Consider the following 576,716-nt stretch of genomic DNA (forward strand, 5'->3'; position numbering starts at 1 on the left):
AGCTAGCCTATAGTTTATAATAGTACCCAAATAAATAAATAAATAAATATGGGATATTCTACAGGCATTTTCCTTCCCTTTATTTTATTTTGAATTAAAAGAGAAAAAGGAAAGGGAAGGTGATACAGGTTATATAATCACTGTAAAAGCAAAGATCACAATAGAAGCATCAGCTACAAATAACTGACAGTCAGATTACTACAAACAGAATGTGTAAGTGCAATAAATAGGACTTAAAAAATAAATGATCTGCAGGCACTTATCTGGTTCAAAAGAGGGCAAATGATGATATAACTATATGTAAATTATAACTAGACTATTTAATAAAAGGAAAACAAATAGTGAAAATATGGCTTATTTATTCCTTGTCACATATTAGGAAATTCTTCAGAACAAGAATATTTCTCACTTTACTGAACAAATGGCCCAATGGAGAGATAGCTGAGTTCTGCCACTGAGCTCTGATACTGAGTTTAACAGTACAAAAGAAGGACATCTTTCATTGTCCTCTATTCCTTACCTATCTCATGCAAAACAGCAGACCCATTGTAGAAGAAATTATACTGCTTCATCTCTTTAGTTGCTCCCCCTAAATAAACCAAAATCCTGCTATGTGCAAACATGCTTCAGTGTTTTCTTTCAGATATATCAAAATGCCAGATGCACCTGTCCCATGATGTTACCCACCACAAATACAGAATATAATATTTTTCACTTCTATAGCATCTTTCACCCAAGGGCTGCTAAGCATGCTACAAATAATCTAGTTTCACGACTCCCCTTCTGTTCATCTCACTGAGGCACCGAGAGGTTAAGGATGTGAAGGTGCAGCAGGGGAATGCACAGACTCTTTTCCATCAAGACTCGAGCAGAGACACAGATCAAGACTGATTCTAGAGGACTGTCACTTAGGAGGAAACAACATACTTTTAACTTGTAAACACATCAAATTCAGTATGGAAATCAATGAGATGGAATAAACGTGGAATCCAACAATGTCGTGTCAACAGTTACTTTTGAGGACAGAGATGCCCTTTCATAGCACAGTTGATCCCTAAGTGACCAGTTCAAAGTCACAAAAAGAGACAGCTGCAGGGCAAAGAATAATACCCAGAAGTTCTGACTCCCAGTGAGGTGCACAAACCGATAGACTAGATTTCTTTCCAGTAAAAATTGCACGGGTATATGGTAAAATGTGCATGTTATATTATGTTTTATAATAGTATATGTATATATTTTATATACTAACTTATTTAATACCTTTGTAAAATGTTAATGCTGATTTTTTAGCCTTGGCTTCATCAACTCTGTTTCTTCAAGATATTTTTTTCTCTGAATGTGTGGGTTTTTTCCCTTCAGCTTGTTTCAACCTATTTTTCTGATCCAGAAAGGGGTGTCATTTTGGATGACACCCCAAAGTTTAGGAATTGTCCAGCTCTGTGGTATTTGTTCAGGTCCATAATATTTCTCATGCCTACCAGTGATGAAGGAACAGAAAGATGAGCTCTAGTACAGGTTTTTATTAGGAGCCCCTCTCCCACAGAAGTAACACATGCAGCAGCACCCTTCCCCGCCCTAGGTATTGCAACCCTAATCCCAGCCCAGAGTGGAGGGGAAAGGAAGGGACCCTGGAGAGCAAGCCTGCTCCACCACTGACCTTGCAGTGACAGTTCCAGCAGTTCCTGTCTTGCATGGGGTTGGGCCTGGCACCCTGCTCCGGCATTGCAACTTGGCAGCGTGCAGGATCACAGCAGTGCTGAGGTTTGGTATGCAATGCCACTTAGTCAAGATTGGCCTGCCTGCCCCAGCATCATGACAGAAGATTGGGTAGGCCAAACCTGAGTGGTTCAGTAACACCACATGCCAGATTGCAATACCCAGAACAGGGTGCTGGGTCCAGCCCTGAAGGACACAGAAACCACCAGAGCCACAGCTGCGAGGTGAGTCCAGACAGAAAAAAGTCAGGGACAAATGTAACTTTTTTTCACACAGTGACAAATCTTAATAATTATACGCATTTTTAAGCCTCCCAGAACCCTCTAAATGGTCCCACTGATTTCACTGGAGCTACACACATGCTTAAAGTTATATATATGTTATATTATGTTTTATAATAGTATATGTATATATTTTATATACTAACTTATTTAATACCTTTGTAAAATGTTAATGCTGATTTTAAATATGTGCTTAGGTGTTTGCAGGATTGAGGCCTTTATCACCATCCTTTGTGTAACCAAAAACTTAGGCCCTGCTTCTGAATGCTCTGGTTTCCCATTGGGGTTACTCCACTGATTTATGTGGAATTTTGTCTGATTTATTATAGTGTTAGTGGCCTGTGGGTCAAGCTCCAGAATCCCCTGAAGAGGGGATAAGAAGAGAAAAAGCCTCAAACCAAGGAACTAGTTTTAATTGGGTAGGGTTTATTTGATAATTCCAGAAATCTCATAGATTATTTGATATGATTAACAAATTGAAAATGCCATTTCACTTAGACTTCTAAACAGGTTGTCTTGTTACTCCTCCTTTTGTTGCAATCTGTTTCAGTGAAATGCATGAAAAGGTAAAATTAAGTAAATCTGTTCATTACAGCAACAGCAGGCTAGCTACTGTATGGCAAAATATACAGAGAGGAGCTACTTTATGTTCTGATAGAAGCTGAGAGATAGTGACCCACTGTGCTTAACTGACCTGGAAAGAGCTTATGCATTTCCTTTTAATTTGATATGGATGGCTAAATTATCCCTCCCCCCCCCTTTTTTTTTCAGAAAAACTTCCTCACTGTCAAGAGGGCAGTGAATTCCTATTGATTACAGGGTTATCTAATGGTCAGGCGGGAGTCTGGCTCCCTGCTGCTGACATCAGCTGAGAAGTCAATCATGACTGTTACTGCTTTTGCTCAAGGAAAAAAACTATAAAACATGTTACTTTAAGCCAAAGCAGGCTGTATATACAGGCTGGGTGAGAAGCAGGCATTGATGGGAAGAAAGTATATCTTGCCCAGGACCAGAATGAAAATTATACTGGAGCACTATTCGGGAAAGATAGTAATCTCTCGAACGTAAATTTTATAACCAGGCCCCTATTCTAAGGTCGGTTTTCAACCCCACTATACCTACATGCTATTATTGTTTATATATCTGTATTATGGTAACACCTACATGCCCCAGTCATATTCAGGACCTCTCTGTGCTATGTTCTATACAAACACAGAATAAACACGTGTCCTGAAGAGTTAACAATCTAAGGCCCCAATCCTGCAAAGACTTGCCATACTTAGTTTAAGCATATGAGTTATTCCATCAGAATTAAGACAAGACCTAACAAACAATTGGTGTAAGAGGAGGAAGTAAACAGAAAAAGAATGTGTGTTAACAGAGGCCAGAAATGTGTATAGCTAAATGGGTTTGATTCGTTGTTGATTATAAGATATGAATAACACATAACCGAAAGAAGTCCCCACCAGCCATCCACTTACGCACTCTCAGGTGGCAATTTACCATAGGTAGTATGGTGGCAATGGGTCTAGAGGAGGGATCTGAAGGTCAAGGAATTGGCTTTAGAGGCTAGATTAAGGAGGGCATTCTGCACATTATGGGGGGGAAATCACATCTCTGAAGGATAAATGGAACGTTTCATGAAAATGTGAAGACAATTGAGCAAATACATTTACATTTCAAATTTTGTAAATTATTCCCTTTTAAATTGTTTGTGACTTGTCTCATATCTCTGTGGCTTTATATATTGTGATAAGAGTCAGATGATACCTCAGGAATCCCTTAATAAAGTGTTTTCATCATAACATTATGCAAAGTTTAATTTTCAAAGAGCCCCTCCCAAATATATATCATAATTAGCATTTCTCAAAAATTAAGTATGAATCTCCTTTGAATCTGACAGAGAAGAATAATCCCGCAAGGATGCTATTTTCATTGTTAGAGCTGACATATAACGTTTCATGGGTGCAGCATTTTGACTTAGAAAACTTTGTGTGAACCTTGTTTATGGGAAAACTATGAGTATATGCACCCTTTGGATAAGGAATACTTTGGCAGTAAACACTTCTCACTGTGAATACTTTGGACACTAGCCTGTTTGAAAAGGACGTCACAGCATGCGAGCAGGTCTGAGCAGACAAGTCTTACTAGGTGAACTGACTTCTAGAAAACTTGGATGTCAGCACAAAAAAATGTGCCAAGCCCCCATTCATCCCTTGCTCCACTTTGACACTCAAACAAAACCAAAACTATGATCTTATGCTGCTATTAGGGATGGTCGAAAAAGCATCTTCCTGCCCCTCCCAAAAAAGATTCCCTGCTGCTACTTTGGCTGAAACTAACTAGATGGGATTTCTTCACAACCTGACTATATGTGGACAGTAGACATGCAAGACCAAGTAATGAGAAATTCATCATCTTCCTTGTTGACCAGGTGCGGGCAGAATTAGAAATAATGGGATGAAATTAAGAAAAGGAAATTTAAGATTGGAAAACTGGAAACCTTCCAAATGGGGAATCTATCTGAATGGGGAATAGTCTCCCAGGGGAAGTGATGGAACATACAGAACCAAAATGGCCAAAGTATTGGAGATTATACAATAAGGAACAGTCCTTCAGTGATAGCGGGATAGAATAGATTCTCTAGTTTAACAGAACTTTACTAGATTTTCTGAGGGCCATCCACACTAAATAAGCAAATTAGCTAAGTGATCAGCATTGAAATAGTTAATTCTGATGCTTAACTTGTGAGACAATGTGATCTAGTGGATAAGCTTGCTGTACTGGGCATCAGGATACCTGGGTCTGTTTCCAGCTCTGCTGTTGTGTGACCTTGGTCAAGTCTCTTCACCTCTGATTCCCCTCCCACATTTTACCTCTCTTGTCTATGTAGATTGTATGTTCTCCAAGGCAGAAACTGTCTCTTTACTGAGTGTTAGTATAGTGTCTAACACAAAGGGACCTTGGTCTTGGCTGAGATCTCTAGGAATTTCTGTAATTCAAATAAAAATAAGAAGAAAAGGAAGCAGAGGCCAGAGTGCATATGTATGTGAGAAAGAAAAACTGGGAGAGACAAGTGTATGAATGGCAGGAATTTTAAATGTGTAGGTGGCAGAAAGTACATGCTGGTGGGGAAGTAGCATGGGGGAGCTGAAGGCAAAGGGAGGAAGAAATATACCAGCAGTGGATGAGGAGGGAAAACATCAAGGAGGAAGCAGAGCCCAGATGAGAAGGTGAGTCCTCTGGAAAAAGTGTCATAGCCACAGGCGATGATGATGATGTGGAGTCTTGTTATTTTCATTCCAGGCACTATAAATCCTAGATTTGGCCCTGAACCTATCACATCTCCTCCCCCTTGGCCTCATTGTGAAATATTGAAAAAAAATCAGACTTTTTCCCCATTAACCTTCAATTTCATGGACCTTGCACTTCTTGGGGATGGGAAGGAGACGTGTCTATATGCCAAAAGAAAGCATACTGTAACTTTGACTTCCTGACATCAAGTGGTGCCAGAAATATCCCAAGGAAGTCTAGTCTCTTTAGATTTCCATCCTGCTTTGGCAGAGATTTGAAATAAGGCTCAGGTAAGTTTCCAAGCTTTGGGGCACTAATGTGAACAGAACCTCCAAGTCTTTGAAGGTCACCCATCACTAATCATAACACGTCACTTGTCAAGGAGGAAAGGAACAGGTGATCGAGAGTCTAAAACAAAAGGAAACTGCACAGTTAAGCCCACTATTCCCCCTCCGTGATTTCTTCTTTGATTTCATTTAATCTCATGAGTCTGCCAAGCTGCTGCCAGGTGGGTCTCCTATACTAGCCTGCCTCTAGATTTCATTCTCCTTTTTTATTTCCTAGCTTCATCATTCAGTCATCTCGGTTTTCTCAAGCTAATTAGCCCTCTGTTTCTGAGATGTGCATTTCTTAACATATGGCACAGTTGCATTGTGTTTGTGCTATGTTTTGTTTTCCATATGAGTACTGTGTCTGCATTTTACATTTTTGATACAGTATGTCAGAAATATCAGATGTCTTCCACTCCACCTACAGAACAACACTCACAGCTTCCTCCTGAAGTGTGCTCTAATTATACTTTAAAATTCCTTACCTCCCATGTTTTCAATTAAGACATCACAGCCATTACGCTACTGTGACAACAGACTGTGATTTTACAGATGTTGGCATTCAGAGGTCAGTATCTACCAGGAGATAAAAGTAGCAGGAATTAAGTATTTAAAATAATTAAGAATAATAAAGAAGTACCTTTCCAAACCAGTGAAGCGATGACAAAAACCAGTATAAAGATCCTACACATGGTGTGATACTGTCTCTTTGAAGCAGTGGCATTGGATGCAGCTATTATAAATCTTCTTCCTATGTAAGACTGCAGAGGGAGGACCTGACTGGCAACACAAAGGAAGAAGCTAGAGAAAATCATGGAGTGTATGCATGTCTGTGAGAGAGACAGAGGAAGAGTGAGAGATACACATATAAGGTTGGATACAGAAGGATTCATACTTTTGTTTGTATAGCCCACAGACAGCTTGTGTCTGGGTGGTTTTAGTCCACCATTTAAATGATACTAGTCTTTCATTCTCTTTTGTTATAAACTGAGTAACTGGAGCACTTGCTTTTAGCTGAGCTCATCTGCCTGTTGTTTAACTCCTGCAGGTCTTCATTTCTAGCTGATATTAGCCTTCGGAGCAGTGAGCTGAGTATGTTCAGCTTGTCTGCATAAGGAAACTATACCAATATAAGGCAGGGTGTGAATTTAAACCACCACAATTATATTAAAACAACAAGGAGTCCGGTGGCTCCTTAAAGACTAACAGATTTATTTGGGCATAAGCTTTTGTGGGTAAAAAACCACTTCTTCAGATGCAACTGGCTAATACTGGCTAACTGCTCAAGCTGAAGAGGCAACAGCAGCAAAAAGGTACTCCCACGGTCTTCTAGAACTCTGAAACTGCCTTCTGTGCACCATGTTTTCCACTTAGTTTGGCTTAGAGATTTCCATGTAAATGGAACCTATTATTAACAGATTTATTTGGGCATAAGCTTTCATGGGTAAAAAACCACTTCTTCAGATGCAACTGAAGAAGTGGTTTTTTACCCACGAAAGCTTATGCCTAAATAAATCTGTTAGTCTTTAAGGTGCAACCGGGCTCCTTGTTGTTTTTGTGGATACAGACTAACATGGCTACCCCCTGATACTTGATACAATTATATTGGTATAACTCGCTGTGTGGATACTTATTTTGGCATCAGTGCCTTTTTTGGTTTAGCTTATTTTTGTTTGGAAGTAGTTTAAACTAAGCTGAAAAAGAGCCATTCTTATTTCAGAATAAGAGGGTCTACATGGGGAGTTATACTGCTGTAACTATACTGGTATAATTATACTGGTATAACTGGAAAAGTCTCTTGTGTACACGTCTACACTACGAAATTAGATCGATTTTATAGAAGTCGATTTTTAGAAATAAATTTTATGTCGTCGATTGTGTATGTCCACACTAAGCGCATTAAGTCAGCAGAGTGCATCCTCACTACCAGGACTAGCATCAACTTATGGAGCGGTGCACTGTGGGTAGCTATCCCACAGTTCCCGCTGTCTCTGCCGCCCATTGGAATTCTGGGTTAAGCTCCCAATGCCTGATGGGGCAAAAACATTGTCATGGGTGGTTTTGGGTACATGTCGTCAGTCGCCCTTCCCATGAAAGCAATGGCAGACAATTGTTTCGTGCCTTTTTTTCCATGCAGACGCCATACCATGGCAAGCATTGTGCCTGCTCAGCTCAGCTCACCATCACCGTGGCTGTTGTGTCCTGGGTGCTGCTGTCAGCAGACGGTGCAGTAGGACTGCTAACTGTCATCATCCACCGCTTCCGCTGCAACTCTGCTCTCCTGTAGACACTATACCATGGCAAGCATGGAGCCCACTCAGCTCACCATCACCGCTGCTGTTTTACGCATTGTAAACACTTCGCACATTATCCTGGAGTATATGCAGAACCGGGCTCAGAGATGCCAGCACGAGGAGGATTTTGATGAGGACATGGACACAGACATTCCTGAAAGCACGGGCTGTGGCAATTGGCACATCATGGTGGCAGTGGGGCTGGTTGATACAGTGGAACGCCAATTCTGGGCCAGGCAAACAAGCACAGACTGGTGGGACCACATAGTGTTGCAAATATGGGATGATTCACAGTGGATGTGAAACTTTTGCATGTGTAAGGCCACTTTCCTGGAACAATGTGAGTTGCTTTCCCGCACCCTGAAGCACAGAGATACCAAGATGAAAGCTACCCTTACAGTTGAGACGCGAGTGGCGATAGCCCTGTGGAAGCTTGCAACTCCTGACTGCTACTGGTCAGTCGGGAATCAATTTGGAATGGGCAAGTCTATTGTGGGGGCTGCTGTGATCCAAGTAGCCAATGCAATCATTGACATTCTGTTACTCTGGGAAATGTGCAGGTCATAGTGGATGGCTTTGCTGCAATGGGGTTACCTAACTGTGGTGGGGTGATAGACGGAACACATATCCCCATCTTGGCACTGGACCACCTAGCCAACCAGTACATAAACTGCAAGGGGTACTTCTCAATGGTGCTGCAAGCACTGGTGGATCAAAGGGATGTTTCACCGACATCAGCGTGGTATGGACGGGAAAGGTGCATGACATTCTCATATTTAGGAACTCTGAGCTGTTTGAGCAGCTGCAAGAAGGGACTTACTTCCCAGACCACAAAATTACCATTGGGGATGTTGAAATGCCAATAGTTATTCTTGGGGACCCACCTACCTCTTGCTCCCATGGCTCATGCAGCCTTACACAGAAAGCCTGGACAGTCATAAGGAGCAGTTCAACTATAGGCTGAGCAAGTGCAGAATGGTGGTAGAATGTGCCTTTGGACGGTAAAAAGCTCGCTGGCACTGTTTGCTGACTAGGTTAGACCTCAGCGCAACCAACATTCCCATTGTTATTGCTTCTTGCTGTGTACTCCATAATATCTGTGAGAGTAAGGGGGGGACATTTATGGTGGGGTGGGAGGTTGAGGCAAATCGCCTGGCATCCAATTTTGAGCAGCCAGACACCAGGGCGATTAGAAGAGCACAGCTAGGTGAGCTGCGCATCAGAGAGGCTTTGAAAACCAGTTACATAACTGGCTAGGCTACGGTGTGACTGTTGTGTGTGTTTCTCCTTGATGCAAACCAACCCCCTTGGTTGATTTTAATTCCCTGTAACCAAACCACCCTCCCTTCCCCCTTCGAAATAAAGTAAGTATTGTTTTGAAACCATGCATTCTTTCTTTATTAATTAAAAAAAAAGTGAGATAACTGACAAGGTAGCTTGGGACGGGTGGGGTGGGATGGAGGAGGAGGGAAGGCCAAGACCAAGGCAACATTGCTTTTCGTAGCCACACTACAAATCAAACTGTTTGAATGACAGCTTTCTGTTGCTTGGGCCATCCTCTGGAGTGCAGTGGCTGGGTCCCTGGAGCCTCCCCCCACACGTTCTTGCGTCTGGGTGAAGAGGATATGGAACCTGGGGAGGAGGTCAGGTGGTTACACAATGGATGCAGCAGGGGGCTGTGCTCCTGTTGGCTTTCCTGCAGCTCCACTAGATGCTTCATCATGTCTGTTTGCTCCCCCATTAGCCTCAGCATCGCCTCCTGCCTCTGCTCTTCATGCTCCTGCCTCCACGCTTCATGCTCCTGCCTCTGCTTTTCTCACTCACTTAATGCTTTCCTGGCCTCTAACACTGAATGCCTCCATGCATGAAGCTGTGCCCTATCAGTGCAGGAGGACTGCATGAGCTCGGAAAACATGTCATTGCGAGTGCATTTTTTTCGCCTTCTAATCTGCGATAACCTCAGGAATGGAGATGATAGGGGGAGCGTAGAAACATGGTGGGGAGATAAAAAGGGAGAGTAAAATTTAAGATGATACATTTCTGAGAACAAAAGGGAGACTCTTTCACAGTGAATCAAGCAATTCACAGCAGACAGCACATGTGCTTTAGGTACAAGGTCGCATTTTGCCTTTTATATTGAGCGCCTGCCGGTATGGTGACACATCACACAGGCTGGGCAACAGAATTCGGTTTCCAGGCAGCCATGGTAAGGCACAGGGTACGCAGGGTTGGCTTCTTACGCATAACATGTGGGAATGGTTTCAAACTGCAGTGCCATCCTTTCCCAGAGCAAGCAATGGGTTGGGGTTCACATTTAAAAGGAGGGGCTGTGGTTTTCGGGTGGATGTGCAGCACACACCTACCCCCACCCCACTGCGTGGCTATCCTCTGGGATGATCCCTTTTAGCCAAGCGCAAACAGCCCAGCTTGAACAGGGTTCTTTTCCTGTTCCCTTACAAAAATTCCCCTATTTCAACCAGGTGACCCTGAATGATATCACTCTCCTGAGGCTAACACAGAAAGATATAGACCGAATGTTGCTTGAATGCAACCAAAACCCAGGACCATTTGCTGCCATGCTTTGTGCTGCAATGATTCTAGAATACTTGCTACAGGCTTTCTGTGGTAAAGTGTCCTACCATGGAAATAAGGGAAATAAGGCATCCCTCCCCAGAAACCTTCTGCAAAGGCTTTCAGAGTATGTCCAGGAGAGCTTCATGGAGATGTCCCTGGAGGATTCCTGCTCCATCCCCAGACATGTGAACAGACATTTCCAGTAGCTGTACTGGCCGCGAATGCATTCCAATTCTTCAGGGCAAATCAAGCATTAAACACTATTGCCTTTAAACCCTGTACTGTAGTTACAAATGTGCACTCACCAGAGCTGACTTCTCTGGCTTTAGGGTCGGGGATCCCACCTTTGGAGGGTAGTGGGTCCAGGGTGATGAAAAGGTCCTGGCTGCCAGAGAGAATGGATTCACAGCTTGCCTGCTGCACATTCTCCTCCTCCTCCACAAAATCCTCCTCCCTGTTGCGTGAGACTCCCCCTTGCAGGTATCCACGGAGACTGGTGCGGTAGTGGTAGGGTCCCCTCCTAGAATGCCATGCAGCTGATCATGCGGCATCTGACCCGGAGCACTCATTTGCCTCCTTTGTCTTTTGGTAGGCTTGCCTGAGCTCCTTAACTTTCACGCGGCACTGCTGTGTGTCCCTATTGTAGCCTCTCTCCATCATGCCGTGTGAGATTTTGGCAAATATATTGGCGTTTCTTCTTTTTGCTCGCAGTTCTGCCTGCACAGATGCTTCTCCCCATCCAGCAATCAGATCCAGTGTCTCCATTTCGGTCCATGCTGGAGCTTGTTTGCGATTCTGGGGGGACTGCATGGTCACCTGTGCTGCTGAGCTCGCCCCGCTGACCAAACAGGAAATGAAATTCAAAAGTTCCCGGGCTTTTCCTGTGTACCTGGCTAGTGCATCAGAGTTCAAAGTGCTATCCAGAGCGGTCATATTGGAGCACTCTGGGATAGCTCCCGGAGGCCAATACCGTCGATTTGCATCTGCACTACCCCAAATTCAACCCAGCAAGGTCGATTTTAGCGCTACTCCCTTGCCGGGGAGGGGTACAGAAATTGATTTTAAGAGCCCTTTAAGTCAACGGAATGGGGTTGGTTGTGTGGATGCATCCATTTTAAAATCGACCTAACATGGCTAAATTCGACCTAACCCCATAGTATAGACCAGGACTCAGTGAATTACAGAGAGGAAATGAACAGACACATTATTGTTCTCAGGAACTCAGCCTTCCCTCTTTCCTAAAGCAACATCCAGGTACTCTTGCTACCTCCTAAGCCCACTTCTGTGGGGTCAACTGTCCTCAGTTTACCACCTCCTTACATACAGTACTGCCACTAGTCTTCATCTTACTCTGGCTGTTACCTAGTTCCCTCCTCAGCCTCTCTAGACATATATTCTCACCAACTCACAAAGAAACGATTATCCCGGGAAATACCTCGCCCCACTGTGATGAGACTGAGGTGCAGTAACGCAACCCTTTTCCTGGTCTACCAGTACTGTGCTTCACGCTGTGCAACCCGAGCCATTGAATCTTTCTCAGCAACTTCTTTTGCCTTGGGTAGCAGGGTGCAGCTGCTGCCTGCATCTTCATCGCCTGTGTTAGCCATCATTTTCAGGGTTCACGATGGATCTGTCCACCTCACATAATGCCCAAGGCTATATATCGGATAAGCCTTCATTGTTGATGGCATAGCTCCAATGAGCAATCCCCTACTTCAGATGTTACACCCCCTCCACCACAATGAGGTACAGGTCAGACTTGGGGGTGGCACCTTATGCTTTTCGGACATGTTGCAAGGATGCCACAAGATGTTCCAGCGAATGCCATTCTCCAGGTAGCTTGTAACATCCAGGATAAAATTCCACCAACCAAGGGGTGAGGGCGGCCCAGAGGCAGACCCCTATTACATGTGTTCATCAAGTCATGTTCGACTCTCAGGCCATCAAGCCTTTGCGGTTGTGCAGGAACAGACTAAATGGTGAACGATCGCTATGGCTGACTGTCTGTCTAAGCATTTGAGGCCTCGTCTACACTGGGTGAGCTCATATAAAATATTGAGGGGATTGGGGTGGGTTAGGCGGACAGCAACCTCCCTCCTAACTTTTAGTCCAGTGCATCGGGTACTCACCTGGGATGTGGGAGACCCCCCAGTTCAGGTTTCCCCTGCGCTTGAGGAGCAGAAGGGATTTGAAATGAGATCTACTACCTCGCAGGGGCATGCTCTAGCCAAGGGTTATAGCATATTATCATTTGGGGTGTTTTCAGTCTCTCCTGTTGAAGCTGTTCCATGGGGAACAAATAATTAAAATGGTCAATGGTCAAAATGGAGTAGGGGGACTGGACCCTGGATCTCCACTAGGCTACAGAGTCATTCACATGCTTGCTCTTGCTCTCAATTTCTGGTCCAGTGATTCTTTCATTATTGAAGTCAGAGTGAAACAGCTTCAGCAAAAGAGATTGAGAGAGCCCCATGACAGAATATCCCAGTCACTAGGGTGAACACTTGAAAAGTAGCAGATCCCTCTTCAAATCCCTTCTCCCCTGCAAGTGGAGGAGGGGACCTGACCGGGGGGTCTTCCACATCCCAAATGAGTGCCCTATCTACTGGGTTAAAAGTGATGAGTGAGGTCATGCCCTACCTCAGTTTCTTTGTGAATCTAGTATTTATTGATTTTTTGCAAATTTTCACAGCAAACAGTGAACATATGAGATCACGACAAAATTCCAAGGAGTTTTGTAGCAGAGATTAGTCAGAAACCAAGAGAATATCTGTGAAATGTATTATATTCTTACTGTGCCATTAGAAACCCCTGTATTCACACGCTATGCACTACTGCAAAGATATTGGTAGAAAATATGCCTCGTGAGGTGCCATATGAAACTTGGTTATTAATATAATTGTAAAATTCACATGTTAATGTTATAAGTGAATTCTTGAATTACCTCTGTATGATGTTACTAGAATATGTTTAAAATAAACCAGCCTAGCCTAGGTAAAGTTGGTAAACAGCTCTGTCCTAGACAAAGGAATGTGGATTTATCTCAAATTGCATAGTAGCAGCAAACAAAGCCATCAAGCTAAACCAGCTGGGAATATCCTGTTCCTGAACTTAAGAGACAGAGAATTAACATGGCTCCTGCACCCCAGAGAGACTGAGTCCCCAGGAGGCCTGCCTCACTTGTAAGGGAAAGCCATCCCTTTGGGGATATAAGGATCAGAGAGAGACTCCATCTTGATCCTTCACCCAGAAGACAAAGAAAGCAAACATTTTTATTTTTATGATGGGTTCTGGGCAGGCAGTCTAGTAAAAAGCTGGAAAGGAGACTGGGCATGGGAGAAGCCATCTTGAACATAAGACTATATCATGATAAATTAAGTGGTAGACTTAAATGTGTGCTTTCACTTTTATTTACTTGTAGTCATCTCTACTTTTTTCTCTTTTACTTGGTATCACTTAATCCATGCTCTTTGTTAATAAACTTGTTTTACTTTTACTATAAATCAGTTCATTGCTGTGTTTCAAGGGAAGGGTGTATTTACCCCACTGACATTAATATACTGTGATGCTTCTGACTCTTTAACAGAACAGCAAACTTAATATCTTCTGTGAATGTACAGTGGTTGGGGCTGGGCATTGCAGAGACACATCTCTGACAAGCTCAGAGGCTACAGTTCACTGATTGTTACCTGCTAGGGGAGGTCTGGGCCAGGAGAGCCTTGAGGAGGTTGCTGGCGAAGGAGACAGATTGATGTGACAGGGAGCTGACACACAATCAAATCGCCAGCAAACTCTGTCTTGCTGAGGCAAAGGAGTAACCCACTAGCCCACAGCTATCCCCAGCTGCATGTTCTGCTGACCTCTGGCTCAAACTGTGTCATATCATGAAAGCTCCAACTACTGAATGTGGAAGCTCCAGTGCATCAGCAGATCAGTTTCAGTTCTTCAGAAATTGCACTGTATAATGAAGGTTAGACTCAGGCCCCGTTGCCACAATTTTCAAATATAGAAGCCTAATATTAGGCACCTAAATAAGTGGCCTGATTTTCAGAGGGGCTGATCACCCACAACTGCTGTTGACTTCAGTGCTTGGCTCATTTAAAATGCAGGCCTTTTTAGATACCTAATATAAGTGCCTGGCTGTAGGCATCTGAATGAAAATATAGGCCTTTATTTACAAATAAAGTTCAGATAAAACATGCATTACTGTTTGCTTGGAGGGCAAAGGAAAAGAGACAATAAGAAAGAAAGTAAAGTGCAGCAGCAACACCTAAAGCCAGAGGAGAGACTAGAATTTCAGAAATGACTGTATTCTGGGGGCCTTTGGAACTGGTTAGTTTCTTTCAGTTCCCTCCTATTTTAACAAACTGATTTATTCATTTTTCCTCCATTCCCCCTCTTTCCCTTGTTTTTGCAATCCTCTCCTCTATACATTTCCAGACTGACTGGAAACAGGAAATACTATACAGAAATCTTGAGAGACAGCCTAGTCTCATTAAATTTTCAGCCAAATTTAGTAGACACCAGAGGTTGAGATTTTAATTGGGAGAGGATACAAACTAATTGATGCTTACCCAAAGCTGTGAACCTTTAGAGATTTACCCATCATAGTGATGTCCTCCTGTCCCACTCTCATTTTTTAGCCACCCACCATAAAAATAATAAAATAAGGCTACCAGCAACTAACAAAAGAACAAATGCTTTTATTTATTATTCACTCATCTGCAGGGTTTCAGTGCCACCAAGCATTAGGGATCTTTCCATATAAATTATTTAATGAAAACAGTCCATCCCAGATACAGCTAGATATCTTTAGGGGGAACTTTGTATCTCTGTTCTATAGCTCCTTACTCGAAATGGGCAAATAAATAGAATAGAAATCACTGAATAATTAATTTATAAATATTGTGCATTTGGTTGAATAAATTGTTTGATGGGTATTATTCAATGAGTGGTACTCTCTTTCTGGTTATGTTCTTTTTGAACTTTCTCCTTTCATTTGTTTCTCTTTGCTTCTGTATCACTTTTTAATCCAAGAATACAGGCAGTTTACAAGCAATAATTAAGTTGTAGGACTTAATAGTTGTAAAGTACTTAGAGCTCTTTGAATGCAAGATGTTACTGTCAAACTCTCTTTGAAGGATCTCTGATTATAATGAGGTATTACAAAAAACAAAATCCTGATTTTGTTCAATGCCCTGTTATAAAGTCCAGCTCAGTGGCTCTCAAACTTTTTTACTGGTGACCCCTTTCACATAGCAAGTCTCTGAGTGCAACACCCCCTCCTTATAAATTAAAAACACTTTTTTATATATTTAACACCAATATAAATGCTGGAAGCAAAGTGGGCTTGGGGTGGAGGTTGACAGCTTGTGACCCCCCCATGTAATAACCTCGTGACCCCCTGAGGGGTCCTGAACCCCAGTTTGAGAATCCCTGGTCTAGCTCCTATTTCTTGTGATGCTCAATACCAGACATACGGGTATTTTTTAGAGCAGTTGTTGATCAATCCAAGTACTTTATCATACAATGATAACTTTGCCTACCTAGGCCTTTGACTCAAGCCAGTGGTCCATCCAGTCCAGTATTCTATTTACTGAAAGTCCAGGATCAGCTGTTTCAGAGACAGGTGGTAATAGGCAATAAGCAGTTATGAGAAGACCAAGCTCCAGGGAAAGTTTCTTGTTAGCACCTAATAGTTTGAGGTTGGCTAGGTTATATTTTAAGTATGCTGGTGTAACTCTGGATAATTTTATTATCTATACAAATATCCAATCATTTCTGAATCAGCTAAGCTTTTAGCATCAGTGATTTCTTTATCTGTGTCAATGGCACTCTTTGAAAGCAAATATCAGACTATAAACTGTATCATGGAGTGATGAGAAAATGCACTAGTTTCTGCTGCCCAGAGTTGCCATAGAGTGAAAGAAGCATTGTATTCTGCTGGTTTGTGCCCTGAACTCACAGTTGGCTGAAGATGGAATATTGTTCCTGTAGGCTGGGATCCAACAGAGAGTGAAGAAAATTCTTGGCCAGCAGAAATGGTTGAAACTCAGGATTTCCATTCCTCAGGTAAAACTGACATTTCAACATTTGTTTCTGTTCTCAATCAGAATGAAAAGGAAGTTATTTATCTTCTGAGACATCCTATAGGTTTACTGAACCATCCTATTAAATTCAATAGAGAATTGTATTCTGAATTACAGAATTCTGTAGGATGGTTACAAAGAAATTATATTATTCTTTAATAAATACTATAAGATTTTAGATTTTTATAGACTCCTATTGGTTTTATCCTGGTTAATTTCTCTAGAACTTTCCTTAATGGTAAATCCTATCATTCTTGGTGAACTTAATGTTTACAAATGTAGTTCACAAGCTCAGCCATTTAAAAATCAGCATTGATTAAAAACCTCCACACATATTAAGAGATCTTCTTCTCTTCCTGTTCATAAGACTCAGATGGAAAAGACATAAGAACATAAGAATGGCCATACTGGGTCAGACCAAAGGTCCATCTAGCCCAGTATCCTGTCTTCCAACAGTGGCCAATGCCAGGTGCCTCAGAGGGAATAAACAGAACAGGTAATCATCAAGTGATCCATCCCCTGTTGCCTATTCCCAGCTTCTTGGAAACAGAGGCTAGGGACACCATCCTGGCTATAGCAATGGATGGACCTATTCTCCATAAACTTTTCTAGTTCCTTTTAGAACCCTGTTATAGTCTTGATCTTTACAACATCCTCTGGCAAGGAGTTTCACAGGTTGACTGTGTGTTGTATGAAAAAATACTTCATTTTCGTTTATTTTAAACCTGCTGCCTATTAATTTCATTTGGTGACCCCTAGTTCTTGTGTTATGAGAAGGAATAAATAACACTTCCTTATTTACTTTCTCCATACTAGTCATGATTTTATAGGCCTCTATCATATCCCCTCTTAATCATCTCTTTTCTAAGGTGAAAAGTACCAGTCTAATTAATCTCTCATCATATGGAAGCTGTTCCATGCCCCTAATCATTTTTGTTGCCCTTTTCTGAACCTTTTCCAATTCCAATATATCTTTTTTGAGATGGGGTGACCACATTATTCCACAGTATTCCAGATGTGGGTGTACCATGGATTTATATAGAGACAATATGATATTTGATGTCTTATTATCTATCCCTTTCTTAATGATTCCCAACATTCTGTTCGCTTTTTTGACTGCCATTGCATATTGAGTGGATGTTTTCAGAGAACTATCCACAATGACTCCAAGAACTCTTTCTTGAGTAGTGACAGCTAATTTAGATCCCGTCATTTTATATGTATAGTTGGGATTATGGTTTCCAAAGTGCATTACTTTGCATTTATCAACATTGAATTTCATCGCCATTTTGTTGCCCAGTCACCCAGTTTTGTGAGAGCCTTTTGTAGCTCCTCTGAGATGGCTTGGGACTTAACTAGCTTGAGTAGTTTTGTATCATCTGGAAAAAGGGGTAAGAATTGAAGTGGCAAAATTTGCAGATCATTTATGAATATGGTGAATATGAATATGAATATGACTGGTCCCGGTACACACTCCTGGGGGACACCACTATTTATCTCTCTCCGTTCTGAAAATTGACCATTTGTTTCTACCCTTTATTTCCTATCGTTTAACCAGTTACCAATCCAGAAGGGGACCTTTCCTCTTATCCCATGACAACTTACTTTGCTTATGAGGCTTTGGTGAGGGACCTTGTCAAAGGCTTTCTGAAAATCTAAGAACACTATATCCACTGGATCCCCATGGTCCACATGCTTGTTGACACCCTCAAAGAGTTCTAGTAGATTGGTGAGGCATGATTTCCTTTTACAAAAACTATGTTGACTCTTCCCCAACAAACTATGTTAATCTAAGTGTCTGACAATTTTGTTCTTTACTATAGTTTCAATTTTATTCTTTATTATAGTTTGGGGGGGAGGGATAGCTCAGTGGTTTGAGCATTGGCCTGCTAAACCCAGGGTTGTGAGTTCAAGCCTTGAGGGGGCCATTTAGGGATCTGGGGCAAAAAATGGGGATTAGTCCTGCTTTGAGCAGGGGGTTGGACTAGATGACCTCCTGAGATCCCTTCCAACGCTGATATTCTATGATTCAACCAGTTTGCCTGGTACTGAAGACAGGCTTACTGACCTGTAATTGCCAGGGTCACCTCTGGAGGCCTTTTTAAAAATTGGCATCACATTAGCTATCTTCCAGTCATTTGGTACAGTTGGTAGTTCTGCAATTTCACATATGAGTTCTTTCAGGACTCTTGGGTGAATACCATCTGGTCCTGGTGACTTATTATATTTTATTTTATCAATTTGTTCCAAAACCTCCTCTAATGACACCTCAATCTGGGACTGTTCCTCAGATTTGTCACCTAAAAAGAATGGCTCAGGTTTGGGAATTTTCCTCACATCCTCAGCCATGAAGATCAATGCAAAGAATTCATTTAGTTTCTCCACAATGTTTTTTTTCATCTTTGAGTGCTCCTTTAGCATCTTGATCGTCCAGTGGCACCACTGGTTGTTTAGTGGGCTTCCTTCTTCTTATGTACTTAACATTTTTTTGCTATTAATTTTTGAGTCTTTGGCTAGCTGTTCTTCAAATTCTTCTTTTGGCCTTCCTAATTATATTTTTGCACTTCATTTGCCAGAGTTTATGCTCCTTTCCATTTTCCTCAACAGGATTTAACTTCCACTTTTAAAGGATGCCTTTTTGTCTCTCACTGCTTCTTTTACTTTGTTGTTTAGCCATGGTGGCACTCTTTTAGTTTTCTTACTATGTTTTTTAATTCGGCGTATACATTTAAGTTGAGCCTCTATTATGGTGTCTTTAAAAAGTTTCCACGCAACTTGCAGGGATTTCACTTTTGGCACTATCTATACCTTTTAATTTCTCTTTAATTAACTTCCTCATGTTTGTGTAGTCCCCCTTTCTGAAATTAAATGCTACTGTGTTGGGCTGTTGTGGTGTTTTCCATGCCACAAGGATCTTAAATTTAATTATATTATGGTCACTATTACCAAGGAGTCCAGCTATATTCACCTCTTTGACCAGATCCTGTGCTCTACTTAGGACTAAATCAAGAATTGCCTCTCCTCTTGTGAGTTCCAGGACTAGCTGCTCCAAGAAGCAGTCATTTAAGGTGTCAAGAAACTTTATCTCTGCATCCCGTCCTGAGGTGACATGTACCCAGTCAATATGGGGATAGTTGTAATCCTCCATTATTATTGAGTTTTTTATTTTTATAGCCTCTCTAATCTCCCTGAGCATTTTACAGTCACTGACACCATCCTGGTTAGGTGGTCAGTTGTATATCCCTACTAAACTGTGGAACTTATTGCCACTTTATATCACTGAGCCCAAGAGCTTAGTAGGATTCAAAAAGGGTAGAGACATTTGTATGGCTAAAGGGAAAATTCAGTTACATTACATGACATTAAAAAAAAACAAATTTCTATTAGAAGGGCTATAAACCCTCATTCTTCCAGACATAACTCATAACTCAACCACTGACAGATAGGGATTAAGAAAAATCTTCCCACAGGAGAAAGTTATTAGATAATTGTGCATGATGTCTCTTTTTAAAAATTGTTCTGAAGCATCGGGAACTGTCTACGGTCAAAGACTGTGCTAGCTTGTGAGGCAGATAGAGCTCTGTACCTAAAAATTGAACCCAAAACTATAGTTTTCAAGAGTAAAAGACATTTTACTTTTGAAAGTGCTTAAATGTAACCCCTCACCCAGATTTTGTGTCAAGAGTGGCATTTAAAATTGAACTACCAATAGCTACTGAGTACCAGAAGAAAAGTTGAACATATGAATGGTCTGACCCAGTAAGGCAAACAGTCCATCTAGCTCTGTGTCCTGTCTTATAACTGTGGCCAGTGCCGGATGCTTCAGAGGGAATGAACAGAACAGGGCAATTATTGAGAGATCCATCCCCTGTTGTCCAGTCCCAGCTTCTGGCAATAGGAGGTTTAGGGACTCTGAGCTCATGGGGTTGCATCCATGACCATCCTGGTTAATAGCCGTTGATGGATATATCCTCTATGAATTTATCTGATTCTTTTTTTTACTCCAGTGATAGTTTTGTCCTTCATGACTTCCCCTCACAATTAGTTTCACAGGTTGACTGTATGTTGTATGAAGAAGTAGTTCCTTTTGTTTGTTTTAAACCTGCTGCCTATTAATTTCATTGAGTGACCCCTGGTTCTTGTGTTATGTGAAGAGGTAAATAATACTTCGCTATTCACTCTCTCCACACCAGTCATGATTTTATAGACCACTAGCATATCTCCCCTTAGTCTCCTCTTTTCTAAGATGAACAGTTACAGTCTTTTTAAGCTCTCCTCATATAGAAGCTGTTCCATACCCCCAGTATATCTTTTTTGAGATGGGGCAACCAGAACTGCACACAGTATTTAAGCTGCAAGTGTACCATGGATTTATATAGGGGCACTATGATATTTTATTTCATTATTTATCCATTTTCTAATGGTTCCTAGCATTCTGTTAACTTTTTTGACTGCTGCTGCACATTGAGCATCTGTTTGCAGAGAACTACCCACATTGACTCCAAACAGGGCTGGCCCACAACATTTTGGTACCTGAGGCGGGGAGCTCATATGACGCCCCCCATACCCCCTCGCTTGGGCCAAATCTTTGAAAGATCTCAATTCTGCCTTCTTCCTGTTCTACTCCTCTCATGGTACTGCTCTGCTACCTACCCCAGTAAAGGGGAACTAACAACTTAAAATGCCTTGTTCAAAATTTTTAACACTTAACTTTCAAATGCCTGAACAGCAAATGTAACTTTTCTTGTCTGCATAGTAAACACTGGCATTTTTATCTGTTTGAATAATCAAAGTGGTGCTTTCCGTGCCTTCTTGGTTCAAAGATTTGAACTGCTTCCTGAAGGTCCACAGTCTGGGTCAGCTCATGTTCTATTGAGATGGTTGCAAGGCCGACCAGCGTCTCTTGTGTCATTGTGGAGCGTAGATGTGTTTTTATTAACTTCAGCTTGGAGATACTGTGCTTTTTCACTTTTAAGTTACTAGATCTGGAGTAAGAGTCACCAGGCTGAAGCAGCCAGCTCTGGGAGCCTGCAAGAAGGGTCAGAACAGGCATAGGAAGAGCTGGAAGGGTGGACACTAAGACCCAGTGGTGTCCCAAATTTTCAGGTGCCCTTTGCAGCCACTGGCAACTGTTACAGGAAGTGTTAGAAGTATGCACAGAGCAACAAAAGCATTTGGAAAGAGGGGGGTCATCTTACTTGTGTACATATATTCCAGAACAGCCTTTGGAGTCGATCCTGCTGAAATGTATCTTAAAAGGGCTTTCAGTTCATCACCTAAATCACTCACATCAATATTGCGCATGTCATCATGTGTCAACACTGTCTCTAGTGCCCTGCATTGCTGGTATAGGTTTTCTTCAGGTATAGTAAGGAGTTTTGGAATATCTTACAATATACCAAATATACTGCTGTGTTCCTTGAGCTGTATGAAATGTTCTTCAACTGACTGTATTGCACAATCTAGCACCTGGTTAAAGAACTCAACTTTGAATTGTTGTTTGGGGTCTCTTATGGGATTATCCCATGCCTCATAATCAAAATGTCTTTTTCTTCTTCAGTGACTTGTATTCTTGAATGTGTGGGAAAATAGCTTCAGTGTGAAGTTCCTCTGCCAACTTCTGTGCACTCTTCAGAACGTGTTGAAATCCCTCATCTGACCAGTAAGACTGTAGGTATGACTTTGCTTTGTCCAGTTGTTCCATTGCTCCAGATTTATCAAGGTCAACACGTTGGAGTCTCTTGCTTACAGCATTTATTTCAAACAGTATGTCATGCCACAACACTAAGCCACGCAGAAATTTGAAGTTATGTATGATTCTGGTGATTCCATTTCCCTCTGCCACTGTTCTCCCACGAACAGTTCCTGTCATAGCATTATCCTCCATAGTGGCAACTATGGCATCATCTCTCTTCCCAATATGGTGTTTGATAGGCTTTATCACCTCCACTCAACTTTCCCATCGTGTGGCACTCAGTGGTTTCAGTGTCAGAGAGGATGTTCCCAGATGTTGCTTCAAAATTTGCCATCGATGAGTTGATGCAGAGAAAAATACATAGATGCTTTGAATTACATTAAAAAATTCAGCAGCCTCACTAGAAGCTGATGCTGCATCACTGACCACCAAGTTCAATGAATGAGAACTGCATGGCACAAAAAAATCTCAAGGGTTTAACTCTCAAGGGTTTAACTCTCGGATCCGTGTCTGCACTCCTCTGTTCTTTCCTCTCATGTTGGCGCCATTATCGTAGCCCTGACCTCTCATGTCAGCTGTTGCACATTTGTCATACCAGCTCCTGTAGTATCACCAATGTCAATAAATTCTACAAATTGCGTTCTGACAGTCACCATTGCAGGGACATTTTCACTAGGTTCTGTTGTTGTTACAAAACGCATCATTAAAGTCATTTCTTCCGTATGCTGATGTCAGGTGTGCAGTCCAGAATAACAGAGTAATATCTTGCTGACTTCAGATCTGCCACAATCTTCTGTTTAACTTTTGTTGCCAGTAACTATATGATCTCATTTTGAATTGTTTTTCCATGGTAGTAGTGTGTGTACATTTCTTGGGCGGTGATTCTTCTTCGATGCTCCTGGAGTACAGCATCAAACTCAGCCATCAGCTTCACAATTTTAAGGAAGTTTCCATAGTTTGGCATTTACAGCTGATCTGAAGTGCCATGGAGTGCTAGGTTTTGGGTAGCAAGCATTCTCACAATGGCAATGAGCCTTTTCAGAATATTTTGCAAGTAAAGAGACTCTGATACAATCTTCTCTTGATGCTGATCATCTATGGTGGCCTTTAACCTTAGTCTCATCTCAAGCTCTTTCCACCTATGGAATGCTCTCTGGTGATTTGCTGCCTTTTCATGGCATGTGTCATAAATATAAAGGGAAGGGTAAACCCCTTTGAAATCCCTCCTGGCCAGGGGAAAGCTCCTCTCACCTGTAAAGGGTTAAGAAGCTAAAGGTAACCTCGCTGGCACCTGACCAAAATGACCAATGAGGAGACAAGATACTTTCAAAAGCTGGGAGGAGGGAGAGAAACAAAGGGTCTGTGTCTATCTGTAGGCTGCTCTTGCCAGGGACAGAACAGGAATGGAGTCTTAGAACTTTTAGTAAGTAATCTAGCTAGGTATGTGTTAGATTATGATTTCTTTAAATGGCTGAGAAAAGAATTGTGCTGAATAGAATAACTATTTCTGTCTGTGTATCTTTTTTGTAACTTAAGGTTTTGCCTAGAGGGGTTCTCTATGTTTTTGAATCTAATTACCCTGTAAAATATCTACCATCCTGATTTTACAGGGGGGATTTCTTTATTTCGATTTACTTCTATTTTTTATTAAAAGTCTTCTTGTAAAAAACTGAATGCTTTTTCATTGTTCTCAGATCCAAGGGTTTGGGTCTGTGGTCACCTATGCAAATTGGTGAGGCTTTTTATCCAACATTTCCCAGGAAAGGGGGGGTGCAAGTGTTGGGAGGATTGTTCATTGTTCTTAAGATCCAAGGGTCTGGGTCTGTAGTCACCTAGGCAAATTGGTGAGGCTTTTTACCAAACCTTGTCCAGGAAGTGGGGTGCAAGGTTTTGGGAAGTATTTTGGGGGGAAGGACGCGTCCAAACAGCTCTTCCCCAGTAACCAGTATTAGTTTGGTGGTGGTAGCGGCCAGTCCAAGGACAACGGGTGTAATATTTTGTACCTTGGGGAAGTTTTGACCTAAGCTGGTAAAGATAAGCTTAGGAGGTTTTTCATGCAGGTCCCCACATCTGTACCCTAGAGTTCAGAGTGGGGGAGCAACCTTGACAGCATGCCAGATTCTTCCAGTCCTTTGTTCCTGTAGAACCCAATATGGCTGGAACATTAGACTGGAAGAGTTTGCAACAAAAACAGTATGCAGCATTCTGGGTTTTTGAGTACATAAGCCATGGCCTCTCCGCTTTGTCACCATTGGGGATTTCACGCCAGTAATGTGTTGGATGGACACTTCTATTTTCATTGTCTTTGGGGAACATGAAGTTTTCCACTTGCTGTGGCCCATGCAGTACAGGGAAGTCCCACAGGCTACTGTTCAAGTGGGTCCACATCCTGGATCATCTAGACTTAAGGAACTAAACTCAGCAGCAGCTATTTCTTGCGCCTCCACCACACTCTTCTCTCATCTACACTTTTCTTAGGAATGTGCATGGTTACATCCATTTGAGATGGAGATATGGATGCTGCAGTAGATGAGAGGTCACCTCCACTCTGACTAACTGGAAGATCAGGCATCTCCTCACCACTCATATCCTCACTGGGGCCGGAAGGCTCACCGTGAACATTTTTGTCTATGTATCTCAGGAGAGCTCCTTCCTGCTTAGATAGAAAAGCTTCCTTTGCTTTCTTTTTCTGAATGCTGCCCCAGAGGGGGGTTTTCTTCTTTCACTCATGACTGCTGTTCTGTGCCAGCTATAGTGGCTCTCAACACTCAATTGAAGGGGACAAATAAGGAAGCTGGTAGCAGGGCCTGAGTGAGGGGAGATATCAGCATCTTAAGGGCCTAACTGGCTCCTAATACTACAGTTGACTGCCTTTTCTCCTCAAGTGGGATCAGGGAAGCAGCAGGAAACAGGAAGCTCCCTGAGAAGCTGGTTTTAATCAATCCAGGCTCCTGGGGGTGCTAGAGAGGTATATAAGAGGCTCCTCCTCCTCTCTCTCCCTGCAGCTCCTGCTGCTTTCTGTTATTCCCTCTCACCTTTTCTCCTCCCTGCCTGTTATGCCTCTTGTGCCCTCCTTCCTCCAGCACAGCACTCCACCATCTCTGTGCATCTAGAGCAGAGAGAATACATATGCACCAGCAGCAGATACAATTTTCTACACTCTGGGTCCTAGTGGCGGCCCCCCACAGTCTGGCACCTGAGGCAGCCGCCTCAGTTCGCCTCATGGTAAGGCCAGCCCTGACTCCAAGATCTCTTTTTTGAGTTGTAACAGTTAATTTAGACCCACCATTTTGTATGTGTAGTTGGGATTATGTTTTCTAATGACAATGCAGGATTAACAACTACAATGTTCTGTCCATCCCAAATGTTGGGACTTCCATTGACTATGTCCCTTGAAAGACTAATAAAGAGGTAAAAACAATCAGAAGACAAGGAAGGCTTTTACAAGTATAACTGGATAAAAAAGTAAAATAAACTATTTGGATTAATTCAAAATAAAAATCAGGAGTCTGAGTGATTTGCGTCTCCAAGTGCAAAGGAAATTGGCTGATGAATTCACTCCAACAATGACAATTATTTTTTTAAAAGGCACAGAGAAAAGTGCAATGCCAAAGGAATTGAAAAAGTAAATTTGGTATCAGTCTTTAAAAAAGAGAAAGATTGACCCTTGCAACTGTCAGGTAAATCTAATTTCCAGTAAAATAGAAGATATAGAAAATAGAAATATAAACATCTGGAGGATAATGGAACCAGGAAATGTTTTTAAAGAACAAATCATTCCAGAAAAACTCTATATTTGTGCCTATCCAGCTCTGAACAAAGACGACATCTTATAGTAAGTCCAAATTTGGCCCCTTTGGGTACGTCTACACAGCAGAGAAAAACCTGTGGCTGACCCGTGCCAGCCAATTTAGTCCCACAGCCTAAGCCCTGTGAGCCTGTTTCATTGCTGTGTAGACTGCTGGGCTCAGGCTGGAGATCAGGCTCTAGGACACTGCAGTGTTGCCAAATCAGTGGATGAAGGAACATGGTAGATGGAACACATAAGTATTTTAGTAAGAGATTTGATAGTGTCTTATGAATTCTTGAAAAATGAATTCATATCTTCTTAGATAGGAACACTCATATCCAGGGGGGAAAGTACCTGAAAGAACTATCCTAAATGATAAATGGGAATGTGTGAAGTTGCAGGGGTGGGTCCAGTACAAAGCCACACTGATTTGTGTGAAGTGCAGTTGTATTCAGCATTGTCAGTGATTGGAAGGTGAATGCATGTTTATTAAGGGCCCGAATCTGCAAACTTAGCTCATTCTGAGTAGCAGTAATGGCCCTGCAAACTTGCATCAACACAATTCCAACAGTTGACTTTCCCGCTCCAAACTGGTTAGCGACCGATTGGTAGCTGTCTGGAGTTGCCAGCTTCCATATTGCTATAGCCACCTGCTTCTCCACCAGCAGGGCAGCTCTCAATCTCGTGTCCTTGCGCCGCAGGGTGGGGGTGAGTTCAGCACACAATCCCATGAAAGTGGCTTTTCTCATCCGAAAGTTCTGCAGCCACTGCTTGTCATCCCAGACTTGCAGAATGATGTGATCCCACCACTCAGTGCTTGTTTCCTGAGCCCAAAAGCTGTGTTCCACGGTGGAGAGCATGTCCGTGAATGAGACAAGCAGTTTCGTGCTGTATGCGTTACACAACTCAATATCCTCGTTGGACTCCTCACTGTCACTTTGGATCTCAAGGAGTAGCTCGAATGCTAAACGTGACGTGCTGGCGAGACTCATCAGCATCCTCCTCAGCAGTTTGGGCTCCATTCCTGCAGACCGAAAGGGAAGACAGAGTGCGCCACAAAGAAACGGTTGAAAGATGGCACCATATGTAGATGGAAACACAGGGATTGCTGGGATGTGAAGCGATGCATCACGGGACGTTGGGACAGGATCCAGAATGCCCTGCACCCCACTCTCCCTTCCCACAAGCCACAGCGCCAGAATGGGAAGAGGTGCTCTGTGGGATGGCTGCCCATAAATCGCTCCCAATGCCGCTGCAAGTGCCGCAAATGTGGCCACGGCAGTGCTCTTGCAGCTGCCAATGTGGACAGACTGGAACGCTTTCCCTGGTGTGCTCTCCGAAGGCTGATTTAACCCAAAGCACTCTACAGCTGCAAGTGTAGCCAAGCCCTAATACAGTTCTATCCAGAAGAAATGTCTGTGTAAATAGTACTCAGGATGAGTAAGATGTGTAGTATCTGGACCTAAAATTGAAGATGTTACTTGGAGAGGTGTTTCAATCATGAGTGAGATCCGAGAAATTATCCAAAGGAAGCAACCAAAAGGAAAAAAGGTAAGATAGGAAATAAAAGAAATAATAAAGGGCCTGATCCACGGAAGGACTCCCCACTGAACTTCGAAAAACATTTACAGGGAAGGAGATGTTTGCTGCACTTATGTTTAAAAAGTCAATATTCTTCCTTGTGATTTATCGTTGTAAGGTGTGATACTCCATCTCAATACAGTAAATTTTTTAATAGGAAATTGTGGTAAAGTGCAAATACTGCATCACAGTAAGTGTATTTTTATGTGCATCAACTGTAGCTAGAAAGAAATGCTGAATAAAATGTAAGGCTGATTGTGCAAAGCAAATCTAATGAGTTCATTAGTGCCATGTTGTGGTGAGAAAGGCCAAGGTGATTTTGTATTGCGTATGCAGAGTCACTATATCACAGACCAGGGAGCTGATAGTCCCTCTGTGCACAGCATTGGTATGGTAGCATCCTGCATAGAATTTGGAGGGAGGAGGACACATTTCAGGAAGGCAGTTGGAGGGGGCACCAGGAAGCCAGTCTGAGTGCGCTTGGCTAGAATGCTAGCTGCATTTCTAGCATCTCTGCAAATAGCTCTTACTGAACAGCCAGTTTAGTTGTGCAAGCCTGGAATGCTCTTATGTTATTACATGCATGCACTACATGAAGTGTGACCACAGATAGAATACTGTCTTAACCTCTAGGCACATCTGCACCAAATACTAAATTGGACAGAATTAGACAATAATGATGATTAAGAGGCTGGAGAGATTAAATTATGCGACAATACTGAAAGAACTATATCTGTATAACTTGGCTAAGTGATGACTAAGGGCTTGTCTAAACTTACCGGAGGATTGACATTGTGGTGATGGATGCATCAGCACTTGATTTAGCGAGTCTAGTGAAGACCCACTAAATTGACCACCAATTGTTCTCCCATTGACTACTGTATGCCACATGATGGAGAAGAGTAAGGAAAGTCGATGGGAGAGCCTCCCATCGACGTCGCATAGCATGGACCCCGTGGTAAGTAGATCTAAGCTACGTCAATTTGAATTCCGCTATTCATATAACTCAAATTGCGTAGCTTATATCGACTTTTCCCTTCAGTGTAGACAAAGCCTCAGTGATATTTGTCCCTTTGGACCTGAGTAGTAAGCCAGTATCCAGGAACTTGTGGGTTGTTTGTTAGGAAGAGAAATTGCGGATGGAGTCCAGTATTTATTTAATGCAATCCTGTTTATTTACAAAGAACATCCTGAACACAGAAGGAATTAAACAAGAGAGTTTCTTTGCTCACAGTTCCAAACCTCTTTCCAGACAGCACTCTATGCAAGGCTCTCTCTGGTCACCCTCCAGGTGCTTCTCTTGCTGTCTTTGTGGCTTTCTTTATGATTCTGTCTGCCTGTTCTCTGAGTACTTCGGTTTACAGACACACACACCCCTCCACCAAACAATACCCAGCCCTCTGCATTTGCATTCTGCCCTCCACCAACATAGGTCCACTTGTGCGTGGCCTTGCATGTGGCCTGTGTTTGGGCAGTGGCTCCTATGGTTTTAGAGATCTTATAGCAAAAAAGTTGCTTAACTGCTTCTTATATTTATCTTGAATGCAGGGCAGCTATTACATCCATCAGCTTCAGTGAAGTTTTCCCATGCTCCAGTATAACATTATAACTACTTACAAATATTTGAAGAGTATAAGCAGTGAAGAGGGAGACAGTGTTTAGTATTGTCCATAAAGGTACAACTAAGAGTAATGAAATGAAATTCAGAGTTGAAAAACTTAGGCTGAAGATCAGACAAAAAGTATTCCTCTTTTAAACTGTAGAACAGTCTGCCAAAGGAAACGAGTTGAAAGACACTCTACAAAAGTTGGTCAAAAATGGACATGATCTGGCATGGAACACAACTTTATTAGCAGAGGGATTCAATTATAGCCATAGACACCCGGGTTATTGCCAATAACAATTTCTTTGTTTCTTATCCTTTTTATTTTATCCATGTTTTAACAAATATTCCAGTAATCTAAATTACAGTACCAAATTCAGTAGTCACTAAGTAGTGGTTTTGTGGGTATCTGGATAGGGATACAAATCTAATTTCTCCTTCCTCTTAAATGAGATACAATTTCCTATACATCTATTTGTGCATATCTATATTTTCCAGGTGATCCTGAGTGTCTTGAACCTATTTTGATATGTTTATAATTCTATCTTTTCCTAGACATGTATCATGATACTGCAGGGCTTCACTCCTATATTTAATTTTTGACTGTTCTTAATTCTTCAGCTCTTTTCTTTCATACTGTCTTTTCCCTATATATTTTAACTATCCTTCAGAAAAGTGGCTTTCCTACAGCTTCTCTGTCTTGTCTTCTTGGGGGATGCCTTTGCATTAATTTACTTTCATTTTTTGTCAAATTTCTAATAATCACTAGGTGTCTGAAAATGTGGAAAGGTTGTTGCCTTCACCTGTATTTATCACATTATCACAGAAGTGACTAATGTTACTTGTTAGCAACATTCATAACACAGACCATATCCTACGTTTGTGCTAACAGTCACTGTTGTAGCCTCCTGGTCATCTCAGGGTTAGAAGTGACCATCTACTCATCTATAAATCTATTTTAATTCTCTAATCTCTCTCTAGATATTTATATTTCACTCATTATTGTAATGTTTCAGTGTCCTTTTAAAGATTCTACTTAAATAGGTAGCACTTCTGCCTTGCTGTAGGCAACAGGAAACTACAGTCGATGTCATTCTACAAATTTTTCTGCAGTGCATTTCAGCTACAACATTTCTGATCCAAGATCCCTGCAAGCTATATTGTGAATTTTCAGACTTTCCATATAGGTACAGGACAAGGATCAAAGGGATACAAGACTAAACTTTGTGCCTAGTGAACCAATGCTTCAGAAAGTATCTTTTTAACCCTCAGCATACCTCCTGAGGAGATGCTATTAGCAATTAATGTGGCACTGAGATTTTCTTGATTGTCATAATGGCTATTGAGTTGAGCTGACTAGAAAATAAGGGTTATATTTTGGAGGAAACTTTTGATTAAAATAAGTCATTTTTGTCAAAAGTTTTCCACAGAAATTTCTAACTTTTGGTGAAACATTGAAAACTGAAAAGATATAGCCAAAATCTGTCATGGACATTCCTGGTGCATCATAGAAGATGTAGTATGTCTAGAGAACCTAGCCTGTAGAGCAGAATGAGGGCATAACCAAAACCACAATTCCCATGAGGCACCACAGTGGCATTTCCAAATTGATATTTTATGGATTTTGGCCAAAATTTCAGTTTGATTTTCAGGTGTTCAATCTTTGACTTCCAGTTTTCCATAGAATTCAGAATAAATATCAAAAAACATTTTCAACAGAAAGTTTTGAAACAGCCCTACAAATGAGTGCAAAACTGTTTCAGGACTGGAACCAAAGCCCATCAAGTCAATGGTGAACTTTCCATTGAATTCAGTGGGCTTCAGATCAGATCCTTTAAGGAGTAGCAAAGGTATCCAGAGACTGTATATTGAAAACAAAAAGTCTGTACACATTGTAAAGGGAATTATCCCATGTCACCATTTTTTGTTCAGTTTACCAGCTTCATTCTGATAGCTAAATAATTCTTGGTAACCTTATTGGAAGAGGTGCATCTTACAGCAGATAAAAGGGAAGTAACATGTTTAACCACCCAGCAAGGTTCAGTAAGCAAAGACAAAAGTTACTGACAAAAGTTACAATGACAAAGAAGGTGAATATGGAAGAGACTTATTTCACTCTTCTAGTTCCCCTTGTCAACAAAGATGATTTTTATTGATGAACTAGAATTCTGTTATCTTAGAAGGATAAACATTTAAAAAAAAGTTATTTCTAAAATGTAACATTTACACTAAAGATAGCCGCACTTTGGATGGCTAGTTCTGCTACTGTGGTAGCCCTCAAAATCATGTATATATTATATATTATAATAAATTCTGTGTGGTAATATAGTAATAATTAATAGTATTTTAGTAGATCTTTGTGTCTTCAAACTATTGTACAAACTTAATTAATTCTCTGGTGAAGTAGGTAAATAATTAATATCCCCACATTAAAAGTGGAACATATGAGATATAGGGTGACATCCTGACTCTGTTGAAGTCAATGGAAAAAACTCTCCTTGACTTCAGTTGGACCAGGATTTCATTCACACAGAATGGGATTTGTCCTAAGTGGTGGAGATGAGATTAGGACCCAGGTATCTGACTGTTTATCTCCTATTCTGACTGATAAACCTTTCCACTTTCCATTTCATTTTTAATATAGAAAGTATACTTACTATACTTGATTTCAGCATTTTCCCCAGAACACAGGATGTCACCTCAAACATATCCAGGGATGTAGGCCTGATATCCATCTCTCCCAAAAGATCTGGATCCTACTGCTTGAGCAAAACGAATAACACTATTTCGTGATAACATTATAGATCTTACAACAGTCAAGCAATTCTGATTATATCCAGTAGAAGGCCATGGTACACATTAAAACAAGACAATACATTACAATATGCAGTGGAGTGCCCTTCTCAATATCACATCTAAAACGCATCAGAGAAAGAGATTACTTTTAATTGTAATTGGTTTTACTATATTCTATGCTGGTAACAAATGACAGTTTTCTTTTGTCCATGTCATTTACTGATTCTGCTTCTAAGGCTACTTAGTTTTACAAATATTTGCAATTTTAAAAGTAAGAGTCACGCTCATTCCCATTGGAGCTCTCTTTACAGACATCTGGAGGTCTGTTTGCCGTATTGCAGTAAACTGATAAAAACTGCTTTTGTCTGCTCTCACTGGGTAGTGGAAAGCTGCAAAACAGCAAACTTCTTCTTGCAAGATGCAAAGATTCACAGTTGCTCCATATTTTGGCTCTAGTATTTCTTATTTTATCCTGGGGGTTCCCTTAACGATCACTGGGTTCCAAAAAAATTTCTGCAGAGTGTGGTTTTTGGATAATTTGCTAGAGTCTCAACAGCATTATCTCAGTTTTTCACCTCTGCATTGGTTATTCATTAAACTCTGTAGAAAATGTGATATTGTGCCTCTACCTGAGAAGTCCTATTCAGTGGTTGATTAATGCATGAACAAGCTGGTTAACAGATAGGGACAGTCCTGAGAATGCAGGCCCTCTTTTTTTTAAATTTAGCAATGGCCCACATATACATTTCCTGCTCTCAGAGCAGGTCTGAGTCTCTGTAGCAGGGAACACTCTTAATGGATGCTTACAGGGCCAGCATTGCCGGTTTCTGATTTCAACTCAAAATACAGGCTGGCAGTAAGGGATGGTGGGAAGTCAGGACTTCATAAATCAAGTTTTTTTGCTTACTCTGGCAAGATTAAGGCAAGATATGATCTGAGTGGAGGCTTTTTATTAAGAGAGTTGAGGAAGAAGGAGGAACCACAAGAAGCAGCAAATTGTTTGAGATCTGAAGAGGAAGGAGATGAAGGTATTGTTAGCCTTTTTTGACTCAAGCAGCTAGTTAAAGTTTGGGGTCTAGGGGATGTTGATGGAGTCTCTTTTTTTAATGCAATCTTGTTTATTTACAAAAGGAACCAAATATGGGATAGTGTCTTGGCTTACACTTACCAAGCCTCTTTAGCCAGCACCAGACACAAAAGCCATGGAGTAGCCCTGGAAGAAGTTAGAAACATTTACAGGTTTCCACTTGGATTTCTTCCAAGCCTGTTTCTGTCCCTCTCTGGTTCTGTTTTGCACTTTCTCTCTCCTTCACAGACACACCCGTTCCTAAATCAATCACTACTCAGTCAAAAGCCCTTCTGCCCAAACACAACCCTTTTGTCTTAGGTGGGGACCTAGGATTAATATATTTTACAGTTATATTAACTGACAGATGTATTCACACCCATCAGCCTCAATGAGGTTTTCACTCAACCCATAACAAGGTTTCACCAAGCTCATAAATTACTTGTTAGTGCAGGAAAGCTATTGATTTCGATCTTGCATCAACAAGGTCACAAACCTAGGTATGAAGGGTAAGGTTTAGAGCTATGGAAAAAGTGTATTTGGTGTGAGAGAAGAGAAATGGAGTAGGCTTAAAGTCTGTTGAGTGCAGGGTTGGGTTGTAAAGTGGGAAGCTGAGTCGCACATCCACCCAATGCAGGCTTAAACAATTTTTGCCATTATTTATACAATTTCAGACAATATTGTCACTCACAGTATTTGACCATATTTATGTCGGACATCTAACCAAACTTGTATTTTGCAACTGCAGCTGTTTTTAGTACCAGGAACACAGAGGCATCTTGGGATGGAGCAGGAGGATCCTGATTCTCAGGTTTTGATAGGAGAGCTGGCACAGTTTCCTCTTTCTTTTGTGCAGTCAGGAACTCATGAATTGCTTTTTCTATCTGCGGCCTGAAGATGTGGTTTAGTTTTGGATCCACCACCTGAGAAATAATTCTGTCCACTCCAGCTTCCAACATCCAGACACAAGATGGAATAGGTAGAGGGCCCAAGTTACCACATGCTTGGGCACTGGGAAGTTCTGTACTTCATGATGGTTGTCACTTCTTCTGGTTGGTCCTTCAGTCCCATTCCTTCCATTTCTGGTCCAGTTTTTGCCTATTTAGATCTTGTGCACTTGGATTTTTATACATTGCCACATTCTGTTACTTAACTTTTCTCCAATAAGCTTTTAGCACATCAAGCATAGGAAACCTATACATTATGCATATGTAAGCTTCAGTTTACACAATTTTTGTTGCTCTTTAGACAATTTGTGTGTCATTTTGTTTCATGTCATCCTGTCCCTGAGTTTTCCCAGTAAAAAAGGCTTCTAGTCATTACAGGCTTCTGTGTTACCACCTCAGAACTTCAAGCACAACATGTTACCCCTTTGTTCTGTCAGCAATAACATCATTTTAAGTATCTCAGTGATTCTATGTAAAAAAGAAGAATTGGAAAACCACATTAATGCCAGCAAAGTTTTGGCAAAGTGTTACTTCATCATAGACAGAAAACTCCCTTCCCTCACTGTAGGCTATCACTACAGTAAAAGGATCTCCCTGAGAGAGACAGTAGCTATGCTGATGGAAGCATTCTTCCATTGACCTAGCTGTGTCTACATTGGGGGTTAGGTTGGCCTAGCTATAGCACTCAGGGTTGTGGAATTTTCAGAGCTCTGAGCACCATAGCTATGTTGACCTAAGTTTTAAAGGTAGACCAGGCCTTGGAGTGGAGGATTCCTGGTTTGGAAAGAGTACTGTGTTATCCAGACAAATACATCCAGAAGGAAACTGATGCACTGTGGGGAAACTGAGGCATGACCAGATTACCTGATGCTGGGAAAGCATACAGCTCTTATAGTTTCCATGCTGTCCCAGCCAGTCAGTCCAGACAATCACATTTTTCCTCTGTTTATTTAGGATTTCATACTGTGCCCATCACCTTATTTGTTTCCATTCTGATCAATGTTTACATGTCTGATATTTTTTCCCCTATTGAAGTATTGCAATACAAAATAGACCTAGGAAATCAGACTGAGCTGTAAAAATATGACAGAGAAAGATGAAATGTAGGCACTTCAAAAAATCCTGCTTTTCTAATTGAACAAAGTTTCTAGTCTCTTTTAGTTCTCCAGCTGTTGAACATTAAGAATATCAGCCTCCCCTTTTGTCTGAATATAATTAAATTTTGAATGAAGTAAAAGGTTTAAGAATTACAGAACTACAGGCCAGTCAGCCTCACCTCAGTCCCTGGAAAAATCATGGAGCAGGTCCTCAAAGAATCAATCCTGAAGCACTTGCATGAGAGGAAAGTGATCAGGAACAGCCAGCATGGATTCACCAAGGGAAGGTCATGCCTGACTAATCTAATCGCCTTTTATGATGAGATTACTGGTTCTGTGGATGAAGGGAAAGCAGTGGATGTATTGTTTCTTGACTTTAGCAAAGCTTTTGACACGGTCTCCCATAGTATTCTTGTCACCAAGTTAAGGAAGTATGGGCTGGATGAATGCACTATAAGGTGGGTAGAAAGCTGGCTAGATTGTCGGGCTCAACGGGTAGTGATCAATGGCTCCATGTCTAGTTGGCAGCCGGTATCAAGTGGAGTGCCCCAAGGGTCGGTCCTGGGGCCGGTTTTATTCAATATCTTCATAAATGATCTGGAGGATGGTGTGGATTGCACTCTCAGCAAATTTGCGGATGATACTAAACTGGGAGGAGTGGTAGATACGCTGGAGGGGAGGGATAGGATACAGAAGGACCTAGACCAATTGGAAGATTGGGCCAAAAGGAATCTGATGAGGTTCAATAAGGATAAGTGCAGGGTCCTGCACTTAGGACGGAAGAACCCAATGCACAGCTACAGACTAGGGACCGAATGGCTAGGCAGCAGTTCTGCGGAAAAGGACCTAGGGGTGACAGTGGACGAGAAGCTGGATATGAGTCAGCAGTGTGCCCTTGTTGCCAAGAAGGCCAATGGCATTTTGGGATGTATAAGTAGGGGCATAGCGAGCAGATCGAGGGACGTGATCGTTCCCCTCTATTCAACATTGGTGAGGCCTCATCTGGAATACTGTGTCCAGTTTTGGGCCCCACACTTCAAGAAGGATGTGGATAAATTGGAGAGAGTCCAGCGAAGGGCAACGAAAATGATTAGGGGACTGGAACACATGACTTATGAGGAGAGGCTGAGGGAGCTGGGATTGTTTAGCCTGCAGAAGAGAAGAATGAGGGGGGATTTGATAGCTGCTTTCAACTACCTGAAAGGGGGTTCCAAAGAGGATGGCTCTAGACTGTTCTCAATGGTAGCAGATGACAGAACGAGGAGTAATGGTCTCAAGTTGCAGTGGGGGAGGTTTAGATTGGATATTAGGAAAAACTTTTTCACTAAGAGGGTGGTGAAACACTGGAATGAGTTACCTAGGGAGGTGGTAGAATCTCCTTCCTTAGAGGTTTTTAAGGTCAGGCTTGACAAAGCCCTGGCTGGGATGATTTAACTGGGAATTGGTCCTGCTTTGAGCAGGGGGTTGGACTAGATGACCTTCTGGGGTCCCTTCCAACCCTGATATTCTATGATTCTATGATTCTATGAATTCTTTGTATAATTGGTGCAGGTCTGGTGAGGGGCTTATAGATCATTGTCTTTTGAGTTACCTATCCTCTTTTTGTGGCAAGATTGGACCTATCATGTGACTGAATTTTTGTTCTTGAATTTATGATTTTCAATTGATTAAGGAACAAAACTGGAGGGTATTCTTTGTTTATGAGATAATCCTTTTCTGGGCACAAAACCCCAAGACTGAAAGTTAAGTTGTCTGCCAGCCCAGGATATGGCCAACCGCCAAGGGCTAGCTTTTCAGTAGCATTAATGTGTCTGCACAGAGAAGTTAGTGGTGTTAAGCCCCTGCAATGTGGCTGTTTTAGGGGCTGCTCACATTGCGGTTCTGTTTCAGTTGTGGCTTTTTTAAACTCATACCTTTTAAATGAAATTTTCCACAGTTGGTCTCAGCTGACATGTGCCAAAGGGACCCAAACAGAATCTTACAATGAGCAGAGCATGAAGTGTGTGGGTATGTTTCATTGAGATCTAAGCAGCCAGCCAAATAAGGAGAAAACGGACCTGGTAGTTTTAAAGTCATGAATGCCTTGTTGTTTCTAACTATCAACTTACGTAAAGTTAGACTGGTTGAAAGTGTTATGAAGCAACTTCAGCTTTTGATAAATATATAACCTCTGAGGCTGAAGTGATTTCAGCTTTGACTGGGCAGTTGGATTTGGGAGGCCTTAGTCAAGGCCTGAGCCAAATATTCAAAAAACCCTCAAAGGTGGCTGGGTTATGGAGGCAATGAGCAAAAGTTCATGTGCTTCACCGACAATTTTTGTTCTCTGTTTTTTTAAACTTTCTTTCCTGTGACCAAGGGACCCTTAGTGCCAACAGGCAGAGGGCTCAGTGGGTTCACAGGGGTTTGCAGGGATCACCTGAGTCAGACATATGTATCAATAGTACACTGAAGAGTGGCATGTAAGGTCTCTACTGAAAGCCAGCAGCCCTCTCTGGTTGACACTCATTGTGAAATGTGTGTGTGTAGATAATATTTAAGGAGTGTTATAGCTATACAGAAAAAAAATATGTTCCTAAGGTCTTGGACTTCAGGCAGATCACCAGAAAGTAACTGACACCTATTTCCCTGTCTGGCCATTTGTGTATTGTGTGCCTCACAATGGATGGACATTTGCATGCTGAATCACAAGCTGAATAGGAGATTGTGAAATAAGGATTGCTACAGGAGAGAAAAATCTACCAGATGTAACTAATAGGAGGGAGTGTCCCATTATTGAATAAAGACAAAAGATGGGACTGGTATATCTTGGAGTGTAAGGAAATACTGAATCCTTCACCTAGGAAGCAAGTCTGTCATAAAAGGAGGGTCACAGCCAAAGGTGGCTATAAAGCACTGCAAGGCTTTGAGGTGGGATGGTGGGGAGGGGGAAAAGAAGAAGGAGGAGAGAGTTACTCTACAAGACATGATACAGTCAGTTAATTAAATCAAGCCTCTAGAATGTGTAACCATTTGTTTCCAATAATTCTACTTACTATCACTTGAATCTGTTTTGTTAAATAAACAGATACCTGATTTCACTATAAACACTTCTAAGAGTGATGAAGTGAAGTGGAACTGGTAAGCTGGGGTGTACGGTTTCTTTGAAAGCAGTGGATGTATGAACACTGAGTGTCCTGTGGATTGTCACTGGACGCTCCAGGGAGACACTTTGAAAGCTTGAGAGTTGGAGTTTTCCCATCACAAACCTGTAGAAAGACATCGGGGCCTGTGAGGCTGAGAGAGGAGTGCTTATGTTGCTTGTGGCAGATGGAAATGGGGAGTTGACCCCCTGGCAGGCACAAACCAGGCTTTCTCACACAAAGGGCAGGTGGTAGTGAGAGGCCTGATAGCCCTGGGTACCTTCAGGAAGCTTCACACTCCCCCACAAGGACAATCCAGACAAACAAGACCAACACCTAACATTAAAGCAACATTAAGGTTGCAAAACCAAGCCTTCAAAAAGTCAGGTAATGTTTACTTAAGGACGACAGTTCTACATTCGTCTACTCCCCCTTGTGTTCATAATTGAAAATATGGCTTTTCTTTTTGTCACTATAAGATTGTCAAATACCACAAACAGGGTTTTCTTATTGAATTTTACATAGGCTAAGTTATAGTATCGTTCATATCAAATTTGAATTGATTTTTAAATCTCAGTGAAGTCTACAGAACAAACCAGGTTTGAAGAAAACTCCAGTTTGCATTGTATTTGACAAACAACTTAAATTCATATAAAGATGCAACCATATTTTAATAAAAAGCACAATGAAAAGAAATAACCTTATGCTTAACTCCACACTTCCCCTAGGCCATGGGATTTAATTAACTTTAACACTGCATCAGGTTGAGTTTTTTGTGTGGATTATATTTATTTTACAATATTCCCTTTTTACAAATAAAAGTTGGGTAGGCTTTTCCTCCCTTTCCACTGAATGTTATTTAAAAGCTAACTTGGCAGAAATGGCTCTGCTTCCCGATCAGCACTACTGTTTCTGAAGGGGGAGGAGGAAGAAAAGGAAGAGGAGCTTTTAAAGTAAAAAAATACAACTTAATGCAAATGAAATTACTCTGTGTGTGGTGGCGAGACTTCCTCAGGGGTAAGAATATGCCAGGTGGGGTAGGCTGAGAGGAGTGTATGGATGCATGCGGTAGCAGAGGGATAAGGAAATAAAGCAGCCATATTTTGTTAGGTCATACAGATCTGAGAATAATTGCTAATAAGAGCTGGGGAGCAAAACCCGGAGACAGTTACTATTATATTTGAATAGCACCAGCTTGCAGGCACTTCACTGATCACAAGCATAAAGATAAGGTCCTTCCCCTGAAGTATCTGCAATCTTAATGCAATTATTGACAAATGACTGGAAAGGTGTTTGTCATGCTGTCTGGAGTGGCTCACAACCATTAGTGTACCTCAAGGCAGACTGCCAAAAATAGGGCAGACACCCCAAACTGGTGGTATGTTCTACAATTTCATTTCACCAACCCAATAACAAATGTGAACTCTGGGATCACTATAACAGTCTTACCATGGAGACAGACAATAGCCTTAGGCTCTCCAGTCTATCTTGCTACCCTGGCAAACTGGACTTAGTGATACATGGTCACTTACACCAGAAATCATAAAATGTTCCAGTTGTTCCCAGTTCCAAGAGACCAGTCACTTACCCCAGATCAATTTATATCTCAGATCTCACACCAAAGACAATGCTTATAGCCAATCCTGTAATAAACTAAAGGTTTATTAATTAGGAAAGAGCCAAGAGAGTTATTTACAGGTTAAAGCAAGCAAATACATATACACGAGTTGCCATCTGTGGTTCCTAAAGATGACAGATGTAGTAATCTGTCAATTCAAAATGTCTTTCAGGGCAAGGGGTAACCCTGGGATCTCTGCCTTAGTTTAATGTCTCTGGCCCTGTGAGAGTTCAAATACCAAAGAGATTAAAAAATTTCTTGTTATGCTGTTTTATCTTTTACCATTAGCTTCCCAGTCCCTGAGACGAACTCCCTTGCATGTAGCCATTCCAAGGTGTGATAGGAATGTCATAGTACAAAGTGAATGGCCCTTAGTGGCCCATTTAATCTTCACAGGCTTCCTGGTTGGGTATCGGAGGATGATCCCCTTGCCTGCATTCACAAGTTCAAAGCAAACATTTTCAAAGTTATAAAACAAAACTTACATATTTCCTTACAGCATGGAATACAGACATTACAAGTGAGATTAATGAATGCAACAACTTACAAGCATTTCATAGAGTCTAAACCAGGGATCAGCAACCTTTGGCATGTGGCTTGTCAGGGAAATCTGCTGAAGGGCCAGGATGGTTTGTTAACCTGCAGCGTCTGCAGGTTTGGCCAATTGCAGCTCCCACTGGCAGCGGTTCCCCTGTTCCAGGCCAATGGAGGCTGCGGGAAGCGGCGCAGGCCAAGGGATGTGCTGGCTGCCGCTTCCCTCAGCAACTGTGGGAGTGGAAGCTGCAATCGGCCAAACCTGCAGATGCTGCAGGTAAACAAACCATCCCAGCCCGTCAGGATTTACCTGATGGGCCGTGTGCAAAAGGTTGCTGATCCCTGGTCTAAACACTAAGTACGTTCTTTTAAGACTAAGAAGAATTTTGAAAAAAAATGCACAGGTGAGCTGGTTTGGTTTCCAGCTATGAGTTTGTCAATGTTTAGCTAATCCCTAGAGCTTTGACAAGAGCTGGCTCTTGGTTTACCAGCATCACAGTGTTAGGCAAATCAGGTTCCCATATCAAGCACAGTGGAGGGACTTCCCTATCTGAGAAACATCTGTATAGTTGTGGGCCTATAGCTGTGTGGCATCCATGTACTCAAATGATCAGACTGCAGTGCCACTTCAGTCTATTTACTGAATCTGATTTTTTCGTTGATTATTAATATTTCTTAAAGATGGGTCTGAACTGAAAGCAGGAACTGAATTTAGTTGGTGAGAATGAGACCAAATCAAATCCAGATATTATCTGAATGTTGACATTATCCCTTACCATATACACCCTCTTGACACACACTTTTGGATCGGCTACTCTTACTGTGTATTTCCATTTGATTAGAGGTGGATTAAATTACAAAGTTTACATTATTTTAGAGTTGGGGGAACCAGCAGAAACAGTGCTTTTTTGCTGTCCTACTAATGTTCTATTAATAGGCTTTGTTCTCTCTTTCTTGGGATGGAGAGCTGAGTCACTGACCTCCTACCACTGATCTCCAATCCCTCAGTTCCTGAAAGCAGAAGGGGGTAAACTGCCCGTGGCAAGCTATTGATTTGCACTAGTTTTCTGTATCATTATACCAGGGGAAATACCATTTTACCTGTTGATTTGCTACAAAATTAGTTAGCTACATTGTATGAAATTATGAGAGTCGATGGTTTGCATAAGCAGCACTTAGTCTGAAAACTAGGCATGTTGCCATAAAATGTTTAACCAAGAGTAATTATATTAGTTCATGTCACAGTTAGAGCTGAGCAAAGCAATTTCCTAAACATCCCTCCAAAAACTGGAGGCTCTTATTAAACAATAAATGTAAAACAGCTGCTGTTCATCCATAGATAGAGCTGGGCAAAATATTTTCCCCAAATTTGTAAAATTATCTGCAGAATATTTTTCATTATTTTCTAAATTCTGTCCATCTGTTTTTAATATTATTCTGTCCTGCAAGTATAGCCTCTTGATCTTGCCATTTTTATAATGTGTATTGTGGCAGAGCCCCTGTCATGGACCAGAACCCTGTTGTGCTAGGTACCATACATTTTCAAAGGGCTAATTCACAACCCCTCACTGGGGAGAAGGCAGTGGTGGTGCTCCAGTACCCTTGGCCTGTCTGACATTTGATTCAGGGTTAGGGCACTCAACTGGGATCTAGGAGACGTACGTTTGGTTCCCTGCTCTGAATCAGCAACTGGAACCTAGGTCTGCCCTGGGCCAGGCTGTGAAGTCATTTTCACTTTGGCCCAAGAACTATTCAAATATTTTATACAAAGTGGCACAGAGAGATTGAAAGAACTCTACCCCAGAATATTTTACAGGCTGGTAGTTAGGGCACTCAGTTGGGAGGAGGGAGCTAGCTGGGTTTAACTCCTTTTGCCAGAGCATGGATTCAAATCTGGATCTCTCACATTCCTGCTGAATGCCTTGGGCCACTTGGGGGCGGGGAGGGCACTACCATCTCCCCCATGTGAATGGCACCTAAATTCCTTTGTGAATCTACCATCCCACCCCCTCATTTATTTTTTGGCCGCAAATATTCAGTGCGTTTATGTCAAATTCCTGAATAGTTTAAGGTCAAACATAAATACATGTTTCAGCAAATAAACTATTCATCAAAAAAATGTTGACCAGCTCTATGTATAACAAGCGGACAATGAAGGCTGGTATCACTGGCTGACTGGAGGTGGGAGTAAATATTTTAATAGTATACACAGTTCAGCATGTACCAAGTTGTATGTCCTAAAAGTTACATGGGGAATTAAAATATACCTTGTACTCTCTGTTTGTTTTATCAACATCCAATAAGTGAATGGGCTAAGGACAAAGTTCATGCAAATGAATGAAAAATAAAATCTCAATTGACCATGAAATCACTTTTGCCCATGTCAGAAGAGGATCAGGATTGATATGCCCCTCACCTTCTCTCCTGCCAACAAAAGAGAATTTTCAGAACATGCCCCCGTCCCACTTCTGAATTTCACAAGGAAGAAATTTCACATCAAAGCTGCTTCTTGTTCTTTCACATGAGGTGATGCAAAGCAATGTTCCTTGAGAAAGGAAATTGCCTGAAATGGAATGAAAACATTTCTCCTCTATAGGAGGGATGAGCAGGAAAGAGTTCTCTAACGAGGAATAGTCTAACTTTTATAATTATTTTAGTGGATAGAGAAACTGAGCACATGGAGGTGAAGTGAGTTGCCCAAGGTTAGTCAAAGACCAGTGGCAGAACCAAGGCTGGAATTTAGGCCTCCTAATAATAAATTACTGCTTTCCATCTAGAAATGTAAAAAAATATGTCTGTCTTTAGCTGGCATGGCCACTATTAATTCCTGGAGAGGTTTCCCCCTGCAAAAATGATACCACTGAGGGGCAGAACAGCTACAGTAATAAGTCAAATGTCAGTGAGTTAGCAGACTGAAGAAAATGCTGATCCAGTTTTATGTAAAAATTATGAGCACACCAACAATGGCCTGTCTCTTGTCTAGAAGATTATACCACTAAAAATGTTTCCTTACAATCCTTTGAGGACTTTGGCCTTTTACATTCTACCAAGGTACAAAAATCCTAGCTTTTAAACATTAAGTTTCTCCTATCTGCTTTGTTTTTTCCTATATATAATACTGGATAATTCTGCTCCATCTTACAATAGCTAACAAAGATTTACTGGATTTAAAAGTCTAGACAAAATGGCAAAGTTTTCTTTATTTAATACCCGTTAATCTCAGCTGTTGGAAACTAAAGGAAATGCAGAATAAAACAATAAAATCCAACTATTAGAGCCAAACCCAGATGTTAAGGTATGAAAGTATTTTATTAATTTTCAAGCAACCAAAGATTTCAAAATTGAAGGACTGTTTCTTTCACCACCCACCCTCCCCTTTGTAATTGCTAATATATATGATAATAGCTTATTGTGAAAAGCTCTAATTTGTCTCTCCCTTTTGTAATGAAGATTTTGGAGTGTTTTTTCCTAAGTACTGAAAAACATAGCCTGAGCTAACGACATGTTAAATATTTAAGCCAAAGAGTTATATGTGAGTGGAGCTGCATACTTAACTAATTTAGGCTATATGTTATCTGAACCTGGTACCTGATTTGCATTCTGAGTAGGTAAGCCCTGATAAACTTCCAACACTACAAATACTCAAAGAAAACACAGAGGAGTCATGGCTAGCTGCAGTTGGTTTATATTTTTTATTTAGTCATCTTGCAGGCATGGGAGGTTCATCATGTCAGGAATAAACATACTGATCATCAGAATAACCATTAGCCTAATATAGCAAAATTAACAAAACTGCAACTTGTATAAAATTTTACCATTGTTATCTATGTAGCATCATAGGTGTATGTGGTTCTTAATGAGCTAATAATGTGAACAGATTATAACCTATATGTCTTCATGTTCTGAGGGTCAGGTTGTAGCTGGCCTTAGTGCATGGGCAATGGGGATGGGGGGAAGAATGAAAAGAACTCTCTCCACCTCCTGAACAAAGGTCAGGCTGCAATCAGAGTGAGGAGTTCAGATAACATACTAATTTAGCATTGCCCAAGGCTCCACCCACCCCCAGAAATGGAGGAGGTCTGAGCTGAGTTTCTTCTCCTCACTCCCCTTTCCTAGCATGTTGTAAAGTGATACAGGAGTTTCTACTCTTGCATGCAGTCCCTCAGAGCTTTCAGCTGAATTGCACACACTGTTTCTGGGGGATTCCTGCCATAGATATGGGTTGTCCAAAACATTTATCGAATGTGTGTCGATATTGGTGAATTGTTTCATTAAAAAAATCTTCAGAAATATAGAAACAATTCATTTCAACATTTTCCAGACAATAGCTCAGTTTTTCAGGCTAGACTCACCAGGGGACTTAGGAAAGTAACTCCAACATTTAGGTAGTCATCAGGTGGTGGTGCCCCCCCATACTTAATAGCCAAGCTCAGGAACAGGGACTTGACTACAGCTTTTTCCCCTCTCCAGTAAGTGACCTAACCACCTGACTATTAAATATTCTGGGGTAGCTTTCTGTTAGCCTCTCCTATTGCAGTTATTCATTGTTGTATAAATAGTCACTGGAGCAGTAATTAGAACCCAAGTACTCCCCAAGGTGAGTGCCCTAACCTCCAAGCTGTAAAGTTATTGTCACTATCTGTCTGGCACAATGAATATTTACATCAAGATGGAAGGTATCCTAAATCAGAGCCTAATCCAATGCTCATTGGAGGAAGGAGTCTCATGGACTTCACTGTGTTTTGGATCAGGCCTTTACACTGAAAACTGAAATTCAAACTACTGTCTATAGGAACAAAAATTATTTCCTAAGCTGCTCATGGATCTGTCGGATGATTCTGTGACCTATAGGGAATTAAGAAGGATTTTTTTCCCAGAATGCAAAAACAACATAAAATTACTTCTTATTTATACCCAGACTGGTGGCTTAGCAGAGGGTGCCATAGTTAACACAGGTTTCAGAGTAGCAGCCGTGTTAGTCTGTATCCGCAAAAAGAACAGGACTATTTGTGGCACCTTAGAGACTAACAAATTTATTTGGCATAAGCTTTTGTGGGCTACAGCTCACTTCATCGGATGCATAGAATGGAACATATAGTAAGAAGATTATATATATATACATACAGAGAACATGAAAAAGTGGAGTAAGAAGCTAATTAATTAAGATGAGCTATTATCAGCAGAAGAAAAAAACTTTTGTAGTGATAATCAAGATGGCCCATTTAGGCAGTTGACAAGAAGGTGTGAGGATACTTAACTTAAGGAAATAGATTCAATATGTGTAATGACCCAGCCACTCCCAGTCTCTATTCAAACCCAAGTTAATGGTATCTAGTTTCAAGCTCAGCAGTTTCTCCTTGGAGTCTGTTTTTGAAGCTTTTCTCTTACAAAATTGCCACCTTTAAATCTGTTACAGAGTGACCAGAGAGGTTGAAGTGTTCTTCTACCATGAAAAGGAACCCTTGAGGAATTCCTCCATGATTTCAACAATTTCCATCCCACCATCAACCTCAGCCTAGACCAATCCACACAAGCGGTCCATTTCCTGGACACTAATGTGCTAATAAGCGATGGTCACATAAACACCACCCTATACCAGAAACCTATTGACCACTATACTTACCTACATACCTCCAGCTTCCATCCAGGACACACCACATGATCCATTATCTCCTGCTGATAATAGCTCATCTTAATTAATTAGCCTCTTACTCCACTTTTTCATGTTCTCTGTATGTATATAAGATATATATATCTTCTTATTATATGTTCCATTCTATGCATCCAATGAAGTGGGCTGTAGCCCATAAAAGCTTATGCTCAAATAAATTTGTTAGTCTCTAAGGTGCGACAAATACCCCTGTTCTTTTTATAGTTAACACATTTACCCCACTTATGTCAGGTAGTTCTCTAAAGCTCATGTTATAACTTCAATTTTTTCTGAAATAGTGATGGCCTGGTGATTGTTGCTCAACACTGGGAACTCTTGAGTTACAACCGAGGCTCTAACACAAACACAGTCAGTGGCCTTGGGCAAGTTACTTAAAAGTTTTGCCATTTGTTGAATGGAAATTGGAATACTTATGTACTTCACACAGTGTTATGGGGGTTGACTGATGTCTATAAAGTGTTTTTTTAGATTAAAAAAATACATATGGATATTTGAAGTTATTATGATGGGAAATCCCATTGAAAAGATAGTGTTCCGGTGTGTAACAGAGTAGCCTAGCCCCTTTAAGGGATGCTACAGGCTACACAAACTGTCTTGTCTTAGTCCAGAATCAAGAGAATTCTGGGAATTGTTCCTGGAAGGGAGCATGTGATTGCAGGCAACAGCAAGACCTGGTGAGAAAGGAGACAGGACTATAAAAGAACTCCCTTCAGCTTAGTCAGGGAGATAACTAAGTAGTAGCTGTTGGCTGAGAGACTCATTGTGGGGAAGGTACCAAAGGGAAATGGCAGCAGCTGTTGGAACTCTCCCAGTAAAAGGAAGACTTGTAGGGTGCTCCTGGCTGAAAAAGGTTAGAAGAAGGAGGTGGCCTATGAAAGGCTGTGGATGAGTCCTGCAGAGGAAAGAACCTTAGGGTAAGTTGTTCAGAGGAATGAAAGACTATTTGTGAGCCCTGCACTGAGGGCTGAAGACTTAGTTCTGTAGAAAATGGCCGGGGATGGGAAGTGGTGTGGGCCTGAAGGCTAGCATGTACACCTGCTCTTATTTTGGGGGCTCAAGCAGGGCTGCTGGAGAGGGTTAGGAAGCCTTATTCATTCCCTTGCACCAAATCGCCTTCTATGATGAGATTACTGGTTCTGTGGATGAAGGGAAAGCAGTGGATGTATTGTATCTTGACTTTAGCAAAGCTTTTGACACGGTCTCCCACAGTATTCTTGTCAGCAAGTTAAAGAAGTATGGGCTGGATGAATGCACTATAAGGTGGGTAGAAAGTTGGCTAGATTGTCAGGCTCAACGGGTAGTGATCAATGGCTCCATGTCTAATTGGCAGCCGGTGTCAAGTGGAGTGCCCCAGGGGTCAGTCCTGGGGCCGGTTTTGTTCAATATCTTCATAAATGATCTGGAGGATGGTGTGGACTGCACTCTCAGTGGTAGATACGCTGGAGGGCAGGGATAGGATACAGAGGGACCTAGACAAATTGGACAATTGGGCCAAAAGAAATCTGATGAGGTTCAATAAGGATAAGTGCAGGGTCTCAGTGGTGGAAGAGGACAGGACAAGGAGTAATGGTCTCAAATTGCAGTGGGGGAGATTTAGGTTGGATATTAGGAAAAACTTTTTCACTAGGAGGGTGGAGAAACACTGGAATGCGTTGCCTAGGGAGGTGGTGGAATCTCCTTCCTTAGAAGTTTTTAAGGTCAGGCTTGACAAAGCCTTGGCTGGGATGATTTAATTGGGGATGGGTCCTGCTTTTGAGCAGGGGGTTGGACTAGATGACCTCCTGAGGTCCCTTCCAACCCTGATATTCTATGATTCTATGATTCTAACGTGTGCCCTTGGTAAAGACTGCTTAGCCCAGGGAAGTGGAAGGACTTCTTCTTCTTCTTTTTTTTTTAAACTGTCTGGATATCATTACTCCAGAGGGGAGGACTCTATGGTTTGTCTGCATGGCTAAACCACATCAAAATAACAGATGGGAAACTGAGTACCCTACCATCAGGAATCTGCAGCCTAGAGGGCAAACTGAGGCATTCTGAATCCTAATGCTGGAAAGGTAAGCCTTCTGTGAAACAATGCTCACCAACCCTCAATTTTCCCACCATTATGATTATTCTTTGTGTAATCCTGCTGCTAGAAAGTAACTTATCTCAATGAGTTATTTTGTATGATTTTTGAAGGCCAGCGATGTAAAGACCGATGTAGCTTTCCAGGGGTGTTGTGGTTCAGGCTGAAGAGTTAATCAGGTTAATCAGATCACTAGGTCTGAATACAGCATGGAAACTTTCAATTCTCTTCACTGTGTGGGAAAATGGATCTTATTAAGAAGTTGAAGGGTGTTTCACTCCCTCCTAAAGCACTGCTGGTCCTTGAATGATAGAATCTACTTATTCCTCTCATCTAATTCCCCTAGGGCCCATTCTAGTATCAATGAGCCCAGGGTTCTTTGTGCTCCTTATTTACTTCCCTCAGAGAGCAACTGGAAAGGCTGTATCTCCTGCTGCTGGAAGCTAACTTTTCCACTGAATTGTGTGTCTCTAAACTCAGTATATGTGTCTGAACAATTTCAGTCATGTACCAGCTATTCTAGATCTGCACTTGGCTGCCCTGATATATGAGATGAGTATCTGGCCTGGTAATTCCCTAGCCTGGCTCCTTGCCCCCAGGCTGTCTGTGTATCAGACACCCAGGTTAGTTAGACCTTTTGAAGTTCTGGAGAGTCTTTGGCCTCGCTGCAGCATCCTGAATAGGATTCCTATTCAGTACTACTAAGCAAACACTTCATCACATTATTCTTCCTGGCAGGTGTGTCTGGTCTGTGGGAGCTGCTTCTTTTAAGCTTCCAAAATGGCAACAAGGGCACACTGTCGACTCATATCCAGCTTCTCGTCCACTGTCACCCCTAGGTCCTTTTCTGCAAAACTGCTGCCTAGCCATTGGTTCCCTAGTCTGTAGCGGTGCATTGGATTCTTCCATCCTAAGTGAAGGATTCTGCACTTGTCCTTGTTGAACCTCATCAGATTTCTTTTGGCCCAATCCTCCAATTTTAGTGTCATCCGCAAACTTGCTGAGGGTGCAATCCACACCATCCTCCAGATCATTAATGAAGATATTGAACAAAACTGGCCCCAGGACCGACCCTTAGGGCACTCCCCTAGATACCAGCTGCCAACTAGACATGGAGCCATTGATCACTACCTGTTGAGCCCGACAATCTAGCCAACTTTCTACCCACCTTGTAGTGCATCCATCCAGCCCATACTTCTTTAACTTGCTGACAAGAATACTGTGGGAGACCGTGTCAAAAGCTTTGCTAAAGTTGAGGAATAACACGTCCACTGCTTTCCCTTCATCCACAGAACCAGTTATCTCATCATAGAAGGCAATTAGATTAGTCAGGCATGACTTTCCCTTGGTGAATCCATGCTGACTGCTCCTGATCACTTTCCTCTCCTCTAAGTGCTTCAGAATTGATTCCTTGAGGACATGCTCCATGATTTTTCTGGGGACTGAGGTGAGGCTGACCGGCCTGTAGTTCCCAGGATCCTCCTTCTTCCCTTTTTTAAAGATGGGTACTACGTTAGCCTTTTTCCAATCTTCTGGGACTTGCCCCGATCGCCATGAGTTTTCAAAGATAATGGCCAATGGCTCTGCAATCACATCCGCCAATTCCTTTAGCACTCTCGGATGCAACGCATCTGACCCCATGGACTTGTGTACGTCCAGTTTTTCTAAATAGTCCCGAACCACTTCTTCCTTCACAGAGGGCTGGCCACTTCCTCCCCACGCTGTGCTGCTCAGTGCAGTATTCTGGGAGCTGACCTTGTTTGTGAAGACAGAGGCAAAGAAAGCATTGAGTACATTAGCTTTTTCCACATTCTCTGTCACTAGGTTGCCTCCCTCATTTAGTAAGGGGCACACACTTTCCTTGGCTTTCTTCTTATTGCCAACATACCTGAAGAAACCCTTCTTGTTACTCTTAACATCCCTCGCTAGCTGCAACTCCAGGTGTGATTTAGCCTTCCTGATTCCATTCCTACATGCCTGAGCAATATTTATATACTTATCCCTGGTCATTTGTCCAATCTTCCACTTCTTGTAAGCCTCTTTTTTGTATTTAAGGTCAGCAAGGATTTCACTGTTAAGCCAAGCTGGTCGCCTGCCATATTTACTATTCTTTCTACACATCGGGATGGTGTGTCCCTGTAACCTCGTGTTCCCTATCACATGCATTGAAAAATTATAAGCCAGACCACCAAAAATCATGAGACTTAAAAAATAATAAATAACGTTGGTGTTCTTTTTATTTGTCTTCTGGATTTTTTTGTTTTGTTTTTCAGTCTTCTGGGTGCATTCAGTTTTATTTCAAGCTCTCCCCACACAACCATAAGGACTAGAAAGTACAACTGGTCAGAAAAAGGGAAGAGGGATTGTCAAGGTTCCTTCCCCACTCTGAACCCTAGGGTACAGATGTGGGGACCTGCATGAAAACCCCCCTAAGCTTATTTTTACCAGCTTAGGTTAAAACTTCCCCAAGGTACAAACTATTTTTCCTTTTGTCCCTGGACTTTATTGCTGCCACCACCAAGCGTCTAACAAATATAACAGAAAAAGAGCCCCCTTGGAAACTTCTTTCCCAAAAAAATTCCCCCAAGCCCTACACCCCCTTTCCTGGGGAAGGCTTGATAAAAATCCTCACCAATTTGCATTGGTGAACACAGACCCAAACCCTTGGATCTTAAGAACAATGAAAAAGCAATCAGGATCTTAAGAAGAATTTTAATTGACCTCTGTAAAATCAGGATGGTAAATAACTTACAGGGTAATCAGATTCAAAACATAGAGAATCCCTCTAGGCAAAACATTAAGTTACAAAAAGACACAAAAACAGGAATATACAGTCCATTCAGCACAACTTATTTTATCATCCATTTAAACAAAACAGAATCTAATGCATATCTAACCAGATTGCTTACTGACTTTTTACAGGAGTTCTGACCTGCATTCCTGCTCTGGTCCCGGCAAAAGCAACACACAGACCAACAGAGAGAACCCTTTCTTCCCCCTCCAGCTTTGAAAGTATCTTGTCTCCTCATTGGTCATTTTGGTCAGGTGCCAGCGAGGTTGTCTTAGCTTCTTAACCCTTTACAGGTGAAAGGGTTTTTCCTCTGGCCAGGAGGGATTTAAAGGTGGTTAGCCTTCCCTTTATATTTGACAGGGATGTTGCATGGAAAACATTGGTCTCAAACTGAAATATTTCAATTTGGATATGCCACTGCGGTACCTCACAAGAAGAGTAGTTCAGATGCCTCATGCTCCCACTTTCTACAGGCCAAGCTCCCAGGTCAGACTACATCACCCAAAATATTTGATTTTGTTGAAAGCCCACGTTTCCATCCAGAAAGAGTTTTGATGAGACATTTCCATCCAGTTGTACTAGAAAACTCTTTTTAAAAAGCTGAGATTCTGTCCTTCACTTGTCTCCTGGACCTAAGGCTTAAAGTACACAACAAATATTTGCAAGACTCATAAAAGTTGGCAGCACTGCATCCTCTTTGTGTAAATTACATCCACTCAGGGCTTGTATATGTGTGGAAGTTATACAGGTATAAGGTTGGACATGAATTTAAAATGCTAGAGTTATACCAGTAATATAGCCATGTGAACACTCTTGTTCTGGTGACAGAGTAATCTTTTTTTCCAGTTTAGTTTATGAAACTCTGGAATCCTGAAAAAAGCCACTTTTATTCTAGAACAAGGGAAAGATATACCAGTATAACTCTAGAGTTTTAAATTCACTATACTATACACAGTAACTATAATGATGTAATTACATCTGTATCTGCTAGGGCAGACATGCCTCATGCTGACAAGGAGGGGGTTAATGAGAGCGTGGGGGTCAGCACTCAAGTCATGCCAGAGTGCTCTGGAATATGGTTCCAGTGCTCTTCTTGAGAGATGGAATAGTATTCTGATGCTTCTGCTAACTCTAGCCACGTCCAAGACTCTGAGTGTGGGACAAGTGGGGCCCCAGTGCCTGGTGAGGGGAGCTCGTCCTGGACCAGGCATCCCCTTTCAGTCTATGGCTGCAGAGTGCCTTCCAAGCTGGTAGGCGCTGGGCCCAGGCAGGGAGCACTTGGCAGTGGGTCAGCTGGAGGGAGCTGGGGATGCTGCAGCTGGCATTGTGCCGGGGAGCATAGGGCCAGACCACTGAGAGCCTTGGCTGGAGCCAAAGCTGGGCAATGTTGGGGGCTGGATACTAAGGCTACTGGGACTGCAGAGTGCCCTTGCTGAGCACAAGTAAAGAGGCGGGGCAGGATAGGCTCCATTCTGAGTCCCCTCCTGGGCCTCATCTAGATCCTCCACTGCCACTATCTTCCCTCTGCTCACCTTTGTTCTCCCCCAGGGACTCCTGCTGCCCCACTATGCAACTCAGCCCCACATTCCAAGAAAGCTTCTGCTGCCTCTGGGGATGGTCCAATACCTTTTTTTTTTTTTTTTTTTGACTGGGGCACTGCTGTGGATCCAAGTGGCCATACCACAGCTGCAGCAGATGTCAGGCATGGCGACAGGACTTAAAAAGAGCAGGCCCAGCCCACTCTAGGGTTGACTAGGAAGGAGAGCAGAGCTTGGCTTCTCCAGATGTGAGAGAAACCTGATTGTAGCCCAGAGACTGAGGTGGCTTGCTTGGTGGACAAACCTCCTGGTGGAAGGGATGACCAGACCCGGGGAAACTTCTTTTTACCCCTCAGAATTATATTCCTTGTAGGCCCAGGACTGACAGTATTCAGTCCTGGACTTGTAACAATTTTATGGTGTGATGTGCAGTCTATAATAACTGAAACCCATTTTACCTTTGGCCCTGACCCTGGCAACCACTTGAGTATGTACTTAAAGTTAAGCATGTGAGTAGTCCCTTTTGAAGGTGGTGAATGCTTAAATGCTCCACTGGATGAGGGCCCACATAAAAGCCGGAAATCCAGATGTTCTAATTACATAGCCATAGTGGTTCAGAAAGTGTCAGATCTTAATATTACCACAACCTGATATACAGAAAAACTATTTTAGAGTAGGATTCATATTGCTGATTTTTCTATCACTTGAAGACCCATATATGGTGAATCAGGCAACTTTGCTTTAAAGGCAGAGGGATACAAAAATAGTACCAGTCAAAAAGCTTAAAAAAAAAATTGCAAAACAATGTTGTGTTAAAATGTAGCACAATGGGGTGGTATGATATGATGACTGTATTGGCTCTGGAAATAACTAGATGTCTCCATTCCATTTCACACACACAGCAGGGCAAAATTTATTGCACACAACGTTTTCTGGCAAAAAATGCAGGTTTGGTGACACTGAAATGTTTTGCGCATTCATGTCGATTTTTTTGCCGAACTGTTTCAGTCAAAAAAAAAAAGTCAAAAATTGAAACATTTTGTTTCAATATTTTTTAAACAAATGTTTTGATGTTGGTTCACAATGACTCTTTGTTTCACAATTTCCTTTAATTTATTAAAAAACAAAGTTTTAAAATCGGCCAGTTGAAACATTTACATTTTGTCAAAATGGACAGCTGCTCAGTCAGAGTTTCCTCAACAACAACAGTTCAAATTCTGTTAACTTTTACAATTCAGCAGAAGAAGCAGGCAGTGACAGATGCTGGGGGAAGGAGCTTGAAGGGATGGGCAGCTGGTGCATAAGGGAGCCGGAGTGGAAGTGTATGCGAGGCAGGCAGTTGATGTGGCAGTGGAAGGAGACATGGATGGGCTGGAAGTTTTTGTGTGGGAGTGAAGCTAGGAGTGGGAGGACAGACAGGTGAGGTGTGAGGGGCTGGCAGTGGGTAGGTGTGGTGGGGGGGAGAAGTATGAGAAGCCAGCGTATAGTGTGTGTCTATAAGGGACCATCAGTCTGGAAAGAGGGCTAAACAGGGAAATCATGGTTGTTCTGAAAGGAGGCATGACAGCTACATACCACTTATATCAAACAAGCCAAAAGGATAGAAGTGGGCAAACCTTCTCTTGCCAGAATGGTTTTGCTGATGTTGTAAAGATGATATGCTAACATCCAAACAACTGTAAAACTGTCTCCATTTGGCCATGAACAATACTTGCTTTGGGACAGTGAAATGAGAAATCAGGTGCTGTACTTAATGATTTGTAAATTACATGTTTTGGGTCATATGCTGTAGAACATGAATTTGAGGCAAGAACTTCAGTTGCTTTCTCTGTGCTTTGCCCCTGAAATCATCTTTCTTTCTAGGCTGGCCCTTCCTCTTCTCTGCATCTACAGTACAGGAGACTTCAGTGAAGTCCTAGAGGTCTGCAAGCGTGTTTCCTTTATAGGGAAAGGCAGAAGAGAAATGTTAAAGAAAATGTAGAGACCTGTGGATGCAGATTGACCTGCCTTTGGGGGTAGAAATTGAACAGCGGACAATGTGTGTCTTCCCCTCCACCCCCCAGGAAGGCTTTAACGATTTTTGTTTATTTTCAATAAGTACATAGTATTCTTTCTGAAGAAAGAAGGAAGAGCTACCTGGTATTTACAGGTTGGCAGATATCTCTAAGAACTGCTGACTTGAAGAATGCCCAAACAGATGAAGAAGGGGATGGAGGAAAAGGTTTAGAGATCTATTGAGGAAACAGAGTTCATATAACATTTCTCTTGGCTTTGTGTGTGTGTGTGGGTGGGAGATATTTTCTATTTGGTGGTTTTGTCTTTGTCCTTGTAAGTAATTGTTTTATAACTTCAGTAAATTCTTTGAATGAAAGAATGTAAAAAGATTACACCTTTATTTCCAGTTTATTTCCCTAGCAAAGGAAATGAAGACTTAAATAACAATCATAAAAGCTTTATTCAGATTAAACTGAGAGTTGTCATAGGATCCAAAGGGATTAGCTAACAAAAATTTGACCTTGTCTCAAAGCAGGAGAGAAGCAAGATCCTGGCACTTGGGGTATTTGTGTGTTGGGGATGGGGATTATTTTGGATTGAGGCGATCTGGCACTTGAAGTGTAAGGGAAGGGAGAAAGTACTATTGTCCATCAGCTGGGAGGCAAGGGAGGGAATACCGCAAGGGAGGGAATGTGAGGTGCTGCCAGTTTGGGGGTAGAGTTTGGTTGCTGTTGTGAGGAGGGGAAGAGTTAATCATTGGGGAGGGAGAAAAGGAAGGAGTATAAGGAGCCAGCAGTTTATTTGGGGCATTGGGATGAGGGAGGGCTGATTGGTAATGTGGGAAAGAGGAAACTAAGGAGAAACATACAGCTCTAGTTGCCTATGGGTTTTGGGTGTTTTTTTTGCCTATAGGTCTGAGCCAGCATAAAATTGACGGGATTCAGAACTGAATGAAAATAAATAACTTGCATGGCAGAGTACACCAAACAAGGAGATGTGACTCTATTCCTGAATAAATGACTAGCAGTACCCATGGAAAATATAACTTTCACATCAGTGTGGCACTTCCATGACAACATCTCCTCAGATATGGTAATGCCCAGAAACATAGTTGCAATTTGGATCTAGCTATGTATTGTCCCTCTGCTCCTGCCCTTTTAAATCTCTGATTGCTCAATTGGCTGAATGGTCTAATGCACAGCTTTGAACAGAGCTGTTGTATCCACTCCCTGCTTCCTAGACTCCTTGCCTCTTCCTATGCCCACCAGTGACTATTCTCCCAGTAAATTCTCCATTCTATATGCATATAGGGATTAACTTCTCATTTGGAACAGCAGGATAATCGTCTTACTTCATTGTATGAGCTCATAGTTCAGCTACATGGAGTTGAAATTTAGTTCTCCAAATGTCTGGTATGTGTCAAACAATATAAAATTCTGTTATATGGCTGTAGATTCTTGTTGTGCAGTTGAATGGGTATTCTTCCACTCTTCCAGATTATCCTACATCCTAATCTGTCATCAGTAGTATGGTAAAAAATTCTGGGCAGCTCTTTCCAAGTAGATAGACCCCAAGATTGAAGCTCTCACAGTTGCTGACCCCTTTCTTCCTAGTGGATGTAAAATTGAATTCCTCCTTTACCTAATCCAATTTACATAGTCCTTTGTACTCTGCTCCCAAGAGAAGCCAGGGAGAAGAGGTAAAATGAATTGAAGATCAGCAAATACAGGCTCTGTTGGACTTAGAATTAGAGCTAATCAAAATTTTTCACACCCAGCTTTTGTCAAAACAAAACAAAAAAGAACACAACCTGCCCTTTGTTCAAACAAAAGTTTTCACTAAAAATTATCATCAGGATCAAAACATTTTAATTTATTACAACGTTTTTGAACTTTTTTTTTATTTAAAAATTTACTGAAAATTGCATTTTCTTACTGAAAACTCACTTTCAGAAAGCAAAAGTTAAGAAATGACTTTGGGGTAAAAATGTAGTGGAAACAACTTCAAAACATGTCAGTTCCAACAGTGAACACATTCGAGAAAAATATTACTTTTAAAGCAAATAATTTCAGAACTTCTGCTGATCTCTACTTCCATGATATTTCACAAGATGGTCACTGAGGTACCCAGGACCTAAACAGTTTAGATCATTATGGATTAAAATAAACATTAAATTGCACATGGAAAACAGCTAGAAGCCAGTGCAGACTCTGGAGCTCAGATGTAATGTACTCCCTGCCAGAAATATAGCTTAACAAGTGGGCTGCTACATTCTGCACTAGGGGCTTGCTCCCAAGTCCATTGTAGTTAATGGAAAGATTCCCACTGGTTTAAATATGCCTTGGATCAAGGTCTAGCTGAGCTTGTCAAGCAGTATTTGTTGCATGTTTTCCACCTAATGTATTTAATACTCCCCTCCACACCCCCGCCAATAACATAAGAATGTCTGATCTTTCTCTTCAGAAGCTGTACCCAGCTCTGATAAGGAGGAGAGATGAGATCTTTACTTTGAAAGTCCACTAGCAGTTTTGCTAATTATGTTTGCATTGGTTGCTCACACATATATTCAATTTGGTGTCAAAGATGATGATGGGCAGAGCAATCAAGTGACTAGAATCTATGGAGAAATGGGGATGGATTTTCAAGTTCTGCAGTGATGGGGTACAGACAGGGACTTCTGACTCAGTATCAAGTCAAAAACAACATTCTTTAGCTTTCCTTGAAATTGCTCTCAGTGCCATAATAGAGGATGCTGTCTATTTACAAATGTGAATAAGGACATATGTTCTTACCAAAGGTGGATAACCATGTGTAATATTTTTGAAAAGGATAAACAGGTTCATCCAAATAGACTTATTCTCTACTTCTCCTATTCCGCTGGAAGTCTAACCCCACTCCTTCAAGCAAACTGAGAAATGCTGAATGATCACTGTTGGATATTTCTTTGTCCATTTCCAATTACTGTGTACCGATATTTATTTAACTTTGTTGAAATGAGACACACTGTATACAGTGACCTTGCTAAAGATGAGGGATAACCTGGTAGTGATGAGTAACATCAGAAGCATTTTGATTCATATTCTGACTTGTTAGTATATCTTCTGCTTGGACTTTTTCCAAAGTCAGCTTTCAGCTAGTCTAAATTTCATCCACAAACCAAAGAGAAAAAGATATACTAAAAGAGAACTCTTTTAAGAGAGCAACCTTATGCAAAATATTTACAATTTTCCTTCCTGTCCTAAGAAAGGACCTTTCTAGTCTTCCCCCCTACCACCTTGTTTTGTTCTGTTGTTTTGTTTTTGAATCATTCCTCTCTCTCACACACTCTAAAACAGGCAGTTTTTTCCTATTTAGTGTACTCTTGCATCTGTCCCTTTTCTCTTATATCATCTGTCTCTTCATTTCGTGCTTCTCCTTTGTGTCAGCCCAACTTTCATCCATTCTCCTTTTCCCCTATACCCACCAACATACATATGCATGCTTTTTGCTTTACCCAGCTGACAGCCACATGCTGTGCACCTGGCTCATGAAGGGAATTTGCCTCCTAGGTTTGTCATGTACAGAGACAAGTGCATTTAATAGCAGCCCATACATTTATGTGATAAAGAAAATTCCCATTTTTAACCACAATAGATCAGTGTATAGCATATTCATGGATAGCAAGTTGATTTGACCTCCATTCACCATTGTAAAGGCAGATGCCATTTTCTTGTACTTTCACAGGGAAAAACAAAATGGAACTCGTGATGTTATGCTGATTCTTCAACTACCCATATGATATCTGTGGTTTAATGCAGACCATGACCGGAAGCAGTCTGGGTTTTAACCCACAAAACAGGAAGCCTTTGCTACTGTACAGGATGAGAGGGACAAGTGTTGAGTAAAGTTGGGCATAACTTGTGAAATATTTCTCTTGTGAGAATTCAAATACATGACACAATCCAGTTCATGTAACAACTCACTCTTGTAGCTTCTGAAACACCAGAGTGGAGAAAGGGTTGTCCCTTACTTAACATCCCCCGCCCCCCTTCCACACACACACACTGCTCATACCATAAAAGCAGGTGGGCTGGTTACAGCAGTAGGAGTCAAAGGGCTGGAAATTCTAGTCTTGACTCTGCTACTGATATTAACGCTTTGCACACTTCATTATAGAAATTCTACTTAGTAGAGAGTATATTTACACACTACTTTACAGGTGGTGAAACAAAGTTCACATAGAAAGTCAGTGTCATAACCTGGGTTACAACTCCATTTTGTTGATTTCTAGTTAGAACTGGTCAAAAAAATGGAAAACCTTTTCATGAAAAATGTCTCTCTTTTTCACTGAAAAATTTCAAATTTTGGAAATATTCAATCTTCTATTTCTAGTCCTATGTCTAATTACTGAATCTAGACAATAGTGTCTCCTTTGAAAGCCACTTAATTGTTCTGTGCTTCCATTTTCCTTTCTGAAAAATGTGGTCAGAGATTCTATTTTTTTATTTTACCACAAGCAACATCCAAAACCATACATGGTTTAAGATGTCCCTAGTCACGTACGTGTGTGTGAAGTATTATTAGTCTCATTTTACAAATGGAACAACTTTGCAAGATTTATTAGCAAAAATTTCCCAATTTTGAAGAATAAGATAGCTCAATAAAATCCGATCTCAGTGCTTGTGATCTTCAAATGTATTGTCTGTTCTGTGAAGGCAGCTCCTTAAATGATTTGGTCAGAGATGGTATTCGTGAACTACTTATATAAGATAAAATACCAAAAGGAAACTGACAAACAACTGCAACTAATGGAAAAAATTGAGAATTTCACAAGCGGCATAAATAAAATTTGACAATTACTTGTTCAAATTATTTACGCATCTGTAGGGTTCAAGTTAAATAGCAAATTTTCTACCCAGAGCTGTTGACAAATTCAGAGCTAATTCTGACAACAAAAGAAATAAATAACTCGGAACTAAGTTGACTTTTTCTCCAGGGTAGCAAAATTGAGATTTCCAAAAGATAAAACCTGTTTTGTGGGCGGAGGGGATGGTGAAGGAACTCGGGTGGTGGAGGAATGTGGTTTTCAGACTTCTCAAAGGGTATTAAACTAATAGAAAACAAACCCCTAAATTAAAAAGCTGTAAACAAAGGTCAGATTCTGTGCTGGTGTAAATTGGCATAGCTCTATTGAATTTGGCACTGCTCTGCTCATAAACACACGCTGAGGATTTAGCCCATTTTTGACAGTCTCAGTGACAAAACATATTATAGATATTTGCTTGACAGGACTTGTAGAATTTAGAGCTGCTTTGCTTGATTGAGTCTTTGTGCATGTGCCTCCCCCCTCCACCTACCATGCTGAGGGCTGTGCCATTTAGCGTGACTCCATTATATTCAATTGAGCAGTGGCTGCGGGAGGCCAGACAGCATATGTCCTTGGGCCATACAAGTGCTATTTAGCTACATGTACCCTGCAAAGCCAGAGGCACTCAAGGGACTACAAAAAGAGTCACATTAGTGACAATAGTACTAAATGCCTATGCAGTGTTATGTAAATGCTCATGGCGATGAAGTGTGTGGTATATCTTCTCAGCTGGTTACAATGTTGTGCTGTGTATAGTAGGTTGTTGCTGCTTGCAGTGAATAATTTATAACTAATATTGTTGGCTGCCTGTCCTGATGAAGTGAGTTAAAAATATATAGTCCCAGACGGGCTAATACCATTGTTTTCTCTTACAGATCACTTTACTGACTATTTTCTTCCTCCTAACACCTTTTCATGGTGTGAAGAATAGAAGTGGTTGCTTGAGGTACCTTGAACTAGTCTACCAGTTCCTTAATCTCAGGCCTTGTCTAAACACAAATTGTACAGATTTAATTAAATCCCTGTGGAAACTGGTATGTATGTGAATGCTCTCCTAAACTAATTTGAGTGTTATATAGTGCTGCTTTTGTTAAATCAGTTTCTAAAACTGATTTAACTAAATTAGCGCATCTTTTTGTTTGTTCACAAGGCCTTGAAGGTGTTTTTCCTAACTAAAAATATAGATACAGAAAAATGATTTCACAAAAGTCTTTACTTGCCACTATTCACTATAGCACCATAACAATAAATGGTCTGAACAGTCTCTGTTTGGAAGCAGAAAGTTTACTGATACTTCCATAAGAATCTCTGGACTGATGATCCAGAGTAGGATTGAGAGAGTGCAGAAACTATTTAAATGTGTGTGTGGGGGGAAACAGGGACTCTTTAAATGTGTTATAAAATTGATTCTGTTTATCTGTTAATATACTTTAACTAGGAGTCCGGTGGCACATTAAAGACTAACAAATTTATTTGAGCATAAGCTTTCATGGGTGAAAACCTCACTTCTTCAGCTGCATGGAGTGAAAGTTACAGATGCAGACATAAATATACTGACACATGAAGAGAAGGGAGTTACCTCACAAGTGGAGAACCAGTGTTGACAGGGCCAATTGGATCAGGGTGGATGTAGTCCACTCCCAACAATAGATGGGAAGGTGTCAATTCCAGGAGAGTCAAAGCTGCTTCTGAGTAGCAGCCATGTTAGTCTGTATCCGCAAAAAGAAAAGGAGTACTTGTGGCACCTTAGAGACTAACCAATTTATTTAAGCATAAGCTGCTTCTGTAATGAGCCAGCCACTCAAGTCCCTATTCAAGCCCAAATTAATGGTGTTAAATTTACAAATGAATTTTAGTTCTGCTGTTTCTCTTTGAAGTCTGTTTCTGAAGTCTTTTTGTTCAAATATAGCTACTTTTACATCTGTTATAGAATGTCCAGGAAGACTGAAGTGTTCTCCTACTGGCTTTTGTATGTTACCGTTCCTAATGTCCGATTTGTGTGCATTTATTCTTTTACGTAGGGGCTGTCCGGTTTGGCCAATGTACATGGCAAAAGGACATTGCTGGCACATGATGGCATATATAACATAGTAGACGTGCAGGTGAATGAGCCTCTGATGGTGTGGCTGATGTGGTTGGGTCCTCTGATGGTGTCGCTAGAGTAGATATGGGGACAGAGTAGGCAATGAGGTTTGCTACAGGAATTGGTTCCTGGGTTAGTGGTTCTGTGGTGTGGTGTGTGGTTGCTGGTGAGTATTTGCTTCAGGTTGGGGGGCTGTCTGTAAGCGAGGACTGGCCTCCCTCCCCTGTGAGAGAGAGGGATCGTTTTCCAGGATCCTTAAGATGTCACCAGACTCCTCTGTTTCTGTGGATACAGACTAACACGGTTACCCCCGATACTATACTTTAACTAACACTCATATAAAAAAAAAATATCCCCAGACTTAACTAGCAACAAATGGAAAAGCCAGGCTTTTCCATCCATTCACAGTGTCTCTGTTCTTGAAACACTCTGGTCCTGATCCAACTCCCCTTGAAGTTAATTAAAAGATTATTATTAGTTTATTTTAACAGGCATTGGATTGGGCCATCCGTCACTAGACTGCAAAGGTGGCTGCTTCCTGTTTTATTGGTAATACTGTGTTGTTTTATTCAAGTTACGTAAAATGAACTAATTGTAACAGCGTAGCCTGCCCTTTTAAAGGCCAGGAGACTTGGGGCTAGCCCAGCCCTGTTCAGTCAGTCCTACCTGTGCTACAACTGCATCCCAACCTGAGGGGCAGGAGTGAGGGAATCAGGTGTTAGAATGGCAAACACTTGGGCCTCCTAATCAAAAGGGCTTAAGAGAATGCAGTCAGGAGGCAGCTGGGCTAAGAACTGCATAGAGCATTTTAGGTTCCTATGGAAAGCCCTGATATAGGTCTATAAGAAAGAGGGAGTCCCTGGGAGAAACTGCCAGAGTCCCTAGGGAGGGGAGGCAGGGGAACACCTGTCGGGCCTAAGAAGGGCAGAAGCAAGTTGATTGAATGTCTTGTTTGGCTGTCTAAATTGGACTTCTGTTACCCAGAAGGAGAATGAACTAAGCTGGGGGCTGAGTCACCCAGAAGAATACCTCTGAAACAGCAGATTGGCCAACAAAAGGGGGTGGTATGGATGAAGTGCCTGCAATACCTCATCATGGCATGATGGGGGGGGGGGATTCTGGTGGTGAATGCGGCTCATCTTTGCAATGATTTAGGGAAAGATTTTTCAAACATGCAAAGGGCAATTAGGTGCCCAACTCCCCCTACCTTTCCAACTTCTTCCAGCAAACAGTTACATATATGCATTCTTTTACTCTATACATAACTTCATGAAGTGGAATTACTCATGTGCTAAAAGTTAAGCACATCAGATTCACTCTTCCAGGTAAAAAGGTAGAATGATCAGAGTACACTTCATATTGTACTGTCACTTTCATTTTAATTTTCACTTAACAAAAATGTTTTGTGTTAAACTTAAATATTTTAATAAACATCCTTATAGAAAAACTATCCCATAAAGCTAGGTGATTTTTTAAAAAATAAATAAAGCAGATAAACATATTTTAAGTATGTCTTTTGTTTAGACACAATAGTAAAAAAAAACAGAAACAAACTACAGGCCAGATCCTCAGCTAGCATAAATTGGTGCAATTCCACTGACTTCATTGGAACTTACGCTGATTTAAATCAGCTGGGGTTCTGGCCCTTTATCTGGACTTTCAATTAGATCACACTGAAAACACTATCCTCGCAGCCTGGATTTCATGTTGCATTTTTTTTTAAGCCCTGTACTTTGCCAGTGTTTGAAACAGAGTAAAGGTTAAAGTGGGATTTAGATGAGGAAAAGGAGCTTTATTCCTCTAGGCACTGAGTTTTCTCTGTTTGAAGAGTCAGGACTGATTTGGTGGTGCTTCTCCCAAAGCACTGTACCGCCAATAGGATGAATCAGAGAAGCTGGAGAGCTAGTGGATAGTTGTCTGGGCAGTCAGAGTTGTACCTCAGTGCACTCCGGTTCTGTCTAATCCTAGAGGTAAACTGTGAACACTGCAGACACTATTGCAGCCTGTGTCTGGCTTTAAATTACATCCCTAGACATACACAATTTTACCACTTTTTTGCATGATTTTTTTTTAAGAGAGGTGTTCATTTCTTCCTAGTATTAGGAGGAAGAACAGCTTTTCCCCCCTTTCTGATCCTTATTTTGCCCTGTTCACTTCTAAAAGATTCGGCAGAGAATAAACAGCTCTGTCATGGAGAGGGGAAGTTAAATAAGTAACAAAACCAATGACTTTATAGAGATGTCATCTTCTCTAGGCTTTCTTATGTCTGTTAAATGCTGCAATGTCTCCCACAGAAATAGTTTCAATTCAAATTTCACTCATGTGCATAAAACTTCTTGTGTCTTGAGTGCACATGTCAGAGGTTTATTTCCCTGCCTTAAATCTTGTATTATGTTTCTCTCATGCAGAGCCAGGACTACCTCTTTACTGAACACCTGTCCTTTATTCTCTTGGCCTTTTCCTTCTGCATCCTAAAGATCTCCTTTTTCTTTTAAATTCTCAGTTTGTTGGTGTTCCCTCTGTTCCAGACAGTATGTCTTGCCTCGCACAGTGGTTTTCAACCAGGGGGACACGTACCCCTGGGGGTACTCAGAAGTCTTTCAGGGGGGACATCAACTCATATTTGCCTAGCTTTGCAACAGGCTACATAAAATCACTAGCAAAGTCAGAACAAACTAAAATTTCATACAGACAATGACTTGTTTATGCTGCTCTATATACTCTACACTGAATATTAATATTCCAGTTGATCTATTTTATAATATTGTAAAAATGAGAAAGTAAGCAATTTTTCAGTAATAGTGGGCTGTGATGCTTTTGTATTTTTATGTCTGATTTTATAAACAAGTTGTTTTTAAATGAGGTGAAACTTGAGAGTTTCAATACAAGACAAATCAGACTCCTGAAAGAAGTACAGTAGTCTGGAAAGTTTGAGAGCCACTGGCCAAACAGATACTTTTGTTTTTATGAATCTTGACTAAGAAAATTGCTTCTCATTTCACAGTATTTCATAAGAGAACTACAAATACAATAGTTTAAAAGGTGGAGCTGAGGATCTCTTCCTGTGTGAATTATTTTCTGATAACTAAGTAACATTATAGTTTGCCTTTAGAATGTACAAGTCTAACTCTACAGGAACAGGTCTTGACTTCCAAGGATTTCCATAATATTTGCTTTGTCTCCCCCAGCTACTAGCCCTGCAAACTCCATCTGGGCCCTGGAAGTCAAGCAGCATTTGATCTGACTCATGCATTATAATCCTTGATCAAATAAAGTATGTTATAGGTTGTCATAAATATAAAGGGAAGGGAAAACACCTTTAAAATTCCTCCTGGCCAGAGGAAAAACCCTTTCACCTGTAAAGGGTTAAGAAGCTAGGATAACCTCGCTGGCACCTGACCAAAATGACCAATGAGGAGACAAGATACTTTCAAAAGCTGGGGGGAGGGAGAAACAAAGCCTCTCTCTCTCTGTCTGTGTGATGCTTTTGCCGGGGACAGAACAGGAATGGAGTCTTAAAACTTAGTAAGTAATCTAGCTAGATATGCATTAGATTCTGATTTCTTTAAATGGCTGAGAAAATTAGCTGTGCTGAATGGAATGGATATTCCTGTTTTTCTGTCTATTTGCCTGGAGACAAAGGTGTTAGGGTTTTTTTTGGGGGGGGGGGGTGTTGGATTTTGATTTTTTGAACAAGAAGCACAGATCTTCAAAAAGGAATTTTTTTTTCCCTTTGGGCTGCTGAAAAGCAGGTTTTTGGCTGAAAGCAGTTAGAGGGTTTTTTTTGTTTGTTTTTTTCCTCTGCTTTGGGGCCAAAGCAGAGACAAAAGGGAATTGTCTTTTGTGAGCTGGAGTTTTCTCTATCTAAAGGCAGGGTAGTTAACCTCCTACAGGGAAATTCACCTGTCTTCACAGACCTGAAGAAGTGTTTTTGTTTTGTTTTTTAACCTAAGAGGAACTAGAGGGGTTTTCTGCCTATTTGCCTGGAGACAAAGGTGTTAGGTTTTTTTTTTTTTAAGGATTTCTCTGTAGGCTGACAATCACTATCAGAGAACATAGGTATCCGAACAGCACAGCAAAATTTTACAAGCCAAGTTTTTTTGTTTTGTTTTGTTTTCTTTCTAACTCTCAGGTGTAAAGTTAGTTAAAAACAGAGAGTTTAGGATGACAGACTCCACGGTTCAACAAAAGCTGGAATTAGCCAGATTTGAGGCTAAGGAAAAACAAAAGGAACAGATAGACAGATAGAACTGCAGATGGGAATGGAGGCAAGGGCCAAAGAAATGGAGGAGAAGGAAAAAGAATGGAAGCGTCGTGGGAAGGGCCATTCACGGTCCGGGAGTGCCTGGGAGCTGTTAATTATCTCATAGCATTCCCCATCTCCACCCGAAAGCCTAAGGTATACCATATTAATTCTCTAAAGCCCTTTTATTCCAAAGAATTAAAGGTTTGTCAGTTTACAGCCCATGGAGGAAATGACGCTGAGTGGCCTGAAGGTGTCTACTACGAAGGGAAAAGTGCTGGTGGCGTGGAAGAGGTGAACCTCTCCATGACCCTTGGGCGTATGCAGTGACAGCAGATCCAGGAGCTGTGCACTAGCTACGCGCCAACATTCTCAGCCACCCCAGGACTGACTGAACGGGCATACCACTCCATTGACACAGGTAATGCTCACCCAATTAAAGTTCAACCTTACTGGGTGTCTCCTCAAGCTAAAACTGCTATAGAATGGGAGATCCAGGATATGCTACAGATGGGGGTAATCCGCCCCTCTGGCAGTGCATGGGCATCTCCAGTGGTTCTAGTTCCCAAACCAGATAGGAAGATATGTTTTTGCGTGGACTACCGTAAGCTAAATGCTGTAACTCGCCCAGACAACTATCCAATGCCATGCACAGATGAACTATTAGAGAAACTGGGACGGGCCCACTTCATTTCTACCTTGGACTTAACCAAGTGATACTGGCAGGTACCGCTAGATGAATCCACCAAGGAAAGGTCAGCCTTCACCACCCATGTCAGGCTGTATGAATTTAATGTACTCCCTTTCGGGCTGCGGAATGCACCCGCCACCTTCCAAAGACTTGTAGATGGTCTCCTAGCAGGACTAGGAGAATATGAAGTCGCCTAACTTGACAATGTGGCCATATTTTCAGATTCCTGGGCAGAACACCTGGAACATCTACAAAAAGTCTTTGAGCGCATAAGGGAGACAGGACTAACTGTTAAGGCTAAGAAGTGGCCTAAACAGAGTGACTTACCTTGGACACCAGGTGCGTCAAGGAACTATCAACCCCTGACAGGCCAAAGTGGATGCTGTCCAAAAGTGGTCTGTCCCAAAGTCAAAGAAACAGGTTCAATCCTTCTTAGGCTTGGCTGGTTATTACAGATGATTTGTACTGCAATACAGCCAAATCGCTGCCCCACTGACAGACCTAACCAAAAAGAAACAGCCAAATGCCGTTCAGTGGACCAAAGAGTGTCAGAAGGCCTTTAACAAGCTTAAAGTGACACTCATGTCTGACGCTGTACTAAGGGCCCCAGACTTTGACAAACCAGTCCTAGTAACCACAGATGCGTCCGAGCGTGGTGTGGGAGCAGTTTTAATGCAGGAAGGACCGGAACAAGAATTCCACCCTATAGTGTTTCTCAGCAAGAAGCTGTCTGAGAGGGAAAGCAATGGTCAGTCAGTGAAAAAGAATGTTATGCCATTGTCTACGCTCTGGAAAAGCTATGTCTATATGTTTGGGGATGGCGTTTCCACCTGCAAACCGACCATGCTGTGCTACAGTGGCTTCATACCGCCACAGGAAATAACAAAAAACTTCTTTGGAGGAGTTTAGCTCTCCAAGATTTTGATTTTGACATCCAACACATCTCAGGAGCTTCTAACGAAGTGGCTGATGCATTCTCCTGTGAAAGTTTCCCAGAATCAACTGGTTAAAATCATCCTTGAGATGTGGAAAATATTGTTAGTCTTTATATACTTGGTAGTATATTTAGAGGTGCATGTGTCTTATTAACTCTGTTTTTTCCTAGAGCTCCAGGAAGAAATCCCAGCCAGCGTTTCACCCTATTTGTGATTTGGGGTGTGTGTCATAAATATAAAGGGAAGGGTAAACACCTTTAAAATCCCTCCTGGCCAGAGGAAAAACCCTTTCACCTGTAAAGGGTTAAGAAGCTAGGATAACCTCGCTGGCACCTGACCAAAATGACCAATGAGGAGATGTCATAAATATAAAGGGAAGGGTAAACCCCTTTGAAATCCCTCCTGGCCAGGGGAAAGCTCCTCTCACCTGTAAAGGGTTAAGAAGCTAAAGGTAACCTCGCTGGCACCTGACCAAAATGACCAATGAGGAGACAAGATACTTTCAAAAGCTGGGAGGAGGGAGAGAAACAAAGGGTCTGTGTGTCTGTCTATATGCTGGTCTTTACCGGGGATAGACCAGGAATGGAGTCTTAGAACTTTTAGTAAGTAATCTAGCTAGGTATGTGTTAGATTATGATTTCTTTAAATGGCTGAGAAAAGAATTGTGCTGAATAGAATAACTATTTCTGTCTGTGTATCTTTTTTGTAACTTAAGGTTTTGCCTAGAGGGGTTCTCTATGTTTTTGAATCTAATTACCCTGTAAGATATCTACCATCCTGATTTTACAGGGGGGATTTCTTTATTTTGATTTACTTCTATTTTTATTAAAAGTCTTCTTGTAAAAAACTGAATGCTTTTTCATTGTTCTCAGATCCAAGGGTTTGGGTCTGTGGTCACCTATGCAAATTGGTGAGGCTTTTTATCCAACATTTCCCAGGAAAGGGGGGGTGCAAGTGTTGGGAGGATTGTTCATTGTTCTTAAGATCCAAGGGTCTGGGTCTGTAGTCACCTAGCCAAATTGGTGAGGCTTTTTACCAAACCTTGTCCAGGAAGTGGGGTGCAAGGTTTTGGGAAGTATTTTGGGGGGAAGGACGCGTCCAAACAGCTCTTCCCCAGTAACCAGTATTAGTTTGGTGGTGGTAGCGGCCAGTCCAAGGACAACGGGTGTAATATATTGTACCTTGGGGAAGTTTTGACCTAAGCTGGTAAAGATAAGCTTAGGAGGTTTTTCGTGCAGGTCCCCACATCTGTACCCTAGAGTTCAGAGTGGGGGAGGAACCGTGACAGGAGACAAGATACTTTCAAAAGCTGGGGGGAGGGAGAAACAAAGTCTCTCTCTTGGTCTGTGTGATGCTTTTGCCAGGGACAGAACAGGAATGGAGTCTGAGAACTTAGTAAGTAATCTAGCTAGATATAAAGAAAACAAGTACTTGTGGCACCTTAGAGACTAACCAATTTATTTGAGCATAAGCTTTCATGAGCTACAGCTCACTTCATCCGATGAAGTGAGCTGTAGCTCACGAAAGCTTATGCTCAAATAAATTGGTTAGTCTCTAAGGTGCCACAAGTACTTGTTTTCTTTTTGCGAATACAGACTAACATGGCTGTTACTCTGAAACCTAGCTAGATATGCGTTAGATTCTGATTTCTTTAAATGGCTGAGAAAATAAGCTGTGCTGAATGGAATGGATATTCCTGTTTTTCTGTCTTTTTGTAACTTAAAGTTTTGCCTAGAGGGATTCTCTATGTTTTGAATATAATTACCCTGTGAGGTATTTACCATCCTGATTTTACAGAAGTGATTCTTTTTACTTCTATTAACATTCTTTTAAGAAACTGAATGCTTTTTCATTATTCTTAAGATCCAAGGGTTTGGGTCTGTGTTCACCTATGCAAATTGGTGAGGATTTTTATCAAACCTTCCCCAGGGAAGGGAGTGTGACGTTTGAGAGGATTCTGGGGGGAAAGACGTTTCCAAATGGACTCTTTCTCAGTAACCAGTGTTAGATGTTTGGTGGTGGCAGTGATAAAGTACAAGGGCAAAAGGTAAAATAGGTTGTACCTTGGGGAAGTTTTAACCTAAACTGGTAGAAGTAAGCTTAGGAGGTTTTCATGCAGGTCCCCACATCTGTACCCTAGCGTTCAGAGTGAGGAAGGAACCTTGACATAGGTGCAATTCGGTATACAGCTCTTTAAAGCTTAACATAGAGATTCTGGAATTTGAACTTGGGCTCTTCATCATCCAGCTTGTTGCTCCCAAAGCAGCAGCCAAGACCTGGTGTTGTCACTTATCTCAAACAGCTCCTTGGGAGTACAGCATGTTGTTGGCAGCATTGCATCAAGCAGTGTTCAAGTGTTTGCCTTGGCTCTCCACAGTAACATTTGGGGTTGTTCCTCAGCTTCCATTATGTCATTTTGTCACCAGTCTTTGCCATCCCAGATCTCATTCAATTTAGAGTACACCAATGTTTTTGTTCAGTCAGTGTCTGGGGGCAGTGTCTGAAGGAACTGGTTTCTCCAAGATCATTGGCATTTCCTGCTATTTTGTTACTTTGTAGTTTTCTACAGCAGTATTTTAGGGAAAGTGATTTTCAGAGGCAAAGCTCTTTCTGGACTTCCATCTCTTGGGTGGTGGAATGTGTACATACAGTAGCTCATGCACCTGTTTCTGTCTCTTTTTGCTGAAAGCATCCCCCCTCACTGATGATGGTGCAATCCCCGCAAGGCAGTATAGCAACTGTGGGTCTTGGTTTCAAAATCCCTGCAATAATCCTACAGGATTGATTGATTGAGTTCAGTATCTGTTTGTGTGCAGGACTCGTGGGTGACCAGACTGAGGCACAATACATCACCACTGAGCAGCACAGGGTAAGACTGGTTGAATTTGGGCCCTGATCCTGCAACCACTTAGGTACTCTGTTAACGCTGAGCATGTGCGTAGTTCCATTCACGTTAATGGCAAAGGGGAGTCAGTGGAACTAATCAAATGCTTAAAATGATGTATGTGTTTGCAGGACTGAAGCCTAAATTAATAATTCTATTAATGCTATATGAGACAGAAAGAATATACTTCACTCTTCTACAGCTTTATTGGCTCTATACTGCTAAGACGAGGTTGTCATTAAAGTGTGCAGATAGTACTCTGAATACACCAAACTAGAAAGGAACTGCAGCCAGGTAGTGTGAGTAAGCCAGTTCTGTTTTCACTTGGTAACATTTCTGATCATCACTGTACTTTAGCAATGTAAAACATAATACAGAACCCAGGGTCAGCAATAAGATTCTGTCAAACATGCAGGGTATTGGTAGCTCTAACTTCCAAATTTGTAAATGGCTGTAGCTGCTCTCAGAGGAGCTTCCTGTTTTATGTTGTGAAAATCCCCAATGTCAGTGATGACAGGTAATCTTAGTTCTTTAACTCTCCAAGTTTGAGAATTATACCAGAACATATCTGTGAAAATTTCATTGTGAATGTTTCCCTTCCAGGTTACTTTATTACCTCTTAAAGAATGCTATTTGCAGGACTGACAGCAAGCAGACTGGAAAGTGGTATTAAAACAAGTCCAGGACATGAAAGCTTAAGTAATGGCTTTTGATGGGGGTGTTTTATTACTTAATACACTTGCACAAACAAGTGCTGCAGAAAGAAAAATAAGGAAAGGAAGGGATAAGGGCTGAAAGTGTCTTCTGTACAGGGACATGGATTGGTTGAGTAGGACTCAGAATGTAATAGTGTTGTCAATACCTTTTTTAGCAAGACAGAATAAATAAATTTATTTTTGGTCCATCTTATTGTTAGTGGCTGCATGCATGTAGTACCAAGAGAGTGTTCGACGTGGTGGGATATATCTTGCTACCAGGAGACAGTGAGAACTGTGACAGCTGAGTTTTAATCTCTCAATAATGTGGATTAATAAAAGGAAAAATAGATATCTCTACTAGGCAGATGGTGAGTTTGTTTCATAGTTAACATCTGGGTTGGGAGGGGAGAGCACAAACATTCCAAAAAACATTAACATCCCAAACTGGCTTCTTCCAGCATCCCCTGTAAAGAGGGGAGATGCAAATGTGAGCTCAAATACCTACTATGATGGGGGGAGAAGGAAACAGGGACTCCAGACTGGTTTATAGGACAGTGTGTATAATGCTGCATGATTCAAATTAAAAATGGACATTGCAGAGGTAATGGGGATAACCTGCTCAGGGAGGACATTTGTGTAAATGCATTTTGAGATGGTTGTCTGATATTCTAATGGCCAGGATAATAGTCCAAAGATCAAAATGTACCTGAGCTATGATGATTCCTAACAGGGACCAGCAAGGTGTGATTGTCCCAATCTGGCTGATCAGGGGTCAAAAGAAAGGGAAGGTTTAGATAAAATTATAAATAACTTCTGTAGAGTAGAAGATTAGTTATGTTATGCATACCTCCCTTAAGTTTTAACCTGATCTCTCACCTTAATAAATTTTGTTTTTAATTAGACCATTTGAATCCTAGACTGCTTGGGAATTTAACTTGGATCATCCATGAGAGAGAGAACCCTTCACCCTCTGAGGAAAAGTAGTGAGGGGGTAGCATCTGCAGCTGAACTCTCAAGGGTTCTTCCTCAGAAAGGAATGGTCTAAGGAGTCCTCCTATGTAAAGGGTGTCACTTGCAGGGCTTAGATCTGATGGGCACATGGGGAAACCCCTAACATTAAAACTAAGTTTGTTCAATATTCAGAACTTAGTTTGTCTGAGCTTAAAAGAATAAGATTCATCCTCCCCACATAGCAGCTTAGTCGTTCGGATGCTGGTGTTGTACATAGGTTTGCAGATAGAATCATAGGACTGGAAGGGACCTCAAGAGGTCTAGTCCAGTCCCCTGCATTCAAGGCAGGACAAAGTAGTTATCCCTGACAGGAATTTGTCTAATCTGCTCTTTAAAATTTTCGATGATGGAGATTCCACAACCTCCCTAGCCAGCTTATTCCACTGCTTAACTATGCTGACAATTAGGAAGTTTTTTCCTAATGTCCATTGCTGCAATTTAAGCCCCTTGTTGCTGCTTCCATCCTCAAAGGTTAAAGAGAACAATTTTTCTCCCTCCTCCTTGTAAAAACCTTTTATGTACTTGAAAACTCTTATTTTATCCCCCCTCAGCCTTCTCTTCTACAGACTAAACAAACCCAGTTTTTTCAGTCTTCCCCCAGAGGTCATGTTTTCTAGACCTTTAATCATTTTTATTGCTCTTCTCTGAACTTTCTCCAATTTGTCCACATCTTTCCTGAAACGTGATGCCCAGAACTGGACACAATACTCCAGTTGAATCCTATTCAGCATGGAGTATAGCAGAAGAATGACTTCTAGCTTGCTTACAACACTGTTGCTAATACATCCCAGAATGATGTAAAAAGGAGTCCCGGAAGAGGATGGTGTTTTTCACCTGGTGTCCTTTCAGAAGAGGTTCTCCAGTTTCTTTTGGTATGCCACAAGGGATGGCAGATGAGGACAATTGCTATCTTCTACAACTCTGGGTCAGACAACATTGGAAATGTTTAGGAAAAAACATAAAAATTAAGCATGTTCCTTAATTCTGAAAAACTGATTATAAATTACAGTTTGACATCAAAATCCAATTACTTTGGATTACAAATGGCAGAGGGGCAACTCTAATAGATGATGGACTAGTAGCCATTTTTCAGCACTTTATATAAAAAGTGGCGCCAACTGTCTGAAATGTCTAACTGAAGAAATAAGGCAAAAGACCCAACAAGTGATGGAAGAAAATTAGAGGTCAGATGAGACTGGAAACGCTTGGGGGAAAAAAATCAGAACTAAGTAATGTGCTTAATTTTGGAAAAATGCAATTAAGTATGGTTTGACATCAAAATCTAGTTATATTGGACTGCAAATGATTGTATCTGTCATCACCCATTGTGCTCCAATATATAATCCAACCAACACAAGTTCAGAAGAAACTTGCCCAGAGATATGGTAGCGTATTATCATTTGCTATGGCTGTTGTACACCTTCCTTTGAAGCATCTTGTAGTTGGACCACAGGTCTGATCTGATATGGCTATTCCAATGTTGTACATGTGCTAGGCTTTGTGCAGAGGAAAATGACCCTCATGGCCATTGATAAGCAGAAGCTTCACAGGCCTCCTGAACTACATAGCTAGGGCCTGCTTCTTGTTTTGAAGAAAGTACTTTCTCCCTAGTTGAAACTACAAAATCTGGTTAGGCATTGTTGGCTTAACGGTGAGTGCTTTGGTGAATCCTGCCCTATCTGGTAACGTAATGCAGCCTACTTCCCTATGGTAGAGTCTCTCATAGAGTAACTATTCTAGTGAGAATTACATGGTGGGGGGGGACACAGAACATGCTTTGTGCAGTGCTAATGCAGTTCAAACTTCCATAGATAGCTTTTGTTGGATAAAGATGGAATTGTAGGCATCACTTTCAAGCAGAAGCTCCTTAACAGAACATTCAAATCTTGGGTTTGGATGCTTCAGGTGGCATGTAAGTGTGTGAATCTAAGGGTCTGTATAAGCATCCAAATGTCCTATTTGGATGTCCTGTTAAGGAACCCATGGTGAAAAATGTTGTTCCCTATTATATGTAAAAGAGATGACATAAGTCTAATGTGACAATGTGGGTCCACTCTTGCAGACTCCAATCCTGAATAAGGCTTCTGGGTGCTACCACATTCTGAATTTTTATAGCACAGATTTGAAAATTTAAATGGAGTTTAATATTTTAATGGTAAAACAGAGGCATTACAAGAACAAACTAGGCTGCATTTCTAGCAAGAAAGTATCACTTTTCTTTTGAAAAAGGGTAAAACTTTTTGGTCCTCACACCTTTCAGTCTGTGTTCCACCCAACCCCCCCCCCCCCCCAGTCATTGCCCACTTCTTCCCATTCACATCATCACATGTTCTTCCATGATGCCCCTTACGCATGACACACCCTGCCTCAATCTGTCATTTCCCCATCCTCTTCTCCTAAGGCCCTTTTGAAAGCACACTGCTTCAAGGATATCAAAGTATTTACTATATAATAAATATGAAAAATAAAGTAGAAGTAACAAGAACCACTGGTCACCGCTGTTCAGTCTCCAACTTCTGTTGCATGCCTTTCCTTAGCCTTAGTTTACGTAGGACCTTATCCTGCAAAGACTTAAGCATATGCATAACTCTATGGCATGTACTGAACTTAAAGAACATGAGTAGTCCTATTCACATCGATGTGGCTTGGGGGTAACAAAGGGTGCAAGGTACAAGGAGCAAAAAGTTGTTGCATTATACATTGTTCCAATTAAAAGTTCACGTGTATGTGTTTGCTTTGATGCTGTTTAAACTACTCACTTGATAGAAGTTAGATACTTATTTAAGCATCTTACTGAATTGGGACCTTAGATTGTAAATCTTTCATGATCTTAGATTAACACTTTACCCTGTTGCTAAAGTGCCTAGCACATTGCTGGCATTACATTTGGTCATAATGATATAAAAATACTAAAAAAAATGAATCTGTTTCTACTAACTTTTTTTTTAAATTAAGTACTGTATAAACCTATTTTAAACTGGAAAAACTCCATTCACCTTCTAGTAGTGAAAGTTTCCTTTTGTTCCATTATGAGATTCAGAATTCCCATGATGCTTTCTGATTTAGCCAAGAGATCTTACAATGGGGACTATTGCTTAACCAGAGATGTAAACTAATAAGAATTGAGAAGCATTGAATTTAGAGAGAGAGAAAAGACCTATTAGGCTATGTAGACTATTCCCCTGCCATTGTAGGAGTGTTCCCTACAGTATAACCTGCAGTGCTTTGTTTGGTCCAGTTATAAATGACTTGAGTAATGTGGCTTTGCTAATCTCATAAGAAATTATATCACAGTCTAATAGATCACACCATTAGGAATCGTTTCCTGATATTGAACCTTAATATTCCTTTGCTTAATTTATTCTCATTACTCCTAGCAACATCCTTTAGGACACCCTAAACAATTGGTCTCCCTCCTTGGTGTTTTGAACCATCAAGTACATGAAGAAGGTTATCATATCCGCCTTTAGTTATTTACTCAAGCTCTGTGTATTTAGCCCTTTTAATCTTTTCCTATAAACTATTCCCTCCAGTCCCTTAATTGTTTTTATTGCTTTTTCACTGAATTGTCTCCAATTTCTTGACACTACTGTGGGGCAGCTCCTTCTTCTCATGGACGTCAATAGCGAAACTGAAAGCACACATCCCTCAGTAAATAACAAGCAATAATCGTTCTAGTTTTGGATACAGATTGGTGAACCAGTTCAGATAAATACAAACCTTTCCTATACATTTTCTCATTGTTATAAGCAAAATCGTTCATTGAGATGCTGAAATATGTTTTCACATCAAGCTTCTGTCTGAATCTCGAATTCAGAGTGCCAGATGAGTGGAGAAGAGGTTATTATCATGGTATTTCTGGCCAGGAGCAGTAGTTCTGGAAATCTCATGACAGTCTTTCCTTGTGAAAGTCCCAGAGCAATAATGCATTCTGAAGAAGTTTGTGTAGTCAGATAGACCTTTACTGAACCTCTGAAGTATAACATGCTTATCCAAAATGAAGTTGCAATATGAAACTTTTGGGGATCTTTCATCCTTAATACATGCACTATTCTAGCCATGGTCTCACCAAAATACATGTGAGTGGCTATCACCAAGCTCGTCTGTGATATGTCTTGTGCGTCTCTCATTTTCAGAAGACTGGTTTTAGAAACTGACTGTAGGATCAGAGCAGTAGCTATGTGTGAAGCCAAAACTCCTTGGTGGCATGATAGATTTGGGGCTTCTGAAGTAATCTGTTGCCCTGAGCACAAGAAGGGCATGTAAGACTGGCTTTCACAGATTCTTGTTTTAAGGCACTTTTGGGGCTTCTCAATGAATGTCCCACCCTTTAGATTCATTTGTAACAATTTACAGTTAATCTGAGCTGACACAGGTTGGTGCATTCTATCTTTGCCTACTAGCTGGAAGGTTGTTGGGTTGCCCCCCCACCCCACCCCAGATGGTCCAGTACCCTGACCACATCATGTTTCACCAGGAAAATGATGGAGGTCTGACTAGGACCAGTGCCTACCGGGAAGAAGTAATGCCCCACCACTCTACAGATATTGCTGAACCTTTGTCCCAAGCTTAGTTAATTGCCAACTCAGTTGTGGAGTAACAGGTCTAACAGGCCACCTGCATGTTTGCCTTGTTTGGGACTTTCCAAAAGAGCAAGCTTGTCATGGGAGCTGGAGAGTGAGGACGGTGCCCTGTGCTTGGGGAATTTATGCTGACATCAGACCGTCTGGACTATAACCTTCATTTTTTTCCAAACCTGATTTGTAGTGTATGAGCTCAGCTGTTACCTTATGATGGTATCTAAGTGTACTTTCCACTGTGTTGAGGGTGTACCATTTCTCCACATGGATAGGGCTCCCCAACCCAGTTCCTACTCTTAGCAGTCCTTCACAGGTTGCTGGCACATAGGGGGGTTCCCCCATGGCAAGTATGGTCCTTACTTTTTCTGCATTGGAGCTGCCATTATGGGGTTCCCAGACCATGAGTTATGATCAATGTGCAGATTGCACTCAGAATGTCTCTGGGGGTACATTTATCTCCATGAGGTGCCAGATTCTCAAATACCTGTTCACTCACCTGTCTGACTGCCATCTGTAGTTTCATTTCAAATGATTGCTCCATTAAATAGGTGGAACATTGGGCATGATATCATGTTCCGGGCATGGAAAAACATGTCCAAGAAAAAACTTAGGTTCACAACTAGGATACAACCATGATGCAGACCACATCCACTGGGAAGGATTCAGGTGTATGTGTGGTACCAGCTCATGCCTCTCATCCATTACTTACACTGTGAGCACTGGGCTTTATTGGTCTGATCTGAACTCCTTTCTCAATGGCCATGGCATAGCACACTGACGCTGCAACTACTGATTGCGTCAGGAGGTGTAGCAACAGAGTTAAATTAAGGATTACTAGGAATTTGGTGGCACCATTGTCCAGAACTCTTTGAACTGGCGAGGGTTCATCTTTGAGATGTTGCCATAGACATGCAAAAAGGGTCCTAGCAATATGAGGTGATGGTGCCAGTTCATTTGCTAGTGGCATCTTGCGGCAGCTAAGGCTCACAAAAGCGTCAAAGGGCTAAATACCACAGGAGGCTGAGGGCACAGCTTCCCCCTTTTCCTGAAGATTTCACTAGAGCCAACCGTGAAGGATAGATGAATGCTTGACTGGATCCAAAGATCTAGAACTCTTAGCATGAGACAGGAGAGGCAGCATGAGAGACAACCTATACTTTGATATCCATACATGGTAGGACCTAGGGGATGTCAAGATTTATGGACCAGCAGAAAGGACTAGGGCAAACTCCTCCTCAAGCAGGAAGTATATTGCAAGTGCTCCCTCTCCTTGGGCAGCTGCTGCTTTTCTTTTCATTTGGTATTGATACATATAGCATCAGCTAAACTAGGGAAATTCATGAAAAATGTTCCTTCCAATGGGTCAGTGGTAACAATATTTACTTTCATAAGTATCAGTCATCTTAAGTTTTGTTGGGGTTTTTAAAGAGAAAAGACAACTATTCCTTTTTAAATGCAAAGGAAATATACTTTGCCATGTAGGTTAAGCTTTGGGGGATTAATTTCAGACACAAGGGAAGGTACCACAAACTGTTTAATGTTTGCCTAACACACCACCTACTATGTCTAGCAAACACTCAGTTTCTGGGCTGCTGAATGTACCTTCTACATCCTGAAATCTGTGTACAAGTGAGCAGACATTGGAAATGTGCAATGCTTTCTGTCCAGTACAAAAGGAGTTAAGGCAAAGTAAGGGCTGGGCAGGAAAGGAATCTAGACAGAACAGCTTTACACAGAGAGCAGTTAATATGTGCAACAAACTGCCAAGGACAGCAGAAAGAGCAACTAGTATAAATAATTTAAACCCAGACTAGGCAAATATTTGGAGGGGGGGTATATTGTGGAAGTATAGTTGCTAACTGGGAAGAGAAGGTGGACTCCTGAGCTTACTGGCCCCTTTTTGTTCTAAAATGTCCTACAGTCCATTACTTTGCAGTCTGCCACATCCCATAATTTTTAGTTTTGATCTGGAGTTTTTAAAGCTTGCATAAGAATTAACTGTACAACACTGTCTGGAATGTGGCTCTGTCGTGCAATTTGGCTTTACGATTCATTCATTTTCCCAGACTTTATTTCTCCAGAGTTGGTCTTGGGTTGGCGTTCTCAGCCCTGCAAAAAAAACCCACACAGGGCTGAGTGGAAGGAATATAAATGCTCCGCTGGAGCCAGACTCGAGCTGGGGCAGTTGCTGTCAATATCCTGAAGCTCAGACACATTGACAGGACGATGGGGGAGGTGTTCTGCCGTGCCGTAGGTCCCAGGAATACCTTATTTTGGGAGTAAATTTATATATAAAATGCACAGAGAGAGAGAAAGAGAGAGATTCAGCAGCACGGTAGCTTCTTGGTTCAATGAGATACAGCTTCAGGTAACGATGATCAGCAGCTTTGCAGCATGGATATGGAAAAATGTACTTTAAAAACACGGGAAGGAATAACTTAGCAAATGTAGTATTGTGCTGTTGTAGGTAAGGGAAGCAGAAGGACAATTGCAGTTGACGTGATTCATTTTTTTCCCAGTCCGTAATTTACGACCATGAATTTAAAATACAGCTCTTGTTAAAACACTCCTGCGATGGATGGGGGAGGCAGAAATCCTTGCAAACGCGCCAAGGGGCGCGAATTATCCTGTTCATCTAGCTATGAAACAACTCTGATTTTCATGTCTAGCTCCCGTGCCTTATTCTTCTCTCTCTCGTGATATGAACGTGTAGCCCTGTGAAACTAACAATCCCGTGTGCTTTGCAGAGGTCTGTGTCACAGCAGGGTCTATGATCATCTTAGGGTGTTATCTTTTGTTCCGGGGTGACCACCCCACCCCTCGAGAGCTGTTCTCGCTCACACACGCTGTCGCCAGGCTCAGCCTTGCTCCCGTGGAGCCAGGAAAATACAAGCTACCTTCTTCTTCTTCTTTTTTTTTAGCAGACTGTAATAGCAGATTCCGCCTATTCTTTGCTCCACAGAACATCCGATGCGGTGTCCAATCGGCTGAAAAAGTTGCCCAGACGTCATTGTGTGGGGGCGCGCGGGCGCGCGCGCGCAGCCGGCTGCAGCTGCTTGGCTGCGTGGAACCTCCATTAGAGCAGCTCTATTGATTTCTGGTTCACGCTGCAGCATCGGGGGTAGAGCGCAGGAAAGAGCGCGTCTCAGAAACAGGAATTAACTGAAGGCATTTCTGTCTTGTGTGTGTGTGTGTGTGTGTAAATATAATATGCACAGAGCTGAAGCTATAGCTTTGCCACCGCAGCGTTTGCCTAGGAGGAGTCTCACCCACACAATAGAGAAGGAACATGAAGAGCAAACTGAAGCCCTCACTTGCCTCATAAAACAGCTAAAGCTGGCCAACTTTAAAATATGAGGCGTGTATTCATATTCTTAAGGCTGGAAAAAATCTGATTGCCCCACAACAGTGTTTTTACACTCAGCTGAACGGGGACTTTTCAAATCTGCAGTTCAATTGTTCTTTTTCTCAGTACGTCCAATTCGCTGCATTGGGGAGTTTTCCTAGAATTGTTGCCCAGGCGGGATTTTTTCCTAAATACATTCATACAGGGTTGCAGACCGATGCTTTTTCATGTGCTGGTAGACATGCGTTGTGATGTAGGTACTATTGCAAGGGAAGGGATACAGAAATGATTTTTTTCTCCTAAAAGCTCCCTCTCAGGATATTAGGCTGTGCCTAGATGAGGCAGGGCTCCCCCTCCCCGAGATCTGTTTTCTAGCTAATAGCTGGAAATAATTTATAGCTGCATGTTAATAGGTTGTCTTGGGGTTTTCAGCATATTTGAGGAGAAATTCCCTGCGAAGACAGTGTGTCTTTTCACAATAACTGCATGTCAGTCTGGCAGACTATAACTGTGAGCAATATACAATTAAGGGGGGGGAGGGGAAAGCCAGCACCATTATATGCTTGGAGGAGGGCGTTGGGAGAAGGGGGAAATGGTAATACCTTTAAAAATGAAAGGCAGTAAGCCATTATTAGCAAAAGCTATATTGAGCATGCTTGCCAGACAAGGCAGCTCAGCTCAGCTCTAGTTCCGCCCAGACATGTGCCTTGCCATTTTCATTTTAATCAGGCTGCTCAGGATGGCTGCTGATTCATTTTGCGGGGTGGCCCCCTGGGAGCCAAGGTGGAAGCCTGAGGCGAACTGCTAGAGTGCATCAATGCAGCACTCCACATCAGAGACAGGGTGGGGAGAAAGACTCCAGCAGCAGCTCGAGTTCGAAATACCAGCCTCGCTGTTCAAATATACACATCCCCTGCAAAACCCCATCAACCCCCTCCCCCCAATCATCCAATAAAACACAATTAACACAGGGGGGAAAAACTCTCTCCTGATTATTCCTTTCAATTGTGTCTCAGAATTTGCTCGAGCTGCCATTTCTTTTCACAATCCCTTATTTTGTTTTGTTTTTGTTTTAAATCAGCCACCAACGCGCTCCGTTTCTCTATTTACCTGGTAACGACTTGGGGGTGGGCTACCTGATTTAGCTGGAGACTTTGATTTGTGGGATTGACAACCTTATTATGCAGTGAGCTTATTATTGATATGATTCTGCTCTCGGTTGCCATGACCACCTTGTGAGAGACATTCAATTTTCTCTCTTCCATCATCATTATCTATGAGGCCATCTGTTGTGGAAAATGAATTCAGCCTCATTTGCATGACTGATAAGCAAATTTTTTTTATCTATTTAACAGAAGGTCATATGCCGGGGATTTGGAGCTGGTGGAAAAAAAGAAAGTGGGGGGGGGGAGCATATCGAGAGGATGAGTGGGAGTGCGTGCATTAGAGGATGTATGTGGAAGTAAAACAGATCCCTCAGGCCTGCTAGCCTATCGTGCTGCATTTGTCATTCCTGCCAGGGCGACATTTTCCCCCCTAAGCTTCTGCACACTAAGGAGAGTGAGAGAGCTTTTCCCCTGCAGTCTTCTTGAAGCCCCCCTGATTTTTACTCAGTGTTGGTGGGTGTATTTAATTTTTTTTTTTTTTAATCCCTGGAACGTGGGGTATCTTTTCAGTGTTCAGTGAAGAAAAAAAGCAGCCTTTTCTGGGTCTCTGTGGTATGCTTCTTACTCCTCATCCTTTCAAAGTTGTCGTGAGCCAGGGCTGTTTCTGAACCATGCTGAAATGTCGTTATTGTGGTTAGTTTGTAATACTTAATGGTGTTAGGTGAGGGCTGTGTTTTATTCAGAGAGCTGATTCTAGGAGGGTGGGTATTGGCTTTTGCAGTTGTTCGATAGTTTGTACTGTCCATTGTTTGTTCTTTTCAAGTTCTTGCGGTGTTGCTGTGCAGATGAGATTGTACTGAACTGTAGCTTAGTTAGTAAGATGCGGAAGTCTGATTTCAGTGCACGAAAGTGTGTGGCTGCATTAAGCATGTTGTTTGTATAAACTTGATGCATGTGGTACAGTACTTTTGATACGAAGGTCCTGAGACGACAACTTCTGATACCCATAAAATACTTGAGCATTACAGATATTCAAACACATTTAAATAAAAGATGCTAAACCTCTATGCTTTTTTACACAAAATATGACTTGAAGGCACGGTGACAGGAAAATAATGGATTTATACTTGTTAAGGTAATATTCACAGAAAAGTTGCATTTTAAAGATAACTTTCTTAAATATTTCAAATTACAATAGTTTGACATGATATATTATTCCTAACATAAAACTAGCTTTGCAGATAATGTTGATTTGTTTAATATTCCGTGCTGAAATCTTCATCCTCCCATACTTCAGTTTAAAGATAGTTCTGATAAGTACAGCTTGAAGAAAATACTGTGTAATGTAGAGTTACAGTCTATGTAAACTTGGTGAAAAGGATAAATATAACAAACACTGAAAAGTAGCTGAAGATTGTAGAAAGGAATCAGAAGTAATTAAAACTTACCCGTTAAGCAGATTCTCCTCCTGTACTTGTATTGGTGACTGGATAAGATTAAACTCAGAGAACAAAAGCAAGTCATTTTTTCCTCTATGATGAGCACTGTACACAACCTCAGGTAGACAAACTACAAACCAAAGTTTTCTTGTTTTTGTTTTGAACGTTCATTTCCACAGAAGTAATATAAGTGTTTGTAAGCTTAGGTTTTGGAGGGGGTGGTGGGATTATTACAAATGCTTCACACGGCTGACAATACTGTTGCTTTAAAAGGCAGAAAGTGAATTATGCAGCATCCCCTTTTTTGCTAATAAACATAATTGCGTTTCAGTTATTTGCCATTTGCAAAGAAGCTTATTTCTAAATTTAATACTGCATAGTAACTCCCTGTAACACTGGGTGCTGAATTTCAGATTAAAAGAAGTTTCACTCGTATTCAGGTCAGTTACAATATGGCAGGTCTCTGACTTGGCCACAGAAAGGAAGTTCCACTAAATTACTTAATTAAAATTATTCTTATTTTTGGTTATAAGAACCAGTTTCCAATAGACCCAGTAGTAGATTATCATCCTGATAACATGTGACTGCTAATATTTTAAAAGGTGCTGTTCACCTCCCCAAAAATGTATTCTTGTACCATAGACTCTTAAAGGGAATGACATTTATTTTTTATCTGCCTTATTTATCATGCGTATTCTATTTGGTGGCGGACGTTGGATTACAAAACTAATTTCACACTCATGAAGTTGAACACAATGTAGCTCTGACAGTTTGGGTGGATTGTTTGAAATGATACTAATTCCCTCAGTGGACTTCCACTGAAAGTAACAGAAAAGTAGCCCGATACTGTGTATTAGCAGGCTGTCTTGTAGCATGAACAGGTTGAGGTCTTTTTATTTATTTTTTCCTCTTGAATCGTTAGGATCTTCCAAAGAGAAATGGGTAAACTGCTGAAAAAGCCTAAGAGACAGCACAGTTGGTTCTCTCTCCCTGACCCCCAAAAGTTAATTATGAAGCTTGGTTGGATTCCTTCTTGCCACCCTGACATTTGACTACTGCTAATTCACTGATTAATCTCATTAATGTGATTATAGTAGGATTTGGAGTTGGCTGCTATTGTTCTGCAGAAAGAGCTATTCAGCCCGAGCACTTGCCACCTCATTCAGTTTTGCTGGGATTTTTCAAAGGCTGGTTGAGTGAGCTATTGTGAAAGAGGTTTCTCTGCCTTTCCCTTTCAGCACCAGGAGCTGTCCGCTGCTGATAGCAATTACATTCAGCACTGACTGATTTCGTACTAGTTTACTGGCAATGTGAAAATGACTTACTTTCATCACCTTAATGATTCTGCTCATTGAGATAAAAGCAAGAGACGCCTTTATGCTTTATAATTAGACAATATGAAGATGGCTGGGGTAAAAATATAAAATCTGTGCTCTTTAATGCTTCTTTCTTTAATTTTAAAAAGCTGTCCTTGTATACATTTTGTTTAGTCTGTGAAATCAACCTAATACTGTAGTTTAAATAGTACTTCCTTGCATCCATGCAATTTTACTATCAAGATATAACGGCATTACAGGTGTTATTATATTCAATGATGCCTCTTCAAAGTATTCCACAATGAGTTAATATCACTAGTTTTCCTCCTTTTTACACGAATAAACATATATAGTATCAAGGTTAATTCTTCAACATTATGACTGCCCTCACTGGCACCAGCATAGATGGAAGGTTCCCTGCATTGCAACCCCAGTTTTCAGGAGTTTGACATTGCTAAGCGTTGTTTGACTGAAACTTGGTTTAAAAGTCTCCCGTTGGTGAATACATAATATAAACGATTTAGCCTGTTTTCGGTTGCAATAAAAATTATAGAATAGTTTTCTGGTTTGAGATTTCTAAATCAGACTAGGCATGATTTAAAAAAAAAACCAAGACATTTTGCACAGTATTAGTGCAGGATCTGCTGCTATGCTGTTTGGTATGTGATTTTTATTATGTAAAAGTTATATTGCTATCATTTAATAACTGGCTACTGCGCATGTGCAGTAACTTCTTTTGTCACATTTTTCTTTCTTTCCTATTCTTTATGAACAAGGCCCTATATTCAAAATTGAAGCCATCCATTAAACTATGTTGTGGCAAGGATTGGTCATGACTTCAAAGGAACTATTGCAAACCATTAAAATAAAAATTCTTTCACGTTAAAAGTGCCTGGCTGAAGAGCAATCTACTAAATAATGCACGTAAAGATATTCAAGTACCTAGTGAGACAATAGATCCCAACGATTCCGCTGCAACCACTAGAGTCCATTGGATGACTAATGCCTCTTTTCAAAATTCTCCAAGTACGTCGTCACAGAACCTACTGTAACCTTTTGTGGGGTTACTGAAAATCCGACAGTTGTTAACAGTGTACGTCAATGAAAACCCCTTCTGAAGAAATAATAAATCTTTTCCTGTCACCTGCCTCCTCTCCTGCCCCCCCTCCAGAAGTACTTTTACCCGCAATTGTTTTAGAAGGCTACACCTTTAATAAAGGACATAGGCAGGGTTGTATAGGAACAGGTTCTTACGGTGACAGTCTAATAAAGGCTGCTGGTATTTTTTCCCCCTAATAAAGACAGGACTCTAATTCCAGCCTGACAGTAGTAAGTTTGTCTCGTGCATGAGTTATGCTTCCGGTAGTTTGCAAGAAACTACCACCGGTGAGAAAGTAAATGACATGGTAGGTTTTCCAGTAAAGGTCAGCTGAAATTAGTTCACTTCAGGTAGTCTTCAGAAAGAACAGAGCGCTCTTTCATTAACGCTGCTTAAGCATCCTTCCCTCCCCCCGCCACTGAAGAGGCACGGGCTGTGGGGGGGGGGAGGGGAGAAGGGGAGGCACCCCAGACCATTAACACCATACCCTCACGTTTTAAGGAGGATAATTAGCCCAATGAATCACCAGTCTCCCAGGTTATCGTCCACACTAGTCTTTATATATGTGTGGGTGGGTGTGCAAATGCTTCTAATTTATACAGCTAACTCTGGGCTCCATCCTGCTCCAGTGGGGTGGTTTTGATACTGGCGCCCACGGCAGCAGGACTGGGCCCTTTCTTTGCGCCAGCTCTAAATCTGAACAAGAATGTGAGATTTTTGCCAGGTGCAAACGGTTTTCCAGCCATTGCAAAGTTTGTAAACACCTGTCAGGAGGTATGTACCTCAGCCTTATGTTAATACCATGCCTCCGGACAGGTGGGCAAGGTAAGGTGGCATGTCAACTTGTGGCATATGAAAGAGGACAGGGGTTTGTTTGTTTTTTTTTGTTTGGTTGGGTTTGTTGTCGTCGTCCCCCGCCAGGAAGAGGAAGTTACTGTAAAATGCTGAACCCCCAAAGTGACCTCAAACAATAGAAGCACATACAGGCTGTTTTTGGCGACTCCCCTTTGGCAGCTGGTTTTACATGGTGATTGTTCTGTTTAAGAGGGGCTTAGTTCGGTTAAAAAAAAACAACCCAACCCAAACCACCCTCCTGCTGCATAAGGCGGCAGACCTGGGAGCTAGGCACTCGCTTTCCGCCATAGAGGTCAGGAGAGGCGTTTCTCCTTGAGACGCTGCCTCTGCTGTCTCCTTACTTCGTGGAACCGCTTCCACCGTCTCGGCGTCTGCCCCGGCGTGTCGCGTCTGCCTTGCTCGAGCTTTCCGAATGTTTTCCCGATGGGGGCTCCCGGAGTGTTCCCCGTCCTAGACGCCGGCGTCACGAGGAGTCCTGGGAGCGTAGGTAGATGTAATCAGAGATGACAGAGAAGAATTACAGAAAGTACAGGTGTGTGTGTGTGTGTTGGGGAGAGGAGACACACGCAAATCCTTTCTGCTTCATGGGGAAACACTCCATTTCCCACCCTCCCAATTAATGCAACCGAGGATGTTGCTTTTGCGAGCACGTTGCTTGCGGTGTGCTTTTCACCCCTTTTGACAAGGGAGAGGGGTTTTTAGAAAAGTTTGTCATCGCTGTGGCTGCGATGGCTCAAGACGCTAAGGGCTACTACACACAGAGAGGCTTCCCGACACCCCCGCTCAGACTGCAGCGTGATTTCTGGCAATGCTAGATGGGAAGGGAATTGTAACCTCTGTAGCAACCAACATGTCTGGTCTCAACACGTCAGCCAACAGATTCAGGCTTTAGAGGGATTACCTCCGGGGAGGGGGGAGGAAATGGTGTTTCTTGCCATTTACCCCTTTGGTGTTCAGTCTCTACTGCTGAAACAGTGGGCAGCATGGTCCCCCTCTGCAAGCCTGCAGTGGTTTATCAGCGGGGTGCTGCTTGCAGAGGAGAGAGCATCACTGAAGGCGGCAAACTAACAGGGTGGGGGAATCAGGGGGATGGCAATGAGTGCCATGGCAATAAAGAGGGCAACCAAATCAACCCGCGTCCGTGTGCGCCTGTTCATACGAAAAATAGCTGCTTGGCAGAAATTGATTTTGAAGGAGGGCTTTTGCCTGGTAGCTGCTGACAATTTTACTGAGAGGTGCTCTACTTCTCTCTCTATTGTATGGAGGGCAGGGTGCAGCAGGGAAGCCTAGGCTCCCAGCTGCTAGACTTGCCTCCAAGCCCCTTCGAGTGGGTTCCAGCTTCCTTACCGTCGTTTTGTTAATAAATACATTCGGCTTGAATTTGTGTAAAGAGCGCTGCAGTTCTAGCTAGGTCACGAATTTTCAGCCTGGTACGAAAATGGCATGTTTAGGGGACAGATTTAAAGCGAGCCTTTACCCTCCCGATAACCTCATTCAGGAGCCCTGCCCCATATTTCGAGCGTTGGACAGAAAGAAGTATTATTAAATCAGATTCTCTGTAGTGAAGCTTATTACGGTGTTTGGGGAGGGGAAGATGGTTGAAAAAGGCTTTGTCAGGACAGTGAGTGTTATAAAGGGGGTGGGGGAGTGTACTAATTTGAGTGTCCCTTTGAGTGAAAAAGACCCTCTCCTTGATCATACAGCTCGTTTACTAGTCTGAGGCAGCCAGAGCTACAACGTCAACCTGATTTTGCTAACAACATTTTTTGTGAAAGCCACATGCAAATTTAGTCTTTTGTATATGAGATCTTGTTTACATTTGGTCTGTTTGTCCAATGAAAGTTTCCTTGCCCAAATTTACATCAGTGGTAGAAGCTTGGTAATCTTTCCAGCTGGAAATAGTTTATTTCCTTTGTTTTAAAAGAGAGAATATGGTGCTAGCTGGTAAAATAAATGAGGCTACAGAAATTTGAGTTAACTCTATACACACTGGAAGGTGGTTTTAGTGGCAAGCAGATAACTTAAATTTATTTTTAATCATTTTAAAAACAATAAACATTTAAAAGTGTACAGGTTTGCTGAATTTTCGAAGATTTCTTTTACCCAAGCTTCATTTTACCATAGGAGCTAGAGGAGGTATTTTTAGATGTATCACCTACTCCGTATCTGTTAACAGTCTGACTGGTATTTATGGTTCCCATCTATTACATTAAATACAGCACTGCACATGATACACACTCTGTTCCAGAGATTTAGGGGCCTGTGGGTACGATGCAGGAAGCATTCTAGTAGACAGCCCCAATCTTGTCTGACTATTGCAAGCCTAATAAAGAGGAGAATTAAAAAAATATTGATTTTTTTTTAAGCCAAAACTATAGCTGAAAAAATATCTTGCTTAGCGGTGCAGTCCTCCTCCCCCACCCGCCAACGTTAGGATTTGGGGAAATGGATATGTTTTGTATTGCTTAAAGGATGCAGACTGAGAGAGGGTAAGTCAGCAATATGCCACTGATGTTCTGCTGCAGTAATATGGTCTCTAAGGGAACTGGTGCTTGATGCATACTACACAGCCTAGGCTTGCTGTAGCCCATCGCCTGTCTGTCTGCTGCTTTTAAATGGAGGTTACAGCTGATCCATCAGCCACAGTGCTGCACGCATGCCCATCTTTTTTGCATCGTTTAGTGGTGTCAATTTATTAATTTCTGTCTTCTACTTCAGGCCCGTTGGTTTCCTGTCTAAAAGCATTATTACTTTTGTCCATGTGGCAAAATAATTAGCATACAGATGAGAAGTGATCCCCTCTCTGAGCCTCGGTAGCAAGAGAAGATGTGCAGTGAAAAGTTGATTGGATGAATGGAGAACAAATGGTGGGCGTTCAAAAGCATTAGAAGAGTTTTGTTGTCGTGGAGCAGGTTTGTCAATTTTCTGGGTGAATCTCTTAAGATGGAAGGCAGGGTGGCTGGTGCTGAAATGATTGCCTGACAGACTCTGGCCTAGTTTAAGGTGCAGAATTGGACTGCAATGCACAGATAATTCATTTGGACTACTTTGTTTTGCAATTCTTCAGCTTTCCCTTTGATATTCCCTCAAGGTAAATATGCCCTTTTCTCACTGTTATTGTTCTCAGATCACTTTGCTCTTGTTCAGAAAGTGAAGGAAAGTTCAACTCTCTGGACAGTAACAATAGAATAGCCAGTTTGCTGTACCTTTTTGCTAAACTGCTGAACATATTTTCATACTCAGAGATCTGGAGATTATCTCAACTGTTCAGGGCAAGAACATGCTCTCTCTGAAGTCAGTGGGGAGTTTTGCCATTCATTTCAATGGGAGCAGGATCTAGCCCTTTGTAATTGTTTTCTGAAATTTGCATTTGCAAATTTCCATTATTAAATATATTTAATATTTGCTAGAACAATGTCCATTCATTCATTAACATTAGTAAATGCTATTTCAATTAAAGCCTAGAAGTAATTAATTTTAACTGGTATGTATTTTCCTGTTTGGAATAAGATTGTAGTTTATTTACCAGCCAACTCACTAATTATTCTAAAAACCCAAACTTAAGTTATAGATCTGCATATTGTTAGTGGGAGGGAAAAATCGTGATTTCTGTGTTGCTGAGAGAGGCTCTTTATTGAAGAGCAGGCTGAAAAAACCAAGAAAATAAATAAAAACAGGCTTTTAATTACTCAAAATTCTGCCAGAAAATACTGAACATGAATAAAATCCTAGTTTTCTAATAGATCATCCATTGATATATATTTCTTACATAATTATAATGTATATACTACAACATGGAATATTTTAATATTTGGCTGAATTTGCTTCCCTCTCTGTATAGTCATTTAGGAATAGTTTTATCCTGATTTAATGGTTCTTAATCTCCTTAAAAATGGAGATTTTCATTTTAACTGACCTAGTTTTTTAACTGCTGTTAATGTTAGATAGAAATTACTATCCTTGAATTGTCTTTACATAGCTTTCTGACTATTGCAGATAAGTTAAAGAATGATTGGCTTTCATTTTAGAGGCTTGTATTTTTAGGAGTCATCTTTAACTATTTTGCTTTGGAGAACAACAGTGAATATTTTCAAAGGGAATATAGCTTTTTATCTTTTTGGCATTTCATACTTGTGTAGTAGTTATTTTCATAAAATACCAAACAAGCAGAAGAAGTCTTCACCATGCCAAAAGCTCCAAACAAAAAATGTTGGAATAAACTATTCTCTCTTAACAAGCAGTTTTTAGTTGCTTTTGATCATTTCATAGTGTTTGTTCAAGTTTTGAATGTTTAGCTTAAACTTGGTTGTTAGGGTGAAGACATGTAGTCTGATTATATAAGAGTGCATATATAGTTGTATGCATTTTAAACAAATAAGCTTACATTGAATTGCAGAATAGAATTCTAAACATTAGGAAAACAAAGTAAGGTAAAACTACATACAATGAAATGGAATCTAACTGGAAAAAAGTCATTTGTCTCTATTGCTGTTTTTTTTTCATTATATTCATTTATCGACTGAAACAAAGAAAAGAAATAACAGTTATAACTGGCAGATTCAAAATTCAATACATTTTAAGCTAATATAAAAGTGTGAATTCATGTTATGTTTAATTTACACCTTAAACTTTCTGGAGGATGAAATATTAAATTATTTGCATTTCAATCTAGCAGCATGAACTGGCAACACAAGGAGAATAGTTTGGTTTAGTGTTTTCATCTGCAGTGGTTTCTTTGTCTTAGACTGTACTACTCAGGTATGTTTCTGCATTTTTAAAGGGGACCAAATTGTATCACAATAGTTTTCAGTCATAGGAGGACTTCTTCTACTCTACATTACTGCATCTTTTATGAATTGTAGAATCAAGCTACTGTATGGATACAAAGACAAATAAGAAGGAGAGAGACTTAAAATATATTTATTAGTTTATTATTTCTCTGGATTTATAGGCAACTAGTTTTGGGTTTTTTTCCCCCCCTTTACTTTTGGTTTCATTTCATTTTAATGGTGAAGAGCTAAGTATATAAAAAGGAATTGTTTTAATCAAATGCAAATATTATGAGCAAAAATATCTAAAATATTGATTCAGGTGTTGAAACTTTGCTACATGAATGGTGGAAAAGTATTCTTCTGAATACCAATCTTGCTATACACTAAGGCAGTGAAAATACAGAATTGTTATAGTTCCATCAGCATTTCCATGAGTAATCTGCATGTACGTTATTTTTTAAAATACATAATATAAGTACACTTTAAAAATGAAAGGTTCTGACATAGGAAACCATTTCCTGATGAACTCTGAGTACTGTAGTTGTCTCACTGGTGTCAGAATAGCTTTTCAAAAATTTTGTACCACTGAACATTATTGTGGAAATGTTGCATGTAATTTAAATTGATCTGAACTAGGTTAATGTTTGCATCACATAGGTCAACTCTGAATGCAATTGTGAAGTTCTTGATAGTATAATGCAAGAAAACTTCATGGCTATAAATTACTTGCTGACTCCTCCGCCTCTTCCTCGCCCCCTCTTTCTCCCCCCCCCCCATGTGATGAGAAGGCCTAATGATACCTAATAAAGATGGTTTAAACACCATAGAAGTGCACCCAGATTTTCATGCAGTGAATCAGCATTCAGCCCATGTGTTGCACTATTCTCTAAATAAAGCATGCCTTAGATCAATAAGTCATGAGAAAAGCAAATATATTTAGTATGCTGAGAGATTTTTCCCTATAGAATTTCTACAATATCTTGCTTTGATGAGAACCATCATGACCATCTCACTCGGAGTGAGAGCAGCAAATTTTAATGATAAAGAACTTAAGGGGGGGGGGCCTTAAATGGGCTCAAACAGTGGGGCATGAGAGCAGTAAGCATAGTTATAAGTTTGGGTTTTAAGTCTGATCAGATCTCAGATCCAATTTGTTGTAGAGATACGTTTACACTGAAGCTGAAAACACAGAGCACAGTCATCATGTAACACTCCTAGCCAACCTGGTTGTGGAAGTAATCAAGGCTGCAGGGCACCCCATAGAGAACCATCAAATCAAGTCTGCTATGGAGCTGTCTGGTAGACTGAATATTCAGAAATCAATGTTGCATCTGCCAGTAGACCCTTTGGTTCACTGAAACTCCCACCTGCCTAATGCATCTGGGCAATTGGTTTCTGAAACCAGTTTCCTTCAGGATAAATTTAATACATCTTGAGGGTGAGGCATAAGGAAATTGATTATGAGTTTGCCTGGTGCAGAGATATAAACATCTGTAAGATCATAGATTTTCAACCAACCTTGTGTTGGGGGGCTATTATTTTGTGAATAATTTGAAGCCTACGTTTCTCATACTTCATGCCAGCATGGCATTTTTTAATTAGGAAGTTGATTAAAAAGGGCATGGTATACTATGGATGAATGTCCATCTGGCAACACTCCAGCTGTTTTTGGAGTCTGTGTCTGTGGAACGTGTTGCTCATCACCAGTTGCAGCGGTGGGGAGAATCAGGGTAAGGCTGTGGATTTTTAAAAAATTACTTGCTTGGTAGGGTCTGAGAAGGCTGTTCTTTTGTTCTCACTCAAATTAAATCAAAAGACACACACTGACTTCATTGGTTTCAGAGGAACAGCCGTGTTAGTCTGTATTCGCAAAAAGAAAAGGAGGACTTGTGGCACCTTAGAGACTAACCAATTTATTTGAGCATGAGCTTTCGTGAGCTACAGCTCACTTCATCAGATGTGATTTTGGATCCGGCCCTGATATATACAATAAGAGTTTGAGCCAAATACATCTATGTTGTATTACACCAGTGATTAATTTAGCCCTTTACATTTAAGACCTGACAATGTAATATAGCCTCCTGTGTGTTGTGGCTAATTAGGTTTTTTAAGGGAAGAATGTAGGGGCAAATACTATAGATTCAGTAATGCAGATGATCCTTCAGACTGAGCAATGAAAGGCCTATGTTTTCACTGGTCTCTGCTACAGGAATAGTTATACAAATCATCACACATTTCACAAAGACTGGGAGAATGGGGATATTTACTTGAAAGAGGGCCAGTTTTTATATAATCTGTGAATGGCTTGCTTTATTTTTCCAAGGGAAATTCCCTCTTCTCCCATTCTCTCTCATCTGGACAGAAGTATATTACCAAGGGAATAAAATTTTATGCCTAATGTTAGTGTTCCTCTGCCTAATGTGGCATGAATAAGTGCTATGTTACAGCATTTAACCCTGTCCATCTTTGTCACTTCATGAACATTTGCTCAGTCCAAAAACAAACCCCCCACAATGAAATAAGAAAAGACATCTCTGATTTGTTGTTTGGATAAACTATGGAGAGTGATCTCTCTTTCACTTACAGCAAATGCTCTGGGATTCCTTTGTGCTGCAGCAGAGACTCACGCTTCAGGATCAGGGAATACCTTTTAAAGGGTTTCCCCTGCCCTCTTGTGCTGCTGACTGCCATTGGCTCATCCCTTTAATTCTTATCTCCTTCCCCAGAATGATTAGCTAAATCAAATGTCTTAATTTTCTAAATTTAAGAGTAGCTTATGCCAGTCCAGCTGCTAAATAAGGAGTCTCAGAAGATAGTTTCAGGGATGCTGAATTATTCCTCCATTGTCTCAAGGAGTAAGAGGCCCAAGTTTGGATGTGAAGCTGTACGTGCTGCAAGGCTGTGCACAACACTGATACCAGGGAATAAGTACAGCTATAGAGAGCCATCATGATATGAAACTTCTTTGGGGAGAACGTGTGTAGATTTCACAAGGAATGTAATTAAGTAAAATACCTTAAAATATTTTAGAAACCATATTGATGAGCACAGGCAAGGTATGTTGTATGAGTATTTTTAGAACTTTTGACATGTTTGTGGAAGGTATTAGATATTATGATATCCAGTGTAATATTTTTGGTGTGCCTTGGTTATACAGCATATACTGATCTCTTGGCTGTGTGTGCAGACAGAAAGGCCTGGCTCACTGCTACTCATCTATGACCTCTGTGTGTGACATCTGAAGCATTGGCACCATGTAGTCTAGTAGGCCAGTAGAGTCTGTTTGGGCTGTCCATTTGAAAGTAAAAAAAATATAAAAAAGACAAATGCAGAAGCTTCCATGTATATCAGAGCATTTAGATTATTATATTACCATAGAGCCAAATCCAACCCAATTTACTTTGAAATCTGGAATTATCAAATCTAAAGATTAAAACCCATGAGAAAGGAACTTTGATGCAATTGTAGCTCTATATTCTGTCTAACCCTGCCAGTGACTAAAACTGACCTAGTGTTTCAATTAGTACTTAAACATACATTTAATGGTTACTTGCCTTTTTGAATATCAAAAAGATCAGTAGTAACTGATCCAAGAGGAGTTTGCCAGACATGAACCTTAGAATAAGGAGACATTTCGATATACATAGCCATATTAACAGAATTAAGGTCCCAATCCAGCTCCCATCAAAATCAATACGAGTTTTGTCATTGACCTTATTGGAAGCAAAAGCACAATCCTCCACTGTTTAAACATATTACATTAAAAATGTGTTCAATAGAATTCAGTTTCTGAAACATGATTACTTTACCTGTGGTTTATCAATTGCGTTGTTAAGAATCAGGTGCCTTCGCTGGTTTTTGACAAAAATCAGTTTGTCCAAAAATATGACTACTCACATTGAATTTGAAGTTTCATTACTGAATACAGTTTTTCTGATAAATCATTATAATGGTTTTAGTAAGTTAAAAAACAATCTGTCCCCATGAGATCTCAACACCCATAATGCTAGCCAAGAATTGTTCTCCTGTCCTCTCCAGAGGCATGGTATCGCACCTGTTTACAAATAGACTGAACCACTAATGATCAAAACAGTGGTCTATTGAAAGGGTTAGTGAACTTGTATCAATAAATCAGCTTTTAATATCAGCAAGTAACTTTTTGTCCTTATTAAACATTTAATAAGTGATAGCTGTTGAAGGCTTCATGATAATTTCCTGATCATGGTTAGGACCTTATCTTGCTAGCTAATTAATCAGTACTACCAATTTCTCTCTCCCAGGGCTTCATAGTGCTCTTAAACTGTGTACAGACACTCCATTGACATAATTAGAGCTTCAGTATGCAAATCAAGAGTGTTGGACTGCTCTAAGTAAATAAACAGTCATATGGTATATTCTGCATGTGCATCATCAGACATATGTATGTAGCAATGCATACCTCATGGCAGATTTGAGAGGTGATCCCACAGTTATGTCACAGAATGCATATATGACATAATATTAATAACCACAGATACCTGCTGGATCTGTGGAGAGAATTCTTACTGTTTCAGAGAATTAGATGGCCGTTTATAGATGGTAAAAAAGACTATCTTTATAACAAACTAAGGCCCTGATTCTGAAAACATTTATGCATGTGAGTAGACACATTGAATTTAATAGGACTATTGACTTATAGTTAAGCATGTCTGTAAGTGTTTGCAGGATTGGAGCGTAAGTGCTTAAGCCAGAGACATTGCTACACCTCCTACCACCTCCAAGTCACTCGTGGGTTCCACAAAAATGAATTTCAGGAATTTCAGAGTCTGGTTTTGAAGTTTTTCTGTTGTAATATTGCAACTTTCGTGTCTGTAATCGCGTGACCAGAGAGATGGAAGTGTTCTCCGACTGGTTTATGAATGTTATAATTCTTGACATCTGATTTGTGTCCATTTATTCTTTTACGTAGAGACTGTCCAGTTTGACCAATGTACATGGCAGAGGGGCATTGCTGGTACATAATGGCATATATCACCCTCCTTCCCCCCCCCCCCCATTCTTGTTTAAACCCTGGATTTGTGCTGGAAATGGCCAACCTTGATTATCATACACATTGTAAGGAGAGTGATCACTTTAGATAAGCTATTACCAGCAGGAGAGTGGGGTGGGAGGAGAGAAAACCTTTTGTAGTGGTAAACACCCATTTTTTCATGGTTTGTATGTATAAAGGCATCTTCTGTATTTTCCACAGTATGTATCCGATGAAGTGAGCTGTAGCTCACGAAAGCTCATGCTCAAATAAATTGGTTAGTCTCTAAGGTGCCACGAGTACTCCTTTTCTTTTTAGTTTTCTTTGAATCTGAAGTCCTGAGTCTCCCTTACAAGGTACATTGTGTAGGCATCTGCATAGTGGAAAGTGGGTGTGGAATTATACTAAACCAGAAGTGCAGCACTTTACACCCACTTTGCCCTCCGTGTAACTGGACTAGGTGGAGGGCAGCTGAATATCTGCTTCTTAGTGCCTCTTTTTCTTTTCGTTACAGACTAGTAGCTGTCTGGGGCATACACTTTTGCTGAAGTCTAGATCACAAGCACTAGATAAAAACATAAGTAATATGCTTTGTACTTCTTTTTTATCTGAAGATTTCAAAGTGCTGCATGAATATGTATTCATTAACTAAGACTCACCGTATACCTTTGGGGTAGTTTATATCGTTTTCACCCTTTTCCACGTGGGTGAACTACGGCACAGCAAGGTTAAGGGACTTGCTCGAGATAAGTAAGCCAATCGCAGCTGACATAGAACCTAACTCACCTTTCCCTATGCTCAGATAAATTGGTTAGTCTCTAAGGTGCCACTAGTACTCCTTTTCTTTTTCCCTATTCTGTTTTCTTGGTAGCTTTTTTACTTTGAGGTAATTTGATTATTGAAGCGCATTCTGATAGAAGGAAGTGGAACATTCCTACCTAATATGCCTTAATAACATGACAACCAAACATTTACTCTGGTGTAAGGATTTGAGACAATTACAAATGCTGATGGAATCAATAGTATAGTTGCCTAGACAACACACGTAATGCAATATTTTGGGTAGGGTAGTTCATTCAGCTAATTCGTCAATCAATGATGCATGCTTTGGGGCAGAAACTGTTTTTTTATGTGTTTATACAGTACCTAGAATTAGGTACTGGTTAGGGTGTTATTCCAATGAAACCAACACAAAGACCTAAGCCTACAACCCCACATTTATTTATTTATTTATTTATTTTGGATGATCAGCTACCAAAGATCAATTTCAGAAAAAGAGAATAAACAGGAAAATGCATATTTCTTATTTACCATGTGATAGCAGTATAGTACTTTGGCATTGATATGAGAGTAGCTTTGGAGATTGCCGTGAAATGAAATCAATGCCCAATGACCACAGAGATTCACTAGGGCTTTCTAGTACAGAGGCAGTATCACTTTTTCATTAAACTCACCTAATGGACACAGACTCAAAATCCCACGCATCTACTCTGTTGTTAAGCTTCCTCAAAACAGTCCTGCACCCCAAACAAACACATCTATATTTTTGTGGCAAAATACATTCAAGAAACCATTATCAGAAGATACTAGTCCATTATCGTGTCACTGATGCCTGGTCTACACCTAAAGCTTAGGTTGATCTAACTATGGTGCTCAGGATGTGAAAAACTCACACCGCAGAGACATAGTTAATCCCATTTAAGACTTCTTCCATTGACCTAGCTACCCCCTCTTGAGGGGGTGGATTTATTACAAGGATGGAAAACCCCTTCTGTCACTGTAGTAAGTGTGTTCACTACAGCGGTGTAACTGCAGTGCTGCCGCTGTTGTAGTGTAGACATAACCTGAGAGTTCTCATGGCCAGCCGTATAATTGTAGGGGAATTAAGAGAAACGAATTAGTCACTATTTCTTCTTTTGTTTTTGTGCAGCAATGAGGAGTTTGCAGTCAGTGCATCTTGTGACATTGCATTGAAATTATATTTGCAATGTTACTATTATCAATTTGAGCATCTTCATGTGCTCAGCTCTGCACAAACAGAAGGATCCTGCAAAGGGACTCACCCATATTGACACTGATACCCACACATAGTCCCACTGTAATGATGGAAGCTCTGTGCAGGCGTAAAGTCAGCATGGGCAGATTACTTTGTGGGATCTGACCTATATTAGATAGACAACGCAGTGCAGACACATCAGCCACTGGAATGCCAGGTGATATTCAAAACTCATAGTGGTGCAGATATCGCCTTTTTAAAAGTGTAACACACTTGTGGTTGCAGAACTCCAGGGAATAAAATAATTCAAAGAGGAATTAATTGACAAGAAGGTGGTATTTTGTTCCACAAAGAGTGAGAAGGGAAATATAGAAAGATAAAAATTGTGATCAGAAGGATTATGACACTTCACACAACCAGCACAAATGTTTCAGTAGACCTTTACTGTACCAGGGTCTAGAATTAAAAAGTCAGAATTCCTGCACTTTCCCCATAAAGTGTCAAGCACCGCCTACAGTGACTCTTTAACAAAGTTAGGGAACCATGTTTAAATATGAATGATCCAACTGGACTGGTTTCCAACATGGGTTGGCTCACCTTTGGCAATGGGGCCAAACTGTGTTAGAGCTGAGTTAAAACCTGACTTGAGTCTACTGATGGGCATGTTGGACTTGTATAAGATGGTTGGACAAAATGTCAAAACCAAAACTGATTTTAAAGCAGGTTCCTTACCTCTATATAAGGCCTAGGACCAGATCTTCAGCTAGAATAAACAGACCTAGTTCCACTGACTTCAATTTGTCCTACTATGGGTAGTTTTCTACTAAGTCTTCAAAATACCCCTAAAGGAGCAAAAAATTCTTAGGTAAACACAGCTCAGGTCCCTCTAAATGAAGTGTTCTGTTTTTTACCATGTCCGCTTTCCCTTTTTCCTAAAAATCAGCTGGGGAGGAAAGACTAATCTTTTCTTTGGTATCTCACGTCTATGGCACTGAAAATAATATTGTAGGAACCAATCCTGCACTGGCAGGGAGATATTCTGGTTGGCTTCATTTGTCTCTTCCATCTTAAACTCCTTTCATGGAATCACAGAAGTTAAAATATAATGAGGCAGTATGAAAAACAGTGTGAATTGAAGAGAGGGATGGGACAAAATGAGCAAAAAACCCCAAACAACCCCCCCTCCCTCACTGCCAGTTCTATCTTGTTTGTTTGTATTAAGGGGAATGCAAGTTCGTTATAAGTCAACCTTGTTGTAGAGCAGGGGCAGCAGGTTAATTCCAGTGCCTCACTATCAAAACACCATGCCATACTTCTTACCACTTTCCCTTGTATTGTTATTGGTTGATGCTGAGAATTCACAGAATCAAGTTGTAGGGACTATACAAAGCTGCCTAATACAAAAAGAAAATGTAAACAATATGGTGCTGCTTGATTTGCTGTGTGATGTGCACAGGTAGGTTCATTGCACTGTAGAGAGACACAATACTTGACTTAGTCACAGCTAGAGAAGATTAAGGGCCAAATTCGTCTCCCTGTAACACCAGTGTAAACCTAGAGTGTCCCCACTGATACCGGTGGGGTTTCTCTGGATGTACACTGGTGTTACTGAGAGAAAAATTTCATTCTAAGTGTGGCTTATCAACTCTTGAGGAATAATATTGTACTCTGGCAGAAGGCTGGGCATTAAAGTAAAATAGAGAGAGATGATATATCTCAAGACCAAATAAAAGGGGGGAAAAACTGGTTTGGGGTTTTATTTAAGAGATTTTATGTTTTGAAAACTAGAAACTCAGAACCTCCTTAAAAAGACAAAGCCTCCTTCACACAATCCCAAAAGCAGCCCTTCAAACAACTTTCCAATTTTAAAATACTCTTGCATTAAACTTGATTTAGCAGTTTATCAACTTTTTTTGCACACCTAAAGTTTTTAAAATTATTTTTCACCTAACACCCCATGGCATTGGTCTTGCATTTTGAGTCGAAATGAAATTGTTCTTGGCAATGTTGGGAAGAAATAAGATCACATGCGGGGGAGAGAGAGGTTGGCTCCATGGAAAAAATCCACTCCCCGCTACTAGTATTCTAAGGCTACATCTTCACGGACAAAAAAGGGTGTGGTGTTAGCTATCTTACTGTAAAAACAGAGTGGAAACAAGGCACTTCAGGATAAATTAAAAACCTGCGGCACCAGGTCTCTGAGCCCAGGTCAATTGATTTGGGGTGATGTGGCTCGAGCAGTGGGGCTAAACGTTGGAGTGTAGACGTTAGGGCTTGGGTTGGAGTCTGGGCTCTGAGATCCTTCCCACATAATCGGGTTTCTGAGCCAGGGCTCCAGCTGGAGCCCGAACATCTGCACTACAGTTTTTTGCCCTGCAATCCAAGCCAGCTGACCTGAGCAAGTCATGGCCAGGCCACGTGTCTTTTATTGCAATGTAGTCAGAACCTTAGTTTTACCACAAGGTCAACCACAAGAAGTGTTGAGCTTGCCTAGTTACCTCATGGTAAACGCTACACATGCCTTGTCTTCACGTAGGTAGATAACTGTCATGCATTAGTTGTCTTGCTGTTTTGAAAATAATATGAAAAAAAAACCCCAACTCCCCCACCTTTGTGTCAGTGAAGACAAAGCTTGAGCTGGTTTAGACTAGCTGGGTCCAATCACCTCTTTTTTACACCCTGGTGTAACTCTGCTGAAATCAATGGCATTAATCATGATTCGTACTGAAGCCGGTGAGAGGAGAAGCAGGCCCATTGTCCATAATGTCAATTACAGCAGCTTTAAGTGCTTGGAGGTGAGGGAAGCACTTGTCATGTGCTTTGTACACAAGTGGGCAGGTTTATCTGTGGTTGGAATTACTGAATATGAGCTCTTCCAAAACCAGTTCAGCATGTTTTATATTCTGGGCCTTGTGTACTCTGAAGCACATTGGACCTGGTTTCTGTGGTAATACTCCTTTTTTGATTTCTGCTGTACGTGAGCGCTATATTCTGTGGCAAACTGAGAATTCTACAGCAGCATTGGAATTATTTTATAATCAGCCAGAGTATATGTTTACAAAAATAAATTCATTGAAATAAAAGTGTAGGAATATGCCACTGGACCTTTACAGAGTGCAAAAAACTACTTTTGTGTGATCATTCTTGGGATATGAAGTGCAAATGTTGGCTTTTTGCATCCCATACATCAGATTTGAGCACAGGCAGGAGAAAACACCACTGGGAGGAATATGTGGTTATTTGGTTATCCATATGGACAAGTAAAAAATAATTTGAAATAAAAAAAATCTTAATAATCAGGAAAATTTCTGGAGGGGATGGGATGATTTTTAAAAGGAAAATGGGGACACACATGCAGGAAAAGAAAAATCTAAGCCATGGTAGGGGACAACCTTCTAGAAATGTGAACATTCTTAAAAACCAAGGAAAGTTTGGAGAAATAAAATATTGTTACACGGCTACAAACCAAATTCCAGCCAAACTAAATACAAAATGTATACAATAGAGATACCTTCACTCAAACGTTAAAGACAAGCTTGGCAAAATTTGATTTTTATTGGTTTATAATTTGGACAGATAATAACATGACTTATTTTTAAGCTTTTTTATCTTTATTGATTTCAAATTTTCATAATTTTGTGGGAAATTGAGAGGGGTAAGGCAATAACTATTTAATGACAGTAGTTGAGATTCAAAAAGTTAAAGCTTTATAACTGTTAAAAACACAAATTATCAACTTTACATGTCAAAATATACAAAGTAAATATCCTTAAATCAATACATTCTCAAGCAGAATTTTTCTTTGCCTATCTGTACATTTTATTATTGATGGAAATATTTTTTTGGGCAGTTTGTGTGTTCGGTGAATTGCTGTTTATCAACATTTACCAATAAAAATTGAAACCTTCCAAGTCTACTTAAAGGTAATAGCTAAGGTCCGAACCAGCAAAACTTAAAGCACGTGCATAGCCCTTTTACCCCGTTAGTGGTCCCATTGAAGTCAACTTTCAAATAAATTCCTTCCTCAAAGCTCATTTGAAGTCATTGGGACTTATTTATTATTTAAGATTTATATTGTGGTAGAGCTTAGAGACATCAGTCAAGTCAGAGTCCCATTGAGCTTGGCCTTGTGCAAATAAATAGAGCAAATGACAGTCTGTGTCCCAAGGAGCTTACAGTATAAAAGACAAGATATGATCAGATAAACAAGTGGATGGAGGTGTGTGGGGGATGGAAGGAGGACAGGGTAACAAAAATAATAGGACATTTTAACACATGCCCAGTTCTTAGCCAATCCATAGCAGTAATCACCAATTACATTGGTGCTCTAGCAGTATACTAGAGACAAAGACTTCCTTGGAGGAGCTTGTTGTGATCACACTACAGAATCTTGTATAAAAATTGTGCTGAAATCGAACTGTCTGAGGCAGTCAGAGTGCAATAATGCTGTATGTGTTAACAGTGCATAACTGTAGTGTTTTTTCCGGTTATGCAATTCTCTGCATATTGATTGGTTCTGAGAGTCTGATTTGAATGATCAGAGTACAGCTATTGCTCAATAAGTGTGCTGTAGATAGGAATATGTACTCTGATAGTGCAGGCAGCCCAGAGTACAGGAACCTGCATTTACATTACAAATACTTCAAAATTACTGTACCATGAATCAGCAAATCTCTGTATTTTATTGGCTACTATACATCCTCTGTTGTGATTGGCTCCTTTAATCAGAATTCTTAACCAGTGTGCCAGCCAGAAAACCCCACCTCTGCATCTCATTCCCTCCAACTGAAGCTGAAAAACACAAAATGCATGTGTCGCAGAAGGAAAAATAAACCCAAAGAAAATGTCTGTCAAACCATTGAAAAGGTGGAAAATTAACCCTTCAAACCCCCCCCCCCCCCGAATCAATGTCACTCCTTACCAACCAGGAGGGCTATTGCTGCCACAATAATGGTTATATAACTTCACTTCTATTTGTTTACACTGGGAAGGTCCCAAACGCTCTCTCCCAATTCACTTTTAGAATATTTCTTTCTTTCTTTTCTTTCACTTATCAAAATGTACACGTGCTGTAGTGTTCATCTGAGAGAAGAGCCATGCTGATATCTGGTGAGGGAAGGGGGTAGACTGCAGGAAGATGAGGCAGAGTTTATATAGGCTGAAGAGGAAGAGCTGAAAGCTTTTCAAATGTTTTAAAATCACCTTTCTGTGGTTTTGCAGGCCACATCATTGGGTTTTTTCTTCCCTTTCCTTTTATTATTTGAATATTTAATAAAAATCCATATCACAACAATAGCATTAGTGTTGCTTCCTGTGTAAGTATGTAGTAACCATGACCAGGACAAGTAAGCTCTGGAAGAAATTCTGGTCCCAGGGGAATTTTGTCCTTGATTCCAATAGGGCCAGCATTTCACCTTCTGAGTCTATAGTTCTCAGAGTTTTTCAGACCACTTTAGTTATTACATTCTGAAAAGGAAACACTCTTATGTGCTTGTTATGTTATAAATACTTTTGTGAATGTTCATGTTCAGGTGGGGATGTGGTTTTGGGGTGAAAATAAAGAAATACGGGGTCAAGACCACTGGGCTGTATTTCTAGATCTGCCACTGTCCCACTCAGGGTCTCTGGACAGGTTGCTTCATCTATCTTTTGGCCTAATTCAAAAGTCCATTAAAGTCAATGGATGGACTCCTGTTGACTTCAGTGACTTTGAACCAGATGCTCTACACCTCAGTTTCCTAATTTATAAAAGTTATAAAGATAATGCTTAGCACAGAGAGTGCTGTCTGGCTTAATTAAGATTTTTCTAAGTTCTTTGAGATCTTTGATAGACAAGAGTCACAGCTATTAATAGTAATAAATAAGATAATTTATAAAATACCTTGAGTGTAAGCTCCTGTGTTCTGATATAACAAAAATAGTGGATTCTCCTCCCTTGTTTTCCTCTCTCTCCTCCCCTCTATCTCTCTTTGACTGTATACCCTTCTCCCTGATGGGGTGGCTAAGAGAGGCAGTCATTTGCCAAATGAATTCCCTCCTCTATGCTTCTTGGAAAAACATTTTGGGACTGACCTAAAGCCCACTGAAGTCCTTGGAGAGACTCCCACTGACTTCAAAGAATTTCAGCTCTGACCCTCTGTTTAGCTATCCTGGGGAAGTGTTCGCCATTATCAATTATCCACATATTTTATTTAAGCTGTTTTCGCTTTTTCAGTAACTTTTTACCCATGTGTGATGGTGTTTCTTTTATACAGCAGTGACATTTAACATCCCCCCACCCCCTGTAAGTTATTTAATACAAGCAAAAGGAATACTGTAAGTTAAATCTATTCTGTCCTGTTTCTGCCCTGCAGAAAGTCATAGGGTTTATTGAGATGGCATGGGTGTAACTAAGGGCAGAATTCAGTCCTTAGTGCTTATATGATTGCTACCATATCAGCACTTTCTGTGGAGTGGGAGCCAGACTGATCAGTAGAATAAGGTGTTTACTCTCTGAATAGTGTGTTATGCTTAAACCTCCTGGGGTTGGGGGGATTTCAGGACAGCGGTCAGGTCACACTACAGTGGGGGAAGGATGATCACTTCACTCCAGCCCACACAAGGAGAGTTTAGGCTTCTGCTTCAGACAAAGCTCTTCAACATTTCCCCTGTCAGGAGCATAGGTATTGCAGTGACCTGTGCATGAGGACAAGGGGCACTGGAATTGTAAGAGAAAGGGCTGCAAAAGAGAAACCATGTTCTTAACATAAGCTTTAAACAGGCAGCGTTTTGTAAGGGCCCCTTTTAAAAGGAACTACCCTTGCCTTGCTCTTGCACAACACAGGGGTTAACAGTTGTAGAAGGAACAAATGCTTGTCTCCTTTTTTTTTTAAATAAATTCATCTTTCATTTACCAATGGACATTTTAGAAGTCAGAATTTCTTTAGAGATTAAAAATCAAATCCTTCCACTGTGTGAAATGTATGTATAAATCATAATGGCTTGCTGTACTCAGATATTCACTGCTTCTCAGTTTTATTTTGAAGGCAGGTACATTTTAGTGGTCATAATTTTGGGAATGATTAGTAGTGGCTAGACCCAGGCATGTTACAGGTGGAAGTTGTGCGAACTTCCTCACAAACACCTCTAGTACACCTCCCTGCTGCCATGCCAGACTCCTGCTCTGCTACTTATAGGCCACCCCTGACAGTGACTGTGATGTAGATAAAGTCAAGGATTTAGAGCAAGGTCTCCACACTCATTGACACTTTTCTGCTAAACTGGATCTGGCCCAAGTCTCCAGAGATGAAACACTAATGTATTAAATCACCTAGACTCTGAGCAAGACTGCGGTGCATGCCATCATGCCTGAACAGAGCTTTGAGGAAATAACCTGCTCATACAGGGTTTTCTGCACACACATGCTCTCTACTAAAATTTGATAAAGAAAGGGGCAGTTTCAGTAGAAAACAAAGGGCCTGACTCTGCAAAGTGAATCACTTTATACAGAAGAATAATCCCACAAGAACCACTTGTGTGTAAAGTTTCAATTGAAAGGGCTACATTTTGTTCAGACCCTACTCCCAATGAGGGGAGCTTTCCTCAGGTTTGTCAGGCTGGTGTGGTAGGGTATGCAGTCCTGACTTCTGGAGCCTCAGAATGTAGTTGCTCATCTTTCTATCCTGGTTCCTGTGTATGTCCCACACAAGCACAGCAAATGCTGTCATCGCCCTGGCAACAGGCCACAGAGTAACCCGCTGGGAGAGATGGTAAATTAATTCAGAGTAATCCCTGTATTACAGGTGCAGGTGAGTGGGGGATGGAAGATTAACATAAGGGCTAGCACTAGCTCCAGTTGCTCTTTGAGGGTCTTTCAGCTCATTGGACTCCCATCCTTATTGACTGAGAGAAATCTCTAGTTCTGAGCTGTGCTGGCATCGATCATTGAAGGTATGAAATCAGACTCCACCAGTGTAAGGAACGGGTACTGTGGTTGCTGTCCACGGAGACAACTTTCCTCTTCAGAATTTTATTTCCACGAGCACAGAGCTGAGTCAGGTGGAGAGCTCCAGCCAGGAGCTGATCTGGCATGGTGTACTTTTCTTAAAGACCACTCATTTGAGTCCATGGAGCTGTCTGCCTCCCTAGAGATGAGTAAAAGATGTGTTTAGTCAATATAAGCAGACACTAACTACTAGAATGTTCAAATATCAACATTCAGTGAGAAATATGATTATTTAACATCCCACACAAGTCTGCTTCAAAAGTAGAAGTTCCCTCTTCTCCCCACTTTCCAATGTTTTGAATGAAAAATGGTCATTTGATGAAGTTGTGAACTCAAACACAGGGTTACAAGGAACACTCTTTTGTCTCTTTCTACTCAACATTGTTTATGTTAGGTTTGAAAGGATTAGATTTTTATTAGTAAATGTCAGTAAATATTGATTTCGCCACGCATACACACACATTGATGAAAAAATAGTTCTATCAATGATAATACAAATTTACTGATAGGCAAAGTATGAAAAATGCTGCTTGAGAACTTATTCGAGTTTGATTTGAGGAAATTTACTTTGTATATTACGATGTGGTGATGACAGTTTGTGTTTTAATGGTTATAAAGCTTAAACTTCTTGAATCTCAACATTGAATCTTGAATCTCCACTGTCGTCATGTAATATGATCTCCCCCTATAATAATCTGTAACTGTGAAAATTTAAATTGATAAAAATAACAGTAGTTTAAAATCCATAATTTTGTGCAATTGTGAAAGTGTAAATCAATAAATATCTAAAAATGCTTAAAAATGCACTGATATTTTCTGTCAAAATTATAACAAAAAATAAATTGAGTTCTGCCAAACCTAGTTAATGTCAACACAATACTATCAGGTTGGTTGAAAGTACATTACTTAGTTCATTTAAAATCTTGTCTTTAATGTGCAAGGCTCTTGCTAATGGAGTTATGTTTTCAGTTTGAAATAGCACATTGTTTCATAAACATTTTACCTCCATTCTACATACACAAAAATGTCTGGCTTATAGACTGTACGTACAAAATTGGGAAATTAATCAGTTAATATTTTTCATAGCTGCAGAACAAACAGTATTACAAAGATTATTGTTTAGTTCATTAATCTTGATAATAAAATAATTATTTATAATGAAGAAATAATTGTCATTCGAGCCGGTTGGGAAATGGATATTTTTTCCACAAACAATTTAGATTTTTCAGCAAAAAATCAACACCCTCAAATTTTTTGGCTGGAAACTTAAAATTTTCATTTGTAAATGCCACCATGGTGCCTCATGGGAGTTGTAGTTCGGGTACCTCATGCTCCTGTTCTCCTGGGCTACCAGGTCAGACTACCTCTCCAATGAGATCACCAGTATAAATATGAATTTTTTCTTTCTGAATACCTATGAATAAAATGAGTTTTCTGTCTGAAAGTATGGCTTTCCCTTTTTTCCCCAAAAAGTTCAAAGCAAAGCCAATGTTCTTAGCTGTTTTATGAATCCCACAAAATGGGATTCCATCTGACAGGATGATTTTGCTGTTAATTAGAATATTCTCTCAGTTCAGAGATTCCTGCCACCCCAGCTCCCCCCATCTCACCCCCCCTCCCAAAAAACCCCCCACATTGTGTTGCACATAATGAAAATATTTGTAAACATCCTTTCCTTCCTCCTCCCCCACCCGCCCCCCCAAAATACTGGCACTTATGAATGTCTTTGTAATTTTACAGTGTAGTATCCTTAGTGTATTATCATAAAAACATAAGAGCTTTTCCAGCTGGAATGATACAAACATATGAGTCTAGATAATACTTAGTCCTGCTATGAGTGCAGGGGACTGGACTAGATGACCTCTCAGGGTCCCTTCCAGTCCTATTATTCTGTGATTCTAAGTGTGAGGGGAAGATTCCTCTTAATGATCTGGATGGGTATGATTGGCAGGACATTACTTAGGGACTGATCTTGCATTCCTTGCCCACCTGATACTTTTGGTTCACATGAAATGCAGGAAAGGGCCTTTAATTAGTTTTCTTGCCACGATGAGATCACAAATTGACACACACAAAGGGCCAAATTCTGCCCTGCTGATTTTGACAAGGTTGCACGGGTGTAATCAACAGAAGAATCTGTCATTTATGCGATGTTTTTCATAGTAGCATATTTCTGTGGTGAGGTAGGCAAGTTTATGAGCAAAATAAGGGCTAATCCTAAATTGACTGAAGATCCATTGTTGGTTTATATTGAGTATCTGCAGTGAGAAAATGTTAGCATAAACTCTGGTGGTGGCAGTTACTGGTGGCAGCAGTTCACTTGCGTTGTCACCTCACAGTATAGCTTCAGGAGAGTGGAGGGAGACTCAAATTACTTGAAAGACTGCAGAGTGCACAGAAGGATGGAAGTAGATGGCACCTGCAGACCTACAGTTGACCCAGAAAGCTGACCATGGATCTTTCAAGACATACTTAGGGTGGGGAAAGACATTTGAATCTGTTCCAAGAGACAAAAAGGGGAAAGAACATTTCCCTCCCCACTTCATATCCCCTTATAAGGGGCCCTGGTTCAACCTGACCAGCCATGGAGGGGAAGGAAAAGGGGCCTTTAGAGCTTAGATGGCAGCCAATAGAAGACCTGACTAAAAATCAGGCAGTTAATGGTTGTCTGGGCAGATATTGCTAGATCTCTCCCCTGGTAGTCCCATGCAGAGAGAAGTGTTCCATACGCAGAACATTTTCCTGCAGACTACTGAGCTCAGCTCTTGCCAAGTAAGAAAAAGAGGACATAATCTCCAAGTATTGTTTAAAAATTAAAAGGTAAATGCAGTTGTAATTTTAAAATGGATACATATATTCCCTTATTGATTTGGAATCTAAATTTTTAAAAATTTATTTATTAAAGTTTTTCAATTCACCTTTATTTCATATATTAAAAATAATATAATTCAAACATAACATTTCCTAACTGGGACTGGTAAAATTGAAGCAAACCCTGATCTTAGAAAGACTAAGCACGTGCGTAACTTGAATTCATTGAAGCTACTAACATGATTCAAGTTAAGTCTGTACGTAAGCCTGTAAATTGAGGCCTCGCTGATACGCTGAAACTGACCATCCACAAAATCCTGTCAAATCCACAAAATAAACTGAAAATAGAGAGACAATTTTTTTTGTCAGTTTCTGGAAGTTACAGTAATTTTATGTGCTACCTGTAATATAGTGAGCATAAAATTTCCCAACAGAAATGCAATTTTCAAGCTGCTGGTGTCCATATAATATGCAAAATGTTTATACTCTTATTAAGAAACTGAACAGCTAAGATTTAGTAGGTGATGCTTTCCCCCCCCCCAACCCCCGCAAGCTTTATGCTGCTAACCTACTGCAATGCTATTTGCTTCTCTTTTACCAAGGGCTGTTTGATACAATCTGAGGTGTTCCAGAGGGCTGGTTTACAAGTAACACCTTCACTTTGCTGTATGTGTTCCTGACCTAACCCTCGTTTTAGCCATAAACCTAGTTTACTTTTATAGACACACGCACAAGTAAGATTGGAACTGCTGCTGCTAAATTGTAAATGTTGCTTCAAATTGAAAGCATTTACCATTCATACATTGAGAATTAGTGAAGCTGTGCATTCTGGATCTAGTGTTTTCAGCAATTCCAATCCCAGCCAGATGAACACACATCTGGATGATGTGTTTCTGCTGACTTCTGTCCCCTGCTGCTCTCCTTGTTTTATCATTGTCTGACACCCACATCCCACTCCCTCCTTTCCCTTTTTCTAAATGTAATTGTATCAGGGCCACATCAATACCAGAAAGAAAAATAATCACTACCTTATTCCATACCACAAAAGTGTCAATAAATCTGCATTAATCAACAAACCTTACAGCCAATCATAGTAAACAATGCAGATGATTTCAGCTCCAAATTAGGAATAAACTCCTATGCCAAATAGCAGACTGCTCATACAAGGAATAATATCCCACTTCTACCAAGAGGACTACAATTCTCTTACTAAAATCTCTAACTTGCCACAATTTTCTTTTGACAAAGACACCCCCCCCCTTTGTATACATGTTATATATCATTCCCATTACCGTTACCTGAGCACCTCACCATCGTTAGTGTATTTATTCTCACAACACCCCTATGAGGAAGTGAAGTGCTATTATCCTCATTTTACAGACAGGAATGGAGGCACAGAGAGACAGTGGGTATGTCTACACTGCAGTTAGACACCAACAGCTGCCCTGTGCCAGTTGACTTGGGCTTGCAGGGTTCAGGCTGCAGGGCTGTTTCCTTTCAGGGTAGACTTCCAGGCTCAGGCTGCAGCCTGAGCTCTGGGACCCTCCCACCTCTTTGGGTCCTAGAGCCCAGGCTCCACCCAAAGCCCAGAAGTCAACCCTGCAATGAAACAGCCCTGCAGCCCAAGCCTCCTGAGCCCAAGTCAACTGGTACGGGGCAGCTGTGGATTTTTAATTACAGTGTAGACATAGCCTAAGTGGCTTGTCCAAGATCACACAGGAAGCCTGTGGTAGAGTAAGGAACCGAATCCACATCTCCCCAGTGTCAGACTAGCACTCTATCCTCTTGGACATTTTCTTTTTCTTTCTATATTATCTAGACACTGTGATTATTTCCTGCACCTTTAAAATTCTAATTACTACATCTGTCTGCAGAGAGCAGCCCTTTTAAAAACACAAGAACCAGCCATGCTTCGTCAGACCAATGGTATCCTGTCTTCCAACAGTGGCCAATGCCAGGTGTTTCAGAGGAAATGAATAGAACAGGCAGTCATGGAGTGATCCATCCCCTGTGGCCCACTCCCAGCTTCTGGCAGTTGAAGATTTAGAGACACGCAAAGCATGGGGTTACATCCCTGAGCATCTTGGCTAATACACATTGATGGACCTATTCTCCATGAACTTATCTAATTCTTATTTGAACCATATTATAGTTTTGTCCTTCTCAGCATCACCTGGCAATGAGTTCCACAGGTTGACTATGTGTGAAGAAGTACTTCCTTTTATTTGGTTTAAACCTGCTGCCTATTCATTTCATTGGGTGACCTCCCCGGTCCTTCTTTTATATGAAGGAGTAAACAACACTTCCATGGTCACTTTCTCCACAGTGTTCATGATTTTATAGACTTCTATCATATCCCCCCTCAGTTGTCTCTTTTCCAAGCTGAACAGTCCCAGTCTTCTTACTCTCTCTTCATACGGAAGCTGTTCCATACCCCAGTCATTTTTGTTGCTCTTCTCTGTACCTTTTCCAATTCTAATATATCTTTTTAGAGATGGGGTGACCAGACCTGCATGCAGTGTTTAAAGTGTGGGCGTACCATGGATTTACGTAGTGCATAGTTATATTTTCTGTCTTATTATTTATCCCTTTCTTAATGGTTTCTAACATTCTGTTAGCTTTTTTGACTGCTGCTGCACATTGAGTGGATGTTTTCAGAGAACTATCCACAATGACTCCAGGATCTCTCTCTAGAGTGGTAACAGCTAATTTAGATCCCACCATTTTGTATGTATAGTTGGGATTATGTTTTCCAATGTGCATTGCTTTGCATTTTCTTCCCAGAGTTGCTGACACTTGTTACTGAGTGAATCTCACATGCTGTGCTCTTACAGAGACTTTTTATCGCTTGTTGTTATGTGTTTGCTTAACAATCTCACTATCATTCTGAAAATTCCCTATACAAAGAGCACACGTACTCTTATTTCAAAGCGACTGTTATTTTAGATGAAAGAGAACAACAAAAAAGAACAAAAGTAAATATCCATGGGAAAGCAGAATTTTACTGTGTGATGGTCCAGGCCTTTGAGAAAACATGAGGTGATAAAGGAACAGATGACATTGGGCAAAATAGGAAAGGAGGTTGGAATGGAAGGAAGGCTTATACAGGAATAAATAATGAGGACAGCAAGGAAAGCTATATATATCAAACAATTTATCTGGCAACTTTTGTCCTCTCTCTCTCTCTGTAAGTTACATGAAAAAAAGACTTAGGGTGTATTTTGTCATTTTTTAGTTATTCAGAATTATTTAACAAATATATCATGACAAGATTTTAGCTTATGGGTTGCTTGTGAACACTATTTGTGGCATATATTTATTATTACCATTGTGATTGGTCACCTTAGTCATCTGGTATTGTTTCTGTTCCCTGCTCCACTCAGGGTGGAAAATCAATACCACTCAGACTCCACAAATAACAAATAATTGAAGTGTTTGTGAACAATCCACAGACTAGAAACTGTGGGTCCAAATTATTCAGAGAATATTTGGGCATAACAAATATGTTCATAGAAGTCAGGGTCCATTTGCAAGCAGAGAAAAGGGCTTCCTTCATTAGAAAATGTATTTGCAGTGAACAACTTAACTAACTAATCAATGTAAACTCACTTTGGCAGATGGTTGAATTGGTGCTCCATCCCTCTCCTCCACTCTAGGAATTGGTTTCCAGAGTGTAGGCTCCTCTGGGCAGGCATTGTAAGGCAAAGGTGTTTGCTTTTGATGTTGCAAGGCAATGTAGATGAGGATAGCGTTCAGGTTTGCCAAATTTTGTACCTATGATCTGAAACCTAACCCAGACACGAGCTTCTTTAATTTCTTCCCTTCCAAACTTAATGGTGTCTCTGAAATAATAATCCTTACTTTCAAACAATTTTAGGTGGTTGTCCACCTAATCTATATATAAAGGGCCCACATCAGCATAGCACTGTAGTCTTAGTTTCTTTCTAATTTTAGTAAAACTATATTAAGCAAGATTCAAATTATTTTTCAGCTTAGGAAAGTACAGATTCATGTCACATCAAACATGTATTTCTCTATGAAAGAAATGCAAATTACATGTTAAAAATTCCATTAAACCAGCATTGTCCTTTGCAATTTCTAGCATGCCAGGATTACCTGCCAAGAGTTTATTTTGTGAAGGAGACCAGAATATAATGAATTTAATTTTCCTGACCCAGGCAAACAGATGCGACTGTAGGAGCATTGCAGAGGCTGATGTGGTTGGTGTAACTTTGCTACTATATAAAAGACACAGTAAAGAAAAATATTTCTGAAGATAATATTAAAGTGCCATAAAAATTAAGTACTGTATAGAGACTATCAGCATTAGTATAAGCCAGGTCGTCTTCTGGTATAAAAAAGGGGAACAAGTCCTTAAAGGAATACTGTTCCTCTCTGTTATGTAGTAGAGAATCATGGCTGTCTGGAGCAATTATCCCAAGTGGTCTGAATTCTAGTGGGAGATAAATGGTTGTGACCTGAGTCATTCTTCCTAAGCCAAAGGCAAGGATGCATAATGGGGTCAATGTCAAGAGTCTCACAGTTAAGCTTGCAACAGATACAGCTAACATTATTAGCAATACTATTAAAAATGTGTACTTATTTTAAATATCTTAAATTACTAAAAAGCATACTTTTTTTTTTCGTTTTGAAGTAGTGGATGATCTGTATGTGTTGAGTAGAGGTAATAAATATTTGTTTTATAAATTGAATAATTTTAGCATCATAGGATATTTATAACATGGATTACAGCCAACAGGAAACACAATATGGATTTTCAGTGAGCAAGTTCAAGTATGCATTCTGTATGCTGTATAGATTACTTTATACCTTGGCATTGCTGTTGGGTCGAGAGAAAGACAGAGAAAAATCTGGCTATTGAAATTTTGTGGCAGCAACAAGAAAGGGAGGACATATAACAAGGGAGAAACAGTGACAACTGCAAATGAGGCATGCTTCTATTTCCACCCCACAGCCATTACATTTAAAATTACTGCACTCCAAATTTTTACTTTAAAAAAAATAGTTAAGGGCTGGAGAATTTGGATGATTGGAAACTGGATAGCAGCTTTTCACTTTTAGATCCTGGTTCAAATTAGGGATTGGTGAAGCAGCTGTGATAAAACAAGAACCAACACAAATGTTTGTCCAAAACTCAACCTTTCTTGAGATTAGGTTTATTTAAAAATATAAAATTAATTTCCTTTTGCATGCCTTGGTTGCATTTGAAATCAGAAATGATATGACACAATACAATGAGAGCGAGCAACTACAGCTTGTATGATATGTCTGACCCAACTAGAAGAAAGGAATGATTATCTTGTGAGGAAAGGTCTCAGATTTCTTGCATAATTTTGTGGACTCAAGAGGTTTGGATATTTCACCCTTATGGAAAACGCCTACTAAATTGAATAAAGGAAGAGACCAATGTGACTTTACAGAAATTGCTCTAAAAACCTATTAGAAAATACTCTAACAATCTATAGATACGATAGGGAATTGTGTGTTTCTGCTGTTTTTCTAAAACAGCGGAAATTTATTTAATAGAAGTGTTCCCCTTCTATGGAATGCTGTAGACAGCTATTAAATTCTACACTGTTTTTTCATAAGGGTAGATAGTTTGGCTACAAATCCAAACATTCAGGTGATTACGCAAACTGCACCAAATCTACAAATATCAGAGGGGTACCTGTGTTAGTTTGTATCCACAAAAACAATGAGGAGTCCTGTGGCACCTTAAAGATGCATCTGAAGAAGTGGTTTTTTTACCCACAAAAGCTTATGCCCAAATAAATCTGCCTTTAAGGTGCCACCAGACTCCTCATTGTTTTTGTCAAATCTACAAAGAAAAAAAGTTTAAGTTCTCCCATGCCTAGATCAAATCTAGTCTAGTTATCTGTGTCAGAGTGACTGGAAGTTATCATCTGCCAATTGTTTGGTGTCTTATGTGAAATGAATTGATGGTGTCTGTACAATTTCTACTAGATAGGAGGTTATATCACAAAATCCACCACCTCAATTAGCATTAATTGGCACACTTGTTGGTAGTCTCAGTAGAGAGGCCAAGGATTGAATAGGCATGAAGAATGAATTTCCCTTTCATAGAGGTGACATGAACACACATGAAGTACAGAGGTTTAACAGTATGCGTACTGAATATTATAGATTTAACAGTGCTCTCAATCCAGTACCTTTCATGAGAATGAGATTCACTTTATGAAAACAAAATGAATGAGAAGGTGATAAAGGATAGTTAAAAACCTACAATAATAGTTAACATGAGAAAAATATGTTGAGCTCTTCCTGAAGGCACAAAGGGACAGAAAACACTAATGCAAGAATGCTTAATTCAATATTTAGAAAAGGAATACAAAAATGTAAGATTAAATTGGATGAATAAACTACTGAATACACATATGCACAGCTATCGGGCCAATTTTTTTTTAAGAGGTTGTTACGCTGTAAGTTTGTATACAAATACAGCAGCTGCATGTGTAAATACTGGTTTGCATGCTCAGGCAATGTTCTAGGCCCTGAATCAGCCCAGGGTTGCAGTGGGATTTAAGCATGTGTTTTTTTATCTTTGGCCTGCCCTTTATTAAAAGTTTGATCCTATTTGGTCCAGTGAATCAGTAGCAGATGACAAAGTATGTCCGACTGGGTAGCCACAAACCTGAAGGATAGTGGAAAAAAATGCAGCTGAAATCCATCTATGCTATCATGCAGCAAAGAAGCTGGTGTGTTCCTCTGCATTGTAACTGTGCTTTTAAAAGATTTTTAAGTGTCCACTAATTTATGGTGTGTCAGTTTTTTGTGTGGCACAGCAGTGATACCTAGGGCCTGATTTTCAGAGGTGCTGAGCACCCATAGCTCCCATTACCTTTGTTTTTTTTTTAATAAGAACAGCTCCAAAATATCCTAATTTCAAAAAATCTAATTATTGTACAGATTCTGAGGGGTAGGAGGAGAGAAACACTTCAGTGTAAGTGGCTACTTTTTTTTTTTTTAATCAACCACTGTAGATTTTAGGATGCAGACAACTCTTCTTAATGTCTGTGGGGTGCTAACTTAAAAAAAATAAATACAATATTTTCAATAATTTTTCCTGAGTATAAAGTTAGGTAATAGGAGGAAGGATGCTGCAGTTAACAAGCCCCATCTTATATGTTTATACTGGATACTTACCTAGTAGGAATACTTATTGCCTATTCAAATTCACACTACAGAGAGATTTATTTCTTTTGTTTAGTTAAAATGCATTCATCCAATATTCTGGGTGCATGAGCAATAGCAGTAAAACTCCACTACAAATCAGATGATATCCAGATTCTGCCCGGTTCTCACCCTGAAATTCAGAGGCCTCTCAGCCTCTCCCATTCACTCATCCTTCACATGGTCAACAACTCTCGGCTTTCCTAACCAAGAGGCAAAAGGCAACTTCAGATAAAGAACCCATTCTCACTGACAACGCCCTGCCTTCAGCTCCCTTATGTCTTAAACCAATGAGGCCATTAGTCTGAGCACTTCAATTATTAGGGAATTGCATGTCTCTGAGGTCATTAGAACCCCATATTTTTGAAGTGTTATGCCAGAGATCACCTCGCCCGCATGGTGGCTGTCAGCAGAAGGACACTTGAGGTGGTTCTAGCACTCAGATGGTGACCCAGGAAGACCCCCAATTCCCTCACAGCCACAAATTGGTATTACGGAAGTGTAGGATTCAAGTGCTGTAAAGACTGGTGCTGCGTTGGCTGCATCGGAGACCACAAATAACAGGTAAAATGTTCCTATGGCTGTGACAAATGAGCAACCAGCTTACAATTAAAAGCTGTCTCCACAATGAGAAGGGCTGGTCACTTACATTGATTCCTAAAAGTGGCCAAGAGGAATATACACGGTCTCCAAGCTGACCCCAGATCAGGGCATAGCTTCTGTGGCCCACTCTGAAGCAGCATATACATTTTGGCTAAGTCTAACTGTTTAAAACCATCATTATTAATTCAGCTGAATATGAACATTGTCTAGATATCCAGACTGCTACGGCCAGACTATTCTCTTGTTCCAGGAAGCTAGACCATCTCACTCATCCTCTATCACCTTCATTGCCTTATCCAGCTAATCTATCTCCAAATCCAGTTCAGATTGTCTCCTTTTCCCAAGCTCTCTATGCCTGCTCTTCTGTACATCCCTGACCTAAACTGGGAGGAGTGGTAGATACGCTGGAGGGCAGGGATAGGATACAGAGGGACCTAGACAAATTGGAGGATTGGGCCAAAAGAAATCTGATGAGGTTCAATAAGGATAAGTGCAGGGTCCTGCATTTAGGACGGAAGAACCCAATGCACAGCTACAGACTAGGGACCGAATGGCTAGGCAGCAGTTCTGCGGAAAAGGACCTAGGGGTGACAGTGGACGAGAAGCTGGATATGAGTCAGCAGTGTGCCCTTGTTGCCAAGAAGGCCAATGGCATTTTGGGATGTATAAGTAGGGGCATAGCGAGCAGATCGAGGGACGTGATCGTTCCCCTCTATTTGACATTGGTGAGGCCTCATCTGGAGTACTGTGTCCAGTTTTGGGCCCCACACTACAAGAAGGATGTGGATAAATTGGAGAGAGTCCAGTGAAGGGCAGCAAAAATGATTAGGGAGCTGGAACACATGACTTATGAGGAGAGGCTGAGGGAACTGGGATTGTTTAGCCTGCAGAAGAGAAGAATGAGGGGGGATTTGATAGCTGCTTTCAACTACCTGAGAGGTGGTTCCAGAGAGGATGGTTCTAGACTGTTCTCAGTGGTACCAAATGATGGAACAAGGAGTAATGCTCTCTAGTTGCAGTGGGGGAGGTTTAGGTTGGATATTCGGAAAAAACTTTTTCACTAGGAGGGTGGTGAAACACTGGAATGCATTACCTAGGGAGGTGGTAGAATCTCCTTCCTTAGAAGTTTTTAAGGTCAGGCTTGACAAAGCCCTGGCTGGGATGATTTAATTGGGGATTGGTCCTGCTTTGAGCAGGGGGTTGGACTAGATGACCTCCCGAGGTCCCTTCCAACCCTGATATTCTATGACCTTCTGTCCACCTACTTTCCTGACAGTTTGCTCAGTGTCTTCATCCTCAGTCTCTTCTCTCTCTCCTCTTCCTGTGGTTTTCCACAACTCACTTGTGATTCCCCCTCTATCCAGAACTGTCTCCTTGCTTCCTCCCTTTCAGCCGCTGAATCACTTCCTCTTCCGATCTCGACTTCAAACTTTTCTATTCATCACTTCAGTCTATTGTAAATGTTGCTCATTTCCTCATTACCACAGCCCTCCGTCCTCCCTCTCTACATATTGTGTGCCAGAATGCTTTACATTTCAGCTTTCCTTCCATCTACTCTATTTCTATATGTCCCCTTTTGGAGCTTCACGGGGTTGCTGAGGCCAATAATGTTATCTCTCTCCATTCCACTTATCTTTTAAAGGGTTTACCTTTGGAAATTTGTACGAAGGGGACCCCGTATAAAAGCTTTTTTTTTTTTTAATTGAACAGGGCTCTAAGTACAAATACATCCCAAATATCACTCACAGCACGTTTTGGGGGGAAATGAATACTGACTCATTTAAATGGGAATCATATCTGAAAAAGAAACTAAATAGAAAGTGGGAATGCAGTTTTCACCCTAAAAAGACTAGCTTTCTTCCTAGCCAGGAAAAAAAAAAAAAACTACCAGAGGTCATGAACACAAGGCCTCTTTGTGGACCTCACAGTCCAAAGTTTCGGCAAAGCATCTTGCAGGCCCTGCAGCTGTCTAGGGTAGAGCTTATTCTAATAGGTAGGCAACCAAAGGGACATACACCAACCACAGCAGCCTTTATTGAAACACATTTTCAGGGCAGCACAAATATGAATTAAGTGAATTGTGATTGAAACTTGCCTTTTTGTCTCATGGGAGTTCACTGGTCTGACGTAAGTCCTATCTCAGAAGATTACACACACACCCCACCATTTTAAAATAATGTAACATTATTAGCATGAGCTGAGAAGGTGGTAAAGGCTGTGAGGCATCAGCAAACTGCTTTGGTTGGGAATTTGGCTGCAGGGGAAAACAGGAGTTGGTGGCATTTTGTAGACAAGAGAAAGGACTTGGAAATGGCACAAGGACCATATAGAAATTTTGGCGGGTTGAAGGCCCAGTCCCAGGCTTGTTGAACTTCAAAGGCTTCACAGGCCCAGGTCTTGCAAACATTAGTCAGTCAGGGAGGAACCCAGATGCTGTGCTTATTTATATTTATTATAATATTAGTCTGCCACTGAGTCCACATTTGGCTTGCAATTCTGAAACCGAGAGAAGAATCAGGCCTTATAGGTACATATCTCACATCACATGAGATAGATAGATACATGACATTTCTGCATGTGAATACATAAATACATGCTCACTTAGAGACAGAATTTGTCATCTTTATGCTGAGTACTTATTAGTCCCTTTGAAAGAATGGAACCACTTGAATAGGTAATTACTATTCTGAACAGTGTCTGTGCTGTGCTCAGTGCAGCTCAAGAGGGCTGTATGCAAAGGTGGCTTTAAGATAGGTTGTATTCCCCTATCCAAGAGAGATCTGGTCCCTGAAGTAATTGAGAGCAATCCCAGGGCTGCTCTAGTTTGTACTATTGTCCATAATTCCAAAGAGCCATTCCATACTCCCACGTTTCCATGGTTCACCAGGACATAGGGTTGCCTCAGCATTGAGTCCTCTTCTGGTGGCCAGAAGTTTAACATGGAAGGGGCGTAAGCACCTGTCTGGCCAAATCTATTCCACCAAGGCATTCTACTACACATGAGGAGTCCTTAGGTGACAGCTTTAGTGGCTTTTGACCTGTATTGCATAAAGAAGCCATAAAGTACTGGACTATCTCACCTAATGTGAATAAGAGTGCCAGAATTAGACTCTGTAGAAAGATTTAAATATAATCAGAATAGAATTCTCTGAAAGTTACCAGATGAAATGGACATGGGTCACCCTTCGCTGATTGTTGCTTGGATCAGTAGTCAATTCTGCATAGGAAAAGAATGGAATGAGAGAAAGAAAAATAAAGATTTAAAGAGCTACATTCTTGCTCTGTGTAGTAGACTGGTACTTTGCTAAATGACTGTACAGCAGAGAGCAGTAAAGGGGATAAATTCAGGTCAAAGGAGTGAATAATTTAGAAGTAAGTAATTAAAACAGGAAGAACAAATAATGAAGTGTCCACTATGTGTTGTGGTAATGATACTTTCATACCCATTGCTTCATCTGACAATAGCCTAGTACCTTTTCTTTCCAAGGCCTGCATTTTCTTTATAGCACCCATCTTCCTGCCTTTTGCATCTTAAAAAAAGAAAATAATCCAATATCTCAATAGAGAGAGAACATTTTCTAGCCTCTCGTCAGATCCTTAGCTGGTGTAAGTCAGCTTAGTTCCATCAACTTTAGTTTACTTCAATTGAATTGTGTCAGTTGACACCAGCAGAGGCCTGGCCCTGAAGCCCGTACGTTTTTTACAGCCTCTGTTCAACAGAAGGGGACACTTCTGTTGGCCAGAACAGACATCACTAGAAGGTGCTATGACAAGTGAATGCCGAGGAGTTTAGGTGACATAAGAGGTAGTCAGTCATCCAGCATAAAGTCATAAGCCAGACACTTGCATATTACAAATCTTTTATATTAAAGAAAGTCTCTAGATCTTTTCTATTGGCTAAGTACAATATAATTGCTTCTCCATGTCTACCCATAAACAAAAAGGGCAAGTCATGCCTGACTAATCTAATTGCCTTCTGTGACGAGATAACTAGCTCTGTGGATGAGGGGAAAGCAGTGGACGTGTTGTTCCTTGACTTTAGCAAAGCTTTTGGTACAGTCTCCCATGGTATTCTTGCCAGCAAGTTAAAGAAGTATGGGCTGGATGAATGGACTATAAGGTGGATAGAAAGCTGGCTAGATCATCAGCCTTAACGGGTAGTGATCAATGGCTCCATGTCTAGTTGGCAGCTGGTATCAAGCGGAGTGCCCCAAGAGTCAGTCCTGGATTTGTTCAATAGCTTCGTTAATGATCTGGAGGATGGAGTAGACTGCATCCTCAGCAAGTTTGCAGATGTCACTAAACTGGGAGGAGTGGTAGATATGCTGGAGAGTAGGGATAGGATACAGAGGGACATAGACAAATTAGAGGATTGGGCCAAAAGAAATCTGATGAGGTTCAACAAGGACAAGTGCAGAGTCCTGCACTTAGGACAGAAGAATCCCATGCACCGCTACAGACTAGGGACCGAATTGCTCAGCAGCAGTTCTGCAGAAAAGGACCTAGGGGTTCCAGTGGACAAGAAGTTGGATATGAGTCAACAGTGTGCCCTTCTTGCCAAGAAGGCCAATGGCAGTTTGGGATGTATAAGTAGGGGCATTGCCAACAGATCAAGAGACATGATTGTTCCCCTCTATTTGACATTGGTGAGGCCTCATCTGGAGTTATTGTGTCCAGTTTTGGGCCCTACACTACAAGAAGGATGTGGAAAAATGGGAAAGAGTCCAGCGGAGAGCAACAAAAATGATTAGGAAGCTGGAACACATGACTTATGAGGAGAGGCTGAGGGAACTGGGATTGTTTAGTCTGTGGAAGAGAAGAATGAGGGGGGATTTGATAGCTGCTTTCAACTACCTGAAAGGGGGTTCCAAAGAGGATGGATCTAGACTGTTCTCAGTGGTACCAGATGATGGAACAAGGAGTAATGCTCTCTAGTTGCAGTGGGGGAGATTTGGGTTGGATATTCGGAAATACCTTTTTCACTAGGAGGGTGGTGAAGCACTGGAATGCGTTACCTAGGGACGTGGTGGAATCTCCTTCCTTAGAGGTTTGTAAGGTCAGGCTTGACAAAAGCCCTGGCTGGGATGCTTTAGTTGGGGATTGGTCCTGCTTTGAGCAGGGGGTTGGACTAGATGACCTCCTGAGGTCCCTTCCAACCCTGATATTCTATGATATGGGTATTACTATTACTTTTTTATTTACTTATTATGATTGAAATAACAACATACTATATGGCTCTGGATTTTGCATTCTGTACATATCCAAAACTCCCAATGAAATCAGTATAAGTTTTGAGTGCCCAAGGGATAAAAGATCAGACCCAAAATAGTTTTGGAGTAGAAAGAGCAATAACGTACCTTAGACATGAGTAGCATGGTCTCTTCTAGTTTTGAAATACTTGAAGCTTATAGCAGTACTAAGCTGATTTTTAGTAATTCATGGGTGAGGATACAATATTTTCTGGAAATACATTTAACTCCACATATATAATATGTTTCACTGTCATTTCTGTTGTATTATGATTTGCATCTTGAAAGTAATGGCTATTTTTCTTAAAGCTGAATTTCATTTGTCCATATTGGAGATCTAGCTGCCAGGACATTTATACATATTGGATAAGCACATAGCATTTTATTCTAATAAAATGGCATTTAATGGGGCAACGGATCTTTGAAAAATGATCAGGCCTGTTTTAACAAATATTCCCTTTCAGACATATTACAATATATTTAATGTGAAGTACGTGTGGGAGAGACTATATTGTATGCAGTATACAAAGTAAGGGAAAAGATAGGAAAGGAACGCAAAAGAGCTACTAAAGACAAATAAGGTGAAATGCAGAATTATGCATTTGACTAGAGAGAATAAAAATGTTGTCAAAAACACTGAAGGGCCCAATTGACAGTTGTGGGTACGAGTGAACTGTCGGTCTTTTAACAGGGGTTGTGTTTGTAATTGGTTCTAAAAATTGTCCTGCTGTATCTCTAAAATCTCAGTGTGGAGAGCTTTGCACTTCCTCTCAAAGAGTAATTTCCCCCCGGTTTTCACCCCCTCCTCTCCAAAGAGCAGCACCTTTTTATCTAGAACAGACCCACCACAAAACTGGCTGCCTGACAGAGGCTACAAATCATGCCTAGTGCAGGCAGAGTTCATGTGTTAATATGCTGATCTGCTCTGTCAGGTACCAGCTTAGAACTGAATCTTGCCAAAAGCACAGGTGAAATATATTTCTTAGGCTGAGCAATACCCTGAGCGGATAGAAGTTCATAGCACAAATCCAATAAGCAAGGTCTTGATGCGAGTTGGAAAGATGAGTCAAGAGTGAATTTAGGGTCGAGGGAGAAACGGAGAAAAAAGAAATCACTGCTTTTGCTCACAAAGGATGCTTTGTGAACGTCATGCAGTCTGGGAGTTGCGTAAGACTGTTTGCTTTTCATCCACCCACATGGAATTTTGCCTGTGGGTGCACATTAAGATTAAGACTCTGCAGTATTCAGCATTCTACCTCTCTGAATTAAATGTAACACAACCTCTGCACCAGACCATTTTAAAGAAAATATCTACCTGACCTGAATAATAGGATATGGTCTAAAAACTAAGAGGTTTGCCTGTTTCATCATTCAGTCTCTATGGAAAGAAATGCTTATATAGGTGTGTGCTTGTATGTGAAGACTACACAGGTATGGGGGGACAAAGGGAAGCATGGTATAGCTAGGTTCCTTATAGGTTCAGGTGAGCCTCTGAATACTGAGCCTTTTGTGGTTTGCCTATCACTAGATTTATCTGTACTTTGATTAAGCTGGCTTATAAAGGCTTGCTTCCTGAGTTCAATCACATGGAATCTGGCTGTCTTACTGCTTGTGTTTGCATACTTTGCATTTTATTCCCTTTGTAATCATAGTGTACAAGCCATAATGCTTTGGGCGTACTGTAGGGTCCTGGTAGGAAACAGGCTGGCTTATCTGCTGCTACATCATAACAACAGCAGCAATAATAACTATTATGTCCTTAGCCTCAAATTTGTATCCCTTGCTTTGGATGCCCTAAATTCCAGTTTCAAGTCACACACACATCCTTGACCATTTCCCCCTGTGGGAGTCTGAGGCAGGAGAGAGCGAGAATAGCAGTAGCAGGACCAATGGGAGAAGATCAATGGTGATCCAGCAAAGAATTGGCCTGCTTAATATGCTTCTGCCCTATGTGCCCCTAGCAGCAGTGTAGTGAGAGGAACACATGGACAGCTGGGCAGCCAGAGCTCTGGTAATCCAGAGCTCACTCACAATGCTACAGTAGTGTGCCATGTGGAAAGAGAGCATTCCCAAACCACAAGAGCTTGCTGTACTCTGCAGAATGATGTAGCTACTACTCCTGTCTCCTTTGTGCCTGCCAGGGCCTCAACTTGGCTCTCTGTCTTGGACCATGTTACAGGGGAATCTTTGCTGGCCACAGGACCCACTCCAGATCCTTGATATGAAATAGAATGCATATATACCTGGCCACTTCTATGTCTGCAAGACTTGTGCCTGTTTGTTGCTTCTTCCTTCCTTCTCGTGTCGCCACCAGGGGCGGCTCAACCAATTTTGCCGCCCCAAGCAGTCGCCGCCAAATTGCCGCCGCCGCAACAGCAGCGGAACTGCCGCCGAAAGCCGCTGCGTTGGGAAGAGCAGCGGAGCCACCGCTGAATTGCCACCGCAGGGCACGGACGGCCGCCCCATTCTAAATGCCGCCCCAAGCACCTGCTTGGAAAGCTGGTGCCTGGAGCTGGCCCTGGTCGCCACAAGTGAAGGTTTCCAAAGACAGCTACCATTCATAGATTCCAAGATCAGAAGGGACCATTGTGATCATCTGGTCTGAACTCTTGCGTAACACAGGCCCAAATAATTCCTAGAACATATCTTTTAGAAAAACAACCCAATCTTGATTTAAAAATTGCCATCAAGGAGAATCCTTGATGACCCTTTACAGTTATATGTATTCTCACTATTTACAGACTTATTGTATAATAAAGTATGGGTGGCTATGCTACACTTATAGGTGAAAAAACAGCTGTATGCTCATTACATCAGAATAAAAAGTAAATAAACCAAGAAAGTGCAGTCTCTGTGGGTAGTGACTAAACTGATAAAGCCTCTATGTGACTGTAGTCCGTTGAGGGGAGCAGCTCCTCCTGCTCTGGGTCTGCGGGCAGCCAATCGGCCCCATTATGTCGCCTGACTTGGGGAATCTGCAGGGAGATGTGGCTCGGGCCTGTGATCAGGGCTGAATGACAAACACTGTTACGGAGCCCTGGTCCCTGGTCGGGGCGGGGCATCAAAGAGTCTCTGGCTCAGGCCTGTGCTCCAGCTGGGCAGCAGTCAGTTAGCCCAGGCCCTTGAGCAAGGCGGGGCAGTTGAGAGTCTGAGGGCTCAGGCCTGCACTCAGGCTGAGCAGCAAACCGTCGGGCCTCCAGGCTCTGGTGGAGGGCCGACAAGTGCAGGCTTCTTGCCTAAGAGAGGGGGAGACTGCCACCCACGGGTCAGGCGGGGGAGTGTGGGGAAGCAGGCCCACCCACTCCACTGCGTCCCAGCCCAGGGGATCCTGACCACAACACGCTGACTCACGTGCCATCAGCGTTGCAGCCAGATGGGTCGGCTGCCCCTGGGCCACTTCCCAACTCCCCCTATGGCGTACCTGGCTCTGTAGAGTGTCGCCCTGGTCATCGCGGAAGAAGGCCTCTGTCAGGGCTTGCGGCTCCTCTGTGCTCAGGTCTATAAATGGCCCTGGCCAGTCCTCGCCCCCCTCGGGGTCTGCAGCGGCCTCCCAGCTTGGGAGCCCACAGGAGGCATCTGGCTCCTCTGGCAGCTGCCTCACCACGGAGTTTTCTGTCCTGACTTTTGTACCGCCGGTCCCGCCCACTGACTTCCGGCAGGAGGGTTGAGCGTGGCGTGGCTCCACCCACCAGGGCTCAATGAGGGGCTCCTCCCCCTCCAGGTCTGTGAGTGGCCAATCCGCTCCACTACACTGGCTCTTTGGGATTTACAATTTATACCTAATTATATCATATATTTTTAATAGCTAAGTGGAACCAGGGGCTCATACTGCAGTATACCAACAGGAAGATTTATTCTGCGTGAAAGGGGTTCCATTCTGAACTGACATCCATGCATGCCTACCCCCTGAAAATGCAAAAGCCTCTGCATTTGAGATACTGGCTGCAGTCTGCACTCAAAAAGGTAGCATCCTGGGGATACTCTTGTGCTCTCAAAGGTGCATTAAGACAACAATACCAGACTAATATGCCAGTAATAGAAGATGCCAGGAAAAGGGTGTAATGTCCCCAAATTGGGAGATTTCAGCCCTTTACATCAATTATTCACAAGCTCCTGTTGCAAACAAATACAGCTGTTCCGCATTTCATGAGTGAAAGTTGTCTCATATATTTGCTGGAATAAACAATGCACAGGAGCCTCCTCAGAGGCATGGACAATAGGGAGCTCTTTGCCTCCTTGTGATTATGTACATCTTTCAGCTAATTCAGAGAGCTAAACATAAAATCTAGCTTCCAGGGACCTCGTATGAATGTGTGACACTCTCTGAATGATTGAGAGTCCATTGGCTCGATCATATAGCATCCATATATATAGATATAGCTTTTTCACATGGGACAGATGTAATATGAACAATATTCTTCATACACTAAATCATCAAGTGTAATTCAGTACTGATTATTGTTATAAACTAAAATTATTCCTCCTTTTATTCCTCATTTATTTTTATTTTGTGAGATCAAAACTGAATGGATATCAAAATGTAAGAGAGGAGTAATACATGTTACAGTATGTGGCAACAATCTTGTTGAAAAGAAAGATATGTTTCTTTTACGATGAGGTAATATCTTTTATTACACCAACTTCTGTTGGTGAAAGTGACAAGCTTTTGAGCCACATAGAGCTTGAAAGCTTGTCTCTCTCACAAACAGAAGTTGGTCCAGTAAAAGATATTACCTCCTCCACCTTTTCTGTCTGATATCCTGGGACTGACATGGCTACAACTACACTGCATACTTTCAGGATGGTCCACAGGGGCATGCCACAGCCAAAAGAATAATAAGAACATAGGAATGGCCCTGCTGGGTCAGAACAAAGATCCATCTAGCCCAGTATCCTTTCTTCCGACAGTGGCCGCTGCCAGGTGCCCCATAGGGAATGAACAGAACAGGTAATCATCAAGTGATCCATCCCCTGTTGCTCATTCCCAGGTTCTGGCAAACATAGGCTAGGGACACCATTCCTGCCCATACTGGCTAATAGCCATTGATGGACCTATCCTCCATGAATTTGTCTAGTTCTTTTTTGAACCGTCTTGGACATTACAACATCCTCTGGCAAGGAGTTCCACAGGTTCACTGTGCATTGTGTGACTAAATACTTCCTGTTGTTTGTTTTAAACCTGCTGCCTATTAATTTCATTTGGTGACCCCTAGTTCTTGTGTTATGAGAAGTAGTAAACAACACTTCCTTATGTACTTTCTCTACACCAGACATGATTTTATAGACCTCAATCATATCTCCCCTTAGCCGTCTCTTTTCCAAGCTGAAAAGTCCCAGTCTTATTAATATCTCCCCATATGGAAGCCATTCCATACCCCTAATCATTTTTGTTGCTCTTTTCTGAGCCTTTTCCAATTCCAATATATCTTTTTTGAGATGGGGCGACCACATCTTCACGCAGTATTCAAGATGTGGGTGTACCATGGATTTATAGAGAGGTAACATGATATTTTCTGCCCTATTATCTATCCCTTTCTTAATTATTCCCAGGATTGTTCACTTTTTTGACTGCCGCTGCACATTGCGTGGATGTTTTCAGAGAACTATCCATAATGACTCCAGGATCTCTTTCTTGAGTGGTAACAGCTAATTTAGACCCCATCATTTTATATGTATAGTTGGGATTATGCTTTCCAATGTGCATTACTTTGCATTTATCAACATTGAATTTCATCTGCCATTTTGGTGCCCAGTCACCCAGTTTTGAGAGAGCCTTTTGCAGCTCTTTGCAGTCTGGCTGGGTCTTAACTATCTTTAGTAATTTTTTATCATCTTCAAATTTTGCCACCTCACTGTTTACCCCTTTCTCCAGATCATTTATGAATACGTTTAATAGGACTGGTCCCAGAACAGACCCCTGGGGCACACCACTATTTACCTCTCCATTTTGAAAACTGACCATTGATACCTACCCTTTGTTTCCTATCTTTTAAACAAATACCAATCCAAGAGAGCACTTTCCCTCTTATCCCGTGGCAGCTTACTTTGTGTAAGAGACTTTAGTGAGAGACCTTGTCAAAGGCTTTCTGAAAATCTAAGTACGCTATATCCACTGGATCCCCATGGTCCACATGCTTGTTGACCCCCTCAAAGAATTCTAGTAGATTGGTGAGGCATGATTTCTTTTTACTAAAACCATGTTGACTCTGCCTCAACAAATTATGTTCATCTATATGTCTGACAATATTGTTCTTTATTACAGTTTTCAACCAGTTTTCCCGGTACTGAAGTCAGGCTTACAAGTCTGTAATTGCCGCGATCACCTCTGGAGCCCTTTTTAAAAATTGGCACCACATTAGCTGTCCTCCAGTCATCTAGTACAGAAGCTGATTTAAATGATAGGTTACAGACTACAGTTAGTAGTTCTGCAATTTCACATTTGAGTTCTTTCAGGACACTTCAGAATACCATCTGGTCCTGGTGACTTACTGTTTAATTTATCAATTTGTTCCAAAACCTCCTCTAATGATACCTCAATCTGGGACAGTTCCTCAGATCTGTCACCTAAAAAGAATATCAAGTTTGGGAATCTCCCTCACATCCTCAGCCATGAAGACTGATGCAAAGAATTCATTTACTTTCTCTGCAATGGCCTTATCATCCTTTAGTGCTCCTTTAGCACCTTGATCGTCCAGTGGTGCCACTGATTGTTTAGCAGGCTTCCTGCTTCTGAAGTACTTTAAAAAAATTTGCTATTACTTTTTGAGTCTTTGGCTAGCTGTTCCTCTCATTCTTTTTTGGCCTTCCTAATTGTATTTTTACACTTCATTTGCCAGTGTTTATACTTTTTATTTTCCTCACTAGGATTTAACTTCCACTTTTTAAAAGATGCCTTTTTGCCTCTCACTGCTTCTTTTACTTTCTTGTTTAACCATGGTGGCTCTTTTTTTGGTTCTCTTACTATGTTTTTTTTAATTTGGGATATACGTTTAAGTTGAGCCTCTATTATGGTGTCTTTAAAAAGTTTCCATGCAGCTTGCAGAGATTTCACTTTTGGCACTGTACCCTTTAATTTTTGTTTAACTAACCTCATTTTTGTGTAGTTCCCCTTTCTGAAATTAAATGCTACAGTGTTGGACCACTGTGGTGTTTTTCCTGCCACAGGTATATTAAATTTAATTATATTATGGTCACTGTTACCAAGGAGTCCAGCTATATTCCCCTCTTGGACCAGATCCTGTGCTCCACTTAGGACTAAATCAAGAATTGCCTCTTCTCTGGTGGGTTCTAGGAGCAGCTGCTCCAAGAAGCTGCCATTTAAGGTGTCAAGAAACTTGCATCCCATCCTGAAGTGACATGTACCCAATCAATATGGTGATAATTGAAACCCCCCATTATTATTATTATTGAGTTTTGTATTTTTATAGGCCTCTCTAATCTCCCTGAGCATTTCATAGTCACGATCACCATCCTAGTGAGGTAGTCGGTAATATATCCTTACTGCTATATTCTTATTAGTAGAGCATGGAATTTCTATCCATAGAGAGTCTATGGTAAAGTTTGATTCATTTACGATTATTACTTCATTTGATTCTATGCTTTCTTTCACATATAATGCCACTCCCCCACCAGCACGACTTGTTCTGTCCTTCTGATATAGTTTGTACCCTGGTATTACTAAAAAGAACAGGAGTACTTGTGGCACCTTCGAGAGTAACAAATTTATTTGAGCATAAGCTTTTGTGGGCTACAGTCCAATTCATCGGATGCATAGAATGGAACATATAGTAAGAAGATATATATCGATATAGATACACACACAAACATACAGAGAAGGTGGAAGTTGCCATACCAACTGTAAGAGGCTAATTAATTAAGATGAGCTATTATCAGCAGGAGAAAAAAAACTTTTGTAGTGATAATCAAGATGGCCCATTTAGACAGTTGACAAGAAGGTATGAGGATACTTAACATGGGGAAATAGATTCAATATGTGTAATGACCCAGCAACTCCCAGTCTCTATTCAAACCCAAGTTAATGGTATCTAGTTTGCATATTAATTCAAGCTCAGCAGTTTTTCATTGGAGTCTGTTTTTGAAGCTTTTCTGTTGCAAAATTGCCACCCTTAAGTCTTCTACTGAGTGGTGAGAGAGGTTGAAGTGTTCTCCTACCGGTTTTTGAATGTTATGATTCCTGATGTCAGATTTGTGTCCATTTATTCTTTTGCATAAAGACTGTCTGGTTTGGCCAATGTACATGGCAGAGGGGCATTTCTGGCACATGATGGCATATATCACATGGGTAGATGTGCAGGTGAATGACCCCTGATGGCGTGGCTAATGTGATTAGGTCCTATGATGGTGTCACTTGAATAAATATTAAATAAAATTTGTTGATTTTATGATTAATTTTAAAAATTATCTGCCAAGATCTCTGTGGCTGAGAAAATCCTGGAGAAACTGGGAGAGGAAGGGGAACCTTCATTCCTACTCTCTAATCTCTCTTTGATGTTTCTCCCCACACACCTTTGCTACTGAGGAACTCTTGGGATGGTGTCCATATTCAGGGGAGCGGACCTTGAAGTCTGTAGAATGGAAGGGCAGAATTCTTAGTTTATTGGCTGGATCTCCCTGTTAGCCTAAGATTTGGGGCCTGTATTGCTGTCTATTTCTTGCTGTCTTTTTCTTGTATTTGTTGTTAAATTTTGAAAAGAACATATTTGCTTCTCACTCTGACAGGGTGCTCATACTGCAACCCAAGTAGTGAACTAGAATGGAAGAGTACAGGTTCCGTAATTGTTCATTAACACATCATCTTAAGCACGGTTGTCAAATTCATTCTGTGGTGAGAGCTCAATTACCCATTCAGTCAGAATCCATGGGCTGAGAGTGAAAAGTTCCTCAGCTAGCAAAGTGAAATGTGGAATTTTAAAGACAAAGACTTTTTCTGAAAAAGTGAATGCATCCGTAACCTTCCTGCCTGCCCACTCTACTGCCTGTTAAGGTACTCTTCTGTGCATTCTTCAATGACCAGCCTCTCCTTTCCTTATGCATACTAATGCACACATTTCTCCACTCACCCCCATTTGAGGGTATTTTGCCTCCTCCCGAGGGTATTTTGCCTCCTCCCTTCTTCCCCCTGCCCTTTAAGGGGAAATTCTGAGGGCTTTTGAGTTGAAGCAGGCAGGCAACTGAAGCCTGCATCCTTTTGTGCATTTCAGAGGAAGGCGTGAGCTGCAGGAAAGGGTTCTGAGGGCCAGATCCAGCCCATGGGCCATATGTTTGATGCCCCAATATCAAGTAGTATTGCTTGTTGGGCAGTGACAGAAAGCACATGGCTAGACAGAACCAAAGCGCTTACAGTGTAAAAAGAAAAAATTATGCATTCCCCACAAATAAAGCACTGGCTACCAAAAGATGGATTTATCACCAAGTGGTACAGTTTTCTTCTTCTTCACTTCAACATTGCTTCTAAATTTAAACAAATATATTTGAGTGCTGAATTGATACTGATCAGCTCCATGGAATAAGTGAGTTTTGAAGCTATGTGTAAACAAATGTTGATTACAGTTTGATTCCTAATGCTCTTTGGGCCAAATTCTACCCTGATTAAAACTCTGTTTAACCCCACTGACTTGCATGAGGTTGCCCAAAGTGCAACTGAGAGCAGAATGTCTCTCTTACTATTTAACTACCCTATCCCTGCTTTTGCAATATTAGTGAACAAATTCAACTCCACTGAAAGCAGTGAAGCTAAATCAGTGTTCTTGTTTCTCTTCTGTGAATTGGTCCCTTCTGTGGTTTTATAAACCTGGGCAAACCTTTTCTTGATCCAAAACATATTGGGAGAACTGAATTAGGGTAACTGAGAGCAGAACTTTGATTATCATTTGGAAATTTTATATATAAAAATGGAAATATAGGAATTATAAAGGGTAGAACAAATCAGGGAGGCAGAGCAGAGATATACCTAAAGAAGGCAGGCTTGTTTGGTCTAGAGGGCTTTTGTTGTCCAATAATTCCTTTATTCCTTATGAAGGAAAACCAGGTTTATCCAGACTTGTTATACCATTCATAGCTAGCTGAATTCAATTCCAACTATTGACCTTTCAGTGACATTAAAGATCCAACATTAAAGACCAGATTCACTAAAACACTGATGCTGATTCTCTGATGCCACTCATGCTGATTCACCAAGACACACCATTCATGCTGAAAATAGAATATAGAATCTCCCCCCCAAATCACTGATTTCTTTCCTATCCTCTATTTCAATTCCATATGTAGAGGGCTTTCAGGTTTGAAAATTTAAATCTTCTGGGATCAAACAAAGTCAAAGGGATGAATTCTTAATTCTTAGTTCCACGCTCCAGCCAAGCAGCATTGATCAGATTAATCGCAGATGTGGGTCTGACTCCCCCAGATACCAAGTTGGGAATGTTCCCCCTGTGTATCTATTTCAGAATATGTTTCACTTGCCCCCTATTAAGAGTTATTTCAGCCATTTCACTAAATCCTGGTATTTCAGAAGGAATGAGATATATCATATAGCTCCCACATGCAAAGGCATACATATTTGCACACAATAACAGACTAACAAGTGTAAGATCATCTAGGTGTCTGTTTTACACATTATTTACATGCATAAACCCCATGATCATTATTACATAGGACCTGTGGTGTATGAGGTGTATTAGAAGCAGTCAAATAGCTACATCTTTCTGTTGCGAAATTTACTTTTTTACTGAAATATGGAGATTTAGCTGCTTCATTATGGCAGTACTTGCTCATTACTCCATCTATATGGTTTATTTCTAAGCTACTGCATTTGTAGAATATTTCTGGACTAGTGAGTAAAATCTTATACAACTTTCACATAATACAGTTATGACACAATGGGGCTCAATCATTTGCTCGTGCTTAAATTTGGAAGAATCAAAAAGAAAACGGCAGCATGGCACCATATTGGAACTCGGGAAGCTTGTGCTGTCTTAAAGCTCTTAGTGGCTGCCTGACCTCGGACAAAGGACATAACTGTTCTGTAGTTCACTATCCCTCACTGTAAGATGGGGCTAATAATACTTCACATGAGTACTAAAACACGGGGTTAATTATGGTTATCTGCTTTTGTTAAGCACTTTGGATAAGAAGCGCTGTATAAGTGCTAAATAATATTCTTGTACTTATTTACTGTTCAGAAATATTTGCTCTGACAAGTATTCCCCTTCTTTGGGAGAAAAAGCTTTTTTTTCAATGGAGTGTGCGGTGTATTGAGAGTGAACCCATACGGCTACAATATATAACTACACTTGTCACAGTTACAACAGCATTTAGTAATGAATTACATCCTAAGTCACTACTGAATACAAACTGGGATGAGCTTCATATAAGCTCCCCAAACACAGAATTCAACAGAAAAGTCTGTCTCTGTTTCAGGCAAGGCTGGGCTGCTGTCAAGTGTGTGAAAGCTCTTTCTAAGCTGAGAATGAATATGTGGATGGCCAGTTGCAAACGTGTAAATCGTTACTCTAGAGAGAATTTTTTGTTCTTAGCTGAACCAAACACACCCACCCACGTACAACAATTAAAAGGAAAAATTAAAGTCCTTTGAGGACTGAAATGAAAGTGGCTGCTTTTGAAAAACCCTTCTAAAGGATGAAAAGGAAAGAGGTGATAATTATTTTTTTAAATTGTACCAACAGTCTCAGGCTGCCAAATGACACAAAAGCCCAGCGAGAGAGAGAGAATGAGTGAGTGCATATGCAAGCATCCATATATATATATATACATACATACATACGTGCACGCGCGCACACAGTTAGGAGGGGGAAGGAAAAGTGTTTTTCTAGAATGGCTGCCTCAGTCTGCCATGACTAGCTCTTTTATAATTTGTCAATATCAAGATTTCTTATCTATAAGAAAGGAATAAACCATCAACATGGAGACGCCAGATAGTCAATATGTAAATATTTCTCCTCGGGTAGAATAGCTGTGGTGGCTGAGCAGACACCACATCCCAAATGAAGTGAAATCCTTCATAGATTAATGAAATAATCAGGGTGGACTAAAATATTGAAAAGCTCATGACTAGAATGAGAAATTCAGGTTAAAAAATGTAAGTAGCGATAAGACCTAGTCTGTCAAAGAAGCACGTCTGTAGCCTTTCGTTCCTCAAAATAATGTATTTGTGGATAATTGCACCAACAGTGCAGAACTATGTGATAAAATTAGTTTCTGAAGTGACTTTTCAATTTATACGATATGTACATGGGGTGCGTGTGTGTGTGTTTCATTGTAGTCACCTTCAAAAATCTTTTCAGTTGTCTTTGTAACTAAACAGCATTAGTGGCATATTCACTATGTTCCCTAGATAAAGTGTAAAGAATATTTCAAATAGTACAATAATGCTACATAACCACGAGTATAATTGGAACTCTTTTTAATGGTGACCACTGTGTGTATATCTGCACATATTTCCCCATGATTTTTAGAAAAAGATTGATATATCTTTGCAGTGTAATATTGGTGCAAGCTTAATAACAATTAAAATTCACCTGTTATATTAAAGCTTGCAGGCCCAGCTGCTCCTCTAGAGGCACTGTGCCCTTGGGTTATGAGAGTTCTTCCTATGTCAGGATCCTAAAGTCTTAAGGGGTTATCTGTGCTGCAGATGCAGCTTAATGAGTCTCTCTAGACTGAGTTTCCCCATGACTCTGCCTGCCTCCTGAAGAGTGGAATTCCCAAAACAACACCTGCTGCAGTCCCTTGGTCAAGGCTTCTCCCCTAAGCCCTTTCTTACTCTTCCACCCTCATCCAAGTAGGACCATGTAAGAAGCCTCCCAACTCAGGGCTTTTCTTTTCCAGGCTGGATTTCAGAAGCTTCCCCTCCTCCCTGTAGGGTCTATGTCACAGTTCTACCTCCTTCTGCTTATAGAAGTTGGTTTTTCTAATAATTCCACTCCCAAAGCAATCCATTTGGGTGCAAGGAAAGAGCTTAGCTCTGACGAAAGCTGCAGGGCTCAAGGCCTAGTGGAAAAATAGAAATGGATCTTTCAGGGTCTTTTGGAAAATGTTAATTGTTAGATACATTCAGTAAAGATATGCTATACCCAAACAGAAGTTATGGGCTTGGTGCAGGAATCACTGGATCAGGTTCTGTGGCCTGTGTTAGGCAGGAGGTCAGTCTAGATGATCATAGTGGTTCTTTCTGGCCTTAATATTTATTAGTCTCCAATAACAGAAAGTGGTGAGACAGCATCAGAGGAAGTAACCTACTTGGTAGGAACAAGAGGACTTTCTCTAGCAGCTGAACACATAACCATGAAATAAAAGTAAAACATTAACGTTGTAAATGCAGAGGAGGGAGAGGAGTTGTTTAGGGTGATCCAGAGGAATAAAACTAAGGGCTTGTGTGAACTGCCCTGCAGTTCAGACCACATGGGTGGGAATAGCAGTGCACAACCAAAAGTTCTGCACTGTAACTCCTCTGTGTGCACGCTGTTGGCGTGAACTAAAAGGTTAGTTTGCGTTAACACAGTCCTCTTTAAACATGATCGCCCTAATGCGAACGAGGAACCTTTTTAGTTTGTGCCTATAGCATCCAAACGGGGGAGTTATAGCACAGCACTTTGGTGTATGCTGCTGTTCCCACCTCCATGATCCAAACTGCAACGCAGTGGAAACATAGCCTTTGTAATAGCATAAAGTTAAGGAAAAATTAGGAGCAGGAAATATTTCTCAACAGACCTATTTGAATTTAAACTGAGTAATAGTCTTCTAAAGGAAAAGGTGGAATTGCTAACAGGCCATTTAAAATTGGGCTGGTGAAATGAAGGGGAAATATAGGATAGAGCTTTGCTTTGGCAGTGGGATGGAGCTGTTCGTCTAATAAATCTTTTTCCATCTCTAGTTTATATGATGGTATTGGTGGAAAAGTCTGAGATGTGAAAAATATAGAAAAAAATTGAAAAGACTTTCATGAAAATCTATATCCACAATATTTTGGGGTTAACATATGTCACAACATATGATTGGCAGAGTATACATCCAACAGCCGCCCATTCCCATCAACATTAATTGTGATTGTCAAGGATTTTCAGGTATTACCAAATTTTCATCCCTTGAGTTTCACTTTGAAGTTTGGATTTGAATGAATCCAAAAGCTTAAAGTGAGAGGTCTGAGTTTCACCTGCTTTTATTTCGAAACAACGTACAATTGCAAATTTCACAATTTAAATGAAAAACTTTTTGCCGGCCCAAGTTAGCTCAAAATTGGACACAGGTTTGCTTGAAGCATCATGAACATTAGCAGACATTTCAATGAACATGGTCTGAGTTCCAACTTTCTAATGAAACCCAAAGCCAAGGGAGTGTTGCGTGGTTTCAAGTTACCTTCAAAATTATGAACAATTGTGCTTGTGGACCAGTCTACAGAAAACTCTTGAAAAATTTTAGTACAAAATTGCATCACTAGAATTTCCTCCTTCAACAAGAGAGTGTTAATTAAAATTAGCTTTAAACTGCATATTAAAAACTGTGTTGTATGTTTCTTTAAGATGGTAATTTTCTGTATGACCTAGTTAATAACATTGATATTATGCACTCAAGCTCCCCTTTAAAAACATAACCTGTCGATGACCCCAGCAGTTAGGAGTTGGTCAAATTCCTTGGCTGGAATTATTTTTCTATCTGACCAGAGGTGGAAGAGGAAGGTAGCAGTGTTGTGGGAGGTAAAGGGCACTAATTCAGCTGGAGATGGGATACTTCCTTGGCTATGAAGCCCAGCATGCCTGCAGAGCTTCGGAGATCCAGCAGTCATGGAGATAATTTATTCATAGACTTGGTAGATCGAATGAAGGAAAATACAACACAAAGTGACTTTTTGTAAATTCATATTTTTCTCTGATCTTCACAGTTTTCCTGTCGATATACATTTTGTATTATGGGTTTCTTTGAACAGGCATGAGTTGTTTACAGGAAATAGGCTCTTGTGTTTGAAAGCCTCCAGACCATTTCTCCCATTGCTTCCTCTTTCCAATGATGGTGACAATGTTCCCTTAGTGCTGCCTTTCGGTTTCCAGAAATGTGTATGGATTTGTTCCTTAGCACAGAACTTCCCAATTTTTATTAAGATTGAACTAGGAATATGCTTCAGGGACAAAATGGCTCTCCAAATATATCTGACTTAACCAAAAAAGAAAAAAAAAAGTCATAATTAATCATTTGCACTCTTATTAGAAGTACAGAATGAGGTGCAATAGCTGAAGCAGAAGAAGAATTCAGTAAACCAGGTGGCTTACTATCAGTTCATTTGTACAGAAAGCAGGATGCGAGGCTAGTCTTCTTTTTCACCAGACAGACATGGAACTCAATCTATAGATCAGGACTTGTCAGTACTTATAAATGACTATCTCCCTCCCATCGTAGTACTCCATACTTACATGATGGGGGACTGTATCTTGGGAATTGGTGACTCTGAAAAAGACTTGGGGTCATAGTGACTAATCTGCTGAACTTTAGCTTCTAGTGTGACACCATGGCGAAAAGGGCTAATATGATCTTTGGATACCTAAAGAGGGGAATATCGAATAGGAGTGGGGAAGTTATGTTACTTCATTATTTGGCACTGATGCGACTGCTACTGGTATTCTGTGGACAGTTCTGGTGTCTACAATTCAAGAAAAATGTTGATCAATTCAAGAGGGTTCAGAGAAGATCCACAACAATGACTAAAGGATTTGAAAACATGCCTATAATGACGGATTCAAGAAGCTTCATATTTTTATCTTAAAAAAGAGAAGATTAAGGGGCAGTCTATAAGTACCTACACAGGGTACAAAAATTTGATGTTAGCCTCTTGGGATTAGCTGACAAATGGTATAACAAGATGCAATGGCTGGAAGCTGACACTAGACAAATTCAGACTGGAAATAAGGTCCACATTTTTAACAGTTAAGGTAATTAACCATTGGAATAACATAACAAGGGTTGTAGTGAATTTGCTGTCACTGACAAATTTTATATCAAGCTTTTCTAACAGATATGCTCTAGTTCAAACAGGAATTAATTCAGGGAACTCCTACAGCCTCAGTTATACAGGAAGTTAGACTAGATGATCACTGTTGTCCCTTCTGGCTTTGTAACCTATGGGAAAAAAAATCTATGAATTTATCTTGTGCTGCTTATAACTGAAGTGGAAAGAGACCAAAGGGTTAATCCTACACCACTGAGGTCAAAGGGAGTATTGATTCAATGAGTCCAGTATTGGGCCCCCGTTCTTTGGTGATACTGAATAGAAATTTCTCTATACTCAGTTGGATTAGTTGCAGATGTAAACAAATCTGAAACTATGCATAGGAAGTTGGGCTCTTTTTGGTTCTGTTTTTAACATATCATTGGCTTTGCAAACTGCATCCACATTTCACAACTATTCTATAATTTCGGGGAGTAAGTATATAATCTGCCTTGTTTGTATATGCAACATTGCCCTCTACTGGATGGAATAGGCCAGACTTGCTTATCTTTTGAGAGCCATTGGTCTCTTCTTCCTTGGCTTATCAGGTCTATTGCTCCCTTTACCATCCCATGTCATGGAGAGCTCCACTATTATTGAGGTAGCACCTAGGGACTTCAGTCTGGAATCAAGCCCTGTGACTTGACAGCTTCCTCCAAGTTAGGTGGGCTCATATTGGAAGATACCCAATCCCATTTCCCCCCACACGCATACACTTACAAATATGCTCTCTGCTTCACTGAACTCAGAGGGCTCTGCTGAAATGAATCTCTGTGTTTCTCTGCTGCCAGTCTTCCCCTATAGCTAGTCCGCCTCTAAGTGCAGTCTTGCTCCTATCTCCCATTTATTCTCAATTAGAGCTGGTTGAAAATTTTCTGATGAAACATTTTTTCTATCAGATAATGCCAACTAGTTGAAACTGAAACTATTTGTGAGAAAGGGTCAGGTTTGATGAATCTCTTGACTTGAAAAATATTTGAAACTGCCTCTTTTTCAACATTTTTTAAATGAAAATTTTTGGGTTTTTAGTTCAAAATTACTTTTAGTCCTGAAATTTTAGTTAATTCATACTAAGAATGAAGGCAAAAAAATAAGGTTGAAATTTAAAGGAGATATGTTGAAATTATTGAAACAAAACATCTTGATTGATCCAATCCATTTTTTTTAAACTATTATTGGTTTGTGAAATTTTTCAAGATTTCAACTTTTTGTCGCAGTTCAAGATGGGGAAAGTGTTTGAAACCTCAACAATTCTCACAAGACAGGAAAACCACTGCTTGTCCAGCTCTACTCTCCATCATGTAAACCTGTCATCTGAATAGTGCTTGAGCTAGGTGAGGCTACTGTTGGCATAGCTATATGGTACTTTGACTTTTGAGATGTTCAAACATTTATTTTCCTTTTCACATTATCTTATAATTTCCTGACTTTCTGGTGTGTGTTTGTTCTAACCTGTGTTCTTCTATTCTTCCTTTTAAATTGGAAATGGTTTCTCAGCCTTCACTTCAGCTTAACAAATTTTGATATGAATATTTTTGTATGTGTTGCCTCTGTTGGTTAAGTGAATGATGCTCTACTTGTTTAGCTCACCAATTCAAGTAGTAAGGGGATTAAAATATAAGGACTGCATTCAAACAATAAGGTAGGTGGATCTTGTAACTCTTTGAGACAATTCTCCTGTTAGAAGGGTGACTGTTAGAGAGAGAAAAGGAGGACTTGTGGCACCTTAGAGACTAACCAATTTATTAGAGCATAAGCTTTCGTGAGCTACAGCTCACTTCTTCAGATGCATATCGTGGAAACTGCAGCAGGCTTTATATATACACAGAGAATATGAAACAATACCTATTCCCACCCCACTGTCCTGCTGGTAATAGCTTATCTAAAGTGATTTCCAGCACAAATCCAGGTTTTCTCACCCTCCACCCCCCCACACAAATTCACTCTCCTGCTGGTGATAGCCCATCCAAAGTGATAACTCTTTACACAATGTGCATGACAATTAAGCTGGGCTATTTCCTGCATAAATCCAGGTTCTCACATCCCCCCCACCCCCATACACACACAAACTCACTCTCCTGCTGGTAACAGCTCATCCAAACTGACCACTCTTCAAGTTAAAATCCAAGTTAAACCAGAACATCTGGGGGGGGGGTAGGAAAAAACAAGAGGAAACAGGCTACCTTGCATAATGACTTAGCCACTCCAAGTCTCTATTTAAGCCTAAATTAATAGTATCCAATTTGCAAATGAATTCCAATTCAGCAGTTTCTCGCTGGAGTCTGGATTTGAAGTTTTTTTGTTTTAAGATAGCGACCTTCATGTCTGTGATCGCGTGACCAGAGAGATTGAAGTGTTCTCCGACTGGTTTATGAATGTTATAATTCTTGACATCTGATTTGTGTCCATTTATTCTTTTACGTAGAGACTGTCCAGTTTGACCAATGTACATGGCAGAGGGGCATTGCTGGCACATGATGGCATATATCACATTGGTGGATGTGCAGGTGAACGAGCCTCTGATAGTGTGGCTGATGTTATTAGGCCCTGTGATGGTGTCCCCTGAATAGATATGTGGGCACAGTTGGCAACGGGCTTTGTTGCAAGGATAAGTTCCTGGGTTAGTGGTTCTGTTGTGTGGTATGTGGTTGTTGGTGAGTATTTGCTTCAGGTTGCGGGGCTGTCTGTAGGCAAGGACTGGCCTGTCTCCCAAGATTTGTGAGAGTGTTGGGTCATCCTTTAGGATAGGTTGTAGATCCTTAATAATGCGTTGGAGGGGTTTTAGTTGGGGGCTGAAGGTGACGGCTAGTGGCGTTCTGTTATTTTCTTTGTTAGGCCTGTCCTGTAGTAGGTAACTTCTGGGAACTCTTCTGGCTCTATCAATCTGTTTCTTTACTTCTGCAGGTGGGTATTGTAGTTGTAAGAAAGCTTGACAGAGATCTTGTAGGTGTTTGTCTCTGTCTGAGGGGTTGGAGCAAATGCGGTTGTATCGCAGAGCTTGGCTGTAGACGATGGATCGTGTGGTGTGGTCAGGGTGAAAGCTGGAGGCATGCAGGTAGGAATAGCGGTCAGTAGGTTTCCGGTATAGGGTGGTGTTTATGTGACCATTGTTTATTAGCACTGTAGTGTCCAGGAAGTGGATCTCTTGTGTGGACTGGACCAGGCTGAGGTTGGTGGTGGGATGGAAATTGTTGAAATCATGGTGGAATTCCTCAAGGGCTTCTTTTCCATGGGTCCAGATGATGAAGATGTCATCAATATAGCGCAAGTAGAGTAGGGGCTTTAGGGGACGAGAGCTGAGGAAGCGTTGTTCTAAATCAGCCATAAAAATGTTGGCATACTGTGGGGCCATGCGGGTACCCATAGCAGTGCCGCTGATCTGAAGGTATACATTGTCCCCAAATGTGAAGTAGTTATGGGTAAGGACAAACTACTTCACATTTGGGGACAATGTATACCTTCAGATCAGCAGCACTGCTATGGGTACCCGCATGGCCCCACAGTATGCCAACATTTTTATGGCTGATTTAGAACAACGCTTCCTCAGCTCTCGTCCCCTAAAGCCCCTACTCTACTTGCGCTATATTGATGACATCTTCATCATCTGGACCCATGGAAAAGAAGCCCTTGAGGAATTCCACCATGATTTCAACAATTTCCATCCCACCACCAACCTCAGCCTGGTCCAGTCCACACAAGAGATCCACTTCCTGGACACTACAGTGCTAATAAACAATGGTCACATAAACACCACCCTATACCGGAAACCTACTGACCGCTATTCCTACCTGCATGCCTCCAGCTTTCACCCTGACCACACCACACGATCCATCGTCTACAGCCAAGCTCTGCGATACAACCGCATTTGCTCCAACCCCTCAGACAGAGACAAACACCTACAAGATCTCTGTCAAGCTTTCTTACAACTACAATACCCACCTGCAGAAGTAAAGAAACAGATTGATAGAGCCAGAAGAGTTCCCAGAAGTTACCTACTACAGGACAGGCCTAACAAAGAAAATAACAGAACGCCACTAGCCGTCACCTTCAGCCCCCAACTAAAACCCCTCCAACGCATTATTAAGGATCTACAACCTATCCTAAAGGATGACCCAACACTCTCACAAATCTTGGGAGACAGGCCAGTCCTTGCCTACAGACAGCCCCGCAACCTGAAGCAAATACTCACCAACAACCACATACCACACAACAGAACCACTAACCCAGGAACTTATCCTTGCAACAAAGCCCGTTGCCAACTGTGCCCACATATCTATTCAGGGGACACCATCACAGGGCCTAATAACATCAGCCACACTATCAGAGGCTCGTTCACCTGCACATCCACCAATGTGATATATGCCATCATGTGCCAGCAATGCCCCTCTGCCATGTACATTGGTCAAACTGGACAGTCTCTACGTAAAAGAATAAATGGACACAAATCAGATGTCAAGAATTATAACATTCATAAACCAGTCGGAGAACACTTCAATCTCTCTGGTCACGCGATCACAGACATGAAGGTCGCTATCTTAAAACAAAAAAACTTCAAATCCAGACTCCAGCGAGAAACTGCTGAATTGGAATTCATTTGCAAATTGGATACTATTAATTTAGGCTTAAATAGAGACTTGGAGTGGCTAAGTCATTATGCAAGGTAGCCTGTTTCCTCTTGTTTTTTCCTACCCCCCCCCCAGATGTTCTGGTTTAACTTGGATTTTAACTTGAAGAGTGGTCAGTTTGGATGAGCTGTTACCAGCAGGAGAGTGAGTTTGTGTGTGTATGGGGGTGGGGGGGATGTGAGAACCTGGATTTATGCAGGAAATAGCCCAGCTTAATTGTCATGCACATTGTGTAAAGAGTTATCACTTTGGATGGGCTATCACCAGCAGGAGAGTGAATTTGTGTGGGGGGGTGGAGGGTGAGAAAACCTGGATTTGTGCTGGAAATCACTTTAGATAAGCTATTACCAGCAGGACAGTGGGGTGGGAATAGGTATTGTTTCATATTCTCTGTGTATATATAAAGCCTGCTGCAGTTTCCACGATATGCATCTGAAGAAGTGAGCTGTAGCTCACGAAAGCTTATGCTCTAATAAATTGGTTAGTCTCTAAGGTGCCACAAGTCCTCCTTTTCTTTTTGCGAATACAGACTAACACGGCTGTTACTCTGAAACCTGTTAGAGAGAGAGAGAGTTAGTTAGAAATTCTGAGAAGCAAACCTCTCTGGATATGTCTACACTGCAATTAAACACCCACAGCTGTCCCATGCTAGCTGATTTGGGCTTGCGGGGCTTGGATTACAGGGCTGTTTACTTGTGGTGTAGATGTTCCAGGTTGGGTTGCAGCCTGAGCTCTGGGTTCCTCCCACCTCGCAGGGTCCTAGAATCTGGGCTCCTGGCTGAGCCGGGACATCTACATTGCAATTAAACAGCCATGCAGTCCAAGCCCCGGGAGCCCAAGTCAGCTGGCATAGGCCAGGTGCGGGTTTTTAGCTGCAGTTTGTCTTCTTATAAGTAACTATGGCTAATGTACCAAATCAGGATCTGAGAGAGATTCCCAATTCCTGAAGCAAATAGATATGCAGTTTGCTAAAAACCATGGTATCTGTGACAGGGTTACTAGATTTGTGCCAGAAAACACAGGCCTTTGCTCAGTCAGCTAAAGACGTAGATCCATTTATGCAGCAGGTAGTAAAATGGGTCCATTCTTAATCAGAAGAGGAGCCTACAATATGAGAACATAAGAAGATTTAACATATTACATATAATAAAGAACACATACATCTAATAAGCCCTGGTCTATGCTACAAACATATGTCGGTATAACTCTGTCAGTCAGGGGTATGGAAAATCCACATGTTGACAGTGCTATGTCGACAGGAGGGCTTCTCCCTTCAACATAGCTACTGCTCCCTCGGCCCGTGCCGCTTCCAGAAGCTCCCATTGGCCTAGAGTAGTGAACCGCAGCCACTAGGAGCCGCGATCAGCTGAACCTGTGGACACGGCAGGTAAACAAACCGGCCTGGCCCGCCAGGGGCTTTCCCTGCACAAGCGGCGGAACAAGTTTGGGAACCACTGCACTACAGAGATGAAGCTGCGCCATTACAGAGCTGTATGTGTAGACAAGCCCTAAGTCTGTATATTATATATGCCTGTTAATTTCTGCTTATGTCTGAGGGTTTTTGGTGTTGCTTTCATATATGTATATACGGCATTCACAGCTATATGTATTGTAAACTCAGTTACTGTGTAAGTACATATACAGATAGTAGCCAATTTGGCAAGGTACACAGCAATGCGTGCCCATATTTTCAAGAGCAGGACTAAGACCCAAGGCTGTTGAATAAACCAAACATACACATCTAAACTGAAATATATTTGAGGAATGTCTGTGTACTGTAAACACAATAAATATTTATGACACTTCATAGATACTTGAAGTTTAAAGCAGAGAAGAGAAATTTTAAGTACTTAAAGTAGCTCTTAAAGTTTTTTCATATTCACGCCAACTCTTTAATTTTCATCACTCTGCAGACTTGTAGGCTGACGTTGGTACTTCAGTTTGTCTGTTAAAACTGCTCTTCAAATAATTAAAATTCCAGATTTCTGTCCCATGGTTTTCAGTACATCAAAGAAAAATGTTTGCTAGCATTGAGACAGTTCAGTACATTCTTTAGTTCATGTTGGCATAATGAATTAAGAAGTGCTTCTAGATGGTGGTCTATACTGACTAATATATATTTAGTTAGGGCAAAATTCTACCTCCTTTACTCTGGATTCCAAAACTCTTTACTTGGTTGAGTTGCTCCTTACTACTAGGTGGTGTTAACTGTGCATAAGGTATCAGAATCTGGCCCTTGATAGTACCTTACTCAGTGACTAGTTCCACTGACTTTACTGGGATGAGGTATTATGCAATGTGTCACTTTTTCTTTCTCCTTTTTTTGGCTGAAAAATGGAGATTTGGGTCAACCAGGATGTTTCACGAATTCATGTCAAATTCACTGAATTGTTTCAATTAAAAACATCACCACCACCACCAGCACCACAGCAAAAAGACTAAGTTTAAAAAAAACAAAAAACCCCAACTTTTTACTCCAATTTTATTTTTAGAACAGTAAATAAATAAGGAAACCCTCTCAAACAAAAGGAAACATTTCCTTTGGGGGTTGAGTCAACCATTTTGGATGACCCAAAACAAACTTTCTTTTTTACTTTTTGGCTCACTGAGAAATTTGAAAAATGTTCATGTTGGGCTGACCTGAAATTATTATTATTATTTTTTTCCATTTTTGTTTTCGGAATGGCTGGCACACTGAAAGATCAGTTATTCACACAGCTCTACTGTTAACCCCCCCCCTGCCTGTCACCCAGGATATGGGAGTCCACACAGTGCAATAAGGGAGGCTTTTATATGTGTGCTTGAACCAGGGGTCACCACTGTGCCCCCCCCAAAGCCCCACTTTTGCTGTAGGTGCCTGAAGCTAAATCAGCCCTTTAATTTTTGTATTTTGTTTCATGAATCTGGGAGAAAACCCTGGCTACCAACATTAAAAAAACAAAACAAAGGCCAAAGACCTGCCTTCCTTCCTCCTTCGAAAATCACACTGAAACCACTGAGCATTTTGTCTGAGTAAGATTGCAGGATCAGGCCCAAGAAAAGACTCACGTTTAGCATTTATCTGGTGCATTTAATCTTCAAAAGACTTTGCAAACATTTACTAATTAATCCTCACCTCTTAGGAATTAGATAAATATTATATAATATATGTACATGCACAAAAGATGTAGTATTGATGTATTCTGAATTTCTCTTAGTAATCCAGACTTCCGATAATACCCTTGTGCATAATTTTCTCCCTTTGCTAATGTTACCCTGCATGCAGTATCTTTGATAGATTCTGGCATTCAGACTCTGGCTGTCTATTTATTTATTTATTTATTTATTTATACATCTATATTTGTTGTCCCAATGCCTCCTTTTTAATTGCACTCCCCTTCCCCCTGCAGAGAACTATTGCTGACAGCAATATCAGTTGGTGATGCTGGGCAGTGCTATTATAGCAGGATTCCCTACTGTGTAACTCTGGGTTTGAACCATTATCTAGGAACCTGGAATGCTGACTCTGTTGAAACAGACAGATATTTAGAGATATTTAATACCCTCCCTAGCTCTACAGAGGCAACTGTAGCCAGCAAAGGGGGTTATGATCATTGCTAGGGCAAAGCTCACTAAAGCAGGTCTAGAATCTGAAAAGCTAGGCTTTTGTTTTATTGTTAAAGTGGCCTTGCATACAGATTTTCTGAATGGATATTACAATACAACATGGTTTATCTCTGTGTCATGAGATAAAGAGAAGGGAACATTTGAAGGAGGCTGTGAGCTGGTGTGCTAATGTGACAGTGACCCCTCTGTCAGATGGAGTCCACTTGGTCTGGTCTGGCTGTCAGTCAGCTCCTCTGGCCAGAGTTCCTGTGGTAGTCCCGGTTTTGGGCTATAAAGAGTATTGGTCTCAGTCCTGCGGGGGTACGTGTCTCCTCTTGTACTTGGCAGAGTTAGCTGGTCCTGGTCCTCACGGGGTCTAAAACCCCTTTGGTTCATAAGTATCTGAGGGAGCAGTACAGGAACCAAAGCCCACGTATTCCACTGGGTTCCAGCTCAGGACCCTTAAACCAGGCAGGCAGAATCAAGCCTTCACACTTCCGCCTGCTGTAACCTGAGCTCCTTTCTACCTCTCTTGGTGCTGTGGGATTCTCCAGCCTGTAGATCCAGTCATCCTTCCTTGTTTTTTTTCCCTTGTGCAGCCTCTTACTGGCTTGTAGGCAGAACTTTCCTTCTCCAGCCTGCTTGGCCCTCTGCTTCTCAGCTCTTTTACCTCTCCCGCTGCTATGAGGTGGCCAGTCAAGCACTGGCTGGTGGTTCCTGCATTAACTCCTTGGTTGCTAGGCCAGCATGAGTGTCTGTACCCGGCATGACAGGGGGATTTAAGGAGGGGTTGATTCAAGGAGAGGAGGGGACAGGGACAGTAACATGAAGCAGCACAAGTTAAAAGGCAACTCCTAACTGAGAAATAGGATTTAGACATTTTAGATATAATATGCATAAGCAAGAAAAAATGTGCTTTGTGAAGAACATAAAGTTGTTTACGGACATCATGGGCTATGTGTTCAGCTCTGGCAGTTACTCTTGGTCTAATGCTTTTGTGCAAGCAAGAGTTATGTTACTAAGGTGAAACAAACATGGCAAAATCTTCAGCACATGTTTGCACACGCTAAGTACAGACGCAAATATAAGCACATGCGTTTCTGCAAATGTACAAGGTAGAGGTCAGGTTTCAAATGTATCCCCAAGTATTTATCACCTAATGAGAGAGTAGATTCATAGTAGTTAAGCATGAAAATGATCTAACGGATCACTGAGGTTTTTTTCCCTGGAAGGTAAATCTCCATCTTCCGGTTGTGCTACCTATTGAGCTCATACATGTATATCTAACTATAATGAAATCTCAGAAGCTTATCTTGAGTTTTTGGCATTTATTAACCATTCAGCACAATAAAGGGAGATGCTAGAAGAGACTAACTAAAACAGATGGTTTTTGCATCCGTGTTGGGGTGTTTTTTTCTGTGTGCATCAAAGTGAGCTTCCCATTTCACAACTGAATTTTTTTTTCAACAGAGAGACAGACAGGAAAAGAAACTTTTTGATTTCTGTAAAGATTCTAATCTGTCACTGCTGGTACATCCCTTCTGATACTCCGTGACAGTAAATATACCACATTTCCGTCATCATGCCACTTCAGTGCCCTAGTCTTTCAACTGCACCATTCTCTCTAAAGCAGTGGTGCCCAAACTTTTCCTGTCACGCTGCCCCTTGCCAGTAATGGAATCCGTCTGTGTCCCCCCCCCCCCCCGCCCCAACCCATTACTGCACTGTTGGCTCAGCAGAGGAGCTTAGGCAGAAGGCAGTGCTGGGGGTTGAACTAGGGGTGAGGGAGGAGCTGGCCTGGGGGTGGAGAGGGAATGAGGCAGAGCTGGGCTGGAGAGCAAGGGGTGGAGTGGAGCTCTGGCTGGGGCTGGAGCAGGGGGTGGAATGGAGCTGTGGCTGGGGCCAGAGCTGGGTTGGGGGCAGAGCTGACCTGGGTGGTGATTGCTCCTCGACCCCTGGCCTGGGCCTCACCCATATGCCCCCCAGAACATTTGGGGACCACTGCCCTAACTCTAATAGTAAGAGCAAGTGTATCTTGGAATAGCTACATTGAAGATATAGGTTGGCACATCACACCTACCAATCACATTTCCCCCTTTTTCCTGTGCAATTGTCTACTCTACCACTGGCCTGTTACTTCACTTGGTTCCATTATTTCAGAATTTCAGGTTCAAAGCTTGCCCCCTGTAAATTAGCCTGTCTACTACTCTTTACAGATTACAGAACTTTTTTGTTCCTATAAACTTGCCAGTAGCATCTATAAAACATGTCCCCCTTTTTAAATATTATTTTTTGTAAATCAAAGAAAATATATATGAATAAAATATGAATCAAAAATGAAATAAAAATAATTGCCTTAAGAAATAAGGAAGTACAGCTGTCCCTCACAAGCAGTGTAAAATGCGATTTAAGAAATCTTGAAGTGGTGTCTCTAAATAATTTAATCTATAATATGGAAAACATTTTTAATCCACCAAGGTTGAAATAGTTATACAGCTATGAGAGTATCCCCTGAGGGGAAAGAGTGGAAATGTCTAGGAAATTAATAAATCCTGTCAATTTTCTTGAAAATGTTGTTTCCAAATGTTAATGCCTATGAAAGGTCCTAGATGGGCAGCACCACACATGTAAATTCTCGTATATCTGCAGAATGGGTACATCAAGAAGAAAGGTAGGTAAGATTTTCCACACTGCCCTTTGGATACAAATCCACCCTGACATGGGAGGTCTGTCCACAGGGCTAGGTTGCTAGTGAATGCATTGACTGTTTGCAAATAAAGATTTTTAAAAGTGACTCAGTATGAGTCAGTAAATTCAATGACAATAACAATGGCAAAATAACTTAGCAAAATATTTCCCACACCATTTGATACTTTACAGTGGGCTACATCAATCCCAGACCTTGTGAGTGTTCACCAGAGGAGGGAAAGGAGCAACGATCTCTCTTGCAAGTGCCAAGGGAACAACTTCAGTTCTCACACTCAGGAGAGCACAGGACTTCTCTGTCATCACTACCAAGGGTACAAGGCATCCCAAAGAAGGGAGGCAGGCTGGGAAAGAGGCAGTGCCATGCCCATTCTGTCACTCACCCTCAGCGGGGGCAGCTTTCAAAAGGATGGTGCTGATCATGCACTCCCCCTGCATGCTAGAGGACCTTGCGAGGGATTTTTGCTTGCTGATGCAAAATCTCTCACGGAATTCCTCCGCTGCTTGCAGGCTATAGTACAAAGCACAAAATGTGGTCTAATGTATAACATGGATTTTATGGGAGCAAACACTAGGATATGAACACTTATTACCTTAAGCAGGAGTTGCACCGATCTAAAATTGGTTAGAAATATTATTTTCCTGTCTGGAATATCTGAGTACTTTCAACACATACATTGGATGTAGAGGACACAATTTGGGCTGCCTGTAAACACGAAAGTCATTCCATGAAGTCAATAGGAATTGTGGCCCCTTCTGATGGGTCAGAATTTGGTTGGATGTGTCTGAAAGTTTTGTCAGCTTTAAAAAGTTAGAGTTTCAGTATAAAATGGCAACACTGTAGTTGGCCTGTCTGTGGAAGCCAGTGCTAACAGGAGTGCAAATTAGTGCCATTTGTGATGGATGTTTTTAGTGATGTGTGCACAGCACTTTGCTGGGAACCAGACTGAGACTACCAAATCATTTTCCTTTCAGTAGGCCATTGAACAGTCATCAGATGCTAACAACATTTGATCGTTAGCGACCTGGTCTATGTTTGAATCAGTGACCTGGAGGAGATAGGCCTATTATTAATCCCCTGGGATGATCGTTCTCTGCAATTATAGTAAATTTTCAATTGTGATACATTGAGAAAATTCATTGTTGCATGGCCATCAAACGCATACTTCCACTTACATAATGGCATATAATGATAGTGTCCTAGGTGTAATATGAAGCATCTACAAAGTTATACTAGCTGCCAAGAGTTCTTTTCTTAATACTTCTACTTCACTGGTTTCTATGTACACAGAAATACACACACCAATATCCTCTGCTAGATAGAATGAGACCTGCTCAAAAGTTACCAATTTTGTAACTGTCTCACCCTCTAGTGGCTTGTCTGAAAACAGAATGTGAGCCATACTTAAAGAGAGAGCTGTTTTTGGAGTAGTAAATTTGGACTTTTTGTTCCTTGTGTGTTTAGCTGGCAGCTGTGGTGTCTGTATGTCACATTGGTGCTTGAGTGATCTGAGCTCCTGTGAACCCCAGACGTTCTTCATTGCCCTTGATGGGGTGGGGAGGAGTATGTAGTATGCTGTCCATTGGGCAGGTTGCCAATTTCTACAACATATCATCTGTCCTGCTCAAAAGTTTATACATTTAAGCGTTGGAAAGGAGCAGGTTTACTATTATTGAGCCCATCAGAGATTGTCCTGGACAGGCCTGAGTTTTTGAATTAGGGCCATTAATTTTATTCCCCTGCAGCAAGTACAGTTATGATTAAGTGGCAACTGTATTGTCAATATAAAGTTGTGCCCAGGATTGCTAGACACTGTCTTATGTTTCTTTACTTCACTCAAGCTATGTTTTTTGTCACACTGATAAAAAGATGCTCTGCTTAATAAGAGGCACTTCAGGTCTTACAAGGTAGCTGGGGACCTCAGAATAGCAACATGCAGGCAAAGGTAAGAAATCACATGTGCATTAAGCACTGACCCTTCAGCATCCCAGGCTCACTTTGGCATGCCCATGAAAATGTGTTCGAGTTTTTTTTCACCTACAATGAATTGCAGGAGTAATATTTAATAACTAACTGATGGTAGATAAAAATCAGGTAGCTAATATGCATGTAACTACTGACCTTTGCAGATAGAGTCCCATTTTGTGCAGCGGTAATTTTTGCTTGAAATGGAGAGGCTGTGCTGCAGCTGGCCTTAAAATATGTCCCTAGTGGCATAGGCAAAATTAGGGGTGGTATGATATAATTGAATGATTTTTATCCCATTGTTCACTCATGCATCTATTAGTGAGGTATTGTTTTCCTTTCAATGTTGTTAGAGTTGATTAGGTGAACACATCTAGTAAGTCAGACCTCACATTTAAAGAGCATTGCCAAATTTTCTGGAGACCCCCCCCCCCAGATTTTGGCAGAAACTAACCTGAACCAAAGATCAGCAGATTCTCATAAGAACACCCAAATGTCACAATGCCACTTTCCTAGGAAATATGGTAGGTGAATAGATTTTTACACTCCCCTTCTACACTTTTGATCAATCAAGGCCATGTTTATTCTCTTTCTTTTCCTGCAATTAGCTCTAGAGATATTTAAGCAAGTAATCATCTAAACCTCTGAGTTCAGAAAAGGGAAAAAGATCCTGTAAGATTTTAAAATTAGGAACTGTATTCATATCAAGATCCTCACAAGTATTTCCATGCCCTCTGTTTTCACCCTGTCTTCCCCACCCGCCTTTCCACATCTCCTCCCCAGATAACACTGGGACAGTCGTTTGCACTAATCAGATAAGCAGACAAGAGTTTCAAGTTTTCTGAAGGGAATTGTTCATAAAAGCCAGATTTTTGCTCTACTTCTATTGGGATTTACTGTCAGGAAGCAGTAGGGAAATGCTCATTAAAATGAAAAACTAGTTGTAGTAATTTAAAGCATATGCAAGAATTGCTGTGTATTGCAGAAGATAATGATGTTTGAAATATTAGCGTTAAAGCACTTGAGTCCTCACTATACTGTTGTCTCCCAAGTGTTGAGCTATGGCTGGAAAGAGGGTCTTGTGTAGCAGACACAAAAGAAATTATGTTCCTTTTAATTTGTTTTAGATAGATCTCTATCTTCTGAGAGCATTTTGGATATAACTAGCACAGATTAGGCTATGAAATGATTTACCATGTGTTTTGCTAATGCAGATCCTAACAGCTGTGAATAAAATGTGAATTTTCAAAAGCTGTAAATGGAACTGGAAAAAAAGCAGGGGCGGAAATGTGTCTCCTTCCAGAAAGAAATCCTGTTTAGAATATGGGAACTGGTCTCTGGTTTAGGAAAATTAGGGCACTAAAGGTGAGACAGCTGGCTTGTTACTAATAATAGTTGTGTTGTAACCAGAGCTTCCTTGATTCATTCAGGAATTTTCAGAAGCTGTGATGACATATTGTATCTATTTGCATCACAAATTCAATTTCAATATTCATACAAATAGAGCGATTACTCTGTCTCTGAAGAACTTGATTTGTCTTCCTGTCTGCGTGCAGCAAAAAGCATTCACAGCTTAGCTTTCGGGATGCTGCACTGGAAGATTTTAATCGTTGATAAAGGAAGCACTCATTATGGAAAATGTGAAAGTGACTAGAATGGTTGTGGGCACAAAATTTCCTATTTGAGGTTGGAGCTCATTAGAAACGTTGTCCTTTAAGAGGTGACTGTAGCAGTAGGGTGTGTGGGGTGATTTTGATTGACAGGATTCACTCACCCCAGTTAATCAAACTATATCAGTCAGGCGAAGAGGAAGAGAAGAAAGGCAAAGTAGCAAGTCACTGGTGTGGGTCACTGGCTCTGGGATGCAGAGCTACACTGGCAGCTTTGGTGCAGAGGTGACACAAGATAAGTGGCAAGTTCAGGAGGTGGGGGATCTTGCAGGAGAAAGGGAGGCCTGCAGCAGCAGCAGAGTCAGACACCTTAGAGAAAAAAGAGGGGGCCTGAATCAGACAAATGTGCCTGAAGAGGAGGGAGGCGGAGGGGGGGAGAGAGAGACATACACAGAGGCTCTGGAGGAGAGACAGTTCATTGAAAAGGGAGACACAGAGGGCAAGGGCCTGAAGGAGAAAGAAAGGGGGTGGGAAGGACAGCAGCAGAGAGGAAGGGGGAGGTGTGCTTGTTACTGAGCAAGAAGACAGAAGGTTCATCAGAACCAAAAGGAATGATAGAGCCAGAGACATTTTATCTGATGATGCCTCAGATTTAAATTCATTTATTAATTTTTGGGGGGAGGGGAGTTCCCACATTCTACAATTCTCCTTAAGCAGCATTTTAGGAGCTCTCATGTATTTGCAAAACCTCAGGACCATTTTTTTTAAAATATCCATTGAATGTTTGTCAGCACAGATTCCCACACTCTGTGCTATCCTAGTACCTGATGTGGTTAAGTTCAGTAAGATCTTGTAGCTCTAGAGTCTGGTTTTATCCACTATAATGTTTTGTAACTTGTATTTATTTTTATTCGTGCGAATGCTTATATTTTCAACATGCTGTATGCTAGCTCAATATTATTACTGTAACCTCTGTCCTCCTCCTTCTCCCACCCTCTTTTTGTTGTGGTATTATCCCCTTTACCACATAGGACCAGATGCTCCAAAGAGTTTAGCATCCAGGGCCATTTCATTTCAGCCCCTAAATGAAATGATCATTGATGCCTGTGTTCTTTTGAACCTTTGGCTCATCATGTCTACATTAGATTGTAAGAGCTTAGAGGTCAGGATCTTGTTGTGACATTCCCATCTGATGTTGTCTGGACCGGTGATCTGCTAGGTCATTCCAATCCCTGACTCTGGGAGCCAGCCTTACCCTGCTCTGCTGTGAGAACCCCTGCTCCTGAGCTGTTCACGCACAGCCTCTGGCCTGTAAGCTGCTCCTTGGATTCTGCAACCAAATTACACTAGTCAATATCTCCGGTTGCAGACACAACCCTAGGAACCTCTGTCCAGTTATGCTGGATGCTGCAAGCTTTTATGAGTTCATCAGTTTAACAAAGAAATGGATATGTATCAGGCTTGTTATCCCAAGGGTAGTTTCTGACACGCTTCAAACCAAATGCACTGCTTCAGGTAGAATAAACAAACAAATCTATTAACTACAAAGATAGATTTTAAGTGATTATAAGCTAAAGCATAACAAGTCAGATTTGGTCAAATGAAATAAAAGCAAAATTCATTCTAAGCTGTGTGACTGCTTGGTGACTTACTTTGTTCAGTGGTGTTCTGAAACCACTTAAATCTTACTTTTTATACTTAATAAAATCACTAAAAAGAAAAGGAGGACTTGTGGCACCTTAGTCTCTAAGGTGCCACAAGTCCTCCTTTTCTTTTTGCAGATACAGACTAACATGGCTGCTACTCTGAAATAAAATCACTGTTGTTTATTAATAAACCCAGAGTAAGTGATTAATACCTTGGGGAACAAACAGCTGTGCATATCTCTCTGTCACTGTTATAGAGGGTGGACAATTTATGAATTTACCCTGTATAAGCTTTATGAATTTATAGGAGTAAAATGGATTTATTTGGGGTTTGTATCCCACTGGGAACTGGGTGTCTGGGTGCTGGAGACAGGTAACCTGCTGAGCTGTTCAGTTAAGTCTGCAACTTTGGGGGTGTGGACCAGTCTGTGTTGCAACAGGCTAGAGTGTCTGGCTCAACAAGACAGGGTTCTGGAATTCCCAAGCTGTCAGGGAAAACGGGCTCAGAGGTAATTTCAGCACCATCAGGTGACAGTCCCAAGGAGATCTCTGTGACCGAACCTGTCACAAGCTGATCTTAACACTTTCAGTGCCCTTACAAACTTAGATGCTTCTCACCACAGGCTGGCTGGTTGCTCTTCAGCCAGGCTCTCCCCTTTGATCAGTGCTTCAGTTGCTTGGTGTGGTGTCTGTAGAGGTAGGTGGAAGAGAGAGGAAGAGCATGGCAAAGTCTCTCCCTTTTATCACATTCTTTCTTCCCTCCAGGCTTTGCCCTCCCCTCCCCTCCCCACCCCCCGCTTTAGAGTCAGGTGAACATTACCTCATCCCAGTCCCAAACTGACCAAAGGAAGGGGAGTGACTCACTTGAGAGTCCAACAGATCCTTTGTTGTTGCCTAGGCCAGTTTCCTTTGTTCCTGTGAGGCTGGGCTGAGTTTATCCCATAAATGCCCTGATGAGGTGTAAACTGCCTCTCTGCTCTTGGAGAGTTTTTTCCTGGGCTTGCTTTAAGCCATGAGGACACATTTTCAGCCTCATAACTATATACATGAAACCTATAACACTATAACATTTCTATAACGATTACTATAATATCACTATAACAACAATGCTCAGTGCATCATAAGCCTTCCGAAGACAGCCGACATGACAAACTTTGCATTAGATATAATCATATTATAAGGATGAACATGGGGGTGCTGGTTGTTCCCCTGAGGTACAGAACGTCACAACTGTCATCTTAATTGTTTTATGAGGACCCTAGCTAACTTCTGAGTGCTGTTTAAAGGTAGCAACACTTAAAATTTTTCCTGTGTGTAACTTGGAAAACAGAACAGCCAGATCTTGTGACACCACTGCTGTTTCTAGGTTTTGCTGTTGCTAAATTCAAAGCAGACTTTGCTACTTGCTACAAAAATATTGAGACTCCCTTATTTTTCAAGCAATTGAAATACCATAGATAATTTTAAGGCCTGGCTTGACAAAGCCCTGGCTGGGATGATTTAGTTGGGGTTGGTCCTGCTTTGAGCAGGGGGTTGGACTAGATGACCTCCTGAGGTCTCTTCCAACCGTAATCTTCAATGATTCTATGATTGTATGAATAGTCATGTGCTTGGGCTCCTGATAAGCATTCATTAACGTAGTGAAAATTTTGCTTACACATTGCCAGAAGACTGTACCTAGGTCACTTAACCTGCTTGACTACACTGATAACTTAAGCCAAATTTTCAAAATGGCCTCAGCAATGCCTCTAACCTTTCACCTGCAATCGTTTGCTCAAGATGTTGAGTCCGATAGTATATATTTGTAGTGCACCCAGTTCTCTCACTGCACTCAACAAGCATTAAGGCAATGAGAGTAGAGGTACTCCATCATCTTCAGACTAGCTGATGGTAAGCCTTAAGAAGAGTTAGGCAGTTTACTGTACCTAAGGGTTTGATTTAGGGCTGTCAAATTATTTGAAAAAAAAATCACAATTAAAAAAATATTAAATTAAAAAAAGTCATAATCGCAGTTTTAGTTGCACTGTTAAACAATAATAGAATGCCAATTTAAATGACAACATGGAATACAAAATGCACAGTGCTCACTTCATATTATTTTTACATATTTTATTTTATTACAAATATTTGCACTGTAGAAAGATAAACAAAAGAGTATTTTTCAATTCACCTCATACAAGCACTGTAGTGCAATCTCTTTATCATGAAGTGCAACTTACAAATGTAGAATTTTTTTTTACATACCTGCACTCAAAACCAAAACAATGTAAAACTTTAGAGCCTACAAGTCCACTCAGTCCTACTTCTTGTTCAGCCAATCACTAAGACAAACAAGTTTGTTTACATATACGGGACATGATGCTGCCCACTTATTTACAATGTCACCTGAAAGTGAGAACAGGCGCTCATATGGCACTGTTGTAATATTAAATGAGCACTGTACGCTTTGTATTTTGTGCTGTAATTGAAATCAACGTATTAGAAGATGTAGGAAAAAAGATCCAAAATATTTATAATAAATTTAAATTCTATTATTGTTTAATAGTGTGAATAAAACTGCAATTAATCATGACTTTTTTTTTAATCTAGTTAATTTGTTTTGCATTAATCACTTGAGTTAACTGCGATTAATTGACAACCCTAGTTTGGTTGGATCCACTCCATGCAGGGATAGTGGAATGCCAGCCCTGTTGAAGCCATTTACAATAAACCACATGACTTGAACAGAGGAACATTAGAAGTTTCTACATTTTAAAGTACCCTGGAATTTTAAATGTAGGCCCAAATATTTTATGAGACAAAACAGATCTCTAAAACAAAGACAAAATATCTCCTTGTCTTTTTGAGGAAATTACTCCAAATGTAATAAGAATTAAATGTGATTTTCGAATTTAACAAGTGAGTTTAAAAAATAAAAAGGGATTTCTTACTTGCAACTACTGTACAAGCCTAAAAAATTTTGGAAGCTCTAAACAGGATCATTTTGTCAGGGAGATGGGGGGGGGGAATGGGACACCCTTAATTACAGTGAAATACTGGGAGAATTTTCAGGAAAGAGACACTGAGGGAAAATGATGCACCTTTTGCTTAAAAAAAAAAAAGAAAAAATGTAAGAGACTGGCCTTCCTAAAAGGGCATGGTTGGCATGTGCATATGAGATGTATTCTCTAGGGCTGGATCGGTCAGTGATACTCTTTGACCATGAATGATTCACTCTCATTTGGTCCTTCCTTCTTGTTTCCCACAGTACCCTGCCAATGCCTGCTTCTCTCTCAGGGTTCCATCTCTCTGTTTGCTTATGGTTACAGTGCGAGAATATATTCTGGGCCTCTGTTAGTGCGTATGAGAATAATATTAAATTAAAAAAAGGAGCCTAAACTCAGCCTCTTTGAGACAGGGGGACTAGCACTTGAATAATATGAATGGGTAGGTTGAAAGGTACCTACGGTCATGTCTTGTCGTTTGTAGGGCTGCTGTTAGATTGCGTGATTTCTCAGGACATCTCGTATCAGCTTGCATTAACGCAGGCTCCGTTATGCATGTGGATGAGGTGACTGCATGATAACACCACAAGTAATGCAGATCACGACTGTATGTTCACAGGATATCACCTCTTCTTCCTGTAAGAATACGTACACACAGAGCGCTCAAGAGGGATTTACACAGGAACTTTTTCTCAAGCACATAACAATATACAAATATCTCAGGATCAAAGGTAAGTCAAAGAAAAATGGTATTGAGTAGAATAAGTCAGCTCAGCTTGCAGTCTAACTCTATGACAGACCCACAGGCAACTTCAGAGCTGTCAGCTTCACTGCCTATGGAGCCCAACAAGGAGCCAGATGCAGCTGCTGGAAGAATATTTTTCACCGCTTGGCATCTGGGTTCTGTGATGGCCTTGTGTGTCATGTGTCCGAGCAGGGCTCTTACTCTGTTGCGGAAGATGAACACAAAGGAAATTAGGATTTTCCTGTATTAATAGTGATCAAAATTCATTTGCCAATTTATTTTTAAAGTCAGGTTCTACCTGCCAATATTAAACAGCTAAAATATTGTAAGAAAAACAAACCAGCAGCTTTGCTTCAGTAAGAACACACCTTTAAATAGTGTTTGTTTTTGGATTCTCACAGTCGGTGATTTTCTGAGCAAAGTGAGATTCTGTGTGTGTGAGGGGTTAGCACAACATGTAGGAAATTACACGGATGATATCTTTGTATGCATCCGTGCATAGCTGCAGTCTAGGCATAAAGTTTATTCACTCGCCTTCTACCATGATGATTGATGTTACTGGTGCTAATAAAAAATACACCTAAATGCTCTTTCACTTGGCCATTAAATCCCTGAGCATCACACTTAAAATGTACCCCTGCAATGCTTAGGTAGTTGATAAACTGAAATACTGTGATGCTATTATAACTAGAAATTGAGGTGATGTAATTCTTCTTTAACGCCCCGTTTCTTTCAAATCACAAAATTAACTAACATAAATAAACAAATTCCAGTTTTTAATTTCACAGTTTTTCTCAATCTTCCATACACTGGGAATATCTTAGTGGTTTTCCAACAATCAGAAAACTACTGATCGATCATTACTTACATGAGATGCTGAACTAGAGTTACTAAGCCCTATTGACTAGTTAGCCTGAAATTAATACTACATTGTAATGGGAAAACAAAGAAAAATGTATCTGGTTTTTGAGTATCATCTCAGGCAAAGTAAAAATAATGGCTAGACTCGGTATGGTGACAGGTTGTTTGCTTGGTTGGTTGTTTGATTTTTAGCTCAGAAAGACACTAATTTATGGGGCTACATTTTTTAAAAAAACCATGGCCTCTAATTTGAGGAGAAATCCTGAAATCCATATTCTGACCCAATTTCCTTTGAAGTTAGTGTAATCCAGGGCCTGAGTAAAGATGACTGGGCTTAACCTTTGTGCATACAGTCATTTGCAGGTGCAACAGAACACTATGGTGGACAGCCATTACTCAGGCTTATGAGCACTTATTCACATGAGTAGCCCACTTCAAATCAATAGGACTACTCAGGTTGAGAATGTGCTCACCAACAACAGGTGAAATGCCCTTCTGAGCAGAGGGCTAGCAGAAGACCAATGCCTCACTTAAGTCCCACATAAGCCTTTAAATTGCACATGTGAATGCTGTTTAGACAAGAAAACCTGTAATTTGAGCAAGAAAATTTGTCACTTATAATCAAAAATTACCATGTGTGTGCAGAATAGCTTCCTCAGACGGAGAGGGTCCTTTGAAGAAATTGCCCATCTAATCCCATTTGTTTCCAGAAGCTGGCTTCATAAATTTGATTTATTTTCTATGAAAATAAGGTATGATTACTTTATTTTGCTGACTCCTGAGTGATTGGAGAAGCACTTACCACATTTCAAAAGGAATTAATACACTACTTCAATAGTTTTTTCTAATTCAGTTTTTTTAAGTCTTTAAACATGGACAACCTTCAAAATGTAAAGTATCAGCTCTTTACTCTAAAATAGCTACAGAGGAGGAGAAAAAAAATCAGTGGCTAAAGTGGCACTGGCAAGATATATTTCATAATGTTTCTCCTTATTTATGAACACATCAGAAATTGAGAGCTGTGTTCATTCTGAAAGGTTTTTCAGATGCTGGTTTCCTTTGGTAGGTTTGCTATAATTTCTGGATAATCCACACTGTTCTGTGGATTTATATATTTAAGGATTGTTGGATTGGGAGGTAAATAGGGAAGAGAACTAAAACATTTGTTTGGGGGCTGTGGGGGAGGGAGGAATGTAATGAAATAATTACATGAATTTTACAAACGAGTAGAAAACAGGTCTGGAAACAGAGATCCTGGGTGGAATCCTCGCTCCACTGAAATAAGTCTAGTTCAGTTCCCTGTCTGGAGCTAGTTTTTCATGTAGGTTAGTGCTACAGATATTTGATCTTGTATATGTCCCGATTCAACTCCCATGGCAACCTTTCCACTGACTTTAATGGGAATCGGATCAGGCCCATAGAGACTGTCCCTTCTTTACCTCCCTGGGCAGATCATTCCATCACCAAATAAATAAAATTATGGGTCAAGACAACTTTGAGAGGGTTCCCTGTAACAGTAGCTAGTGGAATCAGTGAATATTAACCCCTGTCAGGGGACCTTTTGTAACCCTGCCCCATATGAAATGATTGGAGCCAGGAAATGAAGTTCAGTCTCTTATCAGTACTCTTGTGTATCACACTGATACTAAATAATGTCAAAAGTAAATTAAATCTTTCCCAAAAATGGAGTAAATGAAGCCACCTGAATCCCTCGCTCTGGAAGGGAACTTGGCAGAGAATTGGAGACAGCAGTTTCAGTGCTTACAGATTTTTCTGGTAGCAAATGGCATTGCAGGGAAATCATAGATGGTTATCCTCTCCCCGGCTACCTGTGACAGTCATGTGTGTTACACTATCATTGTATCTGTTTAAATAATTGTGGAATTCTGATGTTCATGGAAGGATCTCCCAAATCTTTCTAAGCACTTCTCTTGCTATTGAAAAATATAGGAGTGTGTTTTAAGAGAGGGAGGTAAAATCATGGTCATGGGGATGGTTGGTATATGTTAATCTCACTCTGTGTGTGTGTGTGTGTGTGTGTGTGTGTGTGTAAAATGAAATAAAAATATTAAAGAAAACATTGAGATTAGAGATTCCCCTGAATGTTAAGAAGGGGACCCATCTCAGGTAAAAGAGAACATTTGATACTTGAACTTTTACCTGCCCTCGAGAGAGCCACTGTGTATTTGAGATTTTTTCCCAGAGGTTTCATCTCTGAAAGTCCCTGCTATAGGGACTGATGTTACAACATCAAAGATGCTGGCTAGCTGGCTCTGACACATCATTCCCAGCAGGTAACCCCATCCAGGGTTTGTAGTTTGGAGAATGATGTCATATCACAGTGGGTTAGCAGTAAGTAGGGCCCAGTGAATTATTTTAGGCAGTTTGCTTGCTCAAAAACGCAGTTTAGGGTTGACCAAAACTATTCATGAACTCAAGTCGAATTCAGCAAATAGATTTAGCCAACAAACAAACAAAAATATTGAGAGAAAATTTTGAGGAAAAAAATGAACGGATTTTATTTTGACTTTTTCCAAGGGAAACATTTTTGTCTTTTAGTTTTGAAATGACATTTCATTTTTAAATTTAGCTACATTAAAAAAATTACCCCCCAGAAAATAACAGAAAATGGGGGAAAAAAACAAAAACAAAACCCCAAAACTTTGTGTCAACCACTGAACTGAAAAATCAATTATTCACTCAACTCTAATTAGTAGGTCATTAGTTATTACCTCAGAATCAGCTAGAAGAAGCAACCACTTGAATAGATTATTAACATTTGGAGGGTAGAGGGGAAATGGCAACATTTCACCTGGAATTTCTCATATGTCTGTGGTCACAATTGGTAATGATTGAAGACCTTGTTTAATGCACTGATAAGTCTTAACTTAAAAAAAAAAAAAGAAATACTACACTCTTCACCATGATTTCAAAGGTTAAAACAGCTCAAATTCCCTCTTTTTAAAAAGAAGTTTAGTTGTACATATGCCTTGGCTCTGAATAACCATTTGTCTGCTGAGCATTTTATATATATATACACAACAGATGAAATCTCAGGGAAAAACTTCCTAACTGTAAAAACAGTAGGACAATGGAACAGACTGCCTCGGGAGGTTGTGGAAGCTCCTTCACTTGAGGTTTTCAAAAGGAGGCGGGATAACCATCTGTCTTGGATGGTTTAGAAACAACAAATCGTGGGTCTAGGTGATGCCAATTTGAGTGGAGGGTTGCCATGTAATGAATTCTCCCCCTCCCCACAGGAACCTTGTGGACCAGGTTTCAAGACCTGTGGCTCAAGATCCTCTGCTTAAGAGACAAGGCAGTAGACTGAGTAACTAATTTAAGAAGGAAAATAGCCAGTGTGCATTTTATCTGGGCAAAAAAATGGAGGCTACCTTTCAATGCCCCATACTGTTTGAACCTCTCTGCAGTTTTTGCCATAGTTGACTGCCAAGTCCTGAAGACCATCCTACATGTTACAGCAGGAATAGACCGCACAGGACTGTAATAACTCCAGTCACTCCTTTCCACCTAAAGAGTGGTGATGGGTGCAACTGCTCCTCTTCTCCAAGGGCTCTCACCTTGTAAGGTGCACAGATATTTATCCTCTTTTTCCTCTTCTTCAGCATCTACATAAGACCACTTGGAGAGGGTTCACTGCCAAGGAGACATCTGCGACACCCAGACACATAGCTCATTTTCCACAGATGCAGCCACCAACCTCACTAAGATGACATATTGCCTACAGGTAGAATTGGTTGGGCCTTTTCTGACAAATTCCTTTTTTGATGGAAAATATGGTTGATTTTGGAGAAAAGTTTTTGATGAAATAATGTCAATTTTGAAAAAAAATCCATTGGGAGAATCTAAATAGAATATTTCTTTTCCATTGGATTAACCCTATTTGAAACATTTTGTTTTGTCAAATTGAACTATTTTGTTTCAGATCAGTTTGACATTAATTGGTGTCTGCCTGAACGTGTTTCAGTACCTCAGGGGAATTTTAGTTTTGGTGTCCCCATTCTTTGCTCTGAGATGGGCTCCCAGGCTGGAATACATCTCATGATGCACAGCAGTCTCTCCTCTGGCTTGAGCTAATATAGCACATTGTGTGAGTTCCATGACCACAATGCAATGCATCATGGGAGAATTTCTAATTTTCAGTCCGATCTACCTGCAAGACTTCAGGAACTGGTGAAGAACAACTGGATCAAATTTACCGGGGCAAGACCAGATTAATGCTATTTGGGAAAGAGAAGCTCTTTCCACAGACAGACAGAATTACTCTTGTACAGAAGACAACTTCCTACTTTCCATCCAAATGGCTTGAAACCTTGTGTCCTGTTTGCCAGAAGCTAGGAATGGGTTACGGGATAATTACCTGTTTTGTTCACTCCCTCTGAAGCACCTGGCATTGGCCACTGTCAGAACACAGGATACTGGGCTGGAGGGACCATTGGCCTGACCCAGTATGGCCATTCTTATTTTCTTATGTTGAACTCTTCACTAAACCTAGCTAATTAGGTAGCATAAGTAGTGAAAAAGTATCTCTCCACTTTCTGCTAGCTAGGGTGCCATTTCTTCTGAGATGAGGATCTGGTCAGAGAGATCCATGTATTTGTCACCACCACACACACACACACACACACACACACACACACACACACACACACACACACACACACACACACACACACACACACACACACACAATATTACCAGAACTGTGGGCAAAGGGAATATTATTTTTAGCTGTAAAACCCCCCAAACATACGTTTATAGCAAGAATGAATATGAAAATACATTCATTAGCACAATACATGCATTTTCCACTTTTTATCCAAAACAAACCTTAAATGGCAGTCTGAGGAAGAGATTCAGACACAAGAACTCCAAATCTTCCCTCTCCAGCTTCTTTAACTCGTAAGATGAACACAAACCCACTTTGTGGATTTACATTTGTTTGTACCCATACGCTTTCTTATATGGTTTTGTCTGTGCAGGTGTCTGAGTCACAGAAGAATGTGATTAGGAAGAAAAGTATATGCTACGCTACTAGAGTGCGTGAACTGTCTTTGTACATTGCCTAGCACAGTGGGCTCCTGGTCCATGACTAGGACTCCTAGGCACTATGATAATACAAATAATAAAGAATAATAAAATAAATGTCAAAGGCTGGGAAATTAGTATGGACCTCAAGCGACATTAGAGGAAATGGTGCTTATATATATGGATGAAGATATGGGCATACAATTCAGTATGCTTTATCCTCCACTGCTACAGTGATCAAAGGATGATCATTTAAGACTTCTGCAGCATTCACCAGGATTTCAAACTGTTTCTCATTTTCCTAGCTAGTGGAAGTATGAAAACGAGGATGGCATGAGATGAGACTGAAGCTTACAGGGGAAAAAAGAGCCTGGTTAGTTATAGTCACATTGTTCTTTGTCCTCTGGGGCATTAGTTTTACTCAGTCCCACTGAACCCATCAAACTTCATCCACTGCCATCTGTTCAGCAGAAACAGCTTTGCCTCTCTCCTACCCTAGTCTGCATTGTTGCCATTGCTATGAACCTCAGCTTTTAAATAACAGAGTTTGTTGTGATTACATTAAATATACCCTGGGTTGCAACAGTCAAGCTGAAGCATGAGCCAAAAAATGCTATCTGATTCTAAGATGTGATGGGTGGTAGGCCTTAGCTTGAATCATGATAGGGGGGAAGGGGAGAGAGACAGTTAGCTTTACCCTTGCATTTTCAGGTTTTTGTCCCTTTGTGTCTGAACATATATACTCTTTCTCTCTCTCTCTCTCAATTTAATTTCCTTTTTAAAATATGTAAAGAGAGGTCCAAATCATGATTCCATTGAAGTCAATGACAAAACTCCTTTTCATCTTAGTTCTATATCTTATAGACACCTTTCTGGCCCAGGGGGTAATTACATACTGAAATTCTGACCTTTAGAACATGAGAACTCCTTTTGAGTCCTATCATGTAAAGATGTAATTGGGCCATAATAAGCATATACAAATTTATGGAAGAAACTTGACTGAACACTTCTGATAGATCATTTTGAAACTTGAATATCTCTGTCATTATACAAAATTTGTATTTTTAAAAAATTTCCTAAAGTAATTATAACACAATCCTATCTCGACAATGCTAGGAATTCATAGGAATTCTTATTTAACTGGATGTTTCTGATAGACCCAACACATTTTAGGCAAACTTTTGCTGTAGGTGACATAATTGACCAAAATCTAACTCACCTTTATAGCCAAGGTTTTCTAAAGTGGCTCGTGATTTTCGGGTGCTTCAGTTCTTAGGTGCCCAACCTAAGACACTGCAAGGAATTTTATTTTCAGAAGTGACGCTTGGCATGTTCTAAAACTCCCTTTTAAAGTATCTTGAACTGGGTACCCATGATTGAGGCATTGAGAATCACTAATCACTTTTGGAAATATTGATTTTTAAAATTAAATCTGCCTTTGGTGTTCAGAAACTCTCTTACCCCTTTGTATCATCACTCCTTATGGACTGATTCTGCATTCCTTGTGTACTAAAAAAAAACACCATTGACTTGGGTAGGAATTTTGAGTAGCAATGAATGCAGTACCAGTCACTTAATATTTTGCACTTACGCAGGGCTTTTCATGTGAAGATTTTAAAGTATGCTAGAACCATTAATTAAGCCTCACTTTATCCCTATAAAGGAAGATTTTTTTGTACATGTTTTACAGATGAGGACATTGAAGTTAAGTGACTTGCCCACGTTCTTGAAGTCATTCATTTGTCAGTCTTGGCTTGCTGTTCAAATATGAGACCACACTGCCTCCCAGGTTCCAGTGGATTTTGCTACAGTCTCAACTATAGGAATATATGGCTCCTATAATGTAAACCACATTTCCATGAAAATTATTTTTAGAACAGCAGCCACCCTCTAACTACATTTTTTTCCCAAGTATAGCAGCAATTTTAATGTTGGCTAAACAATATTGCCACTGTTTTCTGTGTGTGCTGTCTATAGAAATTATACGGTGAAATATGTCCTTTCTATTTTTTTCATGTTTGTTTTTTTAAGTTTAAACACATAGTGGGTTTTTAAAAGGCATTTAAGAAGGTATGGGCAAACAATTCAGTATTAAAAGTAATTTCAGATCTGTATTGATGTGTTTCCAGTGTTACAATTGGAGAACTACTTTTGTTTACAGCATTTTAAACAATAGCAGTGCAATTCTATAACTTAAATGCTCTCTGGTACTATTGTTGTTCAAATATGTTGTGTGTTGGTTATCACAGTTCTCTTTCGAGTGTTCGCTCATGTCGATTCCAGTCTAGGTGCGCGTGCGCCTATATGCGCAGTCGTCAGAGATTTTTGCCTTAGGAGTATTCGTAAGCTTGGTTGTGGCACCCCCTTGAGTGCCACGCTTATGCGCCGGTATATCAGGCGCCACAGGCCCTACACCCTCTCAGTTACTTCTTACCACCCATGGTTGTTAGTCAGAGTGCATTTCCTTGCATAGCAAGGGCTAGCAGTTTTCTTTTTTACTGACTTTGAGCCTTAGGGCCTCGTACATAGTTTGTCTTCAGTAGTTAGCATTAAGTAGCTGTTAAGTGTAGCTGGTAGTTAGAGTCCCAGGGGGACTTCACCCCAGGCGGGGCGTTCCCTGGTCTCCAGGGTTTAAGCCCTGCACCATCTGTAACAGGCCTATGCCTGTAAGTTACCCCCTTAGCAGCTGCCTCAAGTGTTTGGGGGAGTCACATGTGAGAGACAAGTGCCATGTTTGTAAGAACTTTCGGCCGAGCATGCAGAAAGAGGGGGATATTCATTTACGGGCTCTCCTTGTGGAGTCCGCCCTTCGTCCGGTTTCCAAGCAGTCCTGGCAGGATTCACTGAGCACCTCGGCATTGGTGAGCAGTGTGCCCCTGGCACCGGGCTCTGCCTGGCACCATTCCCCATTGCCAGTACCCAAGAAGAAGGCGAGAAAACATGGCTTCCCAACACCAAGAAGAGCTAGGGGTCATTGGGCAAAGGACCTGCTTCGGGCCGAATGGCCACTCCAGAGCCATGTATTCGTGCTTCTTCAGTCAGGTCTGTTAGCACCTTTAAAGGTCTTCCTCAGATTCTCAGGAGCAGCATAGGATCTAATCCCCTGATGGCACCAATGCCTTTGCGAGCTCCCCCGGCACCGAGAGAGCAAAGGCCTCCATCCGCGATACCGATGCAGAAAGTGCCCCAGGAATTGGCAAAAGCTCCCCACGAGGACAAGCCAGCCATTAAGATTCCTCAGGGAGCAGTGGAGCACCACCAATTCCGTGAGATGAAGCGCGCTCTCCACCTCCACATTGCGGTCTCTGGGATCGCTACCCAGATCCACTGGGGCTGGCCCTTGGTCACCAGCACCGTGATTGTGGTCCCTGCCATCTCAACATGGATTGCTTAGAGGGAAGCACCAGTCTCTGTACTACTGGCACTGCTCGCCCTCACACCAGTCATCCTCTCGACACCTGTCCTGGTCACCTACCCCATGGGGGCACTCTATGACCCACCTCTGGTCTCCTGGCATTCTCACCGGTCCCCTTGATACCGGTACCAGTCCCCTCACTCCAGGCACCGGTCTCCAACGGCGATGGTCAGCAAACAGACTCAGGCATCTACGGCCCCACCATGGTCACCGGAAGGGGATTCTTCCGGCACGGAAGGACAGTTCAGCCCCTTGCCTAGACCCCATTGGCGCAAATGGGCACCCAAGGTTGTGTTGACATCGGCGCAGTGGCAGCCCGGCCAGTGGCCAGCACAGTGGTCTTTTTGGAGCACATGGGGAGTGCCGGTCATTGTGATGCCCCCTTTGCACTGCTCATCTGCCTCTGCCTCAGAGGAACAGCTGGTGGCACTGACAGCACCGGGCTCAGTGCAGGAGGCATGCTCAGAGGCCGAGGCAGAGGAGACTATACCCACTCCTAAGTCTCCCTCTTCCACAGGGAAAGATGACCTTGGGATTCCCCTGGTGGCACAGTCCTCATCTTCATCCCCTGACAAGGCGGCCGCGGGGCCAGCCCACCAGATGATTTTAAGGCTCAATAGGTCCTGCTTCGTTGGGTGGCTGAGAACTTTGGCCTGGAGGTGGAGGAAATGGCTGAGCAGGCAGGAACCTTGTACAATGTCCTGTTAACCAGTACCCCGTCCCGTGTTGCACTACCAGTGCATGACGGTGTCCTCAAGATTGCCAAGGTCCTCTAGCAAACTCCTTCCTTCCCATCTCAAAAAGGACCGAAAATAAATACTTTGTCCCAGCCAAAAGGTTTGAATACCTTTACACCCACCCTCCTCCAGGCTCGCTGGTGGTTTCTGTGGCCAGTGAGAAAGACAGACAGGGGCATACCATCTTGACTCCAAAAAATAAAGAGGCCAAAAGATTGGACCTGTATGGGAGAAAAATTTACTCAACGGCCAGCTTGCAGTTCCAGGTGGTGGATCATCTGGCCTCCTGGGCTGATACAATTTTAGTGTATAGGACTCCCTCCATAAGGTTTGGCCCACAAATTTGACACCCTGGTAGAGGAGGGCACTGCGGCTGCTAGGTGCTCCCTCCAAATGGTGTGAGACGCAGTGGACTTGGCAGCCAGGGTGGTCACTTCAGCGGTGGTTATGAGGTGCAGCTCCTGGCTTCAGACCTCCGGACTCTCCCAAGAAATGCAGACCTCTATCCAGGGCCTCCCATTTGATGGGAACGGTCTCTTTTCAGACCAGACGGATGTGAGGCTGCATGGACTAAAGGACACTAGGACCACCCTTTGCTTGCTGGGCATGCATATACTGCAGTTGGCACGTAAGCAGTTCCGGCCACCCCCACCACCAAGACCGTGGCAACCTCATCAGGGCCTGCATGGAGAAGGGATAGAGACACGAGTTTTAGTCATCACTCACCTGCGCAGCCCGGCCCGGAATAGTATTCCGGGGGCCAGAAGCACCCATTTCGAAGGTACACTCAAGAGCAATGCCCCATTCAATTCCCTGGATCCACCTTATTCTTTCCTCGATCAACTTCGCCCTACTGTTTGGCCTGGTCGCGGGTCACCTCGAAGCTCTGGGTACTGGACATAGTATCTCCGGGCTATTCCCAGCAGTTTTTGGCTGCTCCTCCCTCCACCTGCCCTCTTCCCCATCCCTCTTCAGGGGCCCTTCTCATGGGCAAATCCTTGTTCAGGAGGTCAAAAACCTCCTGTGCCTGGTGGCAGTGGAAGAGGTTCCTCGGGAAGGAAGGAAAGGGGTTCTACTCCCGCTACTTCCTAATCCCGAAGGCAAAAGAGGGCCTCAGACCCATCCTGGACTTGCGTTGCCTCAAGAAGTGGAAGTTTTGCATGGTCTCCCTGGCCTCCATCATCCCTGACCTAGATCCAGACAACTGCTACACCGCCCTCGACTTCAAGCATGCTTATTCCCAGGTCCCAAACACTTCCTCCATTTCATAGTGGGCGGGTGCCATTTTCAATTCCCTCACTGCCCTTTGGCCTCTCATCAGCCTCAGGGTGTTTACAAAATGCATGGCGCCAGTGGTGGCTTACCTGAGATGTTGAAGGGTCCAGGTTTTCCCATATTTCGATGGCTAGCTCATCAAGGGCAGGTCTCAGAAGCAAGTGCAGAGCACCCTCAGTCTGGTGTGTTCCGCCTGCCACGACCTGGGCCTGTCAATAAACAACAAAAAACCCACCTTAACGCCAGTCCCAGACATAGAGTGTATTGGTGCAGTCTTCAACTCCACACGAGCCAGGGCCTTCCTTCTGAAAGTACGTTTTCAAGCCATGTTGGACCTTATCTCCCATGTACCTTATCTCCCATTCACCACAGCCCACACCTGCCTGTGGCTGATGGGCCACATGGCCGCATGCACTTACGTGGTCAGCCATGGTCGGATCATGTTGTCCCTGGATTGGTGGTTGAACTCTGGGTCAGTGTTGGAGGGAGTCCCCTTCGCAACCCCATCCCTGTCGCTGACCCTGGTCTCTGATGCCTCGGACCTAGGCTGGGGAGCCCACCTGGGCAAGCTGAGAACCCAGGGTCACTGGCTGTGGGACGATCTGGCCCTCCATGTCAACTTTAGGGAGCTCAGAGCGGTTCGCCTGGTCTGCCAGGGTTTCTTGGCCCACCTGAAGGGCAAGGTGGTGCAGGTCCTGACAGACAATACCACCGCAATATATTACATCAACAGGCAGGGTGGTGACAGGTCTTCAACCCTTTGTCAAGAAGCTCTCTGACTTTGGAACTTTTGTATGCAGCATGCCATTCAGCTGATAGCTGCACATCTTCCTGGAACCAAGAACGTCTTGGTGGATCACCTCAGCAGGACCTTCTCCTCTTGCCATGAGTGGTCGCTCCATCTGGAGGTGGTCCGCATAATCTTCCAGAGGTGGGGGACTCCCCAGGTGGACCTGTTTGCATCCAGGCAGAACAGAAAATGCCACATGTTCTGTTCAATCCAGGGAATAGACAGGGGTTTCCTGTTGGACGCCTTCCTCATTCCAGGGTTGGGAGCGCTGGTGTATGCCTTCCCACCAGTGCTGTTGATTCACAGGGTCCTTGTTAAGATCAAGCCAGATAGGGTGAGGATTATCCTAATAGCCCCCATGTGGCCTCACCAGGACTCGTTCGGCACATTGCTCAGCAGATGCCCCGCTGCAGCTATCTGTTTGGTTGGATCTGCTTTCCCAGAACCACAGCAGCTTTTTGCACTTGAACCTGGTGGTGCTGCACCTGACAGCTTGGCTACTGCATCGCTAAGCGTGGCTGAATGGGCATGCTTGGCCCCTGTTCAGCAGGTTTTGCTGGGCAGCAGGAAAACCTCCACCAGGGCGACCTACCTGGCCAAATGGAAAAAATTCACATGCTGGGCCTCAGAACAGCATATTTGGGCTGAGCAGGCCCCTTTACAGCAGTGCTTCTCAAGCTATCTGATGTGGGGGACTGGCAATTTTTTTTTCCAACGTCCAAGATCAGGGCACTTACTTCAGAGCCGCCCTATACAGTCTTCTACAAGGATAAGGTACAGCTGCGTCTGCACCCTGTGTTTCTGCCCAAGGTCGTTTCCCAGTTTCGTACTTGCCAGGACATATACTTACCCGTCTTCTTTCCAAAGCCTCATGCATCAGGTGAGGTGTGCAGGCTACACACCCTGGATGTCAGGAGGGTGCTGGCCCTCTACTTAGAGAGAACAAAGTCATTCCATAAGTCAACGCAGTTGTTTGTTGCAGTAGCAGATAGGATGAAAGGTCACCCCGTGTCTTCCCAGAGGATTTTGTTATGGATTACGGCCTGCATCCGCTACTGCTATGAGCTGGTGAAGGTGCATCCATCCACGATCATAATGACACACTCAACTATGGCACAGGCATCATCAGTGGCCATCCTGGCAGAGGTGCCAATCCAAGAGATCTACGGGGCAGCTACCTGGTCATCTGTCCGTACATTCACATCTCATTATGCACTTACCCAGCAAGCTCGAAACAACATTGGCTTTGGCAGAGCATTGCTGCAAGCCGCACAACTGTGAACTCTGAGCCCACCTCCGTGGATACTGCTTGTGAGTCACCTAGAATGGAATTGACACGAGCAAGCACTCGAAGAAGAAAAAACGGTTACTCACCTTTTTCATAACTGTTGTTCTTCGAGATGTGTTGCTCATGTCCATTCCATTACCCGCCCTCCTGCCCCTCTGTCAGAGTTGTTGGCAGGAAGGAACCGAGAGGGCATAGGGCCAGCGATGCCTGATGTACTGGCGCATGAGCGTGGCACTCAATGAGGCGCCGCAGCTGACCCTACGGATACTGCTAAGGCAAAAATCTCTGACGACTGTGCACTTAGGTGCACACACATCTAGAATGGAATGGACGTCTCAAAGAACAACAATTACGAAAAAGGTGGGTAACCATTTTTTATCCTTTGTTGTGGCAGTGCAATGCAGAAAGTTACAAATTGAGGTCTTGCGCCTGGCCTCCACTACATCAAGGTAGTTAAGTGTGTGCCTAACTTCAAGCACAAAAGCAGTCTCACTGAATTAATGTGCTTAAAGTTAGGCATATAGTTAAGAACCTTTCTGAATCAGCACCTTTGCCTCCTGCTTCCAAATCAACTATGGAGTCAACATACCTGTCTCCACAAGGCTTATGTTGCTTTGTGGTGACCCTCTCAGGCAGACACATGGAACAATGCTGATGGTCTTCAGAATGAGCTATATCTAATTCCATATCTCCTTCTGCCATATACTTAGACAATAGAGTTAAAAGAAGGAAAATAGAGTTTCATAAATGGTGAGAGAAATCCCAAGGGGAAAATTTTGTAACACGATAGTTAGTATGCAAGTATTTCAGTAACATTATATATTATATTCAGTTTTTATTTTGGTCCTTTGTTTCCTTAGTTCCCCTCCTGTTGTATAACTGCCCTGTCAAAGCAACTCTCTTTCAAAAGGGCTTCACCCCACACTGCACCACTTTTAACTGTCACGTTCTTGTCATGTCTTAAAAAACCTAAAATTGGAAGTGTTTTAATTCCCTCAGTTTAGATTGTTTAATACGAAGTAGAAAGAACACAAATGTGGGTGAAGCATGACTGAAAGGCAGGACCTCACTGATGTGGGCAGAGGTAAAGAAAAGACAAGAGAAAAGAAGAAAAGTAAGTGTGTTGTGTGTGTATATATATATATATATACACGCCATTTTAAAAGGAAAATTATTGGCTTGGCTATGTCTTTCTGTAGCATTTTGATCATAGGAAGCTAGATTTAATTTTCATCTTGAAATAGGAACAACTGTACTGGGGAAATTAAACACCTCTGAATTTAGTTGTATTTTACACAAGTAGAACATTAATGGTTCAGAAATCGCTGTAAGACTGCTGCGAGCCAAACCCCTATAAGTGCTGAAGGAGGGATCTCAACAGGAGAGATGTCCAGCAAACATTAAGAAAAAAATCTACTCATAAAAATACATGGATTTTTTTAAAAAATTCAAACTATTTGGTGTAATGCTGTTTAAGTAGGAGCTTTGAATGAGTAAGAAATGCAGAGTGGGTAATTTTTCAGTAGTGCCTAAGACGCATTTTCTGAAGTGACTTAAGCACTTAGGAGCCTAACTCCCCTTGACTTTCAATGGCTGTATCTTTATTGCCAAAAAAGGTGCGTGTTTTTACAGTGACATAACTAACGCACATTAGCGATCTCACTGTAAAATTCTAGTGGAGACATGGCCTGGGTAGTTTTTACCTCAATGTAGATATGAAATACCAGCGTAAGGCAGGGGGGAGCGGTTGACCTGGTGAGCTACACTGAGGTAAAAACTACCTAAGCTTGTCTCTGCTAGCTTTTTTTTTTTTTTTTTTTTTTTTTTTTTTTTTTTGGCCGGGGAGGGCACTGTGAAGACATAGCCAGTGAGATTTAGGCTTCTAAGTGCTGAGGTCACTTTTGAAAATGGGACTTGGGCATAACCCATCACAGGAGCCTCTGAAGAAGCCACCTAATGTGCTGAGATACCAGTGAGTCTACCTGTTCTGATCAGCATGGGCCCCCTTTAATCTGTCTTGCTGAGCCAGGCTATTAAAGCCTCCTCTAACACACACACAGACACACACGCGTGCTGGACTACACCCAGCTGCAGATCAGCTCTGGGAAGACTCAATTTAAGGGACTTGCTCCAACACTCACTCCTTTTAAGGGGTACAAACCCAAAGGTTTTATGAAATTTGCCCCCTCTCTCAATGTGGAGAGAAATTACAGAAACTGGGTTTAATAATAAACAAAACAAATTTTATTAACTATAAAAGGCAGATTTTAAGTGATAAAACGGGTAACAAACAGAACAAAGCAGATTACTAAGCAAATGAAATCAAACGTGCAAACTAAGCTAATTTCACTAAAGAACTTGGTTACAAAGAGTATTTCTCACCCTAGAGATTGTTGCAGGCAGGTTGCAAAGTTTCTGTGGTTCAGAGTTCCAGTTATATTCCTTGTCAGACTGGACCCCTGTCTCAGTCTGTACTCCCCCCTTGCCTTCCCTTCAGGTGGCTTTTGAAGTCTTTCTTCTTGGGCAGACAGGCCATGGAGAGGAGGAGTCCCGTTTGCCTTCATCCCCACCCTTAAATAGGATTTACATAAGATGGGAATACTTTGTTTCCCAAACTTGAACCCCCACCCTGCTTCCCTTCAGTGGAAAGTTACAGGAAGTCCCAGGTAATGTTTAGTATCAGGTGACAAGATACTGACATAGTAGTAAAAAGAAAAGGAGGACTTGTAGCACCTTAGAGACTAACAAATTTATCTGAGCATAAGCTTTCATGAGCTACAGCTCACTTCATCGGATGCATTCAGTGGAAAATACTGTCACAGTTACCTCCCCTGACGCCTCCAAGGAGGGAGAGAGATTAGTATCTTCATGGTTTTATTGTTCCTTCCTGATGGCTCAGAAATCTGATAGCCTCTTGTCTGGTGGGTGTCTTACGAATACACACCCAGTTGTAATTGTTACATAGTCCATATTTACAACTTTAGATACAGAAATGACACATACATACAAATTGGATAATCATATTCAGTAAATCGTAACCTTTGCAATGATAACTTCACAAGACCCGTTTTGCATAAAGTACATCTCCACTGTGTCATATTCCTAAGTATATTTTCATAAGGAGTATGGACATATAAGCATATTTTCATAAGGAATATGGAATGTAATGTCACAGCTCCTAAATCACTTAGGTACTACTGACAATTTTACCCAGTGTCCTTCAAGGGATTCTTTTAAGAAAATGGTTAACCTGAAACTGTAGTTAATCTGCAAGGAGAACTCACACTGGAGTAAAATCTTTGCATTCATAAGATTGGCAGAACTGGGTTCTACATGAGGACATATGTTGCTTTTTGGGTGGCATTACCTGAGCATACAGTACCCAGGAAGTATGGTGATGTCCCTGCACAATGTCATATGATGTCTTCTGCTTAAGTATTCATGCCCTCTTTCTGCCTTTACAGAACTAAGGACTTTTCTTAACTATATTGTTGCTCTACAGTGACAATGACAGTAAAAATCACAGTAGACACTGATGCCAGTTCCATTTTGCCTTTGTTTACTATAGTGCTGGCATTTTTGTCATTTGTAAATTTCAGGAGTAAAATGGCATTTATTCTTCTAAAGGGCTGTAACATACCCAGGTGGAGATTGAACACCTTTACACATGTATAACATCATAATATATTGGTATCAGGTTTAGGAGTAATCTCTCAGGTTACCATATACTTTTAAAAGATAGTTCTCTGCACTCAGCAAGTCCTCCTGTGTGTTTAATTATTGATATTTGACTGTTCTCCATGTTAAGGCTCCTATAACTAAATTCCCATTTTAAATAATTTTCTTTTGTAATTTTCATGTTGAGGAACTGTAGCTTTGAAATCCCATTTATTCTCAAATATGAAAAGAATACATAGCTTTATATATGAATGTATATGTTACTGAATCTCACAATTTAATCTCCTAAGGGGAGTAGAGGGGGAAGAGATTGGAAGAGGGAATCTACATTTTGAGCGAAAGGAATCGGAACTGATCAAAATCACCTCAGCAGACTTCTGAAATCCTAACATAAGAATGGTCATACTGGCTCAGACCAAAGGTTCATCTAGCCCAGTATCCTGTCTTCCGACAGTGGCCAATGCCAGGTGCCCCAGTGGGAATGAACAGAACAGGTAATCATCAAGTGATCCAATCACTGTCGCTCATTCCCAGCTTCTGGCAAACAGAGCCTAGGAACACCATCCCTGCCCATCCTGGATAATAGCCACTGATGGACCTATACTCCATGAATTTATCTAGTTCTTTTTTTAATCCTGTTATAGTCTTGACCTTCACAACATCCTCTGGCAAAGAGTTCCACAGGTTGACTGTGCGTTGTGTGAAATAAATACTTCCTTTTGTTTGTTTTAAACCTGATGCCTATGAATTTCATTTGGTGACCCCTAGTCCTTGTGTTATGAGAAGGAGTAAATAACAATTCCCTATTTACTTTCTCCACACCAGTCAAGATTTTATAGACCTCTATTATATCTCCCCTTAGTCATCTCTTTTCCAAGCTGAAAGGTCCCAGTCTTTTTAATTTCTCCTCATATGGAAGCTTTTCCATACCCTGAATCATTTTTGTTTCCATTCTCTGAACCTTTTCCAATTCTAAGATATCTTTTTTGAGATGGGGTGACCAGATTTGCATGCAGTATTCAAGATGTGGGCATACCATCGATTTATATAGAAGCAATATATTTTCCATCATATTAGCTATCCTTTTCCTAATGATGCCCAACATTCTGTTGGCTTTTTTGACTGCTGCACATGGGATGGATGTTTTCAGAGAACTGTCCACAATGACTCCAAGATCTTTCTTGAATGGTAGCAGCTAATTTATATCCCATTGTTTTGTATGCATAGTTGGGATTATGTTTTCCAATGTGCATTACTTTGTAGTTATCAGAACAAAATTTCATCTGCCATTTTCTTGTCCAGTCACACAGTTTTGTGAGATACCTTTGTAACTCTTCGCAGTCTCTTTTGGACTATATTGAGTAGTTTTGTATTGTTTGCAAATTTTGCCACCTCAGTGTTGAACCCCTTTTCCCAGATCATTTATGAATATGTTGAATGGGACTGGTCCCAGTACAGACCCCGGGCGACATCACTATTTACCTCTCTCCATTCTGAAAACTAACCATTTATTCCTACCCTTTGTTTCCTATCTTTTAACCAGTTACTGATCCATGCCAGGACCTTCCCTCTTATCCCATGACTGCTTACTTTGCTTAAGAGCCTTTGGTGAGGGACCTTGTCAAAGACTTTCTGAAAATCTAAGTCCACTATATCCACTATATCACACTTGTCCACATGCTTGTTGACCCCTCTCAAAGAATTCTAGTAGATTGGTGAGACATGACTGACCTTTACAATAACCATATTGACTCTTCCCCAACAAACTGTGTTCATCTATGCTGCCGCTGTCCCTTCCATGCAGCTGTCTGTGTCTCCTGTCTGGGGGCATGTGCGCCGCTTGAACACAAGAGCACGACCAGGGACCGCTGCCGGTGAGCCTGCTGCCCTCCCTAGTGGGTGGGGCTTGGGGCAGTACAGCTGTACCCAGAGGAGCACTGGCTCCTGGGAGTGGCGGCCCCATGTTCTCCTCCTTTCACCACTGCAGTTCCCGGGAGAGCCCTGAGGTTCTGTGAATATCTGCATCCACAGGTATAAATTTGTATCCATGCAGGGCTCTATCAATTTGTTCCAAAACCTCCTCTACTGACACCTCAGTCTGGGACAGTTCCTCAGACTTGTCACCTAAAAAGAATGGCTCAGGTTTGGGAATCTCCCTTACATACTCAGCTTTGAAGACTGATGCAAAGAATTCATTTAGTTTCTCCGCAATGACCTTATCATCCTTGAGTGCTCCTTTAGCATCTCGATTGTCCAGTGGCCTCACTGGTTTAGCAGGCGTCCTGGTTCTGCTGTACTTAATTTTTTTGTGTGTGTTACTTTTTGAGTCTTTGGCTAGCTGTTCTTCCGTTTCTTTTTTGGCCTTCCTAATTATATTTTATACGTCATTTGCCATAGTTTATGCTCCTTTCTATTTTCCTCCATAGGATTTAACTTCCACTTTTAAAGGATGCCTTTTTGCCTTTGACTGCTTCTTTTACTTTGTTATTTAGCCTCTGTGGCACTTTTTTTTTTGGTCCTCTTACTATGTTTTTTTTAATTTGGGGTATACATTTAAATTAAGTCTCTATTATTGTGTCTTTAAAAAGTTTCCATGCAGCTTGCAGGGATTTCACTTTTGGCACCGTACCTTTTAATTTCTGTTTAACTAACTTCCTCATTTTTGTGTAGCCCCCCCCTTTCTGAAATTAAATGGTATTGTGTTGGGTTGCTGTGGTGTTTTCCCTGCAGAGGGATGTTAAATTTAATTATATATGGTCACGATTACCAAGCGATTCAGCTATATTCCCCTCTTGGATCAGATCTTGTGCTCGACTTTGGACTAAATCAAGAATTGCCTCTCTTCTTGCGGGTTCCAGGACTAGGTGCTCCAAGAAGCAGTCATTTAAGGTGTCAAAAAACTTTATCTCTGCATCCTGTCCTGAGATATGTCAATATGGGGATAGTTGAAATCCCTTCTCCCCCCCCCCCACCATTATTAGTGAGTTTTTTTATTATTATAGCCTCTTGATTCTCCCTGTGCATTTCAGTCACTATCATCCTGGTCAGGTGGTCAGTAGTATATCCCTACTGGTATATTCTTATATTCAAACATGGAATTACTATCCATAGAGATTCTATGGTACAGTTTGGTTCACTTAAGATTTTTAGTTCATTTGACTCTATGCTTTCTCTCACATATAATGCCACTTCCTCATCACTCTGACCTATTCTGCCCTTCTGATGTATTTTGTATCCTAGTATTACCATGTCCCATTGATTATCTCATTCCACCAAGTTTTTGTAATGCCTATTATATCAATATCCTCATTTAATACAAGGCACTCAAGCTCACCCATCTTAGTATTGAGACTTCTAGTATTTGTGTATAATCACTTAAAAATTGTCACTTTTTAGCGGTCTTCCATTATGTGATGTAATTGAATGGGATTCTTCTTCATTTAACTATTTCTCATTGGATCCTACCCATATTTTATTATCTTCCATTCTCTCCTCCTTACTAGGACATAGAGAATCTCCGTTAATAGATCCTTCCCCCAGGGATGTCTCTGTCTGAACCATGTGCTGCTCCGCACCTGTCGCCTTTCCCCCAGCCCTTTTTTTAAAAACTGCTCTACAATCTTTTTAATTTTCAGTGCCAGCAGTCTGGTTCCATTTTGGTTAAGGTGGAGTCCATCCTTCCTTTCCCAAAAGGTTCCCCTTTCCTAATAAATCTAAACCCCTCTTCCCTACACCATCATCTCACCCAGGCATTAAGTCCCTGCAGTTCTGCCTGTCCAACTGGCCCTGTGTGTGGAACTGGAAACATTTCAGAGAATGGTACCTTAAAGGTCCTGGACTTCAATCTCTTACCTAGCAGGCTAAATTTGGCCTCCAGGACCTTTCTCTCCTATCGTTCCCTATGTCATTGGTACCTACATGTACCATGACACTGTAGTACTCCCTAGTACTACACATAAATCTGTCTTGATGTCTCAAAAGATCTGCAGCCTTTGCACCCAGCAGGCAAGTCACCATGTGGTTGTCTTGGTCACCATAAACCTAGCTATCTATGTTTCTAATGATCAAATACCCCATAACTATTACCTATCTCTTCCTAATAACGAGAATTCCCTACCCCAGAGAGCTATCCTCAGTGTGAGAGGATTCCATGACATCACCTGGAAGGAGAGTCCCAACTATGGAATTGTTTCCTCAGCTCCAGCTGGATGTTCTCTGTCCCTGAGACTTTCATCTTTCTCATCAGCATAGGAGGCTGTCAGACTTGGGATAGGACTGGTCTACCATGTCCCGGAAAGTCTCATCTGGATACCTCTGTCTCCCTTAGCTCCTCCAGTTCAGCCACTCTGGTCTCCAAAGTACACGGTCTCCGAGGGCCAGGAACTCCTTGCACTGAATGCACACATATTCCACCCACCCATAAGGCAGGTAATTGTACATGCTGCATTCAGTGCAATAAACTGGGTAGCCCCCACTCTGTTGCTGGAATCCTGCCTGCATTCTCTTTTTACTCCTGCAGCTCTTTCTTTTATTGTTGTTTTGTTTTTATCAAGGGGTGTTTATTGCCTTACATTTGAAGAATGATAATTAAATGTATCTAGCCCCCTCTCCCCCATTCCTCTCTAAATTCCCTTACAAACTCCCTTGTTAGGTGCTCCTGCTCACTAGCTCCTCTGGTCACTTAGGAGTGGGCTCTTTTTAAACCCGTGTTCTTCCTGAGTAGCTCCGCCCCCTGGTTAAGGGTTGATGGGTGCTAGACAGTAGAGGTAGATGCCCAACTCTCATTGAATTTCAGTAGGAGGTAGGGGCCAGAATTGTAAGTATTTAGGTGCCCACAGATGCAGATAAATGCCCAGTGGGATTTTTGAAAACACACAGGTGCCTAACTCTTCTTGAAATTAATGGACATTTGGCATTTAGGGGCATCTGAAAATCCCACTAGGCCAGTGGTCCCTGAACTTTTCACAGTAGCACCCCCTCCTTCATGCTATCCGTGCCCCACCCCTGGAGTCAGGGCCAGGAGTGGGGCTGTGGCTCCAGGGCATGGCACAGAGAGAGATAAGGGGGATGAAGCTGGGGCCACAGCTGGTGGCAGGTCTGTAGCCAGAAGTGGAGCTGCGGCCGAGGCGGAGGGCTGGACTAGTGTAGGGCCAGGGCCAGGAGTGGAGCCATGGCTGGGGGTGGGGTTGGGGCTGGGATCGGGGCCACTGTCAGGGACAAGGCCAGGGTTGGGAGTGGAGCCTCATCAAGGAGTTGGGGTCGCGGCAGAGCTGAGGGTGGAGTGGGGCTGGCCCGTGCCCTCTCCCCGGCCCTGCCAAGCATTCCTTCATGCCCTTCTAGGTGGGCACCCCCCACAATTTGGGGACCACTGCACTAGGCAGCCATCTACCTTTGCAGGCACCTAAAAACTTTAAAAATCTGGTTCTAGGAGCCTAACTACATTTTGTTTTTTTGGAAAAAAAATCACCCCCTTTGCTTTTAAAATGCAATTTTATAATAATGCTATTGAATTCTCATTCTTTTGTCTTTCCTTGAAATATCTTGGGCCATTGTCAAGAGGTAACATAATTCAGTAATTTCCCAACTTTTGAATGTTTGACTTTGTATGAAGTTTTGCTGTAGGTAATACATATGTGAAGTACGTGATTCAGATCAGACCATCACATTACAATATGTAAAGCAACAAAATAATCATTTGACTATCAACATGATCACCTCATAACTTTTTGTTTTGATCTATGTCTTCCCATTTTGTTGATTTCAAATACTTTAATATCCTGCTGAAACATGGGCCACTTAATCTTCAACTTGCAGAAAGTGGTGAGATGGCTGCAAGAAATAAAATATATAGCAGATTCATCTGATGTATATCAATGCAATGTAGGGATCAGAATAAGGACTTTGGACTGTCACTATATTAGGTAAAATGTGTTTCCACCAGGTTGATACATAAAATTGATAGTAAAATGTTCGCTGACCTAAACGCTTTCTTACTTGCTGCTGATGTGGCCATTTGTCTTAGATATCAAAAGGGCAGACCACTAGGCTGAGCACATATTCCTCCAGTCACATAGGACATGCACAGAATGAGTCAAGGCATGGGTGGAAATACCCAAAAGATCCGAACGGAATCCAGTGGTTAGTCTAATGCTCATGTTGCATACACAGCTGTTCCAAAAATCAGACCTTGCTGTAATAGTATGTTATGTATTATGTCCAAAATTATTGTTCTGGAAAGTGCTGAAAAGTAAGACTTCTTTTTTTAATTTTTTTTAAGCTACTCTGTAGCTGATCGTTGATATTTCAGTTGAATCACCACAGACTATGCCTTTTGCTTACAAAATGTAAGGGGTATTTTTGGAACTTCTGTTTTAGTGTTCAGTTAGCTCATAAAGATGGGGACTAATCGAGCACTAGTAGGACAATTGTGTAAGGGCATGTGGATATACCTAATCTTGTCTGTGTGTGTCTTTCTGTCTAATATACACATACAGTTAAATATAAGACTGAGAATAATCATAGGAAAATACTCCATCACCTTAAGATAGAATGGGAGCCTTTGTGAGTGCTACAATAAAAGCAAATGTACTTTAAATCTTGGACTACACAGATTTTCTGTTATATTGGGAAATGTATTTATAGATATATTTCAGGTGTTTTGTCGCGTCCCCTCCTTCCCCACCCTGCTATCTAATATATATATAAAATGTCCCTGTTTTTCCCTGCCAATCATCTAATCATTTAGTCCCTGTTTTTTTTCTTGTGCGGCTAAACTGGCTTCCTCATTTTTGCAGTTCATCAATACAAAACTGATTTGAAGCTGAGCTGTATAATAATAAGCCTTTCAGCAGCCAGGCTTGACACTTGCCTTGTAATTAAGGCCTTGATGGTTGTGTTGATGGCAAATGAAAGAAAATGGCTTTGTTCTCAATTCCAGAGGCTTGATTGCTGGTTCTCGTTCTCACCTGAATTCGACCCATTCTGCATTGTGCACATGATTGCTGGAGTGTGAGTAATTGCCGCACTGGCAGATGACATTTTCATGAAGCACACTCTGTACTGCTCCAGAGGGAATTTACAGAATTTATAGCTGGGGAAGCTCATCAAACATGGATTTAGGAAATGCCTATGTGAAAAGTGGGAGCCTACAACCAAATATCAGAGCTTTTCTTTTGACATTTGCTTTTACATAAAGGACTGCAGCCTGCAACCTGTTTTACCTTATGGTAGCAATCTTTTCTGAACAAAATTTTGTGATTAAGAAGAGTTATTTAAGTTAATTAAGGCTAAATTTTTGTCATATGTTTTTTCTTGATTTTTCTGTTGCAACTGGGTATCAGCAAAATAAAGGAGGAAATTTGCTTCTCATTTCCTATAATGTCTTTTCAGATTTACTGTTCAAAGATCTACTGCTGTTTTCATGAAACCTAGTGATGCAGTGATGGCTTTGCTTTTTTTAACTAATTTATTTTCTCAGCCTTCCTGCAATGTTTCATTTTGTAGACTGTATCCCGCATGTTATTTCTATTTAAAACAAAAAAAGTAAAACTTTTTGAAAAAAAACCCACGTTAAGACTTGTATAGTATAGAATTGAAATATATTTTAGAGATTATAATACAGAACTCCTTAAGGAAGCAGAACAGAAAATACTTAAATATCTTATCGAGAAGTACTGAGCTCTTAGCTCTCCATTGAAAGCGGTGTCAAAAGTTGTGGCAAATATGAATTTCATGTTAGGGATTTATATTGTATGTAATACACATCATTTTATGTATAATCTTCCCCACCCCTTCTGCCTCTTCCTTCCCATCTGCTAGTCTTTCTGTGTATCTCACATTCTTCACCTTGGTACCTGAGCCCCTGGTTCTCCTCATCACGCACTGGACACAATAGCCCTTGGAGAACTACCTGTAGACTGTTGTTTCTGCTTGTCCAACTGTTGTGAACGATGCAAATGCAACATTTACACAATCCTACTAATCTTTTTCAATCACAATCTATTTAAACTCTGTCTTCCACTTTGCACTTGAAGATCCATAGCCACTGTGACTCAGACATATTTTTATACAGCTGTCTGGCAAGCAAAAAGTCTCTGCACTTAGCTGCTAATATTCCCTGAAGCTTCTTAATCATGGAAGATAAAGAGCATTTCTTTCTTTGTATTTTGTATTATTGAGATATCCTGTGCTGTTGCATGATTAAATTTTTCCGTTGGGGTTATTGATTAGCAACTGGAAAATTTTAAGCAACAGCATCCTTTGGCCTTCTGGAATAAATATTATTTGCTTCAATGATAGTGCTGAGTATTTTAAATTCAGACTGAAATCAGAGATCCTATTTAACATTGTTAAAATTTGTCTTGGGTGGGGGGCTGGCTTTGCTTCATTTCAGTCTTAGATCTGTATATCACTTCCAATAATCAGCAACCGGAAGAAAATCCATCTAAACTACTGACAATGGTGCTAGTTTATAGTCTGCAGGTAATCTGGCAGCAAAAGGAGAGACTTTAAAAGCATTTTACCTGAGTTTATGGGTGCTGTCCTGCTCCCAATCCAATCAAATGGGAATTTTGCCAATTGCTATTGACTTCAATGGGAGCACTATGGAGGCTATTATAAGTATCTCTCGCTATTAGTCGTTCATCATAAAGATCCCATTTCACTTTGATTCAAGATTCTGGCCACCATCGTTAAGACCCTTAATGCTTTGGGGCCTGGTTACATCATAGACAACCTATTCTTTAAGGATTCTGAATCAGCTATGCTCTTCTGGGACAGTGCAATGTAAAACTCTCCAGAGCTGGAGATAAAGGGTGAGCTTCTTTGCTGTGCCTCTTAGAGCTTGTAGTTCGGGAAGTGGGGCCAAAATGTCTTTGTCATCTTTGTGCCCTCCTGATCCAAGGGTGGAGAGGGCCTCAGTGTAACTAAGCCCTGAGAGCCTGCGGAACTCATGGCAGCCTCACTGGGCTGCTGTGTGAGTTGTAGCACTACCCTGAAGGTTGCAGTAATGCAGACCTTCCCCCAGCATGCCCTGTGTGCCAGGCCTTGAGCGGGGGTTCTTGCAAGGCAGCCTTACTGCTGTCTACCATAGTCCTGAGCAAGAGGAATCCTCCCCCAGCTGGAACTGGAGCTTTTAAAACTCTTTAAGCAGTGTAAAGGGATGAAGATCTCACCAAATCAAGGGTTTCCATGTGTAGAACAACTCTGCTAAAGGAGATGAGATCCAGAACATTTTCAAAAAACCCTAACAGAGACTATTTCTGCATTTAATTTAGTTGCATGTTGTTTGCCTGTTAGCACTGGGAACTTTAACATAGTGTATACTCATGTGAAATACTCTTGTACTATATTACATTTTCAAAGTGCATTCCCTCCCACCAGAATTAACTGTGGTATGGCAGTTTCTCTTGGTCAAGGACTGCAGTAACTTGTAACCAGAAAACAGTGAGTGATAGCCATTGAGGTGGTGGGATAATATGCTAGGTATCTAGGGATCTCCACCACTAATATCCCTTTTCTTCCCTCTGATGTTCTGGCAGCAGTAAAACACTGAGTGGATTTCAACAGGGTAGCCTATTGAAAACAAAACAAAACACTATTGTCCTATGAAACTGGATTGCACATTGCAAAATGGTTGATATTAACTTTCTCTGTGCACATATAAATATAGAAAAGCACCAGTGATGTTTAGACCTTAACAACGTAAATCAAATATATCAGATGCATAACAGTGCACAGATAGCATGGTGGTGTGTGCTTTAAAAATATGGACAATAATAAGTCCTATATTGGCCCCATCCAAATTCATGGGACTGAAAGATGTGTCATGGACTGTGAAATCTGATCTCCCCTGTGAAATGTGGCTGTTGTAAGGGAGACCAGATTTCAGAGAGTTATAGAATCATAGAATATCAGGGTTGGAAGGGACCTCAGGAGGTCATCTAGTCCAACCCCCTGCTCAAAGCAGGACCATTCTCCAATTTTTGCCCCGGATCCCTAAATGGCCCCCTCAAGGATTGAGCTCACCACCCTGGGTTTAGCAGGCCAATGCTCAAACCACTGAGCTACCCAGCTCTGAAGACAACGTCGCTCCCAGCAGCAGTACAGGAGTGAGGGTGGCATTGTATGGGGGGTCATCAATTTGTGGGAGGGTGGGCTGGCCTTACAGGTGGGCGACTAGTCAGGAGTTGCTGTGGTCACCCCCTCCACACCCAGCCAGCCCCAATGCCTCTTTAAGTACCAAGCATTGGGTCTGGAAATGGGGAGGGGCTGAGATGAGGGTGCCCCAGCCAGGGACTCCTACTGTGCACCAGGTTCCAGCTGCTAGTCCTGGATGGGCTGGAGTGGGATGGGACATCCTCTTCTCCTGCATGGGCTGCTCCCGAGGCCAGGTTAGAACCTTCCTGGCTGCAGGAAGCTCCACGGCTGCTGGTTGGGAGCCCAGCTCTGAATGCAGTGCTGCTGCCAGCAGCAGTGCAGAAATGAGGGTGGCATGGTGTGGTGTTGCCTCCCATTACCCTGTTTTGGGTCAGGACCCCTTCAGTTACAATACTGTGAAATTTCAGATTTAAATATCTGAAACCGTAAAATTTATGGTTTTTAAAATCCTATGACCATGAAATTGACCAGAATGGATCCTGAGTTTGGTAGGGCCCTGGTAATAAATATTTGGTCTACTTACTTGGTCTATTGTCTGTGGCAGAGTGTAAGTTTCTTGGAGCAGAAACCATGTTTTCTGTTATGTTAGTATTGTACTGAGGATAACACTGATACTTTGGAAAGTCTGTTGTTTTTGGTGGTATGCCATTCATTTCATGGTACTGTAGCTGAGCTGTTAATTTAGCTCTAAAAAGTACATGGCTGTTAAATAACTCATTATGGGAGTTCCAGTAGACCATCTATAAAATCTATCTGTAGTTATAAAGGTAACACTATGCCTTGGATCAACGTACAAGGGCACATGGAAGTAAGAAGGAGCCCTGCATTTTTATCCAAGGACAGAATTTAGTTCCTAGCTTGTACAGTATACACAGAATATAAATTGCTATAACCAAAATCTGGCACCTTTTAGTGGCATCAGCAATCCATGCCCATTGGCCACATGCACTCCCAATAAAATACCTGAGCTAAAATTGTCAGTGTAGAACTATAAAATGATATCATAGAATCATAGAATATCAGGGTTGGAAGGGACCTCAAGAGGTCATCTAGTCCAACCCCCTGCTCAAAGCAGGACCAATCCCCAATTAAATCATCCCTGCCAGGATTTTGTCAAGCCTGACCTTAAAAACTTCTAAGGAAGGAGATTCTACCACCTCCCTAGGTAACGCATTCCAGTGTTTCACCACCCTCCTAGTGAAAAAGATTTTCCTAATATCCAACCTAAACCTCCCCCACTGCAACTTGATATATATATATGTCCTAACACTCTGGTAAACGTTTATGGGTGTGTTTTTGTGTGAATTTCTCTCAATCTATCAGCATTTCTGAAGATTCCGTCATTGTACTATCTAGACTGACACCGAAGACAGCTGTATCTGTCCAAAAAGGAGAATCATTGGTATCTCCCTTTGAGTACTCTTGCTCGTTTTCTTCTGCTTTGGCTCTTTGCGCAATGCTGCACTGAAGATGTGAATCTGAACCTCAGAATGATTTTTTTTTTAACTTTTAAAACACTTCTAAAACCAAGAAGAAAAGGAGTACTTGTGGCACCTTAGAGACTAACCAATTTATTTGAGCATAAGCTTTCATGAACTACAGCTCACTTCATCGGATGCATACTGTGGAAACTGCAGAAGACATTATATACACAGAGACCATGAAACAATACCTCCTCCCACCCGACTCTCCTGCTGGTAATAGCTTATCTAAAGTGATCACTCTCCTTACAATGTGTATGATAATCAAGTTGGGCCATTTCCAGCACAAATCCAGGTTTTCTCACCCTCCGCTCCCCCACACACAAACTCACTCTCCTGCTGGTAATAGCCTATCCAAAGTGACCACTCTCTTTACAATGTGTATGATGATCAAGTTGGGCCATTTCCAGCACAAATCCAGGTTTTCTCACCTTTTTTCCAAAAACCACCCACACAAACTCACTCTCCTGCTGGTAATAGCTTATCCAAAGTGACCACTCTCCTTACAATGTGTATGAAAATCAAGGTGGGCCATTTCCAGCACAAATCCAGGTTTTCTCACCCACCCCCCCCAAAACACACACACACACACACACACACACACACACACAAACTCACTCTCCTGCTGGTAATAGCTCATCCAAACTGACCACTCTCCTTACAATGTGTATGATAATCATGGTGGGCCATAAGAGTTCCCAGAAGTCACCTACTACAGGACAGGCCTAACAAAGAAAATAACATAACGCCACTAGCTGTCACCTTTAGCCCCCAACTAAAACCCCTCCAATGCATTATTAAGGATCTACAACCTATCCTGAAGGATGACCCAACACACTCACAAATCTTGGGAGACAGGCCAGTCCTTGCCTACAGACAGCCCCCCAACCTGAAGCAAATACTCACCAACAACCACATATCACACAACAGAACTACTAACCCAGGAATCTATCCTTGCAACAAAGCCCGTTGCCAACTGTGCCCACATATCTATTCAGGGGACACCATCACAGGGCCTAATAACATCAGCCACACTATCAGAGGCTCGTTCACCTGCACATCCACCAATGTGATATATGCCATCATGTGCCAGCAATGCCCCTCTGCCATGTACATTGGTCAAACTGGACAGTCTCTACGTAAAAGAATAAATGGACACAAATCAGATGTCAAGAATTATAACATTCATAAACCAGTCAGAGAACACTTCAATCTCTCTGGTCACGCAATTACAGACATGAAGGTTGCTATCTTAAAACAAAAAAACTTCAAATCCAGACTCCAGCGAGAAACTGCTGAATTGGAATTCATTTGCAAATTGGATACTATTAATTTAGGCTTAAATAGAGACTGGGAGTGGCTAAGTCATTATGCAAGGTAGCCTATTTCCCCTTGTTTTTTTCTACCCCCCACCCCGACGTTCTGGTTAAACTTGGATTTATGCTGGAAATGGCCCACCTTGATTATCATACACATTGTAAGGAGAGTGGTCAGTTTGGATGAGCTATTACCAGCAGGAGAATGAGTTTGTGTGTGTGGGGAGCGGGGGTGAGAAAACCTGGATTTGTGCTGGAAATGGCCCACCTTGATTATCATACACATTGTAAGGAGAGTGATCACTTTAGATAAGCTATTACCAGCAGGAGAGTCGGGTGGGAGGAGGTATTGTTTCATGGTCTCTGTGTATATAATGTCTTCTGCAGTTTCCACAGTATGCATCCGATGAAGTGAGCTGTAGCTCACGAAAGCTCATGCTCAAATAAATTGGTTAGTCGCTAAGGTGCCACAAGTCCTCCTTTTCTTTTTGCGAATACAGACTAACACGGCTGCTACTCTGAAACCTGTTCTAAAACCAAGAGCTTTTACCTTTAAAAGCATTTCTCCTGGCATAAAGAGCTGTGTCGCAGGATGTTAGATTTCAAGATCCATGGCAAAATTTTGTCCTGTTTTGTGTGAGTGGGATAGAATGCAGTGAACCTGTCTCTCCACTGCTCCCAGTGCACTCATGTGAGAGCAGAGCAGAATATGGACTTTGTGCTTCTTTGAATGCCAGGTGGGAGCCTACCTGGCAACACTCTACAAGTACTGTGGTCAGCCCACTTCGGGATAATGCCAGGCCCCTGATTGTCCTTCAGGCATGCTACCTTTGGCATTAAGTGCTAATGCTAGTGGCAGGGTTTGCTGCTCATTTGGAGCAGCAGCAAGTAGTGCTTCAGAGCAGTCCCGTGAGCCATGCTGCCAGTGTGCCTCAGGTTCAGAAAGGCAAAATTGTGCTCCTACTTTGAGAAATACATGCAACCTTCCCCAAAACTCCCTTCAGTGCCAGTTACATTGTTTCCTCATTAATTTTAAATCCTTGTTTGGCAGTGACTGATTCTTAGAACCATTAATCATACCTAAGCTAAGCGTGACATCAGGAAAACACGCCATTCAGAATGTGCAAGGATGCTGATGCACTGTCTGTCTTTAATGTTCACAGTCTCAGAATTTCAGAGAGCACTAAATGTCAGCACTGGATGTCACATTTCTCAACATACAAGGGCATTCCATGTGTTAATTCCTCCCATTTCAGATTGCCCATTTTAATTGTCCTTTTTCTGTGTTGTGCTGTGTGAGGCTGAGGCCTAGATTTGCCTCAAAATAGGATTGGCAGTAGCACTTTTTATTGATGGTAAAATGTAGATAAGCTGCAATGTAAAGACTCACCAGCGTTTATTCTCATCAACAGCTATAAGTGTATTGCTTTTGTGGGTGGGTAGGACCCAAGCAATTCAGTGAAAGTTACTGTTTCCTCTCAAAATAAATACTCTGTTTTGAAAATGGATTCAGACCATTACATTCTGACTGAACAATAAGGCAGCTGACTCCTTGTCACTTCTTATGTAAAGTATCCTTACGTTTGTTTCCAGAAGTGAAATCTCTGGGCTTGATCCTGTGTCTGCTGAAGAGGCTGGCAATCACTGATGCCAGCAAGAGTAGGATTGGCCACTGTGTTTTGATTCAGGCAGTGGCTGAGTAATCAAAGAGTTTGGATTTTGGTATCTGTTAATGTACATAAGCTGTCCTCTTCTAAAGTCTACTTGTAATCACAAATACCCTGTGCATATTAATATTAAACCTATTGGTTCTTTTTAATTACCTATCTTATTGGAAATGGTTACAATTATTTCACCTTTCCTCACAATAAATATTAAGCAAATGAAAATTACTACAATAAACAATCCAAGTGACCACTGTAGCCGAGTTACTTATCTACACTGAAAGGAGGCACACAACCCATCAAGTATAGCAGGGATCTACATGAGATCTGTGTGCTATTGAACATATTCCTGTTTATTGTTTTCCTTCCTTCCTTCCTTCTCTTGATGAGTAATGAGCACCTGCAGCTCCTATTGACTTCAGTGGGAATTGCAGCTCATCAGCATTAATCAGGATGTGGCCCTTTCATGGGAGGTTTTCAAGGCACATTGAGCCCAGGGGCTTGTGCAACTACTAAAAAAAAAAAATTAAAAAAAAAATCTCTTGCTTGTAACAATAGATAAAGTCCAGGTGTTTTCACCATTCTTAGGTTATCACATCTCAGAGTCCAAGTCACTTAGTCTATCCTTAAACATGCCTTTTCTTAGGAGCTAGGCAGTACAGATGGTAACTGCACTATAGGACACATTCTACCCTTACTTTTACACGAGCAACCTCTGTTTCTGCCTCTGCAGAACTAATTTAAATTATGTTTAGGTCACTGAAATGAGTGTTCAGTTCAGGATCAGAGAGCATTAAAAATGTATGTGCCAAGTTTTCAAAATTGCCATGCACAATTGTCCACTTACACTTGTATGAGTATTCACCAAGCTGGTATCTAGGCGGGTACTCTAATAATTATTTCCGCACACAAATACTTCATCTGCACACATAGTTAAGTAACTGCACATGCAAACATAGATAGGCATTTAGAGATAAGGCTTAAAAATGTGTGGCCAAGTACACAAAAGTCAGTGTTATGAGCTCCTTAGCTTCATGAGAACTAAATTTAACTGTGGTTTGATTTTCAAAGATGTTAGTGCCTGAAGCTCCCAGTGACTTCAGCAGCAGTCATGAGAGCTTAGTGCCTTTGAAAATTAGGCCAAATTTTTAAGAAAAAGGGGAAAAAGAGGTTTTGTTTTTAAAAGCAAGCAGTGAATTCTGTTTTATTGATCAGGTGAATAATTATTTATATTTATAATGGAAAGAAAAACCCTTTTTTGGATCAGTTTTTGCTTATGAGGGAGACAGAGTGAAAGAGAGAAAGTGAATACTCATATGTTAAATTTTGCTGCAGAAGTCAAAGTTTAGCTGTCTGCTTTCTGCTTGACTTGTCAGTAGTAATGAATAATGGATGGCATAGGGGGGTTGCCTTTACACTGCTATGGTTACAGTCGCTAGCCTTGGTGCTGAAGTAGAAGCCCGACAAAAAGGGAAATTAATTCACAGCATAAACTCTGTAATGCCTGATCAAAAGTTGGAAATGACAAAAATGCATTTCCTATATAAACAAAAATAGAAAAGTAGACAATACCAGCCAGTTCACTGAGTTTCAATACTGCATTTATTGTATAAATATAATTTTTACCGTGAGTTGAGTATATAATTGGAGTCATATGGCATGGTATTGTCATTCTCAGCATTGCACTACATCAGTAAAAAAAAAAAAAATAGCCATATTAGGCTGAATCCTGCATATATATATTGCTCTGCCTTTACTTAGAGAAGACTCTCACTAAGGTCAATGTGTAAAGGCAGAGTCAGGTCATCATCAAGGCATTGTTATGTGTAAGAGATTTTAAACCTCTTTTTTCATAATGCAGTAAACAAAAATGTTGTAATTTACAGTATTTTTTAAAAAAATAGAGCTAAATTCTAGGGTTAATTTTTTACCCCAAAATGATGTTTTTAAAATATCCTGCGAGTCAAGACTTTAGGGAGCTCATAAATAGTCCTTGCTCTCATGAGTAATGCCGAATATTCAATTGAGCTACTTATCTGACTGATTGTTTGTGGGATCAGGCCTTTAAAATGTAATTGCACTTATGAAGTAAATGCTGACACTTTTGTGAATAGGCCTTTCCCCTGAGTGAAATGGCAGAACCTTTCCATTTATATTAATTCATCATTTTTAAAGCACTATGAGTCTTCTGTTTGTTGTTATTTTTGCATCCCCCCCCCCACCAATAGGGAAATACCAAAGCTTGTTTTTACTATATTTTATATGCAAACTGTTTTGTTTATGAAAGAGTATTTTATCTTAGTTTAAGTCCCAGCTTCTAAGTGCTTCGAATGTTACCTTGACTGAGAAGGAATATATAAGAAGTCCAGTACAGTATCTTTTAGAGGATTTATGGTAATGCTGCTGAATTTAGCTGATCATAAACAGCATGGTGAGCCCCTTAGGGTCTCTTCATTTTCCTGACACACTCCACTGCTGCCCCATTAACACTTTGTCTGTTATTGCCATATACTCAATTTAATGAGTATCTTTGAATTTGGAGCCGACACAAGAAACAATAGCTGAAACAACTGAATCACCTACTGTAGCTTTCAATGCTGTTTCTAATTCCTTCTTCTAGCTTTTATTTTTTTAAGCAAAATGAGTAAGTTTTTAATCTTCAGCAATATTTCATTATATCATGAGTTTTTCTTTAATTATAGGAGACAGTAATGCCAAACAATGAGTAATAGCTTCAAACATGACACTGTATCTGCATTATAGGTGAACACATACTGAACATATGCTAGAGAAGGCATTTTCTTACCTTAAAATTAGTCCTGTTCACACTAAATCTTTAATGTGAAAAAAGATTACTAGATTTTTATATTGTCAAAACAGAATATTATAATAATACTAAGAAAACTTTAAGAACAACAGAGTTTGATTCTGATTTCTGGTACCAGTGTGAATCCAAGTAACTTGTGTAAAAGGTAGAATCTGGCTTATAACATTATTATTAGATTTGATTTATAAAACTGAATTTATCACACTGTTCTAAGCACAACACATGTGAAATTAACAGTAAAATAAACAATTAACACTTTGTCAGATAAAGGACTTTCCAAGATTTAAAGCCTGAAATGTAGTATGGGATTTAAATCCAACATTTAAATTTTGTACTGGTTACTAACTGATCAGCTAAAGCAGTAAAATGTTACGAAAGTTACCTTTATATCCTTAATTTTACTGGATGGTCATTACGGGGCACAATAAAAGGCTTGAATAATTGAATAAATATTTAGACCATTTTTATTCCAGTAAATTGTCTGCAGAAATCAGTAATCTATATTAAAAATGTATTCTAATGTGTATTTATTATAAATGTTAGTTTAAAAGATAAAAAACACAAGAGAGTATCTGGTTTTTTTTTTGTTTTTTTTTAAAGCTTGCTGCCTTTTAGCTGAGTTTTCTTTTTTTCTTTTAGAAAATGAATCTGGAGGAAAATTGGTGAATCCAATCCAGTGGACCTACAAGCACCCTGACGGGCTCAGAGAGCAGAGTCTGGACCAAAGAGCAATTACCCCACCAAACGATTTCAGGTACAATTGACCTAAATATACCACTCTCTTGAGATTAGTGACAAGAGTTCATTTCCTATAGTGCTTTTCCCATTTGCTACTCCCGGTAACCACCGTGATCTTATCTGCCTAGTGCTTCATGACTTCAGGGATGCAGTTAAGAGTTCTGTTGTGCATTCTCTTTAAACAGACAATTCATGCTAAAAAGAGCCATTTGCAGTTAAATTAGGTGATGCATATATTGTTCTTGCTGCTGAAGTTATATAGAGCAGGAAGGAGTGCCTGAATCCTTGCGGACCTGACAGCGATAGAATTCTTTGATCTGTCAAATCAAAAAAGTGGGGCTAGTTATCCTAAAACAGATACAGATTTTAAAAAAAAATAGAACTGAGGATTCAACTTGCAGCAGTGAATGGTTTGTAGTGTTTGCTAATTGTGTTCTTTTTATATTTATCAAAAGCAACCTTCTTTAATGTCATTTCATTTAGAGCCTTCACACAGTCCATGCAGTTTTCCCATGGAAGCAAAAAGTCAATCCACTCTTCTAGCTTAGTTTATGAATGTACATGGACGCAACTGAACTGAAGTTAAACCCTGGTAATGATACAGTACATTGCAATATTGGCACTTGAGGAGTCAATTTTTAAAAACAGTACCTCTGGACTTGTGCAAGATGCCAAATAAATCATCATTCCCCTGATATGGAATATTGAGAAACATTTGACAATCCCTTTGGAGTTCATTGGGAAAAAGAAAGTCCTAATTATTTTGTCTACAACCTACCCCATTTGTCTTTGTTATTAGTGAAATCCCTAGAGTATATGGAAATTTGAGAGGTTAGTGTCAAGTTCCATGCACTTCAGTTTTTTGAGAGCTGTCTGTTTACAAAGTTTTATAATAGGTCACAATTGTTCTAATTATTTTCTTGTATGTTGGTTATGTTTTCCCAAGAGAACACCACAATACTCTGTTAATAGTGCTTTTCCCAGAGCTGTAAAAGGACCTCCTCCCCCTGGTGTGTGTTAGAGGACTCGCAGTTCACTTGGAAACAAGTGTAAAGTTTATGCTTATAAATTCAGTTGGTTTTGTCTGATGCCAATGGGCAACCCTTGTGAACGTAGGGAAATAGTGCTCTAACAATTGGGCTGAAAGTTATGAGGGGGGTAACCACCTCCTCCTCCACTCTTTTTGTGAGGGTTTAGACTTGGTCTGAGCACACCTACTGGATTGGGCCCCAAAGGGAAGACAGGCGCTGGAAACGCCTACTTCATGAATCCCACTGGGGCTGAGATATGCACTAGGTGTTACGCTATTAAGCAAAATTAGGACAGAGGTGTCTGGGCATGTAGCCGGCAGCTGAAATTTAGAAAACTAGGGACTTTAGGCACCTCCAGGGTTAGGTGGCAGCTGAGTGGACTTAGATACTTAAAGTGGCACTTAAGTGCCTACATCCCTCTTGTGAATCCCACTCTGAGAGACTTACCCAAGGTGAATGGCAGGTGAATGACTTACCCAAGGTGAATATAGTAGGTGAATGGCAGAACTAGGGATAGAATCCACGTTTCCCAATCTACATTGTGGTACCTTACCCACTAGAACAAACTTAAACAGGGTTTATGTTTACAAGAAGGTCCTATTAGTTAGATTAATGTTTTTGAATAAATAAGCAAAGTAGCTGCTCCTCTGTACTGTGCTCTAGCTAGGCTTCAGTTGAAGTATGATCAGCTTTGTACGCCACATTTTAAAAAGATACATGGCTGCAATGGAGGGAGTTTAGAGGAAAGCAACCAACTACCAATAAATAAAGTTTGGAATATAAAAACTTCAGGGAAAGGTTAGGAGAACTGGATTATTTCAGTCTAGAGAAAAGACAAATGAAATCAAAATAGATCATTATTTCTATTAATCAGTGAGGAAAGAACAAACGGTAATGGGATTAAGTTACAACAAGAAAAATTTAGATTAAATATTGGGGAAAATGTACCTGGTAAATTCTCATGCCATCTATACTGGTGCACTGGGATACACAGCATATCAGAAGGGAAAATTTATCCTTTAGAATGTAACCATAAGAAGAGTCAGGCAGTGGAACAGGCTGCCAAAGAGTGACTAAACTAGTCAAGGCATAACTAAACACTCACTTAGTAAGGATGGGTGAGGGCAGAAGTGCTCTGTAGATTGCAAGTGGTCTGTGTTGTCCTTCGTGGTGGTCTCCTGAATTAAACATTCTGAGAACCAAGCAATGGGAGACTCTGCATTGGAAAGTTTGGTGGGTTCATGAGGGGGGATCTCTCTGTTTCAAAGTGATCCATAGAATAAAAGATCTAGAAAACCACTGGTTTAAGGAACGAAGGACTTAATCCTGCCATAACACCAAGAAGACCTGAAGCAAAGCTCTGTGTGGATTGCAAGCTTCTCTCTCTCTCACCGGCAGGAGTTGGTACCATAAAAGACATTACCTCACCCACCTTGTCTCTATAACTCTAAGGGACAGACTAGATGACTCACAAGCAGTTGCCTCTGGCTCAAATTAGGTTGTATTGAAATATTTACATGTTTTTTTTTCCTCAGAGTGCCCCAAACTTGCTTTCTGCATTTTACAAATGGAGCAGGTTCAGCTTGTCTCTTATTGACTCTGTTATAATTCTACAAGGGCCCAACCTTGCAAAGAACCCCACAAAAATATCAATTATTATATTTTTGCCTGAGTAAGTAGCACTGCAGCAAGACCTGATCTCTGCAGCCTGATCTCTACATCCTCTCTGTACTGCCACAGTGCTACAAAGGGGCTGTTAAGCTACCCTAAATGGGCTGCTGAGGATTTCCTAGAGTGGGAGAATCCCTAGCTGGTTTAGTTAGCTCTGTGCCACTCCCAGCTAGTTCCCAGTGTCCTAGGAAATAAGGGGAAGTAAGTAAGGTGTACCAGGAGTCAGGAGACTAGTCTCCTACTTAAATGACCTGGGTTTAAGTCCCTGTTATGCCACATACTACTTATGAGACCATAGGCAAGTCACTTAGCCTTTCTGTTTCTCAGTTCGCCATTTATAAAATGGGGACAAAAGTGTTTCCCTATTGTGTTGTAAATGTGTATATATGCATTAAGTTATGAAGCATTCAGATATTATGGGGGCAGAGGGCTGAACTGATCCCTAGCTGCCCTGATGATTGGATGGAACACAAAAGTTTAGCCAGCTGCCTTTGCCCCACCTCTCTAGGGAAATGTACCAAACAAAACTCGGACAGACTCAAGGATCACCGCTTTTGACCATATTTTTATCTGTGAGGCCCCTAATTCATGGAGTGCTATATAAATAAATTAATTAATAAAAAATCAAAATGTCAAGATACCATCAATATCATACAGGCTCTTTCAGTCAACTAATTATAAATACATACTGCCATTGGTACTTGACTATACATAAATGTATACATTCTCACTTTGTGGATTCCGTTCTCCTCACTTTGAAGTCAATGGGAATATAGTCAGTTTTCAGTAACTTCAGATATTCCATTCATAAGCCAGTCATCATCATTCTTCACTTCCCTCCTCAGCAGGGATGAATCAATCACACCATGCATGTATATGGATAATGATAGAAAAGTACGGCAGCAGAAATCAAAATATTGCATTGAGTTAGGTTAGCCAGATTCTTGCAAATATACTGTCGCCATGACAGGTTCACATTAGCTGTTGGCAGTATGAGATAAGTCTTCTTAATATGACCTTCTAAAAAAAGTGAGAGTTTAGTAATCAAAACATCACACATTTCTAAATTTAGTATTTATATATAACCACTGTAAATTTTAGTAGAGGAAATCATGATATAAAAATTGTATTTCTTTCTTTCACTAAATTTCATTGGTTGCAAAAATGAGACACCAGGCTCTTTAAATTATAGTTCATAGACACCATCTCTGCTCCCATGGACAGGCATAGCTGTTTAGATCACATGAGCCAGTCAACTGTGATTGATCACAGGCTGCTGCTGCTGTTAGCAGGCTAAGGAGAGCAGTTATGTTGAAGCTAAAAATGTCAGGGAAGGGTCATATATACCAATAAGAATTAGAAAAGAAAATGTTCCTAGTGTTTTCAAGGATATATAGCTCAGCCTGCTAGAAAATATAATCTTTAAATCATCCTGAAAATTGTGTAGGATATAAAATTAAATTAAACCCAATATCAAAGGGTATGTTGCCTCACTGCATCTGGAGATATGTGTAAATTCCCACATATCCAGTTGAGAGCACAGCTCAAGAATATATTTTTAGGAACGCTGATGATGATAGTGCTGATAATTTACACACAACATACGTAGCATACTTTTCAGTGTTTTTTTTTTTAAAAAGAAGAGATTAAAATGATTTAGGTTAGCCAGATCCATACAGTGTCATAATCTCTGTCCAACTAGCTCTTGCAGCGTGATTAGACAGCATGCATGACACTATCCTCAAAGGACTCTTCTACTTTTATAAACATATTATTTCTATCATATTTATTTTTCAGTGAACAAAAAAGTGCACATTTTAATTGCACTTCAGGTGAACCACCTCATGCTGTATTACTACTGCACCCAATACACTTATTGCAGTCTCAGCAAATAAAACAGGCCTGTTCTAAAATGTAACAAAGTCAAAGGAAAGACTCCCAATGATTTAATGGGCTTTATCAAGGTGTTCAAGGAATGCAGGATCAGGTCCATAATATATTGTTGACACACTATAAAATTCATGTTAGTAGAGTACCTATGAAAAGGCGTCTTGCATCAAGCCAAAATACAATCTGAAATACATTGCAGCTCTTTTAGATGAATCCCAGAGGGAGGAATAAGCTTGTTTTAAAAAAACAAACAAACAAACAACTCGATGCCCTACAAGGAGCTAAAGACACCGGGAATTTATATTTTCAGTGAACCAAAAATAGAATAAGGAATTGACCTTACAACAGATCTATTAAAAACCTAGTGGGCGATGCAAAAAGAAAAGGAGTACTTGAGGCACCTTAGAGACTAACCAATTTATTTGACCATAAGCTTTCATGAGCTACAGCTCACTTCATCGGATGCATGCAATGGAAAATACAGTGGGGAGATTTATATACACAGAGAACATGGAACAATGGGTGTTACCATACTCACTATAATGAGAGTGATCAGGTAAAGTGAGCTATCACCAGCAGGAGAGTGGTGGGGGGGCTCTCTTTGTATTGATAATCAAGGTGGGCCATTTCCAGCAGTTAACAAGAATGTCTGATGAAGGGAAGGGGGTGGGGGTGGGGGAATAAACATGGGGAAATAGGTTTCAGAGTAACAGCTGTGTTAGTCTGTATTCGCAAAAAGAAAAGGAGTACTTGTGACACCTTAGAGACTAACCAATTTATTTGAGCATAAGCTTTCGTGAGCTACAGTTCACTTCATCGGATGCATACTGTGGAAACTGCAGAAGACATTATATACACAGAGACCATGAAACAATACCTCCTCCCACCCCACTCTCCTGCTGGTAATAGTCTCTAAGGTGCCACAAGTACTCCTTTTCTTTTTGCGAATACAGACTAACACGGCTGTTACTCTGAAACTAGTGGGGGATGGAATCTTCTTGCAGATCCTCACATTTAGCTGGCACTGGCAGCAAGTTCAATGGCCCTTGCTCTGTCCAAATGAAAGTGTGTTATCCAAATTGGCAAAGTCTCCTCAATCAGTACCCAACAAAGACATAGAATTGTTAAACAATTCAGGCCTAAAACTTCCTTCTACTTTCACAAGCAGAGGAGATTGGGATGAAATAGAATTTTGGAAGAGGGTGCAAAGAGAGAGCTGGGGCTCTGCAGTATCCACATCCGTCCCTGGGATTCCATGAGGAAGTGCTCCACTGTGGTTTGGGGACAGGGACTGAACAAGAGGGGCTGGAGTTTATGCCCAGCATCTCTGAGAAGCACTGTCCCCAGATGACCCCATATGAATTTCCATGTGAATATCCATGCGGGAGTTAAATGTTGCTTGAAATAGCATTAACTCCTGCTGTGGCCCCTCTTTTGGCTGCTAATGAGCAGCCCATTGGAATGCAGCTAGTGGCAGCATGGCTCTAGGAGCCCAGAATGTGGGACAACTCTTACTTTTCAGGGACACTTCTCCTGAGGAGCTCCTGGATCTACCATACTGGGAGGCTTAACACTCTCCACCCGCCCCACCCCATCCATGCCATAGTCCCAGAATCCACTGACTTTTAACTAATCACATTACTAGCTTTTAAGTACAATATCTCATATGGTCTGCATGTGCCTCCTAAACAATTTCACTAACGTAGCTTTCTGGTTTCCTCTCTCAGTCCCAAATCCCTGCAAGTAACTACAGAAATAAAGAAAACGAGAATTAATTTACACTAGTACAATAATATAAAATTGGTTTGTCTTCATCATTATTATTCGCATTGGAGTTTTACTCGGACACCAGAAGGACAGTGCTGTGCCAAGTGTGAACAAACGGGTCTCATAAACCAGATATCTGTTCAGCTTCTTTGCTGTGGTCCTTTGTTTCACTTATCTACCAACTGATACAATGGGTGACCAGGAGAAGAAGAAGGTTTGTTTACTTGCTAAATTAAATCTAAAACTAACAAGTGAAGGCCTGTATAAAATACTTGAAGATAAAATTAGTTTTTTACACATACAGGAGAAAAAAAAAGATTTGCGAAACCCCAGAACTCTACAAACCAACCAGCCTTTGTCAGTTTCCTACTTGGGACTCTGGGTAGCACAGGAATGACAGCCTGGAGTAAGCAGCTTGGCAGTGAGGCTAGAAAGTGCCAAAACATGCTGTTTCATGACCCACTGTAAAGATGCCAAAAATAATCTCAAACATACTTTATTAAACAAATGCAGAAAACCAGCATTTGTAAATATGGGAGGCAGCATTGTCTCAGGTGAGCAGGAAACTTAAAGCCAGGCCACTTGGGTTCTAATCTCTGCTATGCCACAAAATTGTTGTGTTGATGTGGACAAATTGCTTTGGCCAAGATCCATATTTAGGCATCTGAATAAATGGCCTGATTTCCACAAGTACCTACCACTCACAACTCCCATTGATTCCACTTATTTAAATGAGGATTTAGGTACTTAACATTAGACACCCTAGTTGCTTGCAGATGCTGGCCTTAATTTCTCTGTGCCTCACTTTCCTGATCAGGCAAATAATAAGTATAATACATATCCACTTTTATTTAAAGTGCTTTGAAATCATTGTATGAAAAGTGCTATTTAAGTTCAAAGTAGCTAATTTTATCCTACTGTTAAGGGTAAAGGCAAATTCACAGTGCTGGAGCATGTTTGTTTCTTTAGTCTGAAAGCAATTTGCTATAGATACAGTGTGATTCAGATGTCTGTGTAAATCAATTGTATTTAGCTTTAAAGATAGTGATACTGGAAGTGTGCTAAGTGAACTAGAACTTCCAGAATGCACTGCAAAATTATCAGGATCACTGGGGCACGATTGCTACTGTGTGTTTAGTCCGTAAAGTACGATTAGTGAAATAAAATATGTGGCTGAAACGGAAATGTAAAGGCAGAGGAATGGGAATAAGAAAACAGGTATGAAGTTTTATTCCGAGTTAAGTATATTATTTAAATTTGAAATCCCTTTGACACAGTGGCTCTTTTGCATATCTTCTATTGAGTGTGTTATTGTTTGAGATAGTTAAAAGTTGCTAAGAAGCAAGGGGCTGCAGATATGACAGAGGAGTGATGAAATCCAAAGAAGATATGCAGAAATCCAAAGAAAAGCCAGTGTGAAAAAAAAATTAGGGTGAAAACATATTGCTATGGCAACCAGTATTTTTTGCTTAAAAGTGAATATGAAAACAAAGCCGATGTATCCCCAGTTTAAAAGGCAACATACAGTACATGATGCAAACAGATGAGACAACAATTTAACCTTCTGGAGTCTGTGGACATCTGTATACAGTATGTGCTCCCATGCAGCCTCTCAGCTGGCTCTGTGGAAAATGTCAGTGTTCTTTACATGAATAAGAGATGGAAAAGCTTTGTAATATTAGGTCACTCTGCCCATCCCTCCATGAGCAAGATACATACTTTGCTGCCCTTATGCACATTTTTATATGCGGTGTTGTTGTAGCCATGTAGGTCCCAAAATATTAGAGAGGCAAGGTGGGTGAGGTAATATATTTTATTGGACCAACTTTTGTTGATGAGAAAGATGAGGTTTTGAGCTTTCACAGAGATGTGACACTTTGAGTTATTTTTCCAGATCTGAAAAAGAGCTCTGTGTAAGCTTGAAAGCTTGTCTCTCTCACTAACAGACATTGATCCAATCAAAGATATTACCTCACCCACCTTGACTCTTTTATGCACATTTGTCCATTTAAACTAAAATTGAAAAACAATCTTTTACAATTTATATTTACCTCAAACATGACTAAACAACAAAGTTAAAAGCGCAGTTAAACACAATTTAAAAACTGGAAGTTAAATTCTACTGAGGAAAATAGAAAGGAGCATAAACTCTGGCAAGTCAAGTGTAAAAGTATAATTAGGCAGGCCAAAAAAGAATTGGAAGAGCAAATAGCCAGACTTAATAAAACTAACAGCAAAAAAAAATTTCAAGTACAGCTGAAGCAGGAAGCCTACCAAACAATCAGTGAGGCCACTGGACAACAGAGGTACTAAAGAAGCACTCAAGGAAGATAAGGTCATTGCGGAGAAGCTAAATTAATTATTTGAATCAGTGTTCACTGCAGAGAATGTGAGGGATATTCCCACACCTGAGCCATTCTCTTAAGATGACAAAATCTGAGGAAATGTCTCTGATGGAGGTGTCTGTAGAGGAGGTTTTGGAACAAACTGATAAATTAAACAGAATAAGTCACCAGGACCTGATGTTACTCACCCAAGAATTCTGAAGGAACTCAAATATCAAATTGCAGAACTAATAAGTGTGGTATGTAACCTATTATTTAAATCAGCTTCTGTATCAGATGACTGAAGGATAACTAATGTGACACCATTTTTTAAAAAAAGCTCCAGAGGTGATCCCTGCAATTACAGGCTGGTAAGCCTGACTTCAGTACCAGACAAAGTGGCTGAAACTAGAGTAAAGACCAGAATTATCAGACACATAGATGAACATGATTTGTTGGGGAAGAGTCAACATGTTTTTTGTAAAGGGAAATCAGGCCTTACCAATAGATTAGAATTCTTTGAGGGGGTCAACAAACATATGGGCAAGGATAGTCCAGTGTACTTGGACTTTCAGAAAGCCTTTGATTAGGTCCCTCACCAAAGACTCTTAAGCAAACTAAGCAGTCATGGGATATGAGGAAAGATCTTCCAGGAATCAGTAACTGGTTAAAAGACCGGAAACAAAAGGTAGGAATAAATGGTCAGTTTTCAGAATAGAGAGAGGTAAATAGCAGGTTCCCCCAAAGATCTGTACTGGGGCCAGTGCTGTTCAATATATTCATAAATGAACTGGAAAAAGGGGTGGCAAAATTTGCATATGTTACAAAATTATTCAAGGTAGAAGTAAATTACTTAAAGCAGACTGAAGAGTTATAAAGGGATCTCCCAGGGGTGAAAGTAATATAAAATTCTTACCGGTGTGGGGGTCCAGAGAGGGCCCCCAAAGGGGCAAGGCCTTGGGCTGAAGAAAGTGAAAGTGAATAAGGAAGTGTTATTTACTCCTTCACATAATACAAGAACCAGGGGGTCACACAATGAAATTAATAGGCAGCAGGTTTAAAACAAACAAAAGGAAGTACTTCTTCACACAATGCACAGTCAACCCGAGGGCCTCATTTCCAGGGATGTTGTCAAGGCTAAAACTACAAGAGGGTTAAAAAAAGAACTACATAAGTTCATGGAGGATAGGTACATCAATGGCTATTAGCCAAGATGGCCAGGAATGCAACCCTGTACTCTGGGTGTCCCTAGCCTCTGATTGCCAGAAGCTGGGAGTTGACGACAGGCGATGGCTCACTCAGTGATGGCTTGTTCTGTTCATTCCCTCTGAAGTACCTGGCATTGGTCACTGTTGGATGATAGGATATTAGACTAGATGGACCACTGGTCTGACCCAGTATGGCCATTCTTAGAGAAACATTCTAGGGAATCTCATTGGCCAGGTACTCAGACTGTATATCACTGTACCTCTGACTTCAAAGGAGCTACACTGATTTATTTATGTTGAGAATCTGGCCCAGTTCTTTTTGAAAATGAATGTAAACACTTGCAAAAGAAGTCACTCTGACACCTTTGAGTTGTGGGGGGGGCCCCACGGGGCGCTCTGTTTATCCACATAACAAATACATCCTGGTAAGATGCCTGAACTCTGATTCAAATGGATCACCACAAGGCATTTCCAAATGCCAGACCATATTCTTGGACAGTTGTTTTTGTCATGTTGGACTTCTGTAAATTGGGGTGAAACCACAACTTCATTTTACATAGGCCATTAAATGGTTTTCTGATGGTAATGGAGTTACCTGGGTTCGACTTGAGCCAGCGTCCTAGGGTATGTCTTCACTACAGAGTTAGCCCAGGCTCTCACCCAGGTATGTGCTTTCCCCCAGGCTAGCTGGGATGGCTGGAGGTATGAATTAGAGCCCAGGTTCCAATTTCATTTGGGCTGGTAACCTGCCCACATTGCAGTGAGGAATCAGGCTAAATCACTTGAGTGCTAATAGTCTTCCTGTGCATTCCCACTATTCCCCCAACCCATGTGCACAGAAAGAAAGACAGCTTCTCCCACAATTCAATGAGAGAGAATTATAGAGCAACTCAGCTTGCTGCAGAACAGAGAACCATGGGATGTGCCCCTAGAAGTCCTAGTGATACAGATGGGGGAGCGCAGTAGCAGCAAGGACACGTCACTTGGGTATGGCTTTGCAGTTTGGCTGCTTACACCTGGGCTAGGCTAAATAAGGTACTTAGACCTGGATGTTGCTCACTCTGCAGCAGAACACTAGACCACGACCTCTTCTTCTTCAAGAGGCCCATAAAGGGACAGCATAGCCTCCAACATGGATGGAACTGTCCTGAAAAAGCAAGTAGTACCATCAGTAAGGCAGTAATTAACACCGTCTCTTTATAGGCTGTGGCGACTCTAATAAACCTGAAAACTGCCTTTGACTAGTAAGCACCTGTGGGAAAACGATGAAGAACCACTTCTTGGTCTAACCTGGCAGTGAATTCCTTTTTTGGATCTCCAGAGGACAGCCTGAGTTATAGGATTCTGGATGGGCCATTGAATTTTTGGCCTCTAGTAGAGTTAACACCACATGCACCCCTCCACACAACTAGCTGAGAGCACTTAGAAGAAAGAGGGAAGCTCTGACAGTTTGCTTTAGGTGAAGAAAACACAAGCCCCAAAGATAGGAGTGCTTCATCAGAGGGTGCGACTGTGATGTGGTTTGTGAACTGAGGGTCACGTGGTCTCGATGACCTTTTTTTTTGTCCAGCAGAAAGAAATGCCCAAATTCAGTTCTCAGCACGGGAGTATAGTATTTTGGATAACTGTTGTAACCTACCTGTAGAACCATGCCACACCCAAGAACCCGAAGCCAAGCAGTGGGAGGTGGAAACAGACCCGTCTGCAGAAAGAGATGGGTGGCTTGACTGCGCTTGGATCCCCCAGATGCAGAAAATTTCCAGTTTGGAGAATGAGCAGAAAGAGTTTGCATAGGTGGCTGGCAGAAGAGAAGAACCTCTCAACCAGATGAACAGAAAAGCAGAACTGTGCTGAAGTGAAGATGCAAGAGGAGGCAAAGATCGCCTTCTTAAACAGAACTCTGGTGGAGGAAGCTCTTGAGCAGAAGATGGAGCTGCAGCAGTTCAATAAACAACAATAGAGGTTGTGGACCTAGTGAGTCCCAAGGACAACACTGGGGAAAGCATTTATGAGATGGAGAAGTCCAGATTTGCCCTGGAACAGCAGGTAGAGCAGATGAAACAGAAGATGGATCCTGAGGCCAGCCAGTTGACAGAGCTTGATGAGGAGGAATGTAGCTGTGTGCCCTGCTGCAGGAATAAGAGAGTCAGAGAAAAAGGGGGCCTGCCCAGCAGATGACCAACGCTGAAAGGATCCTCAGTGAGAAGTTAGCTGCCTGTGGTGATGTGTCTCAGCTGAAGACAAAGGTAGAAATAGAGCTGTAAACTCAGGCAGAGGGGATCAAGCAGCAGCAGAAGTTGGCCCAGAAGGTAGCAGGTCATCTTTGAAAGCAGGTCAAGAACAGCCAGTAGGTTGTGGAGATTGTTCAGTGAATGTGACTATCTGTATCCTGCAGCATAAACAGAGGCTGCATACAAAACAGAATCTGCAGTTATGGCAATGTTCATGTAGGTAGCCACGAAACCAATGCTTTAATAAACAGAAAGGCCTGATTGACTTGGCCAATAAGGATTTGCTGCTTCTGAGAGAGCCAAACACCAAGGCCTGTAAGAAAAGAACAATCTAGCCGAGGAAAAGCACCACTTAGATTTCCAGGTGGCTATAATGGATGATGATGAATAGGAAGAACTTTGTATCCAACTTAGAACATACAAGGAACATGGGCAGAAAGGTCACAGTATGCCAGCTTGGAAGTAGGCTGGAGGAATTGTGAACAGAGAGTTGGGATACACAAGATAGATGGAAAATATGAGGCTCTTGCAGGTAACAGAGAACCTGTCCAATGTTTATTAGGGTAGTGCCTAGGGAAAAGGAATAGATGTCCATTCAGGTCTAATTTTAAAGCCCAACCAGAACCTGATTAGCCCACAGGTTACCCAAGACCGAGAGCGTCAAGTCATTTTCAGACCCAACCTGACTTGAAAGCTACATTTCCTCCATAGCCTGTGTCAGCACTGCCACTGCTGCCTTGTCCTTGAGTTTCAGCCTGGTGGGGCTGAGTATGCTTCCCAGGAGCTGGGCTTGCAATACATCTCTGGCCGCCTCCTGCCCATGGGCTCAGCATCGGTGTGGCTGCATGCCCTGCTCCTGCCAGCCACTGCTGCCTCCTGGCACTGTGTGGTGTGGAGTGCGAGGCACTGCGACTCCTCAGCACACAGTGCAGCAAGGTGGTGTTGGCTGAAAGGAGTGGGCCATGCAGTTGTGCCAAACCCACGGGCAGGAGCAGGTGAGCAGAGACGACCCAACCCAAACCTGAAAGCATCAGGTTGTTTTCAGACCCTAATACTTGTATTCGGATCCCATTGGGTTTGGGTCAGGTTGCGAGGCTCCACTAGGGACCAAATGAGAATGGGGCCCCAGTGTGCTAGGCACTGTACAAACATGTAATAACACAGAATTAACAATCTAATAGCACAGACACAGATGAGGTGAAAGGGGTAGAACACACAAGCAGAGTGAACGATGTGATGGCTACAAAGATCATGTTAGTTCCATGATTTACTTATCTGTTTTTTGGGTGGGTTTTGGGCTTGTCTACTCTTAAAGCCCTTCAGTGGAGACATTACTCACACTGATGGAAGGGGTTCTCCGGTTGGCATAGGTAATCCACTTCCCCAAGAGGCGGTAGCTAGTCTGACAGAAGAATTCTTCCATCAGCCTAGTGCTGTCTACTTGGGGAATTAGACTGGTTTAACAATGCTGCTCAGGAGAGTGGATTTTTCACACCCCTGACTGATGTAGTTAAACCAACCTAATTTTCTAGTGTAGACCACACCTTGGTTAGGTGGGGATAAGCTAAACAAAAAGATAAGGGAATGGAGAGGCAGGGCAGCTCAGGCTGAGATGAAGAGTCTGTGTGGGAGGGGGCACAATGGTGGGGGAGCGCATGCAGCCTGTCAGCACAGGGCCAGAGAAAGTCCAGTCAAATCTGTAGAAAATACTTCAGTGACATCACCAGTGTCCCTGGGTCCCTGCATGAGCTGATTCTGCAGCTGCTCCTGCTGGCTTGAGTGAATGTCTGTCTGGCACCTCCCTACATTTTCTGTCCCCGAGGCCACATGGCTGGGGAAAGAGGAGATGCTATATTGGTCCTAATGCCCCCACAGGGGTTCTCCTTGCACAGTTCTGGGTCCAGGGGTTTGGAGGCCCTGGCTGGGCCCCATTTTATCCTCTTCCCCTATCCCTCCACAATGCAGCAATACCTGCTTTAACTACCGCTGTTGCTGATCCTGAGTGATATCAAGTGGAGTGCCCCAAGGGTCGGTCCTGGGGCCAGTTTTGTTCAATATCTTCATAAATGATCTGGAGGATGGCGTGGATTCCACCCTCAGCAAATTTACAGATGACACTAAACTGGGAGGAGAGGTAGATACGCTGGAGGGTAGGGGTAGAATACAGAGGGTTGGGCCAAAAGAAATCTGATGAGGTTCAACAAGGACAAGTGCAGAGTCCTGCACTTAGGATGGAAGAATCCCATGCACTGCTACAGACTAGGGACTGAGTGGCTAGGAAGCAGTTCTGCAAAAAAAGGACCTAGGGGTTACAGTGGACAAGAAGCTGGATATGAGTCAACAGTGTGGCCTTGTTGCCAAGAAGGCCAGTGGCATTTTGGGCTGTATAAGTAGGGGCATTGCCCGCAGATTGAGGGACGTGATCGTTCCCCTCTAGGTGAGGCCTCATCTGGAGTACTGTGTCCAGTTTTGGGCCCCACACTACAAGAAGGATGTGGAAAATTGGAAAATGTCCAGTGGAGGGCAACAAAAATGATTAGGGGACTGGAACACGTAACTTATGAGGAGAGGCTGAGGGAACTGGGATTGTTTAGTCTGTGGAAGAGAAGACTGAGGGGGGGATTTGATAGCTGCTTTCAACTACCTGAAAGGGGGTTCCAAAGAGGATGGATCTAGACTGTTCTCAATGGTAGCTGATGACAGAACAAGGAGTAATGGTCTCAAGTTGCAGTGGGGGTGGTTTAGGTTGGATATTACGAAAAACTTTTTCACTAGGAGTGTGGTGAAGTACTGGAATGCGTTACCTAGGGAGGTGGTGGAATCGCCTTCCTTTGAAGTTTTTAAGGTCAGACTTGACAAAGCCTTGGCTGAGATGATTTAGTTGGGGATTGGTCCTGCTTTGAGCAGGGGGATCGACTAGATAACCTCCTGAGGTCCCTTCCAACCCTGATATTCTATGATTCTATGATCCTACCAGCTTCTTCTGAACTGCTGTTTACCCTGAAAGGGATGGAATTTACCTGGTATAGGTTAAGGGCTAAAGCCACACCTGACAATGGAAAGAAGGTAAGCCACTGTGACACAAAAGAAATCTGAGGCAGGGGCCACAGAACGATAGGATGAGGTAAGAGCTGTGTCAGTAGGCTTATAAAAACATATTTGTAGTTACTTCCAGAATTCAAGATGACAGTATATAAATATACTGTCATGTGAAGAAAGCTTACTTTATTCATTATTTTAAATGTGTAACAAATACAAAGAGCAATGGTAGCTTGTCTGTCAGACTTTTGGTTTTTTTTTTAGTTAATCTTTCAGGACAAAATACACTGTGGAATTTTGCTGAGATTAAATCTAACATGATGCAATCTATATTGGGCCAAACCTGAATTGTTCAAAAGCAAGCGCACATGCACCCAAAGAAAATGTTTGATATTGATTAATCTAGTGTATAGTTTGATTCCTGTTTGTTTTGCCTCAACATCCCTCAAGGTGTCCTTGATTATTTGTCTGTCTCAGCACCATTCTCCAACTGTCTCATGGTAAAAAGGCCTAAGACTGGTTGCTTGGATTCAAACCTTGCAGACTTCCCTCTTGTGACATCACTCTCTATTAGCAAAACTGCAATTTCTCTGACTGGAGCATGTTAGACTAAAGTAATTCTTCCCAGTCCTTCCCCTCCCAAATTTGGAAAGTTTTATGAGCCTGGGCAATACTCTGCTTGGTAAGAAGATCAATCATGACACCTCCTGTAATGCATTCAGTGAGATAAATGTTTGAACTAAGGGCCAGATTTCAAAAGTATTTAAGCAGCTAAAGATGCAAATAAGTCCTGGGTGGGATTTACAAAAGCAGCCAATCAGTTAAGGTGGCTAACTCCCATTGAAATATCAGCGGGAGTTCAGCGCCTAACTTGCTTAGGCATCTTGTAAACCCTACTCTGCACCTATTTATATCTTTAAGCACCTAAATGCCTTTGTACATCTGACCCTTAGTCTAATATTTAAAACTGATTATTTTAAGCCAAGGAAATTTTGGGTTCTTTAATAGTCACTTATGAAAATTGGTAATTTTTTAGCTGGACAACCCCTATGATGAGATAAATTTTCCATAGACTTCTTGAAGACTTTTGCAGATAAATTAATCATTCACGCCCCTTCAAAAATTTAATTTTTAAAATTTAGATTCAGCTCTCTTCCCTTGTCTATTCATAAGGCTTGCATAGTGGGAGTACCTAGAAAAGATCTCAATTTTTTTCAATATCCCCCAGTCTATCTTGCTAAACAACAGTAATGTGAAACATATTGGCTAGGCTGTAGGATAAAATTTTTCCTGGCTTCACTAATCCAGGCCCATCCAAACTAATTTTGGGTAGCAAAGCCACATGCAATCCTTGGAATCTTATTAAATATAAATCAGCATGCCAGTAACAAAACTGTAGAAGCACTGGTCATATTCATGAGGAGGACCACATGGAGTGGCTTTTAGGTTTGGAGAAAATGGACTAAAGGACAAATGTGACATTGTGTAAAATTGCTTCATAGGCTCCCCCCAACCCCCATCAGAGGAAAATGCTTGTTCTCTCTCTTCACATTGATGAGGTAATTGATGAAGCTGTCCATTTTTCACTTGCTTTTTGATTCAGTTATTAGTGTGGCCTGACTTTCAGAGGTGGTGAGCAATTTATTGAAGTTAATGGAAGTAAGTTGTGCCCCATACTTCTGAAAAATCAGACCATAAATTCCTTGCTAATCTTACTTAGTTTGCAAGTCATTGTTGTTTAATTAATTCAATAGGAAGCACAATGTCTTGATATATATGGATGTTCTTTCTGCTTAACCAGTCTATCTGTTCCTAAACCTATGACAGTACAGGAAAATCTGGATACAAACTATATTTAACGTATAAACAAGTTGTCTTTCGAATTGATTCTGGATGGATAAAATACAGGGTGCTTGAAATTAAATATTCTATCAAATCTTACAGGGATCTTAAACTACTGAATATTAAACACAAAATATCTACATTTAAAAAAAAAATTAAGCTTGCAAAGTCCAAGCACTCTAAAGTCAGGAAATGCCATAATTAAGGGTGCCTATGTTGCCTATTTTGCCCTCTTGTGCATGTGCATTATGATACAGTCTTTAAAGACATGATCACATACTATTTTTGTGACCGAACCACCGGCCTTATTCAGTGCACAGGATGGTTCCGCTCTGGGGATGAATCAAGGTTGTGTAGTGAAGGAGACTTGTCTGTAGGACCTCTGCTTCATTTGTTGCAGAAGCTGAAGGATGTGTAGTGAAGGAGGCAGAGGATTGCAGGAAGAGAAAGGATAGTCTCTTGGGAAAGGCAATGGACAACTGGGTTCCATCTCTGCCTCTGCCACAAAATTTCTGTTCTAGTTGTGGAGAAAAAAATTGAAAACATGAACCCTTAAGGCTCAAAAACTCAGAGTAAATTACATTTCCTTTTTTCTTTCTTTTTTTTAATCTCATGATTTTTAGGATCTGACTCATGATTTTGAAAACTTGGGTTTGGAAATACTGCCGAAGCCCACCTACCAAAATCAATAGGAGCTTCACTTATATAGTTGAGATCAGAATTTTCCCCTTACATTTAAGGTGCAAGGTACAAGGATCCTCCTTACCATCACTTGTATGGCCCATGTGAAGGTCTGGCAGAGTTGACATTCCTTTGTCACACCTCCTCTTAGTCGGGGCTAGCCCTGACAGGCTCTTTCTAGTCCATAAGGTACTTGAATATTCTTTTTTGTTTTTGGGGGGAAGGTGGGGTTGGGTATTTTTGTTTTTTTGTTTGTTTGTTTGTTTTTTCTTTTTAAAAGCCTCACACCTAATTTTGGCCATTTGACCTGAGTCTAGAAAGATGATTGCTCTGATTAAGAATGATGGACCTGATGCTGCAACTGTTACTCATGTGAGTAGCTTTTCATTGGCTGTTCCATTAATCAGTGCCAAGGAACCTCTGAAATTCAGCAAGATCTCTCTTTGTATTTCCTGAAGACTTGGAAGACAGAAATATATTTCCACTTCATAGTGTAGCTATAGGATGCTTTGGGGTTAAATAACATTTTTGATGGACGATCTGTTTTGTTTGAGCGATGCATACATCTGTACTTGTGTTGCACACAAACTAAACTTAAGTTGGAGACAATAAAATGAAACACACACCCACATACATTTGGTTTTACCTTCATTCAGAGGGACTATAGTGGTTGTGTTTTATTGGAGACATTTTCCATACAATGCATGCCTTTCGCTGTTCATGTATATGTAGGTATTTAAACTTTTGCAAGGCAATTAATCTTTCTTAGTCTGATGCAGTGAGAATGATTCCCTTGCGTGATCAGGAGTCAGGCATTGATTACTGTGTTGTGAAGGGCAGAAGCTGCTAACTTCAGAAAACTGCCCTTTAAACTAAATAAACATGCTAGAGAATATGTAAGGTGGCATTTTAATAACTAATCTGTGTGCCATTCATTTAAGGTGATCATGAGCTAATGGGAGATCATCAAAAAGAAATCTCCGCTATACTACTATTGTTCAGACTCTGTTTTACAACTTTACTTTACAACAAAATTTACTTTTAAATATTGAGTCAGTAAAATACTTGCTGATATTCTATCTGCAGTTACCAAACAATGCGGTTACCAAATCTGATCAGAGTCTGAGATTTAATGTGTTTTGTTTTTAACTTCTTGAAAGAAAAATATTCTTATTTAATTCTCAATTTATATGTTATGGGGCAGATCTATACTTAAAAGCTGCAGTAGCGCAGAGAGGCGGTAGCTGAGTTGACAGGAAAAGCCCTCCCATCGAGCGTTAGGTAGATTTAACTGAGTCACTCGGGTGTGGATTTTTTACACCTCTGAGTGACGTAGTTATACCGACCTAATTTGTCCTGAGCCCCACTCTAGTGTCATGGCACAAAGGGAGCAGAAACCAGCTGGATATCCCCAGCTCGAGGTTCTTCCCAAGGTGTAAAACCAGCTCCAAATGCCATTTCCCCTGCTTATCGCAGTGGTTATAGTGTGGAGGGGATGAGGCTTGTGTGAACTGCACTCCAGTAATCCCCTGATAACTATAGTTCTTTGGTGGCAGCAGGCAGCTGGTGTAGATATGAGCAACTCCTATTCTGCTCTTAGCTGTGTCAAGATTGGTACAGAACTGGCCCCAGAATCAAGGAGCTACCATCAATCCCTTGCAACACCTCTGATGCACACAGCTAAGAAACTGGGTCCTATTTTTATTTATTTGGTCTTTGAAAATGGGCAAAAATAAGTTTTTATATGGCATTGAAATTATAAGATCCCATACAGGTTGAATGGAGAAGCCAATGAAATCCATCTATGAGAACAAAGATACCCAGCTAGTTAATATATCAGGGACAATTAGACTTTCTGCTATAGTAGGACTGCCAGTCTTTCCTTCTATTTTCTTCTTGAAAACAACTGTATTCTGCCGCTCACTGAGAAATTTCACGTTCTGTTATTGCTGTCATAGCACCAGTACCATATTTCCTTTCTCATGACATTCTAAGATGCTGGCAGAATTTGGGATTTTGAGCCACACTCACATCTCTATGTATTGCATGCTTATAGGAACTGTCTGTTGGTAAACACTGAATAAAAATAGTTAGCTCACCTGAAAATTTGTCCAGGTTCCTTTTATGTTTTTGTTTTTAAAGGGATCCCTTACCTTGTATTTGAAATCTGAATTTACACCTAGATGGTCGGCTTTGTATGGGCAACTGTATTTTGGATGTCCTAACTGTTAGTATCTAGTAACTGAGTGCAATAGTCTATGTCAATAGGAGTATTTTCCCCATTGTGATCCATGCATGTGACTCCCTTTGTTGATATGCTGCGCTTTAGAAGAATAGCTCCCCAGTGTAAAAATAAGATGACTTTGTATCATACATTTAAGAACAAAGGCATTAATTGTTATCCACAAGCCATCTTTACATTCAAGCCTGTTCTTTAGAAGCATATTTAAGATTACACGGAGTCCTCATCTGTAACATGCTTACACATCATTCATTAATTTTCCCTGGTATGGCAGAGTTCTAAGTGTACCCTTTCTTATTTTTTTATGAGGAGCCTCTTGCTTTAAAATTCTGTCACCTAGAAACCAAAGGTATTTAGGCACCTAAAGAAGCAGATAGATGCCTAGTAGGATTTTTCAAAAAAAAGAGCATAAGCAGGTAGGCATCTAATTCCTAACCTGCTTAGGCACTTTTGAAAAATCCCACTAGGTGCCTACCGCACATTCTTAGGTCCCGAAATACCTTTGAAAAATCTGGCCCAAAGAGTCCAGCTTTCACATCAAGATGGTGGTGTAAATTACAACTCAGTGTTAGCATAAGATGGTGTAATTTATTGGCCATAAAGGGAAGAATAGGTTTGGCAAATAAACTAACCTCAAGAGGCTTGCATTATCTTAAATTTTCTTACACCATCCTGAGGTTCCTTTTCCAGCTCTATCTTTGCCCTTCTGTTCCCCTCAGCCTATAAATGTGGAGTCTCACATTCACATGAACTTACTATTATGGTGTAGCTTAACTACCATTTATGATATCTCTGAGTTTGGCTCTATAAGTGTTACCGTATGTGGTTGCACAATGAGATTAGTTTAGGATGGACCCTTCAATTTAAATGTCTTTGCTTTGGTGTATATGAATCTCCTGTAATGTAGCGTTTGTGCTGTCATATTAAAAGATGCAGTAAATGTTTATCCTCCCTGGAAGCTTAGGCAAATGAGACCCTGAAAGTTTGTATGCTTGCTGCTGTTTACCTGGTGTGCTCACTCTTCATCACAAGCTTGAATATGCTTCTGAGGATCAGGCTGAAGAACAAGCCTAGCAAAGTTAGATTATGCCAGCGATGTTGTGGGAAATTTCAAATGTTTCCAAGTGCAGAAGCCAATGAAGCTGCTGAAACATAAGCAAATACTCAGAACAAATTTCATTGTATCATGATCTCTTTTTAAGCATATGCATGTGTCAATCCCTGGGCCAGACTGTTGGCTCTATGAGAAAAACAGAGGATCAGAGTAAAGAGGACAATGAATTCAGTTTCCAAACTGTGTTTTTATTTTGAAATGATGTTTCTTTTTTAAAAAGCATCTGAGCGTCTGGCATATGAATCAAATTCCCCCAACATCATTTTTTTAAAGTGCTTTACATATTTTTTTCAAAAACTGTCTGAGAAACTGAGAGCAGAGAGATGGGGCAGTGTGGGCTGAGTGATAAAACTACCACAAAGTAAAGCAAGAACCTCAAACAACAGAATTCCTTTTTTTCTTTAAGTTTTGTGAGCCTTTAAAATGGCATTTTTAGTTTTATTTTTAATCCGCTGACTATAATTAAAGCTCATCATAAATGTTTGTATTTAAGCATTTTTCTCCTATAGCTTTAGTAATTTTTTTTTAAGTGGTGGCTTTAAAAAAATCTGTAGGGATTTTTAAGGCAATCCTCTGATGTGGGGCTCGACTCATTTGGAATAAGTGGTTTATCTCCTCCTCCGCGTCAAATGTGGCAGTGTTGATCCAGGAATTATCTGGCACGATACTGCAAAGCTATGAGGCTGCTAGCCCCATATACTCTTTTCTGAGACAGAAGTCACAGCTCCCTATGAGTAAAATACATTCCAGAACTCCAGGCTCGGTAGTGCTATTTGCTGTGGTGTTCTGCAAATGTAAAATTAGGCTGACAAATCTGGGTGAAATTATAGGTACAAAAAGACATTGGCTTTGTTTCCCTTTTTAAAAAAGAGTTGCCATTGTATTTAGTGTTTGTGAAAAGTGGTAGACTGAAAGCCCTGGAAGAGGGACAACATGCAGGTAGGAGGGCCAAAGGCAGAAGAGAAGGGTTGTAGCATAAAACTAACCTCACTGTATAGATTTGATTGTACCCTTCTGCCCCTCATCATCTGTATGTCCCTTGTCTTAAACTATAACTTCTTTGAAGTAGGAACCATCTCTGTATGTGCCAATAGTGCAGCCTTCATAGCACTGTGGGTATAAACAATTAATAAAGCAGTGACAGTGTAAGTTTAGCCACACTGCTCCACCAAGATGCCTCAAACCTACTGTACTCTGGAGGAGCCACTTCTAGGACTGAAAGGATTGTTAAGTTTCCATGCCCACTATTTTCTTCCCCTTTTTCGCTAGAGCTTGAACAAGCATCCTAAATGCAGTGAGAAGGGGGAGACGTGATGTGGAGCCAATCCGGAGGGAACTGGACTATGATCACATTCATTTCACATAGGCCACTGAACAGCTATCAGACAGCAGCAACTTTCAGTCATTACTTTATCTGAGTTGGATTTGAACTGGCAACCCAAAGGTGAAAGACCCTATGGATCATTACCAATCTCCCACAGTCATGCAGTCCTCTCTTGCTTGTCTCCTTTAATATGTTTCTAGCATGAAAGCAACCAGAACTTTGTCCCTCGCTTGTAACTGTATAGACCTTGTAAAGTACCTACTGGGTACGAGAAAAATTTGCACAGCGAACGAGTTTGTATTTATCTCTCAGAACTCATTTAAAGTGCAACCTAAACTTAATTTTTATAAATGTGGCTCTTAGGTTTCCCATTTACGACTTTTATTACCTCTTTTCTTCTTTGCGATAACATTTTTCTGGACCAAAATTAAGTTGCCTGTAAGGTCTTCTCTCAATATTTTTTTAACCTCTCCTCCCCCCAACAACTAGGACACCAAAAACTGGCAAGTTTAGAAGCAATAGACAGGATGATGAGATTATTTTCACTATGCCTCTTCCATCCATATGGCCTTTTTTGGCGTGGGGGGTTCATTATCTCCCTGATACGGATGGAATGCTGGGAAGTTTTACAAATCCCATATAGTAGCACTGAAAGAAAATGTTAACGCTGCATAGATATAACTTTTAAATACCAGCTTCGTGTCCGTTTGCATACTTGAGTCTTAATTATTTTATTCCCATAATACAATCCCTCCAAAGATCAATTGACAAAGGACAGGGGGGGAGAGGGGGGAACAGTGCCATCTGGTCTGACCACACTCCAACTGAGCTACAGTTACTGCCATCAAAACCAAGTGAAATCCTTCTTTCAGAGACTGCATATTATTGCTTAAAACCTAATTAAATATAAATGATGGGGAATCAGTTAATTATTTGTATCTTTGTGAGGGCTAGATAACAGTTTCTGTTGAAAACATTCATAATGAAGAACAGTATCTTATCGGAAAACATTGATCATCAGCCTGCATTTCAACATGGTTCTCATTAATAACACAGAATACAGAGACATTTTCAGGTTTACAAATCAGTATCCCTCCTTATTTCTTAGGGGGTTTCCATAAATGTGGAAAAGTGGAATATATTATGTATGTATTTCTTCCACATGTATGAGCACAATTGAGGGCTTAATTCAATTAAAAACATTTTGTAGCTTTGTGGCATGGAAAGTCATATAAGACTTGGAAGCTGTGAAAATTGGCTCCACACCCAGTTAGCTCATGCAGCAAGGCATCAGCTGAAATGTGGAAGCCAATTAACAATAAAACTCTTATGCAGTGCTAAGCTGCAGACATTTGAGTAGCCAACCAGGAGGTGGAGAGCATATGCAAATGAGATTTCTCAGCACACACCAACTAGTTCTATAGAACCTTGTAAACCCACCTCCTACTCCTATCCTACCACTTAAAATTCACACGTTGACATCATGGCATGAGAGTGGATATGGAGAATGGGCTGGGTAGCCACCCTTCAAAGGTATCAGTCTGTCTGTATAGGGAGCAAGTGTAATCCATGCCTGCTTGGTGTGGCACTCTGTTCCCCCTAGTAGCTAGACCAGCTAGAGATTGAGGAGCCTGTTACATCTGTGGCTAAAACACATGTCTTTTAGGTCGGGCATTAAGCTCCAGTGGTCCCAGGTTTGATCCTGCCTGATGACAATCAGGGTCTGTCAGTGTTACACTAGCTAGATATAAACCTATAATGAAAGGGAGATGGAAATGTACTGATTATTACATGTTAAGATGATGGCTGTTATTAGTATTAGATGGCAGTCTTGTAGCAAAAGTTATAGGAACAGGAATGCTGAACTCTGCCTGGCTCTGTCACTGACTCATTATGTGACCTCAGGTAAGACATTTAGCTTCTTTGTGTTTTAGTTTTGTGATCTAGAGAATGGGCTTAATATTTCCCCAAGGCACTAGGGTTTGGGAGTAAACCTTGTCTCCTGTGCCAAGGCCAAGTAGCCACACTTGGCAAAATGGGGGTGGGTGGGTGGAAAAACCTATCTTCCCTAAAGACACAGATTGGTAGCAGAGCCACTCCACAGCCATTATTGCAGCCCCAAAGATCCAGAGAGATCCAGCAGAGCTGCACTCTACAGGGTTGTCTTGGTTCCTGGATCTTGCCCCCTGCCCCATCTTTGCAGTCACAGTTCCTGTCTGGGACTCGCTGTGGCTGTGGAGGAGGAGGCAGGACCTGTCCCTCAACATTTGTGAGGTCCTTTGAGCTTCTCAGGTGGAATGTGCTATAACAAAGTGTTACTCTGAATATTCAGTGATATTTTTACTACTGCTTTGGATGATAACAGAAGAAATAATTTAGGCCTTGATCCTTTGCAACTGGATCTACATCAGCACAAAGGTCCTCCACAGATCAAATTGCAGGACTGGGACCACAACGAGAACGCACCTATGTGAAACAATGACATTTTAAAACAGCATTTTAAGATACCTGAAAATGTGTTTTACTCCACTGATCTGAATTTAATGTAATCCTAGGGGCTGCCATTCCAGTGATAGTTCCAACTGGAGTCCCAGCCTAATGACCTGTATCAAAGCAGAAAGATCAGTGCAGCAGCCACACACAGAGAAAGTTGCTGCCACCCGTAGATGCTCGGAACTGCAGCTGATTTCCAGAGCCATTTTTAGGTCAGCTCTGTATTTTATCTAAAGTTTGTATTTTTGTTTTTTAATATACAGCAAACAAACCAGGAGGGGAAATATAGGACTTAAAGGAGAGCTGTGAAAATCTGCTGCTCCCCAAGTCTCTGGCTGTAGCTTTGATCTCCCTGTCTTGCTAAATCTGATCAGGCTGAAAGAATAGCTGGTTCATGCTTCTTTATTTCAAGTTTAAATGTTTTAGGTCATTTACAAAAAAACCCAAACAAACCAGTAGCTTAGCTCTGAGTGATTGGAATATATTGTATATGCCACTCCAGCTTTTCTGTAGGTATTATAGCAAGGTGAAGGTTCCGCTATCAGGACTTTTTGATCTCTAAAGCCTTTTTTGCTTACCTTTTGGATATTGTCCCTTTAAAGTGCTTCCCTGGTTGACTGATACCATACATCCCTGGGTAGTAGGGGAGAGAGGCAAATCTCTGGTATTTCTCTCTCTCCATGGATGATGTCAGGAACTGATGCATATAGCAGCCAAAGAAGTCTATTTGGGGAATTCCAGCCTGGCAATCAGTCTGCGTGGAGTTATGGATGTTTTTCAAGATCGCACACAGCTATCTTGCCATCTCTCAGTCACTAAATAGAGGAACATTTCTGGATTTAGAACTTGTCTATACATGAGGGTTAATCTGGAAAAAGGAAAGGTGTGAATTTAAAGTGGATTAACTGTTCTTGATAAACTAATTATTCCAGGATAGGGATATCTACACATGGACTTAATCAGGAATAGCTATTCTGGAATAACTCCCATTGTAGAAAAGCTCTTAGTTTTCAATTAACATGCATTTACATCTTACTGTGTATAAATGATAACATGCTACAAGCTCTTCAGAAATGCTGGATATGTTCAGGTGAAGCATAAATGAGCATGGCTGTAACCACCTGAGGAGTGTACATATTCATAAAACTACAAAACTGGTGAAGTATGTTACTGCTATTATAAAGTGATTTTTGTTCTGTTCATGAGTGGACTGTGTGTTTATATGGGATGCTGATACATCTGGTAACTTTGTCTGCTTTTCAGACCTTTTCCTTCATAATGATAATAATAATGGCATAGAGAGTACACTTATAAAGTTTGCGGATGATACCAAGCTGGGAGGGTTTGCAAGTGCTTTGGAGGATTGGATTAAAATTCAGAATGATCTGGACAAACTGGAGAAATGGTCTGAAGTAATTAGGATGAAATTCAATAAGGACAAAGGCAAAGTACTCCACTTAGGAAGGAACAATCAGTTGCACACATAGAAAATGGGAAAAGACTGCCTAGGAAGGAATACTGAGGAAAGGGATCTAGGGGCCATAGTGGATCACAAGCTAAATGAGAGTCAACAGTGTAACACGGTTGCAAAAAAAAAAAAAGTAAACATTTTTCTGGGATGTATTAACAGGAGTATTGTAAGCAGGACACGGGGAGTAGTTCTTCCGCTCTACTCCGTGCTGATTAGGCCTCAACTGGAATACTGTGTCCAGTTCTGGGTGCCACATTTCAAGAGAGATGTGACCAAACTGGAGAAAGTACGGAGAAGAACAAAAATGATTAAAGGTCGAGAAAACATGACCTCTGAAGGAAAACTGAAAAATAATGGGTTTGTTTAGTCTGGAGAAGAGAAGACTGAGGGAGGGCATGATAACAGTTTTCCACTACATAAAAGATTGCTAACAAGGAGGAGGGGGAAAAATTGTTCTCATTAAACTCTGAAGGTAGGAAAAGAAGCAATGGGCTTAAATTTCAGCAAGGGCAGTTTAGGTTGGACATTAGGAAAAACGTCCTAATGTCAGTCTGGTTAAGAACCAGAATAAATTGCCTTGAAGTTGTGGAATTTCCATCATTGGAGAATTTTAAGAGCAGGTTGGACAAACACCTATCAGGGATGGTCTAGATACTACTTAGTCCTGCCATGAGTGCGGGGGACTGGACTAGATGACCTCTCGAGGTTCTTTCAGTCCTATGATTTTTTAAAAAACAGGACTTTCACACAGAGGTGATATCAGTATTTTAAAATATTAAAGAGATAGCAACTTGAAATCAAGTTCATTTCAAAATGGAGTTAAAATAGTTTTTACTGCAGCTGAATCCCCTTGTCACTTTTTATGCTTTTGCAATTACATTTTTCTATTTCTTTAAATGATTTTCTCTCCCTTAGATGTCAAAAAGAGCCACATAAACAGGGGAAACTGACTACACATGAGAAATTGTATCAGACTTGGTTGCCAATGCATAAAGTACAGAAACCGGGGGAAGAAAAGAGAAATAATGTTTCTAATCCCTTTCAGTTGCAGTAAATTCAGATGTAATGTGTCACAGCAATAGACAAGTAATCATGAGATCAGTGATTTTTTTTTTTAAATAATCACTGGTGTCCCTTCAGTTTTGGTGGTGATGTCAGTCATGAAATAGTACTATTTGTATAACAGTAGCTGAAAGTGCTGTTTAGATCAGTGGTTCTCAAAGCCGGTCCGCCGCTTGTTCAGGGAAAGCCCTTGGCGGGCCGGGCTGGTTTGTTTACCTGCCGCGTCCACAGGTTTGGCCGATCGTGGCTCCCAGTGGCCACGATTGGCCGAATCTGCGGAAGTGGCAGGTAAACAAACCAGCCCGGCCCGCCAGGGGCTTTCCCTGAACAAGCGGCGGACCGGCTTTGAGAACCACTGGTTTAGATATTTTGTTTATGCATTCCTATGTACTGAAAGGGATTTTCCCATTGTGCTGAGTGATACCTTAATATCGACTTACTTACATCATTGGATTTCACATTTCCCTCCCAAACATTTTGAACTGCAGAGCCTCACCCCTTCTTTAGCTGTTGTTACAAGTGTTAGGGACTACTTAGTAATCTGTTCCTTCTTTCAAATGCTGCCTCTGTATTCTCAGACCACCCTTAGTGATAAATCTTTCCATTAGATCCACAGCATGGATTTAAGATAAGCGGCTTAAATGAAGCATTATCTTGCCTGCAATGTGTAAATGGGCATCCTTGGGATGCTTTATCACGCTGAACTGTGTTTTACACTGGATCTGCACCACTTAGTGTCGAGGCTAGCAGGTCTTCACAAGATGGCATGTAGTGATGGGTGAATAGGTTGATGATCATTCAGGGTTCCAAATTTGGGGACTTTTCAGATCCTAAATAAAACTCAATCCCAATCTGAATATCCTCATGTGTCCCATTGCTGTCTGTCAGTAGGGCCTACACCACACAACAGATCCAGCTTTCTTTATCCCTCTTCCAGCTTCCCTGAATACAACTAGACCAGGCAGAGCTAGAGGATTACCAGTCAGCTCAGGATCTGCTTCTTGGTAGTTTAGGCTCTGTACACGTTAAATAATTCTTCCTAATTCCCATCGCTGGCCTTTCTGAAGCTGTCAGGATGAGAACCAAAGTATAATTTATTGTGGCGAAGAGACGTTGCTGATGTGGACTTCCTATATTCAAAGTTCCTTCTGTGGAAAACAGCAGCCAAGAAAATGTAATAGGTTGTATTGGAAGAGGGATATAATATAGAACAAAAGTGGTGATACCATTTGTTTCTTATATCTAGAGATAGGCCTAGGTGGCTGTATACTGTGTGTAGTTTTTCAAAGCTTTGTCATCTTAGTTTTAGCTCTGTAAAACCAAACCAAAAACATAGGATTTGTTATACTGGATCGGATCAATGGTCCACCAACCAGTCTCAAACAATAGTATCTAAACTAAGTGCTTAAGTATGGAGGTACCTAAGCTGTCCCAAGATTCTTTAGTAAGACGCATAAAACTTCCATAATGGACAATTTTGAAATAATACACACATGAGTAAAGTTTATACCCAACTCCAGGAAGTTCAAAATTGGCCTATGTCCTGAGGATTAGTACCCCTCAAACTTTTATTCTCGCATATTTAAGTGCAGAGCACATTTTGGGTTCTTGAAAAATACATCAATTAATAATTCTCATTTTTGTAAATGTAGATGGCATTATTAATGATCACATACAAGGAATACTTTCACCCTAAAGATCACAATATCATAATATCTTGTGGCAGTAAGTTTCTGGACAAAAACTGTTGTGAAGAACCAGTTAGAGACTCCAGGCAGTGGGAGCAACTGCCAGAGCAGGGACTGTTGCACTGTGAGGAGGGGGCAAAATGGGGCCCAGTTGGGCTACCTCCTCATAGTGCTACCACTGTGCCCAGAACTATGCAGAGTAAACCTTCCCCTACACACTATGGGGACACTTGAATCAGGGGTGCTTCCTTCCCTACCCCCATTTGGACTTGGGGAAAAACTGCAGGGAGGAACCAGAAAGAGACTCCACCCAGTAGGAACAGAAGCAGTTAAGACCATGAAATGGTTTATGGAATATATTTGTGTACATCTTGAATGGCATGGAAAATATTGATGCATCATGGGAAGAAATCACTTCGCAATGTATGAACAGTGTTTGGTGCCGTGCATGGCCAGATGTTGTCCACAGCTTCGTGGGATTTGATGCCATTCCTGCTCTTGAGCAAGAAATTGTCAAGTTGGCGAAGGATGTTGGCTTTGAGGAGATGGAGGAGGATGTACAGGAGTTGTTGGAGTCTCACGCTGAGCAACTGACAAATGAGGATAATGATGACATAGGGCAAGAAGCCAGGAGTCTGATGACAAAGAATCTCTCCCATTTCTTTGGATTGTTGGATGAGGTGATGGAAATCTTAAGAGCAGTGATCCTTTTCATGAACAGTCTGCCAAAGTCTCCAAGGCTCTCAATGATGCAGTGGCTTGCTATGGGGAGATCTATCATACAAAGAGTCATGCAAGAGAGCAGGCGTCGATAAAATCCTTTTTTAAGATGTCTGCAACCAAAAAGCCAGCCACGGAAAAGCCAGCCCAAGAAAACCCAGCTGCTACCCATACCTAAATTTAGCGTGATTGACACTGTTTTATACTATATTACTGTACTGTATTAAAATGTTGTGTGTGTTTGAATGGCGTTAGTAGGGTTCTACATTATTTTATTAATGTGTTATTGTAAAATGTGTACTGTATATCCTGTCAGTGTAAAAAGGTACACTGTTTAGGTACACTGTTTAGGCGAAAAGAGCATTGTCATTGGCAAGTGTCGTGAAGTTGTGAACGCATCCCCCACCCTTATTCCATAAATTCCTATGGGGAAAAATTCCCTGGTATACATTGTTTCGGTATCCATCGTCCTTTTCAAGAACACAGCCCCAGTGTATACAAGGGGCTCCCTGTATTGATGGAGGAGGAAAAGTCCCAAATTGTTTCGTTGGTTGATCAGAATTAGGTAGTCTGAGCTGACTTGGTGTGTGATGATCAGAAGTAACTGTTTGGGGGGTAGACGTGAGCCCCACCCCATTTATTTTGGGCATCAATTACCATTGATGGGAATTGTGAACTCACCATATATGTTAGCAGCAGGGTTTCTTAGCCTGAAATGGAGCCAGGGAAAGGAAACCAAATACATTAATCAAACCATAAAAATTTAAAAACTAGGGAGTGAGAGCATGCAGCTATATATCAATAGTGCCTGAAAGGAAAAAAAGGAAGCCCAAACCTGCAACCACTAATGCACATAAGCCTCCTTCCCCTCCCTGACACATAGAGAGATATTTTTCTTCTTGGTGGATGCAGGCAAAGTACCCTCATTTTTTCATCTTTCAACAGCAAAAATCTGGAGCCAATTCTCCACTCCATTACACTAGCGTTTTTGCAGGTGTAATTCCACTAAAATCAGTGGAGTTGTCTCTGCTTAAAACTGGTGTAATGAACTGAAGAATTAGGTTAGCGTTTGTTGGGACTCTCTCCAGAGAAAGAGGTACAGTAAAAGATATTTGGCACTTCCAGTTCACTACAAGTCTGCAGGCTGTATGTGCCAAAACGATGTACTGTTTGTTTTCTGATTGAATGTGTGAGAGTTCCAAACAAGTGTGTACTGCTCACTCATATATAGGTTGAGTGCCGTTTGTGCCAGGCAAAGGAGGGCTGCCCCTAGTTCACTGACTATCAAGCCAGCCAGCACTCGGGTGGGTATAGTTTTTGTGACTATTCTATATTTGTTTGAGTAGGGAGCCAAGGAGATAATAGTGCTTCTGGTTCAGTACACAACCATGAGCAACCATAAGGTTTGCTTTCTTCCCCCTTCCCCCCCACATTGCTAATGACCAAAGCCAGTAAATATGAATAAAACCAAAACAAAAGAAACTCACTCCCAAAAGCAGCAGGTTGAAGGGGAAAGGAATTGGGATGTTTGTAGATGTTTTCTAATTAGAACTGAGCAATGAATAGAATGACTATTTAAGTCCTTTTGTTAAGTTTGAACTTATTGAAAACTATGCCCCATTTTGGCTTCAGCTGGTTTTAATTTTTTTTTAAGTCTGCCGTTTTTGTTGCACGGGTTCGGGTAGACAAATATGGAGGAGGACTAACCCTCTTTGTAGTAGACTGTAAGCTGCATGCCATGCGAAAAAGACATTAAAACTAGGAGAAATTGACCAAATTCTCTCCTCGCTTTTATATTAGCGTAAGCCTGGCGTAACCCCACTGACTTCAGCAGAAGTAGTCCTGATTCTCAATGGCAGGAGAGGGAAATTGGGCCCAGTATGTGCACCAAGAAAGCAATAAAAATCAAGAAAAGCTCGAACTGGCACATCACTTTGACATCACTAGTTTGACACAAATTCAGACTAATCTGTTCAGCTACAACATCCATTCTGAAACAGTGTATCTAATGAAAATATTGAACAAATTTCCCTCCTTCCTGCTCCCCGCCCCTGCACTGGATCTAGGAAGCACACTGCCAACTGGGCTTGCAATCTTTAGTATAATATTTCTGTCATTCCAGTTTTTCTTCAACCTCTTCTGTCAAATGACTTCACCACTTCCCCTGGACTGTTCTGTTCCTCAGAACTGCACCGTCTGCTATTCTTAGCCAATGTTTCCCTTAGATGTATGACACACATTCCACCAATGTCTTCAGAAACAAAGCAATATCTACTAGAAATATGTTGGTGTTAAGTGAGTGGCTGGACATTTAGACCAAAGGTCTTAAAAGTGCTAGATTTGTCTCATGATTAGAATAAAGAGATTTTTAAGTTGACATCCACCCAGTTCATAGACCTGCCCTTTATACAGTAGAATGAACTTCATGGAATTTAAAAAGACAATGCAAAAACTGGGTCTTTCCACAGCAATCTTTCATTTCCCGTGATAGTGGGAGCTAGTGTCTAATAACATTTATATCTTTGGAGTCCGGATTAGAAATAATGGAAACTATGTATATGAACTTCTCAATTGATAATGGAAGACTATTGGGAGTGATTGCTGGTGTTCAGTAGTCCTTTTGATAGGTATAAGTTTATTTCTCATAGTGTTCATTGAACTGTCTAACAAAGTAGTGTGTCCTGGTGGGTTTTTTCTTTTAAATCTGATAAAGTACGTGAAAATGGTTGAATGGTTCACAATTAGGCTTTGTCTGAATATCTGCGGAGTTTTAAGACTCCTTCAAAAAGAGACCTGTCTCTGTTGCAATCACTTTTGAACAGATTTGTCTGCTTTATTGTCTGTATAACTGATGTGGAGGTAGGTTTGCCTTTTTCATGACTAGAATTAGTTTAGATTTCTCCTTTCCTAAAAATGCTAGTTATTTCCCAGAATAAATATTGACTTCAGGCTGATTTCTTCATCTCCCAAAAAACCTACTTTGGCCAAAAATAGTTAGAATACATCTCGCTAAAGCATCTGAAATTTTGGTGGCTCCTCCTGAATCTTTTTCAGTATCCCCATGATTAATGAAAAAAAATTCTAAATTTCTCTTCGGTATGTGTGTATGCAGCAAAGCAGCAGACAGTGATCCAATCAATAATAGCAGCTTCACAATTAAATGTGAAAAGGGTATTAAAATGTTACATTGCAAAATCCCTCAAAATATATTCTATAAAGTACATACATTTGCGTTCTTAAATGTTTTACAATGTACTTCCAGACTGTTAAAACAAGTTCAAATATCTCACAAGGGCTAACGTACTGTAGTTTGTAACATCCCTGGATAAAGGGTACTGAAAGATCTAATCTGGAAAGAAATGTCTGTCACTTTCCGGACTATACAAGTCCCAGAAAGTCATTGATCCTGTCTCCCTAGCAAGCCATCCTATTCAGACAAAAGGTCAATCTGTCACCAAAGTCTGGAACTCAACAAAGCCAGAAACAAACACCTCCAGGAACGTAAGTTGTAGAGCTGATCAGGTGGTGAAGAATTCATGCATAGAAGCTCTCCTTTCTCATGCAGCTCACACCAGTCTCTATTCTTCTTAAAAATAGATCTGCCTGTGGTACTGCAAGCAAGAGATATTCCAGCTCTAGGCTGGTGTGTCTGTCCCACATGACAGTGTGGTGGTGGTGGTGGGGGCGGGGAGGGAAGTAGAGTTTGGATGCCTAGAGCACAATATATCCATTTATATTTTAAAACGATGGAAAAATTTTAAAAACATAGTTTAGGGGTGAAGACTGAAAGCGTTGCATAATGGTCACTTTTATTAGATCTCTTCTTCAGCCTCTTTGTATGGTCCAATGCCGGTACTTCCTTTGACATGCTAACTCCTAGTTTTATTTAGCAACTTATTTTTTTTATGACCGATATTGACCACTACCTTTCTTTAAGCTCGTTGGGTAAGAGATGGCGAGCGGCTCCAATATAAACTTCCCTCGGCTGATTGCAGGAACACACCTGTGTCAACGGAGGGAGGACTCAACAGAAAACTGTAGTCCATGATCCGGTTTAAATTCCCCCACAACTCACCATGACATCAAGTCAGCTGAAAAAGAACTCTCCCCACCCCCACCCCAGTTAGGGCATTTACAACGGGTCCCTTCTAATTATTATGAGCCATTGGCCAGATTTTCCAAAAATGCTCACGACCCAGCAGCTCCCATTATTCATGGCTGGATTTTCCAAAATACTCTACCTCATCTCATTTAGTTGCCTAGACTGGAACTGAGCTTTTTTGAAATTCTAGGCCCAAGATTATTAAAATTGCTGTCTAAAGAAGTGGTGGGCTTGGATTGCCTATGACCTCTGAATGTAGGGGATTTCCCATAAAGAGTCAGGACTGACAGCAGCAGAACACAGGAAAACCCTGAAAGTTCCCTACACAAAGGTGAATTTCTGCTGAATTAATCCAGATTATCAAAAGAAAGGGTATAAAGTCAGAGTGCTACTCTACTGTTTCTTTTCACAGGAACACTGCTCCAAAAAGGACATCTCCTTTTCCAACCAGTGCTTCACTTTACCACTCCCTGACACCTAAAGCAACATCTTTGCATTGTTTCCCAAAAAAGCACATGTACAAATTATTCTTATTTACAGTTTCATACCATCAGCTTTCAGTATGTAAACTGTGGTTCTCTCAATGAGACTCATCACATGATATCAGGCATACTAGTAATATTGGACCTGGTTAGCCAGACAAGACTGAGTGGAAGTCAGACTGATTGCTTTTAATTTGGAAAGGTTCCTATTTGATATTGGATTAAATTCAGCTTTCCCCTACCCTCAAAAGTTATATTAATGATTCATACATGTGACTATGTTTAAAGGCATCCAGGAGAGGTGATTTAGTGACCTAAAACTTGGGTTGAAAGAGTTCATCTCTCTGCAGAGCTGACTCTGCCATTCAACCATCTAAGGGAGACTGAGCTCATTGTGTGTGTAGGACTTTTGGGTGTTACTTGAAAAAACAAAGTTTTGTCTGTTCTGTGTGGACATTAAAATCCCATGGTATTTTTTCTGAATGCAGAGGTTTATGCTAGTATCCTGTCTCTTCCACTGTTGTGCAGTATTCACTATGTCACTTGCCTGCAACCCTCCAACCACAGATATGGCTGCATTTGTGTGGCATTATATGCATATAATTAGAAGTGTTCAACAGTCCAGCAGGATGAAAGGTGCAATATAAATGTAAATTACTATTATTCAGTTTAACCCCAATATTAAAATGCATAGGGCTCCATTTTCAAAATAGAACATGGGAGACAGACTTATAAATCCCATTTCCATTCCATGTCATTTGTTAATGGGATTGTACATTTAGACCCAGCAGAGTACTTTAACGATCACCCCATAGTATCAGTGCATTTTGCAAATATGAAGTCTGGCATGAAAAGTGACTTATAAAATACAAAATACTCATGAGCATACTGTACTAGCTGCTTTCACAGTAGGCTTGGAAAATACACAGAGAAAAAGAGGGCTTTATAATCATCTCTGTGCTCAGAGATTTACATGCCCAACCCCCACCAATGCTAGTTCTTTAGTATTTTCTGCTTTTATTAAAAATGTGTCACAAGGTGAAGATCTGATTCTAAGAATAAGAACATATCAAGCATTGAGATACAGTGATAACTCATACCTATGATAAAATCTGTAGTGGAACCAGATAATAGTGAAAAGTTTATCCATACTACTGACAAAGTTGTGGATAACAAAGGGGAAAGGAACAAAATATATCCGTTCTGGTGACAGTCTGAAGATATTATTTATGGCACTCCTCAGATGCCATAATGGCAGTAACAGCAGCTCATGATAAGAAAATTTATTTATTCCAGATGCTTTCTGACTTCTCGCCATTGCCATTTGCCAATTCTGTACTGTTTAGGGAAAGTTCAGGGATCCTACAGTGAAAGATGCTGTGGGAGCTATCAATTTCTTCTTACATGTTCCATTTTTTTAGGCTGTATATTTAATTATGCTAATATGCTGGACAAAATTGTGACTTTTAAAAGAAAAAGCTATGCTCTTTGAATAGGTAATAAGTCTGACTAAGGAGTCAGACAAAGGACTGAGCAGCACATTGAAATATTTGAATACGTGGGGACGAACAACTAACCGATCATAAAACAAAAAAATTAAGTGAAAACAGAATATATCTTACCTAAAACACTGCATTATTCTATCCTGATAGCCCCGTGCTATAATTAGGCTTGGAAGGATTAGATTTTTATCGGTAAATATCAATTTCACCATTATACAAAAACTGATGAAAAGTGTTTCCATTGATGAGGATTGAAATGTACAGATAGGCAAAGTGGGGGGTGGGGAGAGGTGCTGCTTGAGAACTGAATACAGTTTGATTTAAGGCTATTTGGTATGTATAGGTTGATATGTTGACAATTTATGTTTTAAGTTACAAATTTAACTTTTTTAATCTCCGTATCTGTCATCAAATAATCATTGCCCCCACAATTTCCCACAATTGTGAATACTTAAAAAGTTTAACCCATAATTTTGTGCAACTGTGAAAATTAAAGTTGATAAAAATTGGGGGGAAATGCTTTAAAATAATCAGTTAACTGTTGAAATTATATTAAAAAATTGAATTCTGCCAAGCCTAACTATAATTTACAGTAATGTTACGACAAAGCCAGATTAAGTCTTTAAGGCACTGGCCGATATTGGGGGTGGTAGGGATCCCATGCTGCTGGGGGTGAGGGAAATCAGTAGATATTGTTCTCTAGACTCCAGGAACTTCACAGCACCCATGGAGAGTGTGCATACTGCACACATCTTAGCAAGTTACAGCACGCTCTCCCCTGTGTATCCAGGACCTGATGCAGCAGGGTACTTAAGCACATATTTAACTCAAAATATGGAAATAGTTTCACTGCAGTCAATGATATTGATATGGATTGATGCCCCAGACTACTCTGGTGGCTGGTGCAGGAGGATAAGGTCATGGCACATGGACTGCAATTATGGTTTCTCCATGAACTGATTCTAGAACCTGGCTATGGACAGGGGCTACTGGATTCATGCTCATGGAGATCTAGTGAATGCATACCCCCATGCAGCTGCTTTGCCAGCCCATAGGACAGATTTAGTGGCTGAAGAAGGACTGCACTGTTCCCTGACCAAAGATGGTGGCATGTGAATTCCACCTTCTCACCCTCACCTATTTCTCTGCAACTCTGACTTTGTATGATAAGGAGTGGATTTCTCCCTTGCAGAATATTGTAATTATGCATAAAATAAATACAAATTTTCTGTCTCTTGGTTAGTGGTCACTGAATCTTCCATGTCTACTTCAGAAGGGTGTTGGGAGGCTAAAATGGTAAGTCATCCTCCTGAGGTGAGAGTTGGTATGCAGTCACAAAGTATTTTACGCTCATTATTAAGGCCCTCAGCCAGTAAGTCGGTTTATGAAATGTAACTTTTAATTCTGCTTTATATGGACTTTAGCTGAGATTGAGGCACATAGACAGAAGGGTTGCTTAGCAAGACTTTGTTTCCTTTTTCCAGAATAAGGTTAACATCCTCCTCTCCAGCTCACATTTTGGATTTATATGGCATATTCTGCTTTTGAATCCCACATAACTTCCATTTGCACCAGTTGGCCTACATTGTAGGGATCAATTGCCCAAGAGTGGGACTCTTCACCTATCTTTTTAATTACTTTACATCAGTATATCGTGAAAGATCTAAGCCACCAAATTTCATTTATCTAAATTAATGAATATTGCACTAAGGAATTCATTATCACTGTATGTATTTAACTCTCTCTCTCTGACTGATTGGCATGCTATGCATCAATCTCAGAAATCCTCCCTTCTGTCTCATCCCACTCATCATGCTACTAACACAATGGGAGTGTGCTTCCGCAGCACAGGTAGACAGACACGCTAGTGGGGCTCAAGATAGCAAGCTAAAAAGAGCAATTTATCCAGGGTAGCTCGGGTTAGCTGCCTGCATGCAAACCTGCCCAAAGGGCCTGGATATGTACTCCGGTAACTAGCCTGAACTGCTGCCTGTGCTCCCCTGCTAGTTTTCGGCATGGTAGCGTGATCAGATCTAGCATGTATCTGTCTATCCATGCTGGGAAGCACACTCCCAGCTGCAGTGTAGTCATACCCACTGACTCTCTAGGCTACATTGGTGTTTGGGCATTAAGTTCTGAACAAGATTACTTAGGGAGCGTCAGAGGGTACATCCCTCACCGCTTGAGGGACCTCCTGTTGATCGCTGTGGGGATTAGCTCTTTCAGGCAATGCCCTCTTTTACAGTTCCCATGCTGTCATTCCAATTCCCTGACCGGCCTGCAGCCCCTCTCTCCACCTCAAGATCCGCACCATCCTCCCTGTGACTCAGCCTTCCGGCTAAGTCATTGACGTTCCCCCTCCTGTGGGTGGGTGTATCTCCTATATAGTCCTAGGCAGTCTTCCTGCTCACTGCCCCAGTACCACTGCCCAGTGGTTGGTAGGGAAATGCAGGCCCTCCCTCTTCTCCAGGCTCTCTCCCTGGGCTGCTTCCTACAATTGGTTCCCCTTTTCTTCCTAGGGCTACCAGTTCCCAAAGCCGCCCCCCCTCTTCTCTGGGAGTGACTGCAGCCTCCACCAAGTTCTCTCCTTCTCTTCGGAGTGTCTTTTTCCCAGCTGCCCTCTTTGCAGCTGGCTACCTGGCTTCTGTGCCGGAACAGGCGGGGCCTGCACAGTGAGCCTGTTCCTCTAATTAGGGCTCTTCTCTTTCAGTATTCCATCTATTAGATTAATTGGCCCATCTGGCCTCCATTAACCCTTTCCATTCCTGTGTGGGGTGGACACTCCATCACAGGGGGCATTAGCAAATTTAGTTGATCTGGAATTCTGCAGCACCGATTTTTTGGGGACAACTTTTATGACAAGAATCAGATTTTGGCTCTAAATCCATCACAGGCATCTTATTTTGGCTTCTGAAGTAGGAGCTTGATTTGTGAGTGGAGCTAAAAAGAACACCACTGCTTCTGCTTCACAAAGTGGCTATCTATGTGATTAGAGCCTATGATGTCTAAATTGTTGTTTCAAGGCCATCCCAGGTTGGTTGTTACATGTTGCTTAGCATCCTGTGTGAAGTGAGTTGATCCTGCTCATATCTCAACCCACTAGCTAGCTTCCTTACTGGCAGTCTAGCCTAAGAGGCCTGGTGTTAGACCTGGTAAGTCTCTTGATTTGGCTGGGAGGCTCCTGTTCCAGCTACTGTCTGAACTTCTTCAGACTAGGAGCTTAAATAGCCTGATTTGGAGGGCTGAGCAGATGCTCTCTGCTGTATCACTGTGGTTCAGGGTGCTCTAAATGGGATCGCTCTGATTAGAGTAATCTAACCAGAAAGACATAGCTTAGAGCAGGGCTTCCCAAACTTTTTGCCAAAGTTATCCACCAACGGCATCTCATCTCTTTTGGGGACCCACCGTTATAGATATAGTGTGTGCATACTTTTTTAAAAATTCAAACAAGAAAGAACAACAACAAATAAAAGTGTGTTTTCCACACTGCTAGCACTCCTCCCCAGTCCCCTCTCCTCTCTCCAATACAACCCCCAAACCCCCAGCTTCCCTCTTCCCAGCCCCCCTGCTCTCACACTCCCAGGCCTGCCCTCTGGTAGCTAGAGAACTGTAATAGGATCCTGCAACACCCCTGTAGTTTGCGGTCTTTGATCCTTTAAATGAGGGTGGAAGACAGACTACAATACAAGGCAGGCTCTGCTCCCATGCCCACCCCAGCTGCCCTCTCCATCTCAAACTTCTTGCTGGTTTTGGAAGCCCTGAGGGGAGGGGTTCGGAGAGTAAGCCTGCCCACATTCACCCAGCAGCCACAGCTCCTGTCCCATGCCGCTGGACCCAGCTCCCCACTTGGGGAGTTGGAATCTGGTGCATGGGGTCGCAGCACCATTCAGGTTTGGCCCAACTTCCCTTCCATTGTGACAGAGGGGTGGCCAGGCCAAATCTGAGTGGTGCTGCAACCCTATGCACCAGATCACAACACTACCTGGGGGAAAGGAGGCCCCTTCTCTTCACCCCTCCAGGAAGTCCTGTATGTGCCTGGAAGTGCTCCTCACCACCACGGCAGGGAGTGACAATAGCAGGACCTGATAGGTGATCCACCTAAACCCTTCCTGCAATCCACAGGTGGGTCTGGACCTACCATTTGGGAAACAGCCTAAAGTACAGTCCCACGACCCACCTGTGGCTGTAGCTGTGGAACTACAGCTAGAGTGGACCTGGGTAGCTCTAGCTATGTGAGCAGGAACCATGGAATGGGAGCCAGAGCCGGGGCCAAGCCTCTTCAGCCAGGGAGCAGCAGCCAGAATCTTCTCACTCAAGTAGTAAGGAGCAAGGCAAAGCCTGAGTTAAGTTATGAGCTAGCAGCCCAGTCAGAACATCCATTAGCTGGTGGAAACAGCCAGATCTTCTTCCTACCCTAGGGCAAGCAGTAGACAGCATTATAGACTAGCAACCCAACCACAGCCCTCTACCAATTTCAGAACAAGAAGCAACCAGGGCCACAGCCTCAAATAGCTGCTAAAGCTACCTGGACATAGCAATTCCCATGTTCCAAAAGCTCATTTCATATTACAGCTTTGTCAGGTTTAAGAGTTGTTAATCAGGACATTTCCAATTACTTATGTAAATAAAGCAGTGCATGCTCAAATATGCAAATAAGAATATTGGGTCATTTGCATTAAGTCTCCAGATGTCTGGACCATTAGCCTTAACAAGGATTGAATGATATGGAGACTGAATTACCTTCTCACAACTATAGGTCATCCCTCCAGAACACCGTTGAAGCACATTGCTGGCATCATTTTGGGAAGTCTGCAGGGTGCTGCCCTTGCAGTTCTTATTCTGTGGATAAAGATAGACCTTCAGTCTCCAGATCTGTTAATCTGGTACTTCATCAATAAAACCCAGTCCCCAGACTGACCAGAAAAAAAACAGTCTGGAGTACAGATTGCAAAAAGTCAGGTTTTATTTTGATGCAAGCAGAGATGATTCACAGACATCTAAGCCTGGCTCTGAACAGCATTTTGTAAAGTCGTGAGTGCAAAGCACTAGAAACAGAATGAACATAGTAGATTTGTGTGTCAGCTCTATAATAATAATTTAAAGCATGGTGAGTGATAATTTGAGCCAAAGGAATCATTTGCTGGTAAAAAGATTCAAGGAAAAAGGTTTCAGATCTTTGGAATAAAATCAAGGTGCTGCTATACTTGGGAGAATTTTCTTCATCCCCCCATATCCCTAACACTTTAATCTTCTGCCTTATGGTGCCAGAGCTCCCTGATGGGCTTGCATTTGTTCCCTAGAAAGGCAGAAATCTATTTTAGCCTCCACTCTCATCTGCTAGGAGAAAGTCCTTGTCAGCATCTTCACTTGTGCGCTGTTGGTAGAATTGTCCAATGGTGGATCTAGCCACTTATCTCCAAGGAAACTGTTGGTATCACATATGTGATGTACTCAGCTTCCACTAGATATGAGATAAAAATCTACATTTATGACATGATGGTTCAATATAATAGGCCATCAGGTCAGACTGAACTCTTGTATTATAAATAGTTCAGTTTTATATACTCAGTTGGCTAACAGAATCAACTCAAATTTGAGACTTTTAAAATGCATTTCAGAAGCATCGGTGTATAAGTGTGTTGATACATCATATTGTATATTTAAATTGTAGCTACTTTGTTTAAACATAGCAAGACTCCTACCTCAAGAGTGTTTAATATGGTGTAATTCATCTGAACTATGTCAAATGATTTTATTAGGCAAAGATATAATTTTAAGTGCCTTGTGGTTTAAGACGGTAGTAGGCAAGGAATTTAATCTCAAAATCATAGTCTCTGCTGTACCTTCTGTTGAAAGGACACATGAAGTCTTAGCATTGCATGAGGAGCTAGCTATCACAACCTTCCATCAAGAGAGGAAAGACACAAAGTGTGTAGTAACGGCCAATAAATTGTTAGACTGGCCTTAGGGCACTTTAAACAACTAGCTGCATGAATCAGCTATGCAGAAGGGTAACTCATAGATGCAAATATGCTGTGAATTGTCTCCCACCCTTTAAAAGGCCACTGCTAAATTTTGTCTGATTAAATTTTAAAGAGCCATATTGCAAAAAAATCAACCGCCATGATTGACGTTACTGTTGGCAACTTCAGTGCAGAGGCTAAGGACTGAATGGGAAATGTTGGGAAATGACCTAACCTTTCACTGCTAGAGGTGGCCCCTTCAACTTAAGATTGGATGGGGAAGCCTCCTTTGCGCTACATTGATGACATCTTCATCATCTGGACCCATGGAAAAGAAGCCCTTGAGGAATTCCACCATGATTTCAACAATTTCCATCCCACCATCATCCTCAGCCGAGACCAATCCATACAAGCGGTCCATTTCCTGGATACTACTGTGCTAATAAGTAATGGTCACATAAACACCACCCTATACTGGAAACCTACTGACCGCTATACTTACCTACATGCCTCCAGCTTCCATCCAGGACACACCACACGATTCATTGTCTACAGCCAAGCTCTAAGATACAACCGCATATGCTCCAATCCCTCAGACAGAGACAAACACCTACAAGATCTCTATCAAGCATTCTTAAAACTACAATACCCACCTGCTGAAGTGAAGAAACAGATTGACAGAGCCAGAAGAGTACCCAGACATTACCTACTACAGGACAGGCCCAACAAAGAAAGTAACAGAACACCACTAACTGTCGCCTTCAGCCCCCAACTAAAACCTCTCCAGTGCATCATCAAAGATCTACAACCTATCCTGAAAAATGATCCCTCACTCTCACTGATCTTGGGAGACAGACTAGTCCTTACTTACAGACGGCCTCCCAACCTGAAGCAAATACTCTCCAGCAACCACAAAACAAAAACACTAACCGAGGAACCTATCCTTGCAACAAAGCCCGATGCCAACTCTGTCCATGTATTTATTCAAGTGATACCATCATAGGACCTAATCATATTAGCCATGCCATCAGGGGCTTGTTCACCTGCACATCTACCAATGTGATATATGCCATCATGTGCCAGCAATACCCCTCTGCCATGTACATTGGCCAAACTGGACAGTCTCTACGCAAAAGAATAAATGGACACAAATCTGACATCAGGAATCATAACATTCAGAAACGGGTAGGAGAACGCTTCAACTTCTCTGGCCACTCAGTAAGACTTAAGGGTGGCAATTCTGCAACAGAAAAGTTTCAAAAACAGACTCCAAGGAGAAACTGCTGAGTTTGAATTAATATGCAAGCTAGATACCATTAACTTGGGTTTGAATAGAGACTGGGAGTGGCTGGGTCATTACACATATTGAATCTATTTCCCTATGTTAAGTATTGGGACAAAGCTCTGTCCTTGCCTCCGTGGGTCCCATGTTTCCTGGGGGATATCACTGGCCTCAGAGGCTCACTGTGACCCTCCATGTAATCCTTCTCTCTCTGAAGACAAGGGTCACAGTCTACTGAGCCATTTTCATCATAAGCCAGCGAGGGAGTTGAGGAGAAGTTACCCTTCCTTGCACAGTCTCTGTTGTTTCCCAGTCTCAGTGATAAATCGGGGCAAAGGTGGGGGGAACCTGGGCCCACCCTCTACTCCGGGCTCCAGCCCAGGGACCCGAATAGTATCAGCGATGGTAGCTGACCTTTTAGAAACATGACATGTACAATTCCCTGGGCTGCTTCCCCCACAGCAGCCCTCACTTCCTCAAGCTCCACTTCACCCTTACCTCAGGGCCTCTTTCCTTGTGCCTGATATGGTGTGTACTACTCAGCCTCTCCAACAGCACAACTTCCTCCCACAGCTCCTGACATGTACACCCACCTGACTGACTGGGAGGCTTTTAACTAGTTTCAGCCAGCCCCTGATTGGCTTCAGGTGTCCCAATCAACCTAGCCTTCTCCCTGCCCTCTGGAAAGTTCTTAATTGGCCCCAGGTGTCTTAATTGACCTGGAGCAGCTGCCATTTCACTTATCCTGGTACCAGGGATTTGTTTAGCCTGGAGCTAATATATCTCCCACTACTTTTCTACAGCCATCTGGCCTTGCCCCATCACAGTATCCTCATACCTTCTTGTCAACTGTCTAAATGGGCCATCTTGATTATCACTACAAAAGTTTTTTTCTCCTGCTGATAATAGCTCGTCTTAATTAATTTGCCTCTTACAGTTTGTATGGCAATTTCCACCTTCTCTGTATGTATATATATCTTCTTACTATATGTTCCATTCTATGCATCCGATGAAGTGGACGGTAGCCCACGGAAGCTTATGCTCTAATAAATTTGTTAGTCTCTAAAGTGCCACGAGTACTCCTGTCCTTTATCGTGGGCTTTGTTGTATCTATTTTGTGGAGAGGATTTTGAGTTAGAGCACTTGGCACTTTTCATGAACAGGTAAGCTAATTAAGGGCCTCTCTGCACACTGTTGCTGCCTTCATGCCTGTGCCTTTAATCTGAGGAAGGTAGAGTTTTGGTCCTCTGTTACTTGTATGTACATACAAGACATTAACGCCTCTGCTTACCAGTACAGCAACAGCGGTTTTCACTTTTGCTGGCATCTTTACTTCAATGAGAAAACAAAAGCTTTTTGTTAACAAGCATCCCTGCTAAAATCTCCCATTTCTGAATGTATCTGTAGCCCTATAAATTTGTCTCACTTAGGGCACCAAAAACTGCTTGGTGAAGAACACCCATCTTTTAAACAGGCTGTAAGTGGCACATACAGTTGCTTAATTTGCCTCCCTATTTGAACAACTTGTGAGCAAATGTGGTTTAGTTATTTTTTCTACAGAACATTTAGAACTTTGTTCAAATGTCTGGGTAGTAAACTAATTATATTTTTGTGCCATGTAAACAAAGTTGTAGAGAGTGGTGCAGTACAAAATAGATCCACTGCTAGCAGCATAAAGCTAATGTCAGCAAATGAAGGAACAAGGGAATAACTTGCATCCTCTTTCTAGTGTGCAATCAGTCTGAGATGGGCAATTACCTTAACTGTCTGCCTAAAGCACCAGCAGAGTTGCATGATCCGTTCACTTCACGGGGTTATACATCACCACTGTGTGATGAAGAAGTCCACGCTCTGCAGTGTTAGCTATTGCATAACCCAGTATATCTTCTTTAAACCTGTTGACAATAACAAAAAACAAACAAAACAAAAAAACCCCACTGAGAGCAAAGAGTAAAAACCTGTGTGTGTTTCATTGAGTATTCACTTACGAGGGGAGTTATTGTAACACATAGTGGTACCATAGTGGTGGTTCAGGATCTGTTTGGAATTGTACAAAAGGAACACTCTTTGGATAATTCATTTTCATTTAATGGATTTGACTCTTTTTAAATTGAAAATGGCTCAAAATATATTGTTTTCAGATTTCAAATATTTTCTTTTATAATGTAGCAAAAACCCATTTCCAACACTTTTAGCAAAATTAAATTGTGAACATGCCTATCCTTTGTTTGAGTTACTGCAGTTTAGTAATCTGTAAAAGGAAACAAAAAAGTCAAACAGCTGGCATGTTTTAGCGGCTAGTAGTAGTTTACTCCTATGGCTGTTTCTGTTAAGTAGGAAGGATTGCCTTGTGGATTTGAACATAGGGCTGAGAGCCACACATTCTAATCTTATCTCTGACACTAACTCCCTCAGTTACACTTAGCAAGTCACTTAACCTCTTTGACTCACTTTCTCCCCTCCTGTGGGGAAAGTCACTCTAAGAATACTGTGAGAATTAGTTAATGTTTGTGAATTGTATTACCGTATGCTTTATATGCATAGTGCAAACAATATGCAAAATATTACTGATTTCCTTGGATTCTGCTTTCCATGATTTATTGTTAACATTACAAATTGTGGCTGGTAGGGATTACTGATATCAATCTTATTTCTTTTGTTTGTTAGAAATTTTACAGCTATTGAAAAAATTCAAACAACCTTTGAGTGACACAGTAAATGGTGCAAATAACATATTCCTATTACCACAATCCTCCTTCCTGTATTTTCTCCACTTGTTTGTTACAGCCACTTGTTGCATCTCATCTTCATTTAAAGGAGCAGATTCTGCCACCACTGCTCATGTGGAATAGTACTTCTTCCTGGAGTAGATCCATTTAAATCAATGGGACCATTTGAGAAGTAAGCTATTACTCCACATATCTAAGGGTAACAAAGTCTGTCTGTTGGACAAAACTCTTTTGGCAGGAACTGTCTATTGTTACAATAGTTACATTAGTGTAATATTTCAGGATTGATAGAGCTACAGGATCCATAAGGGCCACTCTACATATCTGTCTAGCAGTGGACCATATGATGCTTGTTCCCTTTGGGTATTCATCTCTTCCAGATTATTTTCAGGGTTGCCAATTTTACTTCTCCCCTTGATGATCAGATCCACAAATTAATATCTCTGTGCATAAAAGATGCTTCTCTATTTTCACTAGCACCCAATCCTTCCTTTTAGCTTCACTTCATGTGCTCTTGATTTTAAGCCTGGTAGTTTTGTTCCATTCACCACCTCTGACTTTTGTACACCTTGGCTATTACCCTTCTTGTGTTCATATTTATTTATGAATATAGTATCCTAATTTTCTTAATCTCTCCTCATTACTCTAGTCTCTAGAGTCCCCTTATCATTCTGGTTGCCCTCTTCTGTGCATTTCCTAATTCTTTCAATCCTTGCTTTAATATAGTGCCAAATATTGTGTTCAATACTCTGGGTGTCGTCTCTCTAGCCTTTTGAGCAGTGCCATAATGATCTCCTCTATTTATAGATCTTTTTTGTTTTCTAACTCCTGCAGAGATTGAGCTGATGGTTTTAAGTTTCTGTCCCCTATTATCTCCCAATCTTTTTATTCCTGCACCAGTGCAGCCACAATACCATTTGCCATTTTCAACCCAGTCCTTATTTCCTTACTTTTTTCTATGCTATTTTCCATAACCCACATCATAGTCCACAATATTAATTTTCCAGTTTCCTTGAATGCACTTGCTCTGCATTTTGATAATTATATAGCCTCAGTTTAGCACAGTCTTCAAATATCCATACCTTCATACCATGTTCTCTATAGTCACTGCGATGTAAATTGGTTAATAACAGATTCCTGCAACACTGTGGTCTATTACTGAGCCAGTTATTTATCTACTTTGAGTATTTTACCATCAATATCCTATTAATGAAATAATGCATCAGATTGGTTCATATGTAATATTCTCCCACATAAGGCTTCTTAAAATCCAAGGCCAACTATCAATGCCAAGGACATGGTTGGAGCAGAAATTGGCAGCCAGGAATCAGAGCCCGGGCCAGGGTCTGGGTCAGAGCCAAAGGCAGAGGCCAGAAAGCAGAGATGAGGGTCAGAACTGTTACCTGGAATGGAGCCAGGCTGGGAACAAGCAAGCTCAGGAACTGTTGCGGCTATGGGCAAATGCTGTGAGCAGCCACTGTTGCTGCTGCTGCGGGGTTTAAGAGCCAGTCTGCTGACCTTTCTAACCAGTCAGGCAGTGTAGCCAATCAGGCAGCCTACTCCAGGCCAGCTGTGTTCATTTGGTTGCCTGGAGACTAACTCTGCTGCAGACCCTGATTCGCTACACCAACATTTTCAAACTTACATGCCTAAATGTCGACACATCAGCACATATTTCGATACCTGAATAAGTTGCCTGGTTTTCAAAGGTGCTAAGCACCCACATTCTCTCTGAAGTCATTGGAAGCTGGAGATGCTCAGCACCTCTGAAAATCAGGCTACTTTATTCAAGTGTCTAGATATGTAAATTAGGCACTCACATTCAAAACCAGGTTTCAGAGTAGCAGCCGTGTTAGTCTGTATTCGCAAAAAGAAAAGGAGGACTTGTGGCACCTTAGAGACTAACCAATTTATTTGAGCATAAGCTTTCTATGCATCCGATGAAGTGAGCTGTAGCTCATGAAAGCTTATGCTCAAATAAATTGGTTAGTCTCTAAGGTGCCACAAGTACTCCTTTTCTTTTTACATTCAAAAACGTTGACCAATTCAGCATAAGCACCTGATCCAATAGCCAAATCTTGTGTTTTGCTCCTGACTGCTCTCAGTGCACCAATCTGCAGCATTCCTAATTGCCTCTCCGATCAATGCTTCTAAAATCATACCCAATATGCTGGTCAGATTAGTAGACCGGGAATCATCTGGTCCCCCATGAACTTGTAAAATATGGCACATTGCACTAGCTTCTCTGTTAATCTGCCTCTCTTGTTTCCAGTGAGGTGTTAAAAAACTCAACTAGATGAGATTTTTTTTTTCAGTTTAATCTCTTTCCAAATGCTGGGATGCAGGCCATCCAGTCTGGAGTTTTATCTCCCTTTTTAGTTGCTCTAATTTCTTTTAAACTATTCTGGTGTCACCCTTTGTTTCATTAATTTTTTATTTTTTGTCTCCAGGAAACTTCTTTCTGATTCTGGCATATTTTCCTCACTCTCCCTGGTGAACTTACTGAGACAAAGAAATCATTTAGCTTCACAGCAATCTCTGCCTCATCTGTCACCAAGTTCCTCTCACAATCACACAAGGAGACTACAGCCTCATAGTCCTCCTGATCCTTGTCTGTTTGTAAAATCTGTTGTTGTTTGTCCTTCTCACATCCTTTGCAATTCTCCTTGGGTTTTTGTTACCATTTCCTTACTATTTAAAAGTCAGATGTATCTCTTATTGTAAAAGTATTAATAGAAGTACTGTGTGAATGTCCATTCTATGCAATGTCCTATTTACAAAATACAGAGTAGCAGCTACAAAATATTGTGAGGTTTCAGAGTAACAGCCGTGTTAGTCTGTATTCGCAAAAAGAAAAGGAGTACTTGTGGCACCTTAGAGACTAACCAATTTATTTGAGCATGAGCTTTCGTGAGCTACAGCTCACTTCATCGGATGCATACCGTGGAAACTGCAGCAGACTTTATATACACACAGAGAATATGAAACAATACCTCCTCCCACCCCACTGTCCTGCTGGTAATAGCTTATCTAAAGTGATCATCAGGCTGGGCCATTTCCAGCACAAATCCAGGTTTTCTCACCCTCCACCCCCCCACACAAATTCACTCTCCTGCTGGTGATAGCCCATCCAAAGTGACAACTCTTTACACAATGTGCATGATAATCAAGTTGGGCCATTTCCCGCACAAATCCAGGCCCTCTCACATCCCCCCCACCCCCATACACACACAAACTCACCCTCCTGCTGGCAATAGCCCATCCAAACTGACCACTCTCCAAGTTTAAATCCAAGTTAAACCAGAACATCTGGGGGGGGGGTAGGAAAAAACAAGAGGAAATAGGCTACCTTGCATAATGACTTAGCCACTCCCAGTCTCTATTTAAGCCTAAATTAATAGTATCCAATTTGCAAATGAATTCCAATTCAGCAGTTTCTCGCTGGAGTCTGGATTTGAAGTTTTTTAAATATTGTGAGCCATTCCTTACTGTAGATGTTCACAGAGAACTCTCATTGACTTTCATGCAGTATCAAAAGACTTACTTATTTCAGTGTCAAAATAAATATGCAATACCCCAAATTAACATAATATTGAAAACCAGATCTTCAGCTGCCATGAATTGGCATAGCTGAATTGAAGAGCATGTCTCCAATGGAGCTTATGTCAATTTAAATCATGTGAGAATCTGGCTCCCAAGAATCTTACGTAAACCAATGGAACTGAAGAAATGTTGAGTTAAAGCTGTCAATAAAGTTGGACAGAACTTGAGTTCCAAACTGTGACTATCAAGTTTTGAAGGTATTCAAAAAGGTGAAATAGTTTGGATATCCATCCTATCTGTGAACCATTGCATCCCTCTAGAAAGCACTGCCTGATATTTCAAGAAGTAATATTAAAACACTGCAGCTTATAATATACCAGCTGTTGCAGCTGACTACATTACTGCTAATATTGGGACAAATTCTATCCTGACTTACTCTACATGCAACTCAGAGACTATCTACACTAGAAATGCTGTATCAGGACAGCTACAGTGCTGCAGCTGCATTACTGTAGCACTGTAGTGTAGACATAACAGCGACAGAAGGGGTTCTTCCAATGCTGTAGTAAATCCACCTCTCCAATAGGCTGTATCTGTAAGCATTAGCTCAATCGAAGAATTCTTCTGTCGAACTAATGGTATCTACACTGGGGCTTAGGTCATTTTAACAACATCGCACAGAGCGTGAAATTTTTCACAGCTTTGAGTGATGTCATTGAGCCGACCTAACTTTGTAGTGTAGACCAGCCCTGAATGAAAAGGAGAAAGCTGAGAATTTGAAAGAGACTGAGAGGTAATAGTATTAACACAGCAAGTTAGATATGAATTTGCTGACTCCTCTGATTTCCCCAAATGTGGAAAACTTGACTGCATAGTTTGTGGTAGTAGGGGACTACATTCATATTCCCTCCAGCCCCACGCTCAGGCTCTCAATTTGCTGTGTCTCTGCAGCAACTTCATGTGTCCTTCCTGTCTGACAGCCGGTACACAACGTTCTCAAGTGCTGTGCCCTCCTCCAACCAGAGGAGAGCTGGCAACAGAGTGTAGGGGTGGGATTTCCTGCCAGTTCACTAGCCAACCAGAGTTTTTAGAGTGGGGTGTCAGTCCTTTCACACAGCTGATTTGTTGCGTGTGTGCTCCTCAGCTGCAGTGAATTACATATACAGCAGTGAAATAAACCCCATGCATAGCATTTTGTGATTTGATACTTTGCTAAATATAGTCTCTGTCCCAGATTTTGCCACCATTAGCCATATTGGGTAGTTTCCTGCTGCACACGTAGTCCCAATGAAATCAACAGGGGTCAATGTAAAGAATGTAGCCCTCTACCACGAGACAAGTCTTGCCTTTGGCAGATCCAGTTCCCTTTTGTATCCAGAGTGACAGATCTTAAAAGAGCCCCTTTAATTTTTTCTTATTTAAATAAGGAAGGAGTGATAAAGTTAATACTTTTGTTTATACCTATTGCTGCAAGAATTTGAGATTTTACTTTTTTCTGTTGTTTAAATGTTTCAAACTTTGCTCTCATTTAAAAAATGAAAACAAAGACATTTTGGGGCTGCATACACTGAGGCGTCACATCATGGAGCTAGGAGATGATAATCCTTTCTCTAAACAGCCATTGTGAGTAAAGTTTTCAAACGTGCCTAACTCCTATTGACGGTGAATACCATTGAGATAAGACTCTTGCGCACCTTTGAAAATGTTACCCTGCATAACCTCACCTGGAATGTTGCATCAGTTCTGGTCACTACATGGCAGTATTAGGAAAATATGACAAATTAGAATAACTAAAATGATCCAGTGGCTAGAGGAACTTGTTTATGGGAATGATTAAAAGAGTTAAATATGTATAATTAGGCTACGAGATAACTAAATGGGTCCAAGGACACATAATAGTTTTTCAAATATGAGGTGTGTAAACACCAAAGTTGGGGAAGAATTACAAGAACTTAGGTACATAGATGTATAACTAGAAGCTTTGGGCTGGTAAAAGAAAGGCAGAATATCAGGAAAAACTTGATAAAAAAGGGAAGTTGTAGAATTTTAAAACTACCCTGGGCAAAGTAGTAGACAATATTAGGAACAATCCCGCATTACCAAGGAGATGGACTGGACGGGACTCAATGGGTTTTTTCATCTGTAACTGCTATGACCATATTAATTACATCTATCTTGCTATTTACCTACCTATAGGCACCTATATTGTCCCCATGAGTGCAGTAGCTGAGTCCCTTTTTTGTGAATTTTGTGTTTTCATTACAAGCCTCCTGGAATTCTCTGAGATGCTGGGTAGTAGGTTTTGGGGATTACCAGAAGGCATCTTGGAGGGTCAGATATTTGTACCCCTCGCCATTGCTATCTGCCAATTTATTCTTAACTCACCCCCTTTCGGTTACAGTCAGCTACACCTGTAATAGTGCATACCTTTTATAGGACCTCAATAATATCTACACACTGCTCCATTTTTTATATAGGTATTATGAAGACCTATAGAAATATGTAACCAAAATTTACATAAATGCTGCTTGTGCTACAAAGACAGAGTTTAAGGGCAAGGAAACAGCCTTAACTCTGAATGTCTGTTCAGTGGTACCCAAAGGCTTCGTCCTTGACTCCCTTCTATCTTATGTCATCTCATTTCTGGCTTCAAGTGCTTAAAAGATTATGGAATTAAGACTCACATCTCCATGATACAGGTCAGCTGTATCTCCATTTTACAGATGGGGAAAACAGAGCCAAAAAGGTAAGTGACTTTCCCACCATTACAGCTTGAACTAGTGGACTGCTAAGAATACAACTCACGTATCCTGACTCCCAGTCCCCTTCTCTAAACATTAGTTGATAGTCTTTCCCTACAATTAGTCTTGAACCTGGTGGTGTACTTTTATTTTTATTTTCTTCTTCTTTCTTTACCTCCTTCAGCCAGTATCATCAGTAAAAGTGAATCTAGTCAAAGTTTGGGACTCTGGGGATGTTCCAGTTGGAAGTAGAAATTGGTGATAGGTTTTCATTGATGCAGTTTTGTTTATTTACAAGGATGTACGAAGCCCTGAAGAGAAAAGGAGCAGTTTCTTAGCTTACAGCCCCAAGACTCTGGTCAAAACCCAACCCTAAAGCGCTCTCTCTCTCCCTTTTTCCAGGGTCACACTGTGCTTACAGCTCCTGCTTGGCTTTTCTTGCCTCTTTTCCTCTCTCTTGTCTATGACTTCAGTATCTGTGTGTTTTCTGACATTGCTACACATACCTACGGAAAGCAATACTCAGCTCCAAAGCTTCTCGGTGGGTTTATCACACACACCTTTTGTCTTAGGTGGCGCTTATGTTTACAATTATGTTAACTGAAGGGTGAGGTCATACCTATCAACCTCAATAGGGTTTCAACCTGACCTATAACAAGGTTTCACCCAGGTAATAACAATACATTGTATGATTGCTAAGACATATTATCTTGAGTCAATTAAACCACCCACATCTCCCATAAAGAAAATAAAAACATCAAACATAGCCAAGGCAAAGCAAGAGTGTTAGAATCTATGATGGTCAGGGGTTGATTCCTTGAAGAAGACTATTAGACTTTCAGAATGTGCCCAAATTAAACTCTGGAGCGAGGGCAATACTGCAGAGTCCTTAAGAGGGTTCAACGAGGCAGCCTAGCAGGTTTCACCTTTGCTGTTCTGTGTCTCCTCTTTAGATCTTTCTCTGTTTATGTTAACTGCTTAACTCCCAGTTGAAACACTGAGATTCTAACCCACATAAATGATTTAAAATGTGCCCTATTTACCTATATGATATAGATTCTCTGGCTTCATTAGATAGGATGGTTTTATCATATGTGTTCAGATACCATGGTGATAAGCATATAAGATTAATTACCCAGATCGATAAAAGCAATTATTCTAGCCAATTTTACCTCTGCTGAGAAATATACTCAGAGGTTCTCTGTTCAAAAAGCATTTTCAAAGCTGTTGTTGTGTGCTTAGCTTTAGAAAATAGTAGCCTCTGAATACTGCTCGTGAGAGGTGTTCATTTATTATTAAAGGAACAGGTTGGTTAGGGCACTAACCATTGTATAGTGAGAATAATACAACGTTATTTTACTATCTTTTCTACTTGAATATGTGCTTGCTGTAAATGATTATTTATTTATAAGAAACAGTGAACAGCTGTGACCAAATAAATATATTTGCTAATGTAAACAAGCTGTGTTAACACTCACTTAATTTAGGCCAAAACAATACAGGCAGCTAGCTAATGGTAGCTAATTTAAAGGTTTCTTCCTTCCCACTCCCAGAGGCTTAGTATAAACAACCTTCCTCTAAATGGAGAATGGTACAGATTTTTCCAAAAAAAACAGCAATTCCGAAAACAAGTATGGAATACCCCACTCAAGCTTAAAGTAATGGCTCTCTACTGTTGGTATATGGATCAATATTAGTCTTTCAGGTTCTTGTGACTTTTAGTTTAGATTACTTCTTACTCCCTTAGGACTCAGTCCTATGGGCAGTTGAGGGTGATTAACTTCGTGCAGGATCAGGCTCATGATGATTAATCTTGGTGCTGCACATCTCCTATTAAATGATGCTGGTTCTGATCTATTGTGGAGTTTGAGATGACAGGGGTTCTGGAGCAGATTAAGCTTCGTTGTGGGGGTAAAGCCCATGCACTTGAATAGCAGGTAACAGACAAACAAGTTCTGAAGGCCCAATTCTGGAGTGGCTCGGCTTGCATAACTCCAACTGAAGTCAATGGAATTTATAGCTGCTAAATAAGGCTCAATATATTGTAAACTGGTACGCCTGGCATTACCATTGTCTGGTAAATTGGGATCACTACCTAAAAAGACAAAATAATAAAAAGGGGATGTGACATTGGAATGAATATTTTTGCAAGTCAAGTCTGTTGAGTGAGTTATTGTTTTCAAGTGACTTAAGCTCTGATCCTGCAAACACTTATGTGCATGCTTAACTTTACTGCCATTTTATTTGATTTTAATGGTACTACTCAGAGTAGTAAAATTGAGCATGTGCAAAAGTGTTTTCAGGATTGGGCCTTAGAATGTATTTCCTCTTGTCAAAGTGTTAAACAATCACAGACTTGGAACCACCATAATGTTCTGCAAGGTGACATAATACTTGCAATTTCCTATTCTTGCTACAATCAGTCTCACAAATAATGGATTAACTTTGCCATTTTCTCACTCTTGTTCTAAGTCATAGGAGCCAGAATATGTTATCAGAGAGAGATGCCAGCCATTAAATTGTGGTGGTAACTCATTTTTGTGACAAAAATTGTTACAAGAACAGAAAATGGCATGACATTTTCCCACACAATGCAATAAATATATTAATATTTTCAAAAATTATAATGATTATTGGAAATAATACCAATTCAATCTGGTTGATATTTTGCTTGACATGTGTTCCTATATTGTTTCATATTGTGTGAAGAGAAAATGTTCACCATTAAAAGATTAGTGTTTTCTAGCAGTTACCACACATGATATTTGAAATAACGAAGCATAGAGTAGGAAATAACTGCGGTAACCGTTAGCAAATGTTGACTTTTTAATGGCAACCGTTATAAAGAGAGGCTTGATGCCAATGTAACAAGTGTCATCTTGGTGGTTATCAGGACCTTCAAAACTAACTTGACCCGTGACAACTTGAGCTAAAGGACTGAGGACATGATCCAGCTCCCAAGTCAACTAGAAGATTCCCACTGAGTTCAATGGGAGTTGGATCAAGCCCTAAGTCTCTAGCCATCAACTATGGCAAACTCAGTCTTGAAGGGGGACACAACACATATTGAACAGTGGGTTACAGCAACACCCTTATTAAATAGAAATAAATACCTGGCTGACCAGCTGTAGCATAGATAGAGGAGAAGGAAGGGAAAGAAGAACAAAAAAACAAAGAATATGGAAAAGAAAGAGGGGGTGAGAGCAAGGGGTAGGAAGAAAGAATGAAGAGAGGGAGAGGTAAGCTTAATGGGTGAAAAAGGAGGGGAAATTTAAGAGCAAAGGAAGAAGTAGAAGACCGATATCAGGAAGAGGAGAGTAAAGAGGCAACGTAAAATGGAAGAGGACAGGAGGAGGCAAGACAGAAAGATGAGAGGAAAAGACATGGAGAGAGAGAGAGAGAGAAAAAAAAATGAGAAAGAGAGAGATTGAGAAACCCTTCCCTGCCAGAAGCAGCAGCTCTTCTCAGGCAGTGGCAGGAATCATGGTTTCTAGAACAACTGATTGAAATAATAGGAGCTGGCAGGGGGGATGCCAGTATCACTTCATGGAAGGTAGGAGAGGAAATCTGGGGCAGACTGCAGAGGTGGGTGGGTAGAATTGAAAGGAGGGTGTCTGTCTTGTCATATATCTGAACAAAAATTGTTGATATATTTTTAAATGTGTGAAATTTTTAGAGCACTTATTTTAATACTAAGTACCAAAATGAGTGTGCTCATCTGGAATTGCCAGTTGCTGAGCTTGTTAAAAAATTAGAGAAAACATTGACGGGGAGCACTCTGCTGGCTAACTTCCTGAACTTCAGCCTTCACCTTAGCTCTACTAACTCTTTGAAGTATAATACATGACATCTCTGTGTACCTATGAACAGAGAATGTTAACTGCTGATGACACAAAAGGGCCAGATTTATCCCTCGTGTAACTAAAATGCGTTATACCAGAGATACATTTGCTAAAGTATTTCTAAACCAGACAATTAGTGCAAAATCCTTTTTCTTTTGACATTGTTGACTCTAGTTTGCTGCTGGACCACATTGGATACTGTGGGCTCCAAAAGTTGTATGCCCTATGTTAGGGGGCTTATTCCTTCACCCGCTTACTTCCCTGGTCCTTCTCGCATGAACAGAGAGCAACAATTCCCGAAGTCCAAAGGTGTAAACAATTCAATGTTTATTGGGGTGAACTTCCAGCAAGCATGATTCCAGTTTCCTTCCTTAGTGTCCCCCTTCCCAGCTCTGACACCACAGAGCCTTACCTGTGTCCCTGTTCCCATTCCACCCCTTAGCAAAACATGATTCCAATTTCCCCACCCCCATTCCCTGTTCCCATTCCCCCCCCCAAACATACACACTTTCTGATCAATTGCAGACTATATAGTAAAACTTGAGTTCTGCTTAGCTGTACCTTAACCAATCATTTTACTTAAATTTAACTAACCAATCCTAACATATTGTAACACGATTAGCCAACCAATTATATCCCACCACCTTAATTAGTTTACACCCAGAAAAATTAATTATACAGCAAACAGAAACAATCAGAGAACAAGACTGAGATGATACAGACAAACAATAGGGAAATGGGGACTACAGTGATAGAACAACAAAAAAATGAGGATTTCACATCCCAGCTATTGGTAAGTGAGTTCTTGCCAGACAGGATGCTATCAAACTAAGTTTCCTTTTACATCTTCTAGGCACTTCCCTTTCTCTGGAGGGGATAGGCATTATCAGGACAGGATTGTATTCCTAACAGCCCAGTAGCACCTGATTTCAATGTGACTAGTTTGGAAAGTGAGGATGTGACTGGTCGCTTCCCAGTTTATGGCTGCCTCTGCTGCTTAGCCAAAGATCTTAGCCTAAGAACAGGTTTCAGAATAACAGCCGTGTTAGTCTGTATTCGCAAAAAGAAAAGGAGTACTTGTGGCACCTTAGAGACTAACCAATTTATTTGAGCATAAGCTTTTGTGAGCTACAGCTCACTTCATCGGCTGTAGCTCACGAAAGCTTATGCTCAAATAAATTGGTTAGCCTCTAAGGTGCCACAAGTACTCCTTTTCTTTTAGCCTAAGAACAGGACCTCAGACTGTCACAGTAAGAGAAGGCCCTTACACCAGCAGACAGTGATTTTGATTCTTCCTTTTATACCTCTATAACTAGCTAAGTGATAAGAATACACCTAAATTCTTAGAGTATAGGCCTTTACAGACAGGTCTGAATATCTATATTCTAACACCCTGCTCATCTTTTCTACCTCACATTTCTGCGAGAACTGAAGTCTCTGTCAAACCCGGTGCATAATGCAATAGATTAGACCTAAATTATGCAGCACAGCCCCCAAATTTATGTAGCAGAGCTGCATGAAATTATTAAACAAACTGGGACTTACTTGGCATTGTTAATTGATAGCAGCTGAGCCTTGGGACAAAAGAGAGAGAGAGCACAATTCAGTAGGGAAATTGCAGGAACCAGAGTGGAAGCTTGGAGGAGGAAGTAGCTGGTATGGGAACTGCTGCTAGATGGGAGCTCCAAAACTATGTAAATCAGTAGCTCTGCAAGGCACCCACTTTCCTCTGCTGCACAGCTCAAAAGCTGCACAGGAGGGGTAGGTTGCTGACGTGGAAAGCTAAGGTTTTAGGGAAAGCAGAACTCCCTTCCCTTTCATTTTAGGAGATTATGTGGCATCTTGAAAATAGGTAATTACACAGCTATTTGTATCCTCAAAGTTGGGTTATTCATAGGGCCCTGTTCATGCCCATATGGTTTCTACAACCCAAATACACCCTGGGTCTGGGGAAGGGTAATTACCCACAAGTTTCTTCCATCTCTGGTTGTGTCACCTTCGTCCTCCTCCTACTACTACATAAGTATATTATGGGGGTTTGCCCACCCCACTGCTTCTGCTTTCTAGAAGGTTGCATTGGGTTGCAACCTAGATCTGTACTCAGGATTTCACTCAGACATCTTCTTCATTTCTGATGTCTTGTCTGGATAAAATGGGGTTGGATAGTGTAGAGCCACAAATTCTTGATATATCTTAGAGAGACAAAGTGGGAAAGGTAATATCTTTTACTGGACAAACTTCTGAGACAAGCTTTTGGTTTCCACATATTTCCTCTTCAGGAAAATATACTCAGAGTGTCACAGTTAAATACAAAATGGAACAGATTGTTAAGCATAAGGAGTTAACAGATCTTGATAGAGACCAGTCAAGGTGAAGTGGGAAGGTAACATCTGCGCAGACATAGAAGAAAGGAGGGTTGTGTAATGCATAAATCCAGTGTCTTTATTGAGTCCCTGATTTTTAGTGCCAAGCAAAGTTATGCATTTATATAGAGGTATATCTGATTAAACCAAAGACCGTACAAGGGAGGAAGCCAGGTCGGAGGCCTGTCCAACTTCATTAACTTCATGTAACACCCTGTGCATTTTTCATTGGTGATGGTAGTGATCAGATAGATTCTGGCCCTGGTGGGCACTGGCTGGTGAGTAAAGGTGATTAAAAGTCAGATTTTCTGCCCTGTTGGAAATTCCAATATTTAAACAACTATTTTTTGCCCCAAATAGGGACAAAAAGTTTAAACAGCAAAATGTTTTGTCAAATGGAAAATTCCAAAAATTTCTGATTTGAAAAGGTCAGAAATTTTTGCTTCTTTATTTTCAATATAAACAGAATGTTTTGACCTTCCAATGTGGAACCGGTTTGGTCTGGCTCAATTCAACACCGAACTGCCTCTGCCTGAGCTCCTGTGGTGCCTCATTCAAGTTGTAATTGAGGTGCCTCATACATCCGATTTCCTGCATGGGTTAGGGTCCCTGATCAGACTTCGTCTTCCGTGATGCCTTGAAGTCCTAGGACTCCCAAGATACACCATGGAAGATCAGCCAGAGGACTACAGATACACCTCCCATGACGCACTATAGCAGCTCACATGGACAGACTTCAATGTCAAGCTGGCCTGAAATAAAACGTTTTTATTTCATTTGACAAAGTACAAGGTTTTAATTTGGGTCCACCAAAATATTTCCCAATAATAAATAAATAAATCCGAAAAATTCAGCAATACCCAGAAACCCGATTTTTCCATGAAAAAAAATTTTTTTGAAGAAACCACAATTTTATTAAATATTTTTAATTGAAAAATTGAACAGAAAATTTCTGGCCAGTGCTATTGGTGAGTATTCTGTGGTTTTGGATGCGGCAACTGGTTTTAGGTTTTGATCTCATGGGGATTTTATTTTTTTTGCCATTTAGTCTATGGATACTGTCTCTGGAATTTAGCAAGGAACCCAGCGCTCTGCTCAACATTGGGGAGATTACAGAGCCTGGTTAACTCTGGGGGCTCAGTGCATTTCCATCTCCATTCCATATGTGGTATTGGACCTGCGGTTCCTTTCTCACTCATACACCTCTTGTCCCCCAACATTTACTAGTTAAGTGCCCGTCTTTCTTTTAGGAGCTCGGGATATACATTACATTTAACAGTAGATTATAGCTGCCTTCCTATGTACTTGAAACATGTATAAAACTGAATACTGTGCATTCAGATACACACACACACACACACACACACACATACATCATTAACTGGTTTTGGAGGTACCACAGCATTTTTCTTTACTTAAAGTAAGAGATAACTATGGTATCAATTGGAAAATGATGACTTTCATTATCTTCTAGTTGAAGAAGCCAGTCTTATGATGGAAGAGCACATAGTTGGAATGGTGGAACATTCTCCATCTTCTGTCTGAGATAGAGGAGGCTGATAAGTCCTCACACACCAAGGATATCACTTCAGAGGAAGGGGTTATAGTTGGGAGAAAAAGACAGGCTGTAGTGGTAGGGAATTAGACGATTAGGAGGATATGTTTGGGTAGGGGATTTTGAGAATGATTTGTGGACTTGCACGCTCAGAGCAGAGGTGGTGAATATCATGAAACACCTAGACAAACATCTAGTGGGAGTTGAGGAAGAGCCTATGGTTCTGGTGCATATTTGTAGCATGACATGGGGAGATGTGGGAGAGAGATCCTGAAAATTAAATTTAGACTACTAGGAAGAAGGATTTGGTCGAAGGCCTCTGTGGTAGTTATCTCTGCAAAGCTTTCTTTCTATACCCAGGTCCAGCTTGGCAGGGAGAACTTCAGGGTCTCAATGTGTGGTTTAGATTAAAAGGGTGTAAAGAAGAGGGATTTAAAATTATTAGACACTGGGGAAAATTTTGGAGAAGAGAGAGTCCCTACAAAAAGGATGGACTCCTTAATCAAAGTGAAACCAGATTGCTGGCATGTCAAATTAACAAGATTTTGGTTGAGTGTTTAACTGGGCATTGGGGGCAAACTGACTGGAGCTGAGAAGCACATAAGTCAGACAGACATTTATCAAGGATGTTGATAATGAAAAGGCATCTGCGTATCCAGAAAGGGTTGGATAAAAAATACAGCTGAATTAGAGCAAGGACAGGAAAAGATCACAGAGGAAATTTGTGTGAAATCAGGAAGGTGTCATACTGAAAAGGTGAATAAAAAAAGTCAGCAAGTCAAAATAAAAAACTATAAATGTGTATTTTAAAAAACAAACTAGCCAAACTAGACTGCCTTGCAGAGGCCAAGGACCTTGATATAATAGTCATTACCGAAATATGGTGGAATGAAAAAAATCAGTGGGATACTATAATACCTTTCTATAAGCTATATAGGAGAGATACACTAGGCTGAAGAGGTGGGAAAGCAGCACTGTATCTAAAGGATTCCACAAAATCTGGCAAGATAAAAATGCTCAGTGGTGAGGACTACACAATCAAATCTGTATGAATACATATCTAAAGCTGTAAGAATGTAAATATATTAGTGGGCTATACTATAGGCTTCTGGATTAAGAAAAGGAAATTAAATGCACAATGTTGAAAGAGATCAAAGAGACAGCAAAGTCTAACAAAATTGCAACAACGGGGGACTTCAACTACCCACATATATACTTGTCTAATGACACATTTGGACAAAGTTTAAAGAAACAATTTCTTGACATTTTAAGTGATTGCTTTTTGGAACCACTAGTTTTAGAACACACAAGAGGAAAGGCTATTCTGCTCTTCGTCCTTAAGAAACAAACAGCAGTTAATTCAGAAATTGAAAGTAGCTGAGCCTCTCAGTAATAGTGACAACAGTATAATTAGGTTCAACATCCAATGAGCAGTAGGGTATCAAAAACTGACATAATGACACTAAACTTGAGAAAGGAAGATATCAATAAAGTGAGATGATTAGTCAGAAAGGACCTAAAATCAAAATTAAAAGAAGTAAAAGTTTTAGATGTAGCATGAATGTTAGTTAGAGGAAACAATAATAGAGTTTGAGAAGGAATGTGTGCTACTGAACAAAACAGGATTTAGAAAGGCAAGAAGTAAACCAATATGCCCAATAAGCAAAGTTTAAGAGGTTATTTGAGCAAATGAGAGATGCTTCACAATTTGGAAATCTAATCCTAGTGAAGCCAATAAACAGTGTTTAATATATTTATAAATTATCTGGAAAGTGGGGAGGATGAACAACGACATAGTGACATTTGCAGATGACAAAAGGTTATTTAGGTTAATCAAGTCCGAAGAAGACTATGAGGAACTTAACCAATCTAGGTGAATGGGTCACATGATGGCAAATTAAATTAAATGCAAAGTTAAGTTAAAAAAAGTGTACTGCTCCTACACATTACAGGTTTCTAAAACAACTGTATCAACTCAGAATAGGGATCTGGGCATCCCTGAGGAAAAGCTCAATGAAGACCTCTGCACAATGTGCAACTGGTCAAAAACCCAAGATGTTAGGATGCGTAAGAAAAGGGGTGGAGAATCATATGGTAAATTGTATAATACCAATACATTCAGAATATACAGTCACGATGTGGAATGCTATGTGCAGTACTAGTCACCCCACCTCAATAATGATTTTGTGGAATAAGAGGGGGGGTTCAGAAAACATCAGTGAGAATGATTAAGGGCATGGAAACACTGTCCTGTATAAAAGAGAGATTCTTTAAAAAAGAAAATAAACAAAAACCTTCAAAAACAGACTTCAAAGAGAAATTGCAGAGCAACAATTCATTTGCAAACTTAACACCATCAATTTGGGCTTGAATAGGGACTGGGAGTGGCTGGCTCACTACAAAAGCAATTTTCCCTCCTCATCAATTATTTGGAGTGGACCATATCCACCCTGACTGAATTGGCCTTCAACATTGGTTCTCCACTGGTAAGGTAACTCCCTTCTCTTCATGTGCCAATATATATTTATGCCTATATCTGTAATTTTTACTCCATGCATCTGAAGAAGTGGGGGTTTTACCCATGAGAGCTTATGCCCAAATAAATCTGTTAGTCTTTACGGTGCTGTTGGACTCCTCGTTGTTTTTGTGGATACAGACTAACACAGCTACCTCTCTGATACTTGAGAAAATTAGGATTGTTTGTTTTAGAAAAGAGACGAATAAGAGAGGACATAAGACTACACAAAATAATGAATGATGTAGAGAAGGTACATCTGTTTTCCCTGTCTCATAACACAAGAGGAAGGGGATATTCAATTAATGTAAAAGGTAACTGGAAATTTTTTAAGAACACTACTAAATGCCCCCAAAATCACAATCCCACAACAGAGGGAAAAGGCTCTACTGGTTAAAAAGGGTAGGGTTTTTTTGGTTTAGAGGGGAAGTGAAGGCAGCTATAAAAATAATATATAACACATAGAAGAAATGGAAAGTTGATAGTAATGAATATAAACAGAAGCTAGGAATTGTAGAAAATTGATAATGGAAAAAAGGGGCACAGAAGAATCATAGAATCATAAAATCATAGAATATCAGGGTTGGAAGGGACCTCAGGAGGTCATCTAGAAATCTGTGGATAGCAGAATTAAGGGCAGAAAGCAGGAGTTTTTTCAATATGTTAGGAACAAAAGGAATTCTAACAATGGTATTGGTCCATTACAGGATGGAAATGTAGAATTATCGATAATAATGCTGAAAAGGCAGAAGTATTTAATAAATATTTCTCTTCTGTTTCTGTAAAAAAAACAGATGATGTAATCAGATCATACGATGATAACACTCCGTCCATTCTACTAGTATCTCAAGAGGATGTTAAACAACAACTACTAAACCTAGACAATTTAAATTAGCATCCAGATAACTTGCATCCCAGAGTTTTTCAAGAGCTGGCCAAGGAGGTTGATGGACCACTAATATTAATTTTTAATAATTCTTGAAACACTGGGAAAGTTCCAAAAGCCTGAAAGAAAGCTAAAGTTGTGCTGATATTTAAAAAGAGTAAATGGAAAGACATGGGTAATTTCAGGCCTGTCAGTCTGACATCGATCCTGGCAAGATAATGGACCAGCTGATACAAGACTCGATTAATAAAGAATTAAAGGAGGGTAATATAAATAATGCCATCCAACATAGGCTGATAGCAAACAGATCCTGTCAAACTGATATTTTTTATGAGATTATGAATTTGATTGATAAAGGTAATAGTATTGAAGTTATATACTCAGACTTCTGCAAGGCATTTGACTTGGTACCACATGACATTTTAATTAAAAAACTAGAATGATATAGGTCTCACAATGCAACTGTAAACAGAAAATCATCATCAAGAGGTTGCGTTTCCAGTGGGTCGCACATGGATTGGTTCTTGACTATTTAACATTTTTATCAAAAAGCTGAAAAAAAACCATAAAATTATTACTGATCAAGTTTACAGATGATGCAAAAAATGGGGGAGTAGTAAATAGTGAAGAGGACAGATCACTGATTCAGAACAATCTGGATTGTTTGGTTAAGTGGGTGCAAGCAAACAATGTGCATTTTAATGTGGCTAAATGTATGCATCTAGGAACAAAGAATATAGGCCACACTTCCAGGATGGGGGACTCTATCCTGGGAAGCAGCGACTGTCAACAAGATCTGGGGATCATGGTGGATAATCAGCTGAATATAAGCTCCCAGTGTGATGCTATTGCCAAAAGGGCTAATGCAATCCTTAGATGCATAAACAGTGGAATCTTAAGTCAGAGCAGAAAGTTTATTTTAGCTCAGTATTTTCGGTTAGATCAATGGTCCATCTAGCCCAACATCTAACATTGGCTGGTGCCAAATGCTTCAGAGGGAGTGAACAAAAAAAGATAATTATTGAGTGATCTATCCCCTGTTGTCCAGTCCCAGCTTCTGGCAGTCATAGGTTGAGGGACACCCATAGTCATAGGTTTAGGGATTGCACCCCTGACCATCTTGACTAACATCTACTGATGGACCTACCCTCTATGAACTTATCTGATTCTATGTTGAACTCCATTATACCTTTGGCCTTCACAACATCCCTTGTTAATAAGTTCCAGGTTAACTATGTATTGTGGCACCGATGTGACCGCTGCTAGAATACTGTGTCCAGTTCTGGTGTTGACAGTTCAAAATGGACGTTGATAAATTAAGGAGCATTCAGAGAAGAGCCCTGATTAAATTATTAGAAAACATTGCTTACAACTATAAAGTCAAGGAGCTTGATTATGGTCTACAAGGGGAGCAAATATTTAATAATGAGCCCTTCAGTCTAGCAGAGAGAGTTATAACATGATGCAATCGCTGGAATTTGAAGCTAGACAAATTCAGACAGGAAATAAGGCATACATTTTTAACAATGAGAATAAAAAACATTGGAATACTTTACCAAGGGTGATAGTGGATTCTCTCCATCACTGATCATTTTTAAATAAAGATCAGTTTGTTTTTCTAAAAGATATGCTCTAGGAATTATTTTGAGGAAATTTTATGGCCTGTGCTCTGCAAGACGTCAAAGTAGACGATCACAATTGTCCCATCTGGTCTTGAATTCTGTGAATGAATTAGAAAGGGGGAAAATTTAAAACTGACAAAACTAAATATTTCTGCACACAACTCATAATTTGTGAAACTCATTGTCACTGGATTTCATATAGACAAATCAATTAGCAAAATTCAGAGATATCAGACATTTACATGGATAACAAACTAAAAGTCTTGGACAGGTCACAGGCAAAAAACCCAAAAAATCACGGCCCATGATCTATCCATGACTTTCACAAAAAATACTCATGATTGAATCTTGGGGGAGCTTGCTGTGGGGGAGGAACCCCAGGGGGCTTGCCACTCTGGCTGAGGCAGGGAGGGGGTGTCCCGCAGGGCCTGCCCCCACTCTGGTCGACTCAGGGAGGGGGAATCCTGGGCAGAAATCACGGCAGTCACAGGAAGTCACAAAATCTGTCACTTCCTCTGACCGCTGTGATAGACATGGAGCCCTAATAACGGTCAGTGCTGGATAGTGGATGCTGGACTAAATGGATTTAGTCTGATCAGAATGGCAATTGCTATGTTCCCATTTTGATGCTACAGTTGTGTATAAATTGTTCCTAAAATTGATGAGTGGGCTGTTTTTGTAAATATACAAATGTATGTGCTATAGCTATATCTAAATAATTTATTAATTATATAGAATATATTTAAAATTTATGCAGAAATCATAAATTATGCTATATATAATCTATGCAGAATTAATAAAAGCTGTGTAAATATATGTGAATGAAATATATAACTACAGATGTGTGTATATGTACAAATAAAATATTCCTAAATAAATACAAACTATGAAAGTGGAATCACCACTTCTTACATGTGGGAGCGATCCAAGGTATTGATGTGTATAATTCTGTCTTGGATATCCTCTCAAGCTATCTTCCTTCAACATATGAATATCCTTCATCAAAAGGAGGCAGTGGTATTTTTAAATACAAACATATAAAATAAAAAGCTTCATGGAATACAGTAGGGTTGAGTCTATGTTGAATGTCTAACTCAGCAGGGAAGACACAGCTGTTAATCTGAGATTTGGGGAAGACTGTAAAGAAATGTATTTTATCACAGTGAGATTACTTTATAGGGGAGTATGTGTAATTGTCAGATAATAAAGAGAATGATTGTATTTGGGGGCAAGTACAGTGGTTTAAATGTAATCTCTCATGATCCATTAGGCAGCATAAATTGTCAAGTCAACCTAGAGCAGGTCTATGAGAGACACAAGATTGGTGAGATAATATCTTTTATTGGTCCAATTTCTGTTGGTGGAAGGTACAAGCTTTCCAGCTTCACTGAGCAGTTCTTCATGTATGGAGAAGGAAACCATAATGTCTGAGCTAAATAGAAGTTGGGACAGATTGTTAAGCACAAGGGGTAAACACATGTTGTGGGAGACCACCTAAAATGAAGTGGGCAATTGAGAGTTTGATGGTATTTGGATTAGAGGCAGCAAGTGGCAAGTACTAGATGGCTTTGTGGGGGACAGGCACACCCTTATGTCACTGGTTACCCTCAGTCTAGGATTGTCCCAGATGTTTTGCATTGGGTACACAAAGGATCTTTCAGGCCTGTTGCTAAATTCTGGCTCATTGGAGAATCTGTTGGCTTACTTTTATGTGGTCTGCTCGTGAAGAGTACATTTTCCCACTTGGACCATTGCAAAGATGTGATTGCTTGCAAGATGATGGAAAGCTTGGATAGCTCTGAGATGCCCACCTGGCTTGATGGAATTCAGTAACAGTTGAGATGTAGTGAAGCTGGACAGGTAATAGCTCTAGCACATAGCAGAGAGAACCTCCTATTCTGTGCTGTCTTTATCCAGAATACCTAGTAATCATTGCTTATACGAATTATGTGAGGTTATCTTTATTTTAGTCCTGGCAATAATGAGAACCCTTCCTTGGTGGGACAAGTTGGCGAAAGCATAACCCTACCTGGGCTTCGGCTTGGATACTTGGTAGCTGTCCTAGGAAGGTGCAAAGCACGTGAAGGGAACAACTCCCGTCATTGGTGCATGATTGGAAACTACAGGCTGTAATTATACACCTTGGCAAAATAAATGCACTTGGCAGCAAGAACTAATGCTGGCCTTTTTATCATGATTAAGTGAAGTGGATGAAATTGATTCAACTTTTACCCTGATCCATCCCAGTATGGTCTGATGTCCATCCAGGGTGTAGTTCAAGGGAGCCAACAATCCAGCCATGATGGCCAAAAATACAAGGATAACATTAATTAGGAAATATTTGCTCAGGCCATCTCCGACTTGTGCTGATAAACTCTTTATGCCATATAACTCCATAATCTAGTCCATATGTATATGTATGTCGATAGGTATAGACAAATATAGAATCTCTAACTAAAACAAAAGACAAGGCTGCAGGCTTTCTGAGACTTTTTAAATTCAGTTATGTGCAGTGTGTTCACTCGAACTAGAGCAGGTTGGAACATTTTTGATTAAATGTATTTTTAATTAAATATGCTATTTTGTCAAAGGTGAAACATTTTGAAGAGAAGTATTGATTTCAGTGAAGTTTTTGACACTAAGGTTTTTGAGATTTAGGGCTCTCTGGTCATTTCTGAAAAGAGAGAGACCTGACTGGAAAATTTGCATAATTCCAGTATTCAAAAATGTTTGACAGGTCTTGGTTTCACTCTAGTATGCAACAAAAACAAATTCTGAAACCTTAAAAGTTGGGAAAAGAAATTATCATCAAAGGGTATATAATAGTGGCTATTATGATCATTTTAACATTATAATTGGAAAGGAGCTGTATTGTTTGTACAATGGCTCAAATTCACACTGGCAAGCAGCCTCTTTCCACACTAGTTACTCTAGATTGTGAAAGGCTATTGCTTCATCAAATGTTTTGTTCAGAAAGTATTTTAATCTTTTCAGATAGGAATAAATAATCTTAAGTGTTTCCAAATAGATTTCTAGATAACAGTGTGATAGGGCTAGTGAAGACATAGCTAGAGAAACAGTAGATCCACATTTATTTTCCAGCTTAGTCCAAGACACTTTATTTAGGCTATTCTGGAAGAGTGGGGATTTATAAATTAAGCATTTATAAATTAATTTAATAGAAGAACTGGAGATGGTTCAGGTGATTGGTTATGAGATAGAGCTTTTCATCTCCTGGAACTTGGTTTGAATCCAATCAGCTTTCTGGGTGTGGAAATTGTTGCCACCTACTAGCTGTCCAGTGGCTCATCTTAAATGAGGTGGTGATTTCAGTCTCAGTGCTGAGAGGACAAATGGCCTCAACTGGAACCTTCAGTATAGGGATGTAGAACTGAATGGCAACTGAGCTACTTTCTCACCTTTACAGATTACTCCTCTGCTTAAGGCCCATTAAATGACACTATTTGTGCTTGTATCTAATCTCTGATTAGCTGAGAGCTTCATTCTGCAGGGCTATCAATGTGGCAGCTTTCACAAAAGCTAACTTAAGAAAAGTGAATAAATAAAGTAATTTAGAAAAAAGCTCATGGAAGAAAAACATAATTTGGAATTGGAGAGAGGGGCAGTATCCATGGAAACTTTTATTCTGGGGGGAGAGGGTCTCTTAAACAGCTTTGTGGAACTCAGCTGTCACTCCGCAACTCTTTCTGTGCTAGCCTAACTTCCCACAGGATCAATTAAGTCATAGGGTCTCCATAAGCAGGAGTAAATATACCCACATAAGAATGGATGGGGTTTGGGCCATACAGCTGTAAATATATTTTATTATTGAGCTTAGTGGTCATTGCTGAATGCAATTTTCATCACTTAGTTAATTTCTTAGCACAGTGCCCAAGGAGCTCCTTGTTCAACTATTGCATTAATGAGAGCTTTATGCATGTTGCACTGAAAATATATACAAATAAACCAAAATTTCAAAACCAGCCTCCATTATTTCAGGTTGAATTATGTGTGCTTGCAAGTGGAAGACATTTGGAAGCCTAACTAAGGCTGTGAATCAGGAAAGCATGTGCTTAAATGGGACTTAAGAACATACGTAAAGTTAACCACATGCTTAAATGGGACTTAAGCACATGCTTAAGCACTTTTCTGAAAGTAGGAGGGCTAGAACTATAAATGGGGTAGTTAGGCATGTGTGTGCAGTTTAAGGTGTAAATAACTGTATGTGTAATTTTGAAGCCATAGATCATTGCGGGAGTCAAATTGCGCCCACAGTTTGGGAAGCCAGGTTGAGGCCCAGTTAAAATTCAGGGCCAAGATTTCTGCCAGAGGGAGTGCCACTAGTGTCTTACAGTTTGGTATGCAAACTCAGATTATTAGATCAAGTGTTATGAAGTTAATAAAATATGAAGATATTTTTGTTCTGTGTTGAAAAGTGTTCTTAATGGAGATCACTTAAGTCTGTATTGTGCATGTTCTTAAGGTAAGTGAACCATATGACAGTGCTAAGCAACTCATATTCCTAAGAAAATGTGCATGAGATGTGTAGAAAAGCTGTCCCAAAAAAAGGGTAGTAGCTGTGAAAGAAAATGTAAGTAACTGATATATGCAGACTTCTAGGTTTAGGAAAACGGGAGTCAAAAAGGAGTGGGAAGAGAGAAGAACCTTATTTCCACAGAAATGTTTTTGTAGATAGTCTATATTTGCCTTAAGTTACAGGAGAACTGCTTTTTATTTTGTGAAAGTGTGATGAATTTCTCAACATAAATCCATTATACGATGCGGATGATTTTTCTGGCATGTTATTTATACTGCAGTAGCATCCAAAAGCCAAAATCAGGATTGGGACCTCATTGTACTAGTGCAGATATATGTACATATGTCATGTGTGATGGGGTGACCTGCCCCTTTAAGGGCTGGGGGCCTGGAGCCGACCAATCCAGTCAAATTAGCCTTGCCTCCCACACCCGGGACAGGGTGTAGGGTTTAATTAGTAGAACCAGGTGCGTAAGGATGAGGGGGTTCCTTTGTAAAGAGAAGCAGGAAGCTGCAGAGAGGGGAATGTTCCGGAAGAGAGAGACAACCAGATTGAAGCTGGAGTAACAGACTTCAGTAGAGGGCAGTCACAGCAGGGAATGGCTGCAGACTTGAGGAAGATTCCTGAACTTTATTTTTGGAATGATTTTGTTACTTTAATAAATCCATCCCCAAAGAGAGGTGTTGCTGAACCAGAGAAGAGTTGTTTGGTAGCTTGATTGAGACAGTCCTTGTTATTGGGGAAACTGAGGCAGGGCTGTTGCAAAGTGACCCTAGGCCATGAGGTACTGACCAGCCTGTTCACATCACAGTGCAAATACACATGAGGAGTCCACAATATTAAACACTTATGGATGTGATTAACTGAAGAATCAAGGAGTGCTATTGAATAGCAAATAGTCTCATTGGCTTCACTAGGACAACTTGTGTCTGCTCACAGGCTTTAAGTTCAGCACATACATCAAGCATTTTCAAGAGTAGGGTTAAATGATAGCACAAATTGTTCAGCTGCAAAAAGTTTAACAAAATTGGCAAAATATTTTAGGACTATCCTATTAAATTAAAAGCACCAAATTCAAAACTGATAAAAGGAAATGTATGCTCTATAAATACATAATTAACCTGTGGAACTCTCTACAACCAGATATTAATTCAGCAGAGAGCACTCTAATATTCCAGAAATGGATTAAAATAATAAAAATATTATGAGCTATCCTAACTAAAATGATAACATATGAGGGAAAGCAACTCCCATGCTTCAGCACATAAGCCAGTAACGGACTGCCTTAAGCTTAAAGGAAATCTTCCCGACATCTATCAAGTTTCTGCATTACCCCCATCATTTTAGCTCACTGTTGAGCATGTTGCTTCCATTATGGTGATATTGCACCTCTGAACCATCTGGAAGTGGTCACTCACAGAGCAGATAGAAGACCATTGGTCTGATCTGGTATTAAAATTCCTATGATTCATATGCAAGAAATATTACCAAAACACTGGATAACATACTGAAATAAAGTCATTAAGTCAAATTGTTTTAATATGACGTTATGGTCATTTTTTTCTCTGAATTTGCAACAAATGCTGTGACATTTTCAGATTAGCAGGTTTTGATCATTAATTTCTTTTTTTTTAGGTTACTATATAGCAGCAAAGAAGCAACTTAACTCTCTTCAAAATTCTTTCAGGTGCCCTTCTCAGCTCACAGAAGCACTTAGTTCGTTTTTTCCTCTTGGCCCCCCATTTTTCCTTATTTTTTAAGTGAACAGTTCTATTTTTGGATATTTCGTATCTTGTAGATGGAAAAGACCATCTCCTTGTCTAATCTATTTAAATGTGGCTTTTTATACATGACCTGAAGGCTCACTGAGACTAATTTCTTGATGTCTTGGGTCAATCAGTACTGGACAGTCCTCTCCTGCAATGATGGCAGTCCTGGATTCACTGATCATGTTAAAATCTGAATTTATTTTTACAGCGCAGCTACTGGTTACCAACTGATTGTCTGTATTTGACTGCCCAAAATTGCATTGATTTTTATATTGCTTACTGACATTAAACACCTAAATAAGTGATATGTGCTGAGATACAAATCCTGTTAACTTTAGTGGGAGCTGGTGGATACTCAGCACCTCTGAAATCGGGCTGTTTATTGAGCTGAAATATTAGATCTAGGTGCATCAGTGTAGACATCCATGTCTGAAAATATTTGCATCACTCTCTCTTGCCAGTAGAATTTCCCTGACCCAGTTGAGAGCACCATCTCCTTAACTAACATTTTCACCTTTAAATTTTAACATTCTTTCTTTTTTACTGCCTAACACTTTCCACAGTATTTTGTCAGAAGGAGGTTTTCATCTTGAGCATGCTCAATCAAGTATAGCCGCTGTCATTAAAGGTCATGATCTTCTATCTATGGTATCATTAGGGAAGGAGATATAGAGGTTCCATGGAGGGCAGGCAGCAGGAGCCTAAATACTAAGCTCAGCAGCTAGGGTTAGAGGAGGTTTGTCTCAGGGATTATAATAAAATTCCATAGGTGCTAAAATATGAACATCACAGGAGATCCTGCTGGTGGAACAGTAGGGCAACCTGAATTCCTGCTGAATGGAGCCCTATTAGGAGGATCATGCACTATATTAAAGTCTCCTAGCTACAAGAAAAACAAAGTGTGCTTTAATATGGTTTACTATTGCAGAGAAATACAGTGTAAGACACCTGAAAACTTTGTCATTTGAACTCTGGTAAGCATTTTAGAATCTGCTGAAAAAGACTCTGAAGAGTCAGGTTTCAGATTTTCTAAAAAATGGTACTTCTCATCTGGAATGAAAAGGAAACCCTAATACTGTGTTAGGTAAGCTTCCAGCAGGATTATCTTTTTACAAAATAAAGTAGATTTTGAATGGGTGGCAGGCTAGTTTGGGGCCTTCCTGAATCAAGTTTAAAAGAAAAATGGGATGGATGCAGTACCTTGTTTTTGTGAAGTGTTAGCTTTCCACTTTTTGATGTCATCTAAAAGACCTTCCCCCACCGTGCTTGTGTGATGGTTCCAGAGACAGGCTTCCTGCAGAATAGCTTGGTTGAGGGTGAAAGTATGTCCTGTAATATTCCTCACTAAAGAAGGCATCAGAGTATTTTTTACTAAGTAGTTAAGTTGTGTATTGGGACTTCTATTTATTTTTGGAGCATTTTGTTCTTTGCTTAAAAGTAATTCTTAATTTGTCTTGGCCCATACTGATCTGCTTCAAGGAGCTGATCTTGAACCCATTAAAGTAAATGGCAAAACTCACATTGACTTCAATAGGATAGGGAGCAGAACCTGTCAGAAAATAGTAGAGGACCCTAGACACTATACTCTGCTAACAATGATGGTTACTTACTGCTTATGTCATCCATTCTGCTGTGGGGACCAAAAACATTTTAATGGAGCCTGTTTTTCTTTGATATAATAATTCCTAACTCTTACATAGTGCTTTTCCTCACTAGAATTAAGCCCTTTAAAAAGGAGGTCAGTATCCTTATCCCATTTTACAGATAGCGAAACTGACGCACAGATAGGTGAAGTGACTTGGTCACCCAGCAGGCCAATGATAGAGCCAGGAATAGAAACCAGATCTCCTGAATGTCAGTCCAGTGCTTGATTCATTAGGCTACACTGTTTTCATGAGAAACGAGTCTCTGTTCTTGATCATTTCCCTGGTTATCCTACATTTCATCATCCTATTTCCCATTTGGGAGCTGATACAAAGCCCATTGAAATCAATGGGAGCCTTTGGTTGGATAAAACCAAGGGGATATTCAGGTTGTTGGATAAAACCTATAATGGTTAGTGAAATATTTTTATATAACTTATTATGACGGAGTTATACATCATCCAGTCAGGGAATTACGGTGACCAACTATATAGCAGAAATAATAAATATAGTGAGCTTAGCTTGTGAGTAGTCCACATGGTGAAATTTGTTCACATTAAATATTCATCAAATAATTTCAAATAACAAATACATTTGCAAAAATTAAAGTCTGTTTGTGAAAAAATCTAAATCAGACCAACAGTATTGCTGATTATTCATAGTTTCTGTCCAGAGCTTAATTTGTGTCAGGGTTGGCTGGGGCTGAGCCCTGGCACCTCTAGGTTTTGCAGTTCATAGCCCTGGCACCTCTGGGCTTGCTGCATCAGTTATGAATGTAAAAACTTGCGTGAGCCCCGGCATCTAATTGCTTGGGCCCCGGCACCTCTTTCATTACAAATTAAGCACTGTTTCTATCTATATCTCTGTAGTATAATTCTCCTTGAGCTATGGCAGGGCCTCTGACAGGGGGGCAAAAGGGGAAGCTGCCCTGGGGCCCAGCAATTTAAAAGGGCCCGGGGCTTCCAGCCACCACCGCTGCTACCGCAGCAGTGGCCGGAGCCCTGGGCCCTTTAAATTGCCACCAGAGCCCTGGGTGGCATAGGCCGGGCAGTGCTGAAGGGCTGGTTGGGGGAGTCTGGCCCCAGCCCTGCCCCTTCCACCCGAGGCCCTGCCCTTTCTGGGGCCCAGAGCTGCCCCCCCCCCAACCTTGCCCAGGAGCCCGGCCACCCTGCGTACCAGTAAGTCTTTTAAGTTACTTTCGCCCCTGAGTGGTGGCATCTATCTGCTGAAATGAAGAAGAAGAAGAACTTGGCCCTGAATTAGGAAAATAGATTTAGAAAGTTGGGCTTAGTGAGTCAAATATATTCCTGATGTAGCCCTATTCACTCTAACCGAGCTATACCAGGGATGGCTTTGACTCAACATCATTAGGAAAGAATAGATTTCACAGACACCTCTTTGAAGTCTTTGACATCATAATATGGGTATATAAAACCTGAAATTAACAGACTTTCTACTTAATAAGAAAATCAAACTAATAGGGTATGATTCAAAAATTAGTAGACCTTCTGTACAAAGGTTGGGGAATAAATGACTAAAACAGTCAGATTGAAACCAGGCACATCAATGAGTTCAAGAGACGACCAGATGAGTTGCTGAGACAGAGGCAGCAGAAAAGCATGTGATGAAATTAAGCTAAACTATAAAAGAAACAACAGTCAAAATATAAAATTAATTGGAATTGATAAAAACATTTTCAATCACAAACATGCCTGTATTACTCTATAATATTCTGGTTTTGGATACACATTAAACTATCCCATTAAAATGTTATTTTTAAATGTCACCATTAATAAATAATTTCTGATCATTTTTCATTTTAGGTCTCCCATTGAAACATTAATAGATACAAAGACCTTATGACTGGAGTGGGAGGAGATATTTCATCTGTCTGTTAGTTTAAATACATGTTTTAGGATGACTTTTTACATTTCTTTTTTTCAGTGGGTGCTTCCCCCTCCCTCCTCTTCTCCTCAATACATTCATGCGTAGGTGCTGCTCGTTTCTCAATTCTGAGACTACCACCACCCGCCTGCTGATTGACTGCTGCTCGAGCACTTTTGCTTTGTCTGGCCATCAGTTATGAAACTCCCACCAGAAATTTTAATATCTGCACCTGTGATCGATGGGGCCAATTTTCCCATCCGTGCATAGGGGATTTTAACACATACTTTTCATGGTGTTAATGTGAACTTTTCACATAAATCCTCCACCCAGTTTGGGCGGAGAAAGGGAGGAAGATAGAATCCGAAGTCTATTTTTTAAAGTGTATGCATCCTTTCTTCTTCCAGTCTTTCAGGATTCCTCTCTTGTGTCATTTTGTTCTGTACCTGTGTAATATACTTCCCTCGTCTATGTAGTCATGACTCCTTCTATACAACCTATACCTATCTATACGAATGTACAAGTCAATGTATTACATGCATAACCCCTCTGGTATTTTTCCTTGCCCATGTTCACACAGAAATTGACTGAGAGTAGGGTTCTGAATCTGCCTGTAAACATGGTCCATATTTGTTCCAGTTTTCTAGCAAATGCATAGATCATATTACGGAGGCTGATCCAACAAATTTCCATGTGTCAGTTGTACCTGCTGCAAGTGTCATTCTGTTCAGTGATAACAGGACTTGCATGCTAAAATAGAAAGAAAGCAAGAACATCAGGTCCTTGTTGTGATCTGAATTGCTTTTTCAACCATCTGCTGACCAGTCCTTTGAAAGAAAATCTGTGTCTGGATCAGCACCTTTCCACTTTTTCTAAAACAATAAAAGAAGTTTTTTAGAACCCTAACTCTGCTGCATTTTTGAAAATAGCCAAAATCTACTGAACGTAATGCATCAACAGAACTATATGCTACACTTCAATATACTATACAGGAACTGATGGAGGTTTACAGTTTGATACTATATTAGTGTCAGACATATTTATTCCTCCCTTGAAATTTATTGATGTGATTTAACTATAAACTATATATCTTGTTACTTAAGATAAAATATTTGTAGTGATAGGGAAAGAAGTAGACATGGAGAAAGGCCAAATTAGTCTATTAGTTTTCGTAGGTATAATAGTGAGTTAAATAGTTTAGTAAGAGTCAGATTTGAACAAGCATATCAGTGGGTGCACTATCTAAGCTAAAATTACAAGAGATGTCAGTCCTCATCTTTTGAACATAATCTAATCACTAGATGAGGTAGTAGAAATATCTTCCTAATATATAATATTGCATAATTATAGAGGTGCTCCCTTACTCTAAAGCATTTGGCATTAGCCACAATGGGAGGAAGGATTCTGTATTAAATGGACCATTGATCTGTTCCAGTATGGCAAAATAATGGGGTGGGTCAAACCCCTCCCTCCCAGGTCAGGGTGTCCTACTTTTGATGTATCATTGTTTCACCTCTCACTTTTTCATTTACACGTGAAATCACTTGTCAGCCAATGTTAAATTTCTTTTTGACTGTTTTCAACTCAGGTCCAGTCAACCAACCAAAGAGAGGCAATCTTGTGTCTCAACCCAATCAGATTCCTTCTTTCCATAAAATGTTATTTTAACTAAAAGTATTTGATTTAAAACAAGAGGGAAATTATTATGAACTTTTTTGGTATTCACTGTAATATTAATATGAACTATTTTCTTCCTGATGTGGAAATAGTATGTAATTCCATTGTAATTTGGGAGTTCCATTGTAATTTGGAATTAATAAATCCGCTTATAGTGAGTTACAATGGAATTCTTATAGAAGCACATACACCCTCCACTTTAATACAAAATTAATTTATGATTTCACAATGTGATTTCATTCAATATATTGACCTCTTCAGTACGTTTATGTGTCTGCAATATGTGTGCGTGTGTATGTGTGTGGTATGAGGGAGCTAAAATATTTGTTTCAGCGGAGTGTAGCCTGGTGGATTGAACATTGGACTAGGACTCAGAAGACCTGAGCTCTATTCATGGCTTTGTAACTAGCAAAATCACATTAAGATCTGCTGATGAAAGCTGGGTATTATTATTTTATTAATCATGTCTCTGAGCCTGAGAAGGAGCCAGAATTTACCAAAGTACATTGCCAAAGAGCCACAGTAATACATCAGCAGCCCCCCATCCACTCCCCAGCGCCTGCCGGCAGCCCCCACCAATAAGCGCCTACTGCCCCCGCCCACTGCAATCAGCGGTTTCATGTGCTCAGGAGGCTATGGGGTGTGGGGGGAGGAGTGAGGGCATGGCAGGCTCAGGGGAAAGGGTGGAGTGGGGGCAGGGCTGAGGGCAGAGCTGGTGGTTAAGCATTGAGCACCCCCCCGCACACTGGAAAGTTAACATCTATAGCTCCAGCCCCGGAATCTGTGCCTAGGTAAGGAGCCGCATATTAACCTCTGAAGAGCCGTATGCGGCTCTGGAGCCACAGGCTGGCCCCCCTGTCCTAGTCTATCCACTCCCATCCTCCCCTGTATCCATGTCATTCCCTTCTCTTTTCACCTGGTTCATCCATTCCAGTCCCTCTTCCTCAGATGTTTTATTGGCATGAATGCTTGTGGTAAGTTAATTTTATGCTTACATGTTCACACATTCAGAAAGGTCAATTCACACTAGCAAAATGATTGTACAAGCAGTACTTGTGGAATTAGTGAACAGAAGGAATATCATGTGACTTATTTGACCAACCACATTTTGACTTTCAAATTGCAAGTCTTTGACTGAAAACACTGTGAAAAAATTCATTGAATAAATGTTGAATAAAAAATACATTTGAAAAAGTCATGATTTGTTCATGGATGTTCCACTAGGAAAATAATAAGCAAAACATGTTGAATAATGTATATTAGAAGTCTCTATAATCTTAGACTATTATTATTAATAATTATTATTATTATATTCAATACTTATTTTATGGTAGCATCTAGAGCCTCCAGTCTTCACCAGGGTCCTCTGCTTTACAAACACAGATGTAGACAATTCCCCCCCACCCCCGCAAAGAAATTACAATATTAGAAAACAAGCAAAATATGAAAGTGGGAGAGGAGAGACAGACAATCAAATATATACAAGTTATATAGACATTTTATACAAGCACTGTTTGGGGTTGTACTACACAATTGTATAAATCAACATCAACTTTCTCTAGTTTCCCCTCAGTCTAGCTATCATGTATATTGTTACTACCTGTAGGCATTGCTGCAGACGTGGGTCTTGAGAAGGGACATGAAGGAGGTAATAGCTTCACATGACAGTTCAGGAAGAATGTTCTGAGGATAAAAGTGGTGTGGAGAAATTATAAAAAGTTTGGGGGAGAAGAGGACAAAAGGGCAGGTTAGGCTGCCATCATTGGTGGAGCTGAACTGAATGAGAAGGGTGATGCAATAGAGGTAAGAGCAGATAAGTAGCAAAGGACAGAGCTGTAAAGGACCTTGAAGAAGGGTATCTCAGTTACCTGTTATCTATATACATGTATATTTATAAAATGTCTTGGATTGATTGAATTAACTGGCTTAAGGAATGGGGATGTGAAATTACAACATGGCTAGATCCCCACGAGTTGTAATGTTCTGCACCTGCCATTGAAGCACCATAGGCAACCAGCTCCACAGATTTGCAGTCACAGACACCGTTCCTGTTTTTTACTTAGCCTGCTCCAGCTTCAGACCACAGTGCTGTGTACCCTGAATGGTCCTGCCATTCTTTCCCTCTTCCTCCCAACCCTCCCTCCCCCCGCCCCGACTTATAGGAACTTCATAAATTCTGTTGCCATCTGCCCCTTTACATAACGTTTAACTCTGGGATGGGCAAATGGTTATCAAGTGCAGATTGTTTTCTAACCCAAATGGGGAGGAAGTTCATTGAAAGTCCATTTCATGAAATAGTTTATATTTCAAAACCAAAACTAAACAATTCAAAAAGGCTAGACTTTTACACTAAAACTGTGCTAAAAGTTCAAGATTGTTTGACTAGTGAAAGGAATTTCTGAAAATGTATTTTAGAGAGAGCTTGAGATGCCACATAAATTGTCTATGCCTTCTGCATGGTTCGCTGCTTTTTCTCCCAGGGATATTCCACATAGCCATTGGCCTGTAACTGCACAGGTGCATCTTGCAATGAATAAATTATGTGTGTTAGTGAACTAAAAACAAATGGCAGGGACACATAGGACCAAAGCAGTGACAGCACTGATGTCACATGCTGCCACCAGAGGAAAGTAAAAAAGGCATCACACCTCTGCCCCCTCTGTCTCCAGATTCACCCAGCTCTGATCTGCAGTGGACAGATTTCATGCTGTTTGTTTGTTGAGGCAGAAAGTGAAATGTTTTCATTTCTAGGGGCTCCGTTTATATTTTGTACATTTCTTATTGATGTGTTGGCTGTTTTAACTCTCATTTGATGTTTATCCATGTGTTACTAAAACTTAGGCAATTGTTGGAGGAAAAATAAGCTTTTGTGCTTCAATACATTTAAAAATATTTTATAAAAGTACAAAAATGATCTATTTTGGAAAAGTAATAAAGTGAGGATGAATGTGTAGCTGTTAAGGGATTTCATAAGAAGATAAAAATGGCCACACTGGATCAGATCAATGGTCCATCCAGCCTAGTATCTTGTCTTCTGACAATGGCCAGGGCTCAATACTTCAGCGGGAATGAACAGGACAGAACAATTGGTGAGTGATCAATCCTCTGTCATCCTGTCCCAGTTTCTGGCAGTTTGAAGTTTAGGGATGCCCACAGCATGGAGTTGTATCCCTAACCATCTTGGCTAATAGCCACTAATGGACCTATCTTCCATGAATCTATCTAATTCTTTTTTGAACCCAGTTATACTTTTGGCCTTCATAACATCCCCTGGCAATGAGTTCTGCAGGCTGATTATGTGTTGTGTAAAGAACCAAGCAATTTGTTCTATCTGACTGTGATAAAAGCTCTATAGGTCAATAGATATCCTGGAATTCAAAGATAAAATGCAAAATAAAGAGAGCAGAGCTGTAGATAGAGAAGGAGCAGGTGAGAAGGTAAAAGCACTCATCTTTCATTTTAGAATTCTAAAGACAGGTAACTTGTTCTACAGGCTAATATGAGTTTCTGTGTTTAATTTCCTTATTTTAATTTATTTTATTTAAAGAAAAAAGAAAAGAATTAACACTTCTTCTGATTTCTCCAGCTTCAGAGTGAAAAGTTTATGCCCCCATAGTGAAACAGTGTAGAAAAATCATCTCTACATATGTAAATAATATATTTATGTTAATCCATAGTTCTATAAATATCTAGTGTTGTTATTGTAAACATGGTTGAAATTTTGTGCTGTGTACTAGATTCAGACCAATTTTATACTCAATCCAGATTATGCAGGGATAGGTGCTGGAAAGTCTGCTAGAAATGGAAAGGACTTCTGCAGCTAGCCAGCGCAGACAGGGGGTGTGCTGTGGTGGGGGAGATATTGATTTGGCTCCTCTGGAGCTCCCGCTGCAAGTTACAGATACTTTTTTCAGCCAAACCCCTGTTGCAAACACCTCTTGCTCTTCCCAGTGGTGAATCCTCCTCCTGTGCAGGTACCACTGTTGGTGCAAAGGTATTCACCTTTTACCACAGTAAGAGCATCAGGCTCAAGGTTTATTTATTTATTTTTTTAAGAAACCTGTTCCTGTATGGTGAAAGAGTAAATGACAATGAGGAATAACACTAATTTCATTCTACCCTGTAATGCCCTGGTTGAGCTACAGGTTTCCTAATCTCTGCTAAGGCTTCTCTCTTTCATCCCTTTACTCAGCATTCGCAGGAGGACATCATGGCATATGGCCAGAGTTTGGAATAAATGTCGTTGTCAAAGGGCCTTATCTCCTAAATTATGCATCAAAGCTGCCCCATGCAGCAGTTTCTCTTCTATGCCTGATAGTTCACATGGTCTTGTCTCAGTAATGGTTAGCCTGTGTATGGTTTTTGCATTATACAGTACTAATCAATAACTTCTGCACTATAGCCCTTGTTTAGAGGGCACATGGTGTTCAGTCAGTTGGACTATGTTTGACAATACAGGAGTGTAATACTAATAGAGCTGACCAAATTATTTGTTATGAATAATGGCCCCAATACAGGAAGTTGCTTGCTTAAATTCATCCCTATTCAGGACAGCAGTTAAGCATCCCTATTCAGGGCAGCAGTATCATCACTCACATGAACCTGTTTCATGCACTTTGATAAAGATTGACAATCCAAGAGCGCAGTTATTACAGGTGTGTACACATGTGATATGTGAACCATTTAGTGGTTTAGACAGTCTTGAACCTGTTTCCACTGAAGTCAATGGGAGCTTTGCCATTGATTTCAATGTAGTCAAGTTTTGGGCCTAAAGTCTGGATAATTAACTAAAGCTTATACTTGTCCATTGATGTCTCCATCCTTCACACTCTTCTCTTATGTTCTTCTTCACAAATACACCTCTCCTTTCTCTAGCCCTCAAGTTCCTTTCTCCAAAGTTTCATGACCTTCCTTCCTCTGTATAACATTTAATAGACTCTCCAAGTACCCTCATTTCACTTTTTGTTTTCCAAAACCTTCCACGGATCTCATTCTCCCCAACTTGTTTTCTTTTTTTAAGCCCCCAAAAGATCCTGTAATCCTCCTGATTTCTCTTTCCCACCATGTGACTGACAAATCTAATAAGTAGCAGAAGATATCGCAAGGTTTGGCAGTCTCGCTATTGGGCTTAGCATATAGTTCAGTACATGCCAAGGCTTCCTGTTAAAAAGTGGTCCAAATACATTGAGTGCATCTCAGAAACACCATGTACATAAAATTTGAACAGACAGTATCATAGTTTCAGCAAAGAGCCTGGAGCAATGCTAGAGTAAATAACAACAAAGGAAGAGTGCTTGGAGGTTGTAAGGCAGAGGGTGGAGAATTTATCAAAACAGATCCAAACTTTAAAAAAGTCTGGATTTGTTTCAGATTTGGGCAAGAGCTAAGGATTGGATCAGTTCTGATTTTTAACAACCAATTTATGCATAGGCCCACACATATATTATTATTACACTCCAATATGAATATCTGAATAGCACAGACAACATGTCTTAACTTTGTAACTTTTTATGAAGAAAAGAATAAAAAACCCACACAAATCCTGTCATTATAGCATCGCAGCATGCATCTCTGTAAATGTAACACACTGTTTCTAAAGAGAAGTTTGAACAGCTGTTGATAGGCCTTTGGATATAATTATTAGTAAGATTTTAATATTGCACATTGTTTAAATTGCAATTTAAGCAGGTGGATGCTTTTTAATTCTCTATCTGTGTAGTGAAATACTAGGAAAATTAGGTTCTGTTTTCATTAGACATAACCTGGTTGATTTAGTGTCAGAACACTCCATACAGCAACTGTAACAGTAAATCTGATTGCTTAAGAATTGTGTAATGGCTGATTCTTGCAAGGTTTTGTATACGTAATAATGTGTTCATGTATGTTAAGGCAGGGTTGCTATTTGTTCTTTTTGGTCCCAGTGTTATCTTTATTTATTTATAGTCTTGTACATGTGTATTTTTTATTCTCGTGACAACTGCCTCATGTATCAGCTGTTAAGAGAGCCAGCACCATGGTGTGAGATGGATAGCCTGTTAGTTTTTTCCTTGCACTGGGATTCCCACTCATCTCCATGGAAACCTGAAACCCCAGAGGAACAAAGCACTGAAGCTACTACTGTATTTGAATACTGTACTGTTTGAAAAAAGCAGACATTACCGCCGTGCCTGTGAACATCACTGTAGTGAAAAATTTGTCTGTTTTTCCATCTTAAAACCCATATTCTAAGGGATTTATAATCAGAATGTAAATCTTGGTTCCAGGCCTACTTTAAATTTATTGTGAAGGCATGTATATTTTCCTTCTTATATTACCAAACTTCATTAACATTGATAGGAGTGGAACACATGCATGCAGGTAAAAAAATATATTATCTTGCCAGAAAGCAAAATTGTAAAAAAAAAACCTGGAAAAAATTAGTCTGGTAAAGAGTACAACTGACTCATTGCTCACAAATTAGATGGTAAACTGCAAAGATTTTTCTTAATTATAATCAAACAAACAGAAAACCACAACTCTTTACTCAGATTTCAAACCAATACTAAAATATATAAGTACATGAATAAATTTAATTTCAAATGGAATATCCTACAGTATTTCTCCTTCACTTACCCTACCACCAGAGTTGTAGACATTGAGTTTTACTCTAGAACACCTGGTGACAGCACAGATATTGTAGCTGAGCACAGAGACATCCAGGTGCAACCATGTGGAGTGCCCCCAGCTGTTCACTTTGAAAAGTCCTACACTTTCAAGCCCTGCTGTTACAGTATGCACCCGCAACCAAGTGGCAGTCTACTTATTTTGTGCCTCTCTGCAACATACACTTGAAGCAAATATTCCTCCTTCTTACTCATTATTGTGAATAACTGGGTAAATTTTAAACTGACTTGCAATGTAACACTCCCCATTGTTTGTTTGTTTTTGCCAGAGCACATTAGAACACAGAGACCATGTGAAAATTTAAATTAGAGATGCCTGGTGTGATGTTTATTTTGTATTGCTATAGCACCCAAAGGCCCCAGTCAGGATCAGGACTCCATAATGCAAGGCACTGTTCATACACAGAGGGAGACACATCCTCCCTGCCTTAAGCTGATTGCAATCATGAAACAATCTGATTCAAGACAAGGCACAACAAATGAGTGTGACAAGGAGGGAAGAGGGGAAGAAGGACAAAGATAACAGATGCCTGACTATGTGGTTGCATAGACTAGCTATGTGCATATCTTGGTGCCTTCAAATCATGTAGAAGTTTATTTTTATATAAATATCTGCAAACCTCAATGATCCTTCTGCCTACCAGAGTAATCTGGTGATATCCTGTAAGCATTCCATTAGCAGTCTATCATCTTCAGGAGGGATTTGAATGGTAGTGATTTTATAGGCAAAATCTTCCTCTACAGCCCCAGCATGAAGAGGAGATGAGCTGCACAAAAGGGTAGCTGATTAACTGCTTAGTTCAGTGTCTCCAACTCTTGCAATTTTATGAGTCTCATGATATTTGGTATTTTTCTGAAAGCCTCACTCCTGGAATCATGGAATCACGTGAGAATCTCAGCTTTCATTTTTTTTAAGTAATTTTCTAGCTCTCATGATTGGAGATAGAAACTGGAAAGAGTGACTCTGGAGAGCTCCTACCCCAGAAGGGACATACAAAAATGCAAAATTCATTATTTTTAAAATCTTACAGTTTTTAAGCCACTCTCATTAGTTTGGGGGGCCTAACTCATGAAGAACATTCAGGCTGACAAAGGACTAGACACTTACGTGAAATCCTATCTCCATTGACATTCGTGGAGCTAGAATATCCCTTTTAAAGCCCAATCCTGTGAGTTGCTGAGCAGCTTCTGAACGGTATTGAGCACCCATTATCTCCCACTGATTTTCAGGGGAGTTGAGGGTCAGTCAGCACCTGGCAGAATCAGACCTTTAACAGCAGAAGAAAGAAAAGATTGAGAAAAAGGAAGACAGATTAGTTTATGACAGAGAGAGGGGGGTAGGGAGTGGGGAAACCATGAAGTCTCAAAGGCAGAGGGTTGCAAGTGTCCCTGGGGAAAGATGATGTGATAGTTCCCTTTTGGGGAGGGAGCTGGATAGATTTCTCTGCATGTTACATTGCAGAAATCCATGCACAAACTATGGCTGGTTCTGTCAGAAATGCTTCTCCATAACTAACTGATGCAGTTATCCAACATTTCCCCCCTCCCAACAAAGATCTCTCACAAAAAAATGTCCAAATAAAACCTCCTGACAGCTGCTCTCGGTATATTCAGCTAAACCAGCCCAGAGGATGTGCGAGAACAAGGAAGCAAAAGCAAAAATAAAAGCAGTGTTTCTTTGGCTATCCTGTAGCTAGTGTTGGTTTGGCTGTCCCCACCAGTGAGTGCCTTTGCCTCCCTAATCCTGCTGCTCCAATTTTCTACTCTAAACCTCAAACTTACAGAGTAAATATTTGAAAACATATTTTTTAGGTATTACACGTAGTACATTTTTAGCAAATTTGGGACTGTTGTGCTCCGCTTTCATTGACAGGGCCTCAGGCTTATACAATTAAACCTGGTGACCACAAAAAACTTTTCAAAACTTTTTTTCCTCCAGTATGTTTTTTGATGAGAATTTGCAAGGGTTCAGGGGGCTGTGCAATTCCGTGATTTGCTATGGACATACACCTCCTACTTCTTCCACTCATGGAGTTTAAAAACAATAATTTTTTCCAGTAGTTCATCTTTTCTGTATCTTTCCATACTCTGTTCCCAAATTTATGGTAACTCGGATGTCACCAGTTTTCTGGGGTAAACTAAGAAGAAAATGGTCAGATATATTTCATTTTTAAGACCCTATTTATTTTTATTTTATAAGCTCAGATTTTTTGGTTTATTGATTTAATTAGATTTAAAAAACAACAAAACAGTGTGTCTACCTGCAGCTGACAGTGGCCTTGCCGTTAACTAAACACATGCTACAAAAATAATTACCTAACTAAAACAGCAGCAAAGTCCTGCTCTCTCCTTCTAACAATATAGCAATCATTAACAATCATTAACCCATTTCAAATCAGAGCTTCCACCCCACCCGTTCTCATCCGATACACACATGCCACCTGCATTATGCTGTCTCAGCCCTCCCAAACACCATCTCAAACAGACAAGGATAAAGGACAAGGCAAAGAATTCAGGTTGTTTCAAACCAAGGGTGGGAAGGAGCACATTCCAACGGTTAGGAGTACTTGTGGCACCTTAGAGACTAACCAATTTATTTGAGCATGAGCTTTCGTGAGCTACAGCTCACTTCATCGGATGTCCGATGAAGTGAGCTGTAGCTCACGAAAGCTCATGCTCAAATAAATTGGTTAGTCTCTAAGGTGCCACAAGTACTCCTTTTCTTTTTGCGAATACAGACTAACACGGCTGTTACTCTGAAACCATTCCAAAGGTTAGGTGCCCTTACAGAGTTTGTTCTACACAGGGATCTTCAGTTCAAGGGCCTCTGCAGTGCTCAATTGCTTCAGGGTGAGCAGGGCTGGATTATCGCAGCAGCTTTAGGGGCTTCAGCTCAGGGCCTTGGGCGAAGGGGGGCCCTGCAAAAAATAAATCCATAATTACATACAATTCAGTGGTCACCAACCAGTCGATCACGATTGACTGGTCGATCGCAGAGCCTCTGCCAGTTGATTGCGATCTCCAGGCTGCTAAGAATCCAGTAAAACAGCGAGGACTCCGGTGTCACCTTATGCCCAAATAAATCTGTTAGTTGTTTTTGTGGATACAGACTAACACAGCTACCCCTCTGATAAAAGTCCAGTGGCACAGCAGGGCTCAGGCAAGCTGCCTGCATGCCATGGCCCCACACCGCTCCTGGAAGGGGCTGGCTGCTGGCACGTTTCTGCGGCCCCTGGGTGGGGGGAAGAGGTGTCTCTGTGCGCTGCCCCTGCCCCCAGCACTGTCCCTGCAGCTCCCATTGGCCAGGAATCAATTGCCTGAGCCCTGCTGCGCCGCTGGCCAGGAGCCGCCTGTGGTAAGCGCCTCCCAGCAAGAGCCTGCACCTTGCACTCCCTCCTACACCCCAACCCCCCACTCCAGGTCAGAAGCCCCTCCTGCACCCAAACTCCCTCCCGGACCCTGCAGCCCCTCCTGCACCCCAACCCCCTGCCCCAAGCCAGAAGCCCCTCCTGCATCAAACTCCCTCCCAGAGTCTGCACCCCCCCACCCTCTCCTGCACCCCATCACTCTGCCCCACCCTGGAGCCCCCTCCTGCACCCAAACTCCCTTCCAGAAAGAAACTAATATAACAGCTGTTCTAAGGTAAGAAGTAGGCTATTTTGAATTAACTTAACTATATTCTACATGTTTTAAGACTGAAATGTAACCACAGAACGGCTTTATGTTAATTAAAAGGCAAGTTTAGTATAGCGTTAATAGCTTCGATGCCATAATTGTGATCATTTTGTTTTAAATTAGGAAAAGACTTGTACACACGGGCCCCACAAAATCTAATAGCCCCAGGCCCACAGGAGAGTTAATCCAGCCCAGAGCGTGGGCTAGGAAGAAAGGCAGTATTTCAGGTAGGAAGGTCCCAACCATTTTGTTCCAGTGTGTATTTTTAATTGATTTGGAAAAGTTGCAGAAAGCTATGCATTTCATAGAACCATAAAATCATAGGAACTTAGAGATGTGAAAGACCTATTAAGTCACCTTATCTGTCCTCTAACCAGTGTGAGATTGTCCCCTACAATATATTCTGGAATGCTTTGTCCAGTCTAGTTTTGAATGACTCAATCAATGGAGCTTCCACCACTTACCTTGAGAGATTGTTCTGCAGCTCTTACAGTTCGGAAATTATTTTTTATATATTTAGCTTGAATTTTCCTGAGTTTCATTAGTCCTAGTCTTTCCTCCTTGGAGTAGTCAGTGGGATTCCTTATGTTAGCAATAGATTTTGCAGAATTAGGCTTTATACAATTATTCTTCATCCATGATGTTTCAGTCCTCAAACACCTTCAGGAAGGAATCACGTGTCTCTTTTGTCACCATCATTAATCCAAGCTATACCTGCATGTTCAGATCTATTAATTTTTCTCTACTTAATAGCTACAGTGCATTTTTCAGTAACATTTTTTATCCAAAATATTTCTAGGGCATAATTTTTCCTACATTTTCAAGATGATGTTGGGGAGTCACTTAACTAAATGTCTTCATACCACTTTCAAAATATAAGGGTTGATGTGCATATGGGAGGCAGCTTCACACAATAGGCCTTAAGAGCTTCAAATTATTCTGAAGAGGGCATTGTGGTCTATGATATATTTAGGTCTTTTTTGCCTCTGATAGCAGGGGACTATCAGATGTTTCAGTCACCCAGGAGGTCCCTTAAAGTCCTATGTCCTTTATGCCTCAATATAAAAATCACACAATTAGCCTCAGAAGATGGTAGCTCAAGTAAATGATTTTTATATTAATATAAAAACTGTAAGCAAGTAAGTAAGTGATGGATTTTGAATCTATGTTCAGATCTATTCAGTAATATTTTTTTTTTGCCAAAAATATTTTGAGGGCATAAATTTTCCTACATTTTCATAATAGCAAATTGACCAGTTGTGGTTGGGTATTTTCAACCAATGGAGCCTGCACCATGGCTGTAAGCTCTTCTCTGTATTCCTCGAGTTCAGGGTAGAATAAAAACAAAACAAAATGATTTTTCTAAAATAAAAAATGGATATTTTATTTAGTCTTTTTAAAATATGTTTTTCTTTTTAAAAATAAACATGTTTAATTACCATTAGCATACTAATGCAGCTTGACACAAGTCATGAGCAAAAAGTTAATTATCTAGTAAATAAGCAATATATCATGCACCATTTTCTAACATACTAACAATGTGCAATTAATAAGAATCTGAAAAATATTAAGCTATATAATTTCTTAAATAAATGTACATAGGTATAGTGTACCCTCCTAGCAAAAAGATGTACCAATCTAGTATACAGGCTCTATTTAGTTGTAAATCAACATGGTTTAATGATTTTATCAACTAATGAGCATGCACCTTTCTTTAGAAAATAATTGAAGTACAAGTGGAAAAGTTAAAATCAATCATTTAAATGGAGGGTTTCCACTTGGTGATTTAAATTGCCTTGATTTAAATCAATCCACCCTGCTCAGGTTCAGTTTCCACTAGCTACTCTTCATCCAAGAGCTGATCTCATCCAAGCACTGGGCCATCTTAGTATTAGTGGTGTGGTTACATGTGGTGAAGGATGAGGAGAGCTGTGTGTCATCTGTATATTGCTGGTTCATTTCATCTGACCACTTCACCTAATAGTTGCATGTAAATGTTGAAAAGGACCAGAGGGAGAATTGATCTTTGTGATACTCCACAACTGAGGGCTATAGTGGTGGAGGTGCAGTTTTTCCATCAATACTCATTGTCTGCATCCCTCCAGGAAGAACTCAAATCATAGTAGCTCATTACCCTGGACCCTTGCCACTTCTCTCAGATGAAACAGCATAATTTCATTATCAACAGTGTCAAATGGATAACTGTCCATTGATCAGAGATCATCCATCAGTGCCATCAAAGCAGTTTCAGTTCTGTGTTCTGCCTGAATCCAGATTGTGCTGGATCTAGAATGTTAGCTTCAGTTAGATGAGCTTGTAGCTAGTCTTTTGCTAGCTTCTCTATGAGATTTCTCAGGAATGACAGGTTTGACACTGTGTGATTGCTGACTAAGGCCGATGTGTCCAGAATGGGTTTCTTTGGTGTTGATCAGACTATTGTGTGTTTGAAGGAAGATATTTATTCTTTGAGTGATACACTGGCATTCAAGTTTCTGTCCTCTTCTTTTCACCCATTACTGGGTGTCAGAAAACCAAGGAGATCTGTGTGGGCAATGGGGAGAAAGGGGCTGCTTGGGAGACAGTGTGTCAGTGGCCAACACCAGTGTAAAATGGTAATGATTTACCAAAACTATGAGTCCTCATCCTGTTGGTGAGATGCTGTTGTCCGTTATCAGACTCTGGAATTTGTTGGAGTCCTTGAGTCTTCATGGTTGAAACAGGATCGTTGGTCTTTCTTGTTGTCAGCATGCTGGATGGTCTCTGAAGACTGCCCTAATGAGGTGACAGTGGCTGGGCTGTGTGTCCTCTGTTTTGATATCTAAACTGAAAATCAGGTCCCAGGTGTGACCAGCTGTGTGAGTTGGACCAGAGAGGACCTATGAAAGTCCTAGGGAGGCAAGTGATGAGATGAGTTTTGCATGTTGAAATCTCTCAGGATGACAAGCCCGAGTATTTCCCCACCATCACTGACAAGGTATCCATGGGCTCCTTTATAATCCTTTAGTCTCTGGTGGTCTGTAAATGAGCATAAAATGTATGTTGACTTTGGGCAGGTCTAAACTGCTGCTTATGTAGATATAACATACGTTGCTCGGGTGTGTGAAAAAGCCACTCCCTGAGCAATGCAAGTTACACTGACCTAAGCACTGTCCACACTCTTCCACCGGCATAGTTTCCTCCTCTTGTGGAGATGGAGTAATTGTGCCAATGGGAGAGCTCTTCCTTAATTGGACTCAGGAGTCCCTAGTTGACCTGAGGTAACCCCTTTTCAGCATATTGGGAAAAGGGCCTTTATCATTCTAGGACTAATATACTTGGCCTTCCATCACTCTCTCACAGCTTTCCAGCCTGACTGTGTCACAATGACTGTAATAATAGGTAGGGCTGAGCCAACAAGAGGAAGTGTCTGTGGCATCAGACATCCATTTCCTTGAAATAAGCTGTCCTTGGTGTCACAACGCTCCTGTTGCTTTTACCTGCTTTGGGAAGGAGGTGGAGAGGTGCAGGGAAGATAAGTAACACTTACTGTTTGGTCTTGTCTGAGTTAGAGCTGAAATGTGGCTTCCTGAACAGCAGATGGCTGTGAAATCTGGGGGGAGCAGGGCGGAGGCGCAGGGTTTCTTCTTTGTAAAATGGAAGAGCCTTCTGGCTCTCTGTGAATATGTCTGTCTATCTGAAGTGTTTCATAAAAGTTTTGCACCAGCTGTTAGAGATATGCAACACAATGAAATACCTTTGATATTGCAAGATAGTGCTGATTGAAATTTTTCCATTGAAACTTTTTTTAATGAAAATTGGCTTTTTTTTTTCTGAATTTCCTATCTAGACTTGGCAGTCGTCCTCAGCCCATGTAAAATGGACTTCTTGATCTGTGTTAACCATTCTTGAAGTTACTTTCTACATGCTAATCACTTCATTATTGTCATCTGCTATTTTCTTTCAGTTGCTTATTAAGTGCTGATAGCACTTGTTCCCACCAGAATTTTGTTACCTCTCAATCTGCTTATCATTAGCCAGCACAGGTAGAACCAGTGACTAGAATACTGACATTAGGCACACGTTTACTAAATACAAGAAACAGGTGTGCAATATTGCCAACCCAAAGATTTAAAAGTCATGAGTTAGGCTGTCAAAAAATCACGAGATTGACTTAAAAGTCATGAAGAGTCAAAAACCAATATGTTTCAGGGGGGTTTTTTATTTGCCTTCTGGTTTAGAGCCTTTAGGCTGCCTTTGGGTCACATTTCTGAGTTTTTTCTCTACAACTGGGAGAGCTAGAAGCTTACTTTAAAAAAAATGAATCGGAGATTCTTATGTAACTGCATGACTCCAGGCACTGGGGCTTTAACAAGAAAACCAAATGTCATGAGACTCATGATAACATTCCAAAAGTTGGCAACACTGGACTATTGCTGGAGGGTTTACAAAGGCCATCTTCCCACCGCTGTTGTCATTGCTCGTATTCACACAGTTCCCTTCTCCCCAAAGGCAGAAAGAAGAGACCCAACCCTGTGCTTCTTCTCAGAATGACTTCAGGAGGGAAAGTTCTTCCATTTGAGGATGTCACAGTGTGTGCTAAGGAACATTCGCTCACCCAGCCCACCCAAGTATATTACAGTATATTATATCCTTAGACAATCCTGCCTCAGACTCTCTACATTACTAAAGGTCTTAAATGGCTTAAGTCACAGCTAGAATATGCTTTAGTCCCTCTTCACTGGGTTGAATTGCACTCTGTGTATAACTGTCATTTATTAATAAGAGGTCCACTCTGTATCATTCTAATTCTTGCTACTACAGACCTCTTTACTGTACTAAAGAAGTAAATTAGTAGTGCTCATTGAATATGTGGTCCACTTCCTCCCATGTTGATACTTCTTGCCTAGAAGAAGGGACAGTGTCCTTCTCTCAGAAGAGGAATTAGCTGTACATGGAGTGTGGAGAGAGAAGTAACCCAGGGCAATGGAAAGGATCTTTTGTCTCCTCCTCTGCCCTTATCTTGCACCAGGTGAACCCTTTATAAGTGTGTTTATGTATATAAGATGTTTAGTTGTTTCATCTCACTGTTGTGTCTGTATTAGTCACTAAAGAATAAAAGGGGAGATCTTTTTACACTGAGATCACTTTACTTCTTTTGCCAAGTTGTCAGAAACAAAAACTTAATAACTGTCATGAAAATCCCTTTCTATGCAGTTTCCTATCCCCACTACATAAATTAAGGGGATAATATCACTACTCCCTCACTCACAGTTGTGTGGTGGGGCAAAAAGTGAAGAAGGTACAAAACTGTGGTGTTAAGAATGGTCAGCTGTAATTTTCACGGTCTTGGTTTTATTTACCTTAATCCTGACTCTAATATAGTACCAATATAAACATAACAATAGCTATTATCTTTGAGAACTCATGGAGGATGGGTGACATCCCAAAGGAATGGAGAAGGGCAAACATAGTACCTATCTTTAAAAAGGGGAACAAAGGAAACCGAGGAAATTATAGACCAGTCAACCTAACTTGAATACCTGGAAAGATATAGGAACAAATTATTAAACAATCAATTTGTAAGCACAGAGTATAACAGGGTAATAAGTAATAACCAGTATTGGTTTGTCAAGAACAAATCTTGCCTGACCAGCCTAATTTTCTTCATTGATAGGGTTACTGGTTTCCTGGATGTGGGGAAGCCATAGACATGATTTATCTTGATTTTAGTAAGGCTTTTGACACTTCCCCACATGATATTCACATGAGCAGCTCGGAAAATATGAAATTACCATGATGAAATTACCATAATGTGGGTGCATAACTGGTTACAGACCATATTCAAAGAGTAGTTATCAATGGTGCACTATCAAAATGGGAGGATGTGTCAGATGAGGTCCCCCAGGGGTCTGTCTTGGGTCCACTACTATTCAATATTTTCATTAATGAATTAGATAATGGAGTGCAGAGTTTGCTTACTAAATTTGCAGTTGATGTTAAACTGGGAGGGGCTGCAAGCACTTTGGAGGATGGGATTAGAAGTCAAAATGACGTTGTCAAATTGGAGAATTGGGCTGAAATCAACAAGGTGAAATTCAGTAAAGACAAGTGAAAAGTACTACACGTACGAAAGAAAAAAATCAAATGCTCAATTACAAAATGGGGAATAGCTAACTAGGCAATAGTACTGCTGAAAAGGACCTGGGAATAATCATGAATCATAAATTGATTATGAGTCAACAGTGTGATGCAGTTGTGAAAAAGACTAATACCATTTTGGGATGTATTAACAGGACTGCCATTTGTAAGACATGGTAAGTAATTGTCCCGCTCTATGTAGCATTGGTGGGTCCAGTTTTGGGTAAGTTTTCAGTAAGTTGTGGACAAATTGGAGACAGCCCAGAGGAGAGCAACAAAAATGAGAAAAGGTTTAGAAAACCTGACCTATGAGGAAAGGTTAAAACACGAAAAGATTAATTTTTAATTCCTGGTGGCTCCAGGACAATCCTGGAGGGTTGGCAAGCCTAATGCAAACACCCTAATGGGGTGGTACGGGTTTAATTGAGGGCAGAACATGGTGCGTTTTACTTTTTTGTTCTTGTTTCATTGTCTTAACTTATTCAAAAGAAAAATCTGTCTTCCTAGAATGTAAAAATAATGTGTTTCACACAATATTTACCTCAGAAACAGGACTGGAACTTTTATGGCCAGCTTAGGATAACTGCATATTTGTATTGATTTTTAGTAGCTTATATATAAGGCGTGGCCAAACTTTCTGACCCTCCAACTTACATATGACAATCTTCAGAAGTTCAAGAACCGGGTCACATCTCCTGGGGCTCAGGGCTTCAGCCCCACAGGAGGCACCTCCTGGGGCTTGGGTTATCAGTCCTGCTCCTGCTGAAGCCCCAGGCCCCAGCAGGCGCCCCCTGCAGGGCTGAAGCCCTGAGACTCCCCTCCCAACTGGGCAGAAGCCCCTAACCCACCACCCTGCTGCAAGACAGATGTCCCAAGGTCCACCACCTAGTCTGGTGGGTGAAGAGTGGGGGGGTGTGGAGGGCTCTGAGAGCCACATTTTAAATATAAAAGAGCCGCATGAGGCTCACAGCCACGGTTAGGCCGCCCTTGTTATATGTAATGTTAAAAATGGCAAATGCTCAGTTATCACACCAATGGATGTGGTACATTAACAAAATAGAATAAACAAATATAACAAAACAAATAAATATGTTTTCAAATATAGAAATAAAATCACACCCAAGCTGACCTTGCATTCCAGACTTTTTATTAAACTGAATTTTATTTCAGATCTGTGGAAGTAAGGGTTTGCAATGGAAACATTGGGAGATTCTTAACTGTGGTGGCCAGACTATGGTGGCTGCTTTAATATAGCACATTTGTAAATGCCTTGCACAGGTCTCCAGGTCTCTGACGTAGCAATCGTTATAATGCAATGCTTGCTCTCGTCTGTGCCCTTGGAAGATGTTTGGCTTTTTGGTGTATGTATGAAGCTACCAATTCATATGCATCTGTTTTTCTGATTTTTACTGGGGATGTTTACGTACAGGTCTTGTGCAGAGACTTTGCAATGAATATTTTATGATTACTTCTGAGTTTTCATTTATTCTCTTTTGGGCATTGTCTAATATAGTTTTTTTTTTAATCAAAATACAACCAAGCAAATGAATAAAGTAGGTTCTCTTGTTTTATACAACAGCTGCACTAAACAGAAAATCTGTGATGCTATTTAATTTATGTTAATTATGTTAGTGGTATCATGATTCATATTTTGCTTGTCTCCCTTATTAATTTATCATTTAATTGTTGCACTTCTAAACACTATAAGTTATTTATAACATAAGCCTCTTGATAAGACAAATGTAATATTTAGTAGAATAATAGCAACAAACACTTCCGATATCATGAAGTTCTGAAAAAACACCTATGCCATCTCCTGCGCTAGATAAGAACTGGAAACAAAACTATTTTTCAAATATTGTGAAATAGTGAACCAGGCAGAGGAGATAGTATTCAGTTTACTTAATGACAGCAGTAATCAACATGTTTTAAATAAACCAACTCGCTGTTTTTCCATCCTCTTTTTTAAAGTTTGAGGCATGCATGTTTTTCAAAATTAGACAAAGTAGGTTGATAATAAAGCTTTCCCATATTTTTTATTTGTAATGTTTGTTTTCTGAGAGTACATATTGAAAAGAACTAACATACTTCTCTTCCTGTTTAATGAAATCCAGAAAAGGCTTTCCATTTTTCCTCATAATGCATTGTATCTCATATGGTGTATTGATCTTTCATATGCTGCTGTGTCTATCATTCTCTTTGGTGACTAGGCCTAATGCAGGGTCACTGAAGATAACGTGAGTCATTTCATTGACTTCAGCGGGCATCAGATCAGGCCATATACCTCTCAAGTGTGGTTTATTTTGGCCAGATTTCTGTGATTATTTTTCAGACATTAGGTACGGCGTTTCAAAACTGAGATCCAAAGTTGTACGCATGCAAAAACTGCACGTGCATGTGAGCTCACATAAATATTCTCACAAACGCACTTTTAAACATGCTGTCAGGACTGGGACATGGGCTGCTGTGCCTAGTGGTTGGAATAGGAGTCAGTAGCCAGAAATAAAAGCCCAGGGTCAGAGCTGGAGTCAGTGGTATATTAACACCTAGGCCGACAAGGCCTAGGCCTAGGGTGGCAAATTTATAATAGCAGCCAGAGGCTGCTTCCCCGGTGCCGGTTCGCGCCCTCCGCCCCAACTCCACCCCTTCCCCGCCCCCTCCCTTCCCCTATTGGTCCCCTTCCCCAAATCCCTGCCCTAGTCCCACCTCCTCTCCTGAGCGTGCCACATTCCCCCCTTTCCCCTCTCCTTCGTGAAGCTGTTTCGTGCACAAGCACTGGCAGGGAATGGGGAGAAGCAGGACCCGACGGCGCACTCGGGGAGGAGGCGGAGCGGAGGTGAGCTGAGGGGAGAGGGGGGCGGTAATTATTTCTGGGCCTAGGGGCGGCAAAATCATTAATCCACCACTGGCTGGAGTCAGAGGCTAGATGTCAGAGCTAAGGGTCAGAACTGAAGTCAGTAATGGGAGCCGAGGGTCAGAGCCAGGTTAACTGCAGTGAGGCAAGGCTGTGGCCAAGATGGGAGCTAACACAGCAGTGGGTGAATGCTTTGAGGAACCGCTGAATTGCTGCTGCTGCTGGTCTTAAGAGACAGTCTCTGGACTCGTCCAACTAATCAGGCAGCATAGCCAACCAGGCAGCTCTCTACAGACCAGATGCACTTGTTAGGTTGGCTCTGCTGTAGGCACCGATTCCTGACATATGCATTTACCTGACATGTTCATGTATATGCTTATTTTTTGCAGTGAAAATCAGGATCCTAAATACATATTCATTGTTTGCTCAGAGCTGGTCTAGTTTTAATTGGGCTTTTGGGCAATATTTTTTGTTTGTCCACTCCCAGTCATAGTTAGTAGACCTCTACTGAGATGGGTAATTCCAAATAAAAAAAGAGGCTGAAACGCAGCATGATTGTGATTCAGTAGTTTAAGAGTTTTAGCTTTAACTTGAATCTTTTAAGTTGTGACCACTTAGACCTGAATTTACCGTTGCTTTACCTTGGCTTTTTATTTCATGATCTGAATTCTGTGTATGGAGTATGGGGCTGGACTGCATGTTCCACAACACCTACGGTTATTTAAACAATCCACACTTGGTTGGTCGTCCATTCGCTTGGGACTTTTTAACATAAACATGTGTAGTGTTAATGTGTTGAGAGTTGTAGGGAGAATGTATGTCAGTCTTTCAGAAATAGTTACTTTTCAGCATGTAAACAAACAAACACACAGGACCAGGTAATAGAAATAGAGACATTTCAGTTAAGTGTACAAGACCCAAAAGACCATAATGCCTACTTAGAACACATTATTTTTATATTAAGTAAATTTATATTTAGGTATGTGTACTAGTTTTGAAAATCTGTATTTTACATTTAAGATTGTTTATAATGGTTTGGATGTAAATCTGTGCTTTGGGGCATATTTTCCCCTTACTATGTGCACATAACTCAGTTTGATGTCAGTAAGAGTTACATGTGCATACTGAGGGGTGGATATACAGTATTCATTTGTACATTTGTAAAATTTTCACCCACTGATCCACATACTTGCTTCAGCATTTCCCATGTAGCAGCAGTATTTAATTTAAGTATGGACCACCATCTGCAAAGCTTTAGTACACTGTACTCCTGCTTTTGGAGAAACATGAGCCTCCTATGTCAAACTTATGCCAAGGTATCGCACTGCAATCTGACAAATAGTACAGTATATTGACAACTTATATTAGAGTTGCTGGAGCTCTGTTAAACCTGAATGGCAATGTGTGTATCATGTCTGGGAAAAGTTAATTAGGCTTGTGAGCCTCAGAAAAATCTATGGTAATTTTGAAAGTGATGGAACATGTTTCTTTACACTCATGACCAGGGCTTAGAAAAGTTCACTAACATGGAAAGTATTTGTACTGATTCAGCATTTTTTTGAAATATGGAATTAAATGTTTTGTGCAATATGGGTCCAATATTTGTTTGTTCTGAGCAAATTGATAGGAGTTATGGGCTTTCAGCCCCTAAGGAGACTCAAAACATCTCCCATGATTGAGCTCTAACTATACTACACTTTTAATTCCCATATGTCACCATCTAGGACGAGAAAAAATGCTGGACCAGTGTTCTTTTGTTCTTACTGATGTTGGTAAGTTACTGACACAAGCTAAGTTGATAAAAGCAAAGGTTAAATCAGTTTCAGTGTGCCAACATTTGGGGCTTGCACTGGTTTGATTAGATCTATTTTTAAATCAATTTAGTTAAAGTTGTGCACTCTTATACTATAGATAAGGCCTTAGGAGGTGCCCAACAACTTGCTGTTTTATAGTCTAATAGAAACAAGAACTGAAGAATACAACATAAAAGTCAGTGATCAAGATGATTACTGGCACGTTTTGAATGTTGTCCTAATTTGGACCAAGGTATAACCTAGTTCTTCCAAGCCTGGTCACCCATAGTATGATATCCCTTCTACTCAGATTTGGTTAATGTTAAACAAACCAGGTTAGCATTTCAGGTTAAAATAAACCATAACAATAAGAAAGGCCCAAAATCCATTCTGATTTCCTCATGGCTTTCCTCTTTGGACACCAGTCAGCTCCATTGACTTTGTTTTCAGAAGTTCAAATTTTCTGCTGCCTATTTGTGATTTTTAAGGTACTTTTTGGGCTAACTCTCTCCTATAATCCCTGTGGATGAATTAAGGCTTGCAATAAATTGAATGATTTGTTTGCCTGTTCACTGGTAGAATTAAAAAAAGTTATCAGGGTTCAAATTCAGAATTAGAAAATTAAACTTTTATCATCTGAGAAAAATCCATTATTGTATGTATTTCATTTTGGGACATGTTAGCAAATTTCCAGAAGGGCTTGACACTTCCTGTTTTAATTGCATGCTTTTTCTCATCCTTATGCCAAAGGTCAGGCGCAGATCTGTGTTGATCTTTTGGAGTTGATCTTTTGATACTGAGTGCCTTTGACTTTCGTATGTAATTGCTGCTGAGGTCCACACATGTTTTAAGTTGGCCAATATACACCCCCTTTGAAGTAGCAAGGTGTGTTCTGACTTATGCTCTTATTTATACTTACCACATCTCGTGGTATGGATCCCTGAAAAACCATGTTACTATTGGCTCCTTGCCTGATCCTGCACACTGCATTTCCCTCCGTCACATGGGCAGATGTAGAAGATATATATAGTAAATGCTAAAATGAGCATCATGAACTTTCACAACAATTTCTGCTCTGAAGTCCATGGAGCCATTGGTGAGCAATACCTCATGGAGCCACTCCTCTGAAAAGCCACTGAACCTCACTTTTTCCACAGGGAGGGGATACCTGTAAGATCAGCAGAAGATGGAGGATATCTCCTAAACTGTGCTCATCCTGTCCTTCTAGGACTAGCCAGATTTGGCTGAAGTCTATGTTCCTTTCACCTGCCCTCTTCACCTTCAGATGCAGGAGGGAGTGGGTTTTACCCAAAGTTAGAGAGCAAGTCCTAACATCATAGTCTCCTCATCAGGCAGGGCTCTCCCTGATATTAATAAAAATTCTGTGTGTGCATCACAGGGAGAATAGGGCAGAGGAGTAATTTATATTCTACAGAAATTTTACTCCTGTGCTTGTTCTACGCCTTTGTAAAATATGCACTATTTCAAATTGTTTATCTTTGCAAAACTCCCTCTGGATCTCTGTTACAAAGATGCCTTGATTATATGCTGGAATTTTCCTGGGGAAAAACTGCCCTGTTCATTATTTTATAAAATTGTCTTGTTTTACTTGATAAAGGGACTATGAAGTCTTTGAGTTAAACCTCAGCTGCCCGTACAAAGGGTACACCTGTGTTTGGGGAGTTGCTCTGCACCAGAGATATCCATTGCCCAGCTGTTTACACAACCTGATCACAAGGTGGGAAAGGGGAGGGAAAGTTTGCTAGTGCCACTGAAAGTGCTGCATAACTCAAAGACTCCTTGGGAGATACTAAGCACACTCCTCCAAGCCCTTTGGAGGCATTACATCCTTCGTGGACATAATTTCTACTCCCCCTATTCGGTGCTGCACCCCCTTCCTTTCCTCTTCCTCAGGCCACCTCTAGGACTCCACTCAGTCATGACATAGCCACTTGAGTAGTAGTACCCGTTGGCCAGTTTTTAAATCCAGTTTCCTACCTTGTAGCTCCCATTGTTGAGTCTATAGTAGATTAAATTACATTAAATGTCTTTTCCAGGATTGTATAGTTTATTTCTGTTTAAACAGAAAATGTCCAGTATGTAGTGTGCATCATTGAACCATTGAATCATAGAAATCTAGGACTGGAAGGGACCTCGATAGGTCATCTAGTCCAGTCCCCTTCACTGAGGCAGGACTAAATATTATCTAGACCAGTCTTCTCAAACTATGCGACAACTGCTCTCTGCTCTGCCTTCAGAGCTGGATGGTGGCAGATGTACCTGCATGAAGGGGCAGGGGAAAAAATGACTACAGACACAAAGAAGGGGGGCCTGATTAAATAAGTTTGAGAATCACTGATCTAGAGCATCCGTGACAGGTATCTGTCTAATCTGTTATTAAGAACCTCCATGGGCGAGGATTCCACAACCTCCCTTGGTAATCCTATTCCAGTACTCAACTATCCTTATATTTAATTGTTTTTTCCAAATATCTAACCTAAATTTTCCTTGCTCCAGATTAAGCCAATCACTTCTTGTCCTACCTTCAGTGGACATGGAGAACAACTGATCACTGTCCTTTTTATAACTCTTGTTAACATATCTGAAGACTGTTATCAAGTCCCCTCTCAGTCTTCTTTTTTCAAGACTAAACATGCCCAATTTTTTTAACCTTTCCCCAGAGGTCAGGTTCCATTTGTTCAGGACCTATCAGATAACGATTCTCTTTCTTGTTCTCACTCACTGTCCCATCACCTGCTGTGCAGCAGTTTCTCAGAATCTCCCTTTTTTTGGTGTCTTGGAGATTCAGCACCTCTGGGTCTTCCCCTCATTTCAGCTGAGGGATTACTTTGGGTTCGGGAATTGGAAAATATCATATAGTCACTGTAACTCTTCTAACAATTTTAAGTGTAGTACATTTCATTAAATATATAGAATTGGTCTGTGGAACTAGCTGCTGTGGGATATTAATTATTGAAGTAAATAGTTTAGTACATTGAAAATAGATATTTCAGATGACTATCATATACAGTTACAATAGCTGGAGTAAAAAAAAAAGCAGTGTTTGTCTATCAATTCTCATGCGTCAGGGCATAGTTTGATAAGCAGTTTGGAAGATGAAGAAACATCTGCTCACTGTACAGTGTAACATGATTACCAAAGTGTTCATTATATATTTTTGAAACTTTGACCACTGTCAGAAACAAGATACTGATCAATACAGAACTTTATTCTGCTGTGGCATGACCTTTCTTATGTTATTTAATTAAGGGAGTTGAGATGTTAGAAGCTAACTTTATGGGCTGACAACCGATATATAGTTATGCCCCGTTCCCTCTTGCCATTTTAAAGTTCTTATGAAGGATGCAAGCCAAAGATGCAAAACCATGATTATTAAGGCATAAATTAAGGGACATATGTTGCTATCAGCCCAAGCTTCAACCCCCACTACAATGATTGTGGGAGATTTAAGCTATGCTGGCAATTTTAGCAGAAAATGTATGCAATTAGGGACTATTTCCAAGCCCAGTGAAATCAATGGGAATCTTTACATTGACTTTAGATGAGGCCCATGTAGCTGGATTGTGCAGTCAGGTGCAACTCCCACTGAAGCAAGTGGGAGTGTTCATGTGTATCGGAGGGCAGAATTGGGTGCAACTTGATCCTTTTTCCTATTTCTCAGGAATCTCACTCCGTTTTTTCCCTTCTGCCCACTGGGATCATTTCTGTGAAGGGCCTCAAATGTAGGTATAAATCTACCTGCAGAATCTGGCCAAACTATTATTTAAGAGTCCTTCTCTTTAAAATACTGGGCTGCTGTAGAACTTAGACCACTATGGTACTTTACAGCCAAACTATACTGTATTACATTTCTGTACATCTGAATAACTCCATAGAGTTTCTCCAGATTTATAATGCTATAGTTGAGATCAAACTCTTGCCCTGTTTATGCTAAATTCTGAGATTAATTTTAGTTAAATCTCACTATTTTTTCCCATCTGCTTCTTTTATTGAAGTGCCTTTCATCTCCTTTTTAGGATTCCCCTTTCTTTATTCTGGGCCATGTCATGCGATTTCAAAACAGAATATAACGCCTACTGACTTGGGAGTTCCATGTACCTAATGAACACACAGTAGTTCAGCTGTGTATGAGTTAAATAGGTAGAATACCTATTTCACATAGTTTCAAGCACAAATTCAGGATGTGAGTCTCTTGACAATTACATAGTGCTGTCTGAAAATAATAGTTTGTTTATTACTTGACAGTAGAGGTCAGTATGGTAAATGATAATCCTTATTGAACTGTATTTTGCTAAAAAGAGATATTAAAGATAGAAGCTCTGGCCCCATTGACGTCAATGGTAAAACTCAAGTTGACACATTAGGGCCAGGAATTCACCAAAAGTATCCAACTTTTAAAAACGTATTCAAAATATCATGACACTAACCGCTCATGAATTAATCATTCGCCAAATATGTTTTTTAAAAAGCCTTTTGGGAATATGTATACATTTTTGAGTGAGATGTATTAGAATGTGATCTTACATATTACTTTCTGCTCTGGATTAATCATCAGAGAGAAGCAGTGGAAGCTCCATTCGTTGAGGCTTTGAAAATTGGACTGGACAAAGCACTAGATAATACATGTAGGAAATAAAGTGGGGGCATACATTTACATGACTTAATAGGTGTTTTCTAGGCCTAGTTTCTCTGTTTGTGTGAATTCAGGAGTTTATTTAATCTGAAAAAACACATTTTATTAATTGACACATGGTAGGGTTTTTGTTTTTAGATAGTAATTCCAAGCTCTAATAATAAAAATATAGCAATAGGGATATATTACTGACCACCTGCCCAGCATGGTGATCATGACTGTGAAATGCTCAGGGAGATTAGAGAGGCTATTAAAATAAAAAAACCTCAATAATAATGGGGGATTTTAACTATCCCCATGTCTGGGGATATGGGTACTGACTGGGTACATGTCACCTCAGGACGGGATGCAGAGAGATAAAGTTTCTTGAGACCTTAAATGACTGCTTCTTGGAGCATCTAGTACTGGAACCCACAAGAGGAGAGGCAATTCTTGATTTAGTCCAAGTGGAGCACAGGATCTTGTCCAAGAGGTGAATATAGCTGGACCGCTTGGTAATAGTGATCATAATATTATTAAATTTAACATCCCTGTCATGGAGAAACCACCAGAGCAGCTCAACTTGGTAGCATTTAATTTCAGAAAGGGGAACTACACAAAAATGAGGAAGGTAGTGGAACAGAAATTAAAAGGTACAGTGTAAAAAGTGAAATCCCTTCAAGCTGCATGGAAACTTTTTAAAGACACCGTAATAGAGGCTCAACTTAAATGTATACCCCCAATTGAAAAACATAGTAAGAGAACCAAAAAGGTGCTACAGTGGCCAAACAACAAAGTAAAAGAACAAAGTAAAAGAAGCAGTGAGAGGCAAAAAGGCATCCTTTAAAAAGTGGAAGTTAAATCCTAGTGAGGAAAATAGAAAGGAGCATAAACTCTGTCAAATGAAGTGTAAAAATATAATTAGGAAGGCCAAAAAAGAATTTGAAGAACAGCTAGCCAAAATCTCAAAAAGTATTAGCAAAAAAAAAGTAAGTACATCAGAAGCAGGAAGCTTGCTAAACAGCCAGTGGGGCCACTGGACAATTGAGATGCAAAGGGAGCACTCAAGGACGATAACGGCCATTGGGGAGAAACTAAATGAATTCTTTGCATTGGTCTTCATGGCTAAGGATGTGAGGGAGATTCCCAAACCTGAGTCATTCTTTTTAGGTGACAGATCTGAGGAACTGTCCCAGACTGAGGTATCATTAGAGGAGGTTTTGGAACAAATTGATAAACTACACAGTAATAAGTCACCAGGACCAGATGGTATTCACCCAAGAATTCTGAAGGAACTCAAATATGAAACTGCAGAACTACTAACCGCAGTCTGTAACCCATCATTTAAATCAGCTTCTGTACCAAATGACTGGAGGATAGCTAATGTGATGCCAATTTTTTAAAAGGGCTCCATAGGTGACCCCAGCAATTACAGGCTGGTAAACCTGACTTCAGTACCGAGCAAACTGGTTGAAACTATAGTAAAGAACAAAATTGTCAGACACATAGATTAACATAATTTGTTGGGGAATAATCAACATGGTTTGTGTAAAGGGAAATCATGCCTCACCAATCTACTAGAATTATTTGAGGGGGTCAACAAGCATGAGGATAAGGGGGAACCAGTAGATATAGTGTACTTAGATTTTCAGAAAGCCTTTGACAAAGTCCCTCAAAGGCTCTTAAGAAAAGTAAGCTGTCATGGGATAAGAGGGAAGGTCCTATCATGGATTAGTAACTAGTTAAAACATAGAAAACAAAGGGTAGGAATAAATGGACAGTTTTCAAAATGGAGAGAGGTAAATAATGGTGTCCTCCAGGGGTCTGTACTGGGACAAATAGTATTATAAATGATCTGGAAATAGGGGTGAATAGTGAGGTGGCAAAATCTGCAGATGATACAAAACTACTCAAGATAGTTAAGTCCCAGGCAGACTACGAACAGCTACAAAAGGATCTCTCAAAACTAGGTGACAGCACAACAAAATGGCAGATGAAATTCAGTGTTGATAAATACAAAGTAATGCACATTGGAAAACATAATTCTAACTATACATATAAAATGATGGGGTCTAAATTGGCTGGTACCACTCAAGAAAGAGATCTTGGAGTCATTGTGGCTAGTTCTCTGAAAACATCCACTCAATGTGCAGCGGCAGTCAAAAAAATAAACAGAATGTTGGACATCATTAAGAAAGGGATAGAGAATAAGACAGAAAATATCATGTTGTCTCTCTGTAAATCCATGGTACACCCACATTTTGAATACTGCATGCAGATGTGGTTGTCCCATCTCAAAAAAGATATATTGGAACTGGAAAGGGTTCAGAAAAGGGCAACAAAAATGATTAGGGGCATAGAACAGCTTCTATATGAGGAGAGATTAATATGACTGGTACCTTTCACCTTAGAAAAGAGATGATGAAGAAGGGATATGATAGAGGTCTATACAATCATGACTGGTGTGGAGAAAATAAATAAGGAATTGTTATTTACCCCTTCTCAGAATACAAGAACTAGGGGTCACCAAATGAAATGAATAGGCAGCAGGTTTAAAACAAACAAAAGGAAGTATTTCTTCACGCAATGCACAGTCAACCTGTGGAACTCTTTTCCAGAGGATGTTGTGAAGGCCCAGACTATAACAGGGTTCAAAAAGAACTAGATAAATTCATGGAGGATAGGTCCATCAATGGCTATTAGCCAGGATGGGCAGGGATGGTGTCCCTAGCCTCTCTTTGCCAGAAGCTGGGAATGAGTGACAGGAAGTGGATTACTTGATGATTACCTGTTCTGTGTATTCCCTTTGGGGCACCTGGCACTGGCCCCTGTCAGAAGTCAGGATACTGGGCTAGATGGACCTTTGGTCTGACCCAGTATGACCGATCTTATGTAAGTTCCAGCCAGGAGCAAATTTTTGAGGCTAGGTTATAAAAAGAAATGCTGACCAAATCTAGGATATAACAATAGTGCAAATATGTCTTTGTAATAAAACTCTGTTCAGGAATCCTGCAGTTTGACTTGCTGTAAACCAGCCTTTACTTGATAGCTGAAGAGTGACAAGAAAACAAATTTTAAATTGCAAACCATGTCATGGAATCATCTAATTCCCAGCCTATCTGATCCATCTGCTCTTGAACATTCTGTCTCCAATCTTTTCATGAATGTTACCAGTACTTTTCTTTTTCAAACAAAGAAAAACAAAATATCACAATATTTTAGTAACATTTCCTCTTGGCAATAGTAAATCTTATGGCAATCTTGCATTTACCAGTAGTTATCATAGATACGTAAATGTCAAGATCAGAAGTGACCATTAATGATCATTAAGTCTGACCTGCTGCATAACACAGGTCATAGATGCTCACCCAGTAATTTCCGCATCAAACCTATGATTTCTGCTTGAGCGATAGCATTTTTTTCAAATCCTGTGGTGATTTAAGGATGTCAAGTGATGGAGAATCCACCACATCCCTTGATAAATTGTTCCAAGGGTTAATTACCCTCATTGTTAAAAATATGCACCTAGTTTCCAGTTTTAATTTGTCTAGGTTCAGCATCCAGGCATGCTGTCATTAAGCCTTTCTCTACTATATTTAGGAGTCCTCTACTATCAGAAATCACTTCCCCACGCAGACCATGATCAGGCCACTTTTTTTTTTTTTTTTTTTTTACTTCTTTTGGATAAGCTAAATAGACTGAGTTTCTTACTGTTTTCCAGACCCTTAATCATCAATCATAGCTCTATTCTGAACCTTTCCCAATTTTGCAACATCCTGTTTGAAGTGTGGACACCAAAACTGGTCATGGAATTCAAATAAGTGTCTCACTAATGTCATATACAGAGGTATTATACCTCCTCCATTGGGTGTTCATGTTCAGTTGGTTATCTAAGTCCTTTTCACTTTTCCTTGTGACTTCAGCCCAGGATACCATCTTCTAAGTATGACCTACATTCTTTGCTCCTAGATGTTGGTCCTTGAAACTGACATGTTCAAACGAGCCAATTTTAGCAAAATGATCCATATCAGTCTGTATAACTGAGCTATCCATAGCATTATTTATCTTTCCACCAATTTTTGTCATCTGCAGATTTCACCAGCAATTACTTTATTTTTTCTGTGAATAGCATTGGGCCAAGAACAGATTCCTGTGTGATCCCAATAGAAACAACCCCATAGGATCATGATTTTCCATTTACAGTTTCTTGCATTACATTATTTTTAAAGATCTATCCATTAACCAGTATGGGATGTACTGATTGTGTACAGTGCTCATTTTATTATCAGAATGTGGTACAAGACATATTCTTTACAGAATGTCCACATAGCCACCTTTATCAACCAAACTTGTAATCTCATCAAAAACTATATTAAATTTGTTTGACAAAACCTATTTTCCATAAAATTGTGTTGGCAATTGGCATAGTTATGCTACCATCCTTTAAGTTTTTACTAATTGCATCATATCAACCTGTTCACGATTTTGCCCAGGATCGATGTCAGCCTAACTGGCCTTTAGTTATGCAAGTCACACATTTACCTTTTAAAAATTGTTACAAAATTTACTTTTCCCCAGTGCTCTGGAAACACCCAGTGTTCTAGGATTTGTTATAAATCAACATTAATCATTCAAAGAGCTCCTTGGCCAATTCTCCTAATATTATTGGGTGTAAGTTATCCACTAGTACTGATTTTAAAATGTTTAATTTTAAAAGTTGTGTTTTATAATCTCCCTAGTTCCTGATAAGAAAATACTTTCTATTCTGTCACTTTAAAATATGACTACATCATCCTGCTTCTTGACAAATACAGAACAGAAATAATTATTGAATATTTCTGTCTTTTCTGCATCATGATTGATAATTTTACCATCCTTTTTGAATATCAGATGGATTTCATTTGTTCCTGATATAGTTAAAGAGTTCCATCTTATTAGCCTTAATCCTACTAGCTGCAGAGTTTCCATTGGTATGTGTAAGTTCCCTTATCAATAGTCGTAATTTCCAATCCCTGATCTGTACTCTTTATAAACTTCCATGTTTTTCTATGATTTATATATTTAATTATTACTTTCTACTTTCACTTCCCCTCTTAACCAAGATATTTTTTAAACCAAAGAAGCCCTCTCACGTGATTGTGGAATTGTGTGTGGATGGGATGGGGGGGAGTGCTTGTTTGTTTTGAGGGGGTCATCTAATAAATTATTCTTAAACAACTCCCAACCTTCATTCACAGTTTTGTATTTAAATGTTTCCTCCCACTCAGTTTTGCTCATGATTTTTTTCAGCTTTCGGAAATTGGCCCTTTTAAAGCACCATATATATATATATATATATATATATATATATATATATATATATATATAGTTGGTTGGGACTACATTCTGTTTGCACATAAATGAAATTAGGTAATAATGACTTGCATCTAGGTGACCAACAATTTTCAATTCAATTTCTCTAAGTTGGTTCCAGTTCGTTTTGTTTGGAAAGTCGTCACCTATAATTTTTAGAAACACCAAGGTTATTTTATTGATAGAAATCCCTGGTGGTAATGCAATTTTCCTTTCTGCACATTAGAGATACATGTTTAAGGAGCTGTTCATCCTGTATCCTTGTTGATTTGGTTGTCTATAACAGATACCCACCAGGACCTTGTCTTGTGATTTCTCAGAAAGAACATTGATCCATAAGCATTCTAGATCGTGTCTTCTGAAAGCAGGTAGTGGTGTCTTTGACGTAGTGTGCTACCTGCATCCACTTCTGCCTATTCCCTGAATACGGTGTATCCAGTGATTTTAACATTCCATGCAGCTAACCAGGTTTCAGCAATACCAGTTATAGTCCATTTCTTTTTGTTAATGAGCATTTCTTGTTAATGACACTAAACTGGGAGGAGTGGTAGATACGCTGGAGGGTAGGGATAGGATACAGAGGGTCCTAGACAAATTAGAGGATTGGGCCAAAAGAAATCTGATGAGGTTCAACAAGGACAAATGCAGAGTCCTGCACTTAGGACGGAAGAATCCAATGCACCGCTACAGACTAGGGACCGAATGGCTCGGCAGCAGTTCTGCAGAAAAGGATCTAGGGGTTACAGTGGACGAGAAGCTGGATATGAGTCAACAGTGTGCTCTTGTTGCCAAGAAGGCCAATGGCATTTTGGGATGTATAAGTAGGGCATTGCCAGCAGATCGAGGGACGTGATCGTTCCCCTCTATTCGACATTGTGAGGCCTCATCTGGAGTACTGTGTCCAGTTTTGGGCCCCACACTACAAGAAGGATGTGGAAAAATTGGAAAGAGTCCAGCGGAGGGCAACAAAAATGATTAGGGGACTGGAACACATGAGTTATGAGGAGAGGCTGAGGGAACTGGGATTGTTTAGTCTGCGGAAGAGAAGAATGAGGGGGGATTTGATAGCTGCTTTCAACTACCTGAAAGGGGGTTCCAAAGATGATGGATCTAGACTGTTCTCAGTGGTAGCTGATCACAGAACAAGGAGTAATGGTCTCAAGTTGCAGTGGGGGAGGTTTAGGTTGGATACTAGGAAAAACTTTTTCACTAGGAGGGTGGTGAAACACTGGAATGCGTTACCTAGGGAGTGGTGGAATCTCCTTCCTTAGATATTCTTAAAGTCAGGCTTGATGATTTAGTTGGGGATTGGTTCTGCTTTGAGCAGGGGGTTGGACTAGATGACCTCCTGAGGTCCCTTCCAACCCTGATATTCTATGATTCTATTTCTAATTTCTCGTGTTTATTTCTCATGCTTCTAACATTGGTAAATAGGGAGTAGAAGAATTTCTTCTTACATCCTTGATGGCTTGGTTATTTACATTCAAGCTACCTTGATTCTATGTATGAGCATATGTATTGTACTTGACCTCTTATTATCTTCCTCCCTAGATGCTAGTTTAAAGTCCTCCCGATTAAAGCTGGTCAGGAATTTTTAAACTATTTTGTAAACTATTAAACTATTTTTTGTCAGAAAATACAACGTTGATAATGACAAGGAGACTCCAGAATACCCAATTGCCTTATGAGTACAGCTCTGAACTGGATGAAGGAGTCCCACGTCCAAGTCCCTATTCTGCCTGATTTGAACCAGGGGCTTGAATATAGGTCTCTGTAATGGGGTGAGACTCACCACTCTGGCACCTCCTGTGGGTTGTCTTGGGATTTAGCTCTGCATGGTAGTGCACCCTCCTTGGGTAGTGCCTCACCACCATCACTCCTGCTCTAGGACACACATCTCTCCAAGGACCGTGATGTCCTCTTCAGCGACACAGCCCTCTGGCTATGCCAGGGGCAGTGCTCCACTTTCGGGGGACCTGCAGTCCGCTCTTCAGCCACTTCCCTTAGTCGGTGGCTACTGCAGCAAATTGTCTGGCCACTTACCTTTTGGCCCCACCATCTTTTTTATCCTTGCCTCAGGGCCTCAGCCTGCAAATCCCAGCAGCAAGCCAGGAGCTGTCTCCCGCTCACCCGGTTCTGGCTAGCAGTACTGTTCTGTCCAGGGTGCTGGCAGTTCTCTTAGCCCTCCAGAGGCACAGTCCTTCCTCCCTGGGCTCCCAGCAGAGAACTGCCTTCCTCTGCCCTGCAACTCCTTTTTTTTTTATGGGCCTGCTTCGCTCTGATTGGCTGCTCCCTTCAGCCCTTCTCTGATTGGCTGCTTCCAGTGTAGCCTCCTTAGGGCTGCTTTTATCCCCTTTTCTGCCAGTGAGGAGCAACCTAATCACTAGGCTATTTGGCTATGCTGATAAAAACTTTGAAAGACTATGGGGTTCATCCCAGTTCAAAATGGGAAAAATTTTGAAATCTCAAAACTTTTCATAGGACTGGAAAACCATTTCCCACCCAGCTTTACTCCTGACTGTTCTAGTTAATCTGTCATCCAAGCCATGCATCCTCCTTTCTCCAGAGAAGGTGGCCCAATGTTCCATGAAAATGTAAGTACATGTCATGGAATATAACTGTTGTGTAGAAAGTAGGGCTCCTGAGATGAACTCCTTCCTATTCATTAAGGCCAAAATTCTTTCCTTCTATCTCTAACAAAACCTGAGGAAATGGACATTGCTTAGGGATTCTCCAAGAAGCATTGAATTCTGCCCCCAAAGTCATAGATGGCTAGGAAGGCAGGTACATTACTTCTGTGACTGCTCACTTGCTGTAACAGCATCTACAGCTGTTATATACCCCTACATAGGACAGTTGAACATGGTTGTGTGGGCACTCTATCACTCAGTCTGCCTCCTCCCCCTCCACCAGTTCCCATGTCATCAGGTTCCTGCAGTGGGGTGGGATCACAATTTGGTCCTTCAAGCAAAATCTTCCTTTCTGGAGAACTGTGGATGCATGCATAAGTACATTGGCTCTCATTTCAAGTCCTCTTTGGACCTGAGTATTGTGGATCTCACCTATGGACAAATTTGTGGTCCTCCTCTTCAGCTATCAGTGTGGTTAGATATACATGAAGCTGTATCTGGGGTTAGAGATACACATGGATTTCTTGAATGAAGATAGCTAATTTGGTTGGCAAACATGGGCAAACCAACCTCTTCCTTGTCCTGCACCTGAATTTACACAGAATATCATCTTAACTGGGATTACCACTATATGAAGCACATTTATGTCTGTATTATCAGGCTAAGATCGTAACAGCTAATTAAGCAGACTATTCCATGGTTGATTATGCCAGATAATGTTTTCCAAACATTACCACACACAGGCTGCTAGTCAGGTAACTCCATGTCTAGGTCTTTGCAGTATGTTGCTTTCTTGTCAGTAAAGTGAAAAGAATGTGGCACATGTGATGGATTTTTGTGATATGCCAAACAGGCTGTTCCATGCTAGGCATGGAAAAGGTGGTAGCTAGGTTACACGGAACAGTCACAAACACGGCTGTTTTCACTTCAGTGATAGGCATGCCACGTTTATCAAAAATGTGGCCAGAAACCATCCTGTCAAGGCTGGACTTAGAATTTAAGTGAGTTTTCTCCCAAAGGTTTTAGCAACATAGCTGATGACCTCTTTAACTCATCATGCAGGGCCAGAAGCTGGGGAGGGATTGTGTCACCAAATCAATGCATGAATGACACACACACAGTTCTGACGTCTCCCATATGAAATGGAGTTCAGCTGCCTTTGTAGCACTATTTTGCCTTTCCCAGGACCTCACAGAGCATTCTGTAAATGCACATTGTCTTCTCTCTAGCCCTACAGAGATTCCAAAGTTTAGGGCTGAATTCCTAATTCTGACACTTTGCTGCAGAATAAGTACCTAAATTTAAAGAGTCTTTCCTAGGAGAAGGTATTGAACCACATTGCCTGGGACCAGAGGAGCCAACCAGGTGAGGTACAGAGCCTCTGTGAGGATGTCACTTCCCTTCCACAGATCCCAGTTTCTGGGGGGGCTCCAGATCCTAGTCAGTGCAGGAGCAGCCCCCTCCCTGCAGGTAAAATGGATGAAAGGATCCTCACTGAGTTTTTCTGCCCCTGAGTTACTTCCTGTGGGTTTTACCACAGGAGGGGGAGACCTAGCCAACTGTCATGTGCTGATTGGCCTCATCTCAGCCAGAGGCTCAAGCCTATAGAGGCAGAAACAGCCAAAGCAGGGACTGCCGCACTGGCAGGCAGGAGGAGGGAAATGGGGTCCAACTGGACCTACTCTCCCATGCGGCCCTTCTGGACTCACAACTGTGCAGTGGTGACTCCCCCAACTCTAGGGACATTGGGACCCAGGTGATGTCTCCCCTGCCCCTGCCATGTGGGCTTGGGAGACAGCTGCAAAAAGGAGCCAGCCAGAGATTTCATCTGGTAGGGACAGAAGCAGCCAAAGTAGGGGTCTTTAGGTCCTTTGGAGAACTTTCTACAGTTTTGACAGGACTTCCTTTGCCCTGTGCTGGTTGGTTTTTTGATCTAACCCTCTCCCTTCCCGATCCCTCACAGTCTCTTCTTCCTCTCCCCTGTCCTGTCCCCTCCCCCACATCCTTTACATTCAGTGTCCTCTCTCCCTTTCCATTAAGATTATCCTTTCCTAACTAATTCGTCCCCCCGAAAAAATTGTGGAACTACCATCACATTGTTCACTCTGCTTTTGTATTTAGTTTGTAAGCTCTTCACAGTGGCGACTGACTTTTTGTTCTCTGTTTGTACAGTGCCTAGCACAATGGACTCCTAGGTGGTGTGGGAATACAAATAAATAACAATAATCTGCTACAACAATTAGTGGAGTTGGGTGTAAAGGATTAATTGCAAGTTGTATGAGTCTGTGTTTCTGAAGTTTTCGTATTTAAAGGTATTCTTTACTCATATCTAAGCCATTGTGAAAAGATTGTGGGTACAAATCCCTGTGCTTTTGTGTAAGACAGTTGAGACCAGCAATCTCAGCTGTCAATCCAAATATTACCATCAACTGACAACCAATTTTGTATGTGGTCTTTGGAAAACAAACCCCCTAGGGGTTGTCTGCATCCACTTTGGTGCTCCTGATTTCTAAGCTTTGCTTTGTGACCTTTACAATAGCACTCCTATATGTGTGGACCTACCTGGGTCTCAGTACCCAGTGTCTCTACATCTCAGGTGGCTGCTGCACCAGACTTTGCACCTAAGGGATGGAATATATTTTTCCTGTTATGGCCTTTGTTTCAACAAATTCCAGTAAGATCTGTATTTGTGACCAAGAGGATTAAATCGACTCTTAGACTGGACTGAGTGCCCTTTTGAAGACCCGTTGGGACCAATGCAGATGTATTGGATCAGATGCTATTTGGAGCATGGAGGGATTAGGAGAAGCCACACAAGCATATTGAAACTTGTATAGGTCACTGTTTATGCTTCCAGCTAAGATCTGATGGGAAACCCTTTATCTGACCAGTAAAGACATAAGAGTGCCAGAATATTTACTATCACATAATTCGTCACCCCAGATGGGAGTCCTGTTTATAAAATGAAGAGGCAGATATAGCCACATTCAGTAATTAAGCACTTTATTTAGACTTGATAGTATTTACCTAATCAATGGGATACATCAAGAAAAGACCAAAATCCATATTAAATAGTTGTTTGCGATGTTGTAGATGTGTTGGTCCCAGGTTATAAGAGAGACATGGTGGTGAGGTATTATCTTTCATTGAACCAGCTTCTGTTGGTGGAAGATACAATCTTTTGAGCTTCACAGACCTGAAGAACTCTGTGTAGTTCAAAAGCTTGTATCTTCCACCAACATAAATTGGTCCAATGAAAGGTATTACCTTACTTACATTGTCCCTCTCATATTAAATAGTACCATGCAGACCTATGTACCCCAATCATGTCTCTTTGTTCCCATCTCATTCTCTTTTCCTTTCTCTTATTCCCTGACTATTTATCCACTCTAAAGCCACCTGTAATAAGGCAACCTATGAAATGGGGCTACTTGACCTTAGTTTCAAACTATATAGAAATGTATTATACCCTTGTTGCAAAAAATATATCCAAGTAACCTGGGTTTCCGGTCAAGAAAATCCTTTCAAAAATAGAGGACATTTATGGCTTTTACAGTTTTACAAAATCTATTATGAAAGAGGGCATGCAAGCAGACTGATTAAAGCAAAAATCAACATGCAATTTCTGTTTTTAAACAAATATAGGGATCCTAAAAATCCTTTCTGAGGTACAATTTCCCTTACAGGATAAAATGGAATTAAAATATTGCCAATAAATTGTGTGAGAGACTGTATCAGTCTGTGCATTGATAGTCTGTGCATGCAGGATAAGAACATTGACTGCCTGCTAATCTATTCCCAGATGGAGGTGGATGCAGACGAGAAGCGCCATCGCACACGCTCCAAAGGTGTTCGAGGTACGTCTCTTGCTTCAGTAAATCACTCAAGGCCCCCATTCAGGGTGACCTTCATCCTCCAGAATCTCTTTGCACGATTCATTCTGACCCTTGCTTTTATACAATCTTTTTGGTAATTTTCTGTAGAAGGAGGGTACTTGTAATAGATGATAAATTTTTATATATTTTCCATCTCTCTGCAGTTCCCGTGGAACCAGCCATACAAGAGCTGTTCAGGTTAGTGCTCTGAGTGTAAAATGTATCCCCATTAGCAATTTAGAAAATTCATGCCTTTTAATGGGTATAATGCACTTTCAAGTTCATTGGTGGTTTGCTCATGCCCTGCTGCACTGATGAAATTAATTCCCCTGAGACTTGCTAATAAAAAGCATCCCCTCTTTTTTTCCCTTCAGTTATTTGATTTCTCTCTTTCTGTCTTTGTTGCCCTCCATCTCTGTAATATCTACTGCCTGCTTTTAGTATCATCTTCCTGCAGCATACCGGCACCTATATAATTAATTCTTTCCTTTTTGCAGCTGTCCTACTCCTGGTTGTGATGGCAGTGGTCATGTTAGTGGCAAATATGCAAGACACAGAAGGTAATATCTGTAATTTTTTGTATATAGTGAAGAGATTTGATAAGCAAGTTATCTGACTTGACCTTGCTAACGACCCAATCAATGATAAAAAATAGGGATTGGATATTCTAGAAGCCATTCAGTTTCATACATTTTTTCTTTTCTCTTTCTTTTTTTCCAACTACTTTCTATCGTTTAGATATATCATTTATTAGGATGCTCAAAATATTTAAAAATGTGATCACATTTAAGCACAATGTAAATTAAAAACTAAAACTATCCAAATGAGGACATGTCCCAAACTCTCTTAGCCAACTTACCACAATTCTATATGCATCCTAATCACATAGGTGGTAATCTTGAATGTCTTGCAAAATCTATCACATTGTTTTGCTGAGAACACTTGTTTCTGCTTCCCATCTTCTCTCAGTGTTTGTATGCAGTTCTGTAGTTCATGTGTGGCAAATTAAAATTTGACCTTATTGACATTTTGGTGCCAGCGTGACTTCTATCATTTAATGTAGTTCATAACTGGAACGAAAGCATAAGCTTTTGAGTACAGAGAGTTCAATGATGAGGTTAGATTCAAAGGGCAAAGTCTAGGACAGATCCATGATAATGAGACTTTGAAATTCAGATGATTATACTCTAGTCGTAAATACTGTTACTTCAGCTCCTAAACTGTGAGTAGAGAGATCTCCAGAAGGAGGATGTGTTTAGCTATTAATTGCTAATAATACATCAAGGCAGGATTGCATTATGTATACTTATGTCTGAAAGTCGTCTAGAATATAACCTTTACATTTCTATGTTTGCAGTGTAAATGTTCAAAATAGCATGTGGAGCATGCAGATAAACAACTTTGGTTGCTTCTGCAGTTTGTTCAAGCATTTCTTGTACAATATTGTGAAAATTTACCCGTTAGTACATAAGCTTTTGAATTTTTCTTATATATGGAGTACATTTTATTTAACTTGTTTCATATGACAACCAATGTAGAAGACAAAATGGCTGACATTTTGGCCCTCTTTCGATTGAACTGGAACAAGTTATTTAATCTAGCATGAAATTGTTCTAAACTTTTGTATTTTTTCATTATTGATTTTTGTAAATAGTATTGTTGTCAGATTATAACGAAACTATTGCTATTTAAAGAATAAACATTTCATGCGAAATTCAGTGGCCATTTTGTAATAAATCACATATATTCACTAGGGATTAAACTAAAATAACTAATTCACTTTTTGAACCACAGGTATAAGGTAGATGTATAAATCTACTCTACTATCTGAGTTTCTTTTCAAAGACATATAAGTCCACAGTTAAGTCCACACAAATATTTTTTTAAAAATTAAATTATAAAAGTGATAAACATGTAAAAATTCTTTTGAATGCTGTTTTAAAGGAAAAGTTAACCATTTTGGTTTCTTTATTAGCATATTCAAATTTCTTGCTCTAATCATGTTGTTGTCCATAAAAGTAAAGGTGGCTTCATTTTTGTATTTCTATCAGAGATATGAATAATTTAGCAGAAATATTAAAAATCACATTCCTTAAGACTATTTAGGACTTCCAGTTTCAAAACGTATCATTCTTTTGTTCATTTTCTTCATATAAATACAAGTCTCATCAGCAATTAATGAATGGCACCAACCCCCTTTTTTTTCTTCTTCAGAAATTCCATGAATAGTCAACAGTTAAATGATAAAGTTATAATGTCCTCCACAGGAAATAAACGATACAAAAATTAATTGAGTGCACTTCTTTGCATTTCATGCGATTTGGATTCAGTTTTCCAAAAACATGTTTCCTGAAATCAAACTAAGGAAACAATTTCCAAATGACATTTTGTTTGAACAGAACAGTCACAGCAGTCTCTTCTGAATTGCTGTACCTCTGTGTGCGCGTGTGTGTGTTTGTGTGTGGTGTGTGTACGTACACTATGATCCTTTTTCAGATGGGAAGCACAGGGAATAGCTGTAAAGTTGGACAAGATTAGGTGCAGTTTAGAAATATTAATTCTGGATTTTGCTTCCTTGACATGATTCTGGTGTGTCAATATAAGAACAGACTGAATCTCAGAGTTGCTAATTAAATGAATTTTTTGTGGAGGACTCACAAAGCAGAAAAATTGGAAACATATTGAAACCTCTTTTTTCTGCTTGCTAAAGAATGTCTCTTCTTTTTTAACACCGTGACTGTCAATCCACTACTCAGATTATATGCAACTAGCAGATCTCCTATTAATTTGATTAGGAACCATTTTTTGTTGGGGTTCACTACATGATTTCTGGTTCAGAAAAGATTGGTTTTCAATTATTGTATCAAATCTTATTAATAAATAATTTAAAATAATTTTGAAAATATTTTTCTTGTTTCAAACTCCCCCACCCCCCCTCCACACACACACCTAATCTTGGTTGTTATCAGGGACAGGGGGATAAAATAAACATTTTATGTAAAAGAAAATTAAAAGTCTAAAAATTCCAGATGTGTGTTCAAGACGTTTATATATCTCCAGTGAAACATAACTCAATTTCATTTAGCCTCACAGAACAGAGTTTAATAAGGTTATGACCTTTTTATTCACAATAACAGACCAGCTCTTTATTATGAATGAAAGGTGTTTGCTTCCGCTCGGAAATTGTTTAGCAGTTCTCCAGAATTTTGTAATTTTTTTTTTCTTCCTGGGATCTCTTGAGTTCTTTGGGATTTGTGACCTTTTTTCTTAACAAACACACTATGACATAATTTTATCCAGCTTCACATGGTGTCTATCACTCTGATATATTTAATTTAAACTCACAAAGTAAATACATACAAATGTAAGACAAATCTTTGGGCTGACACGTCATTATTTTGGTGGGAACATAGCAGGTGGTAGGGAAAGCAATGTTTATAGCTTTAGCTTTTCTGGGTTTAAATCCCTCAAGATGTCTTATATCCCTGATTTTCTTTTAATAATAATAATAAAAAAACCCCAATCTCTATAAATATAGGCTCCTATCCTGCAATTGTGTCATCACAAGTTAAACCAGAACATCTGGGGAGGGGGTAGGAAAAAACAAGGGGAAATAGGCTACCTTGCATAGTATCCTATTTGCAAATGAATTCCAATTCAGCAGTTTCTCGCTGGAGTCTGGATTTGAAGTTTTTTGTATTAAGATAGCGACCTTCATGTTTGTGATTGCGTGACCAGAGAGATTGAAGTGTTCTCCGACTGGTTTATGAATGTTATAATTCTTGACATCTGATTTGTGTCCATTTATTCTTTTACGTAGAGACTGTCCAGTTTCACCAATGTAAATGGCAGAGGGGCATTGCTGGCACATGATGGCATATATCACATTGGTGGATGTGCAGGTGAACGAGCCTCTGATAGTGTGGCTGATGTTATTAGGCCCTGTGATGGTGTCCCCTGAATAGATATGTGGGCACAGTTGGCAACGGGCTTTGTTGCAAGGATAAGTTCCTGGGTTAGTGGTTCTGTTGTGTGGTATGTGGTTGTTGGTGAGTATTTGCTTCAGGTTGCGGGGCTGTCTGTAGGCAAGGACTGGCCTGTCTCCCAAGATTTGTGACACTAGCCGTCACCTTCAGCCCCCAACTAAAACCCCTCCAACGCATTATTAAGGATCTACAACCTATCCTAAAGGATGACCCAACACTCTCACAAATCTTGGGAGACAGGCCAGTCCTTGCCTACAGACAGCCCCCCAACCTGAAGCAAATACTCACCAACAACCACATACCACACAACAGACCCACTAACCCAGGAACTTATCCTTGCAACAAAGCCCGTTGCCAATTGTGCCAACATATCTATTCAGGGGACACCATCACAGGGCCTAATAACATCAGCCACACTATCAGAGGCTCGTTCACCTGCACATCCACCAATGTGATATATGCCATCATGTCCCTGCAATGCCCCTCTGCCATTTACATTGGTCAAACTGGACAGTCTCTACGTAAAAGAATAAATGGACACAAATCAGATGTCAAGAATTATAACATTCATAAACCAGTCGGAGAACACTTCAATCTCTCTGGTCACGCAATCACAGACATGAAGGTCGCTATCTTAAAACAAAAAAACTTCAAATCCAGACTCCAGCGAGAAACTGCTGAATTGCAAAAAGAAAAGGAGGACTTGTGGCACCTTAGAGACTAACCAATTTATTAGAGCATAAGCTTTCGTGAGCTACAGAAGCTGTAGCTCACGAAAGCTTATGCTCTAATAAATTGGTTAGTCTCTAAGGTGCCACAAGTCCTCCTTTTCTTTTTGCGAATACAGACTAACACGGCTGTTACTCTGAAACCTGCTGATTTGGAATTCATTTGCAAATTGGATACTATTAATTTAGGCTTAAATAGAGACTGGGAGTGGCTAAGTCATTATGCAAGGTAGCCTATTTCCCCTTGTTTTTTCCTACCCCCCCCCCCAGATGTTCTGGTTTAACTTGGATTGAAACTTGGAGAGTGTTCAGTTTGGATGAGCTATTACCAGCAGGAGAGTGAGTTTGTGTGTGTATGGGGGTGGGGGGGGGTGTGAGAAAACCTGGATTTGTGCTGGAAATGGCCCACCTTGATTATCATGCACATTGTAGGGAGAGTGGTCACTTTGGATGAGCTATTACCAGCAGGATAGTGAGTTTGTGTGTGTGGTTTTTGGGAGGGGGGTGAGGGGGTGAGAGAACCTGGATTTGTGCAGGAAATGGCCCAACTTGATTATCATGCACATTGTGTAAAGAGTTGTCACTTTGGATGGGCTATCACCAGCAGGAGAGTGAATTTGTGTGGGGGGGTGGAGGGTGAGAAAACCTGGATTTGTGCTGGAAACGGCCCAACCTGATGATCACTTTAGATAAGCTATTACCAGCAGGACAGTGGGGTGGGAGGAGGTATTGTTTCATATTCTCTGTGTGTATATAAAGTCTGCTGCAGTTTCCACGGTATGCATCCGATGAAGTGAGCTGTAGCTCACGAAAGCTTATGCTCAAATAAATTGGTTAGTCTCTAAGGTGCCACAAGTCCTCCTTTTCTTTTTGCGAATACAGACTAACACGGCTGTTACTCTGAAATGTAATAAGAGGCAGTTCCTATCTTGAAGAGTTTACAGTCTGAGGTTCTGGTACTGCAAAGACTTATGCATGTGTTTAACGCTACATATCATTGAAGCCACTGAGATTACTCACAGTGCATGAAGTTGAACATGTGAATAAACCTTTGCAGTATCAGGCACTACAAAATGACAAGACAGACAGTGAGTGGGAGCGGAAACAAAGGCATAGAGCAGGGGTGGCCAAACTGGCATACAAGCCACATGTGGCTCTTTTACTGTTAAAGTGCAGCTCATGGAGCCACCCCTGACCCCAGGGTAGGGGCTTCTGCCCAGCAGGGACAGCAGGTCTCGGGGCTTCAGCCCCATGAGCCGCACCTGCGGGGACTCAGGGCTTCAGCAGGAACGGGGATGAAGCCCCAAGAACCTGCAGGTGCCTCCCACAGGGCAGAAGCCCTGAGCCCCGGCTGGTGTGCCCCAATTCTTGAACTTCTGAAGATTGTCATATGCGGCTCAGAAGGGCAGTAGGTTTGGCCACCCTGGCATAGAGAGTCGAAGTGACTTGCTCAAGGTCACACAGCAAGTCAGTGGCAGAGCTAGGAATAAAACTCAAGGTTTTTGAGTTCCAGTCCAAAAACTATCCACTGGTTCATGCTGCCTGGATTTCTTTCTTGGCAAGTATTTACTTGATACCCCTCAGATCCACTGTGGACTGTTGTTTAACCACACATGGTAATTAGATACTCTGAAAAATTATGAATTATTTGTCGATATAATAGTGACTTCAGGGAGTGGCTATGGGTCCTGATTCTGCAAATGCTTTTGCTTGTGAGTAGTCAAACTGAATATAATGGAACCACTCACACTGGTAAACGTAAACTACTCACACCGGTAAAGTATCTCACGTGTGATTGTTAGCTAAATACCTGAAGACATCCCTGGGTTTGATCCTGCTTCCATTAAAATAAATGGGAATTTTACCATTGATTTTAATGCAAACAGGATCCAGCCCTTATATATACAACAATAAATGAAACGGCATGAGTTCAAATTCTTCTCTTCATTATGCAGGCACATCACCTGTGTAACTGAGAGCAAACTGTGGCCACTGTTACTTCTCCAGTAGATGTAAATGGCAGTTTTGGAAATATTAAAGCCTACTGTGTTTCTATGGATTTTGAATTTTGTATTAAAATGCACATGATTTATGCAAAAGATGGATATGGTCTATCATATAAATATGTATTTAGACACATCATAAAACTCTTAACTAGATTCCATTAAAAATATAGTGAGTCCGAGCAACGGCCTATTTTTAAAACCTCCATAACATGGTTGCTTAATTCCCTCCCCCCCTTGAATAACAGAAGCAATTAGGTTCTATTATGGACTAATCACTTGCCAAATACCACATGCTTCAAAATGAAAACCATTTTTAACAAATATGAGAAGAAAACAATTTTAAACTGGTAGAGCAGTAATTTTTTTTATATGTATAACTGCAAACAGCTGAAACTGTTGTATGGGAAATTGGGAAGGGGAAAAAAACATTCCTAGTCTAAGACCATGCAAATTAAGTTTCAGTGCAGAATGAATTTTTAAGGCTGAATCATAAATCCTTCAGATTTAAAATGGAAATATTGATGGATCCCTAACGGTGTGTTGCAGTGTGATTGCTGAAAAATTAGAATGTGGCTGAAATAAACAGAACAAACCCAAACGTTTCATCCAGACAGGAATCCTTTGTGCTCTTTGTTAAGTTCATGTTGGAAGTATAGGGCTTCCCTCTGCCCCATTTTTCTCCATGTAACATTAAGGAAGCCTTTTTCAGAAGCAAACAAGTATCACAAAAGTGAGGAGAGGAGACACAAATAATGTTTGGATCTATAATATATGACTAATCACCAACTCTATAAAAGTATTTTGCTTTGTGACTACCCACCAAAGTATTACTTGATATTAACTTATGTTTATTGTCTTTCTGTACTGTCGCTGGTCCTTTCATCTATGAAATTGTACAAATAGACATGTTGTGATCATTTTAATTTTTGAAGGATGAGATCTGTTCCTTAAAACAGAAGATTTGTTGTTAAAAAATGCACATTCTTTACAATAAGCCATGCTCTCTTGATTAAAAAAAAATCACGCTATTATTGTTTTGGTATTATATATTCTGTTTTAGTCCTGCCCATTTTAGAACAGACTGAGAAAAATAATTCAAACTCCAAACTTGAAAATTAAAAGACTCAAATATCTCTCTATTAGAAAATTATTGAATTTTCTCTGGCTTGTTGTGCCATATTTCTTATTCAAATTTTTTCATTTCATATACCTTTTCACCCACTAGTTTGATTGCCATGGCTGCAGCCGTGGGTGAATAATTGCCTGTCTTCACAGGAGCATGTTCTGGAGCTAAAGTCGAGTGCTTGCTTCCTGATGTATGCCTCATTTGGATTCTGCCGACAGCCTAGGGGCTGTATTATTCATGCCTTGACAGATAGCACTCACTAAAAGCATTGGAACAGGGCCAGGTACTGGCAGAGAGATAGCAGAGCATTGCAACTTGCAACTGAGAGGAGCATCTATAATACAAAAAAAGAGAAATCCTCATACCTCCCTTTTACTAGTTTCACTTTGGTGGAAAATTCATTTGCATCAAAATAAAATACCCTAAAAATAAATACATTTTTTCTAAACCACGCATGAAAGTTTAACACAATTTTCCACATTTAATTGCAAAGCTGATTTTAATTAGTAAGGCCCTGCATGTGAAAAATGAAGATTCACTTGGGTGAATGTAACACATTGCAGTGTCTGCTGAATGCTCTAATTAATGTATGGCTGCTGTACAACAGGGTGCACTATGGGATATTTATGAAAAATTCTGTGCACGCAGCCATCTATCTGTATTTTAGTTCTTGAATCTACAAGAATAAATACCCCCCCTTTATTCTTTATGAGACATCATTGTGCATGCCATCACTCCATCCATAAACTTTATGGTATGCCTGTCCTTTTTACTATTTGTCAATGATATCATAAATCAGAAGTCAGGACATACATATTTTAACATTAATTTGATAGCAGAGCATGGTTGCACAGTGTGCAAAAATCGAGGTCCATTGATACATCTGTGTAAAGTATAAAAGCCTAAGCACAGAACAGTGAGGTCTTTCTTATTTTTATGCCACAGTGAAAAATCCTGGTGAAAGCTGGAAATAAAGACAAATGTATCTTCATTTCACTCTAAGCTAATAGCCAACTTTTATTATACTATCACAATAATGATAAAATGAACAACTGGGTGTTTTCCTAAGGAAAAACTGTACATCAGCACTAAATAAACAGTGCCTTTCTATTTTATTTACTGATATATTTCTAAATATTTTGTTATAATTGTGGTAAATGACAAGAATTATACTTTAAAGACATTTTATATAGAATATAATTCATTACTCAGGTATTTTTAACATATTTTAATAAGAAGAGATGCACTACTTTGTTAAATCCAGTTAAATATTTTCTTCAACTAATTTTTAGTTGTAAGCAAAAGATCATAGGGATTTTCAGAAGGAACACTGCAAACAATAAATAAATGTACTGACAGGGAATCCATAGTGTATTAGAGGTCTGTATTGGCTGCTGTCTGGATTCAGCAATATACTCTTTCTCTGAATTGTTGATTAATGATTAAAAAGGTCCAGACTTGGGTCTGAAACAGCAACAAAATATACACCAGAAATTGGTGTGTGGTTCTGCATGCTGGTAGCTATTGTCTAGGGCTTTCTGCACAAAGGAACCACAGTTCAATTCCTCCTACCACCATCTGGGTTGGGAATAGCAATTTCAGTGGCAGCAAGTTTCAGAATCTTGATGTGCCAGAAGTAGTAGCCTAATAAAGGAGAGAAAATTCAAAGGCAGGCTATCAGAAGGTGCTGACCCATCTGTGCAGTGACAACAAACAGCAGATTTGGGAGTGGGACCTGCAGCAAGTCCCTGGGCTGGTACAGTGTGTGTTGCCGAGATGATATGCTCATTTTCTTTCAAATGGCAGGTGCTGGGCATATTTCTCATTCAGCACTTCACTTGCAGCCACAGTGTCTGCTGTGGAAAGGTCTGTGTGGAGGTGTTGCTGTCAGCCATTAAATAAATCAAGACTGAGAGGACAGTAAGGACAGGGAATAAAAGAAAGAACATTTGGTAATACTGGGGAGATAATTCCCCCAAGAGGCCACTGCAAGTCTTCTACCTACAGGAAATTAGGATGGCTGGTTTGGTAGCTTGAGTAAACTCATAATGTGCTCTTATGATAGAAATAGATGGTTTGAGGGTAAATTTATGGGTTCTACTTCTCAACTGGCAGAGAAAAAGTGCTGCAGAAGTGATCCATACAGATTGGGCAAGACATTTCATCTCTCTGTGCCTCAGTTTCCCTATCTGTAAAAGGGAAATAATGTTATTTATTCTCCTTTAGAAAGTGTCCTGAGATGTATGGATAACAAACACTGCACAAGAAATTATTATTATGTACTATACTTGCAACTTTGTCTCTAGTATTTACCTACTTGTACATAAATAACGAAGGGCCTGATCAAATACTTACTGAAGTCAATGGGAGTCTGTTCATTAACTCCACTGGGCTGTGTATCAAGCCCTCTATCTGGCAGATTAGGCAGAATTCAAATTATTTATAAGGAGGGTTGAACTTATATTTAGAACCAACTGTATTTTTCCCACTTTGGATATATAGAACTACTACTCAGGCCTTGTCTACACTACAGGGGAAATTCGATCTAAGCTACTTAATTTGAGTTACGTGAATAGCGTAACTCAAATCGACGTAGTTTAGATCTACTTACCGTGGCGTCCACTCCCATCGACTCCTCCTACTCTGCTAAATTGGGTGGAGTACAGGAGTCGACAGGAGAGCTATCTGCAGTCGATTTAGCAGGTCTTCACTAGACCTGCTAAATTGACCATCGATGCATCGATTGTGACTCGTTGATCTCCTGGTAAGTGTAGACAAGCCCTAAGTCAATTCTTTATGCTAAAAGCCTAATTATAATTACCGAGGTTTAATAAGCTAGGAATATTTGACACCTTTCTGTTCAATACTGTGCATTTTAGTAACAACCCTTTGTTATGGATATTGGTGTTGTGTAAAGTTAGTATGGGTCATAATAAACAGGCATATGCACTATAGTTTAACCAAATTTTGCATATATACTCTTTCCAAAGAGCATTCTGGGCTACAAAGAAGGTGAATGTCTTGAAAAAAGCTTTTTTCCATGGATGATACAGTATTCTCATGAATCAATGGTGCTCTACGTTCCCTTAATTCATTCCCACAGCTAGTTGTAATCCCAGTTCCCTTCTTAGTGAATGCTGTACTGGCAAAAGTGTGAGTGATGAAAGTAGCAGGGAAAACAGGAAATTAAGAACGTTGTTGTTATATCTTTATCCCATGCTGATCACTATGGTATCTGAGCTGAGAACAGAACCCAGGACACCTGACTCCCAGTCCCCCCGATCTAACTACTAGACCACATTACTAGACAAAAGCCCATGGGTGGGTTCAGGGAGAAAAGAAAGAGAGGAAAAGGGAAAGAATTAGAAGAGCAAAAACAAGGTTGTGAGGAATAATTGGATAAAGAATAGGTTTTCTTTAAAAACAAACAAAAAACCCAGTATGATGTTTCTTTAAAAACCTTTTATTGAAGTTCTTCCACAGACATCATTTCTTATTAGCAGCTGATATGAAGTACTGCTTCTAGCGGTGTCAGCTGAGGACAGTGGGCGGTTGGTTGCTTTAGAGTCATCTTCAATGACAATAATAAAAAAATCCACAGTACAAAACCAAATGCCAAGTGGATATGCAGCTTGTGAGGATTTGGCATTGTACAACTTAAGGGCACAATCCTGTAAGCAACTGAATAACTTTAGCCAGATGAAGAGTCACATTGGGTTAGCTAGTTTCCTGTCTGACTACCTGATCTGCACCGTTTTCCATCTCATACCGTACTGGCCAACTGTGTTGTACAGTATTGTGAATGATATGTTACAGTAGTTAGTGGCAGTACTATTGTGACTGAAGTTAGTCATGTGTGTTTGAAGGACCAAGTCCTAAATCAGTACTGTGCAATACAGTTTGTAATATTGTAAAGCATATTTTGCCAGTACAGGATATGATTATCCTCAAATGTTAACACCAGTCATTGTTTAGATGTTAAGCTCTTTGGGACAGGGACTTTTTGTTCTGTGTTTGTACACTACCTAGCACCACAGGGTCCTTGTCTATGACTAGGATGCTAGGTGCTACAGTAATACAAATAATAAATAATGTTCCTAGAGCCGTTGCTAGTTGAAGGTCTTCAGGTTTTGACACAGTTTTTAATACTATTAGTAAATGTACTTAAAATACTCATGGGCTGGGGTGCAGGATCAGTTCAGCAAGCAGGAAACTAATGCAATTTCTCCATCTGGCCAATTGCAACATCATGTGAAGGAAATCCACAATTATCTATCTATCTAGGTGTCATGGGGTTGGTATGTCCCATCCCACTTTGGGGGCAGGGCAAGGGCTGTTGTAGTCCCGTGACTAGGTTTACTTGAACCATCTTAGCCTCGGAGGAGTGTAGCCTAATGGCCAGAGCCAGTCTGGCGGCCCTGGGTTTTCAGGTAGGATGGAACACCAATCAGTCTAGGGGCTCAGGCCTTCAGGCAGGGTGGAACACCAAATAGTCTAGAATCTGACATTCTCGCTCTGGCACACAGCCTAAGGTCAGGGAGCTGACACCCCTATGTGGGGTTGGCAGCAGGACATAGGGCAGTAGTGGGCAACTCTCATTGGCCAGGAATGGCAAATTGAGGCCACTGGGAGCTGCGGGCAGCCATGCCTGCGGACAGTCAATGTAAACAAACTGTCTCACGGCCCGCCAGTGGATTACCCTGATGGGCTGCATGCGGCCCGCGGGCTGCAGGTTGCCCACCACTGATGCAAGGGGACCCAGGCCTACCCTACTCCACCGGGTCCCAGTCCAGGGCCCTAAGAGTGGTGGAGAGTTCCACCATTGTGTTAGCGGGGATCCCACTGCAACATGCTGACAGTGTCCGGCCCTATGGGCTGTCCCCCTGGGCCACTTTCTATCCTGTCTCCTCATGTGGCAGTCTGGGCATCCTTGGCATCTCAGGGTTCCTCGGCTTGGGCTGCTCCGAGCAGCCTTGACCACTCTTGGGTGCCTTCCATTGTCCTGTTGTTTGCCAGGGTCTCAGCGTGTTTGGCTTCCACGGTCTGGAGATTTGGTGGCTCCCGGGCTGGAGATTTGGCATCCTCCCTCTTTAACAGTCATCCCCTAGTGAGCAGAGGTTCTCTCTTTTATACCTGGGTCCCAGCCGGAGCATGTCCAGCAGGGGCGTGAAAGCCTAGCCTCCTCTGCCCATAGCATGGTGTTAACCCCAGATGGACCAGTGCAGGTCTGGTGTGCCCGTAAAATCAATAACTAATTTTATCTTCACAACACTTCTGTCAAGTACGAGAATATTATCCTCATTTTACATATGGGGAACTGAGGTACAGATATGACTTGCCCACCACCACATAGGAAATCTGCATCTGAGCAAAGAATTGAATCTTTGTTTCCTGAATCCCACTTTAGTGCCTTATGCACTAAGCCATCCTTCCTACTCCTGTATTCAAAATGTGTTCTAGCAAAGATAGACTAGCAAATGACTTCTTGTTATGGTGTATGTGCTGTGATTATATGGTATTTTAACATAGCAACTGGTCCTCACTGACCAACATTCATTATGGAAGTGCTGGTTGTGATTCCTGCTAGGAGGACCTGTCATTAATAGTTAAGTCTGAGATGAGTTTTGCACTTAAATCAGAGATTCAATGACTGTGTTATGTATAACAAATACAATGTATTTTCCTCAAAATGACAGCACTTACTCCTTGGGCACACAATATTTTTGTGGGCATTTATGAGTAAATCTGTAAATTAGCTTGAGTTAAAATTAATTTAAAAATGGATCTTTGAAGAAATTTAGCACCAGGTGTCAGATCATTTTTTGTCCCTAATGATCTTAATAACACAGACTATTTAAACTTCCTGTAGAGAGAAACTCACTGAAATGCATAGGCTACGCTGGAAGACTTCACAACTGAAAGGTTTTTTTTCTTCACCAAGGGTTGAAGAAGAATGTCCTTCTTCAGAAAATCCCACAAAGAATTGCCCTCTTTTAAAATGGCTGCCACCTCCTTTTATTCTCAATGGAAATGAGGCAACATGCTGCCTTTAGGAAGATGGTGGTTCCCTCTTTCAAAATAACCACTTTCTCCCATTATTTCAAATCTGCCATCAGACAACATGGTAACCCCTTGTGCTGTCATGGGGCTTTGAAGCAGTGGCTCCCTCAGTGCATGAGACAGGTGGCGGTGGCTGAGCAGTGACATGTCCTAGTGAGTAGCCATGCTAGAGTCCCTCTGGATTAATTAAGTCAATGGGAGCCCTTCTCCCATCAGTTAGAGCAGCTACCCTAGAGAACTTACAGCTGCGCGGCTACATCAGTGCAACTACACTGCTGTAAGTTCGCTAGTGTAGCCATTGCCTAAGAGTAAATAAAAAAATACAGAGTACAAGTAGCGATATGTTAAACTTTTTGGTGGTTGCTTTTGAGAAAACATGTTACAATAGTAGCGTTTCACAGTTCTGTAGCCTTTTCATCCGTGGATCTCAAACACTTCACAAGTAAGTAATTTAAGCCTCACAGCAGTTTTGCAATGTTAGGTAAGGTAGATACAGGGTATAGTAAGGTCATAACATTCACCACATTGTAATGTAATCACTTCTGGGTTTCAGAATAACAGCTGTGTTAGTCTGTATTCGCAAAAAGAAAAGGAGTACTTGTGGCACCTTAGAGACTAACCAATTTATTTGAGCATGAGCTTTCGTGAGCTACAGCTCACTTCATCAGATGAAGTGAGCTGTAGCTCACGAAAGCTCATGCTCTAATAAATTGGTTAGTCTCTAAGGTGCCACAAGTACTCCTTTTCTTTTCACTTCTGCGTTGGGACCTAATCTACCTCATTGAAATGCAGAAGTAGGCAGAATATAATTACATGTGTTTAAATTTTGTCAGGGCCCTAGAAATAACATTTCTACTCTTAAATGGGACCTTTAACGACCAGAAATAGTCAGGACTTCTATTTTACCTCACACCTGAAATAAAGCATCACCAGCTATAATGTTCTTCCTATGATACCTGTCTAGAGAATTGGCTTAATAGTAACTGAGGGCATGGCTACACTGGAAACTTCAGCGCTTTGAAGTGCGAGTGTGGTCGCACGTGAACGCTCGGAACCTGTTTACACTAGCGCTTTAAAACACTCTGACTTGCTGCGCTCAGGGGGGTGATTTTTCACCCCCCTGAGCCAGCAAGTTAGAGCGCTATAAAATGTAAGTTAGTCAAGCCCTAATTAGAGGAGAGAATGCCACTTTGTGAATCACAGAGCTGCTTTCTGCATCACCTTGGTGTTCCTTGAAGGTACTGACATATCAGGTCAGAAATGGCCTGGCCTTGCTTAATTGGTGAGATTTAATGAGATTACAATAAAGGTGGATCAGAATCTGAATTAGAGTTTTAAAACAAGCGTCATTTTTAGAAAGAATGCCAAATAAATTCCAACTACAGAATTAACTTAATATCTCAGAATTCATGCATTTTGTTTCCAATTATGATATTAAAAGGAAGTAGGAGGAAGCAGGACTGAGCTGTTAAAATGGCATTGACTAAAAGTGGAACCACTTATTTAAAGTGCCAGCATTTAAGTAAAACCATAAAACAGACATAACGTTGAGTATTATCTATCCACTGTAATTCTGACTGTTCAGTGGAAAATAGCAGTTTGTTGGATTTAGAAACCAAAATCCAGGGGAGACCATTCAAAATTGTCGTGGTTAGTTTACAGTAACTAGTCATGAATCTGTTTAGTCTTCATGAAATACTGTGGGCCAGACTGAAACCTGCTGTAAGCTGGAGTTAGATTTGTGTCTGCTCACACTGAGTAAATTGGGCCATTGTCTTATGGCATGCCTGCAGAAAACTGGTGAATCCAGCATACATCACAGAAATATTAGGAATGCCCTCTAAAGAATCTGACCAAACTCTCCAGTGTTCTGTAGCATATGAAAACAGAAATAAACCATTACAGAATCCAAAACTGAAAAAGACCTACCTGTTGTATTGCAGTATGGCTTTGGGTAATATCACAGTGAGGTGCACCAGTTCCCAGTGATGCATAGCTGGGACCTCATCCCCCCTTCAAAACTCCCAACATACTGTGGACTTCAAACTGGCCTCAGATATATAGGCACAATTCCCATTTATTTCGTTTGCAGTTTGTTGATGTTAATAATTGGGATTATTGGGGTAAAAAGATACAAATAATTTTTCCGCATAAAATCTCCCTGGGTAATATTTTCAAAAGTTCCCATGTGACACAGGTCCCATTTTTAAAAGTGATTTAGAAGACTAAGTCCTGTTGCCTTTCAAAGAGAGTTAGCCTCCTCAGTGCCTGAATTACTTTTGAAAATGGTATTCAGGCTACTAAGTCACTTGGGCCCTTATAAAAATGTTACCTCTAGTCCCCTTTCTCCTACCCCTGTTTCTCACTCCCTTTCAACCTTCCTATTGTGCCCTTCTCCTTTCCAGACATTTTCCCTTCTTCACCCTGTGGTCCCTTACCCACTTCTTGCCCTCGTCCATGCCTGCCTCTGTCCCCTTCCAGCCCTTCTCTCTTGTCTCCTTAAAATTGAACAGTAGAACTGGTAGTTGCAGCATTTCCCTCTGCAGTCTAGCCACAGAAGGTGTGCTGGCAGTAGAGTTTCAATGGGAAAATGCCACTTCCCTCCCACAGCCCAGCTGCCACTTTTAAATCATGCTGTGTGGGGCTTCCACTCCCTTGGGAGACTATTTTCCTTTCCTGTTGAAGACTGTTCTACAGTCTAATAGAGCTTGCTGACAGCTATAATAAGTAACATTATATACAGTAGTATATATTTTTTTAATTGTAATATGAGTCAGGTGGCATCCTCACTATTCTGGATGGATCTAATTCGACTCTTTTGCTGCACTTATGTCCTTCCTTTTCACAAGATATGTGGAAAGCAGGGCCAGATGAAGGTATGAGCATTATACACCTGTGCTGAGGGCTCCAGCTCCTGGAGTCATGTTATTATATCAAAAGTCAAGCTTTCATTTTAAAAAGAAAAGTAATTGCTATCCCTCATGGTTGTGAAGAAAACCTTGAGAACATGAATTGAGCATGAGTGAATCAGTGAGGTCAGCCTGAGTCTGCAAAGAGCCTGAAACAATAGCTCTGAGAGGGTGAACTGCCTTGTGCAGCTCAATGGAGCTGTTAACTTTAAGACCCACTCTTTTGGTGCACCCTGCCAACACAATCGCAGAGCATGGCAGGAGAAGACGAGGGCAGCCAGCTTGGCCCACCCATGCAAGCAGGTACACTTGGGGGGTAAGTACTCATGTCCCCTTTTGCACCCTCTCTACTGGGGAAAGAGGATCCCTGCTGCCACCACTTCTGTTTCCAATGGGAAAGGGCCTCATGCCAGTGCATCTGCCTCTCTGGGAGAGTGTGAGGGGCTCCTCTACAGCAAGGGCGGGTCAGGACCATGGGGTAGATCCATGGGGGAAGCCCTTTGTCTTGGTGTGCCTAGGGACCTGGATTGCTTTCATCCAGTCCTAGAAGAAACACTGCACAAAACTCTAATGATTATTTGAAAAATAAATACATAATGTTAAAATTCAGTGTCCAGCCAAGAGATTTACAAAATACTGGAAGAAAGGCCATAAAGGCAGATGGAGTTTGGTTATAAGGTTATGCTTCAGCAGTAAACTGAAAGGCACAACAGCTTGTAACTAAATTTTGTCATGGAAATCAAGATCAAGGAGGTGTAATGACAAAGGCATTTCAGAAATCCTCTTTTTGTTAAACAGGTTTTTATGTTAACTTTTGTGGCCCAGAGCCTATTGAGAAGGAAAAAATATTGTGGTGGGTAAACCTACAGTCATTCAATAATAGTATGTTTGCTAAATGAATACTAATAAAGCTTAACATCTTTAAAAATAGCCCAATTTTAGATGCCATAGAATAGTGGAATGCTATCAATTCCATTCTGTTGGAGAGTAATCATATTTTCTCTGTGTTACAAAAGGGTACGATCTTATTTTTGTTCAAAACAGGAAGGGTTTAACATCTCAATCCTCAAACTACCAGAATTTAGAATATTTCACACTTGAATGACTCCTAACCAACCGTGTAAGACAAAGAACAATGTCCTGTAGCTTATGCTGGAGGTGAGAATGTGGTACATAAGCACTGAAATAACTGCAGCCTTTATCATTCTATTTTTGTCAGTTTCTTCCATAATTTCAACTGTTTACTGGTGGCAGTCAAACCATTTTATTAGTAAGGATGGTGCATTATAGTATTTCTTTCTATTGATTATGATCCTCACTCATTTGCCATTTGGACAAAGCAAAATCCTTATTGTTATGGTTGTATGAACTTTAGCATATCATATGTCCTGATAGCGTATCATATATCTCTCTTAATTAAAAATCAGTTGGGATCCAATACTATTGTGTATTTATGGGGAGATGACAGCGCATTTGTGATGGCTATCAGTAATTGATAACCACATTATAGTAACCCTACATTAGAAATGCAATAAAATGGCAAAGTATGCTATTGCTTAAAACTTAAGTACATGCTAGAATGATAGTTTGACCTGCTGTGTTGATGTTAATTATGATCTACTAAGTTAGTGTCCAAGGGTGTTGATTGAACTAATATACAGAGAGACATGTTGTTAAATGATTGGCAGTGTAACAGCATCCCTAATCTTTGCTTTACACCAGTTTTAGAATCATAGAATATCAGGGGTGGAAGGGACCTCAGGAGGTCATCTTGTCCAACCTCCTGCTCAAAGCAGGACCAATCCCCAATTTTTTTTGCCCCAGATCCCTAAGTGGCCCCTTAAAGTATTGAACTCACAACCCTGGGTTTACCAGGCCAATGCTCAAACCACTGAGCTATCCCTCCCATGTTTTGGATCCCTCAATTTTTAGGTGTCCAGGCTGAGTCTCGATTAAAATTGAGACATCCAGTATCAGTAACCACTTAGTAAATTTAATCACATGTGCTACCTGTAGTGGATTAGCAGGAGTACATTAAATCTCTGCTGTGTGGATAGCATTGGCTGCCTCTCTGCTTCCAGGTGGAATTCAAGCTGTGGTTTGGGTTAAAGCTATACTGCTGTACATAGATTGGGGTCCTGGCTATCCTTTAGAGGCTGCCTCTCACCCTGTTCACCATTGTGATCATTTAGATCTGCTGAGATGCTTTTGCCAATGATCCCTGGATTAGCAGTGTGTTCCTGAGGATGGGAAGTGAGGCATAGCCCAATAGGGGGAGGTCCCAGCTGTTGAACTCACTAGATTCAGTCAACCACCACTCTAAGATTAGAACACTCCATAGCATGAATGTGACAATGGAATATCTAAGCAGATTCTAAGAGCTAGCCAAAACATCACCAGGAGCGAGGAGGGGGTTTCTTTGTTAGAGAGAGGTGGTAGAGAGAAAGAGAGTTGTTTGTCTCTTTACATTTGTCTAGTGAGTTATTTTTAATGTATGCTGTGTGGCTAGCTGTCATGGGGATAGGCACATAAATATAAAGGACGGTGGAGAGAGATGAATTGTGTCTGGATGATGGGGCAGTCACTGGTGGCTTATATTTATTTATTTAAATACTTTTTGATCTAGAGGTGCACATTGCTAGGCCATACTGTTGCATTGCCCTCATTCTCCTGTCTGTCCTCTAACATCTTATATTCACCTACTGTATCTTGTCTTAAATTAGACTGGGGCTGAGAGAATGTCTTCCTGTGTATTTCTAGAGCATCTAGCAGAATGGGGCCTTGATTTAAAAAGCTTGTAGAGGTTTTAGTGATTAGAATTCTTTGGTTCAGGTTAGTAAATAATTTGGTGGAAAAAATGGATTTCCTATGCAGAGGTAAGATATGTACAGAGATCCATAGACGTCTATGCTGGATTCAGCTTCTGAAGTTCCTTCCTGGAAATGGCTATCTGAGATGTAAGACTATTTCCACCAGCATAGTGGCCTGTTGCACTTCCCATTCCAATTTCCAAATAAAAGAAAAAAATCCAATGGAAAATGTGTTTAAAAAAAAAACAACCCCCCCCCAAACAATAAACTATTCCTCTGCTTGTGACCCAAACATTGACACATTGTGCCGCTGCAAGAGAAGCTGAAGTGAAAGTGACAATTCTGTTCTTATTGTTCACGTGGAGAAAAATGAAACAAAGTGTAAACCAGGCAAAAATAATTCAGATGTTTGCAAATCCTTTTGTATTAATAAGCTAGGTTGTTATTAGTAACACAAGACAATTTGTTTTCAAAACTAATTAATTATTGTAAACTTGAAAGAATCCTTTCAAAGGTAATGTTCCAAGAGTGGAGTTTTTAATAACTGTTCTCAGTAAGAGAACAAGTTGGCTACTCAGTCTGACCATTTACATTCACAGGGTCATATTATGCCCTTAGTTTCACCTTTAGGAGATATTCCAGCCTTGGGTGTAAAACTATTAGGCCCCAATCCAGCAAAGCCCTTAAGCACATGCTCAAAATTAGGTCTATTGAAGTCAAAAGATATTGGCCCAAATGCTCAGCTGGTGTATATCAGGATAGCTTTATTGGCTTCAGTAGCTGTTGTACAGCAGCTGATGATGTGGCCTATTATATACGTTTTAAATACAGAAAAAATGTATTGCAACATTTTTAGTCTGATTGTGGGTCACTGTCTAAAATTTGTTTAGTTTTACTTAAAAAACAAACAAACAAAAACACTACAATTTTTATATTGTACCATGACGTACACTGATGTTTGCTGAGTAACCATATAATCTTATTGTCACCCCTGTTCATTCTCCCATTTTCCCAACTGTTTTGTTATCCCTGTCCCCCTTTTGTTACATCCTATTTTAAATGACACCCCAATCCTGCAAACACTTATGTCCTTATATATATGCCTAGACACCTTGGAGTTGGTAGTAGTAGAGTAGTAGTAGTCTCCCGTTGCTGACGACGACGATGATCTTGTTGCAGTTCTCATATATATATCCTTGGGACTACTCATATACATAAAGGTTCTAAATGGAAAAGTATAGAATTGAGTCATAGTTAGTATGCAAGCTGTTTGAGGCAGGTATCTCATCTTACAACATGTACTATGAGGTAGCTAACACACATTTGGCAGTGTGACTTTTATTATTATTACTCCATAATGAATGGTACTAAACTCCCATGGAAGACATTTAGACGCTAGGGAGTTCAGCAAGGTCGTTTATATTTGTGAAGCTGGTATCTTTTTAGCAAATTAACTGTTTTCATCAAATTGAAATAGTAATGTACTTGTATGTTATTTGAGAAAGTCAGCAGCTCTCTACTTAATACTTTATTTTCAATGGAAAGAAAGCAAAATGAAGTAAAGATGACATTATTTGATAATATGCACTTGAACTGTGCTTCCTGTTTAAAAGAATTTGATTCACTGCACCAGAAAAATAGATTGTAAAGAATTGTGAAATACATGGGATGCAGCCAGAGCTGTAGAGATTAATAATTTGATGGATGAGTTTACTATATTTTGGTATTCAAGTACTGAAGTTGACATAGTTGAGAAAGTGGTGACTTTAGGTCACATACCTAAAAATGTAGATGGGTACCTAGTAGGATTTTCAAAAGCAAGTTAGATGCATAATTCCCATCGCAATGATAAGAGTTAGGTACCTAACCTGCTAAGGTGCCTAAATATCCACCAAAGACTATACTTTAACTGAAATTAAAATGTCATGTGAAAAGAGGAGGGCAGTGTTGTTGGGGATAATTTTTAAGTTTGTTAAACTCAGATCCAATATTTTTAAAGTGCTAATACAAAGAAGAAAAAGCAATTTGGAATATTATTCAACTACAGAGCCTGAAACTGCATCTTGACTTCTTTCTTCTGAAGTCAATGAGTTCTTTGCTTGAGTTAGAACTGCAGCATGGAGCGCATAAAATAGGACACTCTATACTAAAGAAAGAATCTATTCAGATAGCATGCTGGTGGACATGTGATATATGATGCAACAAGTTGGGGCATAGGGAACATCAATCAGTAGTATCTTTAATGACACATAAGGCATGGTTGAAAAGGTAAAAGTAGTGGGATGACTTAGAAATAAGATGTGAATTTGGGGATCAAAATGCATATTCCACAATGACAAGTCCTATAGCATTTAATAGAGAACAATAATACTGTATGGTTTTGAACCATCAGGTAGTTACATAAGATTGTTCAAAAACCATAGAAAAGCTACCATCCTCTATTAAATATAGATTTTTTACATACTTTCCTTTGAACACTAATACATTTTTCTATATCCCTACTGGTTTCATCCCGAGTAAGTTCTACAGGACTTTTCCATAGGGGTTGTTACTAAAAGAGTCTGAGAAACTAAAATGGGTGGGAGGGACTCAAAAAGGAAATGGGGAGTATTCAGAGGGAAACTGCAGGAAGCCCAACATGTAGGTATACTATTGAAAACAAATACAGCTGAAGTGTGCATGTGTGGGGTGGTGGGGGTAGGCGGGTGGTTGGGGAGAAACAAATACAGATGACATGGGGAATACAGGGAGCAATAAAATAGAAAAGCAAACAAGACATAAATCAATAGGATCATGGCTATGAGAGGGTATACACAAGTCTAAAAAATAAGCAGCTAAGACAATGATCACAGAAGCCAAAATTGAAAATGGAACGATCATTGCAGAAGGTATGGGGACAAAAAATAACAGGTGTTACAGATATATCAGGAACAGGAGGTCAATGAAAGAGACTGAAGTCTCTTTGTCCGACTGTGAGAGGAACTTAGTGACATATGAGGCAGAGATTGCTGGGAAGCAAAATGCTTTCTTTTCCTCAGTGCATTTACCAGAGGTAATGAGGGGAAAATGCCAGAAAGAGATAGGAATGTCTTGGAGGCAGAATATGAACAATTAATGAAACTAAGTGTAATACAAGAATAGATAAAACAAAGAAAGAGAAGAAATTAGAGCAGCTAAATAGAAAGAACGTTCCAGGTCTGATGGCCTGTCTCCCAAGATTCTGAAAGAGAGATATTATTTTTTTTAAATTCCCACTGAACTTAAGATATACTTGAAAACTATAGAGGAGTCAATGAAAGACCATATTTTTAAAGGGTTCGTAAGAAGAATCAAGGCAATTTCAGACTTTTAGGGCTTAATATCCAAACAAAGCCAAGAACAGATTCTAGATGTTGATCAAGGACCAAATAGTTTGGATTGATGTAAACTGGTTGAAGTTGACCAAAAGGTGGTCATGATTAACATACATGGTTAATTTTCTTGGGAGACTGACTGTATTGTAAATCCTACATGGTACTGGGTACTCTGGTCCCAATCCATCAAAGTACTTAATACACACTTAACTTGAATCCTGTGAGAAGTTCCATTAAATTCAATTAATTGCTTATGAGCTCGCCTGGATTGGAGCTAGAGGAGCCAGTACCTTTCAGGGTCGAGCATACTGAGCACAGAGAGAGAGAGAAAAGACATGCAGCTAGATTTACAAAGCAATGTACATGTCTAAACATGCAGATAGGAACCTAGTGGTATTTACAAAAAGCACCTAATTAAGTAAGGCATCTAACTCCCACTGATTTCAATTGCAGGTTAGTGGGACTGGGTCTAGAAGAAATGTCATGGGTTCTTAGGTGCCTTATGAAATATAGTGTAGAAAAATATAGACAAAGTTGAAATTGGTAAATAGGATTATGATTGGCAATTAGGTTGCCCTACCTTTACCCGTAATTGATTGCTAATGTGTCAATCACAATGGCCTTTAGTTGCCAAATCCAAAAATTAAAAGGAACATTGGTATAGTCTGACTAGGACCATATTCTCTGCTCCTTCCCAGAGTGACTTCTAGGAGAACTAGGTTTGGGTGAGATGGCTTTGCAAGTATTTAGCAGCCTTTTTTATTGTGTACAGTGTGGAAAAAAGAGGTAATTTCTGCATTGCATTCTAAATGTGACAAAACTCAAGCTCACTTTATCTCCAGTGATTTTCACAAATGAGGAGCTGCTTCAGCCCTTCACCCCTGAGTGTTTTACCTGAGATCTGCCTGTTGATTAGAATATTCTAAGAGGGTTATGAAAAGAGCGAGAGAGAGAGAGAGAGACTCAGTCCTGGAGCTAGTCAGGGTGTAGCCCACTGACAGCTTTAAAAATAAGAATCAGAATCTTGAAGAATATGGTATTAATGGAACTCGCACTGAAGAAAGATAGTACTAACAGTATGAATGATATGGAGGATGAGTATGGACAGAAACTTAAAATCATCAGGGAAGCAAATGACAAACTGTGATAACAGAATATAGTTCAAATCAGAGGTGACCATTATGGCACCATCCAGACGACATCTGGAGTATTGAGCACCAGGAGGGGCCCCATGTTTTAAAAGGCTTTTGATAGAACTCCAAAAGGTGTCAGGTGGCTACGAAAATGGTAGAGTGTCTCAGTGGTTTGTAACTGTGTGGAAAGGTAGGAAAATTGATTGTGAAAGAGGAAATTAAAGGTCTATAGAGAAGAGTTTGAATGTCACAAAACTATTAATGACAGGAAACAGGCTCAAAAACAATGTGGCTTGTGCTGCAGTTAAGTTCAGACAATAAGGAAGTTCAAGTGAAACTTCTTTACGCAGAGGGTAATTCAATGTGTGCAACAGAGCTCTCTCAAAGGAGATCATATTAGACCAGAAATTATGGGGAAAACATTAAGTTGGACAGATAGGTGGACAACCCAACAGAAAAGTAGCATGATCCTCTTCTGTCCTATAATGTTGTTATGCCTGTAGCTAAGGTGATCAGAGAACAAATGATACCCAATTTCAGATAAGTCTGACTTTCAGCACTGATGTTTTCAGAAAATATCATAGGATTTGTATGGATACATTTTAACTTGAATGTTTGAGACCTTCTAAAAGTAGTTCTGCCAATGTTTATGTTTGTTTTGGTTTTTATGCACCTTCATGGCACATAATGGAGAGGTAAAGTGAATAATTGAAGACCAATTTATTGTTATTATTGTTATCTATATGTAAGGGTCCAGTCCTACTCTTAGCTTCAAATGTTTCAGGAGCAGATCCCAGTTGTAACTGATCAAAATCTCACTGAATAGTTTAAAGATATGAAGGACTGCTTTCCCACTCCTTACAGGACTGATCAATAATTGCTAGGAAAAAATTATTTGCTATAAATTAAAAAAAAATGCATCTACCATGGAACAAAGTTCAACATGAAGCAGAGATAACACAGTGCAGGGGGAGCGAAGAGGGGAGCGGGAAAAAAATTCTTATTAGCTTTATAATTGCAGTGATGACCCCTGGGTATAGCATTTCCAGACAGTTAATGACTGACTAGACGCCATGAGGGTTTGGAAGGGCCTTCCCCTTTGGTCATTATTGCCTAAGCAAAGTGTATTTTTTTTCAAAAATGTACATTTTAAGGAAAGCAATTAATGTAGTAAATAATGATAAAACCTGATTAAATGACATAATGCTTTGCACAATCTGACCTGCAGAGGAGAACTGCCAGACAGTGTAATAACATAAGTCTTTTATTTTTCCGAATAGTGTTTATGGCTGTCCTTTGGCAAAAAAAAGAAAAACACAAGATAAGCAACCCCAAGAACCTGCTCCCAAAAGAAAACCCTTTGTGGTTAAAACAGACAACTCTTCAGTAGATGAGTGTTATGAAACTGATGGAACAGAGGAGATGGATGAAAAGGAGGAGGAGGAAGAGGAAGAGGAAGAGGAGGAGGAGTATTCTGATGACAATGAAGAGCAAGGTGATGAGGAGGAGGAGGAGGATGAAGAAATAGATCGAGAAGAGGAAGAGGAGATTGAAGAGGAAGAAGAGGAGGATGAAGAGGAAGCAGAAGATGTGGAGGAAGAGGAGGAGGAAGAAGAAGAGGAGGAAGAGGAGGAGGAGGAGGAAGAACGTGGTAATAATAAGAGTATTAGTAAAAAATAAACATTGTGTGTATTATGTGTTAATCTTTCAGTGTGGTGTCCAGGTATTTAGCTGTGCAGCTCTCATTAAAGCTAATGGAAGTCATGCAGCTAAATCTCCCTGTGCCTTGCTGAAAATGTACCCCACAGTGTTCTTTTAACATCTATTTTAATGACTGTCTTCCAAATAATTTTGATGCCACTAGATGTCAAATTTTCAAATACAGAAGTGTGTGTGCCAAAAAATGCCTGCAGAAATGTGTAACTGGATTAATACATGCAATTGCCAGGTATGCATGCAAAAACTGGGTAAAGGTACAAGCAAATGGTTAACTGCAAGTTCCTGTTCTCATCATTTGCATGTACATTTACTGAATCTGCCTACCTAATAGCGGTGATTGCTCAGATAAGCGGTCATGTGTTTGCAGGTGGTTTTTTGGTGAGCACAAGTGGATCTCTTCCCTTTGAAAATTTGGCCCTGAACTTTCTTGCAGACAAACAATATCAGAATGAAATGTTATCAGATACTTTGGTTCTTTGAGACTTGGATGTTGTGTACTTTAGTTGATTTTATTAAAATTATGGAGAGTGACAGGTTTAAACAAAGAAAGTCCTTCTAAAATTATATTTTCTGAATACAGTACCGTACATTTGATGCCTTTTACCTATATAGATATTAATTAGTAGCCCAGCTAATTTAGTAGCACTGTGATTAATCCATTGACTTTTCTTTTTACTGGGATTGTGGACTCTGTGTAAGCATATTTTTCAAAATATATGATAACTCTCTGCTTACCTCAGAATCCGTCCATTAATTACATTATAATGTACTGGGATGAAAATGAAGAATCGTGCAAAGATTAATGAGCTATCTAAAAAGTATTTTGTTCCCATTTCCAGGGAACACGTTTTTGGTTGGGTAGATTCACCTTTCAAACCAATAAAAATATAAGAAAAACTTTCAGCGCTCCTCAGTTGGATTCCTCTTAGGAGCCAGATATGAAAGTTGTCTGACTTTTGTTTCAGCATTCTGTTAGATCAGGTTTAGAAAAAAGATTTAGCAAGTACTCTTTTCATTCAGACAACTGTGTGGCTTACAGATGGCTATAAGCATTTTTTTTGCAGATGCCTCAACCCACAGCATTTCCTCATTCACTTTTAATTTGCGTACCAAAACTATTAAAAACAAGGTAGCCAAGCTTGAAAGTTCCGAAGGAGTTTGATGCCGGGGGAGACTGGTTCCTTATGCAAAGGACTCTGTTGTTTCAGAACCTGTAAGGATAGTCTATCTGAGCTAAGGCAGATGTGTGACTGCAATTGCTATCCTGTTGGATTGCATAGGAACTCTAGCAGTTCTTTCTTAAGAGGTAATGGCAACTGAACATCTTGGCAACTGGATCATAGTGGAGCTGTTGCAATGGTTTTGGGCCCAGGTGGAAAATAATGAATCTACACTATCAAAAATGATTTAAAGGGGAAAAAAGACTCAGGAGCTAAAGAAACTTCCTTTTGCCAAGCTTCGTATTAGGTTTACTGGTACAGATATTATGGAACATGGTGCTTTACTTATGTCCAGCACTGCTGCACGTACAGTTAGTGATCCTAATCAACAACTTTAGTGGCTGCTATTGTTTCTTAGCTGTTTTCTTTCTGTGAGTAGGCTCGAATTAAGAACTGCAAGTTAGGAATTTTGCAGTAGTACCTTTATTAGCTAAACATCATATTAGAGGAGATGAAAAGTCAAACAGGTCAGCTACCCAAGGGATCTCATGTTACTTTAGGGGTAATATGTAGTTTCCTAGATAAAAGAAAAAGTATTTCTCTGTACAATACTGGGAATGCAGAAAAGAAAGTCTAATAAAATAGGGGGCTTGATAGTGGAATTATTCAGGGCAAATTAATTCAGGACAAATTAATTTTATGGCCTTCTTGAAATCAGCATATCATTATAGAGGTGATGCTAGTTACAGCACAGTTGAGTGATGAGATAGAGTTACTAGCCTAATGATGAAGATAATAATAAGTTCTTTTTCTCCAAGTCAAGAGTAGGCAGACCTAGATTTGAGATGATAGCCATAGTTTGTTGTTTTGAGAGGTCCAGAAGATATTTAATTAAACAGATTTTTTGGGATAATTTATTTTATATAGTTTTTGACCAAGAACCTAAAATGTCTTCTCCTTCCATTGCTCATAATACAGGAATCTTTCATCATTTACTGGAATTCCTTGCTTATATTTTTAGAACTCCCTTAAAGTGAATCATTAAGAGCCTGTTCTGGGAAAATCACAGTATGTGCACAGCCAGCATAATTACAATTAGAAACTAAGAGTAGAACTTCTAATGGAGATAAAGGTATCTCTGCAGTTCTCATAAAAGTTTTTGTCAGTGGTGCTGTAGTTTTACGATATTATAGAAATTTTGCAAAGTTTCATAACCAAACCTAATCTTAATGGACAGAACAATTAAAATCTCAGACAGTTTTGCTAGGAAAATTCTATCAGATGGGAATATGATCTCTGAGTCAACAACTATGAGAAACATAAAGCAATGTATTATATAATTTCCTACGTCCAAATTAAGTTTCCTGTTATATGGGGTTAAATCCAGAGACACCCCAAAGAACTAATTGTAATAACTCTGGAGTTACCCCCATGTAATAGGAAACTGAATTTAGGTTGAAATTTTCAAAGGGGCCTAAGTGATTTAGGAACATAATTCTTACTGATTGACGAATGACGCTCATGCTTGGGCTCTGAAATCACTTAAGCCCTTTAGAAAATCCCATCCTTAGGCCCAAACCTTTGATATAATAAAGGACTTGGAAGACACAGAAGCATCCTAAAGCAACACTCTTACAAATCTCAAAATACCAATTTAAGAGAACCAAAGACTTTTTGGCGTTAGATCCCAAATCCTTTGCTCATATCTCAGTATATAATCACTTGTACTAATATTTAATGCTTAAAATGCCCTTTCAATGGCCACAACATTCATTTTAACCTTATGTTAAATGTAATGAATCTCTTTGAAGGACAGGGATATATCCAATCAAAGAGTAGCACAGGCCTGAAAAGCCCTTATGTACAGTACTACCACTATGAAAGGAAAGATAAAAATTTCCAATTTCTTTCACATTCCCAAAAGACAAAGCAGACAGGTGACCCTTGTTAAGATAACCTAACCTGTAAATTCCAATTCACATGGGAAGGCTGTCAGTAAGATAGTAAGATAAAGCCCACTTTTAGGGAGTGCTCCTTCACTTTGGTGGTTATTGCTGAAAATCTCTGGAGTCAAATACTTAGGGCATATTTGCTTTGCAAGGCAAACTAAGGTATTTCTCCTTCTGAGAAGAGATCACTTCAGATAGCTGGTTCCCAAAGACTGTTTCACAAAGCTTTTCTATTATAGAAAGAAATCTCCGTTGGAGGAGCTCCAGGAACGGATGTTCCAAGGCACCATTTAGCCTATATCACATGAAGACATTCAAGATGGCTTGTACTCCAGGTATTTCATAATCCCTCAGGGTCAGGAGGAGTCAGGCTAATTCTAGATCTAAGTAAATTTAATACATCGATCAAGTCTAATCCATTTCACATGATCATGCTACAAAAGATTTATTGCAGTTTAGTAAAAGGTAAATGGTCAGGATGTATAGATTTGATAAATACTCCCTTTTATATCACATTAATTCCTTCAAATTCACAGTAGCATATACAGTATACCGGTACAAGGTACCACATAATGTTTGCATAACTGCAAGGCACAGTTGCAGCATATTCAAGGAAACTGAATATAGAGCTTTGCATTACAGACTATTACTTGGAAATACAGAGAGAAAATGCTTCACCTTTTTCTCACTTCTACGAATTGGACTACTGTTTTTTAATACTCTGGTGAAATTTGGCCCTTTCCCCACTAGCACACACTAGGCTATTGGTACATAGATACCTGTTGTCTTGAAATCCACCTATTAGTTTATAGTTTAACTTTGATAGTGCCCTCCTTTATCTTCCTGATCCCTTCATCAGCTTGCTTCTGTGACTGATTATGCATGTCCCTCTAAGCAAAAGGAGACACAAACACCAATCTAAAGATGAAAGGATCGGTACTGAGGAAATTGTGGTAGAACACAGATCCCCACTGTCCTTGCAACTGAAGAATCTCAAAGTCTCTGAAACAATGAAATAAACTGGTCTTTACCAGAGAGGTGGCCTGTCCAATCTGCCTAGCATCAATCACTTATTTAGTCATTTATTCAAACTATTAGCAAAAAAGCAGTCACACATTTGGTGAACACAGTAAAGCATTCAATATTAATCGGAGCAAAAAAGCTAGGCACCTGTTGTGGTGTACCATATATGCAAAACATCTAACCAAAGAAATGACCGCCTTAAATGAAGAGGCCAGGAAACAGCTGTTCACTGCTTAGAACAATAAATGGAAAGGAGTACATTTTCCAGGATCAGAGAGGATTTAATACACAGAAGGGGAAGCAATCCTTCAGAATATGCTGGTGTACTCTTCTATTCATGTGTATTGCACTATATTTTCACCTCCTTTATAAAAGAAGGTGGAGAATACTGTGATGGGGGTATGTTGCCACCAACAGTATAAGGGGGGGGGGACCTAACAGCAATGACCAGAAGACCTTACTTCAGTCCCTTGATGGATGGTTGTTGATACAAAATGTTAATATTGCCTTTCATCTCTAGTTTTCAGAGATGCAAAGGTATGCAAGTGATCAGGTCACGCTACTGTATGCTACTGATGTCTTTCTTTTTGTACCAGATGTATCATTCCTACCAAACTAGGCCTGTGTAAATGTAGAGATTGCTCAATGTTTTCATTTTTAGTAGTTTGTGCCATTTGAGTTAGTATTACTCTGGTCAGAATTACTCTTTCCCCAGCCAAATTCAACTGGAAATAATGTGATTTTTAAAAAAACAAGTAGCTCAGAGCAGGAATGCACAAGCCTTAAAAATAGGGTTTAGAGAAAAAATAGCTAGTAGATTCCCTCTGGATACCTCTAGTTCTTGTGGAATTGGGCCAGATATATTTATCATGCTTACTCTGCTTACTTTTGTTTAAAAACAAATTTGCTGCTAGATAGGCTTTCACTTGCTCCAATACTATATGGTTAAGGTGGTTACCATTTGGTACTCTTAGACAGTATCATTTGTTAACTGTATTCTTCAAATGTTGTACTTTTTCTTCCGGTGCTCCTGTGAGACTGGACCTGATTCTGAGCTCACTTACATCAGTATAAATTAGGAATAACTCCACTTAAATCAGTGGAATTACATTTATGTAAAGTGATTTTGTGTCTGTCACATCCTCCTTCACCTCCTCCTCTTTAAAAAATGTTAAATAGAGACTGTTCTGTCTGTAAATTCATAACACAGTTCGGTAGCAATTTTTTCAGACCCTGATTTAGCAAGGTGCTTAAACATATGCCCAACTTTAAGCATGTGATCAGGTCTATTGGCTTTAACTCACTTGCTTAAAATTGGGAATGTGGCTAAGTATCTTGCTGAGTTCAGACATTACATACTTAGTGTCTCAAAAAAACAGATGCAGGCACAAGATCTTCTGGTCCTTCAAAACTAAACAGTCTAGTTACAGCTTTGTACAATATAAGGGAAGCATTCACCTTTGATAATGCAAATACTGGATCCCTGCTGTAAATATATACACAGAGAACTTCCATTGACATCAGCTGTAGTTCTGCAAATGGAGTTAGGACAGACTATGCAATATTAATAATTAAATTTGAAGTCTGGATAAGAGACCTGAGAGGAGAGTATTACTGTAAGTGTTCACACCAGAACTACTTGACAGTTGATTTAATTTTGTTTTGTTTTGAATCTGTTTTATCAGTGAATATAGTTGTTTTGGTTGTATTAGCACTTGTTTTGTAACTTGCTGACTGTTGCCCAGAATCTTAATTGAAAACAAGGCATTGGCCTCACTGAGTAATGACGAATTACCTTTGGGCTTCACTGCAATCTGTTTCTTTGCAGCTGTGCCAGGGGAGCTGGGACACAGTCATATAGGACACACATAGATTGTGGTTCCAGAAGCAGGGGCAATCCGAGGGGTTGTGCATCTAATATTTCTCTCACTTTCCTTTACCTGTGAACAAATGCAGAGTGTATCCTTGACTCCACCTCCTCCCCATGGTGGGTGGCAGAGCAATGTATTAAATTGCTCCCTCCTGGAGCAAAGTGGGATTTGGGGAGGAATTCAAAGGGAAAATATTGTAGTATTAGGAATGTACTCTGATATCTATTGTGACTCTTTGAAACACAGTTCCTTAGCAGTGATCCCCACTTTGTCACACCGCTGCTTATACAGGGATGTGCCTAAAAGCTCAGTCTAGAACTTAGTGAATAAAATGAAATACCTGTCCTCTGCATGGGTAAACCCCAAACAAATGTGACCTGATGTTGTCCTTGAAAGTCTCACATCTGAAAGATAGCACACAAGGGAAGGTTTTCACATGGTATATAAGAATGAACTTTTAATATCCATTATCCCTGTGAATTCCATTGTTTTCTAGAGCCAGAAGTTCCAAGACGGAGAAAACAAAATTAAGCTGTCAAGGATTTGTAGTAGTATAGATAGAGAGTATATAGCCTACATGAGTGTCTCTTGACTTTTGCATTTGGTGGTTCCAAAAGCATGCATGGAAATTCTGCTCACCAGCAAGTCAATATTAAAGATTCTAATTTGATCTCTTTTGCTAAGACTCTTGGTTCGTGCAGCTCTAAGAGGGCCAAATGGTGCTCATTCTACTCAGGAAATACTCCCTTTGGAGTTACAGCATGTATCCTACTGGAATTTTGAATGAACAAGTCCAGAAGGATTTCATCCAGAAAAGTGAAAGTTTCTGTTTGGCCAGTGAGGATCTTATGTTTCTTCCTGAAATTTTCCACTATAACAGTTCCACCAGCGGTGAATACTAAACGGAATAAAAACCTGAGAAAATTATCCTGTGACACAAAAGCAACAATCTATAATAAATATATTTATATAATCATGAGTAACTGTTATTATAGGAGCATTGTCTTCTTTGCGTAATGGGTTCCAGAACAATTAAGTTGCGTTCTTCTGTTACCTGTACTGCACATGAGACAATACTTTTATACCTTAAGAGGTACATTCACTTGAATTAATTAATTTAGGTTACAGACAGTCTTTGAATCTGCAGGAGCTAGAATTAGCCAGTCAGCCAGCTTGCCAGTGCAGTCAGCAAAAGACAGAGAACTCTAATGTTAGCAAAGAAACAAGAAGTCGGGTTAAGAATATAAAAGTGGTAATTAGAGAGGACTATTCAAAGGATCGGGGAAATCAAGCTGGTTTTGGTAATTTTGGTTATTAAAATTCCCTGAATCAATGGGTATATCTAGGCTGCTACAGAAAATATGGATATTAATTTTTGTTATTTTTTTATCCTCTCCCCATATTACATATATAAATAATACCTGGTGCCAAAAGTGGTTAATATTTGTTTGTTTGATGAATTTTTTAAAGAATCTGTTCTAGAGATTATATATTGGTAGTGTTTTGAAACATTTATGTGTGAGAAACCTCATGCTAGCTAATTTATGACAGCATTAAGCCTTATTTGACATGAACTGATCATGTGAGCTGATCAAATTAAACTAAAATCCATAGGTTTGACAATCCTAATCTCAAAAACTGTGCTGGAAAATGGCTAGGTAAACACTGAAGCATGGGACATCATGTCTGTTTTCAGTTTTGCTGTTGTAAAGCTGAAGTAACTCCACTGATGTCAGCGACTTCAAAGAGCTGTATTTGGCCTGGCTTGCCCCATATACAAAAAAGCACTGATTGTGAAATCAAGATTTTCATTATTTTTCCATATAGTGGATGAGATGGGAGCTCTTTGTTTATTGCATACACTTTTAAGCATTGTACACACTGCACTGATTATTCCTTCTGATTTATATCATGGTCTCATGTATCAAATTTGCAGTTCTACCATATCCCTAATGTTACAAAAAAGTGATGTGTAGCTGAGAAACATTTGCTAAACAGCTTCTTGGACATTCAGCAAAGCACTGGACTAAAACCTTTATAGAGAAGCCCCCTACCTATCTTGGCATTGTCTGCAATAATTAAACCAGTCATTCAGTTTTAAAGTCAGGCTTCAGATTGAAAGTTGATTATCATTTCTCCTCCCACTACAGTATAATGAATAAAGACCTACCCTCAGATAATTAAGCACCAGAAGAATTTAACAAAGTAGCAAGTGGAATACAAAATGACCAATAATTATTACTAGAACATTCAGAAGAGAGGTGGAACCACAGGATTTAATAGATAAAGCAATCAATAGATTTAAAACATTATTGATTTTTAATATCTGATGAGTACAGTCCATTTGCATATCACTGTCCATGCCCCAAGGAACTTACAGATATTACATTTCAAACACAAAATGCCAGATGAGATCCAATCTGGAAGTGACATAGTGTTGTTGCTAGTATTTTTAATCATCTGTTTTCTCTTTAGGGGACTATTGTTGAAAGTCTGCATGGAAGTGAATGTTTTAAGGGGGGATTTATTTGAAGAAAAGGGAGGGAGAACTTCTGTTATACAAGGAGAGTGAGCAACTTCCAAGTGTAAAGGGGAAAATGGAAATGAGTATGAAGAAAAATACTGATACCAAAGGAATGATTAGGACGTCAGGCTGGGAGGATTGCAGACAGAGGGTAAGGGAATCAGGGTTCTGGGTCATTTGCCGGTTACAGCAGAGTATTAGGAAGATAAGAAAGCAGAGATGTAGACAGGAGTAGCATTATGCAGGGCCCTAAAAGTAATGATGAAAAGCTTGAACTTGGTGTGAAAGGCAACAGGAGGATAGCAAAGGAATAAGAGGAAAGTGACATGGTCAGAGTGGAAGGAAAGGAAGATGAGTTTAGTGGCAGGAGAAAGGTTGATCAGAAGCAGGGGTAGGTAACACGTCCATACCCACATGCATCTCTGTGGATATTCTATTCTATTCTATAGGTTTTTACATGACCCTCATCGTCGCAGTATGTGTGCGCCTTCAAGTAGTGCATTAAATGACTAACATCTGTTTATCATGTCACCACTCTTTTCCTGTGCTGGTGGCATTGTTTGATGTAGGTATTATTTGGGGGGATTAACGCATCCATGATTTAGTACAGTCAGACCTAAATTATTGGCACTCTAGTTAAGTCTACTATCAGTTTTCACCAGATAATGTCCCCCCAAGATTTGACTTCAGTGCCTAAACACCTGCTGAACTATTTATGTCTTTTTCTCCACTACTTTGCAGCACCATCTGATTTGGGAGCATTTCACACTCATTTTTCACCCGTGTACCTGACTACACAAAGTGTAGAGCAGTAGAGAATCAGGCCCAAAGAATTCAAACTATGGTCTGATGTATTAAAGTCTGACTTGTGCATAAAGGCTTTGTGCAAGCACTGGGCTATTGCTTCTGCCACCTCCTACTGCCCCGCCAGCTGGTCTTGAGTTAGCTGGCTAGTTGTCTATAACTAGGTAAGTTAGCCAGCAGGGTTTGAAGGCTGCACTCATGGTCCCTGTTTTTCTCAACCGTCTGTCTAAAGATTTCTTTTGTCTCTTGAGATCTCCAGATAATTTGGGTTCTATTTTATTGGTTTTCTTAATTTTGAGCTGAAATAATGACATCATATCAATTGAACGATCATACATTTTCTTGAAATGTCTTGAAAATGTAGTTTGGGTGGATGGGTTTGGAAGCATGAAGGGTGCGATTTTCAAGACACTTAGTGTTGCTGTAATTCTGCTCTCATTGAAACTAAGGGAAGTTTTATCCCCAGTGACTCAACTGGAAGCAAAATTAGACTCACTGAGTACTTTTGAAAAACCCACGCAAGATTTCATGACCCTTTGTTAGGTTTATCTACCTCTGATCAGTACACCATGGACTCAGTAAACATGGCTTCATTTGTGGGGAAAATATTAAAAACAGTGGTGAGCCAAATTTACTTGTCATTTAGAGATACATAATTAGGAACGATCATCATGTATTTATAAAAAGATAACTGTCCTGGCAATTATGTGCCTTGCTTGAGGTCACTTGTTTGAAGTAATGTACATCAATGTAGAGATTGTGTTGAAACAATGTACCTGATTTATCTGAGTTTTAGGGAAGAATTTGATACTCTTCCACTTAATAAATTTATTTAGAAAGTCGTAAAGCATAGTACAGCGGCAAATACAAAGTGTTAGAGTAAACAAATTAATAATGGGTAGATTAGTTCTATTAGCTGCTAAGTAGTCTAAGCACTTCAGTGTAGAGAAATTTAAAGTAATGAGACTAGAGCCCAAAAATGGACAAATAACTGAGAGTGAAAAAAATTGTAGAGTGATTTTAATATGACTCATCTGCAGCATACTTGCAGGAAAAGAGCAAACATGATCTCAGGTGGATTTAGAACAAGCAGTTCTCATCTCATCACTAGTTTTATGTTGGTGTAACTCCTCTGAACTTCATTATAGCTACCCTGGTTTGCACCATTGTGAGAGTAGGAACAGACTCACAGAATAAATCAGAAAAATGTAATTTGCACCTTATAAGCTAAGACTGCATATATATAATGGAAATTTAGCTATTGTACTTATTTAATTATTTATTTTACTTGATTTACTTGATTGATGATCTACTTTCTGATGTCTCAGGGCACATAATCAAAATTTAATAAATACCATTGCAATACCCTTTTCCAATCTGCAAAAAGAAAAGGAAATTACCTTAAAACAAACAAACCCTTCCACTATTCCATCATCCCCTCAAAGACATGCATCAGAAAAGAGAAGTGTTTGTACTGTACTCTAAAGTTCCATAGATTCTCGTTCTGTTGGATATCCTAGGAAAATGAGTTCCAGAAAGAAACGCCCTTGGTTGAGATTGTTCTGCTACTAGCAACCAGATTTAAATGTGGGGTCCATGAAATTAGCTGTGGTGCTTGACCTAAACCACTGCCACAGTTATTGCAGGACAGGCATGGTTTCAGGTAACTAAGCTTCAGCTTCAAGTTTTCAAGGGTATCCCAAGTAATGTAATGTAACAACCCCTAGAAGTCACAAAGACTCTATTGTCTTCCCCGTCTAGTAACTGCAGACAAAGTAGCCAAACTTCACACTCAACAGTGTCAAATACTCTCGTATCTAAAAGGATCAGCATAGACTCCTGATTATTCCCCACTGACAGGAGGAAATCCTCAGCCAGTAAGACCAGCACAGCTTCCATGACATACTAAAACCAGACTAACAGGGATGAAGGAATCCATGTGACACCAAAATTGCCTTTCCACAACCTTCAGTATAATCTTCCCAACGATGGCAGATTAGAGGCAGGTCAGTTGACAAGATTACAGCATGAAGAACCTGACCCAAATTTTCCCAGGGAAGTCATTGCAATTGTCCTCCCTAGACACAAATCCTTTCTGACCAGGACAGCCAGTCCAATGCAGAGCTGCACAGCAGGTGGGAAATTCCTCACAATATGAAAGATCTGTTCGTTTCCAAGCGGAGCCACAGAGGATGTACCAGGAGGTCAGCCACTTGGAACAATCCTGCTGGAAATAACTTTGTGTGTGTACAGTAGTAGAAAGAACAAAGTTTTCTTCACCACTACCAATACCATACCATAAATGTTTATACATCCTGAGGCTGAACTGGTCTCTGGGCATGTCTGCCACTGCCCTATTCAGGGTGTGAAAGGTAATACTATACAACTGTGAGGATGGAAATTAGGCAGAGAATGCTTAGGGGCTTCTTTGTCGATGGCTGTAAACAGAAGAGGATCCAGTGTTCTATGGTAGCAGGCACATTGATAGAGTGAGTCACTGGCCATGGACTAAACGATATGAATTGAAGAGTAGGGTCTCTGCTAATTGGTGTCCTACCCTTCCATGATGATGCCACATATAACAATAATCTAACCACAGATCTCAATCTACAGAATCTCCTGCTTTGTTTCCCCATACCCTCTATCACAAGCACCAATGAACCCAATCACCCAGAGATGGTCCCTCCCTATCTTCAGCTCACAATAGCATTGCTCAGCCTTCACCACCACCAAACTGAGGGAATTAAAGGGGGTGTAGATGCTGAAGCCGGCTCCTGAAAAAATGATGTGGTGGGGGAAAGTGAAACAAGATCCATATCCTAAGAAAAAGCTTCTAAATTAGACAAAGTCTGTTACTCTTACACATAGAATATTTATCTTCCCAGTTCCCCAACCACTGAACTCAACGAGAGGATGGAAAAACCTAGCAAATCTCTCACCTCAGCCTGAGGGTTGATCAGACAGCATTATTAAGAAAACACCCAGAAGATCCCTTCCCAAAATAAAATCTAACCTAACAAGAACATCCTCAAGCTCATAATGGAGAGCAGATTCATCTAACTGGATATAATCATTTCCACATCACCCAAACCAGCATAAACAAGTCATTCCACTTAACCATCATCAGTCTGTTCCCACGTAACTTTGTCCCTGTCCACAACCCAAAAATACCTTAAACTAGCTCCTCACCTCCCCCGGCAATTCCTTCTGTGTAACAGACTATTGCTGATCCTCAACAAGCTATGCAGCAAAGAGAAACACAATGCTTTGAGTAAAAGAATGTGAGTCAGGATTGCTCAGTGTGTTGTAGGTAAAAGGAGATTTCATGCCCCAGTAGCATCCAATCTATGGCCCTAGAAGACAACTGTGCTAAGAAGAAAATGTGCATGTTATTATGGATTGGAAACATGTTCCCTGAGCTGCTTTCTGTGATTTTTAAACTGGTGTTCAGATTGGGCCTGCTGCTGTAGGGAGAAGGTAGGGAGGTCTCTGGTTCCTGAGTGGTCTACACCACAGCCCCAAGAGCAGCTCTGCTGTGAACTAGATCTGTGAGTAGCTGCTCTTCATTCTGTGCTGCAGCTCCCCTGCTGTATTGCAGGGCTTGGAGAGCAGATTTTGCTGCTTCATCACCAGCTTCCCTGGTGGACAATGGGAGCCTGAGTTAGAGCAGGAAACCAGTACACACTCAACTGGCTATGTCTGAGCCCAGGGGAATGCCTGACACAGAATGGCTCCCCTACTTTACCCAGCCCATTGCTCCCTCTAGAAAGCCTAGGAGAAGTGAAAGCAGTAGAAGATGAGAAGCAGCCTCAGTCACAGCTCCCTGATTATCTACCCATACCCCTGCACAGTCTCTGTGCAAAGGGAGTGGAGCAGGCCAGAGGGTCTGTCCCAAAGTATTGATTACGGCCTCTTAACCTTTTCTGCAATAATGTTTTGCCGTTTGACTGAAAGGTTGTATACCACTGCCATGGTGAGATATAATGCTTGTGAGACAAAAGTCCCAGCCCTGTGGAAATGCCATCTAGGTGCATAAGTTGATACTGAGTAGGACACTGTTATTAAAGAAAGGCAAGTGGAATGTATATATTTTTTTCATAAGAAGGAAATAGAAAGTAAGTACTTCCCCTCAGGTCAAGTCAGAGGTGAATGCAGTTTTGGAAAGAGAGGCCAGACCATGGGTGAGAATTGCAGCTTGTGTAGAAGAACCCACGCTTGCTTTCATCTAGCTAGCCTGCTTAACAATAGCAGTGAAGATGCCTCAAAGCAGGCTTCAGCATGAGTTATACAAACCTGCCTGAATCACCTGGGTACACACTGAAATTTGTGTCCTGCACTGAAGCCTGCACCACCATATTCTCAGTGCTATTTATAGCCATCTAGCTAGATTAATGCTAAGGTGGATACGTCTACATGAGCTGCAAATCACATTCCTGGTTGCAATGTAGACATAGCCTAAGAGTGAGGAAAAAACTGGCATACCCCTTGGAGAATGGTTGCTGTTAAAACTGCCCCTTCAGATATCCCTGTGCTCCCTGGAGATATTCAGAAGAATGTCACACAAAACAAAAACAACAACAACAAAGAGGGGGAATTAAATACTGTGGGCTAGATCTTGTCATTTTTATTCACACTGAATAGTTATCGTACTCTGCAAGGAGTTCCATTTCAATAAATGAAGTTACTTGTAGAGTAACATACTACTCACTGTTAGGGTTGCCAATTTTGGTTGGACGTATTCCTGGAGGTTTTATCGCATGACATACTTTTTAATTAAAGATTAGTCTTTAATTCCTGGTGACTCCAGGGCAATCCCGGAGGGTTGGCAACCCTACATTGTGCATAAGAATGGCAAAAATTTTAACTGTTGAACAAATGCATGGCCTTATTTTAAGAAAATCTTACCCTCTAATCTCTTCCTTGCTTGTCTGGAGCTCTCTCTTTGTCTAATTGCATGGCTGATTCTATAATGTCAATGGGAATGTTCCTGAGGACAAACTTCTCATATTCTGCCACCACCTAATGGGAATATTTGTGAGGCAGGTTATTATTCAACATGAGTAAGGGTGGTAGAATTGAGTTGGCAGGAATCGACCCTTAGATCATACCCTGTTTTGGAAAGAAACATGTTTACTGTAAAGCATCATGAACACGACTCTGGTACTGCATAAATAACAATAATCAATAATTGGGTGGGTGGGGATCTGAAAAGGAATACTGAGAGCACAGGAGGTGATGGTAAAAGCTGTTTGAGCCACAGAGGGCTAGAAAATACCCTTGGCTCATATGGAACAAAAACCAGTGGTCACAAGAGGGATACAAAGGGAGACAGAAGAGCGAGATTAGGATTATCAGAAAAGGGTGAAACTGTAGCTGAATCCCTGCCCATTGAGATGAGAAGACACCCATTATTTTTTACGAGAGCACATTTATCAATTTCATGGTTCCAAAATTATTAATTAAAACGTATGTTGGTTATTTTCAATTTTATCTTAATATGAACAATTAAAGAACATCTTTCTTTGCCATTGAGAGTTCTATAGTTAGGTACAAATTCTGATTCTGCAAGGGTGCCTACTATTCCTTTTCAAATACCAGCACTTTTTCCTGTTTGAAGGGAAAATCCCAACAACCCTGCACCATACATCAGTTAGTAAGACCAGATAAGAAGTGGAACAGAGAGAAAATGAAAAGACTAACGTGGTAACTGAAAGAAAATAATTTTTTTAAGGAAGAAAAGACACAGTAAGAAAGAATAGTTAATTATGTACAATATCTGAAGGTCTGTACAGACCTGCTCTGCAGCATTCACTCCTGTTTTACAATACTGAACCCCACTGTGATGTGCTGTGTTCTTCAGCTCAGACTTTCCTTACAGTGTTTAATGACTTCTGCACTTCATTCATTTCTCATTGAGCATTGGCTATTACTTGAATGCTGTAATTATTGTGGGAGATTCTAAGCAGTGGAACCCAACATTACCACTATAGTAAGTGTTTTTTAGGGAGAAGTAGGAAAAAATGACATAGATGTTATATAGTAATTAAAATGCATGTAAGAAATTAGCCAATTTTTTTTATCCTGGATATTGTATTTTATGTATTTGCAAATAGAAGTAAAAAAAGCTGTCAAATATTATACAAATAAATTGCTTTGTTTTTTAATGTAACACACTCACAGCAAAGGAGAATAACAGGAACTGGGGCAGAGGCAAAGAGTTACACATGGTCAGTCTTGAGTACCTACTGGATCCTTGGAGTCCACATAGATTTTGAAAGATTTGGGGTGTGATCCAAATTCCATTGAAGTCAATGGGAGTTTTTCCAGTTGACTTCAGTGAATTTTGGATTAGACTCTTCCACAGTGTGAGGCCTCTGTTTCCTCAGTGGAGGGGTGGAAAGAAACCCTACCCAGAGTGGAAGAATTTGGCAGAAGCTCACTGAGTTTTCCTCACCTCAGTTTCCTCCCTTATACGATTTTTCCAGAAAAGAAGCCAATTTCTGTTTGTAAATCATTTTTGTAAAAATGAAAAGCGAAGAAGTTCGTTTTGCAAACATCTAGAAATTTCGACCTTATATGATCTGAAAGTGTCCCTTTCAACTTTTTTAGACTGACTTTAAAATATTCCAGACATGTTTGTGTGGTGTGTAGACCTATGTATGAACATATATATTTTTCACTTTGTTGGACCAGAAGGAGGAAAGGGGCAACCCAATTACATTGCATACTGAACAGTTAGGAACTGGTGTATGACTAAGTGAGATGAGTCAGGTGTCATAAAAAACAGAGGATTCTGATTGGATGATGAAAAATTCCATCTGTTCAGGAAGCTAGTATAACTGCATAGGTTGGGAATTGGTAGCCATGTTGTTTTCCCTCATGCCCATGAAAAGGCAGATAAAATGACAGGCACGCCACAGCTTTGAGAAACCTTTGGTTTGTGAAATCTGTGGCTTTTGATAGGAACGTAGCTACTACTGAAGTATCATTGCCTCTCTCTGCAGAATCTCTGAAACTAAATGCTGTATATTTTCCTTTTAAAAAGAAGGTGCTACTTTGCATGAGTTCTTATAGTAAAAATATAGCAAGGTTTATTCTACCAAAGAGATGTATAAAAATGTATTTGGTAGAAGCAAAGGGAGGAAGCACTGTCGGGAGGTCTAAGTCTTATTCCTGGCTCTCCAGTGACTCACTGAGTGATCTGGAATGGCTCACTCAATCTCTCTGTGTCTCATTTCTCCCATCTGTAAAATGGAGCTAAAAATACCTACCTCACAGGGGTGTTGTGAGGCTTTATTAATTAATTTTTGTAAAGTGCTTTGAGATCCTTGGATGAAAGGTGCTATGGAAAAGCCAATATGCTTCACTTTTGTAAGGGCAGTAATACAGGAACACACATATGTTCAGGTGGCTGAAGGAACCTGATGCTTTAAAACACTGCTGAAAAGTGTCCAGCTACCTAGTATAACAGCACATCTTGATGTTTGTTGTTTCCTATAGGATATGTAAAGAGCAACTCCCATGGTCAAACCCATGGAGGAAATTATACTTTGGCTCATCACAGAACTACTCCCTACAAACTACAAGGTACCCAGTTTACCTCACAAGTGAAGAAATGTTCAAGACACTTAGAGAAACAGACACACAGATTCCGGCCAACAATTAAGTCTTCTCTATTGCCAAACCATCTGTAGACTGACACCACTTACATAAGGCTAGATCATGTCTTAAAGGCACAGCAAGGCATAGTAAGAGAGGAGGTACCCTCCCAGGAGAGAACCAGGAGACCTCCTGTTTGGGCCAGGATGTGGGGAGCACAATCTGCAACTCCCCTTATGATTATTCCCTGTCCATGCAGCCAGGCAGCATATAGGAAGGATCAGAGTGATAGCTGCATCCACCCCCGCCCACCCCACTCTTGGCCATTTGTACCTTGGGGAAACATTTTGGTAGCAGCCTATCTGCGTTCCCAGGTGTAACTGTTACAATTTAAGCCAGGTTGTGTAAGCGGTTGGATAAGGTGCCATACTCCCTCCCCACGTAGCCATATAACAGTCAATCAAGATCTCACCTATAATGTGTGGAGTCCTAATAAAATTCATATTATCATTAAACAGACAAATTGTGAGGAACCAGTTAAAAGTTAAACTTTGGTAGCATAAAAATAATAATAGCATGGTAAGATTTTATATAGTTGACTCAAAGGGAAGTAACATTGTTTTGTATAGAGTAATTTTGCCTCATTGTTAAACTAAAATATTTCGAAAATCATGTTAACCAACCATGTTGGGACTTGAACCTTCGGGGTGATGACCATTCTTGCCTGACCCAGCAAAGCACTTAAGTACGTAGCTTCAAAACTAAGCACATGCATAAGAGCGCTACTGGATCTGGCCAGAGTGCTGATGGCCCTGGAGAACTGTACATGCGTCTGTAGTTTTCCTCAAAAAAAGAAGAGAAAAAAAAGAAAAAAGTTACTTCATGCAGTTAATTAATAAATGTTTCCCTAGAAACATAATTGTTTTTAAATAAATATAAAGTGGAAGGCAAATAATAACTGGAGGATTTAAATAATTTATTCCCCTGTTTCCCTCATCAAAGATTCAAACATTACACTTTCTTCTTCTCCACCACTTGCCCATCTCCTCCTTTTTTTCAGTTGAATGGGCAGGAGAGCTTAAATGGATAAAACCAAACTCACAGAATAAAGTTAAAGTTACAGCTTTTATCCAGCTTCACAAGCACTCCAAAGGAATTTATGTCTTTACTCAGGAAATAAGGGATTCGTATTTTGGCTTTGCACTGTAATATAGGCAAAGTGCTGCACCTTCATCCACTGGTAATCATCCACATGCCCGTCATTCAAGTCAAAACACCAACTCAGAATTCAAAGGTTCAAAAGGTGTTGTGTGGAACACTCAACGCACACATGACCAGTCCTAGTATGACTGAACTGAGAATATATACATTTTCATGTCCTGTGTTTCAATATGCTGTTAAACTCACGTTGGCTTTACAACAGCTTTTGGAAGTTAAAGTCTTAGGCTTGAACACATCAGCATTTTTCGGAGGTGTAGTTTACTGCCTCATTAATTGTTCTCCCTGTTACTTCTTCCACCTCTGGCTGCCTATCAGACACAACTGCAAGAAGTACTATGTGAAAGCAGCAGTTTCCACTGAATATTCTTCATACAGATGGTCCTGGGCTGTAATATTTACAGTAATGTGAGATTTGTTTATAAATTTCATTTTAGAATATGATCATTAGAGTATTAAATGCATTTGATTTTCTTATACCACAGACTAATTGTCTAACTTAAGTACCTACTTCTATGCAAACATATCAAACGGAAAATTTTTAAATAGCTGAACTCTATCTCAAGTCTTGCACTGAGAAAACCAGGTTCTGACACACCTCAATTTTAGTGAACTGAGGCCATCCAAATTTTGAATATCACAAAAATAATAGACTTGTAAACTAAAATAATACCAAGATTGACAATAAAAATGGGTTTGATGACAATGAATTAGGTTTTCTTATCAGCTGAATATAACACACATCTTTACTTGTTTATAATCCTCTATACTATACTTAACTAGCTAATGTAGTTTGTACAATATACTACCCTCGGATCTCTGCTCTTCCTTTCCTAGACACAACCTAATCCGCTATGTATATCAGTTCTGCTGCTTAACTACAGCTTCCTCTCATCCCGGGATCCCCAACCACTATGTAGCATGAACACTAGCATGTGGCTAAAGTATTATATTTCTCACTGTTAAGCTTTGTATTTTAAATACTGACTTATTCTTTTGTCCGCCAACCTGCAGAAAATATTCTTTTATGCCAAAAGCATGCCTGTCAGCAAATATTAGTAAATTAAATTCTCCTGCTACCTGAAATTTCCCACTACATTTTGTTTAACCCAAAGCACAAAGGTCATAGCTAAGAAATTGTTATATCTACAATTGTACCAAAATACATCTGAGTCCCTATGATGTTAGCTTATGCTGATGGGCCAGCTCTTGAGCTGGTGCAAATCAGCATAACTCCATTGATTGAGCTGGCCCAGTGCATCATGCTAATTACTAAATTGGGGAAGTCCTTTTTTAAAAAATGTGAGTTACTGTTACATATAAGTGCTTGCAGCAAATATTCAAAATGTTTGAGTAGCTGAGTGTCAAAATATATTTTATATTGTGTTTTTAGTCAATAACAATTGACCTATGTTTATTTAAGAACTTGTATGATGGTGATGCACATTAACTTTTGAATTACCATGAGATATATCCAAGGGTATCCCTGGTGTCTCGGAGTGACTCATTCTATTCACAGAGTTGCCCCTCTGTTACTCATTAGTTATTGGAGCAGAACTCGTAAAACAGAGTTATGATGTCTCATCTTGTGATATTGTGATGTACAGGATAACAAGCCAATACAGGAGTTATCTAATGTGGCTTTTGTATAGACAAGACACTTTGGATAGAAGCCAATGTCATGTATGTAAGCGAATCTAAACTGGGGATAGTGTAGCTACTTACACTTATATTGTACATACTGTTATTTCTACTTTCCTTTTATGTAATGATTATCACAGTTTTTTACTTATTCATAGTTTGCAATAGCTGAGCAATAGATTTTGAATTCTAGCTACGGGTGCACTTATTGAAATGTATTTGTACCTCTTTGTGTACTTGTCTTGCAGTTGTTTTTCATATAGCACTAATGATGTATATGGTGCTTATATAAGAGCCAATTCTCTTTTGGTGTACATTAATTAATTAAGAAAACAGACCCTATAATGCTCACTCTTTTAAAAAGATGGGAGTGAGGAAAGTTAAACCAACCTAAGGAAATATAATAGTTTGAATAATATAATTATAATAACCCCAATAAAACTATACATAAAGAAGTGAAAGGGGGAATAGAAGAATTTATGCCTTAATATTTTACAAATAATGCTGATTAATAAAATTTTGTAAAAATTGTCTTTTTTCCTGCATAATTAATAGTTTATTATATGATAAATGAAATAAATTAATGGTGCATAGCAAATATATAAAAATGCCCTTCTGGGCTTTACAGATATTCATTTTCTTAATACAAGTGGTTTCTACTTATGTGAACATGGGTCTTAGTGTTCTAGAGCTTCTGTATGATAAACAGTATTTGACGTGCAGTTTGTTTTCTGTCCATGCTATTGCAACAACAGTTCCAATTCTAGCCACTTTTTTTCTTTTCTTTTCCTTTTTCTTTCTTTCTTTGTTTCTTTCTATGTTTCTTTCTTTTTTTATGCAGAAGACCATCAAATGAATTGTCACAATACTCGAATAATGCAAGACACAGAAAAAGACGATAACAATAATGATGAGTATGATAATTATGATGAACTGGTGGCCAAGTCATTGTTAAATCTTGGCAAAATTGCAGAGGATGCAGCATACAGAGCCAGGACAGAATCAGAAATGAACAGCAATACATCTAATAGTCTGGAAGATGATAGTGACAAAAATGAAAATATTGGTCGGAAAAGTGAGCTGAGTTTAGATTTAGACAGTGATGTTGTTAGGGAAACAGTGGACTCCCTTAAATTATTAGCACAAGGACATGGTGTAGTGCTTTCAGAAAACATTAATGACAGAAATTATGCAGACAATATTTCACAGCAAGATAACAGAAATATGAACTTTGTAATGCTAGGAAAGCCTATGAACAATGGACTTATGGAAAAAATGGTGGAAGAGAGTGATGAAGAGGTGTGTCTCAGCAGTTTGGAATGCTTAAGGAACCAGTGTTTTGATCTGGCTAGGAAACTTAGTGAGACAAACCCACAGGAAAGAAACCAGCAGCAAAATATGAATGCTCGTCAACATGTCAGGCAAGAAGATGACTTCCAAGGAAGAACGCCAGATCGGAATTACTCTGACATGATGAACTTAATGAGGCTTGAAGAACAGTTGAGCCCCAGATCTAGAACTTTTTCTAGCTGTGCAAAGGAGGATGGGTGTCATGAAAGAGATGATGATACCACCTCTATTACTTCAGACAGGTCTGAAGAAGTTTTTGATATGACAAAAGGTAACTTAACCCTGCTTGAGAAAGCTATTGCTTTGGAAACTGAAAGAGCAAAAGCCATGAGGGAAAAAATGGCAATGGAAGCTGGAAGGAGGGATAATATGAGATCATTTGAGGAACAGCCTCCACGACAACTTTCTGGGGATGACAGGAAGCCTAAATCCAGTGACGGCCATGTCAAAAAGCCATATTATGGTAAAGGTAATATTTCTATATACTGTATGTTGTGTCATGAAAAAGTGTGAGCTAACGTGCTAATAAGTGATGCTTAGAACTCTAATGTGAAGTCATTGTTTATTTAATTTGTATGACTATGGCGTGATTCTAAAATAGCATCATGCTGTGACTACCTAATAGAACAACTCATTCTACAGTGTTAGAAACATGTACAGTATTTCAGTGCAATATCATTTGGCTAAATAGAAAAACATAACTTTTCAGGGAAACAAAACAAATAAGAGATCATGTTGAAAGAGGCAAAGATGATTCTAACAGGTATTATGACTAAAAATATGAGGAGAATTGCATTGCATACTTTATTGAATGATGGGGATTTATGTAGCAGTTAGTCAATCAGCTATGAAGTGCATATTTTACAGATTGGATTGGGTAGGTGGCATCATGATTTATAAAATTATCATCAAATGACAGTTATTGATGAAGCCGCTCCCATCTAAAACGTAGAGTTGCCTGATAGAAATTGAACAGTATCAGAATGACCGATAACATAAGATAGGGGCAGTGACTGCACATTAATTATCTTAAGATACTAAGGTAATGGAAACCGTTTGCTATGCAAGGCATAGTGTGGCCTGGGCTGAGATCAATAGCAATTTCTTTCTTATATGCATTCCACTTCACTGGTTTCATTCCATTGTGGAAACAGTTAAGGTGCTGCCTTAACCATAATTATATCTATATATATTTATATATGGATATAAAGTTAATTTTAAAATATGTATTAATTTAAAGAATTATCCCAGTAATGGTGTGTTTATATTAACACACCCCTCTGTGTGTGTCCACATATATATGCATTAGGGCTCTGTCCTATACAGCATTCAATACCTTCTGAAAGTTGTTGAACACCCTGAATTCCTATTGACTTTAATGGAAGTGAGGGCTCTGCATTTCTAAGGAGGTGATAAGCATGCTGCTGGATTGGTTATATATTGTATTTCTTATAGAGAAACACCTGGTTTCATCTCTATAATTTAGACTGTGGGTTTGGGGCGGTGGGTTATTTTGTTTTTTTCCATTATAAACCTCTGGTTTCAAAGGGTGATAACATGGCCATAAAATCTGGCTGTGAGATTAAAGTTGGCACACCACATCTCAGATCAGGAGATTTTTTATTTTATAAACAAGTTTTAAGAGGGGGAAATAGCCAGTCTCTTATAAGTTATACAAACAGGAACATGGAAGTTATTGGTTTCAGAAACTCGTCTGCAATGTAGCTTAGAAATTTTGTTTGCTTTCAGACACAAAGATTGTAGTCCACTGTATGAACTAGTAATGTTGGGTGTTTGGGGAAGACATTGTTTAAGTTTAGTTAAACAGTTATTCCATAGCCATGTGGATTTTTCTATTGTTTGCATGTGACACATAATAGGTGTATGTTCCCTTCGTAATGTGTGTATGTAACAAAACCAAACAGAACATGTCAAACCAGTGCTGACATTAAAATCCTTAAAACAGTGTTTTCCAGATCTGCCAACCCACGAATGCTTAGGAAAACACATAAACATATATCTCTGCAGTCGCCAAAGGATTAATATAGTAGTAGTAGAAATATGGGCTTCTTATTTCAGTGATTTCTAGAGCTTCCCTGATGCCAACCTACTTCTAAGGACTGCCCGATGAATTAGAGATAGACCCAAACACAACCCTTGGATACAAAGGAAAGCCCTGAAATTTATGGTAGTTTGGATCAGGAAACTTTACAGCTGTGACCCTTCTCTGTTCTTCATAGATGAAAGGCTGGAGGAGAGGGGGAGGAGAATGATTCCTTCCTCACTCTAGACAAGATTGAGAAAAACAGAATATTGCAGTGAATTAGAGGGGGGATGAAAGAAAGGGAGTTATTTATGTCATTCACTCTCATATCACATATAATCTCCCAAACATGCTTGCAAAAGTTCTCCAAAGAGATGAATGATACAATTAAAGGGAAATATTCTCAGGGTGGAGGTTTCTAGGAAGAATCGTAACTCCTGTCTTCTCTCTTCAGGAGCTCTGCTCTCAGAGATCACTGAAACAACAAAGGCACGGCAAGCCACCTTTTTTTCTTCCATTTAAAATCTTCCAGAGACTCTTTCCTCCAAGACTGATGACTTTTAAAACCTTGTGACCCAGCTTGGGCAAGCTTTGCTCAGGCAAAACTGCCACTGTGGCAAGGATTCAGTGAGGATTTCAGGATTAAGCTCTTAAAAAAAATTAAAAACAAAAAAGTAATATTCTCTATTGGAGGAAGGGATTCAATAAGAGCAGATCAGCTAGTCCAAATATATACGCGTTTATATTGAGAGGTGAATATAATCCTGAGCCCTAAGTTTTCTGCATAGTTGCATAGAGTTTTAGCTGGATGTCTTCTATTAAGTCAATGGGAAATTGTGCAAATAAAATTTCATGCAAGTTTTGGAAATGTAAGATTAGTGTGCAGCATCTTTTCTGACTTGCTAGACCATAAAGGCTCTTTTGGAGCTCATAAACCCTATTATTCTAAGGATCTGAATACTCAGGAGGATTTGCATGGCACTGTAAGACAAGCTCTTCAGCTGGTCTAAATTGGCATTCCTCCACTGACTACTATAGAGCTACATAGTTTACATCAGCTGAGGTTCTAGTCCGTGGGCTCTAGAGAAGCCTTTATGGTCTATTGTGTTAATCATCTGCATTTTAATAGTCCTTGAATACTGGTATATTTACATTATACTTATTTTATTTATTTTTATGATTTATTCACTTATCTAACACTTTCCCCACATTTCAGTGTGCTTTATACAAAGAGTTGAACAGAGTTGTGTGTGAGAATGAAAATGGGACTGGTGGTCTAGTGGTCTCAGCACAGGTATATGTGGAAGGAACTCCTGAGTTCTAATCCTAGCTCTGATACTGACTCCTTCTGTGCCCTTGCGTTTAACTGCTAAAACTCAATTTCCCAAAGTGTAAACTGGGGGTAATGGTATTTACCTACTTCACAGGGGTTTTGTGATGTTTATGTGACTGGACAGAGCTTTGAAGATGAAATTTTGTAAATAAATACATTTACCATTGAACAGCAGAAAACATAGTACTGTATGTTACACCTGACATACATGCAAACTAATATAAAACATTAGCAATTAGAAATGCATTTGTGACAGCTAAGTTTAAAGTGTGATATTAAAAGTTAGTATTGGACATTAGGCCAGGAGAGCAATCACCATATGATAAAGAGTTTCTCATAAGCCAAGATGGTTGAGCAAGGGTTTGGAATTTAGAAAATGCAACAACCACATGAGACTATAAAAATAAAAACCTGCAACTGAATGTGAACTGTGGGTAGTCTGTACACTTTATCTACTAAAAGGAGATTGCACCCAAATCTCTAGAAGTACTGAAAGGGTCCCTTGATGTCACTGGGATTGTACCTGCTAACCCAGGGCTGATTTTTACCATAAGACTTAATAGAAACCTAATAGCAAAACCTTATTTCCAAAGGCAAAAAAGCATATATCCTGCAGCAAAGAAATAACAGGAGCAGCATAAAATACATAAAAGATGATAGATCAGTTTGGGTTCTGAATTCAGGACTGATGGAAGAACTAGAATGGGTGATGATGTTTGCTTTTAGCTATTAACTTAGAATAAGACGGAATCTTTGTAGCCAGAGTAGCATGAAACTTTTTTCTTAAATACTGGTGTATAAATCAGGCAACAGTGTTAAAGATGATGTGGTGTAGCTTGTATTACGTGCTGAGTTGGAAGCCCTGAGATGTTACTTTACAAATGTTCTATTACAGGAAACAAACTGACGAAATATGTGATCAAGTTCTAGTTCAGGAATAATTTCATCAGCAGTTCCATTACTTTCTTGGCAGAAAACAATAGTTTATTGAACAGAAGTCTCCTGAGGCCCTTTCGTTGACTTGTACACAAAGAAACAAACCTCATTATAGAAGATTATTCACCTTTTAAGCTTACGAATACACAAACTTTATAGATGCATGATTATAATGGCCCAAATTCAAAATAAGGGATTGTTACATCTGATTAGATCTTTTACCCTATCATGGCTTACTGGAGGAAAAAAATGCTTTTATATGCTTTTGTATTCTACTACTTCATAAGGAATTTAGGAAAATCAGTGTCATCTGCTTAGAGTGACTTTGAATAAGGATATATTTGTGCTGAATCGTTGAATCCAGTATGCTAAGGAGCTGGGTCTGCTAACCTCAAGAGACTGAACTTCTATGACAGTACATTTGCAGGCTTCAGTACATCAGGCAAATAGTACTGAAAAGAAAGGGGGAACCAGCTAACAGTTTCAGAGTGTCTTTACACTCTTAAGTTGATGCTTGCCAGGAGAACATTGATTGACAGTGGTGTGGCTTTGCTGTAAGAAGGTCACTCCCCAATCACTATGATAAGTATTGCTGGGATCATAGGAGCCTGTGGTATGAAAAGAAGATAACGGGAACAAAAGTGACAAAATTGTTTTAAGAAGCAGCAGTTTTTTCTTCTAGTATTTTTAAGAACATTTACCAAAGAATAACTTGCAACAGTAAATGAACCTTCTTACAGAAATTTGGAAAGCATAATTCACTTGACACATTTGTTGTAAATTATAGATCCCTCAAGAACAGAAAAGAAAGAGAGCAAATGTCCTACCCCTGGGTGTGATGGAACTGGCCATGTAACGGGGCTTTACCCCCATCACCGCAGTTTGTCAGGATGCCCACACAAAGATAGGGTCCCTCCAGAAAGTAAGTCCACATTGTTTCATGGAAACTGGGGATAAAACTCCAAAGATTTTTCTAGCATGCTTTTTCAACCTTTTTTATTTCCATTTTATGGTATGGTATGTCTCAGTTAAGCATCCTGTTCTGTGCTATAGTTTTTTTCTTTATTCCATCATATTCATATCTCTAATAATTTTTAAACTAAAAAGAACAACTTTTAAAGCTGTATTCTTTGATTCTGAGAATGTTAGGTTATTTTTAAACAGATGCATTCAGTCTGCAGGGAAAGATTTTCCAGAAACACTGCACTGCTTTTAGTTCTGAGTGCTGATGTCCCTGTTGTTTAGTGCAGGAACAATTGTGCTTTCAAGTTTGAAAAACTCACCACCCATTTTATTTATGTGTTTATTTATTTGGAGACATAATGAAGAAATGTACATTATAAAAAAGAGAGAGAAAGAGAATTTGGTCCTGTAGTAGTAGTATCCAGGATTTTGAGCCATACTCTCTTGTCATTTACTTGGGTGCATCTTCCCTTAAAGTGAATGAGTTCTGTGAGGACTGAAGTCAAAGGAAGTTGCACTTGTGTAGAAGAGAGAAGGATTTGGTCTTGACAGTTTAAGGCAGATCCTCAGCTGGTATAAATTGGAATAGTTCCACTGAAGCTAACTGAGCTGTGCTGATTTTATACCAGCTGAGGATCTGGCTAGGGTCTGATTCTCTTTCTTACTTTCACTGGTGTGAAATGGGACACCATGTACATCATTGAATTCTGTGGGCCTGTTTCTCCATTGTCTTGCAAATTGAAGAGTCATTTACACCTGTGTAAATTAAAATGGGTGCAAAACCCATCCAAATCGGAAGGGCAACATTTAACACCCATTTTGTACAGATGTCCAGAAGTCTCCATGCAGAGAAAAATCAGACCCAATGGAATTTCACTGGTATAAAACCAGTGCAAGTGAAAGGAGAATCAGGCCCTTAAGACTTACACTATAGAAGACCATGAGCCTGATTCACCACTGCACAACTCCAGTTTTACAGTGGCATAACTCTGTTAATGACAGTGCATTTACTGACATAAAACTGGAATAAGGCAGGTCTGAATTAGGCCCCAAATCACCAAGAAAGTTGTCGTCTCAGAAAGGGAAGTCAGAACTGTATTAGCACAGAGAGAGAGAGAGTCTAACACAAAGTCTTCTCTTTCATAGCAGGGTTGTTCTTTCTAGAATTAAGATAATGAGGGAACCTCACGGCATCTTGGTTGATCTGTGACTACAGCAGATTAAATTAATTCATTTTTCCATTTTTGTAATTTGACCTGTAATTTTCTGAAGTACAGATATTTTCTCAGGTGCTTAAAGTTCTCTCTCGTTTTTTGTAAATGGTGAAAATAAAGCTCTTTAGAAGATGTTGTAAATCAAAGAAGAATATAGCTTTAAACTGTTTGCATGTTCTGTAGTTACTAAAATGAAAAAGGTGAGCTCATCTTTTTATTTATTTATTGAACTAATTTTCCTGTTATGCTGGCCTTGTGAAGCATGTTTCAAGAACAGCTTTGAATAGCAGGAATTTCAGAGTAAAGCTTTTGCATCTGCACACATTTTAATACACTGCCACTGTGGTGGTAATGGTGGTGATGATGATCTTTGAATCAGTCTCTATGGATTAAATCCTCAAGTGTCTGCTTGGTTTTTATTCAATTCTTACTCAGCCAAAGCACTCGCTGATTTCAGCAGAGTTTGTCTGAGTGAGAACTAAACAATGACTTCATGAGTACATCCCATGTGAATAAAATGGGAGCTATTTGGAGAGGCTGAATGGCCTAGTTCTGTACATTAATGCACTAGCCATCCAGCTTTAGAGACATGGATTCAGATATGTCTCTTGTCATACAAAAGGAAAGGTCCCAGTCTAGTTCCTTGTTAATGTACCTCCGTTTTACAAAACCTCTTGATAATTTGGCCCATTATAGCAAGAGTGTTGAAATTCAGAAGAGAATTGCCTTGAAAGAATTTGGGGGCAAATTTTGCACCCAACTTGCTAAAGCCAATGCTACCTATTCCTTACTCTCATGATTAATCACTCCACCAGCCCTCAACTTTACAAAGTGCTTACTGCTTAGGAGTTTCTTTTCCATATTTTTTTTCAATTTGCATTCTTATAATTTAAGATTTATAGAGAATTAAAATAAAGAGAAAGGGACCAATTCTGCCCTCATGCTTACATGTGTAGTAACTTCCATTGACTACACCCATTTGACTGTGGGCAGAACTGGACCCTAGTAAAATTGAATTGACTTGCATAATACGGTCACATTCTGCTCTCAGTTGTACTGATATAAATCTGGAGAAACTCAATTTTTTATTGGTATCACTGAGAGCAGATTTTAGCTCACAGGCTTTATTATAAGTGCATAAAACTGTATTACACAATCACAATCCACACTTTATTACTGGGCTGATCCCGATCCACCTGTTACTATTGAGCTGATCAGTGTTCAGCATTTATGTATGGAGAGGATGTTGGGAGTTTTCTCCTTCACCATCACACCAGAGACACATTAATTATTAGATTCTGTAATTTCCATAATTCTCACTGTACAGTGTTACCCGTGTTAATGCGCATAAGGTCACGACACCTCCTTCCCTCATCAGACTTTATTGGTTACATGTATTTTGAGGAATGCTGGTCGTTAATGAATCCTGGTTTTTGGTTTTTAAATGGTTTCATATATACTGGGACTTGATTTTTTTTTCTTGCTTTCATACGCTGCTGTTTTCTCTTACTCTCCTTGTCAAGTTCTTGCCATGCATGAAAATGTTCTTAAGTGTCCTACACCAGGCTGCACAGGTCGGGGCCACGTAAATAGCAACAGGAATTCTCACAGAAGGTAAGGAAGCCATCACTGGTCTAATAGTCTAGAGAGAACACTGCTTCAGAGCTGCAGCACTTCTGGCAGTCTGTTCTGAGAGTGTGTGTATATGTGTGTGTGATTTTGTTCTTTTGTTTGAAAGATGGCAGATGGTGCTTAGTGTGCTTTATTTATTCATTTTGCATCATAAAATCCTTAAACTTATTTTACAATGTGAAGAGACTTCTGTGCAAAATTAATTTGATTCATGTAAGAAACGTTTTAAGCATCACTTGCTTGTTTTTATTTATTTTTTTAACTTAGCTAGAGTTGTATTAAAAGAAGCATATGACCCTTAAGGAGAAAGTAATAGAAGAAAGAAAAAGACCGCAAAAACTATCAAGACCAGGACAGAGTTATGGTTCATATAATGTTCATCTTTATGAGTGATGACTCCATACTGCGTGAAAAATTCCACTCTAATCATAAGAACAATTTTGTATGAATAAATAATAAAAACCATTTCAATTACATATATATTATACAATTTAAAGTTTTCTACCATCCAAGGGCTCAACCTGAAGTCCATATTTAGGCAAAAATTAATGAGAATTTTGCCTGAATAAGAAACAATATGGAAAAGTACTTTTGATTTTCAAGATGAGGAAAGCAATAGAATTCATAGAAATTATTCTAGAAACCAATAGAATTCCACACAAAATGATACTTTTCTATAGAGTTTTTTAATCATCCTCTAGAATGGACCTCATTTTCTGTTACATCCTAGGGATTATTTTTAAAAACTTACAGAAAAGTTATCATTTCTATTATATTTTATGACTTTTCCATAAGGAAATTGAGCTCTACATTGTAGCTTCCAATGGCAAAACCCAGGGAAGGTGGGCAGAGAGCACAGAAAACTACCCAAGGTTCCCATTACTGAGCTCCTTTTAACATGAACTGCAGCAAGATGGCTTGGGAGACCACAGAGGGTATTGGCGGTATGGTCCTCCACGCTTACAGAGCTCTGGCTTCACCGAGAGTTCTTATCTCAGCTCCATGGATTCCCTTGCAGAGGACCAGTCTCTTTGGAATGCTCTGTGGCACCTCCTTCTTCTCTGGAGCTATGCAGCCACTGGCTGCCTCCCACTAATGTCATGCAGCACAGCAGCAAAAGCTTCGAAGGGGACTCCATGGCAACTAATGCTGCAGCAGCACTACTGACTTCTGTCTGGATATCTGCTAGGATATCCCTGGTGTCTGAAGAGGAGCATGTCACTGGAGAGCAGCTGCCGCGGGCACTAATCTGAACCTGTGTAGAGCCCCCCAACCTTTCCCCCTGTGGAACTGAGACAGAGGGGTTGCCATTGGCACCCAGGGAGGAGTGGAGGGAGCATTCTGCTTACCTCTTTCTGCAGCTTTTGGGGCATTTTGCTCTGCTTTTCCCCTCCCCCCCCCTTCTTCTATTTTTCTTCTGTTGCGAGGGAAGCATCTGGGCCTGAGTAAGATTTCAAGCTGAGCCCTTTCGAGAGGCACCTCTGTCTCTAGTTTAAAACCCTATGCCACCGAGTGCACTGATTTGCCTTTCACTTTAATTTCTTTTCCTGTGGAGAACACAAGGAGCTGCGGTCACATAACCAAGCAACAGACAATAACAAGAAAAAGACCCCTCCATTGTCAGGTCACAGGATTTTACAAATTCACTAAGAGCACCATCTGCTGGTACCAGGATATTTATTTTCCACTGTTCTAAATCTTTTCCAGCAGAAGCAGACCTATTAACTATCACTTCAAAAATAGTTCAGCATTTGTAAATTAGAGTTCAAGTCCAGACGTCTTAGTTCTTTTCACGTTACGTGACTAGAACGAGCTTTAGTGGTTTAACTTCATGAATAAACAGCAAGAAAATATATTTTTGATATAGGTTTATAGACACTCAGTCAAATTCTCCACTGATTTATACCCCTCACAACCTAATTGAAGTTAATGAGGCTGAATGAGGTGTGAAGCAGCACAAAATTTCATCTGTATTGTGTTGACATTGAATAATCTGCATCAACCATTTCAGTGACAAAATGTATATGAACAAAAGGGCCACGTTCTGCTAACAAAGCTGCAAAGTAAATTTTGGCTTATATTCTCCTCTTCCTACCTGAATGCCTGTTAACTGACATCCATGAGAGTTCTGCCTGTGTACAGTAGGAGGAGAAGAATATTGGATATGAGATCATCCATGCAACTTTGAAAGCAGAATGTTGCTCAAAGACAGGAAGTCTATCCTAGAGGAAATGTATACAGAAAAGGTTCTGGAAACTTTTTTCCTCCAGATTCTTCCTCGTGCTGACTAAGGAGGAGAAGGAGTAATTGGATCAGTGCTATAATGTGAAATTTCTCAGGACAAGACAATTAAATTTCCTTTCTGTAATTGCAGCCTCTCTGGATGTCCTATTGCTGCAGCAGAGAAACTGGCTAAAGCTCAAGAGAAGCATCAGAGCTGTGATGTGTCAAAATCAAACCAGGCATCAGATCGGGTTTTAAGGTATTAGAAATCACTATAATACTTAATACTATGCAAAATTCATCACACGTTAAATTAATCTGAGCATTTATATTTATATACGTTGTATATACATATATATCTCCCTTAAAGAAGAGTTTAGAATTAGGGCTTCTGGATCCAATTTTCTCAGCATTATTTCCCAACAAATTTGCATGGGGGTGGGCTGGTAATTATTTTGGCAAATACATGTAAAGCCTGAAAAGCTCATTTTTGTCTTAGGCATTGTTTGGTGTAAAGCTGACTGCTGGAGTGCAAAGTCTAAGAACAGTGTGAAAAAAAGTTGGTATCTTTTGGGAATAAACTAATATTTACCGGTAAGTCTTGTTTTCTTCAGCAGGCTTTTACTAGTAAATATCAGTTTAAATGAAGACCAGAAGCCCTACTTGCAGTACTAAATTGGCAGCATACCTTTTTATGGAAAAAATACCTGATCAAGTTTAGCTTCCAAAAACACTTAAGGGTTAGTTCATTGTCTCTGTTTTGCTCCCTCCCCCACAGAAGGGATTAAAGGAATGGAAATACCATTCCATTGGTTTAAATTTTGATGGAGGGAGGAGATTGAACTAATCTGTCATAATCACCCCCTCTCTCCATGCATTTGGGACTCAGCATTTATCCTATGCACAATCCAGCTCGGCACTATTAAATGCACCTAGCGCTGGGCCAGATGTGGGTGGAGAAAAATGTGGCTATTGGGGGAGCTGAGAGTTTAGGGAGCAGTGCAAAGGCATTGGACTTCTGCATGAGTGTACCAGCCCTATATTGATGCCCCAAGAGCTGCAGAATTTCACCATGGATATTATGATATCTGTGGGTTAGGATGGCCACATCCTTCCCTTCTCCCCATGGGAGAATTTGAAGGACTCTCCACAACTTCCAGCACACAGAATTTCCTAGGCCTCCCATAAGTTTCTCTCTGTCAGGTTATCATTTTGACCTAAATTTTAATAGGGTGACTTATAATGAATGTTTCTTACTGTTAAAGGAGTCATCTTTCTTTGAATATTCTCTCAGTACTTCATCAAAATCTTGATGGCATTTTCCAAACCCTTGTGTTCTTGGGGTTGAGAAAACAGAACGATGTCCTGCATCAGGAAAGCTAACAGTTATGTAGTGAATTTGGATTTTTGTTTTTCTTTTCCCAAGTGTTTTCAGTAGCTTTATCTGTACCGGACCCAGTTCTGGTTTCACTTTTTTCAGACACTGTCCATGATACTTTACTCAACAATAATGCTTTTAATAATAATAATAAATATCCATTGAACAAAATCATCAAATCTTCATTAGCAGGATCACACACAGACCAAAAATACAGTGGCTTTCACTGCTCTTTAGAGAGAAGTCACAGGAGTCCGATGCCATGCAGAGGAGGCTGCTTTTCAAAAGCAGCATCTGGTTCTCTGGCAGACTCCTTAGACAGCTGTTTTGGCAGTTTTGCTTTTGCCTCTGGGTCTTTCATGTGTTTCAGATCTTGTTAGGCAGCCCGAGTATGACTGTCATCTCAGACACTACTTCCCTTTTACCTTTAACTCTTGGATCTATTTAAGATGAACGTCCTAAGGGTTGTCTTATAAATTCCACCCACAGTGATTGATTGGGGACTTTATGTGTTCCAAGTCTAAATCCTGTGAACTGATCTTACGCTTGTCTCCATCCCACCTGCATTCAAAATGTCTTCACTAATAAAAAAAGTCAAATTCATAGGATTTTTGCTCTGCCAAAAATTTTAGTTTTGTTTTGAATGTGCACTATGTGAATTGTATTTATTTTCTTAAATGAACGTAAACTATATTGGGCTACGCCGACTGAGGATCTGGCCCATTGTATTTTGTGAAAAGTGAAGAGAAATTTTCCAAAGGAGCCCAACATACAAAAGAAAATCAAAGGGTACGGTATGAATTATATAATTTCTTGGGTAATTTACACCTCAATCTCTTGTCTAAGTTCTATGAAAATGAATTCATCCAGAAATGCAAACTACTAAAAATATATTAGTATTTCTAGCTGTTTATTGTTTTCCACTTCATCAGCCAGCAAGGCATGATGGCTCTTCTGCATGTGACTAAATTAGTGTTCCCCTGAATGCCCCTTCCATTTCCACGTTATAATTGTGGGGGAAAGAAAAAGGGCTTGATCCTCTGAGGTACCAAGCACCCGAAGTCTGCAGTTAATCACCCTAAACCCCTGTTAAAAATCAGTGGGCTTTTAGGATGCTGAGCGCCTTGTAGGATTTGCTCTCTAAGGCCCAGTCACACAACACTTTCTCACATGAGAATTTTAGACGGTACAGCCTAAGTCTGTATTAGCTTGCACTCCATCTCTTATTGTGTTGTGGGACTCGCCTATTGAATGTGGTGTGTGGAGCAGCCCCAGGAGTCACAGTTCCCTCTAAAGCCTTGCGTGCAGGAGTCAACAGGAGCCAGAGAGACTGGATGACAGTTCAGAGGCAAGAGGGACTGTGTGGGTGCCGTGTACGGATCTCCCCCTGAAGAGGCGGACCCCAGCTTCTTTTGTGACAGGGCAAACCACATGCAAATAGAATCATAGAATCACAGAAGATTAGGGTTGGAAGAGACCTCAGGAGGTCATCTAGTCCAACCTCCTGCTCAAAGCAGGACCACCCCCAACTAAATCATCCCAGCCAGGGCTTTGTCAAGCTGGGCCTTAAAAACTTCTAAGAATAGGGATTCCACCACCTCCCTAGGTAACACATTCCAGTGCTTTACCACCCTCCTAGTGAAATAGTGTTTCCTAACATCCAACCTAGACCTCCCCCACTGCAACTTGAGACCATTGTTCCTTGTTCTGTCATCTGCCACCACTGAGAACAGCCTAGCTCCATCCTCTTTGGAACCCCCCTTCAGGTAGTTGAAGGCTGCTATCGAATCCCCCCTCACTCTTCTCTTCTGAAGACTAAATACTGTCAGCAGAATTCAAAGGATGCTCCCTGAGTTGAGTAGAGCTCTTAGTGCCGTTTTTTACTTCCAGTAACTAGAAGAATTTGTCTAAAATTTCTACCGGTCTTTTTGTCTTTCTCTAATCCACCTTCCCAAAGAAAGTACATTGTTATATAATGTAATTTCACAGGGAAGGAGAAACCCTTAAGTATTTTTTTAAAATAGAACTTTTCACCAGTTATATTGTTTTTAGTCACAGAATACATTTAGCACTATTATAATTAATTTATCCTAAGCTTTGCTCCAGAAAATATATATTGTTTGTCTGCTGGAAACAACCAAACCAAACAAATACAATAATATATTGCTGTCTCTTGAGTGCAATAAATAACTCAGATTTTCTAATCTGAACTATAAATTGTGCACAGACACAATAAACTGAACTGCATCTAACAAACTGTACATATCTTTAATTTCTAGGCCCATGTGCTTTGTTAAGCAATTGGAGATCCCTCAGTATGGCTACAGAAACAATGTCCCCACCACCACACCCCGCTCCAACTTGGCCAAGGAACTAGAGAAATACTCTAAGACTTCGTTTGAATATAACAGTTATGACAACCATGCCTATGGCAAGAGAGCCATAGCTCCCAAGGTGCAATCCAGGGATATATCCCCCAAAGGATATGATGGTAGGAGGTGCACACTCTTATACATGAGAGACAAGTTTACAGTTAATAATGTTGTTGTATATGTAAACTTCATAAAAATAAGACATACCTTCATGTTCATACAGTATTAAGAGGAATGCTATTCACAGCATGACATTGTTATGTTTAAGTTATTTTTAAAGACTTTTTCTAAAAAGCATTATTTTATATGGTGCTTCCTGCAGGATTGTTGCACTGAGAAGAGAACATCCTTAGCTATTCAGTTCTTGGGATGTACTGAGTCTGCAAAAAAATCTACAGAGGAGAGCCAGTCCTTGTGGCACAGTAGCAGTGTATTATGCTGCCATTTGGGAGGACCTGGGCGCATGGGTTGCATTAGGAATCTTGCTCTTGTATAGTAGTTTAGGAAACTCATAAATGTAATGTGCTTGCTCTCTGGGGAGAAAACATGGACCTCATTGCAATTCAGCCCCCTAGTCGTCAATTAATTAAAAGCCCCTGCTCACCTTATCCACATGAGGATTCCTGTTGAATTCACTGTGAGAACTCATGTGGGTAAAATGATCGGGATTTGGATGAAAGTGGCATCAACACCTGTCTCTGAGGCTATTTCTTCCTTCTGGGCAAGAGAAAGTGTGATGGTGGTGGCTGGCTGGCAGGGGAGAGGAGTTGGACCAAGGAACAATACCCCCTAGGGCCAAAGAATGAAGGGCTGGAGTTGTCCCATTTTGGGATATTCCAGACCTATCAGTATAACATCACAACATTCCCTTCCTCTCTTTCTTATGCAACATGGAACAATTTATTTTCTAGATAAATTCATCTTACAAGATAAAGTGCTTGGGGTTCCTCACTGACTAGCCTATGAAATCCCAGATTTTGTTTAGTAAATTAGGAATAAGTGTGGGTTAGTGGAACAGTCTCTGCTGTTGCCTCAAAACAGACTCTGATTTAGAAAAGTAGGTGAGTGGAGAAGGAGGAAATTGTAACAGCTGCTGTCCCCATCTTTCCTATGTTTTTTGATAGTTAAGTTTTCCTATGAGATCAGTAAGCAGGTTGTTTCACACTAGTAGAGAGGGTGGAAAAAGGCAGACATTTCTGAGTAAAAGTGCCTTAAACTCTCCAGTACCCACCCTCAAAGGAACAACTTAATAGAGATAGAGGGCTAAATTCTGATAAGTTACACCATTTAAGTCAACAGGTTTGCACTAAAAATTCTACCTATTATGTACATGCTCTGTTTACTCGCTAGAAACTGTGAATGAATATGTGTACGTGTTCTCGTGTAAACAGCAAGAATTTATCCTGTTTGAGGCCCCATTTAGCAAAGCATTCAAGCCTTTGCCTAACTCTTATTGAAGTGAGTTGGACCTAAGAGCATGCTTAAAGCTAAGCACATACTTAATGCTTTTGCTGAATTAGGCCCTAAATGATGAAGGATGATAGGGAATTACTCTACTATCTACATATACTACGGGTTCTCAACCTATTGACCATTTTGGGCCACATATGCAGCTCTCTATGTGTTATGTGGGCGGCATCCACACTATATATACTACTTATGTGGCCCTGAGGATGTCACATGGGCCTCAGGTTGAGAACCATTGACATATACACTCATCTCCCATTGATGTAAATGAGAGATACCTATATGTATGGGGATAAAACCCCTTTGACCTTGAAATAGTATTGAGGGGAGCTTGCTTTGGATGTCAACATCTCAGTCAAAGAATGAGTAAGGAGTGATGGTAACACTTTTAGATACATGTGGCTCGGTAAATTTCTTCTCCCCACCCCAAAGTGGAATAGGATGTTGTCATTCCTAATGGGCTTACAAACTTGCTGGGTGAAAAGCTGGTACTGTGTGGTGCATGTAGCTGTAAGTATAAAAACATGGGGTGAAATATGGGGTGAATTTTTGGCCCCACTGAAATCAGTGGATGATTTGTCATTGACTTCAATGGGGTCAGGATTTCCCCCACGGTGTTAAAACTAAAGTTCTATGGCTTTAGTTTTACGGGCATGAAATGGAAGCAGCGATAACTTGCCAGTCTCAGGAAAAGACCTTTTCCTTAAGAAATGTTTTTCCTTAAGGAACTTTGCAGTCTCTAGAGCAGAACTGGGAAATTTATTTTTCAGTGAGTAGTAAATTCACCTAAAAATGCATTTTTCAGGTCACAACAACTATTCACAAATTTGGGTTGAATATTGTAAATAGTTTCTACTGAAAAAAATTAGGAAAAAAGAACATCAAAACTGTCAAAGCAGTTTATTTTGGCCATTTTGAAGTGAAATGTTTTGTCTTTGTTTTGAAAACATTTTGTTTTGACCATTTTCAAACATTGTGTTTTGACTTTTCATTTCAAAATGGCATTTTGGAATAAATATTCAGCAATGGACTCTTCAGTCTAGCAGAGCAAGGTATGACATGATCCAATGGCTGGAAGTCGAAGCATAACAAATTCAGACTGGAGATAAATCATACGTTTTTAATAGTGAGGTTAATTAACAATTGGAACAATTTGCCAAGAATTGTTGCAGATTCTACATCACTGGCAATTTTAAAATCAAGAGTGGATGTTTTTCTAAAAGATCTGCTCTAGGAATTGTTTTGGAAAAGTCCTATGGCCTGTGTTATATCAGAGGTCAGATTAGATTATCATAATGGTTCCTTCCGGCCTTTGAATCTATAAATGTTAGAAATTTAGCTTAAAAAAAAAAAAAGGTGAGAAACCCCAAAACCCAAAATTAAACATTAAAATGAAAGATGATGGCCAACTATTCCATTGTCTATATACACACTCATCTCCCATTAATCTAAATAGAAGTTACCTGTATGTTTGAAGGGGGAATACGCCTCCCCCTCGCCCTTCCCCCCCCCATTCAAATAGCATTGAGGCTAGCTTGGGAGGTATATAGTATGAACCCACTGTATACATTAGGGAATAAATTTTTGTTTTGAAGAGGTGTTATACATAAACTTAGTGGAGACTGGTAATTAATCAAAAGTTCATTCTGTCAAACACTGTAAGAGGAAAACAGAAATATGTATAGTATTAAGCGTCTGAAAAATGAGTCACTTGATGTTTGAATCTTTTAATTTTGAGGCAGCAACAGGCTTTGTTTCACAGACCATGAGGAAAATGTCATGGGGCTGATATATTCAGCAAATAAATTGATGTGAGTGGCATGGACTGTGTTCTTTTTTGTGTGTGTGTAAGATTTAATAAGAATTACACAAGGAGAGGACTCTGTATGTTGTATGCTATGATGCCTTGATGATGCTACAGAGAGATCATCTTATAAGGAAGAGGATTTGTTTGTTTGGCTTTATTTTCCCTTTAGGGACAACATCATAATGGGTTACATTATAGGCTTATTTTATATGGCAGTAATGATGAGAACAGCTGGACCCAGTGTCCAGAGGAGTTCACAGAGCTCTGCAGGTGGGAGCTATTCAGGGATAGTGGAAAACTTGTGCAAACCCAGAAGTTGTCAAGCAGTCCTCCCTGAATTCTTTCCATCTCACTCCCTTGCACTGGGGCTCTACAGTCCCTGAAGAGCTCCTATGGGGTTCAGAAAAATTGATGGAGCTGTGGTTAACTTGAACAATAGAACTGGTACCAAGGCTGCTGGTGCTGGGGATAGAGGATGCTGGAACTGGGTCTCATTCTCTCATCAACCCCGTTTGTTTGGAAAGGACTGCATACCTTAATTTTGATGGGGCAGCTGCCACTCCCCAGCTTACTTAGCTATGGAGGAGCCTTTGGGATATTAGAGAAGCACTGACCCCACTGTCATCATCCCGTATGTCGTTCATCAGGGGAAAGTCAGAATCTTGGAAATGGAGCTGGCTGGAGCGGCTGCCTGAGAGCAATGTGGCTGTCGTTGATGGAAGAGATTGCTTTCTGCTTTCTGGTTCGCCACTCGGCCACAAAGCATAGTTGGATTACAGAAGTCCCAGCGACCCTGCACCATAGCAATGCACTAAATCACTATTTGGCTCGAAAGCAGAACTGCAAAATGTGTTTTATTTTTTATTCGGACAATGTCACTGCCATTCCCCTTCTCTGCAGATGGATTTCACTCTATCTGAATTCACTATAAACAAGAGTCCTGAATTTCTTTTTCAAAAGTAATGTGAGGTAGATAATCCAGGCTGCAAGAAGTGATTAGAAACTGTACAGTAAAGCTCAAGCTAAAATGACCACAGCCATTCACATATGCTTAATACATATATAATGCTTTTCACCCTCAAAGCGTTTCACAAACAATCATTTATTAATCCTCACAACACGCCTAAGATTAAATATTGTGATTGCCTTTCTACTAATGGGGAAAATGAAGCAGAAAGATCATGTGATTTTATCAAGGTCACAGAGGGAGTCTGTGTCAGAGCCTGGAAGAGTTTCTTGTGGCTAATCCTATGTTGAAAACTCTTTATTACTCCTCCCTGCTTTCCTCTCTCCCTCCCTCCCTTCCTCTCTCTCTGTATTGATATAGGTATATAAAATGTCTTATATTATCTCATATTTAATTTAATTTTAATCAACTCTCAAATGTCTAATATGGCTGCATTTTCCTTTTGCAAGTGATAGAAAAGGCATGTTATTTATTCGTTTGAAATATAGTCCTAATTTTGCGAATTACATGTGCAAAGTGGTTGCTGTTAAAAAGTCAACACTTACTATATCAACACAGTGGTAACTGAGATACTGTACTTATTTCCTGTTGTAAGTTTAGAGAATTAGTTGAGTATCTTGGCTACCAGAATGTAGCAACCATGGATAAATGCTCAGTTTTTAGTGACCAATATTGACTACTAGTTTCATAATGAAATTTGGTGTAAAATATGTCATGGGAAATAACTCACAGGATTATTATCTGTGAATGTGCAGAAAACAACAATGATCTAAAGAATGCAAAACAAAAAGAAACTTCTTGAATCTTAACCATCCATTTCTTTAAAAAAAAAATCACACCTGTGTACTATGTGGGTTTCCTGAGAAAACTTCTGTATCTGCTATGAATTAAGCATTTTATTTCACTTACAGTAAACAATGACTTCATTAACTTTTCCAAAAATGTACAGACGAAAGGGATGAAGTAAGGAGTATAAGATAAATTCTGCATCAGACTCTCCTGTTCTGCTTTTCCAGGCAGAATGTAGTCCATAAAGAGGCTGTGCTCAAGGGAGCAGATTACTGCATGTATGTCTGCCGCAGCACACCTGAAGAGGTTGGCATAAATTGAAACTGTGGAGAAAGAGATCTAACTAGTGTGTTGACCCTTTATATAGGGCCTTTATATAGGACCCTCTGTCCAGCAATTACGCATATATTCTATAGCACAATGACATGGCATTGTAACACATTTATTATATTGTTCAGTATGATCTTTGCAGAATACAGAACTCCACCTTAAAGGGGAGAAATCACTATACCATGAATGCATGTATGTGTAACTGCTGACATTGACTTCTAGTGGGTGGGCTATCTGAAAAACTCTGGGTTCAATAGACCAACTGACATTTTTTCTCAGTCATTTATTAAAAAAATAATTGAGCCATTTATTATGGGCCAGGAGTGTGATTGGGTTTTTTTTAATTCCTTTGGCTATAAAATGTGAATATTCATGTTTTTTTAAAAAAGCCAACAATATTGTCATGTTCTGTTTAAAGAAGAGGGGAATTAATTGTGCAGGCTTAAGCCTGATGTGGCGCTGTAGTGCTTTCTTGAGCATCCGTTGAGCCTTACAATGTGTGTCAATCATTATATAGTTAAATACACCCTTGTAGCCTGATTATCAGAGGTGCTGAGTGTACACGACTCCTGTTGTTTTCAACAGGAAGCTTTTGGTGCTCAGCACCTCTAAAAATCACACCGTTGAGCTCATTTATTTTTTCTGTTTATATTACATTTGCTTTAGCCTGTGAGGGCCCCACATCCATATTTGAACAATGCCTGCCCCTTCATTCTACGGCCACCTTCTTTTTTCCATTTAGTCCTCCTCCTTTCCCTTCTCATGACCAGCACAGTACTTGCCCTCATTGCAGAATGGAGGAACATTTTGGTCAATTTGAGATTACCAAGGATGTATGGCTAGCACTCTGGCCTGGAGATCAAGCACATTATCCTCCCAATGAGCTTGATCCCCACTAGCTCCAGGGAGTGGGATTCCTAAGGTCGGTTGTGAATCCGGAGTTAGCCCAATTTGCTGGTGCAATACCACTCAAGTGTCCTATCGTTATATGCCCACCTCTTAATAAAAGCGAGTGACCCAAACAGTCCCCGTACAAATATATAATCGGCTCTTACTATGGAATGAAAGCAGTGTTTCCCTGTGCCGTTGCTGAAATTTCATGCACCGTGTTTGTTTGCTACTTCTGGCCTGTTTGTCACTACGGTGTACAGTCACACCCTCCGGATTTATTTCTAATGGGATGTTTAACACATACCCGATTGCTTGGGTAAAGGACTCACGCACAAAATCATAGAATACCTGCATCCTTTTTGTTGCCTTTTTTTTTTTAATCAGTCACTGTTGCTCATTATAGAATTCACCCACCGTAGACTGTTTTTCTTGTCATTTATGTAACGTGCTCGTACTTTTGAGTCATCCTTGTCCTATTTCTTCCCACAGCTAAACGTTATTGCAAGAACTCAAGCCCCACCAGCAGCACAACGAGCAGCTATGCCCCTAGCAGCAGCAGCAATATGAGTTGTGGTGGAGGCAGCAGTGCCAGCAGCACCTGCAGCAAGAGCAGCTTTGACTATACTCATGACATGGAGGCAGCACACATGGCTGCCACTGCTATTCTGAATCTCTCCACTCGCTGCAGGGAGATGCCTCAGAACCTCTCCACTAAACCGCAGGATCTCTGTGCCCGGGTAAAACTGAGCAATTACGTTTGTTGATGATGATACAAACCTCTAGCTTTGTGCCCCTGATAGGTCCAAGAGTCGCTTTAATGCCTCTTGCTTAATCTTTTTCTCAGAAAGAACAAAAATGTGGCAGCTCTGCTAAGGCAGCAAAATAAAAGACAAGGATGCAAATTACTCATCAGTAATTCTTGAAATCCAGATCAGTGCTTAGAGTTAAAATGGTGCTGATAAAATGTGTTGTTCTCTGTTTTAATTCTCCTCTTACTGATGGGGTCTATAGTAACTATGGAAGCTATTTAGGTTGCTTAGGTGGTATTAATTGCACTAAAGAATTTTTACTAACACTATCTGATTTATAATTGTAAGAAAGAGGATGGTTTAATAATGTAACTTCATGTATAAATCATACATGGGCCCTAAGGTCTTACGATCTAGTACAAAGGAAATTTGTGGTATTGTACACAATGTTGTCTTACCGATCCAGAATATAATTGCTCTCAAATCGATTCATAATACGTTTGAAACAAACAAAAAATCCTCCAGTGCAGATAACTTTTAAGTTGCATAACAGTAATAATGCAGTATCACCAGTGCTCTATAAAGTGTTAGTAAATTCTCAATATATTATTAAATGGCAACACTAAAACAAATAAAGTAAAAAGATTTTTATATTAACCTTTCTGTATTAAGAAAAACAGTAGCATTATTAAAATTCATCCAAATTGTAAAACTTTTATAAGAACCGTTTTATTTTGTTATAACCAGAATAAATCTTAACTCTGACATCTGAGGACAAATGACTATTTAAAATACACCAGCAACCAATAAAGTGCTACCTATAGGAGGCCACTAGATGGCTAAATAGACAGATGCAGTGCAGGGGGAACAGTTTTATTGTGCTTATAGAAGAGCTTTTGAGCTGGCAGACATGTTCTGCTCTTCTCCAGATAAACAAAGGGTTTTTTTTCCTGTTATGTAAAGCTTCTTGATCATACATAATGAGCTAAAAATCTTACCAGTAGTTATTAGTAATGATCTTAATTTATATGAATTCAGTAAGGTTAGTAATTTTGTTTTCGAATGCTTCCTTTTATATTAATTGATTTAATCCTATAGATGAGGGAAATCTCTTTGTGGCATGCAAATAAATGTGATTGTGCTCAGTACCAATAGGAATTGAAAAAGTTTGAGCAATAACCTTAAAAATATTATGTGGCAAAAAAAAATGTAATAACAAATCTGGGAAGATAAATACATTATCAAGCCTAAATTAATATCAGGGCAATAATCAGGAATAAACTGTGGCAAAAAGTGTTTGTGTAGAATAATACTGTATAATCTGTCAAGGCAATAACCAAAGCAAGGGATTTTCATTAAGTGTCTTGCTGCTGTTCTGTTATTACCTCAAGAGGAAAGAGAGCTCCTAGACATCTGAGTAGACGGTAGAATTCACAGCAGTTTTGAAATCTAATTTCTGGTGAAGTGTTTTACTCTTGAAAAATTAAGGTTTGGTTGAGTATTTTGCTTCCTCCCCTCCCCCGTCTAAATGCCCTCCCACTCCCTGGGGGAAAGAAAGAAGAAGAAGAGGAGGAAGATGATTTGAAGTGAATAATTCTTGATCTATTTTCAAGCCAAAAACAAAAATCCCAAACCTACTCACCCTATACTGCACAGTTCCTCTGTCGCTGCAGGGAATGTCAGTACCAGCTTTGTTACCCAAGCCAGCTGATTATATAGATAGTCTTTGGAAAGTTAAGATATATTAAACCTTAACATCTGTGGTGGAGGAACTGTGAGATTTGGACGCATTTTCTCATAATATGAAGGTAGCAAACACAGTGTAAACTGACTGGCTTTAGTAACCAAAGCTCTTTTTTTCTAATTCTTTACCTATTAGTGTTAGAAGAGCAAAGTATTGTGCTTTTTTTTAATGCAACTTGCTACCTAGTTTTTATTACTCTAATCATATAAGCAGGTGTTGAAAGGACTGGAAGTAGGCAGAATCATATAGATGTTAACTCTGTTAGACTAACCTGTCAAAGAGTAAATCAGGGACATAAACACAGCAACAAGAAAATACCTTTGGGGATTTCTCATTTCACTGTCAAATTTTACACCTGAGTTTTGGGAGGATGGTTGTGGTTAGTGAGAAGTCTCCCCTTTTCTTCCAAATATTAGATTAGCCTTTTATGAAGACATGAGTGAATCTACTTTAACAGCATTAATGTTGTGTAACAGAATCATGCTATGTGTGGGAGGGGGCTTAGTGCTTACAATCTATATAGGCATGATAAAGCCTTTTATCATTCTACTAAGCAATCAGATTGAAAACCACAGAGAGGTGACATTTTGATAGTCCAAAGCTGAATTAACAATATTTGTTCTTCTTTTGACAGAATCCTGATATGGAAGTCGATGAAAATGGAACCTTGGATCTAAGCATGAACAAACAGAGACAGCGGGATGGTTGCTGTACCATTTTGACACCACTGGAGCCAATGTCACCACAACGACAAGCTGTGATGAATAACCGGTGTTACCAGCTGAATGAGGGTGACTGCTGGGACTTGCCAGTGGACTACACTAAAATGAAGCCCAGAAGGATAGATGAAGATGATTCCAAAGAGATTAATGTATGTCTTTTTCATCTAAGGGTTCTGATTGCAATCTGACTGTTTTAATTCATTAGATTTCTAAAATCTGAAAGGGAAGAGGAAACACCATGTGTAGGTAATAAAAAAAAATAGATGGTTTCCTGACAAGAGGACTTTCTGGTGGTTAATCTTTCAAAATATATCATGTTGGCACACGTGTGATCGGTGACTAACTTCAATCCGACAACACTTGAACCGTGAATGTGAATCATGTTTTCTAACACCACTGTCTTGTTAACAAATATTTTCTTCTGTGAAGATGTTCTAATTTTCCAAATCTACCTTATTCCATCTGAGGAAGTTGACATAACTTTTTTCAGTGTTGGTATCAAGTTTTTACCAGCTTTCCGAACAAGATACTCTTCTCAGATTAAGATTCAAAAGTGAAGGACTGAATATTTAAAAGTGTGTTTATACACACAGCTCTGCTCAAGAAGCACAAACAGAATACAGTATAAGTTTTCCATTAATTTAGCTAACCAGGATTTTGTTGTCAAAAGGCCTGCTCCTATATTCAGGAAAATACATTTCTTGTGCATTCAGGAAAGTAGGAGCACAAAGCTTTGGGTGTACAAGGGATACACAATAGGGCCTTTATACCATAGTAATAAAATATTTTATTTCAAGAGTATTATGAAGGAATATGAGGTGTGATACACTCTAAAAACCTGTAAACAGAAAGACGTAAATAAAGAAAACTTGCTCCATAGTGAATTTATTTTAAGTTTCAAAGCTTGTAACATGTAGCAAGTGTTTTCAGTCACCACTCTGAAAGGGTGGTCCTGACAGTTGTCAGACAGCTGCTTTTTTTGGTGGGGAGTTGCGGGGAGGCTACTGTTTGTGCTTGTCAGGTTTCAACTCTTGCTCACTAGCCCGTTTGCCATTTTGAACCCATTGTAATCTAGACATGATTTTACAATCCCAGACTTTGTATAGCAATATTTTTTCTCCTGCTAGATCTATGTTATAAGATTAGAATTCTTATCAACTCTGTGTAGCAATATCTCTCTCCAATTTATTTTAATCAAAATATAGGATGGCATGATTTAAAAAATAAACTTAGAAACATGCAATAAAGTGATATTTGCTTTGTATACATTGGATGCAATCCTAGCTCCGCTGAAATCAATGGGGGCGTTGCCATTGACTTGGCTGGGGCCAGGATTTCTCTCATTATCTAAGAAATGGGAGATATTAAATACAATATAGAACTTGACTGAAACAGGAGGAATTGTTCCTTAATTCTGTTGCTCACAGCACCATCTGCAGGAGTTTCTGCATCAGTGCTTTCTGCCACATTTTCTTCACTTCTGAAATTAATGCTTAAGTTTCAAATATAAAAAAGCTAAATCCATCAGTAAATTTAATTACAAAATTATATTTTGCGAGGCAGATCCATTGAGGTTTGCCCAGATTGTGACACTATATGTGTGTTTAGCAGTTGGCTGCTAACATCATTCCTGATTCATTTTTTGGGAGAATGCTTAACCATTTTAAAATGTTATTGAAGTTAGTGTCTTGATGGATAAGATACTATATTTAGGCTTTGTTTTTCTGTGGCTGTGGTTTGTAAAAACTCGTGACTTTGGAAAAAGTATTGATTCTTGTGAAAGAGAATAGAAACTGTCAGAGGCAGCTGCTGATACAGTTGGGAATAGACACCAAACAAAAGAGAATATCTGACTTTTGCCTCTTTCTCCTCAAATTAAATGGTATAATTCTTTTTCACTTGTTCTAAAGTGTGTATTGAAATGTAAAGGTACTATATAAAGGTCTAGCAGGTGAGCAAAAAGGTAAAATAATGTCAACATTTTTCTGATTGAGTGGGAGTAATGGAGGCGATATGTCTTATAACTGTACGCAGCATTGTTTTTTGTGTATATTGCAGCCTCACCTAAGTGGGACTAATACCCATATGTTTGCCTGCAGCCAGAAGACTTGGATCCTTTCCAAGAGGCACTTGAAGAACGAAGGTATCCTGGTGAAGTTACAATCCCAAGCCCTAAACCCAAATTCCCTCAATGCAAAGAGAGCAAAAAGGATTTAATAACGTAAGCATAATGTGAGGTGAAATTATTTTTTCTCCTTTTAACCTTTCCTCTTTGTCTTTTTTAAACAAACAAGTACATATACGCCTTGCAGTATGAGCATGCAACATTTGCAGCATATAAATGTTTCCAACTGCCAGTTAAGTAAAGTAATAAGCTAACACGTATTTGCTTGTTTTTAATTATGCTATATTGTACTGAGATGCCATTTTCATTTAATGCTGTTCATTTTGCAGCTTTTTGATAGGATGCTTAAATCCCCTTGCAGTCATTGCAGCTAAACTGGAAACAATGAAACTTTTAAAAGTTTTTTTTTTTAAACATACTTACTATTTTGGCTGTTTTTGTTTTTGTTTGGTGGCAGATGTCCAACACCAGGGTGTGATGGGAGTGGTCATGTGACTGGTAATTACGCCTCACATAGAAGGTGTGACTTCATTTTTTTCATGGTGGATTCTGTCTTTTCAATTTATTGTTTTCAGCTTACCTCAACAATGCTGTCAAAGTAAAGATGTTGAACTATGTGTTAACCCTTTGAGTAATATATGTTGATATTAAAAGCATGCTAATTTGTGTGTTGTATAAACGTCTTTTATTTTTAAATAGATTACTAAAATTTCCAAAGTTTTCTTAAGCTTTTTGAGTAGTTAACCCAGGGATCACAAATATTTTTGTTACATTTTACTACATTGTAAAAACAAAAAAAGTTCATTTACATTATGTAGTATTGGAAGTAAAATGTATATCTAAATATATTCAGAGGGTTAACTATATTACAAAATTCAATATTACAGCACTTGCCCCATCGCTTTTCTGCATTACAATTTTTAATTTTTACTTTTTATGTTGTGATTGTTTGGGAGAGTTTAGCTTTTAAGGAGGTTGACTTACTTGGATATCCTGCCATGTCTTACAGTCTGTCTGGCTGCCCCTTGGCTGACAAAAGCATTCGAAGTATGCTGGCCACAAGCTCACAAGAACTCAAGTAAGATATAAACAAAATCATTCTGTTTACACATTTATTTGCTCAGCAAGTGCATATAATTATGACAGACGCTAGATATGCTATTTGGAAAAGTACTAGCTAATGTACAGGAACTGACCATGCTTGGAATTTCCACTGAAATCAATAGGAGATCCATGCAGTGATTGGGCCTATAAATAAGTCTATTTCTTTGTTATTTCTTTTGTGCATAGAGTACACATTAAGGATGGGCAACTTCAGAAATTTTGCCGTCCCAGTCAGGACAAGCATCCAAATTTTGGAATCCCTTCTCAAATTTATCTAAACTATCTAAGTCTCTTGAAGTTATCAGTCTGAGCTGGAACTATCAAGAGAACAGATTCCAATAGACTAGTCTGATTCCAAAATTGGCAAAGCAATTATCTGACTATTTCAGAACCTCCAAGGAAGGTTTATTTCCAAAATAAATAATAAATAAATAAATAAAATAATTAAAGGTCCATGCTTAGGGTGTAAGGAGGAGGTAGGCTTTTTTTTTATGGAATCTGAACCAGTTCTCCTATCCCTAATTCATGTATTGTTCTCCCCAGGTTTGTATCACTATTATCAGCCTAATGCATTGCCTCATTTACCTACCTTTTTCTAGAGTTTTCTTTGCTATTCCTCTGCATTTTTTTCTCTCTACAAAGTAACAATTTCAATACTTCAGAGTGAAAATTGTAAGCAATAGACATTAGTTTTTTTAAAGTATTATGTTGAATTATTCAATTAAAATATAAAGAAAATCCTGTAGTTTTGTCTATGCTGAAATAGGATCTTTTAATATTGGCAACAATTAAATATATTTATATATGATTAGTTACTCTGTTCTGATTTTTAAAAAATTAATAATCTAGGTTATACAAATAGTCTTTGTGGTTATAGTGAGAAGTCCTACCAAGAATTCTGTAACCTCCTTCAAAAATGTGCATGTTCTGTTCTGGTCAAGCAATACTACAGGTCCAAACTGACTCTTCTCCTGCAGCCAGAGCTTTGGCTAAAACTGTGCACATGGAAAGGCTGCAGGATTGGATAGTTATGTGGTATTCCTCAACAGACCCCAAACACGTTGTACAGAGGGACAGATATTTAAAAGTAAGGCGGCAAGAATGGGAAGGGACAGCATGAACAAATACTTGGTGATGATTCCTGACCATGCTGAGGAGTATTCCAAACATTATTGAGCGGGGGGCTACCTTTGCTGCCATGACTAGCATTTTCTTGAGATTCATACATGCATTGTTGGGAGAACAGACCCTAAAGCCTAGGAAATGTTTCAGAAAGTCAGCTGCTAAGGCAGATTGCTCCCTAGATTTGTCTAACATAGCCAGTGAGTTCTCATGTGGGGTAAGAAAATCACTTTGCCTAATTTAAAATCCACTCCAAATTTACAGGTTTGAATGTTCAACTCAAATGTTATTGGGATCCCATTCCACTTAAAGACTGTGGGATGTGTGGGGGCAGGGAGGGAGCATGCATGGAAAAAGTCAAGTGAAAGCAGAGAGTGAGAAATAGAGTAAAGTGAGGGCAGAGTGATTCTTGGACTCAGAACCACATGGTGGGTGTGCAGGAGGCTATCTGCAGCCATAGTGGTTGGAGGCATCATGCCTGCATAAGGCAAGCACAGACAGGATGACTGTTGGGGGAGCAGGGACAGTGTGTTTACTATAGGTTCTTGCTGCTGCTTTAGAAAAGATGCAACATACAGAGACAGTTTAGGTGCCTGAACCTGGGATGTCCTGCAGCAGCACAGAGGTGCAACTGGAGGGAAAATTCTACTCAGCCCTGAGCTACAGCATGTCCAGTATAGATGGAACCATCAGGGAATTTAGTTGCTAAGATCTATGAAGTCCCTACTGAGCATGTGTGAACTGCAATTTTGAAAGGCCAGATTTGGACAGGTGTTCATAGGGATGCACAAGGCACATTCCTGACACAAAGGTCACTCCCTTGCCAAACATCAAGTCTCTGCTCCTAAACATGGGTGCGCTAGAACTTTTCAAAGGAAAGTCATCAGAACTTTTTTTAGCATGGACAAAACAACTTATTTTTCCTTAGCATCATACCTGGAAACAACTAAACTGCCTTGGCTGAAACATTCATACATAACATATATTCATACATAACAACATAAATATTCATACATAACAACATAAACAGCCTAGGCAGACACCTAGCATAGAAAATTTCAGCCCAATGGCTTAAATTGTGGCAAAGGTGTAAGAGTCTGATAATGTGATGTTGGACAACCTTAATAAAAGGCAGTTGCACATGCCCCACCTGTAATTCACATATGTAAAGGTGATATTCATTTAACCAATTAATTTATCATTCACTTTTGATCTACCCTATTACCACTAATGCATCTTCTTTGGGCTAGTTCTAACATTCCTTACACCTGAACAGCATCAAACAGCTACCATTTTTAAAAAGTCAAACTGCCAGAGAAATGTTTCCTTCTTTCCCCAACTGTAGAATTTCCCTCAAAAAAATTACACCTGCCTGAGCCCCAGAATAGGTAATATTCAGTTGTGTGCCAATGATGGGTCAAAGGGTTGGTATCTCTTGTCCCTGTAGGACTAATAGCTTGCATACTATCCCATTGGAAAGGAGAGATTCCCAGGTCGCTTTTAGCACTTGCTTCCTGCCCTGGAAAAGCCCAGAATAGCAGAATTTAACTATAGGACATTTTTATGTATAAAAAGATCTGTTTTAGATATTTTTGAAAGTTTTTCTCTCTGTAGCTATATATGTAGATATAAAGAGAGAGAGATTAAAATAATGTTTTATATCATACTTAGTTTAGCTATCAAATTTTCAGAATTTCTCTCCCTCTAAGCCTGAAAAAATGAACAGATCTTAACAAAGTTACTAAGTCTACTAAATGCAGAAATAAAGTCCAATAAAATGTTTTAAATCTCTAAATCATTTGTAAATTATTTTTCTCTAACACATGATAGAGAATATATGATACTGTAGTGTGATATAAAGATTTTATTGCTGGATTGTACCGTTTGGGATGACCTGCATAACTCACTCATGGCTTTGCCATTCATGGGTAATGTGACAAATCTTAAACTCATGCAGATAAAACCTTTATGTGGCATTCTACAATTATGTATTCTCTGTTTCTCTTTTTCACTCACACAAATATGTGTAAAGTAATTTTCAAACTGGAATTCTGTCAGGACTCCATACCTCGCACACCTGTGCAAAAGGTGCTATGAGATATTTAATGAGCATTATTGGCTGTATATTTGCTCTGGAAGGCAATCTTCCAAGTTCACCACCATAGACACTACCCACACTTTTTGTCACACAAACTGTGTGTCACGAACAGTTAAGCATGTTTATTTGCTGTTCTCCACCTGTGTTTCAGTTTTTCTTTTCCCACATCCCCTAAACAGACCAAACTATTCATAAAGGGTGAAATTCTACAAGCATTTCTATAACCTGGCACACTTCTGTGCTGAAATCTGCACTAGCTCTCAGTATAAGAGTTTGGAGGAGAACAAGAGAGTTGGGTAGTATAGATCCAGTATGTATGTTCAAAAGGGAGACAAATCATTGGTTACCTAACTTGTATTGCAGTTTTTGCAGAACTGGTTGACATATTTGTATATGCTGAACTCACTCCTCTCCTGTAGTCTTGCTCCTCCTCTTTCCCTCTCCTGCATGGGGAATAAATGAAGAACGAACACAACTTTTTCGTCTCTCATCTGCCTAGGAGTGGACTCCCTGAGCTTGTCCACCTGTTCCTTCCTGGTTTCAGCCCCTCTCCTAGTATCCTATTTACTTATGTATATGCCCAACTGGCTTATAGACAGGTCACTGATAATTAAATAACTGAAATATTCAAAGTAGTGCTGAGTTATATATAAATATATAAGACAATTGTTTTTAAGACATAAGTAACATCAAAAGAGGTGGTTATTGGAGACTTCAAGGAATTTTAAGATCTTAAAATGGACAAAACAGTATAAGCATCCAAATCTGTTGATGGCTAGAGCACAGTCTATTTTGATTAATTATTATGTTGATCTTAATGCATTTTGTCTCTCAGTGCTATAGTCTAAAGTAATTGGGGTCCTATAAATACCATAGAACAGATTGATAGACAGGGTCCGGAACAACTGTGTTATGGCAGCTTTCTGAGGCATGAAGCCATATTTTCACTCCATGGAGAATAATAGAGTTGGCCAAACTCTTTCTTGACATCCACCCATTTCAGTTTGCAGTGGCAGACTGGAGAATTTCATGCTGATGGATGCCATGCAGTTTATATGACTCTCCATCCACATAAAGTCTGAGCATAAACATGTCTCTCTCAGGAATAGAACTTGGTCCAATAAAGGATATTACCTCACCCACCTTGTCTCTCTAATATCCTGGACCGACAGGGCTACAACAACACTGCGTACTGTGACAGGGTCGGGCCAGATGGCTACAGGAGAGTAATCGAAGGCAGATATATTAGCCCTAGGTTAAGTAGGTCCCTTTTCCCTGGGTAAGGTAACAGGGAAGGTTCCAGAACAATCAGAAACCTTCTGGAAACAATTAAGACAGACAGGCTGATTAGAACAGCCAATCAAGAAGCTGCTAGAATCAATTAAGGCAGGCTAATCAGGGCACCTGGGTTTAAAAAGGAGCTCACTTCAGCTTGTGGTGTGCGTGTGAGGAGGTGGGAGCAAGAGGTACTACGAGCTGAGAGTGAGAATGTATACTGTTGGAGGACTGAGGAGTACAAGCATTATCAGACACCAGGAGGAAGGTCCTGTAGTGAGAATAAAGAAGATGTTGGGAGGAGGCCATGGGGAAGTAGCCCAGGGAGTTGTAGCTGTCGCACAGCTGTTCCAGGAGGCGCTCTAGACAGCTGCATTCCACGGGGCCCTGGGCTGGAACCTGGAGTAGAGGGCAGGCCCGGGTTCCCCCCAAACCTCCCAACTCCTGGTCAGACACAGGAGGAGTTGACCTGGACTGTGAATTCAGAAAAATGACCAAGCTGAGGGCTGCCGTGAAGCTCCAAGACGAGCAAATCCGCCAATGAGCGCAAGACCCACCAAGGTAGAGGAGGAACTTTGTCACAGTACATAAATGTGAGCCACACATGCATAGATCAGATACAGGTGAAGGCAGTTACAGGGTTTGATCAATAATCTTCACTACTAATGGAATTTCTTTGGCTCTTAGTTCCCAGTTACTGGCACCAGCAGAGAAGACTTCAGTGCTTTTAAGTGTCTCTGAAGAAATTAACATCTGGCCTGAATCCAAGACTTTCCAGTATTAGGTTACAGGCTATAGTGTTGGTGAAACACAACTTCTTTCTTAAAAGACAAAGAGATGCTGGATTGAATATTAAACCTCCCTATGATGGGAGAGCAATTAGCAGCCACAAACAGTTACAGATATAAAGTTTAAGGTGAAAGGTAAAAAGTTCAGTTGTTAAATACAATTTTTAACCTTAACATAGTTTGTTTCCTACCACTTACAGTGACTTAAAAACTGCAGTCTTGTAGAATTGTAAACATTCTTAAAAAGTGAAACAACATTCCCCAAAGTTTTAGAAGTAACTTAAAAGAAAAACTTTACTTCAAAATTGATTAGTTGATTTAAAAAAGCAATCATTTGAATGGTTAATAAACCAGTCCAAGCCAAACCAGTCCTCTTTCTTTCTGTGCCCAGTCAGCCAGGGCATCTGTGCAGCAGTGAGTTCAAGGAAATAACATACCTGTTTCAGATAGTACTTTCAGGTGGATTTGTCATTTAAAAAATAACCACACCTTTTATATGGCTCTGTGTAGGTTGGCCATGCTAAATAAGTCACCTATAATAAGACATATTACCAAATTTAACATTGTTTCTCTAAGGTCATTTCTCTGTCAAAAACTCATGTGTGCCTTCTTCTGTTAGAGGAAATGTTAGTTTCATATGATTATATTAAATTAGCCTGATCTCTAAGATGTTTGGGGATCAAATATGTCCCCAGAAAATTGGATGCTTATCTGAACTTCCAATAGTCCTCCAATCCCTAAACACGCCTGTCCCTAAGCAGATTTTCACTATGTGGAATTGTCTTCTTGGGGGGGATATCTAGTGTCCTGCCCCTCTGGCATCTTTAGGGGAGGAAGGCATTCTCATCATCCTCTCTGTGCTGAAGCCTCAGGGCTTCTACTTTCCTTGTCTCTCTCCATGGTAGGAAGGTGGGCTCAGGGCTACTACTGTTTTCTCCACTCTGAAGGTGGAGGATCTTGTGGTTTCCTTTCCCTCATTCTTATGTGACTTTTTGCCCTAACTTCCACATTGTTGGATACCCAACCTCTACACTCCTCCAACTAGGTCTTTCCATCTCCCTGGGAATCCCATTCCCCTTATCCCTTTTTCTCCCTTCCCATCTGTGTCTCCCTTGTGAGTGTCTCCCCTTAACTCCTGAACAGGAGGGAGAAATGGGCCATTCTGCACCTCTCTGTATCTCACCCACCCCAGCCAATTACTGCAGCCTTAGAGTGCGGGGTTAGAAACTGCCCCTTGGCTGGTGAATATTCAGCTTCCCCAGTTGTTCTCTTAGCCCATGTGCTGATTTCTAGCCTCCAGCAGAGACCATAGTTGCTGAGAAAGGGAGCAAGGGAATGTAAAAGGAGCTGATTGACACAGGCCTCTGGTTGATTCCCACAGTGGCCCCTATTGGCAGCAGGCAAAAATTATGTATATGTTTTTAACAGCTTAGGGAAAAAGATATCCAGGGGCTATGGCCAGGACTGCAAATACTCAGGACACTCCCAGCCAAAATGGGGCAGCTGGCAAGCCAGTGGTAAATATGGTGCTTGTTATTGTTTTTAATTATTCATACTAACCAGAGGACATTTGGAAATCTTCAGCCAAATCCTCACTCAAAACTCCCATTGACTTCAGTTACCCAGACCAGCTTGCTTTAGTGGGAGCTGAATGAGTAAGGATTGAGTAAAGGCAGCAGGATTTGGCACAGAACACGTAATTCGACAATAGTTAAAACCTGGATCCTAGGCACTGGGTCTTAGGCCCTTGATGGTGAAGTTCGAAGACGTCAAAAATAGTTCATGGTCCCAATTAATCAATAAAACAAAGGTGCAAACATTAGAAATATGTTTCTTTAAGCAATATATTTAGGGCCAGATTGTGATGGGGTTTTGCTGGGATTGAAGGGGAACAGACGAACCTCCCCAGCTTGGTTAGCTCATGCAAGGGCCTGTCCCAGTTGTTTAAGAGAGCTCAGGGACTTCTCTTTCATTGTGGCCCTAGAGACAGCCAGTATTCCAAAGAGCTATAAACTAGTATCATCAATTAGTAAAATGCGCCGATGGAGAACTCTAGGAGGGCGTGAGGTTGATGACTTTGAACCACCGCCAGATAAGTAGATTATTCTTTCTCTCATTCTCAAAATCTCTAAACTTTGAGAGCTTTCTGATTACATGGCCACTTCTTGTTCTCAGAACAGTTCCTTCTGCAATGGCAGGTCTGGAGACTGAGGTGGATCCACCACCTAGAACTTGTATTTGCCATTCCTGGTATTTTTCATTGTCACTGACTGAATCATATGTTACTTCTGTCAGCACAGAAGCACCATCACTAGCATTTTGGATACCCACAAGAAATAGATCACCAAAGTTTTCATTCATTTTTTTTAGTGTTCTTCTGTTCCTCCTGTAGGGAGGACCTTGCTGCAGATGAGATAAAGTTTACACTGGCAGGTTGCCAGACACTTTTCTGTAAGGATTCTAACATTTTCTCTCACCTGCGTGGCTAACTGTTTGGCATTCTTGTTATAGCATTTCTTCTTCTCTACTTTCTTAGATTCTTCGTATCTCTTGAGGTTTAATTGTTTTTGACTCAATAAGCTTGCTAGAAGTTGGCACTGAAGTTGTTGTCCTTCTGCCTACTGAGTATCTGAAGTGGTGAGCCTAGTAAATAAATGTGGGGTGTATTGCAATACTTTAACAATGCTGACTATGGACCCCATGAATCTGCCAGAGCTTTTTTTTTAATGAAGTTCTTTGATGTTTGAACTTGACTTTTATGTTCATAAATTTGATTGTAAGGACTTGATGTGATCTACTTGAACTGATGTTCAAAGAAAATTACCAAAATGAGGCATTTATAGATTGTTGGCCATTATGTGTTGTTTACTCATCTGGAATCATATGGTGAAAAAATTACAGTTTACATTGTATTATTACATTGCTGCTCAATATGTCGTGTAAAAGGTTAATTTAAAAAACAACTGAGTAATATTCCACCAGTAAGAGGTAATCATTTCCATTTCATTCAAACACATCTGTGCCAACCTTGGGCCAAGTGCAATCAGGAATCTCATGTGGTTTCAGTGGGTTTTTTGCATTCTGTTTCCTGTATTTATTGCAGATTTCCGCTTGGATACCTTATCTTTGATGGCAGCATGCATGCCTGGCCAGAACAGAACATCTTGGGCTCTGTTCCTGCACTTCTCAATACTCAAATGGGCACTGTAGGTTATACCTAGCATTTCCAACCTCATGTTGTGTGGTGCTATGACAATGTCCTTTGTACAGAATCCCATCATATGCAGCAATTTCATCTCTATAGTCACAATATGTTTTTTTTTACTTGGAGGTGCCTGGGCTTTTCCTGTTAGCCATCGTCTAGAATAACTTGCTCAAGCTCTTGAAAGGTTGGATCATTTCATGTTTCTTGCTTGAATTTGTCTAATTTTGTATCAGAAATGGGTACTTGAGTCATATTTGCATAAAACCCCTCTTCCTTGTTTTCACTGTTTAAAAGCAGCTTTAAGAGCATGCCTTCTATGAGAAGCTCTTTACCAGGCATTTGCATTCCACTTGCATTTCTAATGCTGCAAGGTACTCCTCATAGGCACAGGATCTGTCAGCATGAAGTAGCTTTGCAATTTCTCTATAATTTTCTGAAGTCTGGACTGTGCTTTGCACAATGGTCCCCTGTAATATCCCAACAGTTTATGGTCTGTTTCTACATTGACTAATTTTTGCCGATAACAATATTCATGAAATCATTCACAACCAAAACCTATTGCCAGCATTTCTTTTTCTCGCTGGACATAGTTCTGTTGTATTTTAATCAGTGCTTTAGAAGCATATGTCATTTAGACATCATCTGGCAGAAGCACAGCCTCAATCCCTGTGGGCTTGCATTGATTTAGGGCAATATTTTGAAAAGTCCCTGGCTGACTTAAGAACCTATGTCCCATTTTCAAAAGTAATGTAGGCATTTCGGAATCTAAGCCCTGGTCTACACTAGGAGTTGAGGTCGAATTTAGTAGCGTTAAATCGATTTAACCCTGCACCCGTCCACATGACGAAGCCCTTTGTTTCGACTTAAAGGGCTCTTAAAATCGATTTCCTTACTCCACCCCCGACAAAGGGATTAGTGCTGAAATCAGCCTTGCTGGGTCGAATTTGGGGGTACTGTGGACACAATTAGATGGTATTGGCCTCCGTGAGCTGTCCCAGAGTGCTCCATTGTGACCACTCTGGACAGCACTCTCAACTCAGATGCACTGGCCAAGTAGACAGGAAAAGGCCCACGAACTTTTGAAATTCAATTTCCTGTTTGGCCAGCGTGGCAAGCTGCAGGTGACCATGCAGAGCTCATCAGCAGAGGTGACCATGATGGAGTCCCAGAATTGCAAAAGAGCTCCAGGATGGACCGAACGGGAGGTACGGGATCTGATCGCTGTATGGGGAGTGGAATCCATGCTATCAGAACTCCGTTCCAGTTTTCGAAATGCCAAAACCTTTGTCAAAATCTCCCAGGGCATGAAGGGCAGAGGCTATAACAGGGACCCGAAGCAGTACCGTGTGAAACTTAAGGAGCTGTGGCAAGCCTACCAGAAAACCAGAGAGGCGAACGGCCACTCCGGGTCAGAGCCCCAAACATGCCGCTTCTATGATGAGCTGCATGCCATTTGAGGGGGTTCAGCCACCACTACCGCAGCCGTGTTGTTTGACTCCTTCAATGGAGATGGAGGCAACATGGAAGCAGGTTTTGGGGACAAGGAAGATGATGATGATGAGGTTGAAGGTAGCTCACAGCAAGCAAGCGGAGAAACCGGTTTTTCCAACAGCCAGGAACTGGTTCTCACCCTGGACCTGGAGTCAGTACCCCCCGAACCCACCCAAGGCTGCCTCCCAGACCCGCCAGGCGGAGAAGGGACCTCTGGTGAGTGTACCTTTTAAAATACTATACATGGTTTAAAAGCAAGTATGTTTAATGATTAATTTGCCCTGGCATTCGCAGCTCTCCTGGATGTACTCCCAAAGCCTTTGGAAAAGGTTTCTGGGGAGGGCAGCCTTATTCCATCCACCATGGTAGGACACTTTACCACTCCAGGCCAGTAGCACGTACTCAGGAATCATTGTAGAACAAAGCCTTGCAGTGTATGTTTGCTGGTGTTCAAACAACATCCATTCTTTATCTCTCTGTGTTATCCTCAGGAGAGTGATATCATTCATGGTCACCTGGTTGAAATAGGGTGCTTTTCTTAAGGGTTTCAGAGTAACAGCCGTGTTAGTCTGTATTCTCAAAAAGAAAAGGAGTACTTGTGGCACCTTAGAGACTAACCAATTTATTTGAGCATAAGCTTTCGTGAGCTACAGCTCACTTCATCGGATGCACCCAATGAAGTGAGCTGAGCTCACGAAAGCTTATGCTCAAATAAATTGGTTAGTCTCTAAGGTGCCACAAGTACTCCTTTTCTTTTTCTTAAGGGGACATTCAGAGGTGCCCATTCCTGCTGGGCTGTTTGCCTCTGGCTGAATAGAAATGTTCCCCGCTGTTAGCCACGGGGAGGCGGGAGGGGCTAGCCACACGTTGGGGGGAGGCAAAATGCAACCTTGGAACGAAAGCACATGTGCTATGTATGTAATGTTAACAGCAAGGTTTACCGTGAAAGAGTGTACCCATTGTTCTATAAAATGTGTCTTTTTAAATACCACTGTCCCTTTTTTTTCTCCACCAGCTGCATGTGTTTCAAGGATCACAGGATCTTCTCCTTCCCAGAGGCTATCGAAGATTAGAAGGCGAAAAAAATGCACTCGCGATGAAATGTTCTCTGAGCTCATGCTGTCCTCCCACACTGACAGAGCACAGACGAATGTGTGGAGGCAGACAGTGTCAGAGTGCAGGAAAGCACAAAATGACCGGGAGGAGAGGTGGCGAGCTGAAGAGAGTAAGTGGCGGGCTGAAGAGAGGGCTGAAGCTGAAAGCTGGCGGCAGCGTGATGAGAGGAGGCAGGATTCAATGCTGAGGCTGCTGGAGGATCAAACTAATATGCTCCAGCATATGGTTGAGCTGCAGGAAAGGCAGCAGGAGCACAGACGGCTGCTACAGCCCCTGTGTAACCAACAGCCCTCCTCCGCAAGTTCCATAGCCTCCTCACCCAGACGCCCAAGAATGCAGTGGGGGGGCCTCCGGCCACCCAGCCACTCCACCCCAGAGGATTGCCCAAGCAACAGAAGGCTGGCATTCAATAAGTTTTAAAGTTTTAAACTTTTAAAATGCTGTGTGGCCTTGTCCTTCCCTCCTCCACCACCCCTCCAGGTGCTTCTCTCCTCCACCACCCCTCCTGGGCTACCTTGGTAGTTATTCCCCTATTTGTGTGGTGAATTAATAAAGAATGCATGAATGTGAAGCAACAATGACTTTATTGCCTCTGCAAGCGGTGATCAAAGGGAAGAGGGGAGGGTGCTTAGCTTACAGGGAAGTAGAGTGAACCAAGGAGCGGGGGGTTTCATCAAGGAGAAACAAACAGAACTTTCACACCGTAGCCTGGCCAGTCATGAAACTGGTTTTCAAAGCTTCTCTGATGCGCATTGCGCCCTCCTGTGCTCTTCTAACCGCCCTGGTGTCTGGCTGGGCGTAACCAGCAGCCAGGCGATTTGCCTCAACCTCCCACCTCGCCATAAACGTCTCCCCCTTACTCTCACAGATATTGTGGAGCACACAGCAAGCAGTAATAACAGTGGGAATATTGGTTTCGCTGAGGTCTAAGCGAGTCAGTGAACTGCGCCAGCGCGCCTTTAAACGTCCAAATGCACATTCTACCACCATTCTGCACTTGCTCAGCCTGTAGTTGAACAGCTCCTGACTACTGTCCAGGCTGCCTGTGTACGGCTTCATGAGCCATGGCACTAAGGGGTAGGCTGGGTCCCCAAGGATACATATAGGCATTTCAACATCCCCAACGGTTATTTTCTGGTCTGGGAATAAAGTCCCTTCCTGCAGCTTTTGAAACAGACCGGAGTTCCTGAAGATGCAAGTGTCATGTACCTTTCCCAGCCATCCCACACTGATGTTGGTGAAACGTCCCTTGTGAGCCACCAGAGCTTGCAGCACTATTGAAAAGTACCCCTTGCAGTCTATGTACTCGCCGGCTTGGTGCTCCGGTGCCAAGATAGGGATATGGGTTTCGTCTATGGCCCCACCACAGTTAGGGAATCCCATTGCAGCAAAGCCATCCACTATGACCTGCACATTTCCCAGGGTCGTTACGCTTGATATTAGCAGATCTTTGATTGCGTTGGCTACTTCCATCACAGCAGCCCCCACAGTAGATTTGCCCACTCCAAATTGATTCCCGACTGACCGGTAGCTGTCCGGCATTGCAAGCTTCCACAGGGCTGTCGCCACTTGCTTCTCAACTGTGAGGGCCTCTCTCATCTTGGTATTCATGCGCCTCAGGGCAGGGGAAAGCAAGTCACAAAGTTCCATGAAAGTGCCCTTACGCATGCGAAAGTTTCGCAGCCACTGGGAATCATCCCAGACCTGCAACACTATGCGGTCGCACCAGTCTGTGCTTTTTTCCCGAGCCCAGAATCGGCGTTCCACCGCATAAACCTGCCCCATTAGCACCATGATGCCCACATTGCCAGGGCCCGTGCTTTGAGAGAAGTCTGTGTCCATGTCCTCATCACTCTTGCCGTGCTGACGTCGCCTACTCACCTGTTTTCGCTTTGCCAGGTTCTGGTGCTGCATATATTGCTGGATAATGCGTGTGGTGTTTAATGTGCTCCTAATTGCCAAAGTGAGCTGAGCGGGCTCCACGCTTGCCATGGTATGGCGTCTGCACAGAAAAAAGGCGCGGAATGATTGTCTGCCGTTGCCCTGTTGGAGGGAGGGGCAACTGACGACATGGCTTACAGGGTTGGCTTATAGGGAATTAAAATCAACAAAGGGGGTGGCTTTGCGAGAAACTGAATGGCCCCCATAAGGATAGAACTCAAAACCTCAAGGATAGAACTCAAAACTGGGTTTAGCAGGCTGTTGATTTCATGGAGGGAGGGAGGAGAAAATTAATACAAAACAAATCTGGTCTATTTCTTTTTTTGAGCCACTTCATCTATCTTTATACATCTTGCTGGCAGCAGACTGTGCAGTACGACCACTAGCCATCATCATCTCCTGGGTGCTCAGCAGAAGACGGTGCAGTGTGACTGCTGGCCATCATCTTCTGCTGGCTGCTGATTACAAGACAGTGCACTGCTGGTAGGACTCAATCGCCATGAGACGAAACTTAAAAGGGAAATGACCTGGCTGAGTCACTCCCATGTTTGCTCAGGCGCCCCGGACCTCATCGAGGTCAGTTAAAAGAGCACCCTGGACTACGTCAACGACGGCTACCAGTCATACTGCACTGTCTGCTGCCAAAAGGCAATAAACTGCTGCTGTGTAGCAATGCAGTACCGCATCTGCCAGCACCCAGGAGACATACGGTGACAGTGAGCTGAGCGGGCTCCATGCTTGCCGTGGTATGGCGTCTGCACAAGTAACTCAAGAAAAAAGGCGCAAAACGATTCTCTTCCCTTGCTTTCACAGAAGGAGGGAGGGAAGGGGGGCCTGACGATATGTACCCAGAACCACCCGCGACAATGTTTTAGCCCCATCAGGCACTGGGATTTCTACCCAGAATTCAAATGGGTGGCAGAGACTGCAGGAACTGTGGGATAGCTACCCACAGTGCAACGCTCTGGAAGTCGACAGTTGCCTCGGTACTGTGGACACACTCCGCCGACTACAGGCACTTAGAGCATTTGTGTGGGGACACACACAATCGACTGTATAAAAACGCTTTCTACAAAACCGACTTCTATAAATTCGACCTTATTTCGTAGTGTAGACATAAGTCTCATTGACCTTCAGTGGTAGTTAGGCTCCTAAGTGCATAAGTCACTTTTGAAAATGGGACTTAGGGCTTGTCTACATGGTTCATTGGTCTGCACCAGAGGGGTGTAAATTCTAGTGCACACTAGCGTATTGTGCATTAATTGGTCTGTGTGGACCCTGCTGGCATGCACTAAAAGTTCCCTAGGGCAAGTTAATGTGTGAAAGGGAATTACATTAATGTGCACTAGGGAACTTTCACTGTGTGCCACCAGGTGCCACATTGGCTAGTTAGTGCACAATACACACTAGAATTTACACCCCTCTGTTGCGGACTCATGCACCGTGTCGACAAGCCCTTAGGCTCTTAAACCATTTAGGTACTTCTGAAAATTTTCCTTTTAGTTCTTAGGCTCTTTATTAATCTCAAAATATTTCAGCACTGATGCTTCTGTAATAATTTATTTCAATCTCCAAAAGCTTTCCTCCTATCAGTCATCCCAGTGCTATTCTGAACTGTCCCCAAGCAGCATTCTGAGGGGAGCAATTGTGACGAATTAGTGATGAATTTGCTTATATATGTTAACATGCCCATGAATCTCTCTAAGGCCTCCTTGTCTTGGAATCTTTCCATTTGTACAATTGCTTCCACCTTCTTTGGGTTTGTCGCTGAGTATGTGCCCTACATAATTTGTTCATGTTCAATTCAAGGGTCTTTTCTTTGGCACAGTGCAATCTCTCATTGTTTTGTTGATCATTTTTGCCTTAGATCAGCAGATCATAAACAATTGCTTCCATCCCATTCAGATCCTCAAAGATCTGGGGCATGATGCAAAGTGCTGAGGCAATCCCAAAGGGAAGTTACTTAAGCATGTATTTACCAAAAAAGGAGTTGCAGAGTTTTGTACTTTCTGTTTTGTGTCAGACCTGCCAAAACCCTTAGGTTGCACCCCTAAAACTACTCTTGCATTTTAAAGTCTAGACACGCTCATTCAAATCCACAGGCGGTGTAAGTTAGCATTGCTCCATTGACTTCAAGGGACTGTCACTGATACACACCTGCTGAGGATTTAGCCATATGTCTTCAGCTGTTCTTGTGGGTTAGCGTTAATGTTTGGTTGCCTTACTTAAACCAGGTTTCAGAGTAACAGCCGTGTTAGTCTGTATTCGCAAAAAGAAAAGGAGTACTTGTGGCACCTTGGAGACTAACCAATTTATTGCTTATGCTCAAATAAATTGGTTAGTCTCTTAGGTGCCACAAGTACTCCTTTTCTTTTACTTAAACCATAAATCCTTAACCTGTTTGATTTTAAAATGGAGACCATACTATTAATTCAGTTGGTTTCTATATTTGTACAATAACATCTAATTTTGTCATCTGGTCAAGTTCACCTTTTTTATTTCATATCTCATTACTAATGAGACTTTATATGGTGCATATATTTTTGTGGTACAATTATATCTATATCAGTGTGTTGTTTTATAGCCTTAATATATATTCCAGTCCTTTAAACATCTTATCATATTCTTTAAAAGTATTTTTAGTATCTTGTTCAGTGGAACTTACACAGACATTTGCACACTACTCTCTAGTCCTAAAACACATACTTTTTACACTTTTTCCAAATCTGCTGAATGATTTTACTTCTTCTACAGACATGCCAGTGTGGCTTCACCACATGGGCTCATTTTTTGCCCACTCTCTGGGACAAGGTTTGTTGTTTTATTTGAACATTGGCCGTCATTAATCTTTTTGTGTACACTGACTCTGCGTACTTTGCACTTTGCTCCAGTACTGATTTTCACATTAATTTTATTCATTTATTTTCAACGTGTCAAACCAATGTGTTGCATAAACATGCTTTGTAAATTATTGAGATTCAATAAAGAGTGTTGATTCATCATCATCATCATCATCATCATTGTAGCTTTTTCATCCAGCTGTTTGTTCATGAATGCATTTTGTTTTATTATTTCTTTGCAACTTGTGCTGTGAGCAACACACTTTTGTAAAATGGTTACAACTGACTATGCCATGACCAAGGTCCCATGAATTCTGCAGTAAGCTAGATATAAATTCAATGACAAAGTGTGTGGATTCTGTGGCACTCCAATGCAGTGCACTGGAAGTTCTGCAATGAAATCATTTAAATTTAAATACTGAAGGTTTATTTTTAGTTAAGCCACTAGGAAAATAAATGTCAGGACAGTGGCCATTTTCTTTTTTGCTATTCCGTTTATTTTATGGTGTCTCCCATTATCACATCTCAAGTCCCATAGAGTTTTCAACTGATGACATGTAATTCCATCATAGAAAATATCAGTGGAAGCTGTGGTTTGGCTGCTGTGTAGCAGAGATTTGGAGATTTGTGAACCTGGAGAGGAAACAGAGGCAATGTGGGATTTGGGGCATATTATTGTTATTATTACTATTATTATTATTATTTATTTGTTCTTTGTATTGCAGAAGTACCTTGAAGCCCCAGTTATGGGCCAGGACCCCATTGTGCTAGGTGCTGTACAAACAGAGAGTAAAAAGACAGTCCCTTCCCCAAAGATCTTATAATCTAAGTAATTTATATTTAAGTATATTATATATACGTATATTAGCTACATGTTTCTGTTAAAATGATTAGCAGTGAAATAGTAAATATTATGGACATTTAAATGTCATCTTTGGGTTTCAGAGTTAATACCATATTTTGATGACTGAGAGGAGTTCATACTCCATAGAGCTATTATTTCAAGCTGTCTGCAGACTCAGGAACACATCACTATATCCATTTACAATTAGTGCATGATTTCAAGGTTATCTTTACCACCATTGGGGCTAGAAACTTTTTTTTTTTCAAAAATAAAATAGATTCCGAAGCATTTTTCTGAAACAGGGAATGGGAAAGGGATGGATTCCACATCACATTCTGTGGCTTTCTTGGTCATACCTTCCTTATAGATAAATAGTGAACTTGATTCGCAAGGCCAGTCAATCTGATACCTTTTTTTTTTTTTTTAAATCTTTACAGGTTCAGTCCTGCTAACTCTCATTCACAAAAGAAGGTCTTCAATGATGTGAAGACCTAATCAGGGACCTGATCCAAAGCCCATTACAAATCAGTGAAAAAGCTCCCATTGACATCAATAGACTGGATCTGGCCCCATATGAGTAAGGGTTTGGAGGATCAGGTTCTATTCCTGTGAGTGCTTAGATCTCCCTGAGCAACAATATTTTAATGACAGGTTTCAGAGTAGCAGCCGTGTTAGTCTGTATCCACAAAAAGAACAGGAATACTTGTGGCACCTTAGAGACTAACCAATTTATTTGAGCATAAGCTTTCGTGGGCCACAGCTCACTTCATCGGATGCATAGAATGGAACATATAGTAAGAAGATATATATACATACATACAGAGAACATGAAAAGGTGGAAGTAGCTATACCAACTGTAAGAGGCTAATTAATTATGATGAGCTATTATCAGCAGGAGAAAAAAACTTTTGTAGTGATAATCAAGATGGCCCATTTAGACAGCTGACAAGAAGGTGTGAGGATACTTAACATGGGGAAACAGATTCAATATGTGTAATGACCCAGCCACTCCCAGTCTCTATTAAAACCCAAGTTAATGGTATCTAGTTTGCATATTAATTCAAGCTCAGCAGTTTCTCCTTGGAGTCTGTTTTTGAAGCTTTTCTCTTGCAAAATTGCCACCTTTAAGTCTGTTACTGAGTGACCAGAGAGGTTGAAGTGTTCTCCTACCAGTTTTTGAATGTTATGATTCCTGATGTCAGATTTGTGTCCACTTTTTCTTTTGTGTAGAGACTGTCCAGTTTGGCCAATGTACATGGCAGAGGGGCATTGCCGGCACATGATGGCATATATCACATTGGTAGATGTGCAGGTGAATGAGCCCCTGATGGCGTGGCTAATGTGATTAGGTCCTATGATGGTGTCACTTGGATAGATATGTGGACAGAGTTGGCATCAGGCTTTGTTGCAAGGATAGGATCTTGGGTTAGTGTTTTTGCTGTGTAGTGTGTGGTTGCTGGAGAGTATTTGCTTCAGGTTGGGGGGCTGTCTGTAAGCAAGGACTGGCTGGTCTCCCAAGATCTGTGAGAGTGCTGGTTCGTCCTTCAGGATAGGTTATAGATCTTTGATGCGCTGGAGAGGTTTTAGTTGGGGGCTGAAGGTGATGGCTAGTGGCATTCTGTTATTTTCTTTGTTGGGCCCGTCCTGTAGTAGGTAACTTCTAGGTACTCTTCTGGCTCTGTCAGTCTGTTTTTTCACTTCAGCAGGAGGGTATTGTAGTTTTAAGAATGCTTGATAGAGATCTTGTAGGTGTTTGTCTCTGTCTGAGGGATTGGAGCAAATGCGGTTGTATCTTAGAGCTTGGCTGTCGACATTGGATCGTGTGGTGTGTCCTGGATAGAAGCTGGAGGCATGTATAAGTATAGTGGTCAGTAGGTTTCTGGTATAGGGTGGTGTTTATGTGACCATCGCTTATTAGCACAGTAGTGTCCAGGAAATGGATCCCTTGTGTGGATTGGTCTCGGCTGAGGTTGATGGTGGGATGGAAATTGTTGAAATCACGGTGGAATTCCTCAAGGGCTTCTTTTCCATGGGTCCAGATGATGAAGATGTCATCAGTGTAGCACAAGTAGAGTAGGGGCATTAGGGGACGAGAGCTAAAGAAGCGTTGTTCTAAGTCAGCCATAAAAATGTTGGCATACTGTGGGGCCATGCATGTATCCATAGCAGTGCCGCTGACTTGAAGGTATATATTGTCCCCAAATGTGAAATAGTTGTGGGTGAGGACAAAGTCACAGAAGTCAGCCACCAGGTTTCCCATGTCATTATCGGGGATACTGTTCCTGATAGCTTGTAGTTGATCTTTGTGTGGAATGTTGGTGTAGAGGGCTTCTACATCCATAATGGCCCAGGATGGCTGGGTCATTACACATATTGAATCTATTTCCCCCACGTTAAGTATCCTCACACCTTCTTGTCAACTGTCTAAATGGGCCATCTTGATTATCACTACAAAAGTTTTTTTCTCCTGCTGATAATAGCTCATCTTAATCAATTAGCCTCTTACAGTTGGTATGGCTACTTCTACCTTTTCATGTTCTCTGTATGTATGTATGTATGTGTTGTGTATATATATATATATATATATATATATCTTACTATATGTTCCATTCTATGCATCCGATGAAGCGGGCTGTAGCCCATGAAAGCTTATGCTTAAATAAATTTGTTAGTCTCTAAGGTGTCACAAGTACTCCTAATATTTTTATGGAAAGAAAGCAATATCATAGGGCCAAAGTCTGTTCTCTCAGCTCATGCCAGTTGAGTGTACAAGTCCAAAAGCAGAATTTGCAGACTGTATTCTTGCCAAAAGCAGTTTCAGATGGTGTCTTTTGTTTCATGAAGGAATGCTGTCATAGATCAGAGCCAGCTGAACAATTAGTTTTTTTAGAAATAGTGTATAATTTTTATAAGTTATTAGCTGGTGAAATACATGTAGTTAGAGAAATACCTTTTGTCTAACTTCCATTTAATACTGTGGACCTTTGAGTCTGAGATCTGAATAACAGTTAATACATATAAAACAATAGTACATCTAGATTATATCTATAAAATGAATTGCTAGTTTAACTTCGCTGGGCCTGAGTCTGATCCCATTTGCACCAATTTTACAACAGAGTAACTCCATTGACTTCAGTGGAATTACTTCTGATTTACACAAGAAGAGCATTTGGCCCATTATCTCAAATGTCTGTTAAAATTCCCATGAATGTTAATGTACCACAAACTTAGCAAATTAGTCTTAAATCTCCATCTAAATGTATAATTTAGAATGATCTTTAAAGCCATCTTATATTAACTTCAAGCTTGAAAGCTTTTGTTTTATGACAGTGACAGTGATAATGTCATTACCGTTTTTAAGAACCTTTTTTTTTCGTTTATGTACATCAATGACTATATTTTTAATAGTGGAGTAAAGTGGATATTGTGAATAACTTATTAAGCCCAAAGTTCTCTCTTTCTGGCAGCAACTTGTATTCATAAATTGACCCTTACAATCACTTTCTGTGTCACCACTTTCTAAGATTTGCCCCTTCTTATGGGTTCGATTGTGCCATGGTGGCATAACCCACAGTAATGGGAGGTGTGAAACTATAACACCTGCAGGAGCATTATTGTTGGATGCAGTTTACAACTCCCTGAGCAGCCAGACTACACCCTCTCAAACACCACTTTGAGATGTTGTGATCTCCTTGGGGTTAAGGGATGAGTGCAAGACTGGAATTCTGCCTGGCCGTCATTCAGGCTGCACAAGGGAATCAGGAAGCTAATAAAGCTCCTTTCCTCACCACACAATGTGCATCCTGTGTGAGACTCTCATACTTTCAGCAGGGTGAAACGGCAACATATTTTATGTGGATATGCATTTGTATTTAAACCAATCTCTTTCAGCGGGACTCATGTCTTTTACATCGTCCCATATTCTAATGATTAAGTTAACTGGCAGGAATGTTTGCTGAGATGGTGAATTTTGAGAAAATATTTTCAGAATATAAATTTTGAATTGCAAATATTCACCCCAGAAACAGGATTCTAAGGTTACTCCAATCCAATCAGGAAAGAGAAAAATACTGTGCAATGTTTGTGTCTGATCAAAACTAATCCACTCAGCTTAAATTTAGAATAGTTGTTCATAAACATTTTGTTACAATCACAGAAAATCAATAAATGATTTTGAAAAAGAAATTTTGGAAAATCAAAAAACACATTGGTATTTTGCAAACAATCAATAAGGCTGAACTGATCAAGTAAAGTATTATCAATTGTTAGCCCACTTCTACTCATATTGGTATTGACAAGAGGGAACCAATGCAATGCTTAGATGCCATGGTGACAGGTGTCTTTGAAAACAGATTCTTAATTTGTATCTGAAATATTTTTCTTGCAGTGGCTCTTTCTCATGGCTGCTTTTCTATTTTTGCTCTGGGCCCTAAGGTGTATTAGAGTGTGGGATCTTTCTCGTTCTGTCTACTTTCCCAGAAGAGTATGAGCAAAGTGTTTATAACACAAAGAGCTAGTTTCACAGTTCCATTGTTCTACATAACCGTTTATCCCTGTTTATAACCTTTGGCCTTCCTACTGCTCTGCATAGCTGTTTCTGCAACCAATTCCTGCTGCTATTAAAATGTGGAATCAAAGTGGTGCATTCTTACTTGAGCCCTGTGAAATGTTCTGCACAAAAAGGAAAGCTTTATCTTTTCATCATATTTGCAAAAAAGCAAAAGTTCTGACTCTTTTACCAGGAGGGTTTTTGTCTCTATTTACTTCAAAGAAAAAAGCAGTTGGTACTGAAAAAGCAAGGAGATCAAAGTGAAGAAGAGACATTGGAGAGCATTATACAACACAGTGTCATAGTGCTGTTCACAGTCAATGACACCTCACAATGCTATTATTACTAAGACACTAGCCTAATCCAGCCTTTGTGTAAATGGATCCAACTCCTTTTACTTCATTGGGAGTTGTGTGGGCGCTCGGTACCTCTGAAAATTAGATTAAACATTTTCAAAAATATCCATTACTATACATTTTTTTCGATGTCCGAGTAGAGCCAAGTAGGTCCTCTTGAAGTAAATAAGAGCTATGGGGCTTAATCTCCCTGAAAATCAGACCCTAGGTGTCTTAAGTCACCCACACCAAAAGTTATTGAGTGTTCTTGAAAATTTGGCCAAGAACTAGTACAATGCCGCACAATGAATCAGAAACAGAGCAGAATTTAGAGCTGAGATCTCCTTTGCCTGCATCCCTACTTTTCACTAGAACACATTGCCTCACAATGTGGTATAATTCACACTTGAAAAAAGGTGAATGAAAACGTCATCAGGACAAGGCATACAAAGCCTCCCTCACTTGGATCTCCAGTAATACATGCAGGTCTAGGGGAAAGTTATTTGTTTTTGTAAAGTGAGAACGTGCCATTTTTCACCCTTCTCCTACTGACTCTTCACCCCTGAAATAGAGAGCACCACCTCTGCTTTTGCTGTCTGGGGAAACCAGACTCTCAAGGCTCTTCTTAGCCTACATCCTCCACATGCCAACCTGCCCCTGTCACCAGATGACAAATCCTTTCAATGAAGGGATATATGTATATATATCCAGTGGAAGATTTAGAATCTGTTCAATATTATAACTCTGGGGCACAGTGGCACCTCTCAAGGTTGCTATCAGGCAGTATGGTGATTCTGTATGTAGGAGATAATGTCATTATTTTATTTTACTTCCCCAAGGAGTAGTTTTAAGATGTTGTCAGGCTGAGGAGTATTTTTAATACCAGACCAGTGTTAAATACCCAACTTTACCATATTGAATGTAGATTGAAAGTCAAAGTAGTCCACCTTTTAGTAACTCTGCTGAAATAGGGGCTAAGATACAAGTTCCTGTTAACGGAAGGAAGACTACAGGCCAGCTACATTTTTGTCATGTGGGTCACATTTTCTTGGCAGACTTTTAGGTTCTCCCAAAGTCAGTGATGAAACTTCCATTGTGACTCAATGATATTCACAATACCATTCCTTTATGGCTTAGCTGCTAGATTGGTAAGCCTTTTCTTGGAGCCAGGGTACTTATAGTTTGCACTTCATTTAAAAAGAGTCAGAAATATCCCCGCTTGACTCTCAGACCCAATCTTGCAAATTAACATTAGATGAAGTACTCTTGAAGGGACAGCTAGGGACACTCTTGAAGGGACACTTTGTTAAAGTAGGTCTTTTCTCTTTATGCCCTGCCCCCATTTGACCTAGTGGCCACAGTCCTTTTACTCACATAGTGCTCCATATGATTTTAAAGGCATTCTTGGATCTGCTAGTGGAATGACTCTTTCTTTTCAAACGAAAAAGAGAAACACAGAATAGCTCAGGCATGCCAAGCCTCCATATGCTCTTTCTGTTCCCCAGTTCTCTATTGCAGAAAAAGAAAATGTTAATGGATTGACAGCACTGATCACACCAAAGATGAAATATAAGTTGTTAAAAAAAATGTATTACTTCTGCCTTGGTGTTGCGGATGTCAGGGGCCCCAATTGTACAAGCTGCTGAGCACTTCCTGGGAGGTGCTGACCCATGGATTCAGTGAGAGTGAAAGGTACACAGCACAGCCCAGAAAGCTTTTAGCAAGGCCCTTACTTCTGTGAGCTTCAGAGCCATTTGTATTTGTTTCAGCTATAAAGAACAAAGGAGCAAAACAATTGGGAAACTGACAATGGCAGTGTCAGCAGCACACTTAGAAATAGCACATCAAGAGATATGCTACTGCTTGTTGATAAGTTTCACAGGTGTGTAAGGCAAGGAGCAGACTACAGAATCCCCTCCCCAGTCTGTAACAACTGTGTCAGTCTATTATTAGGAAATTATACCCAAACCTACATTAGGGCAGGATTTTCAAAAGCATGCGGCATTTGCCTAACTTTTCTCCCTTTTAAATCAATGGTGGAACTCTGATTGACATCAATGGAAGCACTTAACGCAAAAATAAATGCTTTTGAAAATCCAGCACTGTAGCATGTAATAATGAAACCACCAACACATCCTATTGTGCCTCTTTGCTTCTGTCATGGAGGAGCTTTTAATATACAGTCATAGAACCATAGGGTTAGAAGGTACTGCAAGGGTCATCTAGTCTAACCCCCTGCCAAAATGCAGCATTTGTTGTGTCTATACCATCCAAGACAGATGGTTATCCAGCTTCCTTTTGAAAACCTCCTGAGAAGGCACTTCCACAACCTCCCTAGGCATCTGTTCCATTGTCCTACTGTTCTTAGCGTTAGGAATTTTTTCCTGAAATCTGCTATGCTGCAGTATGAACCCATTGCCTCTTGTCCCGCCCTTAGTGGCGAGACAGAACCATTTTTCTCCATCTTTTTTTATTGCAGACCTTCAAGCATTTGAAGATTATCATGTCCACTCTTAATCTCCTTTTTTGCAACTATATATACCCATGTTCCTTCAGCCTTTGTGTGTATGGCTTGCATCCCATCCCTTTGATCATTTTTGTTGCACAGCTCTGGATCCTTTCCAATTTCTCTACATCCTTTCTGTACATTGGTGACCAAAATTGGACACAGTACTCCAGCTGAGGCCTAACCAGCACCAAGTAGAGCGGTACTATCCCCTCCCATGACTTGCATGCTCTGCCTCTGTTAATGCAACCTAAAATTGCATTTGCTTTCTTTGCAACAGCATCACATTGCTGACTCATGTTGAAGTTGTGATCCACCACAACTCCTAAATCCTTCTCAGCAGTGCAGCTGCCAAGCCAGTTTCCCCCATTCTGTATTTATGCATTTGGTTTTTGTTCCCGAAGTGCAGCACCTTACATTTGTCTTCATTGAATTTCATTTTGTTGACTAAAGCCCAGTTCTCTAATTTGTCAAGATCCCTGTGAATCTTAACTCTATCCTCCAAAGTGTTGGCAGTCCACCCTAGCTTTGTGTCATCTGCAGATTTGATCAGTATGCTCTCTATACCAACATCCAGGTCATTAATAAAGATGTTAAACAACTCCGGACCCAGAACAGATCCATGTGGAACCCCACTTGAGACCTCCCTCCAATCTGACATAATTTCATTAATAGTTACTCTTTGTTTGTGGTTGTTCAACCAATAATGTGTCCATTTAATGGTGGTTCTGCCAAGCCCACATTTCTCTAGCTCATCTATCAGAATGCCATGTGTGACTGTGTTAAAAACCTTGCTGAAGTCCAGGTATATTATGTCCACTGCATTCCCCCTTTCTGTCAAAGCAGTTACCCTGTCAAAGAAGGAAATCAAGCTGGTGTGGCATGATTTATTCTTGGTAAATCCATGCTGGCTGCTAGTGATTGTCCATTCATCCTCCAAATGAAACATTCACAAATTGAATGTTTCATGCATTGCTCTAGTAGCTTCCCAGGTATCGAGGTCAGGCTGACTGGTCTATAGTTTCTTGGCTCCTCCTTTTTCCCCCTTTTCAAGATGGGCACTACGTTAGCCCTTCTCCAATCTTCCAGGACCTCTCCTGTTATCCATGAGTTTATAAATATTATTGCAAGTGGCTCCAAAGATTTCTTCAGCTAACTCCTTCAGTATCCTTGGGTGGATGGCAACCAGCCCTGCTGATTTGAATTCGTTCAAATTGGTCAGAAGATCTCTTCCCCTTTATTGTCTGTGGTAAGTTTGCTAGTCATCCAGTCATGTTATTTTTGGTCAGAATACTGAAGCAAAGTCACTCCCCCGGAGTTCTTCTGCAAACCTGTTTGGACCAGCATTCACATGGGATTGGTTCATTGGCTGCAAAAGTCCATGAAGGGCTTAGCAGGTGCCTTTTTAGGATACTTAGTGCTAGCTTTGTTAGTGTTTCATAGATTAGCATTTGAAATGTTTTGAGTACTTTCTGTAACACCACCAACCATTTGATAATAAGTTTGGAGTGTTCAGAGAGGTCCTGCACTTCCACAATCACCAGAGACAACAAGGATATATTGCATGGGGAGCTTACTAAATAAAGGAACTTCCCAATCCCGAAGTTCTGTACTTACTGCTTTGTCGTAAGTGGTGTTAGAAGTGAATGACTCCCTTTCTCTAAAGAAGGAATAAAGGAAAGAAAAGAGATACATACCCCAGGCTGCCACTGTGGTAAGTGGGGAAAGTGGAAAATCAGGGAGACCTGTGAAAGCTGCAACAGGAAGCTCTGCTAGAGAAGTTTGATTTTGGCAACTCAGGCACCTGGCCTAGTTGGGAGTGGAGATTTGAGCATTTCTGGATAGCTTCTGTTTAATATTGAAAGCACAGAGAAATACTAGGTAAATGCCCTGATGTTTGCTATGCGTGATGCTGATGATGATATCCTATGTGCACTATCCATCACTGAAGAAAGAATACACCAATGTGAAAGAGACTTTTGATGCCCATTTCATAGGCAGAGAAAATATTGGGCCAAATTTAATAAAAGGTGCCAGGAACAAGGAGAAACAGCTGAGGATTTTGTTACTGCAGTTCATAGTCTGGATGAATATTGCAAATATGAAACATTTAGAGAACTAATAAGAGATCGTTGGTGGTGTAAGAAACACAAGTTTATCAGCACAGCTTCCGTTAGATCCAGGTCTCATAATAGCAAAAGCTATAGCAAAAGTGAGAATGCAAGAAACCATAAACAAAAGCAATGTGATTTATATGCTGGCAGCATAAGGAGGACTGCATCAGACAATATTGACACAGTAACTGTGAACAGGGCAGTCAGACCAAATTTAAGAACAATGCACAACTAAGGATTGGGAGAGCAACCACTCTAAATGGGAGGGAAAGATATGTCAAGACACCAGCACATAATATATGTAATAGGTGGATTGCTGTGAGTACACATATTGGTTTATAATTTAAGTTTTAATATTTTATTATAAATAAAGTTAATAGAGTTATAGAGTTCCTGGTCTTCCACATTTACCAGACAGGACCAGGGAGAGCTTAATAACAGAGGAACTTCCCAGTCAGAGAGTTTTCTAGTTACTGCTTAAGGCATGCCTCTTTATGTTTATGTTCTCATGCTACATATGTACTGTGCCATTCACCTTTTGGGAACTAGATTCAAATCCTTTTCAGGTTACAAGTAAAAACATCTGCAGTCTTACCTTATTAGAATTTGAATCACAGAACCACCAGAGATTTAGACTGAAATACTAGGGATGTTTGAGGTGTATGGGATTTTCAAAGTTCTGGGCCCAATCCTCCACATGCTAAAAGGATCATGTCCTCCCTTGCAACACTTGCAAAATTTGTTCACGCTACTTTGGGTCAAGTAGTTATTGCCAACCTCAGCATTTTTTTGCTAGTTTGGCTACTTTTGAGAGGCCTTGGTGCCAAAAAATCATGAATTGGCAACAGGCAACTTTGGAGGCTAAAAATAACTTTCTTGGGTGAAATTTGGGCAATTTTACTTAAAGCCCTGCTCTTGCCCAGTCCCTGTCTCTTTGCTACCACCTGGTGGTCTGTCAAATGAGCAGCCACCGAGGCACATACGCATCTGGACCAAATCTGCCTCCTTCAGCCAGCAGAAACCACGCGGGAATATAGGAGCTGGAACTAAGGGTGCTGGGGAGGTGCTGCCGAGCCCCCTGTCTTGAAGTGATTTCCATCAGATGCAGGATTTATAGTTTGGTTCAATGGCTCTTAGCACCCCCACTATAAAAATTGTTCCAGCCCCCCTGCATGGGAACAGAGCCCCATCGGCCTCAGCAAAGCATGGCTTCAGTATGTATCCAGTCTGGCAGGGAGGCAGCCAGTGCGAAGATGGAGACAGGGGATAAATCCATAAGCGGCCCATGTGCAAGCAACAGTTGCTGCACAGTGCTGCCAACCTCTCTGATTTCTTATTAAATGGCAAAAATTTAGAAGCAAAGCAACACTTTAGGGTTACTTTTTGCATGTGATTGGCAAAAACCTGAGCTTTGTGGTTCACAACACAGTACTATTAGAGATCAAAGAACTTAGCTCCTGGTTATTCTGTAGTCCTCTAGGGTTGTGGACTACAGTCTATTCTTGAGTGCTCTGTCCAGTTTATATAATTCCCTCACTTTATAAATACTAGACTTTGACAAAACAGGAAGACTTTTAAAAATGAACATTTGGATTTACATGGATTGGGGCTGATTCACTGCCTGATGGCAGGAAGTCCACTCTGCAGGGAGCTCTACAGCTGGGCATTGCTGCCCCAAAGCTGGGCAGTGCTAGCTTGGGAGGAAGCATGGGCAGGGTGCCCAGGAAATGGGCTGATTTGCAACTTCTGTCTGGCAGCCTCCATAAGTGGGACACACAGAGGCTGTTTCACATTGGACACATACCATGCCTTTGGCTGCTGGCATGCTGGGCTGCACACCCTGGTGCTAGAGGCTAGCAGAATCGCCCTAGCTGCTGGCATGCTATCAAGTCTCGGCCACTGGACAATGGGCAGCATGCAGGTATGGTGACTGAAGGCGCAGTAATATTTTTCTAAACAGATATATAATTAATTTTAAAAGCAGCATGTGTGCCTGTGTGTTCAAGTGCAGAGTTATAATAAAAGCCAGTTTGCCACGTTTTATCTTGCTTGTAGGAAAAATGATTTCAGTTTAATTAAAAAATGTATCATGTTCTGGCTCACCCACACATGCAGTGTAGGGAGCTCAACAAGAGTGTCATACTGGTAGCACCAGGAACTAAGGACATAGAGCATAGGTGCAAAAAAAAATCATGTCATAAGTTACATTTTACTCAAAGAGGAGGAAATGCAGACAGTCATCCTCAACTTAGAACCATTCAGTTGCTGGAGATCTCTGGATGCAAAGCCAGGGGGGAGAGAGAGAAGTCTCTCTTCAGAGATAGAAGAGCCAGAAAGCAGCTCAGTGGAGCCTCTCTGCCAAGATTACTTCAGTTTAAAGGCTGGACTAGCTCCACAGCCCTGACATGGCCCCACTATGGGTGGAAAGACTGGAGTAATTGGGTGGTGGCAAATCCTCCCACTCCACACTTCCTTCTACTCCTTGACCTTCCTCTGTTGCAATCTTCTCCTGCAGAGCTTGTCTCCATTCCACATTGGTTCCATTCATAGAATCATAGACTATCAGGGTTGGAAGGAACCTCAGGAGGTCATCTAGTCCAATCCCCTGCTCAAAGCAGGACCAATCCCCAACTAAATCATCCCAGCCAGGGCTTTGTCAAGCCTGACCTTAAAAACCTCTAAGGAAGGGAGATTCCACCACCTCCCTAGGTAACGCATTCCAGTGCTTCACCACCCCCCTAGTGAAAAAAAGTTTTTCCTAATATCCAACCTAGACCTCCCCCACTGCAACTTGAGACCATTACTCCTTGTTCTGTCATCTGCTACCACAGAGAACAGTCTAGAGCCATCCTTTTTGGAACCCCCTTTCAGGTTGTTAAAAGCAGCTATCAAATACCCTCTCATTCTTCTCTTCTGAAGACTAAACAGCCCCAGTTCTCTCAGCCTCTCCTCATAAGTCATGTGTTCCAGTCCCCTAATCATTTTTGTTGCCCTCCGTTGGACTCTTTCCAATTTTTCCACATCCTTCTTGCAGTGTGGGGCCCAAAACTGGACACAGTACTCCAGATGAGGCCTCACCAATGTCGAATAGAGGGGAACGATCACGTCCCTCGATCTGCTGGCAATGCCCCTACTTATACATCCCAAAATGCCATTGGCCTTCTTGGCAACAAGGGCACACTGTTGACTCATATCCCACTTCTCATCCACTGTAACCCCTAGGTCCTTTTCTGCAGAACTGCTGCCGAGCCATTCGGTCCCTTGTCTGTAGCGGTGCATTGGATTCTTCCGTCCTAAGTGCAGGACTCTGCACTTGCCCTTGTTGAACCTCATCAGATTTCTTTTGGCCCAATCCTCCAATTTGTCTAGATCCCTCTGTATCCTATCCCTACCCTCCAGCATATCTACCTCTCCTCCCAGTTTAGTGTCATCTGCAAACTTGCTGAGCGTGCAATCCACACCATTCTCCAGATCATTAATGAAGATATTGAACAAAACCGGCCTGAGGACCAACCCTTGGGGCACTCCACTTGATACCGGCTGCCAACTAGACATGGATCATTGATCATGACCTGTTGAGCTCAACAATCTAGCCAGCTTTCTATCCACCTTATTGTCCATTCATCCAGCCCATACTTCTTTAACTTGCTGGCAAGAATACTGTGGGAGACCATGTCAAAAGCTTTGCTAAAGTCAAGGAACAACACATCCACTGCTTTCCCTTCATCCACAGAGCCAGTTATCTCATCATAGAAGGCAATTAGATTAGTCAGGCATGACTTGGCCTTGGTGAATCCATGCTGACTGTTCCTGATCACTTTCCTCTCCTCTAAGTGCTTCAGAATTGATTCCTTGAGGACCTGCTCCATGATTTTTCCAGGGCCTGAGGTGAGGCTGACTGGCCTGTAGTTCCCAGGATCCTCCTTCTTCCCTTCTTTAAAGATGGGCACTACATTAGCCTTTTTCCAGTCATCTGGGACCTCCGCCGATCGCCATGAGTTTTCAAAGATAAAAAAAGCATTGAAAGCAGCTATCAAATCCCCCCTCATTCTTCTCTTCTGCAGACTAAATAATCCCAGTTCCCTCAGCCTCTCCTCATAAGTCATGTGTTCTAGTCCCCTAATCATTTTTGTTGCCCTCCGCTGGACTCTTTCCAATTTTTCCACATCCTTCTTGTAGTGTGGGGCCCAAAACTGGACACAGTACTCCAGATGAGGCCTCACCAATGTCGAATAGAGGGGAACGGTCATGTCCCTCGAAATGCCGTTAGCCTTCTTGGCAACAAGGGCACACTGTTGACTCATATCCAGCTTCTCATCCGCTGTAACCCCTAGGTCCTTTCCATTCCACACAGAGGAACTGCAGTGGTTCCAGTGCCAGGGGGTCCTCAGAATTGCAGAGACAGAGACAAGATTTTCCCTGTTATTCATTCATTCGTATTCCACCACAAGATAATTTGGCTGCCTCTCTTTATTGACCCCCTAAAGCACATTCTTTTAAGTGTCCTGACTCTCATGTTTCCCCCTGAAAGTGATACTCTCAATTTATACAAATGCAGATATCCCAGAATGTCTCATGCATTTATGATATCACTTATACCATTGCGTGCAATGAGACTTGTGATCTCTATAGTGTTCAGCAAAGAGGAGCTGCCACGTAGATTTCACATAGGAGAAAACTCAATATTTAACATTTTAAAACTAATTTCTGAACTGAATGCTCCTCCCAGTTTCTAGAAATTCATCATCTAAATGTAAAATTCACTCAATTTTAATCTTGCAGTCAACCTTAATGATCCTATGATTTTAATAGAGCTCTCATTAAAAAGTACTTTTGCGGGTATATTTTGAACCCTAGAGCATATAACTAAGAGCTCAGGATCCACTGAAATATCCCTTTCCTGAATGCCTGTCCCACAGAGCTGATGTTGCATCTTGAATCCAGTTCAAGGGATTTTCAAAAAATGCCCATCCCTGGCCTAATTCTGCTCCCATTGAAGTTGATGGGAAAACTCCCTTTGACTTAAGTGAGAGAATAATTCAGTACTGTGCACTTTTGAAAACCGTATTTGTAACTCTTGATGGTCAAGAAGAATAAGTACCACACTGATTCCAGAGTGACATAGTGTTTCCTTCTCTAATGCAGGTAGACTTCTGTGTAAAGGGCTGTAAATCCACCATCTTTAAGAAGCACTATAGTTCAGACACACACACACAATTCAAACCTTACAGTAAATTCCACTTCCTCACTTGACAGCTCTTTTTCCTTTCTCTCTCACTTGTAGATTTCATTCAATGAACTGAAGAGGAAGTGTCATTAGGGCTTTGTTTCTGATTGCTACTATGCCTCAAAGGGCTTACAGTCTAGTTAGAGAAAATAAACAGTGTACAAACCCATCACAATGAGATTAGAAAAGCAGTGTGTTTTGGGTGCAGCTTCATGAGAAAAAAAGGTGTGTTCAGAACTCAAGTTAGCTAACTTGAGTCAATTAATGTGAGGTAAAATCACAAGGCAGTTTGTAATTTTCACACGAGTTAGCAGATCAGGTTAAAGACTATGGGGGAGCTTTGGGTTTACCGTGACCTGCTAACTTGTGTGAGAACTACAAGGTAACATAAGTTAAGAATACATTTTTCCCTAGTGAAGACATGGCCTTAGTGATAAAGCTAAGCATTATCACCCTTACTCAGCAAAGAACTTAAGCATGTTCTTAACTTTAGGCATGTGAATTCTGTGAGACTACTAATGAGCTCAAGTAATGTGGTGAATCTGGGCCTGTTTTAGTAATTCCCTGATTTTTAATTGGATTTTTATTTTTAAAGAGACAGAGCATCTAGTGGTATCTCTGCTTTTAGGAGACACTGTTGGCACTGAGAGCAGGAAACTAAGTGATTTGGCTGGTTTAGAGATAGAACCCACTGAATTACTGAATCTCAACTGAATCTCGCTCCAAAAGAGCCTTCAAGTTTGAGGCATTGAGGAAGCCTGCATAAGCTGTGCCTCTTCTCTGGATAAATTAAACGTTTCAGTTTTCAGTTATGTCAATCCAGCCCTTACCGTGTGTCATGAAATCTCTGAAAGAAAAAAATTTTAGAATGTGCATAGTGTACTGCAGATTAGCAGTATAATCCATGATTTAGGTCCATTGGCTAGAGGTGGTGTTACTAGTTTGGACAATCAGCTTTAAAAGAAGGACTCATCCAAATCTGCACAAAAGAATGAGGGAGAAAACTACTGGGGTCTCTTTCTGTTTTGTTTAGGAAAAAACTCTTTGCACCCTTGTGTAAGAAACTAGTTGGATAAACACTTGCTAAACTGCACATTAGTTTAAGAAAAACATCCATTAAGCTTAGCTTGTACATTCAGGGTCAAATTATTTCATTATTATTTGTAGTCAACTGAGCTGGCAGTACTCATCTTTTGTATTTTTTTAATTATTATGGGTCTTTTAAGTCCAAAACCAGTATTGGCTCCAGCTGTCCCAGTTTATTTAGCTGCCTTCACTGATGCTGGCAGCAGTTTCCTATAGCACCTCTAATGAATGGGATATTAAGATGTACTAGGTACATTCAGTCCACTGGACAAGCTTATTTGCTGGACGTACCTGGTATATTATTTTTCAGCAGTGAAGTGTCTAACATTGCTGGCATTATGTGGTCATAATTAGGTTTCAAATATCCTTAATCTTTTCCCTGCTGAGAATAGTTTAAATTTTCTGTAATGAAGTAATTCTGTGGTTTTGGAGACTAAAATAAACTTCTGTTGCACCTTCTGATTACATTCCTTTTTAAGTACTGCAGGCAAGCTATATGATCCTTTTTCCACTTGTTTGGAGTTTGATTTTCAGAGGGGCTTTGCCCCAACCTCCTTTTGTATGTGAACATATAAGCCCTATGCACAGTGTTTTTAAGCATTAATGCTTGCACATGCAGTTGATAGAGTCAAACTTCTACATATTCTAGTATTAGTGCTTGTAAAATGAATGTGCAGATGTTTGCATGCCCCTGGTTTCTGAAAATTAGGATCCATAATTTTAATGGTCCAAGGGATTTGTAAATATCTGCTTATATAATCTACTTGAAATACAAATTAAAATTTAGTACATTTAGACCAGAATAAGCTTATCATAGAGTCATAGAAGATTAGGGTTGGAAGAGACCTCAGGAGGTCATCTAGTCTAACCCTCTGCTCAAAGCAGGACCAACCCCAACTAAATCATTCCAACCAGGGCTTTGTCAAGCCGGGCCTTAAAAACTAAGGATGCAGATTCCACCACCTCCGTAGGTAACCCATTCCACTACCTTGTGAAATAGTTTTTCCAAATATCCAACCTAGACCTCCCCCACTGCAGCTTGAGACCATTGTTCCTTGTTCTGTCATCTGCCACCACTGAGAACAGCCTAGCTCCATCCTCTTTGGAACTCCACTTCAGGTAGTTGAAGGATGCTATTAAATCCCCCCTCAGGCTTCTTTTCTGCAGACTAAATAAGCCCAGTTTCCTCAGCTTCTCCTCAAAAGTCATGTGCCCCAGCCCCCTAATAATTTTTGTTGCCCTCTGCTGGACTGTCTCCAATTTGTCCACATCCTTTCGGTAGTGGGGGATGCACCCAAAAACTGGACACAGTACTCCAGATGAGGCCTCACCAATGTCGAATAGAGGGGAACGATCACGTCCCTCGATCTGCTGGCAATGCTCCTATTAATGCAGCCCAATATGCTGTTCGCTTTCTTGGCAATAAGGGCACACTGTTGACTCATATCCAGCTTCTCGTCCACTGTAATCCCCAGGTCCTTTTCTGCAGAACTGCCACTTAGCCAGTCGGTCCCCAGCCTGTAGCAGTGAATGGGATTCTTCCGTCCTAAGTGCAGGACTCTGCACTTTTTCCTGTTGAACCTCATCAGATTTCTTTTGGTCCAGTCCTCCAATTTGTCTAGGTAACTCTGGACATTATCCCTACTCTCCAGTGTATCTACCTCTCCCCTCAGCTTCGTGTAATCTGCAAACTTGCTGAGGGTGCAATCCATCCCATCATCCAGATCATTATTGAAGATGTTGAAGAAACCGGCCCCAGGACCAACCCCTGGGCACCCCACTTGATACCGGCTGCCAACTAGACATCGAGCCGTTGATCACTACCTGTTGAGCCCGACGATCTAGCCAGCTTTCTGTCCACCTTATAGTCCATTCATCCAATCCATACTTTTTTAACTTGCTTGCAAGAATATTGTGGGAGACTGAATCAAAAGCTTTGCTAAAGTCAAGGTATATCATGTACATCCCTTTCCCCATATCCACAGAGCCAGTTATCTCATCATAGAAGGCAATCAGAATTGCCCTGGGTGAATCCATGTTGACCGTTCCTGATCACCTTCCTCTCCTCCAAATGCTTCAAAGTAGATTCCTTGAGGACCTGCTCCATGACTTTTCTGGGAACTAAGCTGAGGCTGACTGGTCTGTAGTTCCCTGGATTCTCCTTCTTCCCTTTTTAAAAGATGGGCACTATGTTCGCCTTTTTCAAATCATCCAGGACCTCCCCAGATCACCATGAGTTTTCAAAAACAATGGCCAATGGCTCTGCAATCACATCAGCCAACTCCCTCAGCAACCTCGGATGCATTGCAACCAGCCCCATGGACTTGTGTATGTCCAGCTTTTCTAAATAGTTCTTAACCTGTTTTTTCACCACTGAGGGCTGCTCACCTCCACCCCATACTGTGCTGCCCAGCGCAGCAGTCTGGGAGCTGACCTTGTCTGTGAAGACTGAGGCAAAAAAAGCATTCAGTACTTCAGTTTTTTCCATATCATCTGTCACTAGGTTGCCTCCCCCATTCAGTAAGGGTCCCACACTTTCCCTGACCTACTTCTTGTTGCTGTAGACACCTGTAGAAACCCTTCTTGTTAACCTTCGCATCCCTTGCTAGCTGCAACTCCAGTTGTGCTTTGACCTTCCCAGTTACACCCTTCCATGCTTGAGCAATATTTTTATATTCCTTCCTAGTCATCTGTCCAAGTTTCCACTTCTTATAAGCTTCCTTTTTGTGTTTAAACTTACTGACAATTTCTCTGTTAAGCCAAGCTGGTCGCCTGCCATATTTGCTATTCTTTCTGCACATCAGGATGGTTTGTTCCTGCACCTTCAATAAGGCTTCTTTAAAATACAGCCAATTCTCTTGGACTCCTTTTCCCCTCATATTAGCCTCCCAGGGGATCCTGCCCATCAGTTCCCTGAGGGAGTCAAAGTCTGTTTTTCTGTTTCTGATTCATTAAATCTCTGTGCATAAGCTACACAAACATTATAGTGCTGAAATCAGTATATGAAAGACCTTTCTAAAAGCATACAGCCTTGTCTACATGAGAAAGCTGAACTGGTTTAACTAAAGGTGTGATTTCAAACTGATTTAGTTAGATTGGTACAAACTGCTGTGTGAACACTCTTAGTTCAGTTCAGTTGAAGACTTATTTTGGTTTAGCTTATGTCGATTAGGAGTCAGTTTAAGTTAAACTCATATAAGCCACTCTTCCATTGAAATAAGTGTCCAAATGGGGGTATGCAAGGGTTTAACTTCAAGAAAAAGATCAGTGCTGCTTACAAATCCTGTTAGTTAGGGGCAAATCATACCTGCCTTTGGGATACCCTGTGGGAGAGTAAGAAAAGGCCCTGGAAACTCACCGTGTGCCATTTCTATCATATTGCACCCTCAGGGAGAGGGGATAGAGGGTCTATGGAGAAGGCTTTGGCCTCCCAACCCTGCTGATCTCTTGGATAAATGAGGAAGGGAACACTAGGTTCCACGGGCAGCTCTAGTGGGGAAGCTGGATGGATCTGCGCTCTCCTATCTCACCTAAGTGGAGGGGACATTCACAGCCTAAGTCTGAAGACACCTTCAGCCCAAACATTTAACTAATGGGATAATGATGGGCCCACTCCCATGGGATGGTATTGTTAGGGGGCTGATCTAGATTCCATTGAAGTAATTGACTCTGACAGGAAGAGAAACTGACCAAAGTACAGTGGCTGTGATACCTGTGAAAAAAGAGGACACCCTGAAAGAATAATAGTAGTGCCTAGCCCTTATTTGGTGCTTTTTATTTGCCAGTCTCAAAGCACTTTACAGAAGAAGTATGTCTCCATACATGAATTTTATAGATGGGGAAACTGAGGCACAGATTGATGAATTGACTTTCCCAAGGTAATTCAGGCCAGTGTCTGAGCCAAGAGTAGAACCCAGATCTCCTGAGCCCAGTTCTCTAAATTAAAAAAATTAAATATTTAGAAATAAGGTATTTAAATGGGATTATTTTTAATCCTGTTCATTAATCATTTAATGTTTTAAACTTAAAATGTCCACTATCTAAAACAATTACACACTCCAGAATGTGTGTGCTAGTTATCTGTGTCTGGTATGAGGCATGGGGAGAGCCCCCAAATTGTGTTACTGTTGAGTAAGGAACTTGCAGCCTAACGTAGGGCCAAACTCTCACCTCCATCCGAGAATCCCCAGTAACTTTAGTGGGGATACACAAATGCAGCCTCGAGCAGAATTTGGCCTTTAATTGCTTACAAAATAGCAAGAATAAGGTGAGATAGGTTTGCATATCATACCGAGATATCATCATTTGATTTATTATTTGTATCACAGCATTGTTTATAGGTCTCAGCCAAGATCAGGATCACTATGTGCCTGGTGCTGCACAAACACATAAGAACCAATAGTGCTTAATACAATAGTTTACAAAATAGATAGCCCCTTCCCATGCAGAATTCTTGTGCAGGACCCAGTTTTTATGCTACACCCAGTACTTGCCCAAGTCCAAGGGGGATCTGTTAGCATTTCCAGCCTTGAATACACCAAGTAAAGCATGTCTGGGCATGGGAGAAGGCATCTCCTGCCTGCCTTCCTTCCTTCCCTTTCCCATGTATGCATGAGTCCTGGGAAGAGCTGGATAGCCTGTATTACAAGGTAACACTTTTACACTTTTAACACAAGGTATACACAGGTAACACTTTTTCTGAAAGTGTAGGAAGATTGCTTGTGAGCATTATATGTGAACCTCCTCTCTCTAAAGATATAGGATGGGATTTGAAAATGTGTACAGTGCTGGTCTAATTCAGTTCCCGTTGACTTCAGTAGAAGCAGAGTTAGGCCAGCACTGAAAATCCATCATACTTTTTCTCCTGGTTTTTGCAGGCAGCGTCTCCAACCACCACTATCTGAGTAATATATTGCCGTCCTGCTCACCCAGAGTTGTTCTGGTTCTAAGAAAATTACTTGAGTGCAATAAACCTATGATATTCCACAGGTTCTTAGCACATATAGATTGCTGACATCTTTATTCATAAGCTCTTTCCTATGAAGTGAATAGAAAGAAGTGAAGTTTTACACAAATGAATTTTCATAGGGCATGTCTACACTACAGACTTAAGTCGACCTATGTCAGTAATTACTGTGGTGGCTGATAGCCACACTACCCTCTTTCTGTTGCTGGTGCATGTCCTCCCCTTGAGCGCTTCCACCAACTGAAGAGGGGCAGTGTGGGGGAGGGGCTGAGAGCCAGAGCTCTCAGCTCCACATGGCTCCTCACCGGGATCCCAGTTGCCCCCAGGCTCTTGACTCCCTGACCCCAGCTGGGAGTAGGGGGGCAGCCGCCCGGCTTCTTGCCTTCCTGTTCCCCTTCAAGAGCAGGGGGCAGCCGCCCGGGCTTCTTGCTTCCCTGAGCAGGGAGCCAGGTGGGCCAGCTTTCTTGTCAATTTCAGGGCTCTAGACAACAGCCAATGTAAAGGATGCTGTGTCTATACAGACATTGTGTCGCCCTAATTACACCGACATCAAACCTACGCCTCTCGTGGAAGTGGAGTTATTATGTTGGGGTAGTAGGGCACTCTCAGTTCTCCCAGTACTCTAAAAAACCCACCTCAATGAGGGGCATAGCTTCCAGCACTGGGGAACTGTCTACCTTGGCACTTTACAGCGCTGCAACTTGCTGTGCTCAGGGGGAGTGTTTTTTCACACCCCTGAGTGAGAAAGTTGCAGCGCTGTTAATTGCCAGTGTAGACAAGCCCTGACATAATTAGATTGACATAAGCTGCCTTACATCAACCTAATTGTGTAGTGTAGACCAGGCCAGAGCCTCAATTTTCAACTACTTTGAAACTTAAACATTAATAGTTTCTGAAAAATAGCATTCTGTAAAGAACATCTGTAGCAGGATGAATCAGTTTGAAAAGTTTCATTCTCTTCCCTTTATTTATGAAGGGGGAAAAGAGCTTCATTTAATGTATAATATGTTTGCTATGTATTCACTTTTTGCCATTAATGCAGTAGTTTTTTAAAAATCCAGTTGTATGCCAAATACTGGTTCTCGTTACATGAAATTGCTTCATGGATAAATTAAGGATGCTTTAATTAGTTATAGTTTTCAGGAATATTATGTGAATTAATAATATAGCTAAAATATACATTTGTTTATTATGAGGAATGCTTCTATTTATTAAAGACTCAGAAAATATAGAAGAATTTATCTGAATAGTAACTGAAACCAAAGCAACTGAAGTGGTTGCAATTCACCCTGTTATTTTGTTGCAAGTCTGTGTATGGACACTTGTTTCAGAAAAAGAACTCCCTGTTCTATGTATGCTGATTTTTTACTAATTTAAATTACAATTACAGTACACTGAAATTGGACACTCTTAATCTAAAACTCTATTTTCTACACATAAACTGGAATCAGAATAACTAAAGGTGTGATTTACAACTGCTTTAGTGATTTCTGTTTCAGTTCCTGTGTAAATGTGTCCTGAAAGTCCATCAAAAACAAAATCCTTCTGCTGGCCACTTGTTTTATTTCTGGTTGTATCATCTCTCGTTGCTTGCCTGTTCATCACTATCACAGTCAGTTAATTCACTGCCAGGTGCAGAGTGTATTTCAACTCCAGTTAATAGAAGCTCTAGTTTAATTTGTGTCCCTGTGGATTGTGCCAAATACCCTTGAACCTTCAGTCCTATGACGCTCCACAACAGACGGAGGTGATTTTGAGCTCCACAGAAATTTAATTTCAGCCTTACGGGGCATAGGAGTTCCAGAACACTGAAGTTCCTAGTTATTTGAATATTTGAGTTTATGAAGGTTTTAGATTTCCCTAGAAACCTTTGTGAGAAAGGGCTTATCTGTATGAGTTTAGGCCTCCATTCAGGAAAGCACTTAAGCATGTGCTTAACTGGGGAGATCAGACTTAAGCACACTGAGACTTAAACAATGCTTCAACACTTGCCTGATTAGTGATGCTTTCCCGAATTGAATTCTTAAAGAACAGTTAGAAGTCCAGAAATGCACAAACTTAGTGTGTCTTGGAAATGTATAGTATTTGTCTGATTGTATTACATAAAGTAGTTTCGCTTCTCTTCTTTTAATTCATTACACTTGCTGTAGTAGTTAATATGTCTTATGAGATCAAGTCCAGAAGTTCAAATACACACGGTTTATTTTAATTAAACTTTCTAATTTAATGTATTCTGTAGCGTACATGCCTGTCTTCTCTGTGTAGAACCTTTTTCTATATTCATTAAAATACTGTACAGTCATTAGAAATTCTCCAGGACATGATTACATGAATGGCTCTTTTGTCCAGTTTGTTTGTTAGTTAGATTGCAATTTGACCACAAGAGGGCAGTATTCTTTTTTCCCCTCTTGCCTGCATTCCTGGCCTTTCTCAGAGGCTTTTCCTCTAGTAAAAAGAGATCAGGTTGTATGAGACTGCGTGCAGTGGGCTACAGCAATAACCATACTTGGTAGCAGGATGCCCAACATGTAAAGTCATCCTTGTTTTAGTAAATGGAAATACAGCACAGGCCTGACCTGTTTCAATATTCAGTGGCTGTGGTGAGGTGACAGCTGGCTGCTGCTAATTAGCTGCGGAAATGCCTTGCTCATCTTCTAATGCCAGCGTTGGCCAGATGCTGTCTGAGTGGGGAGGTGACCTGGAAGCAAACAGCTTTCTGCTTGCGAGTAAAGAGAGCTTTTCCACCCTCTGCTTTGGGATTAAGCTCTGAGGAGGCAGAGCCAAAGAAGCCCGCAGGGGTCTCCCTGGCTGGCACCTGTGGAAACGACATCCCAAGCAGGGAGTTTTTGATGGGCAATTAATGTATGGGTTTTCTTTCTTCCAAGGAAATTACTCCATTTAATATTTTTTAAAATTTATTTTAGGTGTCCCACCCCTGGTTGCGATGGCTCTGGGCACATTACTGGGAATTATGCTTCACATCGAAGGTATGTAAAGAGAGTTTTTGGTCTTTAAGTCATGTATGTTTCAATTGGATAACAAAATGGGAAAGGGACCTGGGGTGCGGGGAGCGCGAATCTGTCACCTGTGCCTGATTAAACTTTTATTATCATTTGCATGAGGTGCTGAGGGAAATGCTGCATTTATAGATCGATGTAACAATAGTATCTTCCCATTCCCAGAAGAGGAGATACTATGGTAGTATAGTAACTAGGGAGTGGTAGATGCTGAGTAGTTAGTGCCACCTCTATTATGTGTATGAAACTCAGTAAGGTGAGAAAAGCTGCTTTATATTTAGTAACAGGAATGTACCCAATGATGTCTGGCCCAGGGTTAGTAGGATAGCCAATTCCTGCTCCTATTAAAGTTAATGCTATTGGGCCTGATTATCTGCTCACATAGGTGCAAACCAGCAGGAACTCTGTTGAAGCCAGTAGAGGTACAGCAGTGTAAAACTGGTGTAAGTGGGAAAAATAGTTTAAAACCAAAACATCATTGAAACATAGACATGAAGGAATCTGCCACCACATTCGGTTCAGGACAAATGACAACTAAATCACAATAATGATTAAATTCCCTTTAAAAATAATTTAATTTCAAAAATAAAGATTACCTTAAAAAAGACAAGGTGTAAAATGTTTAAAATCACCTAAGTGAGTTAGGAGCCTAAGTCACATTTTCAAAAGTGACCGAGGGCCAGATTTTAAAGGTATGTGGGCACCTAATGATGCAGATAAGCGCCTTATAGGATTTAAAAGTCTAGCTGCTTTTTAAAAATTCCACTAGGGACCTAGCTGCATCTTTTGGCACCTAAGTACATTTAAAAATCTGGCTTTTAGGGATTTAGGGTCTAAATCTCATTGAAAGTCAATAAGAAAGGCCAGACCTTCACTAGGAATTTACATTGTTATAGCTACATCTCTCAGGGGTGTGAAAAATCCACCCATCCCCGAGAGACGTAGTTAAACTGCCCTAACCCGTGGTGTAAACAGAATTATTCTGTCGACCTAGCTACCACCTCTCAGGGCTCTGGATTACCTATACCGGGGCAGTAGTGACTACACTGAAGCACTACAGCAGTAATGGTACCGCTTTGCCACTGTAGCATTTTAAGTATGCACAAGCCCTTAGGCTCCTATGTGTCTAAGTCACTTTTGAAAATGGGTCTTAGGCACCTGTGTCACTGAGGTGCTCTATTACTGACTTTTTGATTTTAACGGAAAAAGCAAAACAATCTAAATGTACAGTAGCATTTTTTAAAGATCTTGAACAGCAGGTTGGAAAACTCTAACTCTGCTGGGTAAGGGAGTTGCATCAGATGGTTTTTTAATGTTTTATTAGCACAGATAACCTAAATCGGAGGCAGGGGAATGAAGATCAGAACAATACAGAGAGCAAAGGAGCTCAAATCATATAGAACTAAATAACGGGAAGGGCACATAGCAGTTGACACTGTTGTAATGTACACACAACAGTAAATACCAAAGAGCTCTTAAATTCAGATTAGTATGAAGATTGGTATTAAGGCGCTCTGCCAAATCACTTGCCCCCAAACTTCCTGAATCTGCTAATGCAATTTTGAGGTTCTTTTGCATCATGGTACAAGTGAGAGCAAGTGTCTTGTGGCCAGTCTCAGAAGTCATCTAGTCAGTTTGAGAAAAAAGAAAGGAATTAATAACACTGAATGAAATTCAGGGGACTATGAAAAGGTTGTGGGGGAAGAGAATATACCTCAACCCACAGAAAAGGCACAAGGCAACTCTGCCTCGCTTCTGTGACTTAATCCAGCCCTGAAAATAAGGACTATGATCCCTGTGTTAATTCTGTTCAAGTGTTTGTGGCCTTTGGTCTGCTTAAATTTGAATCCAGTAGCCCTACCCCACCACCAAGCCCCTATCCACAATGGGCTATTGTGAGCTGTAGCTCATTCTGTGTGTGTGCATTGTTGTATTAATGTCGAGGGAATAAAAGGGCCCAAAGAGTTAAAGGTGTTAATATAACCCAGTCAGTGTCCAACATTAAACAGTCTCAAACAAGATTCAGGATTTGGTATAGAGCAGTGGTTCTCAACCTTTCCAGACTTCTGTGCCCCTTTGAGGAATCTGATTTGTTTTGCATACCCCAAGTTTCACTTGACTTAAAAACCACTTGCTTACAAAATCAGACATAAAAATACAAAAGTGTCACAGCATGCTATTACTCAAAAAATGCTTACTTTCTCATTTTATCTGTATAAAAATTTTAGTTTGTACTGACGTTGCTAGTGCTTTTTATATAGGCTGTTGTAAAACTAGGCAAATATCTAGATAAGTTGATGTACCCCCTAGAAGACCTCTGCGTACCCACAGGGGTACGTGTACCCCTGGCTGAGAGCCACTGGTAGAGAGACCTCAGCCTGATTAGTGCAAATGTTATGCCTCAGGGTTTGTCGGCGAGCGGGATTGAACCGGGGATCTCTGGAGCTTAGTGCATGAGCCTCTACCGCATGAGCTAAAACCTGACTGGCTGTTAGCTCAGCCTGTAGAGCAGACTCATTTTATCTCTCTCTTTAAGTAATCTCGGTGCCACTAAATGGGACAGAACACCCCACCCAGAAGGTGTGTGGGTTACACAAACACATAATTAAAAATCCTTTTAACCTTTAAATAAAGATACAAAAGAGAATGAAAAACAGTTAAAGCATCTGAAATGTAAAGTACAATATTAAATAAGGCTTTCATTTTAACAACATCCTTGTTCCCTTTCTCTTTAGCTGGAAAGAGTTGTTAGAAGGAAAACCTCCCTTGTTTAACAGTCTTTTAGGAGATATCAGAGATGGAGGCAACTGTCCTTTTGAAGAAAATAGAAGTTAGTTCCAATGGGCTAGAGCTGTTGTTATTGTTGTTAAAGTCCGATCCTGTTTCCTTTAAGACAAACACACACAACAGGAGAAAGAAAAGAACAGCAAAGATAGAAAATGCAGCATCTCTCTCTGGTCTTGACTCTCACTTGCAACCTCACTGCTGGAAAAACACAGGCGCAGCACATGGCCTTATCAGCCACTCCGAGACCTGGCAAACTTGTACCAGCATTGGGCTGTGTGGGCACTGCATTTAGTTGTCGTCTCTGGTCACAGGCCAAGAGCAATATATGTAGTCTTGGCCAGCTAAGCCAGACTTTATTAGACAGAAGGAGAAAGGAGAGAGAGAGGAAAAAGAAGAAATAAGGTAGGGAAGGGAAAGGACACGTGGGGAGGGGGAGTACAAAGTCTCACAGTCATTAGGATTAACACACCTACTCCTTTGAAAAGTACCATGGGGTCTTCAGTGACCACCAGGCTCCAGGACCTTGGTTTTGCATCTTGTGGAAGAAAGCACTACCAGCACCATATCCTGAGCACCAGGCTGGAGTGCTGGCATTGCACTCAGAGGGAGACATCCTATCTACTCTGAGTCTCCATTTCCCACAACCACCTTGTTTTTCATTGGAGGTTTCTCATCTAGCACATCATTCTTCATTTTTGAGATCACAGCCTATGAGCTGCCCAAGACCCTTACTACTGACTAGTGAAAGTATATTGATAAAAGAATTAATGAACTGGTAACCTGTAAGAATGGTTATATATCATGGACTTTTAGTATGTCTATAACCAGTATTTCTGATTCTCTCCTGGAAAATTAGCACTACTTTCCTCCTGTTTAGATCTCATTAAGTAACACTTCTTTTTAGACTATACCTGATACAATGATGTGAAACCCTTTTTGTACAAGAACATTTCAATGACATAGTGCTATCTTAACTGACTGCCAAAATGTCTGGGTGACAAGGTGGGAGAAGTAGAATCTTTTATTGGACCAACAATTGGACAAGCTCTTGAGGTTCCATAGGGCTCTTCTTCAGGTCTGGGTATCATTTGTGTTGCAGATAGCTGCTGTATAACAAACTCCTGAATTTGAAGACAAATGTAGCCCTGGTTTAACCCTGTGCAACTCCATTTTAGTCAATGAAGCCATTCAGGGCCCTTGAAGATGTTGAAGTTAAACTTGCATACATCAGGGCTGAATTTGGCCTGTCATCCTGTGTTTATTTTATGAGGAGTTAGTTTGACATGAAAAAATGAAATAAATATGTATACTCTGTAATAGCTTTTGGTTGTAATAGGATAAAAAATTAAAACAAAGGCTCATATTTGTCATGTGTTTTCTTAATGAATCTGCTCTCAAAGGAAAAATAAATAAATCATACACCCAGAACTATGTATTTAAAAAGGTACTAAAGAACCTGAAAGGTCTTCGAATTTACTAACATATTATAGTGCCAAAAAAAGGTATTGAATCATGAATCAAGGCATAAACGGTTCATTCTGATTTTGTGATGAAAGCCGCACACAAATTTCACAAGCGCACATAGCTGTATATCTAGTATAAAGTATTTTGCTTTCCTAGGCAATTCCTCTAACAGTCCAGCTTTCAGATACAACAAGAGACAGGATTTGTCACACACATGATCAGCATCAGTATCATTGATGGGTTACTTCTTCCACACAAGTTGGAACATTCAGAACTTTTCTTGAAAAGGAAAGTAGTAGTCTCTCTTCAGCAAACAGAAGCCAAGATGTAGGAAGAACGTGACATATGTTTGTATAGTGCTCAGCACAATGGGGTCACCATCAGCATGGGTGCTATTGCAGTGTACATAATAAATAACAACACCATATAACCGGCAACCTAGATAATTCTGAAAAAACAAATTGAACCTGAACTTCTGGCAAAATTCTTCTCTGAGCTATAATTGTAGTAAAGGCAGAATTACTCCACTCAGGTCAGTGAAGTAACTCTAGCTTTACACCAAAGAGCAGAATTTGGCCCTTCATCGGCATCTGGAATTGATGAGAATTATGACGACATTCTTGATACCTGCTGTTCGAGCTAGTAGAAAAATTCTTGTTGAAATATATGGGGGGAGGGCGGGGAAGGGACTGGAAAATAGCTTTTTAACTAAATGCAAACTTTTACAAAAAAATCAATTTTTTTCAGTAATTTTTCTTTCTTTATTTTTTTGAAAATCCTTGCTCCATTGAAGTCAGTAACAAAACTCCCATTGACTTCAGTGGAGCCAGGATTTTACCTTTTAAGGATATCTGATTGGAGCTCAAATTAGTATTATATAGGAGTAATTTAAAGAACAACAAGCCCGATGAATGTTTAAACATGTCCTAAACTTGTTAAAATTATCTCCTAAATATCTGTCTAAAGAATTCATACATGTTAGTGTTGTATTGTCAGTAGTTGCTCCGTCATATCTGTGGGACAGAGAAAACAGTGAGATTGTTGACGGTGATGGAGAACTGGGTCAGAGGGGACAAAAGGTGAGGAATTCCAGGGGGCAGCAGGACATCCAGAAGCGATTTCATGTACAGAAAAGGATTTAAAAGAATCACCTGTAACAGAAGTTTAGAGAGAGGTTTATGCTTGTCAAATAAAGAACAAGCAGCTAACAGCTAATAGGATGAGTGACTAAATATAGGTAATGTACTGATTTTATGTACGATTGTGTTGGACTCTAGTGGCTGGCCCACAGTGTGAATAACGGGAATAACACTACTAGTGTTAGACAAGGGAGATTTCCTTCAACTCATGCTAGAGGCCTCTGTCCTTGCAGCTGAAGGGCCAATGTTCTGGTCCTAATTACCAAAGTCAGGTATCTGGGTGTATGCGTGTTGTGATGCTTGTCGTAATTATGTCAGTTGTATGCAAGAAATGGATGCCTGACAAGTGAAAATCCCCTGGAAAACCAGGTATCCAAGAAATTTTTGGTAGTTGGTAAAAGTGGATGCAGAATATGTGAGGTCAGCAGTAAACAAAGCCATCTGAATCCTTCCTGTGCCATCAGATGTCACTTAGGGCACAAACAAGGTTCTGTTGTCCCTGTCTATCCTGGGCCAGTCTTCACATATCCTATATGTTGTTTATTCCCATAAAATTTGCCCCCCTAAATACTGTTTGACGGAGGGATTCTTTAGGTCAGCCCCTTTTACATGTTCCTCCACCTGCCCAATGGCATGCCTACCATGGCAGATGCTCTGGCTTCATTCTTAACATATGTCCCAGATATTTCCATCTTCTTTTCTGGAGATAAAGAGTCAGACCTAGCCCATAACATTTTGGCGCCTAAGGCGGGGAGCTCAAATGATGCCCCCATGGCCCCTCACTTGGGCCAAAACTTATAACGGTCTCAATTCTGCCTTCTTCCTGTTCTACTCCTCTCATGGTACTGCTCTGCTACCTACCGCAATAAAGGAGAACTAACAACTTAAAATGCCTTGTTCAAAATTTTTAAGTAACACTTAACTTTCAAATGCCTGAACAGCAAATGTAACTTTTCTTGTCTGCATAGTAAACACTGGCAGTTTTATCTGTTTGCATAATCGAAGTGGTGCTTTCCATGCCTTCTTGGTTGCAAAGATTTGAACTGCTTCCTGAAGGTCCACAGTCAGGACCAGCTCATGCTTTACTGAGATGGTTGAAAGGCGGACCAGCCTCTCCTATGTCATTGTGGAGGGTAGATGTGTTTTTATTAACTTCAGCTTGGAGAAGCTGCATTCTCCACTGACAACTGTTACAGGAGGTGTTAGAAGTATGCGCAGAGCAACAAAAGCATTTGGAAAGAGTGTGGTCATCTTATTTGTGCGCATATATTCCAGAACAGCCTTTGGAGTTGATCTTGCTGAAATGTATCTTGAAAGGGCTTTCAGTTCATCACCTAAATCACTCGCATCAATATTGCGCATGTCATCATGTGTCAACACTGTCTCTAGTGCCCCGCATTGCTGGTGTAGGTCTTCTTCAGGTATAGTGAGGAGTTTTGGAATATCCTACAACATCCCAAATATACTGCTGGGTTTTTGAGCTGCATGAAACGTTTTTCAACTGACTGTATTGCACAATCTAGCACCTGGTTAAAGAACTCAACTTTGAATTGTTGTTTGAGGTCTTATGGGATTATCCCGTGCCTCATAATCAAAATGTCTTCTTCTTCAGTGACTCTTGTATTCTTGAATGCGTAGGAAAATAGCTTCAGTGTGAAGTTCCTCTGCCAACTCTTGTGCACTCTTCAGAACATTTTGAAATCCCTCATCTGACCGGTAAGACTGTAGGTATGACTTTGCTTTGTCCAGTTGTTCCATTGCTCCAGATATATCAAGGTCAACACCTTGGAGTCTCTTGCTTACAACATTTATTTCAAACAGTATGTCATGCCACAACACTAAGCCACACAGAAATTTGAAGTTATATATGATTCTGGTGATTCCATTTCCCTCTGCCACTGTTCTCCCACGAAAAGTTCCTGTCGTAGCATTATCCTCCATAATGGCAACTATGGCATCATCTCTCTTCCCAATTTGGTGTTTGATAGGCTTTATCGCCTCCACTCGACTTTCCCATCGTGTGGCACTCAGTGGTTTCAGTGTCAGAGAGGATGTTCTCAGATGTTGCTTCAAAATTTGCCATCGATGAGTTGATGGAGAGAAAAATACATATATGCTTTGAAATACATTAAAAAATTTAGCAGCCTCACTAAAAGCTGATGCTGCATCACTGACCACCCAGTTCAATGAATGAGAACTGCATGGGACAAAAAAAGCTCGGGGGTTTAACTCTTGGATCCATGTCTACACTCCTCTGTTCTTTCCTCTTATGTTGGCACCATTATCGTAGCCCTGACCTCTCATGTCAGCTTTCGCAGTTCCCGTATCTTCCAGCTTTTTAAGAAGCACATTTGTCATACCAGCTCCTGTAGTATCATCAATGTCAATAAATTCTAGAAAGTGCTCTCTGACAGTCACCATTGCAGGGACATTTTCGCTGTGCTCTGTTGTTGTTACAAAACGCACCATTAAAGTCATTTGTTCCATGTGGCTGGTGTCAGGTGTGCAGTCCAGAATAACAGAGTAATATCCTGCTGACTTCAGATCTGCCACAATCTTCTGTTTGACTTTTGTCGTCAATAACTGTATGATCTCATTTTGAATTGTTTTTCCAAGGTAGTGGTGTGTGTACATTTCTTGGGTGGTGATTCTTCTGAGATGCTCCTGGAGTACAGCATCAAACTCAGTCATCAGCTCCACAATTTTAAGGAAGTTTCCATGGTTTGCGTGTAACTGATCTGAAGTGCCATGCAGTGCTAGGTTTTGGGTAGCAAGCATTCTCACAACGGCAATGAGCCTTTTCAGAACATTTTGCCAGTAAAGAGACTCTGATGCAATTTTCTCTTGATGCTGATCATCTATGGTGGCCTTTAACCTTAGTCGCATCTCAAGCTCTCATTCCACCTATGGAATGCTCTCTGGTGATTTGCTGCCTTCTCATGGCATACCAGATTTCTAGCCAGATTGTTCCAGTCCTTTGTTCCTGTAGAACCCAATGTGGGTCGAACATTAGACTGGAAGAGTTTGCAACAAAAACAGTATGCAGCATTCTGGGTTTTTGAGTACATAAGCCATGGCCTCTCCACTTTGTCACCATTGGGGATTTCACGCCAGTAATATGTTGGATGGAAACTTCTATTTTCATTGTCTTTGGGGAACATGAAGTTTTTCACCTGCTGTGGTCCATGCAGTACAAGGAAGTCCCTCAGGCTACTGTTCAAGTGGGTCCACATCCTGGATCATCTAGACTTAAGGAACTAAACTCAGCAGCAGCTGTTTCTTGTGCCTCCACCACACTCTTACCTCTGATCTAGACTTTTTTTCAAGAATGTGCATGGTTACATCCATTTGAGATGGAGATATGGATGCTACAGTAGCTGCCAGGTCACCTGCGCTCTGACGAACTGGAAGATAGGCATCTCCTCACCACTCACATCCTCACTAGGGCCGGAAGGCTTACCGTAAATATTTGTGTCTATGTATCTCAGGAGAGCTCCTTCCTGCTTAGATAGAAAAGCTTCCTTTGCTTTCTTTCTTCTTCTGAATGTTACCCCAGAAGGGTGTTTTCTTCTTTCACTCATGACTGCTGTTCTGTGCCAGCTATAGTGGCTCTCAACACTCAGTTGAAGGGGACAAATAAGCAGGCAGCTTATAAGGGGACAATAAGCTGGTAGCAGGGCCTGAGTGAGGGGAGATATCAGCTTTTAAGGGCCTAACTGGCTCCTACTACTTCAGTTGACTGCCTGTTCTCCTCAAGTGGGTTCAGGGAAGCAGCAGGAAACAGGAAGCTCCCTGAGAAGCTGGTGTTAATCAGTCCAGGCTCCTGGGGGTGCTAGAGAGGTACTTAAGAGGCTCCTCCTCCTCTCTCCCCCTGCAGCTCCTGCTTTCTGTTATTCCATCTCACCTTTTCTCCTGCCTGCCTGTTATGTCTCTTGTGACCTCCTTCCTCCAGCACAGCACTCCACCATCTCTGTGCATCTAGAGCGGAGAGAATACATATGCACCAGTAGCAGACACAATTGTCTACACTCTGGGTCCTAGTGGCGCCCCTCAACAGTCTGGCACCTGAGGCGGCTGCCTCAGTTCGCTTCATGGTAGGCCAGCCCTGAAGAGTTATTGAACTTTCTGACAAATCCTGGCAGTTGTTGTAAGTTCATTTCATTTAATACCTAGTGTTTTCCCGAAGCACTTGCTTTTAAAGGCAATTAGACATCTATCTGTTCCTTTGATGGATTTCCAGCTTCCACATCCATATGAGAAGGTGAAAATAACGTTTGAGTTAAAGATTAAGCATCGTTTTTTTCAGATGTACACATTTGTGTCACTGACACTCATAGCAACTGGTAAAAGTAACTTTCCTTCAGCTCTGACTGGTTAGCCCAATGTGCCCAATTTTTACAAACTTACTCAGTTGCTGAAAAGCTTGCTAAAGAGTTTATATAACTATACCTTATATAGTAAAGAAGAACTCAGACTGGAAGTTCTTTGGATACAAAGGTATAGTTCTTTGTATCTTGTATAGTGCTGAATACATTTTCAGTGCCTAATACATAGTACTTTTACCTAGCTTGCTAGCTAGCTTTATTAGATTTTCCCTTGGCTTACATTATTTTTTTCCAGGAAGTCATTGCACAGCTTGTAATCTGTGCAATATTATTATCGATGATTCTTTAACAAATTCCTGAATGCATGTTCCACAGGAAAATTTTAGAAAATTTAACTGTCTTCATATATCCCCTAAAAGATCTTCTATCTCCCCCCCCCCCAAAAAAAAAAAAAAGATACAGAGATCTTTTTTGCTTTTATTCCTTATTCTTATTTACATCTCAAGCACACACAGGACATGCTATCTTTCGGTCATAAAACACTGGATCCCACTCCTTCTGAAGCCTATCACTGCTTCTGCTGAGTCAGCTGGACGGATCATTAGACAGAGATTTGAAAAGCTGCTTTCTCTCTCCTTAGGCGCTGTGTGTGTGGTGTGCAAAGTACTCCCAGTCCCAGCCTTCAGTCGGAATCTGAGATACTTGGCTCCCCCTTGTGGTTTTTTATTGCCAGCTGTCTTTCTTCTTTAAATCATCAGAGCTATAACTGTTGAAAACAAGACAGTATTATCTAGCCTGTAGTATTTCATGTGAAAAGAATGTCCTTTTGTAGAGCCCTTATGAATTATAGTCAGGAATGAGGAATTACTTTTAAAAACTTGTTCTTTCACTCAGTCTCTCAGGTTGTCCACGAGCAAAGAAAAGTGGAATCAGGATAGCACAAAGCAAGGAAGACAAAGAAGACCAAGAGCCAATTAGGTAAGTACAAATCTAGTCAAATAACCTTTGTGTGTATTATGAGAGCAGGTATATTGGCAGCCTGATTTTCTAAAATATGAACTTTATCATATTTGTCATAGTAATTCAAGAACAAAGATACGCTTAACTAAAGATCACAGTTAGTTGTTTTTAAATCAATGGAAAGGTCATATCTGGTTTGCTTAAAACAAATTCAATTGTTCTCTGACTATTAAAGGCTGAATCCTCCACTGATATAAATCCATTGACTTCAGTGACTTGACTTCAGGTGAAGAGCCATGCTTATTTACACCAGCTGAGGATCTGATCCCTTGTATTTGGAAAGTTTGAAAAACTGTATTTTTTAAAGTGAAAATAAAAAATAAAAAAACTTCAAGCTCTCCACAGCCTTGTTCTGTTAACACAGTAAATAAACACTATAGACAAGCTACATCTGACACACAAAGTATTTAAAGGGATTCAGAAGTCAACAGGAGTTGGGAATGATCACCTCTGAAAATCAGGCCAGTGATTTGGGTGCCTGCAAATTGAAGCAATTGCCTAACTTTAGGCACCCAAGTTTGAAAATTTTGTCCCGTGTTTCTCCTTGTGAGATGTGGAATGACCTCTGCTCCCGTTGATGTCAGTCAGTGTGGAGGCTGCTCAGCACCTTTCAGGATCAGACCCCAAACATTGCAGCATTGTTTTAGTGTAAGATAACCAGACAATGAAACGGACTACTCTGACTGTCCAAGCTGCACAAATTGTAAAATTTAATCAAGCAGCAACATGCTGAAAAGTACATTCAGTGTTTAATACTCTAAACTGCTCCTACTAACACAGGTAACAACATTTGTTTCTTAAAAATAAATGGGGCTAAATATTATGGGGGGAAATCTCGAGCAACAGTGAGCACCTGATGAGCACACAAAACTCCTTTCATTGATCTCTCTGGGCCCAATCCTGTGAGATTTAATAGCTTCTAATAGCCAGTCAGCCAATGAGCACTACCACATTTCACAGTTTGCCCCAATAGGCACTTTCGGTGCTTAAAATCTCGGAAGCTTTGGCCCGTGATTTTTAATCTGACAATGGCCCTTTGAAGTACTAACTATGGCAAAGGTTTGATTGAGATCTAAGTCTTTATAACATTACCATAATTTTAAAGTAAATCACCTTTAAATTTCATACACATTCTTCAAATGCACATAGAACTATGCTAAGTGGGATTTTAAAAATTTTGAGTTTTTAAATTTCACTATTCAGTCACTGAAGCTCAGTAACTGTCACTTTAAACCCAGTGTGCAATTTACCATAATAGACACCTTCATTTAAAACATGTACCCTGCTACTTTCTCTCCAATATGCAGTGTAAGTGGAAAGCCTAGGACTTTGCCATTGATTAGCATGGTTATTTTTTATCAGCCAGAGAGCTGAAAATCTTTTTTTGGTTAACAAAGTTCTTCTAGCTTCACATGTTTGACTATTCCATTGGGGTATCTTTGGTGATTTTTTTTTTAAGTCCATAGAGCATGATTGTTCTTTTCTTTTCATGTCAGGTTTATTTTGACTTTGTTGTAGAGGCTACCAGGTATATGATGGCAAGACAATAAAGTTTATCTCATCTATCTGCTATCCAGATGTCCAGTTCCTGGTTGTGATGGTCAGGGTCATATAACTGGAAAGTATGCATCCCATCGCAGTGCATCAGGGTGCCCTCTAGCTGCCAAAAGGCAAAAGGATGGGTACTTAAATGGCTCACAGTTCTCTTGGAAATCAGTGAAGACGGAAGGTATGTCATGTCCAACTCCAGGATGTGATGGCTCGGGACATGTCAGTGGTAGTTTTCTTACCCATCGTAGGTGAGTAACTACAGTCTATATTTTCCCCTCAAAAGTACTCCTTAAGTTAGATAACCCTGATATGCAGTACAACCTCTTGCCATGGCATGTTTCTGTTTTAATTTAATTTTGTCTTTTTTTACTCTGTGGGAAGCCACCTTTCTAGTGGTTTAAGCAGGGACTCAAGATTCCTGAGTTCTGTTTTTAGCTATAAGGTCTTTCAGGAGGAGATCATGATTCCTTTCGTATATCGAAGGAACTTCCAAAAATAAATGTTCAATTATAAAAACTCCAAATCTGCCACTGACTTGCTGTGTGACTTGTTACCTAGGTACTTAGGCCTACCTTTGCAAACTTGGGTGCCTAAAGTTAGGCACCTAAATTCATCTGTATAAGCAGCCTGATTTGCAGAGGGGTTGAGCAAGTTAAGGAAGTATGGGCTGGATGAATGCACTATAAGGTGGGTAGAAAGCTGGCTAAATTGTCGGGCTCAACGGGTAGTGATCAATGGCTCCATGTCTAGTTGGCAGCCGGTATCAAGTGGAGTGCCCCAAGGGTCGGTCCTGGGGCCGGTTTTATTCAATATCTTCATAAATGATCTGGAGGATGGTGTGGATTGCACTCTCAGCAAATTTGCGGATGATACTAAACTGGGAGGAGTGGTAGATACGCTGGAGGGGAGGGATAGGATACAGAAGGACCTAGACCAATTGGAAGATTGGGCCAAAAGGAATCTGATGAGGTTCAATAAGGATAAGTGCAGGGTCCTGCACTTAGGACGGAAGAACCCAATGCACAGCTACAGACTAGGGACCGAATGGCTAGGCAGCAGTTCTGCGGAAAAGGACCTAGGGGTGACAGTGGACGAGAAGCTGGATATGAGTCAGCAGTGTGCCCTTGTTGCCAAGAAGGCCAATGGCATTTTGGGATGTATAAGTAGGGGCATAGCGAGCAGATCGAGGGACGTGATCGTTCCCCTCTATTCGACATTGGTGAGGCCTCATCTGGAGTACTGTGTCCAGTTTTGGGCCCCACACTTCAAGAAGGATGTGGATAAATTGGAGAGAGTCCAGCGAAGGGCAACAAAAATGATTAGGGGACTGGAACACATGAGTTATGAGGAGAGGCTGAGGGAGCTGGGATTGTTTAGCCTGCAGAAGAGAAGAATGAGGGGGGATTTGATAGCAGCTTTCAACTACCTGAAAGGGGGTTCCAAAGAGGATGGCTCTAGACTGTTCTCAATGGTAGCAGATGACAGAACGAGGAGTAATGGTCTCAAGTTGCAGTGGGGGAGGTTTAGATTGGATATTAGGAAAAACTTTTTCACTAAGAGGGTGGTGAAACACTGGAATGCGTTACCTAGGGAGGTGGTAGAATCTCCTTCCTTAGAGGTTTTTAAGATCAGGCTTGACAAAGCCCTGGCTGGGATGATTTAACTGGGAATTGGTCCTGCTTTGAGCAGGGGGTTGGACTAGATGACCTTCTGGGGTCCCTTCCAACCCTGATATTCTATGATTCTATGATTCTATGAGCACCTGCATCTCCCATTAACTTCAGGGAGAGACAAATACTCAGCACCTCTGTAATATCAGGGTACTTATATAGGTGTCTGTGTATGGACTGAGATGCCTAAAAAAAGGTTGGCTTTACCCTCTCTGTGTCTCAGTTTACCCTTCTGTGAACTGGTATGTTTACTTACCTCATGGAGGTGCTGTTATCACATTCTGGGCTGCAATCCAGACCAGTGAGGGCACATGAAGTAAACTTTTCTTTTGCAAAATGTAAATAGGTCACTGTGGTGTGTTTTGACAATTTGATTCTTGAACAAGTTGTCAGAGACCCTAGAGCCCACAAATCTGGTGTGAAAGGATTTTACTACCGAGCTTAATTTGAAACAGCATTCCACTCCGACAATGTCAGCACTATGGATTGGCGTGCACTAGCTTGAGAGAGACGTGGACTCAGGAGCAGTGTAGCTACTCTAATACATTATAAGAGAGGTGCATGCAAAGATGCTATTTTAAGGGCCCTTGCGTCCTTTCCCTTGTGTGTATTCAGCACCTCAATTTCATTGTGACTGTCTTTTCGAAATACATAAAATCAGAATTCACCCATTTGAAACGTGATCATGTATGTGTAAAAATCCCTTTAAGAGGGATGAGGTTGCCTAAGCTGTTTACAGTCTATCTGAGTTGAGCAAATTAAATATATTTTCCCTTTTGGAAAGCAAGATATTTAAAAAATATGTGCTTACCTTACATTAGTCTTGTGAGCTAATGTTCATGCCCATTATAAGTTATTGCTAAACACAGAGGGAAAATAATTAGCCTTGAATAATATACCCTGTAATGTCATTGAGAACAGTGGAGTTCCATGGGGTATAAGTCAGGCAGAGCTTGGCTCATGGAATGAAATCCAGCATCTTCCAGTCCTGTCACAGAAGGCTCCACATGATGTAGAAGTGCAATGGGGGATTCATCACAGTAGTGCTGGGTGAGGAATTTGTGCGCAGACTGGCGGAACAGCAGGGGAATGACTAGTTGATCTGTGAACTGTGTGGCTTCACTGGGGAGGAGTAGTGGTCATCATCCACTGTTTTCTCTCTGTGGAGGACAAGGGGCTGGTCTGTATTAATTTATTAAACCTGAATGTGACGGGGTCCTGGGAAACGTTTATTTCTGACTATTTTAGAATATGGACCATAAATATGGGTAGGGTTAGTTAATAGCAGAGCTGACAGGAAACAAGCAAGAAGTTAACACAATGAATCCAAATAAGACACCTCTTTGTAAATAAGTCAGGAGGTTAAGGAACAAATACCTGAGTTATTAGCTGTGAAGATGTTATTTGCAGGCCCTGGCAAAGTTACACAGCTGTTTTGCTAAGGCTGGGAACAGACAGATCGAAAGAAATGAAATGGTTTAATGACTCTCAAAAGGAGGGCAAGGCAGTTGTTCAGAGCAGCTCATGAGGAGCAGACTGACACAGACAAACAGACAGGTCCTGTGGCATGGATGGGTCTGAAGCAACTGGGTCTTCCAAAACTTCTAGGAGATGGTGAGCCTTGGGTGAAACAGATATGCATATAGCTTGTCTCAGGCTTTGTTCCTCCTATTCAGATTAAACATTACTTTGGTTTGAAAAAAGCTGTCTGACCACTGTATCATCTGGTATAGAGGCTTGTTTCAGCAATAGGATACATACTACCATTAGTAATTCTGCAATTTCATATTTGAGTTCCATCAGTACTCCTGGGTGAATATCATCTGATCCTGGTGACTTCTTACTATTTAATTTATCAGTTTGTTCTGAAACTTCCTCCATTGATACATCAATGTGGGACCATACTTCAGATTTGTCACCTTAAAAGGACAGCTCTGATGAGGATCTCTCATCCTCTGCAGTGAAGTCAGATGCAAAGAATTAATTTAGCTTCTCTGTGGTTGTTTTATCTTCCTTGAGTGCTCTTTTAACACCTTGGTCACCTACTGAGCCCACTTCCTATTTGGCAGAGTTTCAACTTCTAATTTACTTTAAAAATATGTTACTGTTAGTTTTTGTATCTTTAGCAAGTTTCTTCTCAGATTCTTTCTTGGCCTGCCTTATTATACTTTTACTCTTATGCTCCCAGTGTCTGTGCACCTTCCTATTATCCTCAGTAGGATTTGACATCCAAATTTTAAAGTATGCCTTTTTGCCTCCAACGGGCTCTATCGCGCAGTTTAGCCATGGTTATTCTTTTGATCATCTTATTGTCTTCTGATTTGGGATATGCATTTAGTCTGAGTGTCTATTGTGGTATTTTTAAATAGTTCCCATGCTGTTTACAGGCATTTAATCCTTGAGACAGCTCCTTTTAATTTCCATCTAACAAGCATTCTCATTCTTGTATAGGACCCCATTTTAAAGTTAAATGTTACTGTGGCAGGTTTTTCTGCTATTTGACCTCCTACAAGGATATTACATTGAATTACATTATGATCACTATTACCAAGCAGTTCAGCTATTGTTACATCATGAACCAGAGCCTGTGCTTCACTTAGGACTAAATCAAGAATTGTGTCTGTGGGTTCCAGAACTAGATGCTCCAAGAAGCAGTCATTTTTAGTATCTGAATATTTTATCTCTGCATCCCATTCTGAGGTGACATGTACCCAGTCAATAGGGGGATTGCTGACATCACCCACTGTTATTGTGCTTTCTGCTTTTGTAACCTCTCTTAATATCTTTGGAATTTAACAGTCACTGTCACCATCCTGGTCAGGTGGTCAGGAATATATTCTTACTGCAATACTCTTTTTATTCAAGCATGGAATTTCTATTCATAGAGCTTCTGTGGTACAATTTGTTTCATGTAAGATTTTTACGTTATTTGACTCCATGCTTTCTTTCACATATAGTGCTACTTCCCCACCAGCACAACCTACTCTATCATTCCTATATATTGTATACCCTGGTATTACCATATCCCATTGTTTATTCTCATTCCACCATGTTTCCGTGATGCCTATTATATCAATATTCTCATTTAATACCAAGCACTCTAGTTCACCTATTTTAGCATTTACACTTCTAGCATTTGTACAGAAGCACTTGTATATTTTGTCAATATTCAGTTGCTTGCCTTCAAGTGGGACTCTATTTCATTTTATTGTTCCTCACGAGCACCTACCTATACTTTATTAACTTCTTTCCTATCCTTTTTACTAGGATATTGAGTTCTCCCTTTAAAAAATTCATCCCTAAAGGTCATCTCTACCTGAACAGTGTACTTCTCCACACTTGTTGGCTTTTCCCCAGCTTTTAGTTTAAAAAATCCTCTACAACCTTTTTAATTTTATGTGGCAGCAATCTGGTTTCATTTTGTTTCATGTAGAACTCATCCCTTCTGTTTAGACCACTCCTTCCCCCAAAGGTTCTCCGGTTCCTAATAAACCTAATCCCTCCTTCCTACACCACCATCTCATCCACGCTTTGAGACCTTGCAGTTACGCCTGTCTTTCTGACCTTGAGTATGGAACTGGAAGCATTTCAAGGGTATCACAGAATCATAGGACTGGAAGATACCTCGAGAGGTCATCTAGTCCAGTCCTCTGAACTCATGGCAGGACTAAGTATTATCTAGACCATTGATTCTCAAACTTTTGTATTGGTGACCCCTTTCACACAGTAAGCCTCTGAGTGCAACCCCCCTTATAAATTAAACACTTTAAAAAATATTTAGCACTATTATAAATGCTGGAGGTGAAGCGGGGTTTGGGGTGGAGTCAGGGGTGAAAGTAAGTCGAGTGACTTACTGATACGCTGGGGCCAGCTCTGGCCCCCAGAAGGGGCGGGGCCTAGGGCGAAAGGGGTGTGGCCGAGGGGGGTCAGAGCCAACCCCAGCCCACCCTGTAAGGTAAGTGCCCCCCTTCACCTCCTCCTCCCTCCCCCGCCCCCCACTGGGGTAGCAGCAGCAGCCCGGGGCTCTGGGGGCTATTTAAAGGGCCTGCGACTCCCCTGCTTCCACCACCCCAGTCCTTTAATTAGCCTGGGGCGGCAGAGGCAGCTGGAGACCCAGTCCTTTAAATAGCTCCTGGAGCCCCTGCTACTCCAGGGCCCTGGGGGCTATTTAAAGGGCCTGTGGCTCCCCTGCTTCTACCGCCCCAATCCTTTAAATAGCCCCCGGAGCCCTGGAGTAGCAACGGCAGGGCTCCGGCGGTTATTTAAAGAGGCGTACTGGCTTACATTCACCTCTGGGTGGAGTCTGACTGCTCCCAAGCCCTCACATAATAACCTCGCGACCCCGTGAGGGGTCATGACCAATTTGAGAACCCATGATCTAGACCATCCCTGACAGGAGTTGTCTAACCTGCTCTTAAAAATATCCAAAGATAGAGATTCCACAACTAGGCAGTTTATTCCAGTGCTTAACTACCCGGACAGGAAGCTTTCCTAATGTCCAACCTAAACCACCTTTGTTGCAATTTAAGCCCATTGCTTCTTGGCCCATCCTCAGAAGTTAATGAGAACAATTTACCTCCCTGTTCCTTGTAACAACCTTTTATGTACTTGAAAACTATTATCATGTCCCCGCTCAGTCTTCTCTTCTCCAGACTAAACAAACCCAATTTTTTCAATCTTCCCTCATAGGTCATGTTTTCTAGACCTTTAATCATTTTTGTTGCTCTTCTCTGGACTTTCTCTCATTTGTCCACATCTTTCCTGAAATGTGGTGCCCAGAACTGGACACAATACTCCAGTTGAGGACTAATCAGTACATGAAGACTGGAGGAATTACTTCTTGTGTCTTGCTTACATCACTCTTGTTAATACATCCCAGAATGTTGTTTGCTTTTTTTTGCAACAGTTTCCCCCTGTTGATTCATATCTAGTTTGTGATCCACAATAACCCCCAGGTCCCTTTCCACAGTACTAGGCAGTCATCTCCCATTTTGTATGTGTGCAACTGATTGTTCCTTCTTAACACTTTGCATTTGTCCTTATTGAATTTCATCCTATTTACTTTGGACCATTTCTCCAGTTTGTCCAGATCATTTTGAATTTTAATCCTATCTTCCAAAGCACTTGCAATCCTTCTCATCTTGGTATCATCCACAAACTTTATAAGTGTATTCTTTATGCCATTATCTATATCATTGATAAAGATATTGAACAGAACTGGACCCAGAACTGATCCCTGAAGGATGCCATTTGATATGCCCATCAAGATTGACTGTGTACTACTGATAACTACTCTCTGGGAATGTTTTTTCAACCAGTTATGGACCCACTTTATAGTAGATGTAGGAATGCTACCATAGAGGTCCTGGGCTTCAATCTCTTACCTAGAAACCTAAATTTTGCCTCCAGGACCTCTCTCCTCCCTTTCCCTGTGTCACTGGTACCTGCATGTTCCCTCACCACTGGCTCCTCCCCAGCACTACATATAAGGCTATCTACATGTCTCAAGAGATCCGCTGATTTCCTACCCGGCAGGCAATTCACTATGCAGCTCTCCCAGGCATCACAAACACATACTATCCATACACATACTATCCATATTTCTAATAATCAAATCTCCTACTATTATTGCCTGTCTCTTCTTAATAATTACCCTCAGAAGGATATCCTCAGTGCAAGTGGATACCATGACATCATCTGGAAGGTGGGTCCCAACTATGGGATCGTTTCCCTCTGCTCCATCTTGATGCTTTCCTCTCTTGAGACTTTCCTCCTCCTTAACAGCCCGGGAGCTGTCGGACAGGAGATGAGATATCTATGTATCTCTCTGTTTCCCTTTGTTCCTCCAGTGGGAAAAAAAAAAGCCAACATAAGGTTTATAAGGCACTAGAGCATTAAAAATGAGCTAAAACAAGATTACACATTAATCTCACTTGTAGCGGAAGACCTATGACTCAGAAGTGAATTATAGAGGCCATATAACTGATGTGAGTTGATATGTATTATTCTGTTGAAACCACTAAACAATCTGGTGAAATATTTCCATTGGCTGAGGTTGTTTTTAGAAAAGTCAGTGATTTTTGACGCATTGAGGGTAAATTCTGCTTTAATTGTTTGATCACTGAAGCAGATTTTATTCATATTTTGTTCTTTCTCCTGAAGGAATGGAGGCAAGTAAATTCCTATACTCTCTCCTTAGCCTGGCAGTAGTCCTTCCTCACCCCATCCTCCTCTTCACTCTCCCTTTCTGGCGACCAGTAACTCCTCCCATTCCCATAGTAGTCTCTCAGCTTCATTCTTCCTCTTAATCTTATTTCTACCCTTGGCCCAGCCTCTCCACTTTAGCACACTACAGGCATTATGCTAATTCTTCCCTGTTCCTGGCCTAATGTTCCAGTGTGACCTGCCTTCCCCTGATTGTTTCCAACTTGGAGCAGCAGCTAGTAATCACCATTAGGGGAGGTGAATCACATCTATAGTGCAGGCAGAAGTGGAGTGTTTACCAGCAGAGAGTGGGGTCTGCCTGCTTCCAAGATTCCCAACTCATTTCATTATTTGATTTTAAATGTAACCCTTTTTCCCGTCAGAGTTGGCAGCAACAAGGGCCAGGTTCAGTATCTAGGGGTTCCATTCCAATAAATCAATGCAAAACCGGCTCGAGCCCCTTACCTAGTGACCTGGGACAAATATATACCACCGCCGCTGGGCACCTCCAAGAGGCAATACTTCCCCTCTTGCAAGCGCAGAGTCTGAGTGTAGCAAAGCCTTTTAATAACAGAGAGAAACAATGTGGCATTATGTTGGGGAAACACCACCAACAGGATTCATAACACAACCCATGAGCAAAAAACCCACCCCAAGCAAATTGCGGCGTGTCCTTTCCCTTTGGTTCTTGAGTCCAACAACCCAAAATCACCCAAAGTCCCAAAAGTCCAACAACAAAAGTCTCTATCCCTGGTCAGTGCAGCCCCAGAGTTTGAAAGTTTATCTGCAGAGTTTTACCTTCCAACCTGGGTGGAGATGGGGGGAGTTAAGGGGCACCTTACCTGGTCCAAAGCCAATTGCCCCACCTCTCCATGGGGCTCTTCTCCTCTCCACCAGCCATCCCACGAATCGCTCCGCTCTGCCAGCCATCCCATGAGCCGCTACAGCCATCCCGCAAACTGCTGTGCTCTAAGAGCCGCTCTGCTCTACCAACCGTCCCACAAACTGTTCCACAATATATCTTCAGGCTCCCCCACTACTTAACACAACGCTCAGTGATTTCAGCTCTTAGTAAATTTAGCTCTTTTGTGATTTCAGCTTGTAGTAGGGGAGCCTCAGTGCTGGTGCACTGTTGGCCCAACGTGAATTCAGCTCAGCAGCCTAGATTCCTAATGAAATCAAAATTAGCTCTGATATTCCACATTAGAGAGAGGAGGAAGTGCAATTAGCATGTAGCATCACCATGGGGCCTATACCACCAAGTATTAATACCTATCCCCAGCCTCTCTCTCCATTCACTGGGTTTTGGAACCCATGACCCTTGTCTAGCGGGTGCTGCTTAGTTGATGGTGAGTCCCTCCATCATAACAAAAGGCCAAGTACAGTTCCACTGTCCTTGATTCACATAATCAGGATAATAACAGTTTATTCCTGCCTCAATAACAGAGAAACTGGGGCGCCTACAGCCGCCAAAGTGACCATCTAGGCGGGGTGGGTGTGCCTATGCAAATGAGATCAGCCCCTGAAGTTCTTTTTCACAACCCACCATGACTTGTCACCAGATGTCAGGGTAGAGCTCATCCTGCCTCTGCTTACATCAACATTTCAACAAAATACACACATAAGGCAGTTAAAATTAGAGCTGGGCCAGGGATCAGGACTTCTCTGTTGGCCCCATTATTTCCTACAGAATTTAGGCTTGCCTTTTTTTTTTAATTAAATTTCTAGACCTTATGGGAGCAGAGGTAATCTGATTTTGAGTGAATACACTGTTGTCTCATTTGTCCGGCTCCTCAGAGAGATAAAGGGAAATAGTAGGGCAAAGAGAAGTGTGAACTACCCCACTCATTATAATGCTATATGAACTCTGAATCTTAGCAATCCCAGGGACTAGCAACAAGAATTTTCCTATAAGCTAGGGACATATCAGTTGGAATGTCAGAGGAGGAGAAAGACCTGGGTATATTGGTTGATCACAGGATGACTATGAGCTGCCAGTGTGATGCAGCCGTGAAAAAGGCTAATGAAGTCCTAGGATGCAACAGGCAAGGTATTTTCCATAGAGACAGGGAAGTGTTAGTATCATTAGAAAAGGCACTGGTGAGACCTCATCTGGATACTGTGTGAAATTCTGGTCTCCCATGTTTAAGAAAGATGGATTCAAACTGGAAGAGGTGCAGAGAAGGACTGGTAGGATGATCTGAGGAATGGAAACATACCTTATGAGAGGAGACGAAAAGAGCTTGTCTTGTTGAGCCTAATCAAAAGACGTCTGAGGGGAGGTGTGATTGCACTGTATAAATGCATCTGAGGGATACATACCAGGGAGGGAGAGGAGTTATTTAAGTTGAGCACCACTGTGTACCCAAGAACAAACGGATATAAATTGGCCATAACTAGTTTAGGCTTGAAATTAGGTGAAGGTTTCCACCCACCAGAGAAGTGAAGTTCTGAAACAGTCTTCCTAGTGGAGCAGTGGGGGCAGAAAACCTGACTTGCTTCTAGACTGAGCTTGATAAGTTTATGGAGGGGGTGGTGTGATGAGACTGCCTATAATGGCATGTAGCCAGCCTACGACTTCTAGCAGCAAATATCTCCAACAGCTGGTAATGGGACACTAGATGGGAATGGCTCTGAGTTACTACAGAGGATTCTTTCCTAGGTGTCTGGCTGGTGGGTCTTGCCCACATACTCAGGGTCTAACTAATCGCCATATTTGGGTTGTGGGGGTTTCGCCTTCCTCTGCAGCATGAGGCATGGGTCACTTGTAGGTTTAAACTAGTGTAAATAGTGGATTCTCTGTATCTTGAAATCTTTAAACCCTGATTTGAGGACTTCAGTGACTCAGCCAGAGGTTAGGGGGCTATTCCAGGAATGGATGGGTGAGGTTCTGTGGCCTGCAATGTACAGGAGGTCAAACTAGATGATCATGATGGTCTCTTTTGACCTTAGAGTCTTCAAGTTTATGAGCCAGTGTACAAGTCATCATGACACAAGTTCCCTCCCACCTGGGAGTTGTGGCCTCAGGCCCCAGGACAGGAATCAGTTGTTACCACTGAGCCTCAGGCTATCTGCATTTGTTTCTCCAAAGCCACTTCCTTCACCACTTCCTGGGATAACATGTGGCAAACTAAAAAGTTTAACTCAGTCCCTTACATTCTGTTCTCTTGGGATCTGTCCATGACTTGCTCCCTAGGCAAGCTAAACTACTTCTCCTCAGGGCACAGGTTCACCAGTCAAATACACGACAAAAGTCCAAAGAAAACAAAATTTTTCCCCTCAACTAATTTCTGAGGTCACAGTTTCTCGACAGCAGGTCTTTGTCAATGTCCTACAAACTTCCCTGCCCTCTATCTTAAGTCCAGCCATACAGGAAAAAACAGTTCCTACTTCTTCCTAGTCTTTCCATGTTATGAGGAACCAGAGCTGCTTTAGCTCCCTTTCAGATTCCTCACCCTCACTGAAAATTGGACCCTTCAACCTGCCATCGACGTGGGATAAAAGCTTAAACTGAGGGCTAAAAGAGAGAGAGTGGTTCAAGATAATTAAAATGGTACAGAACCCTAAAGTTTCATGCTGCCATCCTCCATTCCCTCTGTTGTGCCAGTGATGCATTTCTCACAAACTTGTCTGTGCAAAATTCTCTATGCCACTCTTTATTCGTGTCATAGCTTTGATCCAAAGAGGCATTAATCTGTTATTTCAGTTTTTCCACAAGGTCAGGCCCTACTGTGCTAGACACTGTACAAACGCATTGTGCCAGATATAACAGACACATTTCAGATTATTGTATCAATTTTATAAATGTTATCTGTGAGCCAGGGATTGCATTCTAGCTGCACGGGCATAGGCAGTGAGTTATATGGGCCCGTGGTGCCTGTGCTCCACCAATATTCAGGGACATGGACCCAGTTCCACCAACGTTTGGCTTATATTTTCAGAGCCGTCCTGTCCATGGGACAGACGAGGGCAACTGCCCCAGGCCCCACGCTTTGCAGGGCTCCGCGCTTCAGGGGACGCAGGGTTCCAGGGCAGCCTGGAGGGTTAGCGGGGGGCCTGGCACGGGCAGCAGTGAACAACCCAGCCCCAGCCTGCTCCGCTCCATCCTGCCCCATCTCTTCCTGCCCTGGTCTGCCCCCACTCTGCCCCCACTCCACCCCTTCCCCAAACCCCCACCCTGCCTCTCCCCGCCCTGTCTCTTTCTGGCTTCTACCCACTCCCCACAAGTGACGCCGGGAGACGGCAGGGCAGAGAGGGCTGGGACCGGGTTGCTCGCTGCTGCCAGCGCCAGGCCCCCTGCTATCCCCTCCAGGCTGCCCTGGATCCCAAGTTCCCCTGAAGCACAGGGCCCCCCAAAGCACGGGGCCCAGGGTGGTTGCCCTGGTCTGTCCTATGGATGGGATGGCTCTGCTTGGACTCGTTCTGGATACCACCAAAAATTATGCAAAGGAGGTGCCCATGTGCATGGGGGAAGGTTACCAAATTCACTCCAGGAACTAAAATCAGTGGGAGGTGATTATTGAAAATCCTGAGACAGGTAAATAACTCCAGAGAAGTACCATGCCCTGGGAGGAACTGTATAAACTCGTTCAGACTGGGTTCAAGAGGCTCAGAAGACAAAGAAAGGGCTTTGTCGTAAAGAATCAGCATAAATTGATTCAGGGGCCTTCATTTTGATCCAAAAACTGACATGAGATTGTATCCAGGAGGGCAAAATTCTGCTGGAAGGGTTTGAAGGACTAGAACCTACCAGGCTTTCCATGTGAAATATGGGTGACACCTAGTATGCCTGTAGATTGTATCTTGTTTTATAATTTGTGTCCTTTATAATTCTTTTATCCTAAAACAAACATACTGTGCTCCATGAAGGCTGACTGATCACCCTATCATCGTCCCTGGGAACAAACAGACTGCAGGTTCTGGACTAAAGTCAGACCTACTGTGATGACAGTGAATTGTAGGGGGGACTGCAAGCCTAAATCCCCTATTTAGAGGGTGAGGGAGAGCAGTGATTGCTGGAGTCCTGACATCTAAAGGTGTGCCCTGGAGGAGACCACAAGGGAGACGGGTACTGTTAACCTGGAACTGTGACATACGTAATAAGAGACAGTCTCTGTCCTGAAAATTTTTCTTCTAAATAAACAAAATAAATACAAGGAGAGAGCAAGGGAAATAAAGTGATTTGTGCAAGGTCACGCAGCAAGTCAGTGGCAGAGTTGGGAACAGAACCTAGGTTTCCTGCCTCCCAGCCTAGAGCCCTATCCACTAGATCACACTGATAATAATAGCCATAGTTTATTATTATATATTATTTCAATAATAGAACTGGAAAAATCAATTTGGAAAATATTGATGGAAAATGGGGTTGAAAATTTTAAATGTTTTTTAAAAAATTTGTCCATCTTTTTATCAGTTCTGTTTAATAATAATAATAATAATTAATAATAATAATTCAAAACCTTGTAGATGTGATCATTCAGACCATTCAGAGTAATATATTTTAATGAGTGAACATCAGTGTTGGAAAGTCACAGGTTTTAAGGTCAGTAGGAACAAATACAATCATTTAGTTTGACCTTCTGCGGGACACAGGCTATACAACTTCACCTAATGATTCCTGGATCAAGCTTGATAACTTGTGGTTGAATTGGAGCATATCTTGTAGGAAGAAATTGAGTCTTTACTTAAAAACTCCAAGTGTTGGAGGAGCTACCATAGTTCATGGAAATTGGTTCCATATTGCACATACTTAGGTTATTTAGGAGAAAAATTAACTGCTGTAGTGGTTCTGGCTCTGCATTTAAGCTTGACATGTGAACAATTAAAAAACAGTAGAAATAGTTCACTCTAGCCTTGGGAACAAAGTGTAAATTTCACAGTTTGCAGAAGCATATATGTAGCATGTGGAATCTAGAGTTCAAATGTGTTATTAAATTTTGAATATATTGGTGCTGAAAGAATGTAGAATTGATTTTGGAAACATTTCAGAATGTCCTCTGCTTTTAAAGACTGATAGAAATGGGAACACAGTACTCCAGCTTGTAATGACGTTAGACATATTTTTCCTCCTGCTGATTCTACTACACAGTGCCATGTTAAGGACAGGATTTTTAAGAATGGGAACAGTTTTGTGCCCACAGTTAATTGCTGAGTGTGAGCACAATCTGGCCCAACAGCCTTTTCATTTGCCAGGATAGAACAATTAGACATATTCTTTTGCATGGTGTGATTAGAGGATGACCATAATATGAGAGACAGTTCAACATTTGGGGAATGTAAGCACACTTTTAAATGTCCCACACTTAGGGACACTTTTTCAAAAATACATGGTGAAATCTTGGTCCCTCTAAATTTAGTGGCAAAACTGCTATTGACTTGAGTTGGGCCATGATTTCACCGAAAATTTTTTAAAGTCTGAGATAATCAGATGTCTAAATACTAGTGGATTGTTGGGGTTTTTTGGCCAACAATTAAATCTGAGTTTCCATATTTCTTTGATCACATCTGCAAATGGTGGAAACTGCTGAAAGTTGATCAGTAAGGGATATTGTATCTTGGCTGAATGAATTTCTGGGGTGCCCAATATAATAATACAGTACCTCTGCATTACTATGGGTATTAATTAAAGACTATATAAGCTTAACTGGATAAATGGTTTGTCCTACATTTCAAAGATGCTGAATTGAAATTCTGTTGGGATTGTAGTTGTATATAGAAAAATTGCCTCATACTTTTAATTCTCTCGGTTTTAAATGGATTGCTGCACGTAATTGTCTTAATCAAAATTTTCCTCATTTCAAGAAAATATTTAAATAATTATTTGTATGTATTTCATCTATTAGTATATAGAACATGTGTCCCCAAAATAGTGTCTAGGACTCTGTACATAGAATGAGATAGTGGAGGAGTGAACCCTGAAATAGTGTTAAATCGCATTTTACATGCAGGTCTCATCGTGGGTAGGGAATGCACTTTTCTAAAGTCCAAACAAAAATCTGATCCAAAGTAATTCACATGTTTTAAAAAGTGATTTAGAAAAAGAACAATTCAAATATAGGAATAGGTTATATCTAAAAACGAGCATACTAGTAATTCAGAAGAGCTCATTATTAAAGACACAATTAGAGCTAGCCAGTTCCCTCAGTCCTTGAAATGCAGAGTTCCTGTGTTTGGGTTTTTGAGATTAAACGTGTAGGGCAGATAGTGTTTTGTTTAAATGGAGCATTTAAGCAGTAACCCTTTTTATAAGGTAAGTTTTTTGGATACCACATCTCTAAAAGGCTGCATTGTTCTTTTCCTAGTTTAGATTTTGTACATAAAATGCTTTTTCTTGGATTTATATATAATCTGCACATTCAAAAAGAGGTGGGGGCAGAAAAATAAAACCAAAAAATAATTTATGAAGCTCCTCCCTCTCTTTCAGAACCACATACCCTATCATTTTTGTGCAGAGTGGAGATAAAGTTCCTCTCAGATGTTATGTCATGACAGTTTTAGTTGACAAATTTATTGTCAGTGACCAATTACAATTTAATAGGCTCTTTATTTTCTTATCGTTCACAGTCTATCAGGATGCCCCAGAGCCACTTCCGCCATGAAGAAGGCAAAGCTGTCTGGAGAACAGATGCTAACAATAAAGCAACGGGCCAGTAATGGTAAAATTCTAATCATTCTCTTTTAAATATTACCTCTTTCCAAGATAAAAGACACATTGCTATGTGGGCCTTTTTATAAGTCTTTCTTAGTGTATACCATGAAGGAGATCATTTTAGAAAGCAATGCAACTGACTTCCATGCTATTGAAGCCTGAGCCAGAAATACAGGAGGTCAGATTCTGGCCTGAGTTACACCAGAGAAAATCTGAAAAACTCTATTGACTTTATTGAGGAGATTCTGGATTTACACAGGGGTAGCTGTGTAAATATTTTCTAATATAATAAAATGCTATGTTTTTTCTGACTCAAGTCTGATGCCCCAAGGTGGCCAGTGGGTCTCACATTGCACAACTGCTCAGAAGATGAGGGGACCTGATTTTCAGAGGTGCAGAGCACTCACAGCCCCCACTGGTTTCAACTGGAGTTGTAGGTACTCAGCACTTCTGAAAGTCAGATCAAGAGGGCCTTGTGTTAATCATCTTCAGGAAATCCTCTGGCCAATCTGGAGGTCCAGTTCCTGGCTGGGAACCTCTTGACCAATGGAAAACTATACAAAACTACTTTCTACCTTCCTGCAGTTGTGCTCCAGGACAAATACTGGCAAAGCAATATCATAAAGCTGCATTACATCCAACATCCCAGCCATGTTGGAGTTGCATGAAAAGCACTTTTTAAACTTTAGAGAGACAAGGTGGATACAGTAATATCTTTTATTGGACCAACTTTTATTGGTGAGAGAGTTTGAAAGTTTGTATCTCTCACCAACAGAAGTCTCTCTAATATCCAGCCTTGTCTCTCTAATATCCTGGGACCAATACAGTTCCAACACTTCTTAAAGTTTGGAATTGTATTTAATGAGAGGTGCTTATTTTCTTGAACCATTAATCTCATCCCTTACACATGGGATAAACTGCCATCCACAATCCATAAAGCTGCCACCTTATCCACCTTCAAGTCCCTTCTCAAAATTTACCACTTCCTTAATACTTATGGAATGTTGCCATCTGTTAACAGCTAGCCAGGTGACAATTTGTGTTTACTGCTCCAGATTGGGTAAGAATTGCACACAGCCTATGATTTTGTTACCCTGTTTCCCCTAATCCCAGTCCAATTGTTTGTCTCTAGTGTGTTTTGCCATTTAGACTGTGATCTCATTAGGTCAGGGACTGTCATTTGTTATATGTTTATACAGCTCCCAGGCCCAGATTCTCAATGGTATTTAGGCACCTAACTCTTATTGGTTTTAGTGGGAGTTAGGTGCTTTAATACCTTTAAGGAGCTAGGCTCCAGCACAATGGGGCCCTGACTTGGTTGGCCTCTAAGCACTACCATAGTATAAAGGAGCCTATATTAAATAACAGGTTTCAGAGTAGCAGCCGTGTTAGTCTGTATTCGCAAAAAAGAAAATGAGTACTTGTGGCACCTTAGAGACTAACCAATTTATTTGAGCATAAGCTTTCGTGAGCTACAGCTTACTTCATCGGATGCATTCAGTGGAAAAAAAAATGCATCCGATGAAGTGAGCTGTAGCTCACGAAAGCTTATGCTCAGATAAATTTGTTAGTCTCTAAGGTACCACAAGTACTCCTTTTCTTTTTATAATAAATAATAATCCCTACACAGGACCTCTTCAATTACAAAGCAGTTAAAATACCCCAAATTGGAACTATGAAATTAAGAAGCAGCTTTGATTGTCTCCAAAAGGAATCCCATGCACTCCTCATTAGCTGGAAGAATAAAGGCTATGACACTTCAAAAGTCTGAAGGGGAGGTCTATAGTCAGGAAAAAATGGGAGATTCATCAGAGTTCTTCTAGAACTTGGGAGAAGGGGGAAGGAGCTTTTAAAAAATTCCAGAATTAATTTGTTGTTACAAATGTAATGAATATAGAGTTATCACATTAATAGTCAATTGTATTGGTGTCTGCAAGACACATTAAAGATATGTGTAATCTATTGGTGCCAAATATCATTAATCAAACATACCAAGAGAAAACCCATCCATCAGGAAGACTGTAATTAAGTGTGTACGAGGGCATGAGATTGGTTTAAAAATCATGAGATTTAAAAAATCACTTACTTTCTTTTTAATGTCTTCTGGGTTTTGAGCCTCTAGGGAGAGCTGTCTACCTGCAGTTTGTATATGAGGTTCAAAAATCAACCTTTAACACACGAGCAAAAAAATGTGCCCCTCCCCACTGGCTGCCTGGAGGGAGACTCCACTCTGCATCCTGACTGCAAGGACATCTTTCATAAGGGTCACTCTCATTGATTATGGACAGCCATCTTTGCTGAGGGCAACTTAAACTTCCTTCACAACAACCTGCCTCAGAATAGTCAAGCCATGCTTTGTCACAGAGTAGTTCCCCCTATAGCAAACTGAGTGCACTTTGTCAGATCCAAGGGCTGGCTCAGTAATGGAGCTTGTCAGAGGAGTTTGCCTGACAGTTTCTTAATTTCCCTGACCCTATCTCATACATATCCCTACCCCTAACTACAGGAGCATGGGGATGCTAGTGGGCAGCTTCCCTAAATAGCTGGAGCACTGTTACTGAGCCAGCCCCTGGGCCTGACAAACTTCCCATGCATCACCACAGGTGGGATCTTCGAGGTGACAAGCCATAGGAAGGTCATTAGCCCGGGGGAGCTCTTGAGTAAAAAAGAGTCGTGGGAATAGTGGGAATTTATGTGTGAGTGCGACATCTTTAACATACAAAGCCCTAAGAAATCAACACACAAAAGCCTGTGTTGCCTGCATATATCACATACCTGACAAAAACTCCCAAAACAAGGAAATAAAAAGTTAAGCTATCTAATAATGCATACTCTCTACTCCTCCATTCACAGGCATGCGCCTTATCACTATCACAACTACCACAGACTCAGTTCTCCTGCACCATCTTTACCAAATGACTCTTTCCCATACACCAAACTACTTCACCTAGCATCTGCAACCAGGGAGCTCTTGAGTAAAAAAGAGACGTGGGAATAGTGGGAATTTATGTGTGAGTGCGACATCTTTAACATACAAACCCCTAAGAAATCAACACACAAAAGCCTGTGTTGCCTGCATATATCACATACCTGACAAAAACTCCTAAAACAAGGAAATAAAAAGTTAAGCTATCTAATAATGCATACTCTCTACTCCTCCATTCACAGGCATGCGCCTTATCACTATCACAACTACCACAGACTCAGTTCTCCTGCACCATCTTTACCAAATGACTCTTTCCCATACACCAAACTACTTCACCTAGCATCTGCAACCAGGGAGCTCTTGAGTAAAAAAGAGACGTGGGAATAGTGGGAATTTATGTGTGAGTGCGACATCTTTAACATACAAACCCCTAAGAAATCAACACACAAAAGCCTGTGTTGCCTGCATATATCACATACCTGACAAAAACTCCTAAAACAAGGAAATAAAAAGTTAAGCTATCTAATAATGCATACTCTCTACTCCTCCATTCACAGGCATGCGCCTTATCACTATCACAACTACCACTCAGTTCTCAGTTCTCCTGCACCATCTTTACCAAACGACCCTTTCCCATACACCAAACTACTTCACCTAGCATCTGCAACCAGTAGTGTCGTGATGGGGGAGTTTTGTGAAGGGGATGTGCAGAAGGGAAGGTTGATGAGTAAACTAGTGTGTCAGGCGTGAGTGGTTCGGTTAGAGGACAGTTGGAGAAGGTTGTACAGAACAATGTATATACGGTAGCAACAATATTTAAAAGTCTGGCCCTTTTTGTCCCTGTGTGGGGATACAGCTTGGAGAGGTTAGAGAAATATAACTTTACAGTGTGTCCAGTAAAGACATTTGTAAAAGGAAGATTCCTGAATTAAAAAGATCTCCACCCCAGCAACTGGAAAAACAGAGAAATGTGATGATCAATGTTATATGTATAACATGTAGCCATTTAGTCTAAATGCACTTCTCTTCAAGAAAGCTACAGACTATGCAAACTATAATTCCGCTGATGGTCATGCAATACAGAAATTCCTTGGTCAACAGGGATTGACATCCATACAGTTGTGACACTTAGGACCAGATCCTCAGTGTACATTAGCAAAGCACCAATGAAGCCAATGGAGCTACATGACTTTATACCAGCTGACGATCTGGCTTTAAAGCCCATGATCACATAGCAAACACATAAATATAGAATTAAATAGGACTCAAAAGGGATCTCCTTTGGGAAATTTGAGTCACCAAAGAAGATACAAGACCAATAATAATTAATACCAAGACTTAAACATACAAACCAGCGCAATAATTCAGTCTTGGGCTTTCTAGTATCTACTGTCACAGACAGAAACAGCATGAATTACAAAGACCTATAACCCACATCTACTGATGGATGTAGTTTATTACAGACTTTAATAAAGCATTTCAGTGTTGTGAATAGGAAGGAAGCTAGACCAACATCCATCAGTGATGTGTCCAGTCCTACTCCTGGTGAAATCAGTGAGAGTTTTGCTATTAATTTCAATAGGCAAGGAATGGGCTGTAGAGGTAACATTTTCAAAAGCAACTAATAAGCTGCTCAGAGCCCTAGTTCAACCCAAAGCCGAGTTGTAAACTAAGCGAGGAAACACCTATCTCGCCAGTGGGGCCCCATCCCTGGACGGAAAAGATGAACACTTATGTTAGAAGAAAAGGAGTACTAGTGGCACCTTAGAGACTAACCAATTTATTTGAGCATAAGATTTCATGAGCTACAGCTCATGAAAACTTATGCTCAAATAAATTGGTTAGTCTCTAAGGTGCCACTAGTACTCCTTTTCTTTTTGTGAATACAGACTAACACAGCTGCTACTCTGAAACTTATGTTAGAAATATTATTGGAGAGAAGCAGACTCTGCTCTCAGAAATCAACAAACGTGAACTTATGTACTTTGGTCACATTAGGCACAGATATGGGAATATCCTTGAGAAAGTTATCATGGAAGGAATGGTGGTGGGTCATCATACAAGGGGATGATCAGAAAGGAAATGGATAGATGGTGTGTGGCAGATCACTGAGAGATCAGTTGATGGGTGTGTGAAGTTGGCGATGGATCAAGAAGACTTCCAAAAATTCTGCTATGATGTGACCAGCATTTAGACATGAAAAAATGGACTTTACTTCCTTACTGAACATGCCTACTGGATCAGGCCCCAAGGCAAGATAGGCAGGAGAATGCCTATTTTGTTAATCCCACTGGGGTTAGGTGTGAGTTAGGTATGGCAGGATTTAGGCAACAGAGTGCATGTCCAGTTGCTGAAATTTAGGTGCCTTGGCGACTTTTATGGTGGAAACATAGCCACCGAGGGAATTTAGGTACCTCCAATGTTAGGCAGCAGCTGAGAAGAGGTTTTGGAATGCCAGTGGTGCCTAAATATTGGACTTAGGCAGTTAGGCACTCTGGTGCATAATGAGACATATAGGCACCTATTGGGTATTCTAAAGTGGCTATCTCCCATTGAAATTATTGTGATTTAGGCATCTAGGTGCTTTTGAATATCCCAGCAGGCACCGATCTGTGTGTCTTAAATACCTTATAAATCTGACTCCTAAATGCTTAAGTAACTTTTGACTTAGACTCTTGAGTCACCTGAACACTTCTGAAAATGTTACCCTAGGTCATTCGGTAATGAACTATGGAGGTAGCAGAGGCTGCAGGGGGTCCAGATTGACAGTGGTATTTTACAGTTTTTCTGTGTTGTGAAATGTTTCCCCTGATTATAGGAGCAAGTGGTTTTGGCATAATTGTGACTTGAAACTATTGCCTTGTTAGGATATTTTTTCTTTCCTTTAAAGGACAAGAGAAGTTGCCAGTATTTTTTTAAAAGGTTAAGTGTGACAATGCAGCAGAATTCATTAAGTAGAGGTGCATTTCTAATAATGTAAAGATATAATCAGTATATTTAAAGGGTGGTGTTATGTTTTTATCTCTCCCTAAGCTGTTTCTACCATTCTCATTGGAAATCACTGCAGTTCTTAAAAGAGACATGATTAGAAATATATGGGTTTAACTTCGAATGGGAAGTTTGATGAGACTTAGTGTTTCTGAACTTTTTACTTTAATAAGTTTAATTTCAAATATGAAATGACTCAGTTGCAGAACACAGATTTATAGCTTAATTATTTTAATATCTCCTTTATTTTTATTTTGCATAGGTATAGAAAATGATGAAGAAATTAAACAGCTAGATGAAGAAATCAAGGAACTAAATGAATCCAATTCCCAGATGGAAGCTGATATGATTAAACTCAGAACTCAGGTAACAGTTTTATGAAGCCTTAAATTTAGCTACTTTTTACACATGATTGTTCAAAAGAAATATAGGAGAAAACTTGTCTTTGGAAAAATTGTTTTCTTTCACATTTTTGCTCACATTTCATATGTTCTTAATTTACATTTATAAGCTTAGAAAACAGTATCTGTGGTGCTATTAAGTAGTTATTTCCCACCACAGTGGCCACCACTTTTAAAAACTGAAAGTCATCGCTAAATAGCCACCTTTGCATTTCCTTCTTATAAGATTTTATAACACCCTCATATCTGTTAAACTCTCAGACAGCTAAATCATGGCATTAGTAGATGGAGAACACAGCAGTGGCCAGGGCATTCTGCTTGCAGAGGGAGTACACACAGAAGCAGCAACTGCTACACCTGTAATATTGTACAGCGATCACTCCCCACGGCAACAGCATCAGACCACTGATTGGTTGGAAAGGACACAGTCCATAGCCCAGCTTCATCCTATTTGGGGTCCACAAGAATTGGTCAGAAAATGGAGAACTATACTGTGAACATTTTCATTTCTCTTTTTTCATGAAAATCTCTTTTGTTGAGGTTTTTGACCACTTCTGTAGCTGAATAGAAAATGGGGTAGGGGTTCATTTGCTTTCCACTGAAATTACATTTTCCAGCTGGCTGTCATATCTAGTGCAGTTCATGAGGCTTTGTCTCCCCACAGTTTGATATCAGTAAGGTGTAGTAAGTACAGTCTACATTAAGACTTACAGGGTTTCTTGCAAGTGGGTTTTTTTTAAACGCCTTCCATCTGGGCAGTCCAGTATTCGTTAGGCCAGATCTCATCCTGTAACCTGCCACAAGTGTTTGGATTTCTGGATGAATACCTAATACATTATGGCCATATAGAAAAATTAAATAAAAAATTGAAAAACCCTCAGTATTCAAATACTCATAATGCTACTCACATGCATAAAGTTTTTCTTGTATGAAAGAATGTGTAGGATCAGGGCTTTTAGGTGGAAACTTGTATCAACTCAATGAACACATGATCCCTACACTAATTTTAGCTTTCACTTCTCAAACTGGTTCCACTGCATTTAGACCACTGCATATTCTTAGGAAATGTTCAAGGGATCTATTGCACATTTTGTTGTGACACAGACTTGGAAAGAGGGGAAAAGTGTTGATTACAAATATTTACTGTCACTAAAACTATTGACATCGAATGGAGAATCCCAACAAAATCAGACTTCACAATTATTCAGGGGGCACGCTCTCAACCTGTTGTGTTCTCCAAAGGAAAATGAGTTTCCATTTCAAAAGTACAGAACTGGTGGGGCAAGTCATCAGATACCTTAAGGTCTTTATCAACATATTAAAGTCATTAAGACTATCACAGTCAATATGTACTGTATTGGACAGTAAAATGTTAACATTAACCTTAACAAAATATATGCTATTATAAAAATACATTGTGTTATGTAGATTTCAAACAAAATTCATTATATAAATTGGGAAATATGTGAAAGAAAATTTATAATATTGAGAGCAGTTTCTGTTCTGTAATTTTACTTAATTTATACACTGAAAATGAAAAGTCACTTGATATGAGCCATAACTAATGGTGCCAATTACATTTCAGATATCTTATGAAGGTAACAGTGTGCCAAATCCTAAGAGGTGCTGATTACCTGGAACTTCACGAAAATCAATGCAGTTTCAGGTGCTTGGCATCTCTCAGTGTTTGGCCCAAGAGGAAAAATCTATCAGATAACAGTCCTCAACCACCTAAAGGACCAATCCTATGAGAGACTGTGCAGTCTCAACTCCCATTGAAGTCAATAGGAGTTGATGATACTTGGCACCTCCCAGGATTAGGCCCTAATTATATTTGATGTCAGAGGTCAATACTCTGACTCCAGTTATTACTTTTGATATAAAAAAATGTAAGGATGAATATTAAACATAATGACTTGGACTATGACTGACCTGAGCTAAGAAGAATTAAGAAAAAAAAAAGTTACACATATGTAGTAGGACTGGCTCTTTCGCACTGGATTCCAAAAAGAACATGAGTTTAGAGCATGTGCCTGACCTGCTCTCTGGCATACACAAATTGAAAACATAGCAAAAAAGCAGGAATATCTTTCCATTCTCTATGTTAAAGTAAAATCTGTCTGTGCCTACTGCAGCATGCTGGAGAAATAGTTCGAGAATCATTCATCCCAAAGAAATGTTCCCCTGTAATATTGACAATGCGTGTCTCAGCTTGGATTATTTGCTGCATAAATATCAGTAGTCAAAGTTAAACCTACTTGACAGTTAGTCTTATGTGTGCACCAAGCTCTTAAGAAAATATTTACTTTTATCAACTAATGTCACAGACCAAATTATCAAAAATCCACAATCCACAATGATAGACTTGAGACATCTAACTATCTGATTGTGCCATCAAACCTGCTAAAACATACTGGCCTAGGCTCATCTGATGTTCTTCTCCCCTTGTGACCTCTATACTGTTTGTGCTGACAAATGAGAGAGTTCACATCAAAATTCTATCGTTTTTTCCCATAATTTATTATACTGGCAGTTCATTGTGGATGTCAAATTAAAACAAGCGACTGTCACTTTGAGAGTTTGGCCCTATATGCTCTTTTCTGCTTCTTTGGCTTCATTTTCTACCCTCTTGCCAATGTACATCTCACCCTACACACACACATTTTATACTTGGTAATAGATGAGTTGCCCTATGTCATGGAAATTAAATAGCCATGTACACTGGTCACACTTTAAAAGTTTCTTCATTTTAGAAAGATTCTACAGGTTTGAACAGTATACTTAAAATGGGGAACACTGTTGGAAATGCTAATATCTCTCCAAATGGAATATATTTTGACAGTAAGTGTAATATCAGTCTCAGATTACTTATATAGACAACTTCATATTTATGCAGCACACAGTTTCTTTTCCTAAATTTTAGCCTATTTGAGACAGTAATCAAATGTCGTAAGTTCTGCCTTTAAGTCCTTTTCATCTTAGAGAATATTTATAAAAGCCATATGACAACAAATATATTGCTAATAAAATACAGCAAACTTAATTTTGTTTGTCATTAAACACAAACATTGACAGCTGTTAGTAACATAATGCAAAACATAAAAATATAGAAAAGAATAGTACTAAGACACTCTTACCAGATTATTTTGCTGTAACTATTGTGCAACAATGTGTAATTTTTTAGCTTTCACTGGCAGTTCTGTGAGAATATTCATTGGGCAGTATAAATTGAATGCAAATATAGTTCCAAAGAGCTAAATGGTGACAGCAAAGAATTGTGCACACTTAGTTAATATGGCATATGCTACAAAAATGTGATAAATGTATCATCTACTCACATTGGCCCTGATCCTGCAACCTCATGGATACAGGTGGATTCTCATACCCATATGGTGCCTCCACTGATTTCAGCTGGGGTCCAGATACACAGAAGAGTCTGCCCACATGAATCACCTTGCAAGATTGAGGCCCTTATAAGTGCCTTTACATACAAAAGGATATTTTTTTAAAAAATATTACATCGGTACAAAGCCAGTACAATCAAATGTAAGGTAAATCAGTACTTCCACCATAAAAAAAAGACAAGCCGTTAAAATAAAGTCATATAATTTGCAGTTGTACATAGTAGAAAAACCTCTTAAAATTATAAAAGATTATAAATAAATGAAACCTTTTTATTTAAACAAAAAGGGCCTTTTTTGTTCTGATATTACTGTTATCACTCACTTCAAGAACGCATGCTTTATAACGGCTTGCCTTATATTACATTGTACACAAATTTGTCCATTTTAGATTACTACAATGGAGAGCAACTTGAAGACGATAGAAGAGGAGAACAAAGTAATTGAACAGCAAAATGAGTCTCTTCTTCATGAACTGGCCAATTTAAGCCAGTCTTTAATTCATAGTCTAGCTAATATCCAGCTGCCACATATGGTAAGTGATTGAGAGCACAAGTTAAGGAATTTGGCGATCTTCAGTTCACCTCATACAGTAGATGTCGTTTTTATGTTTATGGTTCCTCAACCAGTTGGATATTTGTGGTAACAACACTGAAACCATAAAGATAAATTTAACTGCTAACAAAGGCACAGTGGGCCTGTTCCAATGTATCCTGTAAAATTAAGATCTAAATAGGCATTTTAAATATTATAAAAAATGGTGGCAATATGATATGATAGTATGTTATGCTTAAATGAATATACAATCAAGAAAATAAAAGTTGTATATGAACTACTATTTAATATCTCGTAGGAACCAATCAATGAACAAAATTTTGATGCTTACGTGACCACTTTGACGGACATGTATACAAATCAAGATCGTTATCAGAGTCCAGAAAATAAAGCCCTACTGGAAAATATAAAGCAGGCTGTGAGAGGAATTCAGGTCTGAACAGCTGCTATAGTGGTGAAAGTCTTGCTTAAAAAAAGGATGCCTCTTGTTTTTTGCTGCTGTAATTTACCAGAAAGTGTTATATATTTATTTCTGTTTGAAACAGTGTTATGCTTACAAGACTTCATAATGATTTTATGTCTTGCTTTAAAGATAGTAATGCAGAATAGTTTTTTGAATACATTCACATTTTGTACGTTTTCATATAAGCTGACATAGTGTGATATGCCATGTAATGTTTATAGCTGCTAATGTATGCACATTTTTAGGGTATATATATTTCTGAAGAGGTAAGCTGATCAAAATAAATAGAGTGTAAATTCTTTTTAATGCTTTAGTGATTAAATGTTTTAGTATTTTGAACTGAAATGGACAAAAAAAAAACAGCTTTGAATGACAATGTTGCGGTCTGCAGCCACTTTTTAAACACTATCATTTTGCCTCATGTTGGAGGATTTTATGGGATTTAAGAAATACATTTTGTGTGCATATTGTTTCATAGCAAGAATTGGTTGCAAAAATGCTTTATTTTTGAACAATGCTTGAAAATATTATGTGACTTTTGTTTTCAGAGGATGGTGTGTGGTGGGGGCAATAAAATGAGGTTTTTTGAAATCCAAGAAAATGGCATGGATTAGATGTAAGATACAAAATGGGTAATTTATTGTAAGACAACATCAAGCCATGGAAACTTGACAGAAGATTCAAAGCAGCTTAAACAGCACTTTTTAATTAACTTCTAAGCATTACATGGTATGAATATGGGAACTTCCATTATGAAAGGAACTATATCAGAGGTGGACAACCTGAAGATTTCAGCTTTTATTTTCAAATAAACTTTGGAGCCAACATTCTCTTATCTCTCCTGGACTACTTAGTGCCCCTCTGAACTATGTCTTATAGCAATGTAGTTCATCTTTCAGAAATTCTGTATTTTCAATTTAAGGAGAAAGACAATATTTTAAAACTAATATTGCCTTTTTACATCTTTAATTTTGGGATAAAGACAAATGATTTGTGTCTACTGTAGTTACTGAACTGGATTCATTGCTAGCTTTAGTAGGAATGCAGCTCAGTAAAGATTTTTTTCTTTTTGCTTTGCCAAGCATTTGATCCCATTTTTCATATTTTAATATTTATGTTCTGCATTTTGTTGGAGAACAATCATTACTGCAGCATTCATGTATGCTTTATATTTGTTCCACTATTATCTATTGCAAAAATGAATGCAATCAAATTTTAATGTAACTAAATATACTTCAGCACTTTTTTTGCTTTAAACTGGATCATTTTAAGATAAAACTTATTTGTACCTTCAAGATTTGATTGTTTTCTTCAAAATGACTGCACTATATGTATGCATACGACCACTTTTTTATTACAACATTTTTTCCTTTTTAAGTCGTAATTTTGATGTGTTGTGTTTTACAGATGTTGAATTTATTTAAAATTGATAGCATATCTTTTCCTTCCATGTCTTGATGTTATGCAGAAAGTACAAAAGTACTTTAAAATTTTGTTATGAAAAAGATGGGTTTTGTAAAAAATAAAATATTTTTAGCAGAACAGGACTTACAGGGTCATTGTCCCCACAATGTGCCAGTTGACTATTTGCACTTACCTTGCCCTATATATCCATACGGAGGTGTGCAATTTCTTGTGTCATTAGCCTTGTGACACTAAACCTGAACAAATTATAGTGGAAGCCATTATGGCCAATCCAGTAATATTGCTAAGGGAGACTACAGGGATCTCACAACAAATATTCTGATACAATATTCAACCTCGGTATATATATATATGTATAAATATATGTATATCCCAGCGGCACTTTATACTATTCACTGTACAAAAGCTTACAGTTTTCCATGAGGACTTTAATAACTAGCTGGGAAAAGATTATGTAATTACTTTGGGGGCTCTGCAGTCTTATCTGTACAGTGCCCTTTTTCTGTTGTGCTATTAGTTGTAGCTGCCATGCTCAGAATTGCCTTTTTGAGAGCTGAAGCAAGGTGCTTGTTGTTCACCTTCTGCCATATATATTGTACTTTTGCCCTAGCCTCCTTTTAGGGCTTTCATTGTTCATAACGGCATATGCATTTTTCCACTGCATTGTGTCTGCAGCTTCTTTGCCAATATAGTAATGCTTTCAGTAGAGTAATAGATAGTATCAGTTTTGGATTCTTATTGTTATCACCTATGTACAATGGAAAGGGATTTTAAGCACAAATCTGCTGCTCATCTAATGTTGGTACATAATATCAAATCAGAAGTTATCTGTGACTATTATATAGGGATCACAAAAGTGTCACATATTAGAATGCTGACCTTTCATATGAAATTATTGTGAGTCAGAGTTTATTTATTATAACTTATTGTTCATATTCATTTCTAAGTTAATTTAAGTAATCATTTATTAAGACAAAATTTTGTATAAACTATTTATTGTGCTCTCTGTGGAACTGAAGTTTGATTTATTTTTGTACTACACGGCATGGATTTGTTGACATTTTAATTTTGCTATAAATGTGTGGAATCACAAGTTGCTGTGATACTTCATTTTTAAATTGTGAACTTTGTACAAATTTTGTCATGCTGGATGTTAACACATCTTACTCTAAATAAATAAAAAAAAAATGTGTTGCCCACACTTGTAGCGCAGCGGTTCTATGGTCAGCGACAACGTTTTCACTTCACCCAGTGTACTAGCAGCCATGATGAGTAAATAATCGGCTGCTGGTTTTTAGTGATGAACTTTGGCCCTTTATTCCTTGAATTCTCCACGCAGGATTTTCAGCTGCTCCTTTTAATTAATCGTGCACTTACTCAGTTTCATCCATGACAGACGTGTAAGAACAACCGAAGGACACTGTTCCCTTAGCTAGCTCCACAGTCATTTCAAAGTTTCCTGCTGGTTACAGCATGGGAGGAAATTAGTGCTATTTCTCAGTATGGGTAACTCAACTGTGGTATTGTCCTCGATACATTGAAAATTAAATGTGTTGCTAATTAGCATTAATAAACTCAGAAGTGATATTTAACTGAAAACTATGTATCAACCTAAGATGTAATAGTTTTCAAGCTCATTTGATCTGCAGGTGGGCCCCAAATTGTTTTTAGAATCAGTCAACCCAGCAGGGAAACTACACTTCTAGTCATCACAGTCTGCAAAAGAAACAGTGAGTTATGGTAGTTGCGGTTGTATGCAATATCAAACACCATTCTGCACCAGCCACCAACATAAGCAAGGTCATTCCTGCAAAGGAGTTAACAATCAGTTTACATCTTATTAGCACTGTTGAACCACCTCATTAAAACATATTTTACTAGAAATAAACGTAACCAATTACACAGGGTATTAGCAATATTGATGTGTAGGCAGAATGCTTACTTCACCATATGCGTGGGTTCCTGCACTGGGTTTGATTTATATCCTACAATACTTAGTAGCATCATCACTTAACTCTGTGTTATATTATCCCTCTATGCCATTCTTCTTAATTACATTCTTTAGCGATCATCCTAACTGACCAAGACAGGAGCATAGCACATACTCTAGATTCTCCCTTTTCCCCCGGGAAATGCTGGTTGACTGCTGAGAAAAAAAGAAGACAAAGAAGGCTCAGGACACTCTACACATTCAAAAGTAAAAATGAGAATGTATAAGTAAAAATGAGAACTTGGCTAAAGCAAACCCTATAATCAATCAAGATTAACATAGCGACAAAAAGAAAAATAATTTTGTATATGGGCTAGAGAGAAATAGGCAAAATTTAAACGAAGTTAATCTTAATTTTTTAGGGTCACATGCAAAAGTTTATTCCTATCAAGTATCTCTGGTGTATCGAGGACCCATTCTGGTTTTTGCTGGGCGCATAATGAACGGCCTGTGACTATTATAATTATATGATATTATAGGCAGCATCTCAGAGGGGCTTCCGCAACAGGACTTGAGCCTGTTTTCTAAATGTGAAAAATGAAAGAAACAAACCAGAATCTCAAAAATTAAAGAAAAAGGATGAGAAACAGCAATAGACCGTCCAGGTGACCAAAAGAGAAAAAGTTTCTGAGCATAGATGTGTTACATATAATGGCCTCAGTAGTCTCAATCTAATAGTAAACCAATACACTGTCCTCTAAACAACTCTTTGAGAGAATATTGTTCTGTCACGTATCTGCCATGAACTTGGATACTTTATGAGCATCTGAATAATGCTAAAGAAAGTGAAACGAGCAAAAGGAACCCCAAGGCCTCAGAATAAAGAAAGTGAAAAGAGCCCTGAGCAAGACGTGAAATACATTGTGTATTTTTGTGCTTGCATATACCTTGCAATAATTTCAAATTTATATAATCAACAATGCAGATTTTATAATGCATATGAGGCCTATAACCTTTGTTCTAATATAAAATGGCTTGCTGAATGTTACAATTATATATAATAAACAATATATAGATGTCATTAATCAAGAGTTGTTTCATTGTATATTTTTGTCCAACATTATTAACTAAGCTGTTAACTTTATAGTTAACTTTACAATTAACCTCAAAGTCTCAAAAATAATTAAATGCCAACCCATATAAACCTAGCCCAAAATTAATGTAAAGTTCTGCTTTCCCAACTTGGAACTAGGTAAGGCTTGTGTAGCTATGAAAAGCTGACTGTGAGAGATCTTTTAAAAATATTAATGGCACTTTAAATATGTCATAGAAACACACACAGCAATCCCTTCATCAAAAGACAAAGAAACTTTAAAAACTTCTATAAAATTAATTCTAAATGAGTGAGTGTGATGGGTTCCCTGCGGTGCAACCTGAAAGTGGGGTACCCCTGAACCCTCTGGCATACCAGCCTGGCCCCCTCTCACACTGTGATGCTGTGATAAGTTGCAATCCTCTCCAGATCCTGCACTTACACAGCCATCCACAGGCAGGGACACACCCAGCTGAGTTAAATGAATGCTTCTCCTAGCCACTAATGAACTAACAATAGAGAGGTTCCAGCCAATTTCCCCAGCTCCCCAGCCGAGGACCCCAGAGATATACCATCTTGCCTTGGTCAGAAGCCTGGCCAGTGTAAATTTGTTACTCAGTCTGCCACTTCTACAAAGGAAAGTGGACATGTACCAGCTTTTGTACACTGAGCAGATTCCTCAAGCACTTAAAACAGCACACTATTTTAGGTAAAATATAAAACCGCTTTATTAACTACAGAAAGCTAGATTTTAAGTGATTATAAGTAGTAAGCATACAGATCAAAGTTGGTTACCTAAGAAATAAAAAGTAAAATCGCTATCTGTGTTCTATATACTAGACAGGATTTGAATCAAGCAGTGTCTCATCCTGAGAGACAATACAAGCAGGTCATAGATCTTCCAAACCCAGGTCGGAAATCCCCTCTAGGCTGGGATCACCTCTCCAGTTCAGTCTTTGTTCCCCAGAAGTGTTTCCAGGTGTGGAGTTGTGGGGCGAGTGAGGACAAGTGATGACATCACTTCCCCCTTTTATAGCTTCTCCACCTTGCTGGAAAGATCCTTTGCAGTGCCCTGAGTCAAGCACTCTCCATCATCTACATGCTATCTCTGAGAGGTCTCTATTGTATACAGTTCCTGGGGTAGTCCTTTGTAGTGTGGATTGCTATTAATGGGCCATCATCAGTTTCTGGCTTCTGCATTGTTGTACCTGAAAGGCTGGTTTTGGGTGTTTCCAACTTCACAACATATTTCAGTAACACACACATAGCAAAACTTCATAACTTCCCATCCAATCCAACAGGCATACTTTGTACAAAACATATCATAATCCTATCACCAGGGTAATTATGGGCATGCCAGGATGTTGCTTTGGTATACAGAGTGTTATACCAAACTCCCACCCCTTAGAATACTGAAGGAGTGTAAGTCACTGATCAATGCAGAGGCAGTGAGCCCAAGGTCCTCTTTCCTGTACAGGGCAGCCACTACCATCTTCTCTTTCCCCTTTATGTGTACAATCTCCATGTCAAGCTCTTGCAGGATCAGGCTCCAGTGTAATAGTTTGGAATTTGTGCCCTTAGTTCCGTTTAGCCTTATTAAGGGTGTGTGGTCTGTTAGAATCTTGAACTTCCTCTTAAAGAGTTAAGGCTTCAGTTGTTTAACTGCCCATACTATGGCATAGCACTATTTTATGACAGAGTAACTTTGTTCTGTGGGTGAGAGCTTTTTATTCAGGAAGGCAATTGGATGTTTTTTGCTGCCCTCCCCGTTTGCATCAGTACAGCACCCAAGCCAATGTCAGATGCATCAGTGCACAGTTCAAATGTTTTATCAAAGTCAGGACTGGCTAGCACAGGCTTTCCAGAGAAGAGTGCCTTTATCTTATCAAAACCTTTCTGGCATGCTTCTTACCAAACCACCGTACTGGATTGGTGCTTTTTACGTGAGTCTGTGGTTGGAGATACAATGTCACTGAACCCACACACAAACCTTCTGTAGTAGTTTGCTAGGCCTATGAAATATTGGACCTGCCTTTTAGTTTGGGGCACAGGCCAATTTACAATGGCTTCCACATTAAGAGGGTCAGGGGATATTTGCCCCCCACCAACCAGATGCCCTAGATAAAGGACTTTGGCTGCTCCTATTCTGCACTTAGAGGGTTTTATGGTTAGACCAGGTTCTTTGCGCTTTGACAGCACAACCTTGCTTTTTGTGGTTGTCCCATGTGTTGCTGAACTCTGTTATTTCATCTATGTGTGCCCTTACAAAATTTTGTAAACCATTTTGTTGACCTGTCTCTGGAAGGTTGCACCAACATTGACCAAACCAAAAGGTAACACCATGAATTCATAGAGCACTATGTCAGTGATAAAATCATATTTTTTTCTGTGCATCCTTCTCCGGGGATCTTCCAGTTACCTTGAGCTAAATCAAAAGTACTGAGATATTTGGATTGGCTCAATATATCCAGCATAGCATCCATTTTTGGCAGAGGGTACGCATCTGTTACTGTAACAGCATTACGTTTTCTATAGTCAACATAAAATCTTACAGTGTTGGCCTTTTGGAGGACCAATACCACAGGAGACGCCCAAGAGCTGTTCAGATTACTTTATCACTTCCAGGTCCAACATATTGTGTATCTCTATATGAATTTGCTCTTGCACCTTGCCAGTGGCCCTGTAAGGCCTGGAAGGGGGAGGTTGTCCCCCTTTTGTGAGGATTTTCTGGCTTAGCACAGCAGTGGGCAAACTACGGCCCAGAGGCCGGATCCAGCCTGCCAGCTGTTTTAAGCTGGCCCTCAAGCTCCTCTGGGGTTTGCCCCGCTCCAGCACTCCAGCCGGAGAGCAGGGTCAGGGGCCACTCCACGCGGCTCCCAGAAGCTGCGGCATGGCTCCCCTTCGGCACTCCAGCTGGGGAGCCAGGTCGGGGGCCGCTCCACACGGTTCCCAGAAGCAGCAGCATGGCCCCCCTCTGGCTCCTACGTGCTCCAATGGCCTCGCTCCAATGGCCCTCTCAGGCGCTCCAATGGGGGCTGCAGGGGCGGTGCCTGTGGACGGGGCAGCGTGCACAGCCGCCTGGCTGTGCCTCCACGTAGAAGCCAGAAAAGGGATATGCTGCTGCTTCCAGAAGCCACTTGAGGTAAGTGCCGCCCGGAGCCTCCACCCCGAGCCTCTCCCCACACCCCAACCCCGTGCCCCAGCCCTGATCCCTCTCCCGCTCTCCAAACCCCTTGATCCCAGCCCGGAACCCCCTCCTGCACCCCAAACCCTTCATCCCCAGCCCCACCCCAGAGCCCACACCCCCAGACAGGAGCCCCCTCCCTCACCCCACTCCCCTGCCCCAGCCCGGAGCCCCCTCCCGCACTCTGAACTCCTAATTTCTGGCCCCATCCCAGAGCCCACACCCAAATCAGAGCCCTCACCTCCTCCCACACCCCAACCCTAATTTTGTGAGCATTCATGGCCTACCATACAATTTCTATTCCCAGATGTGGCACTAGGGCCAAAAAGTTCCCCTCCTCCCCCCAACCCCCTATGGTCCCCGATTAGCAAATGTGCTCTTCATAAGAATATAAATATTTTTGCCATAATCAATCACTAATCAGAATACAAAAATCTCTAAGGACTGCATCATATCCCTAAGAACCATATGGAAGAGGGGTTCAGCCACTGTGATAGCACATTTCCCTATGCTGGACCCAATGGGGGAATGGGTTGAAAGGTGGGTCAGTGCAAAGGAAGGGATTAGAGACTGCTTAGGTTTGGAGGAAGAGCGAGCAAGATGTGAGGTGGGACCAGCACACATCATTCCCACCCCTCATCCCCAAACTCCAGCCCGATAGACCTAATGCAGTCCCAATAGAGTTGCTCTACCAGTAAGCACAGAGCTGAGGCACACAGGCCTTCACAGATTACCTTGGCCTCTCTCAGATCCCTGGAATCCGTGTTGAGCTCTGAGGGTTTGCGGTGAGCTGTTGCTACAGGAGGGATCTCCACCTTATTTTATTAAAAATTATTTACTGACGTTAAATATAAGCAAATAGCAGTGTTTGCTGTAGTGCTATTTGCTTTCCCTTCTCTAGTTAATAGGTAACTCATTGATAAACATAAGCCTGTCATGGTTCACAAAAATGACAGCATTTCATATCAAAACATATTCTCTCAAGATTAATTTTTCTGACATGAGCATGAATAGGATTTGAATATATATCCATGAAAGATTCTTTGGACTAAACTTTCCAAAGAGCAGTCCTGTTTTTGCATTTGAAAATTGCATCAAGATTGGATGTTTGTCTAAAAGATGTGCTCTATGAATTATTTTGGGGAAGTATTATACAGGCGGTCAGGCTAGATGATTATAATGGTTCCTTCTGGCCTTGGAATGTATGAATCTATGACATTGTTTCTGTTCCCATCTAGAATGACCCTAACTCTTATAAATGGAGGGAAGGCTTGAATTAAGTCATTTGGCACTCTCTGGAAGAAGATAGGAGCCCTTTAGGAGGAGGTAGCAGAAGATAAGCAGGTTTAATTAATTTTATAAAATTTTAAACGTTCACTTTCTGAGCTGTGTAGCCCTTGCCCAAGCCATCATTCCTAGACAAATTAGACTATTGTAAGATTTATTGGCAAGGTGCCTCAAACTTTATATTTTATTTTCTCTTATTCCCATAAAAGAATTGTGTACACGTATGCAGTCCTAATTGTGCAGAAACATGTACAAGTAATTAGGCTCTTAATTGTGAAGAATTGTGTACATATACACAGTCCCATTGTGAAGGACCTTGTCACATAAAGCCCTAATAACACCCATTGTGATAGGCCTCTCCCCCGAGGTTTGGAGAAACAGGTTCCTTTCTTCAATGATTTTTTTCCCTTCCAACACATACAATAAGGTCTGGATGCTTTGGAAAGAAAAATGTAACTTGAAACAAAATATGGTGCTAATTACAGTGCAAATAAAATATAGCCAATGGTTCAAAACCTATTTGGCAGGGAAAAAACATTCAAAATAATTGCAGGTTGAAGAATATGTTTACTGAATATTTTAATCCACTTGCTGCAAATGGGAAGGTTTCAGACAGAGCTGGTCAGACAGTCCTATATATTTTCTGCAATTAATTTCAAACAAAACTAAACTATTTCATTTCATTTGAAAGTTTGTTCAGATTTTTTAACAAAACAAAAACTGAACATTTTTCCAGTTTTCAAAAATTAAAAATTTACAGGATTCCTCACCTTTCTCTCTATATTTTTTACTTTCTTTCCTTTTGAAATACACAGAACAAACAATAAATATATATATACACAGAACAAAAAATAAATAAAAATATTCTGTAAAAATGTTCTATTTGGTCAAAAAGTCATGTTTTATTTTTTTAAAAAGTTTCATTTAAAAATTTTCAAGTAGCTCTGGTTTGAGAGTAAATTTCAAGAAAGGGCAGAACACCATGTTTTCATTTTTAAAATTGCAACCATATACCAGGTCTGGATTCATTCTCACAACACAAAAGGGAGCTTCAATTCCCACAAATGGCATAGTCCCAAGGGCTCTAAAGCACTTCCTACTGAGAGTTTAAACACTGTAACAGCTGTAGATGAAAAGAAAGAATTTAACATGATGTTAATTTGCCTACACAAGTTGCTTGATTGGCCACTATTTTTAGGTAGCAATACCGTTTTGGTTTGTTTTTTTATTAAAAAGCATCTGCAGGAAGGTTGTTTTGTTTAGACTGAATTGGGCCTTGTATTTGGGGAGGATGTGTTGCTCCTGAACTGGTCACCCTAACATTTGGAGGGCTGTAAATGGAAAGGCTCTAACCTTCCTTGTTTATCATAAGATTTACTAGTGCTAACTATATTTGCATAAGATACTAGAAAGGTAGATGCTGCTGAAAAGAATCTGATCCTGACCAGAGATGCTATAACATAAAACAGAAGTTGCATCCAGATGGACTAAAAAAGTTCAAACATAAGTTCAGGTCATTTTAAGAGGAACGAGACTGGAAGACAACACAACTACTCTGAGGGGAGGAACTGTACTGAACCAGCCTACTCCAGAGAAGAAGAGCCATATTGGACTAGATCCATAAGGTAACTGAGCCTGTGGGGAAGCCAAGAAAGGCCTGCCCACAGGACAACCCCCGAATAACCATCTGTTATATAGTCTGTACTCTATCTGATTTCAAGGTTTGAAAAATGGTGGGTCCCAGGTTTGTAGTGATTTTCACTCATGTTAGAAACCTGTATGTATTGAAAAGGGGTTTGACTAAATACTAGGAATATTGCAAAGAGTTGTTTTAATGGTTTTGTTTGCATCCCTGTCCATCCTGGCTAATAGCCATTGATGGACCTATGTTCTATGAATTTATCTAGTTCTTTTTTAAACCTTGTTATAGTCTTGGCCTTCACAACATTCTCTGGCAAAGAGTTCCACAGGTTGACTGAGATTGTGTGAAGAAATACTTCCTTTTGTTTGTTTTAAACCTGCTGCCTATTAATTTCATTTGGTGACCCCTAGTTCTTATGTTATGAGAAGGAGTAAATAACACTTTCTTATTTACTTTCTCCACACCAGTCATGATTTTATAGACCTCTGTCATATCCACCCTTAGTTGTCTCTTTTCCAAGATGAAAAGTACCACTCTTATCAATCTCTCATCAGATGGAAGCTATTCTATACCCCTAATCATTTTGTTGCCCTTTTCTGTACCTTTTTCAATTCCAATATATCTTTTTTTTTAGATGGGGCGACTACATATGCATGCAGTATTCAAGATGTGGGTGTACCATGGATTTATACAGAGGCAATAAGATATTTTCTGTCTTACTAGCTATCCCTTTCCTAATGATGCCCAACATTCTGTTAGCTTTTTTGACTGCTGCTGCATATTGGGATCTTTTTGGAGAACTATCCACAGTGATTCCAAGATCTCTTTCTTGAGTGGTAACAGCTAATTTAGACTCCATCATTTTATATGTACAGTTGGGATTATGTTTTCCAATATGCATTACTTTGCATTTACCAACATTGAATTTCATCTACCATTTTATTTCCCAGCCATCCAATCCTGTGAGATCCCTTTCTAACACTTCACACTCTGCTTTGGACTTAACTGTCTTGAGTAATTCTTTATCATCTGCAAATTTTTCCACCTCACTGTTTACCCTTTTTTTCCAGATCATTTATGAATATGCTGAACAGTATTGGTCCCAGTACAGACATCTTGAGGGTCACCACTATTTACCTCTCTGAAAACTGACCATTTATTCCTACCCTTTGCTTCCTATCTTTTTTGCACTTCTTCTGTTTTTCTATAAATTGTTTTACTATAATCTAAATAACAATTAATTAATTATTAGTGTTATTCAGGGGGTACTGGTGTTTTACAAATTGGAAGTCTTGTGGTTAAGACATTGGACAGGCATTCAGGAGACCGGATTTAATTCTCAGTGCTGTCACAGACTTTTTGTTTAACCTTGAGGAAGTCACTGAAACTCTATTTGCTTCAGTTTTCCATCTGGTAAATGGGAATAATACTATGTCCTTTGGCTGACTTGTCTATTTAAATTATCAGCTCTCCAGGACAGGGACTATTTCTTACTCTCTCTGTACACCGGATTGCAGAATGGGGTTCCAATCTTGGTTGAAGCCTCTATGTGTTCCTGTAATATAAATAATAATACACTGGACTGGTTTCAGGGTAAACATCCTTGCTGTATGTAGGGAGGAGACTCAGCCACTAATTCACAATTTTGTAGTTATGCTGATGCTAAGGAAAAGTGGTATGTAGGAAATCAGGAGCTCCCTTATTTGAACACTCCTGCCCCGGGAAACTCCCTTTCACAGAGATGTTTTTGTTTTCACTTCCCATGGCAGGCCAGCTTTTCCCCTATGTATATTGGCTTGCTGCAGAGCAAGGATTTGTGGTTTGTCGAGGCTTGAACAATTTGCCAAGATGCTGAAATTGTCTGTTGGATCAGGGCCCAATATTTTCATTTTCATTCTTATTTGTTGAATGTTATTTTGCTAGTATAACACTTTAAATGCCCAGCAAAAGCAATTTTTTCTCTAGCAACATCTACCTCTATAATTTAGCTACACAAGCCAATACAAATTACTGCAGGTTCTAGCTGCAGTGATTTAGCCATACTAATAATATAGCATCAATTTAAAAAAATGAATAGACTTTATAAAATGGCAAACATGGTTTGAAACAGATATTTTATTTCTGTAAAATATCTGATATGAGCTTATCTATTGCAACTGCAACCAGCTCGGTCTATAAATAATATTTGGTGGGGGATACATACATTCATTTCCACATTAAAACCCATTACCCTAAAAGCAACAATACCTTTCAAATGTAATAGGTTGAATTAGTTTCCTTTAGGTATGGCTGCAAGCCCCCAAACCAGACAGCCTGGCACCTAGCTGAGGCGATAGGCTTGAGCTGCTCTTTGGAGCAGGGGCTGTGTTTTTGCATATTTGTACAGAATCTAGTAGAGGAGGGGCTTTTTTTATAAAAACCTGACAACATACGGCTGTGGTGATTTAAGGTACTTGTGGCAATTGAAAGGTATCCTACCACATTTTTGAGGAACAGCATACTCCTGTTCATTCTTGGACAGAAACCGTTTCAGAAATATACCGGAGTGGAACAATTATTACTGGAGACCCATATTAAACTTGAAAAAGGAGAATGACAGCTATTTGACATATTGACAAAGTGACCTTCCTTAACAGAGAGGAAGAAGGTATCTCAGATCCTACTGAGCAACCGTTTCTGGCCACTCACTGGGACTTCTGTGAGGGGAATCCAAGCCTCTGTGCTTCTGGATCCTAGAGAGTTCGAGGTCCTGGAGCCTGAACAGAGTCCAGCCACTGTCCTAATATCAGGGTCCCTAGGCACACTCTCAGGGCACAGATCTTCTATCTCTAACCCACTATGAGTGTTGGAACCTGCTATTCAACTTCCTAGCTGCTGTGGGTGCAGCACTCATTCTTCAGGCTCCCTGGTACTCAAATACACCCTCTCCCAGAACTCCACCCAAAAGATGTGAAGATTCTGGTTTTCAATTTAACTCTCCCAGGGGCATGCAGTAATTGTGAAGTAGTCAACACACACTGTTTACAAGCTAAAGCATTTATGCTCTTTCTACTTAATCATGACTTAACTGGCATCACGGTAACTTGGTGGGATAAGTCTTGTGACTGGAATATTGGTCTAAAAGGGCACAGCTGGTTCAGAAAGGATAGGCAGGATAAAAAGGGAGATGTTGTATTGTACAAAAAGAACATATACACTTGTTCTGAGATACAGAAGGAGGTGAGAATCAGACCAGTTGAAAGGCTCTGGGTAAAGATAAAAGGGATAAAATAATAGGGTTGATGTCATGGTAAGGCCTACTAAGACCACCAAATCAGGAAGAGGAGGTGGATGAGGCATTTCTAGAATAAATAATAGAAATATCCAAAACACATGACAGTAATGGGGGAGTTTAACTACCCTGACATCTGTTGGAAAAGTACTATGGCAAAACCCAGAATTTCCAAGAAGTTATTGGAATGCATTAGGGACAACTTTTTATGAGAAAGTGGAGAAAGTAACCAGGGACAGCCATTTTAGACTTGATTCTGACCCACAGGGAGCAATTCATAGTGAATCTGAAGGTGGAAGCAATTTGGGTGAAAGTTATAATGAATTGATAGATTTAATGATTCTAAGGAAAGGAAGGAGTGAGAGCAGCAGAATAAGGACAACAGATTTTTAAAAAGCAGACTTTAACAAACTCAGAAAACCTGTAGGTAAGGTCCCATGGGAAGAAAATCTAAGTTAAAAAAGAGTTCAGGAGAGCTGGCAGTTTCTCAAGGAGACAATATTAAAGGCACAACTGCAAACTATCCCAATGTGAAGGAAAGATAGAAAGAACAGTAAGAGGCCACTATGGCTTCTTCAGAAACTTTGTAATTACCTGAAAATCAAAAAGATATCCCACAAAAAATACGAAACATTGATGAATTGCTAAGGAGGAGTAAAAAGAATAGCACAAGAATGTAGGCTAAGCCACAAAATGAGCAACACCTAGCAAGGGACATAAAAGGCAATAAAAAGAGGTTCTTTAAATATATTAAGAGCAAGAGAAAGACAAAGAAAAATGTAGGAGAAGGTGGGGCAGGAGAGCTATAGATGATGACAGCTATAGCTGACATCAAAAAGGCTCAGGTGTTTAATGTCTATTTTGCTTTAGTCTTCACTAAAAAGATTAATGGTGACTTAATAATATTAATAACATAGGAGAAGGAACACAAGCCAAAATAAGGGAAGAATAGGTTAAAGAATATTTAGATAAGCCAGATGTATTCAAGCTGGCAGGACCTGGTGAAATTCATCCTAGGATACTTGAGGAACTAGGTGAAGCAATCTCAGAACCACTAGCAATTATCTTTGAAAATTCAAAGCTCCCAGAGGACTGGAGAAGGGCAAACATAGTGCCTATCTTTAAAAAGGAAAACAGAGGATCCAAGCAATTATAGGTTGGTCAGCCTAATTTCAATACCTGTCAAGACGCTGAAAACGAATTATTAGACAATCAATTTGTAAGCATCTAGAGGATAATAACTCTATGTGAAGAATAGTTATCAATGGTCCACTGTCAAAGTGGGAGGACATATCTAGAGGGGTCCTGCAGGGATCAGTCCTGGGTCTGGTACTAGTCAATATTTTCATTAATGATTTGGATAATAGAGTGGAGAGAATGCTCATAAAATTTGCAGATAACACAAAACTGGGAGGAGTTGCAAGCACATTGGAGGACAGGATTATAATTAAAAACAACCTTGACAAATTGGAGACTTGGTCTGAAGTCAACAAGATGAAAATCAATAAAGACAAGTGCAAAGTACTTCACTTAAGAAGGAAAAATTAAATGCACAACTGCAAAATGGGGAATAAATGGCTAGGTGGTAATAATGCTGAAAAGGATTTGGTGGTGATAGTGATTCACAGATTGAATATGAGCCAAGAGTATGATGCAGTTGTGACAAAAGGCTAATATTCTGGGGTGTATTAACAGAAGTGTTATATGCAAGACATGGGAGGTAATTGTTCCACACTACTACTGGTGAGGCCTCATCTGGAGTACAGTGTCCAATTCTGGGCGCCACACTTTAGGAAAGATGTGGATAAATTGGAGAGGGTCCAGAGAAGAGCAACAAAAATGATAAAAGGTTTAGAAAACCTTAATTATGAGGAAAGGCTAAAAAAAACTGGTCACAGTCTTGAGAAAAGAAGACTGAGGCATGGGTAACTGATAAGTCTTCAAATATGTTATGAGCTGTTGTAAAGAGGATTGTGATCAATTGTTCTCCATGTCCACTGAAGCTAGGACAAGAAATAATCTGAAGCAAGGGAGATTCAGGTTGGATATTAACTTTCTAACTATAAGGATTGTTAAACACTGGAATAGGCTTCCAAGGGAGATTATGAAATCCCTGTCACTGGAGGTTAGACAAAGAACAAGAATAGGTTAGACAAACTCCTGTCATGGATGGTCTGTGTTTACTTGGTCTCACCTCAGCACAAAGACATGGACTACATGATGTCCTGAAGTCCTTTCCAGCCCTAGATATCTACAATTCTATTATTCTGTGTTGAACATAGGAGTAGAGTAGAGACCATAAAAACATCTGAAACTGCAAATGTCCCTCACTTTCTAACTCACCCTTTTCCCTTGTGGATCCTTGGGGGGACCATCTGGATCCAGGAAGGCTGGGAGGGAGTCACAAACGTTGTCCTCTGCCTCATGCAGGCTGTTACATGGTGAGTGCCCTTTCCCTCATGGATTGGACAATATGGTCCCTTGATGGTTCTTGGCTTACCTGGGACTGTCAGTTACCTTCATTACCCCTGCCTCCACAGTGAAAGAGTCTTGCTTGTGCTTAGCTGTGTGTCAGCTCCCCAATATCACCAACTTAAAGTGCAACTTAAGCACTCTCCTCTGGGCTATACCAGCCCTTATTTTGCCTTTCAGGTTTAGAATAGGCACACCTGAGTCCCTGTGAAGCATTCCACTGTGATATCCAGCCCCTGACACTGGCAATTCACAGATTTATGAAATCTGCTGTTCCTAAAGGAACAGCACACACCAGCTTGTATGATTCATCTCAGGGTTATCACTTTGCTTTATAGATACCATAGTGGTGAGATATATTTATAGTGAAAACAATAATATGGTTATGATCAAAGCTTCAGGTGACAGTGAGTAAGAATATTGGAAACAAATGGTTACATATAAAACAAATCATTACACTATCTAGAGACTGAATTTAACTATCAGGTTAACTTCCTGTTTAGAGAAGCTGATCTCACCCAAAGTCTTTTGCCGCTATTCAACCAAGGTTGACTGTGATCTCATTTTCATTAAAGTAAATGCACTGTCCATTTACTTCCTAGGTGCAGGATGATGCAGTGTCTTCTTCCCTTTCATTTATACCCCCAAAGTTCATTGTCTGTACTCAGAGGCAGAATAACCACCTGTGACTTGTTTTTCCTACGTGGCTGCTTCCCTGTTGACTTCAGACCTCTTCACTGACTTTGCATGTAAATGGGTATCCATTGTGTTAACATACAAAGCTTAATTTATATCTTGACAGGGAGGTGACTAAACATCTCTTATCTGACAGAAAACCTGTTTTTTTTTACCTGTTGGTAACTTATACCTTGATATAGACTTTAACAAAATATTTTCAACATATATACATCACTCCTTATACAATATCTGTACAGACATTTCACAACAAATTAATGACCTCAGCTTTCATTTATGACTTCACATGACATTCTTTGGTGAACCAGAATGTACATACCAGAATCAGGCCATTTCTGTAACCCCCTTGGCAGTTGGCATTAAGGGGTTCTGGCGTCACAACAAGCTTGTGTCCTTTTAACACTTTCAGCCCCCTGTGTCAGACGACAAACCCTTGCCAGCTTCCTCACAGGAGCACAGACACCTGCCAGGTGTCTTTGTTGCCAAGGCAACCTCTGACCAGGCCAAACCAATTCTTCTGGGCAGAGACAAGTCTTCTGTGTAGAGTAAATAGATTTCCAGTGATTGGGTACTTAAGAATCAGTTACCCTCTTTTATTTGGAAAAAGGTTTGTCAATTGACAGCCATTTAAATGGAATTTAAATAACCAACCAGGAGGGCCTTGGTGATTCTGTGAGTTCAGCAGTCTTGTTAACATGCCATGTAGATATACCTTGACTGCTCTCTTTGCATTTGTGGTAAAGATTAAGGCCCAATTTTGTGATGTTGAAGTCAAGGAGAGCTTTGCTTTTGACTTTACTAGATAAAAGTTCAGACTCTATATGTGTTTCAGCATTTAGAATTTTGTATTAGGAAGATCACAATGTAACAATTACATTTATTATATTAAATATCTATTTTCGAATGCATCTTTCTACCAGTATTTTTGAGAAGTTGTACCTAATAAGTATTGGTTTTGTTGATCCAATCTGGTTATAAACCGTAATCTGGGGCTTGATTCTGTGTCTATTGAAGTCCATGGTAAAGCTACCATGAACTTCTGTGGGGGCAGGATCAGGCACCTGGAGAGAAATATCTTAATATCTTAGGTACCAGATCTTAAAAGCCAGTAATCTGTATCTACCTGATAGAAAAGAATCTGTATCTGCCTGATAGAAAAGAATGGACACCCAAAGATGGACTGGTAGACAAGAGCCAAATTTGAGCTACACCCTCTATATTTGAAATCTTATGGAAATACAGAATGAAAATATGTCATACGAGTCCTAAACAAATACATTTTTATTTGTATTTGCAGCAAATAAAAATCTGTAAACTGGTAAGAGATAAAACCAGCAAGAGGCACTATTTGACAACAATCGAGAGGTAAGCAGAAACTTTAAAAAAGGAAAAATCTTTTTAACTAGTGTAAAACTGCAAGGTAAGCATTTTTACAAGCATTCAGGAAGAAATGTTCTTTCATTGCCAGCATTGAATAGAAATCTCACAAGTTTAAGGTCCAAACTTCAGTCGGAAAAATAGAGAGCAGTGGGAAAATTCATGGCTGTTTATATTGTTGCCCCTTTTCAACCTGAGTGACCAGTCAAAGTTAGGGGACCTGGGGATGTGCCAGCTGGAAGCAGAAATTGATGGAATCTGATATTTTCTTTGATTAAGTCTTGTTTATTTACAAGGAATGCACAAAGTCTTGTGTTTCTGAATGCAGAGGGAACCAAGAACAAAAGGAGCACAGTTCTATAGCTTACAGTCCCCAAGTCTCTTTAGCCAGCACCAGAGTCAGAAGCTCTCTCTCTCACTCTAGCTTTTTCTATGGTCACACTGCTTACAGGCTCTTGCTTGGCTTTCTTGACTCTCCTTCTGTCTCCATACTTGTCTATCTCAGGGTACGTCTACCCTGGCAGAGTTACAATGCTGGAAGTTACAGCACTACTCAGAGAGCGCTGAAGGGAAACCGCTATTGTGTGTTCACACTATCAGCTGCCTGCGCAATAGCATGTTCACACTTGGGACACTTGCAGTGGTATTTGGACCGGTGCACTCTGGGCAGCTATCCCACAGAGCATCTCTTCCTCTTCTGCCACTAAGAGTTGTGGGAAGACAGAGAGGGTTGCAGGGCATAGTGGGTCCTGTCCCAATGCCCCGTGATGCATTGCTTCACATCCCAGCAATCCCTGTGCTTCTGTCCGCATTTGGTGCCATCTTTCAACGGTTTGTGTACTGCGCACCCTGCCTCTTCGGGCTGCAGGAATGGATCCCGAACTGCTGACTAGTGTGCTGCTCGCTCTGACCAACACGTCATGAGTAGCAGTGGAGTTATTCCTTAAACAACAAAGGCAAGAGGAGTGCAACATTGATCTCACCACGCGTACTATCTACGACACGAGATTGCTTGTGGCATTCACAGAGGTGCTGAGCACAGTGGAACGCCGCCTTTGGGCTCGGTAAACAAGCACTGAGTGGTGGGATCACATCGTGATGCGTGTCTGGGATGACGAGCAGTGGCTGCAGAACTTTTGGATGAGGAAAGGACCATTCACGGAACTGTATGGTAAGGTCAATATTTTGTACTTTGTTACATAGGAATGGAGAAACGAACTTTCTGTAAACTAAAAAGTACTGAACATGAACTACATGATTAATGTTAGAGCCAATATTTATTGTATTTGTTGTCTCCTTCTAGTCTTTTTCTGTTAGTTCATATTTACAGTCTGCATTCCATGACTTAATAGCTTTATGCAGTTTGTCCTTTAAAAACATAGTCATAAGAAATAAATTCTGGACATAATCTCAATTACTGAAACTTCAAGTCCATGCAGACAGTTTTCTAATACAGATAGTTTTGTTGGTTCCTTTCTTCTTGGAAAGCGTTTTTAATAAAGTAAGCAATCTGTATAACCTCATATTATACATTCTTTTCTTTAAAAAAAAAATCAGTAACATCTGTTTGTTTTAATGGTTGTCCATCCCTAAAAAATTCTTTCCAGTTGTCATAGTGAGTTTGAAAGCACTATTTTTAAAAATATTTTATATCACTGACATATGCTCATTCTTTTTTGGGGGATGAAGTCAAGTATCTCATATATGCCCGATTAGTAAGTGCACTTTTAAGTAGTAGGTAATATTTCAGGGGTGCCAGACTGTGTTCCCTGTAAGGTGCGCGCTTGGGTGGCCGCCCAGCAGAGATTCGCATGCCGCCCAGCTGATTAGCAGAGAACACACATCTGGCAGCTTGTGTTCAGGTGCCCTGCTGTTTTGCAGGCAAGGTTGCTGGGTCCTGCAGCTGCTTCCAGGATTCTCCTGCTGGCTGTGCAGAGTGGGGCAAGGGGCTGCTGATGTGCCCCCCGCCCCTTGTCCCTGTAGCCCATCTCTGCAGAGCAGGGGAGAGGGGATGGCCTGGCTCAGGATTGGAGGACTCGGATCTGCTGTGGTCTGAGATCTGAAGGGTGAGTGAGTGGGTGAGTACCTTTCCTAAAGAGACAGCGCACATTTTCTGAGGGTATGTCTACACTACGGAATAAGGTCGAATTTATAGAAGTCGGTTTTTTAGAAATCGGTTTTATATATTCGAGTGTGTGTGTCCCCACAGAAAATGCTCTAACTGCATTAAGTGCATTAACTCGGCGGAGCGCTTCCACAGTACCGAGGCTAGAGTCGACTTCCGGAGCGTTGCACTGTGGGTAGCTATCCCACAGTTCCCGCAGTCTCCGCTGCCCATTGGAATTCTGGGTTGAGATCTCAATGCCTGATGGGGCTAAAACATTGTCGCGGGTGGTTCTGGGTACATATCATCAGGCCCCCGTTCCCTCCCTCCCTCCGTGAAAGCAAGGGCAGACAATCATTTCGCGCCTTTTTTCCTGAGTTACCTGTGCAGACGCCATACCACGGCAAGCATGGAGCCCGCTCAGGTAACCATCACCGTATGACTCCTGGGTGCTGGCAGACGCGGTACGGCATTGCTATACAGTAGCAGCAACCCATTGCCTTCTGGCAGCAGACGGTACAGTACTACTGGTAGCCGTCATCGTCATGTCCGAGGTGCTCCTGGCCACGTCGGCTGGGAGCGCCTGGACAGAAATGAGCGCAGGGACTAAATTTGGAGTGACTTGACCAGGTCATTCTCTTTAGTCCTGCAGTCAGTCCTATTGAACCGTCTTATGGTGAGCAGGCAGGCGATACGGATTGCTAGCAGTCGTACTGTACCATCTTCTGCCAAGCAGGCAAGAGATGAGGATTGCTAGCAGTCATATTGTACCATTTTCTGCCAGGCAGGCAAGAGATGAGGATGGCAAGCAGTCGTACTGTACCATCTTCTGCTGAGCAGCCATGAGATGTGGATGGCATGCAGTCCTTCTGCACCGTCTGCTGCCAGCCAAAGATGTAAAAGATAGATGGAGTGGATCAAAACAAGAAATAGACCAGATTTGTTTTGTACTCATTTGCCTCCTCCCCTGTCTAGGGGAATCATTCCTCTAGGTCACACTGCAGTCACTCACAGAGAAGGTGCCGCGAGGTAAATCTAGCCATGTATCAATCAGAGGCCAGGCTAACCTCCTTGTTCCAATAAGAACGATAACTTAGGTGCACCATTTCTTATTGGAACCCTCCGTGAAGTCCTGCCTGAAATACTCCTTGATGTAAAGACACCCCCTTTGTTGATTTTAGCTCCCTGAAGCCAACCCTGTGAGCCGTGTCATCAGTAGCCCCTCCCTCCGTCAGAGCAACGGCAGACAATCGTTCCACGCCTTTTTTCTGTGCGGACGCCATACCAAGGCAAGCATGGAGGCCGCTCAGCTCACTTTGGCAATTAGGAGCACATTAAACACCACACGCATTATCCAGCAGTATATGCAGCACCGGAACCTGGCAAAGTGATACCGGGCGAGGAGGTGACATCAGCGCGGTGACGTGAGTGATCAGGACATGGACACAGATTTCTCTGAAAGCATGGGCCCTGCCAATGCATGCATCATGGTGCTAATGGGGCAGGTTCATGCTGTGGAACGCCGATTCTGGGCTCGGGAAACAAGCACAGACTGGTGGGACCGCATAGTGTTGCAGGTCTGGGACGATTCCCAGTGGCTGCGAAACTTTCGCATGCGTAGGGGCACTTTCATGGAACTTTGTGACTTGCTTTCCCCTGCCCTGAAGCGCATGAATACCAAGATGAGAGCAGCCCTCACAGTTGAGAAGCGAGTGGCGATAGCCCTGTGGAAGCTTGCAACGCCAGACAGCTACCGGTCAGTTGGGAATCAATTTGGAGTGGGCAAATCTACTGTGGGGGCTGCTGTGATGCAAGTAGCCCACGCAATCAAAGATCTGCTGATATCAAGGGTAGTGACCCTGGGAAATGTGCAGGTCATAGTGGATGGCTTTGCTGCAATGGGATTCCCTAACTGTGGTGGGGCCATAGACGGAACCCATATCCCTATCTTGGCACCGGAGCACCAAGCCGCCGAGTACATAAACCGCAAGGGGTACTTTTCGATAGTGCTGCAAGCTCTGGTGGATCACAAGGGACGTTTCACCAACATCAACGTGGGATGGCCGGGAAAGGTGCATGATGCTCGCATCTTCAGGAACTCTGGTCTGTTTCAAAAGCTGCAGGAAGGGACTTTATTCCCAGACCAGAAAATAACTGTTGGGGATGTTGAAATGCCTATATGTATCCTTGGGGACCCAGCCTACCCCTTAATGCCATGGCTCATGAAGCCGTACACAGGCAGCCTGGACAGTAGTCAGGAGCTGTTCAACTACAGGCTGAGCAAGTGCAGAATGATGGTAGAATGTGCATTTGGACGTTTAAAGGCATGCTGGCGCAGTTTACTGACTCGCTTAGACCTCAGCAAAACCAATATTCCCACTGTTATTACTGCTTGCTGTGTGCTCCACAATATCTGTGAGAGTAAGGGGGAGACGTTTATGGCGGGGTGGGAGGTTGAGGCAAATCGTCTGACTGCTGGTTACGTGCAGCCAGACACCAGGGCGGTTTGAAGAGCACAGGAGGGCGCGGTACGCATCAGAGAAGCTTTGAAAACCAGTTTCATGACTGGCCAGGCTACGGTGTGAAAGTTCTGTTTGTTGCTCCTTGATGAAACCCCCTGCCCGTTGGTTCACTCTACTTCCCTGTAAGCTAACCACCCGCCCCTCCTCCCTTCAATCACCGCTTGCAGAGGCAATAAAGTTATTGTTGCTTCACATTCATGCATTCTTTATTCATTCATCACACAAATAGGGGGATGACTACCAAGGTAGCCCAGGAGGGGTGGTGGAGGAGGGAAGGAAAATGCCACACAGCACTTTAAGCACAGCACTTAAAAAGTGTACAACTTTAAAATTTATTGAATGACAGCCTTCTTTTTTTTTGGGCAATCCTCTGTGGTGGACTGGCTGGTTGGCCGGAGGCCCCCCCACCGCGTTCTTGGGCGTCTGGGTGTGGAGGCTATGGAACTTGGGGAGGAGGGCGGTTGGTTACACAGGGGCTGTAGTGGCAGTCTGTGCTCCAGCTGCTTTTGCTGCAGCTCAACCATACACTGGAGCATACTGGTTTGGTCCTGCAGCAGCCTCAGCATTGAATCCTTCCTCCTCTCATCACGCTGCCGCCATATTTCAGCTTCAGCCCTGTCTTCAGCCCGCCACTTACTCTCTTCAGCCCGCCACCTCTCCTCCCGGTCATTTTGTGCTTTCCTGCACTCTGACATTATTTGCCCCCACGCATTCATCTGTGCTCTGTCAGTGTGGGAGGACAGCATGAGCTCGGAGAACATTTCATCACGAGTGCGGTTTTTTTTTCTTTCTAAGCTTCACTAGCCTCTGGGAAGGAGAAGATCCTGTGATCATTGAAACACATGCAGCTGGTGGAGAAAAAAAAAGGGACAGCGGTATTTAAAAAGACACATTTTATAAAACAGTGGCTACACTCTTTCAGAGTAAACCTTGCTGTTAACATTACATACATAGCACATGTGCTTTCGTTACAAGGTCGCATTTTGCCTCCCCCCACCGCGTGACTACCCCCTCAACCTTCCCCCCTCCCTGTGGCTAACAGCGGGGAACATTTCTGTTTAGCCACAGGCAAACAGCCCAGCAGGAATGGGCTCCTCTGAGTGTCCCCTGAAGAAAAGCACTCTATTTCAACCAGGTGACCATGAATTATATCTCACTCTCCTGAGGATAACACAGAGAGATAAAGAACGGATGTTGTTTGAATGCCAGCAAACATACACTGCAATGCTTTGTTCTACAATGATTCCCGAGTACGTGTTACTGGCCTGGAGTGTTAAAGTGTCCTACTATGAAGGACGCAATAAGGCTGCCCTCCCTAGAAACCTTTTGCAAAGGCTTTAGGACTACATCTAGGAGAACCGCGAATGCCAGGGCAAAGTAATCCTTTCACATGCTTGCTTTTAAACCATGTATAGTATTTTAAAAGGTACACTCACCAGAGGTCCCTTCTCCGCCTGCTGGGTCCAGGAGGCAGCCTTGGGTGGGTTCGGGGGGTACTGGCTCCAGGTCCAGGTCCTGTGGTGGGGAAAAACGGTTTCTCCGCTTGCTTGCTCTGAGCTATCTAGAACCTCCTCCTCCTCCTCCTCCTCATCTTCTTCGTCCCCAAAACCTGCTTCCGTATTGCCTCCATCTCCATTGAAGGAGTCAAACAACACGGCTGGGGTAGTGGTGGCTGAACCCCCTAAAATGGCATGCAGCTCATCATAGAAGCGGCATGTTTGGGGCTCTGACCCGGAGTGGCCGTTCGCCTCTCTGGTTTTCTGGTAGGCTTGCCTCAGCTCCTTAAGTTTCACATGGCACTGCTTCGGGTCCCTGTTATGGCCTCTGTCCTTCATGCCCTGGGAGATTTTGACAAAGGTTTTGGCATTTCGAAAACTGGAACGGAGTTCTGATAGCATGGATTCCGCTCCCCAAACAGCGATCAGATCCTGTACCTCCCGTTCGGGCCATGCTGGAGCTCTTTTGCGATTCTGGGACTCCATCATGGTCACCTGTGCTGATGAGCTCTGCATGGTCACCTGCAGCTTGCCACGCTGGCCAAACAGGAAATGAGATTCAAAGGTTCGCAGTTCTTTTCCTGTCTACCTGGCCAGTGCATCTGAGTTGAGAGTGCTGTCCAGAGCGGTCACAATGGAGCACTCTGGGATAGCTCCCGGAGGCCAATACCATCGAATTGTGTCCACAGTACCCCAAATTCGAGCCGGCAATGTCGATTTAAGCGCTAATCCACTTGTCAGGGGTGGAGTAAGGAAATCGATTTTAAGAGCCCTTTAAGTCGAAATAAAGGGCTTCATTGTGTGGACGGGTGCAGGTTTAAATCGATTTAACGCTGCTAAATTCGACCTAAAGTCCTACTGTAGACCAGGGCTGAGACTTCCCCAGCAGTCAGCACACACAATCTCTCTCTCTCTCTTCCCCTCCCCCCTGCCCATGTACCCCATCTCCACAGAGCAGGGGATGGGAGACAACAGGGCTCAGAACAGAACAGGAGAGCTTTCAGTGTGTGCCTTAAAAAGACAGTGCACAGTGTCTCTCAGAAACTTCCCCAGCAGCCAGCACACAGTCTCTGTGTCACACTGTCACACACACACGCTGTCTCTGTGTCATACACACACTATGGGTCTCTCTCTCTCTCTCTCTCTCTCTCACACGCACACACACACATCTCTTTCACACTCACCTCTCAACACATATTTGTATTATTGTTGTTGTTACTTCTTGGTACTTCCTGCAATGCACATATATTTTCTGTAATTTTATTCTTTCAAACTGTATTATTTTAGTGTTTTGACTGGTCTCTGCATTTCATAATTTTTATTTCTCTTACACTTAAATTAGTTCTTTGAATTGTGAGTTCTAAAATGCCCAACCAGTCCTGGCTGGAGTAATTATCCTTATGGTAACTTTTTAAAAATATATATTATATCTAGGTTTTTTGTTTCTACTGGTGGTGCACATCCGCACATACCTCGGTGCACATAACAAAATGTATTCCGCACATGGATGGAGAAAATGAGAGGGAACACACTGCCAAAATTTTGGGATAAGAATCCAACACACAATTATATCATGAGGTTGAGTTTGCCAGTTTCTGTTCTATTTGTGTCAATTATGGATTCTATCAGAGATACATTCCAGTGCCAGTCTAATCTGTGCCACCCTATGGATCTCTTGAAGTCTAGTAGTGCGAGGCCTCCCATCTCAACTGGACATTCCAGCCATTCTGTTTTTATTCTTGGCTTCTCATTTGACCATAGGAATTTTTAATAACTTTTCAAAATTTCTTGAAGAAATTTTTGAGAGGTATAAAAGGAATCCTAGAAAAAGGATACAAGATCCTGGGCAGGATATTCATTTTAAGTACATGAATTCTACCTATCAAAGTCAATTGTAATAACACCCACTTTTCTAGGTCATTGTAAATAATTGAATTGAATTGAAAAAAACTCCCCCACTTTAGCTGATATATGAATGCCTAAATATCTAATTTTATGATTTAATACTTTCAGTAGGCATTTTTCATGTATTGGATATACTTTGGAACTGAGACAAATTATTTCTGATTTAGAGTATTTTAGTTTGCATCCCAATTCCTGACCAAAAATTTCAATTACTTCTTGTAATAGTGGCTAACTTTTGTTTATATCTTGAATAAAAAGCATAAGGTCATTAGCGTATAATGAAACTTTGTTTTCTATTCCCAATACAATTATTACCTGAATTTCTTACCGTTTTCTGATCTTTTTTTGCTAATGGTGTGATATTCAAATCAAATAAGGGTGACAATAGACACCCGTGTCTTATTCCTCTGTGTAATGTTATTGGCTCAATCTTTGTGACATTTCCACAAATACATGCTGTAACATTTCAGGGCAACTGCACCTGTGTTCCCCCTCTATGATCCAGCAAAGGCACATGCCTATTGCCTCTCTTGGGAAAAGACCCACGTGTCTCTACCTCCTGACCAGGGTATTTCCAGGTTGTACAGCTCCCTGCCTACACTGTGAATTCCGCAGCAAAGTCAGACTGCCTAAACAGGTCTGTAAAACAGGCCTGTTTTACTTTTCTCCTCAGAGACAGTAAATAGTATAATTGCCACAGTTAAGCTACCACACAACTCTTTCTCAGTAAGCACATTTATTCTTAAGGTAGAAGCATGACAGAGAAAACATATTAAAACAATAAAAAACTTACAAGCATGCAAGTAAGCTCACCAGGGATTATTCCAGTTCCAACAAGGGTTTGGCCGGTGAACAGTACTTCAAACTCCACAAGAAGTTTTCCTGTGGTTACAAGTTCATTTGCCCAAGAACCGGTGAGTTACTCCTTTATGTCATTTGGGCTTTTGATCTTGGAAACAGGTAATTTGTAGGCAAAGGTCCATCAGGGTAAAACTTCAAAAGATCACGTCCAGAAGTAGACATTTGCATTCCTACCAAGTATTTCCTAGGCAACCTACTCAACTAAAAGTTCATTTTGTCTTAGCTCATTGTTTAAAAGAGTCTTTCAAAGCTCATAACATTTTCCAAGGTTTACATTAGCCATGTCACCTAGATAAATTACATATACTACCTCAATAACACATAAATATTTGCATTTTGATAAAATAAACTTTAACATGCTTAAACTTAATTCAGTAAAGTTTAACTTAGTTCAATAAGGTTTGTCTACTCTAGAATATTGACATACCTGTCATACATACCATAGGATTTTTGTAGACTATTTTAATCGATTTATAAAAGTGTTCCCCAAAACCATATTTCTCCAAAATTCTAAATCAAAATGGACTTTCTACCAAGTCAAATATCTTTTCTGCATAGATCACTAGAAAGCAGGCTACTTTATGAGTGTTTTTGGAATGCTATACCATATGTAGGAATTTTCTTATAATATTCATATGGCTTCTTCCTTTTACAAAGAGAGTCTGTCTTTGGTGCACTCATTTAGAATTATTGTCTATAATCTGGATGCCAATATTTTAATTAAAATATTGCTATCTATATTTATAAAATATTGGCTCTGATTAGTCTTTATTTGGCTTAGGTATCAAAACTACATCTGCTTATAAAGGTATTTGGAAAACTCTCTATTGCTAAAGAAGACTGAAATACATTTGCTAACCATGACATTATTTGTGTTTTAAACATTTTATAAAATTCAAGGTTATCCATGTGGTCCAGGACTTTCCCCAGATGTTAGTCATGAGATGACCATCTCTATTTCTTCTTGTGTTATTGGCCATCTAGTACTATTCTTTCATTATGTGTTAGTCTGGGCATTTTAAGATCCTGCAATACACTAGCTCCCAATTTTTCCATATTTACATTTTGCTAGCATATATCTCTCAGAAATATTCTCCTAGTATTTTATTAATTCCTTTGTTTAGTTTTTGGAGTATTCCATTTTTGTCTTTAAGATATGGTATGCTGTTCTGGGTCTTCTGTTGGAAATCAGTCTGGCTAGTAATCTGCCAGATTTGCTCCCCCAGTCATAAAATCTTTGTTTGGCAAATAAGAGAGCTATCTAGGGTTTGTTTGTCTGTTTGTTTTTCAGTTCGCAGTGATTATAATGCTCTTTTTTGCATTCTTAATCTCTTGGAGCAAGTCAGTGTTATTAGTCAAATTATATTGCTTCTGCAAACTGTAAATTTGTTATTCTACAAAACAAATTATTTTTGCCTGTCTTCTTTTCCTGTAACTAATATATGAAACAATATGCCCCGTTATTATGTTTAAAGGCCTCCCACTAGTTCCCAGGGATATATCGTGTCGGAGATTATCCTTAATATAATTTTCTTCATAAAGTCTGTGTCTTTTAAAAATATACTACTAAATCTCTAACTTCTTTCTCTTATTCCTGAATTAGACTTCTATTTCATGAAGACAGGAGCATGGTCACAAATATTAATTAATCCAGTTATAACATTAAAAATTTCATGTAAATTTTGATGTCAAAATTAGATCTATCCTAGCATATGTTTTGGCAGTTTTGGAGAAAAAAGTGAAGTCCCTCCCATTATGTTGTAGAACTTCATGATATCTTCCATACCCTGTTCTTTATATGTTAATTCCAGTATTTGAGCTTTTTTGGATGGAGCTTCTTGTCTAGAGTAAAAGAAATCAAGAGTAGATGCTAAGTGTATTTATCTGTGTTTACCTATATCCTGTTAGAAGTTTAATAATCTTATATTTAGTTTTTTAAGGACAGTGTGATATTTGGGTAAGACCTGAGATTCATATTGACCTGGGGATAAATGTCTAGTCCTTTGGGATTGGTGAACCTCACATATGGTGAATTGGGTTTTCAGTAACCTCTCACTATATTAGACTAGTTTGTCTAGATGGGAGCCAAGGACTGGAATGCCTAAAGGAGACTGTGTTTGTCTTCTTGTTAACTAACGCGGTACTACAAAAGCTCTTTGTTACTTGCTTGTTTAATCTAATTATAGAATAAATCACCAGTTTGGGGGAGTGTCTACCCTATTTCCTGCAGTCTGCCCTAAGTGTGGCATTCTGAATGTGGCCCATCCAGGCACCATGGTCACAAGCAGGGACTGTCTTTTTGGTCTGTTTGTACAGTGCCTACCACAATGGGATCCAGGGCCAGGAGTAGTGCTCCTAGGTGCTATCGTAGTACAAATCTATAGAATAAAATTCCAAAAATGTCACGCTGCGTGTCACTCTGAAGCCCAGAATGTCTGTAAAGTCTGTGTGAAGTGATAGAACAGCTGCAAGCATGGTTAGAGCTCTTTTTGTTCAGAATATCATTAAGCTGAATCATCACTGGGTTTCACAGTCTGTTACTGTTCAATTTTAAGTTCTCAGCCTTTTTGACTTAACAAATTATACCTGTGTTGTGTACAGCTTCAGTAAAACACATGCCTATATCATGACAAGAGTACAAGATCACTGTGATATCAGAAGTAACACAACCAATCACCACCCTTACTCTACAACTAATTTACATCCAACAATCTAATTGGAGTCTGCTCAAGATGGTGGATTACTTAGCCCAACTGCCACAGTTCTCTTCAAAATCACCCACACAACTAGCATACACAATAGCCCCAAATTTACATAGCCGTTTATGGCAGGATGCCCCTCATTTGCCACCCACACCGATCTCCCAGCACAATTTCCCTAGAAACAAATCAACACAACCAGCACGCACAATAACCCAAACATCATTCTGACCCGTTGTGGGAAGTAATGGAAAGAGCTCTGTTTGTTTAGACTATCACCAGCTTCAATCACCACTAGGATTTGCAGTCTGTTACTGTCCAGTATTTAAGTTCTTGGCCATTTTTGTTTTTTTACACACATGACTGTAATTACACCCATGCAACAGCATGGGCTTTCAGTTACTAGTAAATAATACGGTATAACTACTGAAAGAGTTGGAAAAATTTCCAGAGTTGGCAACACTGTTTGGTCTCAGCTAATCATGTAAATTATTCCTTGGGCCTCTATTATGCTTAGAATGTCTGCTTCCCACTCATTATGGGACTGAAATAGAATGTTTTAGAGGGCACTGGCAGTTGATCTCAGCATGAAATTGAATTCCCTGTGCCTCCTGTCATAAATATAAAGGGAAGGGTAAACCCCTTTGAAATCCCTCCTGACCAGGGGAAAGCTCCTCTCACCTGTAAAGGGTTAAGAAGCTAAAGGTAACCTCGCTGGCACCTGACCAAAATGACCAATGAGGAGACAAGATACTTTCAAAAGCTGGGAGGAGGGAGAGAAACAAAGGGTCTGTGTGTCTGTCTATATGCTGGTTTTCTGCCGGGGATAGACCAGGAATGGAGTCTTAGAACTTTTAGTAAATAATCTAGCTAGGCATGTGTTAGATTATGATTTCTTTAAATGGCTGAGAAAAGAATTGTGCTGAATAGAATAACTAATTCTGTCTGTGTATCTTTTTTGTAACTTAAGGGTTTGCCTAGAGGGGTTCTCTATGTTTTTTAATCTAATTACCCTGTAAGATATCTACCATCCTGATTTTACAGGGGAGATTTCTTTATTTCTGTTTACTTCTATTTTTATTAAAAGTCTTCTTGTAAGAAACTGAATGCTTTTTCATTGTTCTTAATATCCAAGGGTCTGGGTCTGTAGTCACCTAGGCAAATTGGTGAGGCTTTTTACCAAACCTTGTCCAGGAAGTGGGGTGCAAGGTTTTGGGAAGTATTTTGGGGGGAAGGACGCGTCCAAACAGCTCTTCCCCAGTAACCAGTATTAGTTTGGTGGTGGTAGCGGCCAGTCCAAGGATAACGGATGTAATATTTTGTACCTTGGGGAAGTTTTGACCTAAGCTGGTAAAGATAAGCTTAGGAGGTTTTTCATGCAGAAAAAACCTTGTACCCTAGAGTTCAGAGTGGGGGAGGAACCTTGACACCTCCTAAGGCCAAAAGTCTTTGAAACGTAGGGGAATTCACTTGCTCCATGTCCTCGGCGGCATTTCGGCGGTGGGGGCCTTCAGTGCTGCCGAGGACCCGGAGCACCGCTCGGTGAGTACAAGTGGGTGGCATCTTTCTTTATGTCGTGTCGTTGTTCGCCCCCCCCCCCCCCCCCCCCCGTTCGCTGCACCTAGCTATGCCACTGGTTAGGAAACTGAGACTGAGTCTCCAGAGCAGGAATCTAATCAAATATCTTCAGAGAAGTAGAATTACAGGTAAGGAATTACACATGTAACCTACCATGGCACTGAGTGCTCTTTAACACAACATGTGATATAACACAAGGGCCACAACTTTGTCTAATATGGTGAATCCAGATTTTTAAAATGATCTTTCAAAATACTGTCTGTATTCACTGAGAAACAGGTGTGTTCATTATTGTTTCATTTTCCACTGCACAGTGTGTTCAGTGTGTCTTTAACTTTTTAATCAGGTAAATGAGCCACAAAGCAGTTTTACAGAATGAATTTGGCTATGAAATTGTTAAATTAGACACAGTCTACAGTGGTCACCTAATTTTATGTTTCTACATCTGTTGTTTATCATAATCAAAACTAATTTTATTAATTTGAGATTACAAACTGACTATTTCCAGTACTCTACCATTTTAGATGTTTTCTCAAATTCATTTAGTGCTCGTGAAAGGAGCAAGACTGACTGTTCTGAAGAATAAAGTCCTCTGTCTGCTGTACAGATCAGAATCGTCAGAAGCAGTGGAATCTTCCCCATGTGGCCCAACCAGGTGAGGAGGTAGTTCATTCTTCATAATCATTGCATCTTTGGACTCTTTCCTGGATTGTTAAATCTATTGGGAAATGAACAAAGGCTAATTCATTTAATCATATTTGCCAACAATCCACCTATTTCTATCGGCATTTTAGCCATATTTAACTTCTCAAAACTTTTTTTCATCATTTGAGGTGACTTTGTTTAAAAGGAGGATGCAAGTTCCAGTGTATAGGAAACAGGACTGGGAGTCAAATAGCTTGGATTGTATTGCTGGCTCTGACACTGACTCACTGTTTGACATATTATAAGTCACTTACCTGTTTCACAGTTTCCCCATCTGTAAAATAGGTATGTTGTTTTATGGAATACATGCAATATTCAAAAAATTTAACCTACCTAGAATTTAAATTCACTGAGGCAGAATAATGGCTGTACATCCAATTTAGCTTAATTCTTTATTGTTAATATATTTTTTTTAAGAAGAGAGAAAAATGTGTATATATATTATATTCCATTTTCATACTGGAATACTATCAGGTCAAGTCTAACCCAAAATCTGAATTTTGTATAAAAAAGCTTTTACAAAACTTAAGACCATTATAAAATGTTTCCATGATTTTGTTTGTTGTTTACTTTCCAAAGGAAACCATTTTTAAATGAAGAAATTCTCTGTATTTTTGTAAGCCAATCATCTTAACATCCTATTATAGAAAAACATTGCAAAATGAAACTCACTAGGTGCTAACTCTAAACACAGGTGAAATAGAAGTCTATTTTTGTTGTCCAAGGTGAGAGAAATGCAAAAAAATAGACACATTGTATTGATGGTTAAAAGCAAACTAGCATTTTAAATTACAGTTTCAATAATAACACATAACACCAATTATTATTTATAAGATTAGGTGTAAGGAAATTTGGGAAGGGTATTACCAGCTTTGTCTGTTACTTTGGGGTATGCTCATTTATTAGGGTTACTCTTCTGGGGCGTTCTGTACTTCTATCAATGTACTGCTTGTGTCACTTGTGTTCTCATATGGAGCTCTACTTCTCCCTGCTGCAAGTTCCCTCCCAATGGAGCTGTCCTGTGGGACCTAGGTTCCCCAGGGCTGCGTTCTTCCACTCCCAGATTCAGATGAACACACACACGTTAACGGAGCACGTCTGAGAGGACCAGGGTAATCAGCACTCCCAAGCTGACCCCTTATATGTCCCTGGACTCAGGAGGCTGGGTCGAGCAGCACTTTCAATCTGCCACCCTCATGTGCCCCTGGACTCAGCATGTCTCTATCTCCACTTTCACACAATTGTTCTGGTAGTAACCCATTTGATGAGCAAATCCCACAGGATTTTTGGGTGCTGCAGGGATCTTTTAGCTTAGGTACAAGGAGCGTTGCTGCAGAGCGAATGAGGAAACCAAAAAACACCCACGAGAGAGAGACGCAACCCACTTAATCATGAAAGTTATTTATTGCCAGGTAATAACCATAGGGTAGCCAAACAAACAAAAGAGTTATAAAATAAATTTAACTTAAATTTGATTATAAAAGTCTGGTTTACAAAACTATAACTGATCACACAAGTCAGGGTCAGGAGACTATCCCTAGAGAGAGAGAGAGTTGGGTTCTCACTCCATGAAGCTTGAATTGATCAGGGATCCCAGGTGGTGGTGGTAGCTGAGGATCTGGAGTGCTGGAGTCAAGCAGAGCCCCCAGCACGATCAGTCAGGAGAAGATTAAGTCCCAATAGAACTGATGCAGATTTTGGATCCAGGCATCAGAACACTTACTTGAGCATAGGTAGGGTTTTTTGTAGAGAAACAACAATGGTTCAAGGGAAAACACTAGATTTGTTTATGTGTAAACAAGGGAGTATACCAAAGTTGTTTTGTTCAGGCTAGACATGGGAGCTGATCATTCCTGGCTTTGGGCGGTGTTCCTTGGAAGGAGCTCACAATGCAATTAGGGAGCTTCACTATTTTGCAACCAATAAAGGATTTATTATTTGAATTGTTATGTTAACTACTGAGCTGGGTGTGTGCAGGCGTGGGTTCATTAACATCTAGAGCAGAGATCCCCTATCATGTAGTGCTTTCCTGGTCCCAGAGTTCCATTTTTATATATATAGTTTTTGCCTTTGAATCTCTGTTCTCCATTCTGTATGCTTATGGATGTTAGGGGGCTTATTCCTTCACCCACTTACTTCCCTGCTCCTTTTCGCATGAACAGAGAGCAACAATACCCGAAGTCCAAAGGTGCAAACAATTCAATGTTTATTGGGGTGAACTTCCAGCAAGTATGATTCCAGTTTCCGTCCTTAGTGTTCCCCTTCCCAGCTCTGACACCACAGAGCCTTACCTGTGTCCCTGTTCCCATTCCACCCCTTAGCAAAACATGATTCCAATTTCCCCACCCCCATTCCCTGTTCCCATTTCCCACACACACAAAGACACATACACTTCCTGATTGACTGCAGACTATATAGTAAAACTTGAGTTCTGTTTAGCTATACCTTAACCAATCATTTTACTGAAATTTAACTAACCAATCCTAACATCTTGTAACATGATTATTTAACCAATTATATCCCACCACCTTAATTAGTTTACACCCAGCAAAATTAATTATACAGCAGACAGAAACAATCACAGAACCAGACAGAGATTATACAGACAAACAATAGGGAAATGGGGATAACAGTGATAGAACAACAAAGAAATGAGGATTTCACATCCCAGCTATTGATAAGTGAGTTCTTGCCAGACAGGATGCTATCAAACTAAGTTTCCTTTTACATCTTCTAGGCATTTCCCTTTCTCTGGAGGGGATAGGCATTATCAGGACAGGATTGTATTCCTAACAGCCCAATAGCACCTGATTTCAAAGTGACTAGTTTGGAATGTGAGGATGTGATCGTTCGCTTCCCAGTTTATGGCTGCCTCTGCTGCTTAGCCAAAGATCTAAGCCTACGCACAGGGCCTCAGACTGTCACAGTAACAGAAGGACCTTACACCGGCAGACAGTGATTTTGATTCTTTCTTTTATACCTCTATAACTAGCTAAGTGATAAAAATACACCTAAATTCTTTATAGGCCTTTACAGACAGGCCTGAATATCTATATCCTAACAATGGAGATGCCTCTTTGCTCCATCTTCGATGCAAATGAGGCTAGGGGAGTTTCCTTAATTCTTTCATTCTTATCCCAGGGGTTTAGATGTGTCTCCCACTGCCTTTTCATTGCTTTTTGTAAGTCTTTCTTCTGATCAGTTTTGGTTCAAGCAGAGGCTGGGGTGGGGGAAAGTCTTTTGTGAGTCAGACAGGCTGGGTACTGCACCCAGGTTCCCCAAGAACACAGAGCTGCTAGGTAACAAGGGCATTTTAAATAAAGAGCCAGATTGTTTGCTCTGATTTGGTGAGTGAAGGGGACTTAGATGATCTAGGGTGAGGGGGATTGTTGCCTTTAGAGCTTCAATCCCAGTGACTTTGCAGAAACTCCTCCCCTTCAATTCCTATAGATGCAGGCTTCTACCAGATTCTTGTAGGCTTCTGGAGAGTGGAGGGTTGGTGGAGCAAAAGACCAGTCATTCTTCACAGTATTATCCCCACCAGGCACATGCTCAAGTCCTTCCACTAGCCCCACAGTCAACCTCTGGACCTAATTTTCAAACTAATTAATGGATCAAGCCCCAACTACATTACAGACAAAATCTGATCTATGAACCACTGCACTGTCAGACAATGTAGAACACAAAGCCCAGGACGAAGTGTGTGGGAGCCAGGGATGGAACATTCTTGGTCAAGAAGACCTGGTTTTGGAACCAACTTCCTGAGGAAATTTAGAGTCTGGACATCTTCAGGAAACACCGCAGAACCTTCCTCTTTGAAAAAGTCCTAAGAATGGCACTCACAACACTAATACCCTCTTTGGCCCAATTATCTACTACCATCACCACCCACAACAAAAGAGAAGAAAATAATAAAATTTAACATATCAAAAACAAAAGGACTTTCATAGCATAGTTTTTACTGTCAAATTGGAATAGTGCCAAAGACTCTATGAAGTCTGCTAAGGACTTTCCTATTGGTATTGATACTGTGGTGGTGGGTGGCAATATAAAACCTAAATGATGGCTAACTCAATGGATTTCCAGTCTGAAGTGGTACAGGGAGTTAATGCTGATGTAGCAATAATTCCTGCTATTACCCTTTACAGGTATTCCAACTGCCGAGGCTCAAATTAGAAAAAAGTAGTGGTATTCTTCCAAAATTTGCCCACAAATACAGTTCCACATACTTAAGATGTCAAAATGCAAGGCCGCTCAAAGAAGATTGTACAGATGTTAAAAATCTTATCATCTGTGCTTCATTGGACTCCTGCTTGATGGTATTTGGATACACCTAGATGCAGGGCTACATGAAGGAAACACAGAAATGTAGGGCTGGAAGAGACCTCGAGATCATCTAATTCATTCTTCCTCCCAACCCCTGTGGTGAGGTAGGACAAAGTATACCTTAATCATTCCTGACAGGTGTTTGTCTAACCCAATGGTTCTCAAACTTTTGTACTGGTGAACCCTTTCACATAGAAAGTCTCTGACTGCGACCCCTCCTTATAAATTAAAAACACTTTTTATATATTTGACACCATTATAAATGCTGGAGGCAAAGCGGGGTTTGGGATGCAGGCTGACAGCTCACAACTCCCCATGTAAAAACCTTGTGACCCCCTGAGAGGTCCCAAACCCCAGTCTAACCTGTTCTTAAAAACCTCCAGTGACAGAGATTCCACAACCTTCCTTGGTAAACTATTCCAGTACTTAACTATCCTTATAGTTAGAAAGATTGTTCTAATATCTAACCTGACGCTCCCTTGCTGCATATTAAGATGGTTATTTCTTATTCTACCTTCAGTGGACATGGAGAACAACGGATCACTGTCTAACAGTACTTTACATACTTGAAGCCTGTTAACAGGTCCTTTCTCAGATTTCTTTTCTCAAGAAAGAACATGCCCAGTTTTTTAACCGTTCCTCATAGATCAGGCAAGCACTTTGGAAGTCAGGATGTCAGGTCAGGTTTTCTAAACCTTTTATCATTTTTGTTGTTCTACTCTGGACTCTTGCCAGTTTTCCCACATCTTTCTTAAAGTGCTCAGAACTGGACACAGTTCTCTAGGTGAGTACTCATCAATTCCAAGTAGAACAGGATAATTATAGACTCATAGGACTGGAAGAGACCTCGAGAGGTCATCTAGTCCAATCCCCTGCACTCATGGCAGGACTAAGTATTATCTAGACCATGGGTGGGCAAACAACGGCCTGCAGGCCGCGTCCGGCCCATCAGACCTTTTAATCTGGCCCTCGATCTCCTTCATAGGTCATGTTTTCTAGACCTTTAATCATTTTTGTTGTTCTTCTCTGGACTTTCTCCAATTTGTCCACATCTTTCCTGAAATGTGGCACCCAGAACTGGACACAATACTCCAGCAGAGACCTAATCAGTGTGGAGTAGAGAGGAAGAATTACTTCTCGTGTCTTGCTTACAATACTCCTGCTAATACATCCCAGAAGGGTGTGTGCTTTTTTTGCAACATTATTACACTGTTGACTCATATTTAGCTTTTGGTCCACTATGATCCCCAGATCCCTTTCCGCAATACTCCTCCCTAGGCAGTCATTTCCCATTTTGTATCTGTGCAACTGATTGTTTCTTCCTAAGTGGAGCACTTTGCATTTGTCCTTATTGAATTTCATCCTATTTACTTCAGACCATTTCTCCAGTTTGTCCAGAACATTTTGAATTTTAATCCTATCCTCCAAAGTACTTGCAACACCTCCCAGCTTTGTATCGTCCACAAACTTTAAAAGTGTACTCTTTATGCCCTTATCTGAAATCATTGATGAAGATATTGAACAGAACCGGACCCAGAACTGATCCCTGTGGGACCCCACTTGTTATGCCCTTCCAGCATGACTATGAACCACTGATAACTACTCTCTGGGAATGATTTTCCAACCAGTTATGCACCCACCTTATAGTAGCTCCATCTAGGTTGCATTTCCTGAATTTGTTTATGAGAAGGTCATGCAAGACAGTATCAAAAGCTTTACTAAAGCTTTACCTCCCATGTGTTACATACAATGCTCCTGTCAATACACTTATACTAGTCTTTTTTTCCCAACTGCATCAAATTGTTGTCTCAGACTCAATTTGTAATCCACTACAACCACCAGATCCTTTTCTGCAGTACTACTGCCTAGCCAGTTATTCCCCATTTTGCAATTGTGCATTTAATTTTTCCTTCCTAAGTGTAGTACTTTGCATTTGTCTTTTATTGAATTTCACCTTGTTGATTTCAGACCAATTCTCCAATTTATCACAGCTATTTTGAATTCTAATCCTGTCCTCCAAAGTGCTTGCAACCCCTCCCATCTTGGTCTCATCTGCAAATTTTATGAGTGTATTCTCCATTCCATTATCCAAATCACTAATGAAAATATTGAATAGCACTAGAACAGACCTCTGCAGGGACCCTCAAGATATGTCTGCCCAGATTGACTGCAAATCATTGACAACTACTCTTTGAGTACAGTTTTTTTCAACAAGCTGTGAATCCACTTTATAGGAATGAGCACAACAGGCAGGTGCCCAACGCCCTGATTCCCAGACCCATTGAAAAAAGTATATATTTAGCACACATAGTTTTGACTTGAGTGTAACCAGTGCTATCATGTCTGCTTGAGTCTGCTGACAGCATCCAGAATAGATAGGAGTAGTAACCATTAGACCCTGGTAGAATGCTGTGTAGCCCCATTCCCATCACCAGTGGAGACCAGGCTCCTGCTGCTCAAGGAAAATGTGGGGAGCACACTGGCCTCATTGTGAAATTCGTTCCCCTTGGATGGACTCAGACATCCCTCTTGGCTCCACTTCTTGATGTAGGCAGCATAATCAAGCAGATAGAGCACAGGGCTCAATTTTATTTTGGGCTCTGCCACTGATCAGCTGTATGACATTCAGTAAGACATTTTGGGCCAGATTTGTAAAGGTATTTAAGCACCTAAAGATGCAGATAGGTGCCTAGTGGGATTCGTAAAAGAACAAATGAATGGGAGTTAGGCTCCTAGGCACTTTTGACAATTCCACTAGGCCACTTCATCTCTGTGTCCAGTTCTCTTCCCACCTGTCTTGTTTATTTAGAACCTGTCCAGTTCTCCTCTGTCTTGTTTATTTAGTGTATGCTCTTTGGGATGAATGCTTCCTCTGTCTCTCTAGGGAAGGGAGGAGACTTGGCAATGGGTGTTCTCCTTGGTGTCATTTGTGGGCCTTGTTGGGGTCTCTCTCTGCCCCTCTAGGGAAGGGAGGAGGGTTTGGCTATGTGCGAAGACCCCTCACCGGGTAATTTGGGACCTGTTGCTATCTGAGCCCTGGGTGCGGTAGTGTTCAGATGTGTGTGGTCCCCTCAGTGGGGTAACCTGTTGCTCTGTGGCCCTGGTGGGGATGGGGATGGAGGGTCGGACACGTGCAGCGGGCTGTCGCTCTGTGCCCCTGGTGGGGGTGAGGGGATTCGGCCATGCGCTTCCTCGGGCCGCCCCCTCCATGCTCCCTCTGGCGGAGGAAGCCGCTTCCCCCTCTCCGAGCGGTGCCTCGCAGGGGAACGCTCTGCTCGGTGCCGGGGCCCTCTTGCGCCCCTGGTCGGGCCGGGGAGCCAGTGGCGGGGCTGCCTGCCCAGCTCTCCGAGCGCGCCGGCTGGGGCGGTCCCACTGCCGTCCCTCCCCTCCTCTCTCCAGCCTGCGCCGGGCAGGGAGTCGCCTCCAGGTCCAGGAGCGAGAGCAGCCGCAGCTGGGAGCGGAGCAGGCACGGTGGAGACCTGCTGCCGCCCCTCGCCCTCCTCCCGCTGCCCCTCGCACCATGGCCCGCTGCACATCAGCGGCCGGGCTCGGCTTCGTGCTCCTGCTGTGGAGCGGGGCGCTTTTCCTCGCCGCCTCCCCGCAGCCCCAGCCGCCGCGGGGCAGCGTGTGGTGCCCCAGCCGCTGCTTGTGCTTCCGCACCACGGTGCGCTGCATGCATCTGATGCTGGAAAGCGTCCCCGCCGTGTCGCCCCAAACCACCATCCTGTGAGTACCCCCCGGGCGGGGGCTTCAGCAGCCCGAGAAGGAGGGAGGCCGGGAGCTTCCCGCCCTGAATGTAGGGAGAGGCCTGGAGGGGGCAGCAGGAGGGTCTCGGCCGGGGCACCTGGGGCGGAGGGCACCGTGCATCAGCCGCTACAGCCCTTTGTCTCTAGCCTCTCGGGTTGGAAGCCCCGATCACTGGGCTGCCCTCTCCCGCTGGAGTCTTTTGTTAGCTCCAGTGGAGACTGATTTGTAGAGAGCAGGGGGTGAAGCAGCTCCCCCCACCCCCCGGTTCTGGTAGCTATGGCTGTGGTCAGTGACTTGCTCGCCGGTTGTTTCTGCCTGGTGCATTCCTCTCTCGCTTTTTTGGTGTCCCCCTCTCTCTCCCTCTGTCTGATTATCTGCTCTTGAAGGCACCGAGGTGCTGCACGGCTGAGCTTGGCCCGCGGCTGTGTGGCTTCCCCCCTCGAGGCCTGGAGCCAGCAGGGCGAGTGGTGGTGAAGTCACTCAGCGGGCTCCAGTTTTCCTTTCTTGGATCATTTCATTAATTATTCTCAGCAACATCTTTCGGAGGGAGCCGAGCTGCAGAGAGCTGTTTAAGAAGCTGTTGCTTCACCATTGGAGACTTGGCTTTGATTCGCTTTTTTATGTGAAAGGTTTCGTCGCACTCCACCCAGCCCTAGATGTTTTCAATTGAACACACTTTTTGGTTGCTTTCATAAATCAGGCTGTTGAATTGTAGAGCTACTGGATTTTGGTCAATCCTTGTGGATTTGTAGATGTTCTTAAATAAAAGTAATCGTGAAACATGGTATTTTGTATCTAATAACAGCCGTTGGTTTTTAAAATGTTTATGATTCCTAAAATGTTTTCAGGGTGACTCTTTCTAGTAGTTTGGTACAGTATATTTCATTGGTGGCAATGGATCATTTGGGAATGTCATACTTTTGGCTGAATTTTAAGCAGCAGCGTGGACATATAATAATACACCAGGGGCCAAATTCTATACGGAATTATACCCAATACAGGCCAAGGCTCCAATCTCGCAAAGATTTGTGCAAATGCTTAATTTGATGAAGTGTGAATGGTCACATTTATGTCAATAGGATTAAATCTTTTCTGCTCGTAGAGTTAAATACATGCATAAGTCTTTGCAACATTACGATTCAGTTGATTTCAGTGGAATCGCATGGGGTGAAAGCCGTTAAAGAATTTGGTCTAAATATTTTTGACATTGATTTTTTTTAAAGAAACCAGTGTTAACCTTTCTGCCCACACCCTTTTAATAAAAAAGAGAATCCATACAAACCACACACACTTTGATTTAGAGTTCATTATGAGAAAAGAATTGGCTCCATTAACCTGTTTATATGTTTCTTGGGCTACAGAAACACTCCTGGAACTAATTCCTGCCCTCACTTACACAAATGCAACCATGGAAAACCTAGGAGAACAGAGATTGGCCTTGGATATTTTCTGCATGACCTACTGTAACATATGGACTTTTGACTTTCAGTTATTTTCAGAAAGCCATGCTGCATTTCAGACTCTAAATATCTTAATGTACAATTATTTCACATTTCTGATTCCCTCTTTGGCACAATGTGAACCCTTCTGGCAGTACTGGAGCAGTCCTGAAGAAGCTGTAAAAGTTTTAGTGAACAACACAGGAAGTGGGTGGTTAATGTTTCTTGCATTTGGAACTAAGTACAAATACAGAGCACATTTTATATTGGTCATTGAGCTTTACACAGTTTTCTGGAGTCTCGTGTTGTGAATCATCTTGATTTTGTTTTGTTTTTTTAAATCCTAACAATAGGGATGTGAGTCTAAAAGGTTTGGACACATGGCAAATATATTGATGCGTACAACAGCAAAATATATTAGATTAAAACTGGACAAGGCAGAGCTCTCATCACCAGGGATATTTATAATTTGTAAGTAAGAGGAAAATATATGAACAATACAAACATTATATTTGTCTAACCTCTCCAATATCAAACCCTCTAGTCTCTCAAATCTGAGTAACTGTTCTAGCCTATGATGTAGTAAAGGACATTTTTTAAAAAAAGGTTAACATTTAAATATGCTCAATTTGGCTTACGGCAACTGTTCTCAAAGTAAAAAGAAAAGGAGTACTTGTGGCACCTTAGAGATGCATCCGATGAAGTGAGCTGTAGCTCACAAAAGCTTATGCTCAAATAAATTGGTTAGTTGCTAAGGTGCCACAAGTACTCTTTTTCGTTTTGCGAATACAGACTTACACGGCTGTTACTCTGAAACCTGTACTCAAAGTGTGGCCTATAGTCTGCTGGTGGTCTGTTGAGCTCTTACGATTCACATGGTGATGACTGTCCTCCTTGTTTCCACCTACTATATCACCATTAAAAGGCAATTAGAAATATATCAAGTACTTTCCTAATAATACTTTTCCGTATAAGCAATTTCTGTAGCTGCTACAGTTATGTTATGTGATGGTGAATGGGAAGGAGGTGGACCACAAGATACTCTTACAGTATGGAAAAGTTTAAGAATCCCTTGGCACAGACACTGATAAAATTGATCTAATAAGCAGTACCTTGAAGATCTCCACTGGATATGAATATGTCAAAAGTAATATTTTTACCTGTAGCTCAAAGATATACACTATGAATACTTATAATTAATTATTACATACATTTCTGAGGTACTTATTGCGGTAGTATCTAGGCACCAAATGGTTTACATAATTATACTTTACCTTAGTGCTACTTAGTTCATTAATAGTATGTACTATAAACTCTCACACAAATTTTATGCTTTTATGGAGACACGTCATCACCCAGGTAGGAGGAATGTTATGAACCTCCACTTTCAGCAATGGCTTATTTTTTTAGCATCAAAAATAAAATACATTTAAATCACTTTCAGTTTGTGAATCATCAGATTATATCTCTTTCTTTTGGGATAAGTATTTTTAAGTGCATTAAAGACGATAAGATTGGCAAGGTTGTAAACAATTTGGTGTGGACCCTTGTCCGCTATGAACTAGACTGAGCCAGCTAACGCATTTCACAGAGGTAAGGACAATAGAAATCTGTAGAAATGTTCCAGCCAAATCTATAAAGCATCTGTCAGTATCTATGTTTACCTTCATTTTCTATTCTATTTAGCTATAATTTTATGTTAGTGTCATATTTACTGTAAGGCAATACAAATAATTTGTCCTGCATGGCAATGATAGCTGGATTGTTTCAAAGTATTAATTAACTGATTTAATTTAAATACATTCATTCTTGCTAGAACAGGAACATATACAAATCCTGCAAACAACACTACTGGAGAGCTATTGTACATTTGTCTTAGCATGTTTTCACTGGCAGCACTTTATTTGCCATTCTTACCTTATCTTTTTTTTCCCTCTTAATGTATGGCTCTACTCTGAAAAGTGACTCTGTAAAAATGGCGTAATGGGATTTCCTTGTATATTGTGTCTCACTGATTTCCAGAGCTCATTTTTTTCAGTTTATAACTGCCTCACCATGGGAGCTGAGAGCTGAGCTGTACTCTTTCTGGCTCACACATCACTTCCAGTGGTGGTTTAAAACAAAATGGACCTGGATACAATCCAGACAAATGTTCTTTTCACAAATCAAATGTCTTCCTTCTGCAAAAGTGCTTGTTACAGTCCCAGTTTCTTACCCTCCTGCTTCCCCATTTTCTGATATTGCCATTTCTGTATTCCATGATTGGAGATCCATATTCTGGCTTGATTCACACAGGCAGACTCTTACACTAGTGCAGTCCTACTGAAATCTATGGAGCTCTGCATAAACACATTTCACCTGAGTGGATCAAAGTGCAGGATCAGGTCTTCTGTGTGTCCCTGGGCTGTGTCCCAGTTCAATGTCTGCAGCTCCTTGAATCTACTTTTGCTCCATCCCTGGTTCAGGGAATACCGTCTCCAAAATAGCTTGTAAAGTTAATACCCTCTCATCCTTCTAGTGGCATCTTCAAGACCCACTTCTTCCTGATGCCTACAGAAAATCTCCAAATAAATGACTAAGTAGAGTGCTGGTGGGAATTGCTGATATTTATTTATATTTTAAAAATTTAAATGATTCAGAACCATCAGGTTGTGCATATGGCACCTAAGTAAATGTGTGTTCTTACTACTGTTACTCTTGTCCTCCCTTTCCCTAGGTGCATTTTATTCTAAATTTAATAATAAGTTCTTTGCATCAAGGGTGTCATTCTGTGTTTTGTGCTCATGATTTGGGGTCTTTGAATGCTGCTGTAATACAAATAATAATGTATCTTGCCTTAATTTACTCCTGATCATCTCCAGTAAAAAAGATTCCACAGGCCAGATTCTGCTCTCAATTACACCTGTGCAGGCCTATTCTGATCCTCATAGTTTTTTTCCTTGGCTACACCCAGGTAGTCCCAGTTAAGAAACTGGGGTTGTACAGGTTTAATTGAGTTCACTGTAGCTGGAATTCTGAGGGTGAATAAGAACAGAATCCAGCGCGCTCTATCATAGCTTTGTTGGCTATGCAGTGTGAACAGGACTAAAAAGTAGTAAAAATTTCTCGCACAAGTGGATATGGCTTGTAATGCACATAGAGTGCAGATCTATTAAAAATAAAGCTGCCATTTATACAAAGTCACTTTCTTAGTAGAACTATATTTTTATGACAATATTTGAAAGATTTGTAAATCTTACATTGGGCTCTGTGCATTTAGTACAGCCATTACACTGTCTTGTCTCTTGATATAAGAAATACTACAGCACAGAATGTGTGCTTTATAGATGTCCAATTTACCAGTATATTAGAGGGATCAATCTAGTGAGTCCATAAAGTGGTATGCATTTTAGGTATCAACAAGGTTGCAACTGTTTTTGCGTGTGGTTGCTGCTTTAAAAATTCTGAAGGTCTGTAACTGTTGTTAGTACCTATTAGTTGACAAGTCACAGATTATAGGACTTATTGAAGTAGGATATGATATTAGCCATATGATTAAAGAGGCTGCCTCTTCATCTTTGCTATCAAATTTGATATTTGAGCCATAGTTTATAATTGGGGCTTGAAAAATTGGCTTACCCAGTCACCGGGTTCAGTAGGAAGCTTTTATTGATGAGTGCCATTAGCTTCAGTAGATGGTTGCAAAAATAAGCATCCAATTGTAAATTGAGTGTAAACAACTGAGTGTAAATTGAGTGTAACAACGAGGAGTCCTTGTGGCACCTTAGAGACTAACACATTTATTTGGGGCATAAGCTTTCGTGGGCTAAAACCCACTTCATCTTGGGTGTTAGTGCATGAAAGCTTGTGCCCAAATAAATGTGTTAGTCTCTAAGGTGCCACAAGGACTCCTCGTTGTTTTTGCTGATACAGACTAACACGGCTACCACTCTGATGTGGTACTGTCTTCCTAAGTCTGCTGACAGATGTCTTCAATGCCTCTGCTACAGCTCAGTTTTTTGGCTGTAGAATGAAAAGTGACTAGTCATGTCAATTTTCATTGCCTCTACTGGGAAGTCCAAAGGAAGCAGTGAGATTCACGAGAGTCAGATCAGTTTCAATCTGCTGTTTTTGAAAATTGGGAGCAACAAAGGCAGGCACTGGAGCTATTCACTGGGTAGAAAGATTCAAAAATGGATGCTTGGGAAGGGACACAGGAGCAGAGGCACAGCTACCCTCCCTGTCCCAATCACAGGAGCCAGGGGTGAAGGTAGAGTAGTGAGATCCCTAATGCTTGCAGCAGTCAGGAGGCTGTGGGTTTGAGGATTAGGGGGACAAAGGTGTTTGGGGCAGTGGGTCTAAACTTTTTTTTAAACACCTGTTAAACAAAGGCGGATATGAAAGGTAAGCATAATGCAAAGAAGGCACACTGATAAGTATCCCAGCATCCTCCCCTTTCCCAGTAGCTCATGTTGTCTTCTTACCTGGGAGGTGCTACTCATTAGTGGGCCCTGTATCATAGAATCATAGAATATCAGGGTTGGAAGGGACCTCAGGAGGTCATCTAGTCCAACCCCCTGCTCAAAGCAGGACCAATCCCCAATTTTTGCCCCAGATCCCTAAATGGCCCCCTCAAGGATTGAACTCACAACCCTGGGTTTAGCAGGCCAATGCTCAAACCACTGAGCTATCCCTCCCTCTTTTTAACTGATATTTAGCAGGCAAGTTTAGTCCTCTGGCTATTAATGTTTGGTAAAATTTTCAAGCTCTCTCTTTGTGTGAGTTGATTGGTCTGAAGGGAAAGTAGTTGTTAGTTTGAAAAGAGAATTGGTACTGAGAGTGTGAGTTTGGGAGTAGAGGAAACAGAAAGTACAGGGGAGGAGGTAGATGTAGGGAGAAAATGAGAAGAGACTGAGGCTATGGATACACTAGAGAGCATATGCGGCTGTAGCTATGTTGATGGGAAAAGCTCTCCTGGTGTTATAAGGGCTGGTGGGGACAACGCTAGGTCGGTGTAACTTACGTTGCTCATGGGTGGCTAACACACCTGAGTGATGTAAGTTATATCAACATAAGTGGCAGCGTAGATATAGCCTGAGGGAGGCAGAAGGAAAGAGAAAACAGACAGTAAAACCACTGCTGGAGAAGATACACTGCGATGTAGTATGTGAAATAAAAGAGGAAAACATGGTGGAATGAAGTTAAGAAGAGAAATAAGATAGAACTAAATGAAAAGAGAAGTAGTAAATTACATTTAAAATAAAGATATTAAATATAATCTTAACTAACAATCTGTAGCAATTACACAAAAAATACATTTTATTCTTCATTTGCTTGCACAGGTATTTTTCACCTTGTTTGAAAAGATGCTGGGTACATTTTCCAAGCCCTGATTGCATGAAATAGTATAGAAATTTGAAACATTCTTTTTTAAAAACAAACTTTTGATAATTTTTTTCTCAGGGGATTTCTCTGTCAAAATTGTAATTTTTACAGATATTTCATTTTGGGTTTATATATTGATATTCTTGGTAAAGATGGAAGGTAAGGATTGCCCCATAGTCAGAAAACGTCTATACATCAGTCCATATTTTAGTAGCTGTATATTTTGAATACTATAGGTCTGATCCTGGAAACATTTATGCTTATGCTTAACTTTCCTCACTGTGAATAGTCCGTAGGGTTCTGAACCTGTAAAGATGCACACTTGTGATAGGACTATTAATAGTGAGAAACAATAAGTGTTTACAGGATTTGGGGCTAAAACTTTACTTACTGGAAAACTACAGTTGTAAAACTACTTTTTATAATATACATTGCTCAGGTGAGAAATTTATAATGATTTATATGTTTGGCAGGGTTGCTGTATAAAATAATAGGGTTTCTGACGAATTTTTCCTCCCTTTAAAAAAAAAAAATGAAATGGCTGGTCCCATTTGCCTTAACCATTTGGTTCCACTCAGAATCTGATTAAAAAAATGTTATATATTTACTACTGTAAACATGGGCAGAAATTCAAAACAATCCAGAGAGGTGGTACAATGAGCATTGGATGAACTCAAATGTGCTGAGGTTGGTTTTTTTTTGTTCATTCTCTTATCCTGCTGCTGGGTTTTGTTTCTTTTTGCTATGGAACTATTAGTGTTAACAAGAGCCAACTGATTCCATTACAAATAAAACTGAATGAACATCTAAATTACAGCAAATAAAACAAGGATTCTCAAACTGTGTTTTTGATGGTGCAGGCTTCCCTGTGGTCTCTCATGGAGATCTTCATGAACTAACATTGGCAGTGTGTGCTCTCAGCCTCTTGTCTTTGTTTGTCTAATCTGTGTTTATATGGTACTTCTTTGGGGCTGGGATTTATGAGTTTGTAAAGTGCCCAGCATGGGCCACCGATCCTTGTTAAGGTCTGTGGGTGCTACTGTAATACAACTTTAGACTATTAATAAGCACTACACAAAATTATGAAGAAGTAAAAGAGTTCAGAACAAAAGTTGTGTCCTCTCTCTGTTTCCCTGAGTTACAAAAGGGAACTCTATTGAAAAACATTGAGATATACTCTGCTACCTTTTACTCTGATTTTACCTTAATGACACTTTGCCATTACCCTCCTTCTCTGTGGGGTCCTGCTGCTGCTGTTAATGTACTTTCTTTAGTTTTTCCCTTTTCTCTTTCCAGTTACCACTCCCCCAAACCTTATGGAATGTTCTGACTCCAACATTCCTTCCTTCCTTCTTAAAAAGGATACCAAGCATAACATTCTACTTGCTGCCTGTCTACCAGAAGAGGGGAAAATAATATCACTCAATATATGCAGTGTTACGTTTATAGTATTGGCCACTTTTAATAAGGACCATGCTCAGTATTTATTTAGCATTAGCTGTTTGCCTCCTTCATTCTTAGGGTATGTCTACACTACGGAATAAGGTCGAATTTATAGAAGTCGGTTTTTTAGAAATCGGTTTTATATATTCGAGTGTGTGTGTCCCCACAGAAAATGCTCTAAGTGCATTAAGTGCATTAACTCGGCGGAGCGCTTCCACAGTACTGAGGCTAGAGTCGACTTCCGGAGCGTTGCACTGTGGATAGCTATCCCACAGTTCCCGCAGTCTCCGCTGCCCATTGGAATTCTGGGTTGAGATCTCAATGCCTGATGGGGCTAAAACATTGTCGCGGGTGGTTCTGGGTACATATCGTCAGGCCCCTGTTCCCTCTCTCCCTCCGTGAAAGCAAGGGCAGACAATTGTTTCGCGCCTTTTTTCCTGAGTTACCTGTGCAGACGCCATACCACGGCAAGCGTGGAGCCCGCTCAGGTAACCGTCACCCTATGTCTCCTGGGTGCTGGCAGACGCAGTACGGCTTTGCTACACAGTAGCAGCAATCCATTGCCTTCTGGCAGCAGACGGTGCAGTATGACTGGTAGTCGTCCTTGTCATGTCTGAGGTGCTCCTGGCCACGTCGGCTGGGAGCGCCTGGACGGACATGGGCGCAGGGACTAAATATGGAGTGACTTGACCAGGTCATTCTCTTTAGTCCTGCAGTCAGTCCTATAGAACCGTCTTATGGTGAGCAGGCAGGCGATACGGATTGCTAGCAGTCGTACTGTACCATCTTCTGCCAGGCAGGCAAGAGACGAGGATTGCTAGTAGTCGTATTGTACCATCTTCTGCCAGGCAGGCAAGAGATGAGGATGGCTAGCAGTCGTACTGTACCATCTTCTGCCGAGCAGCCATGAGATGTGGATGGCATGCAGTCCTTCTGCACCGTCTGCTGCCAGCCAAAGATGTAAAAGATAGATGGAGTGGATCAAAACAAGAAATAGACCAGATTTGTTTTGTACTCATTTGCCTCCTCCCCTGTCTAGGGGTATTATTCCTCTAGGTCACACTGCAGTCACTCACAGAGAAGGTGCCGCGAGGTAAATCTAGCCATGTATCAATCAGAGGCCAGGCTAACCTCCTTGTTCCAATAAGAACGATAACTTAGGTGCACCATTTCTTATTGGAACCCTCCGTGAAGTCCTGCCTGAAATACTCCTTGATGTAAATACACCCCCTTTGTTGATTTTAGCTCCCTGAAGCCAACCCTGTGAGCCGTGTCATCAGTAGCCCCTCCCTCCGTCAGAGCAACGGCAGACAATCGTTCCACGCCTTTTTTCTGTGCGGACGCCATACCAAGGCAAGCATGGAGGCCGCTCAGCTCACTTTGGCAATTAGGAGCACATTAAACACCACACGCATTATCCAGCAGTATATGCAGCACCGGAACCTGGCAAAGTGATACCGGGCGAGGAGGTGACATCAGCGCGGTGACGTGAGTGATCAGGACATGGACACAGATTTCTCTGAAAGCATGGGCCCTGCCAATGCATGCATCATGGTGCTAATGGGGCAGGTTCATGCTGTGGAACGCCGATTCTGGGCTCGGGAAACAAGCACAGACTGGTGAGACCGCACAGTGTTGCAGGTCTGGGACGATTCCCAGTGGCTGCGAAACTTTCGCATGCGTAAGGGCACTTTCATGGAACTTTGTGACTTGCTTTCCCCTGCCCTGAGGCGCATGAATACCAAGATGAGAGCATCCCTCACAGTTGAGAAGCGAGTGGCGATAGCCCTGTGGAAGCTTGCAACGCCAGACAGCTACCGGTCAGTTGGGAATCAATTTGGAGTGGGCAAATCTACTGTGGGGGCTGCTGTGATGCAAGTAGCGCACGCAATCAAAGATCTGCTGATATCAAGGGTAGTGACCCTGGGAAATGTGCAGGTCATAGTGGGTGGCTTTGTGGCAATGGGATTCCCTAACTGTGGTGGGGCCATAGACGGAACCCATATCCCTATCTTGGCACCGGAGCACCAAGCCGGTGAGTACATAAACCGCAAGGGGTACTTTTCGATAGTGCTGCAAGCTCTGGTGGATCACAAGGGACGTTTCACCAACAGCAACGTGGGATGGCTGGGAAAGCTACATGACGCTCGCATCTTCAGGAACTCTGGTCTGTTTCAAAAGCTGCAGGAAGGGACTTTATTCCCAGACCAGAAAATAACCGTTGGGGATGTTGAAATGCCTATAGTTATCCTTGGGGACCCAGCCTACCCCTTAATGCCATGGCTCATGAAGCCGTACACAGGCAGCCTGGACAGTAGTCAGGAGCTGTTCAACTACAGGCTGAGCAAGTGCAGAATGATGGTAGAATGTGCATTTGGACATGTAAAGGCGCGCTGGCGCAGTTTACTGACTCGCTTAGACCTCAGCGAAACCAATATTCCCACTGTTATTACTGCTTGCTGTGTGCTCCACAATATCTGTGAGAGTAAGGGGGAGACGTTTATGGCAGGGTGGGAGGTTGAGGCAAAACGCCTGGCTGCTGGTTATGCGCAGCCAGACACTGGGCGGTTAGAAGAGCACAGGAGGGCGCGGTACGCATCAGAGAAGCTTTGAAAACCAGTTTGATGGCTGGCCAGGCTACGGTATGAAAGTTCTGTTTGTTTCTCCTTGATGAAACCCCCGCCCCTTGGTTCACTCTACTTCCCTGTAAGCTAAGCACCCTCCTCTCCTCCCTTCGATCACCGCTTGCAGAGGCAATAAAGTTATTGTTGCTTCACATTCATGCATTCTTTATTCATTCATCACACAAATAGGGGGATGACTACCAAGGTAGCCCAGGAGGGGTGGTGGAGGAGGGAAGGAAAATGCCACACAGCACTTTAAGCACAGCACTTAAAAAGTTTACAACTTTAAAATTTATTAAATGCCAGCCTTCTTTTTTTTGGGCAATCCTCTGTGGTGGAGTGGCTGGTTGGCCGGAGGCCCCCACACCGCGTTCTTGGGCGTGTGGGTGTGGAGGCTATGGAACGTGGGGAGGAGGGCGGTTGGTTACAGAGGGGCTGTAGTGGCAGTCTGTGCTCCAGCTGCCTTTGCTGCAGCTCAACCATACACTGGAGCATACTGGTTTGGTCCTGCAGAAGCTTCAGCATTGAATCCTTCCTCCTCTCATCACGCTGCCGCCACATTTGAGCTTCAGCCCTGTCTTCAGCCCGCCACTTACTCTCTTCAGCCCGCCACCTCTCCTCCCGGTCATTTTGTGCTTTCCTGCACTCTGACATTATTTGCCTCCACGCATTCGTCTGTGCTCTGTCAGTGTGGGAGGACAGCATGAGCTCGGAGAACATTTCATCACGAGTGCGTTTTTTTTTCTTTCTAAGCTTCACTAGCCTCTGGGAAGGAAAAGATCCTGTGATCATTGAAACACATGCAGCTGGTGGAGAAAAAAAAAGGGACAGCGGTATTTAAAAAGACACATTTTATAAAACAGTGGCTACACTCTTTCAGAGTAAACTACCCCCTCAACCTTCCCCCCTCCCTGTGGCTAACAGCGGGGAACATTTCTGTTTAGCCACAGGCAAACAGCCCAGCAGGAACGGGCTCCTCTGAGTGTCCCCTGAAGAAAAGCACTCTATTTCAACCAGGTGACCATGAATTATATCTCATTCTCCTGAGGATAACACAGAGAGATAAAGAACGGATGTTGTTTGAACGCCAGCAAACATACACTGCAATGCTTTGTTGTACAATGATTCCCGAGTACGTGTTACTGGTCTGGAGTGGTAAAGTGTCCTACCATGAAAGACGCAATAAGGCTGCCCTCCCCAGAAACCTTTTGTAAAGGCTTTGGGAGTACATCCAGGAGAGCCGCGAATGCCAGGGCAAAGTAATACTTTCACATGCTTGCTTTTAAACCATGTATAGTATTTTAAAAGGCACACTCACAGGCGGTCCCTCCTCCGCCTGCCGGGTCCAGGAAGCAGCCTTGGGTGGGTTCAGGGGGTACTGGCTCCAGGTCCAGGGTGAGAAACAGTTCCTGGCTGTCCGGAAAACCGGTTTCTCCGCTTGCTTGCTGTGAGCTATCTAGAACCTCATCATCATCATCATCTTCTTCGTCCCCAAAACCTGCTTCCGTGTTGCCTCCATCTCCATTGAAGGAGTCAAACAACACTGCTGGGGTAGTGGTGGCTGAACCCCCTAAAATGGCATGCAGCTCATCATAGAAGCGGCATGTTTGGGGCTCTGACCCGGAGTGGCCGTTCGCCTCTCTGGTTTTCTGGTAGGCTTGCCTCAGCTCCTTAAGTTTCACGCGGCACTGCTTCGGGTCCCTGTTATGGCCTCTGTCCTTCATGCCCTGGGAGATTTTGACAAAGGTTTTGGCATTTCGAAAACTGGAACGGAGTTCTGATAGCACGGATTCCTCTCCCCATACAGCGATCAGATCCTGTACCTCCCGTTCGGTCCATGCTGGAGCTCTTTTGCGATTCTGGGACTCCATCATGGTCACCTCTGCTGATGAGCTCTGCAAGGTCACCTGCAGCTTGCCACGCTGGCCAAACAGGAAATGAGATTCAAAAGTTCGCAGTTCTTTTCCTGTCTACCTGGCCAGTGCATCTGAGTTGAGAGTGCTGTCCAGAGCGGTCACAATGGAGCACTCTGGGATAGCTCCTGGAGGCCAATACCATCGAATTGTGTCCACAGTACCCCAAATTCGAGCCGGCAAGGCCGATTTAAGCGCTAATCCACTTGTCAGGGGTGGAGTAAGGAAATCGATTTTAAGAGCCCTTTAAGTCGAAATAAAGGGCTTCATCATGTGGACGGGTGCTGGTTTACATCGATTTAACGCTGCTAAATTCGACCTAAAGTCGTAGTATAGACCAGGGCTTAGAGAGCATATAGAGTATCTTTAAATGATTTTGATACTGTTTTCCAACACATTTTATTCTGCTATTTGGCTGTAAAACATATCTGTGACCCTTAGTGGCATACATTTAATGATCATTTGAATAAATGTGTCCAAAGTACCATAACCTTTAAACTTTGTCTTAACTGGGGTTCTAACATGTTTTATTTGGTGGTCTTCTTTGCCCTTTGTTATTTTTTGAAAATATTTTCTAAGTGTACAGAGTTGCATGGTCCTAGCATTCAGTCAACTCTGAATAGCTCATTCAAAAATCTGTTTAAATACAAATACTTTACAAATGTGAAGAAGGAAGGGCATAACAAGCAGATGGTGCAGTGTACATTTGGGTGAGAAACCAGCAAACCCATATTTTTATTGGTTTATTGCTGAGAGGTTGCTTACCGCAACAAACTGCCTTTGAGCAATATTGACAGGTTTCAGAGGAACAGCCGTGTTAGTCTGTATTCGCAAAAAGAAAAGGAGGACTTGTGGCACCTTAGAGACTAACCAATTTATTTGAGCATGAGCTTTCGTGAGCTACAGCTCACTTCATCAGATGTTTACCGTGGGTAAACATCTGATGAAGTGAGCTGTAGCTCACGAAAGCTCATGCTCAAATAAATTGGTTAGTCTCTAAGGTGCCACAAGTCCTCCTTTTCTTTTTGAGCAATATTGTAACTCTTGTTTCTGAGATCTGATCATTGGAATCATGATTGTGGAAAAACAACTTAGGGCAGGTTACATTCTGACAGCAACTTTCCTTGATTACACACTGGAGAGTAGGCAAGATCATTGGATATTTTAGAAAGGGTCAAACTACAATATGAGTTGCTGGTTGCTTGCCCTGACTTGGGGGCATTTTGTCTCCATAGTAAAGGACCCAGACAATTGTGTTCAACAGCCAGCAAGGAGAAAGTTCCATCTGGAGGTTGTTATGCAAAGTTCTCACAGAGCATCAAGATCCATTGTTAGTGTGACCAGTTGGAATTTGATTAAGTAATGATCAGGGCACTTATTTCCTCTAGATTGGAATCTCATCAATAATTTACTGAATTAAACTAAATTGATGTAAACCAAGTTTAAACCAATTTAAGAGTACACTGGGGTTTTCACCCATTTAAGTTTAAAAAATAATTTTAGCTAGTTCAATTTTACGTGTAGATAAGGCCTGAGACTGAAAAGACAACAGACAGGAGTATGGTAGTTGTGAACATGTTTGGTTTTACTGCCCACCCAAAAAAATCCATTTTAATAAGGGGAACAGAAACTTCCTTCCCCTCACCCCTTCTTAAAACAAAACCAAAAAAAACCCCCAAAAGTCCCCCTCCCGGCATTCCATACAAAGGGTGCTCTGTCAGTAAATTGTTTTTTTTTTTAAACATAGTCAAAACAATTGAAATTAAAAATGCCCTTTTAATGCATGCCATGACCCATTCCTCTTCTTTAAAAAAACAAAACAAAAAACCCTCCCCTCAGAAAGTATTCACATTTTAATCATTGCATACCTTTTGTGTATGCTTTACATCAGTGGTTCTCAAGCTTTCCAGACTACTGAACCCCTTGTAGGAGTCCACCAAGTTAAACATCACTTAAAAACTACTTGTTTACAGGATCAGACATAAAAATACAAAAGTGTCACAGCACACACTTACTGAAAAATCGCATGCATTCTCACTTTTACCATATAATTATAAAATATAGAAATTGGAATATAAATATTGTACTTAAATTTCAGTATATTGTATATAGAGCAGCATAAAATCATTGAATAAAATGTTAGTTTGTACTGACTTTGCTAGTACTTTTTATGTAGCCTGTTGTAAAACTAGGCAAATATCTAGCTGAGTTGGTGTACCCCCGGAAGACCTCTAAGAACCCCCAGCTGAGAACCACTGCTTTACATTCTATATCCTGTATAGCTAACATATTTACTGACCATGTGTAATCAGGAACTGATCAGAGCATCTCTCTTTTTCTGTGCCTCTCTGTTCCATGCAGAACACAAGGCCTTCACCATCTTCCATCTTTGCCAGTCTCCTGCTGAAGTCTTAGCTTCTTCCCATGTCAATCAGAACATGCTGCTCACTTATTTGAATTCATGTTTAACTGCTGACAACCTATTTTCTGTCAAGACAAAAAATATTTTTTTCTTCTTTAATTGGTAATATTTTTGGACTAATTCAGTTCCGAATATCAAAATTAGTCTGAATCAAAATAACAGGTGTTTCTTGATTATTGGTATATTTTTGAAAAATGTTTAAATCATTTAGGAGCCTAAGTTCCATTTACTTTCAATGGGACTTAGGCTCCTAAATGACTAAGTCATCGAGAAAGTTTTCAAAATTTCACCCAATAGAAATCATTCAAGATAATGTAATGATTCCAGGATGCGTGGTATAAACATGTAGCTATTGTTTCATACATTAACTGGTGTATTACTTATTAGCTAATTGTCCTTCTCACTTCTAGTCAATAAACTTTATAATAAAGCAGCCTTTCCAACTCTAGGTCTTTTCGGGTGAGGGCTGCGTTTTTGTTTTGTGCTTGTACAGCGCCTAGCACTATGGAGTTCTGCCTCCTAAGTGTTACTGGAATACAGATAATATAATTATGTAGCTGTTTTTACTTGCAAGGCAGCTTAGTTATTGTCAATAATGATTTCAGAGGTATATGGCCTCTTGTGGGTGCCCTAGTATCTATGTCAGGGGTCGCAAAGTCCTGGCCCATGGGCCATCTCCGGCCCGAGAACCTCCGCACTGCGGCCCGCGGAGGAGAGACTCATGCAGCCATGCTGCTGGCAATGTCTGCTGCAGGTGCTGCCCCCCACAGCTCCTATTGGCTGGGGAAGAGGGATAGAGATACCATCACTAGTTGCCGGGCAGAGTCAGCCATGGAGGCAGCATCATTAGTTGCTGGGCAGAATCAACCATGGAGGCAGCGTCACTTTTTTCCACAATGAATATAAACAAGTCAAAATACCGAACACAACTATCTGATGCCCACCTCGCTACAATCGTGAAGGTTTCAACTGCTCAGTCACTGAGGCCAAGCATCAACAAACCGACAGAACTGAAGTGTTGCCAGGTATCTGGCAAACACTAAAAACTCTCTGGCAGGCGAAGAATTGTATAAAGTTGTATGACAGTTTTATTATTTCTGAGAAATTCGAAAGAAAAATACAATATAAACGTTTTCTTTTCTGAACACCATCTTCAGTGACATTAGTGGCCCGCTGGGAGGATTTGAGGACTGGCACTGGCCCTAAGGTAAATTGAGTTTGAGACCCCTGAGCTATGTGAAGAAAAGAAACTTGCTTTCACATTCCAGTAATATTTACAATCTGGAGACTCCAGACAATTCGGGTATTTCACAAAACAGTTTTCCATGAAGTTTCCTTCACTTTTTTCTCTGGATTCCATTTGGGATGGGATTTCTAATACTATTAACATATGATCTCTATCTAACTTAACTTGCCTGTATATAATTATTGCTCACATGGTTTATATCCTGCTTATTTCTCTTCTATCCCACCATACTCTTCCTTAGAAGTATTATTGAGTATGTATCTGAACACTAATCCTAAATGTTCATCTGTCATAGAAATGAGAATGTACGTTCATAAGATTATGTAAAGACAAAATATCTTTGATTTATTTATTGGCAGTTGAAATGGATTCTTCTTTGAAAAGTATCTTGATAACTTTGAGGACTATATTTCAAAATTCTGGTTCTTCCAGATGCTTTAATTTAAGAGGTACTAGATAAAACAAATGTGCGGGCATAGTGTGTCTTTTAAAAAAAAATCTTTGTGTCTACTTACTGTATATCTGGAGCAAGATCTGAAAATAAGTAGAAACCTATTGCATCTGGTAAATGATTTTTCTATAGCAACCTGAACTTTGTGGCATTCATAGCATCTGTTGAAATTTAACTTGGAGCTAAAAGAGACACTCATTAACATTTTTTTAAAGGGGAAAAAACCCTGTGACTAATGCGCAGTTAAAAATAGATAAATACTTTCCAACTGCTTCTTTTCCATATAAGCAATTAATATAGCTGTTGCAGGAATATTGCATTATCATGAGCAGGAAGTGGGCCTGGCTGAAATTTTTCATGCACAATTTTTCCTTTGAAAACTGTAGTTTTGTCACTGGCTGCTGGAATAGTGGTGTTTCCACCATTCTCCTGCCTACCAAGTCTCCATTTTGAATCCTCCTCCTCCTCTGTGAATAGCTCCAGTACTTATGAATTTGCAGCTGCTTGCAGCTTTCCCAGAAAATGCTGTAAGAAACTGACTTAATGCATGTCAGTTTCTGAGAAGGTTCCCAGTAGCTGAAAGAGACAAGGTGAATGAATACTGCTAAGTATCTTTTTGCAGTGTTGTAGCCCTGTTTGTTCCCAGTATATGAAAGAGACAAGGTGGGTGAGGTAAAAACTTGTATTGATCCAATGTCTGTAGCTCGTCAGCACCAATAAAAGGTAAGTATCTGGTCAATTGTCACTCTACTACTTGGGAAAGCTGTGAGCAGCAGCAGAGGCAACAGAGCTGTCTCCCTGCAGACTTTAGAAGACAGCAGTGAATCAGTTTAATATTCATTTCACATCTGGAAGGTTATCTTTGGAACTTAAAGGGAAGACACTTTGGATGCAACTCTCTGGCCACCTCTGGCAGCTCAGTATCTTTGTGGTGGGACAAACTAGCTGTAGCATCATCTTAAATGCCTTTGCCTGATTTCCCCTATGGTACTTTCACGGTTAATCCTTACGTTCTCACAGTTCTGTGTCAGTACAAACTAATCACTCAGCATTCTGGACAGATATCTCATAATGCACAGTTCTGCCACTATGCTCCATGCTCTGTTTTTTTCATGGTGCATTATGGGATGCATACTAGAAACTACAGGAACTACGAGTCTTGGGGTCAAATTAACAAACTCCCATTATTTCTTTCCTGTCAGTGTATACTGTTTGCTTGCAAATGGAAGTGTGGGTGAATGGATTTTGAGCTGTGTGTACTATAGTATTTAATATTCATACTGGAAAGAAATTCTCAGTTTATTCTCCAATACAGGTTTTTCAGTAGGTGAGAATGCATTTTGGATTAAAATGTAGTTTTAAAAAAAAATCCATATTTCATAACTGAGAAACTAATTAGGAGGGTTTCAGAAGGGTAGCTGTGTTAGTCTGTGTCAGTAAAAAAAAACAACAAGTCTTTGTGACGCCTTAGAGACTAACAAATTTATTTGGGCATAACAACCAGGAATCCTTGTGGCACCCAATAAATTTGTTAGTCTCTAAGGTGCCATAAGGACTCCTCGTTTGTTTTTAATTAGGAGGGAATACTTTTCCTTATTAATATTTTGAGTTTTAGATACTTGGCTACGCATGATGTTCACAACTATGACACTTTAAGAAGGTCATCTACTTACTACGTTCTGTTTCTGGGCAACTTCATGAGAAATCTTACTATTTCAGCATAGTATATTTAGTATAGTAAAGCTACGGTGTGCCCATTTGATTTATTTAAAATACACCTATCCCTTGCTTTAGGCACAAATGCAACATTTCAATTACAAAACAGAGATTGCACCAACCTCACAGTTAAAGAACCCAGACACACCTAAAGTAAGCCTGTGTTTACACTACTCAATCTGTAATATTAGATTTTTGGGTGTGCATGTGTATTTTCACACACTTGCTTTTCTTAAATACATCTGTGTTTATGCTAGGATATCTTGTTCTAAAGATGTTCTTAGTGGCATTTTCTATTTTTCTCTGCTTATTCCATTTTTATGAGGGATTAATCAAATATTAACCTGCACAAGATTTAATTGTATATGCGTGTGGTGTGCTGGGGGCATTTTTTTCATTAGGAACACTGGCAGTAGAGTAATAAGTACCCAAGTTAAATATGTTGTTTTTGTAGGATGTGCAGAAAACTGCTCTCAGTGCCCCAAGTTGTGTTTTCATTGTCTTGGAGCAAGCTGGTTTGACCTCATTGATGATAACAGATGATGCTGGGGCAGGAGGAAGATAACTGTTAATTTCAAGATTTGGGTGCCAAATGGAAAGAACTAAGTCAATAATCAAAATAAATGATCGTTTTTAAGCTGATGTTAACTGATGGAAAGTGAAACAAAGTATAAAAAGGTATTTGACAGGGTATATAGCAAGGTTAATTGCCCACTCTGGCACTTAGAGTGCAGAAGGTGAGGGTCCGCAAGGATTCTAAAAATTCATATTGGCCACTCCAGGCTTGTATTAAACTTCCAAGGTTACAGCTTTTCTCTGACCTTGGATTGGTAGATGCTGCCACTACGCAAGTGCAGAACCCCATTGAGAGCCCAGGAAGGTGCACTTGGGAATTCCTTCCTGTGGGGTACCCTCAAACCCCTTCACCCCCTCCCCCCCAGAAGAGCTGAGAAAGGGGAGGGGGGGAAAAGGAAATCAGCTGTTGCCACCAGCTAATTAAACAACATGTGCACAAACCTGTTAAGACACAAAAATCCAATTCTTTTCTCAAAAAAGGTAAATTTTATTAATAAAAAAAAGAAGGAAAATACATCTGGGAACTCAGGCTATTGCTAGATTTTAAAAGAGCAACTACAAGGATTAAGCACCAAGAATAGCTTTCTTGAGGACCAGCTTAAAGGTTACAAGCAAAACAAAAGCACCTGGGGTTAGCACAGAGGAATCCACAAGCCCCAATGAAATAAAAGGGATAAACCTAATAGCTTCTTCCTAGACATTTCCTTATCTACTTACATATATGGGGTTTTAAATGAGTAGTTTCTAGGCATGACACTGATGATTTTTTCATACCTAGCCCAAGCTTGTTACTGCATAGCTGCTGTCCTGTCTGCCTCTCCCCAGGAGAAGAACAACAGACAGACAAAAGGGGAGACTTTTTTCAATTTTAAAAAGTTCTAGCCTTCCCATTGGCTCTTTTAGCCAGGTGCTCACTTACTTCCTTTTACCTATGCATATCAATGAGACTCTTAGATCAATTAGAGAACAGCTACTAAGCGGGATTTTACAGCTGCTGGCTGGTTGGGTGTTCATAAAAGGGAGCTCCTCTCCCCATCCCCCATTATCTTTTATCACAGTATATCTTCATTTATATGGAAGAATGAACATTGTGTATTGTCTTATACCACTTTGGTGTCATTTAAAAAAAAACAGACAAAAGCATTTGTATGTGTACAACTGCTTCTTCCTGCTATTTTATGTTTCCCTTCTTTGTTTACTGTAATAAAAGAATTGCAGGAGATTATAATTTACTTTAAAACATGTAGTCTCCTATTTCTGTTTGGCTTGGATTCAGAAGACTTGCATGACTACTTCCTCTTTACCCACATTTTGTATGTATAACCAGTTGTTGGCTGAACACTGATGATACTATCATGGCTTTGTTTGCTAGCAGGAAGAAGGTAGACAACTTAGACTAAAAGAATTTGGTAGCCTGAGGCTGTCAGTATGTAAAACAATTAACAACATATACAAGACTAGAAAAGTCTTCTTTGAAATGACAGACACATCTGTGGAATCTGTAATGGTCAGGTTTTCCACTTGTCCTTATGCTTTTTTGCTAAGCAATTTCGACTTACTTTTGGGGGGCAAAGGTTGAGAAGAGATGCGTGAAGGGAAAAAGTTTCAAATGTATGATATAGTTTAGTCCTACTTTTCATAACATGGAATGAAATGCATTGGGTGTCAATAATAACTTTCCAATGTGCAAAGCACTGTACAATATGATAAAAAGCAATAATATATCATTTTATTTCCTAAATGTAAATATGAATGTAGAATGTAAGGTAAATTGTAACATGATGAGAGAACTGTAGCTTTAAAGTTGTTATAGTAGAATTGTTTTTTGTTCTTAAACTTTTATTGTTAGGACAGACAAGGCAAGCATAAATGGTCTTTCTATTGGTCTCTTTTTATTACCACATATATTTTTGCCTTTCAAAAAGCACCCTAGGTATTTTATTGATCGCTCATTTCTGTTTTCAGGCAGACAGCACTGCTGTTTGTGGGAGTGAGTTCTCCTTTCTGGAGCAGCAGCAGGAACATGGAGAACTTTGCCTCATGTTGCTTCTTAACCACAAATGTAGCCCAAGGTGGGATTTAGTGGGCAAACATGTCATTTTCTCCTGTCCCCATTGCTAGAAATCAAGTCTGGGGGTGTAAGCCACAACATATCTATACCCTCTTTCCCCCATTGAGATAGGCAGTGTTAGCATAAAGATGGTACTAAGCATGTGAATAAGTGGGCGTCGCCATACAATGCAGTCTGCTTTCCCGACACCCTTAGATAACATCATCACTGAATCTTCTCCCCTGCCTTGTGGGGACAGAAAGAGCCATTTCCAGGGCACTCTTTCTGTGGAGATAAGAGTAGTTGTGCTATGGAAACATGTCACCTTGCACAGGTAGAAGGAGTTGCTAACCAGAATGATGTTGGGGGGTGTGTGTGTGTGTGGAAGAAAACCTCCTGTCCTAGAGATTCCTGAACAAAGGAGCTGTTCTCTCAGCCTCCTGTGCAAATCAGAGGAGCTCTAGTATATGCCAGCCACAGTCTTTTCCCTTCTCGTGTTGATGAGTCTTTCACATCTGCTTAATTCCTCCATCGGTGATCAAGCTGTGGTACACTGGTACCTTCTAAAGCCAGGCAGGCATGGAGATTTTGACTGAGGTAGAACCTGTGAATGGCTGCTTCTCCTTGTGGGTTCTGGGACAGAGGCGTCTCCTTATTTCATCATTATTATTTATTTTTGGCAATACCCACAATTGCCAAATACAAAAAAGGGTGTGATCTCTGCTCTGAGGAACTCATCACATGGGAGAATCCTAGAGGAGCTCCACTGGATCCTGTAAGGTAGTTTATCTCCTGAGAATAACTACTATTGCCCCTGCAGGAGGAGGTGTTATTCTGGGGTAGCCTCTTCTGCCCCATAAAAGGGGATGTCAGTAATAACGGAAGATGAGATTGTAGGATTGGTGTGGATGGGATTCTTAGCATAAGTGACTGTATTGAGCCTACCTGCCTTGATGCGAGTGGGAAGATGGGGATTCAATTTTGGCTTCTTTGTTGGATCTATTATGCTGGGAAGTGAAAGGATCTTGGAAGAGACTGGAGCACGACAATTACTAACTCATCTACTTCTATCCATGACCCACTTTGTTGTTCAAAGGCATCACGAGGCAGAATATATCATTCCATGTGCTGCAGCTTGCCCCAACAAAGGGTGTAGGGCTTTCCATCCTATATCAGGCAGGGGGCAGGCTGTTGTCTGCCTCCAACAAGGCGGCAAAAGGGAATATAGTAAAATACCCAAAATATAATTTCTAAAATTGAAGGCAACTTTAAAAGAAATTAAAAAACCTAAAGTTCATGGAATGCTTGTCCTGACTTTTCCAAGCATTAAGTGTTAAATTAAACTACAGAAATGCTTTTGAGTCCATTTGAATAATACAGTTAGTCTTTAAATCAGAAGCATTTGAAAGCTACCATAATCCTGAAAATATGCTTTTCTGAAAAGCCGCCATGTATTGCCAGTAGGTAAGGATGCAGAATGGGTTCAGGGGTATTTGGTGGATCTGCCACGAATAAAGGCTTCCTGACCAGTTTGTGGGCATTTCATTTCTTTTTTTTTTTTTTTTTTTTGGTATAATTCTGTTCCCTTTGATTTCCCCTGTCCCAGGCCTTAAGCCTGCTCTTTTTCTTGCCTTGTAAAACTTCACATTCCATTAAAGGAGACAAAATGGATGCTCTCCACTTAGACTACTGTTGTTCAATTCTGGGCATTGCTCGTTGGTCAGCTAAGTCCACACACACACTGAACCTGTGTGGCTGCATCCAGACTTGCCTATGCTGGTGGAACAAAAGGTCCTAAAAAAATAGTGATGAATGACACAGATCTATTTGTGGCACCTTAGAGACTAACAAATTTATTTGAGCATAAGCTTTCGTGAGCTACAGCTCACTTCATCGAAGGCATTCAGTGGACTTCTGCTGGGCTAAGAGTATAGTTGGATAGATTAACAATATTGCTGGGTGGGTTAAGGGAACCACTGTTGTGGCCCCTTGTGGCATGTAGTAGTTTAGTGTCCTTTTTCTTTTGACTACAAGTCCACAAGTCCTCCTTTTCTTTTTGTGAATACAGATTAAGATGGCTGCTACTCTGAAACAGATCTATTCATCTGCCTATCATGTTCTTCAGTTCACTCCTGTTTTTCTCACACAGTCTTGGTTCTTCTAAGTAGCAGCAACTTCTGCTGCGCTGTTGTTCCCCCAATGAAGGAGGAGGAAGGATTTGAGGAGCAGGAGAGCACTGATTAGTGGGGAGGGAATCAGCCCTGCCTACCCTAGGAGCTGGCCAAAAAAATCAACTCTCTAGCTGAATTGCTCGGAAAGGACCCAAAAAGTCAGAGCAATGAGGTGGTGGCTCAAGATAGGACCTAAACTCTGGTTTCTGGCACATATGCAACTTGTAAGGGTATTCAGAATATTGACAGAAGTTATTCTTCTATATCAATGTGTGTGTTTTTACATTAAAAAATTGTACATATTTGCTTGCAGCTGCATCTTGTTTTCATAACAGGAAAAAATAACTGATTTTCCAGTGTAGTATGCAGTGTTTTGTAGCTGTGTTGGTCCCAGGATATTAGAGAGACCAGGTGGGTGTGATTATATCTTTTTGCTAAACAGTCTGTTCCATTTTGTGTTTAGCTGTGACACTCCGAGTAAGTTTCCTAGACCGGAAGAAAAGCTCTGTGTGGCTCAAAGGTTCGTCTCTCTCACCAACAGAAGCTGGTCCAGTAAAAGATACTGCCTCACCCACCATGCCTCTGTAATTTTCTAGTGAACAGAAATCACAAAAATCCCCTTTGCTGAGGAATAACCTTTTACTTGCATCTTTCTGAACAGGTTGTTTTTTGGTTTTGTTTTTTTAATTTTGGGGGATATTTCATCTTAATTTTGTTGATGTAGTTTTTGAGCTTACGCACATGGGAACTTTAATTGTTTAACTTCTATTTCTATTATGTTGTAGAAATTGGAGCTACAGTATCCAAGGCCGATATATTTAATAATATTTTTCACTTACATAGCTTCTTACAATATCCAATGGCTGGATCCCGAAGTGAGACAAATTCAAACTAGAAATAGGATGCAAATTTTTAAAATGGAATATAGTTAACCATTGGAACAACTTTCCTAAGGATGGGTAAATTCTCCATCACTTGAAGTCTTTAAATGTAGATTGGACATCTTTCTGAAATATGTGCACTAGCTCAGCTAGAAGTTATGGATTTGATGCAGCAATCACTGGGTGAGGTTCTATAGCCTTTGCTAATGATCATAATAGTCCTTTCTGACCTTAAAATCTGAGTCTTTCATCTAACGATTTTAGTATTCCATACAAACATGAATTAAGCATCATAACATCCCTCTGAGAGAGACAAGTGTAAGAAATTACTATTAATCATCATAATATAGACAGGTAAACAGGAGTAAGAGAGAATAAATGGTGACCATAAACTCAAAAATTATACTTCTGAATTATTTAGCTTGCTGTTGTTACAGTAATCTTAGCTATTACTTGTAACCACAGATATTTGGGGTAAAACCACAATTTTTTGTGTAATTCATTTCAACATTTCCCCCTGTATAGTAAGTCAGTCAATTTTCCCCTTTGTTTTTGTGGTCTTTCATGAACCACAATGGGGAGAGAGAGGTTTGTTTGGTTTTTTAGCTGAAAAATGTTGTTATAAAACAATAAAAATTGGCACGAGTGCAGAGGGACAGATGTTGTACTTGGAGCTACTTATCACCCTTAACCTCCCTCCGCGCCCCCCATTTCTAGATTTCAAATTATCTGTATCCCTTTAAGTTACAGAATGTGTCAGTGACTAATTCAGGAATAAAATCCAAGAGTCTTGATTGTTTGCTGGACCCAAGACACTAGAAACCACACTTCCTCTGATTATATGGACATATAAAATGTTGTTGTTTTTATGGTGCTTATTTTTTGTAAATGTACCCTGAAGTAATGTATAGTAGACCCCAACTAATTGACACATAATGCAAGATCCTGAATACATGGATAAAATGAATAAGGTTAGTGAATTATAAACATGTATTTCTATAAGTGTAGTTTAGTCATTTTTTTTTGATGATAAGTTCATTGTATAGTGGAAGGGATCTTTAATCCACCAAATGAATCATTCTCAGGAAATCAACATGGGACACTGTCTTGTCGGCTGTCACCAGTTGATAACCTCCTATTTCTGGGGGAAATTATTGAAATTGTGGTGGAGGGCCAACTCCAGCAACATTTGATATTCTCCATTTCTCTGCAAATGGTGTCAAGTGCTTGGGGCAGTGGACTGTTGTCAAGCTTCCTTGCTGGTAGTGCTTGCCCTTTCAGTACCATTGATCATGGGGCTCTTCTTTATGTGACTGTGGACCCGTGGCTGGGATGGACAAAATCACCTTAAAATGGTTTCACAAATTCCTTTCAAAGTGTTCCTAGAAGGGGAGAGAGTTGGGTGATTGCTTCTCCCTAGGACTCTTGGCTGTTGAATCCTACAGACTTCAGTCCTGGTCACCCTTTTTGTGAAATATGTCTGGAATGTTGCTGGTGGAGATTAAGTATTACCGCCTACAATGTCATCAATATGCTGATACTTCTCTCTCTCCCTTTTATTATGAACAGAAACACATGAAGCTGGATATTTTGACAGGTGGATAGGGGATGTTTGGGCTTTTGGAACCCATGGGGGACTGTAGGAAAATTAGCTGGATAATTCTGTTATCCAGAATAAGCTGCAGGGAGTTAGTTGAGTGTTAGAGAGACAAGGTGGGTGTCACCAAAAGATTATCATCATTTGGTTTCAGAGGTATTGATTGTTGAAATGAATAGGGATAGTTCACACCTTGTGTAGTGTTATTTCTTCAGGATGCATGCAGACAGAAGTGCCTCTTTTAAAACTCTATTCACAATTTTTAGCTTTTTTTTTTTTTACAACCAGTTATGAGAATTAGAAACAAAAAAACGAAGAAAAAACCCCAAAACTTGAAATCTTAGATTTTGAAGTACAGTTTTGCTCAAGGGGTGGACTTCAGTTTCTGACTATGCAAAATACAAGAAGTTATGGCTATATCTGTGTAATGGTAGTGCTTCCATTTTTAAATCTAATGAAGTAAATGAACATGCCAGAGAGCTTGTCTAACTACACTGGCAATTTACAGCACTGCAACTTTCTTGCCCAGGGGTGTGAAGAGACACCCCCCTGAGGGTGCCAAGTTTCAGCGCTGTAAAGCGCCAGTGTAGACAGTGCACCAGCGCTGGGAGCTACGCCCCCCCGTGGAGGTGGGTTTTTTAAAGCGCTGGGAGGGCTCTTCTTCCCCAGCGCTGCACCGCGACCACACAAGCCACGTTAAAGTGCTGCCGTGGCAGAGCTTTACTGTTGCAGGGTAGACTAGCCCAGAGTCTTGGGCATCTGTAAATGGATATAACAGCAGTTAACTAACTTTTCTATTTTATTATCAATCAGTGAAATTGACCTGTGCTTTGTTAATTTCACTTGCACAGCTGATTGGAAAAGCTTGCAAGACAGTAGCACCAGAAGCACTGAAGCTAATAAGATGACAGCATCAATTTTCATTTGATTCACATTTGGAATATTATCTTCTCATGAATACAGCAAACTGTTATTTTTTTATTTATTATTAAAATCAACTTTTGCAGAAATTAATGACTTCGGTCTCTCCACATTCAACAGGAAAAACATATTTTAAGTGGATTTTTACAGTCAGTAAATGCAAAAGGTACTGATAAAAGGAGTGTGGAGAAACCAGCACGTATTTGTGCAAATTATAGACTATTTGAGCAGGGAAATGTACAAATGAGTAAGGCTGCGCTGTTGGTAATTTTTATAAGCTATTTTGTGAAAAAGGATCACTGCTACAAAATGAGTTTGCATCCCGTGGTAATAGATTCATTTGTGGAAGAAGAAAAGGAGTACTTGTGGCACCTTAGAGACTAACAAATTTATTTGAGCATAAGCTTTCCTGAGATACAGCTCAATTCATAGGATGCATGCACTGGAAAATACAGTGGGGAGATTTATACACACAGAGAACATGAAACAATGGGTGTTACCATACACACTGTAACAAGAGCGATCAGGTAAGGTGAGCTATTACCAGCTGGAGAGGGCAGGGGGGACGGGACCTTTTGTAGTGATAATCAAGGTGGGCCATTTCCAGCAGTTGACAAGAATGTCTGAGGAACAGTGGCGGGGGGAGAGGGAGATCTCTTGTGTGGACTGGTCCAGGCTGAGGTTGATGGTGGGATGGAAATTGTGAAATCAGGGTGGATTTCCTCAGTATGCCAACATTTTTATGGCTGACTTAGAACAATGCTTCCTCAGCTCTCGTCCCCTAATACCCCTACTCCACTTGTGCTACATTGATGACATCTTCATCATCTGGACCCATGGCAAAGAAGCCCTTGGGGAATTCCACCCTGATTTCAGCAAGTTCCAGCCCACCATCAACCTCAGCCTGGTCCAGTCCACACAAGAGATCCACTTTCTGGACACTACGGTGCTAATAAGCGATGGTCACATAAACACCACCCTATACCGGAAACCTACTGACCACTGTGCTTACCTACATGCCTCCAGCTTTCACCCAGACCACTCCACACGATCCATTGTCTACAGCCAAGCTCTAAGATACAACCACATTTGCTCCAACCCCTCTGTCATAAAGATAAAGGGAAGGGTAAACCCCTTTGAAATCCCTCCTGGCCAGGAGAAAGCTCCTCTCACCTGTAAAGGGTTAAGAAGCTAAAGGTAACCTCGCTGGCACCTGACCAAAATGACCAATGAGGAGACAAGATACTTTCAAAAGCTGGGAGGAGGGAGAGAAACAAAGGGTCTGTGTCTGTCTGTATGCTGGTTTCTGCCAGGGATAGACCAGGAATGGAGCCTTAGAACTTTTAGTAAGTAATCTAGCTAGGTATGTGTTAGATTATGATTTCTTTAAATGGCTGAGAAAAGAATTGTGCTGAATAGAATAACTATTTCTGTCTGTGTATCTTTTTTGTAACTTAAGGTTTTGCCTAGAGGGGTTCTCTATGTTTTTGAATCTAATTACCCTGTAAGATATCTATCATCCTGATTTTACAGGGGGGATTTCTTTATTTCTATTTACTTCTATTTTTTATTAAAAGTCTTCTTGTAAAAAACTGAATGCTTTTTCATGGTTCTCAGATCCAAGGGTTTGGGTCTGTGGTCACCTATGCAAATTGGTGAGGATTTTTATCCAACATTTCCCAGGAAAGGCGGGGTGCAAGTGTTGGGAGGATTGTTCATTGTTCTTAATATCCAAGGGTCTGGGTCTGTAGTCACCTAGGCAAATTGGTGAGGCTTTTTACCAAACCTTGTCCAGGAAGTGGGGTGCAAGGTTTTGGGAAGTATTTTGGGGGGAAGGACGCGTCCAAACAGCTCTTCCCCAGTAACCAGTATTAGTTTGGTGGTGGTAGCGGCCAGTCCAAGGACAACGGGTGTAATATTTTGTACCTTGGGGAAGTTTTGACCTAAGCTGGTAAAGATAAGCTTAGGAGGTTTTTCATGCAGGTCCCCACATCTGTACCCTAGAGTTCAGAGTGGGGGAGGAACCTTGACACCCTCAGACAGAGACAAACACCTACAAGATCTCTATCAAGCGTTCTTACAACTACAGTACCCACCTGCTGAAGTGAAGAAACAGATTGACAGAGCCAGAAGAGTACCCAGAAGTTACCTACTACAGGGTAGGCCCAACAAAGAAAGTAACAGAACGCCACTAGCCATCACCTTCAGCCCGCAACTAAAACCTCTCCATCGCATCATCGAAGATCTACAACCTATCCTGAAGGATGACCCATCACTCTCACAGATCTTGGGAGACAGGCCAGTCCTTTGCTTACAGACAGCGCCCAAACCTGAAGCAAATACTCATCAGCAACCACACACCACAACAAAACCACTAACTCAGGAACCGATCCTTGCAACAAAGCCCGTTGCCAACTGTGTCCACATGTCTATTCAGGGGACACCATCATAGGGCCTAATCACATCAGCCACACTATCAGAGGCTCGTTCACCTGCACATCCACCAATGTGATATATGCCATCATGTGCCAGCAATGCCCCTCTGCCATGTACATTGGCCAAACTGGACTGTCTCTACGTAAAAGAATAAATGGACACAAATCAGATGTCAAGAATTATAACATTCAAAAACCAGTTGGAGAACACTTCAATCTCTCTGGTCACTCGATTACAGACCTAAAAGTGGCAATTCTTCAACAAAAAAACTTCAAAACCAGACTCCAACGAGAGACTGCTGAATTGGAATTAGTTTGCAAACTGGATATAATTAACTTAGGCTTGAATAAAGACTGGGAGTGGATATGTCATTACACAAACTAAAACTATTTCCCCATGTTTATTCTCCCCCACTGTTCCTCAGACGTTCTTGTCAACTGGTGGCAATGGCCCACCTTGATTATCACTACAATAGGTCCGGTTCCCCCCCTCTCTCTGGCTGGTAATAGCTCACCTTAAGTGATCGCTCTCCTTACAGTGTGTATGATAACACCCATTGTTTCATGTTCTCTAGGTATATAAATCACACAGAGGGATATTATAAGTAGCTAATATTGTTGAGAATTCATTTTAAAAGAGTGACAAACTTATCTTGTTTTTTCAATATGTCACATAAAAGTGTCACTTTTTTTTTTTAACAGGGCAGTCATTAAAACAGCAGTAATGTGCCATTGACATCTTCCAGTTACTGCATTGACTTGATTATATAACCTCTTTTGTGCAATTTTCATGCTTTGTTCTGTTTGAATGTTTTTGCTGTGCTGATGGTTGTTTTTCATTTCCTGCTGCAATGACCCTGAATAAATAAGAATAAAGTAGACATAAGCAATGTAGTCTTGTTGGCATTTGCAGATCTTTTGTTCTGCATTGAGAAACATAGTGGCTTGGCATTTATGTTAGAGGATTTTCTGTTGCTGATAATTGGTCTTTAGTTGTTAGAAAAATATTTACTCTTTCCTTAAAAAAAAAAAAAGAAAAAATGCTGTACCAATGGCAGAGTGATCTATTTGTGAGAATTTTGAGAGTAATGGCCATTGTTCTGAAGTACTCCTAGGAAACTGGAATGAATTACCGAAATATTTAATCAAGAAAAAAATTGTTTAATCACTGATCTTTATCTGTAGAATTTCTGTAAATATAGGTCATTAACTTACACCCTTCTCTCTTTAAAGGGAAAAAAAAAGTTTTCTAGAGATTTTTACTATTTTTTTTTTTTTGACAAAGGAATATAACCAGTTAGGACCAACTACATTTGATGAGTTGGAGGCATCACCAATTATTGCTAACTGGAATTTCATAAGTGCCATTACATGCTGATGGGAGGATACATTCATTACATTTCACGTCTAACTTTTTTTCAGACCTCTGCTGTCATACAAGTTTTGGTGCAAGAAAGTGCAATGATGAGTGAAAGGCCCACTTCTAATTTGATTAAAATCCATCCTGTGAAAACAGTTTTGAGGAATATCATTATCCCTACCTATTCAAATAGAATCAAAGACCATGTTTTCTCCATTCAACTTGCCAAATTAAAGCAATGAAGATTGTTTTACCATATTATAATATTTATATCTACGTATGGAGGAAAGGTTTAATCTTTAAACAGATGTTTAAGTAAAGATTTTGGCTGGCACTTTCAAAACTATTTATCTGAGATCTTGGTCTCCATTACTATATGTAGTATCTGATTGCCTTACAGTGTTTAATGTATTTATGGTAACTACACCCCTCTAAGGTACCAAGTACTAATATATTTATTTGCACTTGGGGCAACTAAATGACTTGCCTAAGGTCACAAGTGACATGGTGGAATGGGTAATTGAACCTAGGTCTCCTGTATCTAAAGATAGCACCTGAAACACTGGTCCATCCTTTCTCTCAAAGGAGCTGAAAAGATTTAAATGATCAGGTGCCTAACTCCTATAGGCGCCTTTAAAAATCTTAGCCTTCATTCTTTTTCACTGATAAATGTTGCAGATTTTCCCTCATTTTGATGAAATTTCACAATGAAAAGTCACTACTGGTGTCAAAATGTCATGTTAGAAACACTGGTACATTGTACAAGTCCGGTGTTTGTGCATCCAAATTAACATTTTTTTCTTCAGTAAAAGATATATAAATATTTTTTTGGAAGGAAAAGAGCAGCATCTCACTTTGAATGTACTGTAGTTGGCTGTTTTCAATGGGATAATATAACTTCTGTACTGCTAACCCTAAGTGAGTTAATGTCATTTTGCCAATATTACCTCTGATGCAGGCAACCTCACTGCATCCTCTGTAGATGACCGATTTTATATTGAGACAATCTGGCAATGCTGCCTAACTCCCCTTTCCTGTGGAATTTAGTAATTTCCTTGCTTTTATTAATTTGTATGTATGTAGTGTTGTCATGACACATCTTTTTTATTGTAATTTGTAGTCTGCCACATTTTAGACAGTACACTGAAAGAATTCGTGCAATTATTGCTTCAGAACAACTTCTATAAGTGTTTATAAAGTTTGCATTTGTCAGATGTTCAATGAGTTTTACTGATTGCATTCCAGTATTATAAAGCAAATGAGCAATGTATTTCCAGTCTGGCTGGAAGAACTGTTGTGATGTAGGGGACTGTTGAGCAATCATAGGTAGCCTGTGAAGTTTTGGTGATGTGGAATTGAGGGTCTTTCACGTCACAAAACACAGGATTTCTATTTAAGTGAAATCCTTTTTTGGAAAACTCTCAACTTCCTGTCTCCTCAATATGCTCTGAAACAATAAAGTAGCTAAATGCATTATTATAAAATTTTCTTTGTCAGCTGAAAGGAGGCTAGAATTTATAACAAACAATTTTGTGTTGACCCTCCAGGAGAAGGACTAAAGCACAAACAAAAGAGAGATTACACATTATGTCTAAATCTTGGCATATGCATTAAGATAAGTTCACCCTTAGGCAGTTTTTATTGCAAGAACAAAGAGGATGTCCAATGTAAACATAAGCTCCCTGATTTACTCAGTTTAAAGATTCTGAAGATATCATTATATGGAAAGTATGTTAGTGCATTCCAGCTGTTATTGCCGGAAACTGTTTCCCCATGTTCTATGTTATAAAGCTCTTTACTAAATATTGTACCTAGCAAATGACTCCACTGGTTATAATATGTTTGTTTTGGTTTTCATTCTTTCACTGTGTGGTTGGTGTTAGTTATCGCAAGGATGTTTAAAGCTGTTGTTTCCATCATTAGCCAGGAAGCTGAGGCTTTTGATTTCAATAGTTCGGAGTAGCTTTCAGCTGGCCTTCCCCTTTTCTATGTTTTGTTTGAAAGAATTGATTTGAAGAACAACTGCACGCAGTTTAAAGTGCATTCATTAACTGATGAACACTATGTATAATAACATCTTTCCTGATACTGTACATTACTTTTGCATAGGAACATACAGAACTTGTTTCATGATAAATATCATATGTTTATCACCATAAAGATTTTTGGTGATGTACTGATTCCTTGCAAAAAATGTCCCCATATATAAGACACATGTCATAGTAAAGATATTTCATTATCTGTCAATAAATCAGCATGGCGTAAGGCATCCTTTATTCGTGTGAGTTAGAGTATCCAAATTTCTGATACTGAAGTATTTTGTTGTTGTTTTTGTTGATCTGAGAACTCCTTTCAGAGGATTTTCCTTGCTTGGCTGTATACAGCTTCCCTCCCACCATTCACCAATCTGAACATTCAGGAGGCAAGCAGGGCCTACCTAATAGACAAAAGAACTGGTACAGTGAAGCCATGATGCTGGGGGACTATGTGATGTGGGGAGGAGGAGCTCTTTCTACTATATCAGATAAGGGAATTGTGGATCTGTCTAGTGGAAAATTAGGTAACCAGGATCCACAACTATGTGGATCTGCCAGCTAAACGCAAACATGTCCAATGTGGCTCTGTTGCCTGCGTGGGAAAGATTTGGTCTGTCGTCCACAGCCCAGGACCCATAGAACTCCCCTGTGTAGGTGGTTTACTTGGGATATTTTGTGGGGCCAGGATTTGGCCAGTGGAATATATAATAAATATGCGCCAAGCAATATTCAATACACATTTAATACAAATCCTGCATCTTGGCAGGAGGTAAGATTAAATCAGTGGTTCTCAACCTGGGGTACATGCACCCCTGGGGGTACGCTCAGGTCTTCCAGGGGCTACATAAACTCATCTAGATATTTGCCTAGTTTTACAACAGGCTGCATAAAAAACACTACCGTGTACCAATTAAAATGTCAGACAATGATTGGTTTATACTGTTCTATATACTATATCGGGGTGGCCAACCTGAGCCTGAGAAGGAGCCAGAATTTACCAATGTACATTGCCAAAGAGCCACAGTAATACGTCAGCAGCCCCCTATCAGTCTGTGCCCACCCTGCTCCCAGCGCCTCCTGCCCACTGGCAGCTCTGCTGATCAGCGCCTCTTCATCTCTCCCCGCACCTCCCGATCAGCTGTTTCATGGCGTGCAGGAGGCTCAGGGGGGTGGGGTGGGGGGAGGGGCAGGGGAGGAGCGAGGGCACGGCAGGCTCAGGGGAGGGGGCAGGAAGGGGTGAAGTGGGGGCAAGGCCTGTGGCAGAGCCAGGGGTTGAGCAGTGAGCACTCCCCGGCACGTTGGAAAGTTGGCGCCTGTAGCTCCAGCTCCGGAGTCGGTGCCTAGACAAGGAGCCGCATGTTAACTTCTGAAGAGCCGCATGTAGCTCCGGAGCCACAGGTTGGCCACCCCGTACTATATAATGAAATGTAAGTACAATATTTATATTTCAATTTATTTTATCATTATATGGTAAAAATGAGAAAGTAAGACATTTTTCAGTAATAGTGCGCTGTGATACTTTTGTATGTTTATGTCTAATTTTGTAAGCAAGTAGTTTTTAAGTGAGGTGGGACTTGGGGATACTCAAGACAAATCAAACTCCTGAAAGAGTACAGTAGTCTGGAAAGGTTGAGAGCCACTGCACTAGATGACCCTTGCAGCCCCTTCTAACCCTATGATTCTATGATACTATGCTCTGATTTTCCTTTTCTTTTTGATTACTTTAGCGATTTGCATCAGACTTACCATAACAATCAGGTTCTTCTTCGAGTGCTTGCTCATGACCATTCTATTGTAGGTGTGTGTGCTTGCCAGGTACACTGGTGCTGGAAGTTTCTCCCTCAGTGGTATCTGTAGGGGACCATCTCTAGCATCCTCTGGAGTGGCATGCGTATGCACCAGTATAGGGGCACTGCTGGCTCTTCCCCCCTCAGTTCCTTCTTACAACCTGGGACTTTACATGCCGGGGCCTGTGAGGAAGCAGTTTAAGCCACAATATTCCCACAGATTCGGGAGCCAACCTCGATCAGAGCCCTTCTGCAAAAAGGCCAAGGGCTATAAGCAGTGGCAGGGCCATCAGCCGGCTCCCTCAGCTCACTCGAACGCTACTCACAACCAACTGGGTAATGAGCAGGCATTCTGAGGGTGTGCTCGAAGGCGACCTTCCAGCCTGTGTCCTGGATCCAGCATCCCTGTTATTTTCCAGCCATTTGTCCCCCTTCCTCCGTGCCTGAGCCTCTATAACATTGGACCAGTGGGTCCTCAACACAGTAGCAAGGGGATATACCGTCCAGTTTATTTCTATACCTCCCTTCCTTCCCGTTCCTCTTCAGGGACCCTTCTCACAAGCATCTGCTCGTTGAGGAGGTACAAAGCCTACTGAAGGTGGGAGCCATGGAGAAGGTCACTTGGTCCCATCCTCAACCTGTGGAACCTGAACAAATATCTCAAGAAGTTCAAATTCTGCATGGTCTCCCTGGCCTCCATCATTCCTTCCCTGGATCCAGGAGACAGGTACGCTGCCCTTGATTTCAAGGGCACTTACTTTCATGTATCAATATTCCCTAGACACAGAAGGTTCCTGGGATTCCTGGTCAGGACTGCACACTATCAATTCGCAGAGCTCCCCTTTGGCCTAGCAACGGCACCAAGGATGTTTACAAAGTGCATGTCAGTAGTGGCAGCCCACCTTAGACATTGTGGTATTCAGATTTACCCATACCTCGACAACTGGCTCATAAAGGGCCGCTCCAGAATCCAGATCCAGTGCAGCATCGAGACTTTGCAAGCTACCTGTCAAGCTCTGGGCTGTTGATAAATGAACAAAAATCAACATTAGTTCCTGTTCAAAGGATAGAGTTTATTGGAGCGGTCCTTGACTCTACCAAGCCAGAGCATTTCTTCCGGAGGTTAGGTTCAGGGCAATGTCAGATCTGATTGCCAGCATCACTGCCCATCCACTCACCACATCCCGGGTATGCCTCAGACTATTGGGGCACATGGCCGCAGTAATGTACGTTTTTCAGCATGCAAGACTCAGACTGTGCCCCCTCCAGCTGTGGCTGGTGTCGGTCTTCTCCCCGGCCAGGCATCACCTAGACAAGCTCTTCATGATCCTGCCACGGGTACTTATTTCCCTGCAATGGTGGTCTGACCCAGCGCTGGTGTTGGAAGGAGTGCCATTTCGAGCCCGCAACCCACAGTCTCCCTGATACTGGATGCATCCAACCTCAGATGGGGACCACATCTCGGTATACTGCAAATGCAGGGGCTATGGTCGAGAGAGGAGCTCATGCTTCATATAAACGTCAGGGAGCTCAGAGCCATCCATCTAGCTTGTACAGTGTTCCTTCCCCACCTATCCAGTCGGGTAGGGCAGGTGTTGACAGACAACATGGCCTCCATAGTCTATGTCAACAGGCGGGGGGCGGGGGAGCTCATTCATCGGCTTTGTGCCAGGAAGCCCTTCATTTGTGGAACTTGGGCATCCAACATGCGGTCCGCCTGCGAGGCCTCGTGAGAGGCTCACTTTCTGATGCCTTTCTCCTGCCATGGTCAGGAGACCTGATGTACACCTTCTTGTCAATCCCACTCATCAGCAAAGTCCTCTTAAAAGAGGATCAAGGCATGGGTCATCATGATTGCCCCAGCATGGCCTCACCAGCATTGGTTCGGCATTCTCATGGACCTGTCCGTTACAGCCCTGTGGGTACTTCCCAGCTGCCCGGACCTGCTCTGACAGGATCACAGTTGGCTGCTGCACCCGTACCTCACCTCACTCCCCCTCACAGCTTGGATGCTGCATGGTTGAATCCAGAGGAACAAGCCTGCTCTAGTCAGATACAGTAGGCTCTCTTGGAGAGCAGGAAGCCCTCCACCAGAGTAACTTACCTGGCAAAGTGGAAGCATTTCTCCTGCTGGGCAGTGGGGCTGGGTATCTCCCAACCCAGTCATCTCTACAGTCCATTCTGGATTACCTGCTTCACTTAAAGTACCATGGCCTCACCTTCTCTTCGTACATATCTTATGTTATGAAAACGCGCCTTAAAAGAATTTCAAGAGTAATATCAGGGCTTGAAGAATGCTAGTGAAGACATCTATTAGCCAGAGGCTGAAAAGTATGCGTCAAACCAATGATGTCCAAGGGCAACACCCTGATGAGAAGCCCTGTTCTGCTCCTTCTCACCCTCAGCTGATGTAAAGGTGGAGGATGTTGGGATTCTTGCCAAGGAGCTGTACCTTTACTCTACCTCAGACTCCATATTTTGGATTAGCCTCAAATTAGTAAATGTATTCTACTTACTGATGGCTAACAGAATTTATCTCAAGTGATTGGGAGGTGGGATTTTGGTGCTTTAGTTTCAGAGCTTGACCTGTACTGGTATCCGTTGTGCCTGAATGTCTGTGACCACAGTTCATCACAGAAAGAATGCCAATTCAAGGTTCCCATTGAACCAGCTTCTACATTTCACTATGAGCACTACCTTCTAGTAATCATATTAACATTATTTATTCTTTTATCTTAGTTTGGTTAATCAAGAGAGTATTTAAAAACCAAGCACATGCAATACTCTGCAAAAGAATATTTGGATTACTCTAGTTAAAGTAAAACACAATTATTAAAATAAACCAAGTGCACTCTGTTGTACTTAAATAATGAAGTTCCAAGCCTTAATTTCCTCCCTTGTATACACATCTGCTAGACGATGTGTTTTCCAATTACTGGAAAGCAGACCTGGTTTTCAAAAATCACAAAAAACATACAAACAAAAACCCCTTACATCAAAAGAATGTTAAATGTAAATATTTTTAAAAGCAATTTCCTGATTACAAAATTAAATTATTTTAGTTAAATTGAATAATATCACTGCTTGAGTACAAGGAGCATGTTTTGTTCTGACTAGAAAAGTCTCTTCACTAATAGAGATTACTGCTATTGAAGTGAAAGATGAAACAAAATATCTTTAACATGAGCCTTCTTAACGGTTGTTTGGTTTTTAAATTCAGTCATTTGGTACCTGGGGAATTTACTGTGTAGCACAGTATTGTGGGGTTGTGGGTGGGGAATATATCACCAATGTGATGTAATTTCTGTGCCTTAAACAAGGCTTTATTTCTTTATTTAATCTTTTAGTTTTTAATTCAATCTTTCAGTAAAGTCCTGAGCCTCTATGTTTCCCTCCCTTATGGATTGAGATTATATAATCTGCTACTTTCTTACATATAAAAGAATTCTTTTGCTCAAATAGTAGAGCCCTGGCTCCAAATAGGAGGTCCCAGGCTCCATGCCTTCTATGACTGGAATCTGTATGTGTATGTGGCCTTGGGTTTGTTGTTTCTCTCCAAGTGCCATCTCCTTTGCATTCAAATAAATGGAACTAACAATGTCATCTGGTGACTCCGAATAATCACCGCACTGCACCTGAAGTGGAAGGGATGGCCGGGGACGGGGGGTGGGGGGGGGCAGGAGACAGGACAGGGGCTGACACACACCCTGGGAATTTGCACTTGAGGTGCAAATATCAGGTTGGGTTAGGTCCTGCTGTGGGCATTGCACTAGTTGCTCCTTTGTAGGGGGGCTGGGAAGGAATTTTTCTCTCACCACCATAGTGGCTTTGGTAGAGTGGGGTTTTTTTTGCCTTCTCCACAGTGGGTGTCAGGGAGGGCCTATTATGGGAGGAGAAAAGTGGTTAGGCTACCTGTTGCCATTTATTTTGCAAGTGTGGGGCAGATGTCCAGTGCAGATACTCCATAGGGAAGGCATCCAGTGACCAGATAAGTGGCCTGGTAAGGGACTTAAAAGAAGATGCTGGTTAATGAAACAGGGCTGGGGGTTTGGGGCTCCTCTGATTGGTATGGCAGAGAGCCAACTCCCCCTTTCTTATGGTCCACCTTAACCTTCCTACGAGGGGGAGGTGGATGGTAAGGTCCAAGCCATGGGCTGACTGGGGGACCTGGATGGAAAATGAAATGGGACTGGTGGAAACCCAGAGTAGTTATTTGAATGAACATGCATTTGTCTGCACTGTACACTTTTATCTGCCAGGTAGTCCAAGACATCTAATAATAAAGTTGCAGCCTGATTAAATCCATATCAAGTGTCTCCTGTCCTTCTTTCGGTATAGCCAGGCAATGCTGCCTTGCTATTCTGGAATAGGAGATCTGTAGAAGCATTTCTGCTGACAGGAGATTTTGAACTTCAGGGCAGAGGGAGAGTGGTTGTATGGCATGTTCTCAGGTCCTGAATTCACTCTCCCTTTGTGATAGAATCCAAGTCTGTTGATCAGGAGGCAATGTATATCTCTGTACATAGCTTTTGCCTCCAGGTGATTAGTTCTTATGGTTTTGTTTAGATACACTTGTCTGCTAATCCAGTGGCTCTGAACCTTTCCAGACTGCTGTACCCTTTTCAGGAGTCTGATTTGTCTTGTGTGTCCCCAAGTTTCACCTCATTTACAAACTACTTTCTTACAAAATCAGACATAAAAATACAAAAGTGTCACAGCCCATTATTACTGAAAAATTGCGTACCTTCTAATTTTTTACCATATAATTATAAAATAAATAAATTGGAATATAAATATTGTACTTACATTTCAGTGTATGATATATAGAGGAGTATAAACAAGTCATTGTCTGTCTGAAATGTTAGTTTGTACTGACTTCGCTAGTGGTTTTTATGTAGCGTGTTGTAAAACTAGGCAAATATCTAGCTGGGTTGATGTAACCCTGGAAGACCTCTGCGTACCTCAGGAGTAAGCATACCCCTGGTTGAGAACTACTGTGCTAATCATTAGGTATAGAAACTGCTGATTATTAGAGTCAACATATTGCAACAGTAGCTGATGCTGTATATAAATTGTAAATGCTCTTGGAGGCTTCACAATAGGCACACATTTTCTTCTTAAAATGATAAATATCAGTAGGAAGCCTTCCTTTCCCTGGAAGCATGCTAATAATTTTATGGACTGTAGTTTGCCCCATCACGGTAGGGTTCCCTCTTAACTTGTAGTTGCATAATTTTACGTAGTCAGTGATAGCTTGAGCATTGGGATACATTGTACATTCTAGAACTTCAAGGGCTGAACAGCAACCACTGGAGTATTAGATCACATTTGTTGGTAATATCTGCACAATGCTCTCTAATATACACTTAGAGATTTGCACTTAATTTGGCCAGGAAAAATATTATTAAAAGTTTTTATATTTTAAAATGGCATTTCCACAGTGTTGCCCTTAGAAAAGACTCAAGCCTAAACAGTGACTGATGGGCTTCCTTTTTCCAAGAAGAGAAATTTACAAGAACAAATTTTCCTGTCACCAGTGTCAAAAGTAACTAGAGCGCAGCTTTGCTATTTTGCTGTCCAATACATGCTGCTGTTTTTTTTTTTTTTTTAAATGTTAATATTTTAAAATATCATAAAAAAGATGAAAATGGAAGTAGAATTTCAGTCATTGATTTAAAAATATAAGATGCATAATATTTATTTACTTCTTTCCCACTCGAATTGATGGGTTTCCTTTTATTTGGGAACTTTTATCACTCAGATATAGATTTATACTAAAATACATGGCACTGGTGAGACCTCAACTGGAATACTATGTGCAATTCTTGTCTTCCATGTTTAAGAAAGATGAATCCAAACTGGAACAGGTGCAGAGAAGGGCTCCTAATGATCCGAGGAATGGAAAACCTACGGAGGAGACTCAACGAGCTTGGCTTGCTTAGCCTAATCAAAAGAAGCTGAGGGGAGATAGGATTGCTCTCTATAAATACAGTATATCGGAGGGATACATACCAGATAGCGAGAGGAGTTATTTAAGTTAAGCACCATTGTGGACACAAGAACAAATGGCTATAAACTGGCCATCAACAAGTTTAGGTTTGAAATTAAGTGAAGATTTTCTAACCATCGGAGGAGTAAAGTTCTGGAACAGCCTTCCGGGGATGGGGGGTGGAACCTGAACGGCTTCAAGACTGAGCTTGATAAGTTTATGGAGGGGATGGTATGATGAGACTGCCAACAATGGCATGTAGCTGATCTATGACTGCTGGCAGCAAGTATCTCCAATATCTGGAGATGGAACACCAGATGGGGAGGACTCTGAGTTAGTATGGAGAATTCTTCTGCCTGTTGGGTCTTGTCCACATGCTCAGGGTCTAACTGAGCTCCATATTTGGGGTCGGGAAGGAATTTTCCCCTAGGTCAGATTGGCAGAGACCCCTCTGCAGCATGGGGCATGGGTCACTTGTAGGTTTATACAGGTGTAAATGGTGGATTTTCTGTAACTTGAAGTCTTTAAATCATGATTTGAAGGCTTCTGTAACGCAGTCAGAGGTTAGGGGTCTATTACTGGAAAGGGTGGGTGAGGTTCTATGGCCTGCAATGTGCAGGAGGTCAGACTAGATGATCATGATGTTTCCTTCTGCCCTTAAAATCTATGGGCCACACTCTGGTTTCTGGCAGCCTTGATTACTACATACAGGGTTTATATGCAAACTGAATTAAACATATATTCCTTTCTTTAAGACAGGCCTTCTTGATCAGTTCTACCTAACTGGGGGGTATGTGAGTTTGAACACGTGCCTTTAACATCATACGTGGGAAATTTCATAACTTTACACATAATGTTGCTACATACATTTCACTATTATTGACCAGTGAGTTATTAGCTTTCAAATGATTCCTCACAAAGCATATTTTGTACAAAGATTATTACAATAGTGTGTAGGGTGTGAATACAGGGGTATATTAGGTCATGCTGCCTTACATCATGAGGGGCATGTTAGGAGATTCAAACTGACCCAGCTGCAAGGTGTTGTTAAGAGAGATCTTTGAATATAGAAAGAGCTGCTATCTAAGTAGCTGGCAATGCTGATGACCGTTTTGGCCAAAGAATCAGCGGTAGCTTTCAAGGGAGGTAAGCTCTTCACTTTTCTTCACTCTGTAACTGAGCTGAGGATGGCTTATCTACTTTTGCTTATGAGAAGTGTAAGTCTAGAAAAGTTGAGTAAACTGTTTCCTGTCTGTTAATTACATTTTCTCTCTGTTTTTAATAATTCTTGTGTTGTTAAGATTCCTGTTGGATAACTTCATGCAGACTACTCTCAAAGAAAAGAAAACTAACTTCTCAGGAAAGGTGCTGAAAGGTAGTTTCTGAAACCTACACCCGCTCCCTTGCTGTCTCAGTCAAAGACATGAACAGAGGTGTCCACTTCTAGTGTGTTTTGTTGTTGTTCGGTGGGCAAACACAGTTGGAAAAGCCAAAGGGCCTCCTAGCAGGAGATTATCTTTGGAGAATGGTCACTCTAGCTAAAGGGATCTAGGCAGCTACCTAAAGTGGCAGATTTGGCCTGGCCACCCCTCTGTCACATGAGTGGTATTGTGACCCAGGGCATCCGGTTGTAATGCCACACACTCAAATTTGGCCCGGTCACCTCTCTCACATGACGGGGCACCTGGGCCAAATCTGCCACCATAGGCCTATGAGAATGGGGTTGGGAGCGGCACACTGAAGTTTTGCCTAGGGTTTAGGTTGTCGTGAGTGGCCTCTGTACTTGGCAATGGTTATCGCCTCTATGCTTACATGCTTTCAATGGGGGTTTTTGCAATGGCTACAATACTTGGTACAACTACTTTTAGAGAAGATTCTGCAAATAAAGATTTTGCATTTACAGGCTAAATATTGTTGATGGAAGACCGTGGTAGAATTTTAGAGCCACTTGGAAGTGAAGCATTACTTAAATGGATGCAACTTCTCAGTATTGGGAAAACAACTTTATGATACCTTTATATAGATCTGACAGTGATGCCTATGTTAAGGTTGCCTGATATCTTCCATTGTAAGACCCTGTTTTCAGTTGCTTATATCTTGGTCAAACCTCAACTGTTTGGGCTGAAATTTTCCATGCCAAGTGTCTGTCTCAGACTGATTTTTTTTGTCTTTTTTTGGGGTATGTTTCACCAAAAATGTATGGATAACTGAGAAACTTCTGATTTATTTGTATTAAAAAAATGCAAACTCAGTTTTCACTCTCCCTTTATGTGGATACCCACTGGGTGTGAATGAGTTAGGTTCTATCTTGAATAAGGCAAGAAATGCAGTGACTTGGCTGGGGGGAGTCACCTACCATGAATGAACTAAAATCACTGGGGGGATTATACATACCTGTACTGGTAAACATGTGTGGAGAAGTACCACTCCCTGGGAAAATTTCACATACCAGTTTTGACTGGGTTCAAGAGGCCCTGCAAACAACAACTGAAAATTGTATAAAGTGACCAGCCTGCTGATATTGATGAGGGATCATTCTCACTCCATCCAAGAACCGATATGACACTGTGACATATGTGGTAGATAAGTATTACCTGGTAAGCATTTGTGTAAGCTATTTATTGTTTTATTATATGTTTTCTCTGTGATGCTTTTGTTCTTAAAAATGAAACAACCCTTCTCCCCCCCCAAACTTTGCTTTAGAGGGCTGGCTGGTCAGTGGTAACCCTGTCATTGTCCCTGGAGAGAACAGGACATGAAGTACTGAACTAAACTCAGTTTTGCTAAGCTGATCACAATGATTTGCAGGAGGAATTGAAGCCTAAATCCCCAGTTGGAAGGGAGAGCAATGTGGGTTCCTGCCCTGAGAAAGGTGACAGCTAGAGGTCTGAGATCTAAATGGGGTGCCCTCAAGGAGACCACAAAATGATTAGAAGAGCAGTTACCTGGGGAATTGTGACAAAATGGTTCAGCTATTTCTCAGAATTAGGTTAGGGGAAAATACATTGTTTTGCCCATGTTAAAAATTTCTTATGACTGTTTTGCTGAGAATCTCTTAACGTTTTCATGCTGTGGATCAGGGACTTGAAAGTTGGCAAGGAGTTGCTCTGGGGTCAGAGAGGTGTCTTTTGTTGTTCCTATGCAAATCCACCTGTGGGGGCATGGGGTGGACAGAGATAGATTGCAGTGGTGGGCATGGGCAAAGGGAGGCGGGGGACACGCAAAGGCAGGCTGCAAAGGGTACATGTGGGGCACACAGGGTGAATGGAGAAGATGGGCCCCAAACCACGAGAGCACATTCCCTTCCTGTACCTGGGATAAAACCCAGGATTCCTGAATCTCGGTATTCTTTTGTTGTCTGGCAAATAGCTGTGAAACCCACTGGCAAAGTGTCTCTTCCCATCCTAGAGTGACATGGGGGTGAGGTAATATCTTCTATTGGACCAACTTCTGTTGGAGAGAGCGACAAGCTTTCAAGCTTACACAGAGCTCTTCCCTTTTTAGTCATTGGTGGACCTGGAGAGTATTGCTATTAGTTACTCTATATAACTATATACTCAAACAGTAAATGTCAGTGGCATGGATCTTGATTCCAATCCTGATGTTGATCCATGTGTGGTCACATTATTGTTCCACATGAAAGAATGTGGGGTTATTCTGGCTTGGATTTTTTTTTGTGAACTAGGAAATGACATTCTTAGCAAAACCCTACATTAAAGGAACATTAAGGTTGCAGAGCCAAGCTCTGGAAAATTAGGAAGTCCCAGAATTAAGGTTGTCCATTTATTCTTAAATCTGCCCCCTTGTGCATATGCACTATGAAAGTCTTTAATTGCATGATCAAATATTTTTTCCGCCAGACCCTTACGTTCTTTAGTCCTTGGGAGGGATGATGGTCATGGAATAAATCAGGGTTGTGGAGCAAATTAAATTGTTGTCTGTAAAATCCCTCGATGGCTGGTTGCAAAAGGTGCTGTAAGAAGAGAAAGGGTAGTCTTGTGGATAAGATAACATGCTGAAGAACTGGGTTCTACCCTGCTTTTCCCAAAAAATTCCTATGTGCTGGTGAGCAGGTCACTTTAAGTAAAACATTGGCCAGATTGTGTTGATGGTTTTATGGGTGCCAAACTGAGACATCTGGGGTCAGATACTCAGAACTGCTGAATGCTCACATCGGCAACTGAAGCATTAGGAGTTGTGCTTTGAACATATAAAGTGCTATAAAAATGTTAAGTACTTTGAATAATGAGACCCTGGATTTCTCAAGCTGGGCACCAAAAATTAGTGGACAATTTTGACCTTAATCCATCTATACCTTATCTGTAAAAATGGGGATGGTGCTATTTTACCTTACGGGGGGAGGGGAGGGGTTGGAGAGAAATTCATTCTCATTTGTGAAGCACCTGAATACTGTGGTGATGAGGGTTCATTATGAGAAAAGCCTATGAGGAAATTAATAATTCTTTAGTTAGTGTAGGGTTTATATGATGTGGAATAAATAAGGCATGAGGCCACACACTGAATAAGTAAGAAAAGGTAGACCGAACAGTTTTGTATTTAGCAAGCACCATTCATCCTATGTACTGAGTGAAGCAGGGGTCCTTTATGTGTGGGGAAATAGTATGTGAGCATGTAATTTAAGACAGAATCATACTACATATGCATAAAGGGATGAAATTAAAGTTGCACAGGCAATCTTAACTGACATTTCCTAAATTTGGGGTGCTTGACTCTCTAACTATAACATTTATTTGTTCATAGTTTTTTAGATTGCTTTATATGTGTTATGTTTTTTTAAAAGTCACCTGAGCAATACATTTACTAAATTTCTTACCTATGTGTGTATTTTAAGATTTTCTATGGTGCTTTCTAAGCACGTCCCAAATAAATTAGGCATACATAACATATTTTTTATACATGTGTGTGACATCCCCTTCTCCCCCCCCACATTATCTGTATTTAAAAGATTTCATTGGGGACATGGTTGGCACAATGAACTAATATTCTATTGCAATATTTATGGAGATCTTAGTTCAGAGCTAGTACAGATCACAAGTGAAATGAGCGTGATGATCTTAATTTAGCAAGGTGGCTTCTCTCAATTTTGTATAGTGGTCTCCCTCTAGTCACTTAAAATATCCCCATTAATTTCTTTGAGACTTTTGCAAAACTTAAAGGGATACTGTCAAATTAAAAATCATACTTCTGTCTAACAATTTCTTACCTATTGTTACAAGTCACACCTAAGACTGCTATAACTAAAATGGATCAGAGAAAAAAAGAAATCTGTTATTTCAGATTGCTTATTCTTTATTTTTAACAGCATTTTAAGTATGTTTACTTTCTCAATTTCTTCCCCCTCTATTTTGGAGTGAAGGGGCTTTTATATAACTAGGGGAGAGAAAAAAAAATTACTAAAATTCAGAAAAACTTACTGCCAAACCATAAAGCTTGATGGGAATATGTTGCCATCTCTGTTTACCAGATCGGCTTGCAGTATCCCTTTTGAAGGAATGGTACCAAACTCTTGACTTCCATTATTATGAGCAGATTGATAAATAGATTGGTTATTTTGTTCTAATATCATGTCTGATTTTACTAGTTTTTAAACTATATACATAGAGAGAGAGAGAGAGAGAAATTTTTTCCTTAGATATGTAAAGTAAACACAGGCTAAAATGTGTGTGATCATAATTTTTCATGAAACATAATTCCGTGAAGATGCCAGAAGAATCTGACTTTAAGGAAAATGTGTGCACTGTAGTTTGTTTGTCAGGCACTTTCTGAAAACTACTGAACAGAATGAAATAAGTTGCCATGCCTTTCAGCTTGACTTGTTATTCAGTCTTGCAGAAATTAATATGCAGATAGAAACTATAGCAGTAGCTTGGGTACACAACCTTAACCATCAAATAATGTGAATTTACGGTGATCAAGATTATCTGTCCATAGTTATCACAGTGGTATTTGAGTTACTGCATTAAGGGCTTGTTTCTGCACTGTGTTGAGCACTCTGGTATTGATTCAGAGGGTTAAATGCTTACCTAACATGTTTAAATTAAATACATACTTGTTTGCTGGATGAGGGCTAGGATGCCGAGTTCTAATTTCCCCATTCTAAATATAGATCATGATCATTGTGCTTATTTGGGGTAAATGTTGACTTTGGTCACAGGTGGTTATTTTAAAGGGATAAAGTGACACAGAAGCCCAGGAGCCCAAATCCCATTGACTGGTAGTGGGACTTAGGCACTTCTTAAATTTTACTCAAAATTAAAAGCATTGAAAGTATGGTGTAATTTTTACCTAAATTGCAATGAAACGATATATTTTGGGGAAAAAAAATGGAATTATTGTGAAACACTCCTTTCTGTGCCAGTCCATGGAGGATATGAATCTGTTAAAGCTGTAGCTAAGGAATCTTGGCTGTTTAGCACAAGCTGTAGCAGCTCACGCTTTTTACCTTTGGAGGTCCCTGGTTAAATCCTTGGAGTGTCTGATGTTAGTGGGTATTTGTTCTGGGATTCAAGCTGCTGTGGGTCTCAGACACTCAGGATGTGCTTACTTTGGTCAGAGGAAATATGATCCAGTGGTCAGTCAGTGTGTGTTATATGTCTGCCTGATCCACAAAAGATGTCAGTGCTTCAGCTCCTATCAGAGAACTTTAGCTCAAGCTGTAGCAGCTTGTGCCTTTAGCTCTAGAAATCCCTAGTTCAATTCCTGGCAGCTGTTAGACGCACATGCAATTTAACTACAGCCTGTCTGTGTGGAATGTTTTGAGGTAAAGATAACATTTTATGTTATGTTCCTGGCATATAAACAGATACAAACAGATAAATTAGATAAAAACATAAAATATTCTTGCTGGAAGTTTGCAGTGTGACACTACTTTATTTCTTGGAAACCAGAACCGTAACACACAGCAACCCAAAACAGAGAGGCACAACTCATCCTACCTTACTATGGGCTGTCTGTCCGCAGACTGACTCTGCTTGGCTGAGTAGAAACTGAGTAAGCTTTTAAGGATTTGGTTCATGAAAAATAAGAGTTTAAGCCAGGGGTGGGCAAACCTTTTGGCCCGAGGGCCACATCTGGGAATAGAAATTGTATGGCGGGCCATGAATACTTACAAAATTGGGGTTGGGGTGCAGGAGTGGGTGAGGGCTCTGGTTCAGGGTGTGGGATCTGGGGTGGGGCCAGAAATGAGGAGTTCAGGATGCAGGGGGGCAGTGAGGACTCCAGCTGTGGGTACGGACTCGGGGCTGGAGCTGGGGATGAAGGGGTTGGGCTGCAGGAGGGTGCTCTGGGTTGGGATTGAGGGGTTCAGAGTGTGGGAGGGGGATCAGGGCTGGGGCAGGAGTTTGGAGTGTGGGATGATGAGGTGGTGCAGGGTCCGGATGCTGCTTCCCTCAAGCGGCTCCCAGAAGCAGTGGCATGCCCCTTCTCCATCTCCTATGTGGAGGTGCGGTCAGGTGGCTATACGCGCTGCCCTGTCCACAGGCACTGCCCCTGCAGCTCCCATTGGTTGTGATTCCCGGCCAATGGAAGATGTGGGGGCAGCGCTTGGGGTGGGGGCAGGGTGCAGAGTGGAGCCCCCTGGTTGCCCCTACACATTGGAGCCGGAGAGGGGGCATGCCGCTGCTTCTGGGAGCCATGTGGAGTGGCCCCCGACCCTGCTCCCCAGCTGGAGTGCCGGAATGGGGCAAGCCCAGACCCAACTCGAGGGCCAGATTAAAATGGTTGGTGGGCCGGATCCAGCCCGCGTGCCGTCGTTTGCCCACCCCTGGTTTAAGCATACCTTTTGCAAAAGACTTTGGGCTAAGTTATGCCTTCAGTTCTATAAAATCTCAGTCAATGGAATAGAATGGGTGTAGCAAACAGCTGAATGTGGATTTTCTATTATTCTGTGATTTCTCCCTGATTAGTTTAAGACCTAGCTCTAGGGTTTGATATCTAAAATAATTAAAATGTTATATGTATTTTTCAACTGAGGTGATTGTTTTGATTCAAAGGAGTGAGATGATTGCGATGTAGGCATTTATATGATATCTTTTTATAGGTGGATTGAATCTATTAATTGTAAAAGCAGTAAAACAATAGTGTGACCTACACCACAACAAATTCTCATCTCCTTCTTAGTCTTTCCCTTTGTGTTGGCATGCTGAAGCTTGATGGCAACGCAGCTTACTGGGAGCAGACTCTTCTGTCCATGCTCTTGTCTGAGGGCTTGGCTACACTTGAGAGTTACAGCGCAAAAAAAGAGCCCCAGGCGCATTAGCTCACTACCTGTCCACAGTGGCAAGGCACGTAGAGCGCTCTCACTCCACGGCTACAGCACTGCTGGTACTCCACCTTGGTAAGTGGAATAACGTTTGCTGCGCCCCCGCTGGAGTGCCGCGGCACCAGTGTGAGCGACATGTTGCTTTACTGCACTCTGATCAGCCTCCGGAAACATCCGATAATCCCCTTAAGTCAAGTGACCACTATTGTCATTGTTTGGAATTGGCTGTAGGAATTCGGAAATGCCTTTTGAAAGCTCTGTTTCTGACAGCCAGCTGCTTATCTCCTCTGAGACAAAGCAACCATTACCGTGGAATGCTGTGTGTGAGAGACAGAGGTGGGGGGGAGGGGGAGTCTGCTGCTGTCTGAACGTACAAGACAGCATGTTGTCATGCTCTGAGCACCCCAAAAACCCACTCTCTCTCCCCCCACATACACACAGCACATTCCCTGTCACACTCCACCCCACCCACCCCATTTGAAAAGCACATTGCAGCCACTTGCATGCTGGGATAGCTGCCCATAATGCACCACTCCCAATGCTGCTGAAAGTGCTGCAAATATGACTATGCCAGTGCGCTTGAAGCTGTCAGTGTGGATGGACTGCAGCGCTTTCCCTACTGCGCTCTACAAAGGATGGTTTAACTCAAAGCGTTCTACATCTGCAAGTGTAGCCATGCCCTGAGACTGAATGGCAAGATGTAGGCTCCAGAAATGCTTTACTGTAAGCATTTAAAACTAGCGTGGTGATATTCTCTTTGTATTGCCCATACTGCAGTAATCTGAATAAAACATTTGTTAAAAACAGAGAAAATGGAATTAAAACAAAAACAGCTTGTTTAATGTAGTTAGATTTATACTTTTCATAAGCTACACTAGATAAGTCATTTTCATCTTTGTTGTTGCGGGGAAAAAGAAAATGTTAATAGCTTATGTCTCTTGAAAGCAATCCCCTTGCTGGCCAGACTGGCAGACTCTCTGGCTGTCCTTATACCAACTCTTCTTTTGTCCTCCTTATTGTCCTTCCTTAATATATTCCCTCCCCCATTCTTTCCTCATTTTTTCTCAAACAGTTTCTGAAGACAAGAGATATCTACACTTCATTCTGGAATGTTTAAATTCCAGTTCTAGGAGACTATCTATGCTAGCTCAATCACAATTGGAGCTGGAATTTACATCTTCCAGCTTGAAGTGTAGACATACCCAAAGAAAGACAGTAGAGTTTCCACCTGCTAGGAGATGCTCCACTGAGGAAGTGAAGACCCTTCATGATTAATGGCTGCTATTCAAAGGCTTAACAACCAAGCTCGAATACTGCCCTTCACAGACCACATTGTCTGACTGTACCCATTTTTGTTCAGCCCTCATTTTAAATGAGTTTCACCCACCCTCCCCCCATTTGGTCATGAGGTATGAATCATGCACAAAGGCGAGGACCCTTTGCCAAAATGGTGACCCACAGTAATGTTTTTCATACTGATGTGTTTTTGTTTTTTTTCCCCCCACAGAGATCTACGGTTTAATAGAATTAAAGAAATTCAGCCTGGAGCATTTAGACGGCTTAAAAACCTGAACACACTGTAAGTTATTTCCCTTGCTCCCCAAAAACACTTCCCCCCCTTCAGTCAAATGAGTTTTCTTAGATTATGTGCCAAATTCTGCGAATCTTACTTAAAAAGTCAGTGTGACTATTCACCTGAGTACAGCTAGCAAGATTTAGCCGAATTGTGAACAAATATACATGTGTCTTTGTTTTTTGTTTTCAAATATGTTGGACACTGTTAAAAGTTTAGAGGCCTCAGAAAACACATGGACAGCCTGTAGCGGAGCGACGACTCACCGGCACTGCGCCTCCTGCTGGTTGTCTGGGAATTAGCTCTTTCCAGGCTCAAAGCACCCTCTGCTGGCCAGTGTCTCGCCTAGCACTGACCCCGTGTCCCTCCCATACCCTGGTGCCCCTTTACCTTGGGGTCCTGTCCCCTGGCAGTGCCCCCACACTCTGGGTCTCAACTCCCAGGGGAACCCCCAACCCTCTATCCCCACCTTGCGTCAGTAGCTACTGCCAGTCATCATCTAGCTCCCACTCACTGGGGCAGACTGCAATCTGTAATGGCCACTCATCACTGGCAAGGGGTTAGGACCTGCTGCCTTCGCCTATCCGCAGGCTGCCCTTCTGCAGCTCCAGTACCTTTTCATAGGCCTTCATCAAGGCCTGCAGCCGGGGGGTTTACCAGGCTGGAGCTCCCCAGCTCCCTTGCCGTATTCCCCAGCACTGCTCTAGCCTGGGTACCTCACTCCCAGGCAACTAGCCCTTCCCACCCCAGGGCTAGAGTGAGACTCTTCCAGCTCCTGGCCCCCAGCCCTTTTATACGGGCCAGCTGGGCCCTGATTGAGCTGGCCACAGCTTTGGCTGCTTCCCCAATCAGCCTAGTCTTTCCCAGCCACAGCCCTCTCCAGGGCTGCTTTTACTGTTGGCTCCCCCAGACAGCCCTCTCTCAGGGCTGTTTTAATCCCTACACTTATTATGAAAGATATGAAAAATATATAACTGCATATTAACAGTTGTTCATAATTGTGTTGTGTTTTTAAACTCTACAAATGTGTAACATCGGATTCTGTAGACCAGCCAGTCATAGCCAAGTTGTTCAAATGCTTCTCCACTGCTGTGTTTTTAAAACTGTGTGGAATACTCTAGTAATTGGCTGGGAAAGCTCAATGTGGGCATCTCAGAGGGCAGCATCTCCTCTTCCAGCCCATAATCTGGACTAGCATTTGGGGAAGAGATTTTTTTCCCCCCTTCTCACCATTCTTGGTACCTGCATGAAGCCAGATTATTTAGGTTTTATGTATTTTTCTTTAATTTCTCTCTCAGTTCGTTAAGGATTTCATTTTCACCTCAATGCAGTAGAGCACTTAAGCACATGATTTTGTAAGGACATATTTAATCACATTTGGATTTAAAACAGAGAAGGCACAAATTCATCAGTTTATTTCTGGTAACAATTGCTAATATGTCATTAGTTTATTTTTGTTTAATCTAGTTTTTGATGCTTGGCTTGTATAAACTTTTGGTCAGACAGCCTGGCATTCTGGGTTCTTTTCAGTTGCAAATTGTTTTAACAATTTATGAATTAAGAAACATACTGTTTTCATTTCTTTTTTAGGCTTCTAAACAACAATCAGATTAAAAGAATACCTAGTGGGGCATTTGAAGACCTTGAAAATCTAAAATATCTGTAAGTGAATGTGACTTTTTTATATCAAAAGTGAATTAAACATGACTTCAGAAATGGGGAAAAATCAAACATAATTTATTTTTATTCACATTCTCAGGTGTCACACTCTTTTGAAAATCTTAAATGTGATTTCTTAAATGTGGGTGGAGTATAAATAGATGGTTTTGCATTTGCTAAAGTAATACTGAGCCTTTCACAGCTATATTGCTGGTTCGAATCCAGGCACAGTTGTTACTAACTGAAAATACTTGCTAGTTACAATAGAAATCTGTGTCGGGATTTGCAAAACATCTGTTAAGGATGGGATTTTTAAAGAAGTTCAGAGTCCAAATCCATATGATCCTTTGAAAATCTACTGTACTGTTTCCTATACTTCACATACACCTCTTCCAGATTTGTGCAGTTTTCCAAAAGATGTTTTCTTTCTATTTTGCATTCTGCTGGTTTTTGTTCCTACATTGTGTTTTATACAAAATAAAAAATTTAACAAGGTCATTTAAAATCTTACGTGTGGATATGCTTTCATTGCTGCTGATCAAAGCTTTTTAGCAATTTTAACAGTTGTGCCATGCGAGTTTAACATTTTTTAGTTATTTAGGTTATGTATGCACCAATTTCTCCTAATTTAAGGAAAATAGCAAAATACAGTCAATAAAATATTGGCCCATTTGTGTAATCAGAACCTGCAACTAAAAACTGGTATGGATAACGAGATGAGTATTCTCCCATGAATACTCCCTCTGGAGTTGGTCCTTCCAATATTGATTTGTATAATATGGGGAAGCTTTACTTTTGCAGCCTTTGGGATATTGAATATACACTGTATAGAAGTAATGGTCTTCTCTCTGAAGCACTCTGATATTGCACCCTTTTCAAAATTACTTTGTGAATTAAAAGAAATCCCCTGAAATAATTCAAATTTGTATAATTACAATATACGAATTCAAATTTTGCGGTATACTGAAATAGCTATATATTGTCCCCACATATTTACTTAGATATATCTATCCACTGTGACGGGGCAAGGACAGATAGCTACAGAAAAGTAGTGGGAGATAGATATATTAGCTCCAGGCTAAACAAATCCCTGGAACCAGGATAAGTTAAACGGCAGCTGCTGCAGGTCAGTTAAGACACCTGAGGCCAATTAAGAACTTTCCAGAAGGCAGGGAGAATGCTAGGTTGATTGGGACACCTGAAGCCAATCAGGGACTGGCTGAAACTAGTTAAAAGCCTCCCAGTTGGTCAGGAGCTGTGGGAGGAAGTTGTGTGGTTGGAGAGACTGAGCAGTACACACCATATAAGGCACAAGGAAGGAGGCCCTGAGGTAGGGGTGAAGTGGAGCCTGAGGAATTGGGGGCTGCTGTGGGGAAGTAGCCCAGGGAATTGCATGTGTCCTATTTCTAAAAGGTCAGCTACCATAGCGGATACTATTAGGGTCCCTGGGGTGGAGCCTGGAGTAGAGGGCGGGCCTGGACTCCCCCCCCTTTGCCCTCTTCCTGATTAATCACTGAGACTGGGAGACCACAGAGACTGCAAGGGAGGATAGCTTCTCCTCATCTTCCTCACTGGCTTATGATTAAAATGGCTCAGTAGACTGTGACCCTTGTCTCTAGAGAGAGAAGGGTTGCGTGGAGGTTCACAGTGAGTCTCTGAGGCTAACGAAATCCGCCAGGAAACGTGGGACCCACGGAGACACAGACAAAGCTTTGTCACACCACATATGCCATCTGTGTGTTAAAACTGATTTAATTCCATGTTGTTTGTTTATGTAAATCAATAAAAACATTGTTTACTAATTATAAAACTGGAAGAAGAAGAGGAGGACCCAATGAAGTGAAATGATGAAGTCAGTTGCAGCACGATCTGTTATACAAATATACTTTTTAACTTATTTTCTGGTGTATGTTTCTATCATAAAGGTATACAGTAATTGAGATAATGTTGAACACAACAATTTCAGTGAAAGTTTGAAAACAAACACTTTTAAATTATTCCCTCCTGAGTGTCCCCAATATATTTGTTGTTCAGATTCTGAGTCTCTAATATCCAGACGATGGTTCTTTCCTTTTCCTCTGCCTCTCTGAAAGCTATGGATGTGACATGGCAGTTGAATAGGATGAAACTTGGCAGTGGACTCCTGATCAATAACAGGGCTTAGTCAGCAGAATTCTTTTTTAAAATCCTTCCTCCATTGTTTAACATAGCCTTTAATAAGTCTCTTTTTAGTTCTGTTTTTAGTTGACTGCTGAATGCAGTATAAACAGACACTGCTATAGTGCAGCCAGAAGATTTGTCAGCAGTACTGATGCTAATCTGGTGTTAATATGTCAGAATGGAACAGTTTGCTTACATAGTAAAAATGTAGTGAGACTGGCCTGCAAGTTTTAGTTAACTAAGTTGTCACAACAGGAGTGGGTCATGACCATGAGTGCCTACCTCGGGGCAGACTGTCAAAAACAGGGAGAGACCCCAAGCTGGTGGTTGTTCTATAATTAAATTTCACCAAGCCAGTAACAAATGTGAACTCCTGCATCACTGTAACAGTCTTAACATGGAATCACAGATAGTCCCCTTAGACTCTCCTATCTTGCCACCCAGACAAACTGGACTTACTGATAAATGGTCACTTACACCAAAAATCACACCACACTCTGGTTGTTTCTAGTCCCAAGAGACCAGTTGCTTACCCCAGGTCAATTGGTACCCTAGATCTTACACCAAAGACAATGCCTGTAGCCAATCCTATAATAAACTTTCTCAAGGTTTATTAATTAGGCTAAAGACATTAGAGAGTTGTTTACATGTTAAAACAAGTCATCTAAATCCTAAGAGTGACAGAGTTGTAGAGTAGTTGTAATAATTCAAAGTTTCTTTCAGGGTGGACCCAGGGGAACTCAGCCTCAGTTTAGAGTCTCTGGCCCTGTCAGAGTTCAAACAGCCAAGAAGACAGAACAGTTTCTTGTGGCTTGGTTTTATATCCTTCATTCAGCTTCCAAGCCTACAGGATGAGGTTCCTTGCTTCTAGTATTTCCCAGATGTGATAGGGCCATTAACCAATCCTTTGTATTGTGATGTTCCTTGATGCACAATCTTATTTTGATAGTTTTTCTGCATAGATGGGGGGTGACAACAATTCCCACGCCTTGGTTCACAAGTTCATTTTCAAAGTTATAAAGCAAAACGTACATATTTTCTTAGAGTGTAGAATACAGACATAACGAGTAAGATGAATGCATGCAGCAATTTACAAGCATTTCCTAGCGTCCAAACACTAAATACATTCTTATAAGACTAATACCTGTTTTGAGCTAAACTAACATAAAGGTGAACTGGTCTGGTCCCCAGCTATGCGTTTTGTCAGTTCTTAGCTAATGCCTGCAGCCGAGGCAAGAGCAAGGAAGCAAAGCTGGCCCCTTAACTCAGAAGGGATCAACTAAAATTTAGGTTCTTTCATTAAGAGCCATAAATTTTTTCACAGAAACATTACCAAATAATCCAAATTATTCTAAAATCTTTAGGTATTATTCAGAAGGGCCCTGATCCTGCTAACACTTACAAACATAAATAACTTTATGCACTTGAGTAGTCCCATTAAATTCAATGACATTATCTGTGTGTGAAATTACTTATTGTGACTCTCCTCAGGGCAGCCCAGAACTCTAAATCACTATTACCCCTCTGCCTCAGTGAGTTTTGTTGAAGAGTAGACTTTTTGTCAGTTCCCTGCCACACCATCTGTCTGCTTCACCAGCAAACTCCTCAAAACTCTGCCAGTTTGAATCTTGCCTTGTAGGCAACTATCAGCAAGCCCCAATTCCCGAGTTTCCCAGCAACATCTCTGTAATCATAGAACCATACAATATCAGGGTTGGAAAGGACCTCAGGAGGTCATCTAGTTCAATCCGCTGCTCAAAGCAGGACCAATCCCCAACTAAGTCATCCCAGCCAGGGCTTTGTCAAGCCTGGCCTTAAAAACCTTTAAGGAAGGAGATTCCACCACCTCCCTTGGTAACCCATTCCAGAGTTACTGTCCAGTCCCTCTCACTGGGTCCTTACAGAAATTGAGTTTGCTGCCTCCAAAGAGCCAGAGCACACACCAGCCTGTTAGTTTGCTTGTGGACTCACTTAACTTCAGTATAGCAGTATAACTCAGATAGTTTATAGTAAAACTAAGAATAAGTTTATTAATAAAGAACAGAGATTTAAGTAGCACTAAGCAAGAGACCGCTATGGTTACTGTTATGGTTTACGCCCCTCGAGTCAGGGCAGCATGGCCTAGCGGCCAGTCTATAGGGGTGGGATGTCCACCAGGGGGTGTGGCAGTCCCAGTAGGGGGGCCCCGGCCCTCCTGACTCCACCGGGCCCTGACCCAGGGTTCTAACTGCGGCATATCAACTTGCCACTGACTCAACAGGTGGGTCCTGCCGAAACACACTGAGGTTTTCCGGTTGGGAGGTACCACGCCATCATCCTCTCTGGGTCACTTCCTACCAGTGTCTGCATTGAGGTATCCCATGAGACCCATTGAGGTATCCCATGAGGCCCAGCTGGGCCGGTCGCCTCCTGTGGCTCCTCCAGTCGCCGGAGTTCAAGTGGGCCCAGGGAGGCTCTGATTTCCGGTGCAGTCAGGTGCTCTGGCTGGCCCGCCACTGGAGCTTCCCAGACAGGTCCTTCCACTGCGGCCTCCAGCCCAGAATGAGCTGGGCTTCCTCCCTTTATACTGCTAGAGCATCTGGAGCATACCCAGTCCCACCGGGGAGGCAGGACTTCCACTGTCAATAATATGGACTTAATCCTGTTTGGGCTAGTGTGGGGTAAGCAGACCCCATCACAGTTACAAACAAAACATCACATTTTCTAGTGACTAAAAATTAATGTTAGTAAGTTACAATCATTGTCTAAGAAGTTTTCTCACTTACATCGTTACCAACATCTCCAGCCCTCCAGGCCAGGGGATCCAACTTTCACAGAATCAAAGGGTGCTGTCCTCTTTGTTCCCCAAGTGATGGGTAACTATAATGTCTTTTTGTTCCCCCTTATATTTTCCAAAGTCCATTGTCTTTGTTTTAGGAGCCAAGAGGGTGTAAATTCAGACCCCTGGTGTGCTGATTAGCTTGGTAGCTTTGTATGCTTTATATGTAAATGTACTTTCATTATCCTCTGCCTGTAAGCAAGATGGTCAGACAGGTAAATCCACATTCCTTTGTCTAGGGCAGGCTGGGTTTATGCACTGCCTCCAAAACACATTTTAAGAACATATTTCCAGCACATAGATATAATTCTTTATACACAAGCTGTACCTATATCACACAATGATTTTTGGGACTATCATGTCACCAGTTTACATTTGATAACTTACATGACACCTCTGAGATACATATTATGACAACAGTATTTTGGGGGTACTGAGTTTGACAGGCCTGATATGAGTTACAGTATGGTGTGCCCTTTGCCAGTGGGCATTGAGGGGCTCTTTGGGTCACACTTGTATGGCTTTTTTTTTTTTTTCAGGATTGGGAACCAGAGTTGTAACTGATATGGTTTACCCACTCTTTCTAGAAAACCTATCCTTTCCTTAAGGAATTTTAGAAATTTGTTTAGGAAAATATTAGCAGTTCTAGATGGTATTTGAAGAAATAACGTCAGTGTCTTTATCTGAGAAAAGTAAATTCTTCTTTCCAGCAAATTCTCACAGAAGTGTCAAATTTCCAATACTTGTACTACATACTTCCTTTCTGAAAGTGAGCCTGCTCTTTCCAACTTTACTGTTCCACTGGAAGAAAGGCTAAAATGGACTGAAGGAGAGTTCCAAAGGTTACTTCAGATCCATAGGCTTTCAAAATTGTCTCTTTATAAAGGACAAATGATAAACAGGATTCAAAAAAGAACTAGATAATTTTATGGAGGATAAGTCCATCAATGGTATTAGCCAGGATGGGCAGGGATGGTGTCCCTAGTCTCTGTTTGCGAGAAGCTGGGAATGGGCAACAGGGGATGGATCACTTGATGATGACCTGTTCTGTTCATTCCCTCTGGGGCACCTGGCATTGGCCACTATCGGAAGACAGGATACTGGGCTAGATGGACCTTTGGTCTGACCCAGTATGGCAGTTCTTATGTTCTTAAATGTTGATGACATGGACACAATTTTACATTCTCCTTTGAGTGCCTGCAGATGCATGTTCCACTCAGGTGTGCACTTGCCAAGTGCACTGAAGCTGGAGAACTTTTCTAGTAGTACTCACAGGGGTGGCAATTGCACCCTCTGACCCAATAGTCCCTCCCAGGAGTGTTTAAGGGCTGCACCATCTTGAACCCCCTGAGTTTCTTCTCACTGCGTAAGGCTTGAGTCACACTTTTTTCTGTCCAGTGTTTCTGGAATTGTTGTATATAGCTACTTAGTTTGTTCATTAGCATAGTCAGTTTAGTAGTAACCTTAGGTGTTTGTTAGTGGTAAGCAATAAATTTTAGACTGCTGTGATGCCCTTGCCAGGTTTTAAACGCTACCTGTCATGGGGTGGTTATCCCTAATAGTGACCCCCACACTCGGTGCTTATTGTGCTTGGGAGAAGGGCCCATTAAGAAAAGGTACTCCATCTGTAAGTCATTTAAAAAGAGAATGCAGGTGATGAGGGATTTGCACCTCAAGCAGCACCTTTTGGAGCAGGCCATGAGACCCATTTCAGTACCAGGGACCTCTGCAGATTGTCTGGTCCCACAGAGACCTTTGCAGCTGACATGGGATATTGTTGCAGACCCGAGGTTGGATATTTCTGCTAGGAGGATGAGAGATCATTCTCCTTCCTTGGGTCCTCTGAGGAAGAGGCCTCATATGGCAGAACAAGGACATTCCAAGGCTCAGAGAGATTTCTCTTCATCTTCTAACTGCGTTACCCAAAGACTCATGGTGCTGGTCATGTGGGATGGAGCTGGGCCCTCTAGCCACTCCCAGATGCTGCATAGAGATCAGTTGGACACTGTACTGTCAATTCCGGTACTAGCCATGGGACATCAGTTGAGTCTGGTACTGTTGATATTGGCATCCGCACAGAGTGCCTCAATACCTTAGTGTACCAGGTGACATCACACCTGGTCTGTTTTTCCCCTTTCTGACTCTCCATTAATTCAAGATGCTTCAGCAGCTGTGGCTTCTACTGTACCTTCGGCTGTGCCTGGTCTGATCTCAGAGCTCTTTGTTACCAGCATCATCTCTCACATTGCCTAAGGTTTGGAGTGCAGGTCAGCCTCCCTTTTGGTATTGAGGAGTCCATTGACACAGATATTATCTTTGGCATTGATGATACCTTCAGTGCAGACTTGAGGATTGGTACCAGCCTGGCTTCGGTGCCAACTGGAAGTGCAATGCCCCTTTCAGTGCTTAGGGTGTTGATTGCGCCTCTGTACTGATACCATTGCCATATTGTCTTTCGGATGAGGCTGGTCATTTGTTTGCTCCATTGGAGCCAGCTCATCTGCTACCACTGGACAGTTTCCAGAGCTCGTTGAGATAGAGTTTATGGATGTCTTCCTCCATTCCCTGACCTTCAAGGCAACACTCTCAGAGATCCTCAATACCACCCTGGGATCACCATCAATACTGAGATTGGCACTGTTCCTGCGGTAGGGACAGGAGCTCTTGGCCCAACACCTAGTGGCCACCAATGCCATATACTTATCCCCCAGTGGCTTCCCTCAGTCTGCAAGGTCTCATTCTTTGGCCCAGGTCAGACCTGTCTGCAGTTTCTCTACTTGAACTACATATGTTGCAGACACAGACTGAGGTCATTCCTGAACCGGTTCAGCCTGAACCTCTCTTACAGGGACAAGTAGTCCTGCAGGAGCCTCCATTTGCCCTGCTTCCTTCCTTTTCCTCTTCACTGGCTGATTCCATGATACCAGATTCTTCTTCCTCTGTGAATGAGGATTTTAAGTCATATCAGGACCTCCTGAGGCATATGGCTTCTGCCTTGGACATTCAAGCCAAGCTTGGGCAGTAGAATATGCATAAGTAGCTGGATATTCTCAAGTCCTCAGTTCCCCAGAGAGTGGCTCACCTGATGAATGAAACTCTTTTCGATCATGAAAAGTCCTTGTGGAATACCCCAGCTTCATTGCCACCTAGAGCAAAGTGTACTGAGTAATGGTATTTTATTCCTATGCATAGGTTCGAGTGGTTCTATTCCCATCCACCCCCTAACTCTCTTGTTGTAACAGCAGTAAATAACAGATCTAGGCAGGAGAGATACAAGTCCAAGCCTAAGGACAAAGTGTCTAAGAGGCTGCCCTTGATCGGGGAAAAAATGTATTTGACTTCACTATTACACTGAAAATGCACAGTGAAAATCATCAGGGCGCTGTTACCTAAATATAACTTTGTCCATTGGGACCGTATGTCTAAATTCACAGAGAAGTTGCCAGAATCCTCCAGGGAAGAGTTTAAGATAATTTATTTTGGAGGACCATCTGGTAGGCCAAAGTATCATTACCAGAGGCTCTGGATGTGGCAAATGCTTCTTTCAGTATTGTGGCATCAGCTGTGACTATGAGAAGGGCCTCGTGGTTACCGAATTCCGGTGTAGCTCCTGACATTCAGGAGAGCATAGAGGACTTGCTTTTCAATGGTCGGATTTTATTTCCTCAGAAGAGTGACGAGACCTTACATTTTTTTAAAGACTCCCATGCTATGTTACGTTCATTGAGGGTTTTTACCTCAGCCACAAAGAGGCATTATTATAGCGGTCAGTAGCAACAGCAGCAATATTATTGCAGCAATTTTTCCGGCAGTCATCCTTCCCCAGCATTGAGCAATCAGCCATTTTGACTTGCAGCATTCCAGTTGTGATCTCCCTGACTGTATCTCCTCAGTTCATGGACCTGCTGTCTTGCTTTTACAGTGATTTGGATAGAGTCACCACAGACAAATGGGCCCTAAGCACAGTGAGGTCAGCTTATTCCATACAATTCCGGTGCATACTTTTTTCCCCACCCACCTACGTGGTCCCTTTTCAGGCACCCCTCTCATAAGCCACTGCTCTTTCAGCAGGTCCAGACCCTGTGTGCTTTGGGAGCTATAGAAGAGGTCCTCCTGCAGCATCAGGGAAAGGGTTTCTACTTACAGTACTTCCTGTTCCCCAAGTCTAAGATACGAGTGAGACCTAGTCTCGATCTCTGCTGTCTCAACAAGTATATCAAATACATGAGATTCCACATGGCTACCCCAGCTACTATTCTTCCTGCTTTGCTGCCCAGGATCTGCAGGGTGCTTACTTCCATATTGTGATTTTTTTTTTTCCAAGCTACAGGAGATTCCTGAGATTTGTCATGGTGGCTTTACACTACTGATACATCATGCTTCCCTTTGGCATGTCTTCGGCTTCACGCATTTTGACCAAGTGCATGTCTGTAGTAGCAGTATACCTCAGAAAAGAGGAATTGATGTCTTTCCATACCTGAATGATTCTTTAGCAAGGGGTAAGTCCAGAGAACAAGTCCTCGTACACATCCAGTGTGCACAAAGTCTCTTTGATTGTCTGAGTCTAACTTTAAACAAGGAAATGTCAACATTAATACCAACTCAAAAATCAAGTTCATTTGGGGTGCCTGGTAGATTCTAAGATTTGGTGTTTCTGCCAAATGAATGTTTTGAGATGATTTGTCACCTGTGTCGGTCTCTCTCCACTTTGACCCTTCAACCACGATCCAGGTTTACCTGAAGCTGTTAGCTCATATGACCACATTCACATATGAGGCCAAGCCTGCAAATTTGCGCCTTCGTCCTCTTCAGAGCTGGTTGAGATTGGTATATCCCCAAATTAGTCAGTCATTGAACAGTTTAGTGTGAATACCATTGCCCGTCCTGGAGTCCTTAATGTGCTGAAGGGATCAGGTCAATGTCTGCAAAGGGGTTTCTTTTGCTCATCCTCTTAAGACCAGGACCTTAGATATCAATGGTTCCCCAATAGGGTGAGGAGGCCATCTGAGGGCATTGAAGTTGCAAGGTTTGTGGACAGAGCATGACGCTTATCTTCATATCAAGCTATTTATAATGCGTGCAGAGCATTTTGGGCACAGATCAAAAACACAGCGGTTAACATACTTACCCACAACACCACTATAATGTATTATGTGAAGAAGTTAGGGAGGAGCCAGCTCCAACTAGCTTTGCCAGGACACAATAAAGTTCTGGCAGCTCTGTGTCAAGGAGAGCATCATTCCCTCAGCCGCTCATTTACGAGGAGCCCAGAATTACTTTGCTGATCATCTCACCAGGAATTTCTCCCAGAATCTTGAGTGGTGACTGAAAAGCAGTGTTCTGTGATCCATCTTCAGGGAATGACACGTTCCTGCTATTGACCCATTTGCAACAAAGGACAACAAGAAGTGCCATCAACTTTGTTTGCAAGCAGGTCTCAGTCAAGGCTCCTTAACCGATGCATATCATCTGATTTGGTGGTCGACACTGATGTATGCTTCCCCCAATCCTATTCATTCCTCTGGTCTTCCTCAAGCTGATGCTGGATCATGCCAGACTGATTCTCATTGCACCAGCTTGGCCAAGACAATGTTGGTTCTTCAACCTCCTCTATCTTTTGGTTTGTCTTCCCATTCCCATTCCTATTCCTTTTCCTTTTCACCCTGACCTACGGACTCAATGTTATGGTCAGATTTCACATCCAATGCTGATCAGTCTGTATTTCACAGCATGGATGCTGTGTCGTTAGTTAAGGAAGAGGAGTGCTGTTCCAAAACTATTTGACAGGTAATAGTAGAAAGCCCTTACTAGGGCTACTTATTTGGCTAAGTGGAAATGTTTTTCAATTTGGTCCCTAGCTCGGGGAATTCAACTGATGCATGTCTGCATTCAGGACACTTTGGAGCATCTGTTACACCTTCAGTCCTTTGGTTTATCTCTCAGTTCACCGAGGGTGCATTGGGCGGCAATTCTGGTGTTTCATCATCTGGTCCAAGAGAAACCAGTTTTATTGAACTCCATAGTAGTGAGATTTCTGAGAGGGATAATTTGTCTCCTTCCCACTGGTGAAGAGAGTGATTCCTTTGTGGGGCCTTAGTAGTGGGCTGGCTGTCCTCATGGGTCCTCCATGTGAGCCCTGGGCAACTTGTTCTCAGTCTCTCAAATGCCAAAAGACAGTGTTTCTTGTCATAATTGCTGCTGCGAGGAGAGTTTGAGAGTTGCAGACCCTAATGGCTTCCCTATACTAATTTTTTTTTAAGACAAGATGGTCTTGGGGCTACATCCTAAATTTTATGTAAAGGGATGTCACAATTTCATCTCCAGTCCAGCAATATACTTATCTGTATTTTTTCCCCAAGGCTCACTTGACCACAGATGAACAGCATCTTAGTTCTTCGGTTGTGAGATGAAGCTTGGCATTTTATTTGGAAAGAGCTAAGCCTATTCATTCATCACCTGGATTTTTTATTTCTGACGCAGATTGCATGAAGGACCAAGTAGTCTCTGCAAACCGTTTCAAGGTGGATATCATTCTGCATTATTATGGTGTATGGGATAGCTTGGACTTTGCTTGGGGCCTTTTCAAATAAGCTCATAACCTCTCTGGAGGCAGAGTTGATTGTATTCCTCTATGATGTTCTGATATGGGACATTTGCAGGGCTGCTCCTTGGTCTTCCCTATATACTTTTACCAAACATTATGCTATTATGACTGCAGTTAGATCAGATGCAAACTTTGGAAAGGCAGTTCTGCAGTCCTTCTTGAAGTAGGCTCCAAGCCTGAACTCCATTAGTTACAGCTTGCGAGTCACCTGAATGGAATACATGTCTGCAAGAACTCGAAGAAAAAACCGATACCTACCTGTACGGTAACTGTTGCTCTTTGAGATGTGGGTGGAGATCATACATGACAAATGCGTAGAAAAAAAAAACACAGAAATTGGGCTTGTTTTTGACTTAATTAGCTTGTGAGCTGCTTGTTGGCTAATTTTTGGCTTGTTGCTTGTTTTGCTTGTAGCTTGTTGCTTCTCTTTTTTGATCGGCTCCTGGCAAGGAGAGGCAAACAGGGGCGGGTGTCAAGGTGGGGCAAGAGGGGAGAAAGTCAGGGTCACACAGTGGGTCCACCACAGTCCCTGACTGCACGCCAGGGGGATCTAGTCACACAGAGTGTTGGGGTTCTTAGGGATCAGCTTGTTTTGGCCTTGTTTTGAAATGGAATTAGCTGATTTTTGGCTTACTGTGACAGTCAGGGTGCTTATTTACCACGTGAAAGTTGGCAACTGTGGTGCAAATGCGTATTCCACAGCCGACCCTCCATCCTCTCTGCGGGGAATCAGAGTGGGACTGCCCTTAAATTCCCATTGGAAGAATTATGGGGCCAGAAGGCGTCAGCACCACCCTTATAAATAGTGCTAGGCAAAGTTCTGCAGCTTTGGTGTGCTGGGTGTGCACACGTCTCGTGGAATACATTTCTGCACTCTCACCTTGAAGAGCAACAATTACAGTACAGGTAGGCACTCTGGTTTTTTCTGTATACCAAAGAAAATTAAGTATTTAGAAAGTAGAATCATAGAATATCAGGGTTGGAAGGGACCTCAGGAGGTCATCTAGTCCAACCCCCTGCTCAAAGCAGGACCAGTCCCCAACTAAATCATCCCAGCCAGGGCTTTGTCAAGCCTGACCTTAAAAATGTCTAAGGAAGGAGATTCCACCACCTCCCTAGGTAACGCATTCCAGTGTTTCACTACTCTCCTAGTGAAAAAGTTTTTCCTAATATCCGACCTAAACCTCCCCCATAGAATCTTTCTATATGTTCTAGCCTTCCTGTTTCATAAGAAGAAGTACACTTTATTTGGTAGGTGTGTAGCTGGGGTTAGTTATTTTATTTTTTAAATCAATGACAGCTACATTGCCACAATCTCTCTAACCCAGTGATGCTATATTGTCTGAGGTAATAATATAACTTCAAATTCTGATGGTAAAAGTAGGACAAAATGAATTTGATTTCTGTTAGACAACTGGCTTTGTTTTGCTTTGAAGCCTTTTATTTCAATTTCAGATTCTTAATTTTTGGTAGCGATTCTTTAGCCAATGTGCAACCCCAGACCTCCCCAAAAACATCTCATTATAGGTAACCTAGGCCTTATCCATATCATAGCTAATTCACATGTTTGTTCTGCCCTGCAGTAACTCTATATTACTTTGGTTACATGCTCTCCCTCTGCAATGTACAATGTAAACACAGCAGTTAAAAACGAAGACTAGAATATTGTCTTCATTTATTAACTAAATAAATGATACAGTGTATGTTTTATTCTTTCTGTGCTTTGTTACTCATTATATACGTATCTGCTTTGTTCACTTCTGTTAAATGATTGGGTTGACCTGACAGTAGCAGTGGCGCAGAAAGATGGGGGAAAAAAACCCCCTAAACCCTGTAATATATGCAAGGACTTGTGCAATGCTCTGGTGGGGAAAATTCCTTCCGTACCCTCAGCAGAAACAGTTTACTTTCAGGAGAGAAGGTACTTGTCAGATGCAGACAGGGAAACTATTCAGGCACAATGTGCAGCACTGGAAAAAAGGAGGTGCAAGATAAAAAGATAGGGAAGTGTGTGGGGAAAATGTGAGTAGAAATGCAGCTATGATAAGATTACAAAAAAAACCCCCAAAACCTTACGGATGAGGACAAGGAGTTTGAATATGAACTGGTAGACAGGAAGCCATTCAGGGAGCTCAAAGCAGGGGATGAGGTGCTCATCATTCTGGGAGATGGTTATTTTTGCAGAGAATTTGGGGCATGCTGGCTGAGGGAGAAGTGAGAGGTCCGAGGCCAGACATCAAAGTTACAATAATCAAGGAGATAATGACCAGGACATGGAGAATAGTTTTAGCAATGAGGAAGGAACAGATTTTGGAACTATTAAGATGGAACAAGTGGCAAGATTTAGTGAAAGATTGGATATGGGGGAATGGAGAGAGAAGTAAAATGTAATACCAAGGCTACAGTCTTGGGAGACTTCTTCAGGATCCTCCTCTCTAGATTCCCTAATATACACACACTGTCCCTCACCAGTTAATACAAAATGTAGCTGCTGTTATTATCTTCCTTGTGTGAGGAGCTGATCATGTCACTCCCCTCTTTGAATCTCTCCAGTGGCTCCCCATCTGCTCTTCCATACTTATATTCGCTTGTCAAGTTTTGTGTCACCCTCCAGGAACATTCCACACGTCTGTCAGTCTCTCAAACAATCTCTTCCATGACTCTCTTCACTCAAGATTCAAGTAACGTATAGAAGGTTATGAACTTGTTTGCAAGGGCCATATCCCGCCCGCTTTTAAGTCTCACATAAAAATCCATTTATGCTAGGCTGCCTACAGTGAATCTTATTGATATATAACAAACCCCTTTTTGTCATTCCCTTTCTCTGACCGCTGTCTGTCTGCCATCCATCCCTACACCGTGAACTCGATGGGGCAGGGATTATCTTTTCCTGAGTATTTGGAAAGTGCGCACCTTACTGTAGTTGCTACTGCAAACAAATAATAATTGTAGAATTTTGTTCCCCCAAACTCTCTGTTCTAGTAAAGTGTATCCACATGTCACTAATACAGGGGTGGGCAAACTTTTTGGCCTGAGAGCCACATCTGGGTATGGAAATTGTATGGCAGGCCATGAATGCTCATGAAATTGGGGTTGGGTCAGGAAAATGCGGGCAAAGGAAGCTCTACAAGGGCATGGTAACAACCAGAAGGCCAAAGGCCCTCCAACTACTTGTGTCAGGACATAGAGGGCCCCCCAGTTTTCTGTGCCTTTTCTGGTGGGCCTGGGGAATGGATTCTCAAGCAGGAAGCGTTGTTAGTGTGTACATGTTTTTGTTTTGTTTTTCTAATATGTAGTAGAAAAACTGTCTTCATGTGTCGACTTAATTCTTCTTTTCCACCTTAATGTAGCTCTTGTTTGTGTACTAATATTACTGATTGTTTCTTGTTTCAGCTATTTGTACAAGAATGAAATCCAGTCAATTGACAGGCAAGCATTTAAAGGACTTGCCTCTCTAGAACAACTGTAAGTGCCTTTTCTCTTCTGTGCTGTCATCTACGTGGTTGCCTTTCAGAGGAAAAGTGCACGTCTTGATCAGTATTTTCTGCCTGCATGCCTTGCATGTCTGCACTGGAATGGGATATTAGTCAAACATTGTTATAATCGTTTGCATGTGAAAAAACAAAATTGATCAGTGTCAAATTCTTCATTTCTATGTTTGTCTTTTATTTGTGATTTACATTCCAAGTGTCCTAGTGTACTATGTAGTAGACTTGGAGAAGAAGCATGATCACAGACAAATATTGAAAACAATGTGCATTAATTAGAGATTCAGGGTCTGATTCTGCTTTCGTCTACATAGGTTTTACAATGCTCCAACTCCTATGACTGCACTGGAGTTGCTCTTGTTTTACACTGGTGTAAATGAAAGTTTGAATCGAGCCCTGAAATTTATTTCAGTGCTTTTCTCTTTCATTTAAAAACCCTTTTAAATTAAAATATGAATATTATTGATACACATGTGGCTGATCATTGCCATATATTGGGGGAGGCAGAGGGTGGGAGTGGGAGTGGTATCCTCATTGTCTGTAATGTGGAAAGCGTTTCAGTTTTCTGCTAGCAACATTGTGTAAGCTATTGTTCTTTTACTGAGTTTCAAGTGAAGAAGAATTTAATTTGAAAAAGAATGGAAAATAGCCTGTACTAGTACAATTAAAAAGGAATGTATTGTTTTGGCTATGTGTTTGATTATTCACAGTTTACTTAATCAGAAAACAGTTCACCATTACACAGTAATTCAAGAAGTACTTGGACTGGTAGAAGCAGCGATAACTAAATAGATAATATTGCAGATCTGTTTGCAAAGTCCTGAAGTCTTAAATTTCCATTCATTTTGCAGTGGATTTTTGCTTTGCAGGGTGAATTTCATTGTCTGTCATTGAGTTCCTATAAAAGAGAATCTCCTTTCCTGTAGGGCAATAGGAATTTTGAGTTTCCAGACTATATTCATATGTCTGTATTTATACTATACATACCTGTCTCTGCATTTTTATTCGTCATATGAAGTTTTATATGCAAGAAAACTACACACACACACCATTTATACAATCCATATACGCATATTTTAGAGGGCACTTGGGTGCATTTTAGGGGAACAGGTTCTATTTAGTTACTAAGTGTGAAACACATATGATAACTGTCATTTGTCTCCTTAATGCCTTTCTCTTCCTCCCTCTCTAGCACTGGTTACTGCAGAATACTGACAGCAACTGGTAGTGCTTGCTTACATGCTAATAGCAAATCTTATTTTCTTCATAGTACATTAATTATTTAGGTGCGCCTGTTAAAGTACTAACTTCTGTAAAATAGTAAGCTTTCAGCTTATTCACAGGTGTGAGATGCTATAGGTAGCAAAAGACAGGTTTTCCCATGCACTGCCTTACTAGTGATCTATCTGCATTATGACTGGGAGATCTAACTCTCCGTGGGGGTAAATATCGCATACTTTATGTTCCTCTGGTTTAGATCTCAATTGTGCACAGACTCTCTGGTTTGAGAATTGTCATGTAGTATTTAATTTAAGACTGATGGTCTCAAGTCATTACTTATCAACTTCATTTCCATATGGGATTGAAGAGTCTTAGAACTTAGATTTTGACAGTTTCCGTTTTAGTTGTAAAAGTGTGGAGCGACATCTGAAGTCCTGCTTCACTTGGATTATGTTTGTTACCCCAAGCAGTGAATATAACTTAGTTGCTCTTTTGAACAGTCTCCCCATTATGGAAACAATATAATTCTGTTAAATGTATATGCTAATATTACATCTTATATAGTACTTTTAATTTGTGTATATTAAAAGGAAGGGGAAGTATTATTATCATCAATTTACAGATGTGGAAACTGAGGCACATATATGAAATGTTTTGCCAAAGGTTACACAGCAGGTCAGTGGCAGAGCTTGGAAATAAAATCAAAGTCGTCTGATAGTCTAGCGCCTTATCCACAACACTGTGCTGCTTCACTATATTCAGATCAATACAGGCTTCTTATTTTCTTTAATTATTAACGAATTTCCTTCCTAGGTTTACTGACTAAGCCAAATTTTGGACTCCAGTACACAGTGAAACTCCTTCTGAAGTCCTGAGAATTGCATGTACATATCGAAAGGAAAAATTTAGTTCATAATATTTGTTTGGCATTCACACAGAATGAAACTGGAAGTTTTTGTGTGTGTATATTTTATTGTTACTCTATTCAGTTAAAATTTATATATGTATACATTTTAATTTAATAGAGTAACAGAAAGTTTTGTTTGTTTCTTACCTGTGTTCCCTTAAGTTATGATGTTGAGAGAGAAAAAACAAGTATAGTTAGCCCCCTATGATTGTCTGCAGGCAGGATTCCACTTTTCCCATAGGCTCTTTGGCATCATCCTCACCTAATGACTCATTAGAAACCTCCCATTCACCCTCCGAATTCAGCAACTGGAGTAGCATCTCTGGACCAGATTCTGATCTTTTTTGTACCAGCGTAAATCCAGTAAAGTCAGCAGGGTCGTGCATCCTCAACACCACTGAAAAATCAAGTCAAATTTATTTAGATACCTGAATATTAAGTCAGTCATGGCAAATTGGAAGTGCCACAGATACCTAATGTGATGGATGACAGATATTTTTTTAGCCCTGGTCACAGAAGCTGATTCCTTAATAAAATGAAATTCTGTGCTTGTATGTATTATATCCTGTGGTCTCTTCCCCACATCTTTCCTCCCAAGTAACTAACATATTCTAAAGAGCAATGCTATAGTACTTTTCGCACAAGGAGAATAAAACCTTTTCTGTGAAATCCTTCTAACAAGAGAATCCTTCCTTTCCATAATGCTAATTGAATTATTGAAGTTTTAGCTATTTAATTTTAGTAGAATGTTAATTATGTATATGATTTTCATATTAACATACTTCTGCTTGTTATAACTTCACCTGTTCTAATATAAGAGCTATGCATTCAGCCTGCATACAGATGTACATGTTCTTTGTTAACTGAGTTGTAATAGAGTGAAATCTTACATACTATACTACAGTTTCTGAAACCAATATTTATCATGATTTTTTCTATTAAGTTTTCTGTGGTTTTGAAATGTTGGTATAAAAAGATGACAACTTCTTTGGAACAAAGACTGCCTTTTTATTATGTGTTTGTACAGCATCTAGCATAATGGGAACTTGATCCTTGATTGGGGCCTCTATGACTTGGGTACCTAGATGCTATGGTAATATAAATAAATAATAATAGTAATAATAATACTACATAATATGCACTAGCACAATACCTATAATAAATAGTAATAGTAAAAGGGGAGCATTTTGCAAAACAAATGCAGAAGTTCTTTTGATCAGTTTTGAATAAATCTGTTCACAATGGCCTTTTTAAACACTCAGTGTAATATTATTGCTGACATACTTAAACATTCAGTACATAATTGGTATTAACTATGGGTTTAAACACCCCCTCTAACCCCCCCCCCCCAAAAAAAAAAAGATCTGGAGGTATTATTAGACAAGAACAATTGACAGATTTCAAACTATACTACAGACTATAAACTTAAACTCAGTCCGTATTCTAGAGTGCTTGCACCATATAGCTGTCCATTGTAGCTGATGATGATACCATGGCATGATGTGTTCTCATGTCTATGATGCGTGAATGCCTGTGCACTAAGTTTTTTAAGTGAGAAGACTATTGCACAGAGGCAATCTCACTCTCTCAGCTGCTGAAGTCAAAGACTAATGGCATGCGGGGATGCAACAACTGGTGGTTGTCTTCAAGATATGAAATCTGCTGCCCAATTGATTGCAGTTAGTTTGTGGATTATATTGTTGCTAGCCTTTATGTTGGCAGTGGTCTTCATCAGATCCAGAACTACTCCAAGATATTTCAGGAAATCCTTGTGCCTGAATTTGGTGTCACAGAAGGTGACATTCAGGTGCTTCTTTGCATGTTGGTTGATCAGATGGAACATGGAGACAGCTGTTTTTGAGGATTAAGTCATAGTTGCCATAACCTGTAAGACACCTACAGCTTGATCAGATCTTATGCTAGGGTGCTTGCGCTTGGGTGAAAGTACTCATTTGAATTGAGAGTGTGAGATCATCTGTGTATCCAAATTTCAGTGACTAGGTCAATGGATATAAATATTAAAGAACAATGGTGCCAAGATGGATCTTTGTGTGAGCCTGTTTTTCATTAAACAAGGTAGGCTGGTCTGTTTTATTAGATGTATGCAAAACTTGTGATTGGTGAATTTCAAAATACTTAAACAAGGAGGTTTATATGGGTTGTTGGTACAAACAAAAGTGAATAAGAGTCATAAATAATAGAGCACAGTACATAGAACGAGGAACTCTAGAGTTCTAGTCGTAGTCCTAGTTTTGGAATTGAATTTGTGACCTTAGCCTCTACTGGAGCTAGTCAAACTCTTAGTTGCAAATAATTTCTTCTTCTTTAGATTTGGCCCCTTCTCTAGCCATGGATTGCCTGAGAAATAGATCAGGATTTATATTTTGTTATTATTCAAAATTAGTTCAAATAACTTCACAAATATATTTGAGTTTATGGCTAGTTATGAATTATTCATTATCAAGTAGAGTATTTCTGTAGTTTAGCTGTTTGGCCTGGTTTCTGATTCTGTGACCTAACGTCTATAAACCACGTGAGTGCCTGAAGAAACTGAGATGTTAAATCTCTCAGGAAAAGGATGGAGAGTACTTTAGGGAGAGAATCAGAGGAGACAAAAAGGGGAAAGGATTTATTGATACTGAAGGTCTGCCCTATCTTCTGCACAAGAAATAGCTATGTATTTTGATAGTATGAACCTTTATGCATATGAATGTATGTTGGCTAGGTACACTGGCTCCAGGTGTAAAAAAATTCTGAGTTCCTCCATGATTTAGCAGAGAGAAGGTCACAAGCCAGATTTATTGGCTGTCTAATAGATTTGACATTAAAATTTCACTTGTCACATTAACCTAGTCTTATTGCTTTGACTGTTTCTCTGGTCCCCCTGCTGGGACCACTTATTGGCGTACACTTTCTCCTTGATGATAGTGCTGAGGCTGATGTGCCTCTTTCCTGTCAGCAGCCCATCAACATTGGATTGTTGGACACTTGTCTGGTTGCTAAACCATGTATGTGGCCCTGTACTGTGAAAGGAGTAGTTTTACAGGGCAGTGGTTTCTGAGATTATTTATCCCCACTGTTTTTTTTTCCCCATCCCTCTGCCCACTTGATTTCCAATATCTGGCCATGTGGACCTTGCTTTTTGGTCTGGAGCTGAAACATGGTCAGAGTGTTTCCAAGAAAGAGTTTCTGCTCTTTAAATGTCTTCCATCTTCTCATGCTGAGGAGTTGTTTTTTTGGTGGTGGTTTTTTTTTAGTTTGTTTTTAATTACTGTTTTTTCCATATTTTCATTAAGCTCCTCCCGAAACATTCATGTGGGGGGAGAAAAGTGGGGCAGGATGTAATCAGCATCTGATTACAAGCATATTCACAAATCCTTTCCCAAGCTGCTCCCACAGCTCTGCTTCCTGTTTACTCATCTGTAAAGTTTGGTTAACACATTTCTGACAGAACGGTTAATTCTCACTAAAATTTATAAACCAGTATGAACCTAACCTTGCAGCCCTTGATCATGAATAGCCTGTTACCATTAGTGGAACTATTCATGTGAGTAAGGATTGCAGATTCAGACCTTCCATAAGTGCCAAGCATTTTTTTAATATCCAAGGCTTTTGTACTCCAGAAGGAACTTTTAATAGCCAATATAGACACCAAATAGAGGGTATCTTTTTCTTTTTAATGTTGCAGTTAGATGTCTATTCATACATCAGACAGTAATAACTATTGGGTAAACTTTTGCAGAGGAGATCTGTCCAGTTGGTGATACAGCCCACCTGCACTGATTTTGTGTTTATGAATTTGTCTGAGAATAGTATGCTTCTGGTTAGAGGAGAGGAGTGTTTAATTTTTTTTTTTAATTTTTTTTTTTTGGAGAGGGGAAAAGAGGAGGTTAGAATTGCCACAACTTACTGATAGGGCAGTGTATTACAGGCAAAAGACCTCTCTTGGGACAGCATCTTTGGAAAGGTTTCAGTCATTCTCATGACATTCAAAAGGCTGGATACCAAAAACTGTTTGCATGTCCATTGAAGGTTGCAAATCTTTACCAATAAAGCTATAACTTCTTCCTACAGAAAATTGTTTCGTATTCATTTATTCAACTTCATAAAATAAATCAAGTGACTTCATATGGTGGTCTGGGTGGTAGGATTCTCTAGGAAAATATGATAGTTGAAGGAGAGAGGGTCAGAAAATGTAAAGCCAATATTTCTCTAAAAGCCCTGATCCTACTGTAAATAAAACAAGTTTTATTACATATTAACTGGTTGATCCAAAACTTGTAGAAAAGATACTGGTTTTGCATTTCTAATATTAGTTGATAATACCTGTCTGGCTTTTTATGAAAAAAAATGGTTTTTTGGATCTGTGAGCTTATGTTTTTTGCAAATACTATAATCTGTCTTTTCTTATCAGTCCTATGATACACGTGGGCTTACTGATTGTCCCATAAGATTTTTGTAAATATTTAGTTTTGACAGAAGATTGTTTGAAGTATGATGAGTTGATATTAATATATTGTTATTTTTACCAATATAATAGCAACTTTTAAAACCTTCCTATTATATAAGGCCTCTTTCTTTCATGGAAAAGTGTATAATCCAAAAGACAATTATGCTATTACATTATTAACCTGTAGTCATTTACAGATGTGTTCGGCAGCATGAGAAGTCCTTTACATACCAAGTTTCTAGCTGCACAGTACTACTTTCATTAAATACATTTCAGTGATGTTTTGTTTAAAACATTTACAGGTATCTGCACTTTAATCACATAGAAACATTGGAACCTGAATCCTTTACGCATCTTCCAAAACTTGAAAGACTGTAAGTTTTATTTTTGTTTGGAAATGTTGGTAAACGGCAGTAGTCAAATAGCTTCTTTGTCTGACCCAGATCAATAGTGTGGAAAGTGAGAAAAAACTTTCTTATCTTTAATGCAGCTTTTATTTTGTACTGAAACTTTCATGGTGTAAGACACTGAGGAGCAAAGTGCTGAGCACCTTCTGGCAAGTGTGGAGCACCTTTATCTCCCAGTGACTTCTGGTCAGGCCCTAGATTGGGGAAATGGTTTAATAACACAGTTTTGTGTACAATTTTCAATCTCAAAATGAGTTCAAAACCATTCTGATTGACGTTAGTCTATCATAAAATAGACTGTACGAAACATGACATAGGATGATTAAATTTTTGTATAAATAGCTTATTTGATTACTTCCCCCCACTTGTCTGTCATGTTTTATGTAGTTTTGTCTCCAGTGTTGACTAAAAATGTTTCTTTCTTGGATGGAGGAGGAGATGAGGAAAGGGAAGCCTTTTTTTAAAAAAAAAGTAGCAGAAGAAAGTTGATTTAAAAAATGCTTATTTGCATGTTGTAAAATTCGTATCTCTTTAAGGAATTCCAGAAGAATGTATATGGAATGAAAACATTTCAAAATCTGAACTCGTACATGAACTCCTCTGTGTTTTTAACAGATTTTTGCATAATAACAGAATAGCTCATTTGGTTCCTGGGACATTTAGTCATCTGGAATCTATGAAGAGACTGTAAGTAAATTAAATGTACATACAGAAAGAATTGAAATAGTCTAATTATACTTATGTCTTATCTTAAAGTGTTCACGTCCTTTGGCAGTCTGTTCCACTGCCTAATTGTTCTTACCATTAAAGAACCTAGTCTAAACTTTTCCTTCCATGGTCTATATTCTCCAGTCTTTTGTGACTGTGACTAAACCCCTTCCTTGCTTTATTATCTTGAATTTATGTATAGACTGTGGCCTTGTCTGCAATGAGTCTTCTGTTTTGTAGACTAAATAAACTCAGCTTCTACAATCTTTCCTCCTACTGTTTTAAATTCCTTTGATCTTCTTTTATAAGATTTGTTGCCCATTGTATTTTCTCGAGGTTGCTTTTTCTAGATCCTTCCTAAACTGTAGAGACTAGGCGTAAAATGATCTAAAGTGATGTAGGCACTTTGGCCCAAGTTCACAAAGGGACGTAGTCATTGCAACACTTAACTTTCAGGTGCTAGCTACCCAGTGGAATCTTCAAACCCTGAATTAGTTGCCTAGGCTGCCTATACAATGAATGAAGAGAGATAGAAGCCTAATAATGGGCTCCACAAAAACAAGCATGCTCAGCGGGAAGTCACGTAAGTTAGCCAATAGCAGATGCCATAGAGATCATTGTGTCCTAAGCCCTGACTCTCTCAGAGCATTAGGCACCTAAGATCCATTCCCCTCGAGAATGGAGGTGGCACATGCCTAACTCTATTCAAAATGGCCCAGAGAAGAAGGCAGTAGCCTCCCTTATGACCATTAGTCCAGTGTTTAAGGCACTCATCCGGAATGTGGGAGACCCCCAGTTCAATTCCTCCCTCTACCTGACAAGGGGAAGGTATTTGAACATGGGTGGCCCACCTCTCAGATGAGTGCCCTTAGCTATTGGACTATGGGATATTCTACTGTGGGTCTCTCTCAGCCTCACCTGTTGAAGCTGTTCCATTATGTATATAAATAATTAATTATGCATTGGGCCAGAGAATGAGTGAGAGTGACTCCATAGTCCAATAGTTAGGCACTAACCTGAGAGGTGAGAAATTCATGTTCAAATCTCTTCTCATTGCAGACAAGGGAGTTGAACCAGGATTTCCCGCATCCTGGGGGAGTTTCCTAAACACTGGTCTAAAGGTTAAAAAGGGAGTTCTCCTTTCAGCCATTTTGTGTAGAGTTAGGTGTCCTCAAAAACAGTGACCAAATCGGGGTCTGTAGGTAGGATAGGTGGGGGAACTATTATTGAATGATGAGGATAAAAAGTATTGAATAGTCTGAGACAGAGAGCGCTGTCTGTCCTGTACAGTGATTGAGTATTGGTCTACGGGGGGGGGGGAGAAATAGTATTTGATGATGTAATTAAAGACTGTATCATAATGCATATGCACAAGGGGACCTAGATGGCTTTCTTTTAATGTAGGTTTTTGTATGTAAGAATAAATAGACGGGGAATATTGCCAGGTCATATAAAATCTAATCAATTGTTCCAGCTGATTAGGAAGACTAATGGATGATACTCATTTTACACAGGCGTTTAGATTCAAATGCTCTGCATTGTGACTGTGAAATCCTATGGCTGGCAGATTTGTTGAAGACATATGCGGAATCTGGTAATGCTCAAGCAGCAGCTACTTGTGAGTATCCAAGGAGGATCCAGGGACGATCAGTGGCCACAATAACACCAGAAGAACTTAACTGTGGTGAGTTTTCCACTTAATGTTCAAGAAAAAAAATTAAATATTTCCAAAACCACCTATGTTTTTCATGGGATTTTTTCCCCATTGTATTGGCCAGTGATGCCAATAGCTACTTTCTGGCCATCTCCAAGTATATCTTCTCTGTATCCCTTCCCCACAGTCTGTCTGCTGCTTTTTGATACAGATGATCACTCACTCCACTCAGTCTCTGCTCTCGGCTTCTTTGACCATACCGTTCTGCTTTTCCTCCTATATCTCCACTTGCTCACTTTTTAATATAGTCTCTTCACCTCTCCTTCTGTCTCCCACCTCTTTTTAACATCACATTAGTTGATAGTGCAATGGCACAATTCCATTTCTCAGCGTAGACAAGCCCCATGAGGGGGAATAAGCCTAAGAACTGAGCATGATCATCCTGAAAAGATTTTTTTTTTCCTTAACAGCTTTCTGTATTTGTCTGCTTCAACTGTAGAAATCGAGAGAGATCCATATCAGAATATCTCATAGCCCAGCAGTTAGGTTACTCTGCTGAGAGACCTTTGTTCAAATCCTTTGGCCCCATCAGACAGAGGGAGGAATTGAAGCTGTGGGGGGTCTCACATCCTGATGAGTACTCTAACCACTGGGCTAAAAGTTAAGAGAGACAGCACAGGAACCAACACCACCTCTTCCTCCTCGGTCTGGTAGGCATACTCATAGCATGCCTACTGGATCAGGCAAGAGAGGCAGAGGAGCATCTGTTTTCACATGGTTTGAGGATCCCTC

At 40.8% G+C, this 576,716-nt stretch overlaps 2 protein-coding genes across 25 annotated transcripts in view; both read left to right on the forward strand.

Annotated features, from left to right (window-relative positions):
* Positions 1–81,252: 81,252 nt before the first annotated feature.
* On the forward strand, positions 81,253–461,871 carry MYT1L (myelin transcription factor 1 like). 24 transcript variants are annotated; one of them, XM_073336127.2, is made up of 25 exons: positions 81,253–81,419; positions 161,617–161,738; positions 192,308–192,422; positions 306,360–306,414; positions 306,597–306,630; positions 306,930–306,992; positions 331,824–332,194; positions 335,611–335,706; positions 352,893–353,870; positions 358,502–358,636; positions 361,415–361,505; positions 363,898–364,005; positions 367,404–367,615; positions 374,237–374,484; positions 376,875–377,111; positions 379,062–379,183; positions 379,545–379,607; positions 380,097–380,165; positions 420,619–420,681; positions 431,321–431,404; positions 433,024–433,245; positions 448,435–448,526; positions 454,696–454,799; positions 458,627–458,770; positions 459,089–461,871. In XM_073336127.2, the coding sequence occupies exons 4-25, from the start codon at positions 306,360–306,362 to the stop codon at positions 459,227–459,229; spliced, it is 3,732 nt and encodes a 1,243-aa protein (XP_073192228.1). In that variant the 5' UTR covers positions 81,253–81,419; positions 161,617–161,738; positions 192,308–192,422; the 3' UTR covers positions 459,230–461,871. The 24 variants fall into 24 exon arrangements, 21 of the variants coding, with proteins under 21 accessions (XP_073192228.1, XP_073192224.1, XP_073192235.1 ...); XM_073336123.2 differs by lacking the exon at positions 161,617–161,738; XM_073336126.2 differs by lacking the exons at positions 81,253–81,419; positions 161,617–161,738 and adding an exon at positions 81,443–81,518.
* A 37,386-nt stretch (positions 461,872–499,257) lies between these two features.
* Positions 499,258–576,716, forward strand: part of PXDN (peroxidasin) — a 158,909-nt gene continuing 81,450 nt past the window's right edge. The window contains exons 1-7 of the mRNA XM_073336142.2: positions 499,258–499,552; positions 549,783–549,854; positions 551,439–551,510; positions 566,483–566,554; positions 573,458–573,529; positions 574,178–574,249; positions 575,785–575,954. Coding sequence (XP_073192243.1) covers positions 499,347–499,552; positions 549,783–549,854; positions 551,439–551,510; positions 566,483–566,554; positions 573,458–573,529; positions 574,178–574,249; positions 575,785–575,954 — 736 coding nt within the window. The 5' untranslated portion in view covers positions 499,258–499,346. The remainder of the gene's footprint in view (positions 499,553–549,782; positions 549,855–551,438; positions 551,511–566,482; positions 566,555–573,457; positions 573,530–574,177; positions 574,250–575,784; positions 575,955–576,716) is intronic.

This window comes from Lepidochelys kempii, chromosome 3 (genome assembly GCF_965140285.1).
Source record: "Lepidochelys kempii isolate rLepKem1 chromosome 3, rLepKem1.hap1, whole genome shotgun sequence".
NCBI classification, from domain to species: Eukaryota; Metazoa; Chordata; order Testudines; family Cheloniidae; genus Lepidochelys; species Lepidochelys kempii.

Coding starts and splice junctions, on each gene's coding strand:
- MYT1L (XM_073336127.2), top strand. CDS start 306,360: ATGGAGGTGGATGCAGACGAGAAGCGCCATCGCACACGCTCCAAAGGT. Junction 377,112..379,061: donor ATGATTCCAAAGAGATTAAT/GTATGTCTTTTT, acceptor GTTTGCCTGCAG/CCAGAAGACTTGGATCCTTT. Junction 458,771..459,088: donor ATATCCAGCTGCCACATATG/GTAAGTGATTGA, acceptor AATATCTCGTAG/GAACCAATCAATGAACAAAA.